Source organism: Amblyraja radiata, chromosome 23, assembly GCF_010909765.2.
Source record: "Amblyraja radiata isolate CabotCenter1 chromosome 23, sAmbRad1.1.pri, whole genome shotgun sequence".
NCBI lineage: Eukaryota > Metazoa > Chordata > Chondrichthyes > Rajiformes > Rajidae > Amblyraja > Amblyraja radiata.
The window spans coordinates 18,085,063-18,661,778 of record NC_045978.1 but is presented as its reverse complement, the minus strand read 5'-3'; the positions used below and the strand labels follow the sequence as shown (position 1 = coordinate 18,661,778).

The 576,716-nt window shown below is 41.1% G+C and overlaps 5 protein-coding genes and 1 long non-coding RNA gene across 11 annotated transcripts; 2 read left to right on the top strand and 4 right to left on the bottom strand.

Moving 5' to 3' along the window:
- Positions 1 to 83,325: 83,325 nt before the first annotated feature.
- neurl2 (neuralized E3 ubiquitin protein ligase 2) lies at positions 83,326 to 85,990 on the bottom strand. Its single transcript, XM_033041647.1, has 2 exons — positions 85,284 to 85,990; positions 83,326 to 84,576 (listed from the first exon to the last, which is right to left on the bottom strand). Exons 1-2 carry the CDS (start codon positions 85,963 to 85,965, stop codon positions 84,461 to 84,463), a joined length of 798 nt encoding a protein of 265 aa, XP_032897538.1. The 5' UTR covers positions 85,966 to 85,990; the 3' UTR covers positions 83,326 to 84,460.
- A 5,942-nt stretch (positions 85,991 to 91,932) lies between these two features.
- Positions 91,933 to 117,414, bottom strand: snx21 (sorting nexin family member 21). Of its 2 annotated transcripts, none has more exons than XM_033041645.1 (5): positions 117,120 to 117,414; positions 115,986 to 116,238; positions 97,863 to 98,011; positions 94,100 to 94,827; positions 91,933 to 93,931 (listed from the first exon to the last, which is right to left on the bottom strand). In XM_033041645.1, exons 2-4 carry the CDS (start codon positions 116,227 to 116,229, stop codon positions 94,156 to 94,158), a joined length of 1,065 nt encoding a protein of 354 aa, XP_032897536.1. In that variant the 5' UTR covers positions 116,230 to 116,238; positions 117,120 to 117,414; the 3' UTR covers positions 91,933 to 93,931; positions 94,100 to 94,155. The 2 variants fall into 2 exon arrangements, with proteins under 2 accessions (XP_032897536.1, XP_032897537.1); XM_033041646.1 differs by lacking the exon at positions 117,120 to 117,414 and adding an exon at positions 116,592 to 116,725.
- A 32,546-nt stretch (positions 117,415 to 149,960) lies between these two features.
- tnnc2 (troponin C2, fast skeletal type) lies at positions 149,961 to 161,716 on the top strand. 2 transcript variants are annotated; one of them, XM_033041643.1, is made up of 6 exons: positions 149,961 to 150,094; positions 156,758 to 156,815; positions 158,373 to 158,516; positions 158,606 to 158,720; positions 160,979 to 161,115; positions 161,240 to 161,716. In XM_033041643.1, exons 1-6 carry the CDS (start codon positions 150,092 to 150,094, stop codon positions 161,269 to 161,271), a joined length of 489 nt encoding a protein of 162 aa, XP_032897534.1. In that variant the 5' UTR covers positions 149,961 to 150,091; the 3' UTR covers positions 161,272 to 161,716. The 2 variants fall into 2 exon arrangements, with proteins under 2 accessions (XP_032897534.1, XP_032897535.1); XM_033041644.1 differs by lacking the exon at positions 149,961 to 150,094 and adding an exon at positions 152,449 to 152,582.
- Positions 161,717 to 181,845: 20,129 nt separating this feature from the next.
- Positions 181,846 to 232,140, top strand: ncoa5 (nuclear receptor coactivator 5). Of its 4 annotated transcripts, XM_033041638.1 has the most exons (10): positions 181,897 to 182,052; positions 189,847 to 190,057; positions 199,203 to 199,310; positions 200,008 to 200,074; positions 203,940 to 204,080; positions 213,468 to 213,583; positions 216,103 to 216,226; positions 219,676 to 219,875; positions 226,695 to 227,009; positions 228,145 to 232,140. In XM_033041638.1, exons 2-10 carry the CDS (start codon positions 189,865 to 189,867, stop codon positions 228,798 to 228,800), a joined length of 1,920 nt encoding a protein of 639 aa, XP_032897529.1. In that variant the 5' UTR covers positions 181,897 to 182,052; positions 189,847 to 189,864; the 3' UTR covers positions 228,801 to 232,140. The 4 variants fall into 4 exon arrangements, with proteins under 4 accessions (XP_032897530.1, XP_032897532.1, XP_032897531.1 ...); XM_033041639.1 differs by lacking the exon at positions 199,203 to 199,310 and having other exon boundaries at positions 181,846 to 182,052; XM_033041640.1 differs by lacking the exon at positions 189,847 to 190,057 and having other exon boundaries at positions 181,862 to 182,052.
- Positions 195,427 to 220,995, bottom strand: LOC116986269. The gene is made up of 3 exons (XR_004415446.1): positions 220,985 to 220,995; positions 208,014 to 208,021; positions 195,427 to 195,526 (listed from the first exon to the last, which is right to left on the bottom strand). It is a non-coding gene; the product is annotated as an uncharacterized LOC116986269 (long non-coding RNA).
- An 18,082-nt stretch (positions 232,141 to 250,222) lies between the features above and the next one.
- On the bottom strand, positions 250,223 to 566,777 carry slc12a5 (solute carrier family 12 member 5). The gene is made up of 26 exons (XM_033041637.1): positions 566,529 to 566,777; positions 414,188 to 414,282; positions 406,932 to 407,063; positions 365,432 to 365,578; positions 359,985 to 360,039; positions 323,063 to 323,193; positions 318,153 to 318,394; positions 315,441 to 315,652; positions 305,652 to 305,819; positions 297,193 to 297,291; positions 291,807 to 291,864; positions 286,715 to 286,889; positions 283,344 to 283,462; positions 280,275 to 280,373; positions 278,156 to 278,275; positions 276,318 to 276,422; positions 275,450 to 275,618; positions 264,904 to 265,099; positions 263,130 to 263,299; positions 261,094 to 261,225; positions 260,293 to 260,400; positions 259,080 to 259,202; positions 258,309 to 258,496; positions 258,037 to 258,051; positions 257,366 to 257,499; positions 250,223 to 255,609 (listed from the first exon to the last, which is right to left on the bottom strand). Exons 1-26 carry the CDS (start codon positions 566,578 to 566,580, stop codon positions 255,518 to 255,520), a joined length of 3,336 nt encoding a protein of 1,111 aa, XP_032897528.1. The 5' UTR covers positions 566,581 to 566,777; the 3' UTR covers positions 250,223 to 255,517.
- Positions 566,778 to 576,716: the final 9,939 nt, after the last annotated feature.

The window sequence follows — 576,716 nt, the reverse complement described above, 5'->3', positions numbered from 1 at the left end:
AAATATAAATTAGATGCGGTATTTTTGTTAAACATAGGCTCACTCCTGTCGATAATTCATTTTTTGAATAAATATCAAGAATCGGATATTAAGATACCATTTATACTCGTTGAAAATTGAGGTTGTATACATTTTGGTTTTAAGTGAATATCAAATTCATGATGATGGAAGATAGATGGCAGAGAATTATGAATCAAAACGACGAGATTTCCGTTTAATATTTTCTTTATTAACTGAACTATGATGTGAAAGTACTACCTTAAATACTTTGTTAAACAGCCAATTGTTTTTGTGTTTGTTCATAAGACATAGGTGCAGAATTAGGCCATTTGGCCTGTCGAGTCTGCTCCACCATTCAATCATAGCTGATCTATCCCTCTCAACCCCATTCTCCTGCCTTCTCCCCATAACCAGGTGGTGGGCCTGATCTCAGACAACGACGAGAAGGTGCCAGGATAACAGCCTCCTCTTGAACATCAAAAAAACGAAGGAGCTGATCATGGACTTTAGGAGGGCATCATCCGAGGACGTACACTCCATTGAAGATAAATGGGGATCCTGTGGATAGGGTGAACTGTTTTAAATATCTGGGAGTCCACATCTCCGAGGATATGACATGGGCATCACACGCCTCAGCACTCGTGAGTAAGGCAAGGCAGCGCCTTTACCACCTCAGGCAATTGAGGAAATTCAGAGTGTCTCCGAGGATCCTCCAGTGCTTCTACGCAGCGGCGGTGGAAAGCACCTTGTCCGGGAATATTACCATCTGGTTTGGGAATTGCTCTGCCAAGGACAAGAAGGCTCTGCAGAGAGTAATGTGTTCGGCCGAACGCACTATGGGAACTTCACTTGCCCCCCCCTGCAGGAACTATACATCAGGAGGTGCAACTCCAGAGCCAACAATATCATGAGAGACCCCTTCCACCCCTGCGACGGACTGTTCCAGCTGCTACGGTCAGGCAAACGCCTCCATTGCCATGCGGTGAGAACGGAGAGGTTGAGAAGGAGTTTCTTCCCAGAGGCCATTCGGACTGTAAACGCCTATATCACCAGGGACTAACTCTACTGAATGTTTTTCCTTCCATTATTTATTATGTAAAAGAATATGTGTGTTTATGATTGTGTTTTTAGTTTGTTTGGTTGTTTGTCTTTTTGCACAAAAGTCTGCGAGCATTGCCACTTTCATTTCACTGCACATCTCGTATGTGTATGTGACAAATAAACTTGACTTGACTTGTAACCTTTGACTCCCTTACTAATCAAGATTCTATCATCTCCGATTTAAAAATGCCTGAAGACTTTGCCTCCACTGCAGACTGCGCCATTGAATTGCCACGTCTGGCTAAGGAAATTCATCCTCATCTCCTTTCTGTAGTAGGTACATCCTTTTATTCTGCGGCTGTGGTCCTATAGTGGAAACATCCTCTCCACATTCACTCTCTCTAGGCCTTTCATTATTCTGTAATTTTCAATCAAATACCCCCTCATCCTTCCAGACTCCAGCAGATACAGGCCCAGAGTCATCAAAAGCTCATCATAGATTAACCTAATCATCCCCATGATCATTCTTGTAAACCTCCTCTGGATCTTCTCCAATGCCAGTATATCCTTCCTCAGATATGTGACTGAAACTGCTCACAATACTCCAAATATCGTCCTATAAAACCTCAGCATCACACCCCTGGTTTTATACTCTTGAAATTAATGCTTACATTGCATTTACCTTCCTTCTGCTAATTCAACCTGTAAATTAACTTTTGGGGATATTCTTCCCCACTGCCATCAGGCTATTAAACACGACATTAAACAGGCGCTGAACAATAACTGTCTATTGCACTTTATCTGTTTGTTCATCATCAACTTCGATTTTGACTTGGAAGGTCACTAACGTGAAATAATTTACTTTTTTTCATTTGTGCTCTGATCTGAGTATTTCCAGAATTTTCTGTTAGTTCAGATGTCCACAATTTGTTGTAAGGTGTGGTTCATTTTAATTTTATTCCTGACCTTAGCCCAGCCAGCAATCTTGATTTATGATCATGTTTCCAGGATCGTCCAACTGGTTCTTCCCTTAAATTGACTATTTGTAGCAATGTTACAAAATTTTGAGATTTTAAAAATCAAGTCTGTAATTTATCCCATCAGATAAAGCATAAAAATAAGTTTAATTTGACACCTAATTCACTTTCATATCTCAAGTATTTAAAAAGTTATGGCCATTTTCATACTCGGAAATGAGCATCTTGTTCCCTATTGATTTTCTATGGACATAACAAAAAAGTTGTGATCGTGAACAGTCAAAAGCCCATAACTTTCTTAAAAATTAAGAGAACTGAATGAAATTTTCAGTTATCGTAGATTGAAGCATTCTGAAACAAATATAAAATAATCTTACTTGGATGACCTGAAATTAAAGCATATAATTAGTTAGTAACCTAATTGTAGCTAATTTCAGACTTCAATTACTAGATCTAAACATCTATCCATTTCTTAATAAATGATTAACATTTTTAAATAGCCTAAATGTCCAAATAATATTCACAAATAATTCACAATAAAACATGATTTTTAAATCTCATTTACATTAATTTATAGGCCAAATGGAAGGAATTTAGTGTTCAATTGCTGTAAATAAATGCCCATTTAAATCAGCTTTCCAGTGGGTCCCTGTGGAACGCGCTGGTTTAGAACGTTCACATTGCGGTAGATTTGTGCCCCAAATGCCCAGAAAAATACTGCGCGATATAATGGGGCCAAAATGAGCTACTCGCAATATTAAACTTTGTATAAAGGGATCTTTAGAAGCCCTTTTTAATGTAAAAATATACAGCCTAACTTCAGCTGTCTGCTTTATGAGACCCTGCGGTTGCTGGCGGTCGCGGGTTTAGAGATTGATTTTTAAACTACTATAACTATTATACGAGGCCTTTAAAACTAATAATAGCTTTTGCGACGGGGTCTTCCAGCGATTTTTCGTTAATAATTAACTAGGCTGAACATCTTCGATTTGAACAGCTTAGAGAAAATCGCGTTTTAAACCCGCCCCCTCTAAACGGCGCCAAAATCGCGCACACACGCAGCGGCAGATTTTCAAAGACGCTTCAGGTAGGCTTTGCAACATACCTACTATTTGGCTTCCAGGCTGGAAAATACAAAGCCATGCAAGTATTCCGAGGACACTTGTACTGTTGGATTCAAGGATATTCATTCATGGATTTGCTGGTGACCCTAAACATGTGAAAAGGGAGATTAGAAATAGGGCAATTGAATGTGAGAATACAAGAAGTAAGAAGAAATGAAGGAAGGAGAATCAACCTTTTAGTTAATCACTATCATGCCAAATATTTAGGTGTGGATAACTACAAATATTAATAGCATACAAGAACGATATCTAGGCCTAACTGAATTGGTAGAAAATTACGTTTACTGACATGTTATCCATCCGTATGCTCTTTCAAATATATCTCGATTTATCAACATTTGCCCTCTATTGAAAGACACTCGTTTCATTCAATTCCCGTAACGTTTGTATTAGGGATATATAATCGATGTCCTTTTCATATATGCCAGTTTTAGACTTCTATATATACAAATCTGAATTTAGAAAATATCTGTAAAGAGTAAGATGGGCGATGTTTACCGATAAATTGATTGCAATGTCAGTGGATGGAAACGCAAGTGTTAAATCTCTCTTAAAATAGCGATATTTGAAAGGATTACATTGTGTCGATTTTATGTCCGTGTATTTAAAAAAATACTTTCTTATTTTAAAACGTGAATCTTCCGGCCTACAGATTTTGATTCAGAGCCAGTTATATTTATACTTTATGCTGTCATTTTCATCATAAACGTGATGTAAACATAAACGCATTGAACGTGAGGATGCAATCAGTAGCGTCAGGATGCATATATGAAATTGCACGCTCACCAGTTTTCAAAATGTTATGCTCCGTAAATTATTCAGTGTAAATTGCGAATGGATTCTCCTGCTCCAAAGTCCGTCCATGAAAATGGTGAGATCGACACTAATGCAAACAAACCATTCTCTGTTTCTATAAACTTGGGAAAGATTTCCCCAGAAAAAGTAATGGTGAAGATCGAGGATAGGAAGATGACGCTCTCAGGAGAACATGTGGAGAAGCTTGAGGATGAAAATGGGATCATCCGCTTTAACTTCCACGGGTTTTGCAAAGATTTCGATCTTCCACCGGGGGTTGAATTCGATTCCCTGACCTTCACTATATTGGACAATCAAACCATGAAAATCGAAGTTGATGATGAACAAACAAAAAATGGCATCATTTTTACAGACACCGTATCTGCAACGCCTCAATTCACCGTCAATAGGGCAACAACCGTTCGTAGTCTTCCACTTCAAAACCTGTCAACCAAAAGTTTACATCCAAGCAATCGCATTCCAGGCCCCGGGTACAAACGTCCAAGGCAAAGTCGGTCTCCCCGAGTTTTTGAAACCGAAACTGATAGTCAAATCTGATATGCTGAAGGCACCGGTCTTTGAAATTGTGGTCGTTGTCAAGCCGATAAAATTAAAAAAACGACGCATTAATATTCAACTAGAAACATCTGATTATATTGCGTTTCAATAAAACTAGGGCCTGATGTTTGGTTTGATTATTTACCGTTATTTACCTTGATGGATATAATTGTGAGTATACATGTCTTTATATAATATCTTTATTGTGTTACATTAATTGGATGTTCCTCTGTCCTGAAGATCCAGAGATAAAGTGGTCTCTGAGATGCAGTGGCATGTTCTCCAGGACCAGAGGCCAGTGCTAAAGTAGTACATTTGTATTCCTCTGGGTCAAAATTTAACACAAGAAATTATTACGAAATCTCTGCTTCAGAAGCCTTGTTTTCAGTTGCCTATGGGCTATTTGATTTCTTGTCGTCAGAAGTGGCTGTAAGGCTGGAACAAATAGTTTGCTGTGTGAAAGGTCCATACATTAAGAACAGAGTGATAGCAGAGGAATTCTTCAAAGTCCTGGGCCATGGAGTTATTTACTGCTTCAGTGTCATTAATAATGAGTTTACTTCACTTTTTGGTTCTGAGTGGAGTGAGCTCTTGAGTGTTTGGTGGTTTATCATGGTTATCAGTTAGTTGCAGGATATCCTGCATTCCTTTATTGAGTCATAGACTCGTACAGCATGTAAATTGGCCCATCAATCCAACTTGTTCATGCCAATCAAGATACAAGTTCAAGTTCACATTTATTGTCACATGCACCAATTGGTACAGTGAAATTTGAGTTACCATACAGCCATATGAATAAAAAGAACACAATGCATAATTGAATTTAACATAAACAGCTACCACAGTGGAATCAACGTTTCTCACTGTGATGGAAGGCAATAAAGTTCAGTCATCTCCTCTTTGTTCACCCATGGTCAGGGCCTAGATCACACCGCAGTCGCCGCAATGGACGTTCCGATGCACAGGCCCTCTTGCCGGGATGATCGAAACTCCAGCGTCGGAATGGATCGAAACACACTCTGCACCTTGGAGTTTTAGAACTGGCCGCTTCTTACCGGAGACTGCGGCTTCCGAAGTCCACAGGCCGAGCTGGACGGAACACCAACACTGGCGATTCTCGGCAAAAGATCCCAGCTCCACAGACCACAGCTCCACGATGTTAAACTCAGCAGGCCCCGCTGGACGGAACTACAACATTGGCGCTCCGCGATAGTAATTCCGCGTTGCACCCACTGCTGCAGCTCTGGGCCGGTCTCCGGTAGGAAAGGCCGTGCCAATCCAGTTGGTAGGTTGGTACCGCATTGATGCAAGTCCCATTTGCTCATGCTTGGCCCATATCTCTCTAAACCTTCCCTATCCATGCATCTGTCCAATTGTCTTTTAAACATTGTTATTATACCTGCCTCATCTACATTCTTCTGGCAGCTCGTTCCATATACACACCACTCTCTGTGTGAGAAAGCTATCACTCAGGACCAAATATATGTTCCCCTCTCACTGTAAACCTATAGCCTGTAGTTCTTGAATCCCCTACCTTGGGAAAAAGACTTTGGATTCATCCTAGCTATTCCCCTCTTTTTATACACATCTATAAGATCATCCCTCAGCCTCCTAGGGAGTTTGGGAATAGCATCAAACAGGAAATTAGGCATGCGTGTAGCAAAAGTACAGCAGTTATCATGGGTGACTAATCTACATATAAATTGGGCTAACCAAATTGGTAACAGCGCTGAGGAGGAGGATTTCCTGGAATGTATATAGAATGGTATTTTAAGCCAATATGTAGAGGAACCAACTAGAGGGCAGGCCATTCTAGACTGGGTATTGTGTAATGAGGAAAGATTAGTTAGCGATCTTGTTGTGCAAAGCCCTTGGGCAACAGTGACAATAATATGATGGAATTCTGCATTAGGATGGAGGGTGACATGGTTAATTCAGAGACTAGGGTCCTGGACTTAAAGAAAGGAGACTTTGAAGGTATGAGACGGCAATTGACTGGGATAGACTGGCAAAGTATACTTAATGGCTGGACGGTGGAGATGGAATGGCAAAGATTTGAAGATCGCATGGATGTACTCCAAAAATTGTTCACCCCTGTCTTGCGCGAAATAAAACGGGGAAGCGTGGCTAACGAGGGAAATTAAGGATAGTGTTAAATCCAAGGAAGAGGCGTATAAATTGGCCACAGGACGCAGCAAACTGGAGGACTGGGAGAAACTTAGAATTCAACAGAGTTGGACAAGGGTTTATTAAGAGTGGGGGGGAAAAGAGCATGAGAGAAAGCTTGCGAGGAATATAAAAACTGACTTTAAAAGCTTCTTTAGATATAAAAAAAGGAAAAGATTAGTGAAGCCAAATGTAGGTCCCTTACAATCAGAGACAGGTGAATTTATAATGGGAAACAAGGAAATGGCAGAACAGTTGGTTCTGTCTTCACTGAGGAAGACACAAACAATCGCCCAAAAATAATCGGGGACCGAGGATCTAGTGGGAGGGAGGAACTGAAGGGAATCCACGTTAGTCAGGAAATTGTTTTCGGTAAACTGTTAGGACTGAAGGCAGATAAATCCCCAGTGCCTGATGGTCTGCATCCCAGAGTACTCAAGGAGGTGGCCCTAGAAATCGTGGATGCATTGGTGATTATTTTCTAATGTTCTATAGACTCTAGATCCGTTTCTGTGGACTGATGGGTAGCTAATGTAACTCCACTTTTTAAGAAAGGAGGGGAGAGAAAACTGAATTATTGACCAGTTAGCCAGTAGTGGGGCAGATGCTTGAGTCAATTATTAAAGATGTAAAGGGGCTGTCCCACTTGGGCGACCTAATTGGCGAGTTTAGAAGAGTTTGAAAAAATGTCATGTTGAAGACCTCCTTCGACAATGTAGAAGACCTCCTTCGACTATGTTGAAGACTAGCTTCGACTAGCTACGACTAACTTCAGGAAAATTGGACACCGAATAGTGGAGAGTGAAGACAACCTCCTTCGATCTCTTTCGACCTCCCTTCGACCATGATGAAAAGTATCTACGACTACCTTCGACTACCCTCGACTACCTACAACTAACTACCGACCTACTATGACCTACTACGACTAAACCTGTGTAAAAAAAGTATAGATTTTTTCCATGGCGACCTTTTTTTTACTCGTGGGCATTTTTTAGTCAAAGTAGCCTTTATTGTCATTCAGACCTTTCGGTCTGAACGAAATTTCGTTGCCTTACAGTCATACATATAATAAAAATGACAAAAACACACAATAAACACAAATTTAACATCCACCACAGTGAGTTCACCAGGCACCTCCTCACTGTGATGGAAGGCAAAAATATTTAAGTCCTTGTCTCTTCCCTCCTTGTTCTCCCTCTGCTCCGAGGCAACCTTTGAAAAAAAACGCCGCAACCTAGCTGAGGCCTCGAGTAAGCGGAAACCACTTTCGAGCATGAAGGAGGGTTATGAAGACCTCCTACGACCTCGTCTCGACCATGCTGCGAGTATGTCGAGGGCAAACTCGCCAGAACTCGCAGATTAGGTCGCACAAGTGGTCCTTTATAGCAGTGCATTTGGAAAGCAGTGACAGGATCGGTCAAAGTCAGGCATGGATTTATGAAGGGGAAATCAAGCTTGACTAATCTTCTGGAATTTTTTGAGGATGTATCAAGTAGAATGGATAAGGGAGAGTCAGTGGATGTGGTGTATCTGGACTGACACGAAGCCTTTGTCAAGGTCCCATACAATAGATTAGTGTGCAAAATTAGAGCACATGGTATTTGGTGGTAGGGTATTGACATGGATAGAAAACTGGTTGGCAGATAAGAAGCAAAGAGTAGGAATTAACGGGTCCTGTTCAGAATGGCAGGCACTGACTAGATGATTTAGACGAGGGAATTAAATGTAACATCTTGAAGTTTGCAGGACACGAAGCTGGGTGGCAGTGTGAACTGTGAGGAGGATACTATGAGGCTGCAGGGTGTCTTGGATAGATTGGGTGATAGGGCAGTTGCATGGCAGATGTAGTATAATGTGGATAAATGTGAGGTTATTCACTTTGGTGGCAAGAACAGAAAGGCAGATTATTATCTGAATGGTTAAAATGTGTCTCGACCCGAAACACCATCCATTCCTTGCTCCAGAGATGCTGCCTGTCCCGCTGAGTTACTCCAACATTTAGTGATTAGCTGAATGGTGTCAGTTTAGGAAAAGGGGAGGTGCAACGAGACCTGGGTGTGCTTGAACATCAGTCACTGAAAGTAAGCATACAGGTACAGCACGCAGTGAAGAAAGCTAATGGTATGTTGGCCTTCATTGTGAGAGGATTTGAGTTTAGGAGCAAGGAGGTCCTACTGCAATTGTACAGGACCCTGGAGAGACTGCACGGAGTATTGTGTGTAGTTTTGGTCTCAATTTAAGGAAGGACATTATTGCTATTAAGGGAGTGCAGCATAAATTCATCAGGTTAATTCCTGGGATGGCGGGACTGACATATGATGAAAGAATGGGTCGAATGGGCTTGTATTCATTGGAATTTAGAAGGATAAGAGGGGATCTTATAGAAACATATAAAACTCTTAAAAGATTGGACAGGGTAGATGCAGGAAAAATGTTCTTGATGTTGGGGGAGTCCAGAACCAGGGGTCACAATTTCCTAAACGGACAATTTAAGAATAAAGACTGAGGACATTTAGGACTGAGATGAGGAAATACTTTTTCACCCACAGAGTTGTGAATCTGTGGAATTCTCTGCCACTGAAGGCAATGGAGGCTAATTCACTGGATGTTTTCACGAGGGAAAAGATTTAGCGCTTGGGGCTCAAGGAATCAAGGGATATGGGGAAAAAGCAGGAACGAGGTACTGATTTTAAAAGATCAGCCATGATCATATTGAATAGTGGTGCTGGCTCAAAGGGCCGAATGGCCTACTCCTGCACCTATTTTTCTATGTTTTCTATTTTTCCTGCGATCCAAAGAATCAAGTTCTAGCCTGCCCACCTACTCCCTATAGCTCAGGCCCATGAGACCTGGCTCATGAGACCTGATCCTTGTAAATATCTGCACTTTTCAGCTAAATAGCATTTTTGCCATAGCAGTATGAACAGAACTGAGCGCTGCCTCATCATCACCTTGTACAAATTGTAACATAATGTCTCAATTAATGATTAATTGGTCCACTTCCCGCTTAATTCTTAATAACCATCTGCACTATTAGATCCACTTGAGTCAGCATTTCATGGTGGTTCAGCCATTGTTTACTATCTCATTCACATTGATGATTCAAAATCATTATTTTCACATTATTTTTGCAGGCATTCCATCAGATATCCAATGGCTCAGACAAATTGTCTCTGCTGGCTTGAGTTTCTTTGTTTATTTTATTTTTATTTTATTATTTATTTCGAACAGAATAAAAGAATAAAACGCAAGTGTGAAACAGCATACAAAAAACAAAACAAGAATATTTATAGTGTCATAAACAATATCTATAAATAAATGAAATCGTATGTGTCCGAAAAGGAGCAGGAAGAAGCCAAAGCTTATTAATTCCCACCCCTTATTAAATTGTTTTTTTTTTTTTTTTTTTTTTTTTTTTTTTTTAAATCAAAAATATTTATTCAAATATTAAAATAGTATTGACAATACAATAAAACAAAACACCACCATAATACAAGACGAACAAATATGCTAAGCAACTGCTAAACAATTATATTGCAATCCTTGTCAAGGATACATTCAACCCCCCTCGGTGCCCAGCGGTCCCGGAACTCCCTCAGGGTGCCCGTAGACAGGGTGTATTCCCTTTCCATCCGCACCCGGGCACGGACGTATCCCCGGAAAAGGGGCAGGCAGCCGGCTCGGGTAGAGCCCTCCAACGTCTGGTGCCTTGACTCACGGATGGCCAGCTTGGCCACCTTATTCAACTGCTTGTAATTATCTTATACAAATTTAGCAGTTATATGTACACCATATGTACACCAGCCACTATATGTACACCAAATTATTTACATTTATGCACTAATCAAATATTTACAAAGCCATACAAAAAAGAAAAAGAAAAGAAAAAACCTTCATATACTATACAGTATCTTAGTCATATATACAACCCATCACTCTATAATCACTCTTCCCAATACAATCAGTATAACAAATATCCCACTCACAATCACCTATCCTGATCAATATCCTTTTAAACAAGTGTTTTTGTACATCTTTATAAACTGAATTATGCTTGTGCTAAGTTTTATCTCCTGTTCCAGACCATTCCACAAATTCACACCACAGAGTGCTATGCACATACTTTTAAGAGTTGTTCCGACATTGAGTTTTTTTAAATTATGTTCCCCTCTCAAATTATACCCACCCTGTCTTTCCATAAACAGTTTTTGTATATTTCTTGGAAGTAAATTATTTCTTGCTTTGTACATGATTTGCGCAGTCTTAGATTTAACCAGATCGGTGAACTTCAGTGTATGTGACTTTAAGAATAATAAATTGGTATGTTCAAGATATCCAACGTTATTGATAATTCTTATTGCTCTTTTTTGTAACGTGCATAACGGCTGTAGGTTGGTTTTGTAGGTGTTACCACATATCTCCACACAGTAACTCAGATATGGCAATATGAGTGTATTATACAGAGTATGTAATGATTTGTGGTCCAGAATGTGTCTTGATTTTCCCAATATTGCTATAGATTTTCCCCAATATTGCTATAGACAATCACAATGGAAATTGTTTCTATGTGCCAATTCACATTCTTTCGTTCTGCAATATTTCGCCCAACAAAACATTCACTGTGGTAAAATTAATCGATAAAAAAAGGTTGGATTGGGACACCGAAAATGATATCTGCCTGTCTTGAGAGTTGGCTCCCAAGATATGGCGAGTGATCCATATTTTCAAGGGTTATGAACTTTTATTGTCAGGGGGCATGGAATTAAATACCGGATGCAGGTTGGCCAAATAACTTTGCAGATGTGGGGTGTAAGGACCATTCTCTCATACATTATAATGAATAAATCAATGATGAACTGGTACTTGGCTTTCAAATGTGTGTAAATGTGAGCATTATCAGTACACTGCAGTTCAGTGACTGAAGTTTAATTCTGGGGAAGTGATGAGGGAGGTTGAACCATGTCACATTTGTCCTGGAGATAACTGCATTCCAGTGGCAAACCTGTGATAGCTGAGGTACAACATTGCACCAAAAATGAATCAGAAACATGTTAAGGTAATATTGCAGCCTTGCTTGACTTGGTTCTTATGGTAACTATTACGTGACCAAGATATGATGGAGATGAACTGCTGCAGGGAGCCAAATTTGAGACATATTCCAGACTCTGCTGCACTCACTGATCTGTTTCACGCAGATATTGCAGCCCACTTCCAGGCTGGGCCCACTGACATTGCAGGTTGCACCTGACTTTGCACCTGCACCCCGGTGGCCGGGGCCACTGACTCCATCAATCCTCACCACTCCCCCAGCCGCTGGCAGAACGAGGTCGTCAATTCAATTGGGATATAGGCCCACTTCCAGGCCAGCGACATCACGCTGCTGGCTTCAACTGCTTTTTGATTGACTCTCCTGGATCCTACTGTTCCTCCTTCCAACTGAAGACCTCGATATTGACACCATTGGGAACTGCTGCCCTTCCCTCTATGCTAACCATGACACTTCTCCTCCCCCCCACCCCTATACCACCCCTCACGCCTCTCTACGAAACAACCGATCATCCACCTACAATAGGTTCCCCCAAGACCATTCTGCCCTCTTGTCGGATTTTCACCATCCCCCCCCACCAATCTCCGCCTCTCTAATGCTAAACAGTTAATCCTCAACAGAGGCTTTACCTTTATAGCCCTATGCCCACACCTTAATGAGTTTCGAGCCAGTCATAATGTTGCACTCTTCTGTCGCCTCCGCCTTTGGGCCTTTTTCTCTGGCATGGAACCCTTGCCCCTCAGGGACAAACCTTTCTCCTAGCTCCAACATTCTTCCTCCCGCTGCACTCCCCCTGTCAGCCTTCTACCCCCTCTGGACTGTTTTATTTCCAAATGCCAACACGACATCAACCATCGTGGATTATTTACTCCATTTACCCATACAATCTTACTCCCTCTGAACCCATAGCCCTCTGCTCATTCAGTAAGTATCCAAATATTCTTATCAAACCTGCTTATATGGGATGTGCCGTCGTTTGGCAGCCTGACCTTTGTACTGCTAAGCCCAGGGACCAGCTATTGGACATCTGCCACTCCACCATGACCCCACAGACTGGTATTGTATATGGATGTGTAGAGTGATGCAGTAGTTGAGGCAAGTATACCCTGTGGAAGTTGAAGTAGAGTAGTAGTCCACTTTATATTTGGAAGATCAAGGCCCTGTACTGCAGGTATGACTGAGAAAGGACCAGAAAGTACTAACGCATGGCAGAGAGGGTAGAGTGTATGGCACAGTGGGAAAACCATTGGGAGAAGCAAGGAACAGAGTATGTATCTGACATCTTGGCTGAGATGGAACTGGAGGCCTGGAAATGGAGCTGGAAGCTGCATGAGACAATATGGCAGTGAAGGCAAGTACTGAGGTAAGACATGTAGCTGTGATAGTATGTGGAGGAAGGAACTACAAATGCTGGTTTAAACCAAAGATAGACACAAAAAGTTGGAGTAACTCAGCAGGACAGGCAGCATCTTTGAAGAGAAGGTATGGGTGATATTTCGGGTCGAGACAATGTGAAGAAGAATCTCGACCCGAAACATCACCCATTCCTTCTCTCCAGAGATGCTGCCTGTTCTGCTGAGTTACTCCAACTTTTTGTGTTTATCTTTAGCTGTGATAGTATGTCTGGGTGAGAGCAATGTCGAAGAGCAGGAGAGGCATAGAAATCACAGAGAGCATCCATGAAAGGATCTCACACATCTCCCTTTGAAGAGAGGAGAACCTCTTTAAAGTGAGTAAACATTGAGGAGATTTTGCAGTGGAGCAGTAAAATTAAGTCACAGAGACTATAGATGCTGAGACTTTGAGCAAACTACTGGAAGAACTCAATGGGTTAGGGAGTACCCGTGCAGGGAAACAGACAGATGACATTTCAGGTCTGGACTCTTCTTTGGACATGAATTTAGTTATAAGAAAATTATTCTACAGCATATGGAGATTGTGTTGGCAAACAATAATGACTTCAATGTTATATAAAACTGAGAAGTATTGATCACAATGAGATATAAAATAGGAATAAAATGAAGATGAATTCAATTTGCTATTTTGCTCTGGATGTTTTTAATTTGAGGCACCATTCTAAATGTTATAAAATGTGTACTATAAGTGCTTCATTTCACATTGTTTCCCTACTGCTTGATTGCCACTGGTGGAATATGCTTTACCACCCACAACATTCAGAAATACCTACAAGAAATATGATTTCATAAGGATCATCAGTCAAGACTATTAAATAATGGAGTAACAGTGAGGATCCACGCTGCCTTCCTTAGCTCTTATTTACTATGTTCTTATCCTCTAACTGGGGTGGGAGATTGCATCCTTCACGTGGTCCGCCATGTTTCGATGAATGCAATCAACCTGGTGTGCACAATGAAATAAGATCAAATAGAACAAATTGTCCTACAAGGAGGGTCAGGGCGGTGAGTACTTAAATCGGGCACGGGGCTTGTTTTCACAGAGGCCCGGGACCGTTGGAGACAGTGGAGGAGGGTCAGGGCTTACCAAAGTCTGTAACGTTCCACACTCCATAGGGAGGGTTTCTGGTGGAAGCCGCTGATTGGTGGAAGCAGACTAGAGGAAGCAGCTGATTGGGTGCAACCTCAGGTTAGCATTTCTGCTTTCTGGTTAAAGGTACAGTGCTTTAGTAAAGGTACAGTGGGCTAAAGGTACAGTGGGCTAAAGGTACAGTGGGCTAAAGGTACAGTGGGCTAAAGGTACAGTGGGCTAAAGGTACAGTGGGCTAAAGGTACAGTGGGCTAAAGGTACAGTGGGCTAAGGGTACAGTGAGTTAAAGGTACAGTGGGCTAAAGGTACAGGGCATTAGTAAAGGTACAGTGAGCTAAGGTTACAGTGGGCTAAAGGTACGGTGCTTTTTGTTTATATAATAAAGGTACAGTTTAAAGGGCAAGAGGGAGCAGCTGTTTGTGTCAGATACCTGCTGATTTCTCCCAGCAGTTTCTATTGTATTATACTGGTATCGGATCCAGGGTAAGGCGAGAGAATGACAGTCAGAGCAGTGTACTGTTCTGGATGTCAGATGTGGGAGGTCATGGTGTCGGATGGCCCTCCAGACGTCCACATCTGCACCAGGTGCAGAGAGATGGGGCTCCTAAGGGACCGTATTAGGTTCCTGGAGCAGCAGCTCGATGACCTCTGTCTGGTCAGGGAGAGTGACGAGGTCATAGAGGGGAGTTATAGGGAGGTGGTCACTCCAAAACCACGGGAGAGAGACATGTGGGTCACGCTAAGGAAGGGCAAGGGGCAGAGGCAGGAACGAGGGAGTACTCCAATGTCGGTACACCTTGCAAATAAGTACTCCTGTTTGAGTACGGATGAGGATGACAGCCTACCCGGGGGTAGCAACAGCGGACGGGCCTCCAGCACAGAGACCGGCCCTGTTGCTCCGAAAGGTAGGGAAAAAAAGAAGAGGGCAATAGTAATTGGGGACTCTATTGTTAGGGGGTCGGATAGGCGTTTCTGTGGACGCAGTCGGGAGACCAGGATGGTGGTCTGCCTCCCTGGTGCCAAGGTCTCGGACGTGTCTCAACGCATCCAGGATATCCTGAAATCAGAGGGAGAGGAGCCTGAGGTCGTGGTACATATTGGTACAAATGACATAGGTAAAAAAAGTGAAGAGGTCCTGAAGGGAGGATTTAGGGTGTTGGGAGGAGAGTTAAGGAAAAGGACCAAAAAGGTAACAATCTCAGGATTACTGCCTGTACCACGCGACAGTGAGAGTAGGAATGGAGCAAGGTGGAGGATAAATGCGTGGCTGAAAGACTGGTGCAGAGGGCAGGGATTCAAGTTTCTGGATCATTGGGACTTCTTTTGGGGAAGGTGGGACCTGTACAGAAAGGATGGGTTGCACTTGAACCCGAGGGGGACCAACATCCTGGCGGGGAAATTTGCAAAGGTCACTGGGGAGACTTTAAACTAGAATGGTTGGGGCGAGGGACTCAAATAGAGAAAGCTAGTAGACAGAATGGGAGGCAGGAAGCAGAAAAGGGAAGCACTCGGACACAAGAGGAGAAAGAAAAAAAAAGGAAATAAACAGAGAAGAAGAGACGGGGGGGTTTCTTAAATGTGCATATTTTAATGCTAGGAGCATTGTAAGAAAGGTGGATGAGCTTAGAGTCTGGATAGACATCTGGAAATATGATGTTGTGGCGATCAGTGAAACATGGTTGCAGGAGGGCTGTGATTGGAAACTAAATATTCCAGGATTTCGTTGCTTCAGGTGTGATAGAATTGGAGGGGCAAGAGGTGGTGGTGTTGCATTGCTAGTCAGGGAAGATATTACAGCAGTGCTTTGGCAGGATAGATTGGAGGGCTCATCTAGGGAGGCTATTTGGGTGGAACTGAGAAGTGGGAAAGATGTAGCAACACTTATAGGGGTGTATTATAGACCGCCAAATGGGGAACGAGAATTGGAAGAGCAAATATGTAAGGAGATAGCAGATATTAGTAGTAAGCACAAGGTAGTGATTGTGGGAGATTTCAACTTTCCACACATAGACTGGGAAACACATTCTGTAAATGGGCTGGATGGTTTGGAGTTTGTAAAATGTGTGCAGGATAGTTTTTTGCAGCAATACATAGAGGTACCTACTAGAGGAGGGGCAGTGCTGGACCTCCTGTTAGGAAATGAGACGGGACAGGTGGCGGAGGTATGCGTTGGGGAGCACTTCGGGTCCAGTGATCACAATACCATTAGTTTCAATATAATTATGGAGAAGGTCAGAACTGGACCTAGGGTTGAGATTTTTGATTGGAGAAAGGCTAACTTTGATGAGATGCGAGATGATTTAAAAGGAGTGGACTGGGACATTTTGTTTTATGGGAAAGATGTAGAAGAGAAATGGTGGACATTTAAAGGGGAAATTTTAAGAGTACAGAATCTTTATGTTCCTGTTCGGTTGAAAGGAAACAGTAAAAATTGGAAAGAGCCCTGGTTTTCAAGGGAAATTGGACATCTTGTTCGGAAAAAGAGGGAGATCTACAATAATTATAGGCAGCATGAAGTAAATGAGGTGCTTGTGGAGTATAAGGAATGTAAAAAGAATCTTAAGAAAGAAATTAGAAAAGCTAAAAGAAGATATGAGGTTGCTTTGGCAAGTAAGGTGAAAGTAAATCCAAAGGGTTTCTACAGCTATATTAATAACAAAAGGATAACGAGGGATAAAATTGGTCCATTGGAGAAACAGAGTGGGCAGCTATCTGCAGAGCCAAAAGAGATGGGGGAGATATTGAACAATTTATTTTCTTCGGTATTCACCAAGGAGAAGGATATTGAATTATGTGAGGTAAGGGAAACAAGTAGAGTAGTTATGGATACTATGAGTTTCAAAGTAAAAGAAGTACTGACACTTTTGAAAAATATAAAAGTGGATAAGTCTCCAGGTCCTGACAGGATATTCCCTAGGACATTGAGGGAAGTTAGTGTAGAAATAGCCGGGGCTATGACAGAAATATTTAAAATGTCATTAGAAACGGGAATAGTCCCCGAGGATTGGCGTACTGCGCATGTTGTTCCATTGTTTAAAAAGGGTTCTAAGAGTAAACCTAGCAATTATAGACCTGTTAGTTTGACTTCAGTGGTGGGCAAATTAATGGAAAAGATACTTAGAGATAATATATATAAGCATCTGGATAAACAGGGTCTGATTAGGAACAGCCAACATGGATTTGTGCCTGGAAGGTCATGTTTGACTAATCTTCTTGAATTTTTTGAAGAGGTTACTAGGGAAATTGACGAGGGTAAAGCAGTGGATGTTGTCTATATGGACTTTAGTAAGGCCTTTGACAAGGTTCCTCATGGAAGGTTGGTTAAGAAGGTTAAACTGTTGGGTATAAATGCAGGAATAGCAAGATGGATTCAGCAGTGGCTGAATGGGAGAAGCCAGAGGGTAATGGTGGATGGCTGTTTGTCGGGTTGGAGGCAGGTGACTAGTGGGGTGCCTCAGGGATCTGTGTTGGGTCCTTTGTTGTTTGTCATGTACATCAATGATCTGGATGAAGGGGTGGTAAATTGGATTAGTAAGTATGCAGATGATACCAAGATAGGGGGTGTTGTGGATAATGAAGAGGATTTCCAAAGTCTACAGAGTGATTTAGGCCATTTGGAAAAATGGGCTGAAAGATGGCAGATGGAGTTTAATGCTGATAAATGTGAGGTGTTACACCTTGGCAGGACAAATCAAAATAGGACGTACATGATAAATGGTAGGGAATTGAAGAATACTGTTGAACAGAGGGATCTGGGAATAACCGTGCATAGTTCCTTGAAGGTGGAATCTCATATAGATAGGGTGGTAAAGAAAGCTTTTGGTATGCTAGCCTTTATAAATCAGAGCATTGAGTATAGAAGCTGGGATGTAATGTTAAAATTGTACAAGGCATTGGTGAGACCAAATCTGGAGTATGGTGTACAATTTTGGTCGCCCAATTATAGGAAGGATGTCAACAAAATAGAGAGAGTACAGAGGAGATTTACTAGAATGTTGCCTGGGTTTCAACAACTAAGTTACAGAGATAGGTTGAATAAGTTAGGTCTTTATTCTCTGGAGCACAGAAGGATAAGGGGGGACTTGATAGAGGTCTTTAAAATGATGAGAGGGATAGACAGAGTTGATGTGATCAAGCTTTTCCCTTTGAGAATAGGGAAGATTCAAACAAGAGGACATGACTTCAGAATTAAGGGACAGAAGTTTAGGGGTAACATGAGGGGGAACTTCTTTACTCAGAGAGTGGTAGCGGTGTGGAATGAGCTTCCAGTGGAAGTGGTGGTGGCAGGTTCGTTGGTATCATTTAAGAATAAATTGGATAGGCATATGGATGAGAAGGGAATGGAGGGTTATGGTATGAGTGCAGGCAGGTGGGACTAAGGGAAAAAAAATTGTTCGGCACGGACTTGTAGGGCCGAGATGGCCTGTTTCCGTGCTGTAATTGTTATATGGTTATATTGTTATAAGTTTAGGCTGTGCTCGCCATACGTAAGAAGAAGAAGATCCTCTAACTGGGTCAATCCTTTTTCTGCTCTGATCTCTCTTCAGGTACAGTACATGGGCCTTTTCGCTATCATTTGAGAAATCCCTGGAAATCTTAATTATGAAATTGCAATGAAAACGTTTACAATCTCACCCTGCACATACTGACTGAATGTTATTGTCTTTCTGAAATAACAATGTCTGATTTCATGATATGCATTCATAGAACATTTTGGAAATACACACAAACCACCAGGAGTCATAAAAATAAAATTTAGAATAATTCTAAGATAAATTCTGCAATCAAAATGTTGGCTCTATAGGCTTGATGTCTCCATTTTTATTCTATAAACAAAAATCCAATCTTTTCAACAGTGAATGTTTTTGCAGTTTTTACACGAGAGGCAATTGCCTTGTGAAATCACTTTGCTATTATGATGTCACAACTTTTGAGGTATGTATCAAATGACTGATATCTCTACAAGTATGGGTGAAAGGCAGAGGGTATGATGTTGGCTGCCCATTAGAAGGCTCTTGTGTGGATTGGTAAGATATCTTTGTTTCATTTCGGTCTGAGGATGCAAGGTCTCTAGAACCAGATGGTCACAGTATCAAAATTTGGAGCTTTCCATTAGAGATGGGATGAAAGAACATTTCTTCTTCAAATGAGTGTGTCTTGAAATCTCTACTCAAAAGAGCTGTGGAGTCTGATTAGCGTCCAAGCCTCCACTTTTGAATGTTTTGATTATGCCTTGAGAAATATGCTGATATTTTTATTTATTTAAATCGTTTCAAAAATAAGCAAACCATGGCCATTCAACCATTAGTAGGCTGGTGAGCTTGAGCATATTAGACAGGTATCAACAAAATCATACACAAAATGTTTTATCTATATCCCTGAAAATGTTTCATTAAGTAAAATACCATAATTTGAAAAGGCTAGGTGAAATTCATTATGGGACAGTGTACTCCAGTGCATGAAGAGCGGTGCCACATTTTATAGCAAAAATAACATCCAAACATTGTAAATCTCAAAAATCCAACATTGTAAATCGCAAAAGAATCCATGATGTTTTGAGAAATATGTGTTAATGTTCTTTAATCATTTCTGTATATAAAGAGAATCAAGAAATATAAGAGTACATGAAAGTGGTGTCATGATCAAACATAGTTTTATTGCATTATTGTGAAGCACAAGAGGCTGAGTATCCTACTCCATTTTTTGCATATTATGTGCTTACTGTATGTTATGAAGGGGCCAACAGTTATTTGAATAAGATAATGGAAAGCTTTCTTCCTGAAGAACATAGCTTACAAATCAAGTCATTTGATTCAATTTTTCTCGCTCCATGCTAAGGAAAATTTATTATTTCTGGAATTAATATCTTCGTTCTGGACTGTGACCATTACCCGTTTAAATTGCTGCACTCTAAAAATTCAACTGAATGCTCTGACCATGATTTGGCCATAAACATCTACAAGCAAAGTATGATGTTATTATTGCCTATGAGATTCCAAACAGCAACTCCATCCCCAAACAGCAACCAGATCCCACTCAAGCCCCTAACTATCAGGTCTTCACAATGTGCTCCCATGTCCCCTTGCTTTGGGCTCAATTACAAGCACTATATCATGAACAGTATGTATCAAACACCCAGATATTAAGAAAATCAAATTCCTGATTATTATCAGATTCCTTCTGGTACTGGCTGTGTGCAAATTAGCCATTGCATTTTCTATTTTATAGTCACCCTATTTAAGTGAAGAGTAAATCATTATTTTATGGCCAAAGGTCAGTGGTTTGCGACCATTAGATATTTAGAGTTCAATTTTGCGATACAACATGGAAACAGGGTCTTCGGCTCACTGAATGATGCCGACCATCGATCACACGTTCACACTAGTTCCATTATCCCAATTTCTCATCTATTCCTTACACACTAGGGGCAATTTACAGAGACATTTAACCTACACACCCACACATCTTTGGGATGTGTGAGGAAACCACAGCACCCAAAGGAAACCCACGTGTTCACACGCTCCACACAGATTTAAGGTAGCTCTTTCTTCCCAAAAACCCTTTCTGGCTTAAGTCCTCCCTCCACCACCAGTTTAAATTCCATTTGGAATATTTTGGAGGACCAAAAAACCAAGAACCAAGATAGTATCCATGGTCAGGATCGAACCTGGGTCTCTAGCGCTGCAAGACAACAGCTGTGCCACCATGCCGCAGATGTATTTTTTGTGATCATAATAATTATGTTATTGACAAACTAATAACATCCTGTTCATTAAACACAGGTTTATCTTCCACCAACCTATCTGTTTCTTATTCCTGTACGTTTATCAGGGAGATTTTGTTCAGCGTGGTCTTGGAATCTGATATTAACCAGTGATATATTTTACTATTTTTAATTATGTCAAGATCAATGTTAGAAGGAAAAAAATGATATTTATATGATTAAATCAAATATGAGATAAGCAAGCCATTGCCATTTAATGATCAATAAGTCATATAATTATCTAAAACACAGGAAAACAAAGGATTTTGAGAACGGGTAAGAACATAGAATCAAGAAGTTTGATGATGAAGATCGTTGTAGACAAATTTAATCAAATGGTTTGCTTTCAGTTTCTAATTTTCTTGCTGTTAAACATGGATCAAACTTAATGGGACATGCCCATTAACCTATGATTAAAATATAAATTAGATTATTTAATTGTAATGCTTCCCTGCACAGTGATAAATATAATTTATAGTTGGCATTGCCATTAAAGGTGATCATGGACTTTGCAGCAATTTCGCACGGTGCATTTTGATTTGTGTACTTGGAGATCTGGGTTATACTGTGGAAGGTCCTGCTGTAATGGCCATAGGTGTACATAATATTTGGGTCTACTATTACAACAAGCTGAAGACACAGGAGACCACAGATGGTGTAAGGATGAGCATAAAAAAAACTGCATGAGGAACTCAGCAGGTCAGGCAGCATTTGTGGAGGGAAATGGATAGATGGTGTTTCAGATCTGGACCCTTCTTCTGACTGACACGCTGTTTCTTTCAATCATGTTTCTGTTGTTGTTTAGCCTGTTTGTTGTTAAGACTTCCCAAATGTTCAAGTTGATTCCTGAATTTTGTTTTCTTTCTTGCAGATGTCTATGAAATAGAATTGTTGGTAGCCCACCTCAAGAAATTATTTGGATTGGGCTCATCTTTCTTCTTGTAAAGTTGGCCAGGTCCTTGTAAGCACTTGCAGAATGTTTGGCAGGCTGGCTTTGGTGATGATTTTTGTGTTGGTGTTTATCCTGTTACTAGTTACAAAGGATGTGCCATCAACAGTGTATCTGGAGGCTGTTCTTTCTCCTTGGACAAACAAATATTGACTACATTTCAGTGTGGTACATAAGGACAAAGGCTTTGCACAAGTAGCTTAGTTTTGATTGTGTAGCTTTGCATTGTTCCAGGCTCATTTGGAGACTTTGCAGACCATGATTATTGTCTTTCCAATCCATCCATTGTAAGTAAATAGGTTTGTTGCTCAGAATTTCCCAGAAAAACTCAGTGGGCAGGCAGCATCTCTGGAGAACATGGATAGATGATCTTTTGGGTTAGAACCCTATCTTCAGCGTGAAGATGGGCCCTGACCCAAAACATCACCCGTCCATGTTCTCCAGAGATGCTGTCTAACCTACTGAGTTTCTTCAGCACTTTGTGTCTTTTTATGAAGCTTCATTCTCCAGGCTGAGTGGTAATAGCATCCCATCTTGACCTCATCTGAATTCTATGACCAAGATATCATGGGGCAAATATTTTATATTTCACTTGAAATATCACCTTAAAGTGATAAGGCCAACATGCTTTCTTGTTTACCCAAGTTTTGAGAATTTACATTTTGAATGGAAACTGACAGAGAGCAGGTATAACAAATGAAGCATAAATACATTTGTCAATTATGGATTTTTTAAAATGCAATGGTGATGCTATCACTTTCATTTAGAACATAGAACATAGGACAATACGGCACAGGAACATGCCCTTTGGCCCACAATGTTTGTGCTGAAAATGAATCTTTTAAACTGATCTCATCTGGACATGATCCATATCCCTCTATTCCCTGCACTCCAATGTGCCTATCTAAAAGCCTCTTAAATGCCACTATTGTATCTCCCTCCATCACCACCCCTAGCAATGCGTTCCAGGTTCCCATTACACTCCGTGTAAAAAAGAAATGCTCATCACATCTCTATTAAACTTTCTCTCTCTAGCCTTATACTTAAGTCCTCTGTTGTTTGATATTTCTACCCTGGGAAAAAGGTTATGACTATCTACCTTATCATTGCTTCTCATAATTTTATATACTTCCATCGTCTCCTCTCAACTACTGATAATCCCGAGCAAACACTCCATCTATCCAACCTCTCTGTATAGCTGAAACTCTCTAATCTAGTAGCAATGTTACAACATTTTGAGATTTAAAAAATCAAGTCTGTAATTTATCCCATCAGATAAAGCATAAAAGGAAGTTTAATTTGACACCTAATTCACTTTCATATCTTCAGTATTAAAAAGGTTATGGCCATTTTCATACTGAAATTAGCACCTTGTTCCCTATTGCTTTTTCATTGACTTAACACAAAAGCTGTGATCGAGAACAGTCAAAAGCCTATAACTTTCTTAAAAATTAAGAGGACTGAAAGAAATGTTCAGTTATTATAGATTGAAGCATTCTGAAACAAATATGAAACAACCTTACTTAGATGACTTGAAATTAAAGCATATAATTAGTTAGTTACCTAATTGTAGCTAATTACAAAATTCAATGACTAGATCTAAACATCTATCCATTTCTTAACAATAGATTAACATTTTTAAATAGTCTAAGTGTCAAAATAACATTCAGACAAGAATTCACAATATAACATAATTTTTAAATCTCATTGTCATGGGTTTATAGGCCAAATGGAAGGAATTTAATGTTTAATACCTGTAAATTAATGGCCATTTAAATCAGCTTGCTAGTGGGTTTTTCTGGAACGCGATCAATTGGAACGTTGCGGTTGCAGTGATTTAGTCCCCCATATCGGCAGCAAAAACACTGCTGGTTCGTACGGAGGAAAAAATCACCGTTTCGCAACTTAAAATGTGAATTAAATGCATCTTAAGAAACATTTTTATACATAAAAATAAACTACTTTCGTTTACCTGTCCCCTACGTAAAATCCGTCCCCATTGTCGGAGTTGACGGCTTCAGAAGCTGATTTTAAAATCACTCCAGCGATTAACTTGTCGGGCGAATTTTTTTTAAAAACACACAGAACGGCCGTCGGAACGATTCTTCAGCAAAAGCTTGCACTCCAACAAAATATAATCTTGGACCAGGTGGGAGAAAACCGCGTTTTAACCCCGCCCCCCCCCCCCCCCTCAAACACGCCAAATTCGCGCACACGGCCAGTGGCAGAATTTCAGCGCCGCTGAAGGTAAGTATTGTAACATACCTAAATCTAGGCAACATTCTGGTAAGCCTCCTCTGCACTCTCTCCAAAGCTTCCACATCTTTACTGTGATAGGGTGACCAAAAACGCACGCAGTACTCCAAGTGCGGTCTAACCAAAGTCCAATAGAGTTGTAATATGACTTCCTGACACTTATATTCAATATGCCTAGCAATGAGGGCATGCATACCATATGTCTTCTCTACAACCCTATCTACTTGTGCTGCCACCTTCAGTGAGCTATGAACCAGGGCATTCTGCACGTCAATGCTGTTGAGGTTCTTGCTTAACTGTATATATTCCCTTCTATTCAACATCCCAAAGTGCAACACCTCACACTTGTAAAGGTTAAACTCCATCTGCCATTTCTCCAACCATTTTGGCAGTTGATCTACATTCTACTGTATCCTCTGTCTGCAACTCTTCCAATTTTGATGTAATCAGCAAATTTACTCACCAACCCATCTACTTTTATACCCAAGCCCTTTATTTATATATATATATCACAAACAGCAGAGGGTCTCAGCACAGATCTCTGCAGAACTCCACTAGTCACAAACCTCCAACCAGAATATCTTCCTTCCACCACAACCCTCTGTCTTTTATGAATAAGCCAGTTCTGAATCCATACGAGCAAGTCATTGTGAATACCATAGATCTTAATCTTCTGGATCAGCCTACCATGAGGGACAGCCATGCTAAAATCCATGTACACAACATCCACTGCCCTATTTGCATCAATCTCCTTCATCTCAACAAAAAATTTAGTAAGACACAACCTGCCACATACAAAGCTGTGCTAGCTATTCCAAATTAGCCCATTCTCAAATCCTATCCTGAAGAATTTTCTCCAATAGTTTTCCTGCCACTGACATGAGACACTCGCTGGCCTATAGTTCCCTGGAGTCTCTCTACTTCCCTTTTTAAACAAAGTAACAACTGACCACTTTCCATGTATCTTGGATTTCATCTGTGGCTGGATAAGAAACAAAGATCCCCTGAAAGGCCCATGTAATCTCCTCTCATGCCTCCATTAATAATCTGTGAGATATCCTATTGGCAGACCCTGGAGACCTATCGGCCTTAAAGCTCATCAAGTGCTTCAGCACCAGCTCCTACCCGACCTCAAACTGCCCTAGCATATTTGTATTCTCCACACCGATCTCACTGTCCCCCTAATCCTGCTCCTTTGTGAATACACATGCAGCATACTCGTACAGTAACTCACATACTTCCTCTGTCTCAAAACATAGATTCCCTCCTTTATTCTTGAGCGGTCCTACCTTCTCCTTGGCCACCACTCTTGATTTGGCCGACTCGGCAAATACATTTCATGGTCCCCTATTGGCTCTTCTAATCCTCTGCTTGAGTTCTTTCCTACTCGCTTTATATTCATAAGTCCTGCCTGATGCTATCTGTTAAATTTGTCATGAACATCCTTTTACTTCCTGACCAAGTTTACATCCTTTTCGGTCATCCGCAGTTCTCATACCTTGCCGTCCTTATTTCCCCTCATTGGAACATGCTGATCCTCACTTTGATCATCTAACCTTTAAACAATTCCCTCACCTGTGGACTTACCCAATAACAACTGCTCCCAATCTACCCTCCCTATCTTCTGCTGAATGACATTGTAATCCTCCTTGCCCCGAGTAAGTACCTTCCTCCAATATCCAGACCCATCATTATTCAAAGCAATCTTAAAACTTATGGAATTAAGATCACTATCTCCAAAATGCTCTTTCACTGTAACACCAGTCATCTGGCCAGGCTTGTTTTCCAATACAAGGACCAGTCCCTTCTGGGGTCAGACTATCTGCATACTGTTTAAGGAAACCTTCTTGTATATAGCTAACAAATTCTGGCCCGTCTAAGTTTGTTGTTCTGAGTAAGTCCCAATCAATATTGGTGAAGTTAAAGTCACCCACTACAACAACCCAGTGGTTCTTGCACCCTTCTGTAATCTGTCTACATATCTGATCTGCATATCTTGAAATCTCGTAAAAGGGGATTAGCCATGAGTCATGTAATTCAAAGCCAATTAAGAGACGATTGCATCAACACCACATGGTTCTATGAAGGGTCCTTTCCATCCAAGAGAATTAATTTCCAAGTGCGCAAGCACCTCATTGAGGCCATATCAAGAAACCTGTCCAAGTGCAGATAACTGCAGAATGATTTAGGAAGCAAGTCTTCCTGATAATTGTGACAGTAACTATTACCCGTATGACCTATTGGGTTACTGTGGTACGATGACTCAAGATATGATTTTTCTTCAATGATTGAGCAGGATATAACAGTGTCAATCATACCACCCAGTGAACAAAAAGTTCTAAAAATATGAATGAAAATATTGTTGTTTCTCAGTTAACAGCCCAGAGGTTGACATTTAATCATATAATTTTCTATAACGTGGAAATACTGTAATATAATCAGGGGCAACCCTGTTGATCCTATAAATGAGGTGAATGTGAAATTGGGATAACATAAAACTACTGTGAATGGGTGATTGATGGTCAGCATGGACTATGTGGGCTGAAGGGCCTGTTTCCATGCTGTTTCTCTAAATTAAACTAGAAAGTCACAAAACAGAATCTGGTTAGTCCCAATACTTTCAGATGTATAACATCATGAGGGGGAAAGAGTGAATGCACTGAGTCTTTTACCCAGGGTAGATGAATCAAAAAAGAAGATACATGTCAAAAGTGAGATGGACAAGATGTAACATGAAACTGAGGAGCAACTTTTTCACAAACTGAGTAATGGGTACATGGAACGAATTGGTACAGTTGAGGCAGATGCTGTATGTAAAAGACATTTAAAATACATGGGTAGGAAAGGTTTAGAGGGGTGTGGGCCAAAGTCAGGCAAATGGGACTAGCTCAGATGGGACATCTTGGTCGGATGGATGAGTTGGACCAAAGGGCCTGTTTTCATGCTGTATTAATCCATTGGTAGATTTAGATTAACAATCTGAAGAATACCAAGTTCTCCTTAAAGTGATCAGATTTTCACGACAAGTGATCATAACATCTTGCAGGAGAAAGTGCGATGCCTGCTGAAATTCTTTGTTATAATTGCAGTACACCTGGCAGCAAACAGAAAGTTTGTCAGTCTGGTAACTCAAAACTGGTGCCTGATTACACAACTCCCCTAGAATGTTTGTGCACATTAAAGTGAGATATGCTTCTGCATTTAAAAGATAATGTAAAGGAATATACAGGGGCTCCACTGGTTATGAATGATCTCTTGGAAATCCAACATTGCCCAAATGTCCCAATTTATTTTTAAAGCTAGTAATAATAATAATAAAAAACTTCATGGTTTTCAGCAAGACTAGATAAAGTAGGTATTTCATTATGACTAGTATTGGGGTGGTTATTCAATGAAATGAGTGAATTATAGCAAGAGTATGTACAGCCACACGATGTGGGTGGCTTTGGAAAACAGACATAGTAGCTATCTTACGGAGAAATCAGCTCAGGATTGGAACCCTTGTGGAGATGGCCTGTACATTGAGAAAGAGTCTTCAGCTTAGTGATTAGCATTTCCATCATTATGATAAGAATGTAGATTTTTGATCTCTTCTTCAGGCAGTCTTGGCAAGAGGGTACTGGAACTTTGGCTATAAATATTAGATCAACATCCAGAGGCATACATGCACCTGATGGTTGTCTTTTGACATTGATTACCCGAGTAATTTACAGTGCTTGAGCTATTAATCTGCCATGTGGAATGCATATTCTTTGTAATGCAATTTCTTTATTTATACAGTAGTGAATATTTGTGTTGATCTGTTACAGCTAAGAAATTAAATATCTATTTGTTAATATGCAGTTTCATAATTCCCAGTTCATATGGCATGTTATATTTACTTGTATATTCAGTGGACAATGTATATGATGTTCAAAAACAAGATGCTTACAAATTTCTATTGTGAGCAAGAACTGTTTTATGCACTTTCATTTGCAGAAAATTATAAACCTGTGACTTCCATAAAGTCGTCAAACATGAATCAGAACACCTTTAAGGACAAAAATGACTCTGGAAATATAATGAATGATGGAAGAGAAAATGAACACAATGAAGCACTTCAGAAGTTTTCCATTTGTTTAAACCTTGGGCATATTCCTGTGAATAAAGTGAATTCAACAGTCAAAAATAGAAGAGTTAATATCTTTGGAGATCAGTCAGTGATGACAAAGAACGAGAGTGGAATGACCATAAATGTCTTTCACGGCTTTTACAGCAAATTTAACCTCCCTCCACATGTTGATCCAGATTCTCTTCGTCTTGTTATAGGACACCATACTGTCACCATCAATGGTGTCCAGCATAAGTTAAAGATTATCAATTCTGAAAAGCATCATCAGCCTTCAACATTGAATCAACAGGAAAACAATTCAAATGTACAAAATCCAATGGTACTCAAAAACGATGCTGAACAAAATCCACATTCATCAATTGCTATGACGGACCAGACCACCAACACATACCCACAGACAGATCTGAAGGCAAATGAAAACCTGCCATTTTTACCACCAGCCTTAGTCACCAAAATCCAACGTGCCTTCGAACAGCAAATTATCCCTTTGGCACCAAACCTGGCTATCACTGCACCAACAGACGCTTTGAAACCAGAAACAGATATATCATCACCTCCTCAGTCACTGCTGGATAGCCTTGCATTTTCAATGTTAGAAATGAATGGAAATCTCCAGAATGAACAAACAAATAGACAACCAGATGAAAAATCAACTAGACGACGTTTTAAAATTTTTGATCAATCTGGCCAAATGTATGTCATTGAAATGCGGAAAATCTCCATGTAACGTAGATATAAAGCAGAAAATACCAAAGATTCTCAAAAGTCTAAATGACTGATATATAGTGTTGAAAACTCACTGGGTCATGCAAAAATCATCAAATATTCAGGAATGCAGAAAAAAATGCAATTGGAAAAGCAAAATTAATAGAATGTATAGATTCCCATCATGGCATTAAATATCTAACACATTTCTCATTACAAGTGAGTAATATTGCCTGGGCGCCCAACCTAAATGGAAAAAAAGAATGAAAACATCTAACTTGAAAAAAGGAGTCGTTCAGAAATCCAAGAATGCCATTAACAAGATATTACAATGCACTCAGAAAGTAGGTTGGATTTTCTCAATCAAGATACAGGCAAGATATCTTAAAATTCTAATCCTAATCCAACCAAGTTAAGACAACTAAGTTCTTTCAATGTAAACAAGATATTCCAGAAACCCAATCAGAAATCATATCAATGAAATCCACATGAATCAATTAGACAAAGATGCAGTCAATTAGCATATTCAACGCAATAACAGGTAAATTGTGTTATAAACATTGCATTAGATAGATTAAATTCTCAGAAATAAAAGTACAAATCAGAAACTGGAATGATCAAAAGAATAATCACTACCTCCAATGGAGGTAAATTTCTTAGTTTAGTTTAGTTTATAATCATCACATGTACCGAGGTACAGTGAAACGTTTTTGCTTGCATGCTATCCAGTGAAAGAAAAGACTATACATGAAAACAATTAAGGCTTCCACTGTGAACAGATAAAGGATAAAGGGTACAACATTTAGTGCAAGATATAATATCGAAGTCTGATAAAGTTCTATTGAAGATAGTTCAAAGGTCTCCAATGAATTAGATTGGAGGTCTGGACTCCACTCTAGCTGATGAGAGGACCATCCAATTGCCTAATAACAGCTGGGAAAAAACTGCCCATGAATCTGGAGGTATGCCTTTTCAAACGTTTATACCTCTTGCCTGATCGGAGAGGGGAGAAGAGAGAGTAAACAAAATGAGACTTGTTCTGATATGCTCGCACCCTTGCCAAGACACCATGAAGTATAGATGGAGTCAATGGAAGAGAGGTTGGTTTGCGTGATGGTCTGGGCTATGTCCACAACTCTCTGCAATTTCTTGCGGTCTTGGATGGATCTGTTCCCAAACCATGCTGTGATGCTTTCTACGGCACTTCTGTTGAAGTTGTTGAGGGTTGTTGGGGACATGCCAAACTTCCTAAGCCTTATAAGTAAGTAGAGACATTGTTGTGGCCTTTTTGGCCATAGGTTTGATTTGGCTGGTCCAGGACAAATTGCTGATGATATTTATTCCTCAGAACTTGAAGCTTTCGAACATCTTTACTTCGGCGCCATCAATGTAGACTTGGGTGTGTATATTGCTTTGTTTCCTGAAGCCAATCACAATCTCCTTTATTTTTCAGATATTGAGGGATGGCTTGGCACCAAGTTAAAATGTTCTCCATTTCCTTTCTGTACTCTGCCTCGTAATTATTTGTAATTCAGCTCACTTCGGTAGTGAGGTCTGCGAACTTATAGATTCCGTTGGATTGGTATATGGCTGCACAGTTGCGAGTGTATAAGAAGTATAGTAGGGGGCTGAGAATGCATCCTTGCAGGGCACCAGTGTTGAGAATTATCATAGAGGATGATTTGTCACCTATCCTCACTGATTGTGGTCAATAGGTCAGGAAGTCGAAGATCCAGTTGCTGAGAGGGCTGGCGACTCCAAGTTCTAGATGTTTGGAAATGAGCTTGGTTGGGATAATGATACTGAAAGTAGAGCTATAATGAATAACTAGACCAAGTAGGGCCCGTTGGGTCCCGTCCCCTCAACACTCGGTTGTGTGGGGGGGGGGGGGGGGGCTGCGCCATCACACATACGCTAATCATCCCCCACACACACAGGAGGGGGGGTGAGAGGGGGGAAGGGAGGGAGGTGGAGAGGGGAGGGGAGTGGGGGAGAAGGGAGGGGAGTGGTGGAGGGGGTCAGAGGGGGAGAGGTGCAGGGGGGGTGGAGAGTGAGCAGAGGGGGGAGGGGGAGAGGAGGGGGAAGGGGGAGAGAGAGGAGGGGGGGAAGAGAGGGGGGAGCGAGGGAGGGACGTGGAGGGGGAGGGGGAGGGAATGGGGAGTGGGGGAGAGTAGGAGAGAGGGGGAAAGGGAGGTGGATGTGGGCGGGAGGGCAGAGGTGGAGGGGGAGAGGGGGGGGAGAGAGAGGAGGGGTGGAAAGAAGTGGTAGTGGGGGAGACGGGGGCAGAGGGAGGGGTGGAAAGAAGGGAGAGGGATGGAGGGGAAGGGGGAAAGAGGGGGGGAAGAGGAGAGAGAGGAGGGGTGGAAAGAAGGGGGAGAGGGGGGGGAGAGGCAGGGGGAGCAGAGAGGGAGGAGAGGCAGAGAGGAATGGGGGCAGAGAGGAAGGGGGCAGGGAGGAAGGGGGCAGAGAGGAAGGGCCCCTCCCCCCTCTCCACCCCCCCCCCCTTCTCCCCCTCTCCCTCTACCCCTCCCTCTCCACCCCCCATCTCTCCCCCATTTTAAAACAATTTAGTAAAAAAGTCGGGAAATAATTAACCAAATTTTCAGATGAGGACGTTTTTGAAATCATGAGGTAAATCTCTACCGTTTCTCCATTACCGCGTCGGGTTTAGAAACATACAAACATAGAAAATAGGTGCAGGAGTAGGCCATTCGGCCCTTCGAGCCTGCACCACCATTCAATATGGTCATGGCTGATCATCCAACTCAGTATCCTGTACCTGCCTTCTCTCCATACCCCCTGATCCCTTTAGCCACAAGGGCCACATCTAACTCCCTCTTAAATATAGCCAATGAACTGGCCTCAACTACCTTCTGCGGGAGAGAATTCCACAGATTCACCACTCTCTGTGTGAAAAAAGTTTTCCTCATCTCGGTCCTAAAAGATTTCCCCTTTATCCTTAAACTGTGACCCCTTGTTCTGGACTTCCCCAACATCGGGAACAATCTTCCTGCATCTAGCCTGTCCAATCCCTTAAGAATTTTGTACGTTTCTATAAGATCCCCCCTCAATCTTCTAAATTCTAGCGAGTACAAACCGAGTCTATCCAGTCTTTCTTCATATGAAAGTCCTGACATCCCAGGAATCAGTCTGGTGAACCTTCTCTGTACTCCCTCTATGGCAAGAATGTCTTTCCTCAGATTAGGAGACCAAAACTGTACGCAATACTCCAGGTGTGGTCTCACCAAGACCCTGTACAACTGCAGTAGAACCTCCCTGCTCCTATACCCAAATCCTTTTGCTATGAATGCTAACATACCATTCGCCTTCTTCACTGCCTGCTGCACCTGCATGCCTACTTTTAATGACTGGTGTACCATGACACCCAGGTCTCGTTGCATCTCCCCCTTTCCTAATCGGCCACCATTCAGATAATAATCTACTTTCCTGTTTTTGCCACCAAAGTGGATAACCTCACATTTATCCACATTATACTGCATCTGCCATGCATTTGCCCACTCACCCAGCCTATCCAAGTCACCTTGCAGCCTCCTAGCATCCTCCTCACAGCTAACACTGCCCCCCAGCTTCGTGTCATCCGCAAACTTGGAGATGTTGCATTCAATTCCCTCGTCCAAATCATGAATATATATCGTAAATAGCTGGGGTCCCAGAACTGAGCCTTGTGGTACCCCAATAGTCACTGCCTGCCATTGTGAAAAGGACCCGTTTACTCCTACTCTTTGCTTCCTGTCTGCCAGCCAGTTCTCTATCCACATCAATACTGAACCCCCAATACCGTATGCTTTAAGTTTAGGAGGAGATGTGACTGACAACCAACCAAACAAACAAACTAACGAAGAGAGTTTTAATAGTTATATGATATATGATGATATAGTCTTAGTACCAGGTTCTATCATTTTGGCACCTTTTTCCTCTGTAAATAGCCACCTTCCAAATACCATAAGTTCCAAAAGTACATTGCACAAGCTTAACAGAACATGATGCAAAAGGCAGGAATCTTACTGGTCCTTTTGTGCATGTAACAAGGTTGCATGGCAGAGTAGAAAGAGGAGGAGGAATGTATGAAGCATATCCAATCTTCAGCAATATTCACAGCAAGGATATTCCCCCAATGTGGCCAAGAACCATCATGGTCATTGAATAAAGACAGTGACTAGTGAAACACTCTTTAAACATGAGTGCAGATAGATAGTTCCCCAGAACTTGAAAATTCTCTAGAGGGTGCTCTTGGTTTCACATTCAAGCAGAGAGGTGTTAGGTCAGAGCTTGTCACCTGATGACTGCAATTTCTGTGATACAGAATATCTGGCCAAGAGTACAGCACTCAGTCTCAGTTACAGCACCCTAACTTGTTCCATAACAGCTTGATCAATGCTCCTTCTCCACGGTTGCAAGCATTTGGGAAACATTCCAATTCCAATTAGACATCTAACAGACAGTAGAAAATACAAGATTGCCAATGTGGTGTTTGAAGGATCATGACCTTTGTATGAGCCATTTATGCTTAAATTAGTATCTTCAAGTTTCATCAAAGGATAAAACAGAGTGAAAATGGCTGCCCTGCACTTTCGTCTATGCATGTCCTGTTATCCCATGTGAATCCTCATAACAGAAAGAGGACTTGCATTTTCTTCACTGACTGCAGTTCACAACATAGAAGAGAATAAATGATTTCCTTTCACCAATTAAGGACATATCCTGTCATTGCATCTTGGTATATTTTCCACGGCTGCCCTCAGAGCCACTGTGCAGTGAAAACATTTGGTGGAAAGATCTGCTAATGGTTACTTGAGAAAATACAGGATATACTCTAAATTATGCAAGTGTCATGTATAGATTATTCCGCCTTCCTGTGTGAAGGCTGCATGCATGCACTGAGGCAAGATTTAGTTTGAAGAAGGGTCTCGACCCTAAAAGTCACCTATTCCTTTTCTCCAGAGATGCTGTCTGGCCTGCTGAGTTATTCCAGCTTTTTGTGTCTACTTTCGGTTTAAACCAGCATCTGCAGTTCTTTCCTACGCAAGGTTCAGATGTGATCTTTTGCATAAACATTGCTTTAAGTATGAATACTAAACTCATGGTGAATTAGCTATATTCACAGCAAGGACATCTCCTGAAAGTGGCCAAGATCCAACGGACATTGAAAATAGATAAACAATGATCCACTCTGTCTCAGTTTATGTGTTCTGCTCTGCTTTTTAATGATCAAATCCATTACACTCACAGCATGCCATGCACGCAGCTTTGGAAGGATGTCACGATAAAAAACAATAATTATAAATTAAATGTTTAAGAAAGAACTGCAGATGCTGGAAAAATCGAAGGTAGACAAAAATGCTGGAGAAACACTCCGGGTGAGGCAGCATCTATGGTGAAAAGGAATATGTAAATTAAATAATCATTATCCAAACAAACCTTATAATTAAACAATTAACAATGATAACGTTAAAAATTGTGCATTGTTTAATCTACTGTCAACATGTCTGCCATCTTTTGTATTTCATGCAGTTTCCTAGCTGATGGAATGTTGCTCCTTTGCACTGAAGGAAGCATCAGATGGCCTTTAATAGTAAACTCTAAGCAACTTTAGGTCAACATGGCTTTGCTAGAGATAACTGCCTCACAAGAGACAGCAGAAGCTTTGGGGCAACTGTTGAATTATTGAAATTCCATTGTCAGGAGCACAAAGCTGTCGTCTTGAAAAGAGCAGTAGAATTTTTTTTTCCACAAAACCACCAGCGCTCTCACAAGCCCATTCATACTATCAAATCGTGCAGTCTTGAACAAGCTGGTAACAATAGAGATGTTATCAGACTGGGGCTCCAATGCAATCCATAGATTTAAAGGTCCCTAATCCTTGCTTTCATTGTCCATTAACCACCACACAATGTCTGCCAAATGTTGAAATAGGTCTACAGATTGTAGTTAAAGCCTCACAAATGCATGAGAGCAATTCAACTGGGTTTCTCTGCATCTTTGAAGAATTTTTGCCATACTGGACAATGTGAAATACTGTTCCATGTGCATCTGAATCTGCTACCACATTGGCTAAGTCTTCCAATGATCCTGTGACACAAGTCCAGTTTTGGGAACTGATTTGTATAGTTGATATAAACTACCTTCACCCCCAAGTTCCGCAGGAGCCACATGATGCTGGATAATTTATCCATCATATGGAAGTTACATGTCTATCATACCTTCCAAATTTAGTAAGGTCCTAGAATCTGCGCTTGGGCAAAAGGCGTCATCTAAAATAACACATTTAAAGTCAAGCTCAACAGGGTAGTGATGGGCAGGTATGATATTTGTTAAATTTAAAAAGATACGTTTATATTAAAGTGCCTGCACAGTTGAGGGAGAATTTTAACACACGTTAATGGACCGAGGCAAAGCATTGATGTTTGGAAGATTTGTTTCCTTCCTTGAACATATTAATAACTTTGGGTTGTATTGAATCCCTGCTATATTTTTCTATTCCCATTAGTGAGACATGAGGTTATTTAATTATGACTGACCTTCCTTGTCTATAAGCTTCAGAATTTCATCAGAAATACCTGCCTGCTCCCAATATGTTACCGTTTATTAATTGTCATAGAAATTAGTATGCAGGTGTGTCTGACCTGGACAATTTTGGTGGGGGATACATAAATTCTGCCTGTTACCATCAGAATTCCTGGAGAAACTCAGCAGGTGCAGCAGCATCTATGGAGCGAAGGAAATAGGCAATGTTTCGGGCCGAAACCCTTCTTCAGACTGACCTTCAATCTGAAGAAGGGTTTCGGCCTGAAACGTTACCTATTTCTTTCGCTCCATAAATGCTGCTGCACCCGCTGAGTTTCTCCAGCATTTTTGTGTACCTTCGATTTTCCAGCATCTGCAGTTCCTTCTTAAACACCATCAGAATTCCTGATGTGTGTTGTTTATTTTATCCTACCTTGTTAAATTTCTGAAAGAGGATTTGAAAAGCAATCAATGCAGCTGAGAAATGCTCATCACTAAAACAGATTACCACTATTAGATGTCGGTGGCGCTAGAGATATTGGTTAGGCTCTAAAATTGCCTCTTCCAGGTGGGATCAATAGCCCTCATATGTTGTATGTGAATGCAGTAATTCCTTTGCAGGAAGTCACTCACTCGACCTCTGCGCCGTTTCCGGTTTGGTCGCGCTCGCCGCATGCAGGCGCATGCTGGGACCGGCCCTGTACGGGGATCACTCGACCTCTGCGCGGCCCCCGCTTACGGTTTGGTCGCGCTTGCCGCATGCAGGTCGCATGCTCATGGGATAGGCCCTCTAAATTACATGATGGTTAATATTAACATGCATTTTCATTCAGAAAACTCAGGGACTGCAGAGAGGTCCTCCCATATTTCAGCATATCACACTTCAGTAATTATGTTAATCTAGTAACCCAAAGGTTGGTGTCTGATCGAGTATTAGCCATTGTCCTTTATTCCTTACCAACAAAATATTCTGGGACCCAATATAACCCTGTAATTTTCACTCCATTCAATATTGATCATTCGTCCAATTTTGCTGTGGAAGTTTACCTCAATTTGCTGTTGGACTGTTTAGCTTTATAAAATCTTACACGTTTTTGGAGGTGCACAGTGAAAACATTGTAGTGAAGAATCAAGGTACATGGGACCTGAATTAATACAAAAAGAATAGGTGTTTCTCCTTCTCCAATCAAATTGAAAAATTACAAAATTAATAGCAGAAAGGCAAATGATTTGGTGTCAATTAATTAATGGAACTAATGCATCATTAAATTCATTTGAGTGAATCAATTCAATGTTGCATTTGGTTAAAAAAAATCCTATTTAAGACACAAAGGAAAAAAAAGAAATATTACTTTCTCAAAATCATTAATATCAATAAAATTGCATAAATATATCATCACATCTTTCAATGAAAAAGCAGCAGTGATATTTGTAAAGATGATGCAATAGATGGTATAACAGCCAAATTTGAAAACTGTTTTTAACTCTGAACCTGATCTTGCTTGAAGTTGACATCCCAATACAGGTAAGCCACAGTTAATGGCATTAAATTTACTCCACTTTATTGTTTCCATTGATTATTTTTCATTTTAGCACGTTCTTATTCTTTTTCTACTCATTACCATCTATAGATGACATATTGTAACCTTTCCAGTTAATAATTGTTAAATCCCAGTGATGCTTCAAATTTCATATAGTTGTTTTCCTAATAGATGTACAAAAGATGATTACAAATGAAGGCGGTTTCTTGGATGAAAGTGAATTTGACATCGTACCAAGCAATGGAAGAGACAATGTACATAATGACACACTGCAGAAGTTTTCTTTATGTTTAAACCTTGGGCATATTCCTGTGAATAAGGTGAATTCAACAGTAAATAACAGAAGAGTGAGTATCTTTGGAGATCAATCAATAGTAACACAGGATGAAACTGGAATGACCAGAAATATCTTTCATGGGTTTTATAGCAAATTTAACCTCCCACCTGATGTTGATCCAGAAACTCTCAGCCTCATTGTTTCTGGTAAAAACAGTGTTACCATAAGTGGTTTTCGACATAATGTAAAGATTGTTAAGACAAAAAAATACTCAAAGAGCTCAGTGATCTTCCCAAAAGGCCAAAGTATCAGATCAAGCAACTACATTCAAATGGACATACCTGAAGACACTAGCAATGAAAGTTCATACTCATACTTCACAATTGCTCCTGAGCAAGAACCTGCCCCTTTAAAGCCATCCCATCCTACTGCTGAAGCAACTGACCTTCTGGTAGTAAAAAAACATGAGTCATTAACTGAGGACCAAGAAGATGATTTCACACTACCTAAACCTGAGCAACTTGATAACTCCACAGTTCAAGTCTTGGACAAAGATGAAGATTCCAAGAATGTACATGTATCCCGCTTCAAGACAAAAGAAAGCATCTTTACATTTACGTGATTGGACCAATAAAGGTAGTTCATCAAAGGTCCCAAAATCTTTTTCCAGCACAGATGCTGTAGATAGAAAATCCTCAAGATTCTTCAGACGCTCTCGCAAATCTAAACCAGAAATGCTCAGTGTAGAGATACAGACAGCTGAACCAGTTCAAAATCCTCGAAGGCTGCAAAATACAGATGTTAAGGAAAGTGAAAAGAATGACCTTGTAAGATTAGCACATGAGACTCAAAATCTTGTGGATTCATCGTTCAAAAATAAACAAGATATCATGGAAACAGAAACTCCAATCAAGCAAAATATTAAACAGACCAGCTCAGTAAACAAGGTCCAAGCACAAAACAAACCGAATGATATGAAAACTAGTGCACAAAATAGTCAGGAAACAGAAAAAACCCTACAAGAGGACAAATATGTTGCAATGTTTCATCCGCAAGTGGCACCAGTTAATCCTTGTCAAGATGGACAAGATTTTTTGGAAACCAAATCATCATTCACAAAAAAAAGCACTGAAATTGACTTGCAAAATGAAAATATAAATTTGGATATCCACCCCAGGGAGCAGCAGCATATTCCAAAATGTTATCTCCAAGGTAGGGAAATTCCTCAAGAAATTCCATTAGATATCTGGGTAGATTATCTCAAATCTGAATATCGAATCTGAAATCGGAGAAGATGTCAAAAATTTCCCACTGCAAGTGACCAACATTTTTTAGTTCCATACATTCAGTACATCAATATTTAACGCCAGCTAATTTATTTGCATATTTCCTCAAAAAATAAGCAAGGTTACCCAAAATCTAATGGCAAATCATATAAGCCAGGAAAATAATCCAATCTAAAACAGAACATATCGCCTGGACGTTACTCAGTCATATGCAGTGAAGATTGATAATGTAGATCCAAACACCAATGGTAAGGATTTCAGGATATCTGTTACAAAAAATTACCATGAGGTTCACTGTTCAGTTTTAAGTAGAGCAATGATCTGTAAGATGTTTCAGAAGACAGGAATGAACTTTCAAATATTTGTGAAAATCTTCCACAAAAACCCAGTGCAATATATATGATACATCAGTGTGCCATTTTATTGTGATATATTTATTCTTACTAACTCAAAAAAGCATCCACCGCTGAAAATGTTGCAAAGGAAGGGATATTCAACTTGTAGTTCAGTCTGAGATTACATCATAAACATAGGCAAAATGACAATTAAGTACTTAGATGTTTAAGGAACTATTTCTTGGAACTTCTGGAGCAGTTACCTCAAGCAATAGAATGGATTTTATGTGGGTTTGGAACATCAAGTAGCACTCTTCTGTTATGTAGCAATTTAATAAAACTCAGACTCAATATTTGTTCCAGTTGTACAACTTCATTTGAATCTCATGTGTGATTGAATCTAAATTCTGCATTATATTCAGTAATGTAGTAACCCTAAGTAATAAACGCGACCACGTCACAAACTGACTCTCAAAATTTATACGAGTTGAAAGAGTAAAGATTTTAACATTTAAAAGTGTAATAAGTTTATTTCCAGACCTATATTTCACATAATCACACACATTAATTAATCCATAATTAAATAAGGTCCCTTGCAAGGCAGGTCACATGAGAGAGAATTTGTTATTTTATTAAACAAAATTAATATATATGCCGGTAGACAAAAACCAACCTGATCTCCCTGTGGCTCAGCACTTCAACTCCCCCTCCCATTCCGAATCCAACCTTTCTGCCCTGGGCCTCCTCCATTGCCAGAGTGAGCACCACCAGAAACTGGAGGAGCAGCACCTCATATTCCGCTTGGGCAGTCTGCATCCCAGTGGCCTGGACATTGACTTCTCCAATTTCCGGTAGCCCTTGCTGTCTCCTCCCCTTCTCAGCTCTCCCTCAGCCCTCTGGCTCCTCCTCTTCCTTGCCCCCCTACCTCCCCCCCTCCCACCCTGCATCAGTCTGAAGAAGGGTTTCAGCCCGAAACGTTGCCTATTTCCTTCACTCCATAGATGCTGCCGCACCCGCTGAGTCTTTCCAGCATTTTTGTCTACCTTCGATTTTCCAGCATCTGCAGTTCCTTCTTGAACTTAATATTATTGTCATTGGACAACAATGTTCACAGCAACTAATTTACAATTATTACCATAATTTAATGTTTCTCCAGCATTTTTGTCTAACTTCAAATTTCCAGCATTTGCAGTTCCTTCTTAAACATAAATAATTATATGCCATCCTGTTTTCCCTTCCAATACTTTTGCGATTATGTTCCAGTTACATTCTGAAAAACATCTCATGATCTATTTCCTAAATCTGAAATGAAACAGCAATGTCAGAAGAAAATGTTCAAATTAAATGAAGGATCAATGGCCTTGAAGTATATTGTGCATGACCTGACAATACAACAACCTAGCCTCCATTGCCTTCAGACACTGTACAGTTGCTTAAACAAACAAAAGTTTATAAAGCTTCTTGCTAATTGATCCTAGTGTTTGGATTTGCTGCCATGATTTGGTCTGCACCACAACTGCAAACCAATTTATCTATGAGACAATAACCATGCTGGTTGACTACACGGAGGCCTTACCCAATTAGCAATGCACGCTAAAGTCATTTCAGGATAAATAAACACAGTGGGATCACAGGAGACTTTGGTAAGGAAATATCTTATAGTTGTTTGCAGATGACAGGCTTGTTTTCTGTTATGTCTTAATAGAGCAGTGTTAATTTCAAAAGGTTATGTGAAGCTATCTTAAGAGCAGCTTCCCTAATGCAATCTCCTACTGTGACTCAGACCTGAAAATAAAGGAGGATGTTTTTACACACAATACCTCATAATATAAAAGCGAAAACAGATGTTGGTCACTCGCCTGGAAAGCCTCGACCGAAGCGTGAGCTGCATCTACTGAACTACAGGATCTTTGCTACCGACCGTACGCACACACACACAAACACATGGCGAAGGTAGGGGCCAGGAACAGTGGAGGAGCGCTGTCTGTGCGATGAAGAAGAAGGTAAATGGCTGCCACAGAGCACGGTAAGACCGTTAGAGAGCGCAGAAGGGAGGGAGAGAAGGGGAGAGAAGGACAGAGAAGGGGGGGGGGGGGGGGAGAGAAGGAGTGGTGACAGTTTTAAGAAGATTAATAAAGTTAGTGGGCATTTTACCTTCCGGCGGATCTTCTAGATCCTGAAAATCCTATAGGATCTTTGCTGAAAACTCCAATGAGTCAATCAAAATGGCCGGTCAGCGAAGGAGATTGCCTTCGACTGCCTGTAAGTAAATAGCAACCCCACTCCACTGTCTTTGACCAAACGGCAACCTATTTCCAGTCGAGACCAGTTTTGGTTTTGTTGAAATAATCGCAGGAACATAGAAAAGCCTCGAGTACGCGGAAACAACTTTCGACCATTAGGGAGAGTGACCAAAGCTTCTGGGAACCTCACAGAAACCATGGGTGGGGCATAAGGTCACCAGAGATTTCCGTTCAGGTTTCCTAAGTGGGACAGGGGCATAAGGGGCATGTCTAACGAAAATTCCGAGGCTATTTATCCGTATGTTTGAAAAAAAGAGAAAAGGTTGGACCACTCAAGGATAATGAGAGTAAGCGAGATACTAAACAAGTACTTTGCATATGTATTTACAAAGAAGGGCATTGTGCAAAGTAAGATCAGTGTGGAGAATATTAATATGCAACAGCAGTTTGAAATACTAATATGCAAGGGCAGTTTAGAATCAAGAAGGAAGCGGTGTTGAGGCCCTTGATGACCATTAAGTTAGATAAACCCCCAGGGCATGATAGATCTATCCCAGGTTATTAAAGGAAGTAAGAGATTGCAGGTGCCACAGGCAAGGTCCTGGAAGGCTGGAGAGTTGCCAATGTTGTTCCGTTATTTAAGAAAGGAAGTAGAGATAATCTAGGGAATTGTCTTACTCATAGAAACGTAGAAAAATAGGTGCACAGAAATAAAAAGTAGCCCATTTGGCCCTTCGAGCCAGCACCACCATTCAATATGATCATGACTGAACATCACCCACCCGTGCCTGCTTTTTCCCCATATCCTTTGATTTCTATAGCCTCTCTTGAAAACATCCAGTGAATTGGTCTCCACTGCCTTCTGTGGCAGAGAATTCCACAGATTCACAACTCTCTGGGTGAAAATGTTTTTCCTCATCTCAGTCCTCAACAGGTCATGTATTCCTCACTAGATTAAGGTGATGAAAGAGATCAATGAGAATAGGGCAGTGGAACTTGTCTGCATGGCAATGGGATAAAGATTAACTACAGAAATGGATGGAGAAATGGCAGATGGAGTTTAATCCAAGTAAATGAGAGGATGTTGGGAGGTTGAATATAAGCGGATGTATATCATTGATGCGAGATGCTTAACAGCATTGATGTGCAGAAGGATCTTGGGGTCAAGGTCCATAGCTCTGTGAAAGTGGCAATATTAGTAGATCAAGTGGGAAAAAAAAGCACAAGGAATATTTGCCTTCGTTTGTTGGGGCACGCATAAGATTCAGGAAGTCATCGTGCAGCTCTATCGGACACATTTGGAGTATTGCTTGCAGTTGTGGTCACCCCCATTACAGGAAAGATGTGGGGGCTTTGGAGATGAAGCAGATGTTTATCAGAATATTGCCTGGATTTGGAGGTATTTCCTAGATGATTTTCTGCTCTCAATCACCGGCCACGAGAATAAAGCTGAAGGAGCGTAGTGTGCAGAGTGTGAGCGGGGGGCTTGTGTTCTGTAAGCGGGGGTTGTGTTCTGTAAGCGGGGGCGGTGCTCTGCGAGCGGGGGCTGTGTTCTGCGAGCGGGGGCTGTGTTCTGCGAGCGGGATCTGTGTTCTGCGAGCGGGGGCCCCACACCACCCCCTCCCCTAAGAATTATGCATCATTTTTTCCAGCATTACTTTTTTCATATTTGACAGAATTGATTGATACAAATTGGGTGGGTCTTGATTCCAACATTGGAATATCAAATATTTGTTTTCTTAACCAAATTTTCTGAAGATATAAATAGAACACAAAATGATGGAGTAACTCAGTGGGTCAGGCAGCATCCGTGAAGCATATGGATAGATGACGTTTCAGGCCTGGATCTTTCTTCAGACTGCTCATGGAGGGTAAGAAAGCTGGAAAAAAAGAGAGGCAGGACAAAGTGAGACAAGTAATAAATGAACACAGGCGAGTGGTGTTTTGATCGGCAGGTGATTGGACAAAGGCCAGAGAAGAAAGAACATGTGTGAGACAAACGGGTTGAAGAGAAATGTATGTGAAAGGGGAGGGGGCGTAACAGGAGTGAGTGCAGGTGGGGCAAATGGGAAGGGGTGGGCAGTAGAAACGGTGGAGATGGAGGAGAAAGAGGGGGAGGGGGGTTGTTCAAAGTAACCCGGTGGGAGAATTCAATGTTCATACCATAGGGATAAGCTACCCAAGCAGAATATGAGGTGGTGTTCCTCCAGTTTTATGTGTTACCTCACTCTAGCAATGGAGGAAGCCCAGGACAGAAAGGTGAGTATAAGAACGGGAGGCGGAGTTAAAATGGTTAGCAACCAATATCTTCCTGAAGGTGTACTTGTTGCTTGTTATCCATGAGACATTTCCTTATTCATTCCCCACAAGAAACCTGCATCCCCAGATATATTGGGCAAACCTATGGTTTGATTTGAAACTTTATTAAACGCCTTTTTAAGTTTGGCTATTATTTAGTTTTCTACTACTGGGTTTGTTTAGATTTTATATTTCCTCTGATAATGTGAGGAGCATGTTATAGACAGCCTAACGACGTTCTGCAGCATAATCATGTCACAGCATTCTCAGTAAACTGGCAAACTCCTCATGGGGACTTCAGCACTTGCCAATTCATACTCAATGACAGAGTACTTGCACCAGTGGAGTCATTTAGCTGGATGTTTAGAAATGTTTGCAGTAATTAAAAAGAAATAACTGAAATATCACATTTACATAAATATTCAGACCCCTTTCTATGACACTCAAATTTGAGCTTTGTTGCATCCTGTTTCCATTGATAATCCTTGAGATGTTTCTACAACTTGATTGGTGTCCATCAGTGGTAAATTAAATTGATTGTACATGATTTAGAAAGACACACACCCATCTATATAAGGTCCCGCAGTTGACAGTGCATGTCAGAGCAAAAAGCAAGCCATGAAGACGAAGGAATTGTCCATAGACCTCCAGGACAGAATTGTGTCAAGACACAGATCTGGGGAAGGGTATAAAACAATTTCTGCAGCATTGCAGGTCCCGAAGAGCACAGTGGCCTCCGTCATTCTTAAATGGAAGAACTTTGGAACTACCAGGACTCTTCATAGAGCTGGCCGCCCGGCCAAACTGAGCAATTAGGGGAGAAGGGTCTTGGTCAGAGAGATGACCAAGAACCCGATGGTCATCCTGACAGCTCCAGGGTTCCTCTGTGGAGATGGGAGAACCTTTCAGAAGGACAACTATATCTGCAGCACTCCACCAATCAGGCCTTTATGGTAGAGTGGCCAGACGGAAGCCACTCCTCAGTAAAAGGCACATGACAGCCCGCTTGGAGTTTGTCAAAAGTTATGGGAAACAAGATTCTTTGGTCGCATGAAACCAAGATTGAACTCTTTGGCCTGAATGCCAAGCATCACGTCTGGAGGAAACCAGGCACTGTTCATCACCTGGCCAATACGATACCTACAGTGAAGCATGGTGGTGGCAGCATCATGCTGTGGGGAAGTTTTTCAGTGGCAGGAACTAGTCAGAATCGAGGGAAAGATGAACAGAACAAAGTACAGAGAGATCCTTGATGAAACCCTACTCCAGAGCGTTCTGGACCTCAGACTGGGGCAGAGGTTCACCTTCCAACAGGACAACGACCCTAAGCACACAGCAAGACAACGCAGGAGTGGCTTTGTGACAAGTCTGTGAATGTCCTTGAGTGGCCCGGCCAGAGCCCGGATTTGAACCCGATCGAACATCTCTGGAGGGACCTGAAAATAGCTGTGCATCGACGCTCCCCATCCAACCTGGCAGAGCTTGAGAGGATCTGCAGAGAAGAATGGGAGAAATTACCGAAATACAGGTGTGCCAAGCTTGTAGCGTCATACCCAAGAAGACTTGAGGCTATAATTGCTGCCAAAGGTGCCTCAGCAAAGTACTGAGTGAAGGGTCTGAGTACTTATGTAAATGTGATATTTCATGTTATTTATTTTTAATTACTTTGCAAAAGTTTCTAAACACCTGTTTTCACTTTTATATTATGGGGTATTGTGTACAGATTGATGATAAAAAATTAATTCAATCCATTTTAGAATAAGGCTTTAACGTAACAAAATGTGGAAAAAGTGAGGGGTCTGAATACTTTCTGAATGCACTGTATCTCGTTTATTTTCAAGCTGCTGTCACAAGACTGTTCCTCACAAAATATCCATGATCCATCCCATCTAGTAAATTGCAATCCACCTCCAACCACCCTTCCAAATTCTCAGAACAAAAATCTAGTCCCTAGAGTTTATCATTTCATTACATTGAGATTTCAGAGGAAAGGGACGGACACTGACATAACTGAGACCAAGAAAGAATGAAGGAAAGCTCAGAGGTGAAAGTGTCATGCTGCATTAAATAAAGGCAAGCTAGTTGTAAAAGGAATGTAGAAGAAAGCTTTGTTGAGCATGTTATTAGCCCTTTATTTAATTAACATTTAAAACAATCCATTGACTAAACACACAGAATATAGGGAAGCAGGCAGATTAAGACCTTTCTGGATAACAGACCTGGTTGGATCTTCAACCCTCATGGCTTGTGCTAAGTAAAGTAGTGTGCACCAACGCAATGTGATATCATGTTCTGCAACACTGATGGGCGCTTTATTTCCATACGGCCAGTTTCCAGTTTTTTTTTAAATAACCTTACTCATTACACTTTAAAAATTAATTTATTGACTGAAAAATTGCTTTTGGGATTGTGAAATATGCTTCGTCTCTTCTCTGCTTTATTACATTCTCTGCCCAAATAAGAATATTTTCTCTGCCCAAACTGTGGCCAGTCATGGGTGAGAGTAAAAGACCAATCTCTGTATTTTTTCTTGATGTTATAGAAATCTTCTCTTTTCCCATGAACCTTAGTTAAACCTCTCTTTGCTCAATAATACTAAAGTTCTCTCACAAAGCAAAGATCCCTTTAGAGATCACAAAAGATTGGGCTAATGGGATGCCAGTTAGTTCGTAAGAATCCTTTTGTATTTCACCCCAAGTACTAAGCAGCTTTGTGCTTAATCTGATACCAAACATAAAATGTTCACCCCAGAAATGGAAATAATAAATGAAATTTAGAGAATATTTTAGCATTCATCACATTATACCATCCTTTGCACTCATGGGAAAAATGTTACAACTTATTTACTGCTATTTCACCTATTATCTCAGGAAATAACCAAACTTTTAGTTGACATAGCGGTGCCATTATGACATCACTAAGATGAAAATTTACTTTTTTTGTAACGTGAGTGGCACTGGGATATGAGATAAATTACAGAGGATATGATGTCACTGGAATACAGTACAAAAAGATCACTTCAGCACATAGAATTTATTCCGGCGGTAAGTTCAATTCTTCCTCCTAATTGTATGTTTTCTACTTTGTTCCCATCATTACCATATGCATATGTCTAACACATACCAAATATTAGATTTATGCAGTAAAGTAAAAACTTCAAAATAATGGCAGCAATTCCCACCTCCCTATTTTGAGTGCAGGTATGTGCAGGATGGGGTAAGAGAGTGGGAACAGCAAATATGACCATGAATATCAAAAACATGTCATTAAAGCATTTTGAAACTGGGCAGTGCTAAACAAAAAGAGGCAGGTGGTTTAGTATCAGAGGAGCCCTTATCAGGCCTGTTTGTTTTCAATGCAGCAGAAGTAAAACCATCACATTCATAGCTGGAAATGTTTACATTCAACCTAGTCTTTAGGCGACTGGCTCCAGATATAAGAGCAATAACAATTTTAATCATATCACTCTTTAGCACGGGCAAATTTAGAACATTCCCAGATATGGTTCAGGTGAAAAACATCTTAAAAGTGGGAAACAAAAGTTGCTCACAAATGATGGATGCATTGTTCCTTTCATGGTTGCAGCTGCGAGTTAACATTGCCCCACAAGAAACTGAATTTTGGATTTTCCTTATGATAAATCCAGCTTTCACAAATATCTTGTGGGGCCATTTCCCCCCAGGATACTGAACTTTGGATATCCCTTATTATATATCCTGCTGCAATTGTGCGCAAGCACCAAACATGAAAAAGAGTACCAGAAAATTTTTGTGTCACCTCCATATATTCAGTTCCACTGCTTTTTCTACCTTGTGCTTTTATATTCTAAAAATAGATCATAATAAAGTAAGACAATAAAATTATTTGGATAACAGTTTAGGTATAATTCATTCAAGCATAACTGAAACTGGTGGAAGAGCAGAAATTATTGGACAAAAACAAAATTAAACACAGATGCCTAGAAATTCTGACAGAGGAGAGGAAACAGCTGATGCTGGAATCTTGAGCTACATATAAAGTGCTGGATGAACTCAACAGGCCAGGCAGAATCTGTGGAGGGGATGGACAGACAACATTTTAGGTTGGGGTGTCCCAACACAAAATGTTCGATGTCCATTCCCCTTCACTGATGCTTCCTGGTGTGCTTAGGTCCTCCAGTACGTTTTTCTGCAATGTAGTACATTATCTACTACATGGTGCATTATTTGGAAAATATTACAAGATACTGGAAATGATCAGAGGCTGCTTGGGATGCAGAGTAACATAAAAAGTCTGTGTAAAGCTTGTATTAGACATTCCTCATGGTGAAATGTGTTTTGCACATAAGATCAGTAAATAGCTCAGATTTCAAATAATGAAGCAAGGCTTAACAAAAGGTTGAGGATCAACCAGTCTTAATTGTTTGTATCCAGGCAGTCCATGACATTGATTTCACCAGGTAGTTTCTTTCAGTTTGCGTTGTTACTGATTGCATCCCATCTATTTATGCCTACCTGTATCTTCATGATTATATCTTCTTGATCCCTCCCTCATCATGTCCTTGAACAATTCCAATGCAATCAGTTTCCAACATTTGACTGCCTCAAACAGCTAAACCCTGATGATCTCCCCAAATAACCTATCCTCCATATTATCTTCGCACCTCAGCACCTCCATATTTCCACTACCAGCTCCTCCAATTGATGGTTAGGATCCTCTCACCCCAAACCCCACCCCATTTCTTGATTGAAACTATCAATTAACTAGAACAACTCCATCCCCACCCTACACTCGGTTCTATCTCCTATTCTGAACAGCTGATGCAGCAATTTAGTCCTGAATACACGTTCTCTGCTTTTTCCCCTACTGCAATGGTTGAATATTGCACAGGAAAGGCCTGTATGATTGTAAGGCTGTTCTTCAGCACTTGTTATTGAGTCTCACACATTATAAAATAGCACAGCCTGGGGACAGTCCACAATACTACCACCACCACCACATGCTGCTCATTTGGCATTGTTCTAATCTAATGCAATGTTTTATTGTCCATTGTGTGTACCTTTGATTTAAACCAGGATCTGCAGTTCTTTCCTACACATGAGATCTTCATCAAGTGGTTGCTGGTGCACTCCTGCAGATGACACATGAGCTACTACACACTGCCTCAAGTGGCCCATCTACATATTAGCTGTAGGTGAAGGGAAGCTGGAGATCCTCGGAGTTCCTATAAATGTACATCAGGTGGCATCATACTGTCAGATTTTGCAACCTATACCAACTACACAAAAGAGGCTATTTGAAATCTATGTTGTCTTCAGCTGTCCAACGAGAGCACCTTGTTAAAGGTAGATGCGTCTCCACCCTGTGATACTGAAATACACTGGGGCATGAGTTACAAAACCGCTAGCTCTTTACAAACTTTCTTAAGTAACATTCATTAGGTTATGAATTTGACATTCATCCTGGCATATTTTGAAAAAACTGGATTCATTCTTTGTGGGGCATAGGACATTTTAAGCTTTTCTTTAGAATAATGGCTAGCAAGTTCGCTTTTCAGATTGATTACATTTCGAAGAACACATGCCCATGAAGGTGCACATTGCCACTCATGTATTCAATAAATTAAAGATAGTTCATGATCAACAAAACTACATTTTGATGTTTCCTGGAAACTTATACCACTATACACCACTCAAAGAGCCTTCAATTAATTCATGGTATTTCTAAATGGATCTTGGGCAACCAAGGCTGCAGGAGAAAGTTGATGTTAGGTACATAGCTTATCTTAGTACAAACGTAAAGCAGGGATTTTAAAATAAGATTGGACTAATTGCCTGACAATACTGACTAAATGCCTGACTGAGGATTCAAGATGAGTGTGATGCACTTTATACTATACAGTTATACTGACTAGTGGGGTATCATCCATCAAACAGCTACCAGATAATATAATAATATCTAAAATTATGGCATACAGAATGCTGTATGGGGGTGAAATATAGAGAATATTTTCAACGCTGGACCAACCCAAGTTCCTATATGGATATTTGTTGAAGTATCATCTCCTCAACCCACCGATGAAATATTCTACAAAGTTGTCACCACCAGAATAGTGGTAAGTTACTAGATGACAAACATAAGTTTTTTAAATATAAATGTTAACTTTTATATTTGTTTCTATGCCAAATAATTACAAAGATTAGTGATGGTGGCAGAGCACCATTTAAAAATGGAACAATTTTATAAATGAAGGAATATTTGAGTGATTCATGCCAGAAGGAATTAGGAACCCAATGTACAATAATGCATTTAAAGCATTACATGAAGATATAGAGTTTTTGCATTTCTAAGTTGTAAATATATGTCAGTCATTGCCTCTAACTGAATGAAATGGCAGAATAAGAAGTACTAATTATTGAGCCTGCAAGCATGTAACATATTAAATGGATCTTTCATCTGCCAAAGCCCTATGTCTTCCTTGTTGATCCCTAGGAAAAGGCTGAGATCAGGATTTCTCTGGAATGGGTCACACAAAATTCACACATTTCATTATAACTTATTTTGTTAAAAATGCCAGCATATGAAATACACAGAGTGGCAAATATTCCCCATTGTGCATGATTTTTGCATAAATGGCATCACGATAACATTGTAACAACACTGATTTGATCCAAAGCTGCCTCGTACACTATTTTTAAAGTACACCCGCAATATAATGCCTCTACTTCCTGAGAAGATTACGGAGAGTCGGTTTGTCAAGGAGGACTCTCTCTAACTTCTACAGGTGCACAGTAGAGAGCATGCTGGCCAGTTGCATCGTGGCTTGGTTCGGCAACTTGAGTGCCCTGGAAAGGAAAAGACTACAAAAAGTAGTAAACACTGCCCTGTCCATCATCGGCTCTGACCTCCCTTCCATCGAGGGGATCTATCACAGTCGCTGCCTCAAAAAGGCTGGCAGTATCATCAAGGACCCACACCATCCTGGCCACACACTCATCTCCCTGCTACCTTCAGGTAGAAGGTACAGGAGCCTGAAGACTGCAACGACCAGGTTCAGGAATAGCTACTTCCCCACACCCATCAGGCTATTAACCTTGGCTCGGACAAAACTCAGAACATTAATAGCCCATTATCTTTCATTTGCACTTTATCAGTTTATTTATTCATGTGTGTATATATTTATATAATGGTATATGGACACACTGATCTGTTTTGAAGTCAATGCCTACTATGTTCTGTTGTGCTGAAGCAAAGCAAGAATTTCATTGTCCTATCAGGGACACATGACAATAAAATCTCTTGAATCTTGAATCTAATGTTAGAAACAAGGAACTCAAAATGCTGTCTTACAATAAAAGACTGGATAGTTTTCAGTTCCAAAGTGCTGGAATAACTCAGCAGGTTCGGCAGCATCCCTAGAGAACAAGGATGGGTGACTTTTCGGGTCAGGACCCTTCTTCACACCAAAGATGCTTCACACTGATCCGAAGACTATCAGTCTGAAGAAGCGACCCAACCTGAAATGTCACCTATCCAGTTTTTCCAGGGATTCTGCCTGAATGTTATCCCAGCACATTTGTTTACAATATAGCAATGCCGGTGTGAAACCAGAGGTTGTAACATTAGTTCTGGACAAACAGCATCTTATATACACAGAATTCTTGCAAATGGGATTCTCTCCAGTCAGGGGAAAGTTCTGTATGGCAACCTTACAAAACAAAGTTCCTATCTCTCCACAATTTCATCTAAATTGCTCATGCAGTGCTAAATAGAATTGTCTGAACTCACTAAGCATTTAAGGTTATTCAATGTTATTTTTAAGCCTCTTCAAATTGAAAAAAAAATCTCGAATATATATATATATATATGGAAGTCATTGAAGATGCAAGGAACTGCAGATGCTGGTTTACAAAAAAAGACGCAAATTGTTGGGGTAACTCAGCCGGGGTCAGGCAGCATTTCTGGCATATATGGATAGGTGATGTTTCAGGTCAGGACCCTGATTTTCCGACTATTTATTGTGGAGGGAGGAAGAAGCTGGAAGAGGGGGCAGGACAAAGCCTGTCGAGTGATAGGTGGATACAAGGTGAGGGGGGGAGGGGGGGGGGGGGGGGGGTTGATAGGCAGATGGTTGGCTAAAGACCAGAGATGAAAAGACAAAAAGTGTGTGATAAGGATAGAAGATGTGTGAATTGTGAAGCCAGAGAAAAGAATATAGCTGGAAGGGGAGAAAAGCGTGTGTGGGTACTGGGAGGAGAGGGAAGAAAAAAAAGAGGGGTTAAGGGAGGGATGGGATGGTTTGTATTAGTTACCTAAAATTGGAGATTTCAATGTTCATACCATTAGGTTGCGAGCTACCTAAGTAGAATATGAGGAGTTGTTCCTCCAGTTTGTGTGTGGCCTCACTGGTGATGGAGGAGCCCTGGACAGAAAGGCCAGTTCAGGGATTGGAAGTGGAGTTAAGATGGTTAGCAACTGGGAGATTTAGCCGGCTTTGGAGGATTGAGCGCAAGTGATTGGCGAAATGGTCGGCCAGTCTGCGATTGGTCTTGCTGATGTAAAGGAGGCCACATCAAGAACATTGAATGCAGTAGATGAGGTTAAAGGAGATGCAAGTGAACCTCTGTCTCACCTGGAAGGAATGCTGGAGTCTCTGGATGGATGTGAGGGAGTAGGTGTAGGGACAGGTGTTACATCTCTTGTGATTGCAGAGAGCGGGGGGGGGGGGGGGGGGGGGGGGCGGTTTGAATGGGAAAGGATGAATGAACCAAGGAGTTGCGGAGGGAGAGGTCTTTTTTTAAGGTGGAAAGGGGTGGGGATGAGAAGATGTGACTGATGGTGGTATCGAGTTGAAGGTGGCGGAAATGTCGCAGAATGATGTGTTGGATGCGGAGGGGTGTAAGGAAAGGAAATAGGGAACACATCGAGGGATCCATCTGTGACCGCAGGAGGGAAAATATTTTTTTAAAGGTAAAGGGCATCACAGATGTCCGAGAATGAAAAGTCTCATATTGGGAGCAGCCTCACTGTAAAACTTTCTTGAATATCTAATGCAAAATACATGATGTTGAAGTAAATGATAACTAATGGTTAGTAAATTAGCTGGGTAGACAAATTTAGTTTTTGCATGATTTGTAACTTCCTTATGTAAATATTTCATTTTTCAGGTCTTCGTTAATGGTGTCGATATTTTAATATTTGGTGCTCTGCATAATGCGTAAAAGGTTAATTAAAAATGCTTGATGTTGTTTCTAAATATTTTTTAAGTGGTTGCCTCCTTAGGCTACTTGAAGGTGTCACAGTTGCTGGGCAGAACACATTGTTGGAACTTCTTGAAAATATGCCTGACAGTTCGAACGGGCAGGGTTCCTCCTCATTACCAGTGTCTAGAAGATTCCCAGCTGTAGTTTTATGAATCTGGAGTTAAATCACCCAACTGATTTTGTGGGTACACTTCACTAATTAATTCCCTTGTTTGAAACTATGTATGTGAGCTTAGTTTTATAAATGTATTTTGATGCTTATCTATATGGACAGTTCAAAATTAAATTTCTCGTTTACATGCCAATTTGGAAATCAATGGGAAGTAAAATCCACTACATTGTGGGTGCTCTGGTTTCCTCCTACACTCCAAAGATATACAGGTTTGTAGGTTGATTGACCAGAAAAATTTGTAAATTGTCACTAGTGTGTAGGATAATGCTAATGTACGAGGATCACTGTTCAGCACGGACTCAGCGGGCCAAAGGGCCTGTTTTCACGCTGTATCTCCAAATTACACTAAACTATAAAGAAAGCAAATGAACACCTCTACTTCATTAAAAGGGTTAGGAAGTTTGGCATGTCCCCAATGACCCTCACCAATATCTACAGATGTGCCATCGAAAGCATCTTATTGGGATACATCACCACCTGATTTGGCAACAGCTACATCCAAGACCGCAAGAAATTGTAGAAAATTGTGGACATAGCCGTGACTATCATGCAAACCAACCTCCTTCCATTGACTCGATCCACACTTTGCAACAGCATAGTTAAGGATCAGTCTCACCCCAGTCACTCCCTCTTCTCCCCTCTCCCATCAGGCAGGAGATACAGAAGTTTCAAAATGCATACCTCCAGATTCAGGAACAGCTTCTTCCCAGCTGCTATCACAGTCGTCTCACCCGCTAAGGGTGCAGTTCTGATCTCCCACCTACCTCATTGGAGACATATGAACTACCTTTAATCAGACTTCAATGTTATATAGTGCACTAAATGGAGTATGTAGCCTTTATCCTTTATCTGTGCACTGTGGACAGCTTAATTGTATTCAAGTGTAGTCTTTTCGTTGACTGGACAGCATGCAATCTAAAACTTTTCATTGTACCTCGGTTTACCTAAATTAAAGCAGTATATGTGAAAGACTAAGTAACATCACCCAGTACTGGGCCAACTATAATAAATTACAAAGAAAAAAACTGTGATAATGTGGGATAGTGAAATGTATATGATGCCCAAAGTCTGTCAGGAAGGGACCGAGTATAAAAACATCGAGCCCTATGGTCTCTCACCATTTAGATAAAATCCATTTGATATATTCCCTGACAAATACATAATTTGACATTCATGTACATTACACATCATTGCCAGGTGTTTACCCATATCTTAACATGTCTATATTATTTTGTAGCCTCCTTATCTACTCTTTGCAACTTACTTTCCCAGCTATCTTTGTCTCATCAATGAGTTTATCATCACCTGGTAGTTGAGGGTTCGTTTGAAAACCATTCAATAAAGGGACTTTGGAAAAGTTAGTTGTAACGTACATTAAAAAAATGGAAGATTTTGAAGTGACAGAAGTGAACAGTGAACATGATATAATTGATGTTTATATAAAACAAAATTAATTTAGTTCAATCAGAAACTAAGATTTTAAATCTGAGTAAAGGAAATTGCAAAGACATGAGGTATAAATGTGGTCAATCAGGAAACACTAAACAGTAGTGGATGTAGAATATGAGAAACATAAAAACAATAGACAATAGAGCCATTCGGCCCTTCGAGCCAGCACCTTTGTAATCATCCACAATCAGTAACCCGTTCCTGCCTTCTCCCCATAACCCTTGACTCCGCTATCTTTAAGAGCTCTATTTAACTCTCTCTTGAAAGCATCCAGAGAATTGGCCTCCACTGCCTTCTGAGGCAGAGAATTCCATAGATTCACTACTCCCTGGGTGAAAAGTTTTTCTCATCACCATTCTAAATGGCCAACCCCTTATTCTTATACTGTTCTGGACTCCCCCAACATTTGGAATATGTTTCCTGCCTCTAGCGTGTCTAATCCCTTAATAATCTTATATTTCAATAAGATCCCCTCTCATCCTTCTAAATTCCAGTGTATACAAGCCCAGTCGCTTCATTCTCTCAACATATGACAGTCCCGCCATCCCAGGATTTAACCTCGTGAACCTACGCCGCACTCCCCCAATAGCAAGAATGTCCTTCATCAAATTTGGAGACCAAAACTGCACACAATACTCCAGGTGTGGTCTCACCAGGGATCTGTACAACTGCAAAAGGACTTCTTTACTCCTATACTCAACTCCTCTTGTTATGAAGGGCAACATGCCATTATCTTTTTTCACTGTCTGCTGTACCTGCATGCTTACTTTCAGTGACTGATGAACAAGGACCCCCCATATCTCATTGTACTTCCCCTTTTCCCAACTTGACACCATTCAGATAGTAATCTGCCTTCCTGCTTTTGCCACCAAAGTGGATAACCTCACATTTATCCACATTAAACTGTATCTGCCATGCATCAGCCCACTCACCAAACCTGTCCAAATCACCCTGCATCCTCATAGCATCCTCCTCACAGTCCACACTGTCATCTGCAAATTTACTAATTTTACTTTAAATTAAATTAGATTAAATCCCTTCATCTAAATCATTAATGAATATTGTAAATAGCTGCGGTCCCAGCACCAAGCCTTGCGGGTACCCCACTAGTCACTGCCTGGCATTCTGAAAGGAACACATTAAATCCTACTCATTGTTTCCTGTCTGCCAACCAATTTTCTATCCATGTCAGCACTCTACCCCCAATACCATGTGCTCTAATTTTACCCACTAATCTCCTATGTGAGACTTTATCAAAGGCTTTCTGAAAGTCCAGGTACACTACATACAATGACTCTCCCTTGTCCATTTTCCTAGTTACATCCCCAAAAAAATTCAGATTAGTCAAGCATGATTTCCCCTTCGTAAATCCATACTGACTTGGACATATCCTGTTACTGCTATCCAAATGCGCCGCTATTTCATCTTTTATAATTGACTCCAGCATCTTCCCCACCACCGAGGACAGATGATAAAAATCTATATGGACAACAGATGAGGCACATTTGATGTGGATTGCTCACAGAATAAAAACAGAACTTATATAGTAAATATGCAACAGAGAACTTAAATATTTAAGTGTTCATCATCCTGGAATAGACATAGAAAATCTCTCAGAAATGGTGGAACTATAGGCTAGATTAAAAGAGCAGTTAAAAAGATTAGTATTAGGAGAAAAATAGCTTTGGGAAAAAACTAATCAATTAAATGCCAATGAATCCCCCAGAACCTACTGGCCTGCATTCCAAGTTTTTGATTGAGTTGGCTATGAAGACAATCAATATACTGTTTGTCATCTTCCACAATTCTGTAGATTTTAGATTGATTCCAACATATTGGAGAACCTCCAGGAATATTGGTTAACAAAGAGAATAATGTAGAGAATATAGGTGTAAATAAACAATCCATTTTCAAATTGATAGGCTGTGGCTATTGGGTGATAGGTATTCCATTTGTTCGTGATCTCTGTCAGTCATTTGGCTGAGGGGATTAATTAAGTGTAATAATATATTTATGTTGATGGTCTAAAGCAAGGTGTCGTTGTGGGTCATGAGGTGGATTAAAAAATATATGGATAATTTTAACTGGACAGGAGAGGATATGGAATAAAATGTGAAAATAATAAATCATTGACTTTGGTAACAAATTAGAACGACAAGCTTTGCTTGAAATAGTGGGATTGAAAGATGTGGATGTTTAGAGACATCTAGGTGTTCTTGTATAGAAATTACAGAAAGTTAATTTGCAGATACGTTCCTGTACTGTTGGAGTCTTACAACTGGTGCACATTGCCCTCTGGACAGCTGCAATGAAGAGGAGATGCTTGTCCACCTCTGTAGAATAAAGATTTGTGAAGAGGGGCTGGACAAGGATTCAAGGATCCTTGTTAAGGGGTGGCAAAATGGCACAGCTGGTAGAGCTGCTGTCTCACAGCGCTAGGTTCGATCCTAACCTCGGGTAGTGTCTGTGTGGAGTTTGCACGTACTTCCTCTGACCACATGGGGTTTTTTTTTTCTTCGATTGCTCCATTTTCCTCCCACATACCAAAGACATGCAGGTTTGTAGGTTAATTGGTTGTAAATTGCCCCAAATGTGTGGGGAGTAGATGCGAAAGTGGGATAACATAGAACGGATGATTAATAGTCGGCGTGGACTCGGGGCCAAAGGGCTTGTTTCCATGCTGTATCCTAAACTAAACTAATTAGGAAGACAAACGAGAGGCCTGTATTGCAACATGAATTGAATACAAGAATAAAAGATGTATTGTTGAAGTTTTATGGAGGCTCCGGTGAGTCTGTACCTGGAGTACCGTGAAGAAGCTTGGTCTCTCGACTTACAGGAAAATATAGTTGTGATATAGGTAGTGCAGTGAATGCTCACGTATCCTGGAATGCGGAAGGGGCACGGAGATTGATCTATGAGAGATTAAACTGAGCAGAAACTTTCTTTCTAAGAGTTTAGAAGAATTAGAGCTGTTCTCGTTCAAATATACAGAATTCTTATGCAGTTTAATAATAAAGATGCAAGGAAGGTTTTGCCTGGCTGGGAACAATTTCGAAATAAGAGGTTGACAATTCAGGGCAGAGATTAGAGGATTAGTAAATATTAGGAAATGTAACCCATACTGCTGTGGAGTCTCAGTACATTCAAGGCGGAGATCAATAGAACTTTCGGAAAGTAACGGAATGATGGGACATGTGGTGAATGCCGAAAAGTAGGTCGAGGTGAAATTTAGTCTGGGTCTTATTAAACGCGGAGCTTGTACAACGGGTCGAATGGCCTAATACTGCTTCCTTTTGTGTAACAACGCAATTCTTTGTCATGGTAAAACTTGGTTTTGAATTTCCATTTTACCTCAAAACCGCGTCAAAACGTTGCTGCAAATAACAAGTATTATTGGCGCTACAACTGCACAATCATTTCATCACAGAGGTGTAAGAGACGTTTATCAGTTCTGTGGCGTAAGCACATGCACTGTCGTTTTCAGAAAATTGTAAGCCTGTGAATTGTACAACGAGGGGCAACGCGTTTTATTTCTCTCCCCCGCACTGCTTTGGAACCTAAAGCAGGGAGGAATATGTCAAAGAAAAGATTAGAGAAGGGGCACGCATCCTTCGCCCACCCGCCGAACAAGTATATGATAGCTGTCAACTTACAGGACGCGGAAGCTCCGCATAGAGTGAACGCCATCGTTAGAGACAGCAGAGTAAACGTGTTTGGACAACACGTAGACGAGATCAAGACTAAAGATGGGGAAGTTCGGTACAATTTTCATGGGTTTGCGAACGAATTTGAGCTGCCTGATAACGTGGACCCGGATTCTCTCACTCTCAGTGTGGCCGATAATCAAACTATCATAATCGAGGGGGACAAACTCAGTCGCCGAGGAAGTGCCAGGAAACTAAGTGGATCGCAAAAGTCACTTCGGGAATCTCGATCTCAACCCAGAACTTACTCGCAGACCCAGTCCAAGACTTCGGTGGCCACCCAACCCTCAAAGACAAGCAGACCAGAAGATCGATCAGAGAACATGCCGGGACCAACGTCTTGGAAGACATGGAAAGAGGAAGACCTGCAGGCTCGGAGAACACACCCATATAAGCCGATTCACGAAAACAACTTGCCTCCATGTGAGCCACCAACCATGCAGTGGACGAAATCCAGATCCGTCACGCCTCCAGGTACTCCCTGCTGCCCACTTTGCTGCGGCCCCGTGTAAGGGCCAGAGTGCAAGAAGTCCGAACAGTCTTTTCCTGCAAATACACTTCTCGGCAAAAAGCGGAAAGACTTAATAAGACAAACTGAAGCACGTTTAATTACAAAAACAGCACAAGATAATCCAAGATTTGGGGACGACGCCTATCTAGCTTCCAGAGAGTGCTTTACCATCCAAACCCTCTGCACTAATAAGACGGTGCAAAAAATAAGTACATTGTATTTGAGCTGGAAACAGTGACTCCTGGGTTTCCACCTGCTTAATAAAACTGACAATTGCCATTTCTTGTCGAAATTCATTCAAAACCTGTTAAATATATTTAAACCATATTTTAAGATAATTATGTTACATATTAGTTCAATCAAACGTTTAATTTGAGGAATGATTATCGAATACGCATCTATTATTTTCTTCGGACTATAATCGAAGTAAAGCACTAATATACTGCAGCTGATTCCAATACTCTGCTCCCCTCTTGTTAACAATATGATAGAATTTAAGAATATACAACTGATGCACTGTGTGCCAGAGCATATTGGTGTACAATATCTATGTGCAACTTCCTAATCAAAGGCCTACATTTACATAATTTTAAATTTGGGTTTAAAATGTAAATAGGGCAGGCATATGCAGGAGACAAAATAGTGTGTGTGTGTGCGATAGGTAGGGGGTGATTAAAATGACCATTGAGATTTTTCAAAGTAAATGATCCTCTCTTTATTTGGATATTTTTCAACAATAATTCGTTCATGCTGATCGGAGGATTAGCATATCCTGCAGTTGCCATGCACACTTAAGTCAGGAAACCTGAGGCAACTTCTACTAAGTAGTCTTACAGTGTTTAGTGTTGATATCAGGGTGGTGTTTTTAATAATATAGAAAATATTTTAAATAGTATAGAATCTTACTGATTTTTGAATAAAGAGTGGGGGAATGGTCAGTTCACAAGATGATTAAGTGCATGGAAAAATGTAAATACTGTTTGATGAATAAATCATAAATTATTTTTAATATATAAATCCTACAAAAGTATCCACTGAAAATAGCTCTCTATTTCCATAGTTTACTGCATCAGTAATGATTTTCTGGATCGATAGAACAATGATTGATAAAGCATTCAATCAAGATATTTGTGCAAGACAATAATATAGCAGGTCGAGTAAGGGAGCACAAGAATTGTTGGTGTACCAGTCTCTAACAAACAGAATTTTCCATGGAATATTTGACAAATTCAATATAACAAAAACAACAGCATTTCCTACTATTTTCCATAGAATGAAAACAGGATGACTGACTATTCCTTACTTTATCCAGGAAACTGCATGTTTCTTAGGTCCAAAATTCAGTGGAACATCTCTTTCTTAAGGTATGGTTAAAGTATGGATTCATCAAATCCCTCTTATGATTTTCAGATTGGCTCCCTGTTTATTAACAACTCTAGTTGAAGAAAAGCACATATGATGAATATAATCATTTCATCCAATGCGTATAAATGTAGTTGAAAATAGGGTTGCATGTTGAGGAACATGCTTTCTCCAACCCCGAAAGCATTCATTTTTAAATGCAGTATAATGCAACTGAGATATCAACAGCTGCTCCTTTGTATAAAGGCTGTGCAAATGGAAAAATGACTTTCGAAACAAAAGGAATTGCAAGATGTTGGTTTCCAAAAAAAACAAGGTGCTGGAGTAACTCAGCGTGTCAGAGAGCATCTCCAGAGGGTATGAATGGACAATGTTTTGGCTTGGGTTTGTTCTTCAGACTGATTATAGTAGGGGGAGGGGGGGAGGTAGGTGAAAAGTAGAAAAAGTGGTGGGGGCGGAACAAAGCCTAGCAAATGATAGGTGGGTACAGGCGAAGAGTGTAAGATAAAGAGAGAATAGGCGTGTCATGTGAAGTCAGAGGGAGGGATATACATGGAAGGGGATGACGGAAATAGGAAAGGGATGGTGGCACAGCAGGAGAAATGGGTGTGCACCAGAGTGGGGCACAGGGAACGGGATTGGGGGGGGGGAGGTGTTATCAACATTTGGAGAATTCAATGTTCATTAGGCTGTAAACTATCCAAGCAGATTATGAGGTATTGTCCCTCCAGTTTGCATGTGACCTCACTCTGCCAATGAAGGCGTCCCTGGATAGAAAGGTTGGTATGTGAATGGGCAAGGAATTAAAATACTGAGCAATCAGGAGATCCAGCAGGCCTTGGCAGAGGGAGCACAAGTGTTCAGCATGACGGCCGCCCAGTTTATGTTTGGTTTCGCCAATGTAAAGGAGGCCGCAACAGGAGCAGTGAATGCAATGCATGAGTTCAGAGGCGGTGCACGTGAAACTCAATTTCACCTGGAAGGACTGTTGGGGTCCCTGAATGGATTTGAGGAAGGAGGTGGGACAGGTGTTACACCTCCTGTGGTTACAGCAGAAAACACATGGGGGGGGTTAGGTGGGAAGGGGTGAGGCAGCCAAGGGGTTACAGAGGGCAGGGTCTCTATGGAAAGTGGCGAAGATGGGATAATGTTACTGGTGGTGGGGTCATGTTGAAGGTAGCAGAAATGTCTGAGAAAGAAATGTTGGATGAGGAGGCTGGTGGAATTATAGGTAAGGACCAGGACTATACATGATTTTTTTTAGATACATTTATTGTTTTTATTTTTATATTAATAGTTTTGAGCAGGAGATAAGTTTATTGATCCACTCCATGTATACAAATTATTTATTTGTTGCATTTCCAATCATCCTTAATCTTGTGTTGACAAAGGCCTGTGTAGTTCCATCTTGCAATTCATTAAGGTCTCTTATTCTTCTGTTTCTTCAAATGCTTAACACATTTGAAGTAAAAATATCCTTCCTTTCCTGCCTTTCATTTGTAAAGGTGAATCATTCGTTTTAAATTGTGTACATGAGCGAAGGGTATCGCTGGATCTAATTTATCAGAAGTTTCATGATTTAAAAATGTTAAATCACGAAACTTTGTGCAACACACAAAACTTCCTGGTGGAATGGGAACTTGCAGAATATTGGTATGGGATAATAACACAGTGTAACATAATAGCACAATAATACAGACAAGAGAAATAAGCAAAAAGGTGACAAGATGAAATGCTGAGAACTGTGAAAGGATTCACTCAGCAGTAAAAACAATCCGAGCAAAGATACACCAAATGGCTCAGTTTCAAAAGTGAGGTTGTATATGTCTGCAGGAAGGTTAGTTTGCTGCAGAAACAGAGGGACTAAGCAGAGAACAGAGGGACTTTCTGTACTCAGTAAAAGTCTCAACCGGGTCATCCTCAACCGTCTTCGGGAAGCTGTAGACAAGAGGCTACGGGACCAGCAAGCAGGATTCAGGAAGGATCGCTCATGCACAGACCACATAGCAACACTGCGCATCATCATTGAGCAGTCTATTGAATGGAACACTTCCCTGTACATCAACTTCATCGACTTTGAGAAAGCGTTTGACAGCTTAGATAGGACAACACTATCGCGCCTAATAGACCATTATGGAATTCCCACCAAGATCATAAACTTAATCAAGAACTCGTATGATGGAGCCTCATGCAAAGTTATGCATGCAGGCCCGTTCTCTCAGAGCTTTAGTGTCAGGACGGGCGTCAAGCAGGGATGGATATTGTCACCATTCCTGTTCCTCCTGGCAATTGACTGGATCATGATGGAAATAACTGAAGGGAAAATAAATGGAATTCAGTGGACAATGTGGGAGCAGCTAGATGAGCTTGACTTTGCAGATGACATAGGTCTCCTTTCACACACACAGATACAAATGCAGGAGAAGACGGACAGACTCTCACAAGCTGCAACAAAACATAGTCTTACACCCAATACAGCAAAGACACAGGTGATGAGGATCCACTCCAAAACCAGCAACCCTATCCTTATGCACAGCACTGCTCTAGAGGAGGTAGAAACATTCACATACCTAGGCAGTGTTGTGGACATCACCAGGGGGACAGAGGCAGACATAAGAAGTAGAATCAATAAGGCTAGGGCAGTGTTTAACATGCTCAGGAAGATCTGGAGCTCAAAACACATCCCAATCAACACCAAAATACGCATCTTTAACTCAAATGTAAAACAGGTGATGCTGTATGAAGCCCATACTTTGAGCTATGGTTTTCGACACCGAGGTCTCTCTCTCTCCATCAATGCTATTAAGGGGATGCTGTTGAGGGTTCTGTCATTTCTACTTACATTTAATCTTCCACAGTGCAATCTCATACTTTCCTGGATTAAACTCCATCTGCCATATCTCCACCTATATATGTGACCGATCTGTATCCTGCTATAGACCATCACTGGTTACAGGCCTGCAGATACAAATGACACCCTTCCATCACTATCCCCTGCATTTTTCTATAATCTAAACAACAAAATCACCATGGATCCCAAGCATCTTAATCTTCTGGATCAATCTACTATGAGGGACCTTATCAAATTCCTTACCAAAGACTATGAAGACATGGTCTGAAGTGGGGTCTCGACCCAAAACATCACCCATTCCTTCTCTCCAGAGATGCTGCCTGTCCCACTGAGTTACTCCAGCATTTTGTGCCTCTCTACCATGTAGACAACATCCAATACCCTACTCTCATCAATCACCTGCGTCACCTCCTCCTTTTGCACAGTCTTTATCTTCTCATGTTCTTGTATCATTTATGTACAATTTATGTTTGCGTTTTGTCTGAGTTTATGTGCCTGTGACGCTGCTTTAAACAAGATTTTCACTTTACATGTACCTCACTTCACTTGTGCATATGACAATCAAATCGACTTGACTCGACAGTTCAGGGAAGTTACATGCTTAAAAATAAAAATATACAATTCTGGGTTTTATATGTGGAGGCGAAGGTAAAAGTAACTAAAGCAAATAAGTGAATATTAAAGATTAATTGAACACATGATAGAAAATGAGATTAAAAAAATTATTATAAAAGGGAAAAATATATTTCAGAATCTAAATAGATAGAATAGGTGAAACTAAGAAAAACAGCTATATAGGTGAAACAAAGAAATAAGGGGTGATCACCCTGATGGGATTGTACTAAAGGCTCGTCAAAAATTGTGGTTATCAATTTAACAAAACTAAATAAGTCCAAATGCCACTTCCGAAGAAATATCTTTGCTGAAAGAATAGTAAGAACAAATAATTCACTTTCACAGAGAGCAACCTGCAGAATCAATATAAATACATTTAAGACGTCGGATAAACATGAGGATATATGTGAAAAGAGTGTTATGCTGAAGAAATTAAATGAGCAAAATTGGGAAAGTCATTAAAGGATTGAATGGACCAAATTGACAGTTTGATTACCATGTATTCTGTGTATAATAGTGTTCAAAATTATAAGGAGCGGCCAACTTGATATAGCAACTGACCAGAAAGTGAAGGGTCATTTGGGGCGGCACGTGGCGCAGTAGAATTGCTGCCTTGTTGCACCAGAGACCCGACCCTGACTGTGCAGAGTTTGTACGTTCTCCCCGTGACCACGTGTGTTTTCCCCGGGTGCTCCGGTTTCATCCCACATTCCAAAGACGTACAGATTTGTAGGTGAACTGGCTTCGGTAAAAATTGTAACTTGTAGGTTAATTGGCTTTGGTAAAAACTGTAAATTGTTCCTTGTGTGTAGTGTAGTAACGGGGATCCCTGGTCAGGGCGGACCCGGTGAGCCGAAGGGCATCTTTCCACATTGTATCTCTGTATCTGTGTTTCTGTAATAATTAAAGGGTACAATTTAAGGATAATCGGGAAAAGAACCAAAGGGTATATACCTGAAAGTAAAAATGTAGTCATTTGATAGTACCTCTTTATCAGTGGTACTTATATAAACCTTTTCTGGACACATGGTTTAGCAGAACTTTATTTAACTTTATTTTCCTGAAGTGAATGTTGACTATAATACGTGACAATCAAATGATTGTCTGGTCAGGATTCTTAAAAATGCTTGTGATATATCAGCTCCGTGGTATATTTAATGATCTTTTGTGAATTTCCAATATCGATCTTAAAGAAATATGATCTAAACGTATTGTACATGGATCCTCGCTGACTTCAGAGATGCACACTGGACTTCAGAAGCATTTCCAAGATTATTCTTGAGTAAGATTAAACAGTTTTCATACACACATGTTAACTGTCATTTACATGTTTTCCCATTTGTAAAGTTGCAGCAAGTAAGAATTTAATTGTTCCAGTGCATATCTGGTGAATATGACAAATAAAGACTCGATTTGATTTCCCCCATATGGCAATGAAAAAAGAAACAGTATCTTCATACCATGCCTTGATCAAAGTCCATGTTTTTCAGGACCTGAACGTTAAAAAAAAAAACCTACCGATGGAAGAGACAGAATATTTGACAAATCATTTTCTGTGTCAAAGATTCCTGAATTAGAATGCATTTGCTTATTCTAGTCCTCAAAAGCAAACTGATTTATTGCATGAAATAGTAGAGTATAGAATTAATTAATATATCATTAATAAGCAATAGAACATTTCAAACTGTATTGTGTATGGATCTTCCCATTGCTCCTCCGGAAGTCAGATATCCAGCTGAGTTACTCCAGCATTTTGTGTCTATCTTCTATTAAATGTTAAATTCCGTTAATACTCAATGTAAATATGATATCATTTTTGCATTTAATTTAGACATAGATTTGATCAAAATGCTTTGTGGATATGTTCTATATCAAAACTCTTGTTTATTTCAATATTCTTTTGATGTTGTCTTCTAAGGCGATAATTGCAATCTCCAATCAAATATTAAAAGTAGTTCCATGGAGTATTATTTGTGATATCATATCATACCCACCTTCCCAATTCATTTTAGTTATAAAGAGGATTTAGCATATTTTCAAACCACTAACTGAGCTAAGAAACTTTATTTCTAAATGGCAAATTTATTAATGACACATTGTTGTTACTTTCAAGCTGTTCTCTGCAACTTAGAATATTATGACAAAGTCATTATAATATTTGTCCATATTTTGTAGAACACTGTTGTGTACATTCCCACAAATGTACACAACATAAAATGTTCTGATTATAAAGCAAGGGCATTAAGTTATGGCTTATCAATTTCCAGGATGTTCCAAAGCCATAATTCTATTAGGAGGGGGGGGGATTACCATTGGCAAATGGCCAATGTGCACCAATGACTCCAAACAGCAAATTGAATCAATATGCTGGATGAGCGGGTAGGACAGTTGACAAGGAAACTAAGGCTTCCACTATGAATACTGCTATGATACTGTCCTAATTATCCACATAGCAACAGTACTTGGCACTAAAGGTAATTGTTGGTCCACATTAAGGTGCTCAGTCCTTGGGTACACAACTTTCTGAATCAGAGATTAGCACACTATTGATATTTATATAGGAACCAAACCAATATGTCTGAGGATTGCCCCATTTTCTATAATAATTGCATTTCTTAACAACAGGTGATGATGTGCAGTGGTCGTAATTCAGCGGTTTAAGAGTGACCCTTTACTTAATTCTTCACTGCCAGGAATTCCAAAGAGGGTCTTTCATTTTATAACTGAATTTTATAACTGAATTCCAAACTTGACTCGCTGGGGCGACTGTTGGTTGGTCCTCACGCCCAGCAGAACATAATTTTCCACTTTCCTTTTCCCATTTTACAAACGATTTAGAATTTATTGTTGTTCTTTATATTAACATAAGTTGTTTTAACATATTTATAAAGTCAAGGGAATGTTTTCCCCATAGTTTCATGTGAGCAGTTTTACCTTGATGGTCAGCGCAATATGATTTCTCCGCAAATAACTGTGTATTAATAATTGTGCATAGCCATTTTCATCATAGAGGTGGATAAACGCTTGTAAATCGTTTGCGTAAACAAATGCACTGCCAGTTTCAGAAAGTTACAAGCCTGTGAATTATGCAACGTTGGTCAGCGGAGGATGGCGAGGCGTGTAAGCGGTCCGCTGAATTAAACAAAGGCCCGGAACAGTCAAAACGTCTGCAAAGGGGAGTCGGGAACTCTCGCAAGGATGAGGCTCCACCGCAGTTTATCGTCTGTATCAATCTGGGCGACGTTTCTCCGGAGAACGTGAACGCGACCATCACCGCGCGGACTGTAAATATCACTGGAGAGCGGACGGAAATGATCGAAGAATATGACGGAATGATCAGAAAAAACTACCAAGGCTTTTCCAACACGTTTAACATCCCCCCAGAGGTGGACATAACTACGCTGAACCTGACCATTTGTGAAAAGCACACATTATTGGTTGAGGCCGATTATTTCGACAACGCTGTTGGCCTGGAGGAGTACACTGTGGAAACAGGCCCCAGGCAAAGCCGATTGAAATCCTTGGATAAATTGACCCCCCAAGTAACATCAGCTCTGGATTTGGTCACTTCGTCAGAACTAAGTGGGGACTCATTGTACGAGACAGCCTTGGCATATCAGCCGTCTAAACAGTCTTTTCTTCCCAGTGGAGATCCTAGCAGAAGGAGCTCAGCTGCCACCAGAGCCTCGCTTAACGAGAAGAGACGCCCAGTATCCGACTTAGTTGCTTGTAAAAAACCCGTGATTCAAGAAGAAGGGAGGAGAGGCTCAGTACCCCACTCAACTGGAAGCAGAAGACCCTCTTTAGGTCGTGATATTCGCGAAGAAGGGACGAGAAGCCCATTACCTCAACCAATTGGAAGCAGAAGAGCCTCTATAAGTCGTGACGGGAAAAGAGGCTCAATATCCCGCTCAGTTGGAAGCAGAAGACCCTCAAAGAATTTAGAGCAATGTCAACGTGTGCAGGAGGAAGAAAATAAAATACCCACCACGAGTACAGATGGTGAACAGATAGGTTCGACGTTTAATCAAGATCAATGCAGAAGATCCTCAGTGGGATCAACAAAACGAAACGCTGTGCATGAGGAAGGGAAGAGAGGCTCATTAACTGAACAGGAGCAGGGAAAACCTGCAGGTCATGAAAAACCCCATGACAAAGGGAAGAGATGCTCAAAAACCCACCACGATGGAAGCAGATCAGCTATGGGTCCAGAAAGAAATCATTTGGTGCACAGTAAAAGAAAGGACTCAAAACATGTGCCAGTAAAAAGGCATAATAGACCCCGGACACCATCCACAGATAAATCCTCTAACTCAATTGAGACTTCTCTGAACTCCAGTGGCAGTACAATCTCAAATACAAGCAAAACCTCTTGGAACTCCGATGAAGGTGGAAGCGCAGGATCCATCCCAACATCCATGCAATCCCGACCATCCATCACTGATACAAGTGGGGTTACCCCAAAATCCACAAGGGATTCAGTTTCTAGTCAACTGAATTCAACAGATCCACGATATGCAAATCAGATTTCAGCTGCCGCATCATCGACCCGCGGCAAACACGCTCAGAAATCAAAAGCTGCTAAAAAAGAAAAGAAATTAGCTTTTGATAGTTTTCCATTCTGCTGTTGCCCCCAGTCATTCTGAATCTCTGAAACTTAGTCAGTCGCCAGCAGAAATATCCAAAGAATCATGTTTGTAATATAGTTCTGACACTGGAAGACACTGAGAGCTGCAGAGTCCAGAGCAAAATGAAACTCATCTAAAAAAGAAGCTATTTAGTTTCTTAAACTTATGGAATAGTTAGTCAAAGCAGAAGATCTAGCTTTACATCCATGTGGAATTAGAGGTCTCTAAAATGTAACTCTTTAATAAAATTCTGAATTAATCTTTGGTGCATTCCCCAATCATATTCCTTGTATTATCTTTTAGAAGATACGTAATATCAACATATTTTAAACAAACTGCTTGACCGACCTAAATGGGCAAAGGTTATTCAACTGATGTAATTTCACATTTTTAAAGGACCTTTGATAATGTGGCCAATTATAAATTCATGAATAAGATTAGCGAATGAGAGGAAAGAGCACAAAGTGCAGAAAGGATTGATAACTGGCTATCGGTGAGAAATCAGAGAGTAGGTGGGGTAGTGGTGTACCACAAGGGTTAGTAGCAATGCTATTCAAACTTTAGACTCTGAAAAGGCACAATTTCTAAATTTACAGTTACAAAATTAACGGGGCATGGGCAAGGATGGGGTTGTCAATATTCAGAAGGATTATAACAAGTTACAGAAGCATATACAGCACCTTTGATTCTTCCTTGACTCAACTATTCTCTCAACTAACACTCTCCTCTGCCCAGCAGAAATTATCCTCAGCCTCAACAACTTCTTCTTTGACTCTTCTCAATTTCTTTAACTTGAGGTGTAGCCATGGCCATTCGCTGGACCTCAGTTATGCTTGTGCTTTTGATGGTTATGCTGAACAGTCCTTGTTCCAATCATACACTGGCACCATCCTCCAATTCTTTCTCCACTACATCGATGGCTGCATTGGGGTTGCCTCATGCACCCATGCAGAACGTTGATTTCATTAACTGTACCACTAAATGTTACCCTGCCCTCAAATTCACCTGGACTATCTCTGATATCTCTGTCCCCTTTCTTGATTTCTATCTTCATCACAGGGACTATTGACTGACATCTACGACAAATCTACCAACTCCCACAGTTATTTGGACTACACTTCCTCCCACCCTGCCTCCAGCAAAGATGTTATCCCCTAATCTCAATTTCTACGTTTCCACGGCATCTGCTCCCAAAATGAGCATTTCCATTCTAGGACATCTGAGATGTCCACATTCTTTCGTAAACATGGTTTCCCCCCTGCTGTCAAAGATTCATTCCTCACCCATGCCTCCTCTGTGCCTTATAGTTCTGTTCTCACTGCAGAGAGCGAGGCCACGTGCAAACTGGGGGAACAACACCTCAGATACCACTTGGGTAGCTTACAACTCAACAGTATGAATATTGAATAATCCAATAATAGGTAACCTCTAACAAATCCCCCCTTTTCCACCACACTCCCCTTCCCACACTGCCCAACCCGGCAGACCTATTTCTTCACACCCTCCACACCCACGCCCAGTCATACAGCATGGAAACAGGCCCTTCAACCCAGTTTGTTGACGTCAACCAACATGCCCCATCATCGCCAGTCCCATCTGCTAGCGTTTGACCCATAACCCTCTAAACATATCTTATCCATGAACCTGTCCAATTGTCTCTTAAATGTTATGATTGTACCTGCCTCAACTACAGTATCTCCTTCGGCAGCACATTCCATATGTCTTATACAACAGTAACATGACCTCCCAACTTCTATACTCAGTACTCTGATTGATGAAGGACAATGTGCTGAAAGCCTTTGTGTCCACCCTATCTACCTGTGATACCACTTTCATGGAACTATACCTGCATTCTTAGATCCCTCTACTCTATAACACTCCCCAGAGTCCTACTATTCACTGCGTGGGTCCTGCCCATGTTAGAATTCCCAAAATGCAACACCTATCTCTGCATTAAATTCTATCAACCATATCCTCAGCCCACCATCCCAACCGATCAAGATCCTGTTGCAATTTTTGACAATCATCTTCAATATCTTAAATACCCCCCACTTTACTGTCATATGCAAACTTGCTAATCTTGCCTTGCATATTCTCATCCAAATCATTGATGTAGATGATAAACAGCAATGGGCCCAATACCAAATCCTGAAGGACACCACTAGTCACAGTCCGAAAAGCAACCTTCAACCTTCCTTCCATGAAGCAAATTTTCTATTCCTTCGGCCGACTCTCCTTAGATCCCATGCAATCTAACGTTTTCCAGAGCACCCTGCCATATACAACTTTGTCAAAAGCCTTGCTGAATTCCATATAATCAACGTCTACAGCTCTGCATTCATCAACATTTTTGGTCACATCCTCAAAAAAACTCAGATTCATGAGATACGATCTCCCAAGTACAAAACCCTGCTGACTATCCCTAATCGGCCCTTATCCATTTAAATGCAGAGATATCTTATCCCTCAGAATACGCCCTAGTAACTTTCTGACCACAGATGTTGGGCTCATTAGCCTGCATTTCCCAAGCAGCCCTTGGGAATAGAGGCACAACATTTGCCACCTTCCAGAATTCCGGCACCTCACCCATATTTAATGATGACTCTTAGATCTCTGCCAGGGCACCTACAATTTTCTCTCCTGCTTCCCACACTGCCCTCGGATATATCTGATCAAGTCCCGGAGATTTTACCTTCATACACATCAGGACCTTCAGCACCTCCACAACCATAATAGTGACTGCCTTTAAGACACTTTCATTGACTGCCCCAAGTTCCTCATGTCTTTCTCCATGTTCAAAACAGAGGAAAAATACACTTGAGGACCTTACCCATCTCCTGTGGCTCCACACACAGTAAACTACTTTGATTCCTGAAGGGTCCCTTTTTCTATATGGTTACCCTTTTCCCCTTTTATTTACATAAAATCTCTTGGGATTATCCTTAACATTATCTGCCAGAGCTATCTCCTGTTCCCCTTTAGCCCTCCTGATCTTTTTTTATCTTGTTTCTCAATTCCCAAAACTCCTCCAGGGATATGCTTGATCCCAGCTGCCTATTGCTGCCCATGCCTCCTCCTTACTCTTGACCAGAGCTTCAATTTCTCTCGTCATCCAAGTTTCCGTATGCCCACCTGCTTTGCCCTTCACTCTAACAGGAACATACATGTCCTAGACTTGTCAGCTCACTTTTAAAATCATCTCACTTTGCTGACATTCTTTTTCCTTCAAACAAACTGCTCCAATCAACTAGAGTGAGTTCATGTCGAATACCCACAGTTAGTCTTGCCCCAATTTAGGATTTTACCATGTGAGCCCACCCTGTCTCAATCCATAACTATCTTAAACTTAATAGAACAGTGGTTGCTGGGCGCAAAAGGATCATCCACAAACACTTGCACTTACCCCTTTCAATTTCCCAAGACTGGATCAAATTTTGCCCTCTCCCATGGAGGGCCCTCTACATATTGCCGGAGGAAGTTTTGCTGAACGCATTTGACAAATTCTGCCCCATCTAAACCTTATTCACTATGACATTCCAAGTCAATGTTGAGAAAGTTAAAATCCCCTTCTGCAACAACCTTATTAATCCTGCAGCTGCCTGCAATCTCCTAGCAAATTTGCTCTTCTAATTCCCATTGAATATTTGGGGGCCTGCAGTACACTCCCAACGAGGTGGTCATCCCTTTCTTGTTTCTCAGTACCACCCACATGGACGAACTCTCTGGATCAATACCAAAACACTGCCTCTTGTACCACCCACCTTTGACTTTCTTGAAATACCGGTAGCCGGGAATGTTGCCCTGCCAATCCTGTCCCTCTCTTAACCAGGTTTCTGTAATAACTACACTGTCCCAGTTGCACGTACCTATCCATTCCCTGAATTTATCTGTCTTACCTGTCAGGCCTCTCGCAATAAAATAAGTGCAATTCAAACCAACACTCCTCCTTTGCTCCCTGCCTATAGTGTCCACTAAACTTTCTCTCTTCACCATACTGATTTCCATCCTCTCACCTGCCTTGGTCCTCTGCATTGGATCCCCATCCTCCTGCCAATCGAGTTTAAATCCACCCATGTAGCACTAGTGAACCTGCCTCCCAGGATATTGGTTTCCCTCCAGTTTAGATGTAACCTATCCTTTCTGCACCAGAAGTGATCCCATGGTCCAGAAATCTGAATCGCTGCCCCTTGCACCAACTCAGCCACACATTCATCTCCTGTTCCAAAGACGTGAAGGTTTGTAGGTTAATTGGCTTGGTAAATGTAGAAAAAAATTGTCCCTAGTGGATGTTGGATCGTGTTAATGTGTGGGGATCGCTGGTCGGCACGGACCCGGTGGTGGACAAAGGGCCTGTTTCCATCCCGTATCTCTAAACTAAACTAAACTACCTCACTAGCAGGTGGCACTGAAAGCAATCCAGAAATTAGTACCCTGGAGGTCATGCATTTTAGCCTTTAACTTAATTCCCTGTACTCCTATAGCAAAACCTCATTCTATTTCCTACCTTGGTCATTTGTGCTAACATGCACAACAAAGTCCGGCTGCTCCCCCTCTCCCTTGAGCAGCAGCTCCGAGACATCCTGAATCCTGGCACCAGGGAGACAGCACACCATCCTGGAGTCTTGAATGCTGCCACAGAATCCCCTGTCCGCATCCCTAACTAAAGAGTAGCCTACAACTAAGGCTCTGCCTGGTGTCACACTTATGTGCTGAACCTCAGTGTCATGGTTGGTATCACAGCCCAGTCTGCAGCTCAACCTTCATGTGTCATCCCCCTGATAGCACCCAGAAGGGTGTACCATTTTAGAAGGGGGATGGCCACTGGGGTCACCTGCACTGCATGTCGAATTCCCTTTCTCGTGGTCACCCATCTTCCCTTTTTCTGGATCTTTGCCATGACACCCTCGCTACACGTCCTGTCCAAGAAACTCTCATTTTCCTGGATAGTCCTGAGGTCATCCAGCTGCTGCTCTATTTCCCTAATGTCGAGGAGCTTTAAGGAGCTACTGTACATGTGGACATCATTCCCACAGGTGAAGTCATCAGCAACACCAGCAGTTTCGCTGACTTTCCACATCCTGCAGGATCATTGTACCGATTTACCCGCCATCACCTCTGCAACGGAACCAATAATAAATAATGAGACTCACACACGAGAGCAGACTGAACCTTATCCTCCAATCCACCTCTGAGAGCTTCCTTGTCTCAGCCTCCTCGCTGAAGACAAACCAAAGACTCCCACTTGACCTCAACACAGCATTTCACCTCTACACAGCCTCCCTCCCAACTTGGCCGCTCCCAATAGGTCACTCCGCTGTACCTTGCCTTGTTTTTAGTTGCTACTCAGTCAATTTGGCTGCTCCAACCAATCTATGTACTTGCTGCTCCGAGCTGCTGCTCCTGCTCTGACCTGCAGTGCAATTGCTTTTGTCTCACACCTGTTTTTTCATCACTGACACCTTTATCTAACCATCTGCCAATCAACCCCCCCCCCCTCACCTGTGTTCACCTATTACCTGACATGAATTGTCTTGTCCTTCCTCCCTTCAAGCTTTCTTTCACCTCCCCTACAATCAGTCAGAATTCTCCAATTTTATTCTCCAATTTAAGTTACTAATTTTAGATAACCCATAACCTTCCCCCTTCTTCCCACAAATACCCCCTCCCTCTCCCCCCCCCCCCCCTCCCTTGTGTCCCATCTGGACTTGTAGCTATTTCACCCCAACCCCTCCCTTTCCACCTACATTTCCTCCTCTAGCTTCTCAATTCACAACTCTTCAATCCTTGTGAATTACACCTTCTGTCTTTTCATCTCTGGCCTTTGTCCAACCAGCTACCTTACAAAAGACCTTCCTCACTTCACCTGTATCATCCTACCAGGCTTTGATTTGTCCCTCCCTTCCAGTTCATATCCCCTCCCTTCCCACCACCCCTCCTTTACAATCATTCTGGGCATTGCTGGCAGGACCAGCCGTAGGGATGGCACTGTGGTGCAGCAGTAGAGTTACCACGTCTGAAACCTGGGTTCCTGACCACGGGCGCTGTCTGTACAGAGTCTGTACATTCTCTGCATGATGACATGAGGTTTCCCCGGGTGCTCCATTTGCTACCACAATCCAAAGATGTACAGGTTTGTAGGTTAATTTGACTTTGGTAAAAATTGTAAATTGTCCTTCGTACGTATGATAGTGCTGGCGTATGGGGATCGCTGGTCAGCACGGACTGGGTGGGCCGAAGGGCCTGCTTCTGCACTGTATCTCTAAACTAAATAAACTAAACTATTAACATAACAATGTGGAAACCAAAGTTCCATACATGATATATTAACGTAGTTTTACAGTAGACTGTGATCTGCTGTTGTTTTAAAACACAACTGAACATTTGTTAAGATTGCACAAGCAATGGCTATAAATCATTTGAGTGGAAAATAAATAGCTTTGAGATGTATTGCTGTAAAAAAGAACTTAATTATAACTTCATAATAATAAAGTCCACAGGGCATGGCTTTAAGGTGAAAGGGGCAAAGTTTAAAGGAGATGTGCCGCTCAGGTTTTTTTTACACAGAGGGTAGTGGGTGCCTGGAACGCTCTGACATGAGTGGTACTGGAGGAAAATACAAAGGTGTGTTTAAGAGCCTTTTAGATATCACGGATATGCAGGAAATGAAGGTATATGGAATGGATCATGTGCAGGCAGCTGAAATTAATTTAGCCTGGCGTCATGTTCAGCACAGACATTTTGGGTTGTAGGGTCTGTACCTGTGCTGTTTTCTTCTATATTTTATGTAATGCCTGATTTGATGGATTAATTGAAATGATTGAGGTGATAAGATCGGATGATATGGTTACAGGTTTATGGAGGTTATATCTCAAGGTGTTTATTTTATGGTCAAAAACAATACAGAATACGAAAATGTGGCTGCATTGTTCTACAGTAGATCTTGAAAAGGGCAATTGAGAAACTCCTGTTAAAAGGACATCTCCATGTTGGAAATAGGTTGTTAATTACTTGTAATTGTGCTGCATTCTGGCCAGGTGAAGGAAACAGATACTTGCAATTTATAAAATCATATAACAATCAAGAACTAATCCCACCACCTTGTTCTCCACCACAGACTTCTTCCTCAACTTCAAAAACATCAACAAAGGAGCAGATAAAGAAACAGTTGAATACAAGAGTAGGCTAGCAAGAAACATCACAACATACTGCAAGAGCTTCTATAAATTTGTTGAAAAGAAACAGATTAGTATATGTGCCAGGAGAAATTATTTGGGAGAATAAAGAAATGCTGAGAAATTATATTCTTATGTTCTTACAAATCCACTCTTTACATAAATGTTACAATGGTTTCTTCCTTTGCTTGTTGCGTAAGTTCCTCAGTAATATCTTTGTAGCTATAGTCATACAGCGTGAAAACAGGACCTTCGGCCAAACTTGCCCACGCGACCAGCATGTCGTATTTTCACTAGTCCCACCTGGCTGCGTTTGGCCCATTTCCCTCTGAAACTCTCCTATCCATGTACCTATCTAAATGTTTCTTAAGTGTTGCAATAGTACCTGCCCCAACTAGCTCCTCCAACAGCTCGTTCCATACACCCACCACCCATTGTGTAAAATAGTTACCCCTCAGGTTCCTATTAAATCCATCCCCTTTCACCTTATACCTATGTCCTCTGGTTCTTAATTCCCCTACTCTGGGCAAGCGACTCTGTGCATTTTGTTGACCTATTCCTCTCATGATATTGTACACCTCTATAAGATCACCCATCATCCTGCTGGCTCCAAGCAAGAGTCCTATTCTGCTCAACCTCTCCCAATAGCTCAGGCCCTTGAGTCTTGGCAACATCCTCGTAAATCTTCTCTGCACTGGTTACAGCTTGACAACATCTTTCCTATAACATGGTGACCACAACTGAAGACAATACTCTAAATGTGGCCTCACCGATGTCTGATATAACTGTAACATGACTTCCCAACTTCAACACTCAATATTCTGACTGATGAAAGCCTTTTTGGCCACCATTTCTACCTGTGACGCCACTTTCAAGGAATTATGTACCTGCACTCCTAGATCATTCTGCTCTACGACACAGCGCAGAGCCTTCACATTCATTGTGTAGGTCCCGCCCATGTTAGACTTCCCAAAATGCACCCTCACATTTCTCTGTATTAAATTTCAGATATGTTTCTCTTCTCTTAATCATTCTCCCCATTTTCTTAACTACAATTAAAAACTAAAGATTCATGACTTGCAGAAATAACTTTCAGTTTAGTCAGTTTAGTAAAACTCTTCACACTTAATAACCCTGTATTAAATCACTTTTTCGCTTTCTGGAATTTATTGGAAGTAGATAGTAGAAAGTTATAATTTAAATTTTGGAAGGCTGAGCGACAAAGTTGTACTCGTTACTTTAATTTCCTTTCTTAAGAAGTAACCAAAATGTACAAATGATTTCATATATATTAATCAAAGTGGAGCACAAATTAATCTCAACCTTTCTATTGTCATTGCCTCACATATAAACAATGTTGGTTATTTTGAAATGTATCTAGTAGCATTCGTAACTTGGAATTATTTCACTCCGCGGCAAGTCCAGACATTCACCATGAACTGATTCCTAGATTCCACATGCTGGATACAAAATGTCATGTTATTGCCGCTGTCATTTTTATACTGTTAGTAGAGCGGAATAATTCAAGTATTCCATCTCCTATTCTTATACTCTTTTTGTTCAATGGTTGTACATCAAATTATTAATGACCTGATTCATAGAACAGTCGCGATCCACAACGAACTGATGATAAGTAACTGGATCAATCAATCTTACCTGATGAAATTATATGTGATCCACCAAAACTTGGTCACTTCACTCCTTTCCTGATCCATACAAAGGAATGATCCCACTTTGTCCGTGGTCACTTTTATGACTGAAGTGTGTGTGTGTGTGTGATGCGACAATCAGACAGATGTGATGTCACAGTAATAGTAAACAGCAATAATAAAATTGAAAGATATAAACACAGACAACAAGAATAATACAATTGAAAGGCATAAACACAGAATATATCATTTCCAAGCACGATGAAAATTGAACCGTTTTTTCCCCCTTTATAAATGTGCTATTTTGTTTCTCATTTCTAGTTACCTACTAAGTAATTCGGTGTGTGCTGAAAGACCTTTGAAATTTTAGGCTGGAAATTGAATGTGCGGTCCATTCCATTTGTCCAAAATTGTTAATCGGTGAATTTAGTGCAGAATATTCAATTCGAGTAGTAAAAATAACTAAATAGCCCTAACATAATCGGTTAGTTGAACTCCGGTAACATTTCACTCATATCAACTTTTATTAATGATCAAGTTTAAACTTGGGAGTTTAATGGAATGAAATAGTGGATGAGTTTAATTTACTACGTTTATAAAGAGCCCGTGCTACCTTCCTTTTGTGTTACCATTAAATGGACAATGGGACAACTTGATTACATTTGTTTGCATCACTGTTATGTGTGATCTCATACTCGGCAAGCTGTGGCGTAAGGGCAAGGCTGACAGAGACACGGCCTCTCCAAGAGACGGGGGCACGAGGAACGAAGGGGGAAGCGCTTGTGGGAACCACCGCGCCGGTTTCAGAGACGGCCCCGAATACACACAAAGGCGAGACCCATGCAATCCGCCACCGAACCGCCCGAGTTCTCATACTCCGTCAATCTGAGCGGGGTTTCTCCCGAAGAGATAGCCGTGAGGTTCGCCGATGGCAGAATGTCCGTTTATGGAGAACACGTGGAGAGATTCAAAGATGCTAACGGCGCCATGAATTTAAGTTTGCGCGGTTTTTCGAACGAAATTAATCTCCCTCCAGGTGTTGGCACAGATGCATTGACTTTCAGCATCTGCAATGACAAGATTCTGAAAATCAAGGCAAAAATGCCCCGCCCGCGTGTTGCTCCCGTCGCCAAGAACCCAAAGGCTGTAACACAGGAGGCCCCCTGTGAGAACTTCTCCTTGCTACCGTCGGGAAACCCCAATCCTCTGCCGCCCTCCGGTCAACGACAGCCGTCACCCAATCTCCAGAGAATGATGACTTGCTGCCACGACTTCGACTGCAGGAATAGGAATCTGCCCGGCGCCGCAAACTCACAATGTAATGATGTTGCCACCAAAGAATAGAGGACAGGGCAGAACCGGCCACAGGCTCAGGAGCGAGGTGAGGTGGACAATTCAATAAACAAGCACCAGAACAGAAAGAAGAAAACTCTGGAGATATTTTCCAACTGTTGGATGGCGAAGCAACACGTGGCAAAGACGGAAGGTATTTCACTAAAACCCCTTTCCAGGAGGCAGGCGATGCCTGAAGCTGTTTAATAAAATCCAGGCGTCATGTTCACTTTCCTTTTTGTTTCAAATTCTTATACATATCTTTGCAGGCATCAAAAACGGAAAAACTATTTGAAATCCGAACAACAGACTTAAAACGAAAGCGATAACCCAAGAATTTACCAACGCTACTTTCTTATAACTGTTTAACCAGCCGTCGAAGTGCTTTAGCGGGTCTCGCTGAAGTCAAGTATTGATAGTAGACGAATCAAATTCAAATCCACTGCATGGATATGTTGTGATCACAAGCTACAATTTCGTTCATCTGTTTAAAAAACCCTAAAATCAATTAATGTTGTCTATAGCGAGAGAAATTGTTACATTGATAATGTAGTGGACGATGCGAATGTTACCCTTAAATTGCAGACGAACAGTGTTCTATTCCTTTGCTATTATCATTACGAATGAATGAATGAATGAATGACACTTTACTATCACGTGTTATATGTCACAGTGAGATGTTTTGCATACATAGTATTCAAAGAGTCGCCAGATACAGGGGACCGAAAGTTGCAAAGTATTCAATTTTGTCCCCAATTGTCCCCTTATGTTCTCCCCCCCCCCCCCTACCTCATCTACGCCCCCCCCCAAATGCCGGGACCTCCTTAGTTGTCAGCGGTGCGTCCGGCACACACTCGGACTCACCGACCTCCAGCATCCTCTGCCGGCCCGACCTTGACCTCCAGCGCCCTTGCCCTCGACATCGACGCTGGTGTCTGCCCTCAACCTCAGCTGGCGGGGTCCTCCTCGGCCGATGGCCCACATTACCTCAGTGGTCATAAGTTTAGAGTTCAAGTGCAGACTCCCCCAAATCTAGGCCGTTGTTTAATTACGGCAGAATAAAGGGTGATTTGCGTATAATTGGGCTAAACACACAGTCAACGTGAAGGGCCACATGGACTCAACGGGCGGAACGGGCTTGCTTCCGTGCTGTGTTGCTCTAAGCGCAGACGGAGCATGAAACGTCAAGGATCATAGAGTCATAGCCATACAGTTACAGTGACATACAACGTGGAAACAGGCCCTTCGGTCCAACTTGCCCATACCGAACAACATGACCTATCTACACTAATCCCGCCTGCGTGCATTTGGCCCATATCCATCGAAACCTGTCCTATCCATGCATCTGCCCAAATGTTTCTTAAACTTTGCAATACTACTTGCCTTAACTACCTTCTCGGGCAACTAGTTCCATACACCCACCACCCTCTGTATGAAAAAGTAATCCCTTAGGTTCCCATTAAATCTTACCCCGCTCACCTTAAACCTACGTCCTCCGATTCTTGATTCCCCTACTCTGGGCAAGAAACTCTGTGCATCTACCTCATCTATTCCTCACATGATTTTGTGCATCCATTATAAGATTACCCCTTATCCTCCTGCGCTCCAAGGAATAGAGTCCGGGCCTGCTTAGCATTGAAATTAAGTCTGAAGAAGGGTCTCGACTCGAAACGTCACCCATTCCTTCTCTCCAGAGATGCTGCCTGACCCGCTGAGTTACTCCAGCATTTTGTGATTATATTTGGAATAAAGTCCTAGTTGGTTTAACCTCTCCCTATAGCTCAGGCCCTTGAGTCATGGCAACATCCTCGTTAATCTTCTCTGCACCCTTTCCAGCTTGACAACATATTTCCTATAACATAGCGCCCAGATTTGAACACAATACTCTGAATACGGACTCACCAACGTCTTATATAACTGCAACATGACCACCCAACTTCTATACTCTATACTGTGACTGATGAAGGCCAATGTGCCAAAAGCCATTTTGACCACCCTATCCACCTGTGGTGCCACTTTTAATGCGCTATATACCCACACCAGATCCCTCTGTCTACAACACTCCCCAGATCCCTACCATTCACTGTGTAGGTCCTGCCGTTAGTCGTCTAAAAATGCATAAAATCTCATCGAAACATTCCTCAGCCCAATTGCCCAACTGATCCAAGTCTTGCTGCAATTTTTGACAACCATCTTCACTATCTAGAATATCATCCACTTTAGTGTCACCTCCGATCACTACCAGAGATCACTTACCTCTGAGATGCTCATCTGAAAATGCCTTGTTTGGATGGTGTAAGCGATCTAACACAATTGGTTGAAGAAGAGGGTTATTCTTCTGGAAATATGCCTCATTTTGCTGCTTTCAATTACATTATTAAAACAGAGCAAAATCAAATGCTGTAACTGCGAGCTCAGATGGATAGGAAGTATCAGGTGGACAATGTCGGAATCTTTCAAAAACTGCTTACTGCTCCTTCACTAAAAAATTAACATATATAATTTCACTCCCCTCACAATATTCCTATTTGCCACGATTCGCTTCCTATTTTTGCCCACTTTGCAATACAAACCATGTTAATGGAAATGAGATTTTTTTACTATGGAAGAAACACTGAAAATTCCTTATGTGTCAATTTGTCTTTATTAATAAATAATATATCTGTGAAACAACTTGGAAGCTTTTAGTTTATTGCCCCATAGGCAAATGTAAGTTTATGTTGTAGTTCATCAAAATTAAAAAAATACATTTTTGAGAAGAAAAAATGGTGTTAAACAGGGAAATTTACTGTCACTTGGAAACATCCAATATTAATAACTAGTATTTGAATTATTCAAAAGAATTTACTAATGTGGACTATCTTCAAATTATTAGCATGGGAATAAAGAATAGCCTTTGAGATTAAATATCTCTTTTTTGGGATACTACAAATCACATTTGTCTCCATTCAGACCGTGAAGAATTAAGAAATATTTTGGTCATCTATTTTAAAGACATCTCACACAGAGTTGACACTGCTCATTCGCAAAGCATGAAATACATTTTTTTCAATTTAAACTATTTTATGGCTGAATGTAAACTATTTTTCCGATGAGCATTACTGGAGTAGATGGAATGGGTTATCTAATTGCAAGACAATTCTGTTCAGTTAATACGGTACAATAAATACGATATCCCAGGAGGGAAATTGATCTATAGCTTTTATAGTACAAAGTAACTATCTTCTTGAATGGCGCCCCACAGTAAGTACTTCACCATCCACAAAATGAATTTCACAATATACGAGGTAATTTCCTCCAACGGAATCTATATAATGTGTGACAGATTGTAAGCAATTGCTCTTTTTGTGAAGAGCAATGCTGGAGTAGACAGAATGGTTGATCTGATTGCAAGACACAGCAGGCAGTGAAGAAAGCTAATGCATGTTGGCCTTCATTGCGAGAGAATTTGAGTTTAGGAGCAAGGAGGTCCTACTGCATCTATACAGGGCCCTGTTGAGACCGCACCTGGAGTATTGTGTGCAATTTTGGTCTCTTAATTTGAGGAACGAGATTATTGCTATTGAGGGAGTGCGGCGTAGGTTCACCAGGTTAATTCCAGGATGGCGGGACTGACATATGATGAAAGAATGGGTCACCTGGGCTTGTATGCACTGGAATTTAGAAGGATGAGAGGAGATCTTATAGAAACATATAAAATTCTGCAAGGATTGGACAGTCTAGATACAGGAAAAATGTTCCCGATGTTGGGGGAGTCCAGAACCAGGGGTCACAGTTTAAGAATAAGGGGTAGGCCATTTAGGACTGAGATGGGGACAAACCTTTTCACCCAGAGAGTTGTGAATCTGTGGAATTCCCTGCCACAGAAGGCAGTGGAGGCCAATTCACTGGATGTTTTCAAGAGAGAGTTAGATTTAGCTCATAGGGCTAACAGAATCAACGGATATGGGGAAAAAGCAGAAACGGGGTACTGATTATAGATGATCAGCCATGATCATATTGAATGGCGATGCTGGCTCGAAGGGGCGAATGTTTCTAAGACAGTTTAGCTGATAATGTTTGAAGCATGAAGCAGTCTCTTATTTAAAGGCATCTAATGTGAGTGTGGTGTTATCTGCAAACCTCAATTGCACTATAGGAAGTAACCTCCATCAAATTAATCTAATTGTGTGGTTGAACATAAAACAAATTCTCGTTATGTTACACTAGAATATTTGAAATGATTTATTTCTCATAGGTTCAATTTAATTTTGTTATATGAAGGATCTCACAGAGTGTTGCACCATCTGCAAAGCTTATTCATATGTGAAATAACTTTCAATTGAAACTTTGACATAATATAATATTTTTCTCTAAATGTGAAGAGCAAAGCCAAGTAGGGTGTAAATGTTTTCCTCATTAGGAATCTCCCCACTGATTTATACTTTTCTGAGACATTGCTTACCTGTAGCATTGGAACAAAGCATTGTAGAGGTGCAATCAAGACTGTCTGAATAAAATCATCTCAATCTCTTTGCAGGAAAAATGAACAAGTGTTTGCATTCTCTGTCAGACTAACACACACGGTGGATATTGTTAGCACGCTTCACACTAAATTCCCAAAAGAGGCACTTTGAGTTTAAAGCAAGAGGATGGATGAATTGTCAATGATGTTTGCACAATCCGCATGAAAATGTGTATTGCCAGACTCATGGTAATCATTGACTCCATCATCGCACAAAAAGGAGGAACAATTTGAATGACACTGAGAACATTGAGACCCTTCATTGGAAGGACACAGAAGGCCAGCGAAAATGGTGGAAAGTGTGCATCACCTCCTAAACTCCCACATTGCTGTCCTATCAAGCACCCGTGATACAATTTACAGAACTCACGTTGGTCTTATCAGCCAGCTTGGAACTGGTGTGTAAACAGATGAATATTGACCGTGAGGGTTCTGTTGAAGAAGAACATTGTAAGAACTTTCAACGCATCAATAGAGGAAATCATGCAACCTCAGTTTCAGTGTTGTGTTACAAATGGAATCATGACCATGCTGTTCTGTGCACCTTGCATATGAATTTCGTGTTTTCCTGAGCAATGTTAGGAAGACATATAATTCTGCTTTATCATTATAAAAAAAAAACAGAATGATTTTTAGGCGGTATAATTTAATATCTCAGCATTAAATTCTCAACTCATTACAACCTAGTTAAATACAGAAACATAGAAAACAGGAGCAGGAGTAGGGCATCTGGCATTCAAACCTGCCCTGCCATTTAATATTATTGGCTGATTTGCCATCTGCTCCTTTCCCATACCCCAAGAAGACTTATGTTTACAAATCTACTGCTCCTTTCTTAAATGCATTCAGCAACTTGGCCTCCATTGCCTACTGTAGTAGCAAATTTCACAGGTTCATTACTCTCTAAGTGAAGAAATTCCTCATCTCTGGTCAGAATATCATATTTCATGTCCACTGGGTCAAGCCCTTATGGACTTTTATATGTATCTATGAGATCCCCTCTCATTTTTCTAAACCCTAGTGTATACAAGCTTGGTCAACCTAATCATTCCTTCGACCACTGTCTTCTCACACTAGAAATCAGCTATTGAACATTCATTACATTTCCTCTATGCCATGCATGTAGTTTGTTAAGCAAGCAGATGTGTTCATTCTACATATTTTTGGTACTGAGTTATGCAGAGAGCCATCACCACTAACAATTATGTAATTAATACGATTAAAGGTATCACAAAATGTCGCAGGAATAAAAGTGTCATCATTTACTGAGACCTATAGCTGATGGAGGGGTCAATAAGTCTCCGATAGTCAATACAAATATTGTTAAACTTGAAACAGGTGGGCAAAGAAACACAAATAACTAACAGGAAATAATGTAGAGATTAGGTAAAAAAAAGAAATACACCGATATAATTCAATGTACTAGTTCATTTAAATCCAATATGTTATATTATATTTTAAAAAAACAGAAGAGTCAGAAAGAGAGACTAAAGATACAGGGAATATTGCGTTTATTTGAACATCAAATGGAATATACCACAGGAAATGAGGACTTGCACATTTAAAAAATCATAACGGGCTAATAATTGAAAGTACTTCTGTTTCATGTTCCACTGTTTTAACTAACCTGGGTTTACAGTTAGCAACAAATCATGAACGGGACCAAAATGTAGCAGAGATGCTCACACAATTATATGCATAAAAACATTTGATTTACTGTGTTCTTCAAGATACAAGATCTAACTTTTTCCCAACATAACTGCCTCATTCATATTTGCAATAATTCTTTAGCAGTGCAGGTAGTTCTAGCCAGTCAATAGCTAGTCTGTGCATTATGTGTTTCTGTACAACCTGACGGCACAAAGTCTGTAGAGATGGAACTGCAGGGACAAAAATCAAAAGTGATCTTTTTAATCACAAATTTCATACTTCAAACTGACTGAAGTTCATGCATTTGATCTGTATTTATCAATGAACACGCACATATTTGTCTTTGAATCATTTTCATGCTTTTGTCCAGTAGGCTATCCAAAGCAGTGACCTGGTTGGAAGGCACTGCTGTAAATTACCTTTCATCACAATATTTGATTTCTTCATGACGTTATTTGGTATATCATATACACTTCATAAATCATGCTATAGTTACGTTAAGTTTTAGATTTACAGGCTAAATTTTGATTTTTTAATGGATATATGGATCTGTCTACTTTTACCACATCGCAAAGAAATATAGACAAGATTTTCGACACTGAATTAAAAAAATACAGTCTAGATTTGTTCTTATTGAAGCAGAGTGGCCGATGAAGACTATCTGTACAAATATTCTAATTAAACTGAAGCAATTTTATCTTTATGTACTCTGAATGCAAAATTGTTGATGCGTATACTGAGATTCCTTCATATTTTTTCAGAACAAAACACAATCTATTTTCAAGGATGGCATAATATACTAGTTTGCAATCTAGGACATAAGTACAAACCACAAATGCAATGCACTGGCATTCAAGAAAATGAATACAGCGTTATTCCTAAAGCAAATCAAATTGAAAGATTAGCCTAATGATGGATATTAGTTGGTGATACTTACAACCATAGTCTACTTGAATAATCCTTACAGATTTAGTGGAAGCGAACACATCCACAACAGCATAAAGGGGCTGATTTATGGGGATTCCTCTGGCGCAGGGACCCATATCCTCGCCGTTGATGACAATGTGCAAGTCTCCCATATTAGCACGAATGATATACAAGACCCCGACTCTACTCCCCCTGGCAGTTGCAGGAAGAATATTGGTCTTGTACAATTGATCCAAGATGTGACTGTACCTTCCTGGTCTGCTCCGTCCCACCAGTTTGTCCTTGGGGACCTTATGATTGCCAATTTGCAGAAAAGCCTCCATGGAACAGTGCGATTTTGGAGCAGGATTTGACTGTTGATCATCAGTGGTGACCTTATTATGATTTCTGGTTATTGCAAAAATCCAACTGCTCCCCAAATTTACCAGATCAGGGAGGGAGTACTCAGGAACAGTCTCCAGATTTCTTGGATCGTGTGCTGTCAAACCAATCCTTACATTACCGCACCAGCCTAACTCCTTCTCTTCAATTTCTACAAGGAAAATCTTGCCAGGGTCCAAAGGTTCTTTACTGAAACAAACTCCGTTGCCAAAGCTCTCGGCCCTGGTGGCCTGAGTCTGGGAATCATCCAGTCTCACGTTGGCTCCGTGGATTTGATGGAAACGCATATATAAATCTGACACTGCAGCCATTCTGTGATCCTTACTGCTTCTGCTATTTTTAACTGTGGCTGGAATTTATGCCCTGACAGCTGGGTGGGGAAACTGACGGTGAAGCCTTTGGCTGAAACTTGCTGTCCAGTTTCCCAGAATCCTTCTGCTTCTCAAAGCACCAAAACTAATTAAACCATTAGGGAGGATATGAGAATTTTTTTTTCACCCAGAAAATAGTATGGGTATGGAATTTTACTTGCCTAGAAGAGTCGTCCAAAATGTCTGACCTATCAATCAAAATAATTAAGTTATCAGTGTTTATTGATACGAAAGCCAGATTACTGTTGATAGTTGATAGAAGCAATCAGCTGGAAGAACTCAGCTGGTTGTGCGGTATTTGTGGTGGGGAGGGGGTGTGGGGTGGGGGTGGAACCATTGCCAATGTTTCATGTTTATGTAGTTGTACAAAATGATACATGGAATAATACAGCGAGGAAACAGGCCCTTCAGCCCAACTTACCCACACCAACCAAAATGTCCCATCTACACTGTGGTATTATGGAATAATAGTGTAAGGAATGCAGTGACGGCATCCGGCCTGAAGTTGGCGCTGTGGGCGTAACCGGATGTGACGTGGTTACCGGGGGGTGTGAGGGAATGCCCGGGCATGCACACGAGCCTGCTGCTGCTGTACAGAGTTGCTAAATAAAGACAGACTCCGATTACGTCGTTGTACGAGCCTTATTATAAGAAAAACTTGACATGGTGTCAGAAATGGGAGACTTGTAAGCGAAAAAAAAAAGAGAAGAAAAAGAGGAAGTTGTATAGTTTTGGCGGGAAATGGGAGACGAGCCGGCAGATATGGCGCAACCTACACCAACTGCTACGTTCACAATACAACCTCCAGAGCCATTCGATTTTACCAAGCCTCAAGAATGGGAGCGTTGGATCAGGAGATTCGACCGCTTTCAGCTTGCAAGCAACTTAAACGTGACGTCGGCAGAAAATCAGGTGAACACGTTAGTGTATTGCATGGGCGATGAAGCCGAAGATGTGCTAAAGGGGCTAACGCTAACTGCAGATGAGAGGAAGATGTACACGGATGTCAAGGCGGGCTTTGATGCATTTTTTGTGCCTAAAAAGAATGTAATCTACGAAAGAGCTAAATTCAATCAGCGTGTGCAACTGCCAGGAGAAACGGTGGATTGCGGCTACATGCGGTGCTAGAGAAGGCACAAAAGGCCGGCATTACGCTCAACATGGACAAATGTGAGCTCACACACCACACAGTCAGATTCCTGGGTCATGTGATTTCAGCAGATGGAGTGAAGCCAGATCCAGAGAAGACGAGAGCAGTACAAGAGATGGATGCACCCAAAAATGTCAGCGAACTCAGGAGTTTTCTGGGCATGGTCAATTAGCTGGGCCGCTTCTTGCCTAACCTGGCTGAAAAAGACAAAGTGCTACGAGACCTGCTGTCTAAGAAGAACCACTGGTACTGGGGGACAGAGCAGCAGGCCGCCTTTGATCAGTTAAAAACAGAGCTGTCATCCACACCAGTGCTCACATTATACAACCCAAACAGTGCTCTAAAGATCTCTGCTGATGCCTCTTCCTTTGGCCTGGGGGCAGTCCTGCTGCAGAAGAGCGATGCCATGTGGTCACCTGTGGCATATGCGTCCAGGTCAATGACACCAACAGAGCAGCGCTATGCTCAAGTAGAGAAGGAGGCATTGGCTGCAACGTGGGCATGTGAAAGGTTCAGCTGTTTCATCCTGGGAAGACCATTCGAGCTGGAAACTGACCATAAGCTGTTGGTGAGTCTGCTGGGAGGGAAAGATTTGGATGACCTCCCACCAAGAGTCCAAAGATTTAGGATGAGACTCATGAGGTACAACTATACAGTCGATCATGTCCCTGGCAAAAGCCTGTGGACAGCCGACACCTTATCTCGTGCTCCTCTGAGAGCCGCAAGAACACACACAGACACAAGCCTATTAGAGGACACCAACATCTATGTAGACTCTGTCATCAGCAACTTTCCTGTCAGTGGAGATTATCTGAGCAGCCTACGTGAGCACCTGCAGGCAGACAGCACATGCTCTGCACTGACGGAGTACTGCACAGACGGCTGGCCCGACAAAAACCAACTGCAGGGAGTGCTGAGACATTACTGGGCTGATAGAGCAGTGCTGACTGTGCACGATGGGCTGCTGCTGCGGGGCACGAGGCTCATCATCCCATCAGCCTTACAAGGTGATGTGCTGCAGAGACTATATGAGGGACACCTGGGGGTGACAAAGTGCAGGGGCCGGGCCAAACAGACGGTATGGTGGCCAGGACTCAGCAGCCAGCTGAATGACATGGTGCTGAAATGTAGAACCTGCATCCAAGAGAGAAGGAACGTCAAAGAGCCGCTGATGCCAACGGAGATGCCAGACAGGCCTTGGCAAACCTTGGGAGCTGACCTGTTCACGCTGAAAGACAAGACTTATCTACTAGTAGTAGATTATTTCTCAAGGTATGTGGAAGTTGCGCTGCTGTCACCCACAAGGTCCACAGATGTGGTGGTGCACCTGAAATCCATGTTTTCTCGTCATGGAATTTGTGAATTTCTTAAAAGTGACAATGGGCCCCAGTTCTCAGGTAGCCACTTTAAAGCCTTTGCAGCAGAGTATGGCTTTGTGCACATCACGAGCAGCCCCAAGTTTCCTCAGAGCAATGGGGAGGCGGAACGCGCTGTACAAACCGTGAAAAACCTGCTAACAAAGGCGTCAGACCCATATCTTGCATTGCTGGCCTACAGGGCAACCCCTCTACAGAACGGCTATAGCCCGGCCGAGCTGTTGATGGGGCACCGCCTCCGCACTACAGTTCCTGCCCTTCCAACCCTGCTGAATCCAGTTTTGCCTGACTACAACGCGCTGGGGGCCAAAGAAAGGGAGAAGAGGAGGAACGACGCAAGATCCTTTGACAAGAGGCACGGAGCGAGAAATCTGGAGCCACTCGTACCTGGGGAGGATGTGTGAATCACCGACGCACGAGTCCAGGGCACAGTGCTATCTACACACAATACCCCTCGCTCTTATATCGTCCAGGTGCCTCTGGGCACACTGAGGAGGAACCGGCATCACTTTGTGCCGCTGCAGACCAACAGTGGGGTAGTCGACGCTGATGAGCCACCGGTGGGAGAAGATTCACCTACACCAGAGCCAGCTCCACCAATGACAACATCACCCAGCAGAGAGGGCCCCACCACAGAGACTGTGCGGACCAGGTGTGGGAGAGAGGTTAGAAAGCCGAAGAGACTTGATTGGTGATTTATTGATTTGTTTTCTACAGTAAAGAAAAAGAGAGTGAAATGTGATTGTGAAATTGTTCTGCTAAACCTGTTACATTTACCTGAAACCTGAGAGTTTAAGTTTTGAAGAACACAGCCTGCTAAAGTAATAGTTCACAGTATGGTAACGCGTAAGTTATTTTATTTCTATTTTGCATGCTTGAAACAGGGACAGATCAGGGACAGGTCTTCCAGCAAAAGGGCAGAATAAACCCCTTAAGACCTGCAGAGACAAAGGTAGTCCACCCTTTGTTCTCAAAGAAAGGGAGATGTGGTATTATGGAATAATAGTGTAAGGAGTGCAGTGACGGCATCCGGCCTGAAGTTGGCGCTGTGGGTGTAACCGAATGTGACGTGGTTACCGGGGGGTGTGAGGGAATGCCCGGGCATGCACACGAGCCTGCTGCTGCTGTACATAGTTGCTAAATAAAGACAGACTCCGATTACGTCGTTGTACGAGCCTTATTATAAGAATAACTTGACATACACTAGTCCCACCTGCTTGTATTTGGCCCATATCCCTCTAAACTTGTCCTATCCACATATGTGCCCGAATGCCTTTTTAAACATTGTTATTGTATCTGCCTCAACCACATCCAATGGTGGCTCATTCCATAAATGTACCACCCTCTGCGTGGGAAAAACCTCTAGGTTGCCCCTCAGGTTAATATTAAATCCTTCTCCTCTTATCATAAACCTGGCCAAATTTTGTGCCTTCCACCACAGTGATGAATGCTGTGGTGGATGTTTGTGTTACAGTTTTATTGTGGTTGTGTGTTCTTTATTATTGTATTGCTGCAGACAACCCAAATTTCCACCAGCCTGGCTGTGTGGCAATAAATTATATCTAATCTATCTAATTATATCTAATCTAATCTATGCCCGCAGAGGCAGCACAGTAGTGCAGTGGTAGAGTTGCTGCCTTAGAGTGCCAGAGACTTGGATTCGATCCTGACTACAGGTGCTTGGCTGTATGGGAGTTTGTCCATTTTTCTTGTGACCGCATGGGTTTCCTCTGGGTGCTCCAGTTTCCTCCCACATTTCAAAGACGTGCTGGTTTGCAGGTCAATTGGTTTCTGTAAATTGACCCTATTCTATGATAGAACTAGTACAGGGGATCGTTGGTGGGCCAAAGGGCCTGTTTCCATCCTGTATTTCTAATCTAAACTAAACATGTAATCACCATCCCATTTCTGCCCCTTATGATTTTATAGATTCTAAGATCATCCTTCCATCTCCTACATTTGAAGGAATATATCTTTCAAGGCTGCCCAACCTCTTCCTATAGCCCAGACTCTCGAGTCCTGGCAACATCCTTTTGAATCTTTCCAGTACTCTTTCAACCTTAGTGACATCTTTCCAGGAGCTATGTGATGAAAATTGAACACAATGTTCCAAGGTTTTGGATAAATAAAAATTACAATCCACTTCAAAGTGTGGAGAAGCAGGGAGGGTAGAAGGGTTGTGGGGAAAGAGAATCTCCCTGTGGATATAATCATTGCTGTAGGGGGAGTATTGGTCAGCAGTGGACCATTGGGGATAAGGATGTATGGTTATGATGACTGGGTTAAGGCTATTGGGTAGGGGAAATAGTGGAGGTGATAAGGAGACAATAGGGTGCACACAGTGGTGCTGATGCCTTACACGCCAGAGACCCAGGTTTGAGCCTGTCTACGAAGGGAGTTTGTACCTTGTCCCTGCGACTGCGTAGGGTGTTCTGCTTTCCCTGCTATGAACCTGCTTTCCCCCCACAGGTGCAGGTTCATAGGTTAATTGGCATCAGTACAATGTTCCTGGTGTGTAGATTAGAACTAGTGTTCAGGTGATCATTGGTCAGTGTTGTGAGGCAAATGAAACTTTTCACTACTCGTAATTTACTTAACTTTATTTAAGCTTTAAGCAACTTATTTATTTAATACATCAACTCAGAAACGTCTGGCAAACATGGATGATTCCGCAGGCCTTTCCCGCCCGAAATACTTCGCACATGCGCACACTCCGGAAAAGGCCTGCACATGCGCACACTCTAGAAGAGTCCCGCACATGCGCACATGCACCCGCTTCAGTCAGCGTGGGATGAGGGGCCTGTTTCCGTGCTGTATCTCTAAATTGAACTAATGGTGACGGGATGGGGGAAGCAATTAGTAACCATAACCATTTACAACGCTCCTTCCTGGAAGACGCGTGCATTTGGATTTCACTGTGGTAGTCTACGTGAAGCCTGGCCCTTTATATAAAAACAGCATGCTTCAAACCTACTGGCAGACCCAGTATTTGTGGAGTAAGATAGTGTCAGTGACAATGAAACAAGTATTTTTTGCTAAAATTCATTAGAATGCTGTGTTAACTGCTGAATTACTCCAGCATTTTGTGTCTTTGGTGTAGGCCAGTATCTGCAGTTCCTTTTTATTACATTATTTTTGGGGGGGAATTTACTGTATGTGGCCTGAGGACCCTGCACAAGTGTATCTAAAGCCCAACTTCGCTTTGAAAAATGTGTTACCAATGCAGTTGGGATTTTTTAAATACCATAGTGATGTGCACAAATTCATTGTTCAGTCTAAAAATCATGGTATATTGTTGTAGAAAATCGCTTTAACATTCCTGTAAATCAACATACACTGGTTTTTGCGGCACTTCCAGTAAAGAATCAGGAGTCACTCTGCTTCCACTTACTATATTTTTCAGATGTGTTAAGAATTCCTTTTATTTCATAACTTGTTCATTACAGTTCAAATAAGTGATTAAAAAGTTATTCAATATTTAATGTAAATAGCAAAATATTTCATTGACATTTTCTAAAACATTTAAATCTGCCACTGTACTTTATAAAATTAAAATCTATGTCCATATGTCCCTAAATAATTGTCGACAGGATTATGTTATCTCTTATCAGGTATGGTTGCACCATTCTTAAAGTTACGATTCTCATTTAAAAAGTTCAGATTAAAAGTTAGTTACCCATTGGCTTACCTACTGTAAGTCTTATTTCAGAAGGAGTTTCCATTTACGTAATGCATTTCCATTCCCAGAAAGTCCAAAACATTTTGCAAATGTAAAAAAACAGGAAGGAAGGTGTTCCTTCAAAATTGCAACATAATCAATAAAATTGACCATCTCTGATGTTGATTGAGAGAAATAATAATTGATACAAGCCTACCTGCCATTGTATGAATAATGTAATGGTAGAACTTGACTCTACCTCTAGCAGTAAATAGTTAAGTTGCTGAGGTTCGTATTTTTGTTTGAAGATGTAACATTACAGGAATACAGGTGTCAGAGGCATTTTGTTTAGTTTAGAGATACAGCATGGAAACAGGCCCTTCGGTACATTGAGTCCGCACCGACCGACGATTACCCGATATTGTTACATCAAGTTTTCTGCTGGAAATAAAATGTATCCTTGGTTCACAATATTAAAAGCTCAGTCTGGCAACTACCTTGGCAGCGATGGCCAGATCATCCCAATACCAAAATATACTAATCACACCACATTGTGACTGTTCCACACAACTTTATAATCTGTTGTAGTGTCCTTTTTATGAACAGTCTTTGAAGGTATGTATTAACACTATCCAGAGCAGGAAAATATAGTCCCTTCATTAACGAGTGACAACAAAAACAAAGAAAATTGGTGTTTTGGCAGCAATTAGAATTTCTAATGCAGTTTATTCAGAATGGTTGAAGAATTGTCTAATCAGGAACAACATGTATTCAAAATGAGAAAGTATTATTCTATGATTCATTAATCTTCATTAAGTCCTATTCATGAGCAATGATACAGGGTTATTCTTTCACCCAACTTCATAATAAGGAACACACTCCCAAAGTGGTCATAGGAGAAAATTATGATTTGATTGGCTGGGGAGAATCATTTTCTGGAGGTATATCCAAAAAAGGGCATTAACCTAAAATCCACGCTAGGACGTTGGTATGCGATGTCAGGAACTACTTCCTTATTAAGCATGATGGAAATTGGGAATAGTTTCCCCAACACCCCCCTCCAAAACATTTAATCTGAGTTAATTCCAATTTTCTAACTGAAGACTGATAGATTTTGTTTATTCCCTTGAGCAAGACTGTAAACCATGGTTGTTGAAGTGCAGTTAACCAGAGAATTTGATTCTCAGCTGGTGTCATGACTTTTATTGTCTCTTAGCAGGTTAGAAGTGGAAAGTTTTAAATGAAACATCAGTGACGTGAACCAAGCACCTTTTAATAAATTTACATCTCCCGTAGTCCCTACTGAACCAAAATCCACAACGCCATTTATCCAAACATCATAAAAGGATCAGTTACTACATTAAGAAGACAGGGATGAAGTGCCCCCTGTCTGAATTATTTCCCAATAGGTTTAGTCGACTCTGATGTAATCTCAATAACTGCAGGTACATTCACCCGCCAGAACTATAAACTGATTGTTGATCCAACAATGACAAAGTCCTGTGTGCGCTCCCAGATGGATGTAAACTATCTATAGCATTACACTGTAAGCAAAGCGGAAAGTTCCCTTCTGTCCTGGTTTAATTCTAGTTATTCAGATGGTCATTAATACATGGACTTGCTATGCATTGTAATTTACAAGAATGACAATGCTTCAGAAGCTATTCATTGATTCTAAAGTGCTTTGAAATGTCCTGAAGTAATGAAAGGCACTATATAAATGTAAGTGTTCAAGAAGGAACTGCAGATGCTGGAAAATCGAAGGTACACAAAAATGCCGGAGAAACTCAGCGGGTGCAGCAGCATCTATGGTGTGAAGCAATTTCCTTCGCTCCATAGATGCTGCTGCACCCGCTGAGTTTCTCCAGCATTTTTGTGTACCATATAAATGTAAGTGTTTATTTTGTTTATCTTTTTTCCTGTTGCATTATGGAGCTGTATATAATTCATTCCAAAAAATATTTAATAAGGTGTTCTTTGAGACTAGGTTGGTTTAAAATATCGACTCCTGTCTCCTGGACTTGCTGGAGTCTTGCTTCAGATTGCCGTTTGTCTTTAGCTACTTTCCATGAGAGCCTGATGTTGGCTTGAAGTAAAGGCACGAGTAAAGGATGATATTCCTGGTTTTCTATAGTCTGCAAGGCCCGCTCGCAGTAAGCTTGGGCCTCTTCTAGTTGATCTTGTTCTTGGTAACACACAGAAATAGAAGTGAGGGTGAAAAGTAAATGGCTTGCATCATAGGAGCACAACTTCTGCTGCAAGTGAAGAGCATTGATTAATGTCTCCATAGCATTCTCACGCATACCCCCCTGCAATAATCTTTGACCCACCGTTAAATCTCGAAGGTAAAAAAATTCCAAAAATATTTTGGACCTGCGAATGTCCGAAAATGAGTGGATATGCTGGAGATACTGTTCGAAAGCCCGACTGCGTTTTGCAATGGTTTCATGTGTGTAGTTTTTCCGGATTCTTTTCTTTGGAAAGACCACCTTGCCCATATCCTCCCTGAAGTTCTTGTGGAGTGTTTCATTCAATTTTGCAAAATCAGTGTAACGCCGAATAATCAGTGCTTTGTCTTCGTCCAAACTTCCAAACTTTATTACTTGTATGGTGTAAGCCTTTGGGAAAGATAAGAAACCCATTAGAAGTATGCCTTAAAAAGTATTAATTGCAGTATTAATACTGAAAACAAAATATCTGTAATGACTTGTCCACCCCACTGAACACTCCCCACTGAATGTAGCCACGGTGCATTGCTACCATTTCTGCTTCCAATCAAGGTAGAGTGGCCAATAGAGGAGAATGCCCAGACCCTATTGACAAATCTAAAAGATTCCATGGTACTTTTTTTTAAAGAAGTATAGAGAGGTTTTCAATGGTTACTGCTGAACATGCTTATTCAGTCCTCAAGGAAAAAATATATTTTTTAACCTTTTCTTTAAAAATGAAAATAATTTTAAAAATAATGTACAGGAATTGTGAAAGACTACAAATGATTCCTTACTTCAATCATGAGGATGTGACACATCTGAAACCACCCATTGATTGGTTTTACTTCCATTCCAGGCAAATTAATGGAATCAATAAGGAATAATCAGGAAACTAGCAAAATGTTTCAAAAAAGAATCCCATCTGACTTTATAAGTGATAACCTGTCAACCACAGTACTTGTCACACATTATGAATAAGGCTCAACCAATGAGAATTTCCTTAATAAATGTTTTAGTTCCACTAAAAATGTTGAGAAATAGAAAACAATGATCATTGCACATGTTTGATTTGTGGAATCAAATTAAATCTTAATCCCATTATTCCTTCAAAGACCACATAGGTCTTTACAGCAGAGAAAACTGGTGGGAATTTTTGACTTCCTTTTCTAAAAGTACAATCGGATAGGTGTTTTTGCACGATAAAGGAACCAAATTTTTTTTCTGTGAAAGTACAGATAGAGTTCCCTTCATTAGGAAAGGTATAGAGTACTTAAGCTGGGAGATCATGATGCAACATGTACTGTGCGCAGTTCTGATCGGCCAGTTATATAAAGGATGTCATTAAGTTGGAACAGTGTGCAGCAGAGGTTTACCAGGCAGTTACCTGGGCTTGAGTTGAAATGAGAGATTTGCAGAGATGTAACATCCAGAGACAGATGTCTCTGGGAGGAGATTCTACAGATGCAAAAGAGAGATGTTAGAAACCAAGAACAAAGAAGCACAGGAGGAAAGTAATGTCACATAATCGACACCTCATCAACATAAACACGAGAACATAGCTGAGATAACTTTTACTCCCACTGTGAACAGAACAAGGAAATGGGGATGTTTTGGGAACTGACATTTAGTGAAAGTACTACTAGGCAAATTATACAGTATAAACAGACACTTTGATTATTTTGGACCAGATGAACAGATGGTGGACCTGTGCCAATATGAATTTGAGAGTGAAAGCAGATATCTAGTGGTATGTGAAGAAAGGGACAGAAAGAATCTAGTAGGTGAACAGAGGGTAGTGATTCTGGTGACCAACCATCGAAGAAGACAACCTTGAATCAGGTCTCAGAAAATAAATCACTGCTGAACTCAGCCACGTTCATTTAAAGCAGGTAAGTAGCGGGTTTTGACAGTTGTAAAAGTAAACTACAGAAGGACGTAAATAAAGCTGAAAGTAAGTATTTGAACAATGCAGTGAATCTTTAAGTTATTTCAACTAATTGCCCAACTAACTGGGTAGCACAGGGGCTCAGCTGGTAGAGCCACTGCCTGACCTATGGTGCTGTCGTGTGGAGTTTGCACGTTTCCCTGTGACCACGTGGGTTTCCTCCTTGTGCTCCGGTTTCCTCCCACATGCCAAAGATGTGCAGGTTAGAGGCTCTGTAAAATTCTCCATGTGTAGGGAGCACATGAGAAAACGGGATAACGCAGAAATGGTGTGAACATATGATCGATGGTAGGTGTGGACCCGGTGGGCCAAAGGGCCTGTTTCCATGCTGTATCTCTAAACTAAATGTTATTAATAGTGTATACTTATTAGGCAAACTCATTGGTGTATACTCGTGCGTGTGCTATATTAAATCAACAACAGATGAAATTAGAACAGCTACAAAAAGTGGAAAAACTGGAATTCTAAAAATGACTAGTGTTACCCATTTTACCAAACAAGTAATAGTGCTGGTGTGTGGATTAGACACTGATGCTGAATGTGAGGGTGTGGTTCATTAACTTCTAAAAATAAAAGGTTGTGCCCTTCCTTTGGTTTATTCCAGATTGGGCGTTAGCGAATTTGTGGTATCATTTTTGCTCAGAAGGGCAAAAGTTGAAATAAAATTGCAACGTTTTCTTTAACTGCACATGAGAAGTCATGGGCCCCAAATAGTTCCTGTTGATGTTTATATTCCATTTTATTCATCTTCTCTAATTCACATAATGTTTTATTCCTTTCTCCTCCATATCTATCATGCTTTTCTTTAAATTGATTTATAATATTTACCACAAATACGTGGGCACAAAAAGCACGCATGATTTTTCAGACATGCCAATCAGGATGCACCATAAAATTGGATTTTCCGCAGTCACAGGTTTGGGAGGTGTTGAGAGACTTGTCCAGGGAAATAACTGCAGTACATCTTACGGATGATAAACATACTAGCCACCGTGCAGGGACTGAATGCTTAGGATGGAGGTTGTGCCGTTAGTCAAGACGGCTGCATTTTCTTGGATGAATTAAGGTTAGTTGAGAGTTATTCATAGACTCATCCAACTTGTGGAAAGTATCCCATTTCACATGCTTCTAGATTGTGGAAGGGTTTAGGGAAACCAAAGGATGAATCTTACTTCATTCTTCGAATTGACCTTGTAGGCACCATGTATTTACTGGGCAGACCAGCTGAGTAGATTATCTGGCATCTACTTTGCTACCATGCAGCAGTGCTTCTTTATTCTGTTACTCTGCCAGGTGTGACAGAGCACTCAGTTTTTCGGGTGCATTTCCCCAAGTTTGACGTTTTGGAAATTCATCCAAATGTCTGCTTGGACACCTGACTCCATGAGGAGTGGCGTGTCAAAATAGGCAGGAAAGACAGGATAACTCACAATTACTCACATGCAGGAATTGTGAAATTGGGACAATCTGTCATTTACTTTCAACAGAAAGAACTCACCACGTATTTGGAAGACGAGTCCTGGATGACGTTGGCACTCGTGACCTCAAATGTTAGCTTCTCTTCAATAAACTTCACTCTGGGCTTCTTCCAACTTTCCTGAAGCTGCTTTGTAAGCATATTGCATTGTTTTTCACCCAAGGGATTTCCTACAAAACACAAGACATGAATTGTATGTTACATAGCACATAGAACACTACAACACAGGAAATGTTATGGATGAAAGTTATTTCAAGTGTTAAAATACAGTAACAGTACAGTAAAGTGCAATTTATCGATAGCGCAGATTGCATTGGTCACTTTCTTACTTGTATATAGGACAGGCGCAATCTGGCTCAGAATATGGTTAATGGTAATATGAGACCAAGCATTTTACTTCACCAATTGGAAGTGCATTCCAAATGCAACAAGAGTTTAAATCCTTATTTTTTTAAACCAACTTTTTAAAATTAACCGGCTGGAATATTGAAAAATTAATTAACAATATTCCTAACCAGCATGTCTTGGTGTTCTGGGATATGCAAAACTTGCATACAGTAAAGGATAATTTTGTTTCAGAAGCTAGAGTCATTTGTAGAATGCATTAGACCATTTCTCATTATTAAACTAGTCTGACCATGGCGATGTAGGTCAGAGCCTGTCATTCCTGCTCTCTGCATTATTTCAGGCTGTGGTGACAGTTGATGTCTGCCTTCCGTTTTAGATTACAGTTCAGTTTCAGTTGCAACGTCACAGAGCTTCTGTGTTCAAGGATTGGGAAATGCATCCCTTTTGCCTTGATTGGAATGCAAGCAGGCATAGCAAACAGGTTTTCCTCTGATAGTGATAGTCTCACAGTCAGGAGAGAGAGAGAGAGAGAGAGACCGAGAGAGAGACAGAGACAGAGGGAGAGAAAGAGCGAGAGAGAGAGAGAGAGAGGGAGAGATTCTCCCCTGGCTCAAACATAGCCCTCCCTGAAGGTTAAACACAATGCTGTAGGACTTTGGAATGATCTTGTTCAACACTGTTTATTGGTATTTAAACTCCCCTTTTGTGCACAATCCCAGTCACAGAACCCAATTGCATATTATTCTGTGCCTCTGGATTCTTAGAATATTGAAAGGTGCAGTTTCCTACATGTCAAATGTCTAAACCCAAGATCAGCAGAATACACAGTGATGTGACTGATTCTCACGTAACCTTCATTTCACACCACACTGGGCTCTTTATATCACTAAACCACCGTTAAGTCTTGCATATGAAATTAGATCGGAAAAACAGCAGGAAGAAGCCTGATTTCTGAATGTCTAAGGAGGATTCTTAATTATCAGTAGGTTTGTTGCGGTGCCCATTAGTGGAGAGCTTGTTCGTAGATGATCCCAGCAGCAAATCTGTATTGGTTGAAGAGAATTTCTATCATTGAGATGTTTGAGCCTGTTTGTAAAACTAATGCTCTCAAAGTGATCCAACATTGACTACAGGAGCAGGCAGGACCTTGGGTCAAAGGGCTCTGGCAAGGAGGGTCTTCTGCCCATTGTTCTGGGAAAAATATTCTTATACCAAAGGTCCAAAGGTCCAAAGACCCAAGGATGTCAAAAGAATCAAATGCTGAGAAACGCACTGTCATCTCCTGGATTAACCTGCAGCGGGCAATGCAGACTTTGGGTTTTCTACAGTGACCACCCCCATGATAGAGAAATCACATCCATGGCATGGACTCTTCATATTAATACCAAGTTGGTCATCAACTGCGATGTTTACATAGTATGTCATAGAATTATACAGTTTAAAAGAAAACATGGTTGCTCAGGTGGAGTGCCATCACCTCCATGTAACCACACAAAAGAAATCCAAATTGTTCAATACTAAAAGCAGCTTTCTGTTTGCTATATTTCAGCCATCATCAGGACGAACACTCTCCGCTGAATCCATGCTCCTTTGTCCATGTATAAGCAAATTCCAGGTGCAAGTTATGCCCCTGTCCCACTTAGGAAACCTGAACAGAAACCTCTGGAGACTTTGCTCCCCATCCAAGGTTTCCGTGCGGTTCCCGGAGGTTTTTGTCAGTCTCCCTACCTGCTTCCACTACCTGCAACCTCCGGCAACCACCTGCAACCTCCGGGAACCGCACGGAAACCTTGGGTGGGGCGCAAAGTCTCCAGAGGTTTCTGTTCAGGTTTCCTCAGTGGGACAGGGGCTTAACACACCAGAACAAATGTTTACACTAGTATATTAGAGCAACTCTTCAATGTGCTATTCAAGTTACAGCCCGTATCCTTTATAATTCCATTACCCTTTGCCCTTCTCTATCTCCCTTCTTATCCCGATCATCCACAAATTGCATAGATAGATGCTCTTCCCCCACCCTATCGATGCTGGCCATCAAATATCCATCTATAATAATACCATTTACCAGTACATGGACTGTAGCCTTTTGACTTTTCCAGCAAGTATCTGCATCTTCCAAAGGAGATAAGAAATAATAACAGAAGTAAACCATCGATCTTCACATGCCTACTTGTCATTCAATAATTTCAGCTTATCCTGTATTTAGTGTCACTTTCCTGATCTAACCCCTTATCTTTCAATGACCTTAATATTAAAAAAATCTAATAATCTTTATCTGGAATATACTCAGCAACCCTTCCACAGACTTTCAAGTACAGAATTCCTAAAATGTATTGCCCTCTAAATAATGACATTTCTTCTCATCTCAACATTGAACAGTCAGTCTCTACATTGACACTGTGACCCCTGTCATGGGAAACATCAACTTCTTATCTACTGTCAGGCCCTATAAGATTTCTCTTCACCCCTCTCCCGTCAAGAAGAAAATTCAAAAGCTTGAAAGCACATACCACCAGATTCAAGAACAGCTTCTTCCCTGTTGTTATCAGACTCTTGAACGGACCTCTCATGTACTGTCCAAACCTTCCAATCTAATTTGCTGCAGCCCTTATACTTTTTTTAAATCTGCACCTTCTTTGTAGCTGTAACACTATCTTCTGCAATCTGTTTATTTTCTCTTTTGCACGACCTGATGTACTCATGTATGGTATGAATTGCCTGAAAAGCATGCAAAGCAATGTACCTTAGGACACGTGACAATAATAAGTTAATAACAATTAACATTCATTGTCTGCTACATTAATTGAAATTATAATGCGTTATTAAATCATGGACCAAGGAAGCCCTAACACATTTGCAACCGCCTATCATCATTTTTACCTTTTTGGCTGGCAAATAGGAAATAGAGTACATGGACGGGTTTACTCCTGCTTGACAAGATACAACAAATGGTTTGTCACAGGGATCAGTTTAGGGCCTTAATATTTCAGAATTTCGATCAAAGACTGGGATGAAGACACCAATTTTATGGTGACCAAATCTGCTGAGATAGGCAGTAAAATCAAGTTGTGAAGTGGGCATAAGGAAGCTGAGTGAAGGGCAAAGAGCTGCTAAATGGAGTACAAGATGGGTCCATTTTATGAAGAAAAATCAGAAGGCATATTATCAAATTAGTGAGAGATTGCAGAGCTCTGAGATGCAGAAGGCTTTAGGCAGTGCAAATATGGTAAACAATTAGGAAAGCAGAATGTTATTGTTTATTACAATGGATATTTAATACAAGGGGGTTATGCTTCAGTTGCAAAGAGCATTTATGAGACCATATCTCTATACCGTGCAGTATTCCTTTCCATATTTAAGAAGATATATTAATGCATTGAAAGCAATTCGGAGAATATTTACTAAACTCTACTAGGTGGGATGTCTCATGAGGAAAGGTTGGGCAAGTTAGTCTTGTATACTCTAGTGTTTAGAAGAGAAAGAGTAGATTTGATTGAAACATGAGAGGTCTTGACAGGTGGATGTGTAGGGGATATTTCCACCTGTGCAAAGGTCTACAACTCAGGATCATTGCAAAAAAAAATAAAATTCACCTCACCTTCTCCTACGTTGCAGCTCTCTTATACGTTTTTAAACAGAGCATTGGGCGTCTTGGGGACTTTTTTCCTCAAAGGGCAATGAAAGCAGAATAAATAAGGAAGCGAGGTAAATTCTTTAAAAGCAAGGGGTTGGAAGGGTATCAGTGGTTGGCAAGAGGTGAAGTTGAGGTTATAATCAGATCGGCAAAATCCTATTCACTGCGGAACAAGCACAGGGGCTGAATGGGCCACACCTAATGCAAGACTAATAAACTTCCAAGAGGTGAGGGACAACACAGTTGCGATGGTTACGAGTCATGATGTTGGTGGCGGTGGCCATGGGAGGCTCTACAGCAACGTGGTAAGTGCATGGATCGATTGCAGCCTGTGGAGGGTGTACATGGCATCTTGTGGTGGACTAGGCTGGGCCTTACTTCAATGATCCAGTGTTGCCTGGAAATCGGGCCACGAAACGAGAATATGAGACATGGAAGATGTAAGATGTAGCAATGTTACAAAATTTTGAGATTTAAAAAATCAAGTCTGTAATTTATCCCATCAGATAAAGCATAAAAAGAAGTTTAATTTGACACCTAATTCACTTTCATATCTCAAGTATTTAAAAAGTTATGGCCATTTTCATACTCGGAAATTAGCATCTTGTTCCGTATTGATTTTCTATGGACATAACAAAAAAGCTGTGATCGTGGACAGTCAAAAGCCCATAACCTTCTTAAAAATTAAGAGAACTGGATGAAATGTTCAGTTATCGTAGATTGAACCATTCTGAAACAAATATAAAATAATCTTACTTGGATGACCTGAAATTAAAGCATATAATTAGTTAGTTACCCAAGTGTAGCTAATTTCAAACTTCAATTACTAGATCTAAACATCTATCCATTTCTTAATAAATGATTAACATTTTTAAATAGCCTAAGTGTCCAAATAATATTCACAAATAATTCACAATAAAACATGATTTTTAAATCTCATTTACATTAATTTATAGGCCAAATGGGAGGAATTTAGTGTTTAATTGCTGTAAATTAAAGTCCATTTAAAATCAGCTTTCTAGTGGGATCCTGTGAACGCGCTGGTTTAGAACGTTCACATTGCGGTAGATTTGTGCCCTCAAATGCCCAGAAAATTACTGCGGAATATAATGGGGCCCAAAATGAGCTATTCGCAATATTAAACTTTGTATAAAGGGATCTTAAGAAGCCCTTTTTAATGTAAAAATAAGCAGCCTACCTTCTATTATTTGCTCTATGCGACCCTGACAGCTGCCGGTGGTCGCGGGTTTAGAGATTGATTTTTAAACTACTATAACTATTATACGAGGCCTTTAAAACTAATAATAGCTTTTGCGACGGGGTCTTCCAGCGATTTTTCGTTAATAATTAACCAGGCTGAACATCTTCGATTTGAACAGCCTAGAGAAAATTGCGTTTTAAACCCGCTCCCCTCTAAACGGCGCCAAAATCGCGCACACCCGCAGCGACAGATTTTCAGCGACGCTTCAGGTAGGCTTTGCAACATACCTATAAGATGGCGCTGGATAATGCATGCTGTTCCAGAAAATGTATAGTATAATAGTAAGATTAAACGAGAACTTACCAGTTTGAAGTTTGATCTGTATTTTATGAGGAGTTACGATGAGGGTATTACGTGAAGAACCCGCTCAGTGCGCAGGCGCGGCATACTTCCAAGCAGCGGTGTGGAATCACAGATAGACACAGTTATTTTGAAGTAAACATAGTAAAGATAAGGAGACATCAATTTATTAGTTTGATCCATATAATGAGGGTGGGAGCGGAGGGCACGTAATACCCTCATCGTAACTCCTCATAAAATACAGATCAAACTTCAAACTGGTAAGTTCTCGTTTAATCTTACTATTTTACTTCGGAGTCACGTGAGTGACTACGTGAAGATTTCAAAGCTCTGTGATTTCAAACCGTGTAACAGTTTCATTTCACTCACTGCCGAAGTTCTTGAGGGAGGAAGTGTTATCGTAATCAACCAATGAGTCTATTTGTAGAAAAACACAATGGTATTTTTTAAACAATAACAACAAAGAATGCTCCCCTGGGCTTAAATTAAATATTTGCAGTTCGTAAATCTTTACTGCAAATAAACCAGGTTTTGCCAACGGCTTATTATAAAATTTTTGAGCGGTCTTTCCCCCCCCCCCCCCCCCCACCATCCTGCTGTAGCCAGGATGTGGTCTATAGGCATGTCCATTCTTTAGCCGTCGACATGGATGCTACCCTGGTGGAATAAAATTTGTACATGTTAGTGTTTATCCCAGCAGTTTCTAGCACCTGCTTGAGCCATCTCGCAATGGTTTGGCTCGTCACCCGACCATAAGGTTTTTGTGACTGACCCACAAGGCTTTTCATCTCCCTCGAATATTTTGGTTGTGTCTATGTAGGATAGTAGGTGGGTCATGGCACATAACCGTGGTTCTGGTGGGTAAGCCACGACTGGATAAGGTGTTCCTGGTCCGCTCTGTTTGATCAGTCGCTGGATAACGACAGATCTGGTCTGGAGCTGTGATCATGTTGTCCAGTCGCAATAGGTGTAGTGACTGGACCCTCTGAGCGGATACAAGTGCCATCAACATGAGCGTCTTTAGTGTAGCTTGCTCGAGGCCGGGGGATCTGGCTGGTGGCCATTCCCTGAGATATGTCAGGACCACACTGATATCCCAAATATGGGTATACCTGGGCTTAGGGCTTGATATTGTAAATGCCCTTCATCAGTTTTACCACCAGTGGATGGGATCCCATCGCCTGTTGTCCTGACGCTGGTTGGAGATAAGCAGAAAGAGCACTCTGCGCTGTGCTGATGGCACTGTAGCTGATCCCTACATCGTGGTGTAGATAGGCCAGGAACTCCAGTATGTTGGTGGCTGTAGCTGTTGCGTATGTTGTCCCTGTTTCCTGGCAGTACTTCTCCCTTTTTTGATGCTGGTTAAGTACTGCCTCTTGGTGGATGTTCGAAGGGATGCCAACATGGTGGTGATGGTTTGTTTGGACAATCCCAGTTCCAGGTAAGGTCTGTTCAAACTTGCAACCCAGGCGTTTAATTTTCTCATGGCATGGGTGTTTAGCTCACCTGGTAGGTAAGTAGCTGATAGCCAAATATGTCTTTCGACACACCATTGCCAAATCATGTTGACCAATTTGTCGCATGATAATGATTTTATGCCACCCATATGGTTAATATAAGCCATCACCGTAGTATTTATCAATTTGTAACCGAACATGCAAGTGCTGCATATTAGATACATATGCTTTTAAACCATAAAAGGCTCCCAACATCTCTAGATAGTTAATGCCCAGTGTAAGTAGTAATGATGTCTCTAGGTTAGTCCATCTACCACCTGTGCTGGATATGGAGTTAGTCGCTCCCCAGCCTTGAGCGCTGGCATCTGTTTGAGTAACTAAAGTAGGGTTAGTGATAAAGATAGGGCTGAAACTATGCCAAACGTTTTCTGCCCACCACTGTAGCTCTGATATTGCTTCAGTGGGTAAGTTCATGACACGATCATAGTGACCTGTATGTCGTTTTATTGCCTGTACCTTTGCTCCCTGTAAATTTTTTGATAGTGCAAAGGTCCGAATTGTGTAGCCGGAATTGCTGCTACCATTTCCCCAATTACTCTTGCTACTTGTCGAATAGTTGGTCGCTCGTTGACCATTAAATTGTTGCATGATTGTGCTAATTCAACCATTTTTGCCTTTGGCAAGGTAACAGTCATATGGACTGAGTTAATTGTGAAGCCCAGGTAGTCCATGATAGTGGATGGCTTCAACTTAGATTTATCTGGATGGAGGACGAACCCCAGAGTTTCGAGGAGCTGTTTTGTAGCTGATACTGCTGCCACAGCCAATTCCATAGTTTTCCCTACTATCAGAATATCATCCAGATATGCCATGACAATATGTTTTTCTTAGTATTGCCATGGCTGGGTTCAATATTTTGGTGACTAATCTTGGGGCTGAAGTTAGCCCATAGGGCAATGCTTTGTACCATCCAGATAAATTTTAGGTACCTGCGATGATCCTTGTATATGGGTACTAGATAGTAAGCATCTTTAAGATAAATGCTTGCCATGAAGTGTCCTTTGGAATTCAGTTGTTTGGCAGTAACATATGTCTCCATTTTGAAATGTATATACTTAACAAATTTGTTTAATGATGTTAAGTCAATGATGATGCGACAGCCACCATCTTTTTTGGTTTTAGTGAATATATTCGATACAAATTCCAAAGGTTCATGTTTGGTCTTTTCGATGACCCCCTTTGTGATAAGTCTCACTAGTTCAGCTTGTCCCTCACGTTTCTCTTTGACGGAGGGAGAAATACCCTTTGGGGCCAATGTTGAACTGGCGGCGTTTTCTCTGACATGAATTGTATTTTATATCCACTAATGCTGTTGAGTATATACTTGTCACTCGTGACCATACCCCATGCTTCTTTAAACAAGTGTAATCTCCCCCCTGTTAATAAAGCACCCTTATTCTCTATATGCTGGTAGGGACCAGACCCACCTACCTCCATGGTTATTGGCGATTCTGTTTCTTCATTTTCCTGAAGGTTTTGTTCTGACGTGCTGGCGATGTTGGGGGGAGGCGCATTTTCCAGAGGGTCCGCTGCGGGCCCTGATCTAAAAAGATCTTTGGGGATAATGTGCGGACCCCAAGCGTTCACCAGTCCCATATTGCGGACGTCGACTGGTGGATGCCGTGGGGTGCTGCCGCTTGGGTATCGGAGGTCTTGGTTTGCTCGTCCCGGGGCCTGCCCTCATTAGGCCGAAGGTTTTTGATGCTTCCTCCATCTCCTTCAGTTTTTTTATTGAGATCTTTCCCAAATAGCAGCGCGTCCGTCTCCGCAGCTGGGGCTTTACACAAGCCAGCAAATTTGGGATTGAGGGCAGGTCTTATGTTTCCCTCCGGAGATTGTTGATCTCAAATTGTGTGGTACACATTAATGCCAGCACATCCTGCTGGCAGGTATCCATCTCCGTGGTCTCCACGGAACGAGCAAAGGCTGTGATGGCCGACGTCAGGAGCCTTAGGATCCGCTGTAGCTTGAGTTCTTGGGTCCGGATGTGTGACCCCACATGCCCCCAGATTTGGCTGTTGACACTTTTTACTTTGAGGGCCTCACAGTTTTCTGGTGCTGTGTGTTGTTTCAGCACCTCAGCGAGCACCTTTTCCAGTAATGCTGGCCGCCATTCTTGGTTCCAGCGGTGCTCCAGCCCGTGGGGTTGCTACAAGCGGTCCATCACACCCAACAGCTCTTCATGTTCCTGCACCCCTGGCATACTCCCGAATTCGTCCGCCTGCCCCTGTTCCAGACCAGCCCAGCCCTGGTCACCAATGCTAGCCTCCAGTAATGAGGGAGCAGAGGGCAGTGCATGAAACACTATGGAGGGGGTGCCTGACCTCCCTCCGCGAGAGCGCTCTTTCTGCGCATCTCGCTGGAGCTGCTCCAATAGCTGTTGGATGCAGCTCAGGCGGCTGTCTCTCCTCCATTTAGGTGGAGACATGTCCCCGTCCGACGAATCGGACGCCACCGGCCGGATGCCTGTTCGGGTGGCTAGACATCCAGCCCGTAGTTCAGGCACTAGCGGGACTGGGCTCGGCGCGGTGATGGGGATAGCGGAGCGCCCGGTAATTGTTCCTACCGCCTTCTTCTGGAGCTTTTGTGCCTTGTAGTAGCGAGAGCGCCCCTCAAGCAGCGCGTCTCGCAGGCACCTGCTCCGTGAGCCGCTCCAGTGGCTCAGGCGGCTCTCTCTCCCCACGTGCGGGTGGAGAGACGTCCCGTCCGAAATCGGGAACACCTGCCGGATGCCTCTTCGAGTGGCTATGCATCCAGCCCGCTGCTCAGGTACTAGCGGGCTGGCCTCGGCACGGTGTCGGGGAATTAGAGGTAACGCTCCTACCGCCTGTTGCTGCCCCCCTCCCCGACGGGAAACGTTCCTCCTTGAACGGGGGACAGTTTTGTTCCAGAGCCTTTTTCTCTGCCTGTAAAAAACACAAGCAGAAAAAGGCTCACCTGTAAAAGAAAACCCGATCTCAGGATACTCACCTGATGGTCCGGTTCATTCTGTAGCGGGAGAGCCTAACTCCCGTTGCAGCCGCTGTTGCACTGCTGGCGTAATGCCGCGCCTGCGCACTGAGCGGGTTCTTCACGTAGTCACTCACGTGACTCCGAAGTAAAATTTGACCAAATAGCATGCAGAACTAGCTTTTCACCATATATCTGTACACATGACAATAATAAACTAAACAAAATTAAATTAATGCTAATTTGTACATTTGTTCACTAAGCTTTCTTGGATGAGGTTATACAAATAACTAGAAATAGAACAAAGTATGATACATCATCATTTTTGCTTTTTAATCACTCCTGCCTTCCACTCTTTTTCTTTTTTCCCTTGCATTGCACCGATTCTTGAGGGCATATTGTTAAATGGAGGTTATCAATCTTGAGGGTAGATGCTGGAGTAACTCAGCGGGACAAGCTGCATCTCTGGAGTCAATCTTGAACTCTTTCAACTTTTACCTCGCTCTGTACATTCTACCTGACCTACCACCATTTATTTTTATCCTATTGGATTTCTGGTATCTGCAACATTTTCTTTTTCTCCAAAAAATAGATTTCAACCATTTCGGGACATCCTTTAATCCTAACATGTATTGATATAAATCCATGCTTTCTCTCTATTAACAACTATCACTGTCACCACAGTATATGCAATAATATACAGAGAAATGATTGATCACAGATTTCAGCTTGTACAGGAGACATATTCAAGATTCAATGTCAGATTTCAAACATTATCAAATGTATGTATAAATATATATGGAATCAATGGGTTTAATATTTTATAGCAATGGGAAGGTTAAAGAAAGAATGTGGTGGGGACATAAACATTGGTAAATAAAGCGTGTGTTAAAACATTTGTAGGGTCTTTAATACCTCAATAACTTTTAAATAAAAGAGGATGTCATGGTTTCAATATTATTCAGAGCTCTGAATCATGGTTTCAATATTATGCAGAGCTCTGAATCGAAACCGCTATTCTGAGATTTACTCTCAGTATGGTTATGAAAATCAAATGTGATGAGAACTGGAAGGATTAGTTCTACTGACGTCAACAGAAGTGAATGTGTTGAGACATGTCGACCAGCAGCCGATAATTTCACATGCTCATTGCCAGCAACCATTGGTGAATTTGTTCTTTATATTTTACACGGGTGGGCACTGCCGACCAACACACCTTCCGGGCGTGCGTCGACGCCACTTGAGAAGAACACCTCCGTGCGGCCCGCCTCCTGGGCAAGGATCTCAGCTCAACAAGATTAATAAACAGCTATCCTTCAGCACTGAACCGAAAATTAGTATGTGTGATCGATCACAAGGCTGAAAGGTCCGAGAATCCTTTATTTTCAAAAAAAATAATGAGACGTTAATGATATGAAAAATGGGGTGCCTGAGAGTGACAAATGGCCGAGGAATAGAAAGACGACATTGATAGTAGAACATTTATGTGAAATAAATTTAAAATTCATTCAATAATAAAGAAAAACTATCCTTCATGTTGAAATTCAAAAGAAACACGATTATTTTAATTGTTATCTGTATACAATATCATGGTTAATTCCATTACTGCAGATATAAAAGGGAAAAAAACACCAAACCAAAATGCAAATTGTCTCCTCATTAAAACTTATGACATCATTCAGTCACTCATAATACAAATTCTGCCAATCTTAGCATTATCAAAGAACCATTGGCACTGTCCCTAACAAGCTGCAGGATTCAATTTAATGGAGATTTTCCCACTTCCTTCTCCACCAAGGGAACGATGCATCCATCTTATACACACTGAGTACGATCTGCCTTATTTTCATTTCTTACAATGTAATGATGAAAGGTACCACTTCATCTTTTATGCTGTTTATATCATTGTTCCCCCTTTTTTCTGCAAATGATTTTGCAAATAAAAAACTGCAACATTCTACTTAGGCCATGACTATTGATGATCTCTACAAATAAACTTGACTCAAAGAAAGTAAGAAGCTTCCAGCCCATTGACGTCGATGCAATTAAAATAAAATCTGCTGATTTCCCCCCTTCTTTCATAACTCACATTGCTCTCGCTGGGATACGGTTCCAGGAAATTGCTTTGTTCCCAGCTACTTTGTGTTCTAGTTTCTCATGGAAGTTATTGAAACATACTAGGAAGGAAGTGGATGCCACATACCCAACTCCAATGCTGCACTCACTGATGTTAATACACTAACAAAGGAGATGACAAGGGCAGAGTTTGGAGCAGGAGCTCATGATAAGGCTCCATACATATTCCTGGCCTGAATGAGCTAAGACACCGCTGATTAGGGACTGAACCAAACAATTCATGGGTCTGCATCAATCATCTATCATCGCCTCGATGAACTCAGACTGCCATTTTATCAAGGCAACAAATGTCAACTCTCTAGGAGCTAGTGGAATCAAGGGATATGGGGAGAAGGCAGGCACGGGTTATTGATTGGGGACGATCAGCCATGATCACAATGAATGGCGGTGCTGGCTCGAAGGGCCGAATGGCCTCTTCCTGTACCTATTTTCTATGTTTCTATGTATGTTTCTATGAAAACCATGATGCCAAATTAAAGTAACCCCATCTGCCTGCATTTGGTCCATATGCCTCCATTCTCTGCATGACCATGTCTCTGCCTAAATGCCTCTGAAAGATTGCTATCATATCTGCTTTTCACAATTCCCTGACAGCGCATTCCAGGTTTAGGTTTAGGTTTATTATTGTCACCTGTACTGCTGTACAGTGAAAAGCCTTGTTTTGCATGTTATCCACTCAAGTCAGATAACACGATATGTAAATACAGCCAAGCTAACTCAAGTACAATAAGTAGAACAAAGGGAAATATATAGAGTGCAAACTATAGTTCTCAGCATTGCAGAACTCCAGTTCCAGCGTTAACATACAATGTCCACAATGGGGTGGAGGTGAATAGAACAGTACCCTAGGTTATGGAAGGGCCTTTCAGGAATCAGATAACAGAGGGGAAGAAGTTATTTCTGGGACACCAGCCAATCTTTGTGTAAAAAACAACTTGTCTTGCAACTACCTTTAAACTATCTTCCTCTCATTTTAAACCTATACCTCTAGTATTGTCATTTTCAGCTGGGGAAGAAAAAGACTATCTATGATTCTCAGTCTCCAACACTCCAGAGAAAACAATCCAGTTTGTCCAATCTTCCCTCACATACCACCAGATCCAGAAACAGCTTCTTCTCTGTTATCAGACTTCGGAGCAGTCCTTTCATAACCACGGTACAGTTCTGATTCTCCAACCTACCTAATTGTAGACATTGGACTGTTTCTCTGGAACAGTTTGCTACATTGCTGAGAAACTATATTCTCCACTCTGGTATCTTTCTCTACACTCTATCTATTGTACTTATGTTTGGCTTGATTATATTAATGTATAGTGTTGTCTAATTTGATTAGGAAGCATGCAAACTCAAGGTTTTCACAGTATCTTGATATTTGTGACAATAATTAAACTAATGCTAAACCTCTTCAGTACCCTCTGCTAAGCTTGTACATCTTTCCTCTGTAGTGTGTACGAGAAATACACACGATACTCCAAATGTGGCCTCACAAAAGTGTTAAGTAGCTGCAACCTGACAAGTAATCAAAATCTGAATGAATGAAGATCCACACCTTGAAAATTTAATACTCAATGTCATAGATTTTCTTTGGCAGCCATTGTTACTCACTGTGCAGTAACAACAAAGATCGCTCACATAGAATAGAAGACCCAGCAACATTCTGTAGATTATGTAGCAGCAAAAACCTACATCTATCCTGAATTTCAGTGCTAAGTCTCTCAGCCAGGTATCAAACAGCAAAGTTGAGCAAAGATTCAGAGCTATTGAAATGGCAACCTCCTTATTATGGCCTACATTGGAGGCGGCAAACTGGTTGACTCCATATTATCACTGACACCTGTCAATTTCTTGATATATTCTGCTCTCCCCTGTCCATCTGGGACTTGGAATATCCACAACACTGGACGGATTCTATCAATGATGTCTCCACTAAATCTACTGGCAGAATAAGTGACCAAGTGTCAGTGAGCATCCCAGGCATTATTATTATTATTAAGGCCTATATTATACACAAGCAATTCAACTAGGAGAGCCTCTATTATACATGTCAAGAGCACACAGAATCCTACTGTAAAAAGCACAAGGAGTTTACCATCTCATAAACTAACTGACCCCTTCCCTGCCAAGCAACAAATGCCTCATCTGAGGTAAAAGCTGCCTCCTCAGAATCTACAGAACTGAAGTGGTAGCAAGTCCTCCTCCAACCCAAGGGACTGCCTAAAAACGACTGCTGCCAAATTGGCATAAGTACCACAATCGTCAATGAATGCCTTTGGATAAAATTCCAAACCTTTTCACTCTTTCCCAAGTTAGCTCGCTGACTTTATTAGCTTTGCTGTTGAGCAATAACTCTGGGTCTCCAAGCCCACATTAGGTAACAAAGTTGAATAAACATCAATCAGATGTTGTGAGAGGTACGGACAGGGGTTTCTGCGGCAACAGACAGGGTGCGAGGATGGTGTGCTGCCTTCCTGGTGCCAGGATCCAGGATGTCACGGACAGAGTGCAGAAAATCCTCAAGGGCGAAGGTGAACATCCGGAAGTGGTAGTGCATGTCGGCACAAACGATGTCGGAAAGAAGGGGATGAATATTCTGCAGCGTGACTTTAGAGAGCTCGGAAAAATGCTGAAAAGCAGGACCTCCAGGGTTGTTATCTCCGGTTTGCTTCCAGTTCCTCGTGCTGGCGAGAGCAGGAACAGGGAGATACGGGACCTGAACGTGTGGCTGAGGAACTGGTGCACGGGGCAGGGATTTAGATTCTTAGATCACTGGGATCTGTTTTGGGGTAAGGGGGAACTGTACAAAAGGGACGGATTGCATCTTAACAGGTGTGGGACCAGCATTCTGGCAGGCAGGTTTGCCACTGCTACACGGGTGGTTTTAAACTGAATAAGGGGGGTGGGGTGTTGAATGGGATAGTGGAGGATGGAGTTAAAGGGAAAGGGTTTCTTAAATGTGTGAGCGTAGAGACAGAGGGGTGTAAAATGAGGGTAGAAGCAATAGGTAGCAAGGTGAAAAGTAAAAGTGGCAGGCCGCCAAATCCAGGGCAAAAATCAAAAAGGGCCACTTTTCAGCATAATAGTATAATGTTGTCTATGTAGTAATAAAAACAAGCCTGAAGGCTTTGTGTCTCAATGCAAGGAGCATTCGTAATAAGGTGGATGAGTTGAATGTGCAGATAGCTATTAACGACTATGATATAGTTGGGATCACGGAGACATGGCTCCAGGGTGACCAAGGCTGGGAGCTCAACATCCAGGGATATTCAATATTCAGGAGGGATAGACAGAAAGGGAAAGGAGGTGGGGTAGCGTTGCTGGTTAGAGAGCAGATTAACGCAATAGAAAGGAAGGACATTAGCTTTGAGGATGTGGAATCGATATGGGTAGAGCTGCGAAACACTAAGGGGCAGAAAACGCTGGTGGGTGTTGTGTACAGGCCACCTAACAGTAGTAGTGGAGTTGGGGATGGCATCAAACAGGAAATTAGAAATGCGTGCAACAAAGGTAAAACAGTTATAATGCGTGACTTCAATCTACATATAGATTGGATGAATCAAATTGGCAAGGGTGCCGAGGAAGAGGATTTCTTGGAATGTATGCGGGATAGTTTTCTAAACCAACATGTAGAGGAACCAACGAGAGAGCAGGCTATTCTAGACTGGGTATTGAGTAATGAGGAAGGGTTAGTTAGCAGTCTTGTTGTGCATGGCCCCTTGGGCAAGAGTGACCATAATATGGTTGAGTTCTTCATTAGGATGGAGAGTGACATCGTTAATTCAGAAACAAGGGTCCTGAACTTAAAGAAAGGTAACTTTGAGGGTATGAGACATGAATTGGCCAAGATAGACTGACGATTGATTCTTAATGGGTTGACGGTGGATATGCAATGGAAGGCATTTAAAGACTGCATGGATGAACTACAACAATTGTTCATCCCAGTTTGGCAAAAAAATAAATCAGGGAAGGTAGTGCATCCGTGGATAACAAGGGAAATCAGGGATAGTATCAAAGCAAAAGATGAAGCGTACAAATTAGCCAGAAAAAGCAGCCTACCACAGGACTGGGAGAAATTCAGAGACCAGCAGAGGAGGACAAAGGGCTTAATTAGGAAAGGGAAAATAGATTATGAAAGAAAACTGGCAGGGAACATAAAAACTGACTGCAAAAGCTTTTATAGATATGTGAAGAGAAAAAGATTAGTTAAAACAAATGTAGGTCCCTTGCATTCAGAAACGGGTGAATTGATCATGGGGAACAAGGACAAGGACATGGCAGACCAATTGAATAACTACTTTGGTTCTGTCTTCACTAAGGAAGACATAAATAATCTGCCGGAAATAGCAGGGGACCGGGGGTCAAATGAGGTGGTGTTAGGTAAATTGAATGGATTAAAGGCCGATAAATCTGGAATTACAGACCAGTTAGTCTAACGTCGGTAGTGGGGAAGCTGCTAGAATCAGTTATTAAAGATGGGATAGCAGCACATTTGGAAAGTGGTGAAATCATTGGACAAAGTCAGCATGGATTTATGAAGGGTAAATCATGTCTGACGAATCTTATACAATTTTTCGAGGATGTAACTAGTAGAGTGGATAAGGGAGAACCAGTGGATGTGTTATATCTGGACTTTCAGAAGGCTTTCGACAAGGTCCCACATAAGAGATTAGTATACAAACTTAAAGCATACAGTATTGGGGGTTCAGTATTGATGTGGATAGAGAACTGGCTGGCAGACAGGAAGCAAAGAGTAGGAGTAAGGGTCCTTTTCACAATGGCAGGCAGTGACTAGTGGGGTACCACAAGGCTCAGTTCTGGGACCCCAGCTATTTACGATATATATTAATGATTTGGACGAGGGAATTGAATGCAACATCTCCAAGTTTGCGGATGACACGAAGCTGGGGGGCAGTGTTAGCTGTGAGAAGGATGGTAGGAGGCTGCAAGGTGACTTGGATAGGCTGGGTGAGTGGGCAAATGCATGGCAGATGCAGTATAATGTGGATAAATGTGAGGTTATCCACTTTGGTGGCAAAAACAGGAAAGTAGATTATTATCTGAATGGTAGCCGATTAGGAAAGGGGGAGATGCAACGAGACCTGGGTGTCATGGTACACCAGTCATTAAAAGTAGGCATGCAGGTGCAGCAGGCAGTGAAGAAGGCGAATGGTATGTTAGCATTCATAGCAAAAGGATTTGAGTATAGGAGCAGGGAGGTTCTACTGCAGTTGTACAGGGTCTTGGTGAGACCACACCTGGAGTATTGCATACAGTTTTGGTCTCCTAATCTGAGGAAAGACATTCTTGCCATAGAGGGAGTACAGAGAAGGTTCACCAGACTGATTCCTGGGATGTCAGGACTTTCATATGAAAAAAGACTGGATAGACTCGGTTTGTACTCGCTAGAATTTAGAAGATTGAGGGGGGATCTTATAGAAACGTACAATATTCTTAAGGGGTTGGACAGGCTAGATGCAGGAAGATTGTTCCCGATGTTGGGGAAGTCCAGAACAAGGGGTCACAGCTTAAGGATAAAGGGGAAATCTTTTAGGACCGAGATGAGGAAAACTTTTTTCACACAGAGAGTGGTGAATCTGTGGAATTCTCTCCCGCAGAAGGTAGTTGAGGCCAGTTCATTGGCTATATTTAAGAGGGAGTTAGATGTGGCCCTTGTGGCTAAACGGATCAGGGGGTATGGAGAGAAGGCAGGTACAGGATACTGAGTTGGATGATCAGCCATGATCATATTGAATGGCGGTGCAGGCTCGAAGGGCCGAATGGCCTACTCCTGCACCTATTTTCTATGTTTCTATGTTTCTATGGTGTAAATTATTTCATGAGGCCATCACGATCACCCCAATCTTGCAGCAGCTCTTAGCCAGTCGCTTGGGTTGGAGGGTTTGCTTCCACTTCGGTTCTACATATAAAGACAGCACCAGTCTGGTACTTAAATGTTAAGAATTTATGTCAACGTGTTTTTTTAAAGAAATGTGAATTTGTACCCGTCCTTTCAAGCTCATCACTCTCAACGCTGCATACAAACTCAGGGTCGCCGTCCACACCATCTGCTTGGGCCCAGTCCTTTTCTGCTACATCCGTCTCTCCAAAACTCAGGGTCCCACTAAGGCGCGCCGACAACCCGTCCATGTCATCGTACAGTTCCGATCTCTCAGGAAGATCTTCCACCGTTTCGACGTTGTGTCTGTCAACTTTCTTCCGGAACCGGTGCAACAGTTTTGAGGCCATGTCCACACTCTGTAAAAGTACATCAAACAAAAGCAAGTCAACGTTGTGTGCAGGAAGGAACTGCAGATGCTGGTTTACACCGAAGATAGTAACGAAATGCTGGAACGACTCAGCGGGGCAGTCAGCATCAATGGAGAAAAGGAATGAGTGACATTTCGTGTCTTCAGAAGAGTCTGAAGAGTCTGAAGAAGGGTCTCGATCCGAAACGTCAGCCACTCATTCTCTCCAGAGATGCTGCCTGTCCCGCTGAGTTACTCCAGCATTTCATGTCTATCAGCAAGTTAACATTTTACAGCCTGAATGAAGGATGTGGAAACGACACGATAGACAAGAGAAAGTGGAGATTCATCACAAGGTCAAACCTTGCAGGAATATTAAACATTTCCACTGCACTAAACCCTGGTCAATCACGGCAACACACATGACCGGGACGTGGGGAAGTGTAGCAGAACACGGCACTGAAGTCTGCTGGCGAGGAGTGAGCAAGCACAGCGCCGGGCTGTTGCTGTTCACTGTCGGGGACACTGGCAGAGAGCCACCCGCGGGGGGGGGGGGGGTGGGGGGTGGGCAGGAAGCGCCTGCGTTTCTCACAAACCACAGCGTTGCTAGTTACATTCTTAATTCGTGAGGCATGCGATTAGAGGGGCGAATACAAAATATTGTCGACACACAAATCCCACGGAAGTGTAACAATTCCGGTCTCGCTCCCTCCCCAACACACATCCAACTCCCAGCTCAGTTAAAGGTGGTAGCCGTCTCCCTCCCTGCGGCGAAGGTTAACACAGGGGCCTGCGGGAAGAGGGGTTCTTGGGCTGAGAGGCAACGCTGTGGGAACCCAGCCTTGGGCCCGGCCCAGCCGGTCGGGCTCAGGGATCTTTCACTAGACTAACCTGGGTTCAGTTCTGGCTCGGCCGGGAGCGGATTCCTCCCAGGGAGAAAAACATTCCCTGCCCCCTCGCTAGGTAGAAAACAAATGCAGAGGATAAGGAGCTGCAAAAGTTTGCAGAACTTTTAATCCAGCTTTCCCGCAGGCAGGACGAGAACTTCCTGGTGAGGCGCCGAGGAGGTGGATCCGGGATCGCGACGCTGCCGGCCGCCAACCTGCCCCCTCCCTCTCTTTCCCTCTTTCTCCCTCCCTCACTCACTCTCTCTCTCTCGATCCCTTCCTCTCTTTCCCTCCCTCTCTCTCTCTCTCCCATCCCCCGCCACGGCCGCAGGAGGCGGAACAGTCAGCAAAAGGCGAGGCCACGGTAGGAGCGGGTAGGTTTGGATGGGTTGTGGGAGAGAGATAGGTAGACAAGCCTAAAAGAAAATTGATTTTGAAAATGAATATTTCAACAAACAAAGCCAAGTGCAAAGGGTGCTCTGGATGGGACACAGAGTGAGTGCATTGAGAACAACATACCTCTCAGACAAAATATTTTGTATTCTGACATGAAAATTAACACTGTTCTAACATGAAAATGCTTTGCACTTTATACGTCGTCAAGAATTGGAGATAAAACGAACAAAAATTAACAATGATGAATTGTGGAAATGTACTGCAGACCAACGCCAAAGCTAATCTAAGATGCCAAATTGGATTGCTGAAGGTATGTGACGGCGCTGCCGCGGCGGAATGAATGCGTTCTGTCTCTTGGATCCAGTCTGTACACTGGACACGTATGCAGAGATTTCATTGGGGGGGCGAAGGAATTGGATTTATCTATGAATATCAGCAAGAAAGGCCCAGGTGGTATTCGGATAGATTCTACATTACTCCCCGTATTTGACAATTCGAATCATATAAAACAAAGACAATATTCTCGTCCAACAGCCCCGAGAACTTAGTCGCTCTCAACTGATATATTTCTACAGTGGAAATGTTGTTTTGCAAAAGAAGACATAAAATGACAGTTTTGAAGAATGAGTCCAATGACCCCGTGGGTCAACGGCAAAACACGTTAACCCAGTTTCATTCTCTGCAGACGCTTTTTGACCTGTTGAGTATTAGCAGAAAGTTCGTATTCTTGTTCTATGTCTGTCCACCAAACATCAGACGTGGCTGCAGGAGGATCTGGCATGGGAACTTAATATTCAGGGTTATATATCCTATAGAAAGGACAGGTAGGTGGGCAGAGGAGGGGGGGGGGGGGGGGGGGGGGGGGGGGGGGGGGGGTAGCTCTGCTGGTGAGGGATGGAATTCAGACCCTTGAGAAGGAAGACAGAGTCACTGTGGATTGAGTCGAGGAATTGCAAAGGCAAGAAGACACTATGTGTTCAAGAAGGAACTGCAGATGCTGGAAGATCGAAGGTACACAAAAATGCTGGAGAAACTCAGCGGGTGCAGCAGCATCTACGGAGCAAAGGAAATAGGCGACGTTTCGGGCCGAAACCCTTCTTCAGACTGATGGGGGGTGGGGGGGAGAAGGAAGGAAAAAGGGAGGAGGAGGAGCCCGAGGGCGGGGGGGATGGGAGGAGACAGCTCGAGGGTTAAGGAAGGGGAGGAGACAGCAAGGGCTAGCAAAACTGGGAGAATTCAACGTTCATGCCATCCGGACGCAAGCAACCCAGGCGGAATATGAGGTGCTGTTCCTCCAATTTCCGGTGTTGCTCACTCTGGCAATGGAGGAGACCCAGGACAGAGAGGTCGGATTGGGAATGGGAGGGGGAGTTGAAGTGCTGAGCCACCGGGAGTTCAGGTAGGTTATTGCGGACTGAGCGGAGGTGTTCGGCGAAACGATCGCCCAACCTACGCTTAGTCTCCCCGGTGTAAATCAACCTACATCTAGAGCAGCGGATGCAGTAGATGAGGTTGGAGGAGATACAGGTGAACCTTTGTCGCACCTGGAACGACTGCTTGGGTCCTTGAATGGAGTCAAGGGGGGAGGTGAAGGGACAGGTGTTGCATTTCTTGCGGTTGCAACGGAAAGTGCCCGGGGAGGGGGTGGTACGGGAGGGAATTTGGTGTTATCTACAGACCCCCAAATAGTAGCCCGGATGTAGGGTGTAAGTTGCAGCAGGAGTTAAAACAGGCATGTAACAAAGGTATGCCACTGTGGTGATGGGGGATTTCAATATGCAGGTAGACTGGGAAAATCAGGTTGGTTCAGGACCCCAAGAAAGAGAGTTTGTAGAGTGCCTCCGAGATGGATTCCTAGAGCAGCTTGTAATGGAGCCGACCAGAGATAAGGTAATTCTGGATTTAGTGTTGTCCAATGAACCAGATTTGATAAGAGAACTAGAGGTAAAGGAACCGCTTGGAGGTAGTGATCATAATATGATTTGTTTTAATCTGCAATTTGAGAAGGAGAATGTTAAATAGGAAGTGTCAGTGATGCAATTGAACAGAGGGGACTATGAAGGCATCAGAGGGGAGCTGGCCAAGGTAGACTGGAAAGGGATCCTAGCAGGAATGACGGTGGAACAGCAATGGCAGGAATTTCTGGACATAATCTGGAAGATGCAGGATCATTTCAATCCAAAAAGGAAGAAAGATTCTAGAGGGAGTAGGAGGCAACTGTGGCTGATAAGAGAAGTTAGGGATAGAATAAAACTAAAAGAAAAGATGTATAATACAGCAAAGAGTAGCCAGAAGCCAGAGGATTGGGAAACTTTCATAGGACAACAGAAGGAAACAAAACGGGCAATATGGGCTGATAAGATGAAGTACGAGAGGAAGCTGGCCAGGAATATAAAGAAGGACAGTAAAAGCTTCTTTAAATATGTAAAGGGAAAAAGAATAGCAAAGTCAAATGTGGGTCCCTTGAACAGACACGGGTGAAATTATTATGGGGAACAAGGAAATGGCAGAAGAGTTGAATAGGTACTTAGAATCTGTCTTCAGTAAGGAAGACACAAACAATCTCCCAGATGTACTGGAGGACAGAGGATCTAAGGGGGTAGAGGAACTGAAATAAATTTTCATTAGGCGAGAAATAGTATTGGGTAGGCTAATGGGACTGAAGGATGATAAATTCCCTGGCCCTGATGGTCTGCATCCCAGGGTCCTCAGGGAGGTGGCTCTAGAAATGGTGGACGCATTGGTGATCATTTCCCAATGTTCAATAGATTCAGGTTCAGTACCTGTGGACTGGAGGAAGCTAATGTTATCCCACTTTTCAAGAAAGGAGCAAGGGAGAAAACGGGGAATTACAGACCAGTTAGCCTGACCGGTGGTTGGAAAGATGCTGGAGTCAATTATTAAAGAGGTAATAATGGGGCATTTGGATAGCAGTAAAAGGATTAGTCCGAGTCAGCATGGATTTATGAAAGGAAAATCATGCTTGACCAATCTTCTGGAATTTTTTGAGGATGTGACAAGTAAAATGAATGAAGGGGAGCCAGTGGATGTAGTGTATCTAGATTTTCAGAAAGCCTTTGATAAGGTCCCGCACGGGAGACTGGTGACTGAAATTAGAGCACATGGTATTGGGGGTAGGGTGTTGACATGGATAGAAAATTGGTTGGCAGACAGGAAGCAAAAAGTAAGAGTGAACGGGTCTATGTTTCTATTAAAACCGATGTTAAATAAGACAGCCATTTTTCCTGTGAAGTCAGTTCAGTGACCTTCATATATTTACCAGTATGCTCCAAGGAGCCAAAGATCTCCGATACCAACTTTTATAAATTTTCGGAGCTGAAGAATTGTTGAAGAAGCTGACAACTCGGTGGGTGAGGCAGTATTTCAGGAGCAAATGGACAGTCAGACCTCAGGGTCCTGACCGTAAATGTCGCCAATCCATGTTTTCCAGGGATGCCAGCTGACCCAATTAGTTACTCCAGCACTTTGTGTTATAGAAAGAACTGCAGAAGCTGGAAAAATCAAAGGTAGACAAAAATGCTGGAGAAACTCAGCAGGTGAGGCAGCATCTATGGAGAGAAGGAATAGGCAACTTTACGGGTCGAGCCCCTTCATCAGACGTTGTGTCTTTTGCAAAGCAACATCAAGAGTCATGACTCATGAGTGTTTTATTGTCATATGTCTCAGATAGAACAGTGAAATTCTTACTTGCAGCAGCACAACAAAATATGTAAACAGTGCACTGTAAACAATGTAATAAACAAGAGAGAAAAAAAAGTTCAGTGTGTGTATATCTATATTACTAAAACTCTGATCTTGACCGCTTTTGGCCCTCTCCCCCTCTCCCCCTCTCCCCCTCTCCCCCTCTCCCCCTCTCCCCCTCTCCCCCTCTCCCCCTCTCCCCCTCTCCCCTCCCTCCCTCCTCCTCCTCCTCCTCCTCCTCCTCCTCCTCCTCCTCCTCCTCCTCCTCCTCCTCCTCCTCCTCCTCCTCCTCCTCCTCCTCCTCCTCCTCCTCCTCCTCCTCCTCCTCCTCCTCCTCCTCCTCCTCCTCTCTCTCTCCTTCTCTCTCCTCCTCTCTCTCCTCCTCTCTCTCTCTCTCCTCCTCTCTCTCTCTCTCTGCCTCTCTCTCTTTCTCTCTCCATCCCCTCTCTCCCCCCCTCTCTCTCTCTCTCTCTCTCTCTAACTCTCTCTTTTTTTTCTTCCCCCCCTCTCTCTCCGCTTCTCTCTCTCTCACCTCCTCTCTCCCCCTCTCTCCCCCCTCTCCTCCCCCCCCTCTCCTCTCCCCCCTCTCTCCACTCCCCCCTCTCTCCTCTCCCCCCTCTCCTCCCCCCTCTCCTCTCTCCCCCCTCTCCTCTCTCCCCCCCCTCCTCTCCCCCCTCTCCTCTCCCCCCTCTCCTCTTTCCCCCCTCTCTCCTCTTTCCCCCCCTCTCTCCTCTCCCCCCTCTCTCCTCCTCTCCCCCCCTCTCTCCTCTCCCCCCCTCTCCTCTCCCCCTCCTCTCCTCTCCCCCCTCTCCTCTCCCCCCTCTCCTCTCCCCTCCACACACCCCTAACCCCTTCCCTCAACCCTCCCTCCCCCTCCCTGCTCCCCACCTCTCCCCCTCCCCTCTCAGCACACCCTCTCTCTCCCCCCTCCCCCTCTCTCCTCCCCCCCTCCCCCCTCTCTCTCTCTCCCCTCCATCCCCTCTCCCACCCTCCCTCCCTCCCCTAAATCCCCTCCCCTCCACACCCCCTACCCTCTTCCCTCCACCCTCCCTCCCTGCTCCCCACTCCCCCTCACCCCCCTCTCAGCACCCCCTCTCTCTCCCCCTCACTCTCACCCTCTCTCTCTCCTCCCCCACCTTTCCCCCCTCACCCATCCTCCCTCTTCTCCTCTCCACCCCCCTCTCCCTCTTGCCCCTCTCTCTGTGTCTCTGTCTCTCTCTCTGTCTCTGCCCCTTCTCTCTCTGCCCTCTCACAAATTAATAATATTAATATAATATCAAGGGGGGTAATTAGCGTGAGTGCGGGGGGGGGGGGGGGGGAGAGGAGAGGGGGGAGTGTGTGACGCTGCATGCTGCCTCCCCCCCCCATAACCGCACATTGGGGGAACAGACCCAACGGGTCTGCACTTGGTCTAGTATACACATACAAATACACATATAATACGCACACATACGTATAGACAAAAAACAAATAATAAAACAATAATAGTCCATGTAGTTCAGAGTTTATTTGAGCTTGTAGTGTTTAATAGCTGAAAGAAGCTGTTCCTGAACCTGGACGTTACACTTTCTGCAGTTTATTCCGTAGACATGTATCTGTTCATTTTGCAACAATGTTTCCTCCTCTGAACGTCGTGGTCTGGCATAGTTGTAAAATTACTGACCTTGTCTCCATTAATTCTGGATTCATTCCCAAAAGCTTTTGGAGTTGTTAATGCTCAGATTGTTGCAGCAGCAAATTCCATTTAACAACTCTTCAAAATGATGAAGTGGTCAAACATCAATCTGACTGACATTCCTTAATGAAAAGGGACGTTCATGGTGGATTTACATTAATCGGGCGGCACAGTGGCGCAGCTGGTTGAGCTGCTGCCTCACAGTGCCAGAGACCCAGGCTTCATCCTGACATTGGGTGCTGTCTATATGGTGTTCGCATATTCTCCCTGTGAATGTTCTCATCAATGTCTGCCTTCACTGAGAGGTTGCTTCCAAGATCCAAAACATAGCTCATTTTTTCCATGGTTTTATCATTTTTGGGCAATGTTTTAGGGATAGGTTGCCAGAGGACCTTAAATTTGTTTCCGATTATACTTAAACTGTGCTCTGGGATATTTAAATACACTGATTACACACAGATATTTCAAAACAGTTAATACTGGTTTTAATTATTTTAAAAAATTATTATTTTTTATAAATTATATAATATATATATTATAAATCTAGCCTTACTCTTACACCATTAATAAAGTACACAATACTGTACTTTTAGTAACTGTATTGAGGTTATGATTCATGGAGTGTCCAGCACAGTAGGCCTTTCTGCATGACTTGACCATACCTATTGAGACGCCTATCTATGCTAACCATTACGTAAGATGATTTGAATTAAAATGGATCTATATAAATCATGCAACGTGACTGAACAAAACAAGCTTTTCCTGAATATGTACTTGTAGATTGAGGCAAGGCAATTATATAATTGGTAACAATGCCAGTACATCATTCATTGCATTTGCTTGAGAAACTTTTATAATAATCGGGTGAGATTACACAAGCTGGGTTTGTTTTATTTGGAGAGAAAGAGGCTGAGATATGGAATGACGGAGCTATATAAAATTATGAAAGGCATGGATAGGGTAGATAGCTAGTGCCTGTTTCCCGTGGTAGGGGTACCTAAAGCTAGATGGAATAGCTTTAAAGTGAGAGGGAGGAGGCGTAATGGAGATCAGAGGGGTATATTTTTCAGTTGGTATCTAGATGAATTTCCTTTATTGTCATTCAGACCTTTCAGTCTGAACGAAATTTCGTGCCTGCAGTCATACATACAATAATACTATAATAGACAACAGAACAGACAGTAAACACAAATTAACATCCACCACAGTGAGTCCACCAAGCACCTCTTCACTGTGATGGTGGCAAAAATCTTAGGGCTGCAGTCTCTTCCCTCCTCTTCTCCCTCTGCGCTGAGGCGATACCCCACCGGGCGATGGTAAATCAGTCCCGTGGCTCACCGAGCTCCGCGAACGGGCCGGTTCAAACACCGCGGCCTGGGGTGGTCGAAGCTGCCGCCCTCCAGTCCAGCGGACGCAGCTGTTGACGACGTCGTCCACTGGCCCGCGGCCGAACCCTGGACTCAGGCCGCCGCCGCCAGAACGCCGTCTCAGCCACCGGAGCACCGTTCCAGCCCCGAGCCTGGTCGCCCTCACGTGATCGTCTCAGCCCCGCGCCAGGCCGCCCTCACGGGAGCGCCGTTCCACCCTCGAGCTGGGCCGCCCCGACGGGAGCGCCGTTCCACCCTCGAGCTGGGCCGCCCCGACGGGAGCGCCGTTTCCCTCGGGCTGGGCCGCCCCGACGGGAGCGCCGTTACCCTCGGGCTGGGCCACCCTCATGGGAGCGTGACAGCCTCTCACGGGAGCGCCGTTCCAGCCCCGAGCTGGGCCGCACTCACGGGAGCGAGCCCAGGGCGAGTCCTGACAGGCTGCCTCCGGAGCCTCGAGGTCGCCAGCTCCGCCATTAGGCCTCAGCGCAGACGGAGGCAGAGAAGGGGGATACAACAAAAAAGTCGCATTCCCCCAAAGGGAGAGACAGCAAGCCCTGTTTCAACCCCCCACCGCCCCCCCCCCCACACATAAACACAACCTAAAAAAACAAAAACTTAGCTAGACAAAACGAAAAAAACAACACAAAAAAGTAAAAACAAACGGACTGCAGGCGAGCCGCAGCCGTTCACCAGTGCCGCCACTTCCGATGTGAATCTGCCAGTGGTGGAAGTAGGAATGATAACAACATTTAAGATACCTTCTCATACCTACCCATTGGCCATGACCCCATGGGCAAACACCAGACACCATCTCCCAGATTGTCACCGATCTTATCACCTCTGGCAATTTTCGCTCCACAGCCTTCAACCTTAGTTCATCAATCCGATACTGCCTGTTTCTATCCCCTTCCCAAAATCCACAAGTAGAGTTTGCAGGCCGACCGATTGTTCCTGCCCCACTAAACTCATCTGTAAATACCTTGATATTATCTTGTCCCTTCCAGCCTACATCCAAAACACTGAAAAAACGTTCTTCAAAACTTCAATAATTTTTAACTCCTAGGCCCATCACCTCAGTTTTATGATAGAAGCCTGATTGCTTTACATCTCCATTTACCATCATTTAGGACCCCCCCCCCCACCTCTTTTTTCTCCCTCTCCTTATTGTGTCCTCCTCCACCCCCAACATGGTTTGTGCCTATTTCTCCCAGTATACTCTTACCGCCTCCCTTTCTCCCTAGCTCCCTCTCTCTGGCCTTACAGTTTACTCCAATATTACTCCACTCTCTCCTTACCATCTCCTTTTCATCGCTCGCCTTTGTCCACCCATCTGCCAATCAAACCCCCCCTCACCTGTTTCCACCTGTCACATGCCAGGCTTTGTCTTGCCCCCACCTCTTTTCCAACTTTCTCCACCTATAATCAGTCTGAAGAACAGTTCTGATTCGAAACTTCACATATCCATGTCCTCCAGAGATGCCACCTGACCCGTTGAGTTACTCAAGCACTTTGTGTCTTATTGAAGATTCCAGCATTAGCAGTTCCTTGTGTCTCCAGGTATTTGAATGAGTAGGGCAAAGAAGGATATGGAATTGACGCAAGTCAGTAGGATTTGTATAGATAGGCTTGATGATCGGCATAGACACAATGGGCATGAGGGCCTGTTCCTGTGCTTAGGGTCATAGCATAATACACCATGAAAACAGGCCCTTCGGTCCAACTTGCCCACACCGACCAACATGTCCATTTTTCACAAATCTGTGACCATATGTCTATAATACGGAATACATGCACTGTTGAAAATCAAAGACAAACACAAAAGGCTGGAGTAACTCAGTGGGTCAGACAGCACCACTGGAGAAATGGAATATGTGACGCTGAGTTACTCCAGCCTTTTGTGTCTGTCTTCAGTTTAAAACTTTCTCGCTGGAAATCAAAATAGTTTGTGCTGCCATCTAGTGTTATCGTTGATACTTAAGGGCAATATTTGGCTGCATTATCCCCAGTATTAACTCACATTGCATTATTAATTACAATAATTAAACAACACCATTGATCAACAGAATATTAAATATCTTATGTTTAAGAAGGAACTGCAGATGCTGGAAAATCGAAGGTAGACAAGAGTGCTGGAGAAACTCAGCGGGTGCAGCAGCATCTATGGAGCGAAGGAAATAGGCAACGTTTCGGGCCAAAACACTTCTTCAGACTGATGGAGGGTGGGGGGGGGGGGGGAGAAGAAAGGAAAAAGGTAGAGGAGGAGCCCGAGGGCTGGGGGAGAGCTGAGAAGGGCAGGAGACAACCAGGGCCACCGGAATTTGGAGAATTCAATGTTTATGCCGCTAGGGTGCAGACTGCCCAAGCGGAATATGAGGTGCTGCTCCTCCAATTTCCGGTGGTGCTCACTCTGGCCATGGAGGAGGCCCAGGACAGAGAGGTCGGATCTGGAATGGGAGGGGGAGTTGAAGTGCTGAGCCACCGGGAGGTCAGGTTGGTTAATGCGAACTGAGGGGAGGTGTTCGGCGAAACGATCGCCAAGCCTACGCTTGGTCTCACCGATGTAGATCAGCTGACATCTAGAGCAGCGGATGCAGCAGATGAGATTGGAGGAGATGCAGGTGAACCTGTCGCACCTGGAATGACTGCTTGGGTCCTTGAATTGATCCAGGCAACCAATGTGTACGGCTTGTTCTTCAATCTGCCATCCGGAGTATAACAATTATCACTACTGGTCAAAAAAAATCCCTTTTATATTTTATCCCATGTGCGTTAAGAAGAACTAGCCAGATTTAGTGCATGCACGAGCTTGTCTTTTAGTCTTTCATCATTACGCTGTTAGAATAAATTGTGATTTATTTTTGAAGAATTTGAAACAGTTCCAAATCACCTGCATAATTTATTACACTATTTAGAAAAGCATGTATGTAAAACTAGCTGGTTTTAAAATCTGATCTCTTTCTTCATGGCCTTGCCCAAGGTATTCCTGAAACTGTCTTTGGGGAACACATGAGAGTTGTGATTCATTCTCATCCTCGTGTATGTAATGGAGGTTTGTCTCACCACGTTGAAGAGGCTGCTCTTCACAGTCTGCTGAACCATTGTGTGGAACATCATGAGTATGTCTCCTATAGTGGCACTGCTGCAATGTGTGCCACAGATAGTGTGCTCTGTTCTTCTTTTATTTAGTTAATAGGTGCTCCCATTCATATATGTGTGCACAACCTTATCCAACAAAATAAACACAGGGTATACTATTTATATTTGTTAACGTTACTCCTACTCACAACAAAATTAAGATCACACATACACTCTTTGGTGAAATCTATGGTTATATGGTTATATGGTTAAATGCTCAATTTAACAGATGGGATTTAATGCCTGGAGACTGAAGGACATTTATGCTCTATTTTTGTATCAAGTCCACATGAAATTCCATCTGCAGCCAAATGTCTTTGACAGGCATCTTGCCAATTACATGATTGGTATATTATCTGTGACCTTCATGGTTAATTTGCAATTTAGAACATATTTCCTTCAGCAGTATGTACATTAAACCACTATGCTTTATTAGCTTCTCAATTTCATAGTAATACAATTATACAAATTAGAAAGAGAAAGAGCAACATATAATGTGGGGAGGGGGGAGAGGAGGGGGATAAAGGGAGGGGGAGGAGGAGGATGAAGGGTGGGAGGAGGGGCCGGTGGAGGGGTTGGAAGGAACCGCCGGAAGGAGCCACTGGGACAAACACACGACTGATCTGCTGGGAAGAAGCATTGCCCTTGTCCCACTTAGTAAACCTGAACGGAAACCTCTGGAGACTTTGCGCCCCACCCAAGGTTTCCGTGCGGTTCCCGGAGGTTGCAGGTGGTTGCCGGAGGTTGCAGGTAGTGGAAGCAGGTAGGGAGACTGACAAAAACCTCCGGGAACTGCATGGAAACCTTGGGTGGGGCACAAAGTCTCCAGAGGTTTCCGTTCAGATTTCCCAAGTGGGACAGGGGCATTAGACGGCTAGTGCCCTGACTGAGGTTAAAGTGAGTGGCTGGGACAAGCCTATTTCTGCCCATAGAAAACGAGGGATGGCGTCCACACACAGCGGCAAGGACAGGATATACCCAGTTACCACGAGCTCTGTCTTTTGAAGCCCAAACCTGAGACCGCCTGTGCCCCCTCTTGAAGAAATGATGAACCTCAGGGAATAGCCTGAGATTGTGACGCCTCCTCCTTTGAAGACTAGAACTGCACTGTCGGGACATGTCCATCGTACATGCGCCCTGACACCTAAGGCCAGTGCCCCCATGACTTTCTTACCACTATAAATAAAATATATACATGTGGTCACCCATACTATGAGTGTCGGTGTGGTCACTGCCAAACCCAGAGTCATCCCTAACGCCACAACTTCAATGAAAGAAAATAATCTCACTCTACTCTTTTCTCATGTTCTGATATTCTCCTCTGACTGAAAAGTATTTTTCTTATCTCCCATTTGATTCTGTACATCTGCATTGTACCTTCTCAGTAATAAGCTGATCCCTCAGCCCATTATAAAAAATGGCCTGTCATATGTCTATTCATGATTGCAGCTCATAGAACTGCTGTGCCTCAACTCCAATGCATGGGTTCAATCCTGCTTGTTCGGAGTTTGCACATTTGCTCTGTAAACTCACCCTCATGTGTAGGGATATAGCGGCAGCGGTTAAATCTTTGGGGAGTTGATGGGAATATGGAAGGAATAAAATAGGATTTGTGCACATGACTCTTGATGGTCAGCATGGACTGGGGGCTGAATGGCTTGTTTCCAGGCTGCATGAATTTATGACTAAGTCATCAGATATTTGGAATCAGAAGCCTTAGGAAAGAAAGATAGGTTGTTACTGCAAGTTTCATGGAATCATGGAAAATTTATGATGGAAGGAGCCATTCAGTCTCTTGTGTCTCTATGCTGGTCAAAAGCAACAACCCAAGTTAATCTCACCTGCCAGCCCCAGCTCTAGCAAGACATGCCATAACATTTAACAGCTGATTCCAACTGCTGTTTAAATATGAAAGGTTACTGTCTCCTCTATTCTTTCCGACTGTGCTCCAAAGCCCTATTCCCTCTGACTATAAAGTATTTTTACATATCTCCCCTCTAACCTTTGTAAATCTCTTCTGCAAGCTCCCCGGTGCAATCACAACTTTTCTGTAATGTGGTCAAAATTATACGCACTTCTCAAACTATGGTTCCGTTGATTTTGTGCACAGTACAAGTACAAAACGCCTGTTCTTCTATTCCATGCCTCATCCTTGTGATTTTCTCTTTCTACATGAACACATTTAATCTGCTAACATAACCACAACATCTAGGGAACTTTTCATGATTATGTGGCAAACTGTGTAATTTATAAACTTTTATGTAATTCATAATCCCTCCATTTCCACGAGACATGCTTGATTCCTTCTCTGCAAGGTGCACAATAGTTTTGCCCATTCGCAACCACGTTCAAATATTTAATTGGAAAGTAATAGATTTTGCAAATGTGGCAGCACCTTCCTAATCAAAAAAAAAATTAAACAAAGCAAAAAAGGTTACCGAACCAACACTTAGATAACCATGTGTACAAGCTTACAAATCGCTACACATATGGCTGCAAAAGTGTACTACATTGAAGACACGTTAATATTTTTGGATACGAGAAAAATATTTGGATGACAGCTGGGAGGCATTTGTAGCTGCTCTGAGGATTGATGTGACAGCTATTTCCAGCTGCACCATGAGAGAGGTTTGGTAATATGACAAATTATACTCACAGATCCACAGAAAGCAATGGAAAGCTGAAAATAAGGCAGCTAATACTTCTCAGGCCAGACCTTGAAGCTTTCCTTCATCTCGCTTGAATATTTCATGTTAAATTCCCGTGTTGTATTAAAATAGCACGGAGAAGGAAAGAGTTCGATATTTTATTTTGAATTTCTTTTGATCTCCACCCACATTATCTCTAAACATTTTTTTCAAAAGACATATCCAGAAAATATTTTTTTTGCCTTGCGACTGTGTAATTCTTTGTGCAGTAACGTGTAATCTGACAATCCTTCATGTAATACAAATACTTAATTTGAAAAGATTCATACATTCAGCTTTCTTTACTTTATAACTAAATTACAATGTTCATGTCTTTAGTTTGATTTCTAGTTCATGTTCCTTTGCGATACAAAGGGAGACTATTTTAATCCATTGAGTGTGTCAGCTGACAGAGCAACCCCGTGCCTCCATTAATTGTACCTTTTAATGGTTTCCTCCACATTCTCATCAATTCACCCTAGATTCTGCCACTCACCAACACATTACAAGAATTCTGAAGAAGGGTCCTGACTCGAAATGTCACCCATCATTTTCTCCAGAGATGCTGCTTGACCCGCTGAGTTACGCCAGCACTTTGAGTCTATACACAAAAAGGCAGCTATGCTTTAAAATATTTTCTCATTATCATTTCCCACTTGCGAGTTTTGAAAATGAGTTACATTTAGGTGGTGTTTTAATTTTAAGTGTGTTCATCAGATATAGAATTTTTATTGCATCCCTATTTTTACATTTTCATGGGGTAGCGTGGAAGATTTACAATGATCATGTGATAGTTATTGATACATTATCTCAGTGTATCTATGAACAACCTTACCTGTAATCATCATGATAGCTTTTATTGGGGCCAGCTTTACTGGTCGGTTTCATGGGATTCACTGAATGTCAGAAGCCTGACAATCTGCTTCCTGTGATCAAGATTAAGCTTCCCAGTTAGTTCCAGGTGACAGATTAATGTCTGTATGTTTATTCTTCTCGAGAAATGGCAAGCTCCCTTTTGTATAATGGCTCATCAGCATGGCATATAAAACATACCTTCAATCAATCTCCTTCTCCAAGACCAGTTGAAAGGTATCACGAAAGAAACACCATCATGCTGAAGCTGTTACGGGCTTAAATTGGTCCCAAGTTGCACTCCCAATGCAATGACAAGATTATTAATGGCAGAATGACAAAGGTGCAAAAATGATACTTCATCTGATTCTAGTATTGAAATTTTAGTTTAAATGATTCAAGTGCCTCAACTGTATTGTTTCCTATTGTATCAGTCGTCTGTTTCATCATTTACAGTTACATTATTCCACCAGCAGCATTCCCCAACCCAGTAATCCATCAGTGCCTTTCCCTCATCTATTATTGACTCTGTTAAACCAGAACTCTAACAGCAAGATGATCAAATCTGGCATTTCCAAATTGAGCAATCTAGCTGGAACAATTCCAAGTTTCTCTTTGTTTCCAGTGCTTCTACTTAACTCTTTCTCTCTCTCTGGACTGTCTACAGTCTGTTTTATCAGCATGATTAATGGATCACATAAATTATCCAGATTTGACTGTTAGCTCTTTCACTGGGCAATGCAATGATGTCTGTCTGGCGCTTCTTGTGCTTCTTATGCGTGGTGGTGGTGGAAAGATTAGTGGAAACAGGGTCGCTACGTGAATTCTCTTTCCTTGACCTCATTCTCCAGGTAGGTGAATTTAAACACAAGCAATGAGAATTGGTATTGGTTTATTATTGAGATACAGTAAAATACTTTTGTAGCATTACATTTACAGAGTAAACGTCTAGCATATATTCAAGTTGTCAAGGAGCAAAGAAAACATCATGGCTATTGTTGCGAACATGAAGGACCCATAAGTACTGCAAAGTGTAAGCTCCTGAATAGATCAAGCAACAATAGATAAATGCTTCAGAATTTGGTTAATAATGTGTGCATGTTCTTCTACTTCAATATTAATGTTGGCTTTTTGGCATAATTATCAGTATCATGAGATGGATATTATTATTCAAAAATGGTAAGATAGAGTTAACCGATTACATATCGTGATTACATTGTGATGAGAAAGAATATGTAACTTACTATCTAAATTCGCTAAATCTAAAGTTGAACATTCTGTCCCATAAGCTACAGAAGTCTCTTTTTCTGGGAGGTTAAACTGGAAGAGGAGATTTATGTTGTAACTCTTGTAGTTAGTGCAGCGACCTATTTGGCGAGTTTAGAAGGGTTTAGGAGAGTTTGAAAAGGTGTCATGTTGAAGACCTCCTTCGACTATGTAGAAGACCTCCTTCGACCTCCTTCGACTATGTTGAATAGCTTTGACTAGCTTTGGGTAAATTGGACACAATAGTGGAGAGTGAAGACGACCTCCTTCGATCTCCTTCAACTTCCCTTCAACTATGTTCAACTACCTTCGATTACCTTCGATTACCTTCGATTACCTACGAATAACATGCTGATCTACTACGACCTACTTCGACTAAACCTATGAGTAAAAAAAACATCAATTTTTTTCCATGGCGACCTTATTTTACTCGCGGGCATTTTTCAGCATGTTGAAAAATATGCCGCGACTTAGCTGAGGCCTTGAGTATGCGGGACGACTCTCGAGCATGAAGGAGAGTTACAAAGACCACCCAGGACCTCGTGTCGACCATGCTGCGAGTATGAGTCGAGGGCAAACTCTTCTAAATTCGCAAATTAGGCTGTCAGTTGTGACAGCGCCCTAAACTAATTAACACAAAACAATTAACAAATTTTGGAAGAGCACCAATCACGAGCAGGAATAGAAGAGATATTCAAGACCACAGTGATTAATCTGTGATGAATGTCGTCAAATTGCACTTTACATGTAGGGATTAAAACTAGACCCGGACTCCGAGCGGGTTGGAGTTGGGATCAATGTCGGAGAAAGAGTGGGAAAATGTGCCAGGCATCCACATGTATCAATTATATATATCTGTACACCTTGAGTTTGGTCACAATAAGAAGGACACATGGTGGAGTTTGATATCAGGGAAAATACCATGTATTGATTAGATCAGGCATAGCATGTGTATGTACTGGTAATATTAAGGCCACACTTAGTAAGATATGGTACAAAGAATCCCATGCTTAATAAGATAGGAATACTGAATGCCCCATCCAGAAGGGCTGTCACAACTGACACAATCAGGGGGCAGCTGTGGGATCTGTAAAGGAGGGTCTTCTTCAGTTCTCACGAGTTGTCTAGTGACCTTAACTGTTGCAGCTAAGAAGAATGGTGGGTCAAAGCTCATTAGGGATAAACATTACAATTTCAGAGGAAAATCTGAACAGGAAAAAAAGTGGTGTTTCTTCTTTTATGCCCAGTTCAAGATTAAATCATTACATTTAATTAATAAAGAGCAAGATAATTAACCAACTAATTTCAGTGAAAACTTTTAACATACAATTCAAAGAATATAGAAGAAGGAATAGTGGATATGTGGCCCTGCATACACACCACACATGCACACAACATCTTAAAGAGACACTACCTCTTAAAAGATAAGATATCTTGCAAATTTGTTTCACATTAGGTTTCTTTCATTTGGTTCATCCTTTATCCTCTGGAGCATAGGATTCAAACATCTATGAACAAAGATTTAACATATTTCATTCACTCGCTCACCTCACCTCTCTTTTAAAAATCAAAGTATACTCCCAGACTTTTACAGGTCATGCAGCATTTTTAAACTCACATATGATTCACATTTTTAACAGTTTAATAAATGACTTGCTCTTCAAGAGTTAGATATATTCATACAAACTTTAAGGAAACATTTACATTTCAAGACATTAAAGGAAAATAAACCAGACAATAATACTTTTAGAACAGCAATGGGTAATTATTAAAATGTTGTTGAACAGGTCCTGGATAAGTATATTCTGCAAGAAGAAAGTCTAAATTCAAACTGATGAGACATGTGGGAATAAAAAAAATAAGGAAATTGATGCAAATAAGAAACAAATACCAAGTATACAGACACAGGAAATGAGCACGCAACAGACTGCTGGTGTTTCACTAATTGAATGGCAATCAATACAAGTTATATTTTCAGTTTTGATTTTAATATTTTTCTTACTGACAGCATTTATGCAGACGGTGTCATGAACAGCTGGGCAGTGTAACATTCATTAAGTTTCTTTCATTAAGTATATATTGTAACCATATGTTATTTCTCAATGTAGAAGTGCTCATCGTGCCAAGTGGGTATGTGCCAATTAGAATATTGAGATTTTCATGGAAATTGAGTCAGGAGAGTGGCATGGAAAACCTTTAGTGAAAAGTACATTTTTTTCATGATTTTATTGCTGTAACTATTTGAGTTTGCAGTCCCTTAAAAATGTATCCATTATTTCTTTTTATGAAATAAAGAGTCATGAAACAAAGAACCTCACAGTTTACTTACCTACATTTAAATGCTGGAAGTGTATTCACTGTTGTAGGAATTGTTCTTTCTAAGTGTTATTTTAAATGTTTCCCTGAAATGTTGAGCTAATGTCTTATAGCGCCAGAGATCCGGGTTCGATCCTGACTCCGGATGCTTGTTTGTACGGAGTTTGTATGTTCTCGCTGTGACCTGTGCGGGTTTTCTCTGAGATCTTTGGTTTCCTAGTTTTCCAAAAATCATCTCTAGTGTGTGTAGGGTAGTGTTAACGTGCGGGGATCGCTGGTCAGTGCGGTCTTGGTGGGCCGAAGGGCCTGTGTCCATGCTGTATCTTTAAACTAAAATGTGTTTCTTACTGGAAGAAATAATGTGATCAGTTAAGTTCTCTGACATGTCAAACACATGATCCTTTAAACCTTCAGAAATAAATAAATAGCATTTCAACGTACAAATAAAGACATGTAGCAAAGTTGTACTTTTCAATATTTATGTTAAAAGACTCAGCAATGTCAAAACGCCTGTTTTACTCATGCAAATCTACATATACCCTTCTCCAACCACGAACATATATGTGCCCATTTAGTGCAAACCTATTAGCTTTTACAGATTTGCAAATGCCATTTGGACAAAAAATAACATTCACAATACTACGAGACATATTGAATGGAAAAATGTGCCTGAAAAGCCACAGCAAATAAACATTTCATTATTCCAGTTCATATCCAGTGCATATGACAAAAAAAAAACACTCTTGACACTCAGTCTTGTAGAGGTTATCCATAAAAGTCAGTTTTCACAACTACACATTGATGAAAACGTTCATGATACCGGTATAGGGTGAACAATGAAGACTCATTCCTTGTACTGAAAATACATCCAGATGCCACGATGTTTTCCTGATTTCTGTAAACCGGCCAAATTCATTAAATTGGTGTTCTAAAAAATGTAGACTAAATTAATAATCCCAGCAAATTACATGGAATTTTTTTTTCTCTTGAGAAGCAGCAAATGAGAATACATAAAGCACACTCCATTGAAAGTGCAGAATTTGTTTTTACTGGTGCATTAAATTATTTCCTTAATGGCTCCCAATGAACTGTTGCAGGATTCACAAAAGCTCTTAGAAAAATCCTCCCATTATATGGAATCTCTTCTTGCATTGGAAGCTTACATATCTGTTTGCCAGTTGAATTGTGAAGAACAAAATTTTACCACACTTCTTCCTAATTTTGACAACTTTGGTTGGATTGCTGCATATTAAAATAACAAAAATTAAATTTTAAAATGTTTACTGAGCAACGATATCCATCATTTGCATTTCCCAGGATATTATAAAATATTAGTACAACATTTAGCACGACTTTCAGATCAACTCACTTGACCTGGGCGGTACAGTGGTTCAAAGGTAGAGTTGCTGCCTTACAGACACAGGTTTAATCCTGATTATCGGTGCTGTCTATATGGAATTTGTACATTCCCCCATGACCACTTGTGTTTTCTCCAAGCGCTGTGGTTCGCTCCCACATTTCAAACATGTGCAGGTTTGTAGGTTAATTTGCTTTTGTAAATTTATCTATAGTGCGTATGAACTAGTGTATGGGTGATTGTTGGTCAGTGCCGACTCGGTGGGCCTGTTTCCACCTTGTATCTCTAAAGCTAAAATAAAACCTGCATTTGTTAAGAAATCTGACCTCCTTCTTTTAGGTATGTTGCAAAGCCTACCTGAAGCGTCGTTGAAGATCTGCTGCTGAGGGTGTGCGCGATTTTGGCGCCGTTTAGAGGGGGTGGGTTTAAAACGCAATTTTCTCTAAGCTGTTCCAATCGAAAATGTTCAGCCTAGTTAATTATTAACGAAAAATCGCTGGAAGACCCCGTCGCAAAAGCTATTATTAGGTTTAAAGGCCTTGAATAATAGTTATAGTAGTTTAAAAATCAATCTCTAAACCCGCGACCGCCAGCAACCGCAGGGTCTCATAAAGCAAATAGCAGAAGTTAGGTTGTATATTTTTACATTAAAAAGGGCTTCTAAAGATCCCTTTATACTAAGTTTAATATTGCGAGTAGCTCAATTTAGGCCCATTATATTGCGCAGTATTTTTCTCGGCATTTGGGGCACAAATCTACCGCAATGTGAACGTTCTAAACCAGCGCGTTCCACAGGGACCCACTGGAAAGCTGATTTAAATGGGCATTTATTTACAGCAATTAAACACTAAATTCCTTCCATTTGGCCTATAAATTAATGTAAATGAGATTTAAAAATCATGCTTTATTGTGAATTATTTGTGAATATTATTTGGACATTTAGGCTATTTAAAAATGTTAATCATTTATTAAGAAATGGATAGATGTTTAGATCTAGTAATTGAAGTCTGAAATTAGCTACAATTAGGTAACTAACTAATTATATGCTTTAATTTCAGGTCATCCAAGTAAGATTATTTTATATTTGTTTCAGAATGCTTCAATCTATGATAACTGAAAATTTCATTCAGTTCTCTTAATTTTTAAGAAAGTTATGGGCTTTTGACTGTTCACGATCACAGCTTTTTTGTTATGTCCATAGAAAATCAATAGGGAACAAGATGCTCATTTCCCAGTATGAAAATGGCCATAACTTTTTAAATACTTGAGATATGAAAGTGAATTAGGTGTCAAATTAAACTTATTTTTATGCTTTATCTGATGGGATAAATTACAGACTTGATTTTTAAAATCTCAAAATTTTGTAACATTGCTACTTCTTTGGAGAACGACTGAAGAAGGATCCCATTACGAAATGTCACCTATCCATGTTCTCTTATGCTGCCTGACCTGCTAACTTACTCCAGTACTTTAAGTCTTTTTTTGTAAACCTGCATCTGCAGATCCTTGTTTCCTCATTCTCCATTATCCCGATGAAAGAATAGCTTTCAATTATGCCAATCAGTGCAGAAAAATCATTTTACAATTACATATATATTTAATTAGAAATACACCTTGCAATTTGAAACAGCACCAATTTCATCATTTTAGGATTTTCCTTTGAGGTTCTTTTGAGCAGAAATCATGTGTGATTACATTTGCCAAAGGACATTTATTCACCGCCTTAGACATTCAGAGGGTGCCATCTCAATCATAGTTAAAAGATATCTGCTCATGATTTTCTTTCTGAAGCTATTGCTCCCACTGACTCAGCAGATGTCACCTGCATGGTTCCATTGTGAAGTGGTGGGATCTAAGCCCCTGCATCTTATCCATTGCAGAATCTTAAATTGAGTGTTCCACTGAACCGGAGCTTCTAAATATTTTATCAATCCCTCATTCTTTTGCAATAAATAGCTTTTCTTGTGGAGGGAGAGCTGCCAAATGTCAGCTGTTCACACTTCAGTTCTGTTGGACATATGCTCAGCCAAATGTGAGAATACAAAACAGATGCCAGCATAGACGCCCTCCATCTCCAGCTCTGGGGATCTTCATGTACAGCCCATCAGCTTTACACCAGGGCTGATGGCATGCAGGCAATTGCTTCAATAATTTGAATGGAGCCACCAACATCAAAATTATAAAAATCAAATGGTGGAAGTTAAATACAGTGAAAAAAATATTTATTTTGTTTTAACATTTTTAATTAATTATGATCTTAATGTGTTTTCATTTTTTTATTTTCAAACTTAAAAAAACTAGTATTCAATATTTTTATTTATTTAAATATTTCGAAGCTGACTATCAGAGCTCTGGCAACAAATATCCTCCCTACATGAACAACAGCGGGGAATGCATGAAGCACTGATAAACATTGCCAATTTTCAGTTCATGACTGGCAAGACACTGCAGAACTGTTTGAAGTTTGGGTGGTATGCTACCTCAGAAATGCAGGGCGGCACAGTAGCTCAGTTGCAGTCTTGCTGCCTTACAGCACCAGAGACCCTGGTTCGACTCTGGCTACAGGTGCTGTCTGTATGGAGTTTCATAAGTTCATTGACCATAAGAGCAGTATGAGGTCATTCAGCTCATCGCGTCTGCTCCACTCATGGCTGATCTATCGTTCCCTCTCAGTCACATTCTCCTGCCTTCTCCCCATAACTTTTGATACCTTTACTAATCAAGAATATGTCAATCCCCACTTTTAAAATACCCAATGACGGCCTCCACAGCCGTCTGTGGCCATGAATTCCACAGATTCACCACTCTTTGACTATAGAAATTTCTCCTCAATTCCTTTCTCGGGGCGTTTTGGCTTTCCCCCACATTTCAAAGATGTGCAGATTTGTAGGTTTATTGGCCTCTATAAAAATTGCTCCAAGTGTGTAGTATGTGGGTGATTATTGGTCGATGTAGACATGGTGGGCCAAAGGGCCTGTTTCCACGCTGTATCTCTAAATTAAAAAAACTAAAGAACATTGTATTGTTCTCTTCTTCTAAGGAAAATGTCACGAACTCCCTGGAGTGTCAAATGCGCCGAACAACCAATGCTTGAAAATCTATGTGATGTTAAGTAGCTTAAGTAATTCTTCACCTTAGCTTTTAAGGAATCTACTGGTCAGCTGCAAAGTGTTCTCATACAGTCTGTTAATAAGTGCAGAACTGTTTGGGAGGGAAGTCTTCATGGGCAAATAATATCATGACAATGTTCAGAAAGCTCTTCAAGTGATGATGAGGATCCCACATGCTTTAAAAAGTGGTAAGGTGATCTGGAAGTTTCAAGCCTGGGGTAACCAGGGTGAGCTAGCCAATTAGATACAAATTTGTTGTGATGATTAGAGGCAGTGGGTGACATTGGAGAGTTATTTACAAAATTGGAGGTGTGTGATCAGTGGAGTGTCACAGGGATTGGTGCTGGGTATGTTGTTTTTTGTCATATACTAATGATTTGGATAAGAATGTAAGTGGCATGATTAGTATGTTTGTGCATGACACCAACATTGGTGGATAGTGAAGATTACTAATTAGGTTTACAACAAGATCTGGATACCTCCACCATTCCAGCAGAAATTGTAGTCTAGATCAGAATCGCCCACTAGGTATGAAAATTCTTCCACAATTCAGCTCCAAATCTCTTACCCCTTACTTTAAACACACGTCACCTGATTATAAACAATTCATTCTCTATCTGCCCTATTTATGCCCCTCATAATTTTGTACATCTTTATCGTTCCTCCTCAGACTTCTTCACTCTAAAGGAAACAAACGCTATACAACTTTTAATCATAACTGAGATGCTCCATCCCAGCAGCAACTCCATGCATCTCATCTGCACCCTTTCCAGTGCAATCACATCCATTCAACAATGTGGTAGCTAGAGATTCACCCAGGGCTCCAGCAGGACTTTCATATGAAGAAAGACTGGATAGACCCGGCTTGTACTCGCTAGAATTTAGAAGATTGAGGGGGGATCTGATAGAAACTTACAAATGTCTTAAGGGGTTGGACAGGCTAGATGCAGGAAGATTGTTCCCGATGTTGGGGAAGTCCAGAACAAGGGGTCACAGTTTAAGGATAAGGGGGAAATCTTTTAGGACCGAGATGAGAAAAACATTTTTCACACAGAGAGTGGTGAATCTGTGGAATTCTCTGCCACAGAAGGTAGTTGAGGCCAGTTCATTGGCTATAGTTAAGAGGGAGTTAGATGTGGCCCTTGTGGCTAAAGGGATCAGGAGGTATGGAGAGAAGGCAGGTACAGGATACTGAGTTGGATGATCAGCCATGATCATATTGAATGGTGGTGCAGGCTCGAAGGGCCGAATGGCCTCTACTCCTGCACCTATTTTCTATGTTTCTATGTTTCTATCTGCAGTTCTTTCTTAAACTGTTGTATCACCAGCAGCACCAGCACAGAGTCCCTTGGCTCAACAGCTCCGGCACTAACCGACACCACAGTAGCGCGGTTCAAATGGAAACTCTTCAAATGGATTACATCGAGCTAGAGAAGTGCCAAGGATATAGGTGTGTATGAAGTGGTGAGCCTGTGGAATTCTCTGCCTCAGAGGGCGGTGGAGGCAGGTTCTCTGGATGCTTTCAAGAGAGAGCCAGATAGGGCTCTTGAAAATAGCAGAGTCCGGGGATATGGGGAGAAGACAGGAACGGGGTATTGATTGGGGATGATCAGCCATGATCACATTGAACTGTGTTTAGTCCAAAAGTCCGGCTCATTTCATGACTTCCGCTTAGTGGACAGGTCGCGCTGATTGCGTAATTTCAGGTGAGTGCAGAGGTCATGCTGATTGTGGAAGTGCTATGTGTTGAAACTATGTTATATACCGTTACATGATTGGGCCAAAGAGTTGTCATTCTATGTGTTTTGCAGCCGGTATCGGTAATTGACTTGGAGGGGTTGCCTCCCCCAAGTAATGTCACACCCTTAGTTCAGAAGGGTATAGAAAGTGGGTAAGTCTTTGGGGTGGGTCGGATGATTGAGATATTGTTGTCTTGCGTGAGTGGATTGGCAACCATCCCTGCAGTTTGTCCTTCAACAAAGTAAGGTTTTGGAACCAGAGTTTGACAGTGTTTGACTAAACCAGACTAGGGGAGTAAGTCTAGAACCGGAATTAACACTGGTCTAGATCCCTTCCTCTTTCGGAATGTGTAAGATTAGATGCCTGAATTTCAAGGATGGCTTCTAAAGTATTGAATATCACATAGCTTCTTAACATGGCTCAAGTCACTACAGATGTCACTCTCCACTTCTGCCTGCTTCCCTATATGGTATCATAGCAGAACCTTCAGTTAAAAATAAATATACCAGATATACTGTATTATATCTGCTGAGGCAGCATCTTCAGACATGTGAAAATGCATTTAATCCAGGTCAGGCATTATTGTTTGTGCGTGAAACAATGTTAACAATGAGACAAAATTAACAAATAGACAATGTTGACAAATAGAAAGCTATATCAGCACCGTAAGTGAAATTATTTCAATGATTAAGATAAATATTGACATCCAATCAGGTTTCTTCATCTTTAATAAAGGAGAGGTACAGAATTTGTAATTATTAGTTTTTGTCATTAAACAAGATGGAGTTGGGGGGTGGTGGTGGGGGGGGGAGGAAGGGGGGGGGGGGGGGGTTGGGGGGTGGTGGTGGGGGGAAATGACTGAGTAAAGTACAATGTTATTTACTGAGGATTAAATTAACATGCAAGTTTTCTCCTTTCCAATCATTTATTCAATTGACAGATAGCATTGAATATCAAACAGGTAAACTTGGACAGGAGTGACAAATCCATTACCTAGACAGAAACGTTTGTGTGGCTGAGGAGTTAAATGGACAAGTAGCTGCTTCCTCTGTTTACATGGTGGTGAAGACATGGTTTCACTTGCATTCATGTTTTGAATATAAGTTTTTATTTTCATTTGAATATGACTGTGAACCCTTGAAGGTCAATCAGCCCAGCCCCAGGCCATCACTGCAGGAGTTCCTCAGGCAGTGCCCCGGATTCGTCCATCTTCAACTACTTCATCAATGACCTTTATTTCATCACAAGGTCAGTGGTCAGAATTTCACTGATGATTGCAAAATGTTTGATTCCATGTGCAATTCCTCAGAAAACAGTCAGTGTCTCCATTAGACAGGGCCTTCAAAGTTCAGGCAAGGCCTAGCAATGTCAAATATTGTTGTAGCTGCACAGGTACCAATCAATGATCATTTCCAATAAATGAGTCTTAACGACTACCATTGGCATTCATTGGCACATTCAATAGACAATAGACAATAGCTGCAGGAGTAGGCCATTCGGCCCTTCGAGCAAGCATAGCCATTCACTGTGATCACGGCTGATCATCCACAATCAGTATCCCGTTCCTGCCTTCTCCCCATATCCCTTGCCTCTGCTATCTTTAAGAGCTCTATCTAACTCTCTCTCGAAAGCATCCAGAGAATTGGCCTCCACTACCTTATGAGGCAGAGAATTCCACAGATTCACAACTCTGGGTGAAACAAGCCCAGTCGCTGCATTCTTTCAACATATGACAGCCCCGCCATCCCGGGAATTAACCTCCCAGGGATTAACTCCCTCAATAGCAAGAGAGTCCTTCCTCAAATTTGGATACCAAAACTGCACACAATACTCCAGGTGCGGTCTCACTAGGGCCCTGTACAACTGCAGAAGGACCGTTTGATCCTATACTCAATTTCTCTTGTTATGAAGGCCAACATGCCATTTGCTTTCTTCACTGCTTGCTATACCTGCTGAACAAGGACACCCAGATCTCGTTGTACTTCCCCTTTTCCTAACTTGACATCATTCAGATAATAATCTGCCTTCCTGTTCTTGCCAGCAAAGTGGATAACATGTATCCACATTAAGCTGCATCTGTCATGCATCTGCCCACTCACCCCAACCTGTCCAAGTCACCCTGCATCCTCATAGCATCCTCCTCACAGTTCACTGCCACCCAGCGTTGTGTCATTTGCAAATTTGCTAATGTTACTTTTAATTCCTTCATCTAAATAATTTATGTATATTGTAAATAGTTGCAGTCCCAGCACCCAGCCTTGCAGTACCACATTAGTCACTGCCTGCCGTTCTGAAAGGGACCTGTTAATCCCTACTTGTTGTTTCCTGTCTGCCAACCAATTTTCTATCCATGTCAGTGCCCTATCCCCAATACCATGTGCTCTAATTTTACCCACTAATCTCCTATGTGGGACCTTATCAAAGGCTTTCTGAAAGTCCAGGTACACTACATCCACTGGCTCTCCCTTGTCCATGTTCCTAGTTACATCTTCCAAACCTACAAACATATTGACTCCCACAGTTATCTGGACTACACTTCTTCCTCTTGCAAAGACTATCCCCAATCCCCAACTCCCAACTCCTCTGTCTCCCCGCTTCTACTTCCAAGATAAGCTGTTCTACACTCGGACATCTGAGATGTCCTCATTCATCAGGGAACGGGGGTTCTCCTCTTCTATCATAGATGAAGCCCTCACAAGTGTCTCCTCTGTCTTCAGTAATTCTGCTGTTGCTTCCTCTCCCTCCAGTCGTAACAGGGACAGAGTCCCCCTGTCCTCACTTTTCACCCCATCAGTCTCCGACATTTTCGTCACTGCCAACGGGATCCCACCACGAGACACGTCCTCCCATCTCCACCCTTTTTATTTTGCTTTCCACAGAGACTATTCCCTCCACAACTGCCTGGTTCACTTTTAATATAAAATCTTAGTGAAAGCAGTCGTGAGAATATAATATACCATAGATTGGTACTTCTCCTTGAACAAATTCTACCATGTAACGAGAATCGTCTTGCTTTAAGGAATTGCTTGTTACCCGAGCCTCTGAAACTCAGACAAACAGATGGTTAGATTTAACAGTGAAATCTCCTGTGTACAAATTACTTGTCTCTCGAAAACATTGGCGGGGCAAGTGGCCGTACCGACTGTCGAAGATGATGAAGGTGACATGCCCGTCCGCGAATGAAGAACATTGGCCCCAAAGAGAGAACTGATTCCAACCGCAAATAACTAAGTCGGTTGGGATGCGTGATTCCTCCGAAATTTAAACCGCCCCAGGAGGACAAACTAGGCGAGTTCTTCAACGTACGTTCCAAGAAATGGTCTCTGTGTACATTGGCGGCGGTGAACTCCACTGAGCGCATTGGCAAAACCTACCGTTTGTGCAATAGGGTGATTTCACTAAAGGTCACTGGAGCGTAGAACCGCACCCACGTGACCGCAAAATTTAACTGGGGTACAAGCGTCACTTCCGGTACATGTTAGTGAATGGGAAAACACGCACTTTCACACCCGTTAAAAACATCGAAAACGGCCCGTTTTTGAGCTGCAATTTACTGTGCCAGGCGGGGTGACCATGAGGCACAGCTACTTAAATTTACAGTCCAAAAGAAAGATAGAAACTAAGGTAAATTCAAGAGGGAGCTGAAGGTGCAAAAACAGCGGAAGTGCTTAGCGGACATTTGCCGTGGAGATTTAAAGATCGAAAATATCGGGAATTATCGCGTTTGCTTGCTGCATTTCATCAAAAGTAAGGCATTATTGACTTTTTATCTTTATTCATTTGTTATATGAAAAGTTTTAAAAGTGAAAAATCCGTCAGTAAAATTGCAAAATCGCCCATGGTTCTCAGGTGGGTTTTAACATGCAAAATGAAAACGCTTCTGAAGCTACATTTACCATTTAAATAATCGTAAACTATCAATGCGTTTTGAAATAAATTTTACTCAGATGCAAGCTAAGGAATGGGATAATTGTCAGCTGTTGATTGGACAAAATTAGGACATTTTATTATTTGCCAAAATATATTTCTCAATGTTTCTTGTTTAAAGCCTGCACAATCAGTAAAATATATTTCAAAACGCATTGATAGTTTACGATTATTTAAATGGTAAATGGAGCTTCAGAAGCGCTTGTTGGCAACTGAGCGCTTGGTGGCACCTTCAGGGCACTGAGGTGGAGGTGGTTGCTAATCACAGGTACCTTGGGGTGCAGCTTGACAGTGAGCTGAACTGGAAGTGTCATATGGAGGCGGTGTACAGGAGGGGACAAAGCCGACTGTATTTTTTAAGGAGGCTGAGGTCTTTTAATATCTGCCAACCCCTACTGTGCAGTGTCTACCATTCAGTGGTGGCCAGTGCTCTGTTCTTTGCTGTGGCCTGTTGGGGAGATGGCGCCCGTATAGCGGATAAAAACAGATTGGACAAACTAATCAGGAAGGCCGGCTCAGTGGTCGGGGCTGAGCAACGAACGGTCCAGCAGGTGGCAGAGGCCAGAACTCTAAATAAACTAGGTTCCATAATGACAAACCCCACTCACCCACTCCATGCCCTGAAGGTGATCAAGAGCAGCATCTTCAGCCAGAGGCTGATTGCACCAATGTGCAAAACGGAGAGATACAGGAAGTCCTGTTTACCAGCTGCTATAAGACTTTATAATGAGCATAAATAACTGCACTTTTTTTAAATTAATTGTATTTTAACTTGTATTTTAACGTATTTTAACTTGTTATGTATGAAAGCGTGGTGTTATGTTTGTCTTGAAGCTGTCGTGGCACTGTAATTTCCTGAAAAGGATTATTAAAGGAATAATCTAATCTAATTTTCATTTTGCATGTTAAAACCCACCTGAGAACCATGGGCGATTTTGCAATTTTACTGACGGATTTTTCACTTTTAAAACTTTTCATATAACAAATGAATAAAGATAAAAAGTCAATAATGCCTTACTTTTGATGAAATGCAGCGAGCAAACGCGATAATTCCCGATATTTTCGATCTTTAAATCTCCACAGCAAATGTCCGCTAAGCACTTCCGCTGTTTTTGCACCTTCAGCTCCCTCTTGAATTTACCTTAGTTTCTATCTTTCTTTTGGACTGTACATTTAGGTAGCTGTGCCTCACGGTCACCCGCCTGGCACAGTAAATTGCAGCTCAAAAACGGGCCGTTTTCGATGTTTTTAACGGGTGTGAAAGTGCGTGTTTTCCCATTCACTAACATGTACCGGAAGTGACGCTTGTACCCCAGTTAAATTTTGCAGTCACGTGGGTGCGGTTATACGCTCCAGTGACCTTTAGTGAAATCACCCTATACTGCCTGCCCGGGCTCGTCCGTTGAATCGTTGCTTGTCACCAGCATTATATCAATGTGGAAAATTGGGAATCTTCAATCCACAAGACCATTGTGTGTATTATTGATTATATATTGAATTATTTATTGGAAAGCAAAGCTCGGTAATATTGAAGAAACCTGAAGTTTAAAGTAGGTATGTCATCCGGACATTCGACAGCAATCTCTCCAAACAGCACGAGGATGGAAGACTGATGACTGAAGCCCCAGGAATCGGCCACATTCAGTTCACAGCGTCGAATCGCATCAAACTGTGAATGAAGGAGATCTCATCCTCCCCGAAATAGTGAACGTGTGATAAATAGCGCGTTATATTGGTGTCTTATCCAGGTCACTTGTTTGGGCTATTTTTTAGATTATGTGATTTAGATAGTGTAATTTAAAAATGTGAAAATTAGTCGAATGTTTATTAAAATCTATAAATGAACCCAAAATGCTGGATTTACTTGTCAGACAGCATCACTTGGGGAAATGGAAAGGCGACGTTTCGGGTCGGGACCCTTCATCAGATTGTTTGGGGGAGGGGGGGGGGGGGGGGGGGTGTAGGAAGCCAGGAAAGATCAGGACAATTGATCCCTGATAGACTGATTGTTCGCTGCGAAGTGAACCAAGAAGTGTGATACCAAGAAGAGGTAACTATCAATAGCTACTCAGTTTAGTATTAACAACTATGTACACATGGGCAGCGCCTCGGGTGGGATTTCCTGGCTTGAACACTTTCAGTAAAATCAGCGGACGGGAAGATATGAATCTGCCGACGTGAGACTCAGGTGGAGGATCACCTTATCACTTGCTCCAAAGTGTGGCCTGTATAGTGAAACTACAGCTTAAGGATAGATGTCTGTTTGTCAGGGAATGTCAAAAATGTTAATCTAAATGTGTTATAAAAGGGCCGAGTCCTAAAGTCTTAAGTAAAAGTACAAAACTCTGAAAGAGCTGAAAGGTCCACGGTCTCTCAGAGGCGGACTGGTGTAGATACTTTGGTTAAACCAATTCTCATGTTTGATCCAGACCTTATCAGCCTGCTTACGGACAATGTCTACTTTTACTTGCGACCTTAAATGCCGATATACTCGCTCCAAAGAGAATTCGGGCACGCTCAAAGACAAGTACAAAGGACGTTTCACAAATGTATACGGGATATTCGTAAGGGAGAAACAGATTTCAAACTATCGTAGATAATAAAGGTATGTCAGTGTCAAATTCAGGTATAACCCTCACAGACAAACCCGGGCATGTTGAACACAGCGCAGTTAAACAAATTATTTGAGCGTGTTTGAAGGAAGTTATCGATGATCTCCTTCTAGTGATAGTGATCGAACTGTCGTCCAACGTCAGGCTCTTGGTTCCACGGATTCCCTTTCACTCACCTCCTGTCCTGTCAAACGTGTCAAGGTCGTTTGCTTTGAAAAGTAACCCAACATACGCGGCAGCTGTCGGTAATAAAAAAAACAGGCTTCAAAAATGCATCCAGTACCCCATACATTGCTACTCAAGCTCAATGACTTTTAGCACATGAAACTAATGCATCAATAAACTCGTGTTTAACGTGAAAAATACATAAATAAATAAATAAATAAATAAAAGGTACCAGGATCTGGTAACGGGGTGTAAAAAAACAAAACAAAACAACAAAATAACAAAAACAGACTTGATTGGTAGTCCCCTTTCTGCGGAGTTTAATGTTATAATAGAGCGATTGTTTCTCCTTTCTTTTTCCTTCTTTTCTAGGGTCTTCTTTCTTTCTTTACTTCCTTCTCTAACTTCTTTTCTAAGGGGCTTTCTTTTCTCAACACTCTCTTGCACCTTCACGACTCTTGCGCACTTTCCTTACTTCCTTTACTTATATCTTTTTCTTAAAGCTCAAAAAATGAAGCGGTACAAAAAATGTATTAAGACATATGTGTTGTGTAGTATTGTAATTTACCGTACTTCTAATAAAATAAAAATAAATAAAAATAAAAATAAAAAAAATAAAAAATAAATAAACTCGTGTTTTGTTTTCAGTTTTAATTAAGCCGGAGACCTCACGTTAAAAGTCAGCTTAGTTTTTTTTTTAAAATATTCTGACATGTGTCTCTGCTGCTAAACGGGAGGTTGATCTGAAACTCAGAGTGTGAACTGGCATTCTTTTAAAACATATAAATCTGCCAAGGATGTACACTTCCCGGTCAAACACATGCATGTCCTGGTGATAAACACATAATGGGTGTACACTCCAACGCTTGGTGAATTCTGCTTCACAATGATAGGAAGAGCCGACAACAAAGGATCAAAAAGGACGTCGCTATGAACGATTGGCCGCCACAAGCCAGTTATCCCTGTGGTAACTGTGGGCGAGTATACTCGCCCAGGATAATTGCAGGCAGACGAGCACATCAAATCTGAATTCTAAAAATGTCCGCAATTGATTCTCACATAAAGCTCCATTCATTAAACAATTATTAAGTTAAATAGAAACCATTATTCAACATTTCTTTTGATTTTTAAAACGCATAATAATTAAGATTATATCAGTTATTTAAACGAAGAAATATATGAAAAGGGGGAATATACCATTTGCTTCATTAACCTCCATTGTTTTCAGGATTCTTTCCGCAGGGTAATAGTTCACCTCCAGGGAATTATCATTAACTTTGTTGACATCTATTATCCCGCATCGTAATTAATAATACAAGAAAATAAAGTGCTTAGGGACTGCGGTACTAATTTTGCATCAAAATCAAAATACAGATGTGATGCTATTCGAATGTATGGCACAAAATGCTGGGGTAACTCAGCGGGACAGGCAGCATCTCTGGAGATAAGAAATGGGTGACGTTTCTTCAGATGCTATTTGTTCGTTAAATGGTAGCTCACTGTAGTTTGATAATTTTCATCCAAATTTTCATAGTTATTCTCAATAAAGGAATGTTCTAAAAACATGTTTTTTTTTAACCGCCTGATTGAAAATGATGCATTTTGAGAAAAGTGTAACAGCTTTTTGGTCCGCACTAAAACTATTGACCATTTCAGAGGCACAATTATATAAGCATTTTTATCATTAAATTGAAGAGCACCGTTCTCAATGTTCTCGGTGATTGATCCCTGAGTTAAAAGTATGATTCCCTGTTTCGACTGAAGGAGCTTTCTTCTTTAAGACCTCGCTGAGACGAAGGAGGCAAATGCTTGCATCCGCCAGTTTAATAATATTACCTCAAATCCTCAATGGACATCGAGCAATTGTGCAGTTTGCTTTATAATAAACATACCCATTTTCAATCCAATGTTACCATATCACAGCTCTGAAGGAGTTCAGTATAGTTTGCAACGGAGATTTATTGGAGCCGTTTTGCGAATGGCCGCAATGCTAACCATGACATTAAATCTTTGTAGCATTCTATATTTTTATTCAGAAACATAAAAGGAACACAACTGCAGAACTCTGGCAGAATGTTGGCTGAAATGTTCTCACAATGTTCCCAGGAGAACAATGAGAGGGGGGGGGGGGGGGGGGGGGGGGGGGTTGCCACTTTTTGATCTCTGGAATGATTGAATAGAAAGTTTTTTTTTACAAAAAGATCTGAGAATGAGTTTATCTATGGTTCTCGGCGCCAAGAGTGTATGCATACTAACAACTGATGATGCACGTTACAATGCACGGGGAAGCAAGCCACACAGTGAATGATATATAAAACGTTAAACTGGACTCATATAGTAGCTTGCAGAATGGCTCTTCAGAAACACAGTCACATACCTGAGATGCTCCGGGATTTGGCCTCAATCGGGCACTTTGTATAATTTTTTTTACACAGAGCCCTCCCTCATTTGGTTGTAAAAAGGGAACACGTGCCCGAGTGACAATCTCACTATTGGCTTTTCAGAAAACAAGATCACAGATCCTGAAAGCTCACTGGGCATTCGGCTAATTAAAGAAAATGGGCAAGTTAAAAGCTGAGCCCAAAAAAGACTAGCTTTCAAGTGGGAATTGTGGAGAAGAGGAGTTTCATTTTATCTGAGTTTCTGTGCCGCCTTAATAAACCAGGACAATGGTAAGCAAAAGTCATTAAATTAATGTTTCCAGTGTGTTGTTTCATTACTTTCAGCATCATGCTAATCTCACCCAGAGTGTAAGAAATAGCTCCTGTGTCGTATATAATAATATACAGTTATAAATATATATTTTAAATACTGAAAGGGACGTGACTATGCACAAGCGGAAGTATTCAAATAGTATTGCAAAACTATTTTCAAAGCTATTTCAAATAGAAAATTATCAACAGAAAGGAATTATTCGGCATTCAATTCAGACAAGTAACCGAAAAGGGGATTTGAAGGCAATAAACAGCCACGGGCGCCTGGCGCTTATCACGACATGAAGAAATTAGTATTACCTGAAATCAGGTTCCGTAGAACCGCCTGATGACAAAATGGCAGAGACGACGGCTGGTTTTCACCTGAGTAGCCTTCATTGTTTTTAGGGAAAAGTAAACTGGATATGCAGGATGTTTGTAAAATTTGCAAATTACATGAGAGTAGACACATTTAAGAGTATAGCCATCTAGGTTTAAAATGAAATTTATTTAAATCTTTTTTCAGACAACTTGAGTTACAAAGGAAACTGCCATAAGAGAAAACAAAATCTTCAGCTTGGTACAGCCTCCAAAGTCAACATTTCAAAGCCCTAACAGCATGATAAATTTGAAAAAAAAAAAAAAAGATAATCAGAAATTTTCCCCATTTGCTCTGAGTCTTTGCACTGTGACTTGTTCAAGAGCTCCAGCCCAACAGTTGTGCATGCAAGAGCAACCGAAGCAGAGAAAAGTCGAGGTCTCGCGTTATAAATAGAGTGAATAGGAGGGCGCCTTCACTTACGAGGCACATTCCGATGACTAAAGTTTCTGCGTTGAGAGAGTCGCTCATCTGGGAGCTTGGAGTTTTCCGCCTTCGCCTCCTTTAATGGGCTGGCAGATTTCGAGATGTTGGCAGGAAAAGCGCAAGACGCTGAACCAGTTTGTATTGTGGAAATGTTGTTGTATATTTCAACTGTCCAATTTCAAAATTCACCTGTCTTAATTTTATTCCGTTCTCCCCAAATGAGATTAAATAACGCTGCAGTGTTATGAGTTACAACTCCGCTAAAAACATTGACAATCCTTTTTATGGATTGAGAGAAAAATAAATAGGCGCAAAAATAATAATTGCTTTACTGACGGGATAAAGTCTTAGATCTGGGCTATGGCCAATGAAGTCAGACAACGTATAACCAAATTTGCTGATCATTTCAAACTGCCGGCTGTCTCACCACTAATTTAAACCTCTGCTGGAGGAGTGTCATTGCCCGGCTGAATATCCCCTATATGGAGTCGATTAATTCTTCCAGTTAAAAATATATGATATATTATTTCATTGCAAGACCGTCCTGCTAAGTCAATCACTTGAGTTTGTGATATCTAGTGAATCTTCGACTCGGAATCGTCTGATTTGTAGACTTTATTGCCTTTCATATTGCCATGCAACTGAAACAAACCACAGTAAATTATTGCAAAACACAGAGTGCTGGAGGAACTCTGAGGGTCGGGCAGTACCTGTGGAGGGAATGGGCAGTAACGTTTCGGATCAGGGTCCTTCTTCAGGCCCAGACCGAAACGTCGACTGTCCATTCCCTCCACAAATGCTTCTTGACCCGCTGAGTTGCTTCAGCACTTCGTGTTTTGCTCAAGATTCCAGCATCTGCAGTTTCTTATGCCTTCAAAGTAAACTATTGGCGGATTTCTCACACACAACTGTTATTAAATATTTTCATTTGGACCACTCTTGAGCGTATTCCGACAAAATGTATTTGATAGAACGTAAAGTACAGACACGGGTAGTTCGGCCCACTTCACTCATGATGACCCATCATGTACCTGTCTATATCAACATATCTCGACCTAAAGCGTCACCTTTTCCTTCGCTCCATAGATGCTGCCTCACCCGCTGAGTTTCTCCAGCAATTTTACCTACCTTCGATTTTTCCAGCATCTGCAGTTCTTTCTTAAACATACAATAATTGCTGGTCACTTTCAAATATTAGACACCGAATGAATAACATGAGCCATGTATATTGTCCATTGGGCAGTGAAGCATTGTTAATGGGCAATGATGAAGTGCTTTCAACCCAACTCACCAGGTGGAAACTCCCAGCAATAGGTTTGCAACCGCTCAACATAAACGCCCACGGATTTCAATCAATCGAGAATCGAGTAGCTGCGTAAAACGAGGCTGGTTTCTCGACAAGGGGAGGGGGCTAACATTGCATCTCAAGCGACATATCGTAAATTATTGTGGGGTGATCCGGAAGTTCTCAGTTCCACACTTTGCTTCCTGCATTTTTACTGCGTAGTCAGCGCAATATTTTATTCTTACCCTGAGCTGATTTGCTGTTGAAGAAAGCCGACGTCGGCTATTTCACTAAGGTACATTTACAGACCAAGTGACATTCATATTGTTGCTGCTGCCGAAGTCAGAAGTAGAGGTTGTCAAAAAATAAAGGCTGAGGTAAGAAAACACTCTCTGTTCGTAATAATCTAGGGTTGGAATAACTTGGGAGGGTTTTATTTCAACATCTTATTGATGAAATCTACACATTTGATGTTGTTTTCTACGTACTTCAAAATAACAGCAACGCAAATCGTCCTTTGGTCAGATAAGTAACGGATCACCCCGGCATATTCTGATTGCCTAGAAGCAACCTCAAGACGGGAAAGCCTTGTGTACTTTGGGATTTATGTGCTGAATTCGTAGACGTTCATCGGATATACAGTTTGCGTGGTGTGTAAGGTGTACATTAAGCAAAGTCGTCGGCAAGAAGCACTGGTTTTCAATCTTCAACAAATTCTCTGAAGTTTATTTCAAGTGGATTGCAATCTTGAAATTCAAGTTCAAGGAAGTATGCTTTGCCTGGTACCGTGCATTGGCAATATGAATTTGTAATTTTATATTCAGACAGTGAATATATTTTTGATTAATTTATCCATCAAATTATTTTCAGATTAATAATTCATTCTCTTCCTCACTGCGTAACTGATTTGTGTGGCGCTTTTTCAGAAATGAGATAAATTGTTACTTGTCCGGAAAGTACTCAAGGGCGTGAGAAAGTAAATGGTTAACTGGTACTAATGCACAGATCAGTCAGTTTATTTAAAATGAAGGGACAAACTTTGATGCCGACTATACCACATACCGTTGCTTCATTCTGATCAGGCATCCACCGTTACGAATTGCTCGCTTTCTGCACCTGCACACCTGTCTATTGCGTTAAGCATGGCGTCTTTATTTCCTTTGGCATCGTGAGAATGGCATTAAACGTCGTCGGTGTTCATAGTCCTTAAATTATGTATTATACATTGGATCGCTGAAGCGAATGTAATTTAAAAAGCACTCATTCGGTTATTGGATTATTTTTATTGATCTCTTTTACGTGCAGACCACCAAGAGCATTATGCATTGCATTGGAATTAGGCCAAATGTAATAGAAGAAGCAGCAGCTAACCGTTCTCTGGTGTGTCTGAAAGGTGGAAGGGAGAATCTTTAAAAGGTTATAAGATGTACTGCCATGCCCTATGCTAAATTTAGTCGCAGACTCTGCTGTGAGAACTACCATTTATAGAAGCAGAGGCTCCTTGGCTGCAGCAGATACTGATCTAAGATTGAGCAGTGATCTGATAGATTATGGGATTCACTGCCTTGTATTGAATTTGCTTGGCAGTAAGAAACCAGTCCTGGGCTATAAACCATAAATGTGGCATACTCATTGGTTTTTGGTACATGAATATACCAGGTACTATGTAGATCTTGCAAAGGAGAATTTGCTTTTCTGAGAAAGTACAGAATATCGTTTCAAAATTAAACATGCCAGGGAAATAAACTGCAGTGCTTCAGGAACATCACATGACATTCAGAACTACCAACTTACCGCGACACTGCCAACTCCTATTAAACATGCGTTCAAACAATAGGTAAACATTAACAGTAATCTGGGAATTAAAAGAATTGACTCAAAAAATTTTGAGGAGACAAACATCCAGATTTGTTAAAATTATTCTCATTGGAGTAACCAGATTGATTTTCTTATTTGAAGATGCAAGAACGATATATCATGAAGGAATTGCAGTTGGTGTGTCCACATAAACATTTAGAAGACATTCCTATATAAAAGACTGGTTAGCAGATATGAGCCCTGTGGAATTATGGACTCGATAGAATTAGGGATTCCAAGATTGATGAACAAAGCAAAATGTGGTGGTAAATTGTTTTTCAGACATGACAATGGTGGACAGACGTGTTCCCCAGTGATCAATCTTGGGAGCATATCTCATATCTACTATTGACTTAGGGACGAGTGGCAGAGGAAAATGTTCAAATTTGCAGATGACGCAAAAGTAAGAAAAGTGATGAATAAGGACGGAGATAGTAATATGTTGCAAAGGGCCATAGACAGATAAACGGCAGTTAAAATGTGATACATAAGTATAAAGTGATACGCTTTAACAGATACAAAAAGGAGAGTCAATATATTCAGGTTCTTCTGTATAGGATCTGGTATAGACCAAGGTAGGTTGATTGAGTAATTAGTTTTATATATGGATTCTGAGAGTCATGCATCAAAGCATTGAGTTACTAACAATTTGAAGGTATATTGAATTTGCATGCAAATTGGCTGTTGTGAGAATTGTGCCCAATTCTGAAACCTAACTGCAAAAAAACTCATTCAATCAGTTCTAGAAACAAGTGTTTTCAATGTAGCATGACCAGTCAGTATTGGAAATACTCAATAGATTTGGCAGCATCTGTGAAAAGAGAAACAAAGATATGTTTTCTGGTCATTGGTCCTTATAAAGGTTCATCAACCTGTACTGTTGACTGTTTCTCTCCACAGATGCTGCCTGATCTGCTGAGTGTTTCCTGCTCTTTTGTTTCAGATGCCCAGCATCCACAAATTTTTAATTTTCATGTTCGGCCACAAGATTAGGCTAGGAAAGCTGGGCTGTTTAGGGTTAGATTTAAGTTTAGAGATACAGTGCGGAAACAGGCCCTTCGGCCCACAGAGTCTGCACCGACCAACGATCCCCGCACATTAACACTATCCTACACACACTAGGGACAATTTTACACATTCACCAAGACAATTAACCTACATACCTGTACGTCTGTCAGCATGAAATAAGGAAGGTTAGAGAAGGTTTGATAGAGGGGCATGAGATCATAACTGGTTTAAACAGGGTAAACAGAAGAATGTTATGTCCATTCGGAAATAGTTTAAGGATTAGAGTGAATTGCAGGCAGTAGCTGGCAGAATACAGAGTTCAAAAATCTCATGAATTGTCACTCAGATGAAAAGGAAACCTGTTGAGATGCACATCAACCTTAATCTAAATGATAGGTTTATCTGCATTTACCTTGAAGGATTGAACTATTGTTCCATCCATACTGGAAGCTGAAAAAAAAAAAAAGATAAGGTACTAAAACAGCACATTGGGTCTCATCAGCATCTGAAACATGTAAAACAATAGTTGAATATTTTGGGAGGACATCAGACGAAGAACTTCATCTGACTTCGGCAGATTCTTGCTGTGAAGAGGAGCATGACCAGATAACTTTTACTACTGGATAAACCTAGGATCAAGGTTCAACAGATCACCTCCTATTAGATTGTTCAATGTGGCTTCATGCAATCATTTGTTTCTTTTCAATGAGAGCATAGAGTTAAATGGAGTAGAATAAAGGCAAAGGAGTAGAATAAAGGTCAACATAGATGTTTAATGGATATTCGATCCACCAGAATTGAGCATAAATGTATCTTTGTCCCAGTGTCATATAGCACAGGAATAGGCAGTCTGGCCCACCGAGTTCATGCTGACCACCAACCAGGCATTTACACCAATCCCATTGCTTAAAGATGGCACAGTGGTGCAGCTGATAGAGCTGCTACCTCACAGCACCAGAAACCCGGGATTCGATCCTGTCTGTGTGGAGTTTACACGTTCTCCTTGTGACTGTGTGAATATCCTTCAGATGCTCGGGTTTCTTCCTGCATCCCAAAGACTTGCGGGTTTAAAGATTAATTGGACTATGTGAATTGCCTCTAGTGTGTAGGGAGTGGATGAGAAAGTGGGATAACATAGAACTATTGGAAATGGGTGATCGAATGTCAGCGTGGACTTGCTGAAGGGCCTGTTTCCATGCTGTATTTCTAAACTAAACTAAATTATTCTAATTCTTTATTCTTTGCATATTGTCATCAACTCTCCCCTAAATTCTACCACTCACCCATGAATTAGGAACAATTTACAGCGGCTAGTTAACCTATCAACCCTTATATCTTTGGAATTTGTGAGGAAAATGGGATGAAACCCATATAGTAACTGCAAGAGCATCCAAACTCCACACAAACAATACCAAAGGTCAGGAGTGAATCCAGATCTCTCGCCGTGACGTAGTGGCTGTATTGACTGCACAACTGTGCTGCTCCTGGCCTCCGAAACACTTCCGAAATTTCACATTGGTATCAGAACACATGTTTAAAAAGCAATGCATCAGTTGTGTTGATTTGTTTTTATCTTACTTGGAAAATCACTGTACATATTATTTCTAGCTCAGCTCTGAATCGAGTATACATATCTCAAGGTACACTATGTAGACAATGTTTTTAAAACGTTTCTCTTCTCTTTCAGCCAATGACGGAACAACAAGCAGATGCGAGGTCTTACCTCAGCGAGGAAATGATCGCTGGTGAGTGGAAGAGAAATTAAAGTTGGCTAAATATTTTAATAACAATTCAAGAGTAAGAGTACATATTTCACTTTCAGGTTGGATGCTGTGAATCACACTTCATGCGGTGTTGCATGTTATCAGAATTGTTGGAATTAGTGCATTAAAATCTTGAACCTTTTGCTTCAGACTATGGATAGCATTTTCATCATCAGTCAGAAGGATGTGGCCTTAGGCTCCACCTCAGTACAGTACTGAAAGAATGCTGAACTCTCAGAGGGAATGTCTAGTGGATGGGTTATCTCGTAAAAGATTCTAGGTACACACTTCTGACCTGTAGGCTGTAGTTATGTAAATCAATATAACATGTATGAAATGATTTAATCATGTGTGAAATGTTGTTAGTTTGTGTGCATCCCAAGGATGCCTCTTGGAGCCTCAGGTGTTTTTAATATATTAATATATATATTATTTTAAGATGAGCCCACAAGGGGTATATACATAATACAGGCAACAATTAAATATTAAAAAATAGGAGGCTTTAAATAATGAAGGCATCAAGTAGCTGTATACTGTTGGTGGTAGGGCAAGTCACAGTTACTTCAACTTGCATATTGGAAGCAAATAGACAAGAATATAGATATAAGATGTAAGAATTATAGGTTAGTGCTTAGGGTTGTCTAGTTAAACCCTACAACAGTTACAATGGGAATAATGCAAAGTTGCAGTTCGGACTCACATTGGATATATTAGGAGTCATGAAGCCCATGACCAACCTTGAGAGTCTTTTGGTCTTCAGGCAGAGTGAAGAGAGCTGAAGGAAACAAAACAGATGAAATTGAGAGTAGGTGTAAAATGCCACCACACAATGATAGAAGAAAACAATGATTTTTATAGCATAAAATATTGGAAGTACTCAGTAATCAGGCAACACCTGTAAGAGAGTAACAAAGTCAATGTTTGTTTTAATTGTCTCAAGAAAATTTCAAATCAAAGATGCTTTATGATTTCATTTATAGAGATGGGCTCAGATATACTTCTTATTCAATGAGTTGATGGAGAGATTTTTAGAACCATCAATTGCCCATGGAAAACATGGAAAGTTACAAATTTGGTGTCTGAAACCAAAAGTCAGATGAGACTACTCATGACCAGTTAGTTGTATTAAAGAGCTTGACACAATGTGGTTATCTTGACATCTTCCTGAATGAGGCACCAAGAGAAAGAGATCCAATTTAATTACTGAACATTCAAAATTTCACTTTTGAGGATAATATAAATGAGGCATGTTGATACAGATGACTTTTAAAATTGGCATACATTTTCAGCACATGCAAAATGTGCAAGAATGTGCATTCCTAGAGTGGTCGGTCATCTCCCTTTACATCGTCAGTCCTGATGCAACCCAAAACATCGACTTCTTTGCTTCTATCTCTCTGCTTCAGCTGCTTGACTCACTGAGTTTGTTTTTTTTTGCACCAGATCTAAGCATGTGCATTATCTCGTGTCTCCACTGTGCTCAATAATCCTTTCGAACAAAGCAAATGATGTGATCCAATTATTTGTATTTCTCTCCAGAGTTTAAGGCCGCATTCGACATGTTTGATATTGATGGTGGTGGTGACATTAGCACCAAGGAGTTGGGACAAGTCATGAAAATCCTGGGGCAAACTCCGACCAGAGAAGAATTAGATGCCATTATTGAGGAAGTGGATGAAGATGGTAAGATTGCAATTGTTAATAGCACCTTGCACTTGCAAATGTGCTCTTTTTCTTCAAGTCGTTTTACTATAATTGCTTATTTATCTCAGGAAGCGGTACCATCGACTTTGAAGAGTTCTTGGTGATGATGGTGCGCCAAATGAAAGAGGAGGCAAAAGGCAAATCTGAAGAAGAGTTGGCAGAATTCTTTCGCATATTTGATCAGTGAGTTTGACTTTTTAATTCCCAGGTAGATTAAAAAAACAATCCTAATTTTAGTAGAATATTTAGATTTCTAAATTCCTTGTTGCTTCTCTGGCCAAGAAGAGAAATATGTTGGCCTGTGGTCACTGGGAGAAAAGTAATTGTCATTATTTTGTATAGGAAAGTTACAAGTAACTGAGAGAAAACATATTGGCCTCATCAATCATGTGGGTCCAGACCAATATGAGAATTGGTATTTTACCTGATCCTTGAAAACTGATAGGCCCACATTGATCTGGAAGTGCCTTTGTTGCATCCAAAATCTTATTAAAGCTCAATGACAAATATCTTATGCTATATGTGCAAGCTTCTCCTCCATGGATTGCATGTGTGAATAACATGAAACTTTCAGAGCCATGTGTAAATTCACATTTCCATTACTCTGCATTATTGATTCAGGCATGTTATGAATTGTTGGGAGCATTTTAAAACATCCTTCCATCAAAAAACAGAATGAAGGGGAAATATTGACTATAACCAGTGAGGATTGGATTGATAGGTTGCTAGATTGCTATAGTTCTGGGGAACAGCTGGTGCCCCAGGAATTGAAGGCTGGTTTATGACATAGCTGGAAAAGGACATATTATGTGAGACAATTGAGAGACTTAATGATTGTTCGGTTTCCAACATATCCAGCAATTTATGACTTATTTTACATTTCCATCATCGAGATAGATTTTCTACTGCCCTAAAGCTAACAAATGGGTTATCAGTATTCATCATATATTCATCAATCCTTCAACAATAACCATGTGAAATACCAAGAATATGGGTGCTATGTTCAATGGCATAACATTTTGGGATTACCAATTTCAATAACTTCCAGCATGATATAACAAATGTAACATGCATGGAAGTAACATTGCCTTTAAATCTATAGTTTCCAAGCTCTGGATTAGTGGACTATGTTAGTAAAAATGTCTAGGTTTAGTTGCAGAATAATAGGTAAAAAATATTAATATGCTTAACCATTGACTGTTATCAGTGTCATATGATTACTAGAGCTCAAGTGAGAAGACCTGGGTCTTTTCTCATCTGCTAACTTCCAAGGCAAATAACATTGTAAAATCAGCCCCTTCAGGCCACTCGACCTTCAATATCATTATGACCAATATGCCCTAGGTTTAAGCACATCTATTCCAGTTCTTTATAGTTCTCGATTCCCCATTCTTTCAAAAAATATATGTAGCTCCTCTTTGAATCTCCCCAGAGATAGATTCCTTACAATTCTCCAGGATAGAGAATTCCAGAGACTGACTGAAGAAGGAATTCCAATATATCTCAGTTCAAATGACTATTTCCTTATCCGCTAACCATGTCTGCTAATCCACGACTCTCTTATGAGTGAAAACATCATGTACCCTGTAAATGCCTCCTTTGGATCTTATGTTTCAGTAAGCCTACCCCTCATTCTCTTAAACTCCAGAGAATATTCAACTTCTTTAGCTGTTTTCCAAAGGATGATCCTTTCATCTGGGGAACTAGCCTAGTAAATCTCTTCTGAACTACTGCCAATGTGAGTATACTCTTTCTTAAGTAAGGGACTAAAACTGTATATAGTGTTCCAGGTGTGGCCTCACCAACATGCTTTACATTAGTTACAATGCTTCTCTACACCAACCTTCTTGCATAAAAGCCACATACCCAAGTTCCAGTTGAACCTGCCTGCTAATATTTTGTGATTCATGCATGAGAACCCTAAATTGCATTATTTTGAATCCTCTGCATTTAGATAATAGTTTTCCTTTTGATTCCTTTTCGCAAAGTGCATGATCTCACACTTTCTTCAATTAAACTCCAATTGCCAGATTTTCACTCACTCAATCTTTCTATATCCTGCTGCAGGGTCCAAATATCCTCATTATAACATACCCTTCCACCTATTTTCATGTGCTTAGAATACTTGGATATCTAACCCTTTACTGCTCCTCGTCATTAATATAGATAGCAAATAATTGTGAGCCAATAATAGTACCTTGGGCACCACTAATTATACCCTTCTAGCCTTCTTTGGTTTCTTATTTAAGAAAGGCAATACTTGCATAGGAAGTAGTCCAGAAGAGATCCATGAGGTTAGTTGCTTGGATGAGAGGGTCGTGCTATCACAAACACCTAAACACGTTGGATGTGCATTCTTTGGAGCAAATTACTTATTTATTGAGACTCTTTTCCATAACAACCAGCCTTAATCCATGCTAACACACTTATCTTGTGCACAGGAATGCTGATGGTTTCATCGAGCGGGATGAGCTTAAAGCTATATTAATGAGTGGTGGAGAACATGTTACAGAAGATGAAATTGATGAGCTCATGAAGGAGGGAGACAAAAACAACGATGGAAAACTAGACTTTGACGGTGTGTACAATTATCAAAATGATATGAATGAATAAAATTCTGGCTGAAAGATTTAATTTCTTTCTACTATGTAAATTAAGCATTTTTTAAACACACCTTTTATCTTTCTTTCTGTTCTTTCCAGAATGGTTGAAGATGATGGAAAATGTCCAGTAAATGACCAACATTCCTCAACAACTGTCGGCATCTCATTTCTTTAAGGAACCTTTTAAAATGTCACCTTTTATCTCAAAATGAAAATCTATTACTTCTTTTGGTTTTTGGCTTGGCCTTGCCTCAAGATCACAAACATTAATCATTTAAATAAATTGCAACGAATAGTTCATTATGCTGCACCTCATACCACATTTTTCATGCCCTACTGCAGCTAATTGATTAGACATCAGAAAGGAACGTGATCACTGCATTGAATGCAAAGTCTATTCGACATGACTAATGCTATACATCAAGATTGCTAGTATAGTTATTGCAATTCGACCATACATGGGAAGGAACAAAATTCTATGTATGAAACTCTTAATGATTTTGCCAGCAACCTAGAACAAAGTACCATATATTCCAAGTTGTTTCCTAATAAAGCTAATGTCAATTTTTGGAGTCAGTTGTTGTCACATTTATTGAATGCATAATATGCTTAACATTTTCCAGGTGACTATTCTCAATTATCAAGAGGTGTTGAAGTTCAATTGCAACTTTCCAGAGGTCTCGGTAACCAGCTCTTGGTATTTCACAGACTGTAGAACACTATTCCAGTATTTATGAACGTTTGTTCAAGTGCTTATGACAAAGTATTCGGCATTCAATTCAATTTTGAAGTAGAAAAAATGGTACTCTAAAGGTGTGTGTACTGAAAACATTTGGTTGAAAGTTAATAAATTTGAACTTATCCATTAAGATTGAGTCTACCCGTAGCCGGCTGTCAACAGATATCAAACGTAAGGACATCTGACCTTCTGCTCCACTTCTGGACTAATGACTAGTTCCATCACTATCTGGATCATTGATGAGTCAAGGTGAGAATCTATGCAGTGCCATGGTTACCCGCGTTTAAGAACTGCAACCCCATTCAATTGAACCTGTAAAATGTAAATGTAAGTGGCTTACTTATTTTAATTATTTGCTTTCATTTTATTTTTTAATTAAAATATTTTGTTATATTTATTAATTAATTTTATTCATTATTTAAATATATTTGAATATTTTCAACTGAAGAAATTTAACAAAAGTTCCACAGGCCTTTTGTCAGAAGGCTGTCCTGTGGTTAGGATCTCAGCATACACGGCTGAGGCCAACTCAAAAAGTAAAAGTTGCTTCTCTCAAAGAGTGTGAACTCGGTCATCTCCACCCCCCATATCTGAAGGAGGTCATATTTAGATTCAAATTAGTTTATTGTCATATTCATCAGGGTGCAATGAAATTGTTGTTTGAATGAAGCTAATAGAGAAAAAAATATACATGGTAATGATACATCCAAGAACAAATACAATGATGAACGCAAAAAAACAAATGGTGCAAAGTTTGTACAGTGGTCTGAATACCAAAGTGCAATTACTGAATATCCAAATGCGATAGTTAAGAGCAAGTACTTCTTGCAGCACCTCAAGGAAGAGAGTGTGGAAATGGTGTTTGGTTCAGGTATCTGATAACATTGGGGAAGAAACTGTTCTTAAGTTCAGATGTCTCAGATTTTGAGTTCATGTATTTTCTCGAAGAGGGTAGTAGAGAGAATAAGGAATGGCCAGGGTATCGGGCATCCTTGGAGATACTTCCTGTTGCAATGCACCATGAAGATGGACTGACCAAAGAGCCAGTGATGGAAAGGGCTGTGATCACCACTCTGAAGGTTCTTGTGGTCAGGAGCAGAGCAAATGCCATGCCAGGTTTCGGTGCATCACATTACAATACTTTCTATAACATATCTGTAAAAGTACAAGAGCATCCTTAAATGCCCCAAAAAATAAATATGCTGAATAAACCTTCCTTGATCACCACATCAGTATGAAGGAACAAGGTTAGGTTGCTGATGATATGGATGCCTAGGAATGTAAAGCTGTTGACCATCTCTGCAGCAGCTCCATTGATGAGGACCCTTGCTTCCTCAGGTCAACAACCAACTTGTTTGTCTTGTTTACATTTAGGGCTACTTGTTGTCCTGACGTCATGTCACACGGTTACCAATCTCTTTTTTGTACTTAAGCTCATCATTGTTGTTAATCCAACCGAATACAATGGCATCATCTGAGAACATAGAGTCTAGTTTACAGATATAGCATGGAACCAGGTCCTACAGCACACTGACCAACAATCACCCAAACACTAGTTCTGTCCTACACCCTAGGGACAATATACAGAAGCCAATTAACCTAAATACCTACATGTCTTTGGAATGTGGGACGAAACTGGAGTAGGACCATAGAAAATAGGTGCATTCGGCCCTTCGAGCCAGCACCACCATTCAATATGATCATGACTGATCATCAAAAATCAGTACTGTGCTGCCCCAAAATTGGGGCTGGACTTGGCCACGCTATCGTGGGTGTATAGAGAGTAGAGCATTGGACTGAGCTTCACACAACCTCGAGGAGCACAAATTTGAAGAACATTTTATGATCATTTCTACCCCATTTAGGTCAGTTAGTCAGGAAGTCCAAATCCAGTTGCAGATGGAGGTCCCAAGGCTTGGTCTGGGAGTTTATAGATGAGCTTATTTGTTATTATGGTGTTGAAGGCAGAGTAGTGGACAGTGAACAATATTCTGACGTGTCGACACAAAATGCTGGAGTAACTCAGCGGGGCAGCATCTCTGGAGAGAAGGAATGGGTGACGTTTCGGGCCGAGACCCTTCAGACTGATGTCAGGGGAATGGGCAGGACAGAGATAGAATGTAGTCAGAGACAGTAAGACTGGTGGGAGAACTGGGAAGGGGGAGGGGATGGAGAGAGAGAGAAAGTAGGGGGCGCTGCTCTGGCAGCAGCCATGTCATGCAGCTCGTCAGTTTTTCACCTTTTTTTATTTTTTTAGTATGTTTTAAAGTCTGCATTTAATGTTTCTTTGTGTGTTTTATGTGGGGGGTGGTGTGGGGGGGGTGAGGGGGAAACCGCTTCGGTCGCCTCCTCCACGGAGAGGCGAGTTTTTCCAGGTCGCCTCCCCCGTGGCCTAACATCAAGGATCGACGCGGCCTTTCCCGGAAACGCGCCCGGGGCTTCAGCGGCGGGCCCAGCATGGACTCTCGGCGTGGAGCGGGTGAGCCCTCGCTGGGGGGGAGCGCTCCATTTCGTTGGCCCGGGGCAGCCGGCAGCCTGAAGTCGCAGCCTGAAGTCGCGGTCTGCACAGCTCCAGCTAGTGCGGCGTCTACAGCCCGGGATTCCTCGTGGGGGACCCGGGGGAAGAAGCCATCATGGCCGGCCCGCGGCCAACTTCTACCGCGGGGCCAGCATAGACTTACCATCACCCCTGGAGGGGGAGCTTCGACCGCCGGCCCATGCAGTCTACGGTGCTTCTGGCTGCGGCGGGGACTTTAAATCTTGACCGCCGGCCTGCGGCCTACAACAACTTAAAGCCGCGGTCTCCGGTTAGGAAGAGCCCATCCTGGACTGACTCTGGACTCTGGTCCTGACCACGGGGGGGAAATGGAGGAGGACTGGCCAAATTTTGTGCCTTCCACCACAGTGATGAATGCTGTGGTGGATGTTTGTGTTACAGTTTTATTGTGGTTGTGTGTTCTTTATTATTGTATCGCTGCAGATAACCCAAATTTCCACCAGCCTGGCTGTGTGGCAATAAATTATATCTAAATTATATCTAAAAGCAAGGTCTATTTGAAGTTAGAGCAGTCAATGTTCATGTCGCTGGGGTGTAAGCTACCCAAGCAAAATATGAGGCGCTGTTCCTCCAATTTGCGCTGGGCCTCAATATGTATGCAATGGCTGATGGGGTGGAAGGTGAGGACAAGGGGGACTGTCCTTGTTACAAATGAGGAGCAAGAGCGGAGCTGCAAGATATCGAGGAGACCCTAGTGAGAGCCTCATCCATAACGGAAGAGTGGAACCACCGTTTCCTAACGAATAAGGACATCTCCGATGCCCTGGTATAGAAAATCTCATCCTGTGCGCAGATGCTGCATAGACATAGGAATTGGGAGTAGGGGATAGAGTCTTTCCAGGAAGCAGAGTGGGAAGAAGTGTAGTCTAGATAGCTTGAGTAAGTCAGTGGGTTTGTAGTAGATGTCGTTCTATAGTCTGGATGTCGGTCAATAGATGAAGACGGTGAGATTTAGAAATGTTAGGGAGATGTCGGAGATGGTGCAAGTGAATTCCTTCCTTTTCTCCTTCTCTGCCTGTCCCACTGAGATACGCCAGCATTTTATTTCACCATTCCAGAGCATCAGAGATGTCCTCATTCTTTAGGAAACAGGGGTTTCCCCCCTTCTATTATAGATGAGGCTCTCACTAGGGTCTCCTCGATATCCCGCAGCTCCGCTCTTGCTCCCCCTCCCCCCATTCGTAACAAAGACAGAGTCCCCCTGGTCATAGAAACATAGAAAATAGGTGCAGGAGTAGGCCATTCGGCCCTTCGAGCCTGCACCGCCATTCAATATGATCATGGCTGGTCATCCAACTCAGTATCCTGTACCTGCCTTCTCTCCATACCCCCTGATCCCTTTTGCCACAAGGGCCACATCTAACTCCCTCTTAAATATAGCCAATGAACTGGCCTCAACTACCTTCTGTGGCAGAGAATTCCCCAGATTCATCACTCTCTGTGTAAAAAATGTTTTTCTTATCTCGGTCCTAAAAGACTTCCCCCTTATCCTTAAAATGTGACCCCTTGTTCTGGACTTCCCCAACATCGGGAATAATCTTCCTGCATCTAGCCTGTCCTCACCTTCTACCCCATCAGCCGTCGCATACAGCATATAATCCTCCAACATTTTCGCCACCTCCAACGGGATCCTACTGCAGGCCACATCTTCCCATTTCCACCACTTTTTGCTTTGCGCAGAGACCAGTCGTCCCTTCCCATCCAAATCACCCCCTCGTCCCTTCCCAACCAACTTGTCCCTTCCCATCCAAACCACCCCCTCCCCAGGTACTTTCCCCTGCAACTACAGGAGATGCAACACCTGTCCCTTTACCTCCCCCCTCAACTACATCCAAGGACCCCAACAGTCTTTTCAGGTGAGGCAGAAGTTCACTCGCACCTTCTCCAACCTCATCTACTGTATCCGCTGATTCGGGTGTCAACTCCTGTACATCGACGAGACCAAGTGCCGGCTCGGTGATCATTTCGCTGAACACCTCCGCTCAGTCCGACTTAACCTACCTGATCTCCCAATTGCTCAGCACTTTGACTCCCCCTCCCATTCCCACACTGACCTTTCTGTCCTCCATTGTCATAGTGAGGCCCAGTGCAAATTAGAGGAACAGCACCTCATATTTCGCTTGGGTAGCTAACACCCCAGCAACATGAACATTGACTTTTGTAACTTCAAATAGCCCTTACTTTCCCTCTCTCTCCATCCCCTCCCCCTTCCCAGTTCTCCCAACCATCTTACTGTCACCGACTACATTCTATCTCTGTCCCACCCACTCCCCTGACATCAGTCTGAAGAAGGGTCTTAACCCAAAATGTGACCCGTTCCTTCTCTCCAGAGAAGCTGCCTGTCCCACTGAGCTACTCCAGCATTTTGTGACTACCTTCGATTTAAACCAGCATCTGCAGTTCTTTGATACACATCCTGGCATATGTGTTCTTCTTATCAAGGTGAATGGAGTGGGGATGTCAAATGTCAAGAATGTTTAATTGTCTTGTGTCTTGATAATCGAACAATGTAATTTTTACTTACAGCAGCTTAACAGGCTTTAAATTAAATAAATCAATAACTGTAATACTAGTGCAAAAATACTGAAGTGCACAGTGCAACCAAAGACACAGTCCATAGACGTTCATCGTTGCTGAGGTTTGTGTGTTATAATGTTCTGGTTGCTGGGAAGAAGCTATTCTTGAAATTGTTGGTGATGATTTTCAGGCTCCTGTACCTGTCTCCTGATAGTAGGAGAGAAATGGGAACGTGGCTAGGGTGGTGTGGGTCTTTGATGATATTGGCTGCCTTTTTGCGGAAGCATCTCCTATAGATTCCTTCAATGGTGGGGTGGTCAGTGCGTATGAATGACCTGTCAGTGTCTACCACTCTCTGTTATTTTCCTTCATTCATGGGCGCTCAAGTTACCGAACCAGGTTGTGATGAAATCAGTATGCTCTCTACTGTATACCTATGGAAATAGTACCTGTAGAATATTTGTCAACAGACTGAATCTCTTAAATCTCAAAGGAAGTAGGGGCATTGAAAAGCTTTCTTTGTGATATTTAATGAATTGCTGGGCCCAGAATAGATCTTCAGAAATTTGCACACCCAGGAATTCGAGGCTGTTGACTCTCTTCACTGTCATTCTATCGATGAAGACAGGTTCGTGGATCATTGGCTTTCTCCTCCTGAAGTTGATAATCATCTCCCTGGTTTCGCTAACAATGAGAGCATGATTGTTGTTCTGGCACCATTCTGAATTTCAATCTATACTGTGACTCATCGTTGCCCATTAGTCAGTCCACAACGATGGTGTCATTGGTGAATGTAATGATCGTACTGGAGCTATGTCTGGTTACACATTCATAGCTATAGAGAGACTGGAGTAGGGGATTGAGCACAGCCTTGAGGTGCACCTGTGTTGACGGTCTTTAAGGAGGAAGTGCTGTTGCTAGTTTGTACTGATAGTTGTTTGCCGATGAGGAAGTTGAGGATTTGTTTATATATGGTTGGGCAGAGACAAGTTCTCAGAGATTAACGATAAGTTTGGAGGGGATGATGTGTAACCGTGCTGCAATCAATGACTACAGCCTAATGTACAGTAAAGGGCCTGACCCACCAGCATGTGATTGCATGCGTCTAGCGCGACCAAACGTGGTTGCTTGAGGCGTACGGCCTCGCGGGGCCGGTCCCACTTCCTAACGCGGAGGCGTATGGAGTTGTGCGGGACTGGTCCCGACATCGCGCGGGGCTCCGAAAATCCCGCATTGTCCGAAAATCCCGCGCGCCAACGGCCTGTCGGTCCGCAGGTGCATTGAGGGCGTACGCAGCGTCTCGACGGGCGTACGCAACGTCACGAAGTCGTACGCAGCGTCTCGATGGCGTACGCCTAGCGCGTGGCGTTGCACGATGACGTCACCGCCCGGCGTGCCGTTGGGTGTTGACGTCACCGCCCGACACCGTGCGACGTCCAAATTCAGTCGGCTCGCCTCCTGCCCAGCTGATTGGTGAGTATGATGTCGGGACCAGCCCCGCACAACTCCATACGCCTCCGCGGTTCGAATTGGGACCAGCCCCGCGTGGCCGTACGCCTCAAGCGACCAGGTTTGGTCACGCTAGACGCATGCAATCGCATGCTGGTGGGACAGGCCCTTAATGTTCTTATTGTCCAAATGGTCTAATGCAGCGTGGATAGTTAAGAAGATTGTGTCCTCTGCTGGTCTATTGTGGAAGTACGCAAATTGTAATGGTCCAGGTCCTTACTAAGACAGGAGTTGGTATATGTCCTAACAAACCTCTCAAAGCACTTCATCACTGTGGATGCTAGTGCCATGGATCAGTAATCCATGAGGCATGTGTCCTCACCTTTTTAGGTCATCTGTATTATTGATGTCCTTTTGAACAACTTGATTGGTAGGCTCCCACAACCTCATCTTTACTATGAATGTACAGTCTCTATACATCTCCATCCTATATCAGGGACATCTTAAATCCCTCCCTTCTTCCTGCAACAAGGATCTTACCGGTACCTCTCCATCAACACTCCCATCCATCTGGCAGAACTTGTTCTTACCCTGAACAACTTCTCTTTGAATTCCTCTTATTTCATACAAATTAAAGGTGTAGTCATGTGCACTCACATGGGGCTTGTCCATTGTATCTACTTCTTTAGTAACATCCACCCCATCCTCAACATCACTTGGACCATTTCCAACACTTTTCTCTCTTCTCTGGATCTTCATTCTTTCCTCCCGCCTTCTGACTCCACCTGCCCATCATATACTGGTCATAAGACAGAACAGCACTGAAACAGGTCCTTCAGCCAACAACGTCTGTGTCAAACACAATGCCAAGTTAAACTCATCTCTGCTGCATGCAAGTGACCCATATCCCTCAATTCCCTGCATCCCTCTATACCCTAGTCCCTTGGTCAATCCCTTCTCCTCTCATATTTATACCAATTCAATACCATCATTAATTCCTTTCCCTATATATTGCTCCTTGACCTGTTATAGCCATAGAGTAATGCAGCATGGACACAGGCTCATCGGCCCAACTTGCCTGTGCTGACCAAGCTGCAACCTCTACACTAGCTCCACCTGTCTGTGTTTGGCCAATATCCCTCTAAACCTTTCCTGTCCATGTACCTATCCAAATGTCTTTTAAATATTGTTACATTGTTGAGTTCTTCCAGTAGTTAGTTTTTTTGCTCTTCAGCATGTGTGTGGGCCTTTTTTGCAGCTTTGTCAAGTTGGTAATTCATTTTTGGATGCAGTTTCCAACATGCCCCTGCACAGCCATTGAACCAGGTTGGTACCCTACTTTAACTCTTATGGTAGGGTGAGAGATATGCAAGGTCCAGCAGTTACAGAATGTACTGGAATACATTTTGGATGCACTAGATGACCTTCAGCACCTCATGATGCCCAAGTATTAGCTGCCAGAATTTATTGCATTTAGAATGATGGTTGTGCTGCACGTCATAAAAATATGTAAGAAATAGAACAGGTTTTGGCAAAAATCGAGCCTGCTCTCCTTTTCACTATGATAGTGGTTGATCCAATCATGGCTTCAGCACTACTTTCTTTCTTTCTGCCCTCAATCCTTAACTTCTCTGTGGTTCAAAGGATTTTCAAATTCTGCTGTGAATATTCAATGACACCACAACCATAGCTCCCTGAGATGGCCAAATTTCACACTGTCTGGAATTCTTCTTCATCTCAGTCAGATCTATATAGCACGGAAACAAAAGTTTTGTTCGAACTTGTCCATGCCAACAAAGTTGCTTAAACAAACTATTCCCACTTACCTGTGCCTGACCCACATCCCTTCATGCCTTTCCTATCCATTCCCCCTTCTACCACTTCCTCTGGCAGTTCATTCCATGCACTCGCCTCTCTCTTGTGAAAATACTGCACCTCAGGTACCTTTTAAAACTTTTCTCTCAATTTATATCTATGTTCACTAGTTTTTTGATTCACCTAACCCGAGTTTAGATTAGTCTGTCTTTATTATATCTATTACCACCTTCTTCTACATTTGTGACGAACTAGTACAACAAGATGGCATTATCGTAAAGGGCCATAAAGCTGTAATTCCTGCCTCCCTGCACAGCAAGTACTTTGATGCAGTCCATGGGGGACACCCAGGTGCAGAGGGAACCATTCTACGAGCGAAAAGCATGTTTTTCTGGCCTGGAATGGCTGATTATATTCGTGAGAAGGTAGAGTCCTGTGCGGTGTGCAACAGTTTGACACCACACCAACAAAAGCAACCACTTCTCTCACACCCGGGCTCCCGACCTCCCATGGTCCACAGTGGCAACTAACATTTTTGCTTGGCATGGCAAACAATACCTGGTTCTAGTCGACTCGTATTGCGGATGGTTTGAAATTGATCTGCTCCGTAGCCACACCTCCGCAGTGGTAGTCCAGAAGCCATTTCTCTGTTCACGGGTCACCGTATCAACTACTGTCTGGCAAAAACAGGCACTGGTACCGCAAGTTCGCACACCACCTGAAATCCAATTCAAGCTTCAACAAAAACGAAATGTTCAAAAAAGATGGTATGGCAAGACGAGCAGACCACTTCCACCACTAGCCAAGGGACAAGTGGTCTGTCTACAAACAGAAAAGAGTCACGACTGCCTCGGTGTAATATCTGAAATTGCTCCCGAACCACTTTCATATCTGGTCAATGCCGACGGCGGCACCTACAGACATAATAGACAGCACATCCTGCCTGTGAACAAACCAGCACCACCTCCGTATTATCCCAACCGCACAAGTATACTTCCAACCCCATCCAGCGGCACCGGCCCGACCATACCACCGTTGCCAGCCGCTCCTGGTTTCGCCCATGACCACGTCACCTCGACCCCTGCCAAGGTCTCCAATTTCGTCGCCGTGGATGTTGCTTCAATTTCCTGCACCTCTTCTACCACCGATCACATCTCCGGTGAAGGAAGGAAATGCAGGGCTGTACCATACATGTGCAGGTCACACCTGCAAGCCTAACCTAAAGTACCAGGATTACGTTTGAACTGCCTCTGGTGTTGTTCCCTTCAGTTTACTTATACCTGCCACATGTAATCAGTAGTACCTATATCTTGCATGCGATTATCATATCTATTTTATTATGTTAATTCCTTAAGAGGAAGGATGTAGATAAGTCTGTCTTTACTATATCTATCACCACACAATTATGCATGCTGCACATTCCTTCTGTAGTCCAGTCCAGCTCTTCATCCCTACCCTGGACTGCTAGTCCTGTGAAGATAGTGCGTCACTGTCTCCCGACAGACTTGATGCAGACCATGGTGATGAAAGCATGTAATGTTCCCTCCGCTTGTACTGCAATAAAGACTATGAGTTATTACTTCTGTGTGCGGGTCTCACATTCAACATGGTGTCAGAAGTGGGATTCGAACCCACGTCTCCAGTTGGTACCCATGCGACAGGGTATCAGCCAAGTGCATGTCCTGACGGTCTCAAACCCAATCCATCAAAGACTATTGCAATTAACGAGTTACCAGCACCCACAGATGTGAACAGCCTGCAGAGATTCCTTGGCATGGTAAACTACTTGGGGAAATTCATTCAGAATTTCATTGAACTATCGCCCCACTGCGCCAGCTAACTCACAAAGACACTGTTTGGTCCTGGCATGAACAGCAGCAGAGGGCGTTTGACACTCTTAAACATTAAATATCTTGTGCCCCCTCTCTCACCTACTTCGATGTTAAGCTACCTGTCACACTGATTTGTGACACCTCCCAGTATGGTTTTGGAGCAGCTTGCCCCCAAAACAACGGGGACGGTAACAGACCCGTTGCCCATGCTTCTTGCACCATGACCGACACAGAACAACGCTAGGTTCAGATTGCAAAGGAGCTGCTAGCGGTAGTTTTTGCTTGCAATAAGTTTAATGACTTTATCTTCGGAAAAACGGTCACGATTGAAACTGACCATCAACCCCTAATCAGCATTCGGAACAAACCGATACATGCTGTTCCAGCGTGCCTCCAACGCATGATGCTACAACTACAGAAGTATGACATTGTGCTAACTGACAAACATGGCAAGGACATGCACTTGGTTCTTGGTTTCTTGGTCCTCCAAAATATTCCAAATGGAATTTAAACTTGGCGGATAGCCTGTCGTGAGCTCCACGTAAGACCTGCAAGAAACCATCCACGGATGAAGACAGCTTTGTCATGATGGTCTACTATGTTACTTTGTCCTGTTTGGAAGACCAGACTGCTGCTGACGATACCTTACGATCGCTCTCCTCTGTCATTCAGTACAGGTGGCCAGAAAGGCAATACAGATTACCACTCCCAATCAGGCCCTTCTTCTCCGTTCGTGACGAACTAGTACTACAAGGTGGCATTATCGTAAAGGGCCACAAAGCTGTAATTCCTGCCTCCCTTCACAGCAAGTACTTTGATGCCATCCATGGGGGACAACCAGGTGCAGAGGCAACAATTCTACAATCGATAAGCATGTTTTTCTGGCCTGGAATGACTGATTATATTCATGAGGAGGTAGAGTCCTATGCGGTGTGCAACAGTCCTATGCGGTACGCACCACTCCAACAAAACAACCACCTCTCACACCCGGTTCCCGACCTCCCATGGTCCACAGTAGCAACTGACATTTTTGATTGGCATGGTAAACAATACCTGGTTCTACTTGACTCGTATTCTGGATGGTTTGAAATTGATCTACTCCATAGCCCCACCTCCGCAGCGATAGTCCAGAAGCTGGAACGCCATTTCTCTGTTCACGGGTCTCCATATCAACTACTGTCTGATAATGGCAGTCAATTTACCTACCAGTGCTTGTTGAATTAGGATCATACTCTCACAAAGTGATAAGAATCCAAAGTTCTTTATTAGCAATTCAGCAGAAGTAACTTCATCTCAGCATGCATAACTAGTCTAAAAACGAGAGAGAAAGGGCTCTCTAATGAGCTTGTGGGCGGAGCCACAGTATGAGTGACACTAATCTACATCATCCCTCTTAAAGAATTAAATGCAAATACTAAACTACTGGCTATATAAAGCATACATAACATATGGCAATAAACTGGAGGAAGATTAAACTTCGCCCGGGTATTTTACGGTGGGCTTACAAACACGACCAGCATGTGTGCGATATAGTCCATTTCCATTTTCCGGGGACACAATCGGTGGTGTAATAGGCATTGGAGATTGAAACGGCATTCCCAGTGATGGAACAGGAGACTTTGGCACAGGCAGAGGTGGTGCAGCCATCGGCAAAGTAACTGTTTCAGAAACAGGATGTCATGCTGGTGCAGGCGGACCGATGCCGCTTGATGTAGATGGAAGTACACTTGTACGGTCAGGATAGTACAGAAGTGGTGTTGGCTCATTCACAGGCAGGATATGTTGCCTGTTACGCTAGTAAGTGCCGCCATTGGCCCTGACTAAGTATGAATGTGGCTCAGGGGCAGGGCAGGAGCATTGGGAAGGAGGGGGTCGGGGATCATGCCAGTATCTCACTCACTCACCGCTACCGCGGCACTCCTGGCACGGAGCCACCGCATTATGGCCAGGGAGGGAAGTAGCTCGGGTGGCTGCGAGCAGCCGCCGGGACCGGATAGCGGAACTGGCCACCACCTCAGCGCCTTCTGCCGGTCCGCTCACCTCTGGCAGTGCTCTCCGTCTGAACATCTCTCACCTGCCGCTCGCTGGCCTCGCTCATGTCAGCCACTTCCCGCAAATCCTTAAATTCCGACTGCTGCCGGGAGCAGGACATGGCCTCACTTGCTGAGCTGGGTGACACTGCATGGCATTCACTGCCCTGTCTATGTCTTTCAATGTAGACTGGGCAGTGAGGGGACCAGTTGAAGATCGGGTTAGTGGGCGATGGATAACAGGACAGCGGGAGGTGGAGCTTACTCCTGTGTCAGCGTGTGTAACCTCAATTGGTGATTTTGCGGCGATCACATGTCGACCATGCTGCAAGTTTGAGTTGAGGGCAAACATTTCTAAACTCACAGATTAGGTCGCCGCAGTGGAACAGTCCCTATGAGGTCACTGGAACTCTCCTTCATGCTCCAGGGAAGTTTCCGCATACCCACGGCGGCCTCAGCTAGGTCGCCTAAATTTTTTCAGCATGTTGAAAATTTTCTGCAAGAAAAATTTGGTCGGCATGGTTCATAGAAACATAGAAAATAGGTGCAGGAGTAGGCCATTCGGCCCTTCGAGCCTGCACCGCCATTCAATATGATCATGGCTGATCATCCAACTCAGTATCCTGTACCTGCCTTCTCTCCATACCCCCTGATCCCTTTAGCCACAAGGGCCACATCTAACTCCCTCTTAAATATAGCCAATGAACTGGCCTCAACTACCTTCTGCGGGAGAGAATTCCAGAGATTCACCACTCTCTGTGTGAAAAAAGTTTTCCTCATCTCGGTCCTAAAAGATTTCCCCCTTATCCTTAAACTGTGACCCCTTGTTCTGGACTTCCCCAACATCGGGAACAATCTTCCTGCATCTAGCCTGTCCAACCCCTTAAGAATTTTGTAAGTTTCTATAAGATCCCCCCTCAATCTTCTAAATTCTAGCGAGTACAAACCGAGTCTATCCAGTCTTTCAGCACAGAGACCGGCCCTGTTACTCCTGAAGGTAGGGACAAAAAGAAGAGGGCAATAGTAATTGGGGACTCTATTGTTAGGGGGTCGGATAGGCGATTCTGTGGACGCAGTCGGGAGACCAGGATGGTGGTCTGCCTCCCTAGTGCCAAGGTCTCGGACATGTCTCAACGCGTCCAAGATATCCTGAAATCAGAGGGAGAGGTGCCTGAGGTCATGGTACATATAGGTACCAATGACATAGGTAAAAAAAGGGAAGAGGTCCTGAAGGGAGGATTTAGGGAGTTGGGAGGAGAGTTAAGGAAAAGGACCAAAAAGGTAACAATCTCAGGATTACTGCCTGTGCCACGCGACAGTGAGAGTAGGAATAGAGCGAGGTGTAGGATAAATGCGTGGCTGAAAGACTGGTGCAGAAGGCAGGGATTCAAGTTTCTGGATCATTGGGACTTCTTTTGGGGAAGGTGGGACCTGTACAGAAAGGATGGGTTGCACTTGAACCCGAGGGGGACCAATATCCTGGCGGGGAAATTTGCAAGGGCTACTGGGGAGACTTTAAACTAGAATGGTTGGGGCGAGGGACTCAAATAGAGAAAGCTAGTAGACAGAATGGGAGGCAGGAAGCAGAAAAGGGAAGCAGTCGGACACAAGAGGAGAAAGAAAAAAAAGGAAATAAACAGAGAATAAGAGGCGGGGAGTTTCTTAAATGTGCATATTTTAATGCTAGGAGCATTGTAAGAAAGGTGGATGAGCTTAGAGTCTGGATGGACACCTGGAAGTATGATGTTGTGGTGATCAGTGAAACATGGTTGCAGGAGGGCTGTGATTGGAAATTAAATATTCCAGGATTTCGTTGCTTCAGGTGTGATAGAATTGGAGGGGCAAGAGGTGGAGGTGTTGCTTTGCTAGTCAGGGAAGATATTACAGCAGTGCTTTGGCAGGATAGATTGGAGGGCTCATCTAGGGAGGCTATTTGGGTGGAACTGAGAAGTGGGAAAGGTGTAGCAACACTTATAGGGGTGTATTATAGACCGCCAAATGGGGATTCGAGAATTGGAAGAGCAAATATGTAAGGAGATAGCAAATATTAGTAGTAAGCACAAAGTAGTGATTGTGGGAGATTTCAACTTTCCACACAGACTGGGAAACACATTCGGTAAATGGGCTGGATGGATTGGAGTTTGTAAAATGTGTGCAGGATAGTTTTTTGCAGCAATACATAGAGGTACCTACTAGAGGAGGGGCAGTGTTGGACCTCCTGTTAGGAAATGAGACGGGACAGGTGGCGGAGGTATGCGTTGGGGAGCACTTCGGGTCCAGTGATCACAATACCATTAGTTTCAATATAATTATGGAGATGGTCAGAACTGGACCTAGGGTTGAGATTTTTGATTGGAGAAAGGCTAACTTTGATGAGATGCGAAATGATTTAAAAGGAGTGAACTGGGACATTTTGTTTTATGGGAAGGATGTAGAAGAGAAATGGAGGACATTTAAAGGGGAAATTTTAAGAGTACAGAATCTTTATATTCCTGTTCGGTTGAAAGGAAACAGTAAAAATTGGAAAGAGCCCTGGTTTTCATGGGAAATTGGACATCTTGTTTGGAAAAAGAGGGAGATCTACAATAATTATAGGCAGCATGGAGTAAATGAGGTGCTTGAGGAGTATAAGGAATGTAAAAAGAATCTTAAGAAAGAAATTAGAAAAGCTAAAAGAAGACATGAGATTGCTTTGGCAAGTAAGGTGAAAGTAAATCCAAAGGGTTTCTACAGCTATATTAATAGTAAAAGGATAACGAGGGATAAAATTGGTCCATTGGAGAGACAGAGTGGACAGCTATCTGCAGAGCCAAAAGAGATGGGGGAGATATTGAACAATTTCTTTTCTTCGGTATTCACCAAGGAGAAGGATAGTGAATTATGTGAGGTAATGGAAACTAGTAGAGTAGCTATGGATACTATGAGTTTCAAAGTAAAAGAAGTACTGACACTTTTGAAAAATATAAAAGTGGATAAGTCTCCAGGTCCTGACAGGATATTCCCTAGGACATTGAGGGAAGTTAGTGTAGAAATAGCCGGGGCTATGACAGAAATATTTCAAATGTCATTAGAAACGGGAATAGTCCCCGAGGATTGGCGTACTGCGCATGTTGTTCCATTGTTTAAAAAGGGTTCTAAGAGTAAACCTAGCAATTATAGGCCTGTTAGTTTGACTTCAGTGGTGGGCAAATTAATGGAAAAGGATACTTAGAGATAATATATATAAGCATCTGGGATAAACAGGGTCTGATTAGGAACAGTCAGCATGGATTTGTGCCTGGAAGGTCATGTTTGACTAATCTTCTTGAATTTTTTGAAGAGGTTACTAGGGAAATTGACGAGGGTAAAGCAGTGGATGTTGTCTATATGGACTTTAGTAAGGCCTTTGACAAGGTTCCTCATGGGAGGTTGGTTAAGAAGGTTCAACTGTTGGGTATAAATGCAGGAGTAGCAAGTTAGATTCAACAGTGGCTGAATGGGAGAAGCCAGAGGGTAATGGTGGATGGTTGTTTGTCGGGTTGGAGGCAGGTGACTAGTGGGGTGCCTCAGGGATCGGTGTTGGGTCCTTTGTTCTTTGTCATGTACATCAATGATCTGGATGAAGGTGTGGTAAATTGGATTAGTAAGTATGCAGATGATACCAAGATGATGCCTCCAACCCGACAAACAACCATCCACCATTACCCTCTGGCTTCTCCCATTCAGCCACTGTTGAATCCATCTTGCTACTCCTGCATTTATACCCAACAGTTGAACCTTCTTAACCAACCTCCCATGAGGAACCTTGTCAAAGGCCTTACTAAAGTGGATAATGAAGAGGATTTCCAATGTCTACAGAGTGATTTAGGCCATTTGGAAGAATGGGCTGAAAGATGGCAGATGGAATTTAATGCTGATAAATGTGAGGTGCTACACCTTGGCAGGATAAATCAAAATAGGACGTACATGGTAAATGGTAGGGAATTGAAGAATACAGTTGAACAGAGGGATCTGGGATTAACCGTGCATAGTTCCTTGAAGGTGGAATCTCATATAGATAGGGTGGTAAAGAAAGCTTTTGGTATGCTAGCCTTTATAAATCAGAGCATTGAGTATAGAAGCTGGGATGTAATGTTAAAATTGTACAAGGCATTGGTGAGACCAAATCTGGAGTATGGTGTACAATTTTGGTCGCCCAATTATAGGAAGGATGTCAACAAAGTAGAGAGAGTACAGAGGAGATTTACTAGAATGTTGCCTGGGTTTCAACAACTAAGTTACAGAGAAAGGTTGAATAAGTTAGGTCTTTATTCTCTGGAGCGCAGAAGGTTAAGGTGGGACTTGATAGAGGTCTTTAAAATGATGAGAGGGATAGACAGAGTTGATGTGGACCAGCTTTTCCCTTTGAGAATAGGGAAGATTCAAACAAGAGGACATGACTTCAGAATTAAGGGACAGAAGTTTAGGGGTAACATGAGGGGGAACTTCTTTACTCAGAGAGTGGTAGCGGTGTGGAATGAGCTTCCAGTGGAAGTGGTGGAGGCAGGTTCGTTGGTATCATTTAAAAATACATTGGATAGGCATATGGATGAGAAGGGAATGGAGGGTTATGGTACGAGTGCAGGCAGGTGGGACTAAGGGTAAAAAGTTGTTCGGCACGGACTTGTAGGGCCGATATGGCCTGTTTCCGTGCTGTAATTGTTATATGGTTATATGAAAGTCCTGACATCCCAGGAATCAGTCTGGTGAACCTTCTCTGTACTCCCTCTATAGCAAGAATGTCTTTCCTCAGATTAGGAGACCAAAACTGTACGCAATACTCCAGGTTTGGTCTCACCAAGACCCTGTACAACTGCAGTAGAACCTCCCTGCTCCTATACTCAAATCCTTTTGCTATGAATGCTAACATACCATTCGCCTTCTTCACTGCCTGCTGCACCTGCATGCCTACTTTTAATGACTGGTGTACCATGATACCCAGGTCTCGTTGCATCTCCCCCTTTCCTAATCGGCCACCATTCAGATAATAATCTACTTTCCTGTTTTTGCCACCAAAGTGGATAACCTCACATTTATCCACATTATACTGCATCTGCCATGCATTTGCCCACTCACCCAGCCTATCCAAGTCACCTTGCAGCCTCCTCACAGCTAACACTGCCCCCCAGCTTCATGTCATCCGCAAACTTGGAGATGTTGCATTCAATTCCCTCGTCCAAATCATTAATATATATCGTAAATAGCTGGGGTCCCAGAACTGAGCCTTGCGGTACCCCACTAGCCACTGCCTGCCATTGTGAAAAGGACCCGTTTACTCCTACTCTTTGCTTCCTGTCTGCCAGCCAGTTCTCTATCCACATCAACACTGAACCCCCAATACCGTGTGCTTTAAGTTTGTATGCTAATCTCTTATGTGGGACCTTGTCGAAAGCCTTCTGAAAGTCCAGATATAACACACCCACTGGTTCTCCCTTATCCACTCTACTAGTTACATCCTCGAAAAATTCTATAAGATTCGTCAGACATGATTTACCCTTCATAAATCCATGCTGACTTTGTCCAATGATTTCACCACTTTCCAAATGTGCTGCTATCCCATCTTTAATAACTGATTCTAGCAGTTTCCCCACTACCGACGTTAGACTAACTGGTCTGTAATTCCCCGTTTTCTCTCTCCCTCCCTTTTTAAAAAGTGGTGTTACATTAGCTACCCTCCAATCCTCAGGAACTACTCCAGAATCTAAAGAGTTTTGAAAAATTATCACTAATGCAACCACTATTTCTGGGGCTACTTCCTTAAGTACTCTGGGATGCAGCCTATCTGGCCCTGGGGATTTATTGGCCTTTAATCCATTCAATTTACCTAACACCACTTCCCGGTTAACCTGGATTTCACTCAGTTCCTCCATCTCATTTGACCCCCGGTCCCCTGCTATTTCCGTCAGATTATTTATGTCTTCCTTAGTGAAGACAGAACCAAAGTAGTTATTCAATTGGTCTGCCATGTCCTTGTTCCCCATGATCAATTCACCCGTTTCTGACTGCAAGGTTCTTTTTAACTCGTAGTGCAGTGGAGTCGCTATTTAGCTACAGGCAGTCGAGAGCAGCCATAGGCAATCTCCTTTGCTGACCGGGCATTTTGATTGGTTCATTGGAGTTTTCAGGACCAAGGAAAACCGACTGCTAAACTTTATTATACTTCTTAAAAATGTCGCCACTCCTTCTCCCCCCCCCCCCCCCCCCCCCACACTATCTAGGTATGTTACAAAACTTACCTCCAGCGGCGCTACAGTTCTGTCACTGCCTGTGTGCGCAACTTTGGCGCCTTTGAGAGGGGGGGGGGGCGGGTTTAAAATGTCGTTTTTTCCCAGCCTGTTCAAATCGATTTTTGTCGGGCTGTTTAGCTGCTGAAGAATAATCGCTCCGACATCGGTTTTATTAAGTTTTTTTTAAACTGCACTGGATATTTTAATAGCAGGAGTAATTTAAAAATCAACTTCTAAAGCTGTCAACACCGAAAACGGGAACGGATTTCACGTCCGGGACAGGTAAAGGAAAGCCGTTTATTTTACATATAAACGTGCTTCTTAGGATGCCTTTAATCAAAATTTTACATTGCGAAAAGGTGACTTAGGACCCATACGAACCGGCAGTATTTTTCCTGCTGATACGGGGTTTAAATTCACCTTAACCGCAACGTTCCAAACGATCGCGTTCCACAAAATCCCACTCGCAAGATGATTAAAATGGCCTTTAATTTACGGGAATTAAACACTAAATTCCTTCCACTTGGCCTATAAATTCATGGCAATGAGATTTAAAAATCGTTATATTGAGAATTCTTGTGTGAATGTTATTTGGACACAGGCTATTTAAAAATGTTAACCTTTTCTTAAGAAATTGATAGATGTTTAGATCTAGTAATTGAATTTTATAATTAGCTACAATGAGGTAACTAACTAATTATATGTTGTAATTCAGGTCATCCAAGTAAGATTGTTTCATATTTGTTTCAGAATGCTTCAATCTATAACAACTGAAAATGTCATTCAGTTCGCTTAATTTTTAAGAAAGTTGTGGGCTTTTGACTGTCCTCGATCACAGCTTTTGAGTTAAGTCAATGGAAAAGCAATAGGGAACAAGATGCTAATTTCCGAGTATGAAAATGGCCATAACCTTTTTAATACTGAAGATATAAAAGTGAATTAGGTGTCAAATTAAACTTCGTTTTATGCTTTATCTGATGGGATAAATTGCAGACTAGATTTTTTAAATCTCAAAATGTTGTAATATTGCTACACTATCAGTCTGAAGAAGGGTCCAAACCCGAAACGGCACCCGTCCCTTTTTGTCCAGAGATGCTGCCTGACCCGCTGAGTTACTCCAGCATTCTGTGTCTGTCTTTGGCATAAGCCTGTATCTGCAGTTCGTTGTTTGTAAATCAACAGATAGTTGCTCAATGGCGTTTGCAGGATGGCCATTGCCATGAAGCACTGTGATCGCACACCCATTTCGCCACACCCCTCAACCCACCTCTGGATCGAAGGAATGGGTCACATTTCGGGTAGAAACCCTTTCTCAGACGAGTCTGAAGTAGGATCTCGACCCGAAGCGTCACCCTTCCTTCTACCCAGAGATGCTGCCTGTCCCGCTGAGTTACTCCAGCATTTTATATCTATCTTCGGTGTAAACCAAAGATCATAGAGCGATGTAAACGAGTATCGACAATTCCTTCCTGCACCCTACCCACCAAAGGTCCTCCCCCTCGCAACCGGGCACATGCGCAGTCGGGGCGATCGGCGCATGCGTGGTCACCGCTGATTCGGCCAAGCGGGAGGTTACAGTGCACAAGGACGCATGCGCAGAGAAAGCCCCTGGTCGCCTTCCGAGAGCGAGTGTGGTGAAGTCGGATGAGGCTAGTTGTCGTCCAGACAAGGAGAGTCATTCGTACAACAATCGACCCTGGTCGTCAGTTTTCTTCAAGTTGATTAACGGTAAGAGATCAGCGGGCAGTTTGTGACGAAGTCGTGTTGGGAGTAGATCTTCTGACGGTTGGAATAAAAGCCGCTGTCTAATGGCCGCCGGCGCCTTTCTCCGCACAAAGAGCTGCGCGCTCAACATGGCGGACTCAAAGCTTAGCTCCGGACGCCGAGCGGCTGTGAACTAGCCGATGGTTGGAAGAGGTGGATCGTAGTAGCTGGGACGTGATGGCGTTGGCAGGGTTGGGAAACGGAGTGGGGCCACGCTTCGCGGGGGATGCGCTTGGAAACGCGACCTGAAGGACAGAGCAGCTTAAAATGGCGGCGGGAGCAGATGGGGGAGGCGCTTCATCCCAGTCACTGCTGCTGTCCGCTTCTTTATCGGAATATCAAACTCTGATTATCACACTGAAAACAAAACGCACTCACATTTATTCTTGCATTCATTTTGCATTTGACTGAATAAAACTGGAGTACCTGAATTTCCACTCCGACACCAAGCACGGCTTCTGATGTTTTAAATGTGTCCGCTCATCAGTCCACTAGTATTTATTCATGGACACTGCAGAGATTATTAATGTCTTTTTCCTGAGATTACAATGAGGCAGAATAGGCAATATGACACTGCGCGCCAACGATTTTCCGTTGTGTGCACGGGCCTGTACATTTTATACGTTACAACTCAGACCAAACTATCACACGACATCTGCTGGGGGCTTATTGAGGACTCGCCACATTCTTTTTTTATGGGTAATTTGAAAATATTCCTCTTTGGATACGGTTTCTTGAGGAGCGTGGGCACGATTTATATTTGGCGTATGCGAAAACGCTGTTCATTTTTCCCGCGCCTTTTGACAAGAAACGATTCCTGTAATCAACGCGAGTCTCAGAAAAGTTGCACGTGGAACCGCCGGACACCACCTGCACACGTTTGGAGAAGGGAGCTCATGTTCACTGTTAGAAGGAAGTGCGCCACTCTGGACCCCGTAATGACATGTCAAAGTGACGTCGATGGTGTTCGTCTGTCTGTTTTTTTCGTCTTCTAAATTTTTTTTAGTGCGTTTTAAAAGTCGGTGTAAATGTTCTCCGGTTTGTTTTAGGTGGGGGGAGGGAGAGTCGAGTGAAACTTTTTTTTTCCGTTTCTTACCTTGCCGGAGATGCGATTGTTTTCTGGGTCGCATCTCTGGTCGCTCTGCGACCTACCATCGATGGAACTGGAGGCCTCCTCGGACTGACTTTGAGCCCCACCGCGGGGCCGTGGACTTAACATTGGAGTCCATCCCTTGCCTGGGATCGCTCCAACCGCGGCCTGCGGATTTTACATCGAGAGCTTACAATCGCGGGAGAGGCTAGTCTGGAGCTCCAATGACGCAGAGTCGATCGCCCGGCTCGGGGAAGTTGACACCCCCCCCCTCCCCGAGGCGGAGGGCCAAAACGCCGCTGGCCACGGGAATCAAGATCGTCCAGTCAACGAAGGGCTCGAGGCCTCCGACCGCGGGAGAGCAAAGAAGGGAAGAGATTTGAACTTTTTTTCATTTTCCATCACAGTGAGGAATGTGGAGGAGTCACTGTTGTGGATGTTTATGTTAAAATGTATTTGTGTGTTCTGTTGATTTTTATTTGCATTATGACTAACTTGGCAAATGAAGTTCCTCGTATAATGCAAATCATACTTGGCTAATAGGGAGGTTTCACGGCAGTAGGGTCACGACCCATGACCCGTACTGTTGCTACGCTACTCCAAATGGATTACACGCGATGAACTGCAGGTAGGCACTTACCATTGTTTCTAGCGTAGCGGGCCCGTTAAAACCTGCTGAATTTTTGCGCTGTAAATAATTATGGAAATCGGGATAAGCGTGTGTGACATTTAGCCTACTTCAGAATTCCGAAAGTGAGGAGAAATGACGGTAAATAGAAGCGAGAGCTGAAGGGACAACAACAGCCAGAGTGCTTGGCGAACATTGGCCGTTTGCTCACTACATTTCATCAACTAAGGTGTTTTTTCTTGATGCCTTCGGCATCTAAAAAGTTTCAGAAGTGATAAATCTGGCTGTAATTTTTTTAAATCGCCCATGGTTCGTTCCCAAGTGGGTTTTTACATACAAAATGAAAACGCATCTGAAGAAAAATTTACAGCCAGATTTATCACTTCTGAGAATTTTTAGATACCAAAGGAATCAAGAAAAAACACAAATAATGCCTTACTTGATGAAATGCAGTGAGCAAACGCGAGAATTCCCAATATTTTCAATTCCGATATCTGCACGGCTAATGTTTACCAAGCACTAACTGCTGTAGTCCCTTCAGTTCTCGCTTCTCTATACCTTCATTTTGCTTCACTTTTGGAATTCTAAAGTTGGGCACATGTCTCTTACACTTACCCCGACTCCCACAATTTTTTTTAGCGCAAAAATTCAACATTTTGGCGGTTTTTAACAGGTAGGAAAGTACGCGTTTTTAGCATTAATAACATATACCGGAAGTGACGGATGTCCTCCAGATGGATTTAGCGGCTTCGTGCGTCAAGCCCTATGATCCAGTGACCTTACGTGCAACCCCCTTATAAAGTATTCTTGTGATTGCATGAATTGGCGGAGAATTTATAATTGCAAATGATAGCAACAATCATACAGAATGACACAAAAAGTGGGGGTGTCGTTTGGGGACGAGACCCTTCAGTGAATCGGAGCACAACTTACTTTTGGATCGATTAGCAATTTCCAGATTGAGGTGCGGAATATTGCATGGTGGGTTGGGAGAGGGTGGTGAGCATTCTACTTAATCGGCAGGAGCAGAACATTTATCTTTTGCACTGGTTTCTGCAAAGGTGTCTTGGATAGGTTTTTTTCTCTTCCCTCTAAAAATGTTTCTCTTTGGTACTTTATGTTTAAATTACAATACAGTACGTTTTTCGTTTGAGTTCTGCTTCAATTTTATTATCTGGAAAAGTTTGGATTTGTCATATTACTTAAAATCACAGGTTGTGACTGCAGCAATTGAGAAGTTCCAAATTTGAAAAATAGAATTTACTTCTAGCAGCCTTTGTTATTCACAAGTGTGTTAAATCTTCCAATCTAATCTAAGTGTGTTAAATCAGATTTCAGTAATTGTGTAGATTTTCATGATTGGCTAAGCAGTAACTGCTTTGTAAAATGCCTATTGCAGAACATACACATTATAAATTAATGCCTGATTCAACATTATGATAATGTTCAACTGATTTGCCTATCCATTCAATTCTAAAGTTTATCAAATCAAGTCAAGTTTATTTGTCACATACGAGATGTGCAGTGAAATGAAAAGTGGCAATGCTCGCGGACTTTGTGCAAAAAACAAACAAACTACAAACAATGGAACAGAATCACATATTCTTTTATTGTGGGAGGAAGGAAAAAGGAAAAACACAGCAATTTAAAAAAAAAACAGTAGAATGTTACAGTAAAGTTAGTCCCTGGTGAGGTAAGAGTTTAGAGTCCTAATGACCTCTGGGAAGAAACTCCTTCTCAACCTCTCCGTTCTCACAGCATGACTACGGATGCGTTTGCCTGACCGTAGCAACTGGAACAGTCCGTTGTAGGGGTGGAAGGGGTCTCCCATGATCTTATTGGCTCTGGAGTTACACCTTCTGATGTATAGATCCTGCAGAGGGGCGAGTGAAGTTCCCATAGTGCGTTCAGCCGAACGCACTACTCTCTGCAGAGCCTTCTTGTCCTGGGCAGAGCAGTTCCCAAATCAAATCGTGATATTTCTGGACAGGATGCTTTCCACAGCTGCTGAGTAGAAGCACTGGAGGATCCTCAGAGACACTTTGAATTTCCTCAATTGCCTGAGGTGGTAAGGGCGCTGTCTTGCCTTACTCACGAGTGCTGCAGCGTGTGATGTCCATGTCATATCCTTAGAGATGTGGACTCCCAGGTATTTAAAACAGCGCACCCTATCAACAGTATCCCCATTTATCCTCAATGGTGTGTACATCTTAAATCTTAACGTTTACAATATTCTTTGTAACTTTAGCAATGACTGCTGATGGCCTACTTGAGTTACATTCTCTGGAATGTTGGTGCTTAACTGTTGAATTTGATTTTCCATTCAAGAGCAATTTATTCAATACAAAATTCATACCTATGCCACTGAACATTTCAAGTGCTTTGAAATTATATGTGTTATGATATTAAACAGCAAAATATATCCATTAGCTTATTTGTTGTGAAGGTTAATGCTCATTTTGTTTGACAAGACTGATTTTTTGTTACCTCCCATGGTCCTCTCTTCTGTAGTATGAGTTCATTTCCTATTTTAAATTAAGTGTGACTTTTGTGGTATTTGGTATGAGTTTAGTGGGTCATTGGGAGATAGAGCTTGGTTCAAGCTTGAAAATACCTATTTTGTTTCAGTCTTTAGGCTCGGTTTGGATGGGGCTAGGTTAATTAGAAACAGAAAAATAGGTGCACGAGTAGGCCATTCGGCCCTTTGAGCCAGCTAATGATCATGGCTGATATTTAAAATCAGTACCCCGTTCCTGCTTTTTTCCCATATCCCATGATTCATTTAGCCCTAAGCTAAATCTAACTTTCTTGAAAATTCTGTGTAAATAAATGCCCTTGATCTTACTAGTTCAGGATATGATTGGAATGATTTTCCTATAAATGGTTGGTAAAGTGTACTTAGCAGGAAAGCTGTCACATTGTTTACTTTTCCTGAACATTTTTGTGTAATTTAATGAATGCTTAGGTATCAGGTTTTTGTTTTATTCAAAGGAGCTAGTAGGTATTGAGGGGGGTGGAAACTGATTAACGCTGAGTGTTGGTATAGACAGAAGGCATTGGATTTGTAACATGGATGTACAAGAGTAACTGATTTGAATAATTACATAATTATGCTTAATTGATCAGCATTTAAAATGATCTAAAATCGATCTAATTTTTTTTTTGTCAGGCTTTCTGAAATACGTAATGTTCCAGTTAATGTGTGGTCTGATTAATAACTATTTGCTCGTGATCTTATTGAATGATTGTGCAAGAAACAATGGCCCACTGGCTCCATCTCCAATTTATGTTTTTGTGTTATATTCTTTATATTCTTATTTTCAATTGTGTAAGACAGCCTTATTTTGTCTAAACTAAATTTGTTTGGAAAAAAAGTCTGCTGGACTGGAGTAAAAGATAAAATGCAGTATCGGGGTTGGGCTTCTGATATAAAGGCTTGCTTCCTGAGTGTGACATAACTACATGTTGGGTATGGGAATCAGTACTGTATGAATTCTTGATACAGGTTTGGGTTGGACGTGGCTGGGTATTAATTTTATACCTGAACAGTTCTCTTCTAGAATACATAATACATCCAGTATACTTTGCGCAAGAATGCAATTGGAGACATACAATAATACAGCTTGGAAACGGGCCCTTCAGCCCACACAGGCCAACATGCCCCAGCTATACTAGTCTCACCTGCCATCGTTTGGCCCATATCCCTCCAACCTGTCTTATCCATGTACCTATCTAACTGTTTTTTAAATGTTGGGATAGTCCTTGCCTCAACTACCTCCTCTGGCAGTTTGTTCCATACACCCACCACCCTTTTTGTGAAAAAGTTACACCCCAGCAGATTCCTATTAAATCTGTTCCCCTTAACCATAAACCTACTTCCTTGATTCACCTACTCTGGACAGGATACGCTGTGCATCCACCCGATCTATTCTTTTCATGATTTTACACACATCTAAGATCAAATTTTTTTTAATTGAACATAGCGATGGGCAAATGTTGAAATGACTCAATTTCCCACATGTCAAAACAGTCTTGATTTTAAATGGCCCATAGTCCTTCCAGCAGCCATGAGCACCGAATCGGTTTGTTCACTGGACCAAGCGGATACCTGATTATGAAAATAGCTTTAAAACAGGTGTCATTATTTTGTGATCAGACTAGTAATGGAGATGGCTTTCACTATTTTCGTTTGGTTAATGAGAGATGAGCGCCCTGAAGTTTTTTTATGTTGAACAGATTCCTATGTAGTGTGTTTCATGTTTTAGAGTAAAATTCAAGGCGCAGGGTGGCAAAATTCAGCACACAGACCATCATTTCATAATTTTCTATTCTACTATGATCCGATGACAGGTCATCGGTTGCGGTTAACTTTAATTTTTTACATTAATTATCTATTGCAGTGATGGTTAAATCGAACAGCATTTTGATTTACTTGTGGGTACTGTAATCTGTAGAAATTCATGTATCAAGTATCCTTTATTGTCATTCAGACTTTTCAGTCTGAACAAAATTTCGTGCCATGCAGTAATAACATAGAATAAAAATAACAAAACACACAATAAACACAGATTTAACATCCACCACACTGAGTCCACCAGGCCCTCCTCACTGTGATGGGAGGCAAAAGTCTTAAGTCCTTGTCTCTTACCTCCTTGTTCTCCCTCTGCGTTGAGGTGATCCAAGCTTCCGATGTTGTGACCCCACCGGGTGATGGTAAGTCCCACGGCTGAATCCGAGCACCGCAAACGGGCTGGTTCAAACTCCGCGGCCCGGGGCGGTCGAAGCTGTTGTTGCGGGAGCTCCGGAGAACAGGTCACCAACCTGTGACCTGCGAGCTCCAGACGTTATCGTCCACTGGGCCCGTGGCCGAGCCTCCGAAGTCGGGTCGTCGCCACAGCCCCGAAGTCGGGCCGCCGCCGCCACAGCCCCGAAGTCGGCCAACTTGGTAAGTCCTGGCTGGCTCTGCCTCCGGAGCCTCGAGGTCGGTCCCAGTTGGAGGCCGCCAACTCCGCCGTTAGGCCTCAGCGGAGACGAAGATGGGGGGACGACAAGAAAAGGTCGCATCCCCCCCGAAGGAAGAGACTAAAACCGTTTCTCCCCCCCCCCCCCCCCCACACATACACAACTAAAATAAAACTGAAACAAACTGAGTGCAGGCGAGCCGCAGCTGCTAGGGCAGCGTCGCCACTTCCGGAGCAAATTGTCAGTCAAAATAAGTTATTGGGTGTATGTATATACTAAGATTGTTTTAACGAAATAGTTGAGTTTGGCTTTGCGTTTACTTGAGCAAAACTAGTGAACGGATCATCGTTGTAGTACTAATCCATGTGTGAAATTGTTTACTGGATATGTTGTTACTAATGTAGTGAGTTAACTTGTCACCAATTTCTTACATAAAATTTCTTGTGAATAATTCAGCAATTACTTCACGTTCAAACCTGTTTTTTGTCCTTATTCTAAACACACTATTCTATTAATTCTTTTTAAGTGTTGGCAAAAGAAATCTTTATGCTATCAATGTAGATTAAGTTTTTGGTAGAATGTCAAAAAATAATAAAATAAGGTAGGTATTGTCAGGAAATTATTTGGTATTTATACGGAATATACACCAGCAAATGAATCAATCGATCCAACACAGAGACATAAAATTCATAATTTTCTATTCTACTATGATCCGGAAACAGGTCATTGATTGCAGTTAACTATTATTTTCGACATTGATTTTTGAGACAAGGTAGGAGAACTGCATCGGTAGTATTATTGCACACTTCATTGAAATAACATCTCAAATTAATTTATAATTGTGCTTCATATCCAAGGCACCAAATTTAAAACTGAGCTGTATAAAACAAACCTAGTGATTCCTGTCTACTAACTGCTGGCATTTCACCACATAACATAGTCTTAATGTGGTGGCCCCAAACCCAATTTTGCATAACTTCTGATGTAACTTACAGGACTCTTTTTGCTAACGACTTCTCCTCAAACTTATAATCTAATGCAAATGGAAATTTTCTCTTTTTTGTTTCACGTGGTAAAGCCCGTAAAAGGATTCTAAATGATGTCCCGGAGAAGAAGCAGAAGTCCGTCCCGAGAACGTAGAATGCGTGGTGACCGGGGAGCAAGTAACAAGACTGACAGTGCTGATCCTCGAGATCTTGAGAGGCGTGTTTTTGTTGGAAATTTGCCCACCGACTCCATGGTGAGGAAGGATTTGGAGGAAATGTTCCTTAAATATGGCAAGATAAATGGTTAGTATCTGGAAACATTAGACTATCCAACTGAATCTGGTGCTTGCTTCTAATGTCCTACCTTTTACCGTTTGAAAGGTATGCTACCAGAATTAAACTGTGTTATCTTCTGGAAATTCAGTATCATTTGTTGACTCTTTGCTCCCAAGTTAGTAAATTGCAGCTGGAAAGCACGGACTGGAATTTTCTTATTTATCGCTATTTCTTGATTTGGTGGAGCAATGTGCTAAAATCTGTTTGAATCATTCATTTGTCCATGTTTGCACAACTCTGAATTCCCATTGCTTGTAATGGATATTCCTAAATATTGGGGAAAGGAGTTTTTTTTTAAACATTTCATGTGGCTTGAGGTAAGTTTGATTCTTTGAATTGGTGTGATGCATTAAATAGACTTTACCATTCTAACAACCAAAGTCAACGTATAGGGGGCACAGTCCAAGATTTGGAGCAGTCATGCAGGAAAACTTGGAAATGGATGGCTGAATTGTGCTTCCTTTTCTATTCTGAAGTATACTAATCCCATTTCCAAACACTTAGTCAAACAGGAACAAAATATCATATTTTTCACCAGCAAGCCCAAGAGTTGCAATTAACGTGCTGCATTAAAGTTTTACGCAACATTCATCTTCCTTATACGATCAATTCTTTTTTGGTTCAACGTGGACATTTCATACTCTGGTATGACTAAACTAGTTGTCTGTTGGAAACTAACATTCTTAATCTGTGATTTGAAGTGTGGAATCCGCCATCAGTTTAAGTTTGATTTTAATATTCTACTTGAAGATCAGCCACGAGTGATGTCTCATCTGTTACTATAATTTTGGAGGTTTGAATCTGTTTTCATCAAGCTTGTCAAAATGCCAAGATAAGGAAAGATGAATTCACTTATTGCATCTCTGATAACTGAATCTGATCAAAGAGCCACATTTAATATTATTCAAAACAAGTAATGAAATAATTCACCAGGTTTGATCTTTTTAAGTGCCAGTGGGAAATACTTATTTGTTTCTGGCTCATGGTGTCCTTAAAATATTCGATTCTAAACACAATAGCTAACAAAACAGTTATGCTGTGATGGAAGTTCATTTAATTCTGATATATTGGCTGCCAAACCTCTTGATGTACATAATTCTAATTACCGAAATACAGTTCCTGACTGATCTTCAACAAATTTAAGGTCATTTTGTCCAATGACCTCTGGAATGGACTTGTGCGAGAACACTAGGTTGTGATTGCTTTTGTGGTTGATTCCTTACATTGGTATCAACTGACATGGATGGACGTGTTTTGACGTGCTTCTGAGATTGCAGTGGATCTCTGCGGGAAATATTAACACAGTGAAAGGAGGAACTGGAGATATTCTGTAATTATGATGTACATCTTGGAAAATATAACATTAAGTGAAAAGTTATTATGTTTGAGAGAATTTTATGACCAGATCACCAATATATGAGAAGAAAATCCACATGCAAGAAAATAAGTTTAATTTGGTACTTCTATGGAAACTATACTTTGCATTGGAGTAATTTGGGGATTGTATTATGGGTGTGGTTTTAAAATGAGACTGAATAAACAGTGCTTCCAAATTTCTTTGATTCAATTAGTTATCTCACCAGACTCTCAGACATGTTTTTTAATAGCCTAGTTGTCCCAGTATCTTGGATTACTTCTGATCAAATTTTGCCAGAAAGGTATTATAGCCTTTATCACAGATCCCCACCCCAATCTAGTCTAATATTAAATAATTTCAGAACTGCAAGGCAAATGTTTCGCCTTGCTGACACTCATGTCTTGGGGATTGGGGTGGAATCCATTTCAAAGTGGATGAGCCAGGTATCTACCACGGGCTTATATAGTCATTACATATCCACTAGTAATGAAGGGTGATTTTGCATTTAATTTGAAAATATGAAATAATAATTAATTTTTTGGAAATGTAAGATTCCACAATGTACACCGACCATCAATTAAAATAAGCTTCCAGCTGGATTCCTAAAGTAACTACAAAGATATAACAATGCCAGGTTCTGATTTGTTTTTTAGTTTAACTAGATCCCTGGGACACAAGGTATATAATTAAAGTGATTGGCCATTAAGCCAGCTGAAAGAATTCTGAGGGCCAGAAAGCAAATTTTAATTAACTTGGCTATCCATTACCTTATGAAATAAATATTGGACTGCGCACATAATCAACAATTACAAACAAGAATCATCTTATAAAATTTAAGGGAATTAAAGTAAGCATAAATATTAGGCTTTGCAAGCCTGCCATTTCTTCCGGTGGAAATTTGACTTGCTATATGAATATATGAATAGCAACTTAATTATATCTTGAGCCTATGACATTTTCACATTTTTATTTATATATATATATATATAAATTTTATTCAATATATATAAAATATATTATATTGAATGCTTACCTGATATTCGTGTCTTGAGTCTGTTGCACAATTAAATAATTACACAATTAAATAATAGTACAGCAAAGATGAAATTCTCTTAAGCTGTGGCAAATCTGCCATTTATTTGTGTACTAATTTTCAGATATTTCCTCAAACTATCACGTGCACTTCAATTGGAGATGCGTTGCACAAAGGAAGTCTTTATATTTTGGTCAACTAACACAGAAAGGACACTATTTCAACCAGGACTGACATCTGATTTTTGAATTTCTCTAAAGGATTGGACAAGCTTCTTTGGTTATTATATATAAATGGTAAAGGGCAATCATCAAGGCTAGCCTTTGCAATTTTATGAAAGGAGATAAAATCCGGAGATTTCAATTTCTTGAAATGAATAATGGAGAATTTGCGAGCAGGAAGAGACTTCATTAAGAACGTTTGAACTTTTGGCTTTTCATTTAATGCTGAATTGTTGGTGACACCCATAATATGGTTTTAAATTACGGAAGGAAAGAGGAAAACGTTAATGTGGGGATGTCAGTCATTCTTGCACTATGCATTGGCACTGATCTATGAACCTGAGTTATCAGTATGTCACTTTGGAGAGCTACTCAGTGGCCCAAACAGTATCTGTGAAAGAAAGTGGACACCGGACGTTTTGGGATCCAGATGAAGGGTCTCAGGTGAAAATGGCGACTGCCCCCTTTCCAGATGCTGCCTGACCTGTTGATTTCTTCCAACAGCTTTTTTTTTGTTCCAATACGACACAATCTGGTTTTCACACCATAGATAAACATATTGTTTTGATATAACATGATCACTAATTAGAATACCCAATTTTGAAACTGGCGAACAAATAAATCAGCTAATTCGGCTGACTGGATTGCACACATGACAATAAACTGAACTCAACTAATTTGTTATCTATAGCTAACATATGGAAAATCTAAAGCCATTGTTCTCATAAAGTTGTTATATTAAAATTTATCCATACAGTGCTGATTCTAAAGCCTCCAACCATGTATTTCACAATTTATGGCCCATAATATGTGGGTACATTTGTAGAAATTTGTAGAATTATTTAAATCCTGAGTGCAATATGGAAATTTGGTTGATTTCTCATTATTTGTCAAACTCATACTTGCATTCGTTTGGCAATATCTGAAAGGACTGGAAAAATATGCCACAGTAGTACATTTTAGTGGATGCTGCTGGAAGTTACATGCCTTCATAATACAGGCATGATATTCTTCCGATTTAAATCTGAATTTCGATTTTTTTCTTTTTTCTTTTCCTAACAATGAATCAGATTTTTCAAATTTTTGTGCCCGATTTTGACAGTTTAGTTGGCAACGGAAGGAGTCAGTGGAGGTACCGGTCTGGAGGCGGGCAAGCTTGTGATTCATGATGGAAGTCAGCAAGATCAGCCAATAGCGGCGCACGCGCGCACACACACACACACACGCACACACAGGAGGCCATGGGCGGAGGGAACACAACAACGCTCTCTGGCTGCTACTGAGATCTGCCCGGCGGCGGTATGTGAGCTGTGACGGTGCCCGTTTGTCGGAGGGAACCGGAACGCGAGCGGGTGTGACGCGGGGCCACGCGCGTGAGAGCGGGCTGGGGCCCGGACAGCTAAGACAGTGGTGATGGCTGCGGGCGTTGATCCCCTCCCCCTCCTCTCTTGTGAGGAAAATAAATATATTAACACTACGGTGTTTTGTGTTTCCCATATGGAGCTGCGACTGGGAAGGGAATGGTACCGGTGATGATAGTGGGAGTTAGAGAGATGTGGGACCTGCCTCCTGGGCAGCGGCTACCCCCTCTCCGTTCTGGTGATTTTCTGTTTACATTGGGAATTTTTGTTTTCATTGTTATTGGCAGAGGTTTTTTAGTTTTCTACCTTCTTAGAGTTGTAGATGTGACATCAGTGTATTGACAGTTAACTGTGCCTTGCAGTATTGTGCATAATTATGCCTTGAGATGGTACCTTTCTAAGGTGATGTGTATGTTTTACTTTTGTGTTCTTTTGGTATCTCTACAAATAGCTAATTTAGAAATTCAGGTAATATTCTTTGTAAAAAAAATTTAGATGCGTGAAGTAAGTTGTTTCATGAAATATTTACCTTTTGGGGGTTATTTTACTGGTTATGTGATGGGAAAATTCTAAGCTGTTATGTAAACCACTAGCAGAAAGCTTAGGAATTACTTTCAATTTATTGAAAATGCAGGAGCCCCCTGAACCCCCACCGGGGGCGCTGCCCCTGGACCCTGCTGGGGGCCTAGCTGGCCTCCAGGGCCCCCAGCCAATACTTCCTACTTTTTTTCTGGAGGTGAATATCATGCCTGATAATATTACTTAAAGGCGTGCTTTGTTCCATCTTTAGATTTGCCCACTTGGTAATTGTTGTGACTTGCTGAAAAGCAGTGCAGACTATCAGGATGAGTTTGTGAACTTGATTTATCCAATGTCTGTACAAGTGCACTTCAATTAGGAGTATCTGCAGTGCAATATAAAGCTTAATGACTTTGAGTTGTGTGCTGGATGTGGAGAGGCTTCATGGGAATATAGACAACTGGATGGATGAGCGCATTGCAGACAAAATGAGGAAACTTGCAAAGATGTACATTTTCAGCAGAAAAAAAAATAAAATGGTGTATTTTTTCTGTGGTGAAAAAATGAAAAATGCTATGTTTGGAAAGACCTGGGTGTGTATATATGAATCAATGAAATGTATGATAGAGGTATGTTTGTATATGAATCAATTAAAGGTTTAATAGAGGTATTGCATCGAAATAGGATGGGAAAACCATTTACTGGTCTTTATTGAAAGATTGAGTACAGAAAGATGTATTGCTGCAATTTGGTAATGCGTCAGGAATATTATGTACAGATCTGGGCTTCCTACCCCGTGACAGTGAGTGTTCAACAAAGGCTCTGGGATATGGAGCCATACTTTCATTAATTTAGAAGAATGAGAAATGATTTCATTGAAGCACCTGGGATTCTTGTAGGTTTTTGGCATGATAGAAAAAGGGATGTTCTCTGGGCTGGGAGATACTACAACAAAGTTACATGGTCAGCCGTCTGAAGAAGGGTCTTGACCTGATTCCTTCTCTCCAGAAATGTTGCCTGTCCCGTTGAGTTACCCCAGCATTTTGTATCTATCTAATTTGTTTCAATGTCACTCAGAATTAGGATGAGAATGAATGAGATGTCCTTTGGGTGAAGAAATCTTTACAATTGTCTACCATTGGGCAAGCTCAAGTTCTGACATTATTGGATATTAATGGATTGGTAATGCTGAGGCAAAGTATCAGCCACTGTTTTAATTAGAGGCAGAGCAGGCAACAGTGCCCAAGTTTCTGTACATGTTCCCAGCAAGACCAAAGCCTGTGGATTTGCATTGATCAGATATTGTTTTTTGCCATTTGATTTGATCTTGAACATAATTGAGAATTGGTAGTCTATCTGGCTATTGGTTAAAGCATTGAGACATTATACAAGCATTTCTTGCTGTCGTTTTTCATTGTGTAATTATTTTACCTATTGGATCCACGTGAATGAGATCCACAAGAATGTTGCTTTGAGAGAAGCCTAGCCAGAATGTTGAGCTAGTCATTGCCATATAATCTCTTTTCATTGCTGATTTTGTTCCAGATGACTGCTTTTATGCCACTGTAAACTTCCCTATTCAGGGCTGACAATATGACCACCTTTGTGTTTTTTTGCATGTTCTGAGTCACTGGAACACCTAAGCACTTTTTTCTTTGGAAGGGATTCGTCAGAAATTGCCTCTGTACTGTACTGGATGATGCTACCCGTAGTGTGGCCCTGAATGGCAGGGGGGCACTATTGCTGATTGATTAACTATAAACACACAAACCTTGCTTCAAAAATGTCCTGCAATTGATCTGGGTGGCTCCCCCCTCCCCAGCCCTACTTTTTTCCTGGGATAATGCTTTAGAATTCTAGCAACATAAGGCATTTTCCTCAAGTCCTGTGGTGCAGTGAAAGACGAAACCCGAGTCTAGATGCATTTCCTGTCTTTTTTTCTGAAGTCTGACCAGTTTTGATAGCTGAATTCTGGTGTCTGCAATTTGAACCACTGGCAAAAAGGTAGTGTATCTTTTATTGGTGTGGGTGAGTTGGAGTGCAAAGCCAATTTAAACCACTGTGCTTTAAATCACTCTTTACATGCTTGACATCAAAAATAAATATATACAATACAATGGATGCAGAAACTGAAGTATACTGCTACACTTGGCAAGGACAAGGCTTTTATGGTGAACGTAATAATGTTGCAGGTCAGCAACAGAACTGAATGTTTAAATTTTACAAATTTATAGCACCACTTTATATAACTTGGGATACCTGATGTTTTTTGCTCGGTGTCAAATTAAGCTGGTTTCTCCACCTCAGTTTGACAATTATGGATTTATTATAGATTTTCATATAGGTATTCCTGTTTTAGTTTTATTAATCGGTATAGAATTACTTGTTCCTAGAGGGACAATCCTAATATTTTTTTTTTTTACTGTGGGCAATGTTAGCTTTGTATAAATATAGATGCAGACATTTTGTTCAGTTAAATGAGGCGCTTATAGCTACATTTGGTATATTTTATTCATAATATTTTGCAGTAAAATACTACTTTTTCTTATAAATGTGATCTCTATTGATCTTATATTTTGTTGGTTACTATGCAGCAATTTTAATGCCTCTGGCTTGCATAGTGAATCAAGTTCATAGGTTCCAGGAGCAGAATAAGGCCATTCGGCCCATCAACTCTACTCTGCCATTCAATCATGGCTGATTTATCTTTCCCACTCAACTCGATTTTCTTGCCTTCGCCCCATAAACCCTGGCACCCTTTGTAAAAGTTGAAATGTGAATATTTTGAGATCATGCATTTCCACTAATGGACACAAAGAAAGGCACTAAGTACTGTTTCCATTCAAGTTGCACGATTTGCTGCAATTTACCACAGAAACTTGCACTGCCTCGCATTCTCGGTAATCACTTAAATGAAAAATTGGCATTGCAAATATAATTAGAGAAGATGCCTTCTTACTTGGCATTGTGGTGATTATGTTTAAGACGGCATTATTTCCCACTTATAACGCCGCTTCGCTTCAGGTTAGAGAATCTGAATAAGATTTATTTATTTCACATTCCAACTAATTTAAACCTTGCTTGAAGATTTCAGTAATAGAAAAGTTGAAATTGGGAACCTCTATGGAGAGGAATGCTGACATTTTGGTGCATGAACCTGTGGAGTGCTGCCACTTAGGTGCTTTTGTGCATTTTACTTAATGTGGTTAAACATCCACATTATTCACAACTAACTGACTAATTTTATATATATGACTCTAACATTCAAAAATGATTCATAAATTTGAGGCTTGAATAAACTTGGAGCATTTTACTCGTTAGAGACATCGGTCACTTTAGGTCACATCTTAGTCAGGATGATCCAAGAAATAGACATTGTAGTTTTTCAATGTTTTCAATTGCTTTTAATAAAAAAAATTGCATGTTAATTTTGAAAGTACCAGGTTTTTCAAGGTAGTTATACTTATATTTTTGATTTACAAGCTGGCATCTGGAGATTTGGCCAATGTTTAAAACTTAGGATCTATTGAGGTTAAAATGGCAATGTCTACCAAATAACAGTGATATTCCTATGGAATAAAACTTTTGGTCATCCTTTGAATACAAAATTACTGCATAGTTGTGTACTTGTTTTGGCAGTCACATTAATGTATTGTTAACTGTATGTATGAAATAAAAATATTATCCCCATTTTGAGCTCTGGACCTGTCTGTTTTGTTTTGGAATTGAGCTGCTTTTGTGTCTACTGTTAAATGTAGGTAATAAGGTAGAAACTTTCCTTAAACCGCACATTGAAATTTACATCGGAATTGGAACTAAACTCGACATTGGTTGATGTTCATTAAAGCCAAATTAATTTACTGTGGAACAGCATTGGCATTGATCATGGTTTGATCAAACAAAGCACCTTACTAACAGGAAGTTTCATTATCTATTAACTTATCCCTAATGCAGTTACTTTTTGAGAATGCTTTAACAGCCCCATTGGTTGAGTGAAAAAGTATTTTTTAATTAAAAAAAAGCCGTACAACAGTATTACCAGTGTAGTCTTGATTAATATAGAGATGAACCAAAGTTGCATCAGGAGGATTGTGTAGAACTAATGGATTTGTGAAGTTGGAATAGCTTAGGTTTGGTTAAACAGCAACAAGAATCCAAATGGCCATTAGTATTTTGAAAGATGATCTAAATTTGGTAAATATTTCAAACTTCTTTCCGTTCAATCTTTTTTTAAAGTTCATCTACTGCTAACTGATTGGAAAAAAAACTGAACTATCAAGTTTGTGTACTACACCATTGATTCTATTGGCTGGTTCCACCAAATAGGCTACAATTTGGTGTTGTCTGGAGCTACTTATGAGCTCATTATTATTGAGATCTTGTTTACAACATTTTGGATCCTGCCTTCAATATGGGGAATTTTGCCTGGCCATGTGAACAGTTTGAAGAGGTAATGGATTTCGTCATCAATTCAGTTGACCATCTGTGAATTAGACATTGCCAGTTTAACTTGCAAGTGTCAAGGGAAGTAATTTTGCTCTATTGAATGGAGATTTTTGAACATCTGGAATTTTCCATCCGACAGGTATGTACATTTTCATTAACAACATTAATTTTGCAGCTTTGTCAATACACCATGGATTTGGGTTTGTGCAGTTTGATCGTGTTGAGGATGCTAAAGCTGCCGTGCAAGGAGAGAACGAGCGAATGTGTAGAGGGTACAGATTAGGTAAGAACATGAGATAACTGCAAATGTATACTGTGAATGCATTGGGATTTACAAGCATTAAAGAACATATTTCTAAAGGAGTGTATTGCTTAACTGTTTGACGGTGCTCATTTTTATTCTGGTTCCTTGTGCATTATTGCATCAGCCCATAATTCTCAAATAAATGGATTTGAAAGCTCGGACGTTCATGTGTTAACACTAGTTTTGGCATGTTTGGCATCCCAGTGTGATCTCGCTGTGGTAATCCGGAGTTTATTCTGAATGAGGTAACATTACACCACACCATCAATCCAACCATTTTTTTTGTTTGGTGTAACTCAATGGTCAAGATAGCAGAATTTTGTGTTCCGGAGAGATTTTCAAACTGTTAATTTATCCAAAACACGGGCGTGAGGACCTGCAATACCTCTTTCTCTCATTCTTGACTTTGGCTGTGCTGGAGCGGTTTTCCTATTTAGCTCAATTTTTAAAGCTACTGAAATGTAAAATTTACACCAGAAATTGTGTCGTTTGGAGTACATAATTCAGATGTCAGATTTTGATCGCGTGTCTGAATGTCATCTGTAAGCTTTTTGCTTCACACGTTAAACAATTCTTCTGGTAATAAAAATTTACGTAAATCTTGTCTTTGGATATGTTTGCTTTCAAGTCTGTTATGTTTTTGTTTTGTACAAATTGGTTGGTTGGTTCTTTTCAGATGTTAATATGGCAGCTGAACGAAGAAATTCGAATAAATCTGCACGGAGACCGAGTCCTCCGAGAAGGTAATAATACTTGTGCATCTTTTTATCACGAAGACAAGACTATTTGCCAGTGATGGGATGAAGGTCGTCTCTTGTTAAAGCAGCATATTAAAATCTTAACAAAATTGGCACAATTTGTGTGGGGAGTTGTGAATCTGCTTTTTAAACTGGCTGTTCCACATTTGCGTTGAAGTAAGTTATACATCTCTTTTAAGGATTCTTGTTCGTTGTGTTGGCGTGTCAGTTGTACATTTTGCTAGCTTAAATAAAGTATGACTAGCATTAATGCTTGTGTATGTCTACAATGTAAATTAGTATTTATAAAAATTGAATAAAAGGTGCATTTTGTAATGAATTGCAGCTTGTAGTGAATTTTCCAAATGTTTTTTGGAGTGATGACTATGGCATGGCTCCCAGTGATTCTCGTTTGCGTCCTTCTGTCACACGTCACTTCACATCTTGCTTACTCTTACTTCGAAGAATCATATGTGCGTTCATTTACTTTACACATGTAGGCTTGTGTGTCATGTCCAGTGAGGTAAGTATCAGAAGGACAAGTGGCGAGGGAGCACGAGGCTGATTCAGAGCTGGCAATAATTACTTATTGCTATTTTAAGCTTCTGTGGCCACACAGTTCTGCAGTCTTGATACACTATATGGCGGCATAGAACTCGGCACTTACAAATTCAAAAGCCGCTTCAAATAAAGGCTGATGCCATGATTAAATCAATGGAAGCTGTTTTATTACCGATTTGGTCATTTGTATTTATTGTCGTATTCACACGGTCTATTTGGAAATGCTGATAACTATTTTGTGCTTGGAGGATTATCACCTGATATGACAAAAGAACTCTTGGTCCATTATTTTGAGTATACATACAGAATCAGCCACTTTGTGTAAATGTATTCACAACAGTGGAATGTGGGATGCTGATTACTTAAGAAATTGTTTCATTTAAGCAACCGACCAATGGATCTCATCATTAAAGCTTCTCAGAAAGCAGTCATAGTATGATTTTCCTGGATCTCAAGATCATATTCTTAAAAAAAGGTTTACTTGTAGGGCAATCTCTCTTCCCCGTTTTCTCTTTCCCTCTACTGCCTTCTTGCTCCCTTCCTTGCTTAATGAGATAATAAATGGAAGGTAAGTATCACTTGATTAGCACAAGATTTCAAGAACAAGGCAGAGATATCGGTTATGCTAACTTCTAAGGACATTGAAAATAGACCTCCAAAAAGCTTGACAAACCGGCTTTGGCTTTACCATAGCTGTTGGAAAATGTGGCGACAAAACTGGATCACCGGTATACAGAAGGGTTGTCTACAGTTCCTTTGTGATCCGTCTAATTGCAAAAACAAACAAATCTTCAGGAAATTACTGATGCATTCATATCAATATTTATGATAAAAATGAAGCATTGTACTGGATTTTGGGATTTAATCTCTCTGAACCTAAATAGCTAGACTTTCTGATTTGATGTTCTTCAGTTTTCAAGACAACATGCAATGCAACATGGCCAGTTATAATACTTTATATAGAGAGTGCATCTTGAATCCTTAATTCACTGCTGGGTAGTATTTTTTTATTTACCCTACTTTTATCCAAACACTCTCCTTGCTTCGCGCCCCTTGCCCCACATATTAAATGTTACATTCACAAAACCTGAACATTTAATGTGCAAGAAACTTGCGTGATTCCCATAAACACTATGAAAGTACTCATTTTGATTTGTTGGTATTTCAAACAGAAGGTTTTTGGTATATTGTGTTGTGCATGATTTTGGAAATAGCACATCAAAAGCAACGGGTAAATGGCGATGTGCCTGGTGCCAATACCAAAGTCAAGTGAAACTTGGTTGATTAAAAAAAAAATACAGTAAATGGTAATCTGCATCATTTTATTAAAATGTTAGAGATTTCAAGGTCATATGTGTTATTTTAGATTTTAGGCACATCGTGACATATTTTGATCTCCAATATACAGTGCTCTCCATAATGTTTGGGACAAAGACCCATCATTTATTTATTTGCCTCTACTCCACAATTTGAAAATTGTAATTGAAAAAAAATCACATGTGGTTAAAGTGCACATTGTCAGGTTTTATTTAAGGCCATTTTTATACATTTTGTTTAGCTATGTAGAAATTACAGCTGTGTTTATGCATAGTCCTCCCCCCCCCCCAATTTCAGGGCACCATAATGTTTGGAACATATGGCATCACAGCCATGTAATTGCTCAGGTGTGTTTAAATGCCTCCTTAACGCAGGTAAAAGAGAGCTTGTCTTTCCATCACCTTTGGAAACATTTATGCTGTTTATCAACATGAGGACCAAAGTTGTGCCAATGAAAGTCAAAGAAGCCATTATGAGACTGAGAAACAAGAATAAAACTGTTAGAGATATCAGCCAAACCTTAGGCTTACCAAAATCAACTGTTTGGAACATCATTAATAAGAAAGAGCACTGGTGAGCTTACTAATCACAAAGGGACTGGCAGGCCAAGGAAGCCCTCCACAGCTGATGACAGAAGAATTCTCTATAATAAAGAAAAATCCCCAAACAACTGTCCGACAGATCAGAAACACTCTTCAGGAGTCAGGTGTGAATTTGCAATGACAACTATGCAGAAGACGTCATGAACAGGAATACAGAGGCTACACTGCAAGATGCAACCACTGGTTAGCTGCAAAAATAGGACGGCCAGGTTACAGTTTGCCAAGAAGTACTTAAAAGAGCAACCACAGTTCTGGAAAATGGTCTTGTGGACAGATGGGATGAAGGTTAACTTACATCAGAGTGATGGCAAGAGCAAAGTATGGAGGAGAGAAGGAACTGCACAATGCGTACCATCTCATCTGTGAAACGCGGTGGTGGGGGTGTTATGGCCTGGGCATGTAAGGCTGCTGAAGTTACTGGCACACTTATCTTCATTGATGATAGAACTGCCGATGGTAGCAGTATAATGAATTACTCAAGATCAAACCTCAAATCTCATTGGCTGGCAGTTCATTCTACAGCAAGACAATGATCCCAAACACGCTGCAAAAGCAACAAAGGAGTTTTTCAAAGCTTTAAAAATGGTCGATTCCTGAGTGGCCGTCAATCACCTGATCTGAACCCAATTGAGCATGCCGTTTATATGCTGAAGAGAAAACTGAAGGGGACTGCCCCCCAAAACAAGCATAAGCTAAAGGTGGCTGCAATACAGGCCTGGCAGAGCATCGCCAGAGAAGCCCCCCAGCAACTGGTGACATCTATGAATCGCAGTCTTCATGCAGTCATTGCATGCAAAGGATATGCACCAAAATACTAAACATGACTTATTTCATTTACATGACGTTGCTGTGTCCCAAACATTATGGTGCGCTGCTTCTACTTCTTGCGTATGGCGTGCACAGCCTAAAGTTGCAGGACAACTTGTTCTATTTGATTGTGCACGCCGGGTTGAAATTGCATTTGTCGAAACGGGGCGGACCACGTGAAGGTTGCAATCTTACAATTACATGGCTGTGAAGCCACGTGTCCCAAACATTATGGTGCGCTGAAATGGGGGGGGGGACTATGTATAAACACTGCTGTAATTTCTACATGCTGAAACCAAAATGTATAAAAATGGCCTTTAATAAAATCTGACAATGTGCACTTTAACCACATGTGATTTTTTTTTTTTTTAATATAAAAAATCGCATTGTGGAGTGCAGAGGGAAATAAATAAATGACGGGTCTTTGTCCCAAACATTATGGAGGGCACTGTACCTTGTGAGAGTAACATCAAGATAGTTCTTAAATTCAAATATGAAGTGTTATTTCAGTAGATTTACACTGTCTACGTATTGGAGCAAATAGACTTGAAAGTGTGCTTATTTAATTTATCTGCTTTCGTTAGAGATCCATTTGCCTTTGGTGATGAACGTGATGTAAGGCGTGATCGCTCTCCACTCAGATCTACTAGAGATGAACGTGATGCAAGGGACCCTCTTTCCGATCGATATGCGAATGCTCGAGACCCCAGGGACGCTACATACAGGTAAAATTTATTAAAATGAAAAGTATACTGAAAATTCCCATATCATGCAGCACCTGGAGAATGCTGGGGTTTCTCTGTCTAGATACAATTAATGTTAAGTAGATCAGGCAGCATTCTATTTGTACTTCAGATTTTTCGCTTGTGCTATGTTTTTTTTCAATTCTAGGTAGAAAAATACAGCACAGGAACTGGTCCTTCGGCCCACAATGTCTGTGCCAAACATATTGCCAAGCTAAACTTATCGAATCTCATCTTCCTGCACGTAAACCATATCCCTCCATTTCCTGCATATCCATGTGCAGAGTTGCCAGGTAGTACGGATTTTCCGTATTTTGTACGGAAATGCGATTAGAATACAGATGTACGATTTTGTGTTGTTAAATACGGATTTTAAATACGGAGTTCAGTTCAGTCTGAAGAAGGGTCTCGACCAGAAACGTCACCCATTCCTTCTCTCGAGTTGCTGCCTGTCCCGCTCCAGGTTTAAACAGAGCGCTGTCAGTTTAACGCGTGGGAATTTAAACGAAGAGCTGTCGGCTGCGCGCTGTGGGTTCAAAATATTGTACTACCGGCTGGAGGGCCATGTGCTTTGAACAGCGCTATGGTCACAGACTTTTCAGGAAAATTCTCGTATAACAATAATTCTCTTTCTCAGTGTAAGTTGACACATTGATTATTTTTCAGGCAATAGACAATAGGTGCAGGAGTAGGCCATTCGGCCCTTCGAGCCAGCACCATTCAATGTGGTCATGGCTGATCATCCCTAATCAGTACCCCGTTCCTGCCTTCTCCCTTATTTTTAAGAGCCCTATCTAGCTCTCTCTTGAAAGCATCCAGAGAACCCGCCTCCATTACCCTCTGAGGCAGAGAATTCCACAGACTCTCTGAGAAAAAGTGTTTCCTCGTCTCCGTTCTAAATGGCTTACTCCTTATTCTTAAACTGTGGCCCCTGGTTCTGGATTCCCTAACATCGGGAACATGTTTCCTGCCTCTAGCGTGTCCAAACCCTTAGCAATCTTATATGTTTCAATGAGATAACCTCTCATCCTTCTAAACTCCAGAGTGTACAAGCCCAGCTGCTCCATTCTCTCAGCATATGACTGTCCCGCCATCCCGGGAATTAACCTTGTAAACCTACGCTGCACTCCCTCAATAGCAAGAATGTCCTTCCTCAAATTAGGGGACCAAAACTGCACACAATACTCCAGAAGGACCTCTTTGCTCCTATATTCGATTTCTCTTGTTATAAAGGCCAACATGCCATTCGCTTTCTTCACTACCTGCTGTACCTGCATGCTTACTTTCATAGACTGATGTACAAGGACCTCCAGATCCTGTTGTACTTCCCCTTTCCCCAACTTGACGCCATTTAGATAGTAATCTGCCTTCCTGTTTTTGCTACCAAAGTGGATAACCTCACATTTATCCGCATTAAACTTCATCTGCCATGCATCTGCCCACTCCCCCAACCTGTCCAAGTCACCCTGCATTCTCATAGCATCCTCCTCACAGTTCACACTGCCACCTAGCTTTGTCTCATCTGCAAATTTGCTAATGTTACTTTGAATCCCTTCATCCAAATCATTGATGTATATTGTAAATAGCTGCAGTCCCAGCACCGAGCCTCGCGGTACCCCACTAGTCACTGCCTGCCATTCCGAAAGGGACCCGTTAATCCCTACTCTTTATTTCCTGTATGCCAACCACTTCTCTATCCATGTCAGCACTCTACCCCCAATACCATGTGCCCTAATATTGCCCACTAATCTCCTATGTGGCACCTTATCAAATGCGTTCTGAAAGTCCAGATGGCTCTCCACTGGCTCTCCCTTGTCCACTTTCCTAGTTACATCTTCAAAAAATTCCAGAAGATTAGTCAAGCATGATTTCCCCTTCGTAAATCCATGCTGACTCGGACCCATCCTGTTACTGCTATCCAAATGTTCGGCTATCTCATCTTTTATAATTGACTCCAGCATCTTCCCCACCACTGATGTCAGGCTAACTGGTCTATAATTCCCTGTTTTCTCTCTCCCACCTTTCTTAAAAAGTGGGATAACATTAGCTATCCTTCAATCCACAGGAACTGATCCTGAGTATAGAGTATTGGAAAATTATCACCAATGCATCCACGGTTTCTAGAGCCACTTCCTTAAGTACCCTGGGATGCAGACCATCAGGCCCTGGGGATTGATCAGCCTTCAGTCCCATCAGTCTATCCAACACCATTTCCTGCCTAATGTGGATTTCCTTCAGTTCCTTTGTCACCCCAGATCCTCTGGCCACGACTATATCAGGAAGATTGTTTGAGCCCTCCTTAGTGAAGACAGATTCAAAGTACTTGTTCAACTCATCTGCCATTTCCTTGTTCCCCATAATAAATTCACCTTTTTCGGTCTTCAAGGGTCCAACTTTTGGTCTTCACTATTTTTTTCCTCTTCCCATATCTAAAGAAGCTTTTACTTAATATTCTTGGCTAGCTTACCTTCGTACCTCATCTTTTCTCCCCGTATTGTCTTTTTGGTTATCTTCTGTTCTTTAAACATTACCCAATCCTCTTGCTTCCCGTCCATCTTTGCTAGGCAGTGGTAGAATTCTGGATAAGCCTAGTGGTGAAAGGTTATCAGTGGGACTGCAGTTACATTGGGATTGGCATTGATTTTTACAGAATGGTGGGTGGGCTCAAGGGGGAGAGAGGGAGGGGTGGAGAAGGAAAGGGAGGGAGAAAAAAAAAGGGGGAGGGAGAGTGGGGGAGCGAGGGAGAGGGAGGCTTCCATGGCTTCTATGGCTTCTACATCATCATCATCTGGTGCTAAAAGCAGGAAGCAGCCGCTCAAACAGCAGTATACAAAGATATGGCAATGAATGCACTGTCAAGTATGGTGCGTAGAAGACGTGTCAATTGGTAGCAAAGTTATGCATTCTTGTACTCTTAAATGGGTATGACCGCACATAAAAAAACAAACATTTTCAGCAAAATGGCGCTGCGTAAAAATACTGATTTTCAGGTACTAGAATTTTGAACTGTTCTGACAAAACTTGGCAGCTCTGCATGTGCATATCTAAAAGCCTCTTAAATGCCCCCAACCTTCACACTTTGGCAGCATGTACGAGGCACCCACCACCCTCTGCGTAATCAAAAATGTGCTCCATGTGCATTGGCATCTAACTGTTGTTGTTACACTTGCAAAAATCAGCGACTGAATGGTGGGTGAAATGGCCATTTAAATGTTTTAAATTTACCTGCCAATCTGAATTACACAATTACTTCTGCCATTGAAAAGGATGTTTAATTACTGATTCATTGTGCAAAATTTTCCTGCGAGCTTGGTATAAACACAGAGTGAGAACTGAATTAAGAGTAATTACAGCATGATAGAAATCATGATCGTGACAGTAAGATTTTGATTCCTGAATTTTTCTTTATTGTTTCCTGTGGTGCGAATTTGGAGTTTCATGCAATTTCTCTTCCCCCCCCCCCCCCCTGTTATTTTTGTACTGTTAATTGGATAACACTTTGAATATTTGTATGATTCTTGGATGAGAAGAACCGTTACTTATGAATTGGGGCAAGATGCTTCAGTTAATATTTTCCTTTTGGGTTTGTAATTATAGTTGCTATGGGCAAGCTCGGTGGAAAGACCTGTTTCCGTGTTGTATGACTCTGACTGTGACCTTGTCTGTACTGAGGCAGTATCTTATCTGTGCACAATATAGTCAGTTGTGCTGGTTTTTATTTCACAATTTTATTAAAGAAAGGAAATAAAAGCCTTGAAGTCACAAATTAATGTCATAAATTTCATAATTAAATGCCAACCATTTGTCATGCATTGTCGTAAAACTTAATTGCATGCACTTAATAGGAACGGTCATGCATGCACAGTTAAGAATTTGTACTACACTATGTGTATTCACTAACTACTAGACAATAACCATGGACTCTTATAACCATATAACTCAGCAAGGTGGCTATTTTGATCTTGGCCTCAGATCCATTTCCCTCATATTGCATCAGCTCCACTTCCCATCGGGCTCTGCGAAAAAATTTCAGCGGTGTCATCAGATATGAGATTTTTCCGCAGATTTTGAAATTCAGTGATGCTTCACCGCCGCCGAGGCAGCTAGTCTTTCCTAGTCTTTCCATCACCTTTGGAAACATTTATTGCTGTTTATCAACATGAGGACCAAAGTTGTGCCAATGAACTTAAGAGACTGAGAAACAAGAATAAAACTGTTAAGAGACATTAGCCAAACCTTAGGCTTACCAAAATCAACTGTTTGGAACATCATTAATAAGAAAGAGAGCACTGGTGAGCTTACTAATTGCAAAGGGACTGGCAAGCCAAGGAAGACCTCCACAGCTGATGACAGAAGATTTCTCTAATAAATAAAAATAAACACCTGTCCGACAGATCAGAAACACTCTTCAGGAGTCAGGTGTGAATTTGCAATGACCACTATCTGCAGAAGACTTAATGAACAGAAATACAGAGGCTGCACTGCAAGATGCAAACCATTGGTTAGCCGCAAAAATAGGATGGCCAGGTTACAGTTTGCCAAGAAGTACTTAAAAGAGCAACCACAGTTCTGGAAAAAGGTCTTGTGGAAACATGAGCCGAAACATGGTGGTGACATACACAGATCTGGGGAAGGGTATTAAACAATTTCTGCAGCATTGCAGGTCCCGAAGAGCACAGTGGCCTCCGTCATTCTCAAATGGAAGAACTTTGGAACCACCAGGACTCTTCATAGAGCTGGCTGCCCGGCCAAACTGAGCAATCAATCGGGCGAGAAGGGCCTTAGTCAGGGAGGTGACCAAGAACCCAATGGTCACTCTGACAGAATTCCTTTGTGGAGATGGGAGAACCTTCCAGAAGGACAACTATATCTGCAGCACTCCACCAATCGGGCCTTTATGGTAGAGTGGCCAGACGGAAGGCACTCCTCAGTAAAAGGCACATGACAGCCCGCTTGGAGTTTGCCAAAAGGCAACTAAATGGCTCTCAGACCATGTGAAACAAGATTCTCTGGTCTGATGAAACCAAAATTGAACTCTTTGGCCTAAATGCCAAGCGTCACGTCTGGAGGAAACCAGGCACTGCTCATCACCTGGCCAATACCATGCCTTCGGTGAAACATGGTGGTGGCAGCATCATGCTGTGGGGATGTTTTTCAGCGGCAGGAACTGGGAGACTAGTCAGGATCGAGGGAAAGGTGAACGGAGTGAAATACAGAGAGATCCTTGATGAAAACCTGCTCCAGAACGTTCTGGACCTTGGTGGCCAATCAACTGCTGTCTCTAAGGGGCTTGCGTCCAATCACCGACCAGTTTCCCTTAAAATCCGCTTCGGCCTATAGTTCTCCAATCAGCCGCTGCCTCCAAGGGCGTTTCATCCCATCACCGACCAGCATCTCTTAAAATTCCCATCCGATCAACAAATCAATTTCCTGCTGACCAATCAGCCGTTGTTTCCAAAGGCGTTACGCCCAATCACATAATGCGCCGATCACTTGGCGGCCAATCAGATGCAGTCTCCGAGGGGCGTTGCGGCCAATCACCGACCAGCTTCCCTTCCTGAAGCAGAGCAGAAGATGGCTGCAGGAGCCAAGAGGAAGGAACTTGTTAGCAGCTCAGCTGGCAAGAAAGAAGCACAGGGAAGCCATGTTGAGCAAGTTTACAAAAAGAACGTGTCAGGCAAAGAGGAAGTCAAACTAGAGTTTAGGTAATGTTATGTCATCGGTTTATCAATCACTTTTTCTGTGCTGTTTGCACACAGTGCTAGGCAAAGAAACATCTCGGGTAACATTTTTTGTAAAGAGATTTTTTGCTGTATGAAGTCATTTATTTCATGAAGTATTTATCTTTTGGGGGTTATTTTACTGGTCAGGAGTTAGAAAAATTCTACGCTGTTTTGTAAACTATCAGCAGAAAGCTGGCCTCATGGACCCCTGGTCAATACTTCCTACTTTTTTTCTGGAGGTGAATATCATGCCTGGCCAAGCTTGTAGTGTCATACCCAAGAAAACTTGAGGCTGTAATTGCTGCCGAAGGTGCCTCAACAAAGTACTGAGTAATGGGTCTGAATACTTATGTAGATGTGATATTTCTATTTAATTTGCAAAATTTTCTAAACACCTGTTTTTGCTTTTTCTTATTGTGCACAATGTGAATGTGTGACAATGTGCACTTTAACCACGTGATTTTTTTTTTCTATTACAAATTTCAAATTGTGGAGTACAGAGGCAAATAAATAAATGATGGGTCTTTGTCCCAAACATTATGGAGGACACTAAGATTACCCCACATCCTTCTGTGCTCCAAAGAATAGAGTACCAGCCTACTCAACCTCTCCCTATAGTTCAGACCCTCTAGTCCTGGCAGCACCTTTGTAAATATTATTTGTACCCTTTCCAGCTTGACAACATCCTTCCTATAACATTGTGCACAGAACTGAACACAATACTCTAAATGCAGTCTCACCAATGTCAAATGTATTATTCCTAGTCAAAAGTTTGGAGTTTTTTGATGCAAGGCATTGAATCACTTGTACCAAATTGGTGTAAAATATTATTTCTGACTTTATAAATGTAAGTTTGTCAAGTTTCTTGCACCTAGTTATTCCTTCTGTAGTTTTGCTTATCAAGGGAAAAAATGAATTCTCCCTCAAACTACACTGTACACTGGCAAACTCATTTTTATTTCTATCTTCTTATACATTTCTCATAATAGACAAGATGGTTCTTCTGTCTAATTATTCTTATCCTTCCAGTATAAATGATTTGCAGTCTCCTGCTGTAGCAGCTAGAATATAGCTAACTTGCTAACTTGATCACCTCCTTGTATAAACCATTAAATTATTGTTGTCCTTGGGTGCATACCTGATCAATTTTGATTTATTTTACTTTATTACAATGCAATGAAGTTATCTTCTGATATTGGTTTTAACAAGGACTATTACTTTTATACCAAGGGTTCCCAACCTGGGATAAATTTACCCAGGGGGTAAATTTGTTGATTCTGGGTTTGTACATATTTGTAAATAATAATTTTAAGAATAGTATTTTAAAATTTCCCCTTTGTCAGTGGCTTTAATATGGTAGAAGTGTAAACTCAATTTACTGAACAAAACAGGGTGGGGGTAAATTTACTTTCAAAAAGTTGCCTGGGATAAACGGGACAGAGCAGGTTGGGAACCCCTATTTTATTCCTCAAAGTCCACTCTGAGTACAGGTTGAACATCGATTTTGCGACACCCTCTGTTCCAGAGCCATTCTGGATTATCTGTTTTTATGGACCAACTGAGATGAGGTGATAATGAAATGACAAGACACCCTTGGCCTGATAATTACACCCCTCCCGTGTCTCTTAAAGAACCATGGTGTGCCAGAAACATATAAATATCAAATGTAAATTTAATGTGAATCGAAAGACCTGCTGAACAATCCCTGGCTCCCACTGTCTTCCTGGACATTTAGCCGAGTTACTCCAGCACCTTGTGTTTTTAAAACTAGTAAAACTTGTGTCACATTAAAACTAGTCGCCGATGCTGCTGGTCTGCACCAGCGAGCCCTTCACCGTCTTCCAAGGTGGAGTATGTCTGCGACTCCAGGGGGGAAGGGAGGAGGGAGAGGTGACTCAAAGAAAGGACTGCGTGAGCCGCAACAACAGCAGTGTCACCGAAACATGCGGTGGGTGAACCGGGGACACGTTGCGAGCTGTGTTTGGGTCGGCAGGCGTGTCTGCTGTATCCAACATCTATTATAAGGGGGTCGTTAAAACAAGGGTTTTCTGCATTGTCTTTGTCAAAAAGTTAGGAGAATAGATTGAGAGCATAGTTTTTTCTTTCACGATGTAGGAACACAACTGGAAAGAGCGCTTGCCACTCGCAATGCCATCTGTGGCAGCTCAGGGAGTTTCAACTGAGCTCTCATAATTTAGGCCAGATCATAGGGATGGGTGGACCATCAGTTACTGGAAATTCAATGTTCAACCTGTAATTGGTCATTTGTGGTTTAGAACTCTATAGTCAGGCTGAATATACAGAATAGTGTTCTTTGTTTTTACTGTTATTATGTGTGAAATGTTTTAAGTTTCATGTGCGATGCTCCGGTATTCCCTGGGAAACATCTTCTCATTTTGCACTGTACAACTGTTGCTTTGCAAGATGACAATAAAGGTTGATTGATTGATTGATTGATAGTCAAATTACAGTAGGTTTTCTGGCGTTTTGAGATTAATCTGCTTTATTGCCATTTTTTAAACATTTAGACCAATTGTCCAGCAAAGTAGCTAGCTAAAAGTGATGCAAATGGATAATTGCAATTCCGATTAGTTAATAGAGCAATGAACAAATTATGAATATGATGTTAGATGTGTCCTCTGAGCATGTCAACCATATTCTTGTTGGTTGTGTTAATGCTAAACAAAACCTTTGACTTTCTTTATGACCATTCTGATTTTTTTTTTAAATTCCCATCCCCTAATGCATTATCTTGTATCTGGTCCTGTCCCCTTTCCAATTCACTTCTCTCCAATCAGAAGAGAAAAATCATCTTCCAAATTCAGTTCTACCAACCTGAGGAAGGCTCCCAAGCCGAATCGTTGCCAATCCATTCCCTCCACAGGCACTGCCTGTTTCGCTGAGTTACTCCAGAAGCTGCGTTTTATCTCAAGATTCCAGTGCTTTGTATCTTTAATTCTTATATTGATTGGATTGCTTCCCAAGCCAGAAATAATTCTGCTGTTGTCATAAATGCTTAACAGCCCAGCTATTTCTAATTTATATAAAGATGGACCCATAAGGCAGCATTTTCTATTTGCTTTTGACATATTTGGCATCTATTTAAGATGCCTATTTCAATAATAAAATTATTTGGGATTCTTTCAAAGGTTTGTTGGCAGATATCTGACTAGTAATTTCAAGAGAATGCTGAAAATTCCTGAAAAAGTCCTATGGCATTTATCATCATGGTTATAGCCTGGGAATAGTAATTTTTTGTTACAAAATAAATGATCCGGGGGGTTGGGCGAAATGATCTCGAAATAAACGTGTGTATGAAGGAACAACAGATGCTGGTTTACACCGAAGATAGACACAAAAAGGATAGACAGCATCTTGGGATAGAAGGAATGGGTGAGACTTCGGGTCGAAACTCTTCTTCAGTCTTCCATCCAGAGATGCTGTCTGTCTCGCTGAGTTACTCCAGCATCTTATGTATAAACATGTGAAGTACCTTGCATTGTAGCTCTATTCAATGGGATTTCTATAAGAATAATTGCAACGTAGACTCAATGACTAATCATTTTCCTAAAATTGCTCAAATATTTTTTACTTAATTTGTATTAGGATGTATTTCTGGTAACTTCATAATATCTCTGCACTCTAGACTGGACGTCTATGATCGCTATTATCGCTATGATGATATTTTGAGCAGGAAGAAGGAGCCATTTATGGACAGATTCCGTGAGCCTTGGGATCCCAGAGCATCTCGTGAAGTTGATGGTAAATAATGAGCGAACTTTTGATGCTGTCATATGCAAAGAATAAATTAAATCTATCTTGACTAGTATGTAGCTCTGGCAAATGCGTTAAGTGTTACTAATATTTCAAGTTAATGTATTTTGCATGTATTGATTTGTTGTCTCTCCAGTGAATTCAGTATGCGGACATTTGAAACTTGGCACCACGATTTTTGATTTTGCATTTCATTCCTCACTTGTGTTTTAAAAAAAAATATTTTCACTATTCAAAGCATTTCTGCTTTTCATATGAAAGCAAGTATTGCTAATATTTGACAAGTGTGGGTGTGGGTGTGTTCCACTCTGACAGTCGTAAACCTCTCCCTGTCTCCTTCCTTTGATACAATTAACTAGATTAATCTTAATTAAGGTTAAGGAAACAAACTTTTCTTTCGTCATAGCTGCAACATATCAGTCCTGACAATGTATTTATGAATCTCCGTTGTACCTCGTTCCATCCAGCATAATTTTTAATCCAAGGTTTCACCTGCCATAGACGAGTAAATTGTTGTCACTTAACTATATCACTCTTGATATGATTTCCTTTCTGAGGAATGCTAGTGTTGCCTTTTATTCATCAGCACAACACATTGCTTTGTTTTTTAATATTCAGCAGTTAGCTCGTAGCTCTTTTGGACTTTTTACTCGCTGTCTGCTAATGTCTGGTATAAAACCATAACCCTCTTCTGTCAGTTATATTACGTTTCACTTTTACTAGTGGATACTTCTCTGTTAATGTCTTTATTTTTAAGTCCATTGTTCATGAGGAGATCTAATCTCTTGTGTCCCAGGTTGTATCTCTCTTTATTTGCAGTGAAAAATATACTTCCTCCAATTGCCATTCGTACATCAGCATTGCTGATAGGGCCAGCCAGTATTTATTGTTCCTCTATCAGTAAATGTGTTGGTGAGTCACCTTGATGGGTGCCTAATGATTGTAATATCACGCTGGTATTAGATGAGCCGATTCAGGGTTTATACCCGGCAACAGTAAATAACTAGCAAGTGAGCCCACTTTTGAGGAACTATATACTTGTCCTCCTTGATCCCACTGCTGTACAACACTCCAGGGCCCAACCATTCACTGTGAAGATCCTACCACGGTTTCACTTCCAAAAATACAACACCACGCACTTATCTGAATTAAACTTCATTAGCCATTCCTCGGCACACTTGCCCAGTTAGTCATTAGAGTCAAACAGCACAAAAACAGGCCCCTTGGGTCAACTCATCCATGCCAACCTAGATGTCCCATTTCTTGTGATTGGCCCAAATCCCTCTAAAGCTTTCCTATCCATGTACCTATCTAAATGTATTTTAAATGCTGTACCTGCCTCAAATACCTCCTGGCAGCTTGTTCCATGTACCTTGTACCATCCAAGAGACAAAGTTGCCGATCTCGTTCCTATAAAATCTTTCCTTGATCAGTTGATCAAAATCCAGCTCTAACTCTTGGGAACCATCTTCAATGTCCACGATACCACCTATTTTGGCCCGGTACAGATCCCTGAGGCACACCACTAGTCAGGGGCTTCTAGTCTGAAAAACAACCTTCCATCGCTACTCTGTACTTACTACCATGAAGCCTATTCTGTGTCCAGTTAGGTAGATCTCCCTGGATCCCATGCAATCTAACCTTCTGGAGCAGCCTACCATGCAGAACCTTACCAAAGGCCTTGCTGAAGTCCATACAGAATATGTGTACAGTCCTGTCCTCATCAACCTTGGGCACTTTAGAGATACAGCATGGCCACGGACCCTTTGGCCCACTGAATCTATGCTGACCATCAACCATCAGTTCTTGCCATTTCTACGCTATCCAACTTGCCCATCCACTCCTTGTACACCAGGGGCAACCTTGCAGAGGCTAATTACTATAAACCAGCACATCTTTGGGATGTTAGAGGAAATCGGAATACCCGGGGGACATTCACATGGTCACAAAGAGAATTTGCAAACTCCACACAGGCAACACCCAAGGCCAGGATAGGACCCAGGTCACTGGTACTGTAAGGCTGCAGCTCTACCAGATGTGCCTCAGTGTCATCCTGAAAGAACTATTGTAGGCTCCAGTGAGGTTTGATCCAGGTTTACAAGACCTGGTCTCTAACTTCTGAGCATTGCGGCCCATGCCTCAAAAATTTCCCACATAGAAAACCAAGCTGACTATCCCTAATCAACCCCTGTTTATCCAAATGCATTTTATCTAATCCCTCAGATATGCTCTCCAGTAACTTTCCTCCCATAGATGTTCAGCTTACTGGTCTATGGTACCCAGGTTTTTCTTTGCAGCTTCTTGTATAAACACACGCGATTAGCCACCCTCCAGTCTTTGGGCACCTCACTGAGTAGTAAGATTATAATCTATCTGGCTTTGGGAAATGCTCAAATATAAAGTTGATAATCATACACTGCCCATTTAAATTTGCTTGCAGCAAGCCACAATCTGGTTGGGAAAGAAGATATTTTCAATCTTGTTTTACTAATTCTTTTCTTTCTAAGATCCCCTGAGAAGAGAGCGCCGAAGAGAAGAATTGTATCGGCGGTATTATGATGAAATCCAAAGACGTTATGATGCTGAAAGACCTGTGGATTGTTCAGTTATTGTAGTCAATAAACAACAAAAGTAAGTTAAATAGAATGTTGCTATTTAGTGTGCATTCAGAAAGTATTCAGACCCCTACACTTTTTCCACATTTTGTTACTTTACAGCAGAGCTACCAAGTATTTGTACGGAAATGCGATAAGAATACGGATGTACGGATTTGCTTTGTAAAATACGGATTTTTTAATAAATCGGCCCGACTTCCTGTTTCATCTTTAAAAAATTGCAAGGATTTGGTAGCAAAGTTATGCATTCTTGTACTCTTACCGCACATAAAAAACATTTTTTTTCAGCAAAATGGCATTGTGTAAAAATACTGATTTCCTCAGCAAAATACTGATTTTCAGGTACTAGAATACTGAACTGCTCTAACAAAACTTGGCAGCTGTTACATTTTTATTCTAAAATGGATTGAATTTTTTTTTTTTAACATCAATCTGCACACAATACCCCATAATAAAAAGCAGATTGTTGGAATGTCACTAGCAGATTATCACGTTAGCACAACCTCCATTTAATTCTGAAAATCGCTTTGACCACAATGAAAGTGGTACTGTGGTGCCTGGTATCCAGAAGTACTGATGATAGGTTAATTGGCCCCTATAAATGGGGCCTGCAGTGCATTCAGAAAGTATTCAGATCCCTTCACTTTTTCCACATTTTGTTACGTTACAGCCTTATTTTAAAAAGGATTAAATTCATTTTTTTTAATCATCAATCTACGCACAATACCCCAGAATGAAGAAGCGAAAACAGGTGTTTAGAAATTTTTGCAAAGTATTTAAAAAGAAATAACAATATCACATTTACATAAGTATTCAGACCCTTTGCAAGGATATTCAAAATTGAGCATCCTGTTTCCATTGATTATCCTTGATGTTTCTACAACGATTGGAGTCTACCAGTGGCAAATTAAATTGATTGTACATGATTTGGAAAGGCACACATCTGTCTAGATAAGGTCTCACAGTTGACAGTGCATGTCGGAGCAAAAACCAAACCACGAAGACAGGAATTGTTCGTAGACCTCCGAGACAGGATCTGCGGAAGGGCATAAAACAATTTCTGCAGCATTGCAGGTCCCGAAGAGTACAGTGGCCTCCGTCATTCTTAAATGGAAGAACTTTGGAACCACCAGGACTCTTCATAGAGCTGGCCGTCCGGCCAAACTGAGCAATCGGGGGAGAAGGGCCTTGGTCAGGGAGCTGACCAAGAACCCGATGGTCAATCTGACAGAGCTCCAGAGTTCCTCTGTGGAGATGGGAGAACCTTCCAGAAGGAAAACTATATCGGTAGCACTCCACCAATCAGGCCTTTATGGTAGAGTGGCCAGGTGGAAGCCACTCCTCAGTAAAAGACACATGACAGCCCGCTTGGTGTTTGCCAAAAGGCACCACAAGGACTCTCGGACCATGAGAAACAAGATTCTCTGGTCTGATGAAACCAAGATTGAACTCTTTGGCCTGAATACCAAGCGACATGTTTGGAGGAAACCAGGCATCGCTCATCACCTGGCCAATACCATACCTACGGTGAAGCATGGTGGTCGCAGCATCATGCTGTGGGGATGTTTTTCAGCGACAGGAACTGGGAGACTAGTCCGGATCGAGGGAAAGATGAACGGAGCAAAGTACAGAGAGATCCTTGATGTAAACCTGCTCCAGAGAGTTCAGGACCTCAGACTGGGTCAGAGATTCACCTTCCAACAGGACAACGACCCTAAGCACACAGCCAAGACAACGCAGGAGCGGCTTTGTGACAAATCTGTGAATGTCCTTGAGTGGCCCAGCCAGAGCCCGGACTTGAACCCGATCGAACATCTCTTGGGGGCCCTGAAAATAGCTGTGCATCGACACTCCCTGTCCAACCTGACAGAGCTTGAGAGGATCTGCAGAGAAGAATGGGAGAAATTACCCAAATACAGGTGTGCCAAGCTTGTAGCGTCATCACCTAGAAGACTTGAGGCTGTAATCGCTGCCAAAGGTGCCTCAACAAAGTACTGAGTAAAGGGTCTGAAAACTTATGTAAATGTGATATTTCAGTTATTTATTTTAAATTAATTTGCAAAAATTTCTAAACTCCTGTTTTTGTGTTTTTGCTTTTTTTAATTATGAGGTATTGTGTATAGATTGGTGATAAAGATACATTTAATCCATTTTTGAATAAGGCTGTAACGCAGTGGTTCCCAACGTACGCCCCACAGGGGGGCAATTTGATTTTTAAGGGGGGCAATTGAGGATGTCTGGGTCCAAATTTTCGATTTTAATTTTTTTGGATTTTCCATCAGGTAAACATGTAGTTTATGTTTCTTCAGCTGAAACGGAGTTCACTTTTTAAATGATAAGAATTATATATCACCACATGGTGGGGGGGGGGGGGGGCATCAGGATTTTAGAGGTGATTAGGTGGGGCATGGCCAAAAAAAGGTTGGGAACCACTGCTGTAACGTAACAAAATGTGGTAAAAGTGAAGGGGTCTGAATACTTTCTGAATACACTGTATATGTTGTCGGTCATGATCTTGATCGTGCCACACAACCAAATAAATATTTGGGAAATTTATTCAGAGGTACAGAAAGGCTACAGCATTGATGAGACATTTTTGCCCTTTGACTATGTGCTGGATGTTTGCAAAACCACCCCCTTTTTGTAACAATTAACATCCTTCAATGCATTCTGGATCTAATCCATTCATGTCTTTTTTTTGCCAATTACCACTACTTCTATATGCATAACACAAAGTTCTGGAGTAACTCAGCAGGTCAGGAAGCATCTGTGGAGGGATTACTGAATTTTGGTAGGGGTCCTTTTTCAGACATACTGTAGTTGGGAGTGAGAATACTGGAAAAGGGTGGGGATGGCACAAAACTTGACAAGTGGCAGTTCCAAACTCTTTCAAGCTCACATGGTGTGGGGCAGCATCGCTACCTGCTGCACCTCTGGGAGTAAAGAATTCTGGCCTTTGAATCTGTCCCAATGAGATCCTCAAAGCCATTTTCTGAGCTTTTCCAACAATCTTTGATTCTGCTGATTAACAATCAATCTTTTTTACCTCTGAATTCATTCAAGAATTATGCTTTCTGGGGTGAGGTCATGATAGGCACTCAACTCTTGTAGCGAGCTTCTTCTTTATCTCAGGCCGAAGTAGGTAATAAAGGTGTCCCTTTATTTTGAAATGATGCCCTCTGGTCCTGGCCTCTCCCACGAGTCTTCCTAGCATTTACTAACTAACCTAGCAAATCTTTTGTATTTCAATAGTCCCTATGTGGGTTGTGTTCTTTCAAAGTACTGGGCGCAGTGCTGCCAGCAGAATACTGCAGGACATCACGCTGAAACAAGGAGCACATGGCATTAGGCAATGTAACCAATTAATTCAGAGTAATGGACAGTTAGCCCTATTTTTCCATCAGTTATTTGTTATAGGTCTTAATTTTGAGTGGTTGTTTATTTTTGAATTTTGTAATTAATTAGGGAATATGCCGAGTCGGTTGGTCGAAAGGTTCGTGACCTTGGTATGGTGGTTGACTTGATATTCCTGAATACAGAAGTGTCACTTACTCAAGCCCTTGAAGATGTCAGCAGAGGAGGCACAGCATTTGCGATTGTTATTACCCAACAACATGAGATACACAGATCATGTACTGTCAATATCCTGTTTGGGACACCACAGGGTGAGTTTTTGCCGTGTAAGCTAGTGTTTAGTTTATTTTCAACTTTCATCTGCACTCGCTAAACCTTTGAGACACAAGGACCTGCAGATGCTGGAATCATGCGTAATTGACAATAATAAATCTACACCTAAAGAAATATGAGGTGCTGTTCTTCCCTCGTATTTCATTCTACTCGGTCCTCTTCTTACCTGACATCTTTTTGTCACTGTTTTCTTTCTTTTTCATCGCCTACCTTTGTCTACCCATCTGCCAATCAAACCCCGCGTGTCAGGTTTTGTCCTGCCTCCTCTTTTACAGCTCCTGAAGTGGGTTCCGTCCCGAAACGTCTCCTATCCATGTCCTCCAAAGGTGCTGCCTGACTCGCTGAGTTACGCCAGCAGTTTGTGTTCCTGGCTAAGATTTTGTCTGATGATTAAAAAAAAATCATCTGTAAGATAGAATATGTGCTGGATAGAGCTAGTGTACGGGCGATCCTTGGTCGGCGTGGACTCGGTGGGCCGAAGGGCCTGTTTCCACACATTATCTCTAAACTAAACCAAGTGATAGTGGGAGGAGGGGTTGATTGGCAGATAACTCTCAAGTTGGAGAGCCAGGATGGAGAAAAGGAATGGCAATTCAGATGTGGTAAGTGGAGAGCAAAAGGGTTCCGATTCTGGAATCTGATCCAAACAAGGTTAAAATTGACCTCAATGAGGGGTGGTAGCATTTGGGAGTGAGCAATAGGGTGTAAGCTGATCTATGGGAGGAGTGTGCAGGGCGAAACACGTTCTCGAGTGATGGAGTTTTGGTCTATGGTGAGAAGAAAGGTTCAGACAGGATCAGGATAGATAGAAGGAGAGAGAAAGGGACAAATGGGGTGTTGGTTACCTGGAATTAGAGTATTAAGTGTTCATGCTGTTTAGTTGTAAACTACACAGGTGGAAGAGAAGGTGCTATTCCTCTAGTTTGCTTTGGCCTTACTCTGGCAGTGGAGATTATAACAGCGAACAGAGTGCAAATGTTCAGTAAAGTAGTTGCATAATCAACATTTGAGGTCACCAATGTATAGAAGACCTCATCGTGAGCACTGAATGCAATACATGAAGGTGCAAGTGAATCGCTGTCTCAACTAGAAGGGCTGTTTAGGTCACTGGATGGACGTGAAGAAGGAGATGTTGGTTGCAGGGGAAAGTGCCAGCGGAGAGGGGGAATTAATGATCCAGGGAGTCACAAAGGGAGTGGTCCCTGCAGAAAGCAAAGGGGTGTATAATAAAAGGTGTGACTGGTGCTGAGATCATGTTGAAACTAGTGGAAATGTCAAAGAATAATGTGCTTGGTGTGTAGTCTGGTGGGATGAAAGGTAAGAATTAAGGGAACTTTATTCTGTCTGGGAAGAGGTGGGATGAGAGCAGAAGTGCAGGATATGGAGGAGATGCAGGAGATTTCCTCTTTACTACTTTCAAAGTGTCTTTCATACTCTCCTACATTTTATTTCTCCTCCTTTTGATATACCTCCCCAACTTACAAAAGAGCTATGTTCTGCGAACCCTTGCATAAACCAGATTTTCCATAAGTTGGAATCACTATCCCCCGGCCTGAAATAATTCACGTAGAGCATTAACTGTTTTGCTGCATCCGGTGCACTTATTGCCGTGCGTGGGCTTCTGGGTAAGCATTGCTGGCTAGATTTCTGTCTCGTCATTGGGGCACCTGGCCTTCTGGTTAAGCACTACTGCCATTTCTAGCCTGTTTCTGATGTAAACTTCAGTGATCGTACAGTGTTATGGAAATTATAAACTGCCTTGATTGCACTAGGGTTTGAGTAAAGAATTGTTTACATAAGTGCGAGTTTACGCAAGTTGTAACATTTAGAAGAATTTAGGGAGTTAGGTAGAGAGTTAAGGAGAAGGACTGCAAAGGTAACAATCTCAGGATTACTGCCTGTGCCACGCGACAGTGAGAGTAGGGATGGAGCGAGGTGGAGGATAAATGAGTGGATGAGGAACTGGTGCAGTGGGTATGGATTCAAGTTTCTGGATCATTGGGACCTCTTTTGGGGAAGGTGTGACCTGTACAGAAAGGACGGGTTGCACTTGAACTCGAGGGGGACCAATATCCTGGCGGGGAGATTTGCAAAGGCTACTGGGGAGACTTTAAACTAGTATGGTTGGGGGGAGGGACTCAAATTGGGAAAGCTAGCAGTCAGTGTGTGAGGCAGGAGGCAGAGAATGGTAGCACTCTGACCCAAAATGTAAGGGAGAGAAGAAAAAGACAATAAACAGAGAATAAGAGAGGGTGGGTTTCTTAAATGTGTATATTTTAATGCTAGGAGCATTGTAAGAAAGGTGGATGAACTCAGAGCCTGGATTGACACCTGGAAGTATGATGTTGTGGCGATCAGTGAAACATGGTTGCAGGAGGGCTGTGATTGGAAACTAAATATTCCAGGATTTCGTTGCTTCAGGTGTGATAGAATTGGAGGGGCAAGAGGTGGAGGTGTTGCATTGCTTATCAGGGAAGATATTACAGCAGTGCTTTGGCAGGATAGATTAGAGGGCTCGTCTAGGGAGGCTATTTGGGTGGAACTGAGAAATGGGAAAGGGGTAGCAACACTTATAGGGGTGTATTATAGACCGCCAAATGGGGAGCGAGAATTGGAAGAGCAAATATGTAAGGAGATTGCAGATATTAGTAGTAAGCACAAGGTAGTGATTGTGGGAGATTTCAATTTTCCACACATAGACTGGGAAACACATTCTGTAAATGGGCTGGATGGGTTGGAGTTTGTAAAATGTGTGCAGGATAGTTTTTTGCAGCAATACATAGAAGTACCTACTAGAGAAGGTGCTGGACCTCCTGTTAGGAAATGAGACTGGTCAGGTGGCAGAGGTATGCGTTGGGGAACAGCTCGGGACCAGTGATCACAATACCATTAGTTTCAATATAATTATGGAGAGGGTCAGAACCGGATCTAGGGTTGTGATTTTTGATTGGAGAAAGGCTAACTTTGAGGAGATGCGAAAGGATTTAAAAGGAGTAAATTGGGACATTTTGTTTTATGGGAAAGATGTGGAAGAGAAATGGAGTACATTTAAAGGTGACATTTTAAGAGTACAGAATCTTTATGTCCCTGTTCGGTTGAAAGGAAATAGTAAAAATCGGAAAGAGCCATGGTTTTCAAGGGAAATTGGACACGGTTCGGAAAAAGAGGGAGATCTACAATAATTATAGGCAGCATGGAGTAAATGAGGTGCTTGAGTATAAAGAATGTAAAAAGAATCTTAAGAAATAAATTAGAAAAGCTAAAAGAAGATATGAGGTTGCTTTGGCAAGTAAGGTGAAAGTAAACCCAAAGGGTTTCTACAGCTATATTAATAGCAAAAGGATAACGAGGGATAAAATTGGTCCATTAGAGAGTCAGAGTGGACAGCTATCTGCAGAGCCAAAAGAGATGGGGGAGATATTGAACAATTTATTTTCTTCGGTATTCACCAAGGAGAAGGATATTGAATTATGTGAGGTAAGGGAAACAAGTAGAGTAGCCATGGAAACTATGAGATTCAAAGAAGAGGAAGTACTGACACTTTTGACAAAATATAAATGTGGATAAGTCTCCAGGTCCGGACAGGATATTCCCTAGGACATTGAGGGAAGTTAGTGTAGAAATAGCAGGGGCTATGACAGAAATATTTCAAATGTCATTAGAAACGGGAATAGTGCCGGAGGATTGGCGTACTGCGCATGTTGTTCCATTGTTTAAAAAGGGGTCTAAGAGTAAACCTAGCAATTATAGACCTGTTAGTTTGACGTCAGTGGTGGGCAAATTAATGGAAAGAATACTTAGAGATAATATATATAAGCATCTGGATAAACAGGGTCTGATTAGGAACAGTCAACATGGATTTGTGCCTGGAAGGTCATGTTTGACTAATCTTCTTGAATTTTTTGAAGAGGTTACTCGGGAAATTGATGAGGGTAAAGCAGTGGATGTTGTATATATGGACTTCAGTAAGGCCTTTGACAAGGTTCCTCATGGAAGGTTGGTTAAGAAGGTTCAATGGTTGGGTATTAATGGTGAAGTAGCAAGATGGATTCAACAGTGGCTGAATGGGAGATGCCAGAGAGTAATGGTGGATGGTTGTTTGTCAGGTTGGAGGCCAGTGACTAGTGGGGTGCCACAGGGATCTGTGTTGGGTCCACTGTTGTTTGTCATGTACATCAATGATCTGGATGATGGTGTGGTAAATTGGATTAGTAAGTATGCAGATGATACTAAGATAGGTGGGGTTGTGGATAATGAAGTAGATTTTCAAAGTCTACAGAGAGATTTATGCCAGTTGGAAGAGTGGACTGAAAGATGGCAGATGGAGTTTAATGCTGATAAGTGTGAGGTGCTACATCTTGGCAGGACAAATCAAAATAGGACGTACATGGTAAATGGTAGGGAATTGAAGAATGCAGGTGAACAGAGGGATCTGGGAATAACTGTACACAGTTCCCTGAAAGTGGAATCTCATGTAGATAGGGTGGTAAAGAAAGCTTTTGGTGTGCTGGCCTTTATAAATCAGAGCATTGAGTATAGAAGGTACACAAAATTGCTGGGGAAACTCAGCGGGTGCAGCAATAGGCGACGTTTCGGGCCGAAACCCTTCTTCAGACTGATGGGGGGTGGGAGAAAGAAGGAAAAGGGGAGGAGGGGGAGGAGCCCGAGGGCGGGCGGATGGGAGGGTGGGAGGAGACAGCTAGAGGATTAAGGAAGGGGAGGGGACAGCAAGGGCTAGCAAAATTGGGAGAATTCAATGTTAATGCCATACGGACGCAAGGTCCCCAGACGGAATATGAGGTGCTGTTCCTCCAATTTCTGCTGTTGCTCATTCTGGCAATGGAGGAGACCCAGGACAAAGAGGTCGGATTGGGAATGGGAGGGGGAGTTGAAGTGCTGAGCCACCGGGAGTTCAGGTAGGTTATTGCGGACTGAGCGGAGGTGTTCGGCGAAACGATCGCCCAATTTACGCTTGGTCTCCCCGATGTAAATCAGCTGACATCTAGAGCAGCGGATGCAGTAGATGAGGTTGGAGGAGATACAGGTGAACCTTTGTCGCACCTGGAACGACTGCTTGGGTAATAGAAGTTGGGATGTAATGTTAAAATTGTACAAGGCATTGGTGAGGCTAATTCTGGAATATGGTGTACAATTTTGGTCGCCTAATTATAGGAAGGACGTCAACAAAATAGAAAGAGTACAGTGGAGATTTACTAGAATGTTGCCTGGGTTTCAGCAACTAAGTTACAGAGAAAGGTTGAACAAGTTAGGGTTTATTCTTTGGAGCGCAGAAGGTTAAGGGGGGACTTGATAGAGGTCTTTAAAATGATGAGAGGGATAGACAGAGTTGACGTGGATAAGCTTTTCCCACTGAGTAGGGAAGATTCAAACAAGGGGACATGACTTGAGAATTAGGGGACAGAAGTTTAGGGGTAACATGAGGGGGAACTTCTTTACTCAGAGAGTGGTGGCTGTGTGGAATGAGCTTCCAGGGAAGGTGGTGGAGGTTCGTTTTTATCATTTAAAAATAAATTGGATAGTTATATGGACGGGAAAGGAATGGAGGGTTATGGTCTGAGCGCAGGTATATGGGACTAGGGGAGAATACGTGTTCGGCACGGACTAGAAGGGTCGAGATGGCCTGTTTCCGTGCTGTAATTGTTATATGGTTATATTTACGTAAAATTTTGATAATCTAGCATCCTCTTGTTCAGGAATTAAATGGTCCAGCATCTGCTTCACTTCTGAAGGTATATTGGTCTAAAGAGCAAGCCAAGTTTGTGACTGGGGTCTTGAATATAGGCAGAATTGCAATGGGTTGGGGTCAGGAATATGGGTTGGCTTGAGGCCCGAGTTGGCATCTTGTCTTATTTTTTTGCACTGAAAAAAATACTCTGTAACATAAATATATAATTGGAAAATTTGTGTATTAATAGAAATAACATCCAATCATTTACAAAATCTGCTAATTGGCACTACTAAACTCTCAAGGGTGGCAGATTATCATATTTTTTAATCTACTCCCATTGACCTTTCCATTCATTTTTTCACACTGCAAGAAATTTTGTTTTCTCTCTTTTGCGGTTCTGAGAAAGGGTCTTTGACCCTTGAAATACTATAACTATTTATCTTTTGCCAGCATAGCCTGATCTGAGTGCATCCAGCATCTCCTATTTTTTATTTCACATCTCTAGCATGTGTAGATTTTTGACGGGTCTTCAGCAAAAACATTGAAGACTGAAACTTAAAAGAAAATTATTCTCATCCAGATTTAGTGATAACGAACTGTTAATTGCAATGAGGAAAGTGGAAGATACATGTTTCAGAAATGTATGGATAATTGCAACTACTTTATGTGGAAGGTCTTTGACTCATTTATCACATACAAATGCAATTTGGAATTCTTGAGGCACACTTTCAATGAAATGCAAAAAAAAATAAAAAAATCTGAAATAAAATCCCCAAATCCTGCCTGAACTGCTGGTATCTCCAGATTCTGTGGATAGAGGGAAATAATTAACATTTGGGGAGACAACCATTTTGGGTCTGATTGAATAATCAATATGATGCTACAGAAGCGCTTCCCTTCGCAGCTGCTGTCTGATCGGAATAATTTTATGCCTTTAATTTCTTAAAATTAAAGAATATTTAATACTCTGCCGCATAGAGACTTGAGCACTAATGTAAGGATAGATTGATAAAATAGAAGTTTTAATTTTGTTTAAAGTTTCAATTTTGGTTAATCTAGCTAGAGAATCAAGGATAAATCCAATATGTTTTGCACTTTTACTATCCAGAACATCGTAACATGCCAATGGCTGACGCTATGATCTTGGTTGCACGTAATTATGAAAGGTACAAGACAGAAATGCGAGAGAAGGAGCGCGAGGAGATTGCAAGAAAGGCAGCAAAAATGGCAGATGAGATAACAATGCGGGAACGGGAACCTACTCAAGGAGGTCTCGAAGAACGAGTGAATCCCCCCAACATCCAGCCATTATTGAACCTACTTGCAGATGGAAGATACCTTACCACAGAGGAAATTGATAAAATCATCGAATATCTGAGAGTGAAAAAGGAACGATTTCTTCGGGGAGGAGACTCCTTGCATGGTAACATGAAAAACCTGTATATGCAAATTCTATGAATTTTTCGGTGTTGTCATTTTATTAGCCAAGTGTGTTTTGCAACATACGAGGAAGAGATTGAACTTTTTTTCGCCTTCCATCACAGTGAGGAATGTGGAGTAGTCACTGTGATGGATGTCTATGTTAAAATGTGTTTTGTTGGTTCCGTTGATTTTTATTTATATGACTGACTTGGCAAATGAAATTCCTCTTATGTTGCAAAACATACTTGGCTAATAAAGTATGATTGTGATTGTGTGATTTTGTTTGACCCTTGTAAGCCTGCTGGTGATTGGATTATTTGACATTTTGAAAGTACAGTGATTACTTTCTACCAGTTCTTTGTTTGGTAATCTAACTGGAGCGTCAGGCTATTTCCGATTTGGGATGTACTCCATTATGGGTAAGAACACCGCAGATACTTAATTGTCCATGTTTCGTACGGGTATTTGTGGTGGCATTTCAAATAGAGTCTGCGTCCAGTGAATGAATAAAATGTTTATATTTGGAACGGGGTTTTGCATTGAATTGCGAAATTATATGCTTTAATGAAGGAAAGTGTTTGGGAAATTAAAAGTTATTCATTCAAGTTGCTTTGTGAGAATGTTCCGCTGTTCTGTCAACATTTTGTGGTGTTTTCCTTTTTACTTTCCCGAATAGCTTGGCTCTGCTTTTTGCATTATGTTCATCTGTCCTAAACTCCCCCATAAGTTGAATGCTTTTCTATTTATGTATTCCTTTCAGTCAGAATCCTAAAATCAACTTGTCTCTCTGTCTCTCAGAATCTCAATCCCATTGACTGTCATTTATGGAATCTATCCTTGAAGCTGTGGCAATATTCTTTGAATCTATGATGTATTCCATATGTTTGAATCCTTGAATATATATAATAAGGGTCCCTAGCATAGATTTTGTCTGATATTAATCATTTACTTCCAATTAGACCACAATACAATTGTCTCTTGCCTACTTTAATCGTTAATTCTCAGATTAAATTAATTGCTTACTCTGGTCTTCAAATAGTAAAAGTAATACCTAATAATAATGATCCTTTGATGTTGTTGCAAATTAAAATAAATATATTAAAAAGGATATGTTTTTGTACTATTTCTCTTGACAGGACCTGTTCTCAATCCAGCTCCCATGACAAGACCAATCATGGGTTCTTCAGGAATGAATCCACTTGGTGCACAACAGTCTCTGCCAAATACTCAGACTTTGAAGGGAGGTCTACAGGATGTACAAGCAACACAACAGCAAGAGCTACAAGCCAAGATCCTAAGCCTCTTCAACAGTGGAGCATCTGGCACCAATACTAATACTGCAGGAGCACAGGGCCCAACATATGGAAGTACATTAAGCACCCAACCTCAAAATCGTGCTGGCCAGCTTGGCCTCAGTAATTCCTCATATCTATCTCAAGCTCAGCTGCGCATGACGGGTCCTAATTCACAACTTCCATCTTTAATGAGTCAAGCAGTTGCACCGAGAGCCACTGCAATTCGCTCACCTCTGCCACAAACCCCAGGTCTCTATGGCCAGCAGCAACCTCGAGGTCCAATCCCCAACCAGTCAATTGTTTTGTCTCAAGCCCAGAGATCTGGTGTTGCAACAGGTATAAACTTTGATAACCCTAGTGTGCAGAAAGCATTGGATACCCTTATTCAGAGTGGTCCATCTCTTTCCCACCTCGTAAACCAAGCCTCTGTCCAGGTACCACGTCCTGGACCTCCAATGAATCAGGCTTCTATGGCGACTTACCAACGTCACTACTGAGCCTGTGGGGTGGGTAGTTTTCTCTTTATGGAAGAGCAGTCAGCAAATCCTTTGAATCCCTTCAAGGCTACCTGTTAAGGTTTCATAAACAAATGTATAAAATCAAGAGAGTGCTTCATTAAATTCTTGTTTTTGCTGGGCTTGGATGTTATTTAAAAAAATCCATTATGATTTTATGGTAGCCAGGTAATGATTTTTTTTTACCACGGCACTCAATTTAACTTCTAACTGCATATAATAAAAAAACACATTTGTTAATGAACAAGGCCTTAATTGCATTCACTTGGTTCATGTTGACTTTCATCTTTTAAATTCTAAAAAATTGAAATGTTAACCAGATGATTCTGTATTAAAGCATAATGCTGCAGTCTGAATCCAATGTTTTTAAATGGATATTTCTAAAAAATGTAACTAAAACCCAGGATAGCAGACCTTACTAGAGTTTTTTTATATTTTAATGTTTTGCCACTTTTTTTAAAAATAATTAGATCAGACAGGTTGTGTCACTGTCATTATGGTTCTGTAAAATGAACTTCTGTACGTTTTTTATGATTTTCTGTTGCATTTGTGATCCCTTTCCCTTGTTCACTCTGCAGTTTTGAGCAATTGTTTTTGTGCTTCATTTGTAGCCAGAGCCATTTACAGTTGTGGAATGGTAGCTGCTGTATATTTCTTAGCAGTTCAATGTTTGAGTCATTACTTTCATCTGGTTTGTAAAGAATAAAGGTTTATCTTCCATTTTCCCCCTTTTTTATTGTGTATGTGTATATCTGCGTATATATACACATTTTGGATGGTCAGGAGAGAGTCCAAACTGGACAGATGGATAATGATATATTGTTAACACATTCCATTTTAAATACAAATATTTTTTACATTGAGATATAAACAAGGAAGGTTGTAGAGGAGTTACATCTTGAGCAGCAAAAAATATAGTATTGATGAACTAGGGATTTTTTTGAAAATATTGCTGAAATGGTGAAGTTGAAAAATGGTCATGAAAATTGAAAAGATGAGTTTTCAGGGAATGGGTCTCGATATGTTGAGAATAATATGCCTGAAGACAACACTGAAACTTTGCGCGAGGGCTAGATGGAATCTGAAAATTAAAGGAAAAATAGTGCATGATTAATTTGGAATGTCCTTAAATATCAAAGAAGCCTTTTTGACCTGTACTTAATGTAAATGTTCAAAAAGTTGTAGATTAAGATTCAACACATATTGGAAGTGATGTTCTGATTTTAAGTCTAAGGCTAGTTTAAAAACTATGGTGTAATGGTCCACCATGGGATATAATTTCAGATTAGTTGGATTCAATGGAATCTTTTCCCTAACAAGTTATAGTTTGTACAGTACATTTGTAACCCTATGGAAGTTGGCCAAAAGCAATGGGTTCATAGCGCAGAGGATCACAGATGTAGGCCCAATCATTTTTCTGAAGACAGAATGTATTATCTCATGCACTGTGAAAATCAGGATGATCAAAAATGACACGATGGTTTATCAGTTTTTATATAGTAATAACCAGATGTTTTTGTCACCGGATGTTCTTGCACTTATTGGTCATTGCTGTTTTTAGTTTCTATCCAGTTGCATGCCTTTATTGAACAAAGAAGGTATCTTATATTACTCTATTTAAGTAGAAGGCAGCTGCTGCCATATTAATTTTTCAAATGGATATTCCAGAATTGGATTTCAGCAGAACCTAATGTGGCACATAGAAAATTGGAAATTATGAATTTGGGGATTGGTGCAAGAGTGGTGTATTTTTTTGATTTATTTGTATTGATACAGAAAATAGGTTCTGTAATATAGTGTATTTTATGCCTTGTTATTTCTATCTTTGATCTTGATGTATATCAATTCTAAAATAAGAAATATCTGCTATATGGGGAATTTAGTACAAATGTGTCAGTTTAGCATAATTCATATGTTCATTTTGGTTGGGTAAAGATTGAAAAATTCATAATTATAGGAAATTGTTGTAAACTTGAAGATTTGGTAAAGTAGCAGAGGGCACAGCCTGCATTTAATTCTTTTAAGTAAGATTGGGTGAGGGGCATGATGTGTTGATATAGGATTGGGATGGCACAAACAGTAATGTCAACTTTGTTTTGTAATTGCTTGGAGATTAAACAAAGTGTACGGAGGCAGCTGCATTGTTTGAGGCAGAGAGGCAAAACTACATGGCACTCCTATTTATGCCCTCTGACAATCTAAAAATTATTGATTTCCAACCAAATTGGAGATTATTCTTGATCATGTACATTCCTAAAAGCCTATCAAGTACACTGATCTACTGCAAGTAATGACCAAGGATATAATTGTACTCAAACGTTTTTATCCCTAGTCTGATTAAGCAGTTAACCAACAGATCTATTTTCCCTTCTGGCTCAATGGTATTATTTATGTTTCAGACACCCAGAATACAGTGTGGATAGCAGGACATGTGATCATCAGCCAGGCACGTGACAGAGCAGCCACCAAACCGTATGGGACCAATCTTGGCCTTGATAAGCATGGTTTTTCAGTTCATTGGCTGAGCACACCTGACCTGCGATGGTGCCAGCTCCGTGGCCTCCTTATCCATCACCTGGGTCAAAACCAGCCCCCAAAGTACCTGCTCATTCATTTGGGAGATAATGAGATGGGGTACACCCAGGGAACTGATTTAATATACATATCGAAGGAGGTGTTGGGAGCTCTAGAAGCCCTTCTACCACAAACTGTATTGGTGTGTTCAGAATTGCTCCCGCGCCCCAAGTTGGCTTTTCAACCTGGTGCTCCACTTGAGGATGTAAGAACAACCATAAATGGGGTAATGAAACAATACATGGTATACAAGGGGCAAAGATTCATAGAGCATCCTTATTTTGATGTTAAGTGTCAAGCTCTTTATGCTAGCTCAGGGGATTACTTATCTAGTGTTGGTTTAGATTTATTTAATAATACTTTGATGGATAGCCTGAAGTGTTTTTTAAGACAAGATTTGATGCGCAGTACTTAATGTTCCTCCTTGATTAACTAATCCCATCTGTCCACTGAAGCTCCAATCCTATGAGTGGCTACTGCAGTATCGGCTCGACTACAGTTAAGTTGGTTCGCTTGTCAATTTTGAGGATTTGTGAACTGGTAATCTTGTGCAGCTGCTGATAAACTGATATAAACCGTGAGCCAGTGCAGTTATGTTGACAAAATGAAAACCAAAATGGGGTGCAGCAAAATTGCATTATGTATATTAGTTTGAAAGCCTATAGACAAGACTAGGAAAAAAATCCATGCCTGTTTGAATGGACTCTTATTTGTAATAAATACAGGCTGAATAGCCTTTCATTGTTAAGTGGTGTTGTGTTTTTCATTTTCACAGTCAGTTCAGAGTTAGGGCCATGCCACAACAGAGCTGCTGTGCTTGAGTGTTGCTTTAGTGAACTGTAAATGTTGATACTGTACATGGCAGTGGATGCTTTTATATCATTGAACTGCACTCCCATGTGGTGAAAGAAATACCTTCATTTTAGAAAATTATGGGAAAAGGAGAAACAATACTGGTTTACAAAACAAAGACTGCTGGAGCAACTCAGTGGGTCAGGCAGCTCGGAAAAAATGGATAAGATGACGTTTTGGGTTGGGACCCTCCGGACTGATCGTGGTGGGGGAAGTGGAGAGGGAGGGCAGGATAAAGCATGGCAAGTAATATGTAAGGAACTGCAGATGCTGGTTTAAACCGAAGATAGACACAAAGTTGGAGTGACTCAGCGGGACAGGTAGCATCTCTGGAGAGATGGAATGGGTGACGTTTCTGGTCGAGACCCTTCAGACTGAAGAGTCTCGACCCTAATCGTCACCCATTCCTTCTTTCCAGAGATGCTGCCTGTCCCGTTGAGTTACTCTAGCAATTTGTGTCTATCCTGGCAAGTAATATGTGGACATAGGTGAGGATGGGGTTGGGTTGATATGCAGAATGTTAGCCAAAAACCAGAGATGAAAGGACCAAAAATATGAGATTAGAAAATAAATAGAAACTTAGGTGGAAGGGGAGAAATGACTCCAGGTGAGGCACGGTAATATGGGGTGGGTGGGTGTTGCCTAAAATCGGAGAATGAAATGTCCATACCATTGAGTTATAAGCTGCCCAAGCAGAATATGAGGTGCTGTAGAATATAGAATAGAATAGAATAGTTTCTTTATTGTCATTGTAACATGAACCATGTACAACGAAATTGTAAAATGTCAGCCAGTCAGTGCACCATTCAAACATTTCTAAAGCTAACGATACATACAAAGTAAAATATTTAAAAAGATAAACAACTAAAATAAATATCATAAAAATAGCACGCATAAACACCCAGCCCTACATCCTTCTGTCGATTTCATGTATGTATGTATCGCCCCTGCGTTCCTTGGCGGCTACATTTAGTGCCTTTATAGCAGTGGGGTAAAAACTGTTTTTAAGTCTGTTTGTCCTTGTCCTTGTAGATCTGTACCGTCTGCCTGACGGTAACAGTTCAAACAGGGAGTGTCCGGGGTGGGAAATGTCCTTTATAATACTCTGGGATTTTTTGATGCAGCGGGAACTGTGTAAGTCCTCCAAGGTAAGGAGAGGGCATCCGACAATCCTCTGGGCGTTGTCAATGGCCCTCTGGAGCGCTTTCCTCTGAGCCGCTGTGCAGCTGGTGTACCATACGCATACACAGTATGTTAGGAGGCTCTCAATGGAGCACCGATAAAAGGACAGCAGCAGTCTCTGAGTGATGTTATTCTTCCTGAGCACCCTCAGGAAGTGCAGTCTCTGCTGGACCTTTTTCAGCAGCGCAGAGGTGTTCACGCTCCACGTCAGGTCCTCCTCAATATGGATTCCCAGGAAGCGGAAATCCGCCACCCTCTCCACACAGTCCCCTCCGATAATTAATGGTACCATGTCTGTTTTATTCTTCCTGAAGTCTATTATTATCTCCTTGGTCTTTAAGGTGTTAAGGAGCAGGTTATTTTCTCCACACCACACTGTCAGCTGCTCCACCTCATCCCGGTAGGCGTACTCGTCCCCCCCGGAGATGAGTCCCACCACCGTAGTGTCATCCGCAAATTTAACAATGGTGTTGCTGTGGTGGGCGGGGATGCAGTCATGTGTGTAGATGGTGTAGAGCAGGGGGCTCAGCACGCAGCCCTGTGGAGAGCCGGTACTGAGGCTGAGGGCCGTGGATGTGTGATGGCCCACTCTGACTCTCTGGCTGCGACCCGACAGGAAGCTATTTGTTTGTGTGTTGCCTCACTCTTGACAATGGGTGAGGTCCAGAATAGAATGGTCCACATGGGAAGGGGAGTTAAAATGGTTTGTCATCAAGAGACTCAGTAGGTTTTGGCTGTCAGAGCGCAAGTGTTTGGAGAAACACTCTGCTTGGGCTCGTTGATGTAAAGTAGGCCATGTCAGGAACACTGGATGCAGTAAATGAAGTTGGAGGAGATGCACATGAGCCCCTGTCTCACCTGGAAGGATCACTGGGGTCCCTGGATGGATGTAAGAGGGGGTGTAGGAACAAGTGTTGCATCTCCTGTGGTTGCAGGGGAATGTACCCGGGTGAGGGTGGTTTATGTGGGATGGGATGAGTGAACTAGGTAATTGCAGGGGGAGCAGTCTGCAGAAGGTGGAAAGGGGTGGGGATAGAAAAATGTGACATGGTAAGATCACATTGAAGTTGGTGGAATTGTTGGAGAATAATCTTGGATACATACAGATGCTGGTGGGGTCAAAGATGAAGACGGAGGGAACTCTATCCTTGTTCTGTTTGGGGGAAGGGTGAGCAAGAGCAGGACGCAATGGTGATGAGAGAGATTCACCTATGACCTCAGGAGGGAAATGACATTTACTAAAGAAAGGACATCTCGGATGTCCTAGTATGGACAGGCCCTTTGAGCAGCTGACATCACGACAGAAGTTGAGAGTTGGAGATATTGTCTTTGTAAAATGCAGGGTGGGAGTCTGGGTTTGTAGTGGATATCAATAGTATGTACCCTGTGATGGAGGCAGCGATGAATAAAGGAGAGGTGTCAGAGATAGTCCAAGTCATTTGAAGGCAGGGTGGAAGTTAATGGTAAAGGTAATGAAATAAACAAATTCTGCACGGGTGCAGGAGGCAGCCCTGGTGCAGTCGTCGATGTAGCGGAGAAAGAGTCGGGGGGTGGTGCAGTGTACGTTTGGAACAAGGATTGTTTGACGTAACCAACAAAAGGACAGCTGGGGCCCATGCAAGTGCCCATGGCTACACCTTTAACAATGAAGGTAAGGAGTCAAATAAATTGTTGAGGGGGAGAACAAGTTCTGACATGGATGAGTGTTAGAAGGAAACTGATTGGGTCTCTGTTCAAGGAAGAACCAGAGGCTCTGAGACATTCCTGGAGTGTGATGGAGGTGCAAAGGGATTGGACGTCCATGGTAAAGATGAGGGAATGGGGGCCTGGAAATTGAAAGCTAATAAAAAGTTGAAGGGCATGTGAGGTCTCAGATGTAGGTGTGAAGGGACTGGCCATAGCAGTAATGAATTAGATTAATAATGTTATTTTGATTTGGCACTAATAATACTAAAAAATAACCAATTGTAGTAAAACAACACGTTGCATTAAAAATATTTTCAACACAGGAAAAAAGCGTTTTTTAAAAAAAATGTTCATTAAATGTCATGCGGTGCAGATTTAAATGCAATGTTGCATTTTTCCATGTTGGTCCTATAATAGTGCAATATAGAAAGACATCACAACACGTCACTTTAGTTTAGTTGCGAAATACAGTGTGGAAACAGGTCCTTCAGCCCATTGAGAGTCCACGCTGACCAATGATCACCCGTACACTATTTCTATCCCACACAGTAGGGACAATTTACAGAAGCTAATTAACTTCTTTGGAATGTGGGAGGATATCAAGGATATCATAGCACCTAGAGAAAACCACATCATCACAGGGATAATGTACAAATTGCGTACAGACAGAACAACCCATGGTCTGGATCAAACCCAGGCTTTTGGCACTGCAAGGCAGCAATTTTACCACTGCGCCACTATGCCCTTCAACAGCCCAATTTCTCTCAAATTAGGTATTTAGAGAGCTGATTTGATACGGCACAGAAACAAGCCATTCAGCCCATAGTGCAGAGGTTCAATCACTCATTTACTCTAATCTTACATTAATCCCTAGATTTATTCCCCCCACATTACCATTAATTTCCTCAGGCTCTAACACACACCTTCAGGCAATTACCACAACACCTACAGGATATAGGCAATTTACAATAGCCATTTAAGATAGCAAACTGCCTTTCTTGGATGTGGTTGGAAACCAGAGACCCTAAAGGAAATCCACAGTGACTGGGAGAATGTGCTAATTACACACAAGCATTATCAAAGATCACAACTGAACCTGGGTCTGGCACTATGAAGCTGAGGCATTCCAAGCTGTGCTGCCCGCTGTGGGCCCACTCTCCACTGTGCTGCCCTGTGCATTTTTCCAATTTTAAATCTTAATCTTTTGAATGATAAATCATTCAGTGCAGAGCTTATTAAGGTTCATGGCTGAAACCATTCGTTACTTTTATAGGATTTAAAAAAAAAAAAGTGCTATAAAAAAATTATTGTAGCACATAGTTAAGATTAATATTGATGGAACCAATTATTCACAAAACTAGGAGCTGCCTCACCCGCTGAGATTCTCCAGCATTTTTGTTTACCTTCAATTTTCCAGCATCTGCAGTTCCTTCTTAAATATTCTTTATATTCCAAGGGTCCTGAACAAAAACATCACATATCCACGTTCTCCAGAGATGCTGCCTGACCAAATGAGTTACACTTTTTAAAATGTATTCATCAACTGTTTTCACCACTGAGGCTTAAAGAAAGAAAAATCAGATTGTAGGAATGTCACGTTAGCACAACCTCCATTTAATTCTGAAAATTGCTTTGACTTCACAATGAAAGTGGTACTGTGGTGCAGCAGGTGGTGCCTGGTATCCAGAAGTACTGATGATAGGTTAATTGGCCCCTATAAATGGTGCCTGCAGTGCATTCAGAAAGTATCCAGACCCCTTCACTTTTTCCACATTTTGTTACGTTACAACCTTATTTTATAAAGGATTTAATTCTTTTTTTTTTAAATCATCAATCTACACACAATACCCCAGAATGAAGAAGTGAAAACAGGTGTTTAGACATTTTTGCAAGGTAATTAAAAAGAAATAACTGAAAGATCACATTTACATAAGTATTCAGACCCTTTGCTATGACACTCAAAATTGAACTTAGGTTCATCCTGTTTCCATTGATTATCCTTGAGATGTTTCTACAACTTGATTTGAGCATGGATTTACGAAGGGTTTCATGCTTGACTAACTTCTGGGATTTTTTGAGGATGTAACTAGGAAAATGGATAAGGGAGAGCCAGTGGATGTAGTGTACCTGGACTTTCAGAAAGCATTTGATAAGGTCACACATAGGAGATTAGTGGGCAAATTTAGGGTACAGTGCTGACATGGATAGAAAATTGGTTGGCAGACAGGAAACCGAGTAGGGATTAACGGGTCCCTTTCAGAATGACAGGCAGTGACTGGTGGGGTACCGCAAGGCTCGGTGCTGGAACCGCAGCTATTTACAATATACATCAATGATTTAGATGAAGGGATTCAAAGTAACATTAGCAAATTTGCAGATGACTCAAAGCTGGGTGGCAGTGTGAACTGTGAGGAGGATGCTAAGAGAATGTAGGGTGACTTGGACAGGTTGGGTGAGTGGGCAGATGCAGTTTAACGTGCATAAATGTGAGGTTATCCACTTTGGTAGCAAAAACAGGAAGGCAGATTATAATCTAAATGATGTCAAGTTGGGAAAATGGGAAGTACAACGGGATCTGGGGGTCCTTGTTCATCAGTCAATGAAAGTAAGCATGCAGGTACAGCAGGCAGTGAAGAAAGCGAATGGCATGTTGGCCTTCATAAAAGAGGAGTTGAGTATAGGAGCAAAGAGGTCCTTCTGCAGTTGTACAGGGCTTGAGTGAGACCACACCTGGAGTATTGTGTGCAGATTTGGTCTCCTAATTTGAGGAAGGACATTCTTTCTATTGAGGGAGTGCAGCGGAGGTTAACAAGGTTAATTGCTGGGATGGGGGGGACTGTCATATGCTGAGAGAATGGAGCGGCTGGGCTTGTATACTCTGGAATTTAGAAGGATGAGAGGGAATCTTATTGAAACATATAAGATTATAAAGGGTTTGGACACGCAAGAGGCAGGAAACATGTTCCCGATGTTGGGGGAGTCCAGAACCAGGAGCCACAGTTTAAGAATAAGGAATAAGCCATTTCGGACGGAGACGAGGAAACACTTTTTCTCAGAGTGTTATGTGTCTGTGGTATTCTCTGCCTCAGAGGGCGGTGGAGGCCGGTTCTCTGGATACCTTCAAGAGTGAGCTAGATAGGGCTCTTAAAGATAGCTGAGTCAGGGGATATGGGGAGAGGGCAGGAACGGGGTACTGATTGGGGATGATCAGCCATGATCACATTGAATGATGGTGCTGGCTCGAAGGGCCTGCTCCTGCACCTATTGTCTATTGAGTGCACCAGTGATAAATTAAATTGATTGGACGTGATTTGGAAAGGTGCACACCTGTCTATATAAGGTCCCACAGTTGACAGTGCATGTCAGATCAAAAACCAAGCCATGAAGATGAAGGAATTGTCCGTAAACCTCAGAGACAGGATTGTGTCGAGACACAGATCTGGGGAAGGGTATAAAACATTGCAGGTCCTGAAGAGCACAGTGGCCTCCGTCATTCTTAAATGGAAGAACTTTGGAGCCACCAGGACTCTTCATAGAGCTGGCAGCCCAACCAAACTGAGCAATTGAGGGAGAAGAGCCTTGGTCAGGGAGGTAACCAAGAACCCGATGGTCACTCTAACAGAGCTCCAGAGTTCCTCTGTGGAGGTGGGGGAACCTTCCAAGAAGGACAACTATATCTGCAGCACTCCACCAATCAGACCTTTATGGTAGAGCGGCCAGACAGAAGCCACTCCTCAGTAAAAGACACATGACAGCCCACTTGGAGTTTGCCAAAAGACAACTAAATAGCTTTCAGACCATGAGACACAATATTCTCTGGTCTGATGAAACCAAGATTGAACTCTTTGGCCTGAATGCCATGCATCACATCTGGAGGAAACCAGGCACCGCTCATCACCTGGTCAATACCATACCTATGATGAAGCATGATGGTGACAGCATCATGCTGTGTGAATGTTTTTCAGTGCAGGAACTGAGAGACTAGTCAGGATCGAGGGAAAGATGAACGGAGCAAAGTACGGAGAGATCCTTGATGAAAACCTGCTCCCGAGCTTTCAGGGCCTCAGACTGGGGCGGAGGTTCACCTTCTAACAGGACAACGACCCTAAGCACACAGCCAAGACAACGCAGGAGTGGCTTTGTGACAAGTCTGTGAATGTCCTTGAGTGGCCCAGCCAGAGCCCGGACTTGAACCCGATCGAACATCTCTAGAGGGCCCTGAAAATAGCTGTGCATCGACACTCCCCAACCAACCTGACAGAGCTTGAGGGGATCTGCAGAGAAGAATGGGAGAAATGGCCCAAATACAGGTGTGCCGAGCTTGCAGCCTCATACCCAAGAAGACTTGAGGCTGCAATCGCTGCCAAAGGTGCCTCAACAAAGTACTGAGTAAAGGGTCTGAACACTTATGTAAATGTGACATTTCAGATTTATTTTTGATTACTTTGCAAAAATTTCTATACACCTGTTTTTGCTGTTTTATTATGGGCTATTGTGTGTAGATTGATGATAAAAAAAAATTTTTAATCCATTTTAGAATAAGGCTGCAACATAACAAAAAGAGGAAAAAGTGAAGGGGTCTGAATACTTTCTGAATGCACTGTATATTCTAGAGTTTAGAATAATGAGAGTGATCTCATTAGAATGTACAACATTTATGTGGGACTTCCTAGGGTAGATGCCAGAGTGATGTTTCCTCTAGTTGGGTGTCTAAAACCATGGATTATTCTACTAAAATAAGAAGCCAGCTATTTGGGCCTGAGATGGGGAAATATTTTCACCCAGAGGATGTTGAATGTTTTGGAGTCATCAGTTGTACTGTTGTGCAGGAGTGCCTGGTATCCCAAAGTACTGTTGATAGGTTAATTGCCCCCTATAAATTACTCCTAGTTTTGGGTGGCCAAAGAATCGAAAGTTGATGAGCATGTGTGAGAGTATAGATTACATGAGAATGGGATCAATAGCAATTCTTCAGGAGCTGGCATGAATCCTTTGGGGTAAATAGTCTATGATCTGTGAAAACATTACATTTGAAATTATTTTGATGTTGATCGCATAACAGAGGATACTTTCAAACTGTTTAGGTGCACCAGCATACATTATTAAATATGTACCATAATAACAAAAGTTTGGGATTGTTCCATTAATTTAAACCATTAGCAAAGATGAAGGAATATGTCATTAGTTTGAGCAGGTTATAGGGCCTGTTTGAGGCATTTTAATTTTCAACAAATGGAAGAAGTACGAAAGTAATTTCTGTCAATGATCACAGTCCATTCAGCTTGTTTGATTATATGCATTAGCTTTAATGTGTTGTTTGCTCGAGTAATTAAATACAGTAACTTGAAGCTACTATAAGATACAGAATGAAGATTGTAATTTCTTTTTCCTCGTATATTCTTTTACACTGGAGTCAACGACTGCAACAATTTTGTTATTTTCCTAAATAAATATATGTAATTTCTACTTTACCAGGAATACAAGTCAACAGATTGGAGGTAGGCCATGAATTTATTCCTTTCCATGCTGTGCTGAGGCAATCCATACTTAGAAAGATCCTGTGTAAGATTGCATGGCGATAGCAATTTATTTCAAACTATTAAACCTGAGTTATGACCATTCAACTACTAATGGAATAATCAGGATTACAGAACCTAGTGCACATTTTAGCAATGTGGCATGTACCACTGTAGGCTTAGTTGTATCTAGTTTCTAACCTCTACCCCACCACTAATCCTTTTTCTCTTCTGATGTTTGCTTTTGGTGTATAATCCTATAAAATGTATCTTTGTTATACCCCCTTTAAAATCTATAGTATTACATTTTTATTAAATCTACATTTACTTCATTTCAGACAGTGCTTCAGATCGCCCCAACTGGATGAAATGGGTGGGGAAGAAGGATGAATTTCATCCAGATATTTTCTGTTCTTTTTACAATCTCTGCTTATTGATTCAAAATCAAAGGGTAGGTTTCTCCATGAAAGTGACAACTTGAAATGTATATTAGTTCACCATTTAACCTTCACTCTCAGGAGGGCAGTCCTAAACTTTCTAGCTTTGAAAGCTTATAGTCCTGATCTGTTCCCTTTTTAAAGCAGCTGATAAATTTCCTGTGATGCTTTTCCTCTGTACATTTTCCACGTGAGGCTTAACTGATATGTAAATTAGCACTATGATATCTTTGCTTTAATATTCTATGACTCAGTTATCAGCCTAAGTAATTTGCATGTTTTTATCATTGCCACCCAAATAATCACCAATTATATCTCTGCTTCCTTTTAAAACATTGCCTTTTACATTTTTGGCTTTGTGCTGTTATGTACAAAGGGAATTGTTTCATGCTTATCCATATTTAATTTTGGCTGTCATACGTCTGTGAACTTTATCTTCTTGCTTTTCTTTTGGAAGTCAACTATCCTCATCCTTGCTCTTTCCATGTTATTTACCTGCTATATTTACAACAAAGACCATGTACTATAATCATAGATATTATGTAAAGAAATGTACTGATGGTAACAGAATTCGTGCATTCCAGAGTCAATGTTATAAACTCTTCCAATTAGGTGATGGATAATCACAATCCACTTCTTCTGTTGCATTTCTCAAAATTAGATTGAACATTGCTTTCCTTGCATGTTGACTGAACATTGCTTTCCTTGCATGTTGACTGGAGTCATGGTGGTTGAGAATGTTTTCTTGCACATGGATGAAATCCATCACTTTTGATATCTTATTACTCTTGCCACATCTGTTTTGAGGTTGTTAATGACTTCCCAAAGTTCCGAACAATATTAAGGGTCTCAACCTGAAACGTCGCCTATCCAGAGATGCTGCCTGTCCTGCTGAGTTACTCTAGCTTTTTGTGTATATCTGTTTATTGCCCCACTTATTTTAGAGGCCTACTTCAGCTAACATAACAAATAACCATTTTGTTTATATCCTTTCAGAACTAATATGTCTAATGCTGCAACAGCAGAAGACACAAAAGAAATCCTTGAAAAATATTAACAGTAGTAAAAATTAATATTGGAGAAATTAATGGGACTGAATACTGATTAAATGCTTAACACCCAATGACCTGTTTTCAAAGCTTTGGAATGGGTGGCTGTGAACATAGTGGATTAACTGGTTGTCAACTTCCAAAAATCGTGCAGTCTTAATTAAAGTGGTTCCTAAATTTAATTTAAGATTGGAATGGAATGTAGTGAATATAACCTAATTATCAAAAAGGGATATAGGAAATATGGAACAATGGCAAGTTAGTCTGGCATTAGCAATAGTGAAAATACTAGAATATTTTACTGAGGTGGTAGTAGAGAACTTAAAAAACAGTAATAGGAGTAGGCAGTCGTGCAAGATTTTAAACGGTAAATTATGGTTGATTAATGTTTTTGTGGTGGCAGCCAGCAGAATAGACGAAGTGGGTAGAAACAGTGGATTTGATAATAATAATAATAATAATAATAATATATCTTTTATTGTCATTGCACGTCAGTGCAACGAGATTTAGTATGCAGCTCCACTGATGTACAAGAAAGGTAAATAAATACAATACATAAATAAACAAGCTGAATTGATTGACGTGACCATCTGAGGGAGACTGTCCAAAGGGGGTGGGATGGGGGGGCACTCATTAGGGCCGGTTCAGAGCCGCTATAGCTCTTGGGATAAAACTGTTCCTGAGTCTGTAGGTTCGGGCGTAGAAGGCCTTGTAACGCCTGCCGGAGGGAAGTAGTTGAAACAGACCGTGGCAGGGGTGTGATGAGTCCTTATGGATGCTGAGGGCCTTCCTGAGGCACCGCGTGGATGTGATGTAGATTGAGGTTTGGTTAAAGGACAGTGGAAACAGAAAAGACTTGATAGTGCCACGCCCTTAACAGTATTAATGTACAGAGGGTTCTTGGGGTCAATGTCCATAGCTCCCTGAAAGTGCAACACAAGTAGATACAGTGGTTTGGAAGGCATATGGTACACTTGCTTTTAGTGGCCAGGGCAATATGATAGTCAAGTTTCAGGAGGGCGGCTTTATAAGACTTTATAAGACTATAGGCTGTATTTGGAGTATTTCATGCAGTCATGGTCATCCCGTATAGGAAAGATGTGGAGGCTTTGGAGAGGATGCCCAAGAGGATTACCAGAATGTTTCCTTGATAAGAGGCTATTAGCAATATGGAAAGGTGAGACAGACTTGGAATATTTTCACTCGAATGCCAGAGGTTGAGGGGCGACATGACAGAACTATATACAATAATGAGAGGCATAGATAAGGCAGGCAGAACCTTCTACCCAGGGTGGAAATGTCTAAGGCTAGAGAGCATAGCTTTAAGATGATAGGGGCAAAGTGTAAAGGAGATGTGCGAGGTAAGGACTTTTTTACACAGAGGGTGGGAGATATGCAGGAATTGAAGGGATATTGATCATGTGATGGCAGATGAGATCAGTTTATTTTGACATCATGTTCGGCACAGACGTCGGCTAAACGCCCTGCTCTTGTGCTACACTTTCTATGTTTAAATGGGAGCTCGTGACAATTGCAGCTCTGAAGAGACTGGCTGTTCACAATCTCTCTCAGTGATTTGAATCGGGAGATAGTTTACTGATAATATAAAGCTTAGCGAAACCTGATTGAGGGGGATACAGAGAAGCTTCAGATGAATAGTGGAGCCTGTGACAATAGACAATAGGTGCAGGAGTCGGCCATTTGGACCTACGAGCCAGCACCGCCATTCAATGTGATCATGGCTGATCATCCCCAATCAGTACCCCGTTCCTGCCTTCTCCCCATATCCCCTGACTCTGCTATTAAGAGCCCTATCTAGTTCTCTCTTGAAAGCATCCAGAGAACCTGCCTCCACCACCCTCTGAGGCAGGTTCCACAGACTCACCACTCTCTGTGAGAAAAAGTGAGAGACGCCAGTTTATTTTTTAATTATTGGGGGGGGGGGGGGGGGGGGGGGGGTGAGAAGGATTTGATTAAAAACATGCACTTAAACACGACGAAATGTAATGAGGAGCGGATACTTTGAAAGAAAAGTGAAATCTCTACCGAAATGGAAAAGGTGTCGGCGATTCAGCTTTCCCCCTTATCCTTAAACTTTGACCCCTTGTTCTGGTCTTCCCCAACATCCGGAACAATCTTTCTGCATCTAGCCCGTCCAACCCCTTAAGAATTCTATACGTTTCTATAAGATACCCCCTTAATCTTCTAAAATCTAGCGAGTACAAGGCGAGTCTATCCAGTCTTTCTTCATATGAAAGTCCTGACATTCCAGGAATCAGTCTGGTGAACCTTCTCTGTACTCCCTCTATGGCAACGATGTCTTTGAGCATTGGGCATTGTGACATCACACGATGGAACGTTCACCATTGGCTGGTGCTCCTGCATAGGCATATGTAAATGAATCCATTCCGATTGGACATATGTGAACATTGGGCATTGTGACATCACACGATGGAACGTTCAGCAGGGGCTGGGGCTGGTGCAGCTTCTGTGGGTGAGAAGCTGCACCAGCCCCGGGGGGGGGGAAGGATTTGATTAAAAACGTGTTCTTAAACACTACGAAATGTAATGAGGTGCGGATACTTAGAAAGAAAAGTGAAATCTCTACCGAAATGGAAAAGACGTCGGCGATTCTGCGTCTGGTTTCGGAGTTGCAGGGAATCAAAGGAAGAAATGCGGCCAGAAGCCGTACATGTAAATGGATCCGTTCCGATTGGACGTCCGCGAGCGTCGGGCATCGCGATTGGACGTCTGCGAGCATCGGGCATTGTGACATCGCACCGCGGGAACGAATCGAAAGGCAGAAAGGCAGCCGGACGGATGTCGGACGGATGGGACGAGAATTTTATATAATAACTAGACCAAGTGCAGACCCGTTGGGTCTGTTTCCCCAACGGCGTTTTGTGAAGAGGGGAAGGAGGGGAGAGGAAACGGGACAGATTTGGGAGGGAAAGGAGAGCAGGGTAGGGGTGAGAGAGGGGGATGGGGAGGATGGGGAGGTAGGGGAGGAGGGAGGGAGGGGGAGAGGGGTGGGGGAGAGAGGGGAAAGAGTGGGGAGGGAGAGTGGAGTGGAAGGGGGAGAGAAGTGGAAGAGTGGGGAGGGAGGAGGAGAGGGGTAGGGGGAGTGATGGAAGAGGGATAGGGCGGAAGGGGGTGGGGGGAGTGGGAAGGGGTGGGGTAGAGAGGGAAGGGGGGTGGGGGAGAGAGGGGAGGGAGAGGGGTGAGGAGATGGAGAGAGAAGTGGTAGAGTGGGGAGGGAGGGAGGGGTAGAGGGGTTGCGGGAGTGGTGGAAGAGAGACGGGGGAGTGGTGGAAGAGGGACAGAGGGGTAGGAGAAGGGGTGGGGAGAGAGGGGAATGGAGGGGAAGAGAGAGGGGTGGGGGTGGGAGAGGCGTGGGGTAAGGGGATAGAAGTGGATGAGTGGGGAGTGAGGGGTAGGAGGAGTGGTGAAAGAGGGACAGGGGTAGGGGTAAGGGGGTGGTGGTAGAGAGGGAAGGGGGGTGGGGGAGAGGGGTGAGGAGAGGGAAACATTGAACCATTGAAATTAAGTGCAGGAGTAGGCCATTCGGCCCTTTGAGCCTGCACCACCATTCAATATGATTGTGGCTGATCATCCAACTCAGTATCCTGTACCTGCCTTCTCTCCATACCCCCTGATCCCTTTAGGCACAAGGGCCACAATGTATTTGAGCATTGGGCATTGTGACATCACACAATGGAACGTTCACCAAGTGCTTGTGCTCCTGCAAAGGCATATGTAAATGAATCCATTCCGATTGGACATCTGTGAGCATCGGGCATTGTGCCATCACACGATGGAACATTCAGCAGGGGCTGGGGCTGGGGCTGGTGATGTTTCTGTGGGTGAGAAGCCAGTTTATTTTTGAAATATTGGGGGGGGGGGGGGGGGGGGGGGGAAGGATTTGATTAAAAACGTGCAATTAAACACGACGAAATGTAATGAGGAGTGGATACTTTGAAAGAAAAGTGAAATCTCTACCGAAATGGAAAGGATGTCGGCGATTCTGCTTTCCCCCTTATCCTTAAACTTTGACCCCTTGTTCTGGTCTTCCCCAACATCCGGAACAATCTTTCTGCATCTAGCCCGTCCAACCCCTTAAGAATTTTATACGTTTCTATAAGATACCCCCTTAATCTTCTAAAATCTAGGGAGTACAAGGCGAGTCTATCCAGTCTTTCTTCATATGAAAGTTCTGACATCCCAGGAATCAGTCTGGTGAACCTTCTCTGTACTCCCTCTCTATGGCAACAATGTCTTTGAGCATTGGGCATTGTGACATCACACGATGGAACGTTCACCATTGGCTGGGGCTCCTGCAAAGGCATATGTAAATGAATCCATTCCGATTGGACATATGTGAGCATTGGGCATTGTGACATCACACGATGGAACATTCAGCAGGGGCTGGTGAAGCTTCTGTGGGTGAGAAGCCAGTTTAGTTTTGAAATATTGGGGGGGGGGGGGGAAGGATTTGATTAAAAACGTGTACTTAAACACGACGAAATGTAATGAGGAGCGGATACTTGGAAAGAAAAGTGTAATCTCTACCGAAATGGAAAAGACGTCGGCGATTCTGCATCCGGTTTCGGAGTTGCAGGGAATCAAAGGAAGAAATGCGGCCGGAAGCCGTACATGTAAATGGATCCATTCCGATTGGACGTCTGCGAGCATCGGGCATTGTGACATCGCACGGCGGGAACGAATCGAAAGGCAGGAAGGGATCCGGACGCCAGCCGGACGGATGGGGCGAGAGTTTTATATAATAGATAGATAGATAGATGGGCCAAACATAAATAGAATTATCTTAAATATGCACCTTGGTTAGCAAGGATGAATTGGTCCGAAGTTTTTGTTTCAGTACTATATGCTATAAATTACTTTAGTCCCATCCAATGAATGAATGATATGAAGTAAAGGTAATATCTAGGGTATGTAGTGATTCTCAAATAATTTTCAGGTTGGCTGGATGGCAGAAGACAAAGAGTGGCAATAAAGGGGACTTTTCTGTTTGGCTGCCAGTGACTAGCAGAGTTCCGCAGGGCTTGGTGCTGGGGCTGCTGCTCTTCACGTTGTATGTTAACGATTTGAATGAGGGGATTGAAGGCTTTGTTGCCAAATTTGTGGATGATGTGAAAATAGGTGGAGGGGCAGGTAGTGTAGAGAAAACAGGGACTCTGCAGAAGGACTTGGATAGGTTGAGAGAGTTGGCAGAGAAGTGACAGATGGAATATAGTGTAGCAAATTGTGGAGTCATGCATTTTGGTAGTAGGAATAAAGCTGTAGATTATTTTCTAAATGGAGAGAGAATCCAGAAATCTGAGGTGCAAAGGGACTTGGGAGTGCTAGTGCAGGATTCCCAAAAAGTTAATCTGTAAATTGAATCCATAATAAAGAAAGCAAACATGATTTCAAGAGGGCTTGTATACAAAAACAGAGATGTAATGCTGAGGCTCTATAAGTGCTGGTCAGGCTGCATTTGGATTATTGTGAGCAATTCTGGGCACCATATTTGAGGAAGGATGTGCTGGTTCTGGAGAGGGTCCAGAGGAGGTTTACATGAATGATCCCAGGAATGAGTAGGTTGACATATGATGAGTGTTTGACGTCACTGGGTCTATATTCGCTGGAATTTAGAAGAATGAGGACCTCATTCTGAAATGCACAGAATAGTGAAGTCTTGGATAGAGTGGATGTGGAGAGGATGTTTTCACAAGTAGGAGAGTCTAGGACTAGAGGTCATAGCCTTTTAGGAAGGAGATGAGGAGGAATTTCTTTAGTCAGAGGGTGGTGAATCTGTGGAATTCTTTGCCACATAAGGCAGTGGAAGCAGTCAGTGGATATATTTAAGACAGAGATGGATATATTCTTGATTAGTACGGGTGTCGGAGGTTATGGGGAGAAGGCAGGGGAATGGGGTTAGGAGGGAGAGATAGAAAAGCAATGATTGAATGGCAGAGTATACCTGATGGGCCAAATGGCCTAATTCTGCTCCTATCACATGATTTTATGAAGGGTAAATTTAAACTTAATAACTGAATAGTAATTCCAACAAATGTCAGAGCAATAGGAAGTTTAAATCTGTGATGAAATTGTAATTTTAATTCTAATAGTAATTATTTTATGCGAGACATCCAATAGAAAAAAAACATTGATTTTAACCCCAATGTATAAAAGGAATGTAGCTATTATCAGCCTATGAATGGGAATTTAGTTTCATGGTGAGAAAATACTTCACTCCCAATTGAATCTAATTCTGAGGACATTCAGTGCAGATTGAAATTTGTGGTCAAGTACTAAATATTCAGTAAGGAATATCTGTATTGCTGCCATCCTTGGATATCTTTGGATGTAATTTTAATTTGCCATAAGGGCTGACAGCTAATTTCCAAGGATAAATGTAGCTGTTGTGGCAGTAATCGTAGATAACTGAATGATGCTTGACATTAAGGTCCTATGTATCTGGTGCACATTGCAATTCTGTTGTGATCTACCACATAATACAACATATGATGTTAAAACAATTAATGTCATAAAATGAGATTTGAAAAGGGGAAAACGATTTTGATGGGATTTCTATGTAAATAGCTCACATTTGTCTAAGTTTACATAGTAAATATTTCAAGAAAGCACTATCTTTTATTGCTGGTTGCAAGTACACATTCTAATAACATCCTAATTATTTCAGCCTTCCACATATTATTTTACAGCCTTTATTAATATGTGTGCATCCATTTAGTCTCTGGTAGGCTTCTTACAAATTTGAAAAATTGCATGCAGTCAAACTTCGGATAATATGCACAATATGCACCACAGCACATGAATACGTACCAGACATTACACAGGCATCCGGAATAAATACACAGGCATCCAAACTCTATAAACTAATCTATAATGCAAAAACTCAAGAACAGTGGAAAACTGCAAAGCATAATCATCAATATATGATGATGTTCCTTAATATTTAAATGCATCATTTTGAATAGATTAATAAATCTGATGCTCTTGCTATAATGATTGAACAGCTCTTTTTAAAAATGTCTTAACTATAGTTCATACTTAATAGACTTTTAAACCAAGTGTATACTCTTTCAATCATAATTAATTTAAGGGATGTTCACAGAAAAATACCTAAAGAATTGAAGGGTCGGAGAAATAAAATGCAGTGTTATATTTTAAGTAGACAATGTCTTGAAAGTTGATATGTTTTATTTGGGAAGATATTTGGTCTTCAATTTGCGTATTTAATTAAGTTATATTAGTTATTTAATTAGTTCTTAGCTTTACTGCAGTTGTTAGTGCTTCGAAACAAACTAACCAAAACATATGCTGGAATCATTAAATGATCTGAAAGCAGGTACAAACTTAACGTGTTACTTACATATTATGAAAAGAAATGTCTTCCAAACAAAACTTGATTAATATTGGACTATCAAGTTACTTCTATCATTAATATCTTATCAAAATCAAAGAGTATCCATAGCTTATGAATGGTAACCAATCGTAATTAGATGTAATGCGTTACAGGATAGCACATCTTCCAGCGACAATCAATTTTATTTAATAAGAGCTATCAACTTCAGATGTGGATTTAGTTACAATTACTTATAACGTTAGCACATTCAATAGAAGATTTTTAAAATCTTGCAATAAGTATGTGTTCAGAGCATCTTGTCATTTAGTGTTTAGTATACACAAAAATTGTATATTTAATTTTGACACATTCAAGATTTATCTCTTATTTGTTCCAACATGGTTCTCATTGTATGGTAAACAAAGTCGTCACATCACCAGAAAAATCACCATATAAAAATATTTGCTGGGAATTAGGAAGTGATAAAATATTTATTGTCAGTTAAGTTCATTGGGGAGCTTTACAAACCACTAATTAATATTCCCAACTTGTTAGGTTACTTTTATTAACTAAATGTACTTTAAGCCAAGTACTAATGAATATATTGTAATGTCAAGTAGGGGATAAAATTTGAAAATACCACCATCTGCAAAATCTTCATATAATTTTAAATAGTGATATAAGTAAATGCCAAATTGTAATTTCTCTAAAAAAACATTGACAATCAAACCTAAAATGGGTGACAATGTTCTTTATTCTTCAATCATTCGACATCATAGCATTTTTGTTAACACCCCCTTTCATACCACTCATTACATTGGTTTCACAGACTAAAGTCACATAAGAATTGATATTCAATGAAGTTGAATATTCAATTTACATACATGAAACCATAGTTAACTTTGTCAGTGCAGCCAAGGGTAATAAATTTAAGCTTGTGCTGACCATTCACAGAAAGATATGTCAACTGTACTTCAGCAAAGAATGTGATAATAGACAAGTGTAAAATTATCTTGGCATTCATTAACATGTAAACTACTGAATCAAAATAGATTTTACTTTTAAATGGTGCACCAACACATTTATAAAAGTGATTTGGGATAAAGTCCTTTTATGAATGAAATTTAGAGCAAGCAGATTGGTATTTTGCATATTACCTTTTTTTTGCATTCAGTTATAACTACAACTCAGTAGCATCATTCGAGAGAAGTAATACTATGAAATTGAATAGAAGAGTTGCTGGCATTGGTGGCATAAGTAGAAACCCCACTGCTAAGATCTCATAATTATTTCTACCCCAACCCTCCTACCCTAAGTACATGCACAGATGGCTGCTACAGAATGAAATATTCAAACTCATGTTAGTGATCCTTTTAACTGAAATTATATTAAAAAGATAAAAGGATATAAATACTGCAACTACACCTAACACATGATTGATTAAAGAAGGCAGAAATAGATACTGAAAACACAACTCTACAACGATCTTACTCTATATAACATATTTGCAAATTGTATTTGAAATATAAATTTAGGTACATTTTCTGGAAAAATGACCAGACCATTCAATGGTTGATATCCCAATGACTTTTTACAGTAACTGTGTTTGCAAAACCAAAGGCGCATGCACAAGATCATGTTGCGGCAACAGGCAATAACACTTTAATTTAATTAATTAAATCAGTGGAACAAATTCTGCAATAAATTGTCTGGTATCATAGATCTTCATAATTTCTACTTTAAAAAAAATAAATGTCTGAACATCCATGATGGAAGGTTTGTTGTATTTGCATGACTGCATGAAGTGTCTGATTTTAGAGTTTTCCTCTTTGGCTTATTTTATAAATCCGTGCCATTTGCAGAATGACCAATTCAACAAAGGCTATAAATCATATGAACATACTAATTGAATCCGAATGTAATTATGAAGATGTAGAGTTCTTACAACACTGAATAATCCTATCCCGGGAAGACACTGGAAGCTCGAAGCTTAACTGCACTGATAGAAACCATCAGGAGAAGGGGCATGTAAGAGCATTATAATTGTCCAGCGAATAAATCCCCATGTATACATAAGCTAACTGTCCAGCAAATAAACACCTGCAAGTACCGAGAGTAATTGTCCGGTAATTAAACACCCATGCTTACTAACAGAAGCTGTTCAGTCAATGAAATGTCCACATCTTTGATTAGAACCAGTATAGTAAATAAAGTAAACAATGGAACTGTCCAATAAATAGATATCAGTGGATTTAGTAGAAGCTATATTGATACATTTGAAGCTGCCTGAAAAATAATAATACCATTGGAATCAATAACAGATGTCCAATAAATAAAGGCTAGTACATGTCTATTGAAACTGTCTGATAAATACGTATGTGCAATCACTTTTTTTTAGCATCTATAGGTGTTAATAAGAGTTTGAGTAAATAACTTTTTTCTAGGTACTTATTGAAGCAGAACAATACGGCATAACAGATTCATTTATCCAACTGATGTTTAGTTCCCATCAGAACAATACATTGTTCTGATGGGAACTAAAAATCAGTTGGCTAAATAAATCTGTTATACGATTAGAAATTGACAAGCAAATAGCAGTAGTTACAAATACAATGGTTTCAGTAAACAGTTGTGGGTTATCTTCATTAGAAAAATGCTAATAAATACTTTTACAATTTGGCTGGTAGATTTCTGTAATCACTATAGAATCCTGTGAATATTTATGATTAAAATGACAAATTATTACTGTAAGAAACTGGCTAATACATTACTTTTATATACTGATAGTAACTATTTAGTGCATACAGAAATACACTTGTTTGCAGGCTAGCAAAATGTCTAAACAAGGTTAGAAAAGGTCAATGAAGTACCTGTCAGTACTTTTAATATCTGTCTAGTAGATAGCTGTAGGCACTTTCAGGTATGTATTAGCTGGTGAAATCCAACAGACAATGTTTGAAAATGGTCAGGGGAAGTACCCATAGTTGCATTAAGAAATATTCAAAACATCCAAGAGAAACTAGCCAATAATGTTCTCGTAAATACTGCTAGAAATTGTCACATTTTATCAATAGGTTTTAAACCGTTTTCTTATCATTTAAATGACAGACTCTTCCATAATTAACAATTTACAATTTTTTTATACTTGTATGAATTTGCATGGTATGAGAAAGTTCAGGTTGCTGATTATTGCAATTATGGCTAATGAAGGAAATGGGTTAAATATTATCTAGGTCTATTGAATGGAGATTCAAAATAAATATTGGATTATTTATCCCATTAATTTAATAACCAATTATCCAATTTAACATTGGTTCCTGTATTTGATGTTTTGAATAATATTGTGTAGTGGTTTTTTGCATGCACTGTTGCTGTGCATGTTACCAGGTTTGAGTAATTCCTGAAGTTGCACCGTTGTGGGTATATGCGAATGGGATACGGCAACACTCAGTGAAGCACATTGCGCGCAACCAGTGATAATCACTGTAGCAATTAAATGAATTTAACAGTGAACTTGTATTTTTACGAGGTCACACTCTCTCTCTCTCATTGACTCAGAAACAAAACACATTCATGACAAATTGAAAAATGCAAAGACAATATGATTATCATTGTTGATAGAATTGGTGTCATCGGGAAAATGTATGAGATACAAAAAATTGTCTGGTAATAGTCATACAAAATAAACCAAAGAGCTCTAATATTTTTAAAGATGAATACTGTTTTAATTATTGGTTAAAATAATGAAAAATAATATGAGGGTGAAAATAAGAAATATTTAAGAAATGGTGACTAAACCATTTGTGACATCTTGTGGCCACTAAATGCATACCATTATTACTTCAGTTTTATGTACCACAATGAATATTTAAATGTTGCCTTTTTGCAAGCCTATTTCCAAGGAAATACCATAAAATAGGTTCTGAAAGTAAAGAATCACTGAAACAACAAAATGAATTTTAGTGAAGTAAAGATTGAGAATCAGAAGATGCTTTGGAAATTGTTATGTCATTTTGCAATCAAAATCCTAATCTTCAGTATGTAACAGTCTTGAAAATACAAATCTTCTTGAAACAAGTGAATGTCTGAAGTGTTAAACATTTGTGTGTATAATTGTAACTCTAGGTAGTTGCTTTGATGTTAAAGCTAAGATTGTGCAGCTGTCTACTCTAGAATTTTTGTTTGATAATTTGCTATAACAAGTTAATTTCCTGAATTTCAGAGTCATTTTATCTTTCGCAAAACTGTTCTGCTACTAAATGCTTCATTTTCCCCACTCTGTTTGAATAGATCAAATTTTATATATTCTGATCATGTTTCCCCAATAAATGCACTGAATGATCAAAAACTAAATACAGCTTGTTTCAGTTGTAGAAATCTATTAAAATGCAGCATGTAACAAATTATCATCAAAGAGAAATGCCCACAAGACACAGCTTTTAAATACATGAGCAAACTGCCCAAATCATTAATTTTTATGTTCTATGTTGCCATATAATTTTGAAAATTGATCAAGTTTATCTAATTACATGTTTGATATTGGCTCCTAATCACAATTAGTTTGATATGTCAAGAAATGAAACACAAAAATTGCAATATGCTGTGATAGATATTAATAATTTACATTTTAGGGTTTCTAATTAGGAAACACACTTTCTGAGTAGTAACTTTTAATTTGTGAACCTTGTAATAAACGACTGCTAATATTCTCTAGATGCACATATCTCCTTGAGTAATATATATCAGCCCTTCTTTCAGGTTACAGTAATTTGCTATTTATAGTATATACATAATCAGCAATAACTGAATATCCTTTATCAGGGTCAGTGAAAAATGCTTCTTATCTGTGAAAATATATTCATATTGCTCATATTTTCCTTCTCAATTCACTCCAGCCAAAAAAAATCACAACCTTAAGAACACTAAATATGTGAGAAAGGATTATCGAGATGTTTTGAAATGCAGTCCACAAAACCTAATGTATTTTGGATAAATATTATTGGAGAATGCGCATCTTAACTAATTGTACAGTGTGTAACATATATAATGAATATGGAGCGGTTTCACATCAACTGATGAATCCGATTAACCCTTAAACTGCAAGAGAACTAGTGTCTTGCTGAAACAATGATAAGTATTAAGGTTACTGAAACAGCAAGAGCAGTATTATTATTGTAATACTTGTTCAATCAGAAAACAGTATTGACAATACAAAGAAACACAACACTTAAATGTAACATCAACTTACCCCCAAGCTTCTCTTTCCCACTTTATATTTTATTTTACTTTATTTGTATCTAATATACCATATTTTATCTATTTTACATCCTCTAAAAATAAATAGCTTTCTTTTTTCACCTGCCCCCAGTGGTATCTTGGAAACTGAGTCCATCTTGAATAGATGAGCCTTCAACTGGATAAACACCAGCCAAAGGGCCAGTTTTTCATTCATTTATACTGGATGTTTGGAGAATGACAAGGTTGCATCGCAGATGCAAGTAAGCCAAATTCTTGCCTAATAATCTTGTGTAAAGTAGAAGGATTCTGGCCTTGAATGACTACCTTAACGAACAGCTCACCTGTGGAGTAATCCACACATGATGCACCAAGGTTTAAATTGTAAATAGGATGTTTTCTGGAAAGTTTTCCCTTGCATTATTAATGTTGCCAATTTGTGTATGTAGCCATACATCCCAGAATGGGTTACTGACACCTTCAGTGCCCATGTATTATAATGATAGCTTTCTAATATTGTACTTGAATGGCAAGTTCCTAGAGAACAACTGAAGACAGGCATAAGCAAAGTAATTTATGACAAGAAGCTGTGTCGGTGAGCATTCCCCTTACTGGTCTTTCAGTATTACTTTCTATCATGCCTCCAACAGGAAACATTTTACAAATACCATTGCCAGGAATTGAATAGAATGTTTCATTAGCTGCACGAGAAATATTATACATTGAGAAGAGACTAGGAGTTACTGAGAAAAAGCTGTGATGGGTTCATTATGTGAACGCAGGTCAGGACTGATGCTCAGGAGTAAATGGTGATAACTTCTCGGCCTCCGCCACGGACCAACAGCACGCGTTCCAGACCTTCTGTCAACACTTCCAGAAACTCCATGTCTGTAATGTCTGTCAAAGAAAAGAATTTCTACCTTGACAAGCATCGAGCTGAGACGCGATGGCAAATAACATTACTGTGGACTAACTGCTCTTTACCCATTTATTCACCTTCATCTATCTCCAAGAGAGGGTCCAACCATCTCCCCTTGACATTCAAAGGCATTCACTACCTTCATCTAATTTCCCCCTAACGTCAGGTAATTTCCTGGAGGAAATGTAAGTAGAAGAAATAAATGGGGACTGAGATGGGAGAGAACTGTGAGCTACAGCACTCAGCAGTTGGGAATCTGAAATAAAAGACAATGCTGGAAATACCATCAGATCAGGTGCCATCTGTGGAGAGAGAGAAGCTGTGTTAATATTATTGATTATTTACAGCTTCCTTCACTACCTTTAGTTTAGTTTAGAGATATCTTGCAGAAACAGGCCCTTCGGCCCACCGAGTCCGTGCCTACCAGCGATCCCCACATATTAACAGAAGCCTACACATACTAGGGTCAATTTACACTTACGGTATACCAAGTATACAAACCCAAGCCAATTAACCTACACACCTGTATGTTTTTGGAGTGTGGGTGGAAATCGAAGATCTCAGAGAAAACTCACGCGGTCACGAGGGGAACGTACAAACTCCGTACAGACAACACTCGTAGTTGGATCGAACCCAGGCCTCTGGCGCTGTAAGGCAGCAACTCTACTGCTGTGCCACCGTGACCTTTTCTCAGATAGCACTATGATTTGTGCCACTCATTTGCTCTTGGTTCTCAGTCGTCCACAGACATTCTTTCTGTTTGCTTCGATCCACCCCCATCCCTGCATTTAAAATATGTTTTTCTAAGATTATCCTAGCTCTGATTAAATCTTACCAACCTGAAATGCCGACTTGGTTTCTTGCTCTGCAAAAGTAACCTGACTTGTTGAATCTCTCTGACACTTTCTGTATACATTTACGATTTCTAGCAGTCAGTTTTATTGTGCTTTAATTGGCCAGAAATGCTACAATTAAGATTAGTCTAACTTGGTTGAAAGGTTTTCAACAAGAGAAGGAGAGCTGTTAACCTTCTTACACGAAAAGACTGTGCCAACTTATGACTATTAATTGACAGGAATAAAAAATTTCTAGCTCGGTTAAATAACAATTTAAACACAAAGTACGTGCTATAACACCAGGATAAGTGTTCACCCAAGAAAACCAAGCCCAGTACTATCTAAACTGATTATCCAAACACCGTATGCAATAATAAACTACATACATGTTAACAAGCACATAAAAACGATTGGGTACATGCAAGTATATCATTGGGGATATCAAGTGTGCACCTCCCTTCACATCGCTCAGCGATTAGTTCTATCGTCCCAGGACTACCCCCCTCAATAATTGCTCTCACCACCTATGCTTCCAGTACTAAATAAAGGAAACTTCAGATGATTCATTCACTTAAACAAATGCTAAACACTCGCATCCTGTCTTCCACTTATCCTAACCAATCATTAAATAGTCGTAGCGCCACAAATATCAACCTCGCATAACACCGGGATACATCTACATGGGAATGCATTTGCAAAGAAATACACATACCATGCGTTGTTCATTTCCTTTCTGCTCCCAACTGACACTCTATCTTCTCCACCAAATCCACATACTACCTTGCTCTGCAAAAATGGCTGGTTATAGGTGCCTGATATAATGGTTTCAATATCAATGCATAATGTCCTAAGAAATATCACCAGTGGGCTGAGGGAGAGATAAGGATACAGTTTTCATCTCCGTTCCGATTTTTAGGAGGTCCAGGCATGTTCAGGAGGACCAGCTTTGCTTCTTGCGACTTCTTCACAATAGCTTCATTCAGTTTCACTGCTGTGTGCATCCGCCGAACATTTGACTGATTTCTGATTAACAGAGAAAATTATCATCCTTTGCACTACAAATTAATAAATGCTTGTGTAGAATGAGACTCATTGAAAGTGAGTGCTAAACCTTAGGAGTAACTGGCGGTGCTAAGAGAGCTGTATTTTAATACCATTACTTTGTGAAGGAGCAGGTCTTTAAAAAAATATTGCATCATCACAGTAAATATACAACGCTCAACTCAATTATTAATATCATCAGGCCAGTTCCTTTGTGGACCATCTAATACTGAAAAATTATCAAGCAGCATTACGATTTTCTTAAAAACTGCTTATATACCCCCGGGAGAATATCATACTCTAGTTTTTGTTACCTGTTGATTTCTTGCCAATCACCTAATCGAGAGAGCACTGATTGACCTAAACAACGGTCAGTATTGTGGCCTCATTAACTTTGTAATGTTAAAATATCAGCTATGTCCATGGGCAGTGGAACTGTAAATGCCATGTAAACAAAGCACATAAATCTACCAATGGATGAAGAAGAAATAAGATGGGAAAGCAATAAATTTGACTTACAGATTCTCCCACTCACTGGTAGCATAAAGAAAGTGAGAGAAAAAAAGAAATTAAAATTGTTAATGATTCTGACAATTTAAAAAAAAACACTCTTGCAGCTTTAAGAAGCTTAAAACCAAGCAAAGTATAAAGGTTCTAATATTCACACAGGAACACCTACATCAATCCAAATATATTAATCTAATTTTATTCACTACAATGCGAATAAGGTTTAGTTATATCACTTCCCAGCTTCTCCATTGTGTGAACCATTTCAGATTAAATATACTTACGGTTTCATACTGAAGAGATCCCGGATTTCTTCTGGTGTCACAGGTCCTTTGTTTTTGTTCTTATCTCCTGTTAACTTATCTTTTGTCCAGGTCATGTGAACTTTCTCTCCAGGTGTGCTCACTTCATCTGCAGGTGACTGAGAAGCTATTGACTGAGTGGAAACTGTTTTGTCAAGAATCAACTGAACCTGGAGTGTGGAGAAAGAGAGAATATAACAGGAATATGCAGCATGAGTAGTGGCATGGAATCTGATCAACCACTGAACACACACAGAAGGCTCTTAGCCTAAAATATTTGTATATAGATATACCATGTTCCTTCCTGTACCATTTAATCATAGCGCAGTAAAATAGCTGGAAAGGGGATTTTATTTTGGACGCCTGTAGAAAACTGGTATTTGACAATGGGCTCAGCATTATCTATGCCCAACCTTTCCCTTCATTGTAGTTGGCAGAAAGAAAATAGGGAATCCCCTGCACTGACTCATCAGCTTCCTGCTGAAGAAGGAGTAATGGTATGGGTGGGGGAGCAAGGGGGTGTTTAGTTGTGATGTCCATCCCACTGTAATCTGTGGAAGGTTGATGGATCAGTGAGTCCCTGTTCTTAATTTCTTGAGTTCTTTATCAACTTTCAAAACTCCAGTTCCAAAGTGGTGCATAACTTTCTGTCAACTCTTCATCCATCTGTACAGATCCTTCAGCTTGGACCCATTCATTAATGGGGTTGGAATAAGATTTGGAATCACCAATCATTTGCTACAATCACAATACCTCCTCCTCAGGCTTCTCTTCAACACTTCCCTCCTGTTCCTCCTGAGATCCCATGCGCAGCTTGGCTTTCGCTGGATGTTTACGACGAATGGAGCCACGCGATTCATCGGTGATGCTCTGAATCTGGGCAACAGAGAAAGTGAACAGTGGGGTAAGTTACCTCAAGAACTCTGGCTTCTTTTGTTGAGGAAATGACTTCAGTGACTGAGAGGTTCAGGGAGATATCATCGAGTCTCAATGATTGATTTGGCTTTTTGTTAAGATAATTAATATTTTCTCATCTTTAATAACTTCCTTTCCCATTTAGCATTTAGACAATAGACAATAGGTGCGGGAGTAGGCCATTCAGCCATTCGAGCCAGCACCGCCATTCACTGTAATCATGGCTGATCATTCACAATCAGTACCCCGTTCCTGCCTTCTCCCCATATCCCTTGGCTTATCCCTTATTCTTAAACTGTGGCCCCTGGCTCTGGACTCTCCCAACATTGGGAACATGTTTCCTGCCTCTAGCGTGTCCAAACCCTTAATAATCTTATGTGTTTCAATAAGATTCCCTCTCATCCTTCTAAATTCCAGAATATACAAGCCATTCCGCTCCATTCTATCAACATATGACAGTCCCGCCATCCGGCAATTAACGCTGCACTCCCTCAATAGCAAGAATGTCCTTCCTCAAATTTGGAGACCAAAACTGCACACAATACTTCAGGTGTAGTCTCACTAGGGCCCTGTACAATTGCAGAAGGACCTCTTTGCTCCTAGACTCAACTCCTCTTGTTATGAAGGTCAACATGCCATTCGCTTTCTTTACTGCCTTGAGAAAGACGGGAGAGAAATCCAGTCTTATTACCAGACCACTGGTTGAACCATCCATCATTTAAACCTACTCCTTGTTTCTACTCAGCCTGACACAGCATCAGTTATCTGTGCAACTTTGCATGTTGTGTAGCATAACAAATGAATATTATCAACACAGTTGCATTCCCAGTTATTCCAGGGTCTAAACTTCTGATGTGCAGTTCAGTACATTTCCCAGGCACAATTTTCTCTCAGCTAGTCCTTTGTTCTGCATTCATATGGGTTAATACCATTTCACAAAAGATAATGGGTTAATAGTTTCAACAAAATAAGTTCTACATTTTAAGATTTTATAAACTTAACCAGTAGCCGGAAGAAGAGATGACTTGGGACAAAATAACTGATCCTGTACCTCACGCTCTCTCTCATTCTTCGTCAGTTGCATTTCCTTCAGGATCTGGGACCGCTGCTCCATCATCAGTGTTCGCTCATAAGTATAAGCTGAGATGTCACTGTCATGCTGTAGGGGGTGAGTCAGATAAAAATGAAACTTTCTTCAACTGGTCATATTACTTTGGAATAAATAAAATATCAATATGTCAGAAGTGGTAGAGAAGAGGGGATGCAGGGATGGGTAGTTGGGGTTGAGACGTGTCAGGGATAGGAGTGGTGGGGTTTTGGGAGTCTGCAGAGGTGCATTAGAGATAGATATGCAGTTAAAGGTTCTTGAGAGTGAGTTGGGGACAGTTGGGGGTGCTGTGGGTAGGTGAGGCCCCAATTACCCATGAGATGACGAGTTTAAACAAATTAAACTGATGGATAACTGATGTCTGCTTCTTCCAGCTGTCAACTTTGATACCTGTGTCTACACTACTGACACAGCATGTTGTTAACCTCCTTCTCTTTGGGTCAATGATGCAGCTGTAATAGAATATCGTGCTGAGTGGATCATTAAAAAAGAGTGAAAATCTCTTTCCATGGGAATTTAAAATGTACACATGTCATCCACTTGGGCCTGTGACAATTGGCAATTATTTTTTATATATGTGCCTGTTGCTAGAAGAGGTCTCTAGTAGGGTAAATTCCATTTGTCACAGACGGAATATGGCCACTGTGAATTCCAAAGTGCTCATCCTTTCTTTTAGTCCATTGATAATAATGATAGCAAAATGTACTTATCCACATATCTCCATACTTCACTGATGTCTCATACCATCTCTACGACTTCCACTTCGGCTACAATACGCAGGTGATAGAGGAATACGATAAGGTCCTTCTTCATCTGGATACTATTATCTTCCATCTGGGCCACTGTAAAAATGCGCATCTTGCACTTCTTCCACACCTATCAGTCAATGAAAGGGCAGAAACAGGCTCAGCAATGCCTTGTCGAATACAGCTTTACAATGAGCTGTAATGATATTAACCTTACATTTATCAATGAATTTTACGAATAAGTTATGTTACTTTCCCTGAGATCTTGAAATGGCATCCACCATGCCTGTCACATCAGAATTGATCTGGGGTGACCCTTTTCTTCAAAGAATCTTCAATCTTCAAAGACAGCGCTACATCCTAAAATTTCTGAAATTACTTGGAAGGATCTTGCCATATAAGATGAGAAGATAGTTTCCCATAAGTCCTGGAAGAAAGACCATGCAATTTCTTGGGAGGTGTGCTCAATTCTTGGGTTTCTTTTGGATTGTAATGGAGTGGGATCACTACTGATTGACATTTTGAGTTCCAGCTAATTTGGCTCATTCAATTGATGGTCTATGATGATATGCTGCATTCTATGAGGATCCCGGTCTCTGGATGGAGACAGCCGGGAAGGATAGGGTGGATGGGATGTTCCAGTGCAGGTAGGCTTGCAAGAATCATTGGGACTCTTCTCGAGAATGGGAGGCATGCTCTCTTGACTGATCCTGCAATGGACCTTTCAACTGTAATGGGTAGGTAGATAGCTGAAATGTGAATTCAGTGTCATGGTGCTCCATAGTGTTGTGCTGTTGATTTAGCAAACTGCACTAAGTGTGATCACAGCCTGCCAGTTGGCACAATGGTGGTGCTCTGAATGAAACTGAAGTCTGTAAAGAATGTTCATAAGTTATAGGAGCAGAATTAGGCCATTCTGCCCATCAAATCTACTCTACCATTTAATCATGACTGATTTCCCTTTCCATCTCAACCCCATTCTCCTGCCTTCTCCCCAATACCCCTGACACCCTTACTGATCAAGAATGTATCTCATGTTTTGTGTCTGGTGAATAGGCATGTTACCTCTGAAACACTAAGACTCTGCCTGCAATGAGTAATGATTGTACTCTCTTAAGTGCACTGATGAATGTTCTTACCTGGGTATGGAAGGGGGAGCATAAATTAAAAGCAATTAATCTTTAGGCCATAATGAAATACAAGTAAATTATCTATCATATGGGGGAACAGACCAAACGGGTCTGCACTTGGTCTAGTATCTATTAAAATATTATGTGTGTGTGTGTGTGTGTGTGTGTGTGTTATTTTGCACGTGAAACGTATCTCCTCGAAAACCAGACACAAAAACACGGAGATTTTTACAATTTCGTTAGGGATTTAACATGTTCAGAAATCCACTCCTCTCTAGATTTCGTCAATTGTTTCCACAGATTTTGTATAAAACATAAAAAACTGCTCCGTCCCTGTGGTCCTGTATTAAGAATTATGTATTTCCTGTACTTTCTGTCCTATTGTCAATAGTATAGTCCTGCAGCTGTCTGTATTGCTGCTTGTACCTACACATATCTGTAACCACTGTCCTCTACATATTGTCCTATATTTCCTTTATTTGCTGCCCTATTTTACAGTCCTGCTGCAGTGATCCTGTATCTGTTTTCCTTACTGACTTTCCTGTACTTATGGTAATGTCCCATGGTAACGCCCCATGGTAATGCAGCGTAATGCATGGTAATGGCATGGTTATCCATGATAATGAGTAATCGCAGTGAGATTTACTATACTGGGAGATGATGGTGTCAATTCTTGACCAAAATTTGATAACAGTTAAGAAAAGTCTCGACCCAAAACGTCACCCATTCCTTCTATCCAGAGATGCTGCCTGTCCCGCTGAGTTACTCCAGCAATTTGTGTCTATCTTCGGTTTAAACCAGCATCTGCATTTCCTTCCTATAACAGTACTACTGTTGGTCGAGCAGAACTAATCAAACAACATGGTTGGATGATAAAGGGATTAATAGAACATTTCCGCCTTACCTTGTGCTGCCTGAGAAGGAACGGCAACAGCATCAGCATTCCTCCATCATGGACTATCCACCAGACATCGATATAACCCTCAGAGTACCTCTCCTGACTGGATGGGAAGGCTGCAATATTCTTAGCCACCAGAAGGGCTAAGCGGCCTGCGGTTGTTTCTCGAACCACTTCTACAAAAAGAGAGGGCATAAAATGTTTTGTTGTTGCTCTAACTGCTGGGATCTCTCACTCCTGCATTCACAGAATCTTTTGAAAGCACATTATTATTATCATTAACTTATTCAGAAGAAAGATTTTAATGGGAACTCATCAAAAACAAGAGAAAATAACCTAAATTAAAAATGAAACAGTTTACCTCACAAAGTGCTGCAGAAATCAGGAATTTGCTACTGTGTCCATACACTGCAATAGGTCCAGACTAATGATAGGTGCTGTTTCTCAAGCTCGTTGGACCTCATTATAACAATGCAGGAGGCCAAGTCATCCAGGTGAGATATTGTTTAAGAAGGAACTGCAGATGCTAAAGGTAGACAAAAGGTAGAAGGTATCCGAAGGTAGACAAAAATGCTGGAGAAACTCAGTGGGTGAGGCAGCATCAATATCCTTCGCTCCATTGATGCTGCCTCACCCGCTGAGTTTCTCCAGCATTTTTGTCTACCAGGTGAGATATTGGTTCAGTTTTGTTCTGTCCCCAGCACCACCGCCCTGCGGGCCTTATCCTGCATTCCTCCGTTTCACAGCTCTCACACGTCTTTATCACCACTCTCACTCTCCAACTCTCCTCATTTCCTATCTTTCATGTTTTCCCTTCCTTACTGTCTCCATTGATCCATCTGTCTGATGACCTAATTTACAGCTCATTTACAGAGAGTCTCACCTTATCAGAGATATTCCCTTTGTCCTGTCCATCCCTCCTCCAATTTTCCTGCAGCTTGATACTCAGTTATTTTCTCTGTTTACCTGTTCTAAGGTTCTTCAGCCTAAAACTTGAACCTTGCTCCTCTTTTCCACAGACACTGTCTGACAACTGCAAACTTTTAGCATCTGCAGCTTTATGAATTTCAGATATCAGGAATTCCCTTCTTAAAGGATTGCTGGTGTTGTAGATAACTCAAGTGTGAGGTTGATACATTTCCATTAGTCAAGTAATTGTCATTCCAGGACTACAGTAGGCAAGTGAAATGAAGGCAAAGTTAGCATGTTCTGATTTCAATCTAAATTAGGATTGAACACACGTCTTTGGAGTGGTAAATTAGCAGCTTTATGCAACGTTATGCTACCCGATGGGTAGGGGTATATAATAATATTATATATCAGACAATTTCCAAGAAAGACTATATACCAAACTTCAATATTTTACTGACCCATTTCTTAAGCCAGGTATTTTCATTCTTTTGGGGTTCCTTAAGATCTCCTGGTAAATAATTCTTTTTTACACATTTTTCTCCCTCTTATTGAATGTGACCATTGTGACTACAAAGCTATTGTGTGAACGGTGACACGAGAGAGCAGAAATTAAACAATCCAGTGAATTTGTGTATAAATATTGACTCATTGTGAGTGGTTTTGAACTCTAACCCTATTAACCCGAGTTATCAGCGCAATCTTCACATCGGATTATAAAAGAAAATGCAATAACTATTTCTACTACTAATTTCTTTTAATTCTTTTTCAATGCAATTCCTGTGCTATTTTCAAAAGACACATGTATTTTGTCACCGCTTCAGCTTGAATGGAAAGCTCTTTAACGTTCTTTGTTAAATGTTACACATACCAATTATATTTTTCCACGTTCTGGGATCATCAGATTGCCTCCAAGCTCTTGGCCAACCCATCAGGACAGTGTTGTGCTGCATTCCTCCTAGACCACATGACTGGATGAGGTGGGACATGCCATCGCGCAGGTTGGACGATACGACTGCCTGGCAGAACCCCTTCACCTTCTCCACTTCCATGAGACGTTTAATCGACTGTCCAGAGAGACACAGAGGGGGTAAAGTGGGAAAGAGAATAATTTGGACAGATTGTCAGAGACATCAGTATTTGTGTGACTGCTTGATGGAGTGGGCTGCAATAACTGGAAAGAGCATGTTTAATCAACAATACAGAGGATTGATTTGAAATCTTTATTAACAGGTCTTTACAACTTTTCCTTCTTTCCCTGGACAGGTTTGAATCATTTGTCACACCTACGGTGGTGGGTGTAAGCAATTAGCTGACAGAGGAGGTAGTTGAGGCAGGTATTATAACAACATTTAATATACATTTGGACAGGTACATGGATCGGAAAGGTTTAGAGGGATATTTCCTCTATATTTCAAGGGAAATACAGGCAGATGGGACTATTGTAGATGGGGCACCTTGGTCAGCATTGTCAATCTGGGCCGAAAGACCTATTTCCATGCTGTATGACTGACTCATTCGGCAGCAGTTTATAAATTCCTGAAAAATCTAACTGCAAAGGTCTTAAATTATACTTTTCAAAAGTCTTGAAGTACTTTGGTTTGTGATATCACAGGCAGAATCTTTCATGCCGAGCAATATTGGAAATAAAAACAAAAACATTTGACAAATACTCAACATCTGAGTATTTTCAGCACTTTCTAGTTTTATTTCAGATTTCTGGCATCTGCTGATTTTGCTATTTGAGCAGTTATCTGAAGCAGTACATACTTCATTGCTCTCGTTACCAGTCCAACATGCTTGTGGGATGGTGATCATGTTTCTCAGTTCCCCATTCTGCACTTCAGCAGTGAGTAATTCTTGTAAAAACTCACTTTGACAGCAACAATGTAACAAATAGTAGCAGTTAAAAAATAATTGCCTCAATCAATTAAATCTTCAGGGATTGTTCTTGCAAAAGCAGTTTATGATATTTATAATATATCTTTTACAATGCAGAAAACTTATTAGTCGTTTTTATATGTAATTGGAAATATCTTACCTCTGCAATGAGGGATGGAAAAATCAGAAATCAAATGAAGTGAAATAAAACTATAGACATATAAACTCTTGGTTCAACATAAATAGTGCTAGGGAACAGAAACAAACGTTGCTACCTACTGCTCCAGTGGTTTTTTGAAAATGTAGTGTCAGATGAGGTTGTTTAGAGACACTAATGTGGGTGGTATGTATCGTAGATAATGAAGCTGATTATCAAAAATAGTGGAGAGATCTTCCCCCAGCTTCAGACTGCCACCTAGGGCCAATTGAAAAACTACTGTCTGGCATGGCATGGCACAGGAGGGTGAATGCTTCCTGAGATGCTCTGATGGGAGGTGGATTGATGTCTCGGTGAGGGGGGTAATGATTGTTATGAACCAGGGTGCACAGCAACCACTCATGGGTAGATGTTGGTGCATGACACACTGACAGCCTGTCCACCATTGCACCAACCTCCGAACTCTAACACTGCCCAGCCAGCAGACACGGTCCCCCATGGAAGCAGCACTCTGCTCAGGGTGAGGAAAGGGGGCTGGAAGAGTATTCCTGTGTGCCATGTCTCTGTTCTGGCCGGAAGGAGAATTGTTCATTCATGACCATGCAGGACAGCGCGTTGTTCTCATGCATTATTCCTTTACTTCTGGAGATCTGTGAATTACTGATGGGTGAAGCCACTGTGCTCACAGAGAGCTGCCCGCTCATGAGCATCCTCCTTCTGTTCAAGACATCAGCCCACTCCCTGGGGATATGCTGCTATTCTTGAGATGCTTCAAGTTGCTATCAATGGAGTGTTTATTCCTCCAGCCATGTCAGAATCAGACTGCTTAGAAGCAGAAACACATTCTGTGGCCTCTTGACAGGTGTGATTAACTCTATGTGTGTGTGAGAGTGTGGGTGCATGTGTGCGTGTGTGCGTGCGTATGTGTGTGAAGCTCCCTTGACATACCTTGTGACACTAGGGGATTTCTTCAGATGTTGTGCTGTGGTTCAAGGCTTCAGATTCTGGAAATTAAAGTGCAACTCCCCCTGCTTGACTCATCCTAAGGAGATCCTGACTGGTCATCCAGACCCTCTAGAGGTCATAACTTCTTACCTGTGTTTTTCAAGTTACTGATTTTTCAGGGTCTGGGCATCACTGGCAAGGCTAGCATTTGTTGCCCATCCCTATTAATCCTGAAGTAGGGACGAGCCACCCTCTTGAACCATTGCGGTATTTTTGGTGAAGGTGTTCCCACAGTGCTGTTGGGAATGGAGTTCCAGGATTTATACCCAGTGATGATGAAGGACCAGTGATATATTTCCAAATCAGGACAGTGAAGGACTTGGAGAGAGACCTGCAGGAGATGGTATCCTCATGCACTAGCTGCTTAGACCGCTGAGTTCTCCTAGCACTCTCTTGCTGGGGATGGACATTGCCTGGCACTTTTAAGGTGTGATTGTTACTTTCCACTTCCTCGCCCATGGTGTCTCAGTCTTGCTGCGTGCAAGCACAGGCTGCTCCATTTGCTGAGGAGTTACAAATGGATTCAAAGACACTGCAATCATTAGTGAACCTTCTAACCTTCTAATGAAAGGTTGGCATTGATGAAGCAGCTGAAGTTAGTAAGATCTATTTTAAAAATAAAGGCACCTGCATCTCTCTGTAAATAGGCCAAGCACAAAAATGAAGCAACCTCGTTCAGATGAACTTTGGAGCATTAATCTCACATGACACTCCCTAAAAAAAGCACTATGAATGGTGGCCTTGAGGTAGATCACCTGGAAATGGTTCTAACATTTCATTGAAACTTGCATTTCAAACTTAAGCGTGAAAGCTATTTATTCTCATATTTAGAAACCTTTGACAATAACTCACATCTCAGAATCTGTCAGGCTTTGAAATTAAATTTACTGGATGATTAAGATTAATTTGCCAAATAGCTTAAACACACTATGCCTGCACAAATAGAATACTGTGCTTCAATTGTTTATGCAAAGTACTGTTGACTATTTGGTGTAGAATAGGTTAAAAACAATTGTTTCCTCTATATATTTTCTTACAGCATAGAAGGAGATCTTTCAGTCAATGGCAGCTCTCTGAGTAATTCCAGGGCTCCACTAACTTTCCCCATATTTCCATCAAATAGATCACCAGCGTCCACGGGGCAATTTCACAGTGCCCGGTTAACCTCACAATCTGCATGGAATTTGGGATGTGGGTGGAAACCAGAGTATCCAGTGGAACCTCATATGGTCATAGAGAGAACATATGTATAAACCCACACAGGCAGCACCAGTGGTCAGGACTGAACCTTTGCGCAGCTGTGCCATTGTGTAGTTATATCATCTCTGTCAAATCTAAGGTGAAATACCAGACGCATCTGGGAGTTTAGTTAGATAAATCTTTGAAGGTGGTAGTTTGCAGGGCTGGGTAGCAATGTTGCTAAAATAAAACGTATGTGACCATTGGCTTTAACACAAACATACAAAACACCCCCTGGTGAAGTCCTTTGGGAGTAATTTGGGCTAGCTGTGACAGCTGAGGAAACATTGCTGACCGCAGATAAATTCTGCATCTGTTCACTGGTCAGAACGACAACCATCTGTAACCTTTGCAGTGCTATCTTCATATGTAAGCAGGCAGCACCACACTGCAGCACATCCATGATATAGAGCTACAAGAAGCTATATTTATCCCTCATAACTAGCTTACTAAACTTGACACTTGCTATGCATATGAATCATTTCTTCAAAATCAAATTGATAGCCCCAGGTTAGTAATAAGACAGTCACTGCTGCACATGTGGAGGTGAATAGTTTGCTTTTGCATCTTGTAGCCGGTCAAATCTCAATACAGTTATAATGCTAGTGACTGATTAAAGCTACCCTCAAATACGAGACTCTACCTGAAATCAGCTGCTATTCTTGTGCCAGCATTGATTTGAACAAAATTAATAGCTCGCTTATGATTGTGTGTCATTGATACTCACAACAATGAACAATGATTAGCACTAGGTGGCCAATATATTTGGTGGTAATAAAGTGATATGTAGTGACAGTACTTCATTTTCTTGACATCACTTCAATTAACTCCGAAGATTCCCAGCTTGATTGCATCCAATGAGTTATGTGAAAAGCCAGAATGTGGAAACTGCAATCTAAAACCCACCAATTACATTGGATAGGAGTAGAGGCCGCCTCTTTATTGATTTTGATCCAGCATCGAAGACAAGAGCATAGGATAACATAGGATAACACCTGGGAGCAAACTACCTGTATAAATCAACCGTAAATCACATTTGCAATGACAATTATTTTGTGTGATAGTCATCTCTTCAGAAAACAATCTCGTTCTAATTATATTTTTCTGCCGGCAAAAGTTGTGAGTCAAAATTAATCTATTGCTGCCAGTCATTCAATTTTCAAAATGTTGTGTCAGACAAACTGAGATGAGAAACGTTTAGAGTTTGTTGTTCAAATTTTAATCAGAAATTGATTTTTTTTAAACTGGGATCTGTTTTCCATTAAAATATTGCAAAAGTTTTGTTATTAAAATTCTGAATTGTTTCTCACAACATCTTCAAGGAGCTGTTATTTTTGATCTGCCTTTTGGTAAGGTCAAAAGAGGCAGCTAAAATGAATGGGTGACAAACAGATTTTTCATGCACAGAAGTACAACATCAAGTAGACCAGAAATGCAGTTCGGAAAAATGCCGATGCATTCATCCCAAGGACATGGTGAGAAAACAATTTTGATGAAAATTTACAAGGCATGATCAGTTAGTTTGCAGATGACACAAAAGTGGGCTGCATCATATAGTGAAGGAGGATGAGGGGTTAACTTATACATGTGTATAATATCATGAGGGGAATACATTCATGCATAGAGCCTTTTAGCCGGAGTATGGGAATTAAGAACCAGAGGACATAGATTTAGGGTGAGCGAGAAAGATTTAATAAGGACCTGAGGGCAACTTTTTCACGCAAGGTAGGTGTGCATATGGTATGAGCTGCCAGGGGATGTTGTTGAGGCAGATACTATTACTACATTTAAAATACATTTGGACAGGTACATGGATAGGAAATGTTTAGAAGGATATGGGCCAAATGCAGGTAGGGGATTAGTGTAGATGAGGCAACTTGGTCAGCATGGGCAAGTTGGGCCAAAGAGCCTGTTTCCATGCTGAATGACTCTCTGACTATACTGTAAAGGCTGAAGAACGCCATACACAATAGTTTCTAAATTCAGTAACAGTCTGGGCTCCACTGAACAAGCTGTTTAGAATCTGTTATCGATAAATTAAGTGGTTAATCTAGGCTTTTTAAAATCATATATCTTTGATGTTTGCTCTCTAATTATCATCCAATTAAATTACAGCGACTGTCGACTTTTAATATTATGAGTTTATTTACTATTGGGTTAATCCAAGTAGTTTAAAATTCTGAAAATTTAACATTCTTTACAGTGCAGAATGCAATTAATATTTTGGGCTGCTGTCATATATTATGATGATGAAGTCAAAGAATTTGTAATCTGAGGAAATACATTCTTGCCATAGAGGGAGTACAGAGAAGGTTCACCAGACTGATTCCTGGGATGGCGGGACTTTCATTTGAAGAAAGACTGGATAGATTCGGCTTGTACTCGCTAGAATTTAGAAGATTGAGGGGGGATCTTATAGAAACGTACAAAATTCTTAAGGGGTTGGACAAGCTAGATGCAGGAAGATTGTTCCCGATGTTGGGGAAGTCCAGAACAAGGGGTCACAGTTTAAGGATAAGGGGGAAGTCTTTTAGGACCGAGATGAGAAAAACATTTTTCACACAGAGAGTGGTGAATCTGTGGAATTCTCTGCCACAGAAGGTAGTTGAGGCCTGTTCATTGGCTTATATTTAAGAGGGAGTTAGATGTGGCCCTTGTGGCTAAAGGGATCAGGGGGTATGGAGAGAAGGCAGGTACAGGATAGTGAGGTGGAAGATCAACCATGATCATATTGAATGGCGGTGCAGGCTCGAAGGGCCGAATGGCCTACTCCTGCACCTATTTTCTATGTTTCTATGTTTCTATGTAAACAATCCTGGCTGAAAGGATAGGGCCATAAGTTTGGTTTACTTGGAGAATCTATCACAATATTTCAGTTTGCAATTCCGAATAGTTGTTTATCATTGCTAATTGTAGTTAGTGGAAGACTGATTGCATGATGGATTGGGGCAGAGTACCATTTCTTTTGAAATTGTAAATTGATAAAAAAACATTATTTGGAACTTCAAAAGTGTCCCTTCTACATACCTGTGGTAATTATAACACAGTTGGAGTTACAAGAACATTTAGGACAACAAAATATGTTTGAAAAGAGAAACCATGCTCGTGTTTGGGAACAGGAAAACACAAGCAATCAACAGTTCAGCATAATTAAGGAAAATCATTGTATGCCTGTGTAAAGAAAAGTAGGGAACAAACTTCCCTCCAGCCTCACTATCCCAAGGCATTTCACAAGAAAGATCACACAGGAAATGTGTGAATCATTTTTTTCCTTTCAATGGAAGTCTGTCAGTATGAATCTGTCAGACATGATCTGGAACAAAATAATTCCTTGCTCAGGTGCATACAAGAGCCAATAACTATAAAGTTGTTCTATTCTGGGCCTCACATCACAGGCAAAGATTGGGTTTGTTTTTTGGTATGGCTTTACCAGATTAACTCGACTGAAGACAGATAATTCTTGCTGGAATACAGAGGGAAACATTAAAAATTAATGAGGTTTAACTGCACACTATTGAAACCAAGGACCATTAGAATGCATAGCTCAGTTGTAGTTCAGTTAACATCTGCTGACAAATAATGATTTAACTCGATCAAAAGATATAATTCCAGAAAAAAATGGAAAACATGAATTCAATGAATATTAGAATTTCATTTTTGTATATATATTTATGTTCATTGCCATCTTCAGCCTGAAGAGCATGCTTAAAGTATGCTCCTAGATTTAGCTAACAGAATTGATTTCAGCTGAGGAAATGGCTGATGCCCGGCAACTATTTAATATTTTAGACTGGGAATAGGAGTAGAGATACCACCAGTGTTTCTGCTGTACATTTGGAAAATATGACACCCAGACTTGGCAGCAACACCCCACTACCACTTTGCCTAAAACGACGGATCAGGGTCCACCAGATGCAATGTTCAGGCGATTCTATGAAGTGGACGACCGTCTTTCTGACTGAAAGCCTGGATACTGTAAATATGGAAATTAGTGTCACAGTTTAAGGATAAGGGGGAAATCTTTTAGGACCGAGATGAGAAAAACATTTTTCACACAGAGAGTGGTGAATCTCTGGAATTCTCTGCCACAGAAAGTAGTTGGGGCCAGTTCATTGGCTATATTTAAGAGGGAGTTAGATTTTGTCCTTGTGGCTAAAGGGATCAGGGGGTATGGAGAGAAGGCAGGTACTGGATACTGAGTTGGATGATCAGCAATGATCATATTGAATGGCGGTGCAGGCTTGAAGGGTCGAATGGCCTACTCCTGCACCTATTTTCTATGTTTCTATGTTTCTATGTTTCCAGATTCTCAGGAAGCCAGTTTTAAGTTTTTCATTGCACAATTCAGATCCCAATGGCTGGAAGGTAAGCCTCTTGCCATTGTCAAGAGCACAGAATGGGCTAACCAAATGTTCCAACGGAGCTATGGAAACTGCTTAGGGACTGTTGCAGGAAGTTTTTATTTCTTCTCTTCTATTCCTCTTCCTCTTCCTCTTCCACTTCCTCTTTCTCTTTCTCTTCCTCTTTCTCTTCTCTCCAGAGATGCTGCCTGTCCCACTGAGTTACTCAGCATTTTGTGTCTACCTTTGATTTAATCCAGCATCTGCAGTTCTTTCCAACGCAGGAAGTTTTTATTTATTATTTTACTGATCTAGAAAAAGCCGGCAGTTATTTCTGGGCCTTGGAAAAAACTCCAGCCCAGGATCACCTTCCTCGGGTCATCGTCATCGGGTGGCAACGCACGCGGCAGCCTCGCCAGCGGTTTGTCCGTCCTTTCACCCTTTTTGTTGTTTTTAGTCTGTCTAAATGTTTTTAGTCTGTCTAATGTTTTTGGAGGTTTCTTCGTCTTTTTTATGTGGTGGGTGGGAGGGGAAGAGATGAAACCATTTCCCAGTCACTACTTGGTCGAGGATGCGTGTTTCTCCGAGTCGCATCTTCGCCTCCACCCTCGCAGGCCTATCATCTGGATTGTCGTGGCCTTTCCTGCCGGAGACAGGCCAGAGCTTCAGCCGAGGCGCAACACTGGATTCCATTGCGGAGTGGGCGATGCCTTACCGGGGATCGCTGTGTTGGAGCTCCAGAGTGTTGGGCCTGCTGATTAACACCGTGGAGCTGTGGTTTGCGGAGCTTCTAGCCACGGGCGGCACTGACTTTAACATCGCGGAGTCCTGAGATCTTTTGCTGGGGGTCGCAATCGTTGAATCTGCGTCCATCTCAGCCTATGGACTCCGGTAGGAAGTGGCCGATTCGGAAACTCCAAGCCGCTGAGTGTGTTCTTCCGTTCCGACGTCGGAGTTCCGATCATCCTGGCGATAGGGCCTGAACATCGGGCCGCCCGTAACGGCGACTGCGGAGGGCTCAAAGGCCCCGACCACTGGTGAACAATGAGGAAGATGACTGAACTTTATTGCCTTCCCTCACAGTGGGAAATGGTGATTCCACTGTGGGGGGATGTTTATGTTAAACTCTAGCGTGAATTGCATTCTTTTTTATTCGTACGGCTGTATGGTAACTCAAATCTCAATGTACCAATTGGTGCATGTGACAATAAATGTAACTTGAACTTGAACTTAAACTCTCTCTTCCCAAGATTGTCCTGTCAGCCAATTCAGCACAGGAGCCAACTGATTCCCATCTCTCCTCAATCAGTGAACTGCTGCAAAGACGGTGCATAATTCACATGGCCCGTCAGGGAAAAAAACATACAAATCATACTTTGAAGTAAGAATAATGCTTGGCTTGGATGATAAGATGCCATTAAAAGGAGTAGGAGCCTGAATACTTCAGTACAAAAACAGGCACATGAAGGTTGGAAACAGTCACATGAAGGTTGGAAACAGTCACAGGCCGCACACCCTCCATTGAGTGAGAATCAGTCACTGTTTTCTCTCACTTTCTATTATAGTAATGCTAAGTGTTTCTGGATTTTAAAAAATGTTTTGGTTTCTAGTAACTGCAGTTTATTGCTTTCATTTTTAGCAGAGTCATGAGTTTTTGATTTATTTAAAGGCCTGTTCTTGCAGTCACGCCATCAGTCACAGCAAAAGCTGGGCCATAGATTTCAAGTCATAGAAACTGGTATAAGACTCTTTCGGTTCCGAACATCAGGTAACCCTCCTATTCACTTTTGGCACTGAATTAGTGAGCTCACATAGAATGAAAAGTATAGTGTTGCACAGTACAGCTGGGTCAATGAGATGTAGAGAATACAGCCAACCAAATCAGTGTTGACCAGGTGCTCTTCAAACTCTGTGGTTGAGACATACTGCTAGGCGATGGTGTAAGAAGAAACTGCAGATGCTGGTTCACACTGAAGGTAGACGCAAAATGCTGGAGTAACTCAGCGGGTCAGGCAGCATCTCTGGAGAAAAGGAATAGGTGACTTTTATGGGTCAAGACCCTTCATCGGACTGAGAATCAGGGAAGGGGACACTGGAGGTATGGAGAGGTACAGAACAAAGCAGAGCCTCCATTGATGACTCAGGAAAGGTGAAGCCCACAATAGTCCAATGTTGGCTGGGATGAAGCGATAATGAAGGAATACAAACGGTGAAATTAGCAAGAGGACTGGGGTGGGGAGGGTTGGAGAGAGAGGTAATGCAAGGGTTACTTGATGTTAGAGAGGTGTTTAGTTGGAATGTGCTTGGAAGAAATCTCTTCCAAGGAACACCATGCTTCAGCTTGATGTACAAAATAATTACTGTTAAAAATGGTAAGATATGTTTATAAATTATTGATTTTAGCAGGTCATTTTGAAAATTATGAATTATCACCCAAATGGAAATGTTCCTAACTTCAAGAAAGTATATTTTGCCAACAGCTTTATCAATAAATAGTACCTAATATTTTATGTGGTAATGACTTGAATTCTACTCTATTTCCGAAATTCTTTGAGGTGCATGGAATATTGACTGCTATCAATTTCAAGTGTATTATTTTGCACCCTAAGCATATTATGAGAAGTGTCAATTCACGTGGTAAACATAAACTGATACACGCCGTATAATGTTTTTATACGTATACCTTGGCGTACCAGGCTGCAAACTCTCAATTAACTTTTTCCAAAGAATGACCTTATTCTATCAGCCCACACTCATCAATTGAAGCAAACTTGCAAAAGTATATGAGTGATTACCTCCTCAGCCCGTTGGGCCTGGGTGTGATTTTCCAGGAAGCTGCCCTGTAACACAGAGCCCACAATAGTGAGTCCTTTCCCAGCCTTCAGCTGGCAGGTGAATGCCAGAAGTTGTGGATGTTTGACATTCTGATCTTGGTCCACCTTTACAAGCACAAGAAGTTGGGGCCTAACGACAAAGCAAATTACTTAGTCAACTCAACATGTAAGAAAAAACATAACCTATCTGATCATACATTTAAAATAAATTTATAATATAAGTAACAAAACCTTCATTATTAATGTTTTTGTGGGAGAGGAGTAGGTTAATATCATAAAGTCGCAGAGAGAATCAACATAAAAATAGGCCCTTCAGATCTCTTACTCAGTGTTGCCATCAAAAACCCACTTACACTAATACTACCTAACCCATTTTATTCTCTCCTCATTCCCATCACCCCCCCCTCTGGATTCTATCACTCACCTACACACTTGGCAATTTACAGTGGCCAATTAATCAACTTATCTTGAGATGTGGGAGAAAACTAGAGCGCTTGGAGGAAAGATCCATTGTATAATCTAGAGGAATATGCGAACTCCAAATAGACAGCAGCAGAGGCCAGGATTGAACCTGATTCTCTGGAGTTGTGGGGCAGTAGAAACATATCTGTATCTGACCATTTTAACCGAGCAAACACAGGTCTGAGTTTGTGGAACAGATGTTTGCACCATAGGTAGAACATAGACCCTTTGAAATCAGATAGTCCCTGGCAGGTTTATTGACTTCTGGTCTTTTGCCACTAACAATTATGAAATGTCAACAAATATGCAGAGGCTTCCAAGATACCGTTTTGATTTTGAAGGTTAAGAGCTTAGTTTGGTAACTTGCCTCCAGTTCTTGGTGTGCGGAGGACCTTCTTCAAGCCGGAGTAGAGCGTAGCGGGCCGCACTGAGAGACACGCCACGGATTCCATCACCCCATTCTTTCTCAGCTCTTCAGGAAGAAAATAAAGATCAGTGAAACATTCTAGTGTTTAATAGTATATGCGTGATCTTTATAAATGACAGATTACTGATCAACAATAATTGGTCAGTCGCACATTTGCAATAATATTTTCCACAAAATGTACATTGATTGCTCTATGAACAAACCAAAATTGAAATTCTTCTTGAGGTTAGATGCCATAAGAATTGATTTCATTGTTTTAATATTCTTCATCATTCTGATGTTGTCAATCAAACAAATCTCATCAGTTTGTACAGAGTGGTATTATTGGATTACTGGTCATTGTTTCCTGCTCCTTCAGGGTAATTTAAAAATAAATGTGATTAGTTTTCTAAACTCTCAAAGTTTTTTCTTTTGATCCTTTTCAGCTCTTTGGAACACCGTTGTCAAATGTTGGTAACTTCATGACTCTTTTGCCATTCAGGTTTCTCAAATGACCTATTTTGCTGGTAGTTTAGCTCAGTTCAAGGTCCCATGTTCTTGAGCTATGCCTGCTATTGAAGTAAGATATCAGATTTTCAGTTTTAATGTATGAATCAGTTTCAATGCTCCTGGAGACTGAATAAAATGATCTTGGCATGTCCCTAAATCACAGGGTTATGAAAGGTACTGTAGTCACAAACATACAAGCAGACAGATTCACACACACTTACAATCTCTTTCATTTGCTCTCAGGGGGAACTTTCTGTGTTCTGCCTAACAACTAAATCACAAATTGTCTCCCACCATTTCTAGGACCAGCAACCAGAAACTGAATGACCTGTCCATAAATGAAATGATTTCCTTTTGGTGAAATGCATCTTCCATTCTTCTTCTTTGTATATCCTTGGGCAAGACACTTCACCCACCTTTGCCTGTGTGTGTGGATGTAATTATGTGAAGCACTTTGGGGTCAATGCAAGTTGACTAAAAATGTGCTATATAAATAAAGAAATTTAATTTAATATCTATCTGCCAGAGTCACATGTCAATCTATTGAGTGGTACTATACAAAGCTCACAGGTTGGTCTCAGCAAGATCTCCAAACTATGCATTAACTGGAGGGGAGAGTGGGGGTGGGGTGGGGGATGTAGAAAGTCCAAGGGTCGCTGATTCAGCGAATTTCTACCAGGGTGAAATCTGGAAACTATTCAAGATGAACTAGTTTTGAAATTCATACATTTGACCTCCAGCTATTACTGTTGGCAGATATCTGTCAGAGTGGCATTTCCTCCAATTGTGGCTGCTAGAATATTTGAGAGTCTATAGTAGGCTGGTATAATGAAAATGGGGGAAAGACCAATGGCACCTCTTGTTGTAAATTCACTTTTGCTTAAACAAAGAAATAGGTCATTAAATGATAAAAAATGACTTTATATTTGCTAATTTATTAAATACAGAGCCAGCTCAGTTATTCTCCTTTCAAAGACTTGTTTGTTCTTTTCCTCATATGCTATGTAATTACTGTATTTCTTCCAGTATTTTCTACTTTTTAAAACAGATTTTCATCTCTTGCCTTTTCTGAGTTAACTACTGGCTCTCTCTTGCAACCTCAATAGCTCAGCCAGCAAAGAACCAGCCTGAACCCAAGCTCGAGCACTTGTATTGTGTAATTTAGTGGTAACATTTTCCACAGAGTAGAATTATCACCAGCAGGGTATGACTGGCTGGACTATGATGCAAGGACATGGCAGTGAGTGTCATTCTACAAATTGTTGTACAAAAGAAGTACAGTTACTTACCCATTGAATTCAATATACTTGTAGATAAGTCCAGCTATTACCATGGCCACAATGGCATAGTACCAAGAGCATATAAACATCAGGGCCAGACACAGGCTCATTCCCAGGAATGACATAGCCCTGAGAGAAAACAAAATCTTGTCACGTGTGGAAATATAATTGTAGTTGCTAATATACATTGCTTATTGTTATGTATATACAATTCATCACAATTATTTAGTACTGTTCATTACAGGTTATCCACAATTGTGTCAGTTTTTGAATTATATTAGTGATCACTGAAAAGTATTTAATTGGGTGTAAAGCATGAAAAAGACATGTGGAAGATGTTGCAGAAATGTCTTTGTATGTAATTCAGAATTAATTACAAGCAAGAACAGAATTGATTGTGAACATACAGCTGAGATCTTCTGAGTACATAAGGAGTTAAGAGTTAGTTTTGTTTTGCAGAGGGAAGATACGGATCTAATGATAAGAGCCATTTCACTTTTTAAGAATAAGGGGTAGACCATTTAGGACTGAGATGAGGAAAAACTTTTTCACCCAGAGAGTTGTGAATCTGTGGAATTCTCTGCCACAGAAGGCAGTGAAAGCCAATTCACTAGATGTTTTCAAGAGACAGTTAAATAAAGCTCTTGGGGCTAACGGAATCAAGGGATATGGGGAGAAAGCAGGAATGTGGAACTGATTTTGGTGATCAACCATCATTATATTGAATGGTGGTGCTGGTTCGAAGGGCCGAATGGCCTACTCCTGCACCTGTTTTCTATGTTTCTATGTTTCCTGAAGTTGGCATTTTGTTGCCAGAACTACCCAGGAAATTAATGGGGAAGATTTTCATGCCAAAACTAACATTGGTGATTTACACTTCTGTAATGACTAGGAATGTTAATTAGGGAAATGGGAAGGGTCAGATGATCTTTCTTCATTACTGAGATTCATTCTTATAAATCTTGATAATATCCTCAGAAGTTATTGATTTATACTTATTTATCTACTATGTTAATGAAACACATTCTAAGGAACCTGCTACCATCTGTAAAACATCTGCAATGTACTTCAAACTATTTGCTATCAACTAAACCTACCTTAAATAATTTGTTGTTATACAAATCAAATGTTGATACAACTGTAATCAATTAAGCAACACTGCTTTATTTAAGAATAATTTTTCAAATGCTTTTGTCACTATTAGAAAATAAACTGAATGTTCAAATAAATAACTCATTGTTTATTATTGGTATTTTTCTTGGCAGTGCTTAGATATATACTGTGCATTTCATAAGATCTCCGTATAATTTTCAGGTGCGTGTGTCGCCCTTTTGCATGAAGGTGCTAACACATGTGCAATGGTGTCCAATGGTGTTCTTCCTGTTTAATACCATCTATGGCACATGAATGGCACATGCCAGTCATATGGGAGTAGTCCTTTACACAATATGTGGTCTATTTCATTGGGATGTAAAGACAAATCTGGTCTGATGCACTGCAGTCTTGAACTACAATCCATCAAAATTCTGTATTTCTGTAGAACTTCTTCCATCCCGTACTGGCAGATCCTAATTTATTCACAATCACAACCCCTGCCCCACCCTCCATACTCATATTGTGATCCATAATCCCAACCTCAATCACAAATCCTTTGCCACTCCATACCTTGTGTACACCTGAATTCCAAGGTCCTGATTCTGCCCCCTTTTGAGGAACCCTATCTTTCCATCAAACTCCCTCCTCTTCACCCTCCACGACCTGTTTGACTTTCTCCTCTTACCCTTGTGTTGCACAGCAAGTGGAGGAAATGTCTTTGTGCAATTCCTGGGTTTCATGCACAACAGAAATCTGCAGTAAGAGGTCATGTATAATATATGCGTTGACCTATCCTGCTTCATCAGGTTAGTGCGCTTTCATAAGTTCATAAGTGATAGGAGCAGAATTAGGCCATTCAGTCCATCAAGTCTACTCTGTCATTCAATCATTGCTGATCTATCTTTCTCACAACCCCATTCTCCTGCCTTCTCTCCATAAACCCTGACAGCTGTACTTTCCCCAGCACATGATCATTTAATAGATTATGGTGACTTTGAAACCAGATCATGGTTTTTACATAATCATTTCATACCAGTGGTAATATTTGAATCGGGGTCTCCAGTTCGGAGTTCGGAGTAGAGTCTGCAGAGCGCAAGCCAGGTTCACAAACATATAACACATCAAGAAGAACCTGAGAAGAAAGAAATGTAATTTTAGATCACTTAATTTGTCATGCAATAGAAAAGGTACTGTTTTTTCTTTGATTAGTTTAAAGAACGCAGGATAAATCTGACGATAATAAAGAACAAACCCTAACAAACTGCATGATACATTTTTACTGTAAGCTTGGCTGTACGAAGATATTAATATTTGAAACCTTTATTTATGGTGCTACTAATCTATATTCCAGGTCATCCCAAACGTTAACGTTTCCCTTTCAAGTGCTCATTAGTTGCTCTGGTTTTCCCAGTATTTTCTTATATTTATTTCAGATTATTTTCTGTGCAAGATTTATTTATTTCTGTGTATACCAATTATTTCCAATATTCATGGATCATTAGATAATCCTTCCATCTCTAAATGGAGTGCTGGTTTGGATTACTAGATTGTATCCTTCAGTGTTGGTGAATACACGTGTGTTTAGTGTAATTTTACAATCGTATACAGGTGCACGGATAATTTATAAATGTTGCTTTGCTGAGTGAAACGATATAAGAACATAACAGATAAAAACTGAAGGTTAACAAGAAATACGATGAAGAAACCCTCCAAACATAAGTATTTTAGAATCTTATGCTAAGAGAATACAAAATAAAATCAGAAGTAATACAGCAAGGAATGATGAGATATAGGATCTACATTTAAAAGATAAATTAGACAGTTACAAAAAATGATTATGGTTTTTCAATAATAGTGGGTTGCATGTTAATTCTGTGCAGTTGCACGAGTGCTCATATTGTAGGGAGATACTTTCTGTTTGGTGCTTTCACCGTAGCTCCTTCTTTGGGAGACAAGGATGGGCGACACTACATGTGAGTTTTTTCAGGCTTTGCACTGGAGGGATTGGTGTATGTGGGTGCTTAGTGGTTGCTGGGTATTCAGTGGACCAAGGAGCCCATACTTGTAATATAGGACTATTACTCTACGGCCTCAGTCATGTAGTTATAGATGGAGATTGTAGCTGCAAATAAGGAGATATGGTCAGACACAATGAAGGCATGATAGAAGATATCCACAGCAGTTAATCACAAGTGTTACATTTAATGATCCCATTCAAAGTGTCAAGAGCAGCAAATGCATCTTCAATCCCAATAACTGCACCGCTGGCCTCAGCGCCTCATGGCTCCATTATTCACAAACCAACAGACTATGCCAATCCTGTGTTCTACCTTACATTCCCAGGTTCTGTCCCTCTCCTCATGCTGCATGTTTTACTGCCTTCACAGACATCCATCCAGCTAACCCTTCATAACAGTAGCATCGCCCAAACACTGTGACATTAACTCAGTTCTCTCTATTTTGTCGGTTAAAATGGTTCACTGCAGCAATTGGCAACAGCTATTTGGCATGAGACAGATGAATGGAGGGAAGGGTTTTCATCATAAATGAAGTGGTTATGACTGAGACTGTGGTTGGCAGTGTAGACAAAGCCACTAAAATCTCACACTTTGTCCTGAAACCTGGTCTGATTTACGTATCGATTCTGCAAGAATGCAACTCTTGAGATTTCTCTGTCCCTTCTCTCACCAAAAATGATCCCTGTACATTTCAGTTAGCTAAGAACTTGGCCAGATGACTAGGCAGAAGAATAAAAAGAAAGTGACGATGAAGTCACAATCTAACACTTGCAAATATGATATGGAAGTCCCATTATACTCCCAGGTAACATTTTCAACAGTTAGTTTGTGGTCTTTGACTGATTTAAGGCTACAGTCATGGTTGGAACATAAGGACTTTTTAGTGGAGATATCTTTTATACTGTTCCTCACTCAACTCCAGGTTGGAAAATTGGCCCCAGTACATGCCTCTGCAGATAGGGCCTTTGCTGCAAATCCCTCTGCTCTTCCTCCTATTTTTTTGCCCAAGTGCTTTTCTTCCTTGTGCACAATCCAGTCATGTTTCCCTGTCATGCTGTACGTAAGAGGAATGCATACAAATGAATCTGGATTAGGTTTGTGTTTAACCTCAAAGTCTAAAGAAGCTCTAATGCCTTTAGTATTTTCAGTAAGCAAGGATATGCATAAACTTGACTTTCTACTCTCTTCGAAGAGATCTGATTGCATCTGGTTAAACTCACCGAGAGATAATAGAATACATCCTGTGACATTTCATTTTTACCAAACGGGAATGCAAAAGAGCATTATGCAAAGGAAATTATGTAAGAAATATGTCAACAGCGTTTGGATTTGTTTTGCATTTTCATGGGTCAATTGTCAGCTGGAACTGGTTACCAAGGAATTTGTGAGATTCCAGTTAGTGAACGTTACAATCTAAAAAAGATATATCTCTGGAAAATTAGTGTATGTCTGTTAGAATTAATATGAATTGCTTTTGAGAATGAAACACAATTTTATGCAAAATTGATCAACGTTGCTTTGTTGCTTCATGAAGTATCAGGTGTAGGATGTCTGCTGCAGACCTGCTCTGCATAGCCTAGTTGGTCTTTCCCTTCCCTGCATTCTCCATTTCATGTCCAAGGTCTGTTGGAGAAATGTACTGCTTTTGGTTTGATGATGAAATGCACTTCTATCTAAGAACTCCCTATCACTTGTTGATGGAGCACGGGCTCACTTTCACAGAACCTCATCTTGTAAATGGTTGATGGGAAGCATGGGGTCATGAAGAGGGATTTATCGTAGGAAATGTCATTCATGTCTTTCTAAAATATATCCAGGGCAAAACAAAACAGAACTTACTGAGGAGCACATCACAGAGTGACTGACATTTAAATAAATCCGAGCAAAATGTATACATTTATTTTTTTGATAAACAACACAATCCAAATGATTATTAAAATAATAGACAAAAAAGTACTGCTGAGAAAAACAGATGAGTTTCCAATTTGTCAACATTGGAAAATGTAACGCCACTGAAAATGCAAAATGTAACATTTGACCCTCGATTTGCAGCGTGGTTTGCATTGTCTAATATGTGTACGTACATGGAAAGGATGGGGGCTACTTCATCTAGAGAGGCAATGAGGATTCCGGTTTCACAGATACATGCTGTCAGTAGCAGGGCCCAGGTGGGTTCACCGTTTGCTTTTCCATGGCCAAACACCTGAGAAATATAAATATAAATATAGACAAAGTGAGAAAATGAGAGCAAAATGACGCACATTCACAAAATGGTAAGTGCTTTAAAATTAGCTCAACATTTAAAAGCAATCGGAAGAAAAAATTCCTTTTAGAGGAAATTGATTAGTTATCTATTTCCAGTTGCTCTATTGCTGACCCAAGATTTTCCATTTGTAAATCCCGTTAAAAGTAAATTTTTGTTAGATTCATGAATACCTAATAATTTGACTCAAAATTTGTAACTGTCTGTCCATAACATCTGAATGGTGAATTATAGACCACTGTAGCGGCGCCTGCTGGCGTACGCAGAGATCGAACCCGGCATTCGGAAGCTGCGGTCACGTGACTCGGGAGGGGCCGCTTGTTTTGCACGGTTTTTGCTTGTGCGCGTTTGTTCAGCGCTGACCACCGTTGTGGGCAGACGTGTCTAAAGAACCTGTATACTGGAAATCGAACTTTTGAATAAAGATCTGTTGGAAACCCCAGTTGCCGTTCTTCAGACCGCCAAACCATGAAATTATTCTGTGCAAACAGATTCAAACTATTTTGGTTACAGTTTACCAGAACAGCCTACATATTCATTTTAAAGAAGTTTGGTATTAAAAAGCAGAAGGATTTCTCTAATGCTCCAATCATTTGTCCATCATTATTTGCATGGTGTAACAAAACCCACATCCTAATGCAGCATTATTACTTGAGAGTGGGAGGAAAGTTTCATAGTTTCTTGCCTGTTGGACGTTTTGAAATAAAACAGTGCCTGTCAAATGCATAACTTTCCTATGAGCCTCAATGTTATGGAAGATAGTCCTATGTTTATTGATGTCTTGACATTTGCAGTCACTTTGATTTAAGAGCTGCTGGTTTGACACAGCTTTACAGAAGATGTTGACTTTGTGAAGATATAATGTGGTTGATAATGAATAGGCAGCCTGAAGTAAAATCTTCCTATTGGCTTCAATTGAAATATAAATATTGAATAACATAAAGCAGGTTTCTCGATTACTATCCCACATTTCACAATATTACACAAAGACCAAATTGCACACATTTTATGAAAACTCTGCTAATCAATGTTAAGTGACGGGTTTTATCCCATGCCACCTGACGGGAAACAAACGGGCAAGGATTACTGTATCGCTTCTTCATACTGAAGCTGAAAACCACATCAAAAAACTGGTGGCAATTATAATTTAACTGTGTGCGTTGAAAGCTGTGGTATATGCCAGGTCCATCGCAAGGGGGCAGCTGAAGTAGTTTTCATTGGGTTTCAGTGACCCGACCTCTCCATTCCCATGGCATCAAATACTGCAAGTGGTACCTCCTGCATTTCCCTAAACGTTTAATACCAAATCCACAATTGACAAGGCTAACACGTGCATTTCTACTGTTTTCTTATGAAAACCAGGCTAGTTTGCTACTTTAAATAAAATCTTCATGGAGCTGAGAGATTTCTGTGACCAGTGAAAGCAAATGGATCTCTCTCCAGAGACATGTGTCACACGGTATCACCGTAATGCACATCTCCAAGAACCCTATGCCGAAGGCTTAAAGAGCCGCATGTTAGCAACAGTTCAAGGGAAAATGTCTCCGCAATTCAGAAATATAAAATTTTGATGAAGTGGAGTCACGGAAATAGTAAGAGACCAAAAACCTCCCTGGGTAAGAAAGGATATGTAATGGCTGCTGTTGATAACCTTGTCACATTCAATTATTGTTCCCACAATGAGCCCTTTTTATTCTAATAAAAAGATAAAAAATGCTGAAAACATTCAGTTGGTCAGGCAGCATTTGTGGAGAGAGAAATTAGAGATAATGTTTCAAGTATATCATCTTTCATTAGAGTTTTTGATGCAGGCTATTAACCTGAAACTTTAACTGTTTCTCTCCCCTCAGATGTTGCCTGATCTGCTGTGTATGTCCAGTATGGTCTGTTTTTATTTCAGATTGCCATAATCTGCAGTTACAGTAATTTACTTTTTTATTATTTGGTGCATTTGGGATTCTCCGAGAGCAGTTATATGCAGGTTCTTTGCCCAGTAATGGTTTAAAAAAGGCCAGATTCTGGAACTCTACATTTTCCTTAGTTATATCTTCTATTACCCTGTTGGGGTGGGAGATGGCAACCTTCACGTGGTCCACCCTGTTTCGACTAATGCAACCGACCCGATGTGCACAAACAAATAGATCAAATAGGTCCAGTTGTCCTACAACTTTAGGTTGTGCACACAATACGTAAGAAGAAGATGTACCTTGTTGTGTGTTGTGACTGTTGGCAGACCAATTTCCCTCCGGGGATGAATAAAGTTTATCGTATCGTATCGTAGATTGCTGAGAGCAATTGGAAGCTCGGTGTTGAAGGAGGAAGGGGAATTGGAGCCTAGAAGATCATTAGAGATGGGGGGGGGGGGGGGAATCACTGGGTCCATGTGGAATTGTGAGGTCAAGCAGATCCTTCATCAGTGGCTGGATAATTTATTGGGCATTAGGAATGTGATGGAGAAGTAACCTTAATGTGGGGCAGGTAAAGGTTGAGCATTTTATTTCCTTTGCAACCCTTCCCATTTGGCATTGCAGGAGATAGGCCAGGTTGCTCTGGGAATATCCCACAACTAATACCTGAAAGAAGTGGACCAGATTCCCCTGCAATGTTCCAACATGATTGCTGCGTGAAAGATGATATCATCACATGCCCTCACACGGAAAAAGTGATGAAGATATACAGCGCGGAAATAGGTCCTTCGTTCCATTGAGTCCACACCAACCAGCGATCCCCGCATGTTAACACTATCCTACACTAGGGCGAATTTTTTAACCATTTATACCAAGTCAATTAACCTACAATCTTGTACGTCTTTGAAGTGTGGGAGGAAACAGAAGTGCTCGGAGAAAACCCACGCAGGTCACAAGGAGAACTTACAAGCGCTGTACAGACAAGCACCCATAGCCAGGATCGAACCCAGGCCTGTGGCACTGGAAGGCAGTATCTCTACTGCTGCCACTGTGTTGCTCTAGCATGTGTCCCATAATGATATAAGTTGTATGTGATTTTTCCTCTTTTTATATAAGTTCCTGTCATCCATCACCTCAAATTTCTCACGACAGGGAGATCATTTGATTGGAATCATCAGCGTGCAAAATACATTTCTACACAAATGGAACACAGCCGTTGTTTTGTAACCTCAAATGTTGTCCCCCATCTCCTAATGAGAACAACTAAAAGCAGTAAAAAACATACCCGTAGGAATGGTACAATCCCATCTCGAGAGATGGCCTGCAAGAGGCGAGGGGCGCCTGTCAGGCTCTGAAGACCAGCGCCACATGTCGAGAAGAATGAGCCAATCACAATGACCCAAGGATTTGGCCAGGACAACGTTCCAATGACAAGATTCCCATTCACGCCCTCTCCAAATCTACAAAATCAACCACTAATTTTTACAAAACAATTGAACACAATTCCATTTGATCATGACATTTACTTTGAAATGTACAACACTAGTTAAAAAATCTAATTAAAACAGTCCATTAACATTGAATACAAAGTGCAGTTTAAGTTTTATTTCAGACATTTTGTACATTAATGTCACTTTAGCATTTTCCCTTTATATTATTGATATTTTGCCTCTAAATCCAGAAATGTGTGTGGTGTAATCAATTAGTTAGAATTTGCAGGTAATTGCTTGACCAGTCACATCCCAAAGCCCTGTTCCCCACCTTGATCTCTCATGGTTAGCAGCGTAATACAGGAGGAGTGATTTTAGCACAACTTGGCTTCTGTCGGAGAGGGCACAGACCGAGGATGTTGGTAAGTTTCTCCAATGCGCTTTGTGGATGGTGCAGAGACCGCCCTCCGTGTGCTTGTAACGGATGTACAAATTAAGATGGAAGATTGTGTATCAATCATGTAACCTGCCTTGTTTTTGAAAAGCATTTATCTCAAGTGTTGCTGAAGCTTAGCACATCCAGTCAAATGGGATATTCCATCAGACCACTGTGATGTCTTATAGAAGGCGGAAATGCTTTGGGAATTCAAGAATAGAAACATTCCTAAAAGAATGCTGAGCATCTGTCTGGTCAATGGCAATCATCCATCAAAAACCACTCCAATCCTTCCAAATCGGGATTGACCATTGTATTGGACAAATTAAGCTTTAAATCTGTGGCCAGCTCTAGCATCAATATGAAGTATATGCAGGGGGAATGTGAATTTCAATGGATAGGGCACACACTCTGGCCTCTTCCTGACACCAATTTACCAAAGTGAAATTCAGGTTCTTGAGAGCTATGAAGATGAACCCCAGCACTAAACAATTGGGTTGCAAAGTAAACCTGAGCATGACACCAGTAAAACCTGATGGCCAAGAGGGAATTTCATTAATGTATGTCAGGAAATAGAATTAGAAGGAAATGATTTGCATTAATATAGTGCCATTCACATCCCTTTCACAATATCAGAAAGTGCTTAACAACCAAAGACGTACCTTTGAAGTGTAGTAAAGCATGGTGATGGTAATGCATAAATGATTAATAATAGGGCACAGAGATAGAGATTTAGTGAGTTTCAATTCACAAGCAATAATAAATTAAGCAAGGATTTAACTCCCAATTCTTAGAGTTAGATTTAGCTCTTAGGGATAAGGGAATCAAGGGATATGGGGGAAAAGCCAGAACGGGGTACTGATTTTGGATGATCGGCCATGATCATATTGAATGACCGAATGGTCACTCCTGCACCTATTTTCTATATTTCTATGTTTCTTGTCCTTTACATATAATGCTGGTAAGGCATATTGGGAAACAAAGAAATGTGTTACATAGCTAGTGCATGCCTCGTCAGAGATCATGTTAGTATTTATCAATGGGCCAAGTGACAGGAAAATGGGAATTAAGTGACATGGCATTAGGATTATTGCTAGTATGCAGGATAAATCCCAATGCTGTCTGGGTGGGCTGAATGGCCAGGTTCATGAAATTCCTGTTTCATTCAGGGCAGTGTACTTTGGACAAAATGGTTGATTCTGTATTTAGAATGGCAACTTCTTTCTAAATGGATGAACAAAGATGTGATGAGTAACTTCTTCTTAATGTGTTTAATGCAGTTGGCAAGCACAGAGGTTGACCTGCATATGAACTACAAGTATCCCATCTGTAGTGTTTTTAATGCACTCGGAAAGTACAATAACAAAAGGACAGTTTGTGGTCTTCACCCAACATAATACATTGGAAGCTACGGAGAGAATGGAGATAAATAGGTCAGTTTCCATAAATGCTGTAATTGGCTGTAACAGGGGTGAACTGAAGTACAATCAGAGATAAGGTATGGAAATAACCCCTTCAGCACATTGAGACTGCTCTGACCTCAAACACACAGAATCCACCCCAACCCACTTTATTTTCTTCATATTCCCATTAACTCTCCCTTAGATTTTACCACTCACCTTCACACCAGGGGCAACTTACAATGGACAATCAACCTACAAAACCTGCACATTTTTGGGAAGTTGAATTGGATCTCTCAGAGAAAAATCTACAGAGAGACAACACAAACTGTTTTTAATATGGAAATGTTACCTAAATGTGCACAAAATTTCACTGAATTGAGGCGTCAGAGATTTTTAAAAGATCGTTTGTTTTAGTTCCTGAGAAGTCTGAGTGATTTTAACTCATGTTTGGACTATTACATTAAATAGTTGTTGGATCTTTATTAGAAAATAGAATAAAAGATCGTTAAAAAAAAGGTCCATTAGCTCATTGGATCAGGTAACTCATGATCTGCTTTGAATTTCTGGTCAAGGTGAATTGTGAAATTGAATTAGCAAATCAAGTAAATTCAGATAAATGTATTAGGCCATCACAAAAGGATAGCTGCTTCAGTAGCATTTTTCAGCATTAAGAGAGAGGAAACACTTTCAACACCATCTAATAATTATCCAGCTGAGTTGCCAGCACCCCTCTGAAGGTAGGGGTGAACTGCAGGAAGAAGCCTGAGATCGCCATACCTCCTCCCTCTAAGCTGCCACGGCTAGCCCGAGATTATCAGTGTCAACGCACATACGCTCTGTCAGTAATGGACAATGCTCCCGGGCGGTCCTGGGCTTTCCTACCACTGTAAAATCAAGTGAGTTAACCATACTGCGAGTATGTTGTGGTCATTGCGAAACTCGGCATCATCTCCGATGCCCCAGTACAGAGGATCAAACCTGGTTCTCTAGTGTTGTGAGGCAGCAACTCTACTGCTTCATCACTGTGCCGCACCGTATGTATGTTGGACTTTTGAATTTAATATTATGGGAACTGATTCATATGTAGGTGTGTCTATAAGTCAAGCGTTTGTAACCTGGGGAACACCTGCAACATGCATAACTTCAGTGAGGTCCCCCATCACTAGCTTCTCTGGTAAACTATATTTGGGCACAAAACTCAAAGTTGTTTCTATGATGCCAAGAATGAGTTTTATTGGGTTCTCTAAACACACTTCATAACCACTCCAAATTTTCTCCTTATTCTGTGGAACAAGGTACATAAATCTCGTGGGCCTGATCAGATATAACCAAGGACATTGAGAGAGGCTGGAAAAGAATTTGCAGGGGCCTGCCTGAGATGTATGAATCATAATAAGACAGGGGCGAGGTGTCGGAAGAATGGAGGGTGGCTAATGTTGTGCCTCTATTTAAGAAGGGCTGCAAGGAAAATCCTGTGAATGATAAACCAGTGAGGTAGGTAGATCTTGGGCTAGATCTGTGGTTGGTAGGTTACTGGAGAGGATTCTGAGGGATAAGAGATATATGCATTTAGATAGGCAATGGCTGATTAAGAATAGTCTGCATGGTTTTACATGTGGGAGATCATGAAGTAATCGAAAAGGTTGACGAGAGCAAAGCTGTAGGCGTTGTCGTATGCGGACTTCAGCAAGGCATTTGATACAGTTTCGCATGGGAGGCTGCTTTGGAAGTTTAGGTCACATGGGATCCAGGGAGAGTTAGCCGACTGGAAAGATACAGTAATTGGCTTTATGGAAGGAAGCCGAGGATAATCGTGCAGGCGTGGTTTTTTAGATTGAACGCCTATGATAAGTGCGGTGTCTCAGGATTTGGTGCATGGGTCTTTACTGTTTTTGGTTTCTATCAATGATTTAGATGAGAATGTACAAGGTATGATTAGTAAGATTGCAGATGACAATAAAGTGGGTGGTATTGTTGATAGCGAAAATGGATGTCAAAAATAATAGCAGGATCCCGATCATTGGGCAAGTAGACGGACGAATAGTTGATGGATTTTAAAGCAGATAAGTGCAAGGTGTTACATTTTGTAAAAGCAAGCTAGATCTTTATTACTTAGAGCGCAGGAGGCTGAGGGGTGATCTTCTAGAGGTGTATACGGTCATGAAGGAAATTGATAGGGTGAATGCACAGTATCTTTTACCCAGAGTAGGGAAATCAAGAACTTGAAGGCTTAGGTTTAAAGTGAGGGGGTGAGATTTAATATTTTAGGACAGGTACATGGATAAAAAGTTTTTAGGGGGATGTGGGCCAAATGTGGGCATGTCGGACTTGCATAGATCGGGCATCTTGGTTGACATAGACAAGTTGGGCTGAAGGGATGGTTTCCTTGCTGTATGACTCTATGACTATGACTTGTCTCTGATGTGTAAGCTCATAAGGTAATCGTTGATCGACAGTTCTGTGGATTTGTAATGGCCAACAGTTCAGCCTAATTTTGTCCTTATTTGATAGCTATACATTCTGAAATGCATTATCTGAATTGGTATGAGCACAGATTTAAAAATCGAACAGATTCAAAGAGGAATTGAATAAATATGTGAAAATAAACTATTTGTAAAAAATTGGGAAAGACCAGGGAATGGGATTAGCTCTCTATAAAAGCTCTCATATTCGCAAAAGGCTATAAATTCCAGAAAAAATCTCAAAAAAGCATTGGGAGTCAATTAACTAATCTTATTTTTGCCTCTCCTTCTCATGCATATTGAGGCCTGTTGTAACCACCACCCAACCTGTGATTTGACTAATTCACACAGCAGGTGTGTGCATCTGCTAAGTGTGATTCCACCTTGATCCTTAATCATGTGTGTTAAGGAAGTAAGAAGGAATGACATAGGAACGAGAAAGTGAAGGGGAAAGGTCCTTTTAATTTATTAATGGGAAGTGACATTATGGACAAGGTTGGTATTTCTGGCTTGCCTCTAACCGCCTGCGATGGTGGCACTAAGTCACTTTCTTGAACTGGCTCAGCCTTAGATACTGAAGATACTTGGAATTGAGTTACTGTTCCTTCATTACATATTTTACCAATGGTGAATGAAATGTACTTACTTGTCTCGGAGCACCACACCTTCTATACATGCACCAAAGAGAATAATAGTGGATACATCTGTGATGGATTATGAAGGATCGAAACCATGTGAATGCCAGGGAATTATCGCAAAAACAAAAACTTCATTCCTCAGTCAGGGATCAAAGTGTGAAGAACCTAGGCCCTTGATTGGAGCAAAAGCAATGTTTTTATGTGTATTTTATTTTTCTACTTACAGCAGTGATGATAAATATCATTCCATTGCAATCCAAATGCTTTTGTTCCATTTTATGAACAGTAAAATAAGTATAAGTGAGGTGGAACATTGTCCACCGAAGCACCAGCTTTACAAGTCTGGTACCTGACGTGCCTGATCATTTGCATTTATGTTACAGTTAGATCTCAGGGATACCATTCAGCTGGTCCTCATTAATAATTAAAATCTAACGCGATTGCATTATACAGATGTTCTGCCATCCATTTGCCCAGAATAGATGAGCATGTAAACATTGCTCAGAACTAGGCAGAATAATTCCTTGTGAACATAATAATACTCAAGCAATTATAAAGCTGACTAAAGTGGAAGTACTGGTGGACAATACAGGATTTACATCAAATTTATCAGATTTTTAATTTATATGGGAATTCATGTGAAAGGATTTGCTGTTAAATACATATCAATTCAAGCCTATTTCCAGATCTTTTTAATCTATTTTTATCTATTTTATTTCTCTCAGCTTGTCATTTGTTCTTATTGATCATGTGGTCTCCCCGCAGCAAGGGCTCAGTGAAAAGACTGACAAATGCCAGCCTGGTCAGTTGGAGCATAGAACACAGAACAGTACAACACTGAAAGAGGCCCTTCAGCCCACTATGCCTGTGCCAAACATGATGCCTAGCTCAACTAATTTCCCCTAATTCAACTAATTTCCAAATTAAAAACATCTTTCCTATACAAAACTGAAAACAATACTCTAAATTTGGTCTCACCAATGTCCTGTACAACTGTAATCTGACCTCCCAAATTATATTCTCTGACTGATGAAGGCCAATGTGCCGCTTTCAAGGAACATTGTTCCGGCACTCTGTTTTTACAACACTCCCCAGAGCCCTGCCATGCACTGTTTAGGTTCTGCCCTGGTTAGATTTCCCAAAATGCAACAATTCACACTCCTCTGTATTAAAATCCATTCCTCAGACCACCTGCCCAACCAATCACAATCCTGCTTCAGTTTTGAACAACCATCTTCACTATCTACAATGCCACCCACTTTAGTGTCATCTGCAAACGTACTGATCATGCCTTGTACGTTCACATCCAAATCATTGATATAGATGACAAACAGCAATAGTCCCAGCACCGAACCCTGAGGCCCACTAGTCACAGGCCTCTAGTTTGAAAAACAACCTTCCACTATCACCCGCTGCTTCCTTTCATAAAGCAATTTTCTATCCAGTCACCTGGCTCTCCTTGGATCTCATGTGATCTCACCTTCCAGAGCTGCCCTCATCAACCTTTCTTGGTTACATCTTCAAAATACAGATTCATGAGACACAATCTCCCACATTCAAAACTATGCTGACTCTCCCTAATCAGCCCTAGTCCATCTAAATGTGTACATACCTTAGCCCTCAGAATACTCTCTGGTTACATTTTGACCATAGAAGTTAGACTCACATGCCTATGGTTCCCAGGCTTTTCCTTGCAGCCCTTCTTAAATAGAAGCACAACATTTACCACCCTCCGGTATTCCGCACCTCAGCTGTATTTAATGATGACTCATGAATCTTAGCCAGGCGCCTGCAATTTCCTCAGCTTCCCACAGTGTCCTCGGATATATCAGATCAGCCCTTGGATATTCATCTGTGCAGGCTGATGAGATCATTTCAGCTGGGCATCATATTCAGCACAAACATTGTGGGCTGAAGGGCCTGTTCCTGTATTGTACTGTTCTATGTTCTATGAATTATATCTACTTCCCTTATTAATTCAATGGACAACATTGGCTACTGTCTGACCTCTGGGACTTTGCCTGCGGCGAGAGACAATGCAAAGATCTTTGTCATGGCCGCTAAAATCTCCTCCTTTGCCTCTCTCAATTACTTGGAATAGACCCCGTCAGGCCCTGAGAATTTATCCACCTAAATGCTCTTCAAGAGTCCAAAAACCACCTCCGTCATGATCTCAATCTGCCCTAGCATATTAGCATTCCCCACACAAAGCTCACTGAACTCCATGTCCTTCCTCTCAGTAAATACAGGTGCAAAGTACTCATTTATTACCTCACCTACATCCTATAACTCAAGTATAATACCCCTCCTTTATTTTTGAGTGATCATCCATTCTGCCTGGTTACCCTCCTGCTTTAAATGTATGTATAAAAAGCCTTGGGATTTTCTTTAATCCGACTTGCCAATGGCATTTCATTGCTCATTTTAGACCTTTTCATTGCCCGCTTGAGTTCTTTCCTGCTAGCTTTATATTCCTTAAAACCCATGTCTGATTTCATCCTTAACCTTACATATGGTTCCTTTTTCTTTTTGACTAAATTTGCATCCTCTTTCTTCATCCAAGGTTCTCTTACTTTGCCATCCTTTCCCCTTCTCCTTATTGGAACATAGCGGTCTTGTACTCGAATCAGTTAGCCTTTAAGTGGCTCCAAATTTTCAAATGTGGATTTACACTATAACAACTGCTCCCAATTTACTCTCCCTAGCTCGTGCCAAATAATGCTGTAATCTTTCTTACCTCGTCTTTCCCCAAAGTCCTTATTCATAACTATTGTTAGACCCTATCAGGCCCTTGGGATTTAACCGCCTTAATGTTCTTAAAGATACTCAAGACCAACTCCTTCTTGATCTCGAACTGCCCAAACTATATTAGAACACTCCACACTAATGTCACTATCCTCCATGTCCTTCTCCTTGGTGAATTGGGGAAAAGGGTACTTGTTTTTTTACCTCACCTACATTCTCTGACTCAAAGCATACATTCCCTCCTTCTTTCTTGATTTTACCTTTATTCTATTTTGTTGTTCATCCTTTATTCTACCTTCAACCAGATTCCCCTCTCGTTTTTAATGTACAAGTGAAAAGACGGGTTTTCGTGTATCTGACATTTAGTGGCTTCTTTTGACCCTTCCCTTTGCTCACTTGAGATCTTTCCTGTTAGTTTGAATTCCTCAAAGGGCCCGTGTGATTTCATCTTTTTTAACCTTGCATGCATTTCTTTTTTTCTTTTTGACGAAACTTACAACCTGGGTGGAGGAGTGACAGATGTCAATTATATTTAATGGCGGCGTTATATCAAGTGATATCCAGTGATTAACACAGAAACAGTTTCACAGCCAAACATGAGGCAGTGGAAGGGTTAAGATGTATTGTATTAATGTTAATGATGCACTTTGGTGCCAGAACTACTGATAATGATAATAACGTGTCTCTTTCTTTCTCCCTCCAAAAGGGTCTCTTAACTTTCCCATACAAATGCAGCTTACAGTATGAATGGAGTTTCTGCTACAGAGTGACAATCAGGATCATCCTTTTTATTTTATCATTTTACCAGTTGAAAATAATGTGACCACGAATCATCCTGCGGCCACACATATTGTGCCTTCTATTAGGTAATACAAGGTGTTCCCATTATTTTACTAGTTTTTGCAAAGTTTTAAAATATTTTTACATCTAATTTGTGAACTCAGGAAAGGCACCTGCTGTTGGCAACCTGTGAAGCTGAGGTCACATTGCTGTGGAAAGTGTACTGATTCCATTTGGCCTTTTGATATCAGCAACTGCTATACCACTGCTGTACCCGTTGTCCAGTCATAAAATGCAAAGCACTCATGTATTCCCTAGAGCAAATCCATTATCCTAGAGCAGAACTGAAGTGATCTATGCAGATGGACACAAAATGCTGGAGTAACTCAGCAGGACAGACAGGCAGCATCTCTGGAGAGAAGGAATGGGTTCAAGATTCAAGATTCTAGATTCAAGAGAGTTTATAGTCATGTGTCCCAGATAGGACAATGAAATTCTTGCTTTGCTTCAGCACAACAGAATATTGCAGGCATAAATAAATACGGAACAGGGTGACGTTTTGGGTCTAGACCCGTCTTCATACTGATGCAGATTCTATGCAGACTCGATGCAGATCTGGCTTCACTGCCGACTGCAAAGCTCTCCATCTGTTATATAATATGGATAATAGAACTTCGCACTTCAGGGGTTCCTGGTTTCAGCTGAACTAATGAATCTAGTCAGTCACTTTCTTTACACAAGAGATCTTGTAGGATTTAACAGCATTCTCCCCTGGAAATCTACCTGTAAACTGATCATTGGAAAGACATTATTTTCTGCCTTTGTTTTTTTGTCAGTTTTGCTTAACTGTAAGCTCACATATAATGCAATTATATGACCTCCCAACATAATAATAATAATAATAATAATAATAATGGATGGGATTTATATAGCGCCTTTCTAATACTCAAGGCGCTTTACATCGCATTATTCATTCACTCCTCAGTCACACTCGGTGGTGGTAAACTACTTCTGTAGCCACAGCTGCCCTGGGGCAGACTGACGGAAGCGTGGCTGCCAATCTGCGCCTACGGCCCCTCCGACCACCACCAATCACTCACACACATTCACACACATTCACACACAGGCAAAGGTGGGTGAAGTGTCTTGCCCAAGGACACAACGACAGTATGCACTCCAAGCGGGATTCGAACCGGCTACCTTCCGGTCGCCAGCCGAACACTTAGCCCATTGTGCCATCTGTCGTCCCACATATCCATTAATGTGATCTTTTGCTTTCACACACCATTAACAGTAATATTTGCACCACTGTAGCCAGCAATTTGCAGCATTTCTACACGAGGTTGTGGAGAAGTGTATTGGTGGTCCAAAGCCATTTTGGTGAAAAATGCCATCAATCTGCAGAAAGGGACTGACCAGAATTCTTGTCTTCACAGATGCTGCCTGACCCGCTGAGGTCCTTCAGCACTTTGGTTTTTTTGCTCAAAATTCTAGCATCTGCAGTCCTTTGTATTTCCATTTTGGAGACCTATTCATTTTAATGAAAGATCATTAGCATTCACAGATATTTCAAATACTTTTATTCTGCTTATCAGAGAGCAGCAGAAGAAAGTTTAGGTTTTATATTGAGTGAGTGAAATAAAGTGTTTCTGATGTATTTTCTCATACTGTATATCCCACTAATTTAATTTAATGTTACCAGCATTAAACAGCCTCCAGCCACACTTTTAATTATTTTTTTGGCTTGTCAGCAATTATGATTAATAACCACGTGAGATAAATTTAATGTTCTCCACTTTGCAGCAGTAAAGATGATCAAATTATAGGGAGCAGGTTGGCTACGTTAAACTGTAAGAGAGAAAAGGATACAGACTGCAGAAGTTGTTGCAATCGCCATGATGGTACCAATTGGAATAGACCTCTGGGCATCCCTAAGATCTCCGGAACGATTTGAACCAGCCATGATTCCTAAAAGAAATAAGAATAGGTTACAGGGATTACACAATGCCAGTGACACGAGCCTTGTGTCTAAAACCAAAGTTCTTCAAGTTCTAATTAGCTTGGAGGCTGTATTAACAAACTCTCCATTGAGTGGAATATTACTAAAGGAAGAAAAATCGAGCAATATAAAAAGTGTTTAAAAATAAAACTCTATTTACACAAAGCTTTCCATAAATTGACTGATTACTAATTTATCACCACAGTTAAGGAGATCCTTGTTGTATAAACAGAGATGAATAAAAACAGTTACTATAATTCAAACTGTTTTGGTTAAAATTAAGAATAAAGTGGTTCTAACTACTTCTGAGATGAATTGGTTAAATTACGTTTTAAGAATGGTCATACAGCCCAATAGATAACCTCAAGGCAGATGGACACTGGTGTAAATACAGCATTCTCTTGAGATCTGAACAGGATATCTGAAATATATTTGCATCTTTGAATAACAGGCGGCTAGATAGAATTACTAACCTGCTTTGTTTCCCAGTTAGTGATCTCACTAAACAGCAGGTTTCACTCAGTAAACTTATTTATCGCATTGTACAAAACAATAGCAAATGTCAATAGGTCTTTCTAATTAACACAATAAAACGAGGAACGCTCCTGATAACTCATCACAACTTTTGTGGAAAAAGGTAGAAAGTGCTGAAGAATGATTCCAACTTGAAATGTCACCTATCCGTGTTTGGCAGGGATGCTGCCTGACCCATTGAGTTATTCTAACATTTTGTGTCTTTTATTTGTAAACCAGCACCTGCAGTTCCTTGTATCCACAAGTTTTGTGAAATTGTGGATACAACCTTCCAATTGAAAACTTTAGAGATTCTTGCTAACGCTTTTTTGAGAATTCTTTCTGAGGGCAATATTGAAGGTTAAGGGCATTTCCATGTTGGAGTGATGTGCCTAATGACCATGAAAACACATAGTAAATTACTGGCCATAAACAATCTACAGAGCAACAATTTCACACTCACTCCAATAACAATTTAATTGCCTATTACTTCAATGTGATTTTATTAAAGAAATGTGAGGGTGCTTTGCCTTAAAATCTAATATTTACAAAATATCACCTTTTTCCGCTTCCAATAAGCCTGATAATTTCACTTCTTACCAGAAAAATGTTGTGACAAAATTACTTCCAAATCATCCCAAGTTGGGGGTAGACAAAAATGCTGGAGAAACTCAACGGGTGAGGCAGCATCTATGGAACGAAGGAAATAGGGAACGTTTCGGGTCGAGACCCTTCTTCAATTTGGAGCATCACTTTCCTGAACATGGAACCAGTGACTGAGTCTGTGTTTAAATATTGTACATTTCTAAGAATAATGCCTTGTGGGACCTGTGTGGATCAGCCGGCAATGGTATTCAGATATCTTTTGAAAAGTAAGGTAGCATGCCTTATTGACTCCTGCCCAGTGGCTCTGGAATCCACCATCATGAAGTGGTTCAAGAGACTGGTGATGATGCACATTAACTTCAGCCTCCCAGCCAGCCTTAAATAATTGCAGTTTGCTTACAGTCGCAACAGGTCCACCTCCTTGGCCCTAAATTCATCTCTGAAACACCCAAACAACAAGGACTCCTGTGTTAGACATGTATTTATCAACAATAGCTCTGCCTTCAACACCATAATCCAATTCAAACTCATCTCCAAATGCCTGGATTTAGGAATCAGCTCCCTCCTCTGCCATTGATGTTCTAATCCACAGTCCTCAATCAGTAAGGATAGGTGACAACCCCTCTAGTTATTGACTTCAGAAAGCATGGTGTGCTGTATGCTTCAATCAGCATTAATGGTGTGGATGTGGAAATGGTTGAGAGCTTCAAGTTCCTTCTTAGGGTAAACAGTCAGAATCTTTTTCCCAAGATGGTAAAATCAAATACTAGAGGGAATAGCTTTCAGATGAGAGGACCAAAGTTTAAAGGAGATTTTTTTACACAGACTGTGGTGAGTGCCTGGAACACGCTACCGGGGGTGGGGATTGAGGCAGATACCAAAATTGCATTTAAGAGGCTTTTGGATAGGCATATGGATATGCATGGATTATGTGCAGACAGATAAGAGTTGATCTCTGCATCATGTTCGGCACAGATATTGTGCTGTACTGTTCTATGTTCTATGTTCCATGCACCATTCAACATGGTCATGGAAGACCCAACCTTGGCATCAGCATCACTTTTGCTCTCACTCTCCACTACCTCTTGACTCATTTATGGAGGTAGGCATGAAGGAGTTTTGTGCTAAACTGCACAAATATATTCACAAATTGGAGGCGATTGGACTCCCAACTTTTACATTGTAAATCACTTTGCATATTGTTTTATTCTCACTTAAAGTTTAGAGCGAACAAACATGTAGGTTTATATGGTTATAAATGTGAACCACTGAATGGTGTGACCTTGGGTTACTTATCCAAATGATTAATGAATGCTTAATAAATGCGCATTAGCCTGCTGGTTTTCTAATTGATGGAAGCCTGCAGCTAAATGAACACAATGCACTCAGAATGCCTTCAGTCCCACATCAGAAAATGTATTGGAAATTAACTGCAATCGTAGATACTCTAGAATTTAAAACCACCCCCATTCCAGCACTAGGATTTACGCATTACTGTGATTTCAGCAGGCTTCATGTTTTAAGGGATCTCGTGGCAATATGATACCTTCATATAATAATTGTTTGTTTTTCATGCAATGTGCCAACTCCTTCAAAAATAATTACAAATCATTTTGGTGAATGAGGCTTTAGTATTAGTCAGTTTTTTGAGCATATTTATTGTTTTTTGTTCTGTACGCCGCAGCCACTGATCTTATTGGGATCGTAGGAGATTGAGGTCAATTTTAGTTTTTGTTGCATGTGCAGTGACTGCTCAGCTGGTAAAAGTAACATTTACCTTTGAATCTTTAAACCTTTAAACTAATGTAATGGATAAGTGATTGGTTATTTTTTATTTTAATTTAATTTGTTAATTGTTTCAGGTAACATCACAATGTGTGTACTTAAGAGACTTTAGTTCCATCACAGCATTTTCTCCGAAGATGCGATCCTTGACCCTGAATAATCTCTGCTAAGTTTTAAATCATTCGAATTCTTATTTGTGAGTTCTTCATTAATTCATCCTGTGCAATATTATTCATAATGTTCTTTATCAAGGTCGATGTAAAATTGGTAATAATATTTTCACTGCACGCCTCCTTCCTATGAAACCAATGTCTTTAGTGCTATTTACTCAATTACCTGTGAATTTAGATGAACATTGATTCTCCACCATTCCAGGATTGTGGATACGATTTACCATACCATAAATTCCATTGACTTGTGTAATACATAGTCATGTTCCAAATTATTTTTCCTCTTTCTCAACTGTGACGTTCTTCTTTAACATCCCTCTATGTTAGCACAATATGCTCTCTGCTATCTGCTTTTACACAGATAATGACCACTAATCAAAGCTACCAAAGGTCATGGTTGTGAGTGTGGACTGTTGCTTTGTGCAGCAAGTCTCTGGTGCTTCAGTAGGTGGTGCCATTATACCAACCACTGTAGTAAATCCTTCACTTTGACTGGCTTGTCAGGCATGCAAGGTTCATCCGCTGTTTTCCTCAATGTCGAAGCTATAGTAATGCAGGGTTAACAAGAGACCAAGCTGTCTATAACTTTCTCCATGCTGTGTATTCCTATAAAATCTCTGTACACTTCCAAATCTGGTATCTTACACATGCTTGACGTTCATACTCCACTGTTGGAGGCTGTGAATTCATTGTCCAAACCTCTTGAGTTCTTTCTGAATCCATTCTCTCTCCCTTCCTTTAGAACTCATTGAAATCTCTTTGACTCAGCTTTTAGTCACCCATCTTAATATTTTACACCGCTTATGTCAAATTTTGTTTGATATTACTCATGTGACCTTGTTACATCTTACTATTTTGAAGGCCATACATAGTTACAAATTATGGAAAATAATCAGTAAAATCCTTCACTTTTGACTAAAATTAACCGGTTGACAAAATCTCTATTATGATGTTTTCAGGCTTTCATTGAGTTGTGGAGAGAGTGTCCTTTTTTGTCAATGCTGAATGGGAGTGGAAGAAATTCACCTTTGCTGTTCGTGGCTGAGAATTAAACCGTAGCAGTAACTATGTGGGATTGCACTTTAGCCAACAGGACTGGCATTCTTCATATTGAAGGGGATACATTCTATGTAAATTCAAAAATAACAATTTCATATGAATTCAAAAATATTGTCATAAAATTAATATGGCTATCCTCTCATTTTTCTCATTCAACATTCACTTTGCCTGGACCTCATCTAAATTAGTAATAATATGTGAAAAAGAACTAACTTTCTTTCTCTCCTCATTAGAAAAGAAACAAAGGCTGCACCTACATAGTGTCTTTTATAACACTTGGTCTTTGCTTTTTCAATCAATTAAGGATATTTGCAGTTTAGATGTTATACTGTACATCATATGGTGAGCCTTAACCAATGCAATGTGGTGAATGTTCAGTTGATTTCCTTCATAGATTGCTTGAAGATTTAACATGGGCCCAGACTCTGTTCTTCAAAATCTTTTAACCAACCAGGTGGGCTCAGATTAAACTGTAATCTTCTCAAAAATTCTCCCACAGCAGAGAATTTTCTTGGTTTTATATTTGAATGTCAACAAAGTATTTGTTTTATTTGCAGCGGATGCAATTAGTATGAAAATATGACCCCATATATATGACATGACCTGGCCTGAAAGGCCTGGATAGGTGAATGTGGAGAGGATGTTTCCACTAGTGGGAGTGTTAATGACCAGAGGCAATAGCCTCAGAATAAAATGGAGTACCTTTAGAAAGGAGATAAGAAGGAATGTCTTTAGTCAGAGTGTGGTGAATCTGTGCAATGTATTGCCACAGACAGTTGTGGAGGCCAAGTCAATAGATATTTTAAAGGCGGAGATTAACAGATTCTTGATTAGTAATGCCCCTGTCCCACTTAGGAAACCTGAACGGAAACCTCTGGAGACTTTGCGCCCCACCCAAGGTTTCCGTGCGGTTCCCAGAGGTTTTTGTCAGTCTCCCTACCTGCTTCCACTACCTGCAACCTCCGGCAACCACCTGCAACCTCTGGGAACCGTTCAGGTTTCCTAAGTGGGACAGGGGCATTAGAGTGTCAGGGGTCATGGGGTGAAGGCAGGAAAGTGGGGTTGAGAGGGAAAGATAGATCAGACATGAGTGAACGGTGGAGTAGACTTGATGGGTCAAATGGCCTTATTCTGCTCCTAGAACATATGAAATTATGAACAAGCTCTATGACATTAAGGACATTTCAGGACTAAGACTGGCAAAAGTTGTCAGTGTTATTTTTTTAAAATGTTATTCAAACATTCCTAAGTGAAAGCTGATTGGTGTGTGGACATATTGCATGATGAAGAATCAGTGTCAATTATGTTCTAATGAATCAGATACTGTGTTGACCATTCACATCCAAATAATTGTCTGGATGAGGTGTTGATACCAAATAAAATGTAACTGTCATGGGTCAGTGGCCACAATGGAGAAATATTGATGAAAAAAGGCAAACTTCTCATAGAGACTGAAACAAAACCCAATAAATGTTATCAGGAGTAAATAGAAATATTCCACTAGCAGAACGGTCAGTAACCAGCAGCCATGGTTTAAAGTAATTGGCAAAAATACCCGAGGCATCATAAGTCACTTTGCTTTATGCAGCACATGTTGTGATCAGAAATATATTCTAAGCAAAGGTGAAGCAGAATTCATAGCAATATTCAAATATGGATGAATACAAGAAGTGATAACATTTCTTGAACTGCAGGTAGAAATGGAGTATCTAGTTCATTGGAGAAATATGCTAAAATGCCAGCACAGGCATGCGGGACTGAAAGGTTGGCCAATAATATTTGAGAGTGTAGCAATAACCTGTAAAACTGAATCTCAGATCTTTTGGAGACGAGTTAGGATGAATAATTTCAAGCATCAGTGTGGATCCAAAATGCAATTTCATGGGTCAGAAGTTGTCTGAACATAATATAGTTACTACAGCTGTTCCCAGGCTTGATGGCAACTTAATAGAATTGAAATTGTCTGTTGAAAATAAATTGCAGTTTAAGTAGTTAATTTCTTGCAAGTAGAAATCTGATTCGAAAATTGATATGTTGAATAGTGATATTAATTGCACTAATCCGTAAAACACAGCAGAGAATACTTTATAAACAAAATCTAAGAACAACATATAAGGGCAGCACGGTGGCGCAGTGGTAGAGTTGCTGCCTTACAGCGCCAGAGACCCGGGTTTGATTCTGACTGTGGGTGCTGTTTGTACGGAGTTGGTACATGCTCTTGGCTTGGTAAAATTGCAAATTGTCCCAAGTGTGTGTAGGATAGTGTTAATGTGCGGGGATCCCTGGTTGGCGCAGACTCAGTGGGCCAAAGGGCCTGTTTCCGCGCTGTATCTCTAAACCAAACTAAACTTAACTAACACATTTGACAGCTCATTTTTAGAATAATGCTTGTGACATTGAGATAAAATATTAGCTTATATTGATAGGCTATAAACTTATTGTGGCTTTTGTTAAATTGCCTTTAGTTATTGATAGGTGATAGACAGACAATAATTTATTGGGAAAGGTCACTTCGGATCTCTGATTAATTGGAACTGATAAAATGGTTTAAAGATTGGCAGCAACACGATTATGAACAACTATTATTTGCAAAGTAGGTAGAATAGATTTTATGTGGTGAAAAGTTGCACCTTCAACTAAGATTTTAGTTTTTGCTTCTATTAACTGCACATCTTTAGAATGATCATATTGTATCGTATCAAAACATGAACACCCGGAGAAAATCCATGTGCAAATTCCATACAGACAGCACCCATAGTCAGAATCGAACCTGGGTCTCTGCGCTATAAGGCTACTGTGCCACCTTAATCTTTCTTATCCATGTACCTGTTTTTTAAATATTTAATTGTACCCGCCTTGATCACTTGTTCTGACAGCTCATTCCATGTAAACATTCGCCCTCTGTGTGAAAAAAATTGGTCTGTTTTAAATCTTTCCCCTCTCACCTTAAATCAATGCCCTCGAGTTTTAGACTCCCCTGACCAGAGAAAAAAACTGTGGCTATTCCCCTTATCTAAGCCCATCCTGATTTTGTATACATTTATCAAGTCACCCTGCAGCCTCCTACCCATGGAAAAGAGACTCAGATTTTCCAACGTCTCCTTATAACTCAAACCCTACAGATCAAGTAACATCCTTTAATTCCTTTTTGCACCCTATCGTTATTCTGCTCCAATAGTAGGTTGACGAAGTGTACACAGTACTCAAAATGTGGTTTTACCAACATCTTGTACAGCTGTAAGATCACGTCCCGATTCCTGTACTCAACATCCCCACCAATGAAGGCAAGCACACCAAACATCTTCTTCACCACCCTGTCCATCTGTGTTGCTACTTTCATGCAAACTATATATCTGCACTAATAGATCTTTCTGTTCATCAATTCTCCCCTGTGCACTACCATTTGTTGCATATTTTTTCAACTGGCTTATCAAACCAAATGTATTTTTCTGAATTAATCTCTATCTAATTTTCCTTGCATATTTGCTGAGTTGATGTAATCCTTGATAACCTTTTGCAGTGTCCACCATATCACCAAATTTAAAGCCATCTGCAAAATTGTTATTGTTATAGGCCTCCAGTCTAAAAAACAATTCTCTATCACCACCTTCTCTTTCCAACCTTCAAGCCAATTGTTGCATCCCAGTTTGCCTGAGCTCTCATCCAGATCTAACCTTCCAGACCAGCCTACCTTTACAACATGTTTTCTAAAGACCATGTGGACAATATGTACAGCTTTGCCATTATCAATCGTCTTGGTCACCATTTCAGAAAATATTCAATCAAATTGGCAAGACATGATTTCCCACAAACAAAGCCATGCTGATTACCCTAACCATTCCTTGCCTTTCCAAATACTGATAGATCCTGTCCCTCAGAATCCCCTCCAATAACTTACCAACCACTGATGTAAGGTTCACAGGTCTGTAGTTCCCAGGCTTTTTTCCATTATTATTACATGTAATGAGATACAGTTAAAAACTTTGTATCCTGGCGAATCATAGAATATGTAAGTACAATGAAACCATAAGTGAATAACCATCACAATATTAGCCACCTTCCAGTCTTTTAACACTTCACCTGTGGCTAAACATGATTAAAAAATATATCAGAACCATGTCTTTGGTGTAAGTTCAACCCAAACAGAATTGGACCTCAGTCCATTTACACGATCTCCGCATAAAAATACTTCTTACCTGTTACTGAAGGGAAGTAGATGCCGACCAGCAGTGTGAAAAATGATGAAATGTCAGTGAAAACATAAGGTTGCTCCAAGTCAACTTTCCTGGAGGTGACGGGGACAGAAGGCAGTTCACTATGCTCCACAAACACACCTTTAGTCAGATAATTCGACCACAAATTCTCTGGAACAAAGAAAAATTAAAGGGGTAAATGTACTGGATTATCTTCATACAAAACCGTTTCAGCAGGATTATTCTTTTCTCGATCATAGTGATGTTAATAAGCCCATTATGTTTGTCTGTCATGTCATTTTGGGTCAAGTTAGAAAGTATTCATATTTTTTAATGACCTGAATCTCCCTCACAACTTCCTTTCCACCATCTTCTTTCCCTGATGGCAGATCACAGCTTTAGACAGGACATTAACCCACCTACATTTGCAGTCATCAATAATGACTGCTCAGAGTGCTCCATCGGATCAAACAGTTATAACACTGTGGAAGAAACCATGGTACTCAATACATCAATTTCAAAAATTGTCCTGTACTCATAAGATGGTCTTAGTTCAGGAGATTCAAAACATTCCACTAGTTACATGAGACAAACAAAAATCTACAATGTTTTAAATTGAATCTGCTGAAAATATTCTGCTAAAAAAAATCAATAAAGGCTTCATGAATTGGTTTGCACAATGTTCAGGGATCGTTTATCCTTCTGTGCGGGACCCGCCACACAGTAGAAAACATATGTAGATTTATCTGTAATTTTTTATGTTTGGAAAGTATTAGCTTAAATTGCATATCCACGAGTAACTTAGAACATAATATGTAACATCATTGGCAGATTAATAAACTTTCCAATGGGTAACAATACCAGTATATTGCATTAACTGTAGAAACAGGTCCCTACCCAATGCTACTGTTTATGATCCATTATAACGTTAGGGGAGGTTCTACATTCTCACTACTATCTGGGTAAAATAAACTTTCTGAATTCACAACCTGATTTGTTGCTGGCTCTATTATATTATAAATTCAAGATCTACCTAACAAATGGAGACATTCTCTCCATTTACTTTCACAATTTGAAAGACCTATATTAGGTCATAGAGTCATAGTTATACAGGCCCTTCAGCCCAATTTGCCCATGCCAACTAAGATGCCCCAATAAAACAAATAGAACTGCTGATTATTCTGCAAGAATGGTCCAGTCAAAATATGTTTAACATAACTTCTGTTGAGCCAATGGGCCTGTTTCCATGCTGTATGACCATAGCTATGACTCGAAGAGAATAAGGCCATTACAAAAGCAACTTGCAGGCTGGGTTTTCCCCCAGAGAAAGAGAATTGAAGTTCTGTTAAACATATTTTGATGTGACCATACTCGGATGATTATGAACAGTTCTATTTATTGTATTAGTAGAAGGAAATAGAGGCACTGAAGGATGTATTAAAAGGCAGCAGAAAGATACAAGAAGTGCTACATGGATGGGAAAGGTTTAGAGGGATATGGGCCAAACGCAGGCAGGTGGGACTACTGTATATGTGGCATCTTGGTCGACATGGGCACATTGAACACAATACTCAACCAATGTTCGCTTGAGTAAAGCTTCTCTCAGTTCTCTAACAGTCTTGCCTATATTATGATGGGTTATAGAGGTGAATAATTATCTTGGAACACAATATTGGCATCAGGGAAAGTCTATTGAAGAGAAGTCACAATTGGACTGCTAATACCAGTTTTCACCAATTAGGCCAAAACTGGTTCGATAGTTATCTGGATCACATTTATTTAGTTTTAATGGGACATATGAGCAATATTCACATCCTCAAGTATGTGTCACTGTGATGATTGTACTGATTCATATAAGCTGGGTGTAGTGATTGGAGTTGGACGGGGTAGAGGGAGGCAGTGAGATGCAGGTGTTCTGGTGCATAAGTTTTAAGCAACTTAGATGATGTTCTTAGAGCCTGTGTCACATGGAGTTAATCAAATTGACTGAAGGCTTCAAAATTGGAATCATTCAGTCACTATTTTTGTCTGAACACGCCAGCTAATCACTCTTTAATTTTTCGACTCGCACATAAGCTCTGAAACAAAATTAAGGTGATGCACATATTGGCACAGTCAACCATTGAAACCTGAGTTAATGTCCTCACACTGCTGAAGGTTTAATCTCAATGGCAAATGAATGCAATAAAAATGATTAAATATGTCATATCCAGATTTCTGGTGGCTTGCCAAAAAATGAACATCTGTTGCAAAGTAGCTTATGACTTTGCTGTATTTGTAAGCCCAGAGGAACCAAGGTGAAAGACATTGAAACTAGGACCAACAGGAAACTTTTTGATCTAAATGATAAATAATATCATTTTATCAGTTAAAGCCACCACTGTTTACATTTTAAATAGCGATTCTGGTTGTGGCGACTGTAGACGACTTAATTTAGATCCCTTCACCAACTTGCGTTCATTATTAATAACTGTTATGCTGCATTTGGTAAATGTATTATTTGCAGATGAACAGGATTGGGTAACATTACTATCGATCCAACCTCGCAACTGTTTGGTTATAAGTGACTGTGATTGATTTTATGAATTAAGTTTATGTATCACTGCCCTCCACTCACTGAATTATTGTGTAAAATTAGCCTGCTGCTTCTATTGGGTTGGCATGCTGTCATTCTTGACATAAGTTCTGTTTCCTCCATTATCTAAGTAAGTTGACTTTGTTTAGAAACATAGAAACATAGAAAATAGGTGCAGGAGTAGGCCATTCGGCCCTTCGAGCCTGCACCGCCATTCGATATGATCATGGCTGATCATCCAACTCAGTATCCCATCCCTGCCTTCTCTCCATACCCCCTGATCCCTTTAGCCACAAGGGCCACATCTAACTCCCTCGTAAATATAGCCAATGAACTGGCCTCAACTACCTTCTGTTGCAGAGAATTCCACAGATTTACCACTCTCTGTATAAAAAATGATTTTCTCATCTCGGTCCTAAAAGACTTCCCTCTTATCCTTAAACTGTGACCCCTAGTTCTGGACTTCCCCAACATCAGGAATAATCTTCCTGCATCTAGCCTGTCCAACCCCTTAAGAATTTTGTAAGTTTCTATAAGAAATTTTGTAAATTTGCTCTGAGTCCAGAAATAAATTTGGGTCTGGCTCAAACTCACTGGCTGCGACAATGTTGTCAAATGCACACTCTGTAATTATTACCTATTCAGCTTGTCCCTGTCACTTAATCTACTCTTGACTAGTTTCATCTCGCTTTTTTTGGCAACAATACTGTACCCAAGAACATTGTCAGGAAAGAGTCTGGTCAGGTCACAGCCACTGAACGATAGGGCTGACCCATGTGACTGCTTTTAGAATTGTCTTTTTGAGACTGATGATTGAACTCCAGTCCAATTGATCATAAGCCTCCCTGGTGATGGAAGCATTGACATTAATGGCACAGAAAAGAGTCTGTGTCAACTGAAAAAGAGCTCTTTAAGTTAATGCCACACTCAGTCTCAGTCTGTATTCTTGCAGGTTTTCATTCTTCAAATGCTTGTTCAGTACGTTTTTAAAATGGTGAGAGGTTCAGCTCCAACACCGTTACTGTGCATTCTCTCCCCCCATTACTCCTTGAGTAGAAAGAAGATAATCAACATGCCTCTAATAGTTTTACCAAATTAATTTAAACCTATGTAACTTTGTTATTGACCTGTTTGCCAAGAAAAATTGTTCACATTCTTCTTCTTATCTCAGCCTCTCAGAACGTTATACACTTCAATTAATTTCCCACAATAGCCTTTTGCTATCTTTGGAACATCTGACCACGTTTACTGAATGAAAATGTTATCACCTGTTACATCTGAACTAGAGATGGTGTGAGAGCTGGAAAATTCCAGTAAGATTGACGAACACCTTCTCCAGTTCTATCACATTCTTCTAGCCGTTAGCTGAACTGAACACAGTGCAGTGATTTTGCAATATTTCTAGCGTATCTTTTGCTATGACATTGTGGCGTAACAGGAGTCCAGTGGCACTGACGAGATGACCCAATGCTCCAAACTAAATGCGGGAGATATTGGCCAACACCAGGTAAAATATATTGAAATAATTAACCATTTGCTTAATCAGGGTCGGGTTGAAGCCAGGCTGCTAGAGGTGGTAGGCAGCAACTCTATCCAGTTTGGAATGATATTCATGAATGAATGGTCACTACTGTGGGAAAAGCTGGGAGGCATTTTTTAGTTAGGAAAATAATGCAGACATTACATCATTTTATCAGTTGATCATTTGAGCTGTAGACATTCGTCACTGGTCGTTGTTGGTTTTCGGTTGTCGTCCTCTGAGGTCGAAGGGTGTCGTGCTCATTCGCGGACCAATTTGCCAGAGACCATCATCGAGTAAAAGGTACATGGTCGAAGCCAGTCTTCAACATAGTCGAAGGAGGTCGAAGGAGACCTGCTTCATAGTCGAGGGAGGTCTTCAACATAGTCATAGGAGGTCGTACACATAGTCGAGGAAGGTCATAGGAGGTCGCAGGTCACTGTGGCCTTGATTTTTTTTTAGTTGTTTAAGGTCGCCAGAGGTCGCGGTGGAGGTCTCCCAAGTGGGACAGGCCCATAAGTTTTAACTTTTGAGATGCATCGCAGAAACAGGCCCTTCGGCCCACCGAGTCAGCGATCCTCCCATATTAACAATATCCTCCACACACTAGGGACAATTACACATTATATCAGTGAATTAATCTACAAACCTACAAGCCTTTTGAGTGTGGGGAGGAAACCGAAGATCTTGGAAAAACCCACGCGGTCACGGGGAGAACGTACAAACTCCATACAGATAGCACCCGTAGTCTGGATCGAACCCGGGTCACCGGCGCTGTAAGACAGCAACTCTACCCCTGCGCCACTATGCAGCCCAAATGTACTTACAGTAGGTTTGTTTTGAATTGTCCAGAAGTCATAGTTAATACAACATGGAAGAAAACCTTCGTCAATCATATAGGACTCATTGCAAGGATCTGGAAATATTGGAGATTCATATCTTGTTTACCCTGATATATGGATACCTGCTGTGACCAATAGAATTCAGGCAACACTGGAAGAAGCTGCACTGTTTCTTAAGCATTTATTGAGGTCAATTTTTGAATTAATAACCAGCAGCAGAATAGTGGAGCCTGAGAGAAAATTACCCTTGAAAGCTTCAAGTGTGTTGGTTTAAATTGACTTAAAATTTAATACGCTTTCATCATCAGTGATAGTTAAATATAGCTTGTTTCAACCAGGCAGACATGAACAACTGAATTCTGACATAATTTATTTATTTTGGGTGTGTTTGAAAACACATTGAATTTTGCCCATTTCTCGTATGTTGTAATTCACCTTCCTTGAAGCATGTGCATAACAGCAGACTATCGGGTGAATAACTTGTTTGACTATCGAGAATAACTGCAGCAAAGGCAGGGAACCTGCAGTGGATGTCTTCTAGGTCAACTGAAGGATTATCTTTTTGTTCCCATGCCATCTGGCAGCACAGCTGATCTATTGCTTTTGAGTGTTACATTTATTATACCTTCCACCATTTCAGAATATCCTAGAATATATTAGCCTCTGTGAAATACACTTTTGAAATGGAATCACTATGACAATGTAAAAAATACAGGAGCTAATTTGTAAACAGGAATGGGAAAAGTGTCCTGATTATCCCTTTTGAAATCTTACTATTATGATATAACCATTGACCAGTGGCAAAATTCATGCTCTTAAAATAGTGCAGTGGATAGTTAATTCTCTCTGACTCTTCCGGACTTATTTGTACATTTGGATTTTGTGCCCATCACCACCGGGTGGCGCCGTACACGGCAGCATCGCCGATAGCCTGTCTCGTCCCTTTCTTCTTTTATTGTTTTAAGTCTGTTTTTACTTGTATGTTTTAGTGTATCTTTAGTTTTTGTTTTATGTGGGGGTGGGGTGTTGGGGGAAACTTTTATAATTTCTTTCCTCAACGGAGATGCGACCTTTTCTATATCGTATCTCCGTCCGCACTGCGGCCTTCCATCTTGGAGCTGGCGGTCCCTTTGTTTGCGATCAACTGTAGGAGCTCTAACCACAGAAGCTTTGACTGCCCGATCGTGGGAGCATCGATCGCCCCGATGCGGGGGCTTCAATCGCTCCGACTGCCGGAGGTTCGATTGCTCCGACTGCGGAGGTTTCAATTGCCCCAACCGCGGGAGAAAAGGAGGAAAGAAGGTACTTTATTTGCCTTCCATCACAGTGGGGAATGTGAAGTCGCTGAAAAACAAGATGGACATGCTGCCTGCACTGGGGAGGACTCGGAGAGAGTGTCGTGAGTGCAGTGATCTCGGTGCTTTGCGGGGACATGGCTCTATGTGGTCATCCCGGAGTCTAGTGCAAGTGTGGGCGGCTTTCTGACTGTTCAGGCAGACAGGGACTGCAGAGAGAGTGACAGCGGTCGGTACAACTCTGGTCACATCACGGTGAAGGAGTGTGTGTGTGGCCTGGACATTGAACTGATGGCTGTGGGTCTCCGCTTATGCTGTGTGCCCTGGGGATTCTCACACGCCGCTGTGGTGGCTGTTTAAGTCTATGTTTAATCTTTATTTAATCATGTATCTTGTTGCTTTTTGTTGTATGACTGATGGTAAATCAAATTTCACTGTACCTCAGGTAGACGTGACAATAAAGGACCATTGAACCATTTCATATTATTTTGCATTTTATGGATAGAATTACTCTGATCTTTCAAAAAGCAAGAATATTTAAATACTATGCAACATTTTTTACTTTTTCCATTAGCCTTGATTTAATTTACTAAATAACTTGAATCTAGCAATTATGTCAATAAAATAAAATTCAAAAGAAAGATCCCACAATCAGAATCATGTCAAATACAGATTGAAGTCAGGATTATCATAACTAGCTTCCCAAGTTATTAATTGTGACTGTAAAGTTGCAAAGTGTTTTTATAATGCAGAGACCTACGAGGAATGTGGTTTTATACACTGATGTCAAATGGGACACGAGCAACCAGCTGAGAAAATACATTTCTATCTATCAACTGGGATGGTATTTAAAACCTGCTCAAGGATGTAGGAACATGCTCAGGGAAACGAACAAGCACTTTGAAAATTAAGCCTGGACACCCCTGGAGTGTTGTGACATTTACATGCCATTACTTACATCCCATGTATACTTCAGGAAGAGACAGGTAAAACTGTGAAAATATAACCATGGACCAGAGCTGAATGATATTTTGCTGTTTTGACAAGCTGAAAATTCAAGACACAGACATTCTTTTGGAAAACTAAAGATTCAGCTTCAATTCTGACCTCTTGAATGTCTATGGGGAGTTCGTACATTCTCCCTGTGACAATGTCCCATTTTCCCCCAGATGGTCCAGTTTCCTTCCATATTCCAAATAAATTAGTGATGGTTGGTTAATTGGCCACTGTAAAGCACCCTCAGGTCAAGGTGAGTGGCAGTCTGAAAGGGAGTGTAACTAATCAGAAGCTAATCAGAATGATGGGAGAATACAAAAAGAGATTATTCTGGGGAATAGTGTAAATGCGTGTTTGATAGTGAGCATGGACTTGGTAGCCTGAATGGTCTATTTGTGTGTTGTATCTCTCTGTGACTCTCTGATTCTCTAATGATGAAAACACTCAGTAACATGGTGCTATTTGCCTAATTTGTATCAATGCATTATTTTTGCATCTGATCTTTGGCCAAGCATTGACAGATTTAAGAGGTATCAATTGTGATCTTTATACTTTTATTAAGGTGAATGCTCAATTTGACCAATGTAGGAAGTCATTGTATATCTTAGAACAATCGGTTGAGAGGAATAGTGGCTCATCTGCATGTGTTGACACTCTGCATCTCAGAGACTGACCTCCACTTCCTGTTTGAAGGCGAGGACAGCAGAAAAAACATCCTTTATGTTTGGAGACTCAGGAAGTAAAGTTCCAATCGGTTAGCCAGGAATGATGAACTGTCCTAGTCCCACTTTAGGAATAAACGTAATGCCCTCTCGTATGTGTGAGATTAATGCAAACAGCAACAAATGTGATCTACCAACAAATGCACTCATACACTTACATGTATTGTCACTCACTTACACATCTCACACTTTCCAATATTGAACCATACCATCTCTAATTGCATACACATGTGCATGCACACATACACACATGCATGCACACACACGCATGCACAAACATGCACACAATCTCACCCCTTGAGTGGACTTTCATTTCCATTATGTGTAAAGTCAAGGTGGGTGTGGCAGTATCAGATGCCATTTATTTTTCTGACTGATTTCAAAGAGAGTACAATGGTTGACATTTAGATCCATACACAGAACTATTTAGATATTCTAATCGTGACTGAGTTGGGATTTCAACAGCTTCATTATAATAAGAAAAATAGCATAATTCATTTTGAATTGATTTTCCCACAAGAAAACTCTGCGAGCAACCCAAGTGAGTTTATCATAGACATGGCAATTGGCTAAAAAATGTTTTCACTAGGCTTTAATTTTCTCCTTGTAATTTTGTTATTTACGTCAGCAATTGGCCCCAGTAGATAAAGCACTTTCAGGTAACACCATTTCATTTCCCAGTCAACTTACAAAAAAATCACCAACGGATTCACTTTTCTCAATACATTGCATCAGGTAGAAGGGGAATATTGACCATTCAGTTATAGTTGGCTGCTTCCAGGATTAAAACAAATGTATTGAATGAATGTTTGGGTAGGGCAGGGTTTGGTTTTACAATTGCCGGTGTCAGAAAGGATGTCATTTTATTTAGGGCTGTTTTGAAAGTGAAATCAACGGTTGACCATTGGAACAGATTGGAACTGTGCTTGAGTTGGAGGAGCACGTGGCCATGTTTCTATTCCCATCAGGGCTGTTTATGCACCTTCTAGTTAGCTGAGGATGAAGGTCTGACATGACCAGTAAGCTTCATGGCACATGGATCAGATTCTGGGCTGAGCTACTTTAGCTGTTTGTAGCAACAGCAACTGGGGGTTTATTACAATGGACCTCAGCACCTTTTGGTGTTAGAGGGGGCATCCAATTGGCAGAGTTTTTGATCATGCTGTCCATTGAAGCTTGTGAACATTGCCTCAGCCAGTCTGTGAAGAACCTAAGGTTGAATAGCCTGCTGGCTCTGCACATGATGGAGAGTGCATGATGAGTATCTCTGGATCTGCATTGCCAGGTCATCAACTCGGTGAAAGACGCTTTTTGGTCTGCCCGAGCGTTGTTCAACACCCAGCAGGGCGAGATGTACGTCAGGGAATGTTGCCGACTGGCCCGCTGCAGACTGCAGGAGTACGTGCTGAGGGACTCACTGAAGCTCGGTGCAGCCAACGCCACGGCTCGGTGGGGGAGGGCCACAGTCTAGGGTCCTTCCGCTGCTGGACATGGGGGGCACGGTATGGTGGAGACGCCCCTCAAAATAAGGGAAGGTATCCCACGCCAGGGGGCCACATGAGTGGCATGGGTGCGGGACAGTTTTGTGGAATTTGAAAAATGTATAAACTGTATTGAACAATTTGTATAGCCTCCGGATGAATTTTTCGCACGGTTCACGCATTTATTACTTGAATAAAGTCTATTTTGAAATTAAAAAAAGAAAAAAAAAAAGATGTGGAAGGAAGCCAACAGGGCAACGTGAAGTGAAAGGAATTTGAAAACCATTGATTTACGCTGGCCACCTGCGCTAACGATCCTTACGCTAATTCATCTTTCTACTGCTCCTTGAACTGCCAATTACCTGCTATAAGTCCACTGGCGACTCCTGGGATCCCTTGTACTTCAGTGACGTTATTGTTCATAAAGTATTCATCACATGTTGCATTCAGCAAATCAGACGTGCAGAAGAGTCGCCAAAGTTTGGTGGTCACGGTCTTATTGGCCACAGTGATCACTTTGGCACAAATATCAAAATCACTCTGTGACAATGTCCTGTTCCCTAGAATACAGACACTGAAAATAGAGATAGCATCTTGTTAACAGTTCTCCATAAAGTGTGAGTGAGCCTCAGTTACACTTATAAAAGTTCCCAAGGGAAACCTTATAAATCTTTTGTCATTTTGAGTAGATCATAAAAGTTACTGTAAAGATGACATCATGTAACACCAAATAATGCACAATGTGTTACTCCACGGCTAATTGTTCTTAGTGGCCCTGAACCTCAAAGGTTTAATTTCTCTGATTTAGCATTTGTAATCGACAAGTTCCTGGCAGCTGATGTCCACAGGAGTTTGCCGAGGTACTTTGTGTCGTTTGTTGTAAACCAGGATCCGCAGTTCCTACAGTTTGCAGAGGTATTTGGTAGTTTTTAGTTTGGGTTTCATTTGATAAAAGTGCTACTCTTTTTATGTCATGTGTTCCAGAGTTTGGGTAGCCACAAATCTTCTTTACAGATAGGTACTGTGTAAAAGCTCTGACTGACATGACTGTATTATCAATTTGCTGCATTGTATAACAACAGCTCCATTGGTTTAGTCACTGCTGGTCGCCTCTATACTTTATTTTATCTTTGATTTTGCCTCCACTTTCAGAACACATTTTTGGTTAACCTACTCAGCATTAACTCTCAGTCTGAAGAAGGATCTCGACCTGAAATGTCTCCTATTCATTTTTACCAGAGATGCTGCCTGACCCACTGAGTTACTCCAGCATTTTATGTCTATTAACATTTTAAAATATCACCAAACTTTATATTATTAGCAGACTTAAATTTGCTCATCCAAGACTTTGATATATATTACAGTTGCTGAACTCCAGACTTTGATCCAAGGCACCTCAGCTATCAATCAAAAAGTATCCATTTGTTCCTGCACTTTGTTTTCTGCTTGTTGATCAGTTCTCAATCCATGCTAACATATTACTTCAAATACTACTGTTGTAGTTCAGAGCAAAATATCTGAAGTAGAATGCTGATGATATAGTTGTCTTTACCTACCATTCATTGCAAATAGAATTGAATGTAATAAAATGCAATTTTGATGCACAGTGCAAGCTAGTAAGATTACCACAGTGGTGTTATTCTACTTCAAAAATATTTTATGGGACCTTCTTGAATTTAAGTTGCAAAAGCTGTATTATAAATGCACTGTTTTTCCTCACTGCGAATAATCCACTTCAATGGTTCCTAATATGCAGTTCATGGCAATCTTGGGGTAGGTGGCAAATGTTGCTGGCAATCTGTGATGCTGACGAATAATACTTTAAGGATAAAAAAACCACGTTGTACACTAGGTGTCCCTGATGTAGAATGACTGGTCATTGATAGGAATTCCCTAGACAGTCTCAGCTGCTCAAACAAACAGGTCTGTGGATGTTTATGGAGGGAGGCAGGTGTATGTGTCTTATTGAGTATGAGTAACTGGGATATTCATGGACAAACACGGCGAACAACTGCTCTAGTTTCAGACATTTCTCTAATTTTCAACATTATCTATTAGAAAGCAAACAATTTCCCAATGCACTAGTCATGGGAATTGAGCAGAAAAAAGATCATAATTTACATATTGATAATTAATGGCTGATTAAGGCAAATTATTCAATGCAGCAAAGAATGAAATGGTCACATGCTAGGATGGAACAACTAAGAAAAATTAAAAGAATGATTTATTTCCAAAAGGGAATAGCGAATTAATTTACCAGAAAAGTGCATCGGACATTGCAGATTAAAGAGGTTTATTTAAAAAATTGATACATTTTTAGAGAGAAAGAATTAAGGGATTTGATTAAAAGGCTGCTAGGTTGGATTGGCCTGCCAGATAAAAGTAGATTACCTAATGCTTTATCTGATAGCTATTATATTGAAAAGATAGATTCGGAGCCAGATGCATTTTAAGATGGTATTTCGTTGGATGAGACTACTGAATTCTATCAGAAAAACATGCAGCAGGGCATTTCATGCAACATCCATGGTGAACTTTACAGGCTCATGAGGTGTACTTCGATGCCATGCAAGGCATTGAACTTTTTGACTTACATATTATTTTGGTGAATTTTGTTGTCCAGAATCTGGATCTGATCTTACTATTCCCTTGTTACAGGATTCATAATGTCCCTTCATTTGGAACAATGAGATAGTTGATGGCTGAGGTAGAACTATTCCTACCTGGACCTTCTAGATAAGCTGGAAAATTTGAATTAATTCCAATAGGTCAATTATTAGCTACAGCAGCTTGTAAGGCAAATATACTATGTGGAGGCTTTCATTTTGCTGTATTTTTTAAATGGTTATTTTCCTTTTATTTCGGATTCCAGCACTTTTCTTTTAATCTGTCGAGGTTATCTGGCTATTAACTGTGCAGAAAATAGAGATGAATGAATAAACTTATGCATTGAATTCAAATAATGTCCAATAACTTCCAGCTTTCATATTATCCCATGGTACATCACCGGCAGCATGACTGGTAATTTAAATATTAATAAATATTGCATTGTTACTCTGGGGTATTGTACTTACGGGAAGTTTGGTGGGTCAAATGCAGATTTGATTACTCCAGCATAAATAGAAAGAATGGATAAGATGACACATGCCAGGAATACCAGAGCAAACTTGTTGACGTATTTAACTCCTACAAAGACTACTAGAGCCATGCAGGTGAGGACACACGTTCCATACACACGCATGTTATTCAACATGGCTGCTGCTTCCTCACTGGCTTCCTCGCCTTTGAAAATTGCCATACCAGGGAATATGTAGGTCTGCAAAAAGTACAGGGAGTTACAGAATTATCAAATAAATATGTTGCCACCTTTTTAGACTTTTTGAACATAGTTATCAGTGCTTTTTAAGAGAAGGTGATAGCACTCAGAAATTGCTGACCCCTCACCTATCAATTGTACATAATAGAACAAGCAGGCTGGATCAGAACACAGAGTTAATGCAAGATGGAAACTCCATTGCATGTGTAGGTATGTGTGCAGGAGACTATGCCAACATATTGTGGATAAGGTCCAAGTATTGCAAATGGTAGAATAACCCATCCACACTTGTGCTCACAAAGCCTTTTACTTCATGGATGCTTGCCCTTATGGAGAGTGAATATTGGAAAGGGAAGAAGTTTGTTGGAGAGACTAAACAGGAGTATGGTTTGCGGAGTGGATCCTGAGCATTAGTGAGAGGGCAAGGTGAGTTTGCAGGATATCATTAAGAATGGGGAGTACTATTGGTATGCTGGACAATAGTTTGTGGGAGGGGGTAAAGGGAAGATCACTAATAATGAAAAGTAGGATCCTGTCTGGGAATAGACATCTCAGGTTGCCAGGCAGAGTTGCAGGAATGGCTGGGCTCTTTGCAAGGAATCCTCAGGTCTCCAGTTAAGATTTACTTTGGTGTTCAATGCCCGTGGACCTCATAAATATAGCAGGATTTTTCAGAACTAAAATCAATTAACCATTTTATACCATATTGTACATACCCACTCACTGATCACTATGCAGAGCACATAACATTGTTGAGCCAAAGGATGAAACGTCTAGGCCAGCATATCATTATCAAGGTTCAATAGAATGTTCTTATTATATATTTACAATATTAATCTTGTTTGTTTTAAAAAAAATCTCAAAAAGAAGCATTCGTACCAAAGTTTGCTTAAAAATGCCCTGCATATCAATTCCATTCTCTGCCCGAGCTTTATTAACTTTTAACACGCACGTGAACTAAACTGTGCCAATGGTAGACTCCGAAGTGTCTGTTAGCCCAGTGTTCATCTTGTTTTGCAGCAGAAAATTTCAAACTTCTCTTGTTCTTTAGCGTATCTATATAATTAAAAGTCTCATCTTGACCACTTCCTGTCACGCTGTCTATTGATTTTAGAAAAAATAACGCTACCCTGTATCGCTGTGATTTTTGGCCATCTTACTCACAGTCCTCCTCCGCTGAGCCAGTCCAGAGGATTTTTCCCATCGATGAAAAATAAAAAAGTTATGAGTGTTTAAAAAACCTTGAGAACAGCTGATTGGTCCTCTCGCCTGTCAATCACCGTGATGAAGGTAACATCCCGTCCGGGGTGAAGGACTATAAAACCCCTGATGCCTGAACGTGAGTCAGTCACTCTACAAGATTATAAGGGAGAGGCCATGACTGTCATTCTAAGCTGTGAATCAACTGAACGGTTAGTGTGCAATGTACTTGAAATAAATTATTTGTTAGCCCTTAACGATAATGCCATGAGTTGTTTGGCCTGCTGCCCTGCCTATGCTTGAAAGTGCAATGCTTAATTGGAAATGAAATGAAATGAAATGAAATGACAATGCCATGAGTTGTTTGGCCTGCTACCCTGCCTGTGCTTGAAAGTACAATGCTTAATTGGAAATGAAATGACAATGCCATAAGTTGTTTGGCCTGCTGCCCTGTCTGTGCTTGAAACTGCAATGCTTTATTAGGTCAGACTGTGTTTGGAGGCAATAAATGCTTTATTAGGTCCGACTGTGTTTGGAAGGAATAAATGCTTTATTAGGTCCGACTGTGTTTAGTCCAAAAGCCCCGCTCATTTTGTGACTTCCGCTTAGTGGACAGGTTGCGCTGATTGCGTAATTTCTGGTGAATGCAGAGGTCATGCGAATTGCGGAAGTGCCGCTGACTGCGGAAGTCCCAAAGTGGAGAGGCCGCGCTCAGCCGTGTGAGTAGATTCAAGAAATTTTACTGTCATATATATTGTGCGTGAGTCAGTGTGTGTGAGTGTGAGTGTGAGTATGTGTATGTGAATGTGTATGTGAGTGTGTGTGTGTGTGAGTGTGTATGCGAGTGTGTGTGTGTGTGTGTGTGTGAGTGTATGTGTGTGTGTGTGTGTGTGTGTGTGTGTGTGTGTGTGTGTGTGTGTGTTTGCGTGTGTGTGTGTGTGAGTGTATGTGTGTGTGTGTGAGTGTGTGTGTGTGTGTGTGTGTGTGTGTGAGTGTTTGTGTGTGTGATGGTGTATGTGTGTGTGAGTGTGAGTGTATGTGTGTGTGTATGTGTGTGTGAGTGTTTGGCCGCGTTTGGAGCTTAGATGCTTGCGCAGAAGTTTAGTTTTTAGATTAGTTTGGGGAGACGATGGGGAAGGTTAACCTTTCTACCATGCGGGCCATGCGGGCCATGCGGGGTCCATGCGGGCCATGCGGGCCATGCGGGCCATGCGGGCCATGCGGGGTCCATGCGGGCCATGCGGGGTCCATGCGGGCCATGCGGGGTCCATGCGGGCCATGCGGGCCATGCGGGGTCCATGCGGGCCATGCGGGGTCCATGCGGGCCATGCGGGCCATGCGGGCTATGCGGGGTCCATGCGGGCCATGCAGGGTCCATGCAGGCCATGCGGGCCATGCGGGCCATGCGGGCCATGCGGGGTCCATGCGGGCCATGCGGGCCATGCGGGGTCCATGCGGGCCATGCGGGCCATGCGGGCCATGCGGGGTCCATGCGGGCCATGCGGGCCATGCGGGCCATGCGGGGTCCATGGGAGATCTAAAGGAGATCATGCCAGATCTTGCCAGTGTTACGGAGACAAGAGAAGTTTTCTAATGTCTAAAGTAATAAGCTGGAGTTTGAAGAAGATTGTAGTAACAAGTCGGAAGAAATTTGGATGTATCTCACTGTTTTCTATCAATAATAAAGCATTTATTCATCAAAAGACTGTGTTTTGAAGCCATATCTGTGAAGAAGCTCTGAAGGTCTCTGTGAGTGAGCTCGCATGCGTTTAGAAGTCGCCCCCTTCAATCATTCTCATCCAAATAGCGGCTAAGGTGCTAATTACCTGAAAGATATTAAAATCTGCCGCTACACTCTGCACCTAATGATTTTTATTCTTAATCCAATTTTCACTGCAGTACATCAGGCATCTAAAACAGGAAACCCACTGGAACAGATACCCATCCATTTACAGAATACTGTTCCTGTTAATCCTGGCCAAATTGGAGAGGCTAGGACTTTAAAATGGGGTAAAAGCTTCAGGGCTGCTGGGAGATTTGGTCAATTTGGAATTGCTCTCTGCAGAACTGGGACAAGCTTCGGAGTGATGCCAGTGTGTCGAGAGCCTAGCTACAAGTTGCAAGGAAAGAATAAGAACATCTGCAGACCCTATCAATTAGGTGCAAAATGCATAGAATGGATTGGATGGCTGTAAACCAGACATACACCTTGTAAATAATTGTAAATAATGTTGCAGAGTTCTACTTTGCCGAGTGTTGATTAGATGAGGTATTGTGCCTTGTTTGGGTTTCTTGCAGATCAGGGTAAATGTTTCTAAGTTGGCTTCTTTCAGAAGTCCTGTTTGAATACAATGTATTATGCTGCTGTATTATTGGGTTAGGGAAATGTCTGTTACGTATGGGGCTAATCGATATCTGTAATTGGATTATTAAGAGACCACCCCCATGTGGTTTGGCCCCTCGAGGTCCCGGGACCTATAAAAGTCCGCTGCCACGAGGTCCAGGGGCCATCTTCTGGAAGAGCGCTTGGGACTGCACGACCTTCTGGAGTGTCTCTGTTTGAGCGAGGCCTAGAGGGCTTGATCAGGCAGATTCGAGGATCGAACCCGCGGTGGGATAGGTATAGTAGTTGAACTGTAATTGTGCTTTGTTAAAATAAAGATTAGTTGTTCAAGTGCTTAATTCAGTGTTTTTTTTTTACTTAAACTAGTCTGGGGGGAAGCTTAGAACGAGCAATTTACATTCCTTGCCCCAGTCAGGACTCCGTTACCCAGGCAATCCTTTTGCCATTCGTTCTCTCTCCCTACATTCTTCAAGTGAGGAACTTCTCAAGCCTTGCCCCAAACAGATTCCTAAGTACTAAAAGTCATTTCTTCATTCTCAGCAGTGCCTCCTCCACTTGATTTATTTGCTCCCAGTGCTGGACAGCAACCACCTCCTGTTACTCCCAACGCTGGCCACCTACCACTTATTGTTACTTCCAATGCTGAACAGCTACCACTTCCTGCTGGAAGTCTGCTGTGGCTGGATATACCCCTGGAGGTGTCACCACATGAATTCTGACTACCACCCATCTGTTCATTGATCCATTTATCCATCTGCTCCATTTCGGCAGTCTTACAGACCAGGGCTCAGAAGGTCCGTGCTTCACTCCTGTCAACTCCAAACAAGTCTCGGTAGATTGTGACCCAAGATAGTTGATCAGTTCATGGGCTTATAATACCAAGGTTGCAGCAGATTGTGTGTGCACTTTTACTTCTTGACTTCAGAGAGTCTCCTGACTTCAGTGATTCAGTCAGTAAGCACAGTGGCCTGTTAGAATCACAATTTCTGCTCATATTTACTCTTTAGTTAGTAGTGAGCACTCTCACTCTGAACATGTACAGTGCCGTGGGCATGCTGAAGTCATGAAAGGTGTATCAGAAATGCATTTCTGTACTTTGCCCAACCCGTGTTGCTTGTACTCACCAGCAGGATTTCAATGGTACCCAGGATGTACATGGCACCAGCAAATGTTGTTCCCAGGTAGAAACAAAGACCTACCGCACCACCAAATTCAGGACCCAATGAGCGTGAGATCATGTAGTAGGCGCCACCAGCTGCAGGAAACACAAGGGAAACAGGAGGATTGTTAATGCTTAAATTATTTGGCCTCTGCATCTTTCTCCCTTTGATTTGGCATGAGATCAATTCAAAAGATTATGAAGGTAATGATGTTGGAAGAGTGCAGCATTTGTCTGGGAATTAAATGAAGCAAATTAAAGTTTTAACTCATAATTTGTTACATAATAGCTTGTATTTATAGTGTCTTTGTAATCCGGAGGTACATCACAGTATGCTTATGCAACAAAATCTGACACCAAACAATGTAGTGAGATATTACATCTGATGACCAGAAGGTGTATTAAGGAGGTAGGTTTTCATGGATGTATTATAGGATGGGAAAGATATAAAGATGTAGTGATTTTGGGAGGGAGCATTGGTGCTTAGAGATCTGACAGTTATAGGTACAATTGCCAGTGGTGGAGGTCAGAGATGGAGGAGTCCCCCCATCGACTCCATCTACACTTCACATTGCCTCGGGAAAGTAGCCAAAACAAGCTAGGACTACCCACGCCCCAGTCATTCTCTCTTCTCCCCTCTCCTGTTGGGCAGGAGATACAAAAACTTAAAAGCACCTACTACCAGAATCAAGTACAGCTTCCCCCCCCCCCCCCAACTCTTATCGGACTCTTAAATAGACCTCACATAATCTAAGGATATATTCCCGATCTTCCAATCTATCTCGTTGTGGCCTGTGCATGTTTTTTTTCATCTGCACTTTCTCTACATCTGCAAAATAATAATTTGCACTGTTTATTTTCTCTTCCGCATTGCATGTTGTACTCATGTATGGTATGATGTGCTTTGATGGCATGCAAAACAAAGTTTTACACGGCACCTGAGTACACGTGAAAATGAAAAGAACTGTACCAATAGCAATACCAGATCTCAAAGCCAGAGTTGGGTGAGGTTGGCCAGACCCACAAACCTGAACACCCTTTCACTCTCACCCATCTTATCACAGGCAATGTTCATGTAATTGCCTGCCCTGGGATCAAGTCATCAGTCATCTGCCTTAAGGGCCTGTCCCACTTGGCCGTCATTTACACGACAGGTCGATAGTGCGCGTAAACAGTCGCGCGTGTCATCATGCGTCCACACAGCCGTCTGGAGCGCGTGACATCATTTGAAGATAGACACAAAGTGCAGGAGGAATTCAGTGGGACCAGCAGCATCTCTGGAGAGAAGGAATGGGTGATGTTTTGGTTCTTCAGTCTGAAGAAGGGTCTCGACCCGAAATGTCACCCATTGCTTCTCTCCAGAGATGCTGCCGGTCCCGCTGAGTTACTCCAGCATTTTGTGTCTATCTCCAATCGTCTTGGCCCTGCTCTGGGAGGAGGAGTGGCGGCGGATCCAGATCTGCAACGGCCGTGAGCCCCAGGCCGAGCTCGGCGATCATTTGCCTGCTTCTGCTGCTGCTGGAGGTGAGACTTTGCGCCACGCCAGGGTCCTGGGCCTGTCCCACTTTGGCTGTCAGTTATGCGACAGGCCGGTGGCACGCGAATATTTTGTGCAGGACGAAGTCCACACGCCTCCACGCCACTCCACACTCCTCCACACCACTCCATGCACCCGTCCCGCGCTACCCACGCGCTACTCACGAGCGACCCACACACTAGAAGGTTGCGTAAATGGCGCGTGAATGACAGCCAAGTGGGACAGGCCCTTTATGCCTATTTGTGCCATTGAAGATGAGATTGTGCAAAGTAAGTAAAGGGTGCTGTGGTTTACATAGCCGGCAGCAGGCTATGGCCTCCAGCAAACAAGTAGCCTCACTCTAAAGACTTGTGTTTGCCTACGACAAACACAATCCTGAATCTCCTGCCACTCTGATACTCAAGCTTATCTGCTTGCTTATGACAGTACATCCTTCTGTGTTGTATCTATTTGTACCTCCCCTTCCGTAGGTGAAGGTGAGGAACAGCCTATGACGTTAATAACATAAGAATGTAAGATTATAGAAGCAGGAGTTGGCCATTCAATTGCATGAACCAGATGCTAATGTTTCACAAGATCATGCCTCTTCTGCCTTTGATACCTTAGTTCCCTTAGGAATCTATCAAACACTGTGCTGTGCCTCCATAATCCACTGGGATAGAGAATTCCAAAGATTCACTATCCTCTGTGTGAGAACATTTCTCCTCATCTTGTCCGGATCCTTATTGTGAGAACGTGGCATGGACTTTAAAGCCAAGGGAATTGTCCTCTCTGCATCCAGCACTCGAGCCCAGCAAGGTTGGATGAAGTATCTTCAAAATATGTTTCTAATTACTTCCCTTTCCATAAATGCCGAGAGTTTCTAGCATTCTTTGTTTAATTCGAGATTTCCCAGAAGCTGCAGTTTTTAGATTTTCATGATAAGATTTCAATGAGATTCCTTCTTATTCTTCGCAACTATAGGTAATACAGATTCAGATTTGTTTATTGTCATGTATACCAGGGTGTAATGAATGTCCTTGTTCACATGAAGATCATAGAGTAAACAGTGTACATAATAGTAATAGATACAACCGTAGATACAACAGCAGAATGGTGCAAAGATTGAAGTGCAATCTGAAGTACTGCAAAAAAATAATAAAGTGCAATAACTGAATAACTGAATGAGGAAGAGGTAATAATGAAAGTGGATGTATTGGTTCAGGAGTCTGCTAGCTGTGAAAATAAACTGTTCTTAAGGATGGACATCCAGGCTTTCAAGCTTCTGTATCTTCTCTCAGAATGTAGAAGAGAGAATGGGAAATGGTTAGGGTGGCAGACATCCTTAACAACACTTCTAGCCTTTGTGATGCAACGTAATGTGAAGATGCACTATCCGACCTCTCCTCCTGAGGCAAACATGCCACCCCTGGAACTATCCAATGAATTGTTGCTGCACTTCCTCTATCTCTTTCTCTTTCATTCTTTTCTAGGTAAGGAGACCAAAACTATATGGATTATCCCAGATACAGTATCACCAGTATAATCCCCATATTCCAGATTCTCTTGCTAATGTTCATTGTATCCTTAACCTAAGTCTCAAAGCATTGGAGAATAATGAGCCCCATGTTATGTGGTCATTGAAACCTGCAGAGTGTGATTCATAACTACGTTTTTTAAATCGACCAGAAAATAGATCATGTCAGTCATCCTTTGCGTTGGATATTTGTTTCCTTTGACTTTATTAACTCAAATAAAATTGAGTGCATGTAAGTTACAAATGATCTCATTCACTTTTTTATAATGTGAATTCACTTTCAATTTTAAATTTAAATAGTAGCAATTTGCAATCAGATTAAAATGACATAACATCCATGTTACATATATTTCATGAGTTGATTTCTTTGCTCCAGTACCAAGAATTGGACACTGCTCTGTTCAGCATTTAATTTTGGAAATTTACCAAGATCCCAATGATTAAACACCATGACCTTTTTTATCAGTCGTTTAAGTTAGCAGGGACTTCCGTGACTGAACCTCTCCAATCAAGATACCAATGGCCTAATTCCCTGATAAATGGAAAGCAGTGATTTATTAAAACAATAATCCAGAAAGTCAAATAAAACCCTGACTGCGTCTTTTGTATACGTCTCCAGCCAGTCTCCATAAGAGTTCGGAATTAATTTGCAGTTGGCTGAGCTGTTTTGTATCCACCAGGGTTTGTACCAGGAAGTGTCCTAGTTCAGCACTGCGGCACTTTCAATTGACCTAGATAAGCAGCTCTTCCACAGCAATCACAACCACAGCAATGTGGCCTCATTTTTCTTTCTGAAAAGTTTATTTCCAAATGAAATGAAATGCAAGGCTCAATATTATTTTCACTGAACAGCAGGGTAAAATAATATAAATTGAATTCATCAGTCAATCATACTTTTCCCCCTCATCATTGTAGGCTGTGAGCTGTTGATAAAATTTACAATGAAGGGCATTGTATAAAAGCGCTAAGATATAACTGTGGCAGTTGGAAGATATCTGGCTGGCATGTGGTGCTCATAACTCCAACTCTCAATTCCAATGCTGTCAATGTGGAGTTTGAACCTTCTCTGGTTTCTTTCTACATCCGAACAAGGTATGCTGGCAGTCAAGTTAACTGGCTACTTTAAATTGCCACTTGTGTAGGTAGATGGTAAGATAATCAGAAGGGATTTTAATTGGCATATGTGGTAATACAGATTATAGCAAAATAAATGGAGAATTGAGATTAATCTGAGAGCAAGCATGGACTTGATGGGCTGAATGGCTTTATACTATATTATAAGGAAATATATAAAATATCTGTCCTTCTCTGTTAACTAGACTCCAATAAACATCAGCTTTTATATCATCAGATCAAATGCCTTAAAATAGATGAGTGCAGTCCCTAATTTGTGCACAGATCTGCCCATCTTTCATCAACCATTCCCTAGTCCATTTCCCGGGTTGATCCAGATCCTTGTGTAAACTTCGATCCTGTGTCATTGTACACTAACCCACCAATTTCGGTGCCATGCACAAATTTCTTAATCACATTAACTATATTGTTATCCAAATTATTAATATAGATGACAAACAGAAGTGAACCCAGCATGGGTCCCTACCGCACACCACTGGTCACAGGCCTCCAGACAGAAAAACAACCAATATCACTCTCTGACTTCTTCCACGAAGGGAATTTTCATTATTGTTGGCTCACTCACCCCTGGATCTCATGATCAAATTTTCCCAGCGAGCCTACTAAGTAGGATCTTGTCAAAAGGCCTTGCTAAATTCTGTGTAGACCAATCCACTGTCCTGACCTTGCCAATCCACTTGGTGACCTCTTCAAGACATATCACAGAGAATAGTACAATGCAGAAACGGGCCATTCGGCCCACAATGGCCATGCCAAATATGATTCCAAGTTAAACTAGTTGCCTCTGCCTGCATGTGATCCATGTCAATTCCATGCATATCCACATGCCTATCTATATCAAAACTCAATCAAATTAGTGAGATGATTTCCCACACAAAAATCCATGCTGACCATTCCTAGTCAGTTCGTGCCAATCCAAATGCTGGTGATCATGTCCCTCGGAATCCCCTCCAGTGACTTTCTCACTACTGACGTCACTGAGGAGTCAGTTCCTATGATACGTGTGATCAATCTCACCCACGGCTTTTGTTGTTAAAGTTCACTAGATCTTTCCTTTTTTATAACAACACGTGCAATTGATTAATATAAAACCCAACCCTAATTTACAATCTTTATTTTATTCTTGGCAACAAAAGCTGATCTTTGGGAAGAGGATATGCAATCAGAAGAGGAGAGAATAATAAACGACAATGCTGGAACCATGTAAACCATGCACTGCAAATGGTTGGTACTTGGTTTTGACAGGTGGCTGTTAACCTTTGAAAGGCTCACTCCATCTGTGCAGTGAATGATTCCATTGTCCTCCATACAGAATGTTTTCCCCTCTGGTGTTCTAGATTTATCAGCATATTGAAAGACTGCTGAATAGGTTTTATTCTAGCAACAATTGGGGCACAAACATGTCCAAAGGCGTTTGGAGGTAAATTCAGACTCGATGGGTACAAGTTCGTTATTTCATTGTGGATCCACTGGGGATATGAGAAGACAGACAGATAGAACAAACACCATCACTTTATTCATTATTAACAATAGGATGCTTCTCATCCTGTGTACAATACTAATCTATTGCAGTATTGTTTGCAGTTCTGGTTTCTCCCCTGCAGGAGGGATGTTATTAAAGTTCAGAAACAATTCATCCAAACTTGAGAGGTTAAGTTCTAAGGAGAGTATATAGGCTTGGACATTTTTCCTGGAGTACAATAAATTAAGCGGTGACCTTAGAGAGGTATACAAAATCATGAGAGGCATTGAAAAATTGGATGGTCCAATTATTTCCCCAAGGGTAGAGTAGTCCAGAATCAGAGGGCATAGGTGTAAAGTGAGAGGAGAAAGATTTAAAAAAAGACCTGAGGGGGATTTTCCTCATGCAGAGTGGTGTGGAGAGGAAGCTGTAGAAGGGGAAACAATGGCAACATCTAAAAGACATTTAGACACGAGCCGCATAGGAAAGGTTCATAGGGATATGAGCCAAAAGCAGGTAAATGGTGTTATATAACCTGGTCGGCATCCATTAGTTGGGCTGAAGAGCATATTACTGTGCTGTATATCTATGACTTTATCAGGTGAATTATGTTCAAAATTACCTAGAGTTTGATAACATATATTAACTGCTTGATATGAAGTGTGCAGTGAAAGCCTATCGCACATTAACTGCCTTCTGCTTTATCTGTGGTGAAGGTAATTCATTTATTTCAAATTAGTTCATCACTTTTAGATTAGTTTAGTTTAGAGATATAGCGAGGAAACAGGCCCATCGGCCCAACGGGTCCGCGCCGACCAGCAATCCCCGCACATTAACACCATCCTACACCCACTAGGGACAATTTTTACATTTACCAAGCCAATTAACCTACAAACCTGTAAGTCTTTAGAGCGTGGGGGAAAACCGAAGATCTCGGAGAAAACCCATGTGGGTCTCGGGGAGAACGTACAAACTCCATACAGACAGCACCCGTAGTCGGGATCGAACCTGGGTCTCAGGCACTTCATTTGCTGTAAGGCAGCAACTCTACCGCTGGGCCACCGTGACCACCCTTAATTCTTCACTGAAAAAGAATGCCAAACAGATGGGCTGGAAATTCTTCAAAGTTAGGAATCATATACCTAGGGAGTGTTGGGCCATATCAGTTGTGTGTGATACCCTTGGCAGTGAAAGCCTATCGCACATGAAGCCTGATGACAGATTAGTTCCCTTTAATTAATGCCAAAGTAGGGCCTATTCCCCAGATCAATCCTGCTATGAAGTGAGCAACTTGCTTCATTTGCTGTCATCCAACATACAAGCTAACCTTGCACAATTCATTCTTGAAATCTAGCAGTGTGTTTTATGTCATCCAATCTCTGTCTCCACTCAATCTGTCATCCATGTATAAGAAAGAACTACATATGCTGGTTTAAATCGAAGGTGGACTACGGTCTGAAGAAGGGTCTCGACCCAAAACATCGCCCATTCCTTCTCTCCAGAGGTGCTGCCTGTCCCGCTGAGTTACTCCAGCATTTTGTGTCTACCTGTCTTCCATGTATCTACATATCATATGGATAAGGAACCCACGACAAATTCTCCTTTACATCAGCGCGACCGATGGTAGATTAGGCCACTGTTCCATTGAATACTTATGCTTGGTCCGTCAAGGCTTGCAGGATCTCCTGGTTGCTAACCATTTTAACTCCTCTTCCCACTTCCATACTGACCTTTCCATGATGGGCCTCCTCCATTGCCAGAATGAGGCCACATGCAAATTGGAGGACCAGCACCTCATATTCCATTTAGGTAGCTTACAATCCAACGGTATAAACATTGATTTCTCAAATTTTAGGTTATACCTTTGCTTTTCCCCCCTCCCTTTCCTGTGCCTCCCCCATCCATGTGTGCACCCATTTATCTCCACTATTCCACTCCCTTTCCCTCCCCATGACCCTTTCCACCTATATCACCCCACACTGGCTTTACATTTCACTGCTCTCCTTATCCTTGGCTCCTTTTTGAATAATTTTGTCATCCATTTGTCACCGTTTTGTCTCCTTTTCTTCACCAGCTTTTGATCTTCCATTTCCCACACCTGTATCCAAAACTTGGCAGGCTTTGTCCCATCCCCACTTCTTTTCCTGTGTTCTCCTCCCTACCACAATCAGTCTGAAGAATGGTCCTGACCCGAGGTTGTTTATCCACGTCCTCCAGCGATGTTGCCTGACCCGCTGAGTTACTCCAGCACTGTGTGCTGTGCAAGATTCCAGCATTTGCAGTTCTGTAAATCTTCAAATATGCATAAGATTTTTTTGCATTTAGTGATTAGATTTTAAATAAAGTTCCCATGTATTTATTGTACTCCACCAGCCTATTACACTTTCCTATCTCAGGCCATACATTAGAACATTCTAAAATCTGTATCATTATTTGATTGTAACTATCCTGAGATGACCGTAGCTGAACAAGACTTCAATAAAGTGTTCAAAAGTATGATAGGCCAAGAGTTTGCATTGAGTGAGTAAGTAGAATTACGAACACTGGTAAAAAAAAAGTTAAGAGTTAAGGAGAATTAATTTATACAGCGTGGGTTGTTGTTATCTGGGTTGCTCTGTGAGACACAATAATGGAAGCATTTTTTTTATTTCACAAGGGAACTGGATGAAAAGGAGACATCTGCAGGTCTCTGGGGACGGAGGAGGACTGGGACAATTGGATAACTCTTTCAAATGATCAATGCAGGAAAGAATGGATGAAAAAGCAACATCCTGTCTATCTGTGAACTACTTCTTACATTATGCCTTTTTTGAGTTGTTGGTGCTTTGATTTGCTGTGCTTGATTTTGCTGCATTTTTAGGTTAGCACACAGAAGCACGTGTGATACAGTGTGATTTTACTTCGGAGTCACGTGAGTGACTACGTGAAGAAGCCCGCCAGGACGCATGCGTGTCATATCGCTTTCACGCTTGCAAAACGACAGGCGGGGTGGAACGTTCACCCGCAGCGGTAAGTTTGAAACCGCGACCTGCAGGTAAGTGATTTACTCTGCGGTAGTTTTTGTGCCCGCGCTGTTTTTACACAGGGGGGGAAGCTGGACAAAATAGTGTCCACAAGTGCTGCGAGTGAAGCTGGCTGGGGAGGACCGCAAAGTTGCGGGAGCCAGCAGCAGCTGAAGGCACAAGCTCCGTAAGGGATCAGCTGTGCCGACTTTTGGTCCCGCGCCGGCCAGAACACCACGGCCGAGCGGGAGACTATTCAAATGGGGCCGTCGACTTTTGACAAGTCAAAAACGGCAGGAGGCGGGGTGGAACAACGTTCCCCCGTAGCGACAATTTAAACCCAGGACCTGCAAGTAAGAGCTGCGGTCTTTTTGTGTTTTCCCATGCTGATTACAGGTGGAGAAACCAACGGGCTGCGACAAAGCTGGTGGGCTAGCAGCGGCCAGCGGCACTTGAATCACCTATAATGGGATCAGCTGTGCCCATGTCGCCTCCGCACCGGAGGGCTGCGACAAAGCTGGTGAGGGAGGACCGCGGAGCAGCGGGCAGCCAGCAGCAGCCAGCGGCACTCGGATCACCGATAGTGGGATCAGCTGTGCCCGATGTCGCCTCCGCACCGGCCAGATCCGCGCGGCCGGGCGGTAAGGCTAGACACAAAACAAACAAGGTCGTGGACTCAGAGGAGTCCGACTTTGAACAACCGCGGGCGGCCAGCGACCGAGAGCGCTGGAGCCGGATGGAGCGGTGTGTGGAACATTTGCTCCAACATGACAGACTCCGGGAGATGGAGTCGGGTCACTGTGGGCCCTATGATAAACCCACAGCAGTACCTCTTGAAGGGCTGCACAGTGCTTCTACCTCATCAGAGGGGAGCACTGCGGGTCAGTTCTGGGCTGACCTGGAAGAGGGGTCGGCAGAAGGAAAGACAAGTGTGCAAGGGGTGCAGGGACTGTGCAAACCTGGGACCACAAAACCACCAATACTATTGTTTGGAGGCAACCTATCGAAGCAAGTCAAGAAGCTCGATGAGGAAGCAAAAACCCTGGGACTAATAAAAGGGACTCCAACAAAAACCCACTACAGCCAAAGACAGCAGCGAAGAACCTACAAAAAAGAAGTAAACCTGCCACTGGTAACTATGGAGGTAGGTGGGTCTGGTTCCCTACAAAATACAGGGAGCATGGAGGTTGGGGGGAGATTACATTATTTTCTGAATGCATGGAGCATGTTAACAACCGATACTTACATCTTAAGCAGTATCCAGGGATATACAATAGAGTTTATACACAAGTACAGCCCTACAGTTCAACATATACCGAACCGAATGTTCGTGCTTTCTGATAAAGAAAAATCAAAAGCGCATGCTGAACTGGAGCGGCTTTACGTAAAAGGTGTAATTGAGAAAACTCAACACGAACCATTAGAATTCGCGTCCAATATATTTACCAAAAACAAAAAAGATGGTGGTTGTCGCATCATCATAGATCTGACAAAATTGAATACATTTGTACAATATATTCACTTCAAAATGGAAACCTTTGTTACTGCTAAACAATTAATTTCCAAAGGTTACATCATGGCCAGCATCGATTTAAAAGATGCTTACTATTCAGTGCCTATACGAGGTGACCACAGGTGTTACTTAAAATTCAACTGGATGGGACAACTTTGGCAGTATAAAGCACAGCCAAATGGATTATCATCAGCCCCCAGGCTGTTCACAAACATTTTGAAACCAGCCCTAGCGTTTCTACGGAAACGTAAACACATGGTCATGGCATATATAGATGACATACTCATTGTGGGCAAAACTTTGGAATTGGCCAAACAAACTGTAACAGCCACAAAACAGTTATTTGAAAAACTGGGATTTATTATCCATCCAGTTAAATCTAAACTAACGCCTTCCACTACTATGGACTATTTGGGGTTCACCATTGACTCAGTCCACATGTCGGTGACTCTGCCTAAGGGAAAGGCTAGAGATTTAATAGAGGCTTGCAATAACCTCATTGACATCAGCAAACCATCCATCAGATTGGTAGCAAAAGTAATTGGCAAAATGGTGGCTGCCTTTCCAGCCACACAATTTGGACCTCTACATTACCAAAACTTACAGAGAGCAAAAATACAAGCACTCAAAATTAATGCAGGTCACTTTGACAGACCTATGAAACTACCAATCAAAGCTAAAATGGAACTAAAATGGTGGATAGATCTGGCTTTGTTCCAATCCAATCATTGTCAGTAACCCTTCCATGGTACTACAAACTGATGCCAGTGCACTTGGGTGGGGAGCCACCAATACCATCACTAGCTGTGGAGGTAGATGGACTGCTCAGGAGGCATCATTATTACTCACACTGGGCATAAACTACCTGGAAATGTTGGGTGCATTCCATGGCCTAAAGTCATATTGTACTGGGTCATATCACCAGCATGTTAGACTACGGATAGACAATACCACCGTGGTAGCATACATTAACCACATGGGTGGAAACAAATCGACATCATGTGACAATCTGGCTAATATAATTTGGCAATGGTGTATCCAGAGAGATATTTGGATATCAGCCACTTACCTACCAGGAAGACTAAATTTAGTGGCAGACACCAGGTCACGCAAATTTAATGAAAACACCGAATGGATGTTGAATAAAAAAGTATTTGCTGATATTACAGCAAAATGTGGAACACCAGATATCGATCTATTCGCATCCAGACTTAACCACCAGTTATCAAATTATGTTTCATGGGAACCAGACCCTGGGGCAGCGGCGACAGATGCATTTTCGCTGCATTGGAGGGAAATTGTTTATTTACGCATTCCCTCCTTTCTGCCTCATCAGTCGGGTATTAAGGAAAATACAACAAGACTCTGCGTCTGGTATTTTGGTAGTACCCGATTGGCCTACTCAACCATGGTTCCCAGTGGTATTAAACATTGTATTAGAACCATGTATCACCATCCCACATAGACCAGATTTATTGCTACATCCCGTAACAAGGGATAGTCACCCATGCCATAAACATTTGAACATTAATTTGTAGAGTTTAAAAACACCTCTACTACAACTGGGACTGACGGACCGAACAGTGAACATGATCTCGGCGGCACAAAGACAGCCAACCAAAAAACAGTATCTGGTCTATATCAGGAAGTGGGAGATGTACTGCCATAAAAACAACATCACCTACAGAGACATGAACATCCCGTCTGTTCTGGAATATCTGGCAGGCCTCCACTATGATGAGGGGCTCGGTTACAGTGCCATCAACTGCGCCAGAAGTGCCCTATCGACTTACCTATGGCAGGGGACAGAGCGTTACTCTGTTTGGACTCACCCACTGGTAACAAAACTTATGAGGGGAATTTTTAATACTAATCCCCCAAGAACCAGGTACTCCCAAATATGGGATGTAAGTATTGTCCTGAAGATGCTCAGGAATTGGTCTCCAGCAACAGCTCTGTCCCTACACAGACTGACATTAAAAACAGTCATGCTAATGGCATTGGTCACGGCACAGAGGGTACAGTCACTGCATAAACTAAGACTGGACAACATGACTTCCTCAACAGAAAATATTACGTTTCATATCTATGAGTTAGTAAAGCAGAACAGACAGGGATCAGCAGGCCTCAATATACAATTTAGGTCATACCCAACAGATGACCGTCTCTGTATAGTAAGACATCTGTTGTTATACATGGAGACAACGAAAATCCTAAGAGGCAATGAGAAGGCACTTTTGGTCAGCCACAAGCAACCACACAAAAGAGTGACGGTCCAGACCATCTCAAGATGGCTGAAACAGGTGCTAACACAGGCTGGGGTGGATACTAATATTTAAAAATCTAATTCCACCAGGGCTGCAGCTACATCGGCAGCGATACAGTTGGATGTACCAATGGACCAAATCCTCAAGGCAGCAGGATGGTCTGGGGAAAAAACATTCCAATTATTTTACAACAAACCAGTAATGAAACCTGGAACGTTTGCAGAAACAATTTTAAGTTCTGTAAATTAATTTAAACCCATAAAAAGGGGTTATAATTTTGTGTTAACAAATTTTATGATTTCAATGTCGAATTCATGTCCAAATTATGTTAACACAATTCCTCCTACAGTCATCAAGGCAGACGTGATGCATGGACTCGTTTCCACGGCATGAAATCACAGAGCTTTAAAATCTTCACGTAGTCACTCACGTGACTCCGAAGTAAAATAGTAAGATTAAACGAGAACTTACCAGTTTGAAGTTTGATCTGTATTTTATGAGGAATTACGATGAGGGATTACGTGCCCTCCGCTCCCACCCTTGATCATATACTTAACTGGTATCTCTTCTCTAATCTTACTATGTTTAGTCATTACAGTTATCTGTGATTTCACACCGCTGCTTTGAAGAATGACACGCATGCGTCCTGGCGGGCTTCTTCACGTAATCCCTCATCGTAACTCCTCATAAAATACAGATCAAACTTCAAACTGGTAAGTTCTCGTTTAATCTTACTATTAAATCCTGAAGCTCTAACTCTTGAATTAATGGAGAATTTTAAAATCCAATACAGAGTTTGGCAATTGCAGCCTCAAGTGGAATGTATTCTGATTCAATTTCTTCTTTTATTTTCCAGTGGGCTCACCTCGAAATAAAACTTCCATTACAATGTTTTCTTTCTGATCTACTTTGTTAGCCTGGTGAAACCAGCTCATCAATACATGCCAGGCAAATTTTAATTTACACCTGAATAAATCAAAAGCCCCTGAGAATTTTGTACTCAATCATTATTGCTCATCTCTCAGAGGAGATTTGAATCTTAGGACTTTTCTGACCTGAAGTGGTGGAGGTTAGATCATTAGATATATTTAAGGAGCAGATAGATAAATGCTTGAAAGATCAATGAATTGAGGGTATGGGGATCTGGTGCAGTAGAGTAGTTGAGGTTAGCCATAATTATATCGAATGGCCCTGCACGCTTGAGGAGCTTGGTGTCCTATTCCTGCCTTGTCTTGTATTTCTGTGTTTTTAATCCCAAAACCTCAATGACAACATATTCCTTTATTATACATGTAATATCAGTGCAATAAATATCAATACCAAAGAGACATGAAAACAAAATATTAAATTCTTTATATTTTGTTATATTGTGCCTTGCCAATGAAAATGGAGAGCAACTAAATTGGCAATTTAGGTGTACACACTTTAATGACTTACAGGACATATAAAACTTCACCTAGGAAAGAAAGTGTGATTTTAAGATGGAGTTAGAGAAACATTTGAACCTGAAATGATAGTTCGAGATATTATTTCAAGTAGCATTGAGTATGCAGAGATGGATTATTTCTCTGGATGGGGAGTAATTATGGGGGCAACTATTCTGTTGTACAAAGTACATGCTTGGCTGTTACATCTGTTGAGATTGACTAGAAATCTACTGTACGTACATGGGTAGATTTGTATAAAACGATTCAACCCTCTGTATAAAATACTACACATTAATGTGTTTGGCTATTGTCACTTGAACCTTATTTCTGCAATTCATCACCAGTTTCCTGAAGCAAAATAATGACAGTCCCACTTGGGCTGACACAAGCAAATCCCGTGTAATTGTTAAAGTGTTAGATGAAAGGGACAAGGGTACATCAAAGGTTTAACTTCCCTAGAGTGTAGTATCGAGAAGCAGCAATCGATGCAAGTAAACAGATGTGGCAATGTGATCGTGTCAGGGTGATAAATAGCAGTTAATTAACTGGAGTTGCAGTGACGAAGCAATGTCAGGATGTAGTGTAAGCTGCAAATGTGCTGAACACGTAGGCTGCTACACAATCACTCTGGAAGACCAACAGAGCACAACTAGGTGGCAACATCTCTCTGCAGCTCCAAGGCTAGACAACAGCTGTTACTTTACATTATATTGGGATGGACTTTTGGCCTTGTCATATGTGTTGATCAGATGAAATAGCTGTTATATGATCAAGCAGCAATACACAGTCCTGAGACAGGGTTTCACTCCAAAATATCAACTAGTTTATTTCACCCAATGGATGCTGTTCATTGCTCCAAGAGATTGTCTGTTGCCCCAGCATATACATATGATATTTTAATTATTAAATTTAGTTCCTAAACACTCCACTTACCCAATGTCGTTTATAATGTCGATAGAATCATATGGCACAGTAAGAGACCATTTGGCTCCTCATGTATTTGCTGGCACTGAGAGGAAAGGGCTATCCAATTAGTCAAAACTTGGGCAATCTGCACGTGCAAAATCAAGCATCTCTATACTTATAAAAACCTGATCTTGGATGTGTATTTATTTGTGTGTTTGCGTCTAATGACATCTTCGCAAAAAAACGACGTGGTAACGGTAACATTTTAACATATTCCAGTAGACATTTTTCCCCTGGAGTCCAAAATTGCCTTATCTGAAAATGTCATGCTTTATTTCTTGTTATTACTGAAAATGTTCAAAAATCTGACAAAACTTTGAATTAAAAAATGACTCTTTTGCTGATGACGTCACAATGGGTTTGCTCCACGTGCCGTATCTCGCACTGCGAGTGATGTCCCCCCACCTACTACTCCCCCCCCCCCCAAGGTTATTGAAAAGACGCAGAAAGAACAAGCAAGTTGGGCCCTACTCGCCTCGGGTTGGCGCATGGGAGGTTGCTGCCGCAGGCCGAGCCCAGCGACTGGACCTGGACAGATGCAGAGCCTGGAGCTGGAGCAGGAGTTGGAGCTGGAACAAGGGAGTATTGCGTTCGGGAACCAGCCCTCCCCTGTGACGCCGCGTGCCCTCCCATGCCTCTGCCTCTGCCCTCTGCCTCTGCCCTCTGTCTTTGCCCTCTGCCCCTGCCCTCCCTCTGCCCCTGCCCTCCATCTGCCCCTGCCCTCACTCTGCCCCTGCCCTCCCTGTGCCCCTGTCCTCCCTCTGCCCCGCCCTCTCTCTGCCCCTTCCCCTGCCGCTGCCCCTGCCCCTACCCTCTCTCCCTCTCCCTCTCTAGCCACGCCTGTGATTTGGGGCTATGCATGAGTGAAGTGGCTAAAAGGAGCGAATGAATAATATTAATATAATATCAAGAAGGGTAGTTAGTGTGGGGGGGGTGGTTAGTTTGAATGTGTGTGTGGGGGTGGTTAGTGTGTGTGACGCTGCAGGCCGCATGCCCCCTCCCCCGCAACCGCGCGTTGAGGGGCGGGACCCAACAGGTCCCACTTGGTCTAGTATTACTTAAAACCTTCTGACCTGCTGAGTTACTTTGTCTTCTTAAAAAATAATCTTTCACTTTGCTTGCAGAATAATGACAAGTGTACACTTACCCACAGATTGTAATAATCCGTGCTTTTATGACAAATGCTATTCTGTTTTGAAGGTTTTGATGTTTCATGTTCTCATTACACCTTCGACTTAACCCAACACATATACTCCCTTTGTTCCACATATATTCCTCCCCCACCTTTTCGCCAACTGAAAACCTCCCCAAATCTTTCTCTTTTTTCATTTTTGACAAAAGGCCGCAGTCCCGAAAGTTGACTATTTCTCTTTCCATAGATACTGCCAGACGTGCAGAGGTTTTTCAGCATGTTCTAGTTTCGTTCCCACTGTCACGAATCAGCAGATTTTAATTTTATTTTCAGACATTATTAGTGATTAGTTGAAAGTTAACTGGCTTTTGATATTGGATTTAAATATTTTTGGTTTCAAATATTGTTTTTGTGATGGTTTTTATTTTTATTCTCTAACAGATAGCAATGCATAGAATACAAGATGATGTATTCATTGGTTAATGTAAAACTGGGTTTCTGTTTTGGGTGATGTTTACTCATTTCACTCCTGGCATCAGGAAGAAGGTACAGGAGCCTGAAAACTGTAACGTCCAGGTTCAGGAACAGCTTCTTCCATACAACCATCAGGCTATTAAACACTACATGCTCAAAACAACTCTGAACTTTAATAGACTATTATTATTATTATTATTATTATTATTATTATTATTATTATTACACTACTATTGTTTGTTTTTTGTGTATATGTGTACATATATATATATATATATATTTTCTCTCTCGTTTATCATATTGTTTACAGTGTACTATGTTTAAATATTCTGTTATGCTGCAGCAAGAATTTTATTGTTCTATCTGAGACACATGACAATAAAACACTCTTGATTTGACTTCACCCTTTTTCATTCCACATCTTCATTTCCCTGTATTGTTGGTCCATACCAGCGCTTGAGCAGTGCAGCAGAGGGCAGACATGGCAGACAGGTGGGATAACTCCATTACAGAATGCTAATATCTGCTTCAGATGTTTCTATCCACCGTGGATAGGAGGAAGAAACAAATCCAAATTAATATTTTCAGAAATGTCAGTTGTGTTGACGATTCGTTTCCCAAAATCAACGCAACGACACAGCTCCTAAACTGACTGAATAGGAAATGAAGCCATTGACATGAAAATGACATAGCTGCAGGTGGGGGTCCCGCAGGTCATGTGACAACACAACTAAACATATGTTGCAGTTGCAATCATCTCTAGCCGGGCACGAACTTTCTGAACATCATGACAGCAGAACATTAGGCAGTACATAAAAAAAGGATAATGCCAAAATGATTGAGAACTAAATATATGTAATTCACATTTCAGTTTCAGAGGTTTTGGTTACCATAAATGTCCTAATATATGGTATTTGTGATAATGTCAACATTGCAAGACTAAATACTGTACTGTGTTACACAGCAATAAATAACACGTCTCATCCAAGCATGGTTAACTTGCCAGGACAGGGTATACATGCTTCCTGTTCATTCAGCTCATTCATGTGACTACATTCACATTTTGCACAGGGAGAATTGTTTGTCCTGAGTTTAACCAACCGATTTATCCGATATATCCGATTTATCTTTGGTATTTTCTCTACATATTTTCTTCATGATTTCCAGATATTCGCAGCAAAGCAAAAGATACATAAAATTGACAAGGGTGGAAAAAGTATTAAGTGAGAAATAAATAACTATTGACAGGACATTTGAAAGTCTGAACATCATCAAGATAAGCAGGAGTGCTACCTTCATTACTTATTTGAATAACTGCTGTATTCTTTCTCTTCAGTTATTGTTCTAAAGTATGGTGTTGTATCTTCTGCTTAATGCTCATGTAGTCCTGATGGGGACGAGGTACCCACAGGGATGACAAGCAGTTAATTTCAGGACACACATTAGTAAACTGCACAAACATTACCAATTAGATACAAGAAGCTGGAGTAACTCAGTGGGTCGGACAGCATTTAGGGAGAAAGGGAATTGGTAATGTTTCGAGTCGAGACCCTTCTTTAGACTGAGAGTCAGGGGAAAGGGAAACGAGAGATATAGACGGTGATATAGAGAGATATGGAACAAATGAATGAAAGATATGCAAAAAAGAAATGATGATAAAGGAAACAGGCCATTGTTAGCTGTGGGCCAGGTGAAAATGAGTTACAGACAATGGAACTCACCAGGATGGCAGTGAAACTAGGGTGGGGGTGGGACGGTAAGAGAGGGGATGCAAGAGTTACTTGAAGTTAGATAAATCAACATTCACACTGCTACGTTGTAAACAGCCCAAGTGAAATATGAGGTACTGTTCCACCAATTTGCGTTTGGCCTCACTCTGACAATGGTGGAGGTCCAGGACAGAAAGGTCAGTGTGGGAATGAGATGGGGAGTTAAAGTGTTTGGCAACCGGGAGATCACATTGGCACAGGTGGACTGAGCGAAGGTGTTCAGCAAAATGATTGCCCAGTCTACGTTTGTACTCACTGATGTATAAGAGTCCACACCTGGAACAACGGATACAGTAGCTGAGGTTGGAGGAAGTGTGAGTGAACCTCTGCGCCTAACCTGAAAAGATTGTCAGGGTCTCTGGACAGAGTCAAGGGGGGAGGTATAGGGACAGGTGTTGACTCTTCTGCGGTTGCAGGGAAAGGTACCTGGGGAAGGAGTGGTTTGGATGGAAAGGGATGAGTTAACCAGGGAGTTGCGGAGGGAGCGGACTCTGCAGAAGGTGGAAAGGGGTGGAGATGGAAAGATATGCTTAGTGGTGGGAGTGATGGCACTGAAGCCAGGCTGGTTGCAGAAGTGGATCAGCTATCAACATTATAATCACTCCATTGGAGGTGGTGAAAATATTGTAAACATATGATCAATAACACATAATTCTCTGACATTTTCACATGGAAAAGCAGAGGCTAATCAGGGAGAACCAGCCTGCCTTTGTGCTTGGGAAATCCTATCTCATCAATATGGTTGAGCATTTTTGAGGAGGTAACACAGAAGATGAGGGCGGAGCAGTAGTCATTGTCTATATGGATGATAGACACAAAATACTGCAGTAACTAAGCAAGTCAGGCACCACCTCTGGAGAAATTTAGTTATTGCAACCTAATAAAAAGATGTCTTGCATGTGATTGAATATGTGTCAAATTGTGATGATTTGGAAATTGCTTGCTTCTTATGGGTATTAACATTTTGGATGATTGTCCTGTTCCCAGCACTTAGATGTGATCTGAAGTGGGTGCACTAGGACCTTTACTTTGTTACAGGTTTAACAAAATTCATCATGTCACCAAATACTCTAACAAATACTACAGATATTTTGTAAACTGGTTGCAACATGCTTGGTATGGCAGTGAGAAGAAGGCATGGCCTCGAATCACCTTCTTGAGGCAGCAACTTTTATAGATGCTATGGAAGATGAAGTGCTGTGTCTGTGATGGAATGGGCTGAGTCCACATCTCTCCGCAACCTCTCGCATTCCAGTGCATTGGAATTGCCGTATGAGGCCATGTTGTAACCAGTCAGTATACTTTATACAGAACATCTGTAGTATTAAGTGACATGGGAGATTTTGTTAAACTTTTAAGAAAGTAGAGGCCCTGGTGCACCATCTTCAGATTATATCTACATGCTGGGCCAAGGACAATCATCTGAAATGTTAATACCCAAGAATTTGAACCTGGTAACTCTCTCCACCGCTGACCCACCAATGAAAAGTGGTGCATGGTCATCCAACGTTCCCTTTCTGGAGTCTCTTAGGACATTGGCAATGCTACAAAGTTTATTTCATTCCTAAAGAAATATACACATGCTGAACTCAACATAATCACAATTGCAGGAGGAATGGGTGCCATTTTGTACAGGGTGTAATACAATTAGTTTATATTATGATCATAGAACAATCTTAGTTTAGTTTGGTTTATTATTGTTACATGTACGTAGGTACGGTGAAAAAGTTTTTTGTTGCATGATATCTAGTCAATGAGAAGAATATACATGATTACAATCAAGCTGTCCAAAGTGTACAGATACAGAGTAAAGGATATCTTATTTTGTGCAAGATAAAGTCTGACAAGGTATGATTAAAAATAGTTTAAAGGCCTCCAATGAGATAGATAGTAGGTCAGACTTGCACACTACCTGGTGAAAGGATGGTTTAGTTGCCTGATAACAGCTGGGAAGAAACTGTCCCAGAATCTTCAGGTATGCGCTTTAAACCGTCTGTACCTCTTGCCTGATGGGGGAGGGGAGAAGAGGGAGTGACCGGGGTGAGACTCATCCTTGATTATTCTGGTGACCATACCGAGGCAGTGTGAAGTATAAATGGGGTTTGTGTAATGGTCTGCGCTATGTCCACGATTTTCTGCAATTTCTTGCCGTCTTGGATGGAGCTGTTCCCAAACTATGCTGTGATGCATCCCGATAAAATGATTTCTATGGCACTTCTGTAGAAGTTGGGGAGGGTTGTTGGGACCATGCCAAACTTCCTAAGGCGTTGGTGTGCTTTCTGATTCATTGCTGTTGATATTTACTTCTGAGAACTTCTAACAAGCTTTGGACTTTGCACAGCTTGGCGCCATCAATATATACTGATGTGTGTGTACTGCTTCACTTCCTGAAATCAATCACAATCTTCTTTGTCTTGCTGAAGAGGTTGTTGTTTTTGCACGTTGTTACGAGATTCTTAATCTCTTTCCTGTTCCTCTGTCTCGTGATTATTTGATATCCAGCCCACTGGATTGTAAATTGAGTTGGATTGGTATTTGGCTGCACAGTCATGGGTGTATGAGGAGTATAGTAGGGGGCTGAGAACACTTCCTCGCTGTGCACCAGTGTTGAGGCTTAGCATAAAAGATGATTTGTCAACTATCCTCTCTGATTGTGGTCTGTTGATCAGGAAATCAAGGGACCAGTTGAAGAGGGAAGTGCTGACTCCAAGTTCCACAAGTTTGGAGATGAGCTTGGATGGGATTGAAAGCAGAGCTGTAGTTGATGAATAGGAATCTGCCGTACGTGTCCTTCTTATCCAGGTGTTCCAGGGATGAATGTAGGGCCAGGGAAATTGCATCAACCATAGAGCTTTTGTGGTGGTAGGCAAACTGCAGTGGATCAAGGTTGTTTGACAGGCTGGATTTAATGTGCCCCATAACCAGCCTCTTGAAGCACTTCATGATGGTGGATGTCAAGGCCACTGGACGATTGAAATCTTGGTCTTCTTTGGCACTGGGGTGATAATGATCTTCTTGAAGCAGGTTAATCTAAGGACTAAATTGTGGGAATTTCAAAGACTCACTCCTTTTCGTTCTCCAATTCTGATAGGGTGAACTGAATTTAACTTCATTTTTCTGTTGCATTTTTCCCCCTCCTGTCAACCTTTTCCTTCCTTTCTCACCAGAAGGTGTTGACTCTTTGTTGGTATTTGATTTAAGGGTTGAGGATGTCTTCTTGTATCTTGTTCAATGGTCTATTACCATGCATGCATATGACCCTGTTTAGTACTGAGTCATGGTCTTATTGTGCCATGCATCACCTGCCGACCTATGCAACACTTGGATACTTGAACCATGCACAAACTACTGGGCCACGCACCCCTTGTTAAACTATGCACAACTACGGAGCCATGCACCACCTACTCTGTCGTGCACTTCTTGCTGACCCACTTACTGGAAACAATCAAGCCTGATGTTGGTCCAACACAGGCTCAGTCAGATTGCTCCAAGTTACTTGTGACCTTCAGTTATTCAGCAATGGCAAGCACAATGGTGTACTGACCTGGGGCATATCACGTATGTGTATGGATCGCTGAGCAACTTACAAGAAGAAACAAAACCTATCTGGTCAAACCTAAATGTCACATATTGTTAATTTGATTATGTCATTGTGATCTTACTTATTGCAGTAGATGGTCTTTGGGAGGAGGTTAATTCTAATCCATTTGTTTTCTACTTTGAAGATATAAAAATGAGAGAAATATTTCACTGGAGATTACTTACAAGTTTCAATCTGATAATTTAACAAGGGAATAAAAATACAATGGAGATGCTTTCGGAAAAGATATATAACTGAAGAAGATTTGGTTCTACAATTCACAGCCCTCAGAGATTCTCATATCTGGCGTTCCTTGAGGATTTATTATGGAGCAGTTTTCTGCCATTTACTAACAGTACAGTGCAAGAAATTTGACATGCCTGAATTTAACATCAGGGTCACCACTCCCCGTTACCCCTCTCTCACCCCCCTACCCCTCTCCCCCCCTTCCTGCCCTCCCCGCTCTCCTCCCACTCCCCACTCTCCTCCCCCTCCCCATCCCCATCTCTCTCCCCCATCCCCATCTCTCTCCCTCCCCAATCTCTCCCCTTTCCTCCTCCCCCTCTCCCCTCCCTCCCCTCTTCTCACCCTCCCCTCTCCCACCCCGTCTCCCTCTACCCCCCTCCCCCCCTCCCCCCGCCTGTGTGTTTGGGGGGTGGTTAGTGTGAGTGTGATGCCGCAGCCCCCCCTCCCCGCAAACGCGAGTTGGGGAAACAGACCCAACGGGCCTGCACTTGGTCTAGTAATCAATAAAGCTGGACTGAGGGGACTCTTGATGCATATTGTCATACACCAACTGTTAGACCTTTCCTTGCAGCATGCTACAAACTAGTTATAATTGAAATGTGACACAAGAGACTGCAGCTACTGGAACCTTGAGCAAAACATAAATTGCTGGGATAGCTCAACGGGTCAGGCAGCATTGTTGAAAGGAAATGGACATTTCTTTCCACAGTTGTTGCTCGACCTGCTGAGTTCTATATATGGGTCTGAAGAAGGGTTTCGGCCCGAAACGTCGCCTATTTCCTTCGCTCCATAGATGCTGCTGCACCCGCTGAGTTCCTCCAGCAATTTTGTGTACCTTCGATATTCCAGCATCTGCAGTTCCCTTTTGAACACCGAGTTCTATCAGCAGTTTATTTTGTAATTGCATGAATTTCTTTATAAAAGTAAGTTAGATTTTACCAATAGCTTAAAACATAATATATCTCAATGAGGTTCCCCAGTGAATTAAGCAAATAGGTTGCAGCCTCAGTTCATGGTTTAGTAGTAGGTGCAAGGTTCCATCATAGATCACGTAGACGTACGTGTGCATGTATCAGGTCAGTGCACACGTGCTTGGGATTGCTGGATAAGTGGAAGTCCCAAGTAACTTGGTGCAACCTAATTGAGCCTGAGCTGTGACATACACATGCTGGCCATTAGAGTACCATTATCAGGTTTGATTGTTTCTTTGTGATTTACAGATATAGGTTAGGTGGGAATGAAGAAAGGACCACAATGCAAAGACCCACTACTGGAGAGGATAATTCTAAACAAGGTCCTAAACGATGCACATATGAGGACAAGTTCAAGGACTATCGATGAGATTGCTTTACACAATGTATATGTTTATGTCTCTTCAATTGATTAGTCTGTCTATTCTTCTCCAGCATGTGTGCAACATTCACCATCTGAGCCTGTCAAGGCATTCAAATATTTATCGGAGCAGAATTGTATTTTAAGTTAATTTTCTTATATCTTCAAAGTTTCTTTTTACTTTATCTTTTAATGTTATTCACTCTCTCTTGACAATATCAGCTCCTATTTTCTGAAATTGTCACATTGACATTATCCTTTTCCCACCAGATACTTTTCCACAACAGAACACAAACTCTTTGGGTTGAAGACATATTACAGTACTGTGAGCTAAAATCAAATTATATATTCATGCATCAAAAAAACTGTTGTACTTCCCAATAAATGGGAAGAAAGGAAAGCTCTATTGATTTCCGCTCTCTATGATTGGCTGTAAAATTCTGGTTTAACTGATCTGCAGAAGAATACAAGTGATGGGAGCAGAAGGCCATTTGTTCTCATGAGTTCACACTGCCATTCAATAAGATTAGTCGACCTCAAACATCATTGTCCTGCCCTGTCCCTAAATTCTGTAACATAATGTCTATAAATGGACATGATTTAATTGTACACTGAAAATCTCCCGGTTGCTAAACATTTTAATTCCCATTCCCATTCTCACAGTGACCTTTCTGTCCTAGGCCTCCTCCATTGTCAGAGTGAGGTTGAATGCAAATTGGAAGAACAGCATCTCATATTTCGCTTGGGCAGTTTGCTGTGTTTTGAATATTGATTTCTCTAACTTCAAGTAACCCTTGCATTCCTTCTCTCTCCATCCCTCCCCATCCATCATACCAGCTTCAAAGTCATCTTGTTGAGTCTCATTGCTTGTACTCGTTCTCATCTAGGCCGCAGCTAACAATGACCTGTTGCCTTTATCATTGTTCCTTTTTAATATATTATTTTGTTCTATATCTCTCTATATCACTGACTATATCTCTCGTTTCCCTTTCCCCTGACTCTCAGTCTGAAGAAGGGTCTCGACCTGAAATGTCACCTATTCCTTTTCTCCAGAAATGCTGTCTGAAGAAGGGTTTCGACCCGAAACGTTGCCTATTTCCTTTGTTCCATATATGCTGCCTCACCCGCTGAGTTTCTCCAGCATTTTTATCTACCTTCGATTTTCTAGCATCTGCAGTTCCTTCTTAAATATGCTGTCTGACCCGTTGTGTTACTCCAGCTTTTTGTGTCTATCTTCAGTTTAGACCAGCATCTGCAGTTCCTTCCTACACTGAAAATTCTTTGCCGTTTTTTTCTCCGACAGTGAAGATATTTTGTTTATTATTGTGAATGTTCACAGCTGGCTAATGCTGGCTAATGGTTCCAAGAGGCAGTAGCACCCAGCTGGTTGGCAATGCTTAGCTCACAGAAGTGAAATACTGTCATAAAATCATGATAATCATATGACACTAATGTGTGCAAAACACATACCAGTATTTTCAGAAATCAGTCAAACAAAACCTTATATTTATGTCTGAAATACGTTTCAACAATCAATTCTGCAATCTTCAAAGCTCCTCAGACCATTAGTATGATTGCAGCTCACAGGCTAAGCCCTGAACAAATCTCGCTTGTAATCAACTATGAACAACATTTACTTTATGTTGCTTTCCAAAGCAGCACTAATGCAGAAAATTAAATTTCATCGGTGGCAGACCTGAAAGGGTCTGAACTTCAAGGTGCAGGAGCTCCAGTAATTTGAATCCATGCACGACACTGTCAGATTACACATATTAATCTCTCGCATATCTAAAGCATGACATTTTTCATTTATAGTGTAATTCAAACCAATGCAGTTGTAGGCAGGATTGTGCACAGCCATGAAAATTGTAGATTGTTGGGTTGAGTGCAGGCTTTGTGGAGAATTGAGCACAACACAGAACTAGATCAGTCAACTCAGCTATTGTTTGTGTGTAAGAAGGAACTGGAGATGCTGGTTTAAACCAATGACAGACACAAGAAGCTGGAGTAACTCAGCAGGACAGGCAGCATCTCTGGAAAGAAAGAATAGGTGACTTTTCGGGTCGAGACCCTTCTTCAGACTTTAAAACAGGCCGTTGTAAGCTGTTTGTAGAGTAAAAATGAGAAGCTAGTGCGACTTGGGTGGGGGAGGGATAGAGAGAGAGGGAATGCCGGGGTTACTTGACGTTAGATAAATCAACACATACCACTGGACTGTAAGCTGCCCAGGCGAAATATGGGATGCTGTTCCACCAATTTGCATTTAGCCTCACTCTGACAATGGAGGAGACCTAGGACAGAAAGGTCTGTGTATGAATGGGAAGGAGAATTAAAGTGTCCAGCAAACGGGAGATCAGATTGGTTCACGCGGGCTGAGCAAAGGTGTTCCGCGAAATGATTACCCAGTCTGCGTTTGGGAGTTGTGGAGGGAACGGTCTCAGTGGAAGGTGGAAACGGGTGGAGATGGGGAAATGTGGCTAGCGGTGGGATCCCGTTGGAGGTGGCAGAAATTTTGGAGGATTATGTGTTGTATGTTACAGCTGATGGGGTGGAAGGTAAGGACCAGGGGGATTCTGCCTCTGTTGCAACTAGGGGGAGGGGGAGCAAGGGCGGAGCAGCAGGTACCGAGGAGACATGAGTAAGGACCTCATTTATGATGGGAGAGGGGAACCCCCCTTCCCTAAAGAATGAGGCCATCTCGGATGTTCTAGCACGTAACACCTCATCTTGGGCACAGATACGGCATAGATGGAGGAATTGGGAGTAGGGGATAGTGTCTTTGCAGGAAGCAGGGTGGGAAGAAATGTAGATGAGATAGTTGTGGGAGTCAATGGGTTTGTAATAGACGTCAATCAATGGTCTATTTCTTGTGATGGAGACTGAGATCAAGAAAGGGGAGGGAGATGTCGGAGATGGTCCAAGTAAATTTGAGTGTAGGATGAAAATTGGTGGTGAAGTGAAGTCTGAAGAAGGGTCTCGACCTGAAACGTCACCCATTTCTTCTCTCCAGAGACGCTGCCTGTCCTGCTGAGTTACTCCAGCTTTTTGTGTCTATCTTCAGCTATTGTTAATGTTTGACATGAGTCACTATCTCCAATTCTTCAACAAGAAATGTCAATATAACCTTCTATTCCTTTCTCCTTGTTTTCTGAGCTCCCCTAAATGCAACTAAACTTTGTTTCAGCTATTCCTTGTGACAGAGACCTTCACACTCTGACCACTCAACGGGTAGAGAATTTTACCTGATTTCCCTTTTGATGCGTTAGTGACAAGGATTCAGGTTCAATATTCGCAAAAAGCTGAATTATGGGAGCAGAAATTCAATCTCACTTTAGGTGCTATATGACTGAACTGAAGGGTCATGTTGAGTGGTAAGCACAATCATTATAATTTAGTTTTTGGTTTTAGTATTTTACATACGGCGCAGAAACAGGCCCTTCGGCCCACTGAGTCCGAGCCGACCAGCGATCCCTGCACACTAACACTATCCTACACACACAATGGACAATTTACAATTTTACCAAGCCAATTAGCCTACAAACCTGTACATCTTTGGCGTGTGGGAGGAAACCGGAGCACCCGGAGAAAACCCACGACGCAGGTCATGTGGAGAACATACAAACTCTGTACAGACAGCACCCATAGTCAGGATCGAACCATGGTCTCTGGCGCTATAACGGTGCAAGTCTACCTCTGCAACACCGTGCCACCCTTAATGTCGTGAATATATTATATGATACAAAATAGGATTGTGTGCATCCATGCACATAACATGCCAGTGTACATTGGATGCTGGACGGTGACATGAATTTGGCTTTGCTGTTGCAACACTGAAGCATAAATACAGAAGCTTTGAAAGCAAGCTTTATGTGAGGATCATTCAAACTGCCTTGGCCACTCCAATCTTCACCTCAGTTATTCGCAATGATGTCTGACTGAGCATTGGCCAAACGAGGTGTCTGCTGCTTTGTCTATTTCATTATGTTTATCATTAGATGACATTCCTGCAATGGTTCCATTTACAAACCACCACGTTAAGAGTACCTGACCTGGCAGTACATTGCATTGAAAACTTAAATCTTCCCATACAGCTTCAGAAAATATACATACTTAATGTCAAGGACCAGATTAATAGGCTGGAAATCAAGAGGGTTTTGTGCACAGGCTCTCGTGCATAGTGTGCTGATGAAAATGATTGCCACATTGTCCTGGATGGAATGTGTCATTTTTACATGAGTTTCTGTGTAAAGTGTTTGTAGTCTAGTTTCCTTTCCTTCAAATCCTTTCATAACCTTAGATTTATCCGATGTAACCCTCTTTGGTCTTCTATTTTCTAGGATAAAGAGATTCAGCTTGTTCTGTCTCCTTTGATCCATTATTCTGGTATCAATGCCATTATCCTTAGCAAATTGAATGCAGTAATCTGGACTGAATCCTTGCAGCTCTGAGTGTTGCACTGACAGAGGTTGCACCCTTCAGGTGAAGGTTAAAACATGGCCTGGTCGCATTCTCAGGTGGATGTGAAAGACCACTTGATATTATCTTCAAATAGAGCAGGCCTGTCATTCCCTCGAGCCAGAAGGTATTTTTCCTCAATCAGCATCATCAAAGCAGACTTTGTGATCTTTTCACATTTCATCTCACAGGACTGTAAACAAATCTGCTGTTATATTCACTGTGTTACAACTCTTCCAAGTACTTGAATTGGCTGTAAGGCCACAAGGGGCATTATGAGTTCCTGAAAACCCCATATAAATGCAAATGTTTTTTATTATAATGTGGTGAACAGAAACATGCACAATATTCCAAATATAGCTTAATGATGGGTTGAAAAAATCAAAATGTAATTTCCTGTTTTCTCATGTATTTTTCATGGGCTTCTTAAAATAGATTTCTATTTGTGTATCTGGAGCCCTCTACTTATTCTTATTCTTTGCGCTGAGGTTTACCTTCTCATGTTTACCTGTACCAAAGCTCAGCTCTCAATTATATACCCACTCCACAAATGTATCGATGTTTCCTTTCATTGGGTTACAATCTTAATCACTGCACGAGTTAACCTTTGAATTTATAATTATTCATTATCGTGTAATAATAATTAATTAGCATGTATTATAATAAAATAATTATTTTATATAGGATCTTTGTGTTTTTCATTGAACATTTACCACACACACTCTGGAATTAGAGACCTTTTATTAAAGTAAGATTTGAAGAAAAAAACCTCCAAATAAATCTAATGATTTAATTATTATTTTTTTTTTTTTTTGTCAAAATACAGTTTTGCAAGGTTCACCATATACTTTCAGATATTACACATTCATTACTCAGGGAAAGTACAGAAGATCACGAGGCAGCAGTGTAGAAAAATAAACAGTCAGAATAGGAATTAAAGGTCACCCACCTGAAACTGTCATCTCTCTTATAGCTGTACAGATATTGGATTATTTGCTGAGTATTTCCAGCAAAGATAGTTTTCACTTCAGAATTTGCAATATTTTCATTATTTTTGACATTGAAGTATTGAGAGCGTTAGCTGGAACTTTCAGAGGATTTATCTGGAGCCTAAACATGACACTGAATCAAATAATAATTTGCAGGTTTCAGAGAAGAGGCTTTCAAATTGTAACTTCCTGCACTTTTGGTTGGAGTGCAGATTGCAGCAGAAGGAGAGAATCATTTTGACTGTGAGCAATAGGATAACTTGAGTGATACCAAATTGGTTGCTCATTTTTAACCTCCTGACCTATTAATTGCATTAAAAAAGTAGATTGGGAGATGTAAAAGGGCTACCAATTTATTCTCGCTGTTATTATAAATGGTCCCTAGTTTCTTCAGGTCAGAGGGTACATCCGTTCCCAAAATGTGACTTTGGACCTTCAGGAGGGAAACAATTACAGCCAATTACAGCCAAGAAGCAGCTTAGTTTTGAGGAAAGCCACTGATAAAACTCGGTGAACTGAGGACCATCAGATGTAAATTTCTGTGGGTAATTTGGATTCTGGCCACAAGCAACCAGGATTTTTATGGCAAGCTATCTAACCAGGATTCTCAATCAGATCCTTGTCTGAAATTCTCATAAGTAATTACAAATGTAAACGTTCTGCTGAAAGCTTCCAAAAAGATAATTGGTACCATTGACTCTAAGCTGAACTAAAGAAAGTTTTTAAAACAAAGCAGTGGTGTTTTTTGGCATGTACAAAAACAGATGGTTGAGACCAGTGCTTTTTTTGTGAACAGAAAGGTGTCGGTATGCATATAATCCTTCATGTGATGCTATTGCCAGCTGTACATCAATCTAGTTTTTAATTGCTGTACTGGCATGTAATGTTACAATTGAGGCACTGATCGAGACTTCCAGTATTTATACCATACTCTTATATCATATTTTGGGATATATCATATTTATATCATATTATATCATAACAGCCCTACATTTGCACTCAAGGTCTGCCTGCTAACCGTACCCTCTTAATATGGAGGCCTAAGACTACCTGATGTTGGATCACAGACCTCATCAACTAATTTGACATAAGTATGTCAGTACCTCTCTCCAATGCCTCATGTCATTCACCAACAGAAATACTGAACCAATTATTGAAGGTAGACAAAAATGCTGGAGAAACTTAGCGGGTGAGGCAGTATCTATGGAACGAAGGAAAAGGTGATGTTTCGGTTCGGGACCCTGCTTCAGACTGATGTGTGGGTGGGGAGAGGTGGCGGGAAGAAGAAAGGAAGAGGCGGAGATAGTGGGCTGTGAGAGAGCTGGGAAGGGGAGGGGAAGGAAGGAGAAAGCAAGGACTACCTGAAATTGGAGAAGTCAATGTTCATACCGCTGGGGTGTAAACTACCCAAGCGAAATATGAGATGCTGCTCCTCCAATTTGCAATGGGACTCACTCTGGCCAAGGAGGAGACCAGGACAGAAAGGTCGGATACGGAATGGGAAGGGGTTGAGGTGCTGTTGAATTGAACCAACCATTGAATCAGCAGAGGCTAGGAGGTTAATACTTAGAAGAGTACTGTTGGAATGACTTGGGGAAGGGACAATCATGAGGTCTGTGCCATCATGGGGGAATTCTTACTCCTCCTTACAGCGTTAAAGCACTTAAAAAAAAATTGGTTTTCATAGCCAAGAATGGAGCAGAACTTTTGACACAGTGGAGCTGTTGCAGGGTTTTGACCTGAAAAATCTACCAGTTCTTTAAATCCACAGATGCCACTTGACAGACTGAGTTCCTCCAGCTGACGTTTGTTAAGATAGGATAGGTGCTATCGCACAGCTTCGGAGACCCATGTCCAATCCTGATCTTAAGTGGTCAATGTGGAGTTTGTGTGCTCTCTCTGCAACCACACGGGACTCCTCCAGGTGCACACACTTTCTCCCACATCCCAAAGACCTAAGGGTTGGTAGGTTAATTTGCCATTGTAAACTGCCCCTTGTGTGCAGATGAGTGGTTGTATCTGATGCAGTTGATGAGAATGTGGGGAGAATAAAACGTGGAAGTAATGGAGGATTAGTGTAGATGGGTAGTTGATAGTCAGTGGGGACTTGATGGGGCTAAAGTATTTGATTTCATGCTGTATCTCCCTATCACTATAACTTATCAAGCAGAGAGAGATCGTCATGACCTATTGGAAAGCACGCTAAAGAGCTCTGCAACTGTGACTCTATCCTTGAGATAAGTGTTCTTATACTTATTCCACAACAAGATATCTAGTCTGATCGTACCCTCACTCCATCTGACAAGGAGTTGAAAAGACTAATTGGCAACTGAAAACAACAAGTGCTTAGCTGGTGACAATGTCCGTGCTGAGATTATAAAACGAGAAATTTAGAACATAATTTTTCACATCTACGAAGTGAAGGAAATGTCATGGACTTCAGAGATGTTGTAATCACAACCAACCTCAAGTAAGGAAACCAGTTCAGTTTCAATCATTACAGAAGGATCTACCTGCTATCTGTCACAAGGAAAATCATCACTAAAGTCGTCCTCCCAGTTTCTGAAGAGCAGATGTCTGAATCGCAATGTGTACATCATATTATTGCAAGAGAAATACATAAAACAGCATCAACCACGATACATGACCTGACAAAGACCTTATGCCGGATGACTGCGGAGCAATTTGTCCACCTGAAGAATTATATCTCTATCTTACATCTGTTCTTTGATGGCCAACAATCAGTATTCTGAACACGGGACCCAGAGATGAATCAATCTTAGTTCCAAGCAAAGGTGTGCCGTTGGCCCAACACTTTTCTCAGTCATTGTCATACAATGTTGCACCTTAATTCCAACAACTTCCTACTGCAGTAGAACTAATCTGTAGGACCATTGGGAAACTTTACAAGCTGTGTAATTTACACTCCAGGACCAAGGTCATTCCATTATCAATCATCAATTCAATATGTGCTCACGTTTATTAATGCAAATATTGGCAAATTAAGCTCCAAGTCACTGTCAATTTGTGCATTGAAGTACAAGAGAATAAATAGATCCTACGCTTATGCAAGCCAAATGGGCTCTACCACTTTGATAAAAATGCCCAGAGCAGCCTTCAGAACACTCTCCTTGTTCTATATTAGGTGTCATTGAGAAGCTGAGTCCATTCCTCTGGAGTACACAGAAATCCAGTTTCTGAATAACAGAAGACGTGCACCACCTCCCAAACTATATATTTGCTTATTCAACAAGTACCTCCTTCTCCACCTGTGGCCGAGTCTGTTGTTCCTCATTGTCCGCATCAGTTAGGTATGTTACAAAACTTACCTTCAGCGGCGCTGTAATTCTGCCACTGGCCGTGTGCGCGATTTTGGCACGTTTGAGGAGGGGGGGGGGGGGGGGGGGTTGGGGTTAAAACAGGGTTTTTCCCCGACCTGGTCCTGAATTATATTTGTTGGAGTGCAAGATTTTGCTAAAGAATTGTTCCTACGGCCGTTCTGTGTGTTTTAAAAAAAAATTCACCCGACAAGTTAATCGCTGGAGTCATTTTAAAAGCAGCTTCTTAAGCCGTCAATGCCAACAACTGGGACGGATTTTATGCAGGACCAAGTAAAAGAAAGTAGTTTATTTTTATGTATAAAAGTGTTGCTTAAGATGTATTTAATTCACATTTTACGTTGCGAAACGGTGATTTCCCCCCCCGAAGAACCAGCAGTGTATTTGCTGCAGATATGGGGGTATAAATTCACCGCATCTGAACGTTCTAAATGGTCCCGTTCCAGTAATACCCACTCGCAAACTGATTTAAATGGCCATTAATTTACAGGTATTAAACATTAAATTCCTTCCATTTGGCCTATAAACCCATGACAATGAGATTTAAAAATTATGTTATATTCTGAATTATTGTGTGAATGTTATTTGGACACTTAGGCTATTTAAAAATGTTAATCTATTCTTAAGAAATGGATAGATGTTTAGATCTAGTAATTGAATTCTGTAATTTGCTACAATTAGGTAACTAACTAATTATATGCTTTAATTTCAAGTCATTTAAGTAAGATTGTTTCATATTTGTTTCAGAATGCTTCAATCTATAATAACTGAACATTTATTTCAGTTCTCTTAAATTTTAAGAAAGTTATCGGCCTTTAAATGTTCTCGATCACAGCTTTTGTGTTAAGTCAATGAAAAAGCAATAGGGAACAAGATACCAATTTCCGAGTATGAAAATGGCCATAACGTTTTTAATACTGAAGATATGAAAGTGAATTAGGTGTCAAATTAAACTTATTTTTATGCTTTATCTGATGGGATAAATTAAAGACTTGATTTTTTAAATCTCAACATTTTGTAACATTGCTACATCAGTCCCTCCAGAATCCACACAACTGGTGTGGTAGAAAGTTATTCTTGATTCTGAGGGTCTGCCCAAGAGGAATTACGCAACTACTACTTTCCAATCTTAAACAAAGCAGGTTTCACTCAGCTCAGATGAAATTTTCCATAAGGGTAACTGATTCAGGCATTGCCTATACAAGTGGTCGAATGTTTGCTGGCGTATTATAATCCTTTGTGAAATTGTTATATTTATAACTGGCACAGAATAGATGTAGCGCATTTCACCCTGAAAAGGAACCCCATTTCCCGATCAGTAAATGGAATAACAAATGTTTGTTCTCTACCATCCAACAACTGGTTTCTATTCCCGTTGAAGAAATAACCGAAAAACATCTAAAATACTGGGAAGTATTTTTTTTTGTCTTGTTTTGGCTAAGTTTTAGTTTATTAGGTTGTGTTATGTTATGGGGGGGGTGAAACATGTTTTTTTGTCTTTCCCTTCGGGGGAATGCAACTTTTTCTTGTCGTATCCCCCTTCTCTGCCTCCGTCTGCGCTGAGGCCTAATGGCGGAGCTGGCGGTCTCCAACCTGCGACCGACCTCGTGGCTCCGGAGGCAGAGCCAGCCAGGGCTTACCAACCGTCTTCGGGGCCGAGGCACCGGTGGCCCGACTCGCTGATGCGGCGTTCCAGCTTTCGGCAGCGGCCCGGAGTTGAGACTGCGGGACTCGGAGCTGATGCAGCGGCCCTGAGCTGAGGCTGCGGGACTCGGAGCTGTTGCAGCGGGACTCGGAGCTGATGCAGCGGCCCTGAGCTGAGGCTGCGGGACTCGGAGCTGGGGCAGCGGGACTCGGAGCTGAGGCTGCGGGACTCGGAGCTGTTGCAGCGGGACTCGGAGCTGAGGCTGCGGGACTCGGAGCTGGGGCAGCGGGACTCGGAGCTGTTGCAGCGGGACTCGGAGCTGAGGCTGCGGGACTCGGAGCTGAGGCTGCGGGACTCGGAGCTGATGCAGCGGGACTCGAAGCTGATGCAGCGGCCCGGAGCTGAGGCTGCGGGACTCGGAGCTGGGGCAGCGGGACTCGGAGCTGTTGCAGCGGGACTCGGAGCTGAGGCTGCGGGACTCAGAGCTGGGGCAGCGGGACTCGGAGCTGGGGCAGCGGGACTCGGAGCTGTTGCAGCGGGACTCGGAGCTGATGCAGCGGCCCGGAGCTGATGCTGCGGGACTCGGAGCTGGGGCAGCGGGACTCGGAGCTGTTGCAGCGGGACTCGGAGCTGAGGCTGCGGGACTCGGAGCTGATGCAGCGGGACTCGGAGCTGAGGCTGTGGCGGGCCGACTCGGAGCTGAGACGGCGTTCCGGCTTTCGGCAGCGGCGACATCACCACGGAGGTCCGCTGGACTGGAGAGCGGCATCTTCGGCCTGGATCGATCGCCTCAGCGCAGAGGGAGAACAAGGAGGGAAGAGACAGAGACTAAGACTTTTGCCTCCATCACAGTGAGGAGGTGCTTGGTGAACTCACTGTGGTGGATGTTAATTTGTGTTTATTGTATGTTTTGTTATTTATTGTTACTGTGTATGACTGCAGGCAACATAATTTCGTTCAGACCGAAAGGTCTGAATGACAATAAAGGAATCAAATTCAAATCAAATTCAAATTCAAGTACAGCAATGCACAAGAATCAATTTGCTTCATTTAAGCAGTTATTGCAGATTTTGAGGGAATATCAATAAACCGTGAACTGGAGATAAGAATGATTAGAGTACTATTAAGAAGATTGCTGCTCGAATATCTGATGAATAATAGAACTGAAGATCATAGGATTATCAGGAAAGTACGTATATAGATAACAAAAATAACCAGTGGAAAACAATGACCCCATCCTTTTAGTTTGCTGTTATCAGTTAGCAAAGTGTGCATGACAAGGTTAGATTAATATGGCTAAACCGTACATGACATGTCTGGAGTTATGTAAGGCACAATTCCCTTGTTAGATCTTTGTGCATTTTCACCACTAAGAGAGTAGATAAATTAGATAATCTCTTTGTTAGGTCAAATTGTTTCAGATCTGTTGAAAGGAAACTTGCTAACCATGCCATGTAGGTTATCATCGAAATCATTGATACAGAAGACAATCAGCAATGGTCCCAGCACCAGTCCGAAAAACAACCTTCCACCATCACCCTCTGCTTCATTCCATGAAGCCAATTTTCCATCCATTCAGCTAACTTTCCTTGAATCCCATGGGATCTAACCTTCCAGAGCAGCCTATCATGCGGAACCTTGTTGAATGCCGTACTGAAATCCGTGTATACAACTTCTACAGCTCTGCCCCCATTGACCTTTTTGGTCACATCCACATGACCTCCCAGGTACAAAAACCATGTTGAGTATCCTTAATCAGCACATCTATCTAAAAGCATGTATATCCTATCCCTCAGACTACTCTCCAGTACCTTTCCAACCACAGCTGTTAAGCCCATTGGCTGTAGTTCCCAGCCTTTTCCTTGCAGCCCTTCTTGAATAGAGATACAACATTTGTCTCCCTCCAGTCTTCCAGCAGCACGCCCGTTTGTAATGATGACTCATAAATCACAGCAAGGGCTCCTGCAATTTTCTCTTTAGCTTCCTGCAGTGTCCTCGAGTATATCTGATCAGGCCTGGGTCTATACAACGGAGAACAATCCCATCTAATCAAATACTTCTATGTAACTGAAGCTTCACATCTCTGACATTCTGGAAAATCTCCTCTGCCTTTTTGCTGAAGGGTGTATGCTTGATTTGAATCAACCTTCTCTCTTTGAAAATGGCAGCAGACAAATAAGAATAACATACTCCGATTGAGTATTAAGTGCAATAGGATGGAAACAATTGATCTCATGCAGACTTTAGGGAAATCCTAAATGTGAATGTCAACTAATATTAACATTCAGTCTAGGTTTTTCAAAAGACTTTTACATGCGTTTTGCTGTGGGGCAATAACTACCTGGGGATGTTCACGAATTACCATTTGTGAGAACCCAGTCACTTCATTATGCTGTTGTTTCATTATAGTGAGGCAGAGATGTGACTGAGTTATTCATTTCTCTAATGTTCAAGGTTTTCAGAATTCAGTGGACAATTTTCTGTTATGCTTAGCTGAGCTGCTGGATGGAGCAGTTTAATTCTGTCTTAGGAGAAGAAATATCAACAGGAATGTGATAGTAGAGAGAGAGATAAACTTGTTGGCACCAAAACTGAATGTGAGATATAGAGAAAAGAACCATTTGGATGAAATAAAAAATTAAACTTCAACAAGACATTATTTTTTAAAGCAACTCAGGAATATGAACAGGTGTTTAGCACATGTGAGCAGTTCTTTGCTGTATGAGAAAATGGAAAGGAGTCAGTAAAACCCACTGATGTGAAGCTCGTTGGCAAGGCCAATGAATGGGATACCTAGTTCTTTCTGGAATACTGCCCAACACTGGGAGATTTATAAAGACAAGGAAGACATTCTGCGGCACTATAATTGAGTTAATTTGTATCCACCTCTGGGTGATTTAGTGCTCCATGATCACAGTGGTCTTTCTAATCTGAGTTGGGCAGTGATTCCGATCTACCTTGAAGCAACAGCTGCAGTGGAAATAATGCCAGAGAATCAGAGCAGTCTTGTGCATACACTGTTCACAGGCTTCAGACTCAATCACACAACTTTATTTCAGTTTTTTTCTTCAACATCGTCAAAAACGAATGCGTGCTTTCATACCTGGCACAACACCATTAGTAGCGATGGCACTCATCGAGATTGCTGTCAGCATGGTCTGCAAAAGAAGAAAACACCTCCCGTCACTGTGGGGATTTAATCATCACATCAAGACTGGTCCCAAAGTCAACATGCATCAAATTAAGCACTTTTGCTTTCTCTTCCTTTTGAGACCAGGAAGACGGCAAATTTTAATTTGTTTAAAGGGTTATAAGTCTAGATCTGGTTCATTCTGCACCAGATAGTCTGAAGAAGGGTCTCGACCCAAAACATTACTTATCCTTCTTCTCCAGAGATGCTGCATGACCCGCTGAATTATTCCAGCACTTTGTGACTATCTTTGGTATAAATCAGCATCTGCAGTTCTTTGTTACTACATTTTGCAAGGCAAGTTGGATGTCTTACTTACAAATCAGAGGTTTTACATCATGCATGGACAATATACAATTTTCTTGTGCTAAACATGTCACTTTATGGCCACAAACGTAATTGTTGCAAATAGGAATGCTGAGATGCTGTTAAGTGAATTTTTATTACTCAACATGATCGTTTTGAACAGAAAACTTGGATTGAGTCTTGTTTCAATGAGCCTTTTCTCCCTGTCTCCAGTACCTGGGGGTCACAAAAAAAGCGAGAGGATGTGTGGTGGTTTGGCAGCACCTCTGATTCATATTTCTGGGAGCCATTCCAATATAATTCAATATGTAGTTGAAGTAGTTTAGTTTATTGCCACCTGCACTGAAGTACAGATAAAAGCTTTAGTGGTGTGCTCGCCAGCAGCAGAAAGATTATCCATGATCACAATTGAGCCACTACTTGTATTGGGTGGGGTGGTACGGATAGATTGGGAAGGGGATTCACAAATATCATGACACATAGTGAATGACCATGCTGCCAATTTACTCAGAGTGCAATTTGTGCAAAAAGTAATTTCAGATCAGCTGTCTCCAGTATGATAGTTGTGTAGCAGTAGAGCTACTGCCTTATGCCCCTGTCCCACTTATGAAACCTGAATGGAAACCTCTGGAGACTTTGCGCCCCACCCAAGGTTTCCGTGCGGTTCCCGGAGGTTGCAGGTGGTTGCTGGAGGTTGCAGGTAGTGGAAGCAGGTAGGGAGACTGACAAAAACCTCTGGGTTGATACAAATTTTGACTTACTTGAGGCTTGAAAACCTCACTCTTCAATAAATTCTGTCCACCCGTGCACATAATTCGAAAACTGGAGTATGATTAGGTTAATTAGATTATCATAAGAATAAGGTACAGTAGGAAGTGGAGGCACACTTAATTGAAAATCAATTTTGGTCCCCAATGACTTATTAAAGAGATAACGCAGGAGAGTTTGGCAGTCTGCCAAGGGCTTTTGATCTGCTTCTGAAGAGATTTGTTTTGGTTTGTACATCAGCAAATATTTTTCTTCATACCTAATGCAAAGATTCAAATTCAAATTGGAGCAACCAATCATGAGACCAAGTCTGCAAATAAAGGCACATAACTATATGTTCAATTACAGATGGGGAAACTTCTCCCTTTGGAAGATGTCTACACTTTTGAGCCACAGTCTATGCCAGTGGTAACCTTGGAAGAATGGTGTAGAAGTGGAGGGCCTGAAATGTTGCCAGAATTGCACTTGAGTGAAACACTGACATTAATAGCTCACTTGGCAAGAGTAACAGCATCCGAAAACTAGCACCATTCATTTGTTGTAAGATGTGCAAAATTCTATAACATGCATGCAAAAACACTACAATAAATCCCTGATGCTGTAGGCCATATGATGATAATTGAAAGGACTGTACGCTACTTGAAATCCATAGAATCCACATTTTTCATTAGGAAGCTTTAAGTTTTTATTCTTTAAGATTATCCCTGCTCTACCCCATTTTCAGGGCTGGTGTCCTTGGCCTCCCTCATTATCATGTGCCGTATCCAATCCTCTGCCCTACTCAATTCCCCATGCACTGAATTTCTCAGTATTATCTTCAGTAGTTATTTTTGTGAATGGTCGAATATTGGAGCCCTGCAGCAGGTTGTTATTCAAATGGCCCTAATCGAGTCTGACAGAGGTCACTATTTAATTATGAAGGATCAGTTATGATGTCTCTAAGCCCAAGAGACCCTAGAACATTGGAGCCCAGCAACACACAGGCCTGGCCAAACATCACGATCCAGACTCATTAGTTTTGCATGTAGCAAGTGACAAAATGGGAGTAAAGCTAGAGCATGTTGATGTAGATATAGAGAAAGCAAATTTGTAAATGTGCTTTGCCTCCATAGGGAACTACAACATAAAACATACGACTGTACCTTTTCCAGTCTCCCTCCCAAAAGATGAAGTATGACAAGGAATTCATACGTTGTGACCAAAAATTCAGTGATTAGAGACACAATAAACCACAGATGCTGGAGGAACTCAGTGGAGGGAATGACAAACGACATTTTGGGTTGGGACTCTTTTTCAGAATGATGGAGTAGGGAGGGAGTGACTGGAAAAGAGAGGTGGGGATGGGACAAGGTCTGGCAAGCAATAGGTGGGTACAGGTGAGGGGGGGGGAGGGGAGGGGGTTAATTGGTAGTTGGGAGGAATAAATGACAAATGCTAAAGAAGAAGAGACAAAAAGGTTTCAGATAAGGAGGGAAGATGAGGAATAATATGTAAAGTTGGTGTGAGGGATATCGGAGGAATGGAACAGGGGGAGGAGAAAATGGGGGGGGGGGGGGATAAAAGAAAATGGGGATAGGGAATGGTAGTTGAGTTTACAAAGGAGAGGAAAGGAGCAGCATAACTGGGGAGATGGGAGATGGCGGGAGAAGGTGGAGTGCACTATGGAGTGAGGAGGGGGGCGGGGGAGGTACTGGAAAGAACAGGGCGTATTTCTTGAAAATTGAGAATTCAATGTTTATACCATTGAGTTGGCAACTACCTAAGCGCAATATGAGGTGCTGTTCCTCCAGTTTGCATGTTGCTTCACTCTGGCAATGGCGGAGGCCAAGGACAGAAAGGTCAGTATGAGAATGGAAAGAGGAGTTAAAATGGTTAAAAATCAAGAGATCCAACAGGCCTTGGTGGACATAGCACATGTGTTTGGTGAAACGGCCACTTGGTCTTGTTTCGCTGTAAAGGAGACTACATCGGGAGTACCGAATGCAGCAGAAAAGCTGACCATGGACGTCTGTATCTTGAAGGACCAGATGGAAGGGAGAAAGGGGAGGTTGCAGAGGGAAGGCACTGGGGGATGGATGAAAAGGCCTGAGTGAACCAAGGAGCTGCAGAGGGAGTGGTTTCCATGGAAAGTGATAAAGGAGTGCGTATTTGAAAATGTGGACAGGTGTGGGATCATATTGAAGGTGGCGGTAATATCGGAGCATGATAAATTGGATACGGCGTAAAAAGCGAGGACCAGAGGACTTCTAACCTTGTTCTAGCTAACGGGAGAGGATTGAGATTCACATGTGAGACACAGAGGAGACACAGGTGAGGGCCCTATCTATAACAGCAGTGGGCGCCACATTTACTAAAGAAAGAGGACATCTCGGGTGTCCTGGAGTAGAAAGCCTCACCTTGGTACCAGATGCAGATGGAGAAATTGAGAGGAAGGGATGGCATCCTTGCAAGAACTCATTCCCATCCCCGCGTCTCCCATTCATTTTTATCCCCCCTATTACCCCTCCTCCCTATCCCATTTCACCCATATCCATCTCTCTAGCTTTACATTTCACTCCTCTCTTCTCTCCTGACCTGACACCATTTTGTCTCCTTTTCACCTCTAGCTTTTTCCACCTAATTCACTCATTTGCCAATCAAACCCTCACCTCACCAGTATCCACTTGTCATTTGCCAGACTTTGTCTCCCCCCCACCCCCCAACTCTATTTCAGCTTTCTCCTCCATATTCCAATCAGTCTGGGTAAAGGTCTTAACTTGAAATGTTGTCTGCTCATTCCTTCCGCAGATGCTGCCTGACCCGCTGAGATATTCCAGCATTTTGTTTTTTGCACACGATTCCAGTATCCACAATTTCTGTGTCTCCAATCATAATATCTATGTGGCTGGTTCCAACTGATATTTTGGTCAATGGTGACTCCCGGGAGGTAAGTGATGAAGGTCTCTCTTATTGGAAGTGGTCACTTTCTGACTTGTGTGGTTCAGTTGTTAATTGTCATTTATCAATCCACATCTGAATGCTAGAGATGGCTAGCTGCATGAAGGCATGGACTTTTCATGGAATTTTCTTTTTCTGGGTAGTTGTGAATAGAATTGAACGTTCCCACTTCTGAACTCATAAAGAAAAAGACCGGGCCCAAGACTGTTCTGAGGAACACCTGCAGCAAATTCAGTGCTGAGGGGGCTGATCTGCAACAAACACATCATCTTACTTTGCACAATTTCCCAATGAGGCCCATTCACTTTCACTCTACCCGGGCTTCTTGATGCCACATTCATTAAGTCAAAGGCTGTCACACACCCTTCAGAATAAGGTGGAAGAAGACCCCAGAAGGAGTGCTAATTTCATCCACATCACAATAAGCATGTTAGGTTTTAAGTTTGAAACAATGCACAGACAGCTAATGCCTATATTGTAGAGCTGTCCCCACACTGAACACAGAACAATGTAACTGGGGACTCGACAAAATCATATCTTATAGCCTCCTCCATTTCAATCTCTTTCTAAGTGCTGTTTCAATGAAAATGACAGGTTAGGCTTTTAAATAGCCAGGGTCATTCCACTTAACACATAAGACTCCACCTCCTCATCCCACCCTCTGAATTTGCCAAGCCTTTTGAGTGTACATGTGGGTGCTATCCAATTCATTTGAACCACCTCCAGTGTCAGGACTAATGGCAGAAGCTTGCCAGAAAGATGATAATAATTTTTTTTCCACTTCTTTATCATTGTTCTTTGGAAGGAGTTCAATTATAATGCCTTGGATTTCCTTTTTATGTTCTTCTAAATGCCCAGTTTACCACCTGGGTAATTTCCTTGGGCACCACATACACTCCGCTTTTTTGTCTAATTTATTTTGCTCACGTGTGAATCTAACTCCATTGACAGGGAGTTGTGGATTTGGAAGGAATCCTGCCAGTGCTGATTGCAGATTGATTCTGGGATATTGGGGACTTCATTTTTACTCACCTCCTGGTGCAGAATTTTACAGACCTTTTTAATTGTCCATTGGATTGAATCAGATAAATTGAATATAATTGATGTATTGACCATTTGGCCACAAATTGCCACGATGCTGTTCCATATCTAGATATGCTATGTTACACCTACGTCAGTTTACAACAAATGCACTTCTTTTGCGTTACTTTTTGCGTGGAAGAGGAGTTAAGGTCGGTAATTCATTCAGCAATAACAGCGGGATTTAAATGCATCTACTTCGTGCAAGGTCATATAATATGCGAGTTAAATCTCACAGCTGTGCATGTGGAAAGAGAATTCTTACTTACACAGGAGCAGCACAAGATGACAATGAAGAAAGTTTCCATGATCCCGCCAACACCCACAACCCACGTCAGACGTAAGAACAATATGACTCCGAAGATATTCTGCAGGCAGGGAAAGTAGACTCCCATGATTGTACCCATTCGTGTTGCCTGCAAAGAAAGAAAATACAGTGGAAAAAGTCTTAGATCCAGATGTTTTATAATATGCAAAAAAAAGAATATAGTTAACGTCTATCTTAATTACTACATTAGTTCCAGTGGAAGCATTATACATAATTCCTTTGCCATACTGCATCCTTTGGCATTTCATTGGCTTAAGAAGGGAAGCAATTGAAGAGGGTTCTTCAGACTAGGATTTACTCACATTTGAAAGAGAATGGAACAATTAGTGACAGTCAGCAAGGTAATGTTTTACTGAAGCAAGGGCATCTTTTACTTTCAGCCTCAGTCTGAAGAAGGGTCTCGACCTGAAACATCACCTATTCCCTTTCTCCAGAGATGCTGCCTGACCCGCTGAGTTACTCCAGCATTTTGTCCCTATCTCATGTTTTACTAACTTGAGTGAGTTTTTGATGAGGTAATGTAGGTGATTGATGAGGGCAGGGCAGAGGATGTTGTTTATATGGATTTTAGTGAGGCTTTTTACAAATTTGCTCATGGTATTCTAATCCAGAAGATTAAGATGCATGGGATCTACTGTGACTTGGCATTTTGGAAGAAGACTGTTAAAAGGTCCGCCAAGAGATAGATCAGTTACGGATATGGGCAGAGTAATAGCAGATGGAGGTTATTCTGAGCAAATGTGAGGGTGGTCAAATGTAAGGAGGAAGTATACAGTTAAAGGCAAGACCCTTAACAGAATTGATGTACAGAGAGATCGTGGGGTCCAAGTTTATAGCTTACTGAAAGAGGCAACACAAGTAGCAGAGCAAAGAAAGCATATTTTTAGACCTCATTTGGAGTATTGCGTGCTATTTTATAGGAGGCTCTGGAGAGGGTGCAGAAGAGGTTTACCAGAATGGTGTCTAGATTAGAGGGCATTAGCTATAAGGAGAGGTTGGACAAATGTTTTCTCTGGAATGTTCTCTGAAGTATATGCAATTATTAGAGGTATAGAAAGGGTAGATAGTTGGTCCCTTTTTCCCATGGTGGAAGTGTCAAATATTAGAGGGCATAGCTTTAAGGTGAGAGGGGCAGAGTTTAAAGGAGATGTGCAGGGCAGTTTTTTCTATACAGAAAGTGATGAGGGCCTGGAACATACTGCCAAGCATGGTGGTGGAAGCAGATAGAATAGTGGTGTTTAAGAGGCTTTTAGATAGGCAGGTGGATATGCAAGGACTGGAGTAATATGAATCACATGCAGGCAGAGGAGATCAGTTTAACTTGGCATCATGGTCAGCTCAGACATCATTGGCCAAAGAGCCTGTTCCTGTGCTGTACATGCCCGAGTATGTTACTCAGACTTCATTCGCCTCAGTTTGCTCCCACTATCTAAGGCTGGGCTACAAACATCAAATCTTTACCCTGTTGATATATAAAATGTTTCCACTCAGAGATAATGGCCCAGCAGTAGAGTTGCTGCCTTACAGCGCTTGCAGCGCCGGAGACCCGGGATCGACCCCGACCACGGGTGCTGTCTGTACAGAGTTTGTACATTCTCCCCGTGACTGCATGGGTTTTCCCCAAGATCTTCTGTTTCCTCCCACACTACAAAGGTGTTCAGGTACGTAGGTTAATTGGCTTGGTGCATGTGTAAATTGTTCCTGGTGTGTGTAGGATTGTGTTAATGAGTGCGGGGATTGCTGGTCGGTGCGGACTCGGTGGGCCAAAGGGCCTGTTTCCGTGCTGTATCTCTAAACTAAACTACTTTGGTAAATTGGCAAATTATTGAACTCTATTTATAATCTTAAACCTGATGCAAATTGACAATATCATAGGTAGTAGAGCAATCTGTGTCCAACCTGAGTGATGACATTCGAGATACTGTTAAGACTGTGGTGTCTGACCACAGTTCTGAATTCAATAGAGAAGCAAGGGTCCAACAGACCAATTTCAAGCACCATTTACTTTACACTAACCACAGCCAATGCTGTGCAAACTGCGACTACTTTTTCCAGAGCCATTGTCACTAACTGCTGCCGGCCTTGAGAGCGACCTTAAGCAACCATGATGGGCTTATTACATTTACCAGCAAGTGAAGCTGAAAGGAACTGAAGGGCTCCATCCCCTGTCAGTAAGTCAAACCGCCTAAAGTAATGTCAAATCTGATCTGATTCTTGAGGTGTTAGCAATTTCTGCCAGTCCAATTGGCCTTCCATTTGAGCATTTAGAGACAATTCTGTGGCTTAAAAAGGCCATGACAAATTACTACCTCTATTTATAATTATGCAGTTAACTGTCATTCACAGTTGAGGTTTGGCGCAAGAAAGACATTTCAGAAAGGCGTTGATATGTGTTATTGAAACATGAACACCAGCTTGAAAAAATACAACACACTGTCAGTCACAACTGTAGCAACCAGAACTGATTCTCCCCCATTCTCCAACTGTTGGTTCAATTCCTAAAAGCTAAAAGAAAATGATACTCCTACAGTCCAATGTCAACGTTTCAACTGATAACACTAATCACAAGGAGGCCCTCTCTCATTGGTTAGGGGCAATGTTCACCAGCAGGCACAAAGTCATTAAGTCCGGGAGTAAAGGGGAAGATATAATGTGCAGGATATAGTTCTCAGCATTTTAGCACATTGTAACACAGCAGTTCCATAGACAAAATCCAATGTCCACAATGGGGTAGAGGTGAATTGGACAGTACCATAGCTTGTGGAAGACTGTTCAGAAGCTTGATCATTTAGGAGAATATACTGTTCCTGAGTCTGGTGGTTTGTGCTCTCAAGCATCTGTATGTTCTACTGGATGGGAACAGGGAACAGAAGTAATGACCGGATTGGAACAAGTCTTTGATTATGTTGGTTGCTTTAACGAGGCAGCATGAAGTGTAGATGGAGTGAATAATGGGAAGTCTCGTCTGTGTGAAGGTCTGGGCTGTATCTACAACTCTCTGCACTTTCTTGCAATCTTGGACAGAGCTGTTTCAAATCCACAATATCATGTAACTTGACAGTATGCTTTCTGTGGTGTATCTGTAGAAGTTTCCAAGAGTCATTGGGAACATGCCAAATTTCTTCAGTCTCCTCAGGAGGTAGAGGCACTGATGTGCCTTCTTGGCAGATGCATCAATGTGGTTGGTCCACGACAGATCGTTAGTAATAATATAGCCAAGGAACTTGAAGATCTTAGCCATTTCTATTTCCGCACAACTGACCAGTGGTTCTGACATCCACCGTCATGAAGTGCTTTGAGAAACTGGTAATAGCGCTCATTAACTCCACCCTCCCAGCCAGTCTTGATCCATTTAGTTTGCTCACCGACAGAACAGGTCTACAGCAGACTGCCATCTCTAATAATAATAATAATACATTTTATTTATGGGCGCCTTTCAAGAGTCTCAAGGACACCTTACAAAAATTGAGCATGTAGAGGAAAAACATGTAAGGGGAATGAAATAAATAGTAGAGACATGACTAGTACACAAAGTAAAGACAGAATTCAATACAAAACACAGTATGAGGCAATTAATGCACAGATGAAAAGGGACGGGGACGTGGGGCTAAGGATAGGCAGAGGTGAAGAGATGGGTCTTGAGGCGGGACTGGAAGATGGTGAGGGACACGGAATTGCGGATCAGTTGGGGGAGGAAGTTCCAGAGCCTGGGAGCTGCCCTGGAGAAGGCTCTGTCCCCAAAACTGCGGAGGTTGGACTTGTGGATGGAGAGGAGACCGGCTGATGTGGATCTGAGGGACCGTGAGGGTTGGTAGGGGGAGAGGAGGTCAATGAGATATGGGGGGGCCAGATGGTGGAGGGCTTTGTAGGTGAGGACCAGGATTTTGTAGGTGATCCGGTGGGAGATGGGAAGCCAGTGAAGTTGTTTGAGGACTGGAGTGATGTGATGCCAGGATTTGGTATGGGTGATGAGTCGGGCGGCTGCGTTCTGGACCAGTTGGAGTCGGTTGATGTAGGTGGAGCTGATGCCAAGGAGAAGTGAGTTGCAATAGTCCAGTCGGGAGGAGATGAAGGCATGGATGAGTCTTTCAGCAGCGGGCGGTGTGAGAGAGGGTCTGAGTTTGGCGATGTTGCGGAGATGAAAGAAGGAGGTTTTAATGACATGGCGGATGTGAGGCTCAAGGGAGAGGGTGGAATCAAAGATCACGCCAAGGTTACGGGCCTGGGGAGATGGGGAGACAGTGGTGCCGTCGATGGTGAGAGTGGGGTTATTGATTTTGCTGAGTGTGGCTTTGGAGCCTATGAGGAGGAATTCTGTCTTATCGCTGTTTAGTTTGAGGAAATTATGTTGCATCCAGGTTTTTATAGCTGACAAACAGGAGTTGATATGGGAGAGGGGGCATTTGTGGGGGGATTTGGTGCCAAGGTAAATCTGGGTGTCATCAGCGTAACAGTGGAAGTCCAGATTGAAGTGGCGGAGTATCTGACCAAGGGGGAGGATGTAGATGATGAAGAGGAGGGGGCCGAGTACGGAGCCTTGGGGAACGCCTTGAGTGACTGCGGCTGTAGCAGAGGTGTGGTTGTGGAGAGAGATGAAGTGGGATCTGTTGGAAAGGTAGGAACGGAGCCAGCTGAGTGCAGAGCCTTCAATGCCGAGGTCTTTGAGTCTGGTGAGCAGGATGTTATGGTTCACTGTATCGAAGGCTGCACTCAGGTCGAGGAGGATGAGGATGTTGAGGGAACCAGTGTCAGCAGAGGTGAGGAGGTCGTTGAGGACTTTGAGGAGAGCAGTTTCTGTGCTATGGAGGGGGCGAAAGCCAGATTGGAGGGGTTCAAGTAGGTTATACGCAAGGAGGTGGGAATGAAGTTGCGACGCAACGATACGCTCCAGGGTTTTTGAAAGAAAGGGGAGGTTTGAGATTGGGCGGTAGTTAATGAGAGAGGAGGGATCAAGACCAGGTTTCTTTAAGATTGGTGTAACGGCAGCAGTTTTGAAAGCGGAGGGGACAATTCCTTGGGACAATGAGGAGTTGAAGAGATTAGTGAGGTAGGGGCAGAGAACGGGGAGGCAGGACTTCAACAGGGGAGTGGGGAGAGGGTCGAGGGAGCAGGTAGTGGGTTTGGAAGAGCTGATGAGTTTGGAGATTTCAATAGGGGTGACCAGGTCAAACTGGGAGAGGAAGCAGTGTGGAGGAGGGGTAAGGAGGTCAGTGGAGATGTTGAAAGGAGGGGCCTTGGTAGGTGGTGGAGTAGATGCTGGGGAGTCGGGTACAGGGGATAAAGATTGATAGATGGTGCTGATTTTATCAGCGAAAAAGTGGAGGAATGAGTTGCAGAGATCCGGAGTAGAGGTAGGGAGAGTGTTGGCTCGAGGCTTGAGGAGGTTGCCCACTGTGGAGAAGAGGGTTCTGTGGTTTAGGCAGGGATCGGTGAATATGGAGGAGAGGTAGGCAGATTGACCAAAACCTATCTCTGTGGACCAAAACCTATTTCTGGAAGACCTAGACAAGATGGACCCCTACGTTAGTCTCCTTTTCATCAACTGCTGGACGTAGGAATGAATTCCTCCCTCTGCCACTGGATCCTCAAATATCTGACCCACAGACCTCAATCAGTGAGCATAGGTGACAACACCTCCTCCACAGTAACTCTCAAACTAGTACGCCACAGGGATGATTTCTCAGTTAAACCAGCAACTCTCCCATTTTCCTCCATTCAAATAGTAGCTCTGAGAGAAATGTTTTTTTTACTAGTCTGTAGTGTGGGGCAGTGGAACAGAAGATATCAAGAGTCCATTTTGTACCACATTTAAACTCTAGTTTGGGCTCAACTCCTAAAGGAGCTCTCATACAAATGTTCGGATATTATATCCTGGTAAGGAAGCCCTTTTCCTGGTGTTAGTGACCATCGATGCTATTGTTACCTTATCCTGTCTGTTACATTCCTCCCCCGGACCATTGGAAATTCTGTTCATTAACCGACCACACTGCCTATTGTGTATGTGTTTACAGACCTACTCTGGGCCATAGCTTAGTTCTATCTCAATTTTAAATTTCCATTTCTTGTTTGAAATTCTTCCATGGCCTTATCCTTTCCTTCCTGCATAAAAACACCTACCTGTGGCTCAGATCTCTGCATTACTCCAGTTCTGGTCTCAATCCCATTCTTAATATTCTACATTCCACCTCAGTTGGATGTGTTTTTGGCTGGGCGGCTCTCAGGTCTGGAGTTCTCTCTCTTAATCCCTCTGGCCCTCCACATTGTTTAGCTCTTCTCAACCAGTGCTCCTTAAAACCTAGTAGTGTGTCCCACTATCTCATCCGTGCAGTGCCCTATCTTGTTAATATTCCGCTGCAGAGCTTTGGAATGATTTCATGTTTAAGGTAAAATTGTAAGTTATTATTTATTCTTAAATGGTTCCCATAGATACAAAATGCTGGATTTACTCAGCGGGTCAGGCAGCATCTCTGGAGAAAATGAATAGGTGACGTTTTGGGCCAAGACCCTTGATCAGACTGAGAGTCAGGGAGGTGGACACTGGAGGTATGGGAGGGCACAGAACCAATATGCTACATCTGCAGCATAGCATCTGCAGTTCCTTCTTACCCACTCACTAATTAGTGGGGTAGGCATCTATTGTTTATTGCTTCTTTGATATTCACCAGTTTTGCTACTTTAGATCGCTATGCTGCAAATGAATTTCCAATCAGCTTTATATATGATAGCTTTGGATGTTTTTTATGGACTGTGTTACATTGTGCTGTGTTGAGCAATCTCTGTGGGCATCCCTCTGTAGTTGTCAGCGGATTACTGTTGGTTGGTAGTCAGACACGGATGCACCTGAAATCATTCTTTACCTGACCACCTGCATGTAGAGGGAGAGACAACTGCCTTTGGAAATATCACAATTCCCACTTGTGAGACACCAATTCCCAAAGAAGCTCAGCCGGGAGCTGTGCACACTGAGGCAGACAATGTTTGTACAAGGACATCACGCTCATTGGCTGGTAGCATCTGTATTTATTTTTCAAAACGTTTGTTTCTTCCAAGTCACAGCAGGGAACATTTGCCAAATGTTTCTAACCTGCAGGATGCGGTTGCATCAAGCAGATTGCAGAGAGATTTTTGCCCAGTTCACTTATTTGATCAATTCCATACCCAACACGATGCGATATATATGGGGCCATTAAAAGCAGATTTTTCCAACTGCGGGGCATAACTGATGCCATGAACTTGAATGGACAGCTTCTGTCTTCCAGTTCTACCACGTTATGAACAAATTGTACTCAGGCACTCACTCACTGAAAGCACACATTGTCAGTGACCACAAATACAAATCCAAGGGCCTGAGTAGCAATATTGTAAAATCAACATACACCCACCCTCCAACATATGAACATCAGACTTTCCATGGCCTCATACAGCATTTACCAATGACTGTCCAAATATTTGGTTACCCTCACAAGCACAGAGACCCTATACTGGAGATGCTAATTATATGTTGAAATTAATAACCAAAGGAAATAGAAACATAGAAACATTGAAATGTACAGCACAGGAACAGGCCCTACAGCCCACCATGTTAGCACTAACTATAAATTAAACTAATGCCATCTGTATCCCTTTCTTCCCTGCTTATTCATGTGTCTGTCCAAATGCCTCTTAAATGCTTCGCTTGTATCTGCTTCTAACACCCCCACTGGTAGCAAATTCCAGGCACATAGATTCTGTCTAGAAAAAGACTTGCCTTGCAACTCTCCTTTAAATGTTCCCTTCACCTTAAATCTGTACCCTTTAGTGTTGTTGATGACTCTTACCATGCTATTTTCCTTAATGTCCCTGTTGATATGTCTAGCCTGCTGAACACTAACATGAAACAGCTTACAGACATAATGGGTTGTACTGGAGATCCAATCTGGGTGGGCTATTGTTTGGCTGATGGATATTTCAAATTAGTTTCTCACTTTTCCAACAGCCAGTTAGATCGGGCATGTGGGATATTGGCTGTTCTCATGGGAGACACAAAGAACTGCAGATGCTGGAATCCTGAGTAAAACTCAAAATGCTCAAAAAAGAGGGCAGGCAGCATCTCTGGAGGATAGGGATACAACATTTTGAGTTGGGAAACTTCTTCAGCCTTCCCAGGATAATATGGTTCTAATTCTCCAGAAGCAAAGTACTGCATGGGGAATGACATCATAAGATGCCTTCCTGACACGGAAATTGCATTGATTTCAAAAGGATGGTTCATGTCAGAAGTGCCAGGTTGAATTTTTCAGTTGATGTGAGTCGATGTGGAAATGCTTGGAAAGCAATTTACTTCTGCCCTGCTTTTCAATTTTCCAAACCAGACTATAATTTAGGTCTCTAAATTCCAATTAAATTTCAAATTAGAGGCAACTTTCCACTATGTTTAAAATGGGAAACCAGAAGAAAGCCATGCTGGCTAATTTTGTAACTTTTAGTGCCTTGTCCTCGAGTAATGTGGGTGGCACAGTAGTGCAGCGGTAGAGTTGCTGCCTTACAATGCCAGAGACCCATGTTTGACCTTTACTATGGGTGCTGTCTGTACAGAATTTCAATGTTCTCCCTGTGACCATGTGGGCTTTTTGCTGTGGCTCCAGTTTTCTCCCACACCCCAAAGATATGTCGGTTTGTAGGTTAAGTGGTTTCTGTAAATTGTCCTTAGTGTGCAGGATAGTGCTAGTGTATGGGGTCGGTGCGGACTCGGTGAGACAAACAACCTGTTTCCATGCTGCGTCTCTAAAGTCTAAAGTCTAATGCAGCCTGATTACACATTTCTATGCAACTGATGCACTGTCATGCAGAGAATTACATTCTGCACTCTGTATCTTCACCTTTGCTCTATCTACTGGATGGGATTGAACTGTTTGTATGCATGTATGGTGTATCTGATCTGTTTGGATAGCATGCAAAACAAAGCTTTTCACTGCACCTCGGTACATTTGACAATAATAAGCCTCAACCTAAACCCCGACCATCTTCCTGTCCTCACAACTTCCTGCTTTCCATGGTAACCGCTCCCTCCGCAACTCCTTGGTTCACTAATCCCTTCCCATCCAACTTGCCCCATCCTATGTACTTTCTCCTTCGACTGCAGGGAAAGTAACACCTCTCTCTCTTCATCCAGCAACCTGGCTGCCCTTCCAGGTGAGGTTCAGAATCTCTTCACTCCTTGTTTATTGTATTTGGTGTCCTGACATTTCTCCAAACACTTTCACTCTGCCCACCAATTCCTGCTACATCTCCCAGTTGCTAACCATTCTCCCTTTCTCATTTCTGCACCATTCATTCCCTTTCCAATTTTCCATTCATTCTGACAATGGTAAAGGTCAAGGACGGAAAGGTCTGCATCAGAATGGGAAGTAGAGTTTAAATGATATTCGATCAGGAGGTCCAGTAGGCCTTGGTGGACATTTGTTAAGTGGGCACTGGAAATTGCTCCATGTGTAGGGAGTGGATGAGAAAGTAGGATAACAGAAATAATGTGAATGGGTGATGATGATCAGCATGGACTCGGTGGGCTAAAGAGGCTGATTCATACTGTATCTATCAAACTCAAACTCAAACATTTCTCCTACCATCTTCCACCACCTTTGTTGTCCTGCTCGTTCATCTCTTTCAGATGCTCATCTTTCATCCCCAAGTGCCATATTTTCTTTTTATCCTTCACTTTCCCCTAATCTCCATCTCTTTCCATCAATTTCCCATTCCCTCAGTGTTACATTTGACCCCTCCTTTCTTTATCTCCTTTTCACCTCTAGCCTTTGTCACTTACTTGACAAATCTGCCAATAATTACCCCCTCACCTGCATCCACTTATCACTTGCTAGGCTTTGCCCCAATCCCACCTCTTTTCAAGTCGTCAAATGTCAAAAATCAAGAGTGTTTAATTGTTATATCTGCCAACAATGGAAAAATTAAATTCTTAATTGGAGCAGTGTAACAAGCCTGTAATACTATACACATAGATATCAATATTACTAAAAGTCTGATCTTGACCACTTCCTGTTGTTCTGTATATTGATTATAGAAAAAACGCTGCCACTTTCGGCTGTGATTTTTAGCCATGTTACTCAGAGTCCCCCTCCGCTGCACAGGACAAGAGGATGTTTCCTATCGATGAAAAATAAAAGAGTTATTAGTATTTAAATATCGTTGAGATTGTTGGAAATGCTAAAGCTGTGTTGCCTTTGGTTTGGAAATGCTAAAGCTGTGTTGCCTTTGGTTTGGAAATGCTAAAGCTGTGTTGCCTTTGGTTTGGAAATGCTAAAGCTGTGTTGCCTAATTAAAGTTGCCTTGCCTAATTAAAGTTGCCTTGCCTATCTGAATAAATCAATGTATGAGCAAAATCCGATAATACACATTACCCTACGTATCTGGAAACAGTTGAAATTAAGTCTTAAACTGAGAAATTTGTCTCTCCCTGTTTATTGCTAACAATCCCTCGTTTAAATCTACTTTAGATAAAGTGTTTGTTCATTGGAAAAACCTAGAAATTCATACTGTGGGAGACCTCTATAAGAAGGGGACTCTCCTCTCTTTTCAAGAACTACAGGAGAAATATCATTTGAAAGCAAGCAATCTTTTGAGATATCTTCAAATCCGAGATTATGTGAAAGCATACACACAAGATTGTCCTTTTATGGGTCCAGATATATTAGACGATTGTTTGAATAGACATACCGACACAAGTAAGTTGATATCTTACATTCATAACACTCTCTTAAATGTTGATACCCCACCTTCTGAGATGTGTAGGAAGATCAGAGGGGAGGCTGGCTGGACTATGGTGCCTTCCTCACCTTGGTGCCACTGTGTTATGTTGTGTCGTGGACTTTCTGTGTTTGTGCTTTTCTTTTTTTAATTCAATTTTTATTTTTAATATGTTTTATTATTTATTATTTATTTATTTTTATGATACTGCCTGTAAGGAAAATTCATTTTGTTGTCTCTAATTGAGACAATGACAATAAATTTGAATACAATACAATACAATACAATACAAAGCATGGGAAGACGAGTTGGGTTTATCATTTTCAAAAGATATATGGGAGAAAAGTCAAATATACATACATTACTGTTCTTTCAATGTCAGGCATTCCCTGATACAATTCAAAATACTGCATAGGCTATACTATTCAAAGACTAAATTGAATAAGATCTTCCCAACCGTCTCCCCTATCTGTGATAAATGTCACCTCCAAGAAGCTACCTTAACCCATTCCTTTGCATCCTGTATCAAGATACAAAACTTCTGGATGGGATTATTCGATATATTTTCTAAAACACTTAAAATTAAACTGGAATCAGATACAAAACTAATAATTTTAGGAATGTCAGAGGCCTGCTCTAAGTTAACGATATTTCAAAGACGTTTCCTTGATTACGGCTTAATAACTGCGAAAAAACTCATACTCAAATTCTGGAAAAAGATAACAGTTTCCAAAGTGAAGATGTGGATTACTGAAATGTCCGAGACACTACATTTAGAAAAACTTAGGCTTGTTTTGGCTGATAAAGTAGACCAATTCTCCAAAACATGGTCTCCTTTCACTGAATTTCTTCAACAACAGAATGGTTCTTGGTTCTTGGTTCTTGGTTACTTGGTCCTCCAAAATATTCCAACTGGAATTTAAACTGGTGGTGGTGAAGGGAGGGATTAAGCCAGAAAGGGTTATTGGGAAGAAAGTGCTACTTTAAATTTAGTTGCATCTGGTTGGGTAACTATAGTTTGGTGGAGATTATTCCATGCTTTAATTGTGCGTGGGAAGAACGAATTGCTGTACACATCTGTCTTTGTAGCTGGGATCACAAATTGGATCGAATGCCATCGTCTGCTCCTAATTGGTTTGGGGTTGGTGTAGGTCTTGTGATCTATGTCTAGCTGCCCATTTAACATTTTGTAAACACAGGTCAAACGGTGAGCTTCACGTCTGTCTTGGAGAGGGTTCCACCCCAGAGAATTCAGAAGTTTGGTGACACTCGCTTCTCTCTCATAGGTGTTAGTAACAAATCGAGCGGCCTGTCTTTGGACACGTTCGATGGATGAAATGTTTTTATCTGTGTATGGGTCCCAAGCTGCAACTGCGTAGTCCAAATGAGGTCTAACGAGGGTGAAATACAGCTTCTCCTTGACAGAAGCTGAACAATGATGAAAGTTGCGCCTCAGGAAGTTTAGGACACCTGTTGCTTTCACTGTTGCATGATGAGTCTGACCATTCCAACGCAGATCATTCTGCAATTTGATGCCAAGATACTTGGTTTGTTTGGATTCTTCAAGGGTGACACGAAGTATGTTGTAGGATGTGACGCCTGGATTCCTCTTTCTGGTGACACACATGGTTTCACATTTGAAAGGGTTGAACTGCATGCCCCATTGTTGTGACCACTCGACCATAGTATCGAGATCCTTTTGGAGAGCATCTTCATCATCAGCTGACTTAATTGGACGGTACAGCAAACAATCATCAGCGAATAGTCTGGTCGTACTTGCGACTTTTTCATGGATGTCATTTATATAAAGCAAAAATAGGTGTGGGCCAAGTACTGTGCCCTGGGGTGTACCACTCAACACTGGATGCCAATTGGAGCACTTTCCGTTCACACACACACGCTGAAGACGTTTTGTCAGGAAACTGGAAATCCATCGTTTCGTGTTGGAACGAATACCATAGAAATCAAGCTTCCGAAGCAGTCTCTGGTGTGGGATGACATCAAATGCTTTAGAAAAGTCCAGCACAACTAAATCCATGATGACGTTACTGTCAAGGTGCTTGGCCAGGTCATTTGTCGTCAGGATAAGTTGAGACCGTATCTCCGGTTTTCTTTCTCTTCTTTCTCTTTCTTCTTCCTGCACTTTTTGGTAGTTCAGGGGTCTTTTCTTCTCTCTCATTTGCATCTTTCTTCTTTTTCTTCATTCTTTCCTTTTTTCTCTTTTTCTCGATTTATGTATCAATTTATAAAATGTTAAAAATGAAGCTGTACGAAAATTGTATAACTCTCATGCTGATTGCTTTATTCTTGTACAATTGCTTTAATAAAATAGACATATTAAAAAAAAGTTCCCTTGCCTAATTAAAGTTGACTTGCCTAATTAAAGTTGCCTTGCCTTCTATATAATTAAAAGTCTAATCTTGACCATTTCCTGTTTGCGCTTTATATTGATTGAAAAAAAACACGCTACCACATATGGCTGTGATTTTTGGCCTTCTTACTCAGAATCCCCCTCCGCTCATCAAGTGCTGAGGATTTTTCCCATCGATAAAAAAATAAAAGAGTTCTTAGTGTTTTAAAAATGTTGAGATTCTCTCTCCTGTCAATCACACCATAAAGGCCACACCCCTTTTGGTGGAAGGGGAGGAGGGACTATAAAACCCAGAAGTGTAGGCGTGGCTCAGTCTCTGCAAGATGGAGGAGGGAGAGGTCACGATGTCTTTAGTGGCCTTGCACCCTGCTTGAAATGGTATGAAACTGCACTTGAATTTGGTGGTCTTGCACCCTCTTGAAGTGGTAAGAAACTGCACTTGAATTTGGTGGCCTTGCACCCTGCTTGAAATGGAATTTCAAGGAATAGCCCGTGAGTCAACTGCCAGTCCACCAGCTGTGAGTGAGTGAGCTGCCAGCACAACAGGCTTGAGTGACTGAACCGCCAGCCCAAGAATCCATTTGGCCCACAATATCCATGCTTTGGAGGACCAGCCCTCCCATGTGATGCTGGGACCCAATGGGTCCCACTTAGTCTAGTTTCATTATAAACCCAAAACCTCTATAAAATAATAAGCCCAATACTAATGCAAAAACCCTCCAGTCCTTAGTGCAACCAAAGACAGTCCACAGTTCATTCGTTAGTGTTGTGTAGTATTCAAGAGTCTGATGGTTGTTCGGAAGAAGCTAATTTTGGCTCCTGGTGGTCAATGTTTTCAGATTCCTGTACCTTCTTCCCGATGGTAGGAGTGAAATGAAAGCGTAGCCAGGGTGGTGTAGGTCTTTAATGATTCTGTGTGTCTTTTGAGGCAGTGTCTGCAAAATAATCCGTCAATGGATGGGACATGTGTATCCGCAATCGACCGGACGGTGACCACCACCTTTTGTAATCTCCTTTATTCCTGAACATTCAAGTTGCTGTCCAGGCCATGATGCAACCTGTTAATATGCTCTCCACTGTACACTTGTAGAGATTCAAGAGGGGATTCATCGACATACCGAATCCCCTCAATTTTCTAAAGAAGTAGAGGCATTGATGGCCTATGTTTACATTTGCATCAATGTGCTGGGCCCAGGACAGTTCTTCAGAGATATGCACACCTGGGAACTTGCAGCTGTGACACTCTCCATCGCCAACCTGTCAATGAGGACAGGTTAGTGGATCTTTGGCTTCCCCTTCTAAAGTCAGCAATCAGTTCCTCGGTCTTGCTGTTAATGAGAGCAAGGCTGTTGTTCAGGCACCATTCAAACAGATTTTCGATCTCCCTCATATATTCTGACTCATCATTACCCATTATTCACTGACAACAGTGGTGACACCCGCAAATTTAAAGATGGCATTAGAACTGTGCTGGTTACTCAGTCCTATGCATAGAGCGAGGTGAGCAGGGGACTGAGCACAGCCCTGAAGTACTCTTGTGCTGATGGCTATTGAGGAGGAGGTATTATTGCCAATTCGTGCTGGAAAGGCAATGCAAAGTGGGCTAGTGGGTGGTGTTGTAGGTCTGTTGATAACTGAAGTCATGGATACAGTTGCATAGAGATAAGTAGAACCCCTTTACCCTGAGTTTGATAACAGGTGTGGAGGGGATGATGGTGTTGAACGCCGATTTGTGGTCACAGAACAAAAGCCTGATATACCTTTTCCAGCTTTCTCCAACTACTCCATCAGTCTGAAGAAGCGTCCTAACCCAAAATGTCATCTATCTATTCCCTCCACAGATGCTGCTTGACCCGCTGATTTCCTCCACCCTTTTGTTTCTTGATAGTTGCTGCGTGTGTGAGGGAATGAATAAGGGTTAGTGGGTGGTGTAGTGGGCGGCAAGCTGAGTCATGAAATAAAGATCAATGTGGGTATTAAAATTACAGTGAATTAATATTCATATAAGTGAACCATGAGGGAGGAAGGAAGAGTGGATTGTGCTGATCTGGTGAGCTACGGACACTTGTGAAGCTTTCTCTGTGTTATAAATTCGAACACATGCAATGCGATTGTTATAGGGTACTGTTGGAGGATGACACTTAGGATGAGTCATGGGACTGTTTATTATGCAGAATAACAATGCTGAGAAATGATTAACCATGCAGCAAACCCATCAAAAGGTTCAGTCGATGGCTGTCTGATTCGCAGCAAATTATAATGATCTTCTGAAGGCTGGGATGAGATTAGTATCAATAAATCACTCCCATTTATTTATGGGTTCTTCATTATATGTGGAGTGCAAAGATCGTGTTATTTCATTCATGGAAGGAGGATCTTTCTACTGCGGATGCTCTATACAGCTGTTAGAACTCATCCTTCAGTAAGAGCAACACGGTTTTATTATCTGCCAACTTAATGAATTTAAAATATATTATCTCTGTATTTTGATCAGAAATGAAAGAATATGGAGTATAAATATATAGAACATCTTAAATTGTCCTTTGACTAAAATATATTACGATAGCAATAGCTAAGTGAACCCAATGGACTGCAGTCTTTTCCTGCATGCTTATTTTTTTCTCTTACATGCACACGAGTCCCCAAACACGGCACGTGAAAGAGATAGTGTGACATGTAGGCATTGTCTGCAGTGATTCAGATGAATCACAGAGGGTTTTTTTTAATGCTGCTTTCTATTGAGGAGAATAGTCTTCTCCTTCCCTTTCCTGGCTGTAACAAAATCTGGGATCTGGATTAGGAAAGAAAATTAAATTTAAAGCTCTAACTTCAACATTCATTTTGTTTGGCATCGTGGTTTGATTAAATCCCTTTGCAAGCATCGCTGACATTTAATCAGCTGTGGGGGTTATTTATAGCCTCATATAATTTGATGAAAATCAATATATGAACAATGCCGGTCACTACCTGACACTTCCTGCGGGTGGCTCTCTCTTTAACTGCATTCTTAGCTTTCAGGAGTAGAGTACCGTCTTTTGTTTAAGCATGCAACATAGTGGCATCTGGATAGCCTCCTACTTGTATAGTTCGATTCCGTGGACAAAATCTGTTCAATTGCACATTCAGTGCATATGTCCGGGGGCAGATTTCCAGCCTATTGCCCATGAGTGCTTCACCCACTTAAACAGCTCTTCTGTCTCCAACATGTACTTAAATCAAATAGACAAAAATATTCACTTGCATTAACATCTCTGTGCTGTTTTTTTAGGTTGCTTGCACTGAAGGTTGATTACCTCTTAAAGTTCCTGGACTCTCCTGGGAATTAGCATCTACATAAGTTTTGGCGATTCACAAGCCTACAACATCCTCTTCATCCTGGAGCCATCATCCTTTGTCCCATTCAGTCTCCTTTGTTTTCTATTTTATCGCACATTTTTATTGCAGCCTTTCCTGCTTCACTGTAACCTAAAGGCATCTTTGAGATTTTACTTTTCCTGCCCTTTTACTTCTACAGCCCTTGAATCCAATGTCCATGCTGACCAAGATGCCCCATCTACACTGGTCCCACAGGCCTGGGTTTGACCCATATACTTTTAAACCTTTCCTTTCCATATCCCCGTCCAACTGTCTTTTAAATGTTGTGATAGTACTTGCCTCAACTACCTCATTTGCAGCTCATTCCATATACCCACCACCCTTGGTGTGAAACAGTTGTCCCTCAGATTCCTATTAAATTCTTCCACTCTCACCTTAAACCCAGTGATCTCTGATTCTTGATTCCCATAAGTAAAAGACTCTGTGCATTTAGCCTATCCATTCCCCTCAATATCTTATACACCTTTATAAGATCATCCCTTATCTTCCTGTGCTCCAAGTAATAAAGTCCTAGTCTGCACAACCTGTCCGTATAGCTCAGGTCTGCGAGTCCTGGCAACATCCTTGTGAATCTTCTCTGTGCCCTTTCCCACATGACAACATCTTTCCTATAGCAGGGTGACGAATACTGAACTCAATACTCCAAATCTGGCCTCACAAATGTCTTATACAACTCTAACACAACATTCCATCTTCTATACTCAATACTCTGGCTGATGATGGCCAATGTGCCGAAAGCCTTCTTGACAATGCTATCTACCTGTGTCCCCACTTTCAAGGAACTATTTATCTGCACTCCTAGATCCCTCTGCTCCACAACACTCCCCAGAGCCCGATCATTCACTGTGAAGGTCCTGCCCTGGTTTGACCTCCCAAAATGCAACACCACGCACTTGTTCCCTGGAGTATTGTGTGCAGTTTTGGTCCCCTAATTTGAGGAAGGACATTCTTGCTATTGAGGGAGTGCAGCGTAGGTTTACAAGGTTAATTCCCGGGATGGCGGGACTGTCATAAGCTGAGAGAATGGAGTGGCTGGGCTTGTATACTCTGGTGTTTAGAAGGATGAGAGGATATCTTTTTGAAACATATAAGATTATTAAGGGTTTCGACACGCCAGAGGCAGGAAACATGTTCCCGATGTTGGGGGAGTCCACAACCAGGAGCCACAGTTTAAGAATAAAGGGGAAGCCATTTAGAACGGAGACGAGGAAACACTTTTTCTCACGGAGAGTTGTGAGTCTGTGGAATTCTCTGCATCAGAGGGCGGTGGAGGCTGGTTCTTTGGATACTTTCAAGATAGGGCTCTTGAAGATAGCGGAGTCAGGGGATATGGGGAGAAGGCAGGAACGGCGTACTGATTGGGGATGATCAGCCATGATCACATTGAATGGCGGTGCTGACTCGAAGGGCTGAATGGCCTACTCCTGCACCTATTGTCTATTATCTATTGCCTATTGTCTGTGTTAAATTCCATCAACCATCCCTCAGCCCACGTGCCCAACTGACCAAAGTCCAGCTACAAATGTTGATATCTATGATGCCACATAACTATCTATGATGCCACCTACTTTTGTGTCATCTGCAAACTTACTAATCATGCCTTGTACATTCTCTACCACTCTGCCAACTGCTGATCAAGTGTACTGATCACTACCAGGCATTCTTCCCCACACGATCTTCGGCAGCTTCCTCTCAGCAAAACCCATTCAACCCATTCTAACTCTGACATGACTCTTCTGCCTACTGATCTTGGAACCAACCATACAAGTCCTGGTTTTATGAACCAAGTTCTGTTCCCTGAATCTTCATTCCAACAAGCCCAGGCATCCTTTCTATGGATAAGGCACCAGACTCTGACCTGCTCAATTTAATTTGCCGTGTCCACTTTATTATATAGCCATACAATCATACAGCATCAAAACAGACACTTTGGCCCAAAAGGGCTTGTTGCCATGCAATATGGGTTGGGCCTCAATTGTCACTAAATTTCCTGGTCCCAAAGTTAAGGTCTCAGCAAAAATAATTGATAATCGAATACAAGTATGCAGATTGATGCTCCTAAACAGTCTACCTTTCAGTTTCTAGGCAAATGTATTTTATCAAGATTCCTAAAAGTTACCTCAAGCAGGCTTTAGGTGTTTAACGAGAAATTCTTGAATATTGCTCAGTTTTACTTAAGAAATAAACATATGGAAGTGCTTCCACCTGTAACTGTAATAATCAGTGTACCCATTACAAAAATAAATCCTAATATCACTGCTTAACAGATTACGTAAACATTTTTAGTCATCCAGTCACATAGTAGGAGTACCTAAATCACAATGTAGTCACTCATAAAATCAAATCATTCAACATTTGGTATTAAATCACAGCTCAAGGTGTCAGCTCTTAAATTTCATGTCATCTCAATCATTTGATATATTATCCATTTCAATACCAGGCAGTTTTGTGTTTTTCTCTGTATCTGTGCAGGCTGTGTATTATTCTCTCAATGCCACAGTGCATCCTTTCTGCCACCTATCATATCTTGTGTTGCATTGTGCATCAAGCTGGTTCAGCTGCTAGTGATCCCACCTTTGAGTCAAAAGGCTGTGTGTTCAATCAGCAAAGGCTCAAAGGAATTGCCGAGACTACCACTCCAATCGAGCATCATGGAGTTTCAATTGTTACAAGACTAAGTGGGACCTGTTGGGTCCCTTTGTCACACGAGAGGCCTGGTCCCCCAACGCAATATTCCACCACTAAGCCATATCCCACAACTGCACATGATCGGCTCACAGTCCCGCACTAACGGCAGAAGTTAAGTTAAACTTTGCATTTAATATTTCCATTACCTCGCCATCCCTCCTCATACCCCTACACCCCCCTCCGCTCCCAGCACTCCGTCCCCCTCTTCTTGACCCTCCCACTTATTTCCCCTGTCCTCCTCCCCTTCCCCACTCCCTCCCTCACCTCTCCGTTCCTCTCCTTGCCCCTACCCTCAGTCACTCGCTCCCTCCTTAAGTCCTCTCCATCTCCTCCCCCTCCCCCACTCTCCCTCCTCACCTCCCCCACTTTCCCCTCCTTCTCCCTCCCTACCCCCTCCTCTCCTTCAATCCCCCCAGTCTCCCCCCTCACCCCCCCCCCCCCCCAGGACGGCAATGAAGTTGTACTTGAGGTGCGGGCTGTCGGGGAGGGGGGCAGCATCCTGGAGCCTGGCGAGGCCTGTCGGTAGGGGGAGGGGGGGGGGGGGGGGTGAGCATCCTGGAGCCGGGGGAGGGCTTGAGGCAGGGGGTGGGGGGCTGTTAGTAAATTGGTGATGGTGTTGTGGGGGGAGGGGGCAGAGAGAGGGAGGGGGGGGCAGAGGGAGGGGGGGAAGAGGGCTTTTATTAACTGACCCAACATCAATCCATTGAAAGCTGCATATCAGTGAACAGCTTGTGGGTGTAGAACAGAGTTACTGGAGTGTGTTTGTGTTACAGTGAGCGGTGTATCAATGTTGAAGGGAGGGAGGAAGGGAGGGAGAGAGGGAGGGAGGGATGGTGGGAGGGAGAGGGGGGAGATAGGGGGGAGAGACAGGGGGCGAGAGAGTGGGAGGGAGAGAGAAAATGGGAAGGAGAGAGGGAGGAATGGAGGGGGAGAGGGAGGGGGAGGGAGAAAGAGTGAGGGGTGTATCAGTTGTACAGTGAAAAAGGAGGGAGAGGGTTAGAGAGATGGGGAGGGAAAGAGTGGAGGGATAGAGGGAGGGGTTGAGAGGGAGGGGCGGAGGGTGAAGGGTGTATCAATAATGAGAGTCTGTGATCCCTCTCTCCCTCCCCACCCAGTCTCCCACTGTGTCTCTTTACCCTCCCCCATCCCCCTTCCCCTCTTCCACCTCTACCCTCTCCCCACCCCACCCCCACCATTGCATCAGTTTGGTATAGGCTCATTTAGACACTCATTAGGAGACTGTGAACATAAATGGGGCGTTTGTACGGTGTAAACTTGTTGTGACCCTCTAAGCCCACGCCAGGGGCGATTAGACTCCCGAACCCCATCCGAGCCAGAGATGGCACTCTAGACCCTTCCCCGAGTAATGTTAGAAGCCTTTAAACTCGCTAGGAATATCTCAACGTTTCTTGACGGTCGGAATAGTCTAGTGATCTCTGGGACTCTCTGATCTCTTCCCAAGGGTGCTCAGACACTCCCAGAGAGGTTTGACCGGTCCCACAAGTCAGCAGAGGTTAGCACCCTCTAAACATTACCCGGCAGGAGTTTGTACCGTCTAAACATTACCCGGCAGGAGTTTGTATCGTCTAAATGCACTCAACAGGCGCTTGGACACTCTAAATGTGAACCAGCGGGGGACTTGACCCTCAACACGAATCCCATGGGCGGTTGGACCCTCTAATTGTGCCCCCGCTGGCATCCTTATCCTCTAAATGCACTCAGCGGGCCTTAACCCTCTAAACTTAAATCAGCCGGTGCTTGGACCATCTACTCTACTTGCAGGTGTGGGCGGGGAGGGAGAGAGCTCGGAGAAAAGATGGGGGAAGAGTCATGGGGGAGAGGGAGGTATCACGTGGGTGCAGGAACCAGCGAGGGGGCCCAGAGGGGAAGGGGCTGGAGCTGCAGGGCGTTGCGATAGCCGTGCGTTTTGGACACACAGTGGGCGCTGGACGCTCTCCTCCGCCAGGATCAGATTCACCGCTTTTTGTTTGGCGACATCGCCCCGCCGTTTCCGGTCCCTCTGAAAATTGTATTGGGCTGGAGACCTCCGCCGCCCACCCACAGCGTCCCTCAGTTCCAGTAAAGATGCGATGGCACAGGAAGGAGTGGGCTGTCCCGGGGAGTGACAGGAGAAGAGACTCATCCACGCGGCGCTGACTGGCAGGAGAGGAGATCGATCTGTGCATTTACTATTTTTATGATTTATAAACTTCGCTAACTTTTACAATATACCACCGATTGGAACAAAACTTGTTGCACTCGCAGCACAGGAGAACGGTGAGTGAGCTGATGAAAAATCGTAGCACTATCGTGTATCGTTTTTGCGCAAATAGAAAAAAACGCACAAACTGGAAGAGCACAAGATCAGAGCTTTAGTTATGTATAGAAGATAGATAGATAGATAGATAGATAGATAGATAGATAGATAGATAGATAGATAGATAGATAGATAGATAGATAGATAGATGGAGAGATGGAGAGATAGATTTTTTATTTTTTATTTATTAGAAGTACGGTAAGTTACAATACTACACAACACATATGTCTTAATACATTTTTTGTACCGCTTCATTTTTTGAGCTTTAAGAAAAAGATAGGAGTAAAGAAAGTAAAGAAAGTGCGCAAGAGTCGTGAAGGTGCAGGAGAGTGTTGAGAAAAGAAAGCCCCTTAGAAAAGAAGTTAGAGAAGGAAGTAAAGAAAGAAAGTAGACCCTAGAAAAGAAGGAAAAAGGAGAAACAATCGCTCTATTATAACATTAAACTCCACAGAAAGGAGACTACCAATCAAGTCTGTTTTTGTTGTTTTGTTTGTTTTTTACCCCCCGTTGCCAGATCCTGGCACCTTTTATTTATTTATTTATTTATTTATTTTTAAAATTACTATTGCACCTTATGCTTGTAATAGTTCCAAAAACTTGGGAAGTGGTCTGCTTTGCCTGCTAAGAGGAATCTCATCTCTTCCAGATGTAGTGTTTCAAACATATTTGATATCCACATTTTTATTGTTGGTGTAGGCGCATTTTTCCAGAATTTAAGTATGAGCTTTTTTCCCATTATTAGCCCATAATTGAGTAAATTCTTCTGAAACACTTTTAGTTCAGGGTTACCTTCCGATATTCCAAAAATAATCCATTCTGGTTTTGGTACCAGTTTTATTTTAATTAATTTTGTAAAGATGTCAAATATTTCATTCCAGAATTTTTGTATTTTTGTACAAAAAACAAAAGAATGCGCTATGGTAGCTTCTTGACACAGACATTTATCACAGATGGGTGAGACATTAGGGAAGAGTTTATTTATCTCCTCGTCTTTGACAGATTCTCGAACATTACCACAAGGCAAATGGAGTAAGAATTTAAATGTTGTTAAAAGATGGAATTCCAAAATCCAGTACCAAGCTTACCATTTTTCCTATGACAGTGAGTTTTTTGTTCCTGTCATTGGCCAAGTGCTAAGCTTCACACCACTTACTAGTTCCTTTCCTTTTCCATTTTCCGCTTTCTGGTCTGTAGGCAAATTGTAGAGTCCACTCCTTGCATCAATCGCCAGTGAAGATATATAATTACAATTCGGCTCCTCTCATTGCTCAGGTACAGGGTTGTTCCCAGCCCATTTTTCTTTACTTTAGAGCCAGGCATTAAGACTGCTAGGAAGCAGCTTCTCTGTTCACCTACTCTGAGCAGAAGACTGCATCTAACTTTGAAGACTACAGCAGAATAAATACTTATTCATAACATTGGTCAAACATGTTACTTATTAGCCCAAAAAATCACTTGCTGTGAATTGCTTTCACCAAGACTTCATCTTTCTTTAACTCTCTAATTAGGAGACATTTCTTCTACCTTGCTCATTAAGGGATCAGATAGTATCTGTAGTTTTCAATAGAATGGTATGACTCCAGCTTTGATCCATGAATGTGTCTTGTATCCCGTGATTCCCATGTAAGAATGCTTGAAGATATAATTATATCTGTGTTCAAATGTCTGTAAATGTAACTTTTGAATGTGGATGTTTCCTTACCAATACGTTTTAATCTTCTGAGCCAATCCTTAGCCAAGAGCTTTCAAAGTATAGTCAGGGGAATCTGGTGGTAACTCAAGATATTGGCAGTTATAATGAAGTGTGCATTGTATTCAGCTGAATGTTTTCTGGACTGTGCCCAGATCGGTTTTAAGACTGACTCTGCTTGTTGTTATATTGGGTGATTGAACTTTTTATCAGTGACATTTCTATTCATACTGAAACACTGTCAATCAACATTACCAGTGATTTGCCATTGATCAGCACTACGACATTAAAACCTTGTCATTTCACACCATGGTAATCTGCAGTGTCAGTTCGGGACAGATTAAAGGCTGTCTTGTCGGCATCTGTTCTGATGTTGTAAAGATTCATTGTCTGTAGATTCTCACTGAAGTGGCTTCCCTCTTTGTGCCTGTGTTGCACTGGAAACAGTATTCTACACGCACTTTCTTTTAATGTGCAATACTTAGTGTTCATACGGGACCAAGTACAAGATGATTGGGTGTTGTCTTTTCACTGTAAGCTATAATTACATTTTTGGCAAGTGAGAGGAAGCAGACTTTAGCACTTTTGGCTGCCATCTCATTGAAGCTGTGATCTTGCAAATCAGATCAAAAATGAGGTTTCTTGCACCCAACAACTTATTTTGGATCTTTTTACAATCCAAACCACATAGCAGTCTGTCTCTCAGTGTGCACGCTAAAACCCCTCCAAAAATACAGAGCCTTGGTAGGTCTTTCAGCCTGGCTACATGACCATTTACAATTCTTACATTTCCTCTTGCCAAATCTATAGCTCCTTTTTTTTCCTCAAATGGTTACAAGTCAAAGTACTGTCCCAACTATGGTACTACCTCTACAAACACGATATCTTTAACTTTTTTGCAATGGCACACTGGGTGCAGGTCAAGTCGACTGAGTTTCACCTAGAGGAGACTGAATCCCTGGAACTTTCTACTTAAGAGGACTGTGGAGGCTCTGATATTGAATATACTAAAAATAGAGATGGACAGATTTTTAGATATTAATAAGGGAATCAAGGGATCTAGGATTAGTCAGTTGTAGTAATGGTAAAAGAACAGCTTTGATCTTATTGAAAAGCAGATTGACCTGCTCCTGCTTTTTATGTATTTGTATTCTACATAGGTTTAGTGAGTGGAAGAGAAGTTTCCTAACTGATTTCTGTCAGTAAAATCAATTTCCCACGATTTCACTGCAGCATTTCAGCACTCGTGCATCATCCACATGGTCTTCCATCTCAGCAATATTAGATTTGTTCTTTTCAAGCTCAAGTTCAAGTTTAAATTTATTTGTCACATGCACCATAATGTGCAGTGAAATGTACCTTTTCATATCTCTAGTTTCCCCCTCCCCTCACTCAGTCTGAAGAAGGGTCTCGACCTGAAGCATCACCTTTTCCTTTTCTCCAAAGAAGCTGCCTGACCTACTGAGTTACTCCAGCATTTTGTATCTATCTTCAGTAATATTGTTGGCCAAGAGAAACATTTTCACCACCCCGAGCAAACTGTGAAAGATTCACAAGGCTCGCCTTATTCCCCCCGGCACTTTAATGATGCCAACCTGTCCTGGAGCTGGCTGTAAAATTTCAAATGACAGCTTCACCCTGTCAGTGTTGAAGATTCTCATCCTCATCAATAGAAATACATTTGCAGATAAACTGTTTTTGAGGCCGTGATTCCTGGCAGGCTTCAGCTAAAAAAATGTTTTCTAAGTACAGAAATATAATCTTACGCGTAAATTGTGGATTTTATAACAGGTGACCAGCAACAAATAAATACATGCATCTTGGATTATTATCTTTGCAAGATCTGCTGGATCTCCCAATTGCTAACTCACCTTCCCATTACAATACTGACCTTTCTGTCCTGGGTCTCCTCCATTGCTAAAGTGAAGCCATACACAAACTAGGAAACCTCCTATTCCGCCTAGGCAGCTTGCAACCCAGCAGTATGAACATTGAATTCCCCAGTTAACCTACAACTTCCCTATGCAAGGATGATATCCTTTCCATTTTTCTATATCATTTCCATATTGCCTTCTTAATTTCCTGAAACACCTCCAGGGATAAGCTTGATCCCAGATGCCTATACCTTTCCCATGCCTACTTCTTTTTGCTGATCAGAGCCCCAATTTATCTTGTCACCCAAGCTTCCTTACGTCCACTTGCCTTGCCCTTCACTCGAACAGGAACATGCATGCTCTGAACTCCTATCATCCCATTTTTAAAACCATCCCACTTTCCGGATGTTCCTTTGCTCATAAACAACTTAGTCGAATCAACAAGTTACTGTCTAATCCCATCACGTTAGGCCTTGGCCCAATTCAGTATTTTAACTTGTGAGCCCACTTTGTTTTTATTCAGAACTATTTTAAAGCTAATAGAATGGTGGTCACTAACCCCAAAAAGCTCGCCACGACACTTCAATCATGTGCACTTCCCAATTTCCGAAGAGTGGATCAAGCTTTGCCTGAGGAAACTTTCCTGGCCACATTTAACAAATTCCACCCCATCTCAGCCCTTGGCACTATAACAATCCCAGTTTGCATTGGGAAGTTAAAATCCCTTACTATGACAACCTTATTAGCCTTGTAGCTGCTTCCAAACTCCTGACATATTTGCTCTTTTAATTCCCATTGACTATTTGGCAGCCTACAGTACACTCCCAACAAGGTGATCATCCCCTTTATATTTCTCAGCACCATCCATATAGCCTCACTGGATGAACCAACAGTAATGTCATGTTGGACTACTGCTGTGACATTCTCTTTAATCAATAAAGCAATATCCCCTCCTCTTTTACCCCCATCTCTATATCTCCAGTAACACCTGTACCCTGCAACATTAAGTTGCCAATCCTGTCCCTCTCTTAGAGAGGTTTTCATAATGGCTAGATCATTCCAGTCACTCTTACCTATCCAGGCCTTGAGTTCATTTGCCTTATCTGTCAACCCTCTTATATTAAAATGGGTGCAATTCAATCTCACAGCCTTTTGTCGCTCCCTGCGGTGCTCCTGCTTATTAAGTCCACTGAACGTCCTACCATGCCGCCTTCCAGATTCTTACCGGCTCAGTCCTGCACTGAGTACCACATATGTCTATGCCAACTAATTTGCCCATCTACACCAATGCCATTTGGTAGCATTTAGGACCGTGTCTTCTATGTCTTGCCTATTTGAATGCTGCAATATTCCAGAGATAGTTATAATAGAATTCACTTTTTTTCCCCCCCTTTATCAAGATCATCATGGCAATTGTTTCTGAATCCTAGGGATGTTGGTAATGCCATGTTTTTGACATTATCCCCCAAATATTTTTATGGTTTTACAGTGGCTACTCGATTCTGTTGTTTAATGTTATACATTCCCATGAGTGAATATCTTTAACTCATTCTTGAGTGTTACAATTCACATCTAGTGCTCCTTCAAAAGGGAAACAATGTTACTAGGATAGGACAGGTTTGGAGGGATATGGACCAAACGCAGGCAGGTGGGATTAGTGTAGCTGGGACATGTTGGCTGTTGTGGGCAGGTTGGGCTGAAAGGTTTGTTTCCACACTGTAACACTCTATGAATCTATAAGCCCAGATTTTGTAATGTGACAACACAGAATATTGAAGTACAGTCCTCAAGTGAGGAAATGCTTGGGATTTTTTACCCTTCAGAAAATTTGCCTCATAAAAATAAGGAAACGTCCTATTTCATTACTGAGCTGCTTGAGAGTAATAAGTCGTTGTCAGACTGATTTTTCAGGGCTCCTTTCATGTTGCTCAGTAAATGGAATGAAAGATCATGCTGTTGGTAAAGAGAGGCAGTGAACTAAGTCAGTATGTCTATCAAGAACAGTCAAGTAGACTGATAATAAGAGGAAGCTAAAAATCAGTAAAGCATTACCTTTCCTGTTCTGCATATATCACCTTTCTATTCTTCCAGTGGATGAAAACAATGACTGTTATGTAACTGCATATTTATAAATGACAACACTTGAAAGTGGAAGTGTCATGACCGACAGTTCTGGGGCATGCTTTTGAAGCATTTCTAGTGTGTACATCAAATTATAGGCTCAAGAAAGATAGGTTATGTAACATCTGGAGCATTTAAAAATGTTAATAAACTGGGAACAAAGTGTTTGTAGCTCTTTACATTGTCTTAATCCATCGTTCACTTAGGAAATGCACCATTTTAATAGACTAGGAGCATGAATAATTCACATTATTTCAATTAGTGTTCCATGAAAATGCCGATTAGCTAATTCCCTAAAACTAAACTGCAATCTGGTACTAAGACAAACTTACGCTGGACATTTGCATGTTAGCCCATGCTTTTGCGAACATGATTTACATTGTGTTAGAGTGGGTGACATTCGAGAAGGACACTTTCTCAAGTAAAGGCACAAAGTAATTCAACGGGTCAGGCAGCATCTCTGGAGAACATGGACAAGTGATATTTCAGGTTGGCACCTTTCATTGGACTTCTCCGATCCAAATCGTCACTGATCCATGTTGTCCAGAGATACAGACGGACCCGCTGAGTTACTTCAGCACTTTGTTGTAAACAGCAACCACCATTCCTCTTATCTACGCTTTCTCAAGAGTCTCCCACTCTAACATAATGGGAACTATGTAAAAGATGGCATTGGGGATTTATGTCTGTGGATGCAGACATAAGGGGTTGGACAGGTTAGATGCAGGAAGATTGTTTCCGATGTTGGGGAAGTCCGGGACAAGGGGTCACAGTTTAAGGATAAAGGGGAAATCCATTAGGACCGAGATGAGAAAAACATTTTTCACACAGAGAGTGGTGAATCTCTGGAACTCTCTGCCACAGAAGGTAGTTGAGGCCAGTTCATTGGCTATATTTAAGAGGGAGTTAGATGTGGCCCTTGTGGCTAAAGGGATCGGGGGTATGGAGAGAAGGCAGGTACAGGATACTGAGTTGGATGATCAGCCATGATCATATTGAATGGCGGTGCAGGCTCGAAGGGCTGAATGGCCTACTCCTGCACCGATTTTCTATGTTTCTATGCTGAATAACATTTGTGATTTGAAATAAATTTTTTGTGTATTATTACAGCTATTTAAAAGTGCTAAAGGTTGTAGTTACATCATTTAATAAAGTATCATTGGACAAGTGCCAATAGAAACGATCACTTGTTCATTGCACTATTATTGCTTGTTTGTTTTATATATATATTGTGGCGTCGAGGATGATGCCGGGTTCAGCAGTGACCACACCAACATTCATAGTATGGTGAACTCACATGATATATTTTATTTACAGTGGTAAGAAAATCCAGGTTTCTCAGGCTTTCATAAGAAATAGGCAAACCCAGTACGGATGGCTAAATCAATATCAGCTAATTGAACCCAGCTATTGCCAATGATACTTTAAAGAATACTATGTTTACATACCTGCTGTGTTGCTGCAAGTAAGAATTATTCAGTTTGGAGAAATGTGACAATAAAACACTCTTGACTCTTGATTTGAATTTCAATGGCCTCTGTGGTGAAAGTAGCAGCTGAGTTCCAAAGGGACAATAGTATCTGATTACTGCAGCAAGGATGCATGGAATCATTTTATTTCGAAACAGTTTTTTTTTCTGCATGCAATTTACAAATGAACTTCTGGAGGGTCCTTTAGTTCCTAATCAAAATGGCATTATAACCAATTCAGTCCGTGCAAGACAAATACAATTCCTAGTTTCATTGAACGTGTTATATCAAATTAATTCTGTGAAGCATTCAAGGAGAACTATCTGTAATGTTTAAAGGCGAGGAGTAAAGAAAGCTGCCGTAAAGGGGAAGTAGTGAGAGAGGCTCACATAACTACTGTCAGAGAGAGAGAGCTTCGTTAAAGTAGGCATGCATTGAGGACATTTTGTAAACCAGCATCTGCACTTCCATGATTCTAATAACTGGAATGGGTGGGTTGCTTTATGAGTGAATGTTTGACAAGATGCGCTTTAATCTGCTGGAGTTTAGAGTCAGTGTGGACTTGGGAGAACAAAAATAAAAGCTAGAGGAGTGTTGACAGTGCAGATATGGATAAAATATTTCCTCTCGTGATAAAAACCAGATGTTTAAAAATACTATGTCATTCATTTGTCAGAGATGAGGTAAAATAGTTTCTCTCAGATGTTCCTGAATCTTTGGAACACACTCATCAAAGGCTGTTGGTCAAAAAGACTTATTAAGGCAGAGGTAGGGAGATGATAAGCTTGGGGATGAAAGATTACCGCACGGAGTATATACCGCAGAGTTGAGGTTAGAATCAGATTGATCATGACATTGAATGGTGGAGCTGGTTTGATGGGCCAGGTGGGCTACACTTGCTCCTGGTTTGCATGTCTGTTAATATATTTGTACGTTTATTCTGTGTAGTGCTTTTTTTACATTAGACCATTGCAAAGAACAGAAAAAAAGCTGTACACTGAATAACATCCATTCAAATCCTAATATAAAATGTACTAACCATTGACTGCCAATGATGAGCAGAAGGTGTGCAATGACCTGACACCCAGGGAAAGTCAGTAATAATAATCTGCTGATTCAAATTGTTTTAGCTCATTCAGTTTATTGGGATTTACCAACTCGATGCAGTTAGTGCACACTGATTGGAATCGCATCCCAGGGGAAGGGCTTAACACTTAGTTTTTCCACAACATTGACAGACTGAAAGACATGTTACCACACAGATATTGTTCATTATTTTTATCTATCTCTTTGACCAGTATACGGTTATGACAGGTCAAAGTTCACTTTCTAAGTTATCTAGCAATCTTTAGGAGCAAGTAAAATGCATGTCATAAAAGGGCCCTTTCTCATAAATCAATGTCATCTTATAGAATGTCTCAATACCTCCTAATCTTTTTGTTCTTCAGAGACCAGTTTAGTGTATTGATCTCATATACAGTGTAGAGTGAGTTACCCGATTAATTATACTATACATGCTTGAATCAGTTTGGATATTTAAAACATCGTATTTTCTATAATGCCTTGCTATGAGTTTGTTTGTGAATGTAAACATATAGAATCATGAGTGTTTTATTGTCATGTCCCAGATAGAACAATGAAATTCTTACTTGCAGCAGCACAACAGAATATGTAAATATAGTACTCTGTAAACAATATAATAAACAAGAAAAAAAATCCAACCCTAGACATTTCAAACAACTCTCTTGCCTGAGGAGAGCAGGTTACTGGAAAAATTTAAGGCTGGAATTCAGGCCAAGCCAGAACCGATAGCAACAGGTGAGAGGATGGCTGGAGCAATGGTGATAGGATAAATCAAGGAAGAAGCCAAACTGGACTAGGGTCCACAGCATGAGAGACATTGTAATGATGAGGCCATAAACCAGCAGAATCTGGTGAAGCGATTGGGGATGTTGTGAGTTGGTCTAAATCTCAAAGACCCAATGATCTCCAAATCAGCATTTTGAAATTGGTGAAATTGATGATGTAATAGTTATGATCTTTCAAGATGCTTTTATTGAGAGATTGCCCCATAGATTGGAAAATTGCTAACACGACTTTAGTATTAAAAGAAGGTTGGAGACAAATTAAGGCATACAGGCTTTTAGTCTAATGCCTGTAGTGAAATGGCTACAGGAGTGTATAATGAGGGTTCAACTGATTGTACAGTCAGACAATGTGAGCTGATCATGGATTCTGTTATGTCTAACTAATCTAGTTTAAATAAAATCCAATAACTATGGCAGATAAAAGAGTGCCTATGTATAATATTTTTAGATGTATATAGATATCTTAAATCCTTTTGATGACATTTCGCTTAAGATCATTGAAGATGTGTGTGTAAGTATGGAATTAAAGGCAACTACAGGCTTGGATCAAGAAGTTGTGAGGAGGTGGAAAACACAGAGCAGTGTCCCCAATGAGTTTGTACCATGACTGCAACCTACTTACAAAATACATAAATTACTTTGATGATGGAAAAGATAGTTTTGTACATAAACAGAAGTCATGCAATATTTTGCAGAAACAGATTTAACGTTTTAATTCAACAACTTTTCACCGGGATCACCTTCTGATAAAATATCATCAACCTGAAGCAGCACCAATTAATCGGGGCCATTTTGTTAGCTCGGTGGTTTATTGCAAGTGAGTTTTGTGATTGGGTAATGATATTCCCACTGAATGTTGTGCCTCAAATAAGTAGCTAAAGCACAAGCTATCGTGAGGAAGGATTGTAGGCAAGATTAAAGATATCCACAAGGTCAATCAAAGTATATTGGGACATATATGATTGGGCCTGAAGCTAGAGGGAGAAGCTTAATAACCTTATGATTTATTTTCCTGAATTATTATTAGTTTTGTGTTCATTGTTATTTTTAATTGGATAAAAAATGTAAGCAGATAAAAAACTTTCACAGAAGTGTCATAATAATAATGGTTAACTAATGTGAATGCACATATAAATGAAAACAACCTATGTTCATACTATTATGAATAATGGAAGTAGGGCGTAACCAATTTAAATAATGGGCAACCAGAAAGACATAAGTAACATTAACTGCCAGTTCGAATGTAAAACTGTTAAGAATGGAACCTTACTTTTCAGATCTCTTGTTAAATTGGATGTTTTACTATTGGAAATCTCACAAACATTTTAATGTTCCATCCATTTCATTATTTAGCATTTGGGACAATGATTCCTCTGCTTTATTTGTACATTAAAGGTGACAGGATACCTCAGGATGTAAAAACATTACTCCCCACAGTGGGATTTCCAGCATACAGTGATATTGGATGACGACATTGCATTGTTTATTGCCAGCCACATTAGTTACTTCATGCAATCCTTCAGTGGATTTATAGACCACCATTTTAAGCCACCCCTGAATTTGGCACATTGCAGACAAAAGGCACTCAGATTTGGCAGTCACACTCTGAACCGCAAGAGCATATTTTATAGACAAAGAGGGTCTAGGTGTATTGTTGTGTTGCTGCTACGTTGAATGAAAATGATAGGTAGGGAAATGAGCAGTGGGAGTGGGAAGCTAATGAATAGAAAAGTAATTGCTGAGTTTGGAAATATTCTTTATGCCTTGGTGTTTATGTTTCATGGTCTCGTGCAAGATGCAATAGTGAGAAGTATTTAGTGAGAAATTAATGTATGATCGTCTATTTTCTATACCTGGGAGTATCCTAATCACTATTGTATTCTGAAGCATGACTATGTTGAAAATTAGGAACTGGGAAGAGATATCTGATATAGAGGAGAACTGATTGTGAGTACACAATGAGAAAGAGAGAGAGAACTATGGTTGCCCCTAAGAACATGGAAATGTTGGCCAATCCAAGTTATAAAGGATGAAAATGTGTTCCTTTTTTTCACAGTGCTTGTTCAAACATATACTAATTTTTAAAGCTGCTCTTTTCAATACTTCATAATGTAACTTACAAATACTGTGTCCATTTACAGCTATGATTCCAAAAAAATTAATAGCTATACTAACATGACCAAGACATGAGGGCCATATTCTGATCTTATTTATTACACATCCATAAATCCATTTCTGTGTAGCTACTTTTCAACAAAACTTCCCTCTGAACCTTTCTGATATTCAGCCAGAATAGTAGAATGTCAGTCAAAGGTTCAACGTATATACATTGGATTTATATTTTTCATGGTGAATCAAACAAGGATCAGTCATTGGTTACTTATTTGTTGGGTCCTTAGAAGATGAGAAACACAAAACTTACAGTGTTATTTAAATAACAGATAAATGTGCCCCTATTACATTAATCCAATTACTATTTTAGAGAAATGAATACATTATTAGAAGAAAGAATGTTTTAAGCAATATTTTAAATCTGAATTCTTTGGAAGACGTGTGGTAAGCATATGTTTTATATACTTACAAGTGCATTATTAATGTGCCTGACAATTAATGGAGGTAGAGGAGATAAAGATGTTTTGCATTACCGACCAAGAACATTTTCTGCGCTTAATGAATGAATGAATAAGTTTATTGGCCAAGTATTCACATACAAGGAATTTGCCTTGATGCTCCGCCCACAAGTGACAACATGACATACAGTGAGAGTTAGGTTAAACATGTGAATTAAATAAAATACCAGAGCAAAAGAAGGCTACAGATTTTTGGTTATTGAGTAGAGCTACTACTCGTGGATAAAAAGCTGTCTGGCTGTGCCAGCTTTGGGAGGTTGTATGTCTCTAACTGAGCTTTTCCTTCCATTGGAATGAATGTAAGGATGCTGGGATTGATCACTGTCTGATCAAGGAGATGTGCTCTCCTTTCTTTTCAGAGACAACGAATCAGTAAGATGGTTACAGAAGCCTGGCAGCATCATGACCATTTGTACTGATAGCAGCTGCTTATTTCCAGATTTTGGTAACCAAACTCCAATGTTCAAACTGCTCTACTAACTGCTGAACTCACAAATTATGAATTATCAATCCAGACCCTGAGATTAGTTGTTACATAATCACTACACAAATGCGCATTCTTTACTGGCGACCTTATAAAGGCTGCATGGCTGAGCAAATACAGTAGTTAAGAAATATTACTAATGACAAGAGCATCTGCTGGGCCCCTTGAGCACGAATTGCCCTTTTGGCAATGTTGGATATTTTGGCATGGTTAGCTTGGTAAGGCATTAGTTCAAAAATTTGAGAGCTTAGAGACTGATATTTATTTGGAAAATGAGTACAAAATATTTCCCATGGATGGGAAAAAGGAGAATAAGGGAACAATTACAGAAAGCCCCTTTTTCACAGATATACTTGACCTGGTTAGAAAGCGGCATAGACAAAGTCACAACAAAGTTGTAGTGAATTATCTTCAACCTCAACTTTGTTTCTCCACAGTTGTTTCCTAACCTGACGGGTTTTTCCTGCATTTTCTGTTCACATTATAGATATAGTCTTGCAAGGAGTTTAATGTTCTGCAAGGAACAATTTTACATTGTTTTTCTATTCGTTTGACAAATGTATTGATCGGTAAATGCTTAGCATGTTGCAGTTTGTCATCCCAATGTTCAGTAGCACTCATAGAAGACTAATTTAGTTGACACTTCATAATTCTATGTTGCTTCTATTTACGCTGAAGTTCACAATGGTGATATAATTGTAATAAACACTGCTGGAAGTGGGAAATATGTGGCGATCACAGCTGCATTTCAGTGTAAATACTATTCCAATGAGTTTTAATGAGGTATGTGAAGATTGAAGCTACTTGAATGCATCTGGTATAGGAATTGAGATCAAATTGATTTGAATGGATTGTACCTAAATGGCTTCAGAACAAAATGAAAGTAAGATAAGTAAGTTTGGTATTATTTTGTTTGAATTCATTTTTTAAATTATTTATGATTTGGACGTTTTCAGTTTCCTTTATCTTTGATTTGACTTTTTTTGTTCTGAGTACCAGAATACAGTAAACCCTTGTTATAACAGACCATCGGGGAAGGGTAGAGGAGAGTGGGGGACGGTGTCTGTTATTGCCGATTGTCCACTCAAACTGAGAAAGAGTTTTTTCCCATTGATATCACTGCCCGGGTGCCAGGTAGGAATCCTGGATTGCCATCACTAAGAGCCCAGTGGGTACTCCCTGACCACACAGAGCACGGCGGCCCCCCCAGAAGGCTGCCTGGCACCACCTTGTCCAGCGCAGCAGGGGAACAGCAATAACCTCTGCCTCTGCTGCTGATTCCCGCATTCAGCGATTGAGAGGCAAATAGAAGGTCTGGGGTGTTGAGGTGGCGGTGTGAGGAAACCCTATGCTGCTCTAAGTGTGTCTTCCACACCGAACTTACCGGCCCAGAGATCAGGGTGAAAAGACATCAACCTTTAAACATGAACTCTGTTTGTCCTTCTAAAGGCACTGCATAACCTGCCTAACCACATCTTATCTTGTGACTCACAATCTAAGTCTATGATCTAAACATCTTCCAACATTCACTGTGCATGGCACTCTACAATAGAAGGGCCATCAAAAATCTACTTGTTGGTCTGCCACCTTTAACACACCTTTGCGGAACATCAATGTATATCTAGTCTGGAATGTTCGCCAGGAATATTTACTGGGCTATCTCACCAGCATTGTTAATCTCAATCAGCATCAAAAGACTGATATGGAATGTAAAACAGTCATCAGAAAATTATTTCATTGCAAGTTGATATTGTTTCACAGGGTGAGTATAAATACAAATTTTCCAAAAAAAGATGAAGAAATAAATTGTGACAGAGTGTGTTTACAGGTACTGTATCTGCCACTTATTTAGGAAGCACGTTACAGAAAGAGCATCACACCAGATTTCACAGAAGGTCACACAAGTGCTGCCGCAGACCCAGGAGAGTTGATGTGTTGACACCAATTAAGAAAATAGTCTCTGTCTGCAGGGTGATTCAATCAGGCAACTGACAAGCTTGCCGGACAATATCATTTTCTATTCTCTCATTAGATTGCAATCAAATTCTATCAGGACCAAGGCTGTTCATCAGCAAGCAGTACCTGCAGGCTCCGTAACCCCCGAGCCATTGACACTGAACTTCCAGGGCTATAACCAGATGTGTGAGAGTGATACTCCATCATTTCCACAGAATCATGAAGACAGAAAGCATTTCAAGGTAGCACACCTAGAATTGCTAGTGTGAACTGATGGAGCAACATGGGATGAGCCAATTTGTCAAGGCCTCCAATTTTAAGATGCAGTTAGGATATTACAGTATGAAGGATTAGTGGTGAAGGAAATATATTGATGTGTGGGCACTTAGCAAGGAATAGCAGTAAATGAGCAACCAGATGATGGATAATATCTTTAAACCTGCTTTCTCTACCAACCATTTTCTAAATCGTAGTTGTATCCATCACAGCCACATCAGCTACCTCAAAGTGTGGCATCTTCCACATGTTTATGAATTCTTCAGGAGGGGTGTGAGCTTTTCCTGCCATGTTGTGCTGTGTTGGGGATGGCTGAGTCAAGGAAGCACTGGAGTGGACATGTTACTGCAAGTTATTCACCTCTTACGCTGGTATTCTACCCCATTGGTTATCCAGCTAAAAGAAGATCGGATCTGTCTTCACTAAGGAAGACACAAACAATCTCCCAGATGTACTGGAGGACAGACGATCTAAGGGGGTAGAGAAACTGAAAGAAATTCTCATTCAGTGAGAAATAGTATTGGGTAAGTTAATGGGACTGAAGGATGATAAATCCCCTGGGCCTGATGGTCTGCATCCCAGGGTCCTCAGGGAGGTGGCTCTAGAAATAGTGGACGCATTGGTGATCATTTTCCAATGTTCAATAGATTCAGGATCAGTTCCTGTGGATTGGAGGATAGCTAATATCATCCCACTTTTCAAGAAAGGAGCAAGAGAGAAAACGGGGAATTACAGACCAGTTAGCCTACTTCGGTGGAGGGAAAGATGCTGGAGTCAATTATTAAAGAGGTAATAATGGGGCATTTGGATAGCAGTAAAAGGATTAATCCAAGTTACCATGGATTTACGAAAGGGAAATCGTGTTTGACTCATTTTCAGGAATTTTTTGAAGATGTGACAAGTAAAATGGATGAAGGGGAGCCAGGGGATGTAGTGTATCTAGACTTTCAGAAAACCATTGATAAGGTCTCACACGGGAGACTGGTGATTAAAATTAGAGCACATGGTATAGGGGGTAGGGTGTTGACGTGGATGGAAAATTGGTTGGCAGACAGGAAGCAAAGAGTAGGAGTGAACGGGTCCTTTTCAGAATGGCAGGCAGTGGCAAGTGGAGTGCCGCAAGACTCGGTGATGGGGGCGCAACTGTTTACTATATATATTAATGATTTGGAAGAGGGATTTAGGAGCAACGCTAGCAAGTTTGCGGATGACACAAAGCTGGGTGGCAGTGTGAACTGTGAAGGGGATGTTAGGAGGTTGCAGGGTGACCTGGACAGGTTGAGTGAGTGGGCAGATGCGTGGTAGATGTAGTATAATATAGATAAATGTGAGGTTATCCACTTTGGCGGCAAATCAAGGGGGCAGATTATTATCTCAATGGGGTTAGGTTAGGTAAGGGGGTGGTGCAGCGAAACCTGGGTGTCCTTGTACACCAGTCACTGAAAGTTGGTGTGCAGGTACAGCAGGCAGTGAAGAAAGCTAATGGAATGTTGGCCTTCATAACAAGAGGATTTCAGTATAGGAGTAAAGAGGTTCTTCTGCAGTTGTATAGGGCCCTGGTGAGACCACATCTGGAGTATTGTGTACAGTTTTGGTCTCCTAATTTGAGGAAGGACATCCTTGTGATTGAGGCAGTGCAGCATAGGTTCACGAGATTGATCCCTGGAATGGCGGGACTGTCATATGAGGAAAGATTGAAAAGACTAGGCTTGTATTCACTGGAGTTTAGAAGGATGAGGGGAGATCTTATAGAAACATATAAAATTATAAAAGGACTGGACAAGCTAGATTCAGGAAAAATGTTCCCAATGTTGGGCAAGCCCAGAACCAGGGGCCACAGTCTTAGAATAAAGGGGAGGCCACTTAAGTCTGAGGTGAGAAAAAACGTTTTCACCCAGAGAGTTGTGAATTTGTGGAATTCCCTGCCACAGAGGGCAGTGGAGGCCAAGTCACTGGATGGATTTAAGAGAGAGTTAGATATAGCTCTAGGGGCTAGTGGAATCAAGGGATATGTGGAGAAGGCAGGCACGGGTTATTGATAGATGACGATCAGCCATGATCACAATGAATGACGGTGCTGGCTCGAAGGGCTGAATGGCCTCCTCCTGCACCTATTTTCTATGTTTCTATGTTTCTATGGGTTGGCTTTAGATTCATAATAAACACCCTAACTTATTTTCAGAATGTCTTTACAACTCCCTACCACTGTGATGCAGGACACGCATCAGTTAATTTGCGTGAGCCGATCTCTGTAGTCAACAAGACGGTAAGCCAACAATCTATGCTTCAGTAGTCTTGTTTGATCTGCAGCCCTGCTTAAAATAAAATAATGGGATCTTTTGCGGCCACCTGTTAAACTTAACTTGGGAACTCACCTGGGAATGTTTTGTGAATCACTCTTTCAATTGTGCTCTGGAGATTACGTGCTCAAATCTAAAATAGTTGTTCCACATTATTACAAGTGTTGCTTTTATAAAAAAGTATTTTTAAATGTGACACTCGCTGTAAAGCTCAAGATTAAATGTAAAAATGTTTTCAATCTATATTAAGAGCTGCAAAAAGTTTTGGGCACTCTAAGTACAAGCTCCCATTATAAGGTTCTTGTTAAATATTAACACGACATGTACTGTGCCAATCTCAAAATGAATTAAGCCACACAAGAAGACAGACACAAAATGCTGGAGTAACGCAGCGGGACAGGCAGTATCTCTGGAGAGAAGGAATGGGTGACGAAATGGTCAAGAACTGTTCTTCAGACTCAGCCCTCAAAATTAATTGTTCAATTTAGAAATAAAACAAAGTTGATTGGGCCTGATCCTAAAATAAGCTATGAAAGAACTATGAAACTTGCTCCAGCCTCACAGTTTTAAAGTGGAAAGGGAAAGAAAAGTAATCTTGTTTGTTTTTTCCACTAATATACAAATATTATACTTTATTCATCAGTCTTAAACGTGATAGATGATTATAGATGGAACTAATTAGATTACAGATCTCAGAAAGAACAATTACATTCTTACTCGCAGCAGCACAAAAGAATATGTAAACATAGTGTAAACAATATAATAAACAAAAATAAAAGTTCTCTGTCTGTCTGTCTGTCTGTCTGTCTGTCTGTCTGTCTGTCTGTCTGTCTGTCTGAACCAATGCCCCCAGGTCTATGTAATTCAGAGCTAATTTGGAAGTTGTAGTGTTTAATTGTCTGATGGCTGTAGGGAAGCAGCTGTTCCTGAACCAGGACGTTACAGTTTTCAGACAACTATATCATCTTCTTGATGGCAGGAGAGAAAGTGTTCACCACTTTTTGCAGTCTTCTTCGTTCCTGGGCATTCAAGTTGCCGAACAAGGCCATGATGCAACCAGTCAATGTGGTCACACTGTACACCTGTAGAAGTTCAAGAGAATCCTCTCAGATGTACCGAATCTCTGTAATCTTTTCAGGAAGTAGAGGCATTGATGCGCTTTCTTTACAATTGCATCACTGTGCAGGGTCCATGAAAGATCCTCAGAAATATGCACGCCCAAGTATTTGCACCTTTTCTCTCGATATGGGCAAATTTGTGGGTCTTCATCCTTCCATTTCCAAAGTACCACAATTAGTTCCTTGGTCTTACTGACATTGAGAGCCAGGTTGTTGTGCTGGCACTATTTGGTCAGTCGATCGATCTCACTTCTATATTCTGACTCATCATCATCTGTAGTTCGTCTAACAATGGTGGTGTGCTTGGTGAACTTGAAGATGGAGTTTGCGCTGTGTCCGGCCAAACAGTCTTAAGTATAGAATGAGTAGAGCAGGGTGCTGAATACGCAGCCTTGAGGTGCTCCCATATTGATGGCTATCGGGGAAGAAGTGTTGCTGCCAATTTGTAAGGACTGTGGTCTGTTGATGAGGAAGTCAAGGATCCAGTTGCAGAGGAATCTGTAGACCTGCACAATATCACTTACATCATCTTTAGTTTATTTTAAAGATACAGCATGGAAACAGGCCCTTTGTCCCACCAATTCAACGCCAACCAGTGATTACCTGTTCGCACTAGTCCTATGTTAAATATATCTTAAAGATAGCGGTCAGGGGATATGGTGAGAAGGCAGGAACGGGGTACTGATTGAGGAAGATCAGCCATGATCACAGTGAATGGCGGTGCTGGTTCAAAGGGCCAAATCGCCTACTCCTGCATCTATTGTCTATTGTCTATGTTATTCCACTTTCTCATCCACTCCCTTCAATATTAACAGAAATTTACAGAGGCCCATTAACCTACAAACCTGCACATCTTTGGGATATAGGAGGAAGCCTAAGAGCCCAGAAGAATCCCGTCTGGACACCAGAAGAATGTGTAAACACCACACAGAGTTCAGGATTGAACTCGAGTTTCTGGTGCTGTGAGGCAGCAGCTCTATCAGCTGTGCCACTGTGCCACTGGGCCATCCTGAGTCAAAAAGATAATCATTTGGGTATCTTTTGTAAAGTTTTTATGATCAGATCACCTGGATGCTGTCCATGGATGGATTTATAACAATGATTAAGCAGACTACTAAAGAGGGGAACCTTGTGCAAACTAATAAATGGATCTGCTGGAGAACTGGACGACAGGTTAATCTTCTTAGGCATCTATATCACCAGCAACCGAACCTCATTTCACCTGAAGTGGTGATTACGAAAGCACATCAGTGCATTTTCATAGGTGTCTGAGAAGATTTGGCAAGTCCATAAGGATTCTCTCAAACTTCAACAGATGCACTTTAAAAGGTATTCTGACAGGATACATCACCCTATTTTGCCAACTACTCTGCTCTTGACCGCCTGAACCTGCAGAGAGTGGTGAACACAGCCCAGTCCATTAAAGGCTTTCACTTCCTTCCATCCAGCCTGTTTTCACAGAGAGTTGCATCAGGAGGGCTGGAAATTTTGTCAAGGATGCTTGGTCGTTCCCTTTGTTCTATTCTACCTTCTGGGAGAAGACACAGGAGCTTGGAAGCCCAAATGTCCAGAATTAAGAACAAATTCTTCTCCATGGCTACCAGACTCCTGAACCAATCACCTCACTCACACCCCCCTCTGGAGTGCTGCCATGTACTCTTACTGTTAACTCTACTTCATTTGTTTATTTAATTATTGCATTTATTTTGCACAACTTCAGATTACACTACAGTCTTGGCACTATTCTGCTGCTTTGCCCAAGTGGTTTATTTATTGCTGTGGTTATCATTACTGTATGTATACTGTTTACTTTGTGAGCTTCTTGTGAACTAGGAATTTCATGGCACTAACCAAATCTGAATCATAATCTGTAATTGAAGGGACAACAGTGAACAAGATATTTTGAGAGAAGGGACAGGAGCTCTAAACACTCAATATGGTTAAAACAACCCAAAGTAAATTTTGTTTAGAACCAGATATCAAAGATTTTCTATGTTTTTTACACCTTTTTGTTGTGATATGGCAATCCTAATCACTTTGAATGGTCTCACACTGTTTCTCTCATGTGTTCGGTTCAGATCAGATTCCAGATATTTACTAAATTGCAAAAACCAGTATCAATATCAGTACAACAACACCGTAGCTCTCTGCCCTGAAGTCTTTGTACCTTGACTTGCTTTTTCTTGGCTCCTTCATTATTTTCAGCCTCTTCATGCTCCTTTACCCCCTGGGGAAGGTTGGTGTAGTTGGCCAGTCCACTAAGAAGAGATGACACCATAGGGCTGGTGTCCATTTCTTCCTGCAAAACATTACAGACAGAACACAAAACTGTGAAAAACAATGAATGTCATGCTGCCAGGCAACAATGAAACATTGTGTTTCTGCAATAGATTAGAGCTGTATTGATTAATCAATAAACACATTACAAAACTATTAGATTTTAAAGGCCATATTTACTATGTATGGATTAAATGTATGAATGTTGCAAATGCAGTAACATCAAAACTAATGCTATGAATATCTAATCTAGAAAAGGTCACTTGGGATGCACATGCCCTCTCTGACACTACTAGAATCTCACCAATACATGAGTATACTCTGGAGCAAAATACGATCTATTAATGACAATATTTAGCAAATATTGTCAGCAACATTTTCAGCAAAAACGCACAAGTTAGTCCAAATTCTCAATAAGGTATGATCCTTCATACAAATATAAATTGGAATATTGTAAATTGTCACAATGGTATTTTATATTCTGTGCCCAAGGGAAATCCATGCTGCAACAAAACAATTTGTCCATAATGTGTATTATTTTAGTCTAACTACAACTTAAGTTATAACCCAATCTTCAAATGGAATTAAAGCATTTTTCTGTATACATTTAAAAGGTTTGTCCTTAAATTCATCCTCAAATGATAACACTAAACATGGTGTCAAGTACTATCAAAATAATGCAATCCATCTCTCTTTTTTATGCATTGTCATGAAGCCATAGAGGGATAGTATGGAAAAGGGCCCTTTGGCACTCCAGCTCAGAGTGCCAAAGTTAACCAAGAAGCATCCACTAATCCTCTCCTAATCCACGTTATTCCTTTCACATTTCCAATAACCCCCCTAAGATGTTACAATTTATCTACACATTAGGGACAATTTGTAGTGGCCAATTGACCAATCAATTCACACATTTTTGGGATGTGGGAGGAAACCAGATGAAACCTACATTGTCGCAGAGAGAAGGTGCAAATTCCACACAGGCAGCACCCAAGTTGGGACTGCACCTGCATCACTGCCTGCCTGCACCACTGTGCTGCCCATTGCGTTCCAAGTGTAAGAAAAACTTGCATTACAGCATGGCCAGAATAGCCAAGTGAAAGTTGTCTGATGCAAAACACTGAACAAAAGCAAAGTGGAGATCAATATGAAACATCCTCAACCCAGGATTGCAGACATCACTGATGATAGTCACGCACAAGGGAAGGGGCATCTGAGGGAAAGGCCATTTGAGGACCAAGATCTCTAACTCAATACAATGCTCATTTTTCACTGTCCTCCTGCATATTCAGATATATGACCAATCTACAGCAGATTATTCAAAGAGAGACCACCTATGCCTTCTTTACAAGGTTCCCCCAAATCCACTGGCAGGACAGGTCAACCGATACCAATGTTCTCTCCTAGGCACAAACCCCCGCCCATTAAGCTTTTTATTTGAGCTCTGATGGACAAGCCACGCTATTTGCATGATCAACTCCAGACTGCCAAAAGAGACTCCTTGAGTTCTGTCGTGGCAAGAATTTACCAGGAGAATTAAAGGCCTAATTGGAGGATATTCTCAAAGACACATTGTAATAATGTAAAATCTTAACCGAACTGTGGGAATTGCTGACCCTTGGCCACTCAAGCTGCAGATGGGACTTTTAGGTTGGCATTGAGAACCTTGATACTATTCTTCGGAAGAATATGGAAACCAGGTGAAAATGGCAGAAGGGTTCACCGGCATTCTACCCTCCCCACCCTCTGGAAACACCTCCCATCTCACCAAGGGCAGAGTATGGAGAGCCCACATTGGTCTCATCTACTTCCTCAGAACCAACAGAAGTGAAGTGGAAACAAGTCCCTTTCGATCCAAAGGGACGAATGAAGAAAAGTAAGTACAATTGAATTTAACATGGGTTTATGCAAAATGACAGGAATTATTTGCAATCAAATCTTCCATTTATCTCAGTTCAATGTTCTTCTTCATCAAACAACTGTTCACTGAAAACAAAACTCAATATGTATTCATCTCACCAATAGAATACATTCTGACAGATAATGAATACTTACTGAAATACGATTATGTACATGTCAACATTCTGTATCCATTCGCAATGTTATTGACCCCATTATGTGTTCTTCTATTCATGCAAATTGTTTTATTCAATGATGCTGTGAGACGAATTACCAATGTGGAGTATGTTCAACCAATATTTCTCTTTCTCTTGAAATGGATACTCATCAAGATGATGGTAATCAATTGGATTTGGTAGCTACCGCATGGGTTCAGGGCCAGTATGTAGGTTCTGCCAACTCTTCCCGAATTATGCACCTTTCCAAACACTATACCAGTGGAGTATTTTCATTTTGATGTAACCAAAATTATTTCATAAGAGTAACAGTAATTGAAAATAGATGTTTATCATTATTAGCATACACCGATGGCCTTGCAATCAGTGACATGCCAATTTCCATCTTAGTATTAGTCGTCAATATCAAACTGCTGTGTGCAGCAGCCATGTCAGCAGCTCGTCAGTTTTTTTCAACCCTTTTTTATTTTTTCGTATGTTTAAAAGTCTGTATTTAATGTTTCTTTGTGTGTTTTGTGTGGGGGGTGGTGTGGGGGGGTAAGGGGGAAACCGCTTCGGTCGCCTCCTCCATGGAGAGGCGAGTTTTTCCAGGTCGCCTCCCCCGTGGCCTAACATCAAGGATCGACGCGGCCTTTCCCGGAGACGTGCCCGGGGCTTCAGCGGCGGGCGCAGCGTGGACTCTCGACGTGGAGCGGGTGAGCCCTCGCTGGGGCTCGCTGGAGGGGAGCGCTCCGTTTCGCTGGCCCGGGGCAGCCGGCAGCCGGCAGCCTGAAGTCGCGGTCTGCAGCCGCGGTCTGCAGAGCTCCAGCTGGTGTGGCGTCTACAGCCCGGGATCTCACGTTGGGGACCCGGGGGAAGAAGAAGCCATCACTGCCGGCCCGCGGCCGACTTCTACCGCGGGTCCGGCATGGACTTACCATCACCCCTGGAGGGGAGCTTCGACCGCCGGCCCTGCAGTCTACGGTGCTTCTGGCTGCGGCGGGGACTTTAAATTTTGACCGCCGGCCTGCGGCCTACAACAACTTAAAGCCGCGGTCTCCGGTGAGGAAGAGCCGATCCTGGACTGACTCTGGACTCTGGTCCTGACCACGGGGGGGAAATGGAGGAGGACTGGCCAAATTTTGTGCCTTCCACCACAGTGATGAATGCTGTGGTGGATGTTTGTGTTACAGTTTTATTGTGGTTGTGTGTTCTTTATTATTGTATCGCTGCAGACAACCCAAATTTCCACCAGCCTGGCTGTGTGGCAATAAATTATATCTATCTATCTATCTATCTATCTATTATTGCCCATGTAAAAATAGTAGGTTAACACGGTCCTGCAAAGAACCATTTGGTTTGCTTTGCCCAGGGAGATACTGTATTTATGGACATAAGAAAATAAGAAATAGAAGTAGAATGTATTCATTTGGCCCATCACTTCTGTTCCATCATTCAATAAAATCATGGTTGATTTTTATTATCGTCGGCACTTTTTTGTATTAACCATGCAGTTCTTGATAACTTTAGTGTTCAAAAGCTTATCAGATCCAGAACAGTTCTCTTGGATAAAGAATTCCAAAGATTCACTACCCTTGGGGTGAAAGCATATCTCATCTCAATCCTGAATGGCTGCCCCTTTACATTGAAATTCTGTGCTCTGGTTGTAGAAACCCTAGCCAGGGGAAATATCATTTCAGCATTTAATATAAACCACACACACAAATGCTGAAGTAACTCAGCAGGTCAGGTAACATCTCTGGAGAGCATGGGTAGGTGATGTTTCGGGACGAGCCTCTTTTTCAGTCTGAAGAAGGGTGAAACCTGAAATGTCGTCAATTCATGTATTTCGGAGATGCTTCATGACCTGCTGAGTTATTTGTGCACTTTGTGTCTTTTTTTTGTAAATCAGAATCTGCTGTAGTTCCTTACTTCCTTATCACTGCATCTAGCCTGTCAAATAATGTCAACATTATGTATATTTTAATGAGATCATCTCTCAATCTACTAAACTCCAGAGAGCATAGGCTAGTCTGCTTATTCTTCCTTCAAACCCATCACCCCTGATTCATGAGGTAACCTTTGATGTATACCCCCCGTTCCAAATATCTCTTCCTTAGATATGGAGATCAGACTTGTACACAATACAAGTTGCAGTCATGCTAAAGCATGAGATAACTGGAGTAAGACATTTGTTTCTTGTACCTAAATCTTCTTGCAATAAAGACCAATCTACCATTGCCTTCCTAATTGCTTGCTGCACCTGAATGTTAACTCTCAAACTTTGTGTCCAAAAATACTTAAGTCCTTCATAGAAACATAGAAACATAGAAAATAGGTTTCTATGTTTCTATGCTTCTAAAGCCCAATACTTATCAATATGTCATCATTTAAAGAATCTTCTCCTTTCCTGTTTTAACTGCTTAAGTGGATGACTTCCCATTTTCCATGTTAATTTCCTGCCAATATCCCGTTGAAATATTTCTTCACCCTCTTCACAACTCAGCTTTGTATCATGCAGTGACTAGTGGGGTGCCGTAAGGCTTTGTGCTGGGATCCCAGTTATTTACAATATATAATGATTTAGACAAAGGAATTAAATGTAACATCTCCATGTTTGTGGATGACACAAGGCTGGGTGTCAGTGTGAGCTGCGAGGAGGATGTTATGAGGCTGCAGGGTGATTTGGATAGGTTGGGTGATCCAGCAGATGCATGGCAGAAGCAGTATAATGTGGATAAATGTGAGGTTATCCACTTTGGTGGCAAGAACAAGAAGGCAGATTATTATCTGATTGGTGCCAGATTAGGAAAAGGGGACGTGCAATGGGACGTGGGTGTCCTTGTACATCAGTCACTGAAAGTAAGCATGCAGATACAGCAGGCAGTGAAGAAAGCAAATGGCATGTTGGCTTTCATAGCGAGAGGATTTGAGTATAGGAGCAAGGAGGTCCTACTGCTGTTGTACTGGGCCCAGTTGATAACACACCTGGCCTATAGTGTGCATTTTTGGTCTCCTAAATTGAGGAAGGACATTCTTGCTATTGAGGGAGTCCAGCGTAGGTTCTCCAGGTTAATTCCCAGGATGATAGGACTCACATATGATGAAAGAATAGATCGATTGGGCTTATATTCACTGGAATTTAGAAAGATGAGAGGGAAACTTATAGAAACATTTACAATTCTCAAGGGATTGGACAGGCTTGATTGAAGGGGAAATGTTCCCGATATTGGGGGAGTCCAGAAGCAGGGGTCACAGTTCAAGGAAAAGGGGGAGGCCTGAGGACTGAGATGAGGAAAAACTTTAACACCCAGAAAGTTGTGAATCTGTGGAATTCTCTGCCACAGAAGGTAGTGGAGGCCAATTCAATAGATGTATTCAAGGGAGAGTTAGATATAGTTCTTAGGGCTAACATAATCAAGAGGAAAAGCAGGCACAGGGTACTGATTCTGGATGATCAGCCATGATATCATATTGAATGGTGGTGCTCACTCGAAGGGCAAAATGGCCTACTCCTGTATCTACTTTCTATGTTTCCATGTTTCTATCAACAACTTCACAATAGTTTTTCCCACATTTGTTGCCAAAATGCTCTCTCCTCAAGTTGGACTCTCTGCAAACTATTTCAAGAAACTCTCTTTGAATACACCTACAAATTTGGCCTTTGAACTTTGAGATGGCAGTCCTGTCCCTCTTGCAACATTACAGATTAATGCACGTTTCCAGGCAATAAGTTCATCTGCATTACTCACCATATTCCTTGCATTGAACTGAATACACTTTAGCCCATCAGTCTCGCCATGTTCACTGACCTGTGTTTGTTTGTCCTTCCTTTCAGACTTTTACCTTCTCATCTGTCTCTCCACTTGCTCTCCTGCTGTTCATCCTGCTGCCACTCTAGTCCAAACCCTCCTGAGTAGCCATAGGAGCCATAGCAAAGCTCTTGCAAGGATATTGGTTCCCCTCCAGTTCAGGTGCAAGCCATCCCACTTCTATAGGTCTCACATGCCCTGAAAGAGAGTCCGGTGATCCATATATCTGAACCCTCTCTCCTGCACTAGGTTCTTAGTCATGTATCTTTTTACTTCTTGCCTCATGGCCTCATAGCTATTTGCTGCTTTCATTTTCCTTCAGCTGATCGCTAAATTCCTACCCACTTTGAATTACTTGCACCCAGATAGATCACAATATAGCAATTAGATGTTGCAAACCTTATAACACATTTTGGGTTGGGGCATGAAACTGCTTCTGAAACAAAAGATCAACCATGATTACATTGAATGGTAGAACAGGCATGGTGGACTGATGATTGTATACCACTTCTATTTATTTTCTTGTTGGAAAAACCACCTAGATTACAGGAATGGCGATGGCTATAATAAAAGAATGATAAATCCATGATTGAACTTGAATGCCAAGAGAATTTCTCAATGAAGGCAGCGGTGAAGGCAGTGAGACAAGAAGTGCAGGTGTTTGACTACAGCCATAAACTTGGTGATATTCTCCATCACTGCTTTACAAATGTGTTCCGGCAATGTAATAAGTGATAGGAGCAGAATCAGGCTATTTGGCCCTTCAATTCTATTCTGCTATTCAACCATGGCTGATTTATCTCTCCCTCCTAACCTCATTCTCCCGCCTTTGCCCCATAACCCCTGAAACCCGTACTAATCAAGAATCTATCTATCTCTGCCTTAAAAATAGCCATTGACTTGGCCTCCACAGCCTTCTGTCTGCCTCTGGGCCTGTCAACCACCAAATAATGTGTTAGCAGAAAAATAATTACTATTAGCTATTGTTTGAGGTGGAACAAATGATGAGAGCAGAGAATTCCCCCAGTGAGATTACAAACCATCTGATATTTTTTTCAAATATTGCTCTGTATTTCTTGCATTGATTGTATTTGAATGTCAACGTAGGGAGATGTCTCAATGTAGTCAGCTCTCCTGCTAGCTCCACAATATGCTCACATTGTCTTGGCACGGTTACAACACATTTTTCTCGCAGTGCCAAGTCCTTCCCCATGCCCTCCAAAGTTAATATTTAAACTTAAAACACTCACTGTTTGGTGTTTTTATAACTTGGTTTACTGTACCTCAAATAGAGCCATGTTTTTCCCATCATATTCTCTTCCTTTCTCAGCCTCAGTACTGTTAATGAATGGACTGCTTTCCTTGGGGTTGGCATCTCCTACAAAACAATGAAAACAGAAGCATTGATAAGAATGTGACTGGCAATTTAGCAAACAAAAACCATTCCTCAAACACATTGTGCATATTTTTATATATGAATCTGAAAATCAAATACAGAGAGGCACTAAATCACACTATACAAATTGAATCAGTTTTATGTCACTAGAATGTACATTGAATGTACAGTAAATCAAGTTGAGTGGTTGCATTTTAAAGATAACATACTTACCATTTTAAACCTAGTACTTGATAAAAACTGTGTAATATCAACCAAGAAAACTGGGTAGAAAAATGTTATACCTAACTTTCAAAAGTTGAAACTCGAATTTAACAGCAAGTTGGATCCTATTATCGATACGGTGAATCAACATGGTCAGGCTATACGTGAATTGGAAACACTAGCTGAGTCAAGTGCTGATACAACAAAAAGGGTATTAACGGAGACTCAGCGCCTATATGAGTTATTAAGTAAAGCAACTGAAAAATGTATTGATTTAGAGGGACGCTCTAAACGTCAGAACTTAAGGATTGCTGGAATTACAGAGGGCTGAGAGAAAGATAAAAACATCCGTGATTTCACTGCTGAACTTCTACAACACACTTTACAACTGGATGCAAAACCTCTACTGGGCCGAGCACACAGAGCACTGAGAGCTCGGCTGAATGCTGCCGCCCCCCCAAGATATCTGATATTGAAGGTGCACTACGATCATGTTTTAGAAGAGATTTTGATAAAAATTGGCACCAACAGAAATTTAATATTCCAAGGCGACAACATTTGTATTTTCAGAGATTACCCTGCTGAGGTTGTTAAGAGAAGAGCACTTTTTAATGACACAAGGACAATTCTCAGGAAGATTCCAAACCTAAGATTTGGACTGCTGTACCCAGCCAAGTTGCGAGTCATTACAAGAATACAGAAACCTTCTTTACTTAGCTCGGAAGACTGAAAAATCCTGGGGGGGGGGGGGGCTGAATATCGTCATATGGCTTTTATAGCCGGCAGAGAATAGACTGGACTTTAAGCTGTTATAACTTAAGATCTAAGTTGGCTGAACAAGTTAATTTGCTATTAATTATTACTAATTATTACTAATAAAAAATTATCATAAATTACTATAAATGAGAAACTTAAGCAATACTTGATTTATGTTTATCTTTAACAATTAACTAACACTTTTTAGGGGAGAAAAACTGTCCTACTGTTGGATTAATTTCCCTTGGACCTGTCCTGTTTGCTTCCCCTTTTTTTAATATCATTTTTTATTGGAAATTTAAAAAAAAATGGAGCTGGTATTCTTTTTACAAAAGCTGCGGAAGTCGTTAGATTTTTTGCCACATTAGAGTGTCTCTCACTAACTACAATAACTGTAGTTGTAGTTTTAGTTGTTTTTTTTACTTTTCCAGCACTCTTCTAATTCTTTACTCACTTTTCTTATTTCTAATTTTTACCTCACTATTAAGATTTTTTTTTTTTTGAGACACTTTTGGGAGAAAGATCAAATAGATCCAAAACCCATCCATCATTGTCAGGTGGAACGCTGTGTTTAATGTGTTGAACCATTTACTTTTCTACAGACTATTTAACCCACAGAATGCAAGACACTACCATGAAAATTGGGGGTAAAGGAATTACATTCTGTAGTTGGAATGTCAAGGGCGTTAATGAACCAATTAAAGGAGGTAAAGTACTAACACATTTAAAATTACTTAAGGCTGATATAATGTTCCTTCAGGAAACCCATTTTAAAAACGAGGCACATAATAGATTGAAAGCCAAATGGATTGACAAATCATACCATTCATTATTCTCTTATGTCAAGAGGGGTAGCTATCTTAATTCGTAAGGGTTTACCACTCAAACATATCTCATCTATCATTGATACCGAAGGTAGATATGTTATGTTACTGGATGAATTGCACTCAACAAGATTGATATTAGTTAATATCTATGCACCAAACTTTGATAACCCGTTATTTTCTTAAGAAAATATTTAATACTATCCCAGAATTCGGACGGTATAATTTGATAATTGGAGGAGATTTAAATTGCACATTAGATCCCTATTTGGACAGATCGTCAACTCAAAAAAAAAAAAAATCCAAGACGTGTGAACTATTAAATTCATACATAAACACTGCCAATATTAAAGATGCTTGGAAAATTGAAAATCCCTCAGGGCAAGAGTATTCATTTTATTCTCCAATGCACAAAACTTACTCAATAATTGATTATTTCTTAGTGGATTCCAAACTTATGCCTTATATGTATCTCAAAATATCATAACATTATTATTTCTGATCATTCTCCCTTAACTTTTATGGTAAAAGTACAAGGAATATTGGAGAAGCAGACACACTGGAAATTCAATCAACAAATTCTAAATGACAGGTCATGTTATGACTTCCGCAACATGCAGATTAAAATGTTTTTTCAGATGAATGACCTTCCAGAAATATTTGCTTCCTTTCTCTGGGAAACATTTAAAGCATTTGTCAGAGGGTGTCTTATTGAATTTCCAGCTTCTCAAAACAAGAAGAATCGAGCTAAACAACATGAATTAGAAAGAGAGATAAGACAGTTAGACATAGAAAATGCGATCACTCCTTTTATGATAAAACATAATAAAATTGCTGCTCTCAAATAAAGGTTAAATCATATACTCTCAGCTCAAATTTTAAAGCTATTCCAGCATACTAAACAAATACACTTTGAATTTGGCGATAAACCACAGAAATTGTTAGTCCGTCAACTCTGCAAATTAGAGGACAAACGAACAATCTACAAAATCAGATCAGATAAGGGAGGTTTGCTCACACTACCTAAGGACATTAATGATAGATTCTTGCAATATTACCAGACACTATACTCAGCAAAAACAACAGGCTCAGTGAAGATGCAAAATTTTCTGCAGAAATGCAACCTCTCAGGTTTAAATGAGAGAGATAGAGATTTATTGGGCGCAGAAATAACATTAACAGATATTGAAGAAACTATCAGATCTTTGAAAAATGGGAAGACCCCTGGCTCCGACGGTTTGGACAATGAATTTTATAAAAAATTTAGTGACCTGGTCTCCCCACATTTACAGACTTTATATAGCTATGCTTTTAAACAGATATTGCCACAAACTCTGACTGAATCAACAATAACACTTATTCCAAAAAAAAAGTAAGGATCTTGAAGACCCTGGTTCGTATAGCCCTTTTAAACACTGATCAGAAGATACCAGCCAAAATCCTAGCTCACAGATTAAGTTTGGTTATCCACAAGTTAATACATCCCGACCAATGAGGTTTTATCCCGAAACGATATTCATTCTATAATCTGAGACTTTTGTTTAATATAATATATTCAAATAGAATATGAAATGAAGATTAATCAATCATTTCGTTAGACGCTGAAAAAGCATTTGATTAGGTGGAATGGCCCAACCTTGTTTCTGTGATGGAAAAATGTCATCTCGGTGAAAACTTCTGTTCATGGGTGAAACTCCTATATACAAACCCAACAGCTAGAATATTGACTAATCAAATGTTATCACCTAATTTTCATTTATCCAGAGGGTGTAGACAAGGATGTCCACTTTCCCCGCTCTTATTGTTGGATTGGAAACCAAGGGTTACCTATTTCCTTCGCTCCATAGATGCTGCTGCACCCGCTGAGTTTCTCCAGCATTTTTGTGTACCTTCGATTTTCCAGCATCTGCAGTTCATTCTTAAATACTTTAGGAGAGCCTTTATCAGAACTACAGCACTTGATGAAGACAGCTCATCACCATCTTCTCAGGGGCAATTATGGATGTGCGATAATTTTTGCACTGCCAGTGATGCTCAGAAGTTGAAAAATTAATATATAAAAAATATCTTGCTTGCACAAGCTGTTCATACAGATAGTGCAAGAATGTCACAAGTAATCATCACATCTCTGGTCTGTGTAATTAAAACGAATATGTGAATAGCTGAGATTCTGATATATATACACATTCCCTTACATAAACAATGATACATGCTGTAGGAAATGTTCTTGTACACCCTCACATCAATGATTTTATTCAAATTGCACAATTTGTAAGTGCCATTAAAATGTAGCTTAAGTGGTTTCTGACTTGCTGCGATATCTCTCTGTACAGTTCTAGTTCATAGATAAGGAAGAAGGACAAGATGGATGTAGATTAGTTTTAACCACCAGCTAAAATTAATCATCAGCTGCACAGCTGAAAAATAGACAGCTTATCAAATGTCTGATTGTTGATCTAAATCTAATTTCTAATGAAATTTGGCCTATTGACCGGAAAACTATCTTCTTATTCAGGACGTGTCTGAGTTTTCTGGCTCTCAATTGTATGTTCTGATTTCAGCATTTCTGGTGTCCAAACACTCCCCCCACCATCTATTCAGTAATGAATTTCAGTCATGTTTGGCTTTGATAGTTTTATGATTTTGCCACTTTGTCCATCGTATTTTAGAGGTAATATTTTCCTTGTACTGTTTACAGACTGGTAGAACTGACATCAAACAAAAATCTGTGTGATGATATGGTGGTGTTTATTATGCAACCTGTGATTATTTTAGTTTTGTTTAGAGATACAGCTCGGAAACAGGCCCTTCGGCCCACCGAGTTCACACCGACAAGCGATCCCCAAACACTAACACTCTCCTACACACACAAGGGACAATTTACACTTGTACCAAGTATACAAACCCAAGCCAATTAACCTACACACATGTACGTCTTTGGGGTGTTTTTCATTGTTTCCCCCGTGACCAGTCTCGATCTCAGTCTGACAATGATACTGGCAGTCTTGCCTTCTGTCCCAATACGGTCATGCTCCCCCCAGAGGGTCAGAGTCAGTGGCTGAGTGTTCATTAACATACATGTATCTGAAGTAGTCAAACGGAGTTTGCTCATTTTCCCTGTGACCATGTGGGTTTTTATTTGGGTGGTCTGGTTTCCTCTCACACTCCTCTCACACTCCAAAGACTTGCTGGGTTGTAGGTTAATTGGCCGTGGTAAAATTTGTAAATTGTCCCTAGTGTATAGGATAGTGCTAGTTTACAGGTCGATGGATAGCGGGGACTTGGTGGGCCGAAGGGACTGTTTCCATGCTGTATCTCCAAACTAAACAAAACAAAACTAAACTAAATTAAAATAAACTAAAAAGAAGGGCCTTTTGAGCTTTGGAAGTAATTTTACCACAGTCTTGCCAGGATGAAGGGTCTGCTTAAGAGAAAACTCCAAATTACTTTCAACTCGGCTGACCAGCTAAAATTGTAACTGCTCCTTAATTTTCTCCATATCAGTAGTTATTGTCTCCCATCTGTGGAGTGGAGGATCTCTCCGCTTGGCTGACGTTCTTGGCTTTGCTAAAAGCCTTGCGCTAAAGGCCCAGAATTTGTAGTCTATTGCAAAGTAACAGTTTTCCAATGTCCGGGAGGAAAGCTCCCTCCACTGATGTATTATATTTTTTATTATAGATCTATATGGGTGAGTGCACCTGAGCAAAAGAATGGGATCCTGGAATGCACCAAGATAGCTTTAATAGTTCTGCATCAAAAATGATGCTGCAACAATCTCAACTGTTCATCTGTGACTCAAACTGGCAGTAGTTCTACAGTAGATCAAACCCCATTGTGCAAATGAGCGCATTGTTGGATAGACCCAGTTCACCAGAAGTGAAGGATAATGACTGAAATTAGAGGTGCAAGTGAATCAAGTCAGCATTTATTGGCAATCTCCTCTCAACCTGAAATAAATTTTAATAAATCAGCGTGGGTGTGAAAAGCACTGTCATTTTGTCTTTCGGAGCTGGCAAAGGTAAGTATTATAAAGTAGATCAAATACCATTTGATTTAACCTTCCCTGATCAGAATGAGTAAACAGTGTCGTGTGCTGCATTCGAGATGGATTGGAACATATTGATTCTCTGTCATAATGAATGTTTGTATTAATAATTGGAAGTGCCTTGCATTTACATTTGAACTGCATGCCACCGTGCAAAGCTGATTGTGCCTATTCCCTTATGACCTTCATTGTATGCAGAAGATCCCTAAGTAAATTGGTATTGACTAAAGTGGACAGTCATATTGATATATCACTTTTTATTAATATTTTATTGGCTTTCTAGTTGCAGAATGATGTTCAAAATGAAAACGCAGGAATATCAGCCAGCAATGGTGGATTGATAGCTGTGAGACGACAATGACTCATAGGATTATGTTCTGACCATTTTGTTAAGCAGACTCAATAGACAATAAATATACATGACAACATCTGATATTAGACAGTGTGTAAATTCTGTATATAACCCTATGATGATATGCAAGTTCAATACTATTGTTGGAGTGCTAATCACAATGTTTTCACCCAGAACTTGAAAGTGCCTTTGGTATTATTAATGAATGTGCATCTCCTAAATTTGTATTTATATTCTTGAAGCCTGCATCTCTTTTTTGAATTGGAATACTCTTTTAGTTATATAAATTAGTTATACAATATAACTAAACCAATATAACTAAACCAATGTGAATATTTCATATAATATGGGAAATTGTTGCACCGAAGATGAAAAAAATAGGTCGCCCCATCCTTCATTATCAAAGCACACTTTGAGTTAAGTAAAATTGAAGTGAATGGGAATCAGGGAAAAAAAACAAACTAATTGCTGGCTTGAGTCATGTCTTATTATAGGGATGTGATTGTTGGAGGCCAGTCAGTCCAAGGACTTTATTGAAAGAGTCTCTTGGTTGGGTTTAACCATCTTCTGCTGTTTTCATCAATGACCTTCAATATACCATAACAGCAGAAATGTGCAAACTCTCTGTTGACTGCACTTGGTTCAGTTTGTATTATGCCTCCTTCGATAGCCTATATCCACACTGCAGTAACATTTGCACCAGATTTAGACTTGGATTAACAAGTGCCAAATAAAACTTGCACCTCTCAGCTGTAAAGAATCGAAAATTGCCAACGTCAGGAATCTTCCCCTTCAATAGTGTTATTATCATTGACTCCACTCACCATCAGCACCTCAGAAATGGTCGTCTATCACAGGCTTACCTGGGAGAACAACATAAATACTGTGGGTGTAATGGCATTTTTCCGTGACTAATAACTTACTTCTGGATTCTTTCTACCATGTAAAGGGCCTGTCCCACGATGCGAGTTCACCCAAGAGCTCTCCCGAGTACAAAGAAAAAAATCAAACTCGTGATACCTCATCATGAGTATTTTTTTAATCTTGGAAATTTTTCACACTTTTGAAAAAACATCACGAGTTTCCGCATTTCCCGAGTACCTGCCGTTAGCATTACGAGCCGCTACAAGACATCCACGAGCTCCGACGTACCCGCTACGTACATTCTATGTACTTACCACGAGTCTGATTTTTTTTTGAAACTCGGGAAAGCTCTTGGGTAAACTTGCATCGTGGAACAGGGCCTTAAGGAGTGTGACTAAATACTCTCCAGTTACTTGATTGGCATGGGTCTAACTACACATGAGAAGCTCAATATCATCCATGACAAAACAACTTATTAGGTTAGGATCTCAAATCCCATCAGGATCTCAACTCCAGCTCTGGCATGTCATTGCTTAAGTGCATCATTTCCCGCACATCTCCAGCAGCACGTCCCAAACCCCGGACCTAATAATTAATTATATAATGCAGCATCTATGGATAAGTGCTGCAACATAGATGTAGATTCTGCAAACTGACATTCATATCTCAAGTCACCAAGTATCTCTTGACTTCCAGATATGGCAGCAACATGTGAACGTCTGAGACATGACTGCTTTGGACAGTGGAACCTACAGCAGTAACTAGTGGCATTTGACACAATGTGTGTCATTGGCAGGTTGAGGAGTGCCTCTTATTTGGCCAGTTTTGTTGCCATACACTACAATGTTTTTACAGATGCTTGAAACGCTCAACATTTCCAGCAAGATCCTGCACGGTTCTTGGAGACACGATCAGAGGAGCAGGCAAAGAAACTAAGGTGCACATTGGCTTCACAATATTAAAGTCCACAGGCCCCGCGGTTGGAGCTTCGAACCCCGGCAAAGGGATCACAAGCTCCGCGATGTTAAAGTCCCGCAGATTCCTGTGGCTTGGAGCGCCCATCGGTCTCCAATAAAGGCCACCAACTCCACAATGTTAGGCCACAGTGGGGACAGAGTTACGATATGGAAAAAAAGATTGCATCTCTGTCGAGGTAAGAGATTGAAAAAAACATTCCCCCAACCACCCCCCCCCCCCCACCCCACATAAAACAAACCAAGGAACACTAAAACATACTTTTAACACATACTAATAATGACAAAAAAGAAGAAAGGACAGACAGAAGCGCCTCTTATTTGACAAGGTTTGTTGCCATTACAATGCTTTTACAGATGCTTGAAACGTTCAACATTTCCAGCAAGATCCTGCGCGGTTCTTGGAGACATAATCAGAGGAGCACGGAAAGAAATTAAGGTGCACATTGACATTTTGTTATCATGTGTAGAGATAACCATGTTTGAAGCACTCAGCAGGTCTGGGAAGGGAAACAGGGTCAATGTTCCAATTCAAGCCTACATCGTTCTTGACTGTACTTCCATACTTCCTCCCATCCAGTCTGATGGCTTTGTGGAACACCTTTGTTTACTCCACAGTAGTGACTCAGGCCTTCCTGTCAAATGCCTCATTGATTCTCCACTGTTATAATGAAGCTCATTGTTTGCCTAAGGAACAACACCTCATCTTCCTGCAGTTTGCAGGCTTTCAGATCCAGTATCAATTTAATAACTTCAGTTAGCGGTCTGTTTCAAGACTGGCCACTTTTGCCGCAAGTCATCCTGCTGTGATATTGGCTCAGGGTTTTTCTCTCTCTACTGGCACAGTCTGCCTGGCTGAGCATGCCTCACGGCCCCGCATTGAGCAGCTTTTATGTTCCTATGCTTTCTCACTCTCCAGTTGATCTCATTCCATAGCTTAGTTCTTTATCTCTCAAATTTCTCCAAGTAACCCATCAAAACCTCTACAACTTATCCCCGTGGCAACACTGACTTGACATTTATACCTGATGCCAATGAAGAGTATTGTAGTTTAAAGTTTCAGTATGATAGTGTTCTTTTCCAGGCTGATTTGCAAATAAGACCTCTACTCATTTGGGAAATATCCTGTGACTAAAGTCCAACAAGCAAATGTGATGGAGATGGGTTGGCAACAAGATATCTTTTTGACCAACCCCAGAAGGGATTCATTTGGGAAATATGTTTGATATAATAACTTAAATGCTCTATTGACACTAGTATTGGCAAGAAAAGGTACGGTACACAAATTAGATTCCTTCTCTCCAGAGATGCTGCCTGTCCCGCTGAGTTATTCCAGCTTTTTGTGCCTATCATCGGTTTAAACCAGCATCTGCAGTTCCTTCTTACACAAGAATTAGAGCTGTATTTCACCCAAAAATAAATACAGAGAATCCTGGAAGAACTTAGCATATCAAACAACAGTTGTGTAGCAGGAAACTAAGTTAGTATTTCAGATTGATGATATGTTTGGTGATGTAGGTTCTGATGAGCATGAAGGGGTAAACTTCCAATTAATAATCTTGCTGTTGTAGTTTGCTGGCTGGTGACCTATTACTGACTACCTCCCTCTGAGTGCTGTCAAGCATGATGCTGGGAATCTAGTACACTGAATGAATCGCACTCCGCCAATTCCCTGCTGGAAATGAACTCAACCACTGCTTCAACTGGCAGCTTTCCATTCAAGAGCTGCATTAAAGAGTAATGCTTTACATTACTCTCTGTGAACAAAGTAACAGCTGTTATCAGCCTCACAGTGATGGTTTGTGAGGCTATTTTAAGCACAAATTGCAAAATAGATGCAACCTTATGAATACAAAGAAAGAGCCTTCTCCAGTGTCCACACCCTCAGTTCTATTGAATATCTCTCACAGTATTTCTTGCTTGCCCCTGTCCCACTTAGGAAACCTGAACGGAAACCTCTGGAGACTTTGCGCCCCACCCAAGGTTTCCGTGCGGTTCCCGGAGGTTGCAGCTGGTTGCCGGAGGTTGCAGGTAGTGGAAGCAGGTAGGGAGACTGACAAAAACCTCCGGAAACCTCACAGAAACCTTGGGTGGGGCGCAAAGTCTCCAGAGGTTTCCGTTCAGGTTTCCAAAGTGGGACACAAAAAGGAGAAAGCAGTGGTTTTCTAAGATGGAGGGGTTTGGAAAGTGAATACCCGAGTTTAGTGCTCGGCAGCTGAATGTACAGCCACCAATCATAGAGCTACGTATTCTCAACAGTGGTGCCCCACAGGGATGCTTTCTCAGCCCCCTACTATAATGCTTCTACACATGACTGCAGCCAAATACCAATCCAACTCAATTTACAAGTTTGCATACGACACCAGAGTAGTGGCTCGACATCAAATAAAGACAAGACGGAGTACAGACAGGAGATTCAAAACCTTGTAACCTGGTGCAAAGACCACAACCTCTCCCTCAATGTAGAAACAAAGAACTGCAAATGCTGGTTAATTCACAAAAGGACACAACAGTGCTGGAGTAACTAAGCAGTCAGGCAGCATCCCAGGTGAACATAGATTGATGACGTTTTGGTTCAAGACCCATCTTCAGACCCCCTCCCTCAATGTCAGCAAGACAAAGGAGATTGTGTTTGACTTCAGAAAGTGAAGCAGTAAACATACCCTGGTATAAATTGATGGCGTCTTAGTAGAGATGGATAATCAGAGACATTTAAAAATAATTGAAATTGATTTAATAATTATAAAGAAAAAACATAAAATCATGAATTTATGTAAAGACACATTCAACTCCAATCAATTAAGAACATAAATATAGTCAAATGATTTAAAATAAATATAATGCTTATCTAATCTTAAATTTATGATGAAGGTCAGCAACCTCATTCAAGTGAATGGGTTGTACTAGAAGCAGCCTACATGGCTGATGTTAATGCGTTCAGTACCTCGGCTGACTAAGCTATGGAATGCCCCCACACTCAATGTATGCTCAAGCCTGTACTGCACCTAAGCAGTGGTTTTCTAAGGAACCACCAGCTTGCAATCTGGACAATCCACCCCAGTATCTCCATATGCATAGCCTGCAACTTAATGGTATGAACATTAAATTCTCCAAATTTCAGGTTACATCGCCCACAATTCTCTTTCCTTTTGATCTAGCCAGGTTCTCTCATCAACATATTACATTCCACACCTTCTACATACCCACCACACAGTTCCTTTCCCTTCCTCCTACTTCATCCAGCTCTCCAAATTGCACACCTGCTCCCTGTTCTCATCTACCAACTACCGCCCCTCCGGTTCTACATTTCACTCCTCACCTCCCTTTCTTGTCAAATTCCACCATCTGAACCACTTTGTCTTCCCCACTTACCACCTCCACCATTTGTGACCATCTCCACCCTTCATCTGCCAATCAACCCATCCTTACCTGCATCCACTTTTCATTTGCCACTTTCTGCCCTTCCCCTTCCTCTCATCTATTTTACCAACTCTCTGTCATCCACTCTGTCTGAAGAAGAGTCTTGAACTGAAAGGTCGTCTGTCCATTTTTCTTTTACATATGCTGAGTGACCCATTGAGATTCTACAGCAGTCTGCATTTTTTTATATATCCAAATGTTGCAAATCTGGTCCTCGTTTAATTCATTCATAACAGAGAAAATGTCCTTTATCTCAAGAGGTACAATAGGTAACCTTAAGAAAAGCTGAGAATTATTTTAAATGTTATTTTGCAGTCTATTTGTTATTTCTTTTATAAATAAGCAAATTAAAAATCTTATTTCTCAGATTATATTAATTCACTTTGAATTTTCTCCCTTCATTCCTAATCTTCAACTAATCTGATACTGCCTTTGAGGGATTTACACCCTCAATCCAGATAAGCACTAACACTGTAGAAATTGGGAAGCTTTCAAGGAAGTTAAAATGGATGTAGGCAATACTACAAATTAAGAGTTGAAAAGCTCGTTTTGGCCCTAATCCTGTCAGTTGATATCTCCCAAGGAAGAAATATTTCCCAAGGTGATGAAAATGTTTTGAAATGTTCTTATATTTCTAACATGTTTATCCTGCCATTCCTAAGTGTGCTGGTTCCATTAGACAAATGACTTAAAGTAGACTTATCTGTTCATCTTTGCTCAGTGGTAGCACTCTTGTCTTTGAGTAACAAAGCCACAGGTTTGAGTTCCTCACCAGAGAGACTATCACATTATTCATGACTGGCCGTTCAATATGGTGCTGTTCTGTGGGAAGTGCTGTTCTTCAGAATCGGTTATATTAAAGCCTCATTGCTACTTAAATGAGTGCAAGAACTATTTCGATTTAAAGTGATTAAGATCATAAAATATAAATTATATGAAAAATATAGCATACATATTTTTCAGTTGCCACTATTATATTGGTCTTTTTGAATCATCCTCAACAGTGGACCAATATAGTATTGTATCTTGATTGTATAGTGTAGTATTGTATAGTGGATAGTATCTTGATGAAAGAAAGGAGCTCCTTCAGAGATTAAAGTCATTGCAACTGAACTCGAGTGCCTCACTGCCCATGATGTATAATTATTTTATCATGTCTCCATAATTCTGATCTTAAAACCATGGGAATTTGTCACCTTAAACAATTTCTCATCTCTCTAATCATAGGGTTAAGGACTAAGAAACAGACAAAACATAGATCTGTGGTATTTTGGTATTTCTCCAAAAATGTCCTTTGAAATAAAATAACATCTTGATGTGTATTGTATAATCTACAGTCTTCTGTGACAAGTGCTTGATGGAATAGACACATTGCTTTAATAATTTTCTAAAGCTACATCTGAAATTATATGTTGTGCTGAATTACCGCAAAACTTAAGCAAACCTCTTTCACATTACAAGCATTGCTTACTTGATCCAATGATTCGCTTATTGAAGTGTTATTCTCATGGTCTGGGTTTGAATTGCAAACAATAACAATGATTGCATACATCGTTCAAGAGCATAGCCTTGCAGAAATAGCACTTGAATCAGTGTAGCCCACAGTATCTCACAAAGCATTCCGATTATTCTTCAACAGGGAAGGTGACTTATCTGCACTACTGGGGATGATCCAGAAGAAAGCACCAAAAGCAGGGCAACTGAGATTGGAATATTAAAGGAGGTAAAGTATTTGGATGATGCTTGAAATGGCTGGGAGCAGATTTATACCCACTGTACATTGCTTAAATTTCCTTTCCATTGATTTTAATAAAAAGAGACACATGCAGATTATAAAACAAATATCCAGTCCATTACTGTGCATTTTGAAGCATGACCCCAAAGTTAAGTTTTATCCCTAACATTCTGAAATCTCGATTGTGTTTTGGTGTTAACCCACTTAAAAGTAGAAATGTATGTAACCCTTAATAGTTATCTTTGCCAAATAATTATCATCCTTCATCAAAAGACTGATGACTAAAATTACAGAGGGAGGCGCAGCTAATTCCTTACCAAGAAGGGAGTTGCCAGATGATCTACAAACCTCTCATAAAGCACTTCAATAAATTTGTAAACCACGTGCATTCTGTCTTGCATTGTTCAGAAGTGAGGTAAATAAATGAAGTTGTTGATGAACAGACTTAAGTAAAAAATAAACTGAAATGGTCAGCCTGATGATGTTTAACAAATCATTAATTTCCATGACCAGATCACACGAGAAAATAAAATGGGGGTCATCTTAATCCAAAGGTTAATTTTCATAAATGAAATAAGTTTTGGATACCTTAAACTATGGAAGAGAACCACGATTAAACTTGGCACAGGCAGCACCATCTTATCAGTTGTGTTTAACCAAGTCACAGAGATAATGAAGTGACAGAATGTTCCAATATCGAGGAGATGATAGATTCTTACATTGGGATCTAGATCCACTGTCAGGGTCATTCCATTGTCAGAGACACAGAAGAGTACAGGGTTTTAAATCAGATGGATTGTGGAGGTATGTGTGAGCATATTCTTCATGTCAAGAGTTGAATTTGTTCTTATCTATCCACTGCCTTACACGGTATCCATTTCATTGGGATGACTTATTGAAGGTGGGACCATGCTCTTGTTTCCCCTCACCACAGCTGGTCGGATACAATGAAGCTCATATAATATTAATCAAATTATTAATATGCAGAGGAAATAGAAATTTAATATTTTATCTATACGTAATGGGAAAATTATACATTAGATTTATTAATATATCATAACCTTTGTTAATCTAGATCAGTGCTTGGACAAATTCAGATGTCCTTTTGAGATTGGGAGGAAGAAGGAAGGAAGGATTTATATCTTGATTGTATCTTTCATAACCTTACCCTTCCTATCCCTTCCCTGTACATGTCTGCTGTAGGCGGATTGGTGACAGTGTGTTGGTTCCCTTACTAGCTGCAGTAGAACTCAATGAAAAGCAAAATTCTGCAGATGTTGTATATATGAAATTAAAACAGAGGATGCTGGAAACACTCAGCAGGCCAGCTTGCATGCATGGAAGTAGAAACAAAGTTAATGTTTCAGGTTAAAGACCCTGCTTCACGACTGCAAAGAGAGAACAAGTTGCTAGCAAGCTGACTTCATAACATAGAGAAAGGACATAATGATAGCTATGTCCTTTAGGATTTGATCAACTCTATCAGCTATAGATTTACCAATGTACTCCTAGCTTTATCTGCTGTGGCTGTGTTATGAATTATGAATCTGGAATTTTGCAATAGATGTCGCCTGCTTCTAGGTTGCAGAACGCTTCATAACCTCCTTGTCACCACAGTTCAATTACGTTGCTGAAACAGGCCATGGTGAAAATCTCCTGAGTTTGCACTCCCTGCTCCATCACTGTGTGTACCATAATGAGCTTAGTGTCAACTTGCTGTCAAAGGTAAATCCTATGAGGATGTTTAATGTTGGGCTATCCCATTTATTTACTTGTGTGAGGAAGTTTCATGGTGTGAGACGATGTAATTAAAATGAACTAGACTAAGTGGGACTGGTCCCCCAATGCAACCCATTCCCCAACGCAATATTCCACCACTCACCTGTTCCCCCAACGCAACCCGTTCCCCCAACGCAATATTCCACCACTCACCCATAGCCTCTAACTGCGCAGGCGCAGCTCATTTCCCCTCATCCCCGAGCACTCCCTCTCCCTCCTCTTCATGTGTGGGATGGGAGGAAGGGAGGGAGGGAAGTAAGATGTGTGGCGGAGGGAGGGGGTGTAGGGTGGGAGGGGAGGAGGGATTTGTGTGGATGGGGAGGTGTAGGGGGGGGGGAGATGGTGGTGTGGGGGGAAGCGGTGTGGGGGAGGGGGTGTGTGGCAGGGGGTGTGTGGCAGGGGAGGAGGTGTGTATGTGGGCAGGAGGGGTGTGGGAGGGAGGGAGGAGGGATGTGGGAAGGGGGGTGGAGGGATGTATGGGGGAGGGTGTGTGTGTGGGAGGTGTGTGTGTGTGTGGGGAGGGGGTATGCGTGTGTTGGAGGGGTGTGGCGGGGAGATGTGACATTCAACAAATTAATGACATTCAACCGATCGGAACAAAACTTGGTGCAATCACAGCATAGGAGGACGGTGAGTCAACTGGCGAAAAATCGTAGCGCTATCGCAAACAGTTTTTTGCGCAAATAGAAAGACCGCACAAACCGGAAGGTAACAAGATCAGAGTTTTAGTTATGTAAGATAGAAGATAGAAGATAGATAGATATAGATAGATAAGTAATTTGAGCTGCTGGATTAAAGTTTGATTAATTACTTTTTGTAATATAGCACAGAATTCCAAGGTGGAATGTAATGTTTTATGAGGAGATTGGTCTGACAGGCATTTGCTGATAATTTTCTACTACACCTACCAAGAAATATGATCTGGAGTGCATTGGCTGTAAAGGTAGAGGAAAAATACTTGTAGAACGAGAGAGAAAGTGCAGAAGAATGAGAATTGTCAGCAAATGGTACAGTATGTTATGATTAACTAATCCTCCTTCATTACACAATACCCAATCTAAGTTGACTTGCTCTCTAGTCTGGTTCTTCTACATATTGGTTTAAAAAACCATCCTGTATACTTTACAAGAAATCCTCCTCCTCAGGCTGTTACCAATTTGGTTTGCCCAATCTATATGTAGATTAAAGTCACTCATGATAATTGCTGTACCTTTGCTACATACATCCCTGATTTTCTGCTTGATGCTATCCCCAACCTCCCTGCTGCTATTTATGCTCAGGATATGTGACCAGTGGTGTTTCGCAAGAATCAGTTCTGAGCTGATCTTGTTTGTGATACATATAAATTACATTGTTGAAAATGTAGTTGCATTGGTTGTTAAGTTTGCAGGTGCCACAAAAATTGGTGGAGTTGCAGACAGTGAAGAAGTCTGCCAAAGGATGCAGCAGGGTATAGATTAGTTCAAGATTTAAGTGGAGAAATGGCAGATAGTGTTTAATCCAAGCAAGCGAGAGGTTTTGCACTTTGGGAGGTCAAACGCAAGGGAAAAGTAAGCAATTAAAGGGTCTGTTCCACTGTACGAGGTAATTCATGAGCTCTCCCGAGTTTAAAAAAAATCAAACTCGTGGTAAGTACGTAGAATGTACGTAGGAGCTACGTCGGAGCACGTGGATGTCTCGTAATGGCTTGTAATGCTAACGGCAGGTGCTCAGGAAACGCGGTAACTCGTGAAGTTTTTTCAGCACTGAAAAATGTCCACGAGAGCCCTGAGTACCTACGAACCGCTATTACCCTAAATCTCCGCGTTCGAATCAGGGGAAACTCGGGAGAACTCTTGAATTACCTCATACAGTGGCGGCAGGCCCTTAAACAAAACCCTTAACAGCTTTGATGTACGGAAGAATCTTGAGGTCCAAGTCGAAAGCTCCCTGTAAATGGCAACAAATAGATAGAAAGATACATTAGGTGTTGAGCGTGCATGCCGTCATTGGATAGGGCGCAGAGTATAAGAGTCAAGAAGTTACGTTACAACTTTATAAACATTTAGTTAGGCCACATTTGGAAGAATTTTGCAATTTTGGAGATGGTGCAGAATGGTTCACTAACGGTACTGCTTGGATAAGAGAGTATTAGCTCTGAGGAGGTAAACTTGGATTGCTTTCGCTGGAGCATTGGAGACTGAGGGAAGTTCTGATACAAGTTTATAAAATGATGACAGGCATAGATAGAGGAAATTAGCGGGGCAAGCTTTTTTCTTACTCAGAGTGGTGGGTGCCAGGGATGGTGGTGGAAACAGATATGACACTGGCATTTAAAGGGCTTTTAGATAGACATGTGAATATACAAGGAATAGAGGGATATGGATCATGTATCATTCCTGCAAGCACAGGAATTAGTTTAATTAGCATAGACATTCTGAGTTGAAGGGCCTGTTCCTCTGCTGTACTGTTTTAAGTTCTATATTAATTGATTTTGAAATCAGTGTAAACGTTATCCCCAGGATAGATCACCTCTCAACAACATTTACATCACTTTCATCAGGGTGCAATGTGTGGAATAAATTACAGTCATTCTGCTCAATTCCATATAATTTACTGGCACAAGGAATTAACATCAAAGAATAGCCCAGAGCCAGTCACGAATTTCCAACATCACAGAACCAGTCAAGATTATCCAACATCAAATAGACAAGCAAAAAAAGCAAAATGCTGATTATTTTTCTCTGTCACGACTTAAATTCCTCCACAGAAGCATCACTGAACATACTACATGATTAATCCAGGTCTTTTCATGCTGGTGCAAATCAGATGTAATAGATATATAGTTAGTGCAAGAACATGGCGTTGGCGTAAAAGATCAGTCGTGATCTTACTGAATGCAGAGCAACTACGTGGAACTGAATGGATTACTCCTTCTTCTACTTCTAATGATCCTACACGACTGAGGGAGTCAGTCTTCCATAGTCTAGGGCTGGGAGCTCAATATGCAGGGGTGTTCAATATTCAGGAAGGGCAGACAGAAAGGAAGAGGAGGTGGGGTGGCATTGCTTGTTAAAGAGGAGATGAATGCAATAGTAAGGAGAGACATTAGCTGTAGAATCTGTATGGGTAGAACTGCAAAATAGCCAAGGGAGAAAACGCTTGTTGGAGTTGTGTACAGACCACCAAACAACAGTAGGGAGGTAGGGGACAGCATCAAACAGGAAATTAAGGATGCGTGTAGCAAAGGTACAGCAGTTATCATGGGTGACTTTAATCCACATATAGATTGGATAACCAAATTGGTAACAATGCTGAGGAGGAGGATTTCCTGGAGTCAAATTGATGGTTTTCGAAGCCAATATGTAGAGGAACCAACTAGAGGGCAGGCCACCCTAGTCTGGGCATTGTGTAACGAGGATGGATCAGTTAGTGATTTTGTTGTGCAAAGCCCCTTGGGCAACAATGACAATAATATGGTGGAATTCTGCATTGAGATGGAGAATGACACGGTTAATTCAGAGACGAGGGTGCTGAACTTAAAGAAAGGAGACTTTGATCGTATGAGATGGGAATTGGCTTGGATGGACTGGCAAATGATACTTAAAGGGTTGATGGTGGAGATGCAATGGCAAAGATTTAAAGTTTGCATGGATGAGCTACAAAAATTGCTCATCCCTGTCTGACGAAAAATTAAACAGGGAAGGCGGTTCAACCGTGGCTAACGAGGGAAATGAGGGATAGTGTTAAATCCAAGGAAGAGGCATATAAATTGGCCAGTGGAAGCAGTAAACTAGAGAACTGGGAGAAATTTAGAATTCAACAGATGACAGGGTTTAATTAAGAGGGGGGAAATAGAGCATGAAAGAAAGCTTACGGGGAATATAAAAACTAAATGTAAAAACTTCTTTAGATATGTGAAGAGGAAAAGATTAGTGAAGACAAATGTTGGTCCGTTACAGTCAGAAACACGTGAATTTATAATGGGAAACAAGGAAATGGCAGACCAGTTAAACAAGTACTTTGGTTCTGTCTTCACTAAGAAAGACACAGACAATCTCCCAGAAATACTAGGGGACTGAGGATCTATTGGAAAGGAGGAACTGAAAAGAATGCAGTTTAGTCAGTAAATGGTGTTAGTTAAACTGTTGGGGCTGAAGGCAGATCAATTGCCAGGGTCTGATGGTCTGCATCCCAGAGTACTCAAGGAGGTGATCCTATAAATTGTGGATGCATTGATGATCATTTTCCAATGTTCCATAGACTCTGGATCAGTTCCGATGGACTGGAGGATAGCTAATGTAACCCCACTTTTTAAGAAAGGAGGTAGAGAGAAAACAGGAAATTATAGACCAGTTAGCCTTACATCGGTAGTGGGGAAGATGCTGGAGTCAATTATTAAAGATGTTATACATTTGTAAAGCAGTGACAGGATAGGTCAAAGTCAGCATGGATTTATGAAGGGGAAATCATGCTTGACTAATCTTCTGGAATTTTTTGAGGATGTAACAAGTAGAATGGATAGGGAAGAGCCAGTGGATGTGGTCCATCTGGACTTTTAAAAAGCCTTTGCCAAGGTCCCCCACAAGAGATTAGTGTGTAAAATTAGAGTACATGGTATTGGGGGTAGGTTATTGCCATGGATAGAGAACTGGTTGCCAGACAGAAAGCAAAGAATAGGAATTAACGGGCCCTTTTCAGAATTCCAGGCAATGACTAGTGGGGTGACGCCAGGCGCAGTGCTGGGACCCCAGCTATTTACAATATATATTAACGATTTAGATGAGGGAATTAAATGTAATATCTCCAAGTATAAGCTGTGAGGAGGATACTATGAGGCTGCAGGTTGACTTGGATAGGTTGGGTGAGTGGGCAGATGCATGGCAGATGCTATATTACGTGGATATATGTGAGGTTATCCACTTCGGTGGCAAGAACAAGAAGGCAGATTATTATCTGAATGGTTTCAGATTAGGATAAGGGGAGGTGCAATGAGACCTGGGTGTCCTTGTACATCAGTCACTGAAAGTAAGCATGCAGGTATAGTATGCAGCGAAGAAAGCAAATAGCATGTTAGCCTTCATAGCGAGAGGAGTTGAGTATAGTAGTAAGGAGGTCCTTCTGCAGTTGTACATGGCCCTGGTGAGACCACATCTGGTATATTATGTGCAGTTTTGGTCTCCTAATTTGAGGGAGGACATTTTTACTATTGAGGGAGTGCAGCGTAGGTTCACAAGGTTAGTTCCCGGGTGGCGGGACTGACTTATGATGAAAGAATGGGTCGACTGGGCTTGTATTCACTGTAATTTAGAAGGATGAGATTGAATCTTATATAAAAACATCAAATTCTTAAGGGATTGGACAGGCTAGAATGAAGGAAAAATGTTCCCCATGTTTGGGGAGTTCAGAACCTGGGGTCACAGTTTAAGAATAAGGGACAGGCTATTTCAGACTGAGATGAGGAAAAACGTTTTCACCCAGAGAGTTGTGAATCTGGGAATTCGCTGCCACAGAAGGCAGTGAATGCCAATTCACTGGATGTTTTCAAGAGTTAGATTTAGCTCTAGAACTAACAGAATCAAGGGATATGGGAAAAAAGCAGGAACGGGGTGCTGATTTTGGATGATCAGCCACGATCATATTGAATGGCGGTGCTGGCTCGAAGGGCCAAATGGCCTACTCCTGCAACTATTATATATGTTTCTGTTTCTGTTTCTGCCTGACATGTGCAATTGTTTGGAGGGCTTTTCCATTTTAGATATGGAGATTTTAATCAGAACACTTCTCTTGGAAGATCCCAAAGTAGATCCCTACTTGATTCCTATCTCCTTTGGTGTCTGTCCTACCTGCCCTATGACTACCACCTGTTCCACAGGCCCAGTTCATGCAGAATACCCATTGGGTAACAAGGCTATTGACAAAGGGTCATGATGAGAAATGTTGGTGCCCATCTCCACAATAATAATGAACTAACTAAATTAAGCAAGCTCCAAAACAATTATTGCGAGACAGCTGACATTAAGACATCAAATTTCTCAAACCATTAATTCTCACGGCATTTTCAAAATTCATACCACCAATTACTAAAACAACTCTACTTGATCCAATATCTAGGCAGCTTTACAAAAAGATCATATATGTGGAAACAATTGCTCTACTTAGAAATGTTCCAATGACTGTCGACTTAAGAATAGGATGGATCCTCTTTATGGATTGAATCGTGCGAGATTCCACACACAGTGACTAATACAATGATGAAATTGCCTCAACAAATGGACTTAAAAAGAGCCTGGTGATATAAGGTGCAGGTGGATGCATTAAATTTTAAATCAGCCTGCTGTCAATTGATGACTAATTATTTGATAAAGAACCATAGATAAATCACAGTATTAACTGGTGGCCAAGATATATAACTCATTTGTTATGCTTCCAATATCTCAAGAGTTACCTCACGGTGAAGAAAGCCACTGACTTCTATGCAGCCTTTGTTAGTTGAAGGAAAGGGTATTCGAGGACCTCAGACCCTGCAGAAAACCTATGCTGTTCGAGTGTTCATTGCAGAAAGGCAGAGCTTATAATCTTAAATTCCAATACTAGAGAATATTAATACATTCTGTCGAGCACAGTTGCCAGAGAGTGGCTTTGGAACTATTGACCCTCTCAGGCTTCTAGAATATGCATCAGATCTTCCTTGTACCAGTGAAACTGTACCTACTAATCAACTAATAGAGATCGAATAAGTCATCTACACTCATTGAGATGAAAAGTCCACAGTGTGACCTGACTTATGTCATAATTTTGTACAGAGTTACTTATGAATGAGGCTGCTGAACACTTGACACGTCATCTCATGGCCTTTATAGTTGTTTATAGTTATAGTGATTAAAAGACCCCATACCTTTGGTGATGAAATGCCCCAACAACACATTGTGGATTAACCCAACTAGTCAGTTCAGGATTTGGAGACATAGGAACAGTCCTTGTTACTTTAGAGTGTTGGAGAGAAAGGCAGGGAATCTGCAGCACCAATCTTGACTTCAGAATATCTCAAATGCGTCATATAGTCATTGAGAACACTTTCAGAATTGTGATGATTGTGGTGATACAAGAAATGTGTGAGTCTTTCTAAGCACAGCAACCATCCATTAGCAAAAGTGAGCATCAGACTTAATTATTTTTTCTGCAGGATAATGAACATAAAAATGTACCAACTTTTTGAATAATGCCTTGGGATTTTTTGCAAGCACCTGTGAGGGAGGATGGCCTCTTCTAAGTAATTAATTGACACTTCACTGGAGTCAGTGTCTGGTTGCATTATCTGTTCAAGATTGAAGTGAAACTGATATCTGCAACCTTCTGACTCAGAGATGAGAATGTTAACAACTTCATCACGACTGATATCAGCTGGCATCAAGTCAAGTTATGTTTCCTCATTATTGATGTGTAGTGCAAATGCATAAACAATTCTGGGGAATAAAAATGCTCATCACGATAAAGATAAAATGCAAGAAACAGGGGCAAAGCGGTCAGAACATTCCTCCAACCTACTCCATCATTCAGGAGCGTGACAGGCAATAAGATCATTAATTCTGTCTGCATGAGCTGATTAATGGCTACAAATTCACTGGTGTATAAAAAAAGCTAATATAGATTCACTTTCCTGCCTTATATTGTAGAAACATCTTAAATAAACGTAGTTATTGAGCATCCACATTCCTTTGGGGTTTGTCATTCCAAAAATTTCGCAACGCACTGTGAAGATTTCACAGGGAGACCAAACATACTGTACACTCATGGTACACCCAATGCTGCCTCTCTTGACCTATAAAAGCGGAGCAAGATTTTGAAACTGCTTACTACCTTCAATAAAGGGGTACATCCAAATTGCTTGCTATACCTAAATGTTAATTTTCTGTGCTTTTGTGCCTGAACGAGGACCCCCAAATCCTTTCAATCCCCACATTTACATTTTCCACACCCATAACTGTTATTTTGCATTCTTTTGATCAATGTTGATAATTTCATACTTCCTACCTCAACTTCGTGCAATTAGTTAACTGCTCTTTATCCTATTCAAACAGTTTTATTAGCAAATGTAGACATTTAGCATCAGACTCTTCCTATAAATTGTTGATGCAATCTGTAAATTTTGTGGGATCACTAATTACAATCCGCCATCCTGAAAATACTGCATTATTGCTACTCAGTATATTCTCTGTTCATTAATCTTAAATTAAGTTAATTTAAGTACATTTTTCTCCATATTATTTTTAGAAAGATGGATTATGTTTACTGCCTTCCAATCCACAGTGACCATTCTGGAATTTAGGGTATTCTGGAAAATCAAAAATAATTTTTCCCTGTCTCTAGGAAACCATGTAAAATCAATAACCGCTCCCTCATCCATGTTATCAATTTCTGGGATGGGCCCTCAAATACTGAGGATGTATTCCCGATCTTCCAATACACCAAGTTGAGGCTCTTTCATATTTTTCTATCTGCACTTTCTCTGCAGCCATAACACTACATTATTCACTGTTTCCTTTCTCTTTGTGAATGACCTGCTGGTATGATTTGCCTGGATAACACGCAAATCAAAGCTTTTCTCTCCATCTTGGTATATTTGGCAATATTAAAACAATATTAATACCATGGATGTAAACCATCAGGCTCTGGAAATTTGTAGACTTTTAGCCTCATGATTGTTACCAGAATATATTCTTCATTGGCTTTTGAGTTCTATTTTCTTGTTAAATATTCAGTACCTCAAAATAAGCTGTATGCTTTTTGGGGCTTTTACTGAAAGTTGTATTCCCATTCTGCAGTTGTACAGAGCCCTAGCGAGACCACACCTGGAGTATTTTTCACACAGAGTGTTGTGAGTCTGTGGAATTCTCTGCCTCAGAAGGCGGTGGAGGCCGGATCCCTGGATGCTTTCAAGAGGGAGTTTGATAGAGCTCCCCAGGAACTTCTTTGCAACTGCAGGAGATGTTATACTGATCCCTGCACCTCCTCTCTCATAACCACCCTTGGATCTCAGCAGTCTTTCCAGGTGAGACAGTGGTTAATTTGCACCTCTTCCAACTTTGTCTATTGCACTTGATCCCTACACCTCCTCTCGCAAATCCATGCTATTGCGTCTATTCCAACCTTGTCTATTGTATTTGATGCTCCTGATGTGGCCTCTACTACATTAGCGAGACCAAGCATAGATGAAGCGGTTTATTTTCGCCAAGACTGCTGGAACCCCCAATAAAGCCAAAGCGCTGTATTTTGCTTTTTATAAACCAGAGAGGATGATTGTGCCTCTCCACAGTTCTTGCTGAGTAATAAATCATGTGCTCAAGGGTTTAGGCTGGGGTCATGTGCAATGTGAAGATATTAAAAGTCTCAAGTGCCAACCAAACCTGCCATTTCTGCATTTAACATGAAAATGTGGCTTTCAAGAGAAGTTAAAGACAATTTTGCTTGATCCAATTGCCTAAAATTTTGTAACTGAAGAATGAGCGCACTTCAGAATCCAACAAGAAAATAAAATAACATATGAGAGTAGGCTGTGGAATAAGATAAAATCAGATTACAGGAGCTTCTGTCAATATGTAAAAAAAGGAAAAGATTATCTGAAGTTAATGTGAGTCCCTTAAGTGCTAAAAGGAAGAAAGTTTATTTGGAATAAGGAAATGCGGAGAGAACTTAAAGGGACAGACAGGCAATGAATGCCAGAATGTAATGAGGAGCATCTTTGGACTTGAAGGAATTAGCCTGGACATAGTGGACACATTGCCTGTCATTCAGAGGCCCATAGATTCTAGAACAGTTCCCACTGACTGGCAGGTAACAAATGTTACCTTAATATTTAAGAGCAGAGAGGCTGAAAAATAAAACACAGTGGTCTATAAATCACTGGGTCTGACATCAGCAGAAAGGTAAATACTGGAAACAATGATTAAGGAAATTGGAACAGGGCATAAAAACGATTGGGAAGAGTCAACGTGGATTTATTAAATGATGAATGCTGTGGTGGATGTTTGTGTTACATTTTGTGTGTTCTTTATTATTGTATCGCTGCTGACAACCCAAGGGGCGGGGCGCTACTCTGTGAGCGACTCGCGGCGCGCTGCTCCCGTATGTTTGTATGTGGAGCCACGTCAAAGAGGATTTTCTGTTGCGACAGACAATAAAGTTTTCTGAATCTGAATCTGAATCTGAATAATGCCATTTGACAAACAAAATATTTTAATGTGAGGTTGTAGGTAATAGATAACAGCAAATCAATTGATTAAACATATTTGGATTCTCAGAAGGCTTTCAAATAAAGTGCCAGTCTCGAGGTTACTAATCAAGATTACATTGTGCAAGATAGTGGGGTTGGGGCTGGGCCGAGGACAATGTACTGCTGAAGCTTGTGCACTGGTAGATTATTTTCTGGTAGGGAGGTTGAGACTTCTGGGGACTTGCAGGGATCAATGCAAGGGTGTCAGCATTTCTCAATCTATGTCAGCTATTTGAATGAGGGGAATATTTTTAATGGAGAGTCAAGGAGCCAAAGAGTTATATGTCATGAAAAGAGGCCTTTCACCCCAACTCATCCATGTCAATCAAGTTGTCTACCTAAGAACGTCCTATTTTCCATATATCCAAGGTGACAGATGATAGAGATCTGAATGGCAGTGCAGTCTCTGAGAAGGATGCAGAGAACTTACAGGGGCTTAGGAGTTTGGACAGTTTAAGAGAATATCCAAGAACATGGCAGGGAATGTAACATGGACATAAATGAGGTCATCCTCATTGGTGGAAAGAATATTACCACACTACTTTACTTACATGGTGAACGATTGAAAAGTGTTGGTGTTCAGATGAAATTGGATATCCTTGTAGATAAATCATCGTAAATTAAAATATAGGTACAGCAACTAAGAAGGCGAATGATGCATTGGGCTTTATTACATGAGGATTTAAGTACAAGAGAAGAAACAGCTTGGTCCAATTTTAGAGTGACCTATTGAGACCCCTGGAATATAGTGTGCAGGTCTGATCTCCCTAACCAAGGATATGCTCATGATTGAGGAAGTTTACTGAAGTTTTGCCAGATTAATTCCTGGGATGGTGCAAATGTCAGAGAGGGATTAAGCAGAGTGCGTTTGGGCATGCAGGTTTAGAAAAATTGAAGACGAAAATGTACAAATGTTGTTATTAAGCTATGCAGGGTAGATGCAGGTTTTTTCTCCGACTGAAGTGTTTAGAACCAAGGATTACAGAGTTAAACTAAGGAGTTGTCCAATCAGTATAGACATGTGAAGAAATCCCATTAACTGAATAGTGCATCTTTAAAATTCTTCACCCAGGAAGACTGGGGATTCAGTCATTGAGTATATTCAAGGCCGTGATTAGTAGATTTTCATCTATTTGGAATCAATGGAGATCAGGTTCACAATGCGAGCTACAAGATCTACCATGATCCTATTGAATGGCAGAGAACACAGAACAGCACAACGCACGAACAGGCTCTACAACCCACCACATCTGTGCTGACCATAATGCCAAATTAAACTAATGCCAGATGTCTGCAAATAGTTTGTATCCCTCCATTCCCTACTTGTTCATGTGCCTGTTTAAATGCCTTTTAAATGTTACTATCAAATTTACTTTCACCGTTTCCATGTTGTACACACCTAACACTTACTGCTTAAAGAAACTTTCTCTCTCTCACCTTAAAGCTATGCCAACCTGTATTTGGAATTTGAAGGAAGAAATATGATGGAAGATAGGACAAAGCAGGCCGCTTGATTTGTATCTAATCCACCAGATCTTCCAACATCTTCATTGGGTGGCTGCAGTATGTACAATCTACAAAACACACTACAGGTTCTCAGCAAGGCTAATCTAACAATACCATCCCAAACTCATAAATCTATTACCAAGAATGACAAGGGCAGTAGCATATGAATCACCACCATCTGTACCTTGCCCACTGTTTACCAACATGACTTGGAAATTTATCACTAGTCCTTTCACCATCACTGGAACTCCTATCCTAAGAGCACTGCAGGAGCACCTTTATCAGAATGATTGCAATAGTTGATGAAGATGGCGCACGTATAAAAGCTAGCGATTTACCCAATAAAAGCTAATGATTACCACACCACAAATTAAATGAAAAATAAAATAAGAACAAGCTGACTCTTCGGAAGTCTGACCCAGCCACATTCAGATCCATCACAGGAGGAAAAGAACAAACTTCACATTAAGCATTTCAGATGACAAAAACAGTGGACACTCCAGTACATCTGTTGTCGTGTAGGAAATGTGGCAACCTAACATCAATATATTCAACAAGGAACAATGCAAGGAGGATGCAATAGAAGTTGTTAGCTGAGGGATAAAGATCAGACAAGCCTCCAGTGAGAATCACAATGATTATTTTAAAATATTGTAATGGAAAGTTTTACACTGAACTGAGAGGGGTGACTGAGCCTCCAGCAGAGCAGCACTCCTTCACTATTGTTTATGAGCATCAGCCTTGATTTTATATTGCAAACTCTGGAGAATGCCCTTGGTGCAAACCTTCTGGCTCAAGACACAAATGCCAACCACTATGCCACAGGATTGACATTGCTTTATTAAATTGGAATGGTGTTTGAAATATACTTCACTGTGAAGATATCACACTTGAAACAAAACTAAACATATGAAGATCTGATTAAAGAGGTGAACTAGTTTGTCACATGCAAGGGTATTATTACTTTCCGCTGCACTGTGGAAACGGGCAGGGGTATTATTAATATAATTCGGTTCAATGATGTCATGAGATTGCCAATCACATTTTTACCAATGGCTGAGAAGGATGCCAGTCTCATAGTAACTTTATCCGTAGAACAGTGATGATCTCAGCAGGTAACAAGCAGCAATGCTGCTGCAATTACTGACTGCCTGTTAACACAGCCACAAGGGTCTGTCAGAGTTAGGATATCATACCAGAAGCTAATAAAGCATCAGGTGTTGTATCTGACTCAATATCCCAATGAATATCAATCTGGGCTGTATTTTAGACACCGACTTCTTTGATTTCAACAAGGTTAAAAACACTGATTTTCATGACCGCATGAATTGCTGTATCTCGGAACTCTTGAGTGCACTTATAATCCTATTAATATAACAGAGAAATGCAATGCACATGAATATGTAAAGAGTTTGCATCCATTTTGGGGGGATAAGTTCAAGGCCTTGTTATTGCTGCTGTGTCATCAGGTAAACCTAATGATTTGTTCAATTTTCAAGTAAAATTGGCAGCATAAATAGTTCAATATAAGCTATTCAGTATGAAATCAGGCACCTCAGTTTAATTTATGTTAGAGAGTCGGTTTTATTTTGGGAAAATATATCTTTTGCATCCCTATAATTATTTAGCCACTAAAATATAATTGCAATGTTATTAATTTTTTTTGATGTCTTATTTGATAATATAAAATGTTTTTGCAACAGGAATTAACTCTGTAGATTCTATCATTTTTGATCTCCGGATCAAATTATTTTTCATCTTGCCAGTGGATGTGGTAAAGACATATACAAATTATGATGAAGGATGACACGAAAAGCAGGAGTACCTCAACCGATGAGGCAACATCTCCGGAGAAAAGGAATAGGTGATGTTTTGGGCTGAGACCCTTCTTCAAACAGAGGGTCGGGGAGAGGAAAACAAGAGATATAGAAGACACATGGAACATCAACGGTATGTAAAAAGCAACGATGATCAAGGAAAGGTGGAGCCCACAACGTTCCATTGTTGGCTGTAGCGAAGGTGATAAGCTGCCTAAGCAAAACATAGATTGCTGGTCCTCCAATTTGCGTTTAGCCTCACTATGACAATGGAGGAGTCCCAGGACAGAAAGGTCAGTATGGGAATGGGAAGGGGAGTTAAAGTGTTTGTCAACCAGGAGATCATGTAGGCCAAGGCGAATTGAGTGAAGGTATTCAGCGAACCAATTGCCCAGTCTGCGCTTGGTCTCATCGATTTATAGGAGTCCACTCCTGGACACATCAGTCCCCCCCCCCCCCCCCCAGTCACAACAGGGACAGAGTCCCCCTCGTCTTCGTCTTTCACCCCATCAGCCATCGCATACAGCACATAATCCTCCAACATTTTTGCCACCACAAACGGGTTCTTTACATCTTCCCATCTCCACTCCTTTCAGCTTTCTGCAGAGACCATTCTCTCCACAACTCCTTGGTAAACTCATCCTTTCCCACCTACACCACTCCTTTCCCCTGAAACTGCATGAAATGCAACACCTGTCCCTATACCTCCTCCCTCGATTCTGTCCAAGGACCCCAACAGTCCTTTCAGGTGAGGCATGGGTTCAATTGCACCTCCTCCAACCTCATCTACTGTAGCTGCTTCCAGGTATGAACTCCCACATATCGGCGAGACCAAGCACAGTTGGGCGATCGTTTCGCTGAACATCTTTGCGCAGTCTGCCTTATCCTATGCCATCTCCTGGTTGCCAAATACTTTACCTCCCCTTCCCATTCCCATACTGACGTTTCTGTCCTGGGCCTCCTCCTCCTCCACTGTCAGAGTGAGACAAAACTAGTATCACTGTCATGCTGTTCAAAAGGGAACTGCAGATGCTAGAATATCGAAGGTACACAAAATTGCTGGGGAAACTCAGCGGGTGCAGCAGCATCTATGGAGCGAAGGAAATAGGCGACGTTTCGGGCCGAAACCCTTCTTCAGACTGTCACTGTCATGCTGCTCAGTTTCATTGTTTGTATCACTTGTTATCACCTTGAAGTTGTGCATTGGAATCTCACATCTTTTTCTAACTGCTAAAGAATATTAATTCATAAAGGAAATAGCTTCAATTCTGCATTTAATGTCCATAAATGATCATTTCATTAGATATTCAATATTATTTTAACAACCACTAGAGTTTCTGAGGTTTTATTAGGGCAGATGCAATTAAGAATAATTGATCTGGGGAAGGAAATTGCACCCTCAATAGTAATAATGGGAATGTTTTGCAACCTCCAGTCTGTTGCAACTCAAATATAATTGAGCAACACAAAATATGCTGGTTGCTTCCCCATGGAACATAGAATTCCTGCTGTACCCGAGGCTGTTGAGAGATCAAAAACTGTCTGCTGGAAGTCCTTACAAGTCTCATAAATGATTGATAATCTGAAAAAGTGAAGAACAAAGTGGATGCTCTGGGCACGAATTTGTAACAGGAACATCATAAAACACATAATATTCGATAGACTATCCATTAGACATGTCAACTTGTCAGCCTTGGCCGCACTTTCAACCAGCAGAATGTAAGCTGAAAGCTGAGTATTTAATCCTTGCTCACACTTCAATGTAGTACTGAAGAAAACATTCACTGCCAGGAATGCCATCTCATTTCTAAAATAGATTCCATAGATACATGGTTCTGTTAATCAAGAAAATCAAGGGTGTTTTCCAGTCCCTTTTAAAACATATAGACCTCAACCAGCATGAGTACAATGCTCAGCTGGCCTTTACCCAATTTCTTTTTGCATGACCTTGGTATGTGCTGGCATATTTCCCCATGTTTCAGTGATAAAACAAGTAACTCAATGGGCACGATGCCATGGTGTGCCCTAACAGCATGTTGAATATTGGAACTTCACAGTGCAGTAACAACAATGGAAATGAGGCAAAATGGGAATCATGAGAAGCCATGACATGAGGACCAACTGCTTAAAAAATAACCCAAATTGTTCATTTTTAAAATAATAAATCCAAGACAATTCTGTCATTGTTTCTCCATTTGTTTAAACAGGGAATTACTTCCTTTTGTCATTTTAATCAGAGTTCATTTTTTATTAACTCTTTAATAGTTCTTTTGTGTGTCCTTTTAATTTTCAAGGAACAATACAGCCTGACCAGTGAAAATAATTGCATTAATGATCTTCTTTGTTGCTTCATTTATCTTGGCCATTTTAGTCAGAGCATGGCTGTCATGTGTTTCACATTTTGAAAGAATTATAGCTTACAAAAGAACAAGAAGCAAAGCTGGATACCAGTTCGTTCTTCAATGCAATTGTTTCTTCTGGATAATGTCTGATGCCAGATGCTGAAATTATTTTTATTCTAATTGGAAAAATCTCACACGGCCGATGAAGCTGTGGTTTTGGTAGGGATGAACGATGGGGCCAGTGTTGTATCATAACAGTTAAGGTCAGAATATAGCAACCTATAATTATATATAGGAGCACAGGTGATGCAGCGTTCATGATACTGACTTCATAACTGACTGTATCACACTCTCCATGCCGTTAAAGTCAGGAAATTACTGAGACATTTTCAATAGTCTGGCTTCACTTACTGGGTACACTGGAAATTCAAACATAGTAACATTACAAGTGTCTGTGTGGAAACAGCCCATGACATTGAATTTAATTACTACCTGTGACAGACACTGACAATGTTGCGGTCTTAATTGCCGAATCTGTTTTAGACTTTTCATCTTGCTGACCTTAGTCACTGACCATGTGACGCAGAATGTAACACTAAATTCAGTTACTTCTTGGACTGCACAATGTCCATGGTATTGACTTCAGTTACTGGCATTGTTGCTGGCTTTGAGAGTGTTAAAAAGACAAACACTCATGCCAATCATTGCCAACGTTATACTGTTATAATGGTGTCTATTAATTGACATCAATTACTGTGTGAAAATGCCCCTTTGAAGGATAGCAGGATATTGGCCAAGAATATACTGTATACCCCATCTCATCAATCCTTGACATTTGGAAGATATCCTGCTTATTTCCTCAAGGAATACTGTATTTGTGAGGTGCCAATATGCGATATATCTGTCAGGGACATGCCCGTGGGCTGCATATAATGAAGTGTGTGGGCAGTGACTGAAGTGAGATAATGGGCAAGAGAACATACCTCTGAATACAAATTAGGCTATTGTTCAAATTTAAAAAAAAAAAGGTTACATCAGTCTCTGGTTTGGACCACCAAGATACAGAAGGGACCACATTGAAGTCAATCTGTTCGCAAATCATCTCACAACTACCCACCCGCCTGCTCCAACAGTTACCTCCTGACTCATCTGTGGAAAAGTCTGTGGCTCCCACATTGGCCTTAAACTTACCTCAGGAAATATAACGAGCAGAGGCATGTCCTCAACCCTGAGAGACTGGGTAAGAAGAAGGTATTAACAGGGTGATGGAAATATTGTAGTCATTAGTAAAGTTTTTCCAAAGCTCCTGAATAAAGCAAATTTGTAATTTCAATTGTAGATTCTTCAACACAATTCTTATTTACTCCACCAAATAAGAACTTTCTCAAAACTATTTTTGAAATGGATTATATCATACCACATATGCAGTATAATGTGGATAAATGTGAGGTTGTCCACTTTGGTGGCAAAAACAGGAAAGTAGACTATTATCTGAATGGTGGCCAATTAGGAAAAGGGGAGATGCAACGAGACCTGGGTGTCATGGTACACCAGTCATTGAAAGTAGGAATGCAGGTGCAGCAGGCAGTGAAGAAAGCAAATGGTATGTTAGCATTCATAGCAAAAGGATTTGAGTATAAGAGCAGGGAGGTTCTACTGCAGTTGTACAGGGTCTTGGTGAGACTACACCTGGAGTATTGCGTACAGTTTTGGTCTCCTAATCTGAGGAAAGACATTCTTGCCATAGAGGGAGTACAGAGAAGGTTCACCAGACTGATTCCTGGGATGGCAGGACTTTCATATGACGAAAGACTGGATAAGACTAGGCTTGTACACGCTGGAATTCAGAAGATTGAGGAGGGATCTTATAGAAACTTACAAAATTCTTAAGGGGTTGGACAAGCTAGATGCAGGAAGATTATTCCCGATGTTGGGGAAGTCCAGAACTAGGGGTCACAGTTTAAGGATAAGAGGGAAGTCTTTTAGGACCGAGATGAGAAAATCATTTTTTACACAGAGAGTGGTGAATCTGTGGAATTCTCTGCCACAGAAGGTAGTTGAGGCCAGTTCATTGGCTATATTTAAGAGGGAGTTAGATGTGGCCCTTGTGGCTAAAGGGATCAGGGGGTATGGAGAGAAGGCAGGGATGGGATACTGAGTTGGATGATCAGCCATGATCATATCGAATGGCGGTGCAGGCTCGAAGGGCCGAATGGACTACTCCTGCACCTATTTTCTACATTTCTATGTATCACCTGGGTAATAATACACCACCAATGGATAATAGTTTGGCATTGAAAATTAAGGCAAGTCAGGTGCTGTAAGGGATAATTAATTCATATATTTTTGTTGGGGGAGTATCTTGTATTGTATTGTATTGTATTCAAATTTATTGTCATTGTCTCAGTTAGAGACAACGAAATGAATTTCCCTTACAGGCAGTACCATAAAAATAAAAATAAATAAATAATAATAAATAATAAAACATATTAAAAATAAAATAGAATTAAAAAAAAAGCACAAACACTGAAAGTCCACGACACAACATAACACAGTGGCACCAAGGTGAGGAAGGCACCATAGTCCAGCCAGCCTCCCCTCCGTTCTTCCCAGATGTTCACTCGTGGTCGAGGCTTTCCTAGCACCCGCAGTCGCCGCCCCGGGTGGCCCGATGTTCAGGCCCTCACGCCGGCGCTGGTGGAACGCCGACGCCGAACCCCGACGGTGAACATCCTCCTCAGCGGCCCGGGCCTCCTGATCAGCCGCCTCCCGCAGCCGGAGTCCGCAGCCCCCGAGTCCGCAGGCCGAGCCGGGCAGAGTCGCAGGACCCCGCGCTGTCCATCAGCGCCGCCCGCGTTGGGAGCTCCGCAAACCACAGCTCCATGATGTCGGTGCCGCAGGTCCAGCACTCCGGGCTCCAGACGGCGACCCCCGGTAAGGCATCGCCAGCCTCGCGATGTTACAGCGCTGTCCCGCCGCTGCTGGAGATCTGGTCGATCCGGCAGGAAAGTCCACGCCAATCCAGTAGGTAGGCCGCTCGGGGGGGGGGGGGGGGGGGGGGGGGGGGCGAGGACGCGACTCAAATAATAGTCGCGTCTTCACCAGGAAGCGGCTGAAGGACGGTATCCCCCGCACCGTGCCCTCTTCCCCCACATCAAAACACAAAAAAAACACAAAAAAACACACTTTTACATAACTAAATAAACAAAAAAAAAGAAAAAGATACCGGGCTGTAGGTGGAGGCTGCTGGCACCAGCGCCACCGGAAGTACAACTTGTACATCTTGAAGTAATGTATGTGACATGATACCAGGAAACTGCTGTGAGTGTGCAAATACCATGGTTGTTTATAGAACATCAAGCCCGTGGAAAGATTGCGAATATGCACTGATGAGCTGGTCTATCATACCTATCATACCTATATATCAACCACATGTTGTGATATGATTCTGACCCAAATCATCATAGAGAAACTGATTTTGAAACACTCATTTAAGGAGTTAGGACACCTGGGTATCTCTGAGATAAAGCAATGATAAATTAGAACACATGCTCTAGATGGGTACATTGACAGGCAAGGGGGTAGTATTGGATGGGTGACGTTTCGGTTTGCGACCTGCCTGAAGAAGTGTCTCAACTCATCCCTTCTCTCCAGAGATGCTGCCTGATCCGCTGAGTTACTCCAGTATTTTAGTGTCTATCGAGGTTTAAACCAACATCTGCAGTTCCTTCCTACACAAAGGAGAGGTATTGTTTTGTGATGATTACCTGTGGGGAAAAAGGTTAAAAAAATACAGCAAAATCTTTTGCATTCATGTTCACAACTTTGTTTCTGTATGTATCTACATTTTTATATAATATTTGAAATCTTAAGGACGTTGACATGTAGAATATACTCTTATATGTCATATCAAATAACTACAATGGAAGGGAAATTTGACTCACAAAGGTTCAGAAATGATTTTAAAGGAGCCGACAACACAAATCCTCACTTGAATAATCATCAAATATTTGCATGGGTTCTTGAACATGAAATTAGAGATTAGGTATGACATGCCCAAACTCCAGAATGCCTTGACAATCCTAACGAGTTAAGTGAATGATTCCCAATGACACAACTGCACACACATGGCTTGGTTTGGATAAGATACAATCATAATATTCTTGAAACATTCATCACCTAAGTAAAACAGCAATAATGAACAAATGTAATTCCAGGAAATTGAATGCACTGAAAAAAACTAGAGGAAATGAGTGTATAACATTGATACAATGGGTCATATTTAATCAAGATAGTTGTATTAGATTTTTGCATAATATCTACTTTAACACAATAATGACAGACACTTGAGGTATTAAAGGGGGGATATGTAGGATTGAGGGACAGTGAGGAAAGAACGGCTGTGGGATTTTCAGATATTCTGGTTATTTCTCAAAAATCTGGGAGCTGCTGATACAATGCAATAAAAACAAGGGCAAAAATGAGATGAGATCAGAGATATGATTGTAGAGGTTGTACATTTACAATGATGTACAGTATGTATGGGGACTGCAATTAGATCAGAATTGATGGAGATGTCTCTACAGATGCCTCTTAAGATGCATTCCTCTGATGGTGCCATAAAATGAGCTATTGTTTGTGTTTACAAATAAGAAAGTTAGATCAATATCTGGTATGGGCCAACAGGAGCTTGAAAAATAGCTAATCATGGAATCAACCTGGGTCAACAGTAATTGAGTCCACAAATCAGAAAATGGAGAAGGTGTTTTTGTAGATGGGGTTCAGGACCTTCTCCACAGGAGGGGATGGGCAGCAACATACCCATGACACTGCCCATGGCTTTGACTAGATTTTGCTAAATTTGTTGGACATGGCTTTGGGATCATTTAATGGCCAGTGGACCGATTATGATAGACAATTTCCATGGTTTTGAGATCAGTTACTAATTATCACAAGAATGGATCCTCATTAGTATTATCACAGTTTGCCCATTGCTACAGGGGTGATGAATCTCACAAGTTGTTTATTGGTTTATGAGCATAGCGAGAGTGGACTGGGTGACCATGCTACTTATTAACGTGGAGACTGAACCTACTCACAGGTCGGTCGATCATTAGCGCCGGGAAGATGTAGCTAAAGCAAGGGCCGATCATTGCACAGGGGTGGATTGCTACTACACAGGCAGCTGGAACAGAATCAAAACTGGGTGAGTGATCTTCATGAGTAGTCATTATCGTAGCGGGTCAGAGCTCGAGGATCGTTGCAAGGGTTGTTCATTATCACAGGTGCTGAATAATTATCAGTGAAGGGTTTGTGATTCTGGTCAACCTCCCGTGAAAATAATAAACACGATGATAATGCTCAAGCACTGTGACAATGGCCAATTCATGCAAGACTAACTGACCACTACACCCCTTGGATGCAGGATTTATCTGCTGTGATAATGATCAACTCTCTGTGATAACTGCCAGCCCACTGCGATAAAATAAACTCCATGATGATGCTTCAGATCCCCGTGTCGGTGGTGGAACCCCCGCCACAATAAGTGGCTCCCTTGTGAAAGTCATCCACTCCTGTCATAACATTCTACCGACATGTGAATGTTCAAGCTACTGTGTAAAAACTGTGATTGTTAAATTCGTATGTGATCCCCATCGATTCTTACTGACAATGATCGACCTGCCCATGTTCATAATGAAAGATTCTGCATTAATAATAGAATGCTAACTTATTTCTCCGCAAAAAAAACGATCGGTCCTCTATGGCTTCATGTGATAATTACCGCACCGATTATGTGATCCGTTCCGTAGCGCTGAATTCAGTGGTTGTGTGATACTGTCCATGTGTGATACTGTCCATGGTGCTGTCCATGGTGCTGAGTTCAGTGGCTATGTGGTACTGTCCATGGTGCTGAGTTCAGTGAATGTGTGATTCTCTCCATGGTGCTAAATCCAGTGACTGCCTAATGCACTGTCCATGGTTCTCACATCAGTAACTGTTCGTATAGAACATTGTTAAAGGCATTCGTGTTATTCATTTGCTGGGTGACACTGTCCTTCGCGATTCCTTCATCCGAATGCAAGAAGCAGACGGAAAGTAGGCTATTCAAGTCTGAAGAAGGGTTTCGGCCCGAAACGTCGCCTATTTCCTTCGCTCCATAGATGCTGCTGCACCCGCTGAGTTTCTCCAGCAATTTTGTGTACCTATTCAATCCTTTAGTCCTCCATTCAATGGCGTTATGGCTTTTTCTCTTCTACCTCGGCACCACTTTCCCGACTAATGCCTATTAGCCTCTGATTTCCATAAGAACCCATACTTAGCAGTTAAGTTAGCAGTAGAAAATCTCCAGACGTGCTACACAGAAACTGGCTGACCCCTTATTTCACTCTGCGACTCTGCCAGCATATTTTCTTCTTATAAGACAAACCCATCATCCCACGGAAGCAGTCCAGTGAATATTCACCACACTCCCTCTATTGTAACGACATCTTTCTTTAAGCAGGGAAATCACTCCTTGTCACATTTTTCTAATTAGGATCTCACAAGGCCTCTACATAGTCGGAACGAGATCTCCTTTATATTCAAATCCCTTTTTCTTTCAAGACCAGCATAAAGGTCGACATTCCTAATTACAGTACTTGCTTAACGTGCATGTTATATATCTGTTATATCTGTTATATGTGTATAGGACATCTTGGTTCCCCTGAATACTTTTACATTTCAATCTCTCACCATTAGAAAATAAAGTGCCCTTTCATATTTCTCCCAGTTACATTCTTGTCCAAGTTTTATTACATGTTGCATATACTTGCACTCATTTGAACTTTATAGGCATCCTCCTCACAGCTGGCCACAGCTGCAGGTTGCGTGACTCTCTGATATCTGCCTTTGATAATGCTCATACTCTCCACCCGGTGATCATGTACTACCCCCACATGATAGTGATAACCCTCTGTGATAATGATTGAACACCTGCGAAAATAATCGACCATGTGATGGAAAGCCAACATTAACTGATGATCCCATCGATAATACTCATCCTCCAGCCTTTGACATTGTTTGTCCATACCGGTCGTGTTGATTTACCCACCTATGGTAATGATCGATCTGTCTGCAATGTTAATCGGCCAATGCCTTAACAAAAACTACTGTGATAATGAACAGCATCCATGAGAACTATCGGCCCCCTTGTGATGATGTTAGGTTCTCCTTTGATAATCATCAGCTGGCCTGTGAAATGGATCAAACTAACAATGTTGATATACTGTCATTCAATTGCACAGATCTCAGTTGTTGACCGTGGGACAGGTCAAGTGTCTGACCTCAGACTACAGTCTATATAAAACACAACCCATACGTTGAATTTAGTTTCACAGTCAGTGGCAATTCATACTGTGACTGACCATTAGCTGCTCTCTATCATGATGAATGCCATCAAATGAAATTAGGTACCACCAATGGGGCTTAAATCAGAATCGGTGTGAGAGAGAGTGAATAACCTTATCTCTATGACTGACTGTGACACTGTTCGTGGCTTTGAGTTATGTGTAAAGACAACTGTCCATCCGATTTGTGGCACGACACTGATTTAATTTGCTGGTGGTAGATTCAATTCATGGTCTGCTTTCTGTTAGTGTCTGTGTGATGCTGTGCCTGGCACTGACTTCCGTTATTGCTTGTGTGGGACACTATCATGGGCACTGTCACACGATCAGTAATTAAAGACAAAGCCATGAATATTTTTGAATACAGTCAGCTGAAACAGCGCCTCGAACAATGTCACACTCTCAGTAAGAGAAGTCAGCACCTTGGGACTAATAAACAAAACTCGATACTATTTATAGTGGCTAACAGTTCACACGTAAAATCAGCGTACAGCTGTTACTAAATTGAACGCGTCAGAATCACAGAACTCCTAATTGAAGTTACTGCCTTGACAGTATCCAATACAGTCAGAAACTGACTTCAGCAAAGGGCGGTACCTAAGACGAATGACACTGACTTCAATTACAAACCGCGTGTCACTCAACCTCGCAGGGGACTCCAGTAGGCTCTGTCCATGGCACTGAATTAATTTACCTACTGTTGAACTGTGTTCATCTTGTATAGTTTCTGAAAGGGCTCGGCTGTGACTATGGCATTAACACGAGGTACTGTCTGGGTAGGTTCTATTTGTGGCACTGATTTCACTTTCTGACCATGTCACGGTCACCACAAGACAGCTTTCAGTTAATGGCCATTAGTCGATTTCACTCACAGTTTTGTTCGACACTATCCACATTGCTGACATCAGTTTTTTAAAATACGTGGCACTGACTTTAGTTACTTATGGTGGATGCTCCATAGATTCTGAAATGTTTCTTTAGATCGGAGGGTAACAAAAGTATTATCCTACCTCCCCTCTCTGTAAGAAGGAATGGAGAAGGAAGTCAGGAAACTATCGACCAACCAGCCTCGTGTTAATGGTGGGGAAATTACTGGAATCTGGAAGAAAACTGTACTTTGAAAAGAATAATTGGCTTTAGCGAAACATCACATTTAATTAATCTGGTGACGTTCTTTCAGGATGCAATTAGCTGAATAGATTTGTGCATATAGTACATTTAGATAATGCGGAAAGATATGAAGTTCGCTATACAACAGAGAAACTGGGCTTTTGTTAAATCAGTAGTCTGGATAACGCTGATGTTCAAAAGGATCTGCCTATATTACACTAGTCGCTGAAATTCAACATGCCAATGCTACGAATGACCAAGGCGGCAATTGATGTGTTAGTCTTTATTATGATACTTCAATATAGGGGCTGGGACGTTTTATTGCAATTGTGCATGGCAATGAAGACATCAGGACGGTCAGGGTGGCGCAGCGGTAGAGTTGCTTCGAACCCGAGGTTCGAACCGACTATGGGTGCTGTCTGTACGGAGTTTTGTACGTTTACCCCGTGACCACGTGGGATTTCTCCGAGATCTTCGGTTTCCTCCCACACTCCAAAGACGTACAAGTATGTAGGTTATTTGGCTTGGTGTATGAGTAAATTGACGTACAAGTATGTAGGTTATTTGGCTTGGTGTATGAGTAAATTGTCCCTAGTGTGTGTAGAGGAGTGTTAATGTGACCTGGTTAGGCATATCTATTGGAATTGAAAGAATAAAGAGCACGACTGAAAAACGTAACATTCCGAGAGGTCCTGGTGGGATAAATATGAATATATGTAGAACGAGGTTTCGCTGTTTAAAAAGAAAGCATCGTTGATTTAAGACAGATTGTCCATGTTCCTGATATCAGTTGCAGAGAGAGTGACACCATCCTCGACGATAAATCCAGTTGCTGACTGCGATGGACACGATGTTTGGTGCTGACCTGTTACTTTGTGCGATACACTGACTGAGCAATGATGTCGTAGAGTCAGAGAGTCAAACAGCGAGGAAACAGGCCCTTTGGCCCAACTTGCCCATGCCGACCAATATATCCCATCCACACAAGTCCCACCTGCCTGTGTTTGGCCCATATCCCTCTAAACATATCCAATCCATCTACCTGTCTTAAACATTGTGATAGTACTTGCCTTAACTACCCCCTCTGACAGTTCACTCTATATACTCACCACCCTTTGTGTAATAAAGTTCCCCCTCAGGTTCCTATTAAATCTCTCTCTCAACCCAGCCCATCCCACACACACACACCTTAAACCTATGTCCTTTGGTTCTCGATTCCCCTAGGCTGTGCAATCTATCCCTCTCATGATTTTGTACACCTTTATAACATCATCCCTCATCCTCCTGCGCCCCAAGGAATAGAGTCCTAGCCTGCTCAACCTCTCCCTATAGCTCAGGCCCTTGAGTCCTGGTAACATCCTCATATATCTTCTCTGCACTCTTTCCAGCTTGACCATATCTTTCCTATACCATAGTGCCAAAAGCTGAACACAATACACTAAATGTGGCTTCACCAACGTCTTATATAACTGCAACATGACCTCCCAACCTCTATGTATGATACTCTGATGAAGGCCAATGTGCGAAAGCCTTTTTGACTACCCTATCTACCTGTCCGTTGTGGGCTGTGTGAGACATTTCAAATGATGCTGATGTCCAGTTCTCACAAAATATTTAGTGTTAAAAGTGTAGTTAGTTCCATGGAAACTGCCCCTGATCCCAGATTCACTTAATCTGGTTATGTCCTTGTAGCAGTGACTGCCTATATGACATCAGCCAGGTTGTTATCTGCAGCCACAGTCAGTGATTATGTGAAACGGAGTCAATGGCGCTGCCGTGAGTGCTGAAAGTAGCTGAAAGTGTCACTGATTTTGTGCACTGAATATTGCCCTACCCGCAGTTACTGATTGTGTTAGAGACGGCCCATGGCCTCGATGCCTATGGGTTGTGTGTGAGAGAGTAAATGGCACTGGCTCAGTCACTGTCTGTACTGCACAAATTATTGATTATGTTTCACTCTACATGCTTAATGCTTTAGATACTGTGTATGCCAATGGCCTGAGATACTGACTGTGTCAAACACTACTCCTGGTGCTGATTATGCCACACTGCCCAAAGATCTGACTTGAAGTATTCATTGTCTGCATGTTCCAAAGGGCTGACTTCAGCTGTTACCTGGGTTAGACCTAGTTCCTGAATTTAGTTATTCACTAGGTGACCGGTCCTTAGGGCTACCTTCATTTACTCATTGTGCATCATAGTGCATCAAATCAGTAACCCACGCCTGACGTTGACTGGATGAGGCTGTCCCGCTGCCTAATTCAGTTGGTCTCTCAGCTTGGTGGAATCGTTGGTGTTGTCTCCATTAAAGACTTCTGTGATACTTTAACTAATGTGAAGAAAGCCAATTGCTCTTTATTCAAATCATTCACTTCTGGCTGATTCTCTCCTTCTGTTCGAACCCCTCCCTGTCCATGGGGAAACGAGATGTTGTCGGTTCTAATTTCCGATTCAGAATGACACCGCTCTCAATCTGATCTATCCAGCTGATTCGCACCACATATTGCTCAGTTTTCTGTTACGGCACCTAGTTCTGACACTCTCACACTGTTCTTCAACCATCCCCTCTCTAACTGTCAGGTTGTTTGCCTCGTGATCAGCTTGTGACAATTATACTCTATAAACCAATTTCCCAATGCAGTCAGTATTTGTAGTCTTTAAGCAATTAATTTTGCAATCGATAGCAGTTTGATCTCTGTTTGGGTTCCATATCTGTCCAGCACGAAATAAGTTACCATGGAAACTTCCCAGTTATGATTTGACACCGTCAGATTCGGACATCCTTTGTATATCTTCACCCCTCCATCAATTTCAGTTCATCCGTACTTCTACTGTATGTCATATTTTCCAATCCAAGTTCCAGTTTAGTTTAGTTTAGTTTAGTGATACAGCGCGGAAACAGGCCCTTCAGCTGACTGATTCCGCACCAACCAGCGATCACCGCACATGAACACTATCCTACACACACTAGGGAAATTTACACAAACACCAAGCCAATTAACCTACATACCTGTACATCCTTGTAATGTGGGAGGAAACTGAAGATAATAGACAATAGACAATAGGTGCAGGAGTAGGCCATTTGGCCCTTCGAGCCAGCAGCGCCATTCAATATGATCATGGCTGATCATCCACAATCAGTACCCCGTTCCTGTCTTCTCACCATATCCATTGACTCCTCTATCTCTAATATCCAGAGAATAGGCCTCCATTGCCTTCTGAGGCAGAGAATTCCACAGATTCACAGCTCTCTGGGTGAAAAAGTTTTTCCTCATCTCCGTTCTAAATGACCTACCCCTTATTCTTAATCTCGGAGAAAACCCACGCGGTCACGGGGAGAAGGTACAAACTCTGTACAGACAGCACCCGTAGTCAGGATCGAACCCGGGTCTGTGGCGCTGCAAGCACTGTAAGGCAGCAACTCCACCGTGGCCGCCCACATTTCTTCTATTAATCCCATAAATGTGACCTCCTAGTTACTCAAACACTCTCAGGTTATCACCCCAACATTTGGATATTGCAGTAATGGTTATGGAGAACCTACCATTACCTCTCATCAGGAATGATAATATCTATTCTTTATGTTTAAGAAGGAACTGCAGATGCTGGAGAATCAAAGGTAGACAAAAATGCTGGAGAAACTCAGTGGGTGAGGAAGCATTTATGGAGCGAAGGACATAGGCAACGTTTCGAGACCCTTCTTCAGACTTATCTATTCTTTATGTGGAAAAGCCAGATTTGTTGTCAGTAACTTAACAAGGGAAGTCATTGGAAATCACAAGAAGTGCAATAACCTCAAGATACTTATGGACCAGGCCTGGTACAAAATACATTGAAAGTTTTACCTTTGGTTGCAGGTGGTTTAAAGGCACAGTTAAGCTACTTGCTGCTTAGCAGTTTAACTGCTCTGATAAAACTAATTTTACATTTGTCTAAATTCCATACATGAATATTACAGAAGAAAAGATCTCTGCTTTACATGATTTTTATATAGGGAGCTTGATGTCAGAATGAAGTGATGCCTATGTTCTAGGGGGCAGTTTGTATTGCTAGCGAGATTGAATTGAGTATAGGTTGGGGTAATGGCTTATGGATCAAAAGGACAACATGATCTACAGTAATAGTAATTCCTGAGATTTGGCAGTTAAATTGTAGATTGAAAGTGGATAGGATGGGTATAGAAATCAGGGAATGGGTTAGGACAAGTTCTGAGGTTGAAAATTTGGGGTCAGAGGGTGGGTGAGTCAGCAAGAAGATACAGTTAGGGGGGGGTGTTGCTGGGTTCTCAGGCAAGGGTCTTAAGCAGCGATGGTGGAGGGTGTGAGGTAGAACTTTAGCAGAAGAAGTGGTTTCCCAATTCTGGACCTCAACTGAAAATCACGCTATTCTGGTTCACAGGTTTATCATGTCCCTGGATGCAGCAAACTCCTTCAAGCACCAGTGTGCCAGGCTTGAATGATAAAAGAGTGTGAAGTTTGTGGCAGTTGTAGCAAATCTATCAATAACCTTTTGCGAGTCATTTTTGAACAAGAACACATGATACAGCTGCGTTGCACTCTCCATTTGCTGGACAAATTCATTTTACTTCTGCGGAAGGAAATTGTGCAAATTCTTTAATGTAATTGGCTGTTTTCTAGCTCGATATTATCATAGCAGTTGGGCATCAGAAATCACCTCTGATCCCCAGTAAGGACAATAGAGAAGGAGAAGAGCAAACCGGAGAGTGGAAGGATCTGGAGTGGAGTAGAGGGCGACTTGCCTCACTGGCACTGCCAGGCACCAATGTATGGGGACAATAACCACTGAACTCGTCGATTAGCAACCACTGGAGAACAGTTGAGTTTTGCAAAACCTTACTGTTTACAATTGGTTTCCAACAATCAAGGGAAAGCCTAACATTTTGTTAGGCCAGCCGAGCTTTCACTGGGGCATGGTCAGAGATAAACCTTCTGTTGCTCAATGTTCAAATACTTGTCTATGATATTGCAGTCAACTGTCGTCCATTCATATAGTGTATCATTTTTCTTATCCACACAATGTCATTGGACACATTAAAGCTACATGTAAAAGTGAACATGTCCTTCACTTTCCCTCATTTGCAACAATGCCAAAATGAAAACTGATCATTTGTATTATTAACTGCAGTTTCTACAATAATTGCAGAAATAAAGCCATTGTTCCATTTAAAATGTGACAGCTGAAATACTGTTTCTATGTTGATGTATTAATTATTGCAACTTCGACAGGCATCATCAAAACATGCACCTTCCAAATAACATATTCAAAGGTTATGGTTTAGCAACCTGTCAATGATACAGAAAGTATTTTATATCACAATCTCAGAATGAATCACAATCTACCAATGACACCGATATCCCAATTACAGAAAAGAGCATAACAGCTAAGCATTTGGTCTTCTTTTGTAACAATGATACCTTTAAATAAACTTATCAAAGACATGCAATAAAATCAGGCTGCAACAGTTTCATATTTAGCGGAAGCTCAGATTTTACTTGACATTCTTATGGATATTTAACAGGTCTTTGAACACAGCAACAACCAAACACCAATAGAAAAAGAGGGCACAAAGGCCACAGTTATGTTGGATTTAAAAAGACAAAAAAGAAAAATCAACAGAAGATGAAATTCTGAGTTCTTTCTCCTCCTCCCCTAACATAAACATTTATGATGAAGGTTAAGAATGGCAATGCTGATAAATGGATTCTTCCAATTTTCAGACTTCAGCTCTGCACGTCTTTGGGATGTGAGAGGAAACCGGAGCACCCCAGCGGAAACCCACGCTGTCACAGGGAGAACATGCAAACTACACACAGCCAACACCCAAGGTCAGGATCGAACCCAGTTATCTGGCACTGTGAAGCAGTGGTTCTATCAGTTGCACCACTGTGCCACCCAACATATGATCGATGGTCGCATGGACTCGGTGGGCCAAAGGACCCTTTTCCATGCTGTATCTCTAAACAGATGTTGTATTTGAGTCTGATTTTAGTTAACCACATCATTTTAATGTCCAAACCTTGCTTAAGTGAAATTTTTGTAAAGATGAAAATGAAGGGGAAGACAGTGGAAAATTTCTCTTTTTACTTTTCCCTAGGAACATGATCAAGGGGCTGAGAATCACTATTATATATCGATGAAAAAGAAATATTAATAGGACTTGAAAGTCAAAAATGCTAACAATTCAAAACAAAACCAGAAAATGCTGAAGAATGATATTTGAACTGCAGCCTGTTTCTTGTTTCTCTTTCCACAGATGCTGCCCGACCTAAAGAAATTGCCTAAATATCTCTTTTTGTACTTTTACTATTAATAGGAATCTACAGACTGGAGGCAAACACTCTACACATTTATATATTTTGGGTCGTTCAGTTCTTATCTTATTAGCTATGGCTAGTGCGCCAGCTATGAGTTTGATAAAGCCCAAATAGATAAGCTACTGCATAGATATCCAATAGTGGCAGATAACCTGTGCAACAAGTTCACTTGAATCTGTGCGAATGTTGACATTAGTGTGTTGCCCTATGATGTGGATGAAAATACCATGCAACATCCTTGGAATTTGCAGATGTAAAGTTTCCTTGTGTAACTCCTCAGGAACCGGGTAGATGCGGGATGATGTTTGCTAATACTATGGGATTTGGAAGTAACACCAAGATTCTCAGGATGTCTTTTGACTTTTCTTGGTGCATTTCCTCTTCCTAAATCTCACTTTACTCCAGAAAGATTAACAAGAATTGTACATGTGGGCTGCCTGCATCCAGAAGCTGATGGTGCTCTGGGGTTCAGCTTGGCCAACGACATTTCATTTGCACATAGAGATGAAGGAATATGATCTCATCCAGTGGCACCTGATAGGCTCAATGGACATAAAAAGTGTGATAGATTTGCCAGGCTATTTCCATTTTAATCATGCAGATCGCAATCTGTAATGGAAATAAATACAGAACACATATCTTTAAAATGGGGATTGACTTATGAGGCTTACGGTGGGAACAAATTCATCGGCCTCCAACCCTGGTTTATCTGATGGCAGCATTTGACACTCTGCAGCTAGCACTATGGACATTTGACTGAATTTATACCATACTCTCTGATTTATATTGGTTTAACAGAAATAATTTAACATTATTTTCTGTTTTTGAGTCATAGTGAGACCCACAGCCTGGGTAGTAGAATGGGCCTTATTGTGATAAATTACATTTAACACAGATAAAAGTGAAGTATTAGATTTCAGCAAGTGATTCTGAAACAGGCTATTTACACCAAGAGGTACAATTCTAAAGAAATGTACAAGAGTAGAAAAATCGAATTGAAAGAGCTAGAGCACATTAAGAAAGTGTTTGAAAAGGTTACTGGGATCCTGGCTTTTATAAATCTCGTAACACACAAAATCAGGTAGGTCACACTGGAGCTTATCAGGAATGCTTCTGCCCCAATGGCATTAGAGAGGAGGGGAAATATATTCATAGGAATTAATCTCCGGTTAAGGGAATTTAGTTATATGGATGTACTGGAGGTCAGGTTGTTTCATTTAGAACAGAGGAGGTTAATAGTTGATCTAATAGGGTGTTTGGAAACATGAAGGATACAGGCAGAGTAAATAGCAATTCACAGAAGGGACGAGAATCAAAGGGCAGAGAATTGAGGGGGTTGGTAAAAGATGAGAGAAAAAAAACTTTAGAATCTGGAAATCATTGTCAGGATAAAAATTATGGCAGATTCAATTATGGAATTCAATAGTAATCAGAACAATGACCCGAAAATAAAATATTTGGTGAACTGTAGGAGGAGGGGGGCAGAGCTACCTGGAGGTTTCTCTTGTGAGGTAACATGGAAGTGATGGGTCAATTGGCCTCTTCCTGTGCCTTATATGAATGGTGGAAGGTAGAGAAGATATATATGTACTGATAGTAGACACTATTGATAGTAGTAAATCCTGGAGTAACTCAGAGGGACAGGCAGAAGGAATGGGTGACGTTTCAGGTCGAGACCTCTCCTCAGTATTGTTAGGTCATGTATATGTTGATTGGACATTAAACCATTATCTCCAAATCCTCCTCCTCTGGTGCTGCCTGATCTGCTAAATATTTCCATCACCTTCTGCTTTTAGTTTAGATTTTGTACTACATCAAGTCTTGTAGAGGCAGCAACATTGTACCAGAAAATTAGGTTGGTAATGGACCCCAAGAAAGGGAGTTTGTAGAGTGCCTCCGAGATGGATTCTTAGAGCAGCTTGTACTGGAGCCTACCAGGGAGATGGCAATTCTGGATTTAGTGTTGTGTAATGAATCGGATTTGATAAGGGAACTCAAGGTAAAGGCACCATTAGGAGGTAGTGACCATAACATGATGAGTTTTAATCTGCAATTTGAGAGGGAGAAGGTAAATTCAGAAGTGTCAGTATTGCAGTTGAACAAAGAGGACTATGTTGGCATGAAGGAGGAGCTGGCCAAAGTTGACTGGAAAGGGACCCTACCAGGGATGATGGTGGAACAGCAATGGCAGGTGTTTCTGGGAATAATCCAGAAGATGCAGGGTCATGTCATTCCAAATAGGAAGAAAGATTCCAAGGGGAGTAAGAGGTGACCGTGGCTGACAATAAAAGAGAAGACATATAACATAACAAAGATGAGTGGGAAGTCAGAGGATTGGGCAACTTTAAAAGATCAACGGAAGGTAACTAAAAAGGCAATACAGGGAGAAAAGATGAAGTATGAAGGTAAGCTAGCCAAAAATATAAAGGAGGATAGTAAAAGCTTATGTGAAGAGAAAAAAATTAGTTAAGACAAATGAGGGTCCCTTGAAGACAGAAACGGGTGAATGATGGGGAACAAAGAAATGGCAGACGAGTTGAACAGGTACTTTGGTTCTGTTTTCACTAAGGAAGACACAAACAATCTCCCAGATATACTAGGGGACAGAGGACCTAGGGTGACGGAGAAACTGAAGCAAATTCACATTAGTCAGGAAATTATGTTGGGTAGACTGATGGGACTGAAGACTGATAAATCCCCAGGACCTGATGGTCTGCATCACAGGGTATTCAAGGAGGTGGCTCTAGAAATCGTGGATGCATTAGTGATCATTTTCAAATGTTCCATAGATTCTGGATCAGTTCCTGTGGATTGGAGGGTAGTTAATGTTATCCTACTTTTCAAGAAAGGAGGGAGAGAGAAAGCAGGGAATTATTTACCAGTTAGCCTGACATCGGTGCTGGGGAAGATGCTGGAGTCGATTATCAAAGATATAATAGCGACGCATTTGAATAGCAGTAACAGGATCGGTCCAAGTCAGCATGGATTTACGAAGGGGAAATCATGCTTGACAAATCTTCTGGAATTTTTTGAGGATGTTACAAGTAAAATGGACCAGGGAAAGCCAATGGATGTAGTGTACCTGGACTTTCAGAAAGCCTTTGATAAGGTCCCACACAGGAGATTAGTGGGCAAAATTAGAGCACATGGTATTGGGGGTAGGGTATTGACATGGATAGAAAATTGTTTGGCAGACAGGAAACAAAGAGTAGGGATTAACGAGTCCCTTTTAGAATGGTAGGCAGTGACTAGTGGGGTGCCGCAAGGCTCGGTGCTGGGACCGCAGTTATTTACAATATACATTAATGATTTAGATGAAGGAATTAAAAGTAACGTTAGCAATTTGCAGATGACACATAGCTGGGTGGTAGTGTGAACTGTGAAGAGGATGCAGGGTGACTTGGACAGGTTGGATGAGTGGGCAGATGCATGACAGATGCATTATAATGTGAAAAATGTGAGGTTATCCAGTTTGGACGCAAGAACAGGAATTTATCTGAATGGTGTCAGGTTAGGAAAAAAGTGGAAGTACAACGAGACCTGGGTGTTCTAGTACATCAGTCACTGAAAGTAAGCATACAGGTACAACAGGCAGTGAAAAAAGCTAATGGCATGTTGGCCATAAAGAGAGGAGTTGAGTGTAGGAGCAAAGAGGTCCTTCTGCAGTTGTACAGGGCCTTGGTGAGACCACACCTGGAATATTGTGGGCAGTTTGGTCTCCTAATTTGAGGAAGGATATTCTTGCTATTGAGGGAGTGCAGCGTAGGTTCACGAGGTTAATTCCCATGATGGCGGGACTGTCATATGATGAAAGAATTGAGCGACTAGGCTTGTATTCACTGGAATTTAGAAGGATGTAAAATTATCAAGGGATTGGACACGCTAGATGCAGGAAACATGTTCCTGATGTTGGGGGAGTCCAGAACCAGGGGTCACAGTTTAAAAATAAGGGGTAGACCATTTAGAACTGAGATGAGGGAAAACCTTTTCACACAGAGAGTTGTGGATTTGTGGAATTCTCTGCCTCAGAAGGCAGTGGAGGCCGATTCACTGGATGCATTCAAAAGAGAGATAGATAGAGCTCTTAGGGCTAACGGAATCAAGGGGTATGGGGAGAAGGCAGGAACGGGGTACTGATTGTGGATGATCAGCCATGATCACATTGAATGGTGGTGCTGGCTCAAAGGGCCGAATGACCTGCTCCTGCACCTATTGTCCATACATCTATGTCTATATATCTGTGCAATGCCCAGCACTGCATGCTTAGGCAGAAAATTGAACGTTAATAATCACAGACCTTGAGGATTACAATGATTTAAGGTTATAAATTGTATTTAGATATAAATAATTTCATCCTCACTTACTGAAAAATTAACATTCAATTTTAATTAATTAAAAACAGGACTAAATATTTGCACTGATAAATCATTCATTCACGATGTGAATATTTAAACAAGTGCTTGTATGATTGTGCCATTTATATGGAAGCTTTCTATAATACGTTTACCAATTACAAGTTTATTAAATTCAGTAAATATATTATTCAATGTAATTGCTTGAGGGAGAGTTTGCTCTGCTGGGAATTCTATCAAGAAGCACTAGAATTTCTAAACATAAAACTGCGTGTGAAAAAAGATGGATGTCACCCCTTTGACCTTTTATTTATAAAATATAATTGAAAAGACAATTTTCGCTCAGTTTTTTCCATTCCAGCAGTGGAATAGAGAGAGGTGGCACGATGGAAACATCCTTAGCAACAAATCCTGTTCATTATGATATTTTATGACATAAACTGTATTCAGACTGCTTTATTGGGGATGAGCTGTGAAAGGTAAGGTCAACATCACAATAACACTTTTAAGGCAATCAGTTAAAGTTCTCCATTATAGATTTTTTTTTGGAATGCTATGTCATCTCTAAATGCCCTTTTCTCTTTAAACTTAACAAATATCTTACTTGGTTGTAGTTAAATAAAATTAATTCTGCCCATTCATTGTAGTGTGTGCTATTCTGTATCTAGTGGAAAATAACTGAGAGTTGATTCAAGGCTCAACCACTTGATAAAAGTAATCGGTGAGCCAGATAATCTCGGGACTCACCAATCATGGCACGTGCTCATGCTAACCTATTCCAGATACAGAGGGCCAGGCAAATTGACCCTTCATTGCTGGGCGATATTTCACCAAGTGAAGCAGGGTGTGGGGGAGGGGGAGGGGGCGGGGGAGTTGGGGGAGGGGGTTGGGGGAGAATGACGAGGAAGGTATCCTGAGGGACCCACATCAGTAATGACCCTCTACCTTTTCTATTTTCATACTTTTGATGGGTAGCCTTAAAGCCATAAAGGCCTTTGAACTATTTTTTTTATTATAAAGATTTCTGATGCAGAAATTGAAAGACTGAATAACCACAACTACTTCTAAAATATAATCAATAAACCCTAAAAGCATGAGAAATAAATAAAAACACTGAGGGGAGGCAAAATAAAATAAATAACCCACTTGCCTTTCTATTCAGAGTGAGTGACTCCATTCAATTGAATGTGGTTATGTCTGTCATGTCGACCAGCCCTGATGTCAAGCTCTGGGACTGGATGTTAGGTTCACCAGCTCCACTATTTCAGTGTACAGATAGCACAAGTTTAAGTTGTGGACGTTTGAGATAAATTAAAGAGCAGGTAACAGAGAGGCAGCAGTTCCACTCAAAATTGACTGCTAAAGAAAATGTAATCCAACTATGACTTCTAACCTGGGTGTGCAGGCCACATTAACAATGTGGAACTGCATCATCCAAAACACCAATATTTGGCAAGAATGATTCTGGTACATTACCTGGAAACTCACTTATTTTACATTTTAATTTACCCTGCAATTTTCTCACTTGAATCAGATGGCTAATAAACATGCCTTTTGCAAAGCACAATCTTTATTTACTAGTATTAAGGACCAAATGAAATTGTCAGACCCCAATTATACATCTAAATCAGATAATTTAACCAAATAATATACATAAAATAAAATAAAATTGCAACCCCAATTATTTATTCCAACACAAATACAATTCTATGATTTCAAAGCATTAATGAAAAAGTTCCAACCTAAAACGTGGCCTATCCATGTTCGTCAGAGATGCTGCTTGACCCGCTAAGTTACTCTCGCATTTTGTGTCTTTGTTTCTCTCTATGCCATGCTCATTTAAGTACCTGTCCAGGTGTCTCTTAAATATTGTCACGGTTACTGTCTCCACCATCTCCTCTGACAGGTCAATCCAGATACCAACTAGACTTTGTGTACAAAATGTAAACTGTGACAGGGTCAATCTGGTGGTAGATGCAATATCACTGTAGATAAAAACAATTCCCATGGATATTTTTACACCTCAGCACAGATTACAAAATACCTAATAACTGTACACCTAATAACTACATGTAGAAGATAATTCTCACTCCCTTCATTTTATTCAGTTATTTCACGGTGTGCATTTGATTAGCTTTCTGTACTTAATCATAACTGAATACCTAATGTGGAGATGAGTCTAACTAGCTGAGTAAATGATATTCCAGTTTCAAAGTATAATATTTACATTGAGACTTTTCTCATCTGAAGTTGAGTTCTGCACCTTACTCAGGAGATGGGAAACAAAAGGCATGACAAAGATAATGAGATCTTTTGACACACCTCACTTGCTTCTGTTCATCTGATGCTGAAGAGGCTGATATGGTATAACTCTTAACAAAATGATTGGGCTGGAATCTGATAATCAATTGGTTAAGAACAATTGAAAATGTAAATTAGGTCATAAGGTCATCAGTGATAGGAATACAATTAGGTAATCTGGCCCATCAAGTCTACTATGCCATTCAATCGTGGCTGATCTATCTTTCCCTTCTAACCCCATTCTCCTGCTTTCTCCCCATAACCTCTGACACCTGCACTAAACAAGGACCATTTTTCATAAGTTCAGAATGTCTCAAAGTACTTTAGAATTGGTGAGCTATTTATACAAAATGTAGTCATTGTTGTAATATGTTGAACCATGGGAGCTAATTTGTTCCAAATAAAGTAGCACAAGCAGCAATCAGAGGTTGACAGCCAGATCAAGATTTAGAAAACTTGCTTGTTCTTTGAATTGAGCCTTCAGCCACCATCAATAGTATTAGCATCTTTGTTTTAATTCATTAAGTTGGGGCTGCATGTTGAATTGTGTTTCTGAAATTGACTTCAACGGCAGCAATTCCTTAAAAGTTACTATTTTTCAATGTTGGTGTGATTGTACTAAATTTAGTTGGATAATTCTCTTTGGAACATTTCATTACAAAGGTGGCATGTAAAATATAAATTGGAATGTTTGACATGAAATGAATCTGGAAAAAAAACAAATAAATTGACCTTAAAAGCTAATATTTGGCAGATATAGATTGTGTTACAGTGTGCAGACTGACATGGAGAAAATATCTTCTCTAACTATTCTGAAGTCTCTTGGAAAGTTTCTCATTAAGGCTTCAGTTATTCTAAACTTACACTCTAATTTACTCGGCTAATTTATAAACTTCGTTATTTTTTCATGACCTTTAAAATCTCTGGAGAGAATGACACAATGACATTGTAATATACAGAGACAAGGATAATTAATGGCTGAAAGAAAGCTCATTTAACATGAAGAACAAACCATACTAAAAGTCCCATCATTAATACAAGATTTTCCCTAACGAGCGAGCCAGTAAACCTTTACTTGATGAAATGGCTGTCTATGAATAATGTAATACTGTATTACTGTTCTTAAACCCCTCGTGCACCAAAATACTGTTGGTTTAGAGATTTTCACCTACAGGGAGAGGTTGGATAGACTTGGATTATTTTCTCTTGGAGACTTGATAGTATATAAAATTATGTGATACATAGATAGGGTAGATAGTTAGAACCTTTTCCCCTGGGTGAAAATGTCCAGCATTAGAGGACATAGCCAAAAAGTGAGAGGGGGAAAGTTGAATGTAGATGAGTGAGGCAATTTTGTTTTTACATCGACAGTAGTGGAAGCCTGGAACACTTTGCCAGGGGTGATAGTGGGGTTTAAGATGGTTTTAGATAGGCAGATGGAAGTACAGGGAATATAGAGATATGGATCATGTACATGCAGATTAGATCAGTTTAACTTGACATCATGTTTGGTACAAGCATTGTGGACCGATTGGCATGTTCATGTGTTGTACTGTTCTATGTTCTAACATACCATTCAGTTAAGATAAAACAGCATTTCAGCACTTATTCATTACTGAACCATCTCTGATCTAGAAAGTCTACCATAACTGCAATTTTTTAGCTTATTTTCACGGTACCTGAGAACCCATTTTATTTTCTAAACATAGGGAAACATATTTTGTTGCTGTATAAAGGTCAGAAATCTAATATATAAATACTTATTTGGAAACAAATGCTTTACTCTTGCTTCTGCTGGATACAGTCAGTCTACAATGGTCAGTCTAAAATCTGGATTTTAAATTACTTTGTGGATATATTTACACCATTGTTTGTAAGGCAGGATATCTTGGAAACTCTGGGAGGTTTTGAAGGATATCATCCCTCCTAGAAGGCACTCCGTGGGGACGACAGAATGACAGGTACTTACTGGTGATGAAATGGACTCTTAATGTGTAGAATTCTCTATTGATTGTAAACACACGATTCAGGGAACATCAAAGTTAGCATTCAGCATTCAAGTTATCAAAAATCTGGATTTTAGGGAAGATTGGATGTTGGGTTACCTGATTGAGATTATTAAAATAAATGAAGGAACAAATAGTTTTCCAGACAAAAGCTTATTCCAATTAAATAGGGTATTTTAAGTTATATAGGTTACATATCATTCCCAATCTCTGGATGTTTTTTCCCATCTTTCCCATTTCCCATCTTCAGGCCAGACCAAGCAAAAAAAATAGCATACAGGAGGTTCCCACCATTGGATGTCAGGAGCTCAGTCACAGAATATTGCACCTCTGAGGCTTATGTGGTGGTTGCCAATTCATTTGACTCATTCATTCGAGATTTGGATTTATTTTGGCTGTGCAGAATCAATTCTAAAGCGAGTAATCATATGAGACATCCACAAACTCCTACGGACCTGCTACGGACATTCTCCGAGTTCGAATCAGGGGAAAGCTCAAGAGAACTCGTGAATTACCTCATACAGTGGGACAGGGGTTTAAAGCAAAGGATACAGGATCATACTACATTGCAGATGAAGTGCTGAAGGCATGCACTGCAGAACTAACTATGCCTCTAGTCTTGATGTTCCACTCCAGTTACATTACTGGCACTGACCCAACAACGTGGAATGTTGCCCAGATATGTCCTGTTCATAAAACGCAGGACAAATCCAATTTGGTTAATTACAGACTAATCAGTCTTCTGCCAATCATCAGCAGTGATAGACACTGTTATAACAGTGTTACTGCATGGTACTTATTCACCAATAACCTTCTCACTAATGTCCAGTTAGGAATTTTCCGGGATCATTCAGCTTGACAACTCATCTCATCCTTGATCGGTATGTGGATCAAAGAACTAGGGTAGGAGTGTTTCTCTTTGACATCAAAACAGTATTTGATTGAGTGTAGCATCATGGATCCTTGGTAATATTAATGAATGAGCATCTCAGGAAAATACTCCAGTGGAGAGGTACATCTCACACAACACAAGATGGTGGTGATTGTTCATGTCCCTGGACATCACTGCAGGAGTTCCTAATGGCAGTGTCCTTCAGCTGCCTCAAGAAAGACCTTCCTTCCAACTCAAGGTCAGAAGTGGGGATGTTGCCAATGACTGCATTTTCATTAATTCCTTTCATCAATAACTCCTTAGCAAATGAAGCAGGCCATGCCTGCAGGCAGCAAATCCAACGTAACATTTAAGGCATGGGCTGATAAATGACAAGCAATATTCGTGCCAAGAAGTGTCAGGCAATGCACATCCTCAACAGGGGAGATTCTAACCATTTACCCTTAAGATGCAATGCAATTTACCATCACTTAGAATCTCACATCTACATCTTGTGGAATTGGCATTGACCAGAAACTCAAATGGTCCAGCCACATACATCTCCTGTCTACAAAATACCGTTTTTCAGAGGCTGGGTATCCCATGGCGAATGACCCCTCCTGACACTCCAAAACAATTCTGTCATCTAGAAGGCAAAAGTTAGTAATGTGCTGGAGTACTATCAACTTTCCTGGATGATTGCAGCTCCAATACTCAAGAAGCTCAACGCGTTCCAGGACAATGCAGTCCGCTTGATTGCTACCCCATTCCCAATCCTAAACATTCAATCCCTTCATCACCACCCAACAGTGACTGCAGGGTATAGCAGGATACAATACACATCAATTACTCATTTAGGATGCACTTAGAGCACCTCCCAAACCAGCAATCTCCACCACCGTGGATGAAAAGGACTTCAGGAACATGGGAGCACCACCACATATTCATTCCCATCTACTTCATGATTTGGAAATATGCTACTGGTCCTCTACTGTCAATATGTGTAAACCCTGTTAAACTTCACAACAGCACTGTGGGTGTACCTTCACCACCATCTCAAAGGAAATTAGATATGGCCATTAAATGCTGGCTATGGCAATAATGTTCAGGTGTAGGAAGAAAAATTAAAAAAACTGTAACCTAAATTCAAATTGGCCATTTTCCAATAACTCCACTAGCAATATCCTCCTCATCCATTATAACCAGTCCCCACTGAACTTTACATCTTTACCCGGCGATATCTCTCTGAATCCTTTTCCTGCAGCCAGTGGAAGCTGAATCATTTTGCTTCAGGTTCCTGCCAGTTCTATGAAAGAATGTTATTTGTCGGCGTGCATTCAGGCAATTCATGATTGACTCAAGCAAATGCTCCCAATAAACTTTGCATTAACTCAGAGTAACTCCTATTCTTTTTAATCTGGGGAGTTACTGGCATATATAAAATCCTGTTCAAATTCTCCATTTATTTTCTGACAATTGTATCATGTGGTAAATTATTCAACTTTACCATGCGCGTATTTCAAAAATATAATTACTTTTCCTTACATTTAATTAATGATTTAATAGTTCATGCTGGTTTATTATTGTAATCCCGATACATTTCACAGTAAAATAGCTAATCCAAATGAACAGTGTCGCACCCACCAGAGGCATGCCATGCACCTGCCATTTTAAATTACACATTTTAGTTGGTTAAGAATAATCTCAGACCATAAGACTAGGGCTTAAATGTCATGGTACAATGATGTAATTCAGACCCTCATCATATTTTAACAAATTGTAGTAAAGTTGGAGCCTGGACCTCCCCTTGACATAAAATAAAAGCATTGCCAAGGTTTGGTTACTACTCTTGAAGTTTCTTGGTTGTCTGGGAGGTGAGGTTGCTCCTTCCCATCCCACAGTAAGTGATTAGGACTTCTCTGCTCCAGGAATTCTGCAAACTGATTGACTTCTACTTGCACACCAACCCTGTGTGCTCTCACCCATGCTTCACTCCAACAACCGCACTCCCCACCCACCCTGGCCAGCTCCCATTTGGTTAGTCTCTGGAACTGTTTGTCCCCAGCTGCCTTTCCTGTTATATTTATCCACTTCTCCTCTAGGCCAATGATACCTGTCCCCAAAAGCATTTTGGCTGGTCTATGCAAATATGAAATGGGACTTGAACTGACATAAGGCGAAAGTCAATCAGTTAGCCTGGCATTCCATATGAACAACTCACTCAGAATGAAAGTTTTACTACTTTTATGAATCTAATGATACTTAAAACATATTTGTATTTCTAAAGAAAATATTACCTATATGTTAGCAATAGAAGCCCACATTTATGCTTTTTCACAGAGTGAAAAGTGAGTCAGGACTGGTTAAATTGGATAGGCGCTGGAATGGTGATTTATGATTATCTTGTGCCCATTTGACTGGATGCTGAAAGTCACCACCTTGGTGCTACATGCTCACGAACATGACTTCATCACGCAATATTCACAGATTGTGCTGGAGCTCAATGCCCACCTCAGCAAGGGCCTCAGATTCAGCATTGGCTGACACCACTTGGTACTAGTTGCATCTTTCAGCTAAGGGATCCAAAGTGGTGAGAGCAGTTCAGAGCTTTGTCAGATCTGAATCCTGTTCAGGAAAGGACAACCTGGCTGAAGGCTGGGAGAGAGCATGAACTCTAGTTTTCCTGTACTGCATGAGGTTTTGGAGCGGCAGGTGGAAATAAGACAAGTCATCTTTCATCGATGGTGACCCACAGAGTGCTCCACACTTAAAGTAAATGGCAGTAGAAGCAGACAGATAATGACATGATACCAACCCTAGCAGTGTGTAGCAGCCTAGGTAGCTCAGTCAGTAGAGCAGCATATCTTTAATCTCATGGTCCATGTTTCAAGTTTCTGTTCAGCTGGGCAACACGGTGGTGCAGCAGCAGAGTTGCTGCCTCACAGCGCCATAGACCCAGGTTCAATCCTGATTAACAGGTCTGTCCCACTTAGGTAATTTTTTAGTCAACTACAGGTGACTAGGCTGTCGCCACATGGTCGCCGGGGTGTCTCCTGCATGGTCATGAGTAGTTTCCTCAATCGCGCATAGAGTCATAGCATCTTTCTGGTCGCCGCTGGATTTTCAACATGTGGGACAGGCCCTTAAGGGTATTGTCTGTATGGAGTTTGTACGTTCTCCCCATGACCACGTGGGGTTATCCCAGGTGCTCCGGGTTCCTTCCACACTCCAAAGATGTACAGGTTTGTAGGTTAATTGGCTTTGGTAAAAATTGTAAATTGTCCCTAATATGTAGGATAGTGCTGGTGTATAGGGATAGCTGGTTGGTGTGGACTCGGTAGGCGGAAGGGTCTGTTTCTACACTGTATCTCTAAACTAAACTAAACTAAACTAAACTAAACTAAACTAAACTAAACTAAACTAAACTAAACTAAATACTGCAAGAAGGTGTAGAGTCATGGAATCATTCTGTAAAGCATAGAAACAGGCCCTTCGGCCCAACTCATCCAAGTCAACTAAGTTGCCTAACCAAATCAGTCCTACTTGCCTACATTTGGCCTATCTCCCTACCAACCTTTCTTGTCCTAGTACCACCCCGTGCCTTTCAAATAAAGTAATTGAACCCACCTCTACCACTTCTTCTGGCAGTGCATTCCATGTACGCTTTATCTCTTTGAGTAATAAATTGACCCTCCGGTCTCTTTCAGATCTTTCCTTTCTCATCTTAAACCTATGCCCTCTAACTTTAGACTTCTCTATCCTGGAGGGAGGGGGAACTAGCTATTTGCCTTACCAATGCCTTTCATGGTTTTCTAAACATCTAAAAGGTCACCTCTCAGTCTCCTACAATCCAGAAAAAAATATAAGCCACCCAGAACCTGTAACATCCTTGTGAATCCTTTTTTCACCCTTTCCAGTTTAATGACATCATTCCTACAGCAGGGGGACCAAAGCTATGTACAGTAGTACAATAACCTCAAGGAAATGATCAAGGTCAATGAATGCAACTTTAATTATTATGTTCCTCACCAGTCTCAGCCAGCGTGTCGATCACCATCAGGTCAACCAGCAGCACTCCCCATCAATCAGAAAGCATCTGCTTCACTGCACCATCACATCACACTGAGCCTCAAGCTTTGTAAATATAGCTGCTTTACCCAAAAAGTTGCACTGCTGTACTTCCCTCTTCTTTACATAACTGATATAGCTGGAAATAACCAAAGGGATGGGGCAGCTTTGTGTTCTTACCCCATTATAACTAGTGCCATTGCTGAGACCATGACCAGCAATGAAAGCACTGAAGGTAGACACAAAATGCTGGAGTAACTCAGCGGGGCAGGCAGCATCTCTGGATAGAAGGAGTGGGTGGTGCTTCGGGTCGAGACCTTTCTTCAGCACTGAAGGCGTTGGTTCCTCCTCACAACCCATCTTTTCCCTGTCCCACAATCTCCTCCAGCTGGAACCCAGGTTATTTTGTGCTATATCAGTTATGTTATATGACTTTTTTGTGCTATATCAGTTTCACCATGACTTACCCTTTTTAAGTTTTGCTTTTCAGGCATGGAGAAACTGCAACCTGATCAATAATACAGGATAATAGGAAAAGAGCAATGAGATTGCAGTAAACTGTTTGGATACTGTGGCACTGTGCATATATTGGAGATAGATTAAAGGTTGGAAATGTTGACCATGTGAGCCAGTGGTCTGCAGTCAGAGAAGATGCTATCCTTTCCAGCATGGTTGACACAGTGGTGCAGTGAGAAGAATTGATGTCTCATAGCTCATACTACCTGGGTTCGATCCTGGCCTCCAGTGCGTCTGTGTGGAGTTTGCTTGTTCTCCCTGGGACTGCGTGATTTTCCTGCCTGGTTTTAGTTTTCCCCCCACATCCCAAAGATATGCAGATCGCTAGATTACTTGGCTGCTGTAAACTGTTGTTAATAAGTGGGTGAAAAGTAGAAACTTGGCATGAACAAGGGGAGAATAAAATGGGATTAATGTAGGATTAGTGGACATGGGTGCTTGACCTGGCACACATGTCCACATGGCGCTGCACAACTCCAAAGAAGCAGAGACCAATACTATTACGACAATCAAGGTGCAGAGTCCCAGCTTCCTTTGCGTTGGACATTGCAGTGGAATTTCTGTCTGAGAACTGGTAAAAACCCAGGCAGCACTGACTCCAGATTCTCATCTGCCACATCAATTGCTGCTCCTTCTCTTTCACAGCATCTTATGACAGCATCTCAACCTTCACTTCCTCCTGCATCAATGGCTTTTGTTCCATTGAGTGCTCAGTGTTTCATCTTCATGTTTATTCTTATTTGCCAACCTGACAGCATCATGCTTTATGAACCATGACTACATCAAAGTTTCCATTTGAATTGAATAATCTTTCATGCTAAGAATAGCTGTGCTGGAAAAGTCTTACTCTGTTTTCTTCACGGTCACTGTTTGACAGAACAGTTGTCTTAAAAGAACTTCCAGTACATATTAAATAACTGAACAGATCGTGGTAAAAAGAATTGCACGAAGAAATAGAAAACGACATGTAGTATGGCAAATTCAGTGCAGATGAAAGCAATAAAGGAAGCATTCTTTCCAAATTCTGATCAGGGAATCACAACCATGGGTGAACTGTGAGACAGTCACCAAGCAAATTGAGTGCTGAAGAAATGCCCTGCAGAAATGCACCCCAGTTTTTGGTTCTAAAAGCAGTTTACAGTAGTGACAGAGGATTAAACTCTCATAACTGGTCCCATTCACTTGAATGCAGTTGAATTGCAGAACCAGAATAAAAAGCTTGATGATTCTTATCCGGAACGTTTAGCACTCATGTCTGGGCTGAAAACCTGGATAATAAAGCTGAAGACGTCGTGAAAATATCTTGCAACAGCAATAAATAATGAGTATTCATATTAAGAAAGAGTTATTGTGAAATGAAAAATACAATAAAAAAAAGGTGAGAAACAATGATCTGGGAGAAACTGTTACGGAGAATATTACGAAGCATTTTGTTGCCTCATTTCCTTTCACCCATGTCTAAGGGTCCAGCTTTTGGTAGCTAATTTTTAGAAGCTATTGATCATGGAGAGTAGTTACAGGGATTCAGATCCTTGCATTTGGGACACCAATAACGCAGAGTAAATTTGAAAGTAGATATTTTTATCATGTCTGTCCAAGCAACAGTAACTAATACCCTCAGTGCAAGGAGGAAACAAATAATACACAAAGAAATAGTTGAGGAAGAATAAACATAGATAAATATGGCAAAGACCAATGTCCTATAGTACAGATGCCATTGGCTGATATTAATACATTGATGCATTACGTTGACATCCATTAGCATTTCTAGTCGTGAATTTTTTCCACAGTAAGGGTCGAATCAATTCTAGATTTGATTGCATGAGTCAGCACTTTTATTTTTTGTTTGAAATCTATTTCAAGAAAATGGCTACGATGTATTTGTGGACAGCTGATGACCCAAACCAATTAGTAATCCATTCACTCAGGTCGGAACAGGTTGATGATATTTATATCAGTAAAAATGCTGAGAAATGTTCAAAATATAATTTTGGCGAATCCATTAAAATGAAAGAAGCAGTACATGTATCAGGTAGATCCACAGAATCGCTTGCCCAGAGTAGGGGAATCGAGGACCTGAGAACATAGGTTCAAGATGAAGGGGAAAAGTATATTTTTCACACAAAGGGTGGTTGGTGTATGGAACAAGCTGCCAGAGGAGGTAGTTGTTGCAAGGATTATTCCAGCATTTAAAAAAACAGTTAGCAGGTACATGGATAGGACAGGTTTGGAGGGATATGGACCAAGCACAGGCAGGTAAAGGGCCTGTCCCACTTGGCCGTCATTTATGTGACAGGACGGTAGTGACGGACGCGTTCAGTCGCGCGACAGTAGCGCACGTCATCACCCGTCATCATGCGCCTTCAAATATTTTATCTGCTCTGCAAGTGGAATTAGTCAGCGTATTGGCAAGCCTGAGACATCAGAGCGATAGAGGGACTGCATCCACACAGTCGCAATGAATGAGCCAGCGACCATAATCCAGCTCTGCCTCTTCAAGGCCAAAAGTTGAGCCACCAGGATAAGCCGGGGACCACCAGCCCCTTCTCTCGGCAAGGGCACGAAGAAGCCTGTGATCACCATGCTTCCTCCTTCGAGACCAGGACTGTGCTGTTGGGACAAGCCTGAGATCGCTGGAGCCACCACACATGTGCCCTGATTACAAGGTACAGTGCTTCCCTGCAATCTTGGACTTTCGTGTCCACCAATTTCAATATGGGGGGGGGGGGCTTTCTGGATACTAGCATGATTTTGTGGGCCGAAGGGACAGGTTTCCAGAGGGCTAGTATAGACATTGTGGGACGAATGCATTCTTGGGCTGGCACTCACACAAACACAAACACACACACACACATATACTCACACACACATATACACACACACAAACACACACATACACTCACACATTCACAAACACACACACACGCACGCACGCACGCACGCACGCACGCACGCACGCACGCACGCACGCACACACACACACACACACACACACACACACACACACACACACGCACGCACACACACACACATATACACACACACTCACAAACACACACTCACAAACACACACACACATACACTCACAAACACATAAACACACACACACTCACACAGATACACACACACACACACACACACACACACACACACACACACACACACACACACACACACACACACACACACACACACACACACACACACACACACACACACACACACACTGACTCACACATCATATATAAGGCAGTAAACTTTCTTGAATACTCACACAGCTGAGTGCGGCTTCTCCACTTTGGGGATTCCGCAGTCAGCGGCACTTCTGCAATCAGCGTGACCTCTGCACTTACCGGAAATCACGCAATCAGCGCGACCTCTGCACTCACCGGAAATTACGCAATCTGCGTGACCTGTCCACTAAGCGGAAGTCACGAAATGAGCGGGACTTTTGAACTAAACACAGTCTGACCTAATAAAGCATTTATTCCTTCCAAACACAGTCAGACCTAATAAAGCATTGCAGTTTCAATCACAGGCAGGGCAGCAGGCCAAACAACTCATGGCATTGTCATTAAGGGCCAACAAATAATTTATTGCAAGTACATTGCAGACTCACAGTTCAGTTGATTCACAGCTTAGAATGAGAGTTCTGGCCTCTCCCTCGCGATCTTGCAGAGTGACTGAGTCACGTCCAGGCATCCGGGGTTTTATAGTCCTGCCCCCCTGGAGGGGCGTTACCTTCATTGCGGTGATTGACAGGCGAGAGGATCTCAAGGTTTTTTAAACGCTCGTAACTTTTTTATTTTTCATCGATGGGAAAATCCTCGGGGCCTGCTCAGCGGAGGAGGACTGGGAGTAAGACGGCCAAAAATCATAGCGATATATGGTAGTGTTTTTTCTAAAATCAAGATACAGCGCCGACAGGAAGTGGTCAAGATGAGACTTTTAATTATATATATATATTTATTTATGAAGTATGATGAAGCAAACAACCCTGCTTGAAGTTCTGAAATCAGGCAGCTTCATTTGCTTGTGACATTGCAGAACTCAACTTTAAAGGCTCAACAACGGATATAATAGTAGTTAAATCAAGAAGAGAGAGTCTGCAATTAGTGGAATATGCTGAAGGTATAAGTGCAAATAGGCAGGAAGCTTGTCTGCAAACTATTTTGTGGAAAAAGAAAGAAAATGACTGCTGATAAATATACTCCACAGGCAGCTTGGGTGAATCTGGCATGTGAGCATAAAGAGGATGACTTTTTTTCAAAGATCATTTCTAAGCTGGAAGACAATGGTGAAAACACACCAGCATTGAACGTTGCAGTAGGGAAAGGAAGAAAGCAATGTATTTATAGAAATCGCCTCTGAAGTTCAGCATACATCACTAACTCACTAGCTCCACAGACAGCTAAAGGTATCATCTTCACAGAGGTAACCTGTACTTGGTAAAATATGAAACTCATGGCTGTTTAGGATTGCACAGAACAATAAATTCAGCACATGGAACCAAAACCTGGGAGAAGCAGTGAATGACTGCATCATTATAACCAAGCACCTGGTAACGTATTGTAATTTTGAAAGAGGTTTTAGCAAGACGTTCTTGTGCTGGGTTAAGGATCAAATTGAAGTTGTTAGGGCATAAAAATTCTTACAATTGATTTGGCATAAAATAAATTGCTGGGGAAACTCAAAGAGTCAGGCAGCATCATTGGAGCGAAATAGGCAAATGACATTACAGGTCAGATTGATAGAATGATAGCTGATAGAAAGAGCTGGCATGTGATAGATGGATACAAGTGTGGAGGGGTTGATTGGCAGATGAGAAAGGTAGGGGAGAGATGGGTGGAGATAGTAAGCGAGGCTGGAGATGAATGGAGAAGACGTAAGAGTGCAGATATGGAATCTTCTAAGGCAAGGTGGAGAGTGAAATACAGAACCAGCGGAAGGGATAGTGGAAGGAAGGGAGTGAGAAGGCATTTGTCTATTTCCCCTCACAGATGCTGCCTGACCCGTTGAGTTTCTTCAGCAGTTTATTTTTTGATTAAGAGTACCTACAGTTTCCTTTTCACTTAAAGAAGCCTTTGCAACTTGGATTGCGTTTTACCCACTGTGCTCAACTTTCCAAAGTAATAGAATGGACATTTTTAAAACATGTTTTTATTTTACATCAAAACAGGCCACATTTCCTGAAATAGTGATGTAGGAAATAACTTTTCAATACTATCTCCATTCTTAGAAAAAAGAAAACCATAGAGCAAAGGAATAAATACCCAAATTCCCCCCTTTCATAACATTTTAATTTTTTTTAAAGGCAATAGATCAGAAATAATGATATAAGGTGTTTTTTCTCTATCAGATGCTGACCAATCTGCTGTGATTTGATGGGATTTTCTGTACATAGGAAATAGCAGCACAGTGCTCTGGTTATAGGTTAGATTTGCCAAACCAGATCACTACAGACCTGACAAATCAGTGAAAATATTATGCTGCGAATGTAAATATTATTATCTCTGACCTCTCGTATAAAATCTAAAAAATGTGTAAAAAGCCTGCATAAAATCTACCAATTGGTTTTATTAACCTTTTAAAAACCATACTCATCAGTCGGGTGTTAGAGAAAGAAAATGTTTTCCAACATCTTCAGCTGTGATAATTATGCAGCATCGTTTTTGCCATTTTGCAAATCTATACATTTGTCCAAATTTGATGCATTCAGACTTCATCTGAGTTGATGTTGCCCCTCTTTGATGGATGGGAGCATGAGGCATAGTGAAAATCTGTGCACACAAGTCTAATCAAACCTTTTTTTTCACCTTGTCAAGTGCTGCTCAGTGGAAGCTGAGAGCGAAGGAAAGGTCAATGTGAGATGAGTGAAGCAGCAATATCTTCAGTTTATCACAGTAACAGAATTAGAAACTGGGACACTGCAGAGAGATTTTATTGCTTGGATGTTTAGAGGCTGCGTGGAGGCAGTTGGAGGTGAGGTGTGACCATAGGAAGGTGTTCTATCTCAAATATTAAAAATACATTTTCTCAATCAATATGGTGATATGCCATTTCAGTTCCTGTGTAATTGATTTATCAATTATTTTCCTCTAATCTGCCAAAGGAAGAGAGAAACATGACAGCTCATTCATCTGAGTCGTAGCAATCGCAATTCTTATTAGCTGGGAAGATGACTTGAAAGTGCAGTCTTTGGAGGCTCTGAAACATGCTCAAGCATTTCATAGAAGACGAGAGGAGAAAAATAGCCCTCACTGAGGAAAATGTGTTTTGCGCACAATGTCAAATATTTTCTGTGGGGTTCGCAGTATAGGGACTGCTGTCAACTTAAGCACTTTATTTCCTTTCGCTTCTGAACAATAATTTCACAAGTAAGGCAGGCAGATAAATGATGTGATTATGAAGAATGTAAATGGTTGTTGATGCTTAATAAAGAACTCTATGCGCATTCCAGATCTCAAGTGCTGCCTATTACCATAGCAATCTCTATTGGTCGAACAGAATCTGCATATACCAGATGTAAACAAGCTTCAGCTTTTGAAATGTGGAAGGTTCAGAGACAACGTTTTCCACTCCGAAAAAACACTATTCTTACTATTCTTGCCAGCACTATGACTCGAATAATGAAATTAGACAGGTTCAATTAATTCACAGAGTCTAAACATAAGCAATACATTTTTTTAGCTCTGAAACATTTAATTTGTGAATGTTTTTCTTATTGTAAAGCTCTGTAATCTACAGGCTTTCTGTAAGAATGCACTATGCAGAAATGTGCAGGAAGTCATTTCTAAATTTTAAAAGTATGCTTTCATTGTGGTAAGCTCGTTCTTCTCACTGTGGAAAATGAACTATATAACAATAGGTAGGCAATGAGCTACACAGTTAGTAAGAAACACAAGTGGTCATGAAGAGAAAATATGCTATATGAAACCATTGCTAAAATGTGATTATGGAACCACAGTTTATTGGTCAGGATCATGGTTATCTCCTGTGTATAGCTTTATTATTGATAAAATGATACAACAAAGAGGATTCTTGGGTTGGCTCTTTGAAACTGCTGTCCAACAACCATCTCACTCCTCTTTCTCACAGTTCCGTAACTTTGTCTCCAAGTATTTATCTGATTCATTTTTGAAAATTACCAAAGAACCTGCTTCTTCCATTAAAATAATGCATTTTCCTATTTAATTTCCGATTCTTTTGACAATTTCTTATATCTACCTGTCTATCATCCTATTTATTCTTTCAAAATCCCAAACCATTTGATTACATTTTAATTTTATTTCTCATTAGCCATATCTGCATGTTTTTGCTATTGCTACCATGATTTCCAACAATAAATATACTATTAGGCTTTGCTATGCAGGTTCTGAGTAAGTTGTGTACATCCTTCCAAAATACCAATCCATGTGTAAAATGTTGGTTTACTGAAATTATTTCTGTTAAATTAAAGTAGTTTTAGAACTCAAGCAATAGCCACAGCCATGACATAGGCATCAGTCCAATATAATTGAGCCCTACCAATCCAACCTCATTCTGCTCTGTCGGTTGTCCTACCCAATTGCATCATTTGTTGCAGCCTATTCAGTTCTATTATAACCTCCATTATAACCTAACCTGTCATTCCCATCTTGCCCTGTGGGCAGCCCTAGCCGACGGTGTTAATTCCCATTAAGTGTACTCATATTTCCACTGTAACATGGCCTGTCCAATCTCATCCTGGGCTGTGGCCCATGTGTCCAATCCTATTCTGGATTGTGGTCAATACTGTTAAATCAAATTCTATGCTGGTCAAAGTTGTTCAGTTATCCTTTGCTGTGGCTTTCATATCCTACATCACATGTTCTACCATAAACCATCTCTAATAACTTCAGCCTACACATTTTGCCCTTTGGAAAATCCTAATATCATTTCTGGAGCCATGTAGTTATTGAACCACACAGCACCGAAACAGACCTTTCAGCCCATTGAGTCTGTGCCAACCATCAAGCACCCATTCACACTAATTTTACACTACACATTTTATTCTCCACTCTACCACTCACCTACACACTAGGGGACATTTTACAGTGGCCAATTAATCTATTGTCCTGCACATCTTTCGGGTGTAAGGAAACCACAGTACCTCAGGGAAATCAACATTGGTCCCAAGTGCAACACAGACAGTGGCAGGGTCATATTTGAACCTGCATTTCTGGGGGTCTGAAGCAACATCTCTACTAACTGCCAACTGCATTTTTTCTCATTCCATCCCATTGCCTGCCTTTATACCATCTGCTAATTGCATGCTGGCTCTGTCCCATCCCAATTTAATCAACCCGGGCACCTGATGAAACATATTGTACTGCTGAATACTTTCTGCTCCATGCAATGATTCCCACATTTACTGAAATCCTGTTCACACTTATTCCATGACCCAAGACCTGCCCTATTGTGAGAACATCCCTTTCCATAACTCAGGAGATCCTGTGAGACCCATTGTCCCAATTGTCCGCCAACACCTCTGCTTAAGGCATTGCCACATTTTGAGACAAGATTCAGTACCAAAGTAATCTGGGGCCCTTTTTTCAATGCTAGGTTTTTATCTATTTGCACTCCAGTAATGTTATATGGAAATACATCCATAATCTTTTAAAAAACCTCAGCGCCACAGATTAATGTCTGTGATGCTGTTGAAAGCAAGATTGTCATTGTAATTGTGTCTCAGCATACTTATGTATATGACAATAAACTCAACTTGACTTGATTTGACAGTCCCAAATATGGACTTTTCAAATTTATTCTGTAAACATAGGAACAAAACTTTTGAATAAAGCTTAAATAAACTTTTGCATTTTAATGCAAAAACTGAAGGTTACTCCACTTTTTACTAACATGGCTTTCTGACCTGTCAATATTGTACATGAATTCAATTGCAATTCACAGATTAGTGAGAAGATGGTGCTAATCATCACTGTGGTTATATCAGGCATTGATATTCCTCATTCTTTTCAGGGACCAGAAATGAGTACCCTTAGCATCCTAATTAGTCTCTTTAATTGTATTTTTTCTCCTCATATTTTTAATGGAATTTCTTTGTGTACAGATCTCACTCTTAAGTGGATGTAGCCTTACATTTATATTGTTGTGGCACTTGCACCTTATTTATCAGCACGTCCTCTGTAGCTGTAACACTATATTCAGCACTCTGTTTTCATTTTCTTTTTGCATTACCGGTTGTACTCATGTATGGTTTGATTGTAATTACACACGCTATGATTTACCTGGATAACATGAAAACTACATTTTTCACTGTATCTCAGTGCATGTCATAACAGTAAACAAATGCTAATCTTGCAATCCTCTCTGGTTTGGAAATGTGTAATAAAGCCATATTATTGCATACAAATGCAGGTTTCTTTCACAAAAAAAGTAATCAAAAACCCAGGACATTTATGCCAACTTGTTGAAGATTCATGTCCATTGATAAACCACTGACAATTTATAGCTTCCATGTTAACCGGTAAGAGGCATAGAGATCCGCAATAAATAGTATCATATTTGGATGCCATCAAAGTGTATGATGGTGGAGGAACAGCCAGACGTTCATAATTGGAAACCTCTAATAAATTCACCTGATGCTGATGTATCGCTGCATTGCAGCATTTTGAAGATGAACTCCATTAATATTTGTTTTCCTACTCATTGCTTCTAAATTTATGGGAAACTGCTAAAGGAATGTTTAACAAACAGCACTGTCGACATGCATGTCTATAATTAAGACTTGTCAGAAAATGGTGTTTGTCCTCTGTTTCAAGTCCTCTGAGCTGTTTTCCAACAGCTGAGAGGCACCAGTTATCATTAATCTTTGTGTTTATTTGATAGAAACAACACCGGTAACAAAGTTGATGAATGCTGATACACCAATAATCCCAAACCATCAAAATGGAGTAGATAAGGATACCATGTTGGGAGCAGCCTTAATTAAAATGAATCCTGTGCTCATTTTCAAATGTGTTTTCATTTGCCCCAGTTGTCAATTGTAATTGCCTTCAGACAAGTTCTTATCATTATTGGCATACACACGTTTTATGCCCCCCCCTGTGGTTAATGTCATTAATCTGTTGATGCTATATTCAGCAGTGAAAAATCTCAGCTTCACAAATGTCAATGCTTAAATTGTGAGCTGCAGTTCCTTCTGCCTCTGGAATTGCAACTGGAGTCTGCCATCCTGGGATGTTGCTGACACCAATTGGGATTGTGGCCCTCAACAACAGGCTGATTAGTTGGCTTTTATTGGTGCAGTATCAGTAAAGTTCAGGAGGAACAAGATTGTTTCTACATCAATGATTGCTCTAGTTATCTAAACAAATGTAATTAAATAGTGATAACAGAATTAAAATATTGATGGGAAGCTGTGAATATAAATGTTATCAATAGAAGGTGCTGACAGACTGAGAATTTTATTAATATTCATCATTCATTTTGAAGCTAGGAGTCAAAATATAGCAAATCCAACTGTTCCGAACAAAATGCATTATTTCAAATAAAACATTCAGTTGTTTGAATCTAAAAGATTATGTCCAGTTTTAATTGTCTTCATTGGTTTCTTTACCCAAAGTAGCAAAAAGCAGTAATAATGGTAGGAGGAACCTAAAAAAAATATATGCTATACTTTAAAACTAAGAGATCTATGTAGGTTTCATTTTCTGACCCTATGATAGTGACATTCTGCATCAAGGATGATATGTTGCAAAATATCCTTCATTTCAGTCTCTGTGACGAGGCGAAGCTGCTGTATAAAGCCAGTGTTGTTTCCTTCCTGCACTTCAGCCTAAAACAGTCCCTTGTGGATCACAATCTACCCTGCAGTTAGTGCACTGTTTCACCAATGAGTAGTTTGTTACAAGAGTACGCACATATTAATTACTAGTGGAGATGATTGTGAACCCTGTTTATGCTGGGGAAATTTATGTAAATCTATGATTTATTTTGCTTTGTACAAATACTGAAAACATGTATGGCAGCTTTAGTACACATTATGTAAATAGTAGCTAGAGTCACAGAGTTATACAGCACAGAAACAGCCCCTTTGGCCCAACTCTCCCATGTCATTTAGGGTGTATAATTGAGCTAGTCACATTTGCCTGCATTTGCCCCATATCCCTATAAATCGTTCCTATCATGTACCTGCATAAATGTATTTTACATGTTGTAATTGTATCAAATAGATAGTGTGCAATTTTAATTTAGCATAGGTTCAACATCCTTGGCAGGTAAATTACCAGTATATGCAGATTATAGGATGTTAACAAGCGATTGCAAGAGCTTACTGATCTGGATGTCACAGTATTGGAAGTGGAATGAGGGTGAGAGGTGCTGCTGGTATGGTGATACAAGTCAATGTGCTCTCCTATAGTTTGCACAATTGCCAAGACGATTCGAGAATCATTATCCATAGTTGTCTTTTTTCTAAATTAGCCACAGGTTTCTCATCCGAATTTCTTTCTACCTGTCTCAGGGATGTGTGTAACCCACAGAGGGGAAATTGTGATTTCATTGAGTAAGCATGTTGCATCCCCTAGGGTGAGCAATCCTGATGGGCAAATTTTGGAAAAAGACAACAGTTCCCACAGTGAAGATGTGAATTACTGACATGTCCGAGACACTACATTTAGAAAACATTAGAATTGTTTTGGCTGAAAAAGCAGATCAATTTCTCAAAACATGGTCTCCTTTCACTGAATTTCTGCAACAACAGAATGGTTGAACACAAATTTAAATCCGATGCTAGGGATGGGTGAGGGGGGGAGGTATATCTCCATCTTCCTTTTTCTTATTTCTTTTCATTCCTCCTGCACTTCTTTGGTAGTTCAGGGGTCTTTTATTTCCTTTTTTTAATTTTACTTCTTTTTCTTCATTCTCTCTTTTTTTCTCTTTTTTAAAATTCAGGTTTCAATGTTAAAAATGAAGCTGTACAAAAATTGTATAACTGTCATGTCGATTGCCTTATTCTTGTACAATTGCTTCTAATAAAATAAAATTAAAAAAATAAAAAATCCTTAGGAAAGGGCCCTGACCCAAAACGTCACCTGTCCATTCCCTGCACAGATGCTACCAGGCCCATTGAGTTGCTCCAGCACTTTGTGTTTTGCTCAAGATGTCAGCACCTCTTATAGTTCCTTGTGTCTCAGCAACAAAGAAAACAATAGAAGCCACTTGAGCTTCTCAATTTAGGATTATTCTGAACTCATAACATTCATTATAATTTAGGATCTATGGCTTAATCTGAGATCTTATAAAGAAATGTGAAAAAAAGCCTAAAATTACAAAAAAATGAAATTTGACAAATATATTTGCAACTAATTTCACTATCATCATTACACATTTAGTTGATTCAGTTTTCCCTAATACGACAAGACACTGATTGACAATGTTTTGAAAATTCAGTGTGCCGTATTCTTTATGGTCACCAGTATAAAAAGGAATGTATAGAAAGCATTAATATTGGTTGGAAGTGATATTAGATATCCCTAGTTGGCAGGATAAATAAACAACCTCAATATTCTCTCAGGCCAAGATCCCAGCACTGATGCACCTGTTATACTCAGTTGACATTGTTAGACCGGACATTGTTTGAATGCCCAACACCAGGCTCTCGAAACAGACATTATTTCAAGCTCTGTTCTGGAAAGAGATTCCCAGGATTACAAAGGAAAAGACTCAAGAGGCTGAAAACCTGTTGACACTTTGACCACATTAGGCAAATTCACAGATGATCGAGCTCATGGGGAAAAACATTGATGAAAAACAAGAGAGCTCCAAACATAGGTCGAAAACCCACTGGTCCCTGATCACTCAAAGCGGCGAAGGAGTATTTATGATGGTACCGAGAACTTTGTGTCCATGTATCGTGAATTAACAGAAGCTTGGTGTTAATAGTAGAGGGAGCGAAGCATCCTCCAAATAATCTGCATGCTAAAAGCACAAAGCACTTTCTGCATGATTTTGGAACGTTTGTCAAATCAGATCCTTAGGACTCACAGAACCTGAATGGAAGAAAGTCATCCTCAACTCTGATGGACAGCCCGAGAAGAAGACAAATAATAATAGTAGTAATAATTATAATCATCATCATCATCATCATCATCATCAACATCATCATCTTCATCATCAACATCATCATCTTCACTATCATCATCATGATCCTTATCCTAGGATTGGTTCAATGCAATTTAGCCTTGCTGAATATTGGGAAAATTGAAAAATGAGCAAATTTATTTCCAAAACTGATAACACTTGTTAACTGTAAACTGGAGATCCAATGATGGGTATTATTATATTATATGGGTATTATAATGATGGATATTAACAGAGGTAAAACCATGAATTTGGGGGGAAATTGGCCCATTATTGTAATTCATATAGAATTAATTCCTTTTGGACCAGCACCAAAAATCAGATCATTAACTCAGTTGAGACCTGATGTCAATTTCAACTTAACCTCACAACAGCAATGGAAATTAACATTGACACTTTCATTCAGTGACCAGATCCAGTCCATCTGATTTCCTATTCTCTGGTAACCCACCGAATTCTTTCACTTTTTATGAAGTTGATTGACACTTGAAGAATACTTGAATTTTTGCCTAAATCTCACAGAAAATACTTTTCATTACAATCTATGGGATCCACAGAATCCTAAATGCCATTATGGAAAATGCAATCTTGGAATCACACTGATAGTGGTTGTGGTTTCAAACCACAGTAACATTTTGACAAACTTATTTTTGTGGCATTGGTTAAAATACTGTACCAGCCTTTCGACAAATGTCAGAGCGAAAGTTGTTTTCAAGTGGACCTGTCAACTTCTTCCATTTTGTAATGAGCCCATTTATTTTCACCCTAAAATCAATCAATTATTTTCACATCTGAACATCAATCAATTAAGTCAAGGGTCAACTAATGGAAAAGAGGTGCAATGTATGCTGAAAAGAAAGAAAAGCAGCATGTAATCTCAACACATTATAAAAAATTGTTGCTATTCTTACATTGCACCTGTTTCCCCCCCCCAGAGTTTACTGAAATGCTCCACAGATACTCCATTTATCTTATTGTTTATTTGGGGCTTCAGTTCGTTCTGCCTGTTGTTTCATCCTATCATGGTTGCTGTTAGTTTTTTCTTGTGCTCATCATTTCTCAGTCACTCCTTATAAAAAGATTCAAGATCGAGTGTATACTGCAATAAAATTCTCTGACAAGTTCCATGGGGTTAATTCTTCAGAAAGACATATTTTTTGAGGAAACTTGTAGAGATGTGTAAGAAGGACTGGTGGCAGTGTGGTCGACCTGCATGTAACCTTATTTTAGCAGCAACCAGCATTTGCTTCATGAAATATAAATACAGTTCGATAATTGACTACTTCCTTTATTTCATGCTTGACTCTTGATCATACTTTCCTAAGCAATAGTCAATAGTCAGATTTATTCGTCACATACACAATGAAGTGCAGTGAAATGAACTTGCCAGCAGCGGTACAATAAAAAAGAACACCCAATATACAATAAAACATTTTTACACAAAACACCCAATAAAGCATTCATCACTGTGGTGGAAGGCACAAAGTTCAGTCAGTTCTTCTCCATTTCCCCCCGTGGTCAAGCAGCATCTGTATACACAAAGAACTGCAGATGCTAGTTTACCAAAAAAAGACACAAAATGCTGGAGTAATTTATTGATCAGGCAGCACCTCTGGAGAACATGGATAGGTGATGTTTTGGGTTGGGACCCTTCATCAGACAGATTGGAGACGGCGGGGGAGAAAGCTGAAAGTGAGGGGGGAAAGACAAACCCTGGCAAGTGATAGATGGAGGGGTGGGTGGGGGAAAAAAGAAAGGGGTTATCTAAATTTAGAGCATTAAATAATCATACTGTTGGGTTGTAAGCTACCCAAGGAGAATATGATGTGTTGTTTGCCGGTGGCCCCACTCTGGCAATGGAGGAGACCCAGATGTGGTCCATCTTCCACTTCTTTACCCACTCGTCCAATCTGTCCAAGTCCTTCTGCAGACTCCCTGCTTCCTCTACTTTACCTGCCCCACCACCCATCTTTGTATCATCTACAAACCTGGCCACAAAGCCTTCAATTCCATCATCCAAATCATTAATATACAAATGTCACATCTAGATAAATCATTTTGCCATTTCATTCTCATTGTCTATGGGTATGCAAGTTTTCACATTGTGGGTTTAAATTGTTAGTTTTTATGGAATGCTAGTAAAATTTAAGTACATTGAATGGGGTATTATAGTTTTTGTCATAACCAGTGCCACAAAAATACAACTATTTATCTACATCACCTCTGATGGGAGGAAAATTACTTAAATTTATCTTCATTAAAAACAGAAACGTTGCCTTTACGTTATCAAAAGGATTTAAAGATATTCCTCTAAGCATGTAGTTAATGTTATTGTTCAAATTGTTTGCTGGTATACACTTTTGAGGGAGTATAATTTATTAAATACAGGTATGAGGGGAAACTAATCATTGTCTAGTCCTTCCCTGACTCTGAAAGTCTGGAATTTCCTGCATTTTGGCATATCCCATTTTGCGGCTCCTCCACCACTGAGGCTGTCCATTCAAATGTCAATGAGTTAAGCTCTTATTTCCAGCATTCAAACACTAATTATGCATATGTATCTAACGGTACATGAACATACTATGCCAGAATGTGGTGAGTACAGGCTAGTTTTATCAATCCTCCACAAGCCACCTACTTGTCTTGCTGGAAGGTAGCTGTGAAAAGAATGCAAGATGATTCAATCACCCAGGATCTTTCATTTACTCATTTGTAGCATGTGGACCTTGCTTGTGGATAAACATTTACCAGCCAAACCTGACTGCCCTTAAGAAGGTGATGATGATTCACCTGGAACCACTGAAGTCCTGGAGGACACTCCTACAACATTGTTGGCTTGGATATAGAGACTGTAATGATACAGGAAAGCCAACATATTCTGCACCAGTTACCCCTGCCCTTCAAATTTGTAGAGGTCAAGGAATAAGGTGAGCAACAAGATTCTTCATGTAGAATTGATGTGTTGTAGTTGATGTTATGGTCTGAAAATCACTAAAGGTCATTCCCTCTTCCTAAAACTCAATGGTCCACATTATCTGTTTTCAAAAATGCAAGACCATATCATGAGAAATCCTTACCAACCTGACATTTCACAATGCATAATTGCAGACTTTCATTTCGGAGAGTGGAGCACTGTGGATGATTTAGTCCCCAGGAAATGTACTGACAAGAAAACAAAACCAAAACAGAAAGCAGATCCCTGAGGCAATGCTCATGGTAATCTTGTGTGAGCAACATGGATCAGTGGTTTGCACTGCTAACCTGGGCAAATCCCTCTGGGCTATTTGTTTAAGCAGGCACATTGAAATCGCCCAATGAACAGCTGAGGTGACTTGGAGGTTAGCTGTAACTATTTGTAATTTAAGGCTGCAAGCAAACACAACATTGACATTCTACCTCATATTGTCTTACATTGTTAAGAAAATGTTATTCTTTGAAATGTGAAGTTAGGAATGAGATTCTCTCTCACACACATGCATACATACACCATAAAGGGTCTGAAGACGGGTCCTGGTCTGATTTATTGTCTGTCCATTCCATCCATAAGTGCTATCTGACCAATTAATTTCCATCAGCACTTTGTATTTTGCTCAAGATTCCAGCACCTGCAGTCCCTTGTGCTACTACATACATAAACTCCTCATATGTTGCTATTTTCAGCCAGAAATCATTATTTTCTTCTCTGGTCCACATAACTGATCGCACCCACCGATTCTCATCTGCTATATTTTCTCCTGCAACTACAGGAGACGGATTACCTGTCCCCCCCCCCCCCCCCCCCCCCCCTTACCACAATCCAGGGATCTAAATGGCTCTTCCACATGGAGCAGAGGTTCACCTGCACTTCTTCCAACCTGGAATTCAACCTGTTAGGTAACTGGATATGCGAAGAGTGTTACCCTGTCTATCCTGGGATCAATGGTTTTACTCGAGTCACGGGAGACCATGTGTAATGGCTGCTGCTGCTGCTCTCTGTGTGTTTCGACTGCAGTTACCATGCAGTGAAGATTATGTCCACTCGGCCTCTGGATGGAGAGAACCCACACTGCGATTCATGACCACTGCGAGGAGGTGGTTGAGGGGGTTCCTTTAATTAATTTCCCTGTGGAAGACAGGAGGGAGAGCCCTCTGCTGTTACCCCTGTTGGCTTTGACCTCTTCCAAGAAGTGATAATGGCATCTTTGCACTAAGATAGCCTGCTTGTCTTAAATGTGGGTGATGGTGTTGTGGAGTTCTGACTGACATAGAAACATAGAAACATAGAAAATAGGTGCAGGAGTAGGCCATTCGGCCCTTCTAGCCTGCACCGCCATGCAATATGATCATGGCTGATCATCCAACTCAGTATCCTGTACCTGACGCTTCTCATTGTTGATTTTTTGAATTTCAGCAGGGATGCTATCTGCTCAATGCCTTATTAATTGCATATTAAACTCCACCAATAATTGATACTGTTAATTTCAGCCCAAGTGCTCTTTTATTAATATGATAAATGTTAATATTTTGAGAGCATCAACTACAGTATGACACTGAAAAGAATCTCTTACACATGTAGAGTAGCCATGCCTTTGATTTTGACATTTAGGGGAAATTTTGATTCAAATATTTATTTCCATAATTTTCTTTTGGTCTCCCTTCTTTCTCTCCATGATTTATCTTGGTCATCTGTGTGTCAAACATGTTCTTCTTCTTCTGGCATTTGAGGCAGCAGAAGTCTGCAGCAGGGTGACGCCATCCGGTTTGACATCCGTAGGTGCCCGCCCTAAAAAGGGCACATACTCCGGGTTGGCGCCAAGCTGTTGCTGTCTCTGTTTGTTGTCGTCGGGCTGACTGCGGTCAGATGACAGGACTCACCACGGGGAGGTCGACAACATGAGCAAGGAGGTGTCTAATACCAATACCATTGCCACTAGTGTTTGCTTGGCCTGAAGATGGGATAAACTGCCCACCCAGCAGCATGGAACATGTGAGGCCCAATTCCTCATCTCTTGGCAGACATCACACAGGGATCCTCAATTGTAGTAGGATGAATTTCTGGTTTTCAATTCGATCATGTTAATGATGTTACATCTACGGACAATCATTGTCCCCAAAAAACAGCTTGATTTGGTTTCCAGATCCTCCAAATCCCCCCATGCCTCCTTTCCCCGACTAACAATGGAGCACTTTAATTATATGAGGCCTGATCTTATTCTATGTGATGCTTTGGATCTAGTGAGCAATACAATGGCCCTCGAATAAACTTTGGCTCTCAAGCAAGTATCAATGGTTTAACTTGCCTTCAAGACTCTCGAGAATGCCCAGGCCAACTTGTTATTTGCTCTGGAGAAACAAGGAACTGCAGATGCTAGTTTACAAAAAAAAAGACACAAAGTACTGGAGTAACTCAGCTGGTCAGGCAGCATTTCTGGAGAAACTGGATGGGAGATGTTTCGGGACTGGACTCCTCCTTAGACTTGGTTGCTTTGTTCACTTTGGTCCCAGATATCCATTTTCATTAATCAGACTTCCATAGCCCGTAGTAGCAGTGGCCTCACAGGAAATGCCGTCTGTCCATTCCCTCCACAGATGCTGTCTGACATGTGTTCCTCCAGGACTTTGTGGTTTGCTCAAGATTTGCTGTTCCATACATCTCTGTATTAGCAGATATCCTGTTACTTCAAAATGTAACTGCTTCGTTTAATACTTCAGCTATTTTCTCCTGGTTGGTCACATTGGCTTATGCAAGAATTAATTTTAATTTCTAGAGACTGCATGTCAACCATAAATTATCCCAGTTATAAAGTACCCTAGTGAATAACAGTTAGCTCAGAGCTGCAGTTAAAATGGTAATGATGCTGAGCTCATTTTTCAAAGGAATAATCTTTTACTGAATTCCAGAAAATATAGAGGCCAACAAAATAACAACATATGAACATATCCCCCTCGCCGCAAAACAGTCAATAGGAACCAATATTTCTTGTACTGTGAGGCAACAGGGTGTCTATTTAAATAGGAATGCAGCCATAATTTAGCAATGAAAATAATAGCAAGTCAAAGACTCTCACCATGCATCTACGGTGTGCATCGGTAACCGCTGGCATTTATGCAAGATCAAAGCCACAAGGCTGTTTTTATTAAGAGATTCACGCAGACCTGTGTGCATCTTCCGCAGTAAAGTGCCAGCAAGCATATTAAATAGGTAATTCCTTCAGCTCAATGCAGACATTACTGGTTGAATTGAATTCAATGTGCCTTCATCATATTGCATCGGATTTGCTGCACGGCCACCTGCATTCACTTCAATTGGTCAATGCCAGAGTTTAAATTATTCCCACCCACACACAATAACCTTGTCAACCTGTTTTATGGTCCTTTTCCTTCAGGTATTTATGTTTCCCTACAAGGGAAATGTGCGATGTTCTCTTGTAGATGTTACTATTGGGGCCGTGGTACAATTCACCAAGGGTGCGGCACGATTGGCAGCCCCGCCAACAGTCTGTCTGTTTTTTCGTCTTTTTAAAAAAACATTTCAGTGTGTGTTTATTTTTCAGTTTCTTACCTTGCCGGAGATGCGATTATTTTCTGGTCGCTCTGCAGCCTACCATCGATGGAGCTGGAGGCCACCTCGGACTGCCTTTGAGCCCCACTGCGGGCGTGGACTTAACATCGGAGTCGATCCCTTGCCTGGGATCGCTCCAACCGCGGCCTGCGGACTTTACCATCGCGAGCTCGCAGTCTCAGGGGAGGCCTAGTCGGGAGCTCCTACATCGTGGCAGAGTTCGACCAGTCTTGACCCGGGGTCTGATCGCCGGTGCAGTGGAGCTGACATCCCCCCGATGCAGGAGATGATTGCCCCGATGCGGAGGGCCCAAACGCTGCTGGCCACGGGAGCCAAGATCGTACCGTGAACGGAGGGCTTGAGGCCCCCGACCGCGGGAGAGCTAAGGGAAGAGATTGAACTTTTTTTCGCCTTCCATCACAGTAAGGAATGTTGAGGAGTCACTATGGTGGATGTTTTTGTTAAAATGTGTTTTGTATGTTCTGTTGCTTTTTATTTGTATGTCTGACTTGGCAAATGAAATTACTCGTATGTTGCAAAACATATTTGGCTAATAAAGTATTATTATGATTGTGATTGTGATTTTCATTAATCACACATTAGCAAACTGGATACTGTGGTCTGGGCCATAATTCAAAGCTTGCCAATGAAATTAAACTTGGAAATGGAATAAAGACTGAGAAAAATAGCAATAGATGGAGATGGGTGGGAGCTTATGAAACATAATGCATAGAAAGGTGAAGTGATTCATTCAGAAGAATGAGAAAAGACACATTGAACAACATGCTCCTGTTCTGAAATTGGTTTTGGAGCAGTGAGATCTCAACCTTAAAGTTAACTGGACAAATTGTGAACATAAGGATTAGGAGCATAAGGATTGAGGTAATTTAGTCCCTCAGATCTGTTCTAACATTCATTGAGATCATAACTCATCTGACTAGCCCCAAATTCAAATTCCCAGTGACCTTTCACCTTTGCTTAAGAAGAATTTATCTGATCTATCCATCACGACCTGAAATATCCAAAGATTCTGCTTCTTACGCACTTCAAGGAAGAGAATGCCAAAGACAAAATAATCCTCAGAGAGAATGAAATTCAAATGTGAGTTCAAAAGGTGACCACTTATTTTTAAAGTGACTTTGGATTTGGATTATTTCACAAAAAGAAACATGATCTCCACATTCATTCAAATAGGACTGCTCAGTTTCTTATATGTTTCAGTCTATCCAACCATTCCTCATGAGACAACTTTTCCATTCCAAGCATCGGCTGAGTAAACATTGGAAATGTTTCCAATGTATAAACATCCTTTCTAAAGTAGGGAGACCAATACTGAACACAATACTTCAGATGCAGTTTCACCAATGCCCAATATAACTGAAGCATAACTTCCACATTTACAGTATATATTCAATTCCTCATATAATAAACAATAATATTCTGTTAATTTTCTCAATTATTTGCTATACCTGTGCACCAGCAATGTGCATATCATTCACTCGGATACCCAGATCACTTTGCATCTAGAAATCTGCAGTCCCCAACCATTTAGATAAATTGTTTCTTCATTATTTTTGTGGTCGAAGTGGACAGTTTCACATCTTCACACATTATACTCCACTTGGACAATTTACCCACTCTCTGTTTCCTGTTAACCAGACAATCCTTACATCCATGCCAATATGTTACTTTTCACACCATGACGTTTTATTTTCTGCAATACCCTTTGGTGTGGTGTCTTCTCAAATGCTATTGGGAAATTAGTGTGTAATAGTTCCCTTGTAGTCACATGTTGCCTCTTGGAACAATCCACCAGAGAGATCAAACATAATTTCCCTTTCACAAAATTGGGTTGCCTTTGTCTGAATACATGATTTTTTTTTTAAAGTGTCCTGCTAAAACATTTCAAATAGTTGTTTCTTATATCTTCCTATGAATAAAGTTCAACAAACTGACCTGTGTAACTTCTTTGAATGTTACAGGCGCTATTTTCCGATCTAAAATAAATTTGCTCTGAATCCAAGGAATTTTGGAAACATTGAATCTAATGCCTCATCTACATCATGAGGTATTTGATTTAATGCCATGTTTTGAGGTCCATCATGAACCGGGGACGTATTCCCCCTCAGTTCCAACAATTTGCTTACGACCTCTGGCTTGATGATTGTGGTTTTTCCGAGTTCCTTCCTTCACTCGATTTCCTGATTTATAAGCATCTTTCTGGGATTTTACCTGCATACTCTCATGTGAAGACCAATGGAAAATCTTTGTAAAATTCACATATTTTCCATTATTATTTCCCAGATTATTTTTCTCTGACCAGAGTTTACTTTCTTTATAGCTATAAATATAAAACAACAAACCTTGCTATCCATTTTCATTTTCAGGTCGAGAAGGATGAGGCTCGCTGGTCACTGCAACCGCCACACAGAAATGCCAGCAAACAAGGTTGTGCTGTGAGTACCCACCCATAGAAGACGTGAGGCGGGACGGCAAATCAAGACGATGCTGAAGACGTTGATGGAAGATGCATGTGTAGAGACAAAAGAACAGCTTGCCAAACGCATGGAGGATAAAGATGTGTGGTGCGTCCGTCACCATGCCCGTCGGAAACCAGCACCACTGCGTCACTAATGTTTTCAATCTTCTTCTTGCGAATGGCGTGCACAGCCTAAAGTTGTAGGACAACTTGTTCTATTTGATCTTATTTGATTGTGCACGCCAGATTGATTGCATTCGACGATACAGGGTGGACCATGTGAAGGTTGCAATGATTTAATAATAATAATAAATAATAATAAATATTTCATTTTTGTGGCAACTGTCTCAAACTGTAATTTTTCCTTCCTTATTTACTGCTTTTTATAGTCTGTTTATAGTCTTTTTATAGTACAATCTTCTGACCTGCCATGCGCCCCTTTGCACAATTACTATCCATGCTTCTTCTTTCCGTTTGATACCATCTTTGGATGGTTTAGCTAACCACAGATGGTAGGTGCTCCCTATTGAATTTTTCTTCCTCTTTGGAATGTTTTTGTTGTGGGTTCTCAAAGATCGCATTCCATTTCTGGCACTGCCCTCTTGACTAATGATCCCTTAACCTGATGCATTAAACAAAAACAATTGATGGATCTTTGGCTCCATTGGCAGAGGCCAATATGTAAGAATAGTAAGATTAAGCGAGAACTTACCAGTTTGAAGTTTGATCGTTATTTTATGAGGAGTAACATTGAGGGATTACGTGAAGAACCCCGCCAGGACGCATGCGTGTCATTCTTCAAAGCAGCGGTGTGAAATCACAGATAACTGTAATGACTAAACATAGTAAGATTAGAGAAGAGATACCAGTTAAGTATATGATCAAGGGTGGGAGCGGAGGGCACGTAATCCCTCAACGTTACTCCTCATAAAATAACGATCAAACTTCAAACTGGTAAATTCTCGTTTAATCTTACTATTTTACTTCGGAGTCACGTGAGTGACTACGTGAAGATTTTAAAGCTCTGTGATTTCATGCCGTGGAAACGAATCCATGCATCACATCTGCCTTGATGACTGTAGGAGGAATTGTGTCAACATATTTTAGACATGAATCCGACATTGAAATCCATGAATTTATTAACACAAATTATAACCCCTATTTATGGGGTAATTAAATTACAGAACTTAAATTGTTTCTGCAAATGTTCCAGGTTTAATGACTGGTTTATGATAAAATAGTTGGAATGTTTTTTCCCCTGACCATCCTGCTGCCTTGAGGGTTTGGTCCATTGGTACATCCAACTGCATAGCTGCCGATGTAGCTGCAGCCCTGGTGGAATGAGATTTAAAATATTAGTATCCACCCCAGCCTGTGTTAGAACCTGTTTCAGCCATCTTGAGATGGTCTGGACCGACACTTTTTTGTGTGGTTGCTTATGGCTGAATAAAAGTGCCTTCTCATTGCCTCTGATAATTTTCGTTTTCTCCATATATAACGACAAATGTTTTACTATACAGAGACGATCATCTGTTAGGTAAGACCTAAATTCGATATTGAGGCCCGCTGATCCCTGTCTGTTCTGTTTCACTAATTCATAAATATGAAATGTAACGTTTTTAGATGAAGAAGTCATGTTGTCCAGTCTTAATTTATGTAATGACTGTACCCTTTGTGCCGTGACCAATGCCATTAGCATGACTGTTTTTAATGTCAGTCTATGTAGGGACAGAGCTGTTGCTGGAGAGCAATTCCTGAGCATCTTCAGGACAATACTCACATCCCATATTTGGGGGTACCTGGTTCTTGGGGGATTGGTATTAAAAATTGCCCTCATAAGTTTTGTTACCAGTGGGTGAGTTCCAACAGAGTGACGCTCTGTTCCTTGCCATAGATAAGTCGATAAGGCACTTCTGGCGCAGTTGATGGCACTATAACTGAGCCCCTCATCATAATGGAGGCCTGCCAGGTATTCCAGAACAGACGGGATGTTCATATCTCTGTAGGTGATGCTGTTTTTGTTACAATACATCTCCCACTTCCTGATATAGACCAGATACTGTTTTTTGGTGGACTGTCTTTGGGTCGCCGAAATCATGTTCACTGTTCGGTCCGTTAGTCCCAGCTGTAGTAGAGGTATTTTTAAACTCTACAAATTAATAAATTCAAATAGTTATGGCATGGGTGGCTATCCCTTGTTACGGGATGAACCAACAAGTCTGGTCTATTCGGGATGGTGATACATGGTTCTAATACCATGTTCATTATCACTGTTTGAGTAGGCCAATCGGGTACTACCAAAATACCAGACGCAGAGTCCTGCTGTATTTTCCTTAATACCCGACTGATGAGGCAGAAAGGATGGAATGCATAAATAAACAATTTCCCCCCCAATGCAGCGAAAATGCATCTGTCGCCGCTGCCCCAGGGTCTGGTTCCCATGAAACATAATTTGATAACTGGTGATTAAGCCTGGATGCGAATAGATCGATATCTGGTGTTCCATATCGTGCTGTAATATCAGCAAATACTTTTTATTCAACATCCATTCGGTGTTTTCATTAAATTTGCGTGACCTGGTGTCTGCCACTAAATTTAGTTTACCTGGTAGGTAAGTAGCTGATATCCAAATATCTCTCTGGATACACCATTGCCAAATTGTATTAGCCAGATTGTCACATGATGTCGATTTGTTTCCACCCATGTGGTTGATATATGCTACCACGGTGGTATTGTCAATCTGTACTCTAACATGCTGGTGATATGACCCAGTACAATATGACTTTAGGCCATAGAATGCACCCAACATTTCCAGGTAGTTTATGCCCAGTGTTAGTAATAATGATGCCTCCTGAGCAGTCCATCTACCTCCACAGTTGGAGATGGAATTGGTGGCACCCCAACCAAGTGCACTGGCATCAGTTTGTAGCACCATATAAGGGTTACTGACAATGATTGGATTGAAACAAAGCCAAATGTTATCTATCCACCATTTTGGTTCCATTATAGCTTTGATTGGTAGCTGCATTGACGATGTCAATGAGGTTATTGCAAGCCTCTATTAAGTCTATAGCCTTTCCCTTTGGCAAAGTCACCGACATGTGAACTGAGTCAATTGTGAACCCCAAATAGTCCATAGTAGTGGAAGGCGTTAATTTAGATTTAACTGGATGGATAATAAACCCCAGTTTCAAATAACTGTTTTGTGGCTGTTACAGTTTGTTTGGCCAATTCCAAAGATTTGCCCACAATAAGTATGTCATCTAGATATGCCATGACCATGTGTTTTTGTTTCCGTAGAAACGCTAGGGCTGGTTCCAAAATTTTTGTGAACAGCCTGAGGCTGATGATAATCCATTTGGTAGTGCTGTATACTGCCAGAGCTGTCCCATCCAGTTGAATTTTAAGTAACATCTGTGGTCACCTCGTATAGGCACTGAATAATAAGCATCTTTTAAATCGATGCTGGCCATGAAGTAACCTTTGGAAATTAATTGTTTAGCAGTAACAAAGGTTTCCATTTTGAAATGAATATATTGTACAAATGTATTCAATTTGGTCAGATCTATGATGATGCGACAACCACCATCTTTTTGTTTTTGGTAAATATATTGGACACAAATTCTAGTGGTTCGTGTTGGGTTTTTTCAATTACACCTTTGCTCCATGCATTCAGAAAGGAGTGTATTCTCCCCCCCAACCTCCATGCTCCCTGTATTTTGTAGGGAACCAGACCCACCTACCTCCATAGTTATCAGTGGCAGGTTTACTTCTTTTTGTAAGTTCTTCGCTGATGTTGATGCGCTGGTGTCTGGATTTGTGGTTTGGTTGACGTTGGAGGTCCGCGTATTTTCCAGGAAGGCCGGCCTGGGCCATGGCCTAAAAAAGACTCATGTTTTGTGTACCGGGCCTTCGAGCTATCACCAGTCGGTCTTGCTCTACTGGTGGGTGCGTAGGGGCGCTGTCTATGACTGTAGTGGGTTTTTGATGGAGTCCCTTTTATTAGTCCCAGGGTTTTTGCTTCCTCATCGAGCTCCTTGACTTGCTTCGATAGGTTGCCTCCAAATAGTAGTATCGGTGTCTTGATGTGGTGTCCAGTACAGCCTGTTCTTGTAGCTGGTTTAGAGACATATAGTCTATACTGGCAGCTAGCTTTTGCTCCAGGTTTTGGCCAGTCTGGTCTGGCTGTATGAAGTTGGACACCATGTCCAGTAGGTGTTCTTGTTCCTGTACCCCCTGCACACTCACGTGACTCCGAAGTAAAATGTCATATTAAATGGCATACTGGTTTGACCTCAGCTGGAGTGCTGTGTTCAAATTTGGGGGCTTGATACAAAGGGCATAGAAGAGACTTATATGTATGGTGCCTGTATGATAGTCTTCAGTTTTGTGGAGCAATTGAACCTGCAGTTGTTTTTATTAGAGGAGAGAAAATTTAGGAAATTTGATGGAGTTTTTCCAAATCACATAAATAAGGAGAATAAGCAGAAGGATTTGATGCAATTTTTTAAAAGTACTTGTAAAAAGTACCATAGATGAGATTTGTTTAACTTTAGAAAAACACTACCAGAGGATTGTTGAAAGCAGTTTAAATTATAACTCTGAAAGAAATTGACAAATACCTTCGAGAAAAGAATTTAGCAATACTTGAAATCTTTGTGTATTCATTTCAATTCAATTCAATTCAATTCAATTCAACTTTATTGTCATTGCACAAATACGAGTACAGGTACAACGAAATGCAGTTTAGCGTCTGGTCATAGTGCAAGATAGTAGAAATAAAAATACTGGTTAACAATGTGTGGACTGTGGATGAATTAAACTGGCACATAGGCAAATAAATGTATACAAATGGGAGAGTGTAAAGATAGCTAACGACGGGACTGTGAGTTCAGCAGTGCAATGGTGTTATTGAAAAAGCTGTACAAGACCATACAGGCACAAGATTTCTTAACCAAGCTTCAATAATTCAGCTTTTCACCCTAATCATTCTCTGAGTAAAAACATTTATTCTAAACTCTTTGTTGGAACTTTTAACATCTCTCATCCTTATGACCTTTAGCTCTGGAGTATTTTGTGTCAGGGATTAATAAAATTGAATAACTCCATGCAACAGAGGTTGCACTTCACTTGGGTTTCAAATACAAAGTACCCTGAGAGTGGCAACAAAGGTTGCTAGGATGGTGAGGAAGTACATAGGAGATTCACCAAGACATTGCCTGGATTGGAGTGCTTTATTTAAGGGGGTAGATTGGATAGGCTGGGTTTATTTTCTCTGGAGTGCACAAGGCTGAGGAGGTGACCTATTGGAGGTATATACAATTATGAGACGCATAATTAAGGCAGACAGAATCTTTTCCCCATGATAAGGGTACCAGAAACAAGAGGAAGTAGGTCCAATGTGTGGAGAAAAGTTTTAAAACGTATTTTTTTTACACTGAGACTGAATGATACCTGTAGTGTATTGCTTGAGGAAGTGGGGAAGTCAGATGCAATCATTACGTTTAAGAAGCATTTAGACAGGCATTTAAATACATGTTTATTTTAGTTCTGACTCATCCAAAATCTGCCCAAATGCGATTGTATACATTTGTATTTTTATCACTGTGTAATGTTGGTAAGGATTGTAAATATAATCAAATTGTAACTGATACATTAATCTATAATCATGGTGACACATTTTGAACAAAATAGCTTGTTTAAAATGTCACAAGGGGATGCAAAAAAAAATTTCAGCAATATTCTGACTGGTTAAAAACATTCTCACTGCTGGTGAAACTTGAGTATTGAGTACAATCATTTTGGATGATTATACCATATGTAGGTATGTTGTAAAACGTACCTGAAGCGTCGCTGAAAATCTGTCCTAGCCCGTGTGCGCGGTTTTGGCGCCGTTTAGAGGGGGGCGGGTTTAAAACGCGATTTTCCCTAGGCTGTTCAAATCGAGGATGTTCAGCCTAGTTAATTATTAATGAAAAATCGCTGGAAGATTCCGTCGCTTGAGCTATTTTTAGTTTTAAGTGGTTTATTTACTTGTTATAGTAGGTTAAAAATTAACCTCTAAACCCGCGACCGCCGACAACGGGCTGGATCTCATACAGGGGACAACGGAAGGTAGGTTGTTTATTTTTACTTTAAAAAGGGCTTCTTAAGATCCCTTTATACAAAATTTAATGTTGCGAGTAGCTAAATTGGGGCCCATTATATTCCGCAGTATTTTTCTGGGCATTTGGGGGCACAAATCTACCGCAATGTGAACGTTCTAAACCAGCGCGTTCCACAGGATTCCCCACTCGAAAGCTGATTTATATGCCACTAATTTACAGCAATTGAACACTAAATTCCTTCCATTTGGCCTATAAATGAATGTCAATGAGATGTAAAAATCATGTTTTATTGTGAAATCTTTGTGAATATTATTTGGACACTTAGGCTATTTAAAAATGTTAATCTTTTCTTAAGAAATGGATAGATGTTTAGATCTAGTAATTGAAGTTTGGAATTAGCTACAATTGGGTAACTAACTAACTATATGCTTTAATTTCAGGTCATCCAAGTAAGATTCTTTTATATTTGTTTCAGAATGCTTCAATCTATGATAACTGAAAATTTCATTCTCTTAATTTTTAAGAAAGTTATGGGCTTTTGACTGTACACGATCACAGCTTTTTTGTTATGTCCATAGAAAATCAACAAGATGCTAATTTCCGAGTATGAAAATGGCCATAACCTTTTTAATACTTGAGATATGAAAGTGAATTAGGTGTCAAATTAAACTTCTTTTTATGCTTTATCTGATGGGATAAATTGCAGACTTGATTTTTTAAATCTCAAAATTTTGTAACATTGCTACCATATGGTCAGGTTATAGCCAAGCAAGTTCAACATATCAAATGGAACCTGCATGTATTATTTCAAGCACTGTAAGAAATAAATGGGATGAATGGGAATAGATCTGAAGCTAGACGTGAAGTTTAGTTTAGATTTAGTTTAGTTTAGTATCGAGATACAGCATGGAAACAAGTCCTTCGTCCCACCGAGTCCATGCCAACCATTGATCACTGTTGACACTCATTCCATGTTATCCCACTTTCTCATCCACACCCTACACACTAGGAGCAATTTACAGAGGGCCAATTAACCTACAAACCCACATGTCTTTGGTAAGTGGGAGGGAACTAGAGCACTCAGAGGAAACCCACACGGTTACAGGGAGATTGTGCCAATTGCACACAGACAGCAACTGAGGTCAGGAACGAACCCGGGTCTTGTGAGGCAGCTGCTCTAACCAGTGGTGCCACTGTGTCGCCCAAATGAAGGGAGAAAGAATGGAAAGATATTTATAGTAGTATTTAGACGAGTGCTAACATTTATGTCATAGTAGGCCACTAGCGAATGCTGGAAAATGGGATTAATACAGCTGTGTATGTTAATGCCTGCATGGATGGAGTGGGCCAACGAATCAACTTCGTTGCTGTATGAATCTATGGGTCCACGTGCTGATTGTTCTGCTGCGCTAATTTTGACAGAAATACGTTTATCAGTTCCATCTAAAGATTTTGAAATGTTATGAATCATTTGTCACTGAGATTAAATTTAATCTGACATATCTAATATGAGTTTTCCACATGAGTACCCGAGGTGTTCCAGGTCATATCATAACAATTCCAGCATCTGCCCTTATCAGCTTTGTCCATTTAGAATCTGACATTGCCCACGACTCTCCATCTGAGTTTATTGATATTGAGAATATTATTATTTTGGATCGGCTAAGATATCAAATTTTTTCCCTGGCTTTTCCAGTCTGAATTTCATTCTGGATTCTACTAAGTCCCATCTAACAATGGAAATTGAGGTTCATGTTTTACATTACAATTGTTTTCATTTGCTGAATTGTAATGGTTTGAGCAACTCAAATCACGAATAAAAAGATTATTGATTTGCTGGTATTTTCTTACAAAGTCAAGAATCCAAAAGGGCTGCCAATTTGTCCATGGATTTATCCAAACTTTCAAACTCATATAGAGCCTTGAAATGTCAAAATTATACATCTGGTTTAAACAAACATTGAATTTACTCTGGATTATTTTCATCAAATTTATAATATCAAAAAAGTGGAAAGCGTAATGCACCACTAGTATGATGTAAAATAGGAGCTGATCCAATGTTAAAACATTTGTTTTGATTATTTTAGAGATACGGTGTGGAAACAGGCCCTGCGGCCCATTGGTCAGCGCTGACCAATGATCACCCGTATACTAGATCTATCCTTTGCACTAAGGATGATGTACAGAAACCTGCACTTCTTTGGAATGTGGAAGGAAACCAGAACACCCGGAGGAAACCCACGAGGTCACCAGGAGAACGTGCAAACTCCACACAGAAAGCATCCATAATCAGGATTGAACCTGGGTCTCTGGCGTTGTAAGGCAGCAACTCTACCGCTGTGCCACTGGGTCACCCCGAGATCAGGCAAGGGACTTCTGTTTCATAACTGCTCCAAATGATACATCCAATTCCAAATTAAATTTATAACATTTAGATAATATTGTATTATTCAAATCTGAACTAATGTAGGAAAAACATTTGTTGCAAGAAGGGGAACGTTTTTTTTTGCCACTCTCCACTGGACTGATTCCTCAATCGTGACTTGCAGCGAGGCCAAGGAAGCGGTTTGGCTTGTTTCTGGACAACATGTTGTAACCAACTGGTCTCCACAAAGGAGTACCGATTTCACAGGAAAAGGAAAACTGAGAGCAACGTTAGTTATTGAAACAAAAACTGGAGCCAAATAAAATAATACCAAGCTTTAAGTGAACAAAAATAAATGCAAGAGAAAATGAAATATTGAATAAGAGACTGCAAATCAAGTGTTTTCCTGTAAGCTAGAAAAGCAATTATCACATCAACAACATTTTGCCACATACCATGGATTATAATGAACAATTAATTATGATGTCATTTGTTACTGCATATTTCGCAAGGAATCAATTGTTAACCAGCATAAAATAAAACAGTTGTTTCGTACACTGTTTTGTGACCGGCACAGTTGAAGTTGAGTGGTTGTGAAATACCACAGAGTCCTGCACTTCACAGAAATATAACAGCCAACATCTTCCTGCGAGCCCTTTCTAAGTGCCATTTCCACAGACTCTGTAGCAATGGTATTGGGATTATTATTGTCACTTGTACTGAGATACAGTGGAGGATCCTATTTACATAGCGCAATGAAAACATTGCTGATTAATTTTTAAAGTAGTGTTACATTTTTAATTAAGTTGATGGGTTTGTGATGTAAATTGAGTCTTATTCACAGTAAACTTCCACAGGGGTTAAGTGAAGGTAGCTGGTGTACTTTTACTACTTTCTGCATATTGCTGCTAATGAGCTCCCAGAAGACAAAAGTTTCACTTTGTCTGCTGTTGTTATTTGAAGCAACATAAAAATGACAAATGACCCATTGTGAGAACAAAACTGCAGCAATCTACAAATATTTTTCTTGATAATCAGCTCAGCAATGCCTTTAGTTAAAATGGCCCAATGGTATGTCTTGAAACAAAACAGCTATGTTTGTATAGTAACAAATAGCCAAATCATGCTCAGGATCTAGAATCCAACTTTTCTGTCCTAGGTTTATTCCAACTAGTACACAGTAAGTACATCATGAAAGTTTTGCCCAGGCTCAGTAATTGGGCTGTGTTGCATTTGGGGCTTCATGGAAAAATAGTGCAATTCTGAGAAATACTGTAAAATGGTACCCGTGGTCCACACCTATCACGCTCCTACCTAATTTCATTGTCAGTTCTTGGCTCTCTGAACTTTGTATGTTCAATTTGCTTGTGAAATAGATGACCATATCATGTCCTCCAAAGCAGCTGCAAAACAATACTACCAATAGTTTACTAACGCCAGACAACCTGAAAGCTAGTTTCCTTCTGGAAACACTCTGTATCATAATTTTAATGGTGATGCTGTTTTCTGAAATTATTTGCAAATTGATGTACTATCATAATTTAAGTACAATCAGCCCAACAGATCCATGATTAATTTCTGTTCCATACAAGCTAATAATTGGAAAAGCAACAGCATACATTAGCAGATAAACACAAGGAACTGCAGTTGCTGGTTTACAAAAAGAGGTATACAATGCTGGGGTAACCCAATGGGTAAGGCGGCATCTCTGGAATACATTAATAGTCCCCTATCCAACTGAATTCCTTTCATCATAGCTCTCTGAAAAATCTTATTTCTAGACTTTAAATAGTTTTGATTTATTTGGGATCAATGGCTATTCCAAATGTTTATTCCATTGAAGCAAATACAGGTAGGTGCAAATTTCATATGTTCAGTATAAAATGTGTATGCCATTATCTTGTGTGCTCAGCACATGGCATGACAGGCAAATATCTGCCCTACTTTATTCCATCCATTCTCAATTTTTTTGAACTGAGACTTAGTTATACTCCTGGTTTAAATGATCAGTTACAGAACATTATGCAGCATTACTTTTATTAAGATCGAAGCATTTCTTGCAACAAGAATGCCAATATAAAGTAAAGTGAGGAGGTTAAATCATGCAATGGAATTAAAACTGGATGGTATTGAACTCAACCAGAAATAGTTAGGCAATCCCTCTATTTTTCCTCAGTTTTGCTGGACAGTAGGGAAAGGTAACCAGTGACCTTGATGTTGAAAACTATTCAATGTACTCTTCAGTTGCAAAAGTGCTTGTTAAGGGGCTGTCCCACTGCGGCAACCTAATTGGCGAGTTTAGAAGAGTTTAGGAGAGTTTGAAAAAGTATCATGTTGAAGACCTCCTTCGACTATGTAGAAGACCTCCTTCAACCTCCTTCGACTATGTTGAAGACTAACTTCGATGAGCTTCGACTAGCTTCTGGAAAATTGGACACCGAATAGTGGAGAGTGAAAACGACCTCCTTCGATCTCTTTCGACTATGTTGAAGATTATCTACGACTACCTTCGACTACCTTCGATTACCTTCGACTACCTTCGATTACCGTCGACTACCCTCGATTACCTATGAATAACATGCCGACCTACTACGACCTACTTTGACTAAACCTACGAGTAAAAAAAATATTGATTTTGACCATGGCGACCTTTTTTTACTTGCGGGCATTTTTCAGCATGTTGAAAAATACCCCGCGATCTAGCTGAGGCCTCGAGTACGCGGGGACTACTCTCGAGCATGAAGGAGAGTTACAAAGACCTCCTAGGACCTCTTGTCGACCATGCTATGAGTATGAGCCGAGGGCAAACTCTTCTGAACTCGCGGATTAGGTTGCCGCAGTGGGACAGCCCCTTTACTCTCCACAAGGCACTCAAAATATGAAGCACTTTTGCGACATTCTTCAAAACTGTCATGATCTGAAGACTAATTGGTTCATTAGAAAACACAGCCCAGTCGCATGTGGTGAAGATGATTGGATTTTTTTAATAAACATCTTCAATCTTAAATATTCAGAACAGTTGAACAGTATATATAAAACATAAAATCTATTAAAATAATGTAAAAACATAATTTCCTCTGAGAAATTTCACTCAACACTGAAATATGAGAAGGAACAATTTATTGCACTGAACATATTGCTAACAGCTCAGTGCATGGAACATCATGTGAAGATTTTCTTGTTCTATTTCTGCTATTTAAAGTCTTCTAGTTTTGACTGGATTTCAATAAAATCTTCAGATTCAGTTTATTTGAAGCTTTTTTCCTATGCTTTAGAATGTAAGAATCAAGTATGGATTTCATTGTCCCAATTCAGTATCTATGGCAATTAAACACTTGACTCGCGACACTTGAATGTTGTTATTTTAAATAAACTGTTTCCCAGCATTTGTTGCTCGATCAATCCTGCAAAGAATTCCATGTACCTGCTGTCTAGTCCTTGGTGGTGAAGGCCATAAGTTTGGGAGATGCTGTCAGAGTAGCTCCGGCGAGAAACTGCAGTATTTGGATGCTTTGTTGATATCACATAATATGTGTCTGTGGTTGCTGTATATGCTTGGCCACTTGGCATGAATATTACCCACTTCTTAACAACATAGGTCTGATTTCAAATGTAACTCTTGCAGAACAATTTGTGAACGTACCAACTTCAAGGTCAGTGCATCCTCTGAACATGTGGGCCCAGTGCAAGAACCAATAATATAGTTGGAGAGTAACCAGTTTTTTGTATTACTGTCACTTAACCACTACTCCAATTTTATCACAGACCTTCTGACAACATTCAACTTTAAATAATATATAATGCACAACATGGAAGCAAGCCTTGAGTCAACATGTCCATATCTACATTTTAACACTCTCTTCCTCACTTCTCATTTAATTCAATTGACCTAATTGTCCATTCTTTTCCCCATTGTCTGACTATCTCCCCTTTCCTAACCGCCTCAATATTTTTAACCTCAACAATTCCCATTAGCACAATTACTGTCATTTTTGAACCTGTCCACTGACTGTAAATAATATTTTTTAATACAAGAGCTCTCATCCCCAGTCTGTAGTTTTTGGCCACATAAAATTTGTTAATCTATGTCCAAATTGTGTGAGCTCATTCTTCCAACTGAACTCCATCTGGTACCATTCTGCCCACACATTTCTACTACCAATATTCCTTTGGAACCTCCTGCTCCCTCCTTCACTACTGACTGTCTCATCCAATTGATCCATTGTAAATATACCCTATTCCATCATAAATGTTCATGATAAATACATTATGTGTAGATCCTTGGGTAGACCATACCTATTATTCAAATTTGGTGTCCCCAATCTCCCATCAATTCACTACTCCTGTAAATTGATACCATTCATACCAAGTCCTTTCATCACTAAAGCAGCAACGGATCATTTCTTATAGCTACATGAAAAGCTGAAAGTAGGATATCAGTTTCTTCTTAAAACAACACCCATTGTGAAACTTGCTTTTTGTTTCTCAAGGAAATAAAATTGTAAGCACATTAATTTCTGTCAGATTTCAATGTTAATAATATTACTTTTATTTCTTATGATTGTGAAGCACAGCTAAGTGAAAGCTAATAGGAAACAACACAAGATGCGCTTTGATAGACAAAATAATGTAGTTTAAAGCAAATAATTTTGTTGGTGGAAGAGAACATTTTTTTGATTGAAAAAACAAATTTATGCAACCTATGATATTAATTTGCATTTTGGTTCACTCTTTGCAAATCCCACTTACTGAACATAGAAAAACAAAATGATGCTCCGCAGTTATTGTTGCATTTATTGTCAATTAAACCTTGACCTTGAAGTTGGTACGTTCACAAATTGTCCTGCAAGAGTTAAAATTTGAAATCAGACCTATTTTGTTAAGAAGTGGGTAATATTCATGCCAAGTGGCCAAGCATATACAGCAGCCACAGACACATATTATGTGATATCAACAAAGCATCCAAATACTGCAGTTTCTCGCCGGAGCTACTCTGACAGCATCTCCCAAACTTATGGCCTTCACCACCAAAGACTAGACAGCAGGTACATGGAATTCTTTGCAGGATTGATCGAGCAACAAATGCTGGGAAACAGTTTATTTAAAATAACAACATTCAAGTGTCGCGAGTCAAGTGTTTAATTGCCATAGTTACTGAATTGGGACAATGAAATCCATACTTGATTCTTACATTCTAAAGCATAGGAAAAAAGCTTCAAATAAACTGAATCTGAAGATTTTATTGAAATCCAGTCAAAACTAGAAGACTTTAAATAGCAGAAATAGAACAAGAAAATCTTCACATGATGTTCCATGCACTGAGCTGTTAGCAATATGTTCAGTGCAATAAATTGTTCCTTCTCATATTTCAGTGTTGAGTGAAATTTCTCTGAGGAAATTATGTTTTTACATTATTTTAATAGATTTTATGTTTTATATATACTGTTCAACTGTTCTGAATATTTAAGATTGAAGATGTCATAATATTTGCCATTATACTATCTTAACTATGAGAATAAATATGTGGCACCTCAAAAGACTGAGGCTGGGATATTGTACGTAAAATTATTTATCAGAGCAGAAAGATGTTTAATCCCAATTTACAAATTTGCAAACGGCACCACCGTTGTTGGCCAGATTTCAAATAATGATGAGATGAAGTACAGGAAGAAGATTGAGAACCTTGTGACCTGGTGTTGAGAGAACAACCTTTCTCTCAATATCAGCAAGGAAATAGATATTGACTTCAGGACACAAAGATACGATACGCATACCCTAGTTTGCATTGACGGCGCCAAAGTAGAGATGGTTGAAAGCTTAAAATTCCTAGGAGTAAATATCACCAGCAACATGTCCTGGACCACCCATATTGAAGCAATGGCCAAGAAAACACAGCAAGATCTCAACTTCCTTAGAAGGCTTAGGAAGTTCGGCATGTAACAAACAAATCTCAACCACGTCTACAAATGTGCTGCAGAAAATATTTTATCAGGAAGCATGACAGCATGGTTTGGGAACAGCTCCATCCAAGACCACAACAAATTGCAGGGAATTGTGGATGCAGCCCAGACCATGACACAAACCAACCTCCCTTCCATTGTCTCCATTTACACCTCAAGTTGCCTCGGCAAGGCCAGCAGCATAATCAAGGACGAGTCGCATCCTGGCCACTTTCTGTTCTTCTCTTTCCCATCAGGCAAGAGGTATAGAAGTGTGAAAACACACACATCCAGATTCAGGGACAGTTTCTTCCCAGTTGTTAACAGGTAACTGAAACATCCTAGCAACAACTAGAGAGCAGTCCTGAAGTACTATCCACCTCATTGGAGACCCATGGACTATCTATTGTTAGACTTTACTGGACTTTATCTTGCACTAAACGTTATTCTTGTAATTTTTTCTCTCTCCACAAATCTCTGACAAGGCAATGAACAAATAAAACGTCCGCCATTCTTTTAAGAGTTGAAGGGCATACATTCCTGCTATCAAAGTCATCAGATTCATCAGGATGATGCAGCCTCTTTAATATATTGGTGCTTATACATTAAACAATAGGAAACTTTATTTCATTTTTGCAGTTATACCACTGTAGCTTTTGCATAATTATAGATTATTTTGCAAAGCATTTCCTGTAACTGCTAATTAGTGTGGTATAAGCATTTAATAGTACTTGTTTTCATAAGGTGCAAGCTGATTCCCAAACTCATTAAAGAATCATAACTTGGATCATTATGCTGATGAGACCTTGTTCAATGACTCATAGTTCGGAAGAACTACTACCAACTTCTGCCGATTTTAAAATGTCTCAGAAAAATCAATCTATTGATCTTTTTGGAAAGAAAAGATGTTAGGTTTTCTTTTGTCCAATAATAATTTGTATAATGAGGGCACAAGGTCTTAGATCTTCAGTGGAGTAGTAAATTAATTGTTTCATTTCATAAGCGGCTTTACGAAGTTGATCAAGAGTTGAGGTTCATTCCCCATTCCTTCCTTCAGATCTCCAAGATTCTGATCACATGAATCACATTGAATGGTGGTGCTGGCTCGAAGGGTCGAATGACCTACTCCTGCACCTATTGTCTATTCTAGTTAATAAAAGAAAATGAAATGATAATTATTTATAATTATAATTGTTAGTGTAGCATTAAGATGCAAAACAATGCTGGTTTGTACCCACTGCAAATATTTAAAGAATTTATCTTTCAGAGTTCAACTGAGCCAAACTTGATGTCTAAAATAATTTTGCAGTAACACCTCTGTGAATACAAAAGTATTGGGAACAATTGGCAGATATATAGTAAAACAAAAGGGAGGTTTGAATACTGTTGCTGTCATTTTTTTTTTCTATTGGCCTCTCCCAACTGTGTTGTTATGAAAACATATCAGACTCCTTTACAGCAACCATTAGTGGACACAGCCATTTCTCTGGGCCAATTAACTCATCAATGGTGACATTATTTGATTAACATTATTTGATTATTTGGCTAACAGTAAATAAGGTATTCCAAGCTGCTGTGAAGGTCCAAAGGTTTTTTCTGACATCTCATCTACCAGCATTGTTGCATAAGATGCTGTCAGAAATCATGACTGAAAGACTAATATTCAACCATCCAATGTCCTCTACAACAGGCCAATATATAAAAGTATAATAGTGCAATTAGTCTCAATAAAGTGCCTGAGGGATGACAATCTGAATATAAATCATTTTAGAACAGATAAAGGGGAAGGGTTTTTGACCAGAAACATTGACTCTGTTTCTCTTTCCATGGATACGGGTTGACCTGCTCAGTATTTAAGCATTTTCAGTTTTTGTCTTATATTTCCAGTATCTGCAGTTTTTTAAAATTTTCAATATCTTAAAAAGTGCACTTAATATAAATGCATTAACAATGGTTGAAGAGAGAGATAAAAAGAAAAATTTGATACAAATGCTTTGAACGTTACTAAAACGTCATTGCTAATAAAATATCTACCTGCATGAGTTAAGATCACTTGGGAGGTCAAATTTTTAATAACAATTTAACAATTAAAGTATTATATCAACAGGTTTGAACTTGAGCTTTTAGATATCAGTAAACCACTAAAGTAGAAATCGATTCACCATGCCTGTAAATTTGTTCCCTGTATTCAATTTAAAATGTTTCCATATTTAATGCATTTCCTCTGGGAAAGTTGACAAGCAGATTGCTAACACTTACTTTCACGTCCAACAATGACATCTCTGTCATTTAGAATGGCCTATAGCAGGTAGTCATTGTACACAATGAGAATTGGGTTTTTTTACGGCATGCAACGTGTTCACCACTGTAAAATTACCTTCGTAGTGAATGCTGAATGAATTAAGGTTAGATGTAAAATAGAAACATTTTGGGTGAAAAGGGTAATAGGAGAGCTGGATATTCTTCAGCTTACTCCACATCAATTGCTTGGAGTTGAAAGCAACATATTCAGCAATTGCAGTCAAAATAGAATTTGTGAAATACTTGAAAAGCAAAACAAAACAGGGCCATGTGGGAAAAGCGGAGGAGTGGAATAAATTGAATACTTCTCCTGAAAGGGTTGATGTAGACGCAATGAAATGCCATAGGGATAACTATAAATTTACCATAAATCTGCCAATTGTTCCCAATGTTTATCATAAGGTATATGGTATTAAAGGAGACCATTTCACCCATTACAGCATGTTCATGCTACTCCCTCTGAATCATGACTTTATGACATAGAACCATGGGACTGGCAATGTTTCACGGGGCCTGCCCTCTGCTGTACATGGATCTTTGATTTCCGGATCTGTGAACTTTGCATCTGACCTTTTAGTTTGCATCAGTCATGACTGTTGTCAAGAGCATGGACCTTGTTTGTTGAACAAATGCAACAGGTCAGGCAACATCATTGGAAAGAGGTAGACTTTTGCACAAGGAGATTGGCTAAAATTCCAAATCAATTTGGAGGGCAGTCATTGTGAAATGTTTTGAAGTATAACCAAACATATGCAGATCCTGGTATTTTAATATTAAAATAGGAAGTTTTGATGAAGGATCTTTGACCTCAATGCTAATTCATTCCACAGATGCTGCTTGACATACTGACTATTTCCATTGTTTTCTGTTTTTATTTTGGAAATCTCAGTGACACTTTTTACAAAACTCAATAAAAACAAGCATGATAATAACAGTTAAGATCTATGAATCCACCAAGCAGTTGTCATCAGACAGGATTCATGCATCTGCCTTAAAACACGACTATTACTCTAATACACTTAAATGAGACTCGCACAACAGGCAGAGAAAATCAGATGAAATTTCCCTGAGTCATAACTCCTAAAGTTCACTAACTGTTAAATATTACCCCATTTTTTGAAGTATATAACTAAACAGAACCTTAGAATAAAATGTGCAGGAGTTGGGTGGGATGCAATATGTTAATAGTAATAGAATATTTTGAGTGCTTCCTTAAATCACATTTGCAATATTTTTCGTGGTTTGAAGGCCTCCCACTATATTTGTGGAATGATTGTTATTCTACACCCTCAATAGAATTGAATTGAATTGTTTTCCTGGTAGCTATATTACTCCCTATTCAGAAGGTGAGAGATATGTTATGATCCCTTGTCATATCTTCCATTGGGAATTGTGTGTGACTTTATCCAGATTGTCATAGAAAGAGATTATGATGCAATTTGAAAAGGATATTATTGACATCTTTACACGCTGCTATGGAAACGTATTTTTGATTCCATGCTGTTTTTATTTAAGACTGGATTCAGAAAGTCACTTTTGGAGTAAATCCTACAATGCAAAATCTGTACAAATGGATAAATGTCTATCAAGGTACTAAGCAACATTGCCACAAAATCCTGTGTTAAAATTGCATGCCCATAGAAATCTGTTTTTACAACTTGTCGGGTTTGATGTTTCTTTTCAACGCAACTTTGTCTGTCTGAATTATTTTATTGGCAATGAGGTATTGCTTTCCTGCCCCTTTTTTTCTATAATCCCATAAATTTCTGCTTTCTGTTTGGCTGGTTTAAAATTAGTAATCATCACATATCTCCAGTTTAAGTCCATTTTATCACAGCACTCAGACTGTCGACATCATACATTTGTGACCTGTATGTTTTCAAATTGCAGCCTGGTTTTCTTGCACTAAGTGCTGGTATTTCACCACTCTAAATCTCCTGCTATTCCAATTTTTTATTATTGTGATGTCCCGCTCAAAATCTCCACAGCACTCATGTTGCCGATGTTCTTTACAAGCTATTCGGATTGTTCTGATTTATTCTCTTTTAAGATTGTTGTTTAAGATTTCCAGTAACCCTTTCCGGTAACCCTTTACTTATTAAGTTTAAGTTTAAGATTTTAAGATACATACACAAGTGATGGTTTTAAGAATGTTTAGGTTTTATTTACAATACTTATAACTGCATTGTAATTTCAGATACTACCTTCACTGTAATTATGTTTACTGTGGAGCTCACTGACTGGAGGAAATGATGGAAAACACACACACTCACCTTCACAGTCACACACACATACTCACACACTCACACATACACACACACATATTCATACACACACACTCACATTCACACACACAGACACATGCATGCTCGCATGCACACACGCGCACACACACACACACACCTGGAATGCTCTCTTCCATCTCTTCCAGGATTTCTGCAGGCTGTTGCACACAGAATTGTACCAGATGAAACTTACATAGTGAAATCCTTCATCTCCCCAGTGAAGGTACACCAGAGGAGCATAATTTCATATTGTGAATTGTACTGTTGTCCCAGTTCATATCCTGTGAATGATTAAATTCTCAGGCAATCTTGGAACCTGCATTTCCCTTATAGTGCCATTTATTAATACAGCATATCTCCCTTCAGGAGTGCTGTGCTTTAGGTGGGGTGGGAATGGAAGATTTATTTTCCTGAAAGACAAATTGAATCAGATAGCTTCTTGCAGCAATCAAGTAGTTTTGTTTGACTTAAAGTCCAAACGGCATGGTATGTTTCAAACCCCAATCTTCAGGTCAATCATCCTGACCAATTAGTCCAATTGCAAGGCTGCTACTTCGGGGAAGAAACAGGCAATGTTGCCTGAGCACCCGTAGTTATAATCCCTATGCACGTTACTGAGAAGTATCCAATTTAGCCCCTGGCAGCTTTTAATTCTACAAAATGCAATCACTAATAGCACCGAATGATAAGCGTGGGAGAATCTGGTTGATACAATGGTGGTATTTATTCACCTTTACTTATTAAGTCTATCTCACTTATGACACCATTTTACACTTCAGCAAGTGGTAAAATTAATGACAACATCGTTTCAGTAAACAGAACATTTTCCAAGTGAAATGGATTGGATGAGGTAAGAGATCTTCGGCAGCCTTCTCCATTTAGGCATGAATTATCGTGCTCTAATCCCAAAAGGATGATTTAGATAATTCAACTACTGTATAGGAAGAATTTACAGATACACAACAACCTTTCATTCACTTAGGTTTGTTAATAATTTATTAAATCATGTTTCATTATTTGTCATGCATTTCTGTTTCCATCTCTCAGATATGACAAGTAAAACTTAACCCTTCACCACTTTGGAAAAACTAAAAATACTAATAATAAGACATAATCAAAAAAGGTACTCTTCGGTGCCAGATAAAAGTATTACACTCCTTTATTGGTTCTTAAAACAATTAATTGATTGATGCTAGACAAAAGTGCTGGAGAAACTCAGTGGGTGCAGCAGCATTTATGGAGTGAAGGAAAAAGGCAACGTTTCTGGCCAAAACCCTTCTTCAGATTGGCATGGGTGGGGTGGTGGGGGGGGGGGGGGGGGGGGGGGGACAGAGAGAAGAAAGGAAAAAGGGAGAGGAGGAGCGGTGGTATTGCCTCTTCAACTCCCCCTCCCATTCCGAATCCGACCTTTCTGTCCTGGGTCTCCTCCATTGCCAGAGTGAGCACCACTGGAAATTGGAGGAGCAGCACCTCATATTCCGCTTGGGCAGCCTGCATCCCGGTGGCCTGAACATTGACTTCTCCAATTTCCGGTAACCCTTGCTGTCTCCTCCCCTTCTCAGTTCTCCCTCAGCCCTCTGGCTCCTCCTCTACCTTTCTTCTTCCCGCCCCCCCCCCTCCCCCCCCCACCCTGCATCAGTCTGAAGAAGGGTTTTGGCTTGAAACGTTGCCTATTTCCTTCGCTCCGTAGATGCTGCCGCACCCTCTGAGTTTCTCCACCAATTTTGTCTATCTTCATAATTTCTGGTCCTTCCTACATATTTAAACCTATATACTATTTAAAAGCTGTTGGAAAAGAAGAATTTAATGCCAGGTATAATTCATTTTAAGCATATCTGTGTGGTTTAGTAAGTAAGGATATGACCATCTATAATGATTAAGCAACACTTCAATCATATGTTAATATTAATCCATGGAATAAGACTCTTCTTGAAGAACAAATTTCTCAGATTTTGGATTACTATTTTATATTTGTAAAAAATGACCAAAAACCAAAATAATATAGCTCTATTGAGAAGGAGCAACTAATATAATTGTAATGGATTTCACTCATACCTGGTACTATTTTATTCCCTGCTCTTACTTAAAGTTTGATCGTTTTGGTCTGGTTCCCTCATTCTGAGCTTGCTTTCAAGTGAAGCATTTTATTTCCACAGCATTGTCTCTCATTATTCAAAAGAATATTGTCACCTTTAGTCTTTTATAGTGATAACAAGTGCAGATCTCCATAAATTAAAGCTTCAAGTGCCACGTTCAACAACCTTGCTCTTTAATGAACTGTCATCAATGTTCAGCACTCCACAAATACAGAACGAGATTCCCAAATACATCCTGTGTCATGGATAATTAGAATGGAACTGATTCAGTATCGAATTCTCATACTACAGTACTGGCACTATTTAAAGTCAGTTTGTCACCCTTTCCCAATTATTTAATAAACTTGTGTCCCCGTGGGTGCTGGATATCTCCTTTGTGTTTGACCTTCGGTGGAGCCAACAGAGCGGTGGCAGCAGAGTTATTTCCTTACAGCACCAGAGACCCGGGTTCGATCCTGACTACGGATACTATCTTTACGGAGTTTGTACGTTCCCCTACATGGGTTTGCTTTGGATGCTCCGGTTTCCTCCCACACTCCAAAGACATACAGGTTTCTAGGTTAATTGGCTTCTGTAAAAATTGTAAATTGTCCCTAATGCGTAGGATAGTGTCTGTGTATGTTGTCATCGCTCATTGGAGTGGACTTAGTGAACCAAAGGGCCTGTTTCCATGTTGTATCTATAAAGGCTAAAGTAAAGTTTAAAAGTTATATTCAGCAAATAATCCCCCCTTTGTGATGTTGTTGGATGGAAGGGAAATCAAGCTGGTTCCTGTATAGAGCTGTAAAGATTCAAGTCATTCAGAAGCCTGTGCTCTGTAAGAGTTAATGATTTGGCCACCGGTGCATCTGGTTGTCCGGGGTTCTGTGATATCAGCTGTGCCAAAGAAGGCACCCATTAAATGCAGTAAAATGTAATTAACATCAGTATTCCTTGGTTAAATATAACTGCTTTCACTTTTAATGGGTGTTCTTGCTCATTACAGTCAAGCCTATTAAATACACTATTTGAATGTGCTTTCTATAAACAATTGGCAGACATCTATTTCAATGAAGAGGGGGAAAAAAGCTGTTTTCTTTGTTCGAGAAGAATGAACATATTGACACGGTACTAATCTGGTTTGTGCAATCAGCAAGCGTGGGTAAGTACAGCACCTGCTCATTAATGTGCATGACGAGATTATCAATTTCATTTTTACTTGAGGAAATTATTTTACCACAAACCTTTTTTCTCACCTTCCTCACCATGGAATCTCACAAAGAACAAAGATAAATTCATGCTTCCTTCTATGTTAATCATTTTACTGCAATTTATATTGCCTGACGGTTGTGGCGGGGAAATTTAAGTTTGCATTTTTGAGTCCTACAATGGCACTGCCAGCAGCTCATAGCCAAACAGGGAATGGTGGGGTAGTCTGGACCTTGGGACTTAGACCCCGTTGTAAATCAGGAACCAACGACATGGGTAGACAGAGGATTCTACAGGAAGCTATTTTGGTCAGTCAACTCCGATTCCTGTTGGGGGGATTGAAGTCAAGTTAGAAGTGAGGTCAGAAATTGTTGAATCAGGAATAGTTGTGAGCCTGGTAATAACTTACCTGATGTTAATTAGCTTGTGTTTAGAATTGTTGTTCCAGAGACAGTCAGTAACTAATGTTGCAACAGGGACTAAAGGCAGATCATTCACATGCATAGACAGATGCACCGCATTTTGTGGTGCATTGGCTTGAACCATGAAACTTCGCTCAAGTTGTTTTCATCCTGATGGTGTAGTGATGGGACATTCTGAACCAATGATAGAATAATAGAATGCTGTACAGTAGTTTCCATTTAACTCCTCAAGCTGATTTGGCCACTTGATGTGACTGTGGCAAATTTTTGCCAACACTATCCACCCTTCTTTTCCTTGTAATTCTTCGGTTTAACAACAATCCACTAGGTTAAAATTTCCAAATGATCAGTATCAACTGTCTTTGCAGAGGGGAGTTCCAAACCTCTATCCTGTGGTAATTTCTATTCCTAGCTTCATGCCTGAAAATCTTGGTCGTAGTTTTAAACAGGTCTCCCAATCCTCAATTTCCCAACCAGTGGAATCGTTGCACACTACTCGTGCTCTTTATGATCTTAAAATCTACAATCAATTCACCCATTTACATTCCTGGAAATAAAATCCTTGTTAGGTAATCATCCTTGTAATTGAATAAAGTCCATGTACTGCATCAGTAAGTCTGTGATGAATAACCTCTGAACATAGAGCAGTACAGGAGAGGAACAGGCTCTTCAACCCATGGTGTCTGTGCCATTCTAATCTAACCCACGAGCCTGCACATAGTCAACATCACCCCATTCCCTACGTGTTCATGTGTATCTAAATGCCTCAGATTCCTCCAAAACCTTAACATTCTGCCTCACAATATGTTCCAGTGCAATCTAACCAGCGCATGTAAAACCTGATGAAATTATTTTTATTAAAGATCTTTCTGTATCTTTGGACATTTGCTTTTAATAGGTATGACTAATTTTGAAACTATTCTGTCTTCTTTATAGCCAATGGAGAATTATTATTATTATTATTATTATTATTATGATGATTATTATTATTATTATTATTATTATTATTAAATGTTATTTCAGACCCAAGGTCCAGACAAGGGACAACATTACATAAAATACATTGCATATAAAAACAGTGCAATATGCTCTAAACAGAGATATCTTCACCACATCTGTACACGCACCAAGGAGAATATTCGCCTGTACATACGGCATATGTCGTTGCCTATAAATATCCTCATCATCTGTTATTTGTTCTCTAATAAAATGCCCAAGATATTTTACTTTATTACAGACACTAAGATTATTGTCAGACAGTTTAAAATCAGGAAATATTAGACATTTATCCTCTTTGGTTCTACAGATCATAACAACAATCTTACAAGCATTTTATTTAATATCATGTTCCACACCATACACAGAACATATAGTAAGGAGCTGTTGGAGACCAGCGCTAGATGGACTAAAGACCACAAGATCACCTGCATACATAATATGGTTCACTAAAATATTACCAATCATGCACCCAGTATTACATGCTTTCAATTGCTTGCACAGATCAATATAAAGATTAAAAAGGACTCGGGACAAAATTCCCCCTTGTCTAACACCATTACTAACCCCAAATGGGGCTGAGACCCTATTGCCCCATTTTATTTGCATAGTCTGGTGGGCATACCAGTAAGCCAGAATTCTTACAATGTATTTAGGCACCCCTCTTTGACTCATTTTAACGAACAGCTTTCTATGAGTAACACGATCAAAGGCTTCAGAAGCATCAATTAAACACATAAGGATTGAAGAGTTTTTGCCTCTATATTTGTTTACAAGCTCCTTTAGGGCACATATGCACGTCAGTGCCATGTTTAGCTTTAAAACCAAACTGGTTATCTGTGGAGTTAACAAACTCATTTACTCCATCCAGCAGAATTCTTTCTAGGACTTTTGACAATATGCTGGCTAAAGCTATGGGCCTGTAATTATTTAGGTTGCCTACTTTACCAGCTTTGTCCTTAATGACCAGCACTAGCAGAACAGACAACATTGAGTCTGGTAACAAGCCATGAATCATAAAGCCAGTAAAACAAATAGCAAGGAGAGGAGCTATCCTCATACTCGCATACTTAAGATGTTCAGCAGAAATATGATCCAAGCCATTTGTTTCTTTGTTGGACAGCTTGTTCATGACATGATACACCTCATGTGACATAATCACCATTGAGTCATTGCTCTCAATATTGTCCACCATATACAAATCACCTTGGACACAGTTGAATAAAATACTATAATGTTGTCGCCATAACTCCGCGATATTAGCTGTTCTTGAGATTCCATCTACAGTGCATGGTTGATATGTTTTGCAACTGTTAAGAGCTCTAGTCCTTTCCAAAAATCAGTATCATTGTTACTTAGCAGCTTCTTAGCCATCGAATCAGCCCTCATAGCTTGCTCATTTTTACAGATGAAGCGAACAGCATACTTATATTTTGCATTAGTGAGCTTCTTGTACTCAAACACAGGCCCTTGTCTGGGTCTACCTGCCATAGCCCATGATTTAGTGGCTTCACGGGGTTCAGCATGATACTCAGCTACATACTTATTCCAGCCAGGCTGATATTATGTGTCTTATTTTTATGCTTGCAGTAGTGCTTGCTGCCTACATATAAAGCACTTACTATATCATTATACATGGAGCAAATATCTCTCCTATGCTTCATATCCATACTAAATATGTGGATTTCTATCCTATCATCAAATGTTATTAGCCAAGTAGTTGAGAGCCCAGTGCAGATTACGGAACATGTCCACTGACATCTTAATTTATTTTATAATATCAATAGTTCATTTTCAAAAAGCCCACATTGTCCCTGACATGTTGTTTCATCCTAATAATTTTAAAGACATTGAGTTTAATACCTCCTGCAGTTTTCCATTCATATTCACTTTTTGTAATGTTTATCTTTTACTTCATCATTTTTCTTGGTTTTAGTATGGTTACCGTATCATATTCTGTCAAAGTTGCCACTTAATGCACCAATGAACAACTGGGTTGTGAGTCAGTTCAATATTGGCACAAATCCAAAGTTGTGGAAGCTACTAAGATCTTCCTTCCAGGACACAAGGCTCTTCATGCTTTTTGGAAGGGGTCAACATTCTTGCCCACTATTACCATATACCCATGTCTCATTCCAGTTGTTATTCCACTGCTTTCTACCTTTTGATGATATAGTTTGTGCATCTCTTCAAAGAAGGTGCTGCTACTTTCATAACTATACGAGAATTGCAGAGGCAAGCCAAAGCCTCTCACCACAAATATTCTCCCTCTTCTTAGCTCAGCCTCTCGATGGGTTACTCCTTATCCTTACACCATGCCACTCACCCAACAGTGGTCACAGTCATCCCACTGCCTCTTCTACCTTGTCATCTCTGTTTACTTGCATGCGTGAGTTTGTAATACATTTGATGTTATAAATGAACAATAAAATAAATAGAAGGTACACAAAATTGCTGGAGAAACTCAGCGGGTGCAGCAGCATCTATGGAGCGAAGGAAATAGACAACGTTTCGGGCCGAAACCCTTCTTCAGACTGAAGAAGGGTTTCGGCCCAAAACGTCGCCTATTTCCTTCGCTCCATAGATGCTGCTGCACCCGCTGAGTTTCTCCAGCAATTTTGTGTACCTTCGATCTTCCAGCATCTGCAGTTCCTTCTTGAACAATAAAATAAATAGATTGTCTTGACTTGACTTGAAAATGGGGAACTCAATTGATACTCTTCAACATTTGCCATACTATATATATGCCTATTATTAAGCAGCATTTATTTAATAATTCTGTGAGAACTACTAATCATTAATATTCGCAATCATCTCTTGAAAGCATCTGTGGAATCCGAACTGTTTGCACACTAATGCACGTTAACAAATATGTTATGTACATTTGTATCCAAGAGGTTTAGAAGTGCACTTCCCTTGGCTCAAAATCAAACAATTTCTTCAAACCCAATTTATGTTCAACTTACTATCCATTGATTTATAATTTGGAGACATCCTCCACCAGCCCCACCTTATCAATGGGAAATTATTTACATTATTTTGAATGCTTTCAAACATAATTTACAGATTTGGGTACAAAAACCTACACAAATATCTGAAGATTAAATTAAAGACAAATAAATGTTGCTGTTCAGAATAATTTATATTGTTCAGTCAGTGAAAATAGAACATTAAGCTGATCTAGGCTTTAGATGAGATCATAAAATCTTTGCCGGTATAAGAATGGATTTCTACTTTAAAATATTTAATTCCTTCAAAAATAAAGATACATTTATGATTGAATATGTACATTCTGCAACATGAAATAATGGAGGTGTCTAAAATAATTAAAAGACTCCACTTTGTACACACAAATAACTTATTTCATTAGAAAAGGAAATATTGAAAAACCTTGGGTCTGTCCCCCTATATGATTAGATCAAGGCTGGTCTGTTTCTTTAACTCAAATTCATTTTTTTGTCTGGACATTAACCCAAAAATACAAATATTCCTGCCTTGGTAGAGAATTCCATAGATTCACGAGACTGTGAAAATTATTTCCTCCTCATGTTTGGCTTAAATGTGGCATCCTTCCTCTTTAAACCATGCTTCCCAAATGTTGGATAATGCCATCTGAGGAAACATCTTCTCAGTATCTATTCTCTTAAGCCCATTACTAGTACAATATATTTTAATAAACTCACTTCTCATTTTTCTACACTACAGAGATTAAATGTTCATTATACTTAATCTTTCCTCATTAGATAACACTTTCAGCACAGGATTCAATCTAGTGAACCTTCTCTGCAATGCCTCTAAGGCATATATATCCTCCCATAATTAAAGAGAGCAAAACCGAATGCTTTATGTTGGGTTTCAAATGCTGTTTCAAGAATCTTTCTCTGGATTGTCTGCGTGAAACATGTGGCATTTACCTAATGCAGCAAATGCTTTCAAAATGATTTAAGTTATATTCTGCCTCAATGATAAACTAATGCACTTTCATTATGACTACCTGCTTGCCTAAAGTCCCTGTCCCACTTTCACGACCTAATTGGCGACCTCTGCCGAGTTTGCCCTTGACTCATACTCGCAGCGTGGTCGCCACGAGGTCGTAGGAGGTCGTAGGAGGTGTTCGTAACTCTTCCTCATGCTCATGAGTGGTCTCCGCGTACTCGTGGCCTCAAATAGTCGAGGCGTTTTTTACAGCCTGATAAAAAATGTCCACGAGTAAAAAAAAGGTCGGCATGGAAGAAATTGACACTTTTTACTAGTAGGTAGGTCGTAGTAGGTCGTGATGGTAGTCGTAGGTAGTCGTAGATAGTCGTAGGTAGTCGTAGGTTGGTAACTGGCTCGAGAAGAAAAATGCAAACATGACATCATTTTATCATGTGATCATTTTCCACTCGTAGCTAGTCATAGTTGGTCTTAGCTGTGGAAGACAGGGGTCGAGGGGGGTCGTAGGAGGTCGTAGACATAGTCGTAGGAGGTCGTAGACATAGTCGTAGGAGGTCGTAGACATAGTCGTAGGAGGTCGTAGACATAGTCGTAGGAGGTCGTAGACATAGACATAGGAGGTCGTAGGAGGTCTTTTACTTCGGCGAGTCAACACGACCTTGACATCTTTTTCAACTCGTCTAGTATCTTTTAAACTCGTGAATTAGGTCGTCCAAGTGGGACAGGCCCTTAACAAGAACTTTCAACATATGCACTACTGCAAACATTTGTCAGCCCCTGTGCAGCTACAAACAGTCAAATCAGTGCCCACCTGCATGATGAATTTGATTTGTAAACCTCTGGCAATTTCATCTTCAAAACCATAAGATGTAAATGGCACATGCCCGTCGGAAGATTGTGTCATTGAACTCTTGCCTTGAATTGAAACATTTCCCTTGCAAAACATATTGATCATCAATTCTATTCTAATCTGATATTAACTATGTATGAGCATTAATGACCACTGTGAGATATGGGTTAAGGACCATAATACAACTGCATAACAAATGGGGCAGTGCTGACCTCATTTCCTCACTTTTTTTACATGCAATCTATTCCATTTCACTCACACCCATTAAAACCCCTCTGATTCTTCTGCTATCTAGCTATGATTTACAGTAGCCAATTCATCTGCCAATGTGGGTGGAAACCGGATCGCATTGACGAAACTTGCAGGTTCACAGGAAAATGTACAAAGTTCATGGGTTGCACGGTTGCACAGAGTATAAATTTAAATTGTCCATAGTGTGTGTAGGATAGTGTTAATGCGCAGGGATCGCTGGTCAGTGCGGACTTGATGGGCCGAAGGGCCTGTTTCCGCTCTGTATCTCTAAACTAAACTAAACTAATCCACAGAAACAGTTCCCGAGGTCAAGATTGAACTAGCGTTCCTGCAGGCAGCTGCACTACCTGCTACACCAGTGAACCACTCCCAACCTAGACAGTTCCCGATGTCAGGAGTGAACTTGGATTCCTGCAGGCAGCTGCACTACCTGTTACACTGCACTGCCACTCCCAACCTATTCTGGCTGCCATTTCTACCACTCTCAGTTTATTCTCATGTACTTCTACCTCTGCACCAGCACCTTGAACAATCCACAACTAATAATCCCACAATCGTCTTGAGATTTTGAATGGCAGAGACTGGGGAACCCGAATGTCCATTTGCTTCTACATTTAGTTTATGGTTTGCCTTCAGAGACACAGAAGAGATCAGTTCCTCCCCAGATTGTGAGCACACTATTTAGGGAAATCGGAATTGTTTGTTCGTACAAGTGAGTGTTTGAGCTGTGGGCATCCTCTGCAATGTGGGACTCGGTTCACAGCTGCATTTTTGTCAGGTTCCAAACAGTTCTCAGGAACAGAACCTTGCAAGGCGATTATTCTCTACAGTTCAATCATCACAATACAGTAATAATGTAAATACCATGGAAGGTGCAGGTCATGGTTAGGGTAGAAGAGGAATTTGCCTAAATTAGAGAACTTTAGTTATGAAGACAGAAAGGCTAGATTGAAATTATTTAGTTTGGACAGCGTAAATTCTAGGAAATTTAATTTGTGGGTAACCTAATGAGAAGCCTAAATCTTGGATACATTTCCTTTAGCAGGGAGATCAATTGGTAGTAGGATTTGAAGGAAATTGTGGGACCAGCCTTTCTTGGAAAGGTGGTGGGAACTGGAGCCCACGGCCAAAAAAAGGCATTGGCAGTAGCCCTCGGTACAGGAAAGGAGTTCAAAATGCACAGCTGACGTTCAGGAGCCCAGTGAGTTTGGGTGAAAAACTGGGAAGGAGGTTGTGTGCAGAATCTATCGTACCTATACCAGGGATATATAGTTAGAATAGCTTCCTCTAGTGCTTTCAATTTCTGTGACACCCTGTGATTAAAGTTATGCACTGAGAACACAGTTGCAAAAGCCTGACAGCTTGGAGCCACATGGTAAGGTGGGTGCTTTGTTTGGCCTCACCAGCAGGACACTTCCTCACAAGAATCATTGATCTACTTGAACTTGTCTGAGTGCCATAAATCTTTTCCTGAATTATTTGTAGACTTGCATCTTTCTACAGTTTGACACCTGAGACTCCTGTACTTGTGCAATAAACATCCATCGGTTCTCTGAGGTTCACTTGTCTTACTTAACCCAAAGCAGAGGTCCACAATCTCTTCATTACTGCATTACTTTCATCTCTGCAACATTCATCCATGTTGGTCCCTTCCACACTGACACTGTTGGCAAAGCTTCGTTCCTGCTGACTGGCTCAATTTCTCCCAATCCCTCCTTGGAAATTAACTACTTTCTACTTTCTACAAACTTCTCCAACAGTCTTTCTTTGCGAATGCAATGGAAAATACCGCCAAAGCTGCAAATCTGAAGAAGCACACTAAACGTTGAAATAATCAGAAAGTCAGGTAGGGTCTATGGAGAAGTTAATGAGCATTCATTAGGTGGAGGTTAAATTAGAAATATAACAGAGTAAAGTGGAGAAAAGAAAAAAAAATGTGGGATAATGAACTACCAATGAGATAGAGAATGAGGCACGAATGGATGGGTGTACAGTGGATGATGAGGGGGAGGAGCAAGGCAAAGGGTAAGAGCAGGGAAGAATGAAATGGAATAGATAAGGTTAATGACCTTGATATCTGCCATCGAGGGAAGCCTAAGCTGAGTGACATTCTGGTAAGACCAGGGATTTATGAGTTGGAGATTGGAAAGATGAGCTAATGATGGGTGGTTGAGAGAATCAGCGATTAGTAGAGGGAGTGGGTCCTGGATCAATTGCCACAGGGAGTGAAAATTGAAGGTTGGATAGTAGTTGTATAATGTAGATAGAAGATGGAGACGGGGAGTACAGTATTGATACAGTATTGATAATTAGGATGAATACTTTGTTGCAGGGGGCTAATGAACTGGAAAGGTGTTAACCAGAAGAAACATCAGAGACAACAAGCAGGTTGTAGTCAGTTCCATATTTTTATTTTTGTTTAGAATTTCATTGATATTATATCACAAAATTATAGCGAGTTGTGGCACAGTTTCACCTATCTCCTTCCACCTTTAAAAAAAATCCATATTTCCTGAAACATTTTCATTGCTCCTAACATGGTTCAGTCCCTATAGTTTTCTCTTCCCTCTTGAAACACCTTGACTCATCTTGGCATGTTAACAGTAAAAGATAAATGTTTGAGGTTGTTGCTAAAAATAAACAATGATGAACACTTCTTATCTGCAGTGGGGAAGTTATTTTGGTTCATGCGGGACATGGTCTGAAACAAGTAGGCGGTTCCTTTTTGCAATCCAACTAAATTCACACGTGAGGCGTGCTGCAGGTCTAAATCTAAATTTCTGTAACCTCCAGGCCTTTTCCTACATTTGGAGACACATGCGATCGCAGATGCTGGAATTTGGAACAACGAATCCCTGCTGAAGGATCTCAATGTTGAGCAGGATGAATGGGAAGAAATGGACAATCAATGTTTCGAGTCGGGACCTATCGATCGGAATGGTGGTCCTGTACATAGGGATCCCGATCTGAAAAGTTGTCTGGCCATTTCCCTTCACAGATAGACACAAAAAGCTGGAGTAACTCAGCGGGACAGACTGCATCTCTGGAGAAAAGGAATAGGTGACGTTTCGGATCGAGACCCTTCGGGGTTCACGACCCAAAACATCACCTATTTCATTTCTCCAGAGATGCTAGATGACCCACTGAATTACTTCAGCTTTTGGTGTCTATCTTTGGTTTAAACCAGCATCTGCAGTTCCTTCCTACACATTTCCCTCCACAGATTGATTCATTGATTGAGTATTTACTTGATACTTGATGCTGCCTGAGTTCCTCCACTAGATTGTTTATTGCTCACGTGATCACAGAGAGAACATGTAAACTCCACACAGACAGCACCTGACACCACGATCGAACCCGGGTCCCTGTTGCTATAAAACAAGCAATTCTACCAGCTGTGCCAATGTGCCACCCTTTATAGGATATAGTCGTTTTGTATGCAGGATATAGTAGTGTTGATCTTTGCCATTGAAATCAAATCTATTGATTCCATTGAAATTTCTGAAGTGTTTAATATGTACATAGCAGTGTAATGCAAGACCAAAGAAGAATTGTGCTTTGTTTGAGATGTTTAGGCTTGTCTCTGTATTCCAGACCTCCTAATTCCCTTTAGTTTAGACATGGCATTCCCAGTTTTGATCAATCACTTGCATTTATTAGATATGAGGATATGTTTCATTCCCCGGTGGTTGTTCGCCACACACAGCCTATCAATTATTTCAACTGGTATTAAACAGATACATTTAAGCTTTATGAAAGTCCACAGCATCCAGGATTCTAAATAAAACTCTGAATAAATCCCCCAAAAAGTTAATAATCTCCGCCTTCATGAAATGTTCCTCAGGTCTCCTTTACAAACATTTTTCAGCCCATTCTTGATATCAGCAAAAGAGAATATAAACTTGCTTTCCATTAAGTGGCACAAATTACAGAAAAAAATTATCATAAAAGAAAGTCTCTTTCCAATTTAGTTTCTTCCAAGTGATGTCTTGAAATGATGTGGGCAACGGGTGTGTAAAGACTATCGCCTCTCCAACATCTTGACATCTGTGCTGAAGACTCAGGCCGCAGAGATACAGTGGCTTGCAAAAGTATTCATACCCCTTGAACTTTTCCACATTTTGTCATGTTACAACCACAAACGTAAATGTATTTTATTGGGATTTTATGTGATAGACCAACTCAAAATGGCGCATAATTGTGAAGTGGAAGGAAAATGATACATGGTTTTCAAATTTTTTTACAAATAAAAAACTGAAAAGTGTGGCGTGCAAAAGTATTCAGCCCCCTTTACTCTGATACCCCTAAATAAAATCCAGTGCAACCAATTGCCTTCAGAAGTCACCTAATTAGTAAATAGAGTCCACTTGTGTGTAATCTAATCTCAGTATAAATACAGCTGTTCTGTGAAGGCCTCAGAGGTTTGTTAGAGAACATTAGCGAACAAACAGCATCATGAAGCCCAAGGAACACACCAGACAGGTAGGGATAAAGTTTAAAGCAGGGTTAGGTTATAAAAAATTATCCCAAGCTTTGAACATCTCACGGAGCACTGTTCAATCCATCATCTGAAAATGGAAAGAGTATGGCACAACTTCAAACCTACCAAGACATGGTCGTCCACCTAAACTGACAGGCCAGGCAAGGAGAGCATTCAGAGAAGCAGCCAAGAGGCCCATGGTAACTCTGGAGGAGCTGCAGAGATCCACAGCTCAGGTGGGTGAATCTGTCCACAGGACAACTATTAGTCGTGCACTCCACAAATCGGGCCTTTATGGAAGAGTGGCAAGAAGAGAGCCATTGTTGAAAAAAAGCCATAAGAAGTCCCGTTTGCAGTTTGCCACAAGGCATGTGGGGGACACAGCAAACATGTGGAGGAAGGTGCTCTGGTCAGATGAGACCAAAATTGAAGTTTTTGGCCTAAATGCAAAACGCTATGTGTGGCGGAAAACTAACACTGCACATCACCCTGAACACACCATCCCCACTGTGAAACATGGTGGTGGCAGCATCATGCTGTGGAGATGCTTTTCTTCAGCAGGGACAGGGAAGCTGGTCAGAGTTGATGGGAAGATGGATGGAGCCAAATACAGGGCAATCTTGGAAGAAAACCTGTTAGAATCTGCAAAAGACTTGAGACTGGGGTGGAGGTTCACCTTCCAGCAGGACAACGACCCTAACCATACAGCCAGAGCTACAATGGAATGGTTTAGATCAAAGCATATTCATGTGTTAGAATGGCCCAGTCAAAGTCCAGACCTAAATCCAATTGAGAATCTCTGGCAAGACTTGAAAATTGCTGTTCACAGACGCTCTCCATCCAATCTGACTGAGCTTGAGCTATTTTGCAAAGAAGAATGGGCAAAAATTTCAGTCTCTAGATGTGCAAAGCTGGTAGAGACATACCCCAAAAGACTTGCAGCTGTAATTGCAGCAAAAGGTGGTTCTACAACGTATTAACTCAGGGGGGCTGAATACTTTTGCACGCCACACTTTTCAGTTTTTTATTTGTAAAAAAATTTGAAAACCATGTATCATTTTCCTTCCACTTCACAATTATGCACCGCTTTGTGTTGGTCTATCACATAAAATCCCAATAAAATACATTTACGTTTGTGGTTGTAACGTGACAAAATGTGGAAAAGTTCAAGGGGTATGAAAACTTTTGCAAGCCACTGTATATACATTTTTAGCCAAGCTGACACAGTATATCTGCAACTCTGCATATCTATCTCACAGGAAAAATGGCTCAGATATGGCCACGTGGAATTTATAGGTCGGTAAATCTCACATCAGTGGATGAGAAGTTATGGAGAGGATTCTTTGCAATAGAATGGACTAATAAAGGACAGTTAAGGGCCTGTCCCACTTTCACAACCTTTTTTACTCGTGGACATTTTTCATCATGTTAGAAAAAATGCCCTGACCTACTTGATGTCACGAGTACCTACGACTAGCATCACGGCCTGCTACGACCTACCTATGACCTCCTACGACCTCCTACAACCTCGTGACGACCATGCTGCGAGTATGAGAAGGGCAAACTCGGCAGAGATCGTGAATTAGGTCATGAAAGTGGGACAGGCACTTTGGTACGGGTTTGTCCGTGGCAAGACATGTCCTGATTGAGTTTTATGAGGGTGATGAAGGGTGATCAATGAGGACTAGGCAGTGGATGTCGTCCACATGGACTCCAGTAAGGCATTTGACAAAGTCCATCATGGTCAGTTGATTCAGAAGATTAAGATACATGGAATCTATGGTGACTTGGTCGTTTGGATTTAGAACTGGTTTACTCATTGAAGATAGAGGGTTGAATGGAAAGGTGTTATTTTGACTGAAGGTCTGTGAAAGGTATGTCCTGCGGGGATCTGTGCTGGATCCTCCATTGCTTGTGATATATAGAAATGACTTGAACATAATTGTAGATGTGCTAGGTGGTAAGTTGCAGTCAACACCAAAATTAATGGACATTGAGGAAGATTGTCAAAGTATATAGTAGATCAGCTGCAGAACTGGTCAGAGAGGTAACAAGTGGAGTTTAATCTGAGCATGTGTGATGAATTGCACTTAGGAGGTTGAATGTCGTTACCAAATCTCATTGCACTTATGTGCAATGACAATAAAATATATTATTGTTGTAAAGGGAAAATATACAGCAAGACCCTTAACGGTATTGATGTACGGTATCAGGTAGTCCCAACTGTCTGCTCCCCTTCTCAGCTCTCCCTCAGCCCTCTGGCTTCTCCTCTTCCTTTCTTCTTCCCGCCCCCCCGCCCCCCCCCCCCCTCCCCCCTCCACCCTCACATCAGTCTGAAGAAGGGTTTTGGCCCAAAACTTTGCCTATTTCCTTCGCTCCATAGATGCTGCTGCACCCGCTGAGTTTCTCCAGCATTTTTCCATAACGCTGTCTGTGTGAGATTGAGAAGGGTGAAGTGGGCTTGTAGATAATCATTTGTATTGTTTGGCATTGGATCATGCCAATATTATAGCCACGTAAGAACTTAGAATCATGAAAAATAGGGTTCAGAGTGCACCATTCTTTTCTTCGTGCTTGCACCAACATTCAATATGATCATGAATGTTTGTCCAATCTCAATACCTGTTCCAGCTTTTCCCCATATACTTTAACCCTGACTAGCTCTAAAAAACCCCATCTGATTTAACGATTTAGTTTCAACTGATTTCATTGGTAAACAATTCCACAGATTCAATACTCCTTGGGAGATGAACATTTTCATCTCAGCCTTAGACCCTCTCATTAGACTGTGACCCCTGGGCCTGAACTCCCCACCATTGGGAACATCCTTCCTGCTTCTAAACAATCCAGTCTTGTTGGAATTAATAATGAAATCCCTTTTCATTCGTCAAAGCTCCAGTGAATATAAGACTAATTGATGCAATCTTTCCTCATACTCCAGTCATGCCTTCACAGAAATTAATCTCATGAAACCTCACCGAAATCTTTCCATTGCAAGTATGTCCTTCCGCAGATAGCGAGGCCAAAACTGTACACAATACTTAAGGTATGATCTCGCCAAGGTCTTGGACCACTCCTGGCTTTCATATCAACGTTTATGTAAGAGTTTCCATCAAGGTGAATTGATGGTATCATTTTATCTTGATAGTAATGTGATGCTGCAATATTTCCTAACCTACAATCGATGCTTATCTCAATGAAATTGTAAAGGAACTAATTGCAATATGATCTGTTGGTAATAGCAGTGAATACATGATCATATTTTATTATAGTCGTTTGATACAAATTTAGGAATGTAATTGGGCTGTACTTCTGCAGAGCTTGGAAAAGGAGAAGTTTCACATGTGGCTCTCCTTATTTTGATAGACCTAATATCACATGTGATTCATGCCGATAGCACTGATATATGGGACATCTACCATAAACATTGTTACTACTGGAAAATCAATTGCCAATTTCAAATCTGTGACTAATAGATTTTTTTTGGCAAGTCGTCTGAGAATGATTGAATCAAACCAGGTGCTGAAAGATACTGAACAGATATGATCAAATTGAATGCTGAACAGGATTAAAGGGTTGAATGGCATCCTATTGCTCCAATGTTAATGTAAACTGTGGAAACTCCTGAGATATGGCTTAAACAACCACAATGCAGAATCCCAGGGGTTTCTCATCAGTTACACAGGTCAATTGATAGCATTGGCGCAGTTTCCTGCACTTCGATTGAAAACAAAGATAGACATTGCCGACAAGACACATCGTGAGTGCTCCTACTGATAACAAACCATGCGTGTCTTCACTTATGAGTCACATTACTTGTCAAGATACTTACTGTGTAATAGTGTTGTTTGAAAATAACATTATAAAATCCAATTTGTTCAGAAGGATAACACTTTGAAACGTTGACAGGTTGAGGAGATCACAAGTATTACAGCAAAGGTCATTATATGAGGCAATTCATCTTTCAGGGAAATAGATAACAGTTGTCCACAACTGCTGATGACTCATTATAGAAAATTACACTTTATTGCCATGTGTAGGGTTCTTTTACACTCTCAGTATTTCTTGATGAATTACACAGATTGTAAAACAATTTCTCTGGCTTCTGACAGGACAAATTCTGGTCAGAACTGAGTAACCACAGTACTGACTTGTGTATTTCATATTAAATCCAAATTAAACCTTAATATTTATTATATTTTTATTAATTTCAATTGGTTAATAACTCGATTTTCCTCCCAGTTATTGTGCCCGTCTCAAACCCAACCCTCATCATATTTTATTTAATACATACAGCCTCCTCCTATTTGAACAGATATCGTCATATATTCTCAAACCAAGTTAATACACATGAGTTCCATATGACTGGGTAAATAATTATGGTTAATAAGCTCCTGCTCTGATATGCTAAATGTTTGATGATAAATTATTTCACATCAATATGAGGCATGAATAGAAGAACAGGTGTAGGATAATCAGACCACAATGTAGCAAAAAGAAGACCATGCATACAATTGCAGGAGCATCCTCACTAGACATCACCTGGGAAAGCAATCCAATTGAATCATGTCATAAACAGCCAATCAATCTTACTGGGCTTTTCATTTTTCTGTTGGTACGATTAAAGTTTGTTTTGGCAGAGGATCAACACATTATTGAATTGCTATTGTGTAATTGAATACATTGGGAATTAATGTATAATCATTGCAGTTTGTGGCTGAATAGATAGGTACATCTTGTTTTTTAACAAAAGGATTTTAAGTGTATTCGCCTGTGGCAAGTCACAGCAAAAATCATCCATTTCACTAAAATGGGGTCACACAGAAATGAATGACTAACCACTGAAGAAAGCAAATTATATCAAGATATTATTTCACTGGTACCTATATTTTGATAAGCAGCCTTACAGAAAATAGTGAGACAAAAAATAGGAAATTATAGACCAGCTAGTGTAACATATGTCATTGGGAAAATGTGCAATTACAGTGGTTTTACAGTTTTACGGGACTTTCAGAAAATCATTAACAATTTAAGAACGATTTAACTTTTGATAAAAATATATCAACAAATGAGAATGTACAAGGCCCGATTAGTAAGTTTGCAGATTACATGAAAGTGGTGATATCGTCGATAGCAAAGATGGTTATCAAAAGCAGGATCTTAATCAGTTGGGTAGGTGGGCTTAGGAATGGTTAATGGAGTTTAATACAGATGAGAGCGAGTTGTTGCATTTTAGGAAGTCAAACTAGGGCAGTATCTTCATAGTGAATGGCAGGGCTCTGGGGACTGTTGTAGAGCTGAGGGATTTAGGATTGCAGGTACATAATTCCTTGAAAATGGTATCATAGGTAGATAGGGTGGTCAAGAAAGCTTTCGGCACATAGGCCTTCATTAGTCAGAGTATTAAGTACAGAAGTTGGGATTTTATGTTACAGTTCTACAAGACCACATTTGGAGTATCATGTTCAATTTTGGTCACCCTGTTATAGGAAGTGTTATTAAGCTGGAAAGGGTGCAGGGAAGATTGACGAAGATGTTGCTTCAAGAGGATGGTTATGGAACACATTTAATCAAGCCTGCCAAGCAACATTGATCTATTGCAGTTCACTTACCACCACAACAGGTCATGGCTGATTTCATCTCCTTGACCCTACACTCACTCTTGGAACATCGGATAAGAAGGGCACTTACATTCATATACTACAGCTCTGCTTTCAATACCATTATAACATCCAAGGTCAACTACAAACTCAGGGAATGGAGTCAGCACTTCCCTCTACAACTGGATCCCTGACTTCCTGATCCTCAGGCCACAATCAGTGAGGATAGGTGACAAATTATCGTCTACAGTAATCCTCAACACTGGTGCCCCACATGGATGCATTCTCAGCCCCCTTCTATACTCCTTATACACTCACAACTGTGCAGCCAAATGCCAATCCAACTCAATTTACAAATTCACAGTCAAAACACTGCAGTAGGCCAAATATCAAATAATAACAAAATATATTGTGTGTAAACCAATGTCTGCAGTTCCTTCCCACACATAAGAATGCATAAGTTGGGGATAATACATTGCAGTGGATATGGAAGTGACAAATCAACAAGAAACAGAGAGACAGGTTAAATGCGCCATTTTAGGATTGGCAATCAGTAACAAATGGATGCTGCAAAAAACAGTTTTGGGGCCTCAACAAGTTAGATGAAGGATCAAATGTGCTGATGCCAGGGATTTGCCGATTTTATAAAGATAGATCAAAAGATCATAACAAACAGGACCTTAATTGAGCCATTCAGCACACCACATCTGCTCCACAATTCGATAAGGCTGATCTATTTTTTGCTCTCACCCCTATTCTCCTGCCTGCTCTCTGTAAGCTTTGACACCTTTACTAATCAAGAACCTATCATTCTCCACTTTAAAAATACCCAATGACTTGGCCTCCACAGCCATCTGTGACAATGAATTCCACAGATTCACAACCATCTGGCTAAAGAAATTCCTCCTCATCTCCAGTCGAAAGGACATCCTTTTATTCTGAGGCTGTGCCCTCTGGTCCTAGACTCTCCCACTACTAGAAATATCCTCTCCAATCCACTCTATCTAAGCCTTTCATTATTCATTATAGGTGGGTTGGCTCGTATGAGGAGATCATGACGATAAATGGATGGATTAAGTGAGTGAGCAAGAAGGTGGCAGTTGGTGCATGATGCAGGCAAATGTGAGGTCACCACTTTGGAAGAAATAAATAAATAATTATGTATATGGAATGAGACTACAAAATGCTGCAAGTATAACGAGATCAGGAGTCCGAGTACATTAAATACAAAAAGTTAGCAGGTAGGTGCAAGTAATTAGGAACACAACACAAATAGCTGAAGTAACAGACATTTATAACCTCTTTTGTGGTTTTCATGGTATTTCTGAAATACAGGGCTTCTCTTTGGAAGTAGTCCATTGGTGCCTTACAACAGATTCCTTCTCCCTGAGAATTTTCCTTGTAAATTCTCCAAGCATGAAAGAAAAACACAGCTTTTTCTTCCATTTCATTGAATGCATTTTTATGGCATGTGTTAGTGACAATAAAATTTAGTCAAGCTCTCCTAGTCGGGTGACATGGTGGTGCTGTGATTTATATTATTGTTATTACTTATGTTATTACTTCAGCAATCCAGGTTAGATACTGATCTCAGATGCTATCTGCGTGGACTTTGCATATTCCTCCCATGGCTGTGTGGGTTTCTGTTAGGTAATGTGTTTTTTCCCCCATATCCTGAGGATGTGTCGATAGTTTACCTAAATGTTCGTAAGTGGCAAAGTAATAAAAAAATATAGACTTAATAGACATGTGGGAAAGTAAGTTGCAGGGCTACGTGGAAGCAAGGATATTAGAAATAGGACTGAAGAGAATGCTCCCCTGGGATACAATTTGTCACTGGTTTCAATGGTCTCCTTGTTATAGTAAGCAGTAGATAGTCTCTTTTTGTAGCTGAGAGTTCTGAAATTAATCATAGAGCACTAAAATATGTCGTGAAGAAATCACAGGACATTTAGCCATGTTAAAGGTGCTAAATAATTTCAAGTTGTTGCCAGGCAACAAAACTAACTCCACTCTTACTTGCTTCCCTTAGTGTTAAGGTGCCATCTCATACAGTTCAATACATCCACTGTGTAGCAGATATTTTCTGTCATACCTATTTAAGAATTCTTCAGACTGGATTTGACATTTAGACATCCCTTTATGACTGCATTTCCGAAAGTCCTGTATCTTGAAAATGAAAATTACCATGCCAGGAAATCCAGTCTGCAATAGATCCCAGCTGATAATTGCATATTTTCAGCACTATTGACTGAGCCAATAAAGTCATGGTGATATGTTAGCATTCATAGCAAAAGGATTTGAGTATAGGAGCAGGGAGGTTCTACTGCAGTTGTACAGGGTCTTGGTGAGACCACACCTGGAGTATTGCGTACAGTTTTGGTCTCCTAATCTGAGGAAAGACATTCTTGCCATAGAGGGAGTACAGAGAAGGTTCACCAGACTGATTCCTGGGATGTCAGGACTTTCATATGAAGAAAGACTGGATAGACTCGGTTTGTACTCGCTAGAATTTAGAAGATTGAGGGGGGATCTTATAGAAACGTACAACATTCTTAAGGGGTTGGACAGGCTAGATGCAGGAAGATTGTTCCCGATGTTGGGGAAGTCCAGAACAAGGGGTCACAGTTTAAGGATAAAGGGGAAATCTTTTAGGACCGAGATGAGGAAAACATTTTTCACACAGAGAGTGGTGAATCTGTGGAATTCTCTCCCGCAGAAAGTAGTTGAGGCCAGTTCATTGGCTATATTTAAGAGGGAGTTAGATGTGGCCCTTGTGGCTAAAGGGATCAGGGGGTATGGAGAGAAGGCAGGTACAGGATACTGAGTTGGATGATCAGCCATGATCATATTGAATGGTGGTGCAGGCTCGAAGGGCCGAGTGGCCTACTCCTGCACCTATTTTCTATGTTTCTATGTTTCTATGTTTCTATGTTTCTATGTTTCTATGATACAGGTTGTTAAAAAAAAAAACTTGTCACAATCAAAAGCAATGTGAGAGTGATCAAAATATAATCGTTATTGAATTGTTATTTTCAGCAGGAGCTACCAGATGCATTTTACAAATAGTCTGGACCTAAAGCAATTTAGCAGCCCTTAATACATAAATGACAAGCTGTTATACTGTGAGAGAACAGCTAATGAGTTCACACCAGGTAACAGTGGGACTGTGACCAATATTGTTGAAAGTAACCTCTCACATAAGCAAAAATATGGCCTTTAGATGAACATTTGGAAATCACATTTGGGGTTAAAAGGTAGACAAAAGAGCTGGAGAAACTCAGTGGGTGCAGCAACATCTACGGAGCGAAGGAAATAGGCAACATTTCTGGCCGAGGAGGTAAGCCATTCAACCTTTCCACTTCCCAAAGGCAATTATTTCAAGGTTGGTATGCAATATTCATTTATCTTTTTCTCCGTCTTTTTTTTGGATAGGATATAATAGTCATTGGTGTTGGCTGTAGATGCCAGTGCTTTAGTTGCTCCAGAACAGCTTCAATTGGGATGTTAATGATGCCACAGCCTTTCCTTTACCTGGTACGGTCTGCCATTTTGTTTACATCAACTGGAGTGAATTAACTTGCCTGCTGACCAGTCCCTGTGATATTAGGGATATCACGAGACCAAGCATTTATGTTCATGTTTCCAAAATTAAACCATTGCTCAAGATCCGAAAATTAAAAATCCCTGGGCTGATTAGCAAGTAGTTGGTTTGACTGTCATTGTATGTCTATTTATTCTAACATTGTCTGAGATCCGGTGGGCGGCGCGACTCACGTCGCAGCGGCCTCTGCAGTCTGTCTGTCTTTTTGTTATTTTTTGTCCCGTTTTAATGTAATTTTTTAATTTTTTTTGATGGGGTATGTGTGTGTGTGTGTGTGGGGGGGGGGGGCAGGGGGTGGGGGGGAAACTTTTAAAATCTTTCCCCTGCACGGAGAACCCGACCTTTTCCCTGTCGGGTCTCCGTTGTCGTTGGGGCTGCAACGTGGAGCGGCCTCCAGCAGGAGCGACCTGGGGCTCCAGTCGCGGAGCTGCGGACTTACTCACCATCGTAGAGCTGGCCGAGTTCGGAGCGGGTGGAGCGGTGGTGGCGAGCTGCTGCGACCCGACCCCGAGGGTTCGGAGGCTCCCAACCGCAGGTCTGGTGGACGGTGACACCGGGAGCCCGCGGGTCCCTGCTGGGAGACCGCTTTTCGGGGCTTCCGCAACGACGACTTCTCCCGCCCGAGTCATGGGGTCGAAGAGTACCTGGAGCGGGGCCTTACATCACCGCCCGGGCGCGGCTTCAACGGCTGCGGGACTTTGCTAGCGCCCGCCAGGGGCTCCAACAACAAGACCCGGAGCGCGGCCTTGCATCGCCCGGCGCGTTGTTAATGGCCGCGGGACAATTGCCATCGCCCGCCGGGGGCTTTGACTCTGACATCGGGAGGGGAATTGGGAGTGCAGGGGAGAGATAAGTTTTTTTGCCTTCCATCACAGCGAGGAGGAGATGCGCTGTGTTGGATGTCTGTGTAAATTGTGTTGTGTCTTGGGTCTTTTTTTTCTTGTGTGTATGACTGTAGAAACAACATTTCATTTGAGCCTCTATGAGGTTCAAGTGACAAATAAATTGTATTTTGTATTGTGTATTGTGTAACGGAGATGGAGAGAAGACAGTCAAAATCAAACAATTACCAAAACTTTGGACCATACACTGGTCTGGATCCATTAAGCTAAAATGACCTTGGGCAAGTTCTTGCAATTTATACACATTGTTAAAAAAAAAATGTTGAGCTCATGTTCAGACAAAGAGTAACTTCATTTAAAATTTAATCAAATCAAATCTATTGTGGTTCCAAGAGTTAGATTTAACAAGCGATGTTGTGGAGATGAGAAAGGATCACTTTTGGATCTTCCATGGAATCTAACTCTCTGAAATAAGGCACCAGGATTCAGGATGCAATTAGGTTGGATTTTAAATATTGTCCTCATATTGGGATAATTAATTATCTCCCTGTAAGGAAATGACACAAGGATATTGTTTGTCGTTTTTCAAGAATTAGCATGGAAATACAGAAATGGTGCTCCCACTGATAACTTGAATGAGAATTCCAATCTCTAATATTATTAAGTTCTCATTATTAACGACTTTGTGGCATTTGGTAATGCAGAAGCAGGAGTCGGCTACTCCGCTCCTCAGATGTGTTCTGCCATTCAATGGGATCAGGCCTGGTGTGTTAACAGGCACTAGTTTAGCCTTAGTCCACTTACACCTTAATAATTTTCATCTTTGCACACTCTCAAATATCATTTGTATTGCTGAAGAGATTTGTATTTGTATGCAGATCTTTACTCCTCAATGACCTGCATTTATCTTTTAGATTAAGGTTCATTATCTTGAATTCCTTCCCCCATGGAAGTAGATTTTTTTCTCTTTCTTATTCTTTATTAGTTGTCCCCATTAATATGATATCAAATCAACCCCTATTTTATATCCCGTGGAAAACAAGTTTACTTTAGATCATCTGAAAAAGTAGTGCCATGAAAAAAATAAATCTATTAAACTTTCCTTAATCAAGTCAAGTTATATGAATACATCCAACCAAACAGAAAACCATAAATGGAATTCATACACTGTCATCAAATGTTATTTACATTTGGAAATGTTATATTTGTAGGTTCAGGACAGATATTGGTATGGAATTTTAGAAACATTTGTAACATTATAAACTTAATTCTTATTATAGGATCGGAATTTTATTGATGTTTGAACATATGTACAAGGCATTGCAGATTACATCAGATAAATATTTTCTGATCATGAAAAATTCAGAGATTTATTTTATTGGCCCAAAAATAGATTTATTTTTTAAATATATTTTTACAATTTCCCAAAGTCAGATGAAACTTAAACAAAAATATTTTTAATGGTGGATTTAAAGTTTGTTCTAAAAGAGTTACTGATATGCTACAATTGTTTTTAATGGAATAGTGGTTAGTTTTAAGAAATTGATTAAAAATTTGAGCATGTTTGGAGCTTAAAGTAGATGTGCTATTGTAGCATAAAATCCTCAATGGGGAGTAGGAGAAAGAGTACATGAATGATTTGAGCTCTGTGATAAAGCCGTGTTTAAGACTGACTTTAATCCTGCATGTGGCAAATCGTGAGAGCCAATTGTCTTTGGGGGGGTGTGTAGGAGATGGGGATGGATGTGCCTGTGGGCATGTACTGTAGATGCAAGCATCAAGGAGCAGTATTGCTGATAATGATGTAAAGGTCACTTCCTACTCCAAGGGATGTCAAAACATTTTTTTCAGCATTCCTCCAGACACATCTCATTCACCAGCACTTCAATGTCTCTAACAGAGAACCTCGCTGTTCACTGTCTAGCAATTGAAGGTGATTCACTTTGTTTAAATAGTTTTCCAGCACCGAGTGAGGATGATAAATGGGCTGTAAATGCAACATTAGTGTAAGATAATAAGATATTGGGCCTGATGATCTAAAGTTAATTTAAAGAGCTAGATGTTAAGGAACAATATAAAAGGTGAGAAATTTGAAGAGAGACAATTTAGGACTAATGAGGGCCAAAGTTCAAGAACATCTCAATTCTTTCTTTCACTATCATCAACGTTTCACACCTTGGTAAGTTAGAGAAAACAAATTTTGATGTGTTGTTCGCTTCACAAATGTGAAACTTCTCATGAGCAATATTAAGAATCAAAAAATTTAAACTTGTCTTAATTGACACACAGAGGCAAATTTCCATGAAGGTCCTCTCAATTGCCCAGAATACTTTGGTGGAAGATCTGCACGAATCCTGGACAAATGGAGCAAACCAAGATCTTCCAATATAAGTAGTCTTATTTGAGACAACCGCAGGGTGTAATAGGTTATGGGCTGCCTGCCTCAATGTCCATAACCTACACAGCAATTCTATGCAGATCATTTTTTAATGGTTCCAATTCTGGAAAGTAAAATCACAGAGAACAAAGGCAAATCTGAGATGGTTTACCTGTAGGAGTAGATGGGGGTTTGTGTTTATTCCACTATGAGCACTTTTTGAAAATATTAATTTTGTTTAGCACATTGGATAGCATGGTCTACTTATCTGGAACATCTGAGTCCAATGCCTGTTGTGATGGTGCTGCTGGCTCGAAGGGCCGAATGGCCTACTCCCGCACCTATTGTCTATTGTCTATTGATACATAGAAACATAGAAACATAGAAAATAGGTGCAGGAGGAGGCCATTCAGCCCTTCGAGCCAGCACCGCCATTCATTGTGATCATGGCTGATCGTCCCCAATCAATAACCCGTGCCTGCCTTCTCCCCATATCCCTTGATTCCACTAGAGCCTAGAGCTCTATCTAACTCTCTCTTAAATCCATCCAGTGATTTGGCCTCCACTGCCCTCTGTGGCAGGGAATTCCACAAATTTACAACTCTCTGGCTGAAAAAGTTTTTTCTCACCTCAGTTTTAAATGGCCTCGCCTTTTATTCTAAAGCCCCTGTCCCACTTATGTGTCCTTGGCATGATAATTACGCGACCTCGTGGTCGCGTTGAGGCGCGACGGTCCCGCGCGATTTCATTCACCCACACAGCCATCTGTAGCGCGTGACATCATTTGAAGATGGACACAAAATGCAGGAGTAACTCAGCGGGTCCGGCAGCATCTCTGGAGAGAAGCAATGGGTGATCGTCTGAAAGAAGGGTCTTGACCCGAAACGTCACACATTGCTTCTCTCCAGAGATGCTGCCGGTCCCGCTGAGTTACTCCAGCATTTTGTGTCTATCTTCAATTTTTTTGGCCCCGCTCTGGGAGTAGGTGGGGGCGGATCCGGACCCCAACGAAGTGAGTCCCAGGCCGAGCTTGGCGATCGTTTGCCTGCTTCTGTTGCTGTTGAAGGTGAGGCGTTGCGTCGCGCCAGGGTCTTGGGCCTGTCCCACTTTGGCCGTCAGTTATGCGACAGACCGTTGGCGCGCGAAGATTTCATTCGCTACAAAATTTCGGAGCCCCGCACGATGTCGCGCACAACTACACACCCCTCCGCGCTTCTCAGTGGGACCAGCCCCACCCGGCCACACGATGCCCATGCACCTCAACGCGACGACGAGTCGCGTAATTTGCGTGCCAAGGACACCTAAGTGGGACTGGCCCTTAAGACTTTGGCCCCTGGTTCTGGACTCGCCCAACATTGGGAACATTTTTCCTGCATCTAGCTTGTCCAGTCCTTTTATAATTTTATATGTTTCTATAAGATTCCCTCTCATCCTTCTAAACTCCAGTGAATACAAGCCTAGTCTTTTCAATCTTTCCTCATATGACAGTCCCGCCATCCCAGGGATCAATCTCGTGAATTTACGCTGCACTGCCTCAATCCCAAGGATGTCCTTCCTCAAATTAGGACCAAAACTGTACACAATACTCCAGATGTGGTCTTACCAGAGCCCTATACAACTGCAGAAGAACTTCTCTACTCCTATACTGAAATCCTCTTGTTATGAAGGCCAACATTCCATTAGCTTTCTTCAATGCCTGCTGTACCTGCACGCCAACTTTCAGTGACCGGTATACACCAAGGTCTCGCTGTACCTCCCCCTTACCTAACCTAACCCCATTGAGATGATAATCTGCTCCCTTGTTTTTGCCACCAAAGTGGATAACTTCACATTTATCTATATTATATTGCATCTGCCACGCATCTGCCCACTCACTCAACATGTCCAGGTCACCCAGCAACCTCCTAACATTCTTTTCACAGTTCACACTGCCACCCAGCTTTGTGTCATCCACAAACCTGCTAGTGTTGCTCCTAATTCCCTCTTCCAAATCATTAATATATATGGTAAACAGTTGCAGCCCCGACACCGAGCCTTGCAGCACTCCACTCGCCACTGCCTGCCATTCTGAAAATGATCCGTTCACTCCTACTCTTTGCTTCCTCTCTGCCAACCAATTTTTTATCTACGTCAACACCCTACCCCCAATACCATGTACTCAAATTTTAGTCACCAGTCTCCCGTGCGGGACCTTATCAAAGACTTTCTGAAAGTCTAGATACACTACATCCACTGGCTCCCCTTCATCCATTTTACTTGTCACATCCTCAAAAAATTCAAAACATTACGAGTCTTTAGGATTGCATCAGTAATTGTGAGAGGTAGCAATGGAAATTGTGCACCAAATGATCTTGGAGATTTAGCACAGGAAAGTAGAGGTTCGGCACTGCATGATTTTTTTTAGATTGAGAACTTAATAATATTAGAGATTGGAATTCTCATTCAAGAAATCCCTCCAGAGTTTCACCCTGGAAGTCTGTGATGTCTAGGCTTATCTAATCCTCCTGAAACATCGCCAACGTTTAGCAAGCAGCCATTAACAGTGAACCTGCAGCTAAAACTTGGTCTTCCCCTCATCAATCATCTCTGCTTCGTTACTTTCCTTAATACACTCATTCAAACTTTCTACTCTGTAAAACTTCCCCAAAATTACAAGTGGCTTATAAAAGTATGGTTTGATAATGTTCATATAATACTCTTTAAGACATTTTATGACATTACACACAATAGGTAAATGCACATTTTTATTATTCTTGTTGAGTATGGGTAGATATTAATATTGGATCTTGTTCCTAATTACTTGCTGTGCGGAATTCTAGTTTTTTTTTGTGTGTGTTTAATGTACCCAATATAATGATCTCTTTGTACTGGGCAATAGTGACAATACGGTACTAGGTGATAGTAAATCAGACACAAGATGCTGAAAATCAAAATGAAACAGCAGATGCTGAAAATCTAATACAAAAACAGATAATGCTGTAAATATTTAGTAGGTCAGGCTGCATCAGTGGGAAGAGAAACAGAGTCGATGTTTCAGGTCAGATACCCTTCACCAGAACTAATAAATGACCCGTTGGTTTTGTTTCTCTTCCCACAGATGCGGCCTGACCTTCTGAGTATTTCCAGCATTTTCTGTTTTTTTGTTCGGCTCTACATGTTATTAGATTGAGAAAGGGGTGGTATTGAAGATTGAGTACCACACAGGTTAGAGATTTGAGAATTGGGTGGCATCAATGTTTACATATTGCATTGATACTATTTGGCCTTGGTAAAATTAGATTGAGGTGTTGGGTGGTGTTTAAACACTGGTTAATAATGAGTGATGGATGGTATTGATGGTACTTGTGAGTATTTCAGTTTGAGCACCAGGTTTTGGCTTTGGTTTATTAGATCAGAATGGAACGTTGTTGGACGCTGGGTACTAAATTGCCCACTGGATGGTATTTGTTATAAGGTATCGTATGCTGTTTGAGATGGACAATTGCATACACATTGGTTGGAAAGGTCACTGGCCAGAGGAAGGAGATCAGCCAGAGGAGAGTCCTGGATGAAGAAATTATCATGATATAAAGAAGGAAACAAGTCAAATGTGTCTAGGAAGGAACTGCAGGTGCTGGTTTAAACCGAAGATAGACACAAAAAGCTGGAGTAACTCAGCGGGTCAGGCAGCATCTCTGGAGAATAGGAACCGACGTCCAATGTCCTATTCCTTTTCTCCCGAGATGCTGTCTGACCCGCTGAGTTACTCTAGCTTTTTGTGTCTATCTTCAGGTCAGAATATGGTTGGAACAGTGGAACAACTGCTGCCTCCCAACACCAGCAACGCAAGTTCAATCATGACTGTGTGAAGTTTGCATGCCCTCCATGTGTCTGTGTGGGTTTCCGTTGGGTGTCTTGGTTTCCGCTAAAATCCAAAGACATAGGTTAATTGGCCAATGGTGTGTCGGGGAATGGCAGAATTTGGCTAGGTTACAGGGAAAATCAGGAGGTGGTTAAGATTGCACTGTGAGCCCATATGGGTGCATTGGTCAAATGGCCTCTTCAAGTCATAAACAAATCATCCACTCGAAATATTAATGCTATTTCGCATTCTACAGAGGCTGCCTGACCTGTTGCGTTTTTCCAGAATTTTCTACGTTTATTTCTTTTAAGCAGTGTTGGTGTAGAACACTATAGAACATTAAACATGGAGCATGGACACAGTTTAGCACAAGCACAGACCTTCAGCCCCTGATGCATGTGCTGACCATTGTGGCGATTTAAACAAATTCCATTGACATGCAAAAGATCTTCATCCATTCCCTGCCTAATCATGTGCCTTTCTATATTGTCTATTTAATGTATCTATCATTTCTATGAATGGACCATATAGAAATAAAGTTATAATTTCAATGACAATGGAATTTATTTTGTACAAAAAAAAAGAAGGGAGGCAATCTCATTATCCCCAAGTTACTTAGATGGTTTATAGTGGGGGTAGGGAGATTCTGAGGCAATTCAGTAGGCTTTACATTTCAAAATCTTCCCGGTGATTGCATTAGTTCTGTGCCGTTGAGTTGATTTCTGGAGAAGATGGGCAAGGTTTGGCCCAAAAGGTTCCCAAGGTCCAAAGGCCTACTTTTAATCATGTTTTATGCTATGATACAAAATGACCATGGTTACAGTTCTAAAGGAATTGTTGGCAGAATCGAAGGAAGATAGCAGAAATAAATTTATTCTTGTATCCCAGTTTTAAAAATATGAGTCATATTGTTTAATGGCTATTAAATTCTAGTGGAAATTCCTACGCACCCTTTACATCAACTTGTCCTCAAAATCTAGGAAATGTGAAATATTTACATACTGCTTGCAATGGACAGCAATAAGAAATAGACACCTAGAAAATAACTCATGAGGACTGCAACATCCAAATTCATTCTAGTTACTTACTTTGCCTCGGTAACCATACATAAAATAGTACTTAATTCATATTATGTGCTTCAGAACATCCTGAAATGAGCAAAGTATTAGAAGAAGTCAGGTCTATTTTTCCTTTAACAACAGGTTGTGTGGCATTGTTGTTATTGTATCCACCAGATTAGATATTCATTTATGGACCATGGTCAGTTAACTGCAGTATAACAAACTTATGTCAAAGCAGTTACAATGTTGGCAGACTACAATCACTGAGCTGCTGAGAATCAACACAAAATCAGAGAGCAAGTGGTCCAGTCTTTCAAGGAACTTTTATTGAACGCCAATGAAAGGATAATCGACTTTTTAATTCAAGCACTGTAATTACCACTGCAATCAAAATAAAGTATTATATTGCAATGTTTAAAAGTTCAATAAAACATAACCCTTCAGTTCTTTATTAATATAACTGCTTTGAGGTTTTTCAAATTTTCATCAACAACAGCTTCTCATTTCCTTTTACAATTTAGAAATGCAAGCCATGTACATGTGTGGAGCGATGGAGAACTTTTGTACTTCCTTCTGACCATGCTCCCCGTCTCAGAGATAACAATCTGACAATGGCAGGGCTTATATGCAGCTGAATCCTTTTGTAGTTAAGCTTTGTGAAGCACAATAAAGTATTCCGTTTTGCAAGAAGCAGATGAATTTCACCAGCGGTGTACAGCCTGAAATGCTGGACAAAACCAGAATAATGTAATCTGGCTACCGTATCAATAATAATTTAAAGGTTGGTGTGGAGGATTTCTAGTAGGAGAACTTAAACAATCTTCTGCTTCTGTGGGTTTTGTGCTTGATCACACAGTTTAGTCAACAACAAAAGTTACAATCAGAAACCAAGGTAGTTTCCACAAGGCTGAATTCAAAAACAAAATGTAAATTTGTGATTCAGATGACAAGTAGAATTTCTTAATTCGATTGCGATTATTTATAGGTCGTGCTTTTTGACCACTGTTCATGAATTCATAATTTTACTATACCACAGGATCAACATTAGATTTGGCATTTTGCTATTTTCATTACAATGTATAACATTGAAGTAGATTTGATATTAACTTCTAAAACGGATACATTTGATCATTGTTGGATGAATTACAGATGACGATGAGTCAGATTATAGGAGGGAGATTGATCGGTTGACCAAATAAAGAAAGCCCATCAATGCCTCTACTTCCTTAGAAGATTGAGGAGATTTGGTATGTCAACGAATACCCCCTTGAACTTCTACAGGTATATAGTAGAGAGTATATTGACTGGTTGCATCACAGCCTAGTTCGGCAATTCATATGCCCAGGAATGAAGAAGATTGAAAAAAGTGGTGAACACTGCCCAGTCCATTACAGGTACTGACCTCCCCACCATCGAGGGGATCTGCCTCAAAAATGCAACCAGCATCATCAGGCATCCATACCACCCTGGCCACACTCTCGTTTCACTCCTGCCATCGGAAATAGGAGCCTGAAAAGTGCAATATCCGGGTTCATGTTTGGAATTATATTTGGCTCTAGGGGTTGAAGGTGACTCGTTTCCTCTACAATGGATGATGACACTGCATGATTGCTTTAAAAGCAGGGGACATACCAGCCACCCATGGCCTTGGCAGACTGGTTCCAAACCAAACAAGGTCTGGTTCCTATGGCAAAGAGGTCTGAAAACTGGAAACTGAGTTCCCCTGCACGGACTTGTGTTTACACACTAACTGAACAAATCATGTACAGCAGCAGTAAACAACAGGAAAAAATGTTTTATTGTGGCCAAAAAGTAAAATATTTGAGCTAGTAAGGAGAGCAACGGTTATTTGTTGCTTTCCTTACAAGATGCTGCCTGGCCCGCGGATTTCCTCCAGCATTTTGTTCTTGGCTCAGTTATTTGTTCCCCTTGCGGAACTGAAGACTGGACAGAGTACCTGGGTCAACACTGCATTAAACCACACAATTTTTTATCTCAACAAATTTCCTCCAGATTTGTCCAGATTGCTCTGCAGCCTTAATCCCTAAAAACTATTCCCAGCCTTTATTAAATTTCCAGATTTAAAACTTTATTTTAAATTCAGAAATGAAAAGCCAAACACAGACTGAAACGAACTAGGACAGCGGATATCTTGGTTATACAGCAGATATTGACAGGATACATCACTAGGCAATGTTTGTCTTTTGGACATTGTCATTTGCACTCAATGCATGCTGAACGATGGTTCACGCAAAAGAACAGCTATTCCATTACCTGTAGAACACTATTAACCCACAATCAGCAGTGGTACTAAAATTGTTGCTAAAAGTTGGAAACTCCTTGCTGTTGGAAGAAGTGGATTTAAACATACTATTATCCTAAAAGCCCCAATTGTTGCAGTAATTTGAAACCCTATTTTGTGTTACAGTGATCCTATATACAACGTTATAGAACTGCAGCAATCATGAATTGTTAGGATAGATTACACAGGCTTACACATTCTTTTTGTGCAAGCTTCTGGGATTCTGGTCCAGTTTTTGTGCTTTAAATTACTTTCTGCTGTGTGGTACTTTATATATACTCAAATGCATGAAAGCAACAAGCCAATTAGCCCTGTCTTTCCCAGAATACAATGGGAAGTTTTGTGACCCATTTTGATATACATGATTCTCCTTGAGTTAACAAAAATTGCCAGTTTAAATGTAAGCAATGATGCACGGAGATTTTTAAATTACGAGAAATGAAAGTTTGATTGTATAACTGCTCTTTGCTATTTAATCCATGGGAGGCCAGCTGTCATTCAGGTAAATCCACCCTGTACTTCCTCCAAGATCAAAGTAGAAGGTCTGGTGACCATAACAACTCAAGACTTGATCTAACCAGTACGTGGTATAACTGAAGAGATAAAGAATAATTGACACTCTCTTTTATTGTAAATAGCAAGCCAGCATTTAATTTACCATTGTGATCATTTTCTGTGCTTGTGCTTGAGTTTTTGTCGATTGATTTACATAGACCTTTATTTATCAAGGTTTCCATTGTTTCAAGCTTTTCACAATATAGAATGTATTCTGTTTCAAACCTTTTATTTCCAAACTGAAAGATTAGGTTATTAACTGATTTTGGCTCATTTTCACATCCGACATGATCTATCCTCTTGTTACTGGTTCTTAAATTGAGTAGTCTTAAAAAATGGCACTTAATTGTGCAAGAGATAAACAGCCTTGATGGTAAAATGGAAGACCCAATAGAAACGCTGGCAAGTAAAATTGAATAATTGAATGTATTTGAAGATGTTCAGAATTTAGCTAATATCCATAAACAATTGCTCTTAGCTTTGATGGTCTCAATTACGACAAAGAAAAGAATTGCATTTTCAGTCATTTTTCATTCTCTAATAACAGGCACTAAATGGAATATCGTGCTATGCTAGTAGGGTTTTATGATACTGCAGTACTGATATAAAGGATTATGTCCTTTGTAATTATTATCACTGAGATTGAGGATATCTGAAGAAATATACAGACGCCAATGAAGCAGAAAAAACCGTCAGAACGAAAAGGAGAAATAACTTAATCAATAAAAATCTGTAAGATATACACTGGAGATCATCTGGTGTGATAGATTTATATTATGTCTACATCTGTATTTGGGTCTTCATCCCTCCGTCTCCTATGACATCTGAAGAATCCATGTGAGTCTGCTGATTGAGGTTTGCCCAAGGAAATACAGGGGTGGGGAAGGTTCTTTATGAATGGGCAGAGAAAATAATTTGTGAATGTGTGAATGGAGCTGTGAAGAGGCAAGAGACAAAATTACTTTATTAGTGAAGGAAAAATCAATAAATTGCATTAGGAATTATCACATTAATTATTACCATATGCAAAAAATGAAATAAATGCTGAAATCAAATTTTTTTGCAACTCTGACTAGAATAAAACACTAACACTTATTGTTATCATGGACTTGATCAGACAAGAGATTTGATGTCCGTGTGGAGCCTTATAAAGTCTTATCAGGTTAACACATCACGCCAGTGATTGAAGTCTGACCATCTTAACACCATAAATCCACTCAATTCACTCAAAACAAGTAAAGTGTCTCATCAGGTATAATTTTTAATAAAATATTCTCGCAATGAGTAATTTTCTCTTCGTCCTTTGGTTGATTTCATCATTACTACTGAGTAGGAATTTTAAGAAAATATTCCAAATCAACATATTAATAAGTAAAGGAACAGACATTTCACCCACCGGAAACTACTCTGGGAAACAGTTAGATTTTGACACGTGTACACTTTCTCCAATTGCACACCTTTGTTCATTGTCCGTTGAAAAGCTAGCCTAACCAAAATATATGAAACAGTCCTCTATGCAAGTAAAATATAAAGCGTGTAACACTGGGTTTGAACTATCTCTGCCCATTGTTCTCTCACTTTGCAGTTAATTTCTATTGTATTTTCCCGCCTCACAGATTCAAGCTCACAGATTCAGTACAGGGTGTGCAAGCATTCTCAAATATTGGTTCCATCACTTCCCACAGCAGCAAGTTCCAGGCATCTACCTCACTGTGTGTAAACGAACGGCCTTGTAAATCTCCTTTAAGCTTGTTCCATATCACCTTAAATCAATGGCCTCCAGTATTTTTATCTCTCCAATCTAGGACTACTGACTCTCAACCCCATCAATTCCTCTCACCCTTTAGCCTCTACCGTTCCAGAGAAAACTTACAATGCAACTTTACTCTAATAGTATGTATATGTCTGAATGTAAAAGAAAGCTTTGCATTTTTGTAGCATTTTTCACATCACCTTCACATCCTCTTTAAATGTTTTAAAGATTCACAACTGAAGTACTTAGGAAATGCAGTTACAGTTAGCATCAGTGAATCAGTGTGTTTCAAATAGAGGCATTCACTCCACTGAGTCCATACAGGCTTTCTGTAAATCGATCCAATTATTCTCACGGTCCTGCCCTTACTCCATGGCCCTGAAGATCATTTCTCTCAATTAACTTCTATTCCTTTTTAGGAATCTTGACACACAGTTTCCACCTCCCTGCAGGCAACGACTGCTAGATCATCACCACTCTCTGCCCATCCTTCTGAACCTGTGTCCCTTCTAATCTTCGAACAATCCATTGATCCATATTCCAGAAATACATCAGCCAATTCATGCATGACAAGCAACAGTGATAACAAATAATAACAAAAAAATGAAGTTCTGGAAAGGATAAATAGTGGTTAGGACACGGGATAACTCAGGTTTTTTTCAATACTGCCAAGGGATCTGTTACATATATATTACTGTCTCTGCTTAACACTGCCTCCGGAAAAAATGATGCCCATGACAGTCCAAATTGCCCACAATACTGCATCAGACCTACACTTCTACACTGTAGTGCCTTGATTGGACCTTGTACACAGTGTTCTTCAATAAAGAGGCAAGATTGTGAAGTGATTTGAAGAGCTATCACAGTTATCTGCGTTTTGCAATTTGATTTTGTGTCTTGTTCTTTTCACTGTCTTGTAGAATTTATGTGTGGTTTATGTATAATTTATGTTAGTGTGTGTTGTCTGTGTGATGCTACTGCAAGCAAGATTTTCATTGTACCTGCACCTCGCAGTACTTGGCCATGTGACAACAAACCTGGCTTGACATGAGTGGATAATGAATGGAGAATAATGTGGAAACATCCACTTCAGTAGGAAAAAGTCAAAGACATTTTAAAAATGTTCAAACAGATTTAATTATTTAACATGGTGTTCTAACAAAATTAAAAATATGGAAATAACAAATATGATTACAATTATTTCTAACGATTAAGATAAAGTTAAATAAATAAAAATAAACAAACTTCTAACCTGTATTTATCTTATGGTCAGGTTGTGGACTCTATTCAAATAATTGGTGACTCACACAGCATTTGTCCGCTCTGCCAGAGCTACTGACTTACAGCGCCAGAGACCAGGGTTCAATCCTGACTACGGGTGCCTGGGTTTTCTCCGAGATCTACGATTTCCTCCCACACCCAAAGACGTACAGGTTTGTAGATTAATTGGCTTGGCCTTTTTTCACTAGTGTGTGTAGGATAGTGTAAGTGTGCGTGGATCGCTGGTCAATGCAGACTCGATGGGCCACTAAAGTTCTAAACTAAACCAAACTAAACTAAACCGAGGGGCCAAATGACAAGTGTATCTATTTCTACAGCTCCGCCCCTGAGTCCAATGGTTGAACATGAGGTCTGATCTGGATCTGAATTCCAGATTTCTCTGACTGTTCAATTTCAATGTTAAGGCTCACAATTCAGGAACAAGCTGGTCCAGGAGGAGAATGTCATCAGTAGCCCGAAAAAGAGGAAAAGCTAATGGCACAGAGGCTCTGCAAATATTTTGTATCTGTCTTCACAGTTGAAAATTTGGTACGTCTCCCAATACTAGCAGGAAATTAGGAGAAAAATTGCGGGGGAAGGTTCAAATAATAATTTCCGCAAGAAAAATATCCTGTAAACTAATGGGATTAATGCTGTCAACTCCCCCTGATCTATATCTTAATGTACCAAAATAAATTGCTGCAGTTATATGACATGATCTTCAAAAAATTCCTGAATACTGGAAAGGTTTCACTGGATTGTAAACTGCAAATGTAGCCCTTCTATTGAGAAAAGGAGGCAGAGAGAAATTAGGGAATAATGGCTTGTTAACCTAAAGATTGTCATTAGGAAAGTGCTAGAATCCAATCCTTAGGAAATAGCAACAGATTAAGCAAAAAACAGTTTTAGAAAGGGGAAATGATGCGGCTATTCATTTTAATAGGATGGACTGAGGGCAGAATGTTATTTAAAAGGTGCAAGACAACCGGAACAAAATGTTCCTGTTCGGACAATTCTGGGATTCCTCATACATAAAGCACGGAAGTTTGATTTATGTATTAGATCCGGAGATTAATTCAGAAGGTAAATGGAAAGTCAGTCTGTACATGCTGTCTGTATGGAGTTTGTACATTCTCCCCATGACCGCGTGGGTTTTCTCCGAGATCTTCAGTTGGAAGATGTACAGGTGTGAAGGTTAATTGGCATGTGTAAATTGTCCTTTGTGTGTGTAAGGTAATGTTAATATGTGGGGGTTGCTGGGTGGTGTGGACTTGGTGGGCCTAAGGGCAGGCTTCTGCACTGTATCTCTAAACCTAAAAACTAAACTAAATTAGCCATGTTGCAAAGAGAATGGTGCATGTAGAGACGTTCTGCTGAACTGCACATAGATCTGATGAGATCACACTTGGAGAGCTGTTTTGAACTCCTTACCCAAAAGAACAGAGATAAGATTCATAAGATTGATTTGTGGGATGAAGAGATTATGAAGAGAGATTACGCAGTTTGAACATATGTTCCTGAGTATTTAGAAGAATGAGGTGACCTTATTTAATCATGTATAATTCTGGGGAAGCTTGGCAGGATAGATTTTGAGAAAATGTTTCCTATAGTGATGGGGCTGAGATTAAAGGGACATTATGACAAGGTTTTAAGAATTTTTTTTCTATCAGTATTAAGAATCTTTGGAATTCTCTGTCTCAGAGAGCTGTGAATGTTGATCCGTTAAGTATGTTCAATGCGAAAGCAAACTTCAGTGAAATTGAGGGCTGAACGGAATGTGAAGTTCAGCCCAAATTTAGATTAAACATGATCATATTGAATGGTTCAAAGGGTCTTATGGTATGGGACTGCTACCATTTTTTAATGTATAATGTTTTTATATCTTCAACGCCCAATTTTCAGGGAGTCCTGCACCTATAAATGTTGCTGTGTCTTTCAGGGCTTAAATACACTAAAGATCAAGATCAATTTCTCTGTAATTCTACCCCAGTTTATTTCAACAGTATTCCCTCCTCATTACTCTCTCTAAGTAACTCATGATCTTTTGATTATTTCAGCCCTTCATTTCCAGATTAGCCATTAGCAAAACAAATTAAATCTCCAAATTTAAAACAAAGCATATGATTAATTCTTTGAAACTTGTCTAGCACTAGCATGACTCAGTGGGATAGTCCATTTTAATCAAAACTTATCATCTGCATTCAGAAAACAAAAGGGTTTTGGAGGGAATATCTAGTATCCACATGAATTTAGAAATGTTACTAATCAATTCATCTGAGAAATGGTATGCTTTGTGGACAATTAAAATTAACTCAATGTGCAGCACCAACTGGATTTCAAATATTCTCACATAAAAATATCATTTAGATTTATTCTTTGAACATTGAGTCTGGTTAACACCTCTCCCTTTGAAATAGTTGTACAAAGGCAAAACCAACCAGGACATTTCAATTTACACACTACAACCCTGTAATGATTATTTTACCTCAAGTGGTGTTATTTAAAAAAATGTATCTGTGACAGACTTGAGGCTAAACATATTAGGTGAAGACCACAATTTTATCTATCTAACTTAAAGTAGACAATCCCTCCATCAGAAACTGTTGTTATTTATGCAGATAGGAAGGAAAGAAGGAAGGGGCAAACAATAGTGTTTAGCATATTGCCTGTGATTCAATTCCTTGGCATATTGACAAATTTGTACCAAATATGTACAAAATCTCTTTTACATTAAAACTGCATACCAATTTTTCATCTAATGATCCTCACAGATTTCTGATAATCAATGTTTCAGAATAGAAAAGCATACAGACTGAATGACTGAATTCTGTTATAGCACTCTAACCAAATTAAAGCATTGGAATTTTGATAGTCCTTCTTTTGAAGTATTTGTCAGAGGAGATGTTGCTTAAAACAACCAAGGGATCATACTGTATAATAATTTACAATGTATTACAATGTATTCATCAAATAATGCATGGCAGCCCATATACCTACTGTGAAGGCATTTTATTTAGGCCACCTTGAATGCTAAGATGTTGGCACAGTTTGTGCGTCTAGAATTGGATGAGTTGAGTCACTCTAAAGCCAGAAATCTTGTTTAGAAGTGGTTGGTGGGATTGAACTGGAGGGCTTGCTTGTGAGCGTTGTCAAGGAGAAGAGGTGTGACGACTAAGGCTGATGTCTAATAATCTCAGTGAAAATAAAATTCCTGTTTGTATTTACATGATCGGCCAACCGAAAATGCTACCTGATTAGAGGTACAAGACTAGGAGAGATAAACAACGACAGTAACTCAGCAGCAGATTGTAACATTATTACTGCTGCATCATAAAGAGAGAAACAAAGCGGCAGAAACAGGAGAAACAGCTTGCAATAGAGCAGGTGTCCCCATGTCACAGAGTGCTGCTGCCAACTTCTTAAATTTTGTTTTACATAATTCTTTTGCAAACTGCTTTACCAAATATGAAGAAGTCGTGCAGAAGCACGGGCAGCGGGTTCATTTGGTTGTCTGCATTAATATTTGATTATGGTGATGATAATGAAGGAACAAGAAAAGGTATATGAACTTGAAAGAGAAAAATGACAACTAACAAATAACTGATAAAGGAGCAAGAATGAGTAGGTGTAAGGAACCTTACACTTTAACACTTACACCCTCCTGGACTATTAAAAGTTTGGATTGCACTTGTGCAGCTGGTAAGGCTGGTGTCTCACAGCACCAGAGAACCGGGTTCAATCCTAACATCGGGTGCTGTCTGTGTGGAGTTTGCACGTTCTGACCGCACGGGTTTCCTCCGGGTGTTCCGGCTTCCTTCCTCATCCCAAAGATATGTGGGATTGTAGTTTAATCGGCCTTTGTAAATTTTCCCCATTATGTAGGGAGTGGGCATGAAAGTGGGATGGAAGAGTGTGAACAGATTGGCGTGGACTTGATGGGCTGTTTCCGTGCTGTAAATTTGAATCGGTCAATCTTACATTCAATCAATATTTTAATAAAATGGCAGATAAATTCAATCTCATTTTTAATACCGTCAGATTTTAGTGTAACAGGAATTTGTGAAAATATTCTGTGCTGCATAAATGCTAGAAGACTTCAACTTGTTTGTGTGGTCTGCTGTTATTTCCCTTATTTATCCTGGCACCTGAAGGAGAGGATGTTGTGTGTATTTTCAGAGCTTTCCGTATGAATTATTTAATAATTATGTGTGTATCATCGGTAAACTATTGCCCTGTCAGGTCTCCTGAGGTCAGGAGCATATCCCTTTAAGTAGCAACTAATTGTCATGATGTTTTACATCATGTTAATAACGTTATATCCATTAGTTTTGCAGAGACTGTTCTGGAATGGTGCTAGCTAGGAGATTTAATCTCTAATTAATGTTTGTGTGGTGAACTTGTGAAAATCATGAATAATGATGTGATAAGATGTGTAATTGATGCAGGGAAATGTCACTACCATGGATCATACATGGCTGGGCCTCGACCAATTTGGCATTGGCATGATTTCACCCAAAAGGACTATTTGTGCCATTTGCTCTGGGTGAAAATGAACTTTGTATGACAAACATCTGATCGATGGGTGCAACTTGATTGAATCCGAAGGCTTATAAATGTGCCCAGATGAATACAAAATAGTCTCTCGCCCCACCTTGGCACAAAAACTGGAACTTGAAGTTAGGTTTTATTTACAGCATCCAAACTGGTTGTTTTCCTTTGCAAGACGTTCTCAGTCTTGACCAACTAGGAAGATAACGTTCCTCCCTTGAAGCAATCAGAAGAGTATTACTCACGTTCTTGCTCTGCAACACTGCTTGCCATGGTTATAGAGTGCTGTTCTCATACTTGAGGTTGAAGGCCTGTGGATCTAGCTTCTAAATTAAAAATCTGAACAAAGAATTTGGACTAACACCTCAATGGAGTGTTCAGACTATGTTGCAAAGTTTCAAGGCCTAAATTTTGGATAAGTTAAACAGGCCTCATCTGTTCACATTGGTAAATCCAGCAGGAAAGAACAGTGTCCTGACCAACATTTATCCATTATTCCCTACGTCTCCAATAAAATTGAGTATTTGGTAATTTATCATCACTTTTTGTGCATATCATATTTTATATTTTTATATTCTCATAATTTCTTGTGATGTAGAAGGAGGCCATTTGGCCATCACTGGTTCTCAGAGTAAGCTATCTCAGTACCTTTCCCCACTCATTTCCCTGCAACTATTTGCTTTTATATGGCCATTAGCACCAGTCTGATCACCTACTTTCCAGCCAGACCAGTGAGAATTTACAGTACCTAATTGTGTGCTAAAGTGTGCTCTTGTGATGTGGGAATCAGAGCACCCAGGAAAGCCAACACTGCTATAGAAACCCTTCTTCAGTCTGAAGAAGGGTTTCGGCCCGAAACGTTGCCTATTTCCTTCGCTCCATAGATGCTGCTGCACCCGCTGAGTTTCTCCAGCACTTTTGTCTACCTTTGTCTACCTTCAATTTTCCAGCGACTGCAGTTCCTTCTTAAACACTGGTATAGGAAGAATGTGTCAATTCCACAGAGACACAGCCGAGATCATCATTAAACCCGGGTCATTGGGGCTGCGAGAAAGCTGAACTACTTGTGCTACGGTTTGGAATCATTGGTTGTGAACACTTTGTGATTTTCTGAGATCATAACGAGTTCAATGCAAGGGCTGGACAAGCTAGATGTAGGAATCATTTTCCCAATGTTGGGCGAGTCCAGAACCAGGGGCCACAGTCTTAGAATAAAGGGGAGGTCATTTAAGACTGAGGTGAGAAAAAACTTTTTCACCCAGAGAGTTGTGAATTTATGGAATTCCCTGCCACAGAGGGCAGTGGAGGCCAAGTCATTGGATGGATTTAAGAGAGAGTTAGATAGAGCTCTAGAGGCTAGTGGAGTCAAGGGATATAGGGAGAAGGCAGGCACGGGTTATTGATAGGGGACGATCAGCCATGATCACAATGAATGGCGGTGCTGGCTCGAAGGGCCGAATAGCCTCCTCCTGCATCTATTTTCTATGTTTCTATGTTAAATAAATAGATAGGAAAGGTTTAGAGGGATATGGGCAAAATGTGGGAATGTGGGACTAGTGCAGATGGGACATCTCGGTTTGCATGGGCAAGTTGGGTTGAAGGGCATATTTCCATGCTCTATGACATGACTCTCCATATAATATTTATATAAAATCATTTAATTTGTTTATTCACTCAGAACAAATATATAGCTTGGGTCTAAAATTAAGCAGCCGCCATATAATTCTACCAAACAGCAGAAAAATGTAAGATGTGGATGAACAGTATAACATCCAGGATGAGAGCTGAGGAAAGAACTGGGACCTGGATGCCCTATGGAGAGAGGAGTCATCTGTTTTTCAATTTAGGCACAGAATGAGTGAGTTTATTAGTAAGCTCCTTTGAATGCAAGGGGACATACATGTAGGTTAAGGTGGGCAAGGAGCCTGTGGTTGTGGAAATATTAATTCTCCATCATCTTTATGGGTTCTTTTTACTGAAGAGATAATATCACCATTATTGAATCACCATGCTGTGCCTTGCTTCAAAAATACAACCACCACAAACATTTGCTTATATGAATAGGTGGGCGTAAAAAAACAGGAGGGGATAACAGTCAACTGCAGCACAATTATTACAACTATGCTGCAGTAACAAGTACATTGTTGAGCCAAATATTACACCTGATAATGGCTTTTCACTCTGCTAATTATGTCTTTCTGATCCCATTGGTAAAATTCCAATATCACAGTTCTGTAAACATAAGGAGTGATGTAACCAGCACACTGCAGATGCTGGAAATCTGAAACAAAACTGAAAATAACCTTTTGTCAACCTGAAACGTTAACTGTTTTCTCTCTACACAGATACCACCTGACTTGCTGAGTATTTCTGACATTTTCAGTGTTATATTTTGAACTATATTTAACTGAGCAAAACAAAGGGTAAAATCATATGGAATATTAACCATTGGGACAAAAATAAACACTATTACCAATTGTCACACCTTAATGGGATAGGCCTTTAATTACATGTTGTATATCTAAGCATATGATAACAAAATCGCACATGAGGAATGGTTTAGTTAATTATCATGACGATTCAACAAAAAGACAATCATTGTCAAATTAATTTTGCTGTGTACAATAATCACTTTATTTCTTCCCAAGATGGTGGAATAACTTGCATATTCACCCAAATCTTTGGAATATATAACTCTATTAAGCATACACCCAAGTACAATTATAAGTGAAACAATGCCTACAGTTTTGCTATCCTTTTTTAGATAGCCCAAGAGAGAATTTTAATCTTATGTTTACTTCACTTGTCAATAGCCCAGATTTGTTTTCAGTTCATTTGATAAGGTGGAACTTCCCACATTTTGTATCATGGGATCCAAGAATAAAATGGCCACTCAATGTACAATTTTCAATCCAAACTTGAATGCAATCTCTATTGTAGATATTAGCTGGATGGACAGGTTTGGAGGGATATGGGCCAAACACGGGCAGGTGGGACCAGTGTAGCTGGGAGATGTTGGCCGAGCTGGGCAACTTGGACCGAAGGGCCTGCTTCTATGCTGTATCTCTCTATGACTCTAGCTCTCATCTTAAAATCTGTTGCTCTAGATGTCAGCTGATCTACATCGGTGAGACCAAGCGTAGGCTTGGCGATCGTTTCGCTGAACACCTCCGCTCGGTCCGCATTAACCAACCTGATCTCCCTGTGGCTCAGCATTTCAACTCCCCCTCCCAATCCGAATCTGACCTTTCTGGCCTGGGCCTCCTCCATGGCCAGAGTGAACACCACCAGAAATTGGAGGTGCAGCACCTCATATTCCGCTTGGGCAATTTGCACCCTAGCGACATGAAGATTGACTTCTCCAATTTCTGGTAGCCCTTGCTGTCTCTGCCCCTTGTCAGTGTTCCCTCAGCCCTCTGGCTCCTCCTCTTCCTTTCTCCTTTCTTCTCACCATCCCCCCCACCCTATATCAGTCTGAAGAAGGGTTTCGCCTGAAACGTTGCCTATATCCTTCGCTCCATAGATGCTGCCTCACCCGCTGAGTTTCTTCAGCACTTTTGTCTATCTTAAAATCTGTTACCAGTTATATATTTATAGCCCATCTCAACTTGCCATTGAGTGTCCATGTTGAACCATTGCAGTCCAGTTGGAGAAAGTACAAACAAGTTAGTTGGATTAGTTTCCAGGATCTAGAACTAGCATTAATAATTGATGTTCTGTGACCAAGTATATACTCTCAGAGATAGTGGTTGGGGATTTGAGAGATTTGAAAAAATATTCTAAAGGAGGAGCTGCAGTACATTTATTGATAGTATGCACTATGACAGTGGTGGAAAGACGAGTTATGGTGAGAGTACTAGTCAAGTGGGCAGCTTTCAAAATTCAGTTGGCATGCATTCAAACAAACATAAAGACTCCATCACATCTCTGACATGCACATAGACAGTGGAAAGGAGCTGAGCCCCTCACTGCAGGATACCAAGACTCTTATCTGCTCTTGTAACTATATTTAACTAGCTAGTCCAGATAAGTTTCTGGTCAATGTTAACCCTGGAGATTGATGTGGAGGGATTCAATGATGGTCATGCCAATTAAAATCAAGGGTATGTGGTACATTTCACACAGTAGTTTTTTGGTATGTATATTACTGGTTGTCTACCAGTTGATTATTGTCTCAGTCTTGATGAAGGCAGCCTTAGATGGCTTCATTTGTTGAGGAGTTGTGAATGTAACTGAACATTGTGTATCATTAGCAAACATCCTCACTTCTGATCTCATGACGGATAGATGGACATTAATGAAGCAGCTGAAGGTGGGGCCTAGGGAATCTCTATAGCAAATCCCCATCATCAAATAGCTTCAGCTATCTTCCTTAGTGCATTGGAATGTTTTGGGTGCTGGTGAATAAATGGTGTGTGACACCATTTAAATCTTCTATCACTTTGCTGATGATTGAGTGTAGACTGACTGGGCAGTAATTAGTTGCCTAGGATTTTTCTTATTTTCTGTGGATAAGAAATACCCGGACAAATTTCCAACTTATCAACTTGCTGCCAGTGCTGTAACTGTGCTGGAACAGAGATACAGGCGGTTCTGGAGTGTGGGTCTTCAGTTAGATAGCTGACGATTGCCTGTTCCAAAGACCTTCCTGTATCCTGTAATTTTACAGAGAGGCCAGATTCTGATGATCACAGGAGGAATACAAGATGGATCATCCATTAGATACTTCTGATGAATGTGGTTGCTGGCACTATGGCCATTCACATACATCCTTTCCTGATCACTGTTTAACTGCCCATTATCATTCATAACGAGATATGATTAAACTTCAGAGCATCAATCTGATCCATTGGTTGTGACATTGTTTAGTTTTGCAAACTACACTTTCTGGTTAGCACACCTGTTTGTACATCTGTGTTGCAACTTTACAGCTTCTGATCTGATTGTCTTAGTGGAATGGCGGAATATTACGAGGCATTAGGTTAAAGATAATTAAAGATAAAGATAATATGGTGGAATACATTTCTACTGCTGCTGATGTCACTTCATGGCTATCCAGTTTTTAGCTGCCAGATCTGTTATGAGTCCATTTAGCATTGTGGTACTGTAACATATTATGATGGAGAGTTTTCTCGGTGTAAAGATAGGACCATATGGTTGTCATTCCAGCAAGGCTGTCATGGATTGATGCATTAACAACAGTTAAATTGAAAGAGATGAAAGTCCATGATTGGGAAAACAAATCAGGATAGGTAATGGCCAAGATTGTATAATGGGAATTCCAGAGTGCTAAGAAAGACTGCATGCAATTTGTGAAGCACTGAAGCTCCTCATGAGGAAGAATGGGCAGTGGAGAAAAGTCGTAAGGGTGTGGGAGGAGAAAATGGGAAGCATTGCCAATCAACCAGTACAAAGGCGAACATAAACAGGTGCAGATATACCAATCTAATTTCAGTCCTAGATAGTGCAGTGGAATCAATGCTCAGTAATAAATCTTATGATTATCAGAATGAATAAATTTGGCCGCATTAATATTCATGAGGAATGGCATCCATTATAGAAATGTTTAATATATGGTAAAAGTCTAATTTCAAAGTAAAATTGACAATGTTTAAAATAGGCTAATAATTAAAGTCAAAGTAGTTGTGTTTAATAGAATTCTTGGGAATGTTCTGGCACCTAATAAAAGGTAGAGAGTCTCAAGTAATAGTTACAATGACAATAAACTTGAAGCAAACAATGAAACAATTAGGGAATTATGCCATAACAGGGAGAGCAAGTAGAATACCAGAGGGACGCTCCTTAGCTTAGTAATTCGACTGTGACAATTTCTTGGTAACATTCTCTGGCCTATACTGGAAATTGGCCAGAAATACAGTTAAAGATAAAGGTGGATGAATGGTTGCCACAAGGCAAACAGTAGAATGAATTAGACAAATTATATGTCGATGAAACAATGACAAGTCAAATTTTGATAAATGACAACACATTTACACTGTGAATAACAGACTAGGGGAAGGAAACAGAGATCTTTCGATTTCCACAAAGTACACTGAACAAAATGTCCACTCACCATTGTCAACAATATGTTGGATTAGCCAATGCAATTGACAATATTTCATAGGAGGTCACACTCAAGTGGTAGAACACTCTGATCACTGTGTCCAATCCGACCATTCAGATACCAGGGATCAGAGTCATAATGGTGTTAGAGCTTTCAAATTGAGGTAAGATCAGAGAAGTGTACAATTCAGGAGCCAAACAGACATTCAGTACATGTGATTCTTGCAAGGCCTCCCACATCACCAATTGTATCCCTCTAAAATATTTCACGCAACGATTAGACTATGCAACCTATCTCTTCATGTAAATAACCTGCATAAATTGGAGTTATCAGATCTAATTCTTATGGTATTGTCGAATTGCTGTAATGGTCCAGATTGCTTCTCGGTCTGGATCCCACCAGTGATGTCCATTTCACCTGTCTAGATGCCTCTATATTGATGTCCATTCAACATATCTGCTTCTTTGTTCTGGTTCTCATGGCATGACGAATGGGAAATGTTACAAAAACAAGAACCAATTGCTTGTACAAGACATTTGTGAAATGACTGACTGCAAAAGCCTGATTAAAGACTTTCATTCTTGGAAAGCCTGTTGGGATTTCTAAGACTATTAAAGACCACGCAGATCTGGGTCTTCAGCCTTATCCAAGCTATCACTCCTGACTGCAGTGGAGTGACAGTAATAGTCAGAATGAATTCAAAGGAATTTGACCTTGATGCCTCTTTGAAATGCAAAATGGCTACTCTGAGCTGATGCACTTCTGAAGGTTGATAGAAACAGGATTTGTTTTTAAAATTGCAGATGGCTAAAATAAAAGATAATATGAGTTTGAGATATTAATTCCATTTTGGGACCAAACCCATTTGCACTCCCTTTAGACGAAGTTCCTGATCTTTGCTGTGGTTGTGCAGAGAGATTGTGCATTGGTGGTAATAAAAATGTATTTCTTTATTTCTGAAACGTTAACGTTCCAAAAGCAAAATAACTACTTTACATCTCAGGAAAATGGCTGGATGCTTCTTCAGATTTAGTTTGTTCTTTGTGCCAAGACTCTGCAACCTTGCACCTGATTATCTTGCTGTAATGTGCTGTGATAGTTTGTAATTTAATCAGCATTGACGGGGAACATTGCATGCAGCCTGTGGATGGTGAAAGATGGACATCTTTGCAGCAAGTGGGACAGGACACCTTTCGAGAAATCAAAAATTGATTCGTTTTCTGCAATTCAACAGAACTCTTCAGCATCGAACACCCCCCTCCCCACCCCCTGACCAATATTATAAATGGCATTGTGACTTCCTCTATGTTTGCTCTTTATGTGTCTTCTGCCGCAGTCCATGCCATGAGCCAACCTGTTTCCACACCTCTTGATTTCAGCTGGGAGGAAGCTCATTACCCAAAGTGATCAGGCATGGTGACCACGAGCCTGCCACCACTGTGTCTGTAGCATCTGCATTTGTGGTGACATTCGGGTGCGTGCACAATTACATGCCCAGCAATGTGGATGCAGTCACAGGTGTGTAACCACTGCCAAGCTGCCTTACAGGAGGCTGCGTCTGCCTGTGCTAGCAAAACGATCCGACATTGTCTACGCGTCTTAATCCTCATCCATCGAGCATACCCTTCTAATCAGACATTCTCCTATTTGTTATTCTAACATAGGAAGGCAAAAGACAGAATGTTGAATCCAACTTTAACTGAATATCCACATCTAGTTAAATTTGAAATTCTGATGAATGACCTAGTTTCATGGAAATATTACACAACTTGCTGTTATGCAGTTTCCAAATAAAGATTTGAATGCCAAATTGTTGTTACACAAACAAATTAAAACAGACCAGAATGTAAATGCCGAGGTAGCTCATATCATTCCGCATCAGACTGAATGCCAGAAAATATACACATTGACACTATGATCTAGCATCAAGTATCACACATGTCACAAATCTATATCACTTCATCCCAGAGTCTTGTTACATAAAGGTAGTCACCTTGTTATATGATGCAGTAATAGGGGATTTCCTAAGGCAGGTAACCAAAGGACTCCTGATGATATCCTCCAGGGGAGCCCATTCAAAACCTACTGAATCCTTATCAAGGTCTTTAGTATCTAACATAGAATTCCATAATCGGGACCTCATTTTGTAAGATTTTACATGTGACTACATTGTAGCAGAAATGTTTAAACGCTGCAGGATTATTACTACATCTGATAACTGCTAACGGAACACCCTTGAAGAAATAGCTTGCAAGAGGTACGTGGTTTTCTTTTGGTGGAGGGAGAATATCAAAAACTATTTCGGTGTTCAGTCGCAACACCTCTTGCTATCAAACAGACCAACACAACGATTTAGCATTGGGTTTTATTGTTTGTCATTTAAGTATGTTTCGACATTTTTGCTATTACCAATCACACGCTGCAGAGGCGGCATTTAAAAACACTGCAGCACTTCCACACTATGGCCAGCTTAAATAAGAAACACATTTTGCAGACCCACATCCAGTCATTTTATTTTAAGCACTTAACAGCTTAAAACAAAGCAGATTTCTGTACCGATTCTCCTCTTAGAAAGTAAATGGCAGATTTATCATTAAGCCTCTGAAATCCGCAACACACTCTTAAGCTTTACGTAGTTATCCTCAACAGCCCCCTCCCCTCACCCCCTATTCCTGTCTATGATTTAGTGTTAAGGGGCAACTTGAAGATTCTGATTCAAGGAATCTGTCGCTTCAGCCTTGGAGGGCACTTTTACAGTCCCTAAAGTGACCCCCAATTATAAACCTCGAGAGGCAGACAGAGAGAAAGGCAAAGGTTGCAAACGATCAGCAGGAGTCGTGTAGTCAGCCCCACTGAATCCTTCACATCAAAGAATCACAGCTGTCACCCTGCCTTCGCTGTGGTGTATCTGCACCATACAACAATCTGCTTAATCCGAAACAGTGACAGCATGTCAAAAGGACATTTGGTTGCACCCTCAGTCACTGCTACACATTCCAGCACTGCAGACGGACCTTAACATTGTAACCATGAATACTGTAATACAGTAGGGAAGCACATCACAAGCTTGCTGTCTCTGTCGATCCCGCACTCACTCACTCACTCTCTCTCTCTCTCTCACACACACATACACACTCTCTCTATCTCTCTCTCTCTCTCTCTCTCTCTGTAATTCTATCTTCTGACACATGCACGCACAGAGCAATATTTAACATGAAGCAACAAGACAGAATGCCAGTACTTACCCTGGTTTGGACCACCATCACCATCATCACATTCGTTCAAATTATTGATCATTGTTTTCCCAGCTGGTTGTGGTTCAAGATAAGGGGGGGTAGGTGGGAGGGGGAGGGTGGAGGGGTTGCTGTTGACTGGGGAAAAGGACCAGAGCCTTCAGCTTGCAGTCAGGTCCCTCTCTCTATCCACCAAACAGAAGAGGAGGCTGCACTGCAGAGCGTCTCAGCACACACGACAGCAGCAAGCTCAAGCTGACTGAAGTCATCATGTATGCACAAGGCATTATCTGTGTGTGTATGTGCTGGGGGGGGGGCAGCGAGAGGTGGTGAGGGGGAGGAGGACGGAGAGGCAGGGCTTTCCACAGAAGCCCTAGGGCACCTTTTTTTTCACATTCTGAACCAACGGTGTTACACACTACAGCATAATGAAATACAAATGATAAATAGGGAAGAAAAAATCATGTCCTGGTAAAATAGCAGGATTAATATTTATGTGAAATGGAGTGGGTCTAACAAAAGGCAGCCTGATTTGTATTTCAGAAAATTGGTTTATGATTAACAGCATCCTTTCGAACAGTAGCAATGTGTACAAATGGGGCTGCACGCAGCATGCTGTAGAATTGAAAAATAGATATTAACCCTCCCTAGACTACTGCTGCCGAAGATTCTCCAGCACCAACATTTACCTAAATCTTACAGTTAGGATATTTTCCTGTGTTTATTGTTGAAAAGGCACCTTGAAAGCAAGCTAAAAGTGTGAACACATCTAGGGCAGCGCTGGTAATTGTGAGGAAGAAATCCGACAGGGGAGAGGGGAAAATATTTCTCAACTTCACTATTCTACCTGACAACCTTGAGCTACCCTGCAATATTTTGCAATTATTCAGATTATTAATGATAATTGTAATATTAAATGTATTTCAGCGTATCTTGCAATGAATGAAAAATGAATCTTATTAATCACAGAACTCTCTGTTTCCAAAGGCGGTACAAACGGTAGGTAGGTGTTTGTCCCACAGGGCTGTGTTTTAGAGACGCTTCTAGTTTATGGCTTCAATTAGTTTGAAAGTTACGATTAGATTTATTGCAGTCTTGCGACTGAGCTAAAGATTTTTGGTTCGTCCCAATCCAGAGATTAGAACACAAAAATCGCTAGTTGAGGATGCTTCAAACTCTAACCATGACTGCACTAACAATAAGACTCATTAATATCCCAGCAAGTGAAACTCAAATGGCAGGCTCTTCAGCATAGTAGCAAGGTGGAGATTGCATTATCAGTGGTGTAATGTTTTAGATGAAATGTTTATCTCACTTCACATGGCTCCATATTGGAGAAGAGGAGGGGAGAAACCCCGCCCAACATTTATTTATCAACTATTATTACTAAATGTATTATCTGTTCAGTACACATTGGTTTTTGTTTGAGCTTGCTGTGTAAATGTGGCCACAATATTTTCCATCTATACAATGGTGGCCATATTCTGTAATCATTGTACTGGCTGTAAAGGGACATGAAAGCCCCCATATAAAATAAGCCTTCCTATGCTTTGCTTGAGAATACTCCAAACTTCAGCAATTGGTGTGCCAAAGAACAAGACTTGTCAGTACCTGTACTATAAGAAGTGAACTATTCACCATTGTCAAATTCATGTCTTTGAGAAATGCAACTGAAATTTCTGGGATACTGAACACAACAAAAAAAATGAGGAGCAGGAGAGGCTACTCTGCCCCTCAAACCAGCTCCATCATTTAACAAGAACATGGCTGATCTGATTGTAATCTCACTTCTGCATTCTATATATCCCCAGTAACCCTTCATAGAGTCATAGAGATAAACGGCGCAGACACAGACCGTTTGGCTCATCAAATTCACAATGACAACCAGCATTTACCTTAATTTATGCATGAATCCCAATTTATTCTCCCTATATTCATGTCAACTCCCCCAGTTTCCACCACTCATCCCAGGCAGAGTTTACAAACCATTAGATCTCATAGATGTGGGAGGAAACCAGAAGATCCAGGGGAAGTCAATGTAGTTACAGGGAGAGCATGCAAACTCCACTCAGACAACACCCAAGATTAGGATAGAACCTGCGCCTCTTGAGTTGTGATGCTGTGGTTCCACTAGTTGTGCCACTGTGCCTCCCAATGTTCGGTTGGCATGCAGGGATGGAAAAGAGCAGGAAGAGGTTAGAGGCGTGCTTCCCTGTGGCGATTCCAGGCAATTGCAATCTAATCCACTCCCTTGCTAATCACTCATCATTCCACTTCTAACTTAAAAATATTCAAACACTCTGCTTTCTCCGTTTTTTGAGGCAAAGACTTCCAAAGACTCATGATGCACAGAGCAAAGGAATTTTACCTCAGCTGGTTTAAGTTGGCAATCCTTATTTTTAAACAGTTCTAGATTATCCCACAAGTTGAAACAGGCAAAAACATCCACTGCATATCCAGCTTGTCATTACCCATCAGGATCACTTCAATTAGGATCCTTCACACTCTTCAAAACCTCCACAGTGAAGGAAAATATTGAAGAGTATTTTGTCTATTAATCAGCAATGTGGAGAAAGAAGTAAACTAACAGTGTTGATGTTCATAGGTATAGAGGAAACAACCAGTTCAGGGGTGCAGAGGTCTGGACATATTCAATAACAGGATCTTGATCCATTTTTTTCCTCTTGGTTCCTGTCCAACAGCATTAGGCAGGTAAGGAAGGATGGAAGAGCAGTGGGGATGGGCTCTCATGTGAAGGTTTCAGACAATTGCAAACTTGGAGCTCAGGAGCTGAGATAATGCTTACCGTCCAATTGTCAACTCTCTGCCCTGCGATTCATCTTTTACTATCACAGGGCAACTCAATGTCTCAGTTCCCTCCATCTTCCTCCTCTTGCCAACACCCATCTCTAAGCTCCCCATTTGCTTGAACCTACAAATGACAGGGTTATTCTTACAGAGACACCAGGAACTGCAGATGTTGAAATATTGCATGAAACACAAAGTGCTGGAATAATGAATGGGTTAGGCAGCATCTCTGGAGGACATGGATCAGTGACACATGGGATTGAATTGAATCCTTGATTGGGACCCTTCTTCAAATTCTTCACTTCAATCCTACTCCCAGCTTTGTCTGTTATCTAATTTTTAATATCCTCAAGATCACGAGCTCTAATTTTATTTGCTAAGCTCCTTGGCACCTTGTCATAGACGAATGAAAGTTCAAATACACCACCTTAGCGGGACTGTCATTGCCTTCTCTGCTGGTTATAACCCCAAAAGGTTCCAACAATCTCCATTTCAAAACCCATGGTCTCTGTTACTCCCTTCTGTTTTCCACAATTTAAAAAATATATATCCCTTAGAGCCAATAATCAAATTAATTTTTAGCAGCTCGTAGCGGCTCGTAATGCTAACGGCAGGTGCTCGGGAAACGCGGTAACTCGTGAAGATTTTTCAACAGGGTGAAAAATTTCCAAGAGTAAAAAAATACTTGTGATGAAGTACCACGAGTTTGATTTTTTATGTTAACTCGGGAGAGCTCTTGGGTAAACTCGCATCGTGGGACAGGGGCTTTAAGGGACTGTTCCACTGTACGAGGTAATTAAAGAGATCTCCCGAGTTTTCCCCTGATTTGAACTTGGAGAATGTCCGTAGCGGGTCTGTAGGAGTTCGTGGATGTCTCGTAGTGGCTCGTACGAGTAAAAAGTAACAATTTTTTTTCATCACGAGTATTTTTTTACTCGTGGGCATTTTTCAGTGTTGAAGAAAACGTCACGAGTTTACTGGATTTCACGAGTACCTATTGTTACTCGTACGAGCCGCTACGAGACATCCACGAACTCCTACCGAGCCGCTACGAGACATTCTCCGAGTTTGAATCAGGGGAAAACTGGGGAGAACCCTTGAATTACCTCGTACAGTGGGACAGGCCCTTAAGGGTTTTATCCAGAAGGTGAACATGTCATTTATGCTTGAAAACAGCTCGGGTTTGGTTCATGGTTAGTAACAGATGTGACTGTGAGTCAGAAATATTTGAGACACAGGATGCAGTGATTTATCCAAGAAGCAAGAACCAATCACCCCATTTATTGTTTGATAACAGCTTAGGGTTTCCTTTATGGTTAGCAACAGGTGTGAGTGTGAGTCACGACCTGAGACATCTCGCCACTAATGCAAGGATCTTGCTGGCTGTATGTTTGAGACCAATTGGGCTTTAAGGGCCTGTCCCAGTAACGAGACTTTTCAGCAACTGTTTTCGACCTTCTAGCTCGAGGGCACTCGCCTGAAAAACCTCGAGCTGGATCGACCGTCAGCACACACACACACACGCACGCACGCACGCACGCAGGCAGGCAGGCAGGCAGGTACGCACACGCACACACACACACACACACACACACACACACACACACACACACACACACACACACACACACACACACACACACACACACACACACACACACACACACACACACACACACACATCGCAAAGGCGGGGTCCAGGGAAAGCGGGGAAGCGCTGTCTGAAATTCACACCCACGATGAACAGGAAGGTAAAAGACGGCTGGCACAGTTACGATAAGTCCTTTAGGGGGGGGGGAGGGAGAGAAGGGGAGAGAGGGGGGGGAGAAGGGGGGAGAAGGGGAGCGAGGCGGGGGGAGAAGGGGGGGGAGAGAAGGGGGGAGAGAAGGGGGGGGGAGAGAAGGGGGGGGAGAGAAGGCGGGGGGTGAGAGAAGAGGGGGGAGAGCGAGAGGGGGGGGGGGGAGAAGGGGGGGGAGAGAAGGGGGGGGGGAGAGAAGGGGGGGGGGAGAAAGGGAGGGGGGGGAGAAGGGAGGGGGGGAGGAAGAGGGGGGGAGAAGGGGGGGGAGAGAAGGGGGGGGAGCAGAAGCGAGAAGGGGGGAGAGAAGGGGGGGAGAAGGGAGGAGGAGAAGGGGGGGGAAGGAGAAGGGGGGGGGGGAGAAGGGGGGAGGAGGGGGGGGAGAGAAGGGGGGAGGGGGGGGAACGGAGAGAAGGGGGGGGGGAGAGAGGGGGGGGGGGGGAGAAGGGGGGGGGGAGAGAGGGGGGGGAGAGAGAAGGGGGGTGGAGAGAAGGGGGGGGGAGAGAAGGGGGGGGGGAGGAGAAGGGGGGGAGGAGAAGAGAGAAGGGGGGGGAGAGGCGAGGAGGGGGGGAGAGGAGAAGGGGGGGGGAGAGAAGGGGGGGGAGAGAAGGGGGGGGGAGAGAAGGGGGGGAGAGAGAAGGGGGGGAGAGAGAAGGGGGGGAGAGAAGGGGGGGAGAGAAGGGGGGGAGAGAAGGGGGGGAGAGAAGGGGGGGGGGAGAGAAGGGGGGGGGATGAGAGGGGGGGGGGGGAGAGAGGGGGGGGGGAGAGAAGGGGGGGGGAGAGAGAAGGGGGGGGGGAGAGAAGGGTGGGAGAAGGTGCGGGGGAGAGAAGGGGGGAGAGAAGGGGGGGGAGAGAAGGGGGGGAGAGAAGGGGGGGAGAGAAGGGGGGGAGAGAAGGGGGGAGAGAAGGGGGGGAGAGAAGGGGGGGAGAGAAGGGGGGGAGAGAAGGGGGGGGAGAGAAGGGGGGGGAGAAGGGGGGGGGGAGAAGGGGGGGGGGGGGGGGGGGGAGAGGGGGGGGGGAGAAGGGGGGGGAGAAGGGGGGGGGGAGAAGGGGGGGGGAGAAGGGGGGGGGAGAAGGGGGGGGGAGAAGGGGGGAGAAGGGGGGGGAGAGAAGGGGGGGAGAGAAGGGGAGGGGAGAGAAGGGGGGGGAGAGAAGGGGGGGAGAGAAGGGGGGGAGAGAAGGGGGGGGAGAGAAGGGGGGGGAGAAGGGGGGGGAGAAGGGGGGGGAGAAGGGGGGGGAGAAGGGGGGGAGAGGGGGGGGAGGGGGGGAGAAGGGGGGGGAGAAGGGGGGGGGAGAGAAGGGGGGGGGAGAGAAGGGGGGGGGGGAGAAGGGGGGGGAGAAGGGGGGGGGGGGGAGAAGGGGGGAGGAGAAGGGGGAGAAGGAGATGGGACACTTTTAAGAAGTCAGACAACTTTTAATATAGTTTAGCGGGTATTTAACATTACCGGTCGGTTTTCCTTGGTTCTGAAAACTCCAATGAGCCAATTAAAATGCCCGGTCAGCAAAGGCGATTGCCTACGGCTACCTCGACTGCCTATAACTACATAGCGACTGCACTACGAGTTCAAAAGGACCATGCCGACCAATTTTGACTCGCATGCTGAAAATTTTTCCTCGACCAAACCAGGCCGCGAGTATGCGGGAACTTCCCTCGAGCATGAAGGAGAGTTACAATGACCTCCTAGGACCACGTGTCGACCATACTGCGAGTTTGAGTCGAGCGCAAACTCTTCTAAACTCGCAAATTACGTCCCCGCAGTGGAACAGGCATAATTATATTGTGTACTGGAGACCATTGATACTGGGAGAGGCAAGAAGGAACATGCAAATGGGATAGATACCAAACTGGAGTCACAAATCCTTCATTGCTCACCAGCAAGAGGGTTAGGTAATAGTTGGGGTTCGTTGCATCTGGAAATAGAAGTGTGAGATTGAGGATCCTCTTGTCATGGACCAATTGAAAACTAATTTATCTGGAGCTAGAGCAACAAACAATCTGCTGGAGAAACTCAGCGGGTCAGGCAGCATCTATGGAGGGAAATGGACAGTTGGCATTTTAGGTTGGTACGCCAGCATCTGCAGTCTCTGTGTCTCCACTTTAGGTAAAGGTAGGTATGATGACTGCTAAATGAATCTGAGAAGCTATGCCAAATTAAAATCCAAAGCCGAACAATTACTTGACAGGTTCACTGGATTGTTTGCCAAGCCTTGCATAAATTATCAATGTGACACATAGAGCAGCGAGCTGAATGCATAGATCAAAGAGAAGGATGAGAGACAGATATTTTCACTCTTGAGACCCAGGCACCTGTGCAGTGGAACCTATTCTATTGCTGTGAGATCCAGTTAGACTCAATCAGTGTTGGGAGAAATGAACAAATACGGAACCAGGTGCAAATGATAAAACCTTAAATGAAAGAACTTGGGGAAAGTCAGTGAGAAGTTAAAAATTAATAGAGAAAAGTGAAGTCTATAGAACAACTTAACTATAGAAATTGAAACTTACCTAATAGTGAAAGGCTTGGATAGAGTGGATGTGCAGAGGATGTTTCCACTAGTGGGAGAGTCTATGACTAGAGATCATAGAATTAAAGGATGTTTAAGAAGGAACTGCAGATGCTGGATAATCGAAGGTAGACAAAAATGCTGGAGAAACTCAGTAGGTAAGGCAGCATCTATGGAGACGGTGGGCTGAGGGAGAGCTGAGAAGGTGAGGAGAAAGTAGGGACTACCTGAAATTAGAGAAGTCGATGTCCAAAATAAATATGAGGTGCTGCTCCTCCAATTTACGGTGGTCCTCACTCTGGCCATGGAGGAGGCCCGGGACAGAAAGCTCGAATTCGGAATGGGAGGGGGAGTTGAAGTGCTGAGCCACCGGGAGATCAGGTTTGTTATTGCGAACTGAGCGGAGGTGTTGGGCGAAGCGATCAGCAAGTGATCCATAGAGACCGCTCCCTCTGTATCTCCCTGGTCAATTTGTCCCCTCCCATCCGAACCACCCCCTCTCCGGGCACGTTCCCTTGCAACCACAGGAAATGCTACAATTGTCGCTTTACCTCCCCCCTTGACTCCATTCAAGGACCCACGCAGTCTTTCCAGGTGCGGCAGAGGTTCACCTGCACCTCCTCCAACCTCAGCTATTGCATCCGCTGCTCTAGATGTCAGCTGCTCTACATCTGTGAGACCAAGCGTAGGCTTGGCGATCGCTTCGCCAAACACCTCCGTTCAGTTCGCGATAACCAAACTGATCTCCCGGTGGCTCAGCACTTCAACTCCCCCTCCCATTCCGAATCTGACCTTTCTGTCCTGGGCCTCCTCCATGGCCAGAGTGAGGACCACCGCAACTTGGAGGAGCAGCACCTCATATTTCGCTTGGGCAGTTTACACCCCAGCGGTATGAACATTGACTTCTCTAATTTCAGGTAGTCCCCACTTTCTCCTCCCCTTCTCAGCTCTCCCTCAGCCCACTGTCTCCACCTCTTCCTTTCTTCTTCCCGCCCCCCCACCCTCACATCAGTCTGAAGAAGGGTCTCGACCCGAAACGTTGCCTATTTCCTTTGCTCCATAGATGCTGCCTCATCCGCTGAGTTTCTCCAGCATTTTTGTCCACCATAGAATTAAAGGATGTTCCTTTAAGAAGGAGATGAGGAGGATTTTTTTTTGTCAGAGGGTGGTGAATCTATGGAATTATTTGCCACAGAAGGCTGCGGAAGCCATTTTAAGGCAGAGATAGATAGATTCTTGATTTGTACTGGTGTCAGGGGTAATGGGGAGAAGCCAAGAGAATGGGGTTAGGAGGGAGAGATCGATCAGCCATGATTGAAAGGCGGAGTAGACTTGATGGGCTGATGGCCCAATTCTCCTATCACTACCTTATGACCTCAACAAGTTTCCAATAAGCAATGTGTGATAGAAAATGTTGGTGAGTTTAATAGTAGTGATGTATCAGTGAATCAGATTAAGTAAAGTAAAATATTAAAAGTTAACAATAAAATGTATTACTGCAAATGAATAAATCTTCCAATAAAAAGATAACAATGGCACAAATGGAGGTAAATATGAGCTTTGATTAAATAGCCATAATGTAGGCATGGCTACCTAATGACAAAGTTTGATAATTAAATATTTCAAGGTTCTTGACAACTGGAAATAGCAATGTAGGAGGTGGGAAAGGTAGTCCCGATGTTTAAAGATGTCATAAAATAATACAAAATAATCTTCTTCGTTTGGCAATCAGGAAATAAATATCTTTATTGGTGGAAATAAAAGGGGTGGAAAAAGTTAATGGAAACAATTAAGGGCCTGCAAAGAGCAGCTATGTTGTTGAAAGCAGTATCCATCAAGAAAATAAGAGGAAATTGTAGCAAGGTAATAGAATAATAACGGGGCATTTTCATCTTCACTTGGAATTAACAAATCAGGTAGGGATTGGTGCTGGAAAGATGAGCATATAGCACATATTTTGGATGGTTTAACAACGCCAAAAAACCTTGGAGCCAACCCGAAAACAGCCATTACTTATTTCAGAGGATAGATTAATTGGTAATCTCCCATTAATCTTTGTCACAATATAAACATATTACATGGAATTTGGGAGTGCCACATTTTAGTTAGAAACTAAAGGAAGTCAATTAAAGTATATTCACTTCAGCATGAGAGGTGAGATGTATAAAAAAGGTAAATTACATTTAAAAGGTTACTAGAAGATAAAGATTACATACATTGAAACAAATATTTTGTAATTTCAATGAAAATATGAAATTGAAATAGAAAAATGAAATAGAAAATTCTTGTGCAAAAGAAAAGCATCCTTGTCTATAAAGAGGTTAAGGGTGGCATTTGATGAATAGGAGGAGGCTTATGATGTTGCCAAGATGAAACAGGGAGTTTTCTAATTGGCAATGGGTGACCACAAAGAATTAACAAAGAGGGAGAAAATAGGTTATATGCATAAAATAGAATAGAATATTAAAAAAATAAAAATACTTTTTAAAAGGAAGTGGGTAGTGATAAGAATTCCAGGGGCTTTGAAAGCATAATTATATAATAGTGGAGAATAAAGAAGTGGCTTAAAGTAGCTACTATTTTGGATCAATTTTCACGATAAAGTATAGATCAAATGCACCCCAAATAGTGGTGAACTAAACAGTGGGTGGAGCGTCAAATAATTAATATTGGGAAGTAGAAAGTAAGGAGGGAATGAAAGGTCATGAAAACCAACAAATCCCCAAACTTGGCCGACATCCGAGAGTTCTAAAAAGTAGCTTTAGGGATTGCGGATGTATTAGCGGTGATCTTCTATAATTCCCTAAATCTGGAATGGCACAAGTGGAGTGGTAGGTTGTACGCAATGTGCAGCCGACCAGTTAGTATGGTCTGTTTGTGGGGAAAATATTGTAATCCACAAGAAAAGATCTGTTAACACTGAGAAAATTATGATGATTAGGAAAAGTCAGCATGCTTTTTCTGAAAGTGAAAGGTAACATCCTTTCAACAAATGTGAAAGAGCTTCCTGAGAATGTAATTAGCAGTGTGGTACATGAAAGAATGGATATGGTAACATTTTACAAAGTTTTATACAAAAAATGCTTCAGCAA

Excerpts from the sequence above, each read along its gene's own strand:
- slc12a5 (XM_033041637.1), bottom strand. The coding sequence starts at position 566,580 with ATGATCAATAATTTGAACGAATGTGATGATGGTGATGGTGGTCCAAAC. Across the intron at positions 291,865-297,192 it reads TGCAACAACTTCTGCAGTCT|ATGTATCCACTATTATTCTC; the intron begins GTATCCTTTTCT and ends AATCCATCACAG. Across the intron at positions 261,226-263,129 it reads TCCTTCTCAGGCAGCACAAG|GTGTGGAAGAAGTGCAAGAT; the intron begins GTAAGGCGGAAA and ends ATTGACTGATAG.
- neurl2 (XM_033041647.1), bottom strand. The coding sequence starts at position 85,965 with ATGGCTGCAGTGTCAGATTTATATATGCGTTTCCATCAAATCCACGGA. Across the intron at positions 84,577-85,283 it reads TATTCAAGTAGACTATGGTT|TTCCATCTCTACAGACTTTG; the intron begins GTAAGTATCACC and ends TTGTCCCTGCAG.
- ncoa5 (XM_033041638.1), top strand. The coding sequence starts at position 189,865 with ATGATGTCCCGGAGAAGAAGCAGAAGTCCGTCCCGAGAACGTAGAATG. Across the intron at positions 190,058-199,202 it reads TAAATATGGCAAGATAAATG|CTTTGTCAATACACCATGGA; the intron begins GTTAGTATCTGG and ends TTAATTTTGCAG. Across the intron at positions 199,311-200,007 it reads GTGTAGAGGGTACAGATTAG|ATGTTAATATGGCAGCTGAA; the intron begins GTAAGAACATGA and ends GGTTCTTTTCAG.
- tnnc2 (XM_033041643.1), top strand. Across the intron at positions 158,517-158,605 it reads TGAGGAAGTGGATGAAGATG|GAAGCGGTACCATCGACTTT; the intron begins GTAAGATTGCAA and ends TATTTATCTCAG. Across the intron at positions 161,116-161,239 it reads TGGAAAACTAGACTTTGACG|AATGGTTGAAGATGATGGAA; the intron begins GTGTGTACAATT and ends TGTTCTTTCCAG.
- snx21 (XM_033041645.1), bottom strand. The coding sequence starts at position 116,229 with ATGGCCTCAAAACTGTTGCACCGGTTCCGGAAGAAAGTTGACAGACAC. Across the intron at positions 98,012-115,985 it reads TGATGAGCTTGAAAGGACGG|GAAATCCCTTGGGTGAAAAA; the intron begins GTACAAATTCAC and ends TGTGTTTTGTAG. Across the intron at positions 94,828-97,862 it reads ACTCGTCTTCCAAATACGTG|GCTTACACCATACAAGTAAT; the intron begins GTGAGTTCTTTC and ends TCTTTCCCAAAG.